Raw genomic sequence first — 576716 nt, 5'->3', positions numbered from 1 at the left:
CAGAAATTCAGCCACATAATATAATATGATATTAAAGTTAATTGCAGGGCATTTAATTTTTTTGTAGTAACACAAGAACTCCAACTCAGATCTGACATCATATAAACCTGAATTTGAAACTATCAGTCAGGAAGCATGCACAACTGTATATTTGTCAATTTCATCAGTGTTAAACGAATGTGAAGCTTCACTCTATTCCTGGTTTATTAGCTCACCCCCACTTCCTTTTAAGCCACTGATGCCTTTCCTGCTCTTTGTATTTTGTAATATAACAGCTGGAGACTGCCATGACATCGTGACTACCACTATTTTATTGCTTTTTTTCCTCCTTTTTTACACTAAAATGGAGAAAGCCCATAACTAACTGCGATAAACTATTCTCTTACTGTTTGTTAAGAGAATTTGGTTGACTTGTACTATATTTCCCTTCAAACTGATAAATGCTAAATCTTATTTGAGTTTAAATAACATAGTAACTCATTATTCCTTTTTACTGGACAGAGGTTGGTTTGGAGACAATACCATAATTCTTATGTTTCTTTACTACACAGAATACATGCCTATATATTTCCCTCTGCTGCATCACCCTCTTGGGAGTCAGGTCTGACTGGGGTGTCACTAGAGCATTTTTGCATTTATCTTGCACACTGGTTGGAGTCTCACTGGAAATTTGCCAGGTTATTGTCTCCCTTGTTTCCCAGCAGCCAACACAATTCGATTTCCAGGCTAGAATAAGCAGATCCCGCTAAAGTCTACTTCATTACCTTACCACAGGGGGTTTGGGAAGGGACCTTAAAGAATCTTTAGAGTTCAGCAATGGTGGGGGGAAATGTCACACTCGTCATTTGAGTTTAAAAGTGAATTTTGATGTGAGCATATTTGCAATCCCTGGGCGTTTGTTTTCCATCAACACATGATTTTTGTTAGAGTAAATACCAGTTGTACTAACAGGCAATGGCCCACAGTGTATGAGTGATTTAGTGCACCAATTCAAAGTTAAATTTTGCCATCAGTAGCATCTATGTAAGAACACAGTATCCCAGAAAAAAAAAAAACCCAGTAAACCTAATACATATAGTGTGCCAAATTCATCCCTGGATGTAACACCACTAAATCAATGCAATTAAACCAGGAATGAGTTTCTTCCATATATTCTTTTACAAACTAGCCACAATTTATATATGATGCAGGATTTGGGGGCAGGGGGAAGAATGTTTTAAGCTACTTTACAGTAAAGAGGTTGTAAAGAAACAGGACCAAAAAAAAAAAAAAAGGAAGCCTATTGTCATGGGTTGGTCCACTTACCCCCAGTATGGCACCTCCTCCTGGTCACTCTGGAGATCAGCTCAAGGCCAGCACCCCCATCCACAGTTTGCAAACCATGACTCTGACCAGCAGTTCCTCTTGCTCCAGGACCCAGTGTGTCAGCTTCATGACTTAGCCCTCCAGCTAGGTCACATAGCTTTCCCTCTTCCAAGGTTCAGTCCATCAACAGTCCTAGGCAGTCTTCCCATTTGGTGTGACTCCCTCAGTCACTGGTTGGGGAACTTAAGCCCATCCTCTACTCTGAGTTCCAGCCCAGGGACCCTCAGCTTAGCAGTTCTGAGCTTCTTCTTTCTGCCCTAACTACTTATTCTCTGGACTGCTACTGCTTCCGCTTTCCCTTCCCCTCTGGCAGTACCAGCTCCAAGAACCATCTTCCTAAGGAGTAACTGTCTTTTCTCAGCAGCCCCTCACTCTGTGGGCAGCTACCTGGCTTTATAGGCACTACCTGTCCCTGCACAGGTGAGCCTGTTCCCAAATTAGCTACCTCCAACCAAAATCTCCACTGCGTGCAGCCTAATTAGCTGATTGGGCCCACCTGGCCCAATTCCGCTCTTGCAGGGCTAGTGTGGGGAAGCTCACCCCATCACCCCTACAAATATAACTCACTACAATATAAATTTCAGGCACTTGTGCAGGGTATTTATGAAAGGAACAGTGTTTGGAACATGAAACAGAACAGGAAGGGATGTCTTGGGTCATTAAATGCAGTTCCCTTCTATTGCAGGCTACCCCATCATATAATTCTGTTCATAAACTTATCAAGCTCCATTTTAAAACTGGTTGGGTCATTTTCTCCTGCTACTCCAATTGGAAGGCTGTTGCAGAGCTTCACTCCTCTAATGGTTAGAAACCTTCTTTCTGTTTCATAAAATCTTCTGCCAGCTTCAGTGTCAATCAACCTCCCCATGCAATCATTCCTCTCTTGGAACCACTATCAGGGTAAAACAAAAGCACTTCCCAAACTGCTTTCTTAATGTCCTCAAATCTCACTTTCTGCTGTCATCACATCCCACACGCTCTGTTGCTGGAGTACTCTGAGCTATCACTGTTATAAAACAAATTTGTTGAGACTATCATTTAGTTGTCATATCTTCTCTCTTTATTTGTCTTAGGGAAAGATCCTGACAGGTAGGAGAATGTCTCCATCTACCATTAAGCAAGGAGGTGAATTGTGCCTGTCTATCAAGGCCACTATAAAGTTCTATAGAACACACTTCCTTCTCAGTCTTTTGCCTCACTCAACTTGAAAGCAGTGAACACCTGCCTTGACTCTCTATATCTAATTTTGCAGATTCAAGTGGAACCACCAGATCCAATGCTCACACAAATCAAATTAAATGTTTACCATATAAGCAGTTATTTAAAAGTTGATGTAAGCAGTGTCAGGATGAGCTCCACCCTGACATCTGGTGGTGAGGTGTGGCAAGTTGTGGAAAAGAACTTCAGGGGCCGATCTCATTTGCATAGGCACACCCACCACGCCTAGAATGAGACCATAGCTGCCCAAATGGTCACTTTGGCTGCTGTGGGATCCCCAGTGTCTCTGTTATTGGGGCAGGAAGAATAAATTGTTATTACCCTGATTATGGGAACTGTGCTTGGAACTGTACGTGGCCTTTTGTTATGATGGAGGGATTCACCATCATCTAAGTAGCACTCGCTAGGCAAGGGTCATGGGTTCCAAAACTGTGTGAATGGAGAGAGGCTGGGGACAAGTATTAATACTTGGTGGCATGGGCCCCCTGGTGAGGGCCTTACATGCTGATTGCACTTCCTCCTCTCTCCACTGTGGAATATCAGAGCTAATTTTGATTTCATTAGAAGTCTAGTTATAGGCTGCTGAGCTCACTTTGGGCTGACAGTGCACCAGCACTGGGGCTCCCCTACTACAAGCTGAATTCACCTAAGAGCTGAAATCACTGAGTGTTGTGTTAAGTAGTGGGGGAGCCTGAAGATATATTGTGGAGCAGTTTGCGGGACGGCTGGTGAAGCAGTTCGACGCGGAGCAGTGTGTGGATGGCAGGAGCTGCTTGTGGGCCGTGGAGCTGAGTGAAGGAGTTCGTGGGGCGGCTGGCGGAGCGGAGCGCAGCTGAGCGAAGGAGTTCATGGGGCGGCTGGCGGAGCGGAGCGCAGCTGAGCGAAGGAGTTCGTGGGGCGGCTGGTGGAGCGGAGTGCAGCTGCGCGAAGGAGTTTTGTGGGGCGGCTGGCGGAGCGGAGCGGAGCAGAGCGCCGCTATGGAGCTATGGGGCGGTCAGCTTCAGATCACGTAAGGTGCCTCTTACCCCTGTCCCATTTCCACCCAGGTTGGGAGGTAAAGCTCTGCCGATAAGCTTTCGAACTCTGGGGCTGCCCTGACCAGGGACAGAGACTTTTGGGGCATTGGACTTTTGGGGTTGCTGGACTCAAGAACCAAAGGGAAAAGGACATGCCCCCAATTTGCCTGGGGTGGGTTTTTTGCTCATGGGTTTTGTTATGAATCCTGTTGGTGGTGTTTCCCCAACATAATGCCACATTGTTTCTCTCTGTTATTAAAAGGCTTTTTGCTACACTCAGACTATGTGCTTGCGAGAGGGGAAGTATTGCCTCTTGGAGGCGCCCAGCGGGGGTGGTATATATTTGTCCCAGGTCACTGGGTGGGGGCTCGAGCCGGTTTGCATTGTGTTATTGGAATGGATCCCCTAGATATTGAACCCGGCCCTTGTTGCTGCCAACTCTGACGGGCAGAAGGGTTACATTTATAATGAGATCCAGTAATAGTGCTACAAACTGAAACCCATTTACACCACTCACAGTGATTTTGCAATATCGAAACAAATAAATAAATTGAAATGGTGTCCCGGTTTTTGAGGATCTAGACGTGTGAGTGAATTTGTGTGTGTGTGTTTGAGAGAGAGAATTTCCAGTTTTGATTTTTAATTGCCAGAAATCTTGCAAGAACATTCTCATAAGATTTCTTCCATCTGTGCTTCCACTGTGTGTGTGTGGGGGGGTGGTGGTGGTGGTGGTGTAGATAGATAGATACAAACTTAGTTCATAAATCTTCCACTGACCTTAGTTCTCATATATGTAATGCCATACTCCTTGCAATAGGAGTGTTCCACTAACCTTGATTCCAGCCTACACATGCTGTTTTCCTTATAGGAAGCTTCTCTCACTGACCTATGATTGGGTTCAGAGCCAGTACTTGGTCTCGCTATAGAAGGGGTTAACTACAATGTAGCTTCCCTTTCCTTTTTCTTTCCACAGGTGCTCAGGAGAAGGGTTTTAAGAAGGGCAGCTGGAGACAGAGAAGGGAGGAGAGAATGTTTGTGGGAAGGGAGGAATGAGGGTTGACTTGGGGGGAGGGATCTTTTTGCTTGTTTTTGCATATCATAACTAGCTTTCATTTACACAAATAAAGATTTGCTTCTGTTGAAAAATCTGCTGATTACTGCTGCTCTTTTGCAGCTGAGCAGCCTCACCAAACTGAGTGATGCCCTCCCATGGGGTACAACAAAAAAACGTGGCTAAGTCTTGAAGAAATGATAGAAAGGAGAATGGTGATATAAATAAATCATAAGAAGAAATATGGCCAAATCCATCTCATCACAAAGTGTTTAACTCAAGCAATTGGCCATTTCCCGTTGTGGAAGTCAGACCATCCCTCAAAGGTATGTATTTCGCCAGACTCAGATATCAGCTGCCAGATGAAAATATTATTTTTAATACAGTTGTCCCGGAACTATACACACAGGTGTATGGCAAACTGACAAGGGCCATAGGGTCAAATGCTGTACAGAGTAGCTGCATAACCCAAGGTATTTGGACAGGTGTGCAAACAAAGCACTACATGACAGACACAGTACCCTGGACATCATCCTGTTTCTTTGTGCAGTCTTCTATGCCATTTTCTTCCTCACAGGATTGCATTGGCACAGACATTGCGGACTACCATTCCTGATGCTGGCTTTAAAAAAATCACCCAGCAGACAATCTCCTGGTGAGATTAAAAGAAGCTCAGCACAGAGGGTCTTTCACAGAGTTTTGCCATTTCAGACAATGGAAGAAACAATTTTCCTATCATCTGAAACTGTAAGCAGCAGTCTGTTGTCCTCAGGTAGATTAAACTGCCCCCGGGCGATGCTAATGCTGCCCTACATATAGCTGGAAGCCCGCAGATAAGTTGGGGAAAGGTGATTGTAAAAGTCTTTTCAACCCACTGGGTGGGAGATCTGAATCATCTTCTGAATTAGGTACAATAATATTATAGCATTTACTAAAACTCTGGGAACTCACATGGGATTTGTAATACACTCATTACCCCCCCCCATCCCCAAATTGTGTAGCTAATGGAGTTACTCTTTCTCTCCTTTGCCTGTTCTCTCTTGTTTGCAGTGTTGTTGTAGCCATTAGTCTCAGCATATGAAAGAGACAAGGTGGGGGAGGTAATATCTTTTACTGGACCAGCTTCTGTTGGTGAAAGAGACAAGCTTTTGAGATTACACTGAGCTCCAGAAGGAGCTGGTCCAATAAAAGATATTACCTCACCCACCTTGTCCATATCTATTCTCTCTTGTCATTTGTTTGTAACTCATTATTCCAGTCATACAGATACACCCTCTATAAAGATTAAAGTCCTTTATGCAAACATTATAAGATCCTCCTCATACAGCCAAACACTCAGATGCTTCTAGAAGAGTTATAATGCATATTTACTTGATATAATGAGGTTAAATCTAAAGTGGAGTCCAGCTATCAGAGGACACACAACTCCCATTGGCATTGATGGGAGTACAGGTACTACATCAAGGGAAGAACAGACCCTTGTAGATTCAGTTTTCATCCTGTGTAATGAGTTATTTGAAAGCTGTGATGAAAATTCAGTGTGATACCTTTTTGCAGAGATATAAGGTTTTCCTATTGCATATGATAGATGCATTGAATTTAGCACTGCTGACACATTAACTGGGCTGCTGTCAAGCTGACATATTTCAGCATATACATTTTACTCCCTTCTGAAAAATGTGTACATAATGAATGCTCCCTTTTGTTGAAACATTTCAGAAGGCAACAGCTCAGTTCAGCGGTTAATTTGCTTGATTTCATCTTACCTACAGTGCTTGGTGCCCTAGATTGTATTATTCCTGTTCTTAATTCTTCTGTTCTCTTTAAGCTAATGGATATTGTCCCTGATGAACCTCCCTTGAGGAGCGACGTAGTGATGCATTATGAGAAGTGGAAGGGATGGATGCCATGAAGCAGTTCTTTGCAGTGCTGCTTGTTGTGATTGCCTTCAGAAGCTAAAGGGAGAGGGTTAGAGTCTGGAGTAGCTGAAAAATTCCTTTTGTGAACCCACAGGGGCTGATTTTGTGAGGAGATGAGCTCCTGCACCTGCCATGGCATTAAAGTGGAGCTGTGAATGTGCAGCTCCTCTGAACAGTAGGCCCTTCGGGTCAGATTTTAAGAAGTCTTTAGGCACCTGAAGATGCAGGTAGGCATCCAGTGGGATTTTCAGAAGCATTTAGGAGCCTAATGCCCACTGATTTCACCAAAATAGGCGTTAAGGCACCTAGGTGCTTTTGAAAATCCCACTCTTCTGTTATAATTTACTATTTGTATTCCTAGAGCACCTAGGAGCTCTAGTCCTGGGTGAGAACCCCATTGTGCGAGGGGCTGCACAAACACAGAACAAAATGATGGTCCCTGCCCCAAAGAGCTTACAGTCCAAGTCTAAGACAGGAGATGGATACAGACAGATGGGAAGTATAAGGAAACAGTGAGATACTATTGGTCAGCATGAAAAGCAGTGATCTCAGCATACCAGCAGCATCTTCAGGTGCCTCACTACCTTTAAAAATCTGGCCCTAAATGCCTAGACAGTATGATGCATTGAGATGCTGCAAAATTCAGCAGCCTGCTTCTTCAGAGATATTTAACTCAGAGAAGTCAGGGGGAGGGCAAAAGGGGCAGTTTGCCCTGGGCCCTCATTTGAAAGGGCCCCCAAACCCATTGAGCGGGTACCATTGTGGCCTGTCACAGCACGAGTCAGGTCTGGCCTGGCCACCCCTCCACCATAACTAGGCCGGGCCAAATATGAGTGAGTGGTGTTGCAAACTGGTGCACTGGGTCATAGCACCGCTTAGATTTGGCCAGGCCGTCACCTGAGTGGCTCTGTGACTCCTTGCTCCAGGTAGCAGCTCCTGAAGTAGGGAGCCAGTCTTAGCCCCACAGGACAGAAGCTGCTGCTGCTGTGGGGTGAGAGCAGGGCAGGCTCACTCTCCAACCTCGCCCTCCTCCAGGGATTCCTGTCTGGAAGGGTGGGGATCCTCAATTTCAGATTTTGCTCCAGACTCCCGAAAACCTCTGTGCAGCCCTCTGAGGAAGAAATTAGATAAAATGGCTGCCAATTTGGTTTTGGTGCAATTCAAGGTGGTAACTATTAAGCTCTGTGACACTAAGAGCCCCTCAGTGCCCACTCGCAGAGGGCCCAATATACTGTAACTCATATTAGACCTGGCACACTCACTACCCCCAACACACTGTTGTCATAATATGTATCTAAAAGGTGTCATGTAAGGTATTATATCTAAACTGCTGACATGCTTGCCCTCAAAATCACTGTGTGATGTCTGTATAGGTTGTGTACCAAGAGTCATGTATGTGTGTTGGAAATACATTCTTAAAATGTGTTTGGGAGGCAGAGCACACACCAGTCCTGCGTTGGACAAGGGAATGTGGATTTACCTGTCTGACTGGCTTGATTACAGGTGGAGGACATACATTTGCATATAAGAAAATACATTTGCATATAAGGTAAAAAAAAAGTCAGCAAGCGAACAAGCAACAGAGGAAGGAGCATAGTGAACTCACCAGGGGTCTACATCTGCACCCCAGGAGGTCTTCCTGGATCTTGAGACAAAGACAATGGACTTGGGGGGAATATAAGGGGAGCAAAAAGAGTTATCCATTGCTTAAGAGACAAAATAAGACAGAGTTCTTGGAATCGGTGAAAGGTGGATCCTTCAACCATATTTGTTGAAGTCTCTGGGAACTGACTATAGTTGAGAAAGTGCCTGAGACCAACAATGTAATCTATTAAGCTTTAGTCACTAGAAAGTGTGTTATTTTTGTTTTGTTTGTAACCACTCCTGTCTCTTTCTCTTGCTTATTATCACTTACGTCTGTTCTTTATTAATAAACGTATTCTTGTTTTATTACAAGACCATCTCAGTGCTGTCTATTAAAGTGAAGTGTGAGTCTTCAGCTAACCTAACAAACTGATGTGTGCCCTGTCTCTTTGGAGCAGTGAACTTAATAATTTCTCTGAGTGTCACAGTGAGAGGGACTGGGCACTGCACAGAGGCGTCTTGGGGGAATTCAAGACCTGGGATTCATTGTATGTCACCTGCAAGGCAAGTTTCAGACTGGCGGTGTCTCGTGGAGTTTGCTGGTGAAGCAGACAGATCGGTGTAGCAGGGAGCTGACACACTGTATAATCTCCAGCAAAGCTCTCCCTTGGTGAGGCAGAGGGGTAATACAGTGATGTATATTTCTGGGTGTCCTGAACAGAACTTCACAAATCCTTAAGTGGACTACTCAGAAACCACTTCTCTCCTACAGTTATGCCAAGACAAGTGAGATCAGTTGAAGCACTCAGGCTAACAGCACCCACCCTAGCTTACTCATGATATTTTTCACTGAAAGAATCTCGGCTCTAGAATTTGCTGTTCAGTTTGTTAAACCCTAATTTTTTACTTAAAGGTCATGCTGCAAGCTCTGGTTTTCTGAGACTTTATCTGAGTACTGAGGAAGGGATAAGATGACAGGTTGGGTGGTGGGAAAGTTTTAGTTTTGATTGAGGAGGATCTGAGTTTTTTTGACACTGCAGGTCTTAATTACTGACTTAAAAAGCACTGTATGGCCCCATGTTTAGAAAACAAAATAAATACAGTGAAATAAATAAAGAGGAATTCTCACTTACTTTTCACAGTTGTCCACAGATATTTTATTATACTTCCACCAGATTAGGGAGAAAATGACATTAGACATTTTTCTCTTTTATAATTCCTATGGAACTGAAGTGAAACCTATAATAAATTATTGAGAAACTATCTTTAGAGTTTCTCTTGGGCTAGTGAAAATATTTTAATAGCATAACTGAGAAGATAAGGAATGGTAGCTAAAGATAATGGTAGATAATGGTTTTATTTTTTTGTTAAAGAAACAGACCCATCAAACTTGCAAATGGGTGTTTTTTTCTGTAAGCCAACAGAAACCTAACTTGACACAAAGCATGATAACTATCTCTCCAGCTCTCCTGATCTGCAACGGATGTTGAATATAGTTTGGTCAATGCCAAGAGGGGCTAAAAAGAGGGAAGTATGTCTTATACTTGTCATTTTTGTGCTATTATTGAATATCTTTGGAAGACAGATGAACTACCATGTTGCACTCTAAATAATATGCTTACTTTTTCAGGAGTGAACCATCCTAAAACATATATACCATAGCTGCTATTTGTAGGGTGCATGATAGTCAATATTGAGAAATATCTGCGGAAGAACAGAGTACACTGGCCATTGTTCTCCATGGCACTGAAAGGGAGAATTGAATAGTTAAGAGTTGGCAGAATCTGAGCAATTTTTTTATTCTTCAGTCGCATCAGACCTTTACTCATGAGTCACCTTGAGACCACAGGAGTGCTTGTTCCAGTCACTGGAATGACTCATGAAAGTTAGGACTATTCACAGGAATATGCGTTAGCATGATTGAGCTCTAATTATGTAAATGTCATTAATTTGTGCAGCACTATTGGCTCTGAGCTTTACAGTGGAAACAAACACATATACATATTTTACCACTAACTGCAATGTCAAGTGGCTTTTATAAAAATTAGCATGCTGAAGGACACTATTTCACAACATGAAGTGGTTCATGAAGGGAATTTTGAAGTTAAAAAATGCCTATAAAATAATGTGTTATGTTTAAAAAAAAAGGCCAAGAGGACTTTTACCGCATGGATTTACTCTGCTATATAACTCAGATGTTAAAAAGTTGCATCCATAGGCCCCAGTCATGAACCGAGCTTTGCCCACCATACTAAAAGTGCAGGATTGGGGTTTTAATTTGGGCTTTCATAATATTTGTTAGTTTATATCATGCCCTCTGGCCCGGGTCAGGAGTTGTGGGTACTCTGTACCTCTCCAGATCATATTCCTTGTTGTTTCAAGACAGGCTTTGCGCAGCACGTAATGGCTTTTCTGATAATAGTTATATTTTGAAACCCTGCAGCCTAGGTTCTAGATTGAACCAGTATTTAGTTACCTACTGTAAATGATCCTTCATCTTGTCTAAAACAAGCTGTTGTGTAATACTATTTACTGCACTGTAATGTATAAAGAGGTCTGCAATAATCCTTGCAGGTTAAGTGCTTATCTTTAAATAAAGAAAAAAGCCCAAAACCCCACCCCTAATTGAACATATATGTGAAGGATGAGAGCAAAATCCTCAGAAAGTCCTTTTTTGATTATAGCAATTTGGAAACAAAAAATATGACTTTCTCACTAACCAAATCTCTCCACTGTGGCTGTAGAAAAAAGATTTTCTCTATTCCCAACCATCAACGATAATTTTTAACTTCAGGGACCTATTGGTAGCAAATAGGATAAAAGGGGCATAATATTACTTTTTCCACACTGGCCCAGCAAAGTTAGCTGTTCCAGCAGAGTTAATGTCGTGCTTTTCATAGCATTTGCTAGATATTTATATGGCATTTAAATAGATTTAATTTTAGATGTCTCCATTAAATGAAGGAAGGAAAACTCTATACTAAAAGTTCTTTGTTCTCATTAAAGCTTTCATTTGGATTTATTTGTGTTGGAGCATTTATGACTTGAATGTCAGTTACTTCAGAGGGAGGACAAAGTGAAAGACATTAAACAACATGGCTCTAAGAAACAGAACCTGGACAGTCGGACATTTCATAGCGTAAGTATACTGCTGTTAAGAAGTTTTAAATGGTAAATTGAAAGATTTTTCTCAGTGTAATCAGAATTCTTACGTCAGAAGCCCCAGGATCACACAATACATAGACTAGGATTAACAGGGGAACAAAAGCCTCTGTCTCTAACACAGTAATCACATGACTAGTGTTATGAGTAAAGCAGGGCAGAAAATGCATACCTTTTTCTGCAACATTTTTTGCATTTTTGAAAAAAATTTCCCTACCAAGCCAGCATGAAACTAAAAACTGTGACATTTTTCGCTGGAAGGGATTTAAAGAAAAATTCCATTTTGGAAAACCCAAAACGGACTATTTCGGCGTCTCAGCAGCCCACTTGGAAGGCGCCCATCCGCTGTCCAGAAGCAGGTTGCTATAACTGTCTGGAAGCTGGCTACCCCAGAGTGCTACAGGTCCGTTGCTAACCAGTTTGGAGTTGGAAAGTCAACTGTAGGTAAAGTGGTGGTGGAGGTTTCTGAGGCAACCAGGACTGTGATTTAGCCGATGTTGGTGGGCACAAACAATATCCCTGAAGTAATTGCTAGTTTTCAGAGAATGGGGTTTCCAAACTGCACCGGGGCCATTGATGGAATTCATGTTCCTATCATTTGCCCTTCTCAAGAAGCACATGAGTACATCAACGACAAAGGGTACTACTCCGTTATTATGCAGGCCCTTGTGGACCCCAGAAGCCAATATATAGATGCCAAAGTGGGCTGCATGGGAAAAAATTAGCATGCCAGGGTTTTCTGACAATCAGGAGTCTACATTCATAGACAGGCTGGGACACTATTTCCACCACATGATCTTCTCATAAATGGAGTTACTGTCCTCCCGATTATCCTGTGAGGGGCCACTTTCCCCCTTTTGCCTTGGCTTATGAAACCATATCCTGATCCAGAGCCCTGCACTAGGACTGGGATCCCGCGGGTCCCACGGGACTGCTGCCATAATAGTGGGAGCGGGTAAAATGTACTTAGTTGCAGGCAGGATTGGGTGGGCAAAAATAAAAAAGAGACTGTGGTAATTTGCCGGAAAACACTTAAAACTTTTAATACTTACATTTAAGTGAGGGACAGAAGGAGATTTGATATCTATTATAATGGGAGTTAAAGTATTTCCCCCCCTTGGTTTAAGCAAGATTTGTTTTATTCATGTAGTGGTAAAAATTGTGTCTGAATTCCATTCTATATAATATATTAACTGACCATTGTGGGGTTTGGGTTTTTTAGTAGTATGAGAGAATCTGTCTCTCTGGCGGGATTTGTGGGATCTAAGGTTTTTGCAGGTGGGGACTGGGATAAAAATGCAAAACACGATGTGGGAGAGGGAGTGGGTATTGCGGGGTGGGACGGGAGCAGGATTTAAAAAATAGCCTGATGCAGAGCTCTCTCCTGATCTCAGGGGGCCTGGCGAAAGAAGGTTCAATTACTCTCTCATCTGGTGCAGAATGGTGGTTGAATGTGTGTTTGGAAGATCAAAATCCTGCTGGTGCTGTTTACAGGCACATTTAGATGCCTCTGTCATCAATGCTGTCCTCACTATTGTGGCTTGATGTACTGTTCATAATCTTTGTGAGGCATTTGCCCTTGAACTGAGCTATCACAGTAGTGGATTGCTGAACCTGTACACTCAGCCCGAGAGTGCACCTATCATAGCCGGGGCAGGATGCCCTGAGGCAGCGCAAATCAGGGATGCTCTGTGCTCCCACGATATGGACTTGCATGGACTGATGGAGGAGGGAGACTAGTATGTTTGTGAATGTGCTCGTACAATCTTTATAGTAAATGAGGCACTGTCATATCATGCAGTGAAAAGTGTATGGGGGGATGGATTACCATGCACTGTAGTTACGAATGACATGACCACTTAAGAACTGTGGATTTACGGTATGGCTTCATGTAGAGAAATGTATTGAGAAATAGTGTTTTCATAAACTTCCCAGTTGTCCCGTACCATGTATCTGCTCTGACCAGGGGTACTGAAAGCAGAGACCGGGCTACACTGGCGTTCCCAAATTGCTAGTAATAGCAATGATGGGCAACTTTTATATTATTTCCTCAGGCTAAAAAGAAAAGGAGGACTCGTGGCACCGTAGAGACTAACCAATTTATTTGAGTCTGAGCTTTCGTGAGCTACAGCTCACTTCATCGGATGCGTGCACTCTTCAATATTAAATGTAAAAAACTAGCCCGGACTCTTCTGTCTGCTGCGGAGGTACCAGACAGGGCTCTGCGGGTTCGTGCCGAGCTCCAATGCTACAGCACAGGCAGCATAACGAAAATGTAACCTGACAACATGCAATGTTTGTGGTCGCTGAAAGGTTCAGCTGCGTGTTGGCGGAAAGCAGCTCTAAAGCACTTCAGAAATAATGACATCAATCTGAATGCTCTCAGCAACGGAAGCAAGAGTCACTGTAGAGGACGCCTTTGTCTTTGCATAATTTCTGACAGTTCATGAGACCCACAGGGGATCTGCATAGAGCAAAGCGCTGCTTGTTTTGGTTTGCTTTCTTTTTTATAAAGAGAAAAGGTGCCTTAGAGGTGCCACAAGTCCTCCTTTTCTTTTTGCGAATACAGAGTAACACGGCTGCTGCTGCTCTGAAACCTTTCTTTTTTGTCTGGAATGTTTATTGGTCTCCAGTCAATCCCTGTTGGAATTGCTCTCTTGCAATATATATGGCTTCTGTTATGCGATAAATAAATAAATAGAGAGACAAGGTGGGTGAGGGAATATCTTTTATCGAACCAACTTCTGTTGGTGAGAGAGAGACGCTTTCAAGCTTACCCAGAGCTCTTCCTCAGCGTTCTCTCACAAATAAAGTTGGTCCAATAAAAGATATTCCCTCACCCATTTTGTCTCTCTAGCCGCCTGGGACCAACACAACTACAACAACACCGCATACATAGAAGAATAACTAAGAAGAAAGACTTTGCAAACTTTAAAAAAACGACATAGTTCTCCACTGACATATGCTTCCTCTAATTCATTAAGTACTAGTGAAGTACTACTGCCACTAACACAGGAAACCCAAAGATACTCTTGGTTTCTGTGCAGGTCTCTCATGCACAGTTCTTTATTTTAGTTGTTCTATTGACCCCTCCCATCACATACACTGACATATACCCCCAGGCTCCAAATGCATAGAATCATAGAATCATAGAATATCAGGGTTGGAAGGGACCCCAGAAGGTCATCTAGTCCAACCCCCTGCTCAAAGCAGGACCAATTCCCAGTTAAATAATCCCAGCCAGGGCTTTGTCAAGCCTGACCTTAAAAACCTCTAAGGAAGGAGATTCTACCACCTCCCTAGGTAACACATTCCAGTGTTTCACCACCCTCTTAGTGAAAAAGTTTTTCCTAATATCCAATCTAAACCTCCCCCACATGGGGAATCTCACCGGGAAACATTCAGGTTTCCATTCTCAGAGCTGTAGAAAGTGATCTTGTGGGGAGGGGATGGCTCCAATATCCTTGCACTCAGATGCGATGTCAGTAGAACTGGAATACGACAGATGTTGTTGCACTTGGGCTCTCCCCATGGCTCCTCTTATTCAAAAGCCTGACAATGACAGCACATCTGTACATATTTGTCACTGATTGGCTGTCAGAAGATAAATCTGCCAAAAGGATAAACAACATATACAAGCTCCTATCTCTGTCTGGGATTGTGAGTACAGCTGGCAGTAAGAGTAGGCATGATTTCGCCCATCCTTCAGATGAAAAGTGGGAGAGAGGGATGCACACTGTTAAAGAGAGGTCAATACATACCTTTAGTGCCCCCCACCCCAACACCAGTGTACGTTCATGGGTATAAGACATGAAATATGGATATACACAAAGTTCCACATTCTTGTATATTCCCCTCATTATTCCTTACTCCCCCACAGCTGTTGCTGAGGCCTCGGCTACGCAAGAAAGTAGTTCCGATACAACCTGAATTGGCTTTTTAAAAAGATATAGGTAAACAGGTACAAAAGGGCTGTGTGGCCACATTTATTTTGATAGAAAACATGTTTACCTTGGATTAGCTTATATCAGTTCCTAATCAATTTAAGATAACCCAAAATAAGATGCTCTTAAACCAAAATAAGAGTGTCCACACAGCCTTTTGCATCAGTTTAACTATGTCTGTTTACATTCACACCTTAAATTATATGGGTGCAGTTTTCTTTTGTGGGCCAGTCATTAGCTAGAGAAAAACACCTTAATGAAAACCCCGTGATCATTCAGATAATGAAGTTAATGTGCCTTATAAACAGAGCTGTGTGAAATTCAGCAGTGTGAACAACTTTTTTTGTTTCATTTTGCACGTGATTAAATGCTGCCCCTTGAATTTCACGGCAAGCTCTGGGTTCTAATGGAAAATGTCAGAGGAAATGGTTTATACAGCAATTTATTCTGATTTCAGCACAAAAACCGGGGAGTGGTTTTGATTCCAAGGTATAATTCCTGTCCCCTGAAAGTCAGCCCAAGTTCACTCAAAACTAAACTCAGTTTTCCTGTAAGGTTCACCAGCCTTGGCAAACCACTCAGATTTGTAATTGAGTAAGTTTGGATTTGATTGTGAAAGTTTACTCTCTTCATCAAACCTTATTCTCTGCAGAGAAGAACCTTTTACATCTCGCAATAAGAGAAAGATTTTCAGCCATGCTTGTTTTATGTCATGTTTAGTGCCATGTGAAATTTCACGTTCTCTCTGCAATAAAGCAGGCATTTTCATGAAAGCACAGAAGTTTTCTGTTGTTAAAATGTTTACCTCTCTTCCCAGAGACAATCCCATGTCTAATTTAAATGGGATAATAGCAGTGATTTACTTCCAGGAAAACAACAAACCCTGGCCTGATCCTGCCTAACCTTCTACTGAAACCAATGGGAATGGAGGGCACTTCGTAACCAGCAGGTGATGCTCAGCACCTCACAAGATTAGGCTCTGTGTGCATGGCCAACAACTGGGAAAGAAACCAGTTTCTTTTCATGTCTGATCATTTCTGGCTGCACCTTTCAGTAGACACATGGGAAAAAGTGAAAATCTCCTCAACTGATAGCAGGGTCTAATGATGACTCCCTCATAGAGCAGAAGAGATATTTAGAGTTGAAAGCTACTGCAGTGGTTTCCCCCAGTGTATTTCCAAATGAAATTTTCTCTTGTTCCTCAGGATGCCACTCAGTCACCATTAAAGTAAGGAACATGCAATAAAGCAACAGCAAAGAGTTCCGTTTTAGTGAGAAAGTGTGCAACCCTCCAGGGTCCCAAAGACGGTACATTTGCAAATGAAGAATCCATTTGTCTGACTCACATGAACCTATTTTAAAAGCGCTCTTTCCTTTGGGCCAATTACATGCTCTTTGGTTTAGCTAAATGAAACAATGGAAAAATACACCTGGGGCATTCAGTAGAGTCTTGTGGCCCGGTGGTTGATTTAGTCTTGAAGGAGTTCTATAATCTTTCTTGGGGACTGTAACTTGCTGGGATGATCACATCTAAGCTTTCTCATAAGGCTGACTAACAAAGAAAGTCAGACTCTCTGAACTTTGTTTCACTTCCCTTACACTAAGAACTTACATTATTGAAATGTAACTTGATTGTTAGTTGTTATCGCTGTCCTTTCTTGAGCACACCTGTTATTTATTTAGTTGTAAATAAGCTGATTGATGTTTTTCTGTACAGAAAAGTAACTATAGATGAGAGGGCATCAACTTTAACACTCCTTACTAAAAGTTGTAAATGAATGCTGTAAACACTGTAGAATTACATTACAATTTTGATTCTGTTAAATAACCCATTTCATGACAGTCAATATGTTTTACACTTATTATAGGAGGTGCAGACAATAGCTACTACAGCTAAGGTTATAGTTCTAGGCATTCAGAGAAGGAGGTGCTCAGATATTACACTGTTGGGGGCATGGAGCAGATAGATCTTCCCAATTTCAGATGCTTATTTAGGTCCATCAGACCATCCCTATTCAGCAAAGCACTTATGGACATGCTTGACTTTAAGCACGTGCTTAAGTGTTTTGCTGAATTGAGGTCATAGAGCTTGATTTAAAGTCCACTGAAGTCAGTGTGAGTCTTTCCAGTGGGTTCAGGGTCTGACCCATAATTTTGGAACTTTCACCTTTTGGACTGAAATGTTCCCATCTCAATCTTGGTCCCCTGGTTGATTGTTTTGGAAAATATGAGCAAACCCTCATTCTTTTTTGAGTTAAGTAAGGATGAAAAAGGTACATTTCTTCTCACTGCAATTGTCCTCACTGTCTTTTTTGTGGGGGCTAAATAAAAAATAGCTAAACTTAGAAGATGAAACATGACATGAAGTATAAAAGTCTTCAAAATTGAAAAAAATATGATTGTGGAATAAAAGTTATGAACCTCTGGCAAGATATGTGCCGTTGAGTCTCTTTATCAGAAAAATGGTATCCACTTTTATTCAATAGGAAAATATGTAAGAGAAATTAAGCCTTCAGCCTATAGCAGCTAGGCTAATCTTCTTCTCAATATGGTCTACAAAGCAAGCCTAATTTGAATTCCTTTTTTTTAGTAGCCATAGAAGTATAGAATCACAAACCTTTGGTGTTAAGAAACTTAGAATGCACATGCATCTGAGCCCTGCTTTCTTCTCTCATTGAGAGTTCCCCATTCTATATTTAAAGTTTGTTACATTTGAATGCAGCAGCTTTCTGATATTTGAAGGTAGAAATGACTGGATGGGAAGTAGCCAACTAGAAGGGAACTCTGATGCCCCTGCACATCCATGTCCACCTATGACTTATTTAAATGTTGTAGCTTTCTGAGGAAGCATTCTGGTTTAGCGTGTGAGATGCCATTTCTTCTGCTGCTGCGGCTCCAGTTTTGAGATGTAATATTCTGTTCCATGCAAAAAGCTACATTCAAGGAAAGTACATGGCTAAGCACTCCCAGGTTAGGGACTAACAGAGTAAAGACTGCATGTGCTACCATAACCCTACTTTCTAGTCTATATGGATTGTGATATAGTCTTTAAATCATGTAATCACATACTATTCTCAAATAATATATCCAGGGTTTTCTTATAAAAATAGGAGGTCTCCAATTGTAGGAGCTCCTTTTCTACATCCCCTCACCGTTTAAGGTTTGTAGGAAAGGCGCTTTGCTGTTCTTCTGGAGACCTTTGTGAGCCAAAGGAGAGGAGCACCACTACCGTGTGCCTTCTAAGGTGTGCAAGGGTTAGGCGCAGAGCTCCTGTGCACATCTTACCACATTTTTTCAAATGCTTCACACCTTTCAAGGCCTGCAGAATGATGCAAGGGTTCCCTGCTCAACCTCTCTCTACAGCAGCCCACCTTCTAAGGCTGCAGAAGCCATGTACTTCTCAGGACCTAGTCCAGATTCACATCAGTGTAAATGAGATCAGCATTGGTCCCAGATTTTTACACAGAGGATGCAGTAAGCAATTACAATGGCAGTCAGATAAATAATATTAATCAGAACCGTGAAGTAAACTCTGTTTCCAGTTGGTTTTATCTATTTAATTCCCCAGCACACACACTTAAATCCTTTCTATTATCACCTCTGCTCATGCTGTCCTTCCATCTGGTGTGCACACAGTTTTGGTACCAATGTAACTATTTCAGTGAGGAATCTAACATTTTACTAGAATAGTAAATCAGTATAACCCCCTCGTGTGGATGTAGTTATACTGGTATAAAGGTGCCTTATGCTGGTACAGCTTGTGGGAGTAATAACTATATCTGGAGTTGTACCGATTTAACTATTTGACTATTTTGGTATGGTTAAAGCTTTACCATTTTTGAAATTTTACAATTTTTTCTTGTAGTCAAGCTTTGAAGATCACTCCCCCACCCTTGCCAGTCAAGTGGCCCAGATGTCAATCAATATTACCCTAGCCTTGGAATAGAACACATGTATCTGCACTATTAGACCAAAGGAAGCCATCCCCGCAGTTCAGAGGAATCTGTGTCCTTGAGACAACGAGTGCTCTGAGCTCTCTCTCAGGGAGACAGAGTGGTATCAGTAGTTTACATTGCTCATTTAAATGCCTGCTAGTGGGTTGGCTCAGTATCCAGTAATCGTTTGAAAATGTAAACCTTCTATGGGAAATCTCTCTCCTGAATAGATTTGGTTTCGTATTGTTTTCATTACAGTGTGTTATGAATAGAGATGGGCTAGACCGCTGAACCGCTCAACCTGCCAAGGCCCAAAGGTGGGACCCAATGCATGACAAAGAGCCAAAATGAGGGACACACATAATTATTCATGGAGGAAACTTAAAAATGTTGTCAGCTTCATTCCTTTGGTGCAAATAACTATTTCTGTAACCTCAATGCCAGGATTTGTGTGTGTGTGTAATTTCTTATGTGTAAGGCCCTACTTAATTTGTGATATTGAGGAAATTGCTGATCCTGCAATACTAGGCTTCCACCATAATTTTGGCAGTGGGAGCCCCGGACTGCCCGAGCTCCCACTCTCAGCCCCAAGTGCCTCCCGCTCTCAGTTCTGGGTGGCTGACTGCAGAAAATCACAGCAAATAATAAGGTCCGTTATTACTTTTTTGTGATTTTCCATGGCTTGTCCACAACTCAGTTGTAATTTTTGGACAATCATCCCGTGATTCAGGTAGGGCCTTACTCATGTAAATAATTTGACAATAAAAGAGGTGGACTCCACTGAATGCATCCGATGAAGTGAGCTGTAGCTCACGAAAGCTTATGCTCAAATAAATTGGTTAGTCTCTAAGGTGCCACAAGTCCTCCTGTTCTTTTTCCAAATTTTTGTGGACTGGCGGTAACTATCAATAAGTAACACTTGATAAGTTTGCTGAGCTTCACAGGTCTTGTCTAGACTAGGATTTTAAAGTGTATTATCACTAAGAATAAAAGGTACATTTTTAATTCATATTCAACTCACCTGTGTTACAGTCCTAGTAAAGCCAAAGCAGTTGTGAACCCTAGACTTTGGCTATGTCTACACTTAAAATGCTATAGCAGCACAGCTGTGCTGCTGTAGCGCTTCAGTATAGATACTCACTAGAGTGATGGGAAGGGTTTTCCTGTTGCTATACTTAATCCACCTCCCCAAGAGGTGGAGGGTTGTCTACACTAGGGGTAGGTTGGCATAGTTATGTCTCTTTATGCCACTTTTGCACAATCATCACAATTGCTCTGCCCTGCATGCAGAACAGCCAGAACCAAGAAACTGGGCATGAGTACCAAATACTCATGGTAATCTGTTCAGAAGCAACGAATAATGGTAAAAATATTGTGAACACATTTGTCATGTAATTGTTAAGAACAAGAAAATTGTGATCTGATTGGACATTCTGCAAGCAGAAAAAGAAAATTATGAATTGCCAATTATATAGAGAGCTCTATTTTTGATGTTAACTCTATCAGAATGGTATATTGTTACAACTATGAACTAAAAAGTCCTATTATAAAGAGAATGGAATTGTTGCATATGAGAGAGACCACACTGAGGAAGAGTTCTTGCTCTTCCGGCACAGGAGGTAAGTGTTGTTTTGTTTTAAGAGAAATGTGTGTCTAGTGGCCTCTGGTGATTTTCTCCTGCCTTTGCAAGTAAAAACAGTTATTCCATAGCCTGGAAATGCAAAACCAGATTATTTTCAAAGAATAATCTTTGAATTCATTTCCATGCTCAATACATTTGTTGTTGTTGATGGAAGGAAACATCTGTAAGGTCGAATGGCAGTCATCATTCTGGTTTCCAGTTGTGATTAATGGCAAGACCATCCCCTACAATAATGCAGGTATTTTTTATTGTTTGTTTGCTATCTGTATCCTATGATCTGTGGTTTTAGACCATCATTTATTTGTAAATAAGCTTCCATCTTCCTATGAAAGAGGGCACCAGGCCATGTGGAGTCTGCTGCAGACTACTTTTCCCCACCTTGTAAAGCAACCGTGGCTAATGAAATTCAGAACTTAGGTCCGGATTTAGCAAAGCACTTTAACACAGATGTAACATGTGCTTACCCCCATTCTTTTCAGCCAAGCATTTAAGTACATTTTCAACCTTAATCATGTGCTTAAGTCCCATTGTCATAACTGGAACCACTCCCATGCTTTAAGTTAAGCATACTCTTCAGTGCTTTGCTAAATCAGAGCCCAAGTCTTGGAAATCTCCTATAGTCCTGACAAAGTCTTGATCTAGTTTTGTTGTCCTGATACACATCATTATTTCTGTCTGTGATGGGGCTCCTGCACCACACTGGGCTCTAAGAGTGTTAATAGAGCCCTGCACAGGAGGCAGCCTATCAGAAAATGGCTGAACAGAGCAGCCAATCAGGGCCAAGCAGGCCCATATAAAAAGGGAGCTGCAGGACTGAGGAGGGCAGTTCTCTACTAGAAGCCCAAGGAGGAAGGATTGTGTTTCTGGAGGGCTGAGAGAATTGCCAGCACCCTGGACAGAACAGTGCTGTGAGCAGGGACCGGGGGAGCGAGAGACAGCTCCTGGCTGGCTCCTGGGTTTTCAGGCTGAGGCCCTGAGGCAAGGGCAAAGAGGATGCTGGGGCCAAGAGGAAATGGCCAGACAATTCGCTGCAGTAGCCAGTAAGGAAAGTGGCTGAACAACTGAATGGAGGTCCCCTGGAAGGGGGGAGTACAGTGTGTGGCACAGCCAGAGGGCTGTGTCACTGAAGAGGATGCCATGGGTCTTGGAAAGGGTGCAGGTCCTGGAACAAAAGTGATGGCGGTGAGGCACCACCAGAGGAGGGTACATTGGCCGACAGAGCTTATCCCCAGGACAGCCAGCAGGAGGTGCCACAGCGGTGAGTGAACCCCGGTACACTCTCTCTCCGGTTTGGGGATGTGCAGACCAGGGCTCGGGAGAGCTTCTGCCCCAAAGGAGATGTTTCCCCTATATTCCTGCTCCCATCTTGTTCCGCTCCTTAAGATCAATAAAACTACACATGGGAGCTCTGAATTGAGGAGGGAGGATGAATTAAATTTAATTTTAACTTCACCCTCTCAAAGTCTAATCGTTTCCTAATGGGCATGTTTCTTAGCTATGACATTTTTAACTCCTTTTTTTTTCCAAACTGGCCTGTGAAATGTTTTCCTTTTACATACTCTTAATAAAATACCTCTCGTTTAGAAATCTCATTCCAAATAAACTGTAACACAAACAAACTTCTTTGATTAAACTTTTAGTTTCACTTCAGATTTCTTTGGAGATACGGTAATGTTCTTTTTTTAATATGACTGATTCTGCTTGTAAGTAGTATCACAAGGTTAAATCCTAATGAAGTCCTTTCAATGCCTACAGCTAGATGACCAATATCTGGATTGCTTTAGTCATCTTATTGATGACTTTCACAGGAAGATCATTCTCAATTAGCTTTCATTTCATCTAGTTAATGCACTTAAGAACAGATCATCAAGGTACTTATTATCTGTAGTACATCATGTCAGTGACCTAGAAAAAAACATAGTACTAGTAATTATGTTCCTCTTAACAAGGATAATGAATCATGATTTTCTCTTCATCTCTTTGTCTCTTTTGTGCAGTACCTAGATGTATAGAATATTTCTCTTTTCTTGTTTCGACAGCAACTTATGGCCATATCCTGGTTTTTTAATTACAAGTAGTCCCATTGACTTATTTGGAATTACTTGGGGGAATAAGGAAAGTAGAATTTGGCCCTACAACTCAGATCCACAAAAGGACTTAGTCCTTGCAACACCTAACTTTTATGTGCCTAGAAAATCCCTGGAACAAAGCTGTGATCCACAAAGCTGAGTTAGGTGCCTAGGCTCCCTATACAATGCATGGGAGGGAGAAGTGCCTCAGAATGTGATCCATAGAAGCCATCACGCTAGCTGCCTAAGCTGGCCAATCGGAGATGCTGAGGACAGGCGTGTGTGCTAAGCCCCGTCCTCTCACAGAGATAGGTGCCTAAGTCCAGGCTGCAGGGAGGCGCCTAGCTCTGCTTAGTGATTGACGAATGGAACATTTCTTTTTGAGTCAGGTAGCTTAAGCACCTGATCAGTTTCCTGTAGGAATAAGTGGGTGCTTGCCTTGCTTCACACAAAACGGGAGTAGGGGGAAGCATGAAGGAGATGTTGGTGGTGCCCACCTTGTAACTTTTAGCTTGCTCTCTCCCTGTCTCTGGCCCAGTGACTATTTAAGTATTTATTCTCAGTGGAACAGTCACTGGGCCAAAGAGACAGAGAAAAATGACTCTGTAGCCCAGTGGTTAGGACACCAAGCTGGGAGGCGGGAGACCCCAGGTCCAGTCCCCCTGCTCCAATCACTCTTTCATTATTTATCCGCAGTGGACTGGTTTCAATGGTAGAGAATAATGGAGCCCCACATAAGAATATCCCATAGGTCAGTGGCTAGAGCACTATCCTAAAAGGTGGAAGACCCCTGTTAAATCCTTTCTCCCCATCAGGCAGAGAGGGGGAAATTGACCCTCATAGACTCATTGACTTTAAGGACAAAAGGGATCATCATGATCATCTAGTCTGACCTCCTACACATCACAGGCCACAGAACCTCACCCACCAACCCCTGTAATAGACCCAAAACCTCTGGCTGAGTTACTGAAGTCCTCAAATCGTGATTTAAAGACTTCAAGTTACAGAGAATCCACCATTTACCCTAGTTTAAATCTCCAAGTGACCCACATCCCATGCTGCAGAGGAAGGCAAAAAACCAACCAAACAAAAACTCAGGGTCTCTAAAACCTGACATGGGGGGAAATTCCTTTCCATCCTCAATTATGCTGATCAGTTGGACCCTCAGCATGTCGGGAAGACCCACCAGACATCTGGGAAAGAATCCTCTGTAGTAACTCAGAGCCCTCCATCTAGCATCCCATTATTGACTGTTGGGGATATTTGCTTCTAGCAGTCGCAGGTGGGCCACATGCCACTGCAGGCAGTCTCATCATACCATCCTCTCCATACACTTATCAAGCTTAGTCTTGAATTCAGTTAGGTTTTTTGTCCCCACTATCCCCCTCGGAAGGCTGTTCCAGAACTTCACTCCTCTGATGGTTAGAAACCTTTATCTAATTTCAAGCCTAAACTTGTTGACAGCCAATTTATGTCCATTTGTTCTTGTGTCCACACTGGTGCTTAACTTAAAAAACACCTTCCCTGGTGTTTGCCCTGTCATATAGTAACAGAGAGCAATCATATATTCTTCCCAGCCTTCATTTTGTTAGGCTAAACAAGCCAAGTTCCTTAAATCCCCTCTTGTAAAGCAGGTTCTGCATTCCTCTGATCATCCTAGTAGCCCTTCTCTGCACCTGTTCCAGTTTGAATTAATCTTTGTTCAACATGGCAGACCAGAATCGCATGCAGTATTCCAAATGAGGTCTTTCCAGTGCCAAGTAGTGCTTTTACTGGAAATACCTCACCTGATGCCTCTTAGGATTGTGTTAGCCTTTTTCATGGCTGCATCACATTGGTGGCTCATGGTCCTCTTGTGACTAACCAGCACACCCAAGTCTTTCTCCTCCTCTGTCACTTCCAACTGAAAAGTCTCCTGGATCTCCCACATCCCAGGCAAGTGCTTTAATCACAGGGCTAAAGGTTATGAGATGGGTAGTTGGTGTGTGTACACTATTCCTTTCATTGGAACTCTACAGAGCTGCCTGACTGTCTAGGGCAGTGTTTCCCAAACTTGAGATGCTGCTTGTTCAGGGAAAGCCCCTGGCAGGCCAGGCCGGTTTGTTTACCTGCCGCGTCAGCAGGTTTGGCTGACTGCGGCTCCCACTGGCCGCGGTTTGCCGTGCCTGGCCAACAGGGACTGAGGGAAGCGGCGCAGGCCGAGGGACGTACTGACCGCTGCTTCCCGCAGCCCCCATTGGCTGGGCACAGCGAACCGCGGCCAGTGGGAGCTGCGATCAGCCAAACCTGCGGACGCGGCAGGTAAACAAACTGGCCTGGCCTGCCAGGGGCTTTCCCTGAACAAGCAGCATCCCAAGTTTGGGAAACACTGGTCTAGGGTATAGGCTAAAGCCTGGGTGCTGCTGCTCACACTCCCTGATAACCTGCCCACTATGCATGATGGACACAGGGTAAACCAGTCCAGTGCTGATTGTCTGTCTATTTTTCCAATGCCTTCTCACAATTCCCTGCGTGCAAGAAGGACAGATAATTCACTGGGAAAGAATCATGCAGCAGCTCCACTTACTGAGATGCAGAGAAACATGGGATGTGCCCCCAGAAGTCCTAGCACTTCTCGTGGGGGAGTACAGCATCCAGTGACTTGGCTTTTCAGTGCGGCCACTCACGCCCAGGCTCAGTTAACCTGGGCACTGATCACCCCGGATAATTCTGCAGTGAAGACACACCCTAAGTGCAATATAGGAAATACAGTTGTGATTAATGTTCCCTCTAATTTTTGACAGGGAACATTAATCACAAAAAAAAATGTGTGCAAAAAATTTGTTCTGTACAAATTGTTATGCTTCTGTGCAAATTTTTGTGCGTGCGGTGTTTCGCTGTGTGTGTTCCCACACGCGCACAGCTTAGAGGGAACAGTGGTTGTGATGTCCCACTGCAAGGGGTGCTGGAATGGAACAAGACCCTGAATTGCTCGAATTTTGGTTTTCCCTTGACTTCTGGTGCAAAAAAGGCCTCATGGATAAAACTGGTCTCTTTCTCCCTGGATAGTAGAATCTAGGAGCTTCTGCTTTCCTCTCTTCTGTCCAGGCTTAGGCAGGCTTATGTCTTCTGTACCTGCTAGTTTCAGCTGGTGGCTAGTGCTTACTTGTTGCAGGGGAACTGGCTTCCAGATACCTATGGTAGCTCAGGTTTTTGGGGACTGCTAGCTTAGAGGGATATTCCCTGTAAAGCTGGGTGTTTCAGGTTAGTTGGCTCACTTTGCATCTCAGCAAGAGGAAATTTTGCAGGTGAGCATCAGATTAAGAAAACTCCAGCCAGAACTACTTATCCCTAAGAACAATGGATAGGCTCATCAGAAAGCAGCCAATTTGGTGGGTCAGGTGAATACGTGCAGGATGACTTGTGCAGTGCTATACTTAAGATTTAGAAACAGAGAAAAAACTCCCACTGGGATGGAGGTGCCCCAGCTAGGGGAGGGGTGTAGACCAGTTAGGTTTTGGAGAGAAAGGTTACTAGGAAGGATTATTTTCTAACCATACATAATTCTTGCTTGTTTCTTTATTGAAGCTCAGAATGCCTTCCTAGTTTATCTTATGAGAAGTGTAAATCTAGGTATCATAAATGATGTGCCTGAATTCTATTTTTTAATAAATCTTTTAAAAATAATTTTACTGTTGTATGGGTGTTTCAGACTGATCTCAAGGGTAAAAGAACCCTGCAACCTGGAAGGAGAGAGAATGGAGAAAGAGCTTATGGGACCTACATGACATACTCAGTTTAATCAAAGGACACAGGCAGAGCTGTTCTTTCCCAGTAAAGTGTGTTGCCATCAGGCTGTGGTGGGCAAACATCTGTAGAGGTGCCACCATGACCAAGGAAGAGACATGACTTGGACAATGGTTTTAGGTCAATCCCATCCCCAGGTGATGTATGAACCAGTTGCAGGCAGTTGTCATCAGCAAAATGTACTATAAAGTATGCTAAGAGATTAAATTTAATTGCATCAGAAAGGGGATATAATGTGTACTCCAAATAAAATGTCTCATCTTCATATCAGCATGAATGTGTGGTTAAATTGCAGATTCTGTGAGACCGTACATTGAGGAAACCTCTGTTCTCTAACCGCTCTGTTCTACTCAGCCTCAAACCATTTGTCGGCAGGAAATAGGCTACCATGTGTGTCAATGGTTAGATGAGACAGTGTAATGTGGTAAATCTGCTACAGAAGGCAGAGTGCAATTCTGGAGTGTCGCTCACTGCGGAAGGGATTCACTGTAACCAGCAATCATGCCAAAATAGTAGAATAGAGAAACTCTACACAGAGACCAAGCTTTATTCACTGCCTTAATATACCGAGACAGACATTTTTGTGCTATGTTTGATAATAACAATATGTTGCAGATGCAAGGCGAGACTTCTGGGCACTGGGCCTCTGTCCTAGCTGTACAAAGAAAACAAATAGTCAAGCCAGCATTCTGAAACAGGTGTTCAAGCACATTAGAACCTATCTGAGGCACTTCTACTTCAGCATAAAGCAATACATATTGTACTTGCTGTATGTTGGCAAGTACATGAGGACTAAGAGCAGATGTTCTCTTCCTCTTGTGATGGGATCTAGTTAACAATGTACTTTGCCCATTCGTACCTTTTGCTTAAGAAGCTTGCAGAAGTTATGTATATACCCTATGTTGCCTCTTATGGCCTCTCTACATTACTATTGCAAATAAATGCACGATTAATTTAAAAACAAAAGAAGGTGTTCCCCCCCATACATTAGTAGATATAATTATCACATGTAAGCTCTCTTTCTTACCAGCAGGGGTCATGCCATGACCATGGCTGCACTGATACTTCTGTGTTCCTGCTAACACATTTCTAGAGGAGATCCATTGGGAAATGCAGTTCAAATATTTCTACTTATAGGATGGAAAAAAGGGAGGCTATGTAAGGGCAGTATGCATTTGATAAACAAGACCCATAATGTTTATATTGTGTTTTTGAAAGCTTAGCTGTTAAATTAATTCTTGTATTTATTGTTTGAAAAAATGAATCCATTCTGCACTTCACCTTGTTTGCATGTCTAATTCAAAGATCAGTTGTTCTGTGTCATTGTCTTTTTACTTAAATATGTTTTACTTGACTTGGCATTACATTAAAGTATAAAACTTCCTGGAGGGGTGCGGAAGCTGATTATTTCAGCTACACTATGAGAAGCAGAATGGCTTTCAGGAATTTAAACGAAAATCATACACATTTTTATGAAGACTATGCTTTTACATCAGATTTCTAGAAGTGCCTGTTCTGACCATTTGCTTAACAAACTTTGGTCTGGGGAAACCATAGAAGTATCAGCATTTAAGATACAGAAATTAAGCATGTTGCAAGTCAATGTCAAAAAGCATCAGTGGAGCTGTGGTTTGACACTTCTAAATCACCTGTCCACATTATTATTATGTCTACTGCAGTAACATCTAAGGACTCCAATCAGCAGTCCATTCTTCGAGGCAGTCTACAAATAAATATCACAAAGACAATCCCTGACCCAGAAAGCTCAAATCTAACATTTGTACAAAACATGAATAAACAGATAATATGGGAGGGCTATATGACGATATAGGAGACAGGTATTTTTGCAGAAATTAGCCAACAGACTGGTCACAGAAGATACATGACTTCAATCTAACTAGTGCCAGATGGCAATAATATGTAGGCATCAGAACAATGGTAGGTTTTGAGGGGAGATCGGTTATATCTGGCTCCTTCTAGTATTGTCAGTCCGTCATTTCTATAAGCAGCAAATTCATTCAAGTGAAAACATATATAATCTCCTGAATTAAGAGCAGCTGGCTCAAATTCAACCAAGGCATGACCAAAGTGATTCTGGTCAGAAGAGGAGAAACACTAAAGAACCAGTTGGGACGTTATTGCTTCTCTTCCACTGAAGGGACTGGACTCCACTGAAGAGCAGCCCCCTAATTCATTACTGTGGTTAGATAGTTTGGAGTCCCGGTTGACTCACTGCTAAGCGTGGATGACCAGATAGCGTCAGTCACTAAAGATATCTCCTCTAGCTAACTAGGAAATGTCACCACTTCCTCTCAAGCAAGAACTTGGATGCAGGACCTGTCACCTCCAGGCAGGACTACTGTAATTCACTGGATGTAAAGCTGAATGCAAAAACAATGCAAAGTCTTCAGCTGGTGTAAAATGCAGCTGCACACTTCCTCTATTATTTAGGCCATAGTGAGTAAATCAACCTTGTGCTCCAGTCCCTCCACTGACTTCCAGTCAGTGGCTGAGGCCACTTCAAGGCCCTACAGCCCATGCCTCAAAGAATTTACTATCCAAGTTTAGATTTAGCAAGTAATTTTTGTTTCATAATGGCTCTACTAAAGCCTGCTTCATTTCATGTTTCTATTGAAGGGAGGTCACTGAGTGTCACAGGGTTGATCTCCCACCTTGGGGACTCACCAGCCTCTGGTCCTCAATGTCAAGGCAGTCAACAACACAGCTCCAGCTGTGGGAGATTCAGCCCTCCAACTGAGTCTCATGAGAGTTGGTCCCTTTGAGGGCTATTAAAGATTCAAAAGGAAAAGAAACATGAATGAAGGAACACAAGCCCTGAGTTGCCCTCCCTTCCTTCAGGGAGCCTATGGTAGGCCATAGTCCTGTTCAGCACCCACAGGTGATCACTGGTAATAATCCCAAGGTGATTGTTCCATACCAGGCCCACCTTCCCTTGAGGGGGGAGAGAGGTGCAAGAGGGGCCACATCAGCAGTCGTTTGAGCAGTCCCTGCTCTCAGTCCAGCTCCAGGAGCTGAGGACTGAAGGTCTGCTTTGCTCCCAGGTCTGCCACTTGCTGAGCTGGGCTTACCCCTTTTAGGTTCACCCTCCAGGCAAGACATTCCTTGCAGGTTGAGCTTAATTGAGCTCAAAGCAGCTCATTAACCCTTGCCTAGCCAACATGAGGTGGTGAAAGGGACAGGCAGTAGGAAGTGGGGTTGGAGAGAGGGCAGACCAAAGGTACCAAAGGATGAATGCAAAGGGCCTGAGGCAGTGGAACCAGCAGTAGGTTAGCAAGATTAACGACTAGCAATACAGGCACAGTGAATAATGGCAGTGAGAACCATACTAAGTAGGTACACACCAAGCCACCAGCTTGAGAAGTAAGGGCTACATTCTGCTCTTACTTACAGCCTTATAATACCATTGTCTTCAGTGGGACAACAGACGTGTAAATGATTGCAACAACAAACCCAGAGTTTTCGGTACCAAAATATACATTACAGTGAATGTTTGCGCATTTCTGCTAGGACGGTTTCGTAACCTTCATCTATTGCCATTGTACAAAGGGACTGAGGCATACTAAAATAAAGGTAGAGAAGCAGCCAACATCTGTAACCATAAGATCTTACATTCCATGCATCATTATCTTTTTTAAACCATTGAATCTTTAAACTGCGAGAAACAGGTGAGATTTGTACGTGACACTAGATCGCATGATTGGTGAACAGTCATTACCTTGAACAGCTGGTAATCTCTTCCTTTACAATTTATCAGTATTATTTAGCCCCTTCCGTCAAACTGGTTAAGACAATGTCAGGCATTTTATAAGCAAGTCACCCTCAATAACGAAATGTGTAGGGCTACTGACTGTAGTTAGTGTTACCCCTTCAAGCTACTTATATGAAAGCCTTTATGTGGTGCAAAATTATAGTACAGTTCAATATATTAATGTATGACATACGCATGACAATGCAATCATTAACTCTGATATACTGTTGTTTGGAAAATTAGCTGTTCACTCACGAGCATTAGGTGAAGCACTCGTGAAGCACTTTGAGATCTACTGATGACAAGTGCTAGATACGTGGTAGGTATTATTATCACTATGCCTACCTGATACAGTGAATGGCCTAAGAGAGCTACATAATATCAGACACACTACTCAGGAAGAGGTTTAATACTGTAGCGAACATATAGGTTCACTACAGAGCCCATGCCTCTACCTGAATGGAACCTGATGAAGGTCCCTGATGGACTTTTGGTTGAGGTTATATTGGTTGTAGACGCAGATATGCCTGGAAAACTGTAGGAGGCCAGTATATCCACTGTCTGGGAGGACGGTTTGGCCGTGGAAGCCAGGGAGTGTGCTGATTCAATAAACGACAGCACTCAGAGGAGGGTTTGGCCATGGAAGCCAGGGAGTGCGCCTCCAATAAACGACTGCACTCAGTTGAGCTCCTAATGAGTTTCAGCAGGAACTAAAGCTGCTCCTACTGCAGGAAGTCTCAGTAACAGCTTAAGTAAAAACAACTGAGTAAAACGAAGCAAGTGAGATGCAAAGAGGTGTGGTTTACTCCTTTCATGACTTCTAGTGAATCTGCCTCCCTAAGTTCAGGAGCACCAGTGAAAAAAGCTCAAAGTCAGGGGAACACAGTTTATTCAGAACCAGACTTAGGGTTGGTCTTCAGCAGGTTTAAGTGAGCATTGCTCCATTGAAGTCTCCAGCTGAGGCTCTAGCCCAAAAACTCTGAAGTGGAGTAAACAGGAGCAAATCAGACTTAGGTCTTGAAACTGCTCTAAAAAAACTTATATCTCCATGTTCTTGAGTCTTAGGCCCCTGCATTTCTGTGCCCTTTTGGCCTATAGGATTTCTATTGACAGTGGAAAGGGAATAGAGTATTTGACAAACATTGCCAGGAGCCTGGCACCTCATGACGTCCAAGACCACTCTCGAGCTATCAGCATTTTATGCTGTTTTACATCCCTGTGAACCTTCTGAATTCCTTGCATTAAGGAAAGAAAAGACAAGCAGCAGCCGTGGCAAGAGAAAGGAGAATGCATCTATCAGTTATTAGCTCTTAGATGTAGTTGCAGAACAATAGTAATTTTGAGTTGTCCTTTGTCATGAACGTGTACATCTTTCAGTAAATCCAATTTCAAGATTGTTTCAGACATGGTCCTGGAAAGATTGTTTCCCAGCTCAGCCAAACTGCAGTTCATTTCAGAGTTCCTGCTAAACTAATTGCTGACTTAGAGCTACCAGACGGGTTTCTGCCCACCACAGTAATTTCACTTCTTTTGACATTATGGATGGTCCTCATGACCCTCTGTTTGGCCACACAGATATGACACCTTGGAAGTGTTGTCTGATCTCATGAGCACTACCTTTTAAATACTGAATAGTTTTGGATCCAGCACTGCTCAAAGCACTGCCTCGAGTTCTGGCTCATTAAAACGTTTCCTCTTCTCCTGCTTTGAACATTTGTCCTCACAACCACAAAGTGACTCCTGAGAACTATTCACATGCCTTGCAGAGAGGATGAGTGTGTACTGATTATGATCCATAACAGCTTTGTCAGTACATCCTCTTAACAGATTGTTAATGTTTACCACCACCTGGGGGGAATCCTTTATGTGTCTGTAAACATCAGTCAGTCCAGATGCTAAGCTAATTGCACTTAGAGGCAAGTTCATAGAGAGTATGAGTGAAGCCTTGCCCATGGAACTATGTCTAGGCATGATGACATTAATCCTATTAGGCATACTACTTCTCTTAATGTTCACATCTGACTTTATATTACCAGGACTGTAGCCTCTAATTTTCTGTGCTTTCCTGAAAAGGAAAATAATCCAAACCACTCTGTTAAATGGATCTTAATTGTCACAGAAGCTGGCCTGGATATACAGAGGTTTTATTGATGTTCACTACAGAGCCTAGACCAGGGATCAGCAACCTTTCAGAAGTGGTGTGCCGAGTCTTCATTTATTCACTTTAATTTAAGGTTTTGCGTGCCAGTCATACATTTTAACATTTTTTAGAAGGTCTCTCTCTATAAGTCTATATATTATATAACTAAACTATTGTATGTAAAGTAAACAAGGGTTTCAAAATGTTTAAGAAGCTTCATTTACAACTAAATTAAAATGTTGATCTTATGCTGCCGGCCCGCTCAGCCCGCTGCCAGCCTGGGGTTCCGTTCACCTAGGCCGGCAGCAGGCTGAGTGAGGCCTGCGGCCAGGACTCCGGCTGGCAAGGGGCTGGCAGCCAGAACCCCAGACCGGCAGTGGGCTGAGCGGGGATTGCGGCCGGGACCCCAGACTGGCAGTGGACTGAGCGGCTCAACCCGCTGCCACTCAGCTCACTGCCAGTCTGGGATCCCGGCCCTGCCCACATAGAGTGGGTACCTAGCTTCTCCCTGGTTCTAGCCCATTCTCTTCCTCTCTCTCTGCACTGAGCACAGGGCTGGGGGTGAAGGATCAAGCTGGGCGTTGGGGTGTAGGGTCTGGCTAGGAGCTAGAATGAGGGAGGGGGCTCAGGGTTGGGGCAGGAGGTTTGAGTGTGGAGTGCTTACCAGGTCAGCTCCCATTTGGTGTGAGGGGGGCAGGTGGGAATGTGTGTGGGGGGTGCAGGTGCTCCCGTTTGGTGCTCAGGGTGGGGGTGGGAATGTGGGGGGGTGCAAGAGTCAGTGCATGGGGTGTGGGGGGCCTGGGTATGTGTGGGGGGTGCAGGAGTCAGGGCAGGGGGCTGCGGGTGTGTGAGGAGGGTGCAGGAGTCAGGGCTTGGGGTGTGGGGGGGCTGGGTATGTCGGGGGGTGCTGGAGTCAGGGCTGGGGTTGTGGGGGGGTGCAGGGGTCAGGGCAGGAGACTGGGGTGTGTGAGGGGTGCACAAGTCAGGGCAGAGGGCTGGGGGTGTGTGAGGGTGCTGCAAGGGTCAGGGCAGAGGGCTGGGGTGTGTGGGGGGGTGCAGGGGTCAGGGATGGGGTCGTGGGAGGTGCAGGGGTCAGGGCTAGGGTGTGTGGGGGGTTCAGAGGTCAGGGCAGAGGCCTGGGGGTTTGTGAGGGGGGTGCAGGGGTCAGGGCAGAGGGCGGGGCGGGGTAGGGTCGTGGGGGTGCTCCCAGCCCCCTGCCCAGAGTGGCTCACAGCAGGGGGCTGGAGGGGATATGCCCTGATTCCATCCCCCTCCACCAAGGCCCTGTCTCCACCTCTTCTCCGCCTCCTCTCCGGAGCAACGAGCGCTCTGCGGCTCCACTTCTCCCCCTCCCTGGCAAGAGCCATCCGCTGATGGGCGGCAGGGAGGGAGAGGAGAAGGGGCAGGAACCCTGCACCCTGGGAGAAGAGGCGGGGGAGGGGGGAGCTCATCTGCCCTGCAGCAGCAGCCGGCAGGACCAAGCTTCTTCACCCTGCCCCCGTGGGTGGAGGTGGGGGCGGAGAAGAGAGGGCTGGGGTGGGCAGGATTTTTAATGGCACGCTGCTGCCCGCCGGGGTCCCAGCCTGGGTTCGGCAGCAGGCTCATGTGCCATCTTTGGCACGCGTGCCATAGGCTGCCGACCCGTGGCCTAGACTTTGGTGCCTGTTTCTTTCCCTGCTGAAAAGGAAGTTGCCTTTGCAGTTCAGTCACCTAGACACGTGACAGTTGAATACTTTGCAAGCTGTTCACAACTGCAAGTACTTTTGGGAAGACTTGTTGTGGACAGCCACTGGAAACAGGACTACCAGTGTGCATAAAGTTGCTCACATGCATAGTATTTGCAGGATCAGAGCTTAAGGTTAACAGTGAAATCTTACAGCATTCAGCATTTCACGTGACAGGGCCCATAACCTAGTGCCTTGGTTCACTTACAGTTTGTAGCATCACAACAGTGTGGTATTAAAAATCTATTATCATAATGTTAGCTATTCCATGAAATGTAGTCCAACTTTGTAGGCATATTAAAAATGTTTTTAAAATAATTCTTACAGTTCTATCCTGTGAAATAAGGTCATGAAAATATAGTGCATAGGGTAGTATCCTTCTAAATAGTTTGTGAGCCTTCCAATGTTTCTCACTGTATTTAGACGTTACCAGAAACCCATCAGAGCAGCAATAAGTATGTAGCTAGGCCTTGCATGTTTGTGTATCTTTAGTGAACAGGGTGATTTGGGATCCAAGAATTCAGCGTGGCTCCTCACATTGATTTTGTTTTGTAAAGAGCAAAAGACAAAAGAATTACCAAGAAATACCTCTTGTGTTTTCCTATCATAATGCATTATATTTCAGAAAAAACACGATATTCCGATTGACCCCTTCCCTACATTTTGAAGTGTCTACTTTGACAAAAATATGCATTCTGGAAAAACAAAATAACTCCAGATGGTAAAAAATGAATAAAACGAAGCTGGGATCTATTTTACAATAATACTACAGGTGGATTGGATGTAGTTAACAGACTGGTTAACAGACTAGCAATACTTTAAGAAAATGAACTTTCTATGACTGAAATTTTTTTTAATCAAGTCGGCAAAATGGCACCACTACAATGCCATCTTGTCATAGAAAGAGGTAACATTCATGGCTTATAAGTTTTAAAATGTTCTTTTTGCAGCATATAGTAATAGTTACGCGGGGCAAATACTTCCTAATGTATGAAACAAAAAAGATATTTAGATTTTTGTGTAGGCACTGAGACATACAGCCAGGCCTTGACCCTGCAAGTCCTTGAATAGCATGTAGCATGATGCATAAACAAGATTATGTGCCTTCCTTTCCTCTCCCACCCAAAGCCTTCCCTCCTGGTGCCTCGGTCCAAATTCACATATTTTCAAACGTATGGTGCAAAATAAAATGGAAAATAAGTTAATAATTAAAACAATTAATGACACATGCATAATCTTGTGTGGGTGAACGCAATAGAAGATTGACTCGACTGCATGATTTACATAGAAACAATATTTCTGCTCTCAATATTCTATTGGCAGCCACAAATGTCTGTGCATATACAATTGTGTGCACAGATTAGAAGAAGCTTTGATGCACCTTTGAAAATGTGGTCCATTGAAACATCTGGTCTATCCTCCTTCCATAGTAGGATTATTCCTCATGGCATATTCACCACTGAACACTGGATGCCGAAATATGTCTCAGTGGTAGTTGATAACGATATTATAGGTCATTATTTTTCAATTGATATAAACGATCTGAGCTGGGTGGGAACCAGATTTTCCATTTCAAAGGAAATCTGTGATTTTTAATTTTATTCCCATTGTAAAACAAAAACAAAAAAGGAAGTTTCCTGTGAAATGAAATCCCCCCCCACCAATTTTTTTGGTTGTCTGAAACATTTTGTTCTAATTTTGACCTTTTTTAAACTTTCTAAAATTTCTGTATCTAACAACAATGAATTTCTTTTGAAACCAAAAGCAAAATATTATATTAAGAAAATGTTGAAATGGGATGTTTTGATATAATAATTGAAATGTTTCATCCAGGGGGTTTTCAAAATAAAATTTCATCAAAATAGACGCGCTTTTCAGAACATTCCAATTTTAAAGAATATGGCATATTTCACTGGCAAACTGTTTCAACAAAAAAATTCCAACCAGCTCCATAAATGAGGTTAGTCCGTCTCTTTGGAAAAGTTCCAACCAGTAAAAGATAAGTTATTAAGAGGACATTACGAGTAAAGAAGCACAAAAATAGAGTTAAATTTTTAATGTTCAGGAAGTAGTAAGTTGTTTGATATAAGAAGTTTTGTGTTTGCTATAAAGCTTGTCAAGCTATTGTTCTAAAGCAAATTTATGTTTTTAAGGTCTCCAGGGAATATTTATTTTAAAACATCTGTTCCTCTAAAAATCTGGAGGGACTTGGAATATTTTGTTTTAATAAAATGACATTTTATCCATTTGGATATTTTTAAAAAGAGTAATATTTGATCTACATTTAAGCACATCGGAATAGCCTACGTGCTGCACAAGACATGCAAATGGCAGAGTCAGAGATGAGAACTATTTGACAAACATAGAAGACAAATAGCCCTAGGGTGCAACTGAGCTACACAGGGGGAACCTATCATTCAGAATCCAGTAGGACATTCTAGCTTCCCAATCAGCTCCTTCCTGGGCAGCAGGGGTCAGATTTGCTCTGGTGGTATCTCATTTTGACATCTCAAATTTGGCTTGTGTGTGGAGTTTGAGGAAGTACTAATGTTTTTTTATCCAGATAGGAGTAGCTGCCAACTGGGCCTCTTTTTCTGCACTTGGCAAGAAGGCGGTATTTTTTTTCCAAATGCAAACCTCACCTTGTGGTTAGATTGTTACAATGTGTTGTACTTGGGGCTACACCTTGAAATCATTGGATATTATAGCTAGTGTCATAGGCGCCGAGTTTCTAATCTGCCTGGGGTGCTCCCCCCGGCTCCGCCCAGGCCTCGCCCCACTCCACCACTTCCCCCAATGCCCCGCCCCTGCCCTGCTTCTTCCCACTCTTGCTCTCACCCTGCCTTGCCTCTTCCTGCCCCTCCCCACTTCTTCCACGCCCAGTTCCGCCCCCTCCCCTGAGCACACTGCTCGCTCCTCCCCACCAGCGCCTCCTGATGCTGCTAAACAGCTGATTTGCAGCAGGCAGTAGGCGCTGGGAAGGAGGGGATGGCGCTGATCGTCGGGGCCTGCTCGCAGGCAGAGGGCACTGGGGGAAGGAGAGGCATTGATAGGGGGCTGCTGGTGGGTGCTAAGCACCCACCATTTTCTCACGTGGGTGCTCCAGCCCTGGAGCACCCACGGAGTCAGCACCTATGGCTAGTGTCAAATGAGGCTGCCCATTTATTAAGCAGTATTTCCCTCCAGGAACATGTTATACTCAAGTTCTGTATTGACTGGCAGTTGCATATCAAAATATAGTTTTTCTGTCTATACAGCCCTAAACGGTTTAGGACAGTCCCGCTTCCTTCCTCTTGTGACACTGCAGAAGTGGAAAGCATCTAGAGTACGTGAGCTAAAAACACCTGGCATAAGCAGGCAGAGGCAGGTGGGAGGACATTCCTGGTGTGTGTGGGGGGGGATGGAGGTGTCAGTGGCTCTGGAACATGTTTTGAATCTTGGTACCACAGAACCCTCTTGACTTTTTGTGCATTGCTGTCTGAAGCAAGAGAGTGCATAATTTCACTGGAGTACATCCCCTTGTCTGATTCCTCTTGTGTATGATATGCAGATTGATGTGTTGTAAACCAAAGCCCTTAAAATATATAGCAGCTGAATAGCTACTGAGACACATGAACTACAGAATGTTTCTGTTTAAGGCTACGATTTAGTCATGGGTAGTTTTAGTAAAAGTCATAGACAGGTCATGGGCAATAAACAAAAATTCACGGCCTGTGACCTGTCCATGACTTATACTAAAAATACCTGTGATTAAATCTTGGGGAGATAATGGGGGAGTGTAGAGGGTCCATGGCTGGGGGAGACATCTTGGGGGCAACACCAAGGGCCAGCAGCACCAGCTGCCGGGGGCTGTGGACCTTGGCTGCTCCAGCTGGCCGGCCAGCTGGGGACCGCTTCTGGGGCCAGTGGACCATGGCTGCTCTGGCGGGTGGACTATTCAGGGGGCCTTGCTTTGCCTTGGATTTACAGAGAGATTCTAAACTCTGTGCAGAACTGACTTTGCAGGACTGGAGCAAAGCTTCACCCTTTTTAATCAAACAGCGAGCAGATTCAGACAATATGCTTAGCATCTATTGCTTTCTATAAAGTAACCCATATTAAAATATGGACACAAATATAATTTGTAGACTTATAAATAATGATGTCAACTGTCAATGGCATTAAGGAGGGGAAAAAAGAGGATTTTAGATCTAGACTTTGACACTAGAGGTCCACAGAAATTCTCTGTACGTTTCTTATAGTGCTTAGCTACTGAGCCTCATCACAATTCTTTGAGGAAAATGTTTCTTCTTTAGCAGTTCTCGGTACAAAATGAGACTCCAGTCATGCAATGAGCTTTGTGTGATCTCAGAGAGCCCCAAAGCTCATTACAGGTTTGGAGCCTACCTGAGGAAAGTGGCAAGGAATGTTTACATGCACCTCCAGAGCAGAATCTTCATTCAGCCCAGCCCAAGTGAGACAATGAAGTAACATGATGTCGACAAAGGCTAAAACTTCACCTCATTCAGCCCTGATATTTGAAAGAAAAGTAACTGTAATGATAATAATTACGCACATACAATCAGAATAAAAAAAAGGCTCCAACATAAGTGGAACCTGACCCAAGCCTAGAGCTGTATGTTACAGATAGAATCTAAAACAAAAGCAGAGCAGAAAGCCTTAAATACTTGTATTTTCATTATGATAAATTGCCGGTGATAAACACTGTTTTGTTTAAGGTTACAAAACAGTCTTTATTATAACTGCCTGTTTTCAGATGCTGATATTTTTCATCTCTTAGGCTGGCTTAGCCTCCTTCTTGAGTTATTACTCTTTAATATTTTTCCAGTAAAGTAGACTGTTTTGGGATGCATCTGAAGAAAGGGTGGAAGAGTTAAAGCTGCACGCTTCAGTCTGAAGCATGCAATATCTGACTGGAGTGCTTTATTGTGCAACCTGAAAGTTACCATTTTTGTACACTAAAAATTAAGATCTAGAAATGTTCTCTTTCAGAGAATGATGGACATTTTTTTCCAAATGTGAATGCAAAACAAATATATTTACAAATCCAGTATAATTTAGTGCCTATATTTTAATATGCCTATATTTTAATGGCACCATGCCATGTACTATCTGATGGAATTACAGTAGAATAAAGTCACTGAAAAATGTGAAGTCTTAATTGTGAATAATGTAGCAGCTACTGGGAAGCTTGGTTTGATTCCAGCACAAGGAGCTGATGCCATTTTGGTTTAAAAGCCAAATCAGTGGTTTCTGAATTCAGCATATCTTTCCTGTATATTTTATAGAGCTGGGAACTAGCAATGTCAAATCTATTCAAAGCTTATGATTTACACAAATGTTCATGATGCGACTTGTAAGGGAAGCTTTTTAAGAACATGCCTTCAGAGAATTGCTTTAAGTGAGATATCTTTGCACAAGGCATTTAGAAAGAGTCCAATAAAATTATAGCAGGAATTATACAGTGACAGAAAGAGCATGGCATAATCATTTAAGACAGATTGTCATCAGATGGGTGGATCAACCATGCAAGTGAGTTTCTAAACAATCACAGAAATTAACTAGATCTTTGCTGGACAAAAATACAAATCTTGGCCATATAAAGGCAAAACAGAACAAATCCAACCTCATTCTAATTACATAAAAAGACTAAATTTATCTTAATTGCAGTTTCATGTGACTTGTTAGAGTCTAGCCATAGAGAAATGCTGGAAAAAAAGAGATATTTAAAGGAAATTATTTAGCTTTTACATTAACTTTGATTAAATATCTCTGGAGGTTCCCCCCAAATCCCCCTATAATATGGTGCATTTAATAAGGTTCATTTTCTTCCTAAATGTTGTAGGTTTCAAGGGATTATTGTGTAGTCTATTCTGACATCTATTCTGGCATTAGATGTGAATGTGGGGCTCCCATTACTGGCAGTGGGAGCTCCATGCAGGCAATTGAGAGCTGAATCTGTTTCTCAAATTTTAAGGCTTATTTATTGAAATTAATTTATTTAAATAACTTATTTACTGCCCCCTCATTATGTCCCTTTACTGAATTACCCACTCCCAATACTATTAATTGTAATGTGCGGATACCTGGTCAAACTGCACATCTTGTCATACGTCACTGCTTTTCTTATAGCATGGTCCTTCATGTCTCACTGCACAAACCATATAGAGTTCTATGTAGGTTTTTTTTCCACACTCTTAATAGAAGGATTAGGAATTCTAAATATGACATATCCCATAGCAAAAACCTCAACCTTTGAATATCTACTTTTGTAAGCGAGAGAAGGTTGCAAAACTATTCCAAATGATCAATTGCCCTGCTTGGCAATGTGATTAAATCCATTCAATAGGAAAGCTCCGGTACTTTTTTCAATTTGATTATTCATTAAAATGTCCAGTGTACATTCTAGAATCATTACGATCAAACACTGAGGTTCTCAGTATTCAAAACTAAATCCAATAATATTGTGGTGTTTTGAGGATTATGAAGAAATGTGCATTTAATTTGACTGCCTAATCATCTTGAATATTTTTTCCACAACAGTGTTAACTCTGTCTCTCTCCTCTTATATAAGTCCTGCTCTACTGCAAGAACAGCTGCAGTTCTCTGCTTGTTTATGCCCAACAGAATAAAGGTCCCCATAGAGAAGGGATAGTACAGAGCTGGGACCAAGTCTGATTATTTGAAATAACTGAGCAGAAACTGAAATAACTTTAGCTCCTACAGGCTTTGAAAGGTCTTTTAAAAAATAAAATTATTTCTCTGTATGAGCATAACATTTCATTAATTAAAATGCAGCTTGCCAGAACCTTAGAGAGTTCATCTGTCAGTTTACCTACTTATCTTCAAATAAACAACCTTTAAAAAATATGACCCCTTATAAGTTTTAAAAACAAAGGATATTTAAAATGTATGTTTCTGCAGGTGTACTATATCTGACCAACTCCAAATGCCCTGACATCTCTCATAAGTGTGGTGACTGCGTAATATAAGTAGTCAGGGACAACAGGATAACAGTCATGCCGCTTAGGGACAAGTTGTCCATGGATAGAGCTGAAACGTAAATGCAAGATTAAAGAGCTGATTATTTTTATTTGCTGAGGAGAAAAAAATGGTGGTTGTCAGATCCACTTTTATTTACTTTTTCCTTCAATTGTCAGCACATTTTTCCAAATTAGGACCATAGTTAAGGTGAGTGTGTAGGAAGTGGGGAAAGTCTGGATACTGCAGTGAAGAAAGTTCTGCACATCTGCTGACACCATGAAAGTGCGCTTTACACAAAGCTGTCCCAAACTCAGAATTTCCACAAACTGTACTCTGAAAAACATTTGTTTCAAAAATACAGAGGCATGCTATTTCCAAAACAAATCTCCACTGTTCAGTGGTGGCTGGTCATGAAACTGACAAGAAGCATGTCAATTTCACACAGCAGCTGCCAGGAATTCAGTGATCTGTGTGGCTCTGGCTTAGCTCTCTGATGTGGACTGCCCCAGACTGGAGACCCTGGAGCTACCAGTCTTCCTGGCTAGCAGGCTTCCCAACTCTTAGGACAGCTGGCTTACCAAGTGGCAGAGGTTGAGCAGCCTGGAGAGCCAGATGGCCCAGGAGTCTGGAGGCTCTGAGGTCCCCAACCTGAGGTAGTACACATGGAGGGGCTGTCCCAGAGCTGAAGACACTGGGAGCACTGAGATGCCCAGTCTCTGGGGTCCTCCACTGGATCTCTGCAAATAGTTCAGCAAAAGTTTGTTGAATCTTATATGTTTTCATGAAACATTTCAGGTTTGGCAATCAGCATTTTCCTATGAAGCTAAGTTTCACCAGATAATTCCCAACCAGCTCTAGCTGTACACCCAGTTGGCAGAATAAGTACCAAGTCAACCAATTTGTGAAAGCCATTTAAAAAAATCTTTATATGTTGCCCAAACACAGGGAGGTTAGGAGTGCTCTGCACTTCACTAGAGTGTGCAATGTCTGATTCCACAGAAATTATACATTCATGCATAGAATCATAGGACTGAAAGACACCTTGAGAGGTCTTCTAGTCCAGTTCCCTGCACTCAAGACAGGACTAAGTATTAGCTACACCATTTCTGACAGGTGTGTTTCTAACCTGCTCCTAAAAATCTCCAACGACAAAGATTCTAGAACCTCCCTAGGGAATTTATTTCAATGCTTAACTACCCTGACAGGAAGTTTTTCTTAATGTTCAACCCAATTTGCCCTTGCTGTAATTTAAGACCATTGCTTCTTGTCCTATCCTCAGAGAACAATTTTTCTCCCTCCAACCTTTTATGTACTTGAAAACTGCTATGTCCCAATCTCAGTCTTCTCTTCTCCAGACTAAACAATCCCAATTTCTTCAATCTTTCCCATAGGTCATATTTTCTAGACCTTCAATCATTTTTGTTGCTCTTCTCTGGACTTTCTCCAGTTTGTCCACATCTTTCCTGAAATGTGGCATCCAGAAAAGGGCACAATACTCCAGTTGAGACCTAATCGGCATGGAGTACAGTGGAAGAATTACTTCTTGTGTTTTGCTTACAACACTCTGGCTAATACATCCCAGAATGATATTTGCTTTTTTTGCAACAGTGTTATTCTGTTGACTCATATTTAGCTTCTGATTCACTATGACCCCCCAGATCCCTTTCCGCAATACTCCTTCCTATGCAGTCATTTCCCATTTTATATGTGTGCAACTGATTGTTCCTTCATAAGTGGAGTACTTTGCATTTGTCCTTATTGAATTTCATCCTATTTACTTCAGACCATTTCTCCAGTTTGTCCAGATCATTTTGAATTTTAATCCTATCCTTCACTTGCAACCCCTCCCAGTTTGATATCACCCACAAACTTTATGAATGTACTCCGTCTGCCATTATCCAAGTCTTTGATAAAGATATTGAACAGAACCAGACCCAGAACTGATCTCTGTGGGACCCCACTTCATACACCCTTCCAACTTGGCTGTGAACCACTGATAACTACTCTCTGGAAACGGTTTTCCAAGCAGTTAAATATCCACCCAGTTAAATAAAAGTCACTTGCCATTTCCACATTTTCTGTTATTGTTTCCCTGTCTCCCCTTATTGAATAACGGGTCTACCTTGTCCTTGATCTTCCTCTTGCTTCTAATGACTGATGTTGGTTATTTGGTCTCTTGAGAATCTTTCACAATGAAATAATGAACCAAAGTGTGGTCAAGAAATTGAGTATACAATTTATCAACAGTCTTGCTATTTTAATATTACCTGTTTTTCCTGTCTGATTGGCCTGGTCATTCCTGACCTCAGTTTAAAGGAGAGACAGCCGGTAGTATGGTCTGGAAATATTCCCCTTCACTCCAGAACGCATGAGGGAATAGAAGCATCTCTTCCTGGCTTATATTGGGAATTGGCCTGGCACGTACTGAGGAGTGAGCCCCGTTCAAATACGGTGACCACATGATACTGGCAGGTTACCATAGCAGAGGTGGAGAGCACCATGAATGTTTAACGCAACCTTTCTCTAGCTGCAACAAGGGGGTTTAGGCAGGGTTTCAAATTGTGATTAGACTTTTCAGTTATTAAATCTAGGCAGCCTGTGGAGCTTCATCTGGCTCTCTTGAAGTGCAGGCTTTTATTTTAGTGCAGGACATCCCCCCCCCTTCCCACTACCTTTCTCACACAATTTTAAAATTATAGAATTCTTTCCAGTGTCTGCAAACTCTTCTGCCCACCATGAGGTCTCAATTTTTAAATCAACTCATAAATTTGCATACATGGCTTTGATCCCCTTGGCACTTTTAAATTAGGTCGTCAGAAGTTTAGACAATTTGGACTTGGTCCAATGCTCACTGACATCAAAGGAGAGGCTCCTGTTGACTTCAATGATGCAGGTGTTTTGTGTACAAAAAAAAAAAAATCCACATACAAAACTGAAGATAGAAATTAAGAAACCAAGTTGAGGCTACTTTGAAAATTTGTCCACATGCTGTATGCATTTGGGAACAGTGGGCCTTATCCTGGGAGGAGGTGAGCACCCGCAACGAGAATTTTATGTGGTCAGCCTCTTTCAAAATCGAATCCTTTATGCTCTACAATTACCCCCATTCATTTTAAAAAGCCTGTTATTTTTAGCTACAAATATACGGAGAATATTGCTGTAGTTACTCATTTTCATTTCAATTATTTGCACTTTTCCAGTTGTTTCTCTCAAAGGCCTTGGAACTGATAAATATTGATGGCCTAATCTGGCAATCCCTACTTATTTAGCTAGAGTTTTCTTGAGTAAAGGGTGGAGGATCTGCCCCTGAAATTGTCTTTTTCCCCTGTTACAAACACCCACACAACACAAATGTGTTAGCAGCTGCTGAATCAATGTCACAAGTGATTTCAGAACAACTTTTTATAACAGCTGCAACATTAGTTTCCAATTACAACACATCAGGTACTAGCCAAGCAAGATGAAGAAGTTTAATTACTTATTCATGTGATTACACATTAAATTACACTGTCTTAAAACCCCCGAGATGAATACGCAGCATTACCTGCATCAATAAACTCTAATGCTGCTTTTGTATTCTAGCCAGCATGGAGAAGGGCTCATGTTCATTTGGGAACTCTTCTCTTCTGATGTTTCACCAGCAACAGTCATCTTGTATCTAGCACACAAAATATTTATTTTGTTACTTAGGAAAAACATTGCAGTTCTAATGGAAATGATCGGCTAGATTAGTCAATGACAGAGCTGGTCAAAAAATGGTAAGTACATTTGATGAAATTTTGAAAAAGTTTTAAGTTTTCCAATATTTTGACAAAAACAACAAACATCTAAAAGTGTTCAGTTTTTACCCTTTTACTACATTTTTCCCTACCCCACCTCTGTTAGTGACAAAAGAATGTAGGGAGTGTGGAGCGAGAATACACACATGGAAAAAATAGAAAATTAAGAGTTCTCTGCTCTTTTATTGAAAAATTAGAAAAATTCCACAGCAACAAAATTCTCCATGAAAATGTTCATTTTGGGGGCGGGGGGGAGAATGGTGATATTTCACTGCAAAAGGTTTAGAATGAAAAAATGCAGCCAGGTCTAGTCAACAGCATTTTCCTTTCCACAATTGATACTAAAATTTACCAAACCCAAAGCTCTTTTGGTTACATTAAATTGAAATATTTTAGTCCTGGTTACACAAAAAGAAATTTAGTTCTCATTATGTTTTAGATACGATGGGCTGGTTCTCCAATTCTCTTCTTTACAAAGTTATGAAGAGTAAATATCTTCCAAAATAGGAATCATTTTAAAGCACCTGGGAGCCTGATACTGGAAAAAGAATTATTTCTGGAGAATTGATAACAGGTAGATGCCTCTGTTCTTCCTTGTCTATACTCCTGATTGAGGCCTATGCCAGCAGATATAATGGTTAAGGTGAATGTACATGTGCCCTACCAAAGTTTTAAAGTTGGTATTTTGAACTCAGTTATTTGCCTTAAATGCAGCTTGTACTGTTATTGAGTAAGGGCATCATACGCTTTTGGTTCTGAGTATTTGGCTAAGGACTGCAGTACGAATGTAATATGGACCTTGTGCATGAGCTAACTGGGGACTGCAACATCATGCTCCAAAATAAAGAAAAATTATAGCACCCTCTTTTTTTTAATCGCACTGGCTTGTATGTAAACAGAAAATAATCCCCCAAAAATGAAAAACCAGAATTCCCTTAGCTATGGATCAGTTCAGGGGAATCCCCTGAAATCCTGCTGGGTGGCTCCTTTCCATCTCTCCAACAAAGGAAATAAGGAATCTTCAATATCTTCAGTCTTTCAAGGCCCAATCCAGTCCTTTGGCATCCAAGAAGCACTCGGGTTCTCCTTGGTCTGGCCCAGACCCTTTCCTTCCTAACCAAGTAGAGGGAGGGAGCGGATTCTCTTCCCCTTTGAGGTTATGTCTACCATAGGTGCTGGAACTAGGGGTGCTGCCATACCCCCTGGCTTGAAGGAGTTTCCATTCTATACAGGGTTTACAGTTTGGTTCAATGGCACCCCCCACTATACACATTGTTCCAGCACCCCTTATGTCTATGCTGCACCTGAGAGAGACCCTCCCAGCCTGGGTAGACCGCCTCGCCCTAGTGGGGTTCATGCTCATGGGGCTCAAAACGGTCACGTGGAAGTTCTGTCTCAGGCTGGAGCTCAGGCTCTCACACCTGGGGAGCAGGTGGGCTTGAGAGCCCAGAATGTCCTCACTATTATTTTTAGTGCACTCGCTCAAGCTGTCTACCTGGTCTGGGAGACTCCCTCCCAGCTGCAGAGTGGACATACCCCTGAGAGGCCCTCTCTCTGCTTCCTGGTCTGGACTGAATACTCACCCACCTGGCCTGATGAAAGCTTTTTCACTCCAGTTGGCAGGGAATACTGGTTCTAGGGAGAAAGGCAGGCCCCCTGCCTGGTCTCCTTTGTAGGGAATTAACCCCTTGTTTCCCTGTTCCTGAGTGGAGTATACACCCCCCCATCATAAACACCTGGTATAGTCAAGGAGTTACAGAAAAGGGTACACTTTCTTTTACCATAGCACAGAGGTGTACACTAAAGAAATGGGCTCCCAAGGAATTTTCTATCTTTGAATCCCTTGCTATTATGCAATATGTCACTGATTATGGTCTTACCTGCATCTGAGCAAATAGAGACACGGCGAGGCCTTGGTACCTATTTACTCAACAATTACCACAAAGCATCCAGGACTGTTTCTGAAAAAGCCTGTACAGAACACTTTGGAATTTCACCTCATAAGAGATCTATAAGAAGTTTAGGAAGAAACTGAATTACACTTTAGGTGATGAAAATAATTTGAACGCCATCTGGAACAATGAAAATAAAGGGGTTCCTTCCTCCTTGAGATTGATGTATTGGGTTTACATTTGTTATGATTTGTAATATTTCTTACTTGTTATGTACTGAACAACATGTTTACATTTGAATGGTTACATGCTTGGTATTATTTTGCGAAAATGTTGCAATAAAATGCATGAAAAAGTCTCTATTTTCCAATGTCTTTTCAGATATGGGAAACATTTCTGAGAATTAATATGACCTACCAAGAAAGCACACCACTGTCTGGTTGAATCAGAATCAGACAGAAAACGAGCTAGGCCCTTTAGGAAGATTTCAGGGTATGGTTCATATTTCTGCACATTTATTTTATTAATTGCTTGTTCAGTATTCAGAGTGACATGTGGAAAATGAGGATGTTAACTGTGCGACTGAGCCCCCCAAAATAAAGCTGGTGTGCCTTTGCTCTCCTGCTTTGGTTCTTTACCTAGCATAGCTCAACTGGTCCTGAGGATCAGGTCCGAACAGTAAAAAGAGGGATTCCCTCTTAAATCAATGGTCCATCTAACCCAGTATCCTGTCTATGATCATGGCCTTGCAACCACCAGGGCCGTCTCCAGGCTCCAGCGTTCCAAGCAGGTGCTTGGGGCAACACTCAGAAAGGGTTTCTGCTGCGGCGGCAATTCGGCGGCAGCTTCTATGTCCCGCCGGCCGCAGCGGCAAACCGGCGGCACCTTCTCCCCTTTGCCGTCCGTGGCGGCAGTTTTTTTCTCTGCTTCGGGCGGCAAAAACTGTCGAGCCGGCCCTGGCAACCACTACCTGCTCTCCAATGATTAAAGGATTACATTTCAGCCCAATTTCCCCTCACACCACTGCAGAGGGCTATATAAGTGTATTCTTGGGCGACAGAGGAAGCAGAATGCTTGTGGGAATGTAGGGCTACACAAATAGGGGTCCCAAGAAGGGATTGAACACCAAGCTGGGGAGTTTTCAAGCTACATTAAGGGCCTGCTGCAAAGCCCACTGAAGTTAGTGGAAAGATTCCCATTTATTTCAGTGGGCTTTGGCTCATGCCCTAACATAGAAAACATCTTGCTGTAACAAGAACATACAACATCTTGCTGTAACAAGAAATTAAACTGACAGTTGAAGAAAATACGAAACTAATGCACATGCTTTAAATGTTCTGCTGGATTCTGTTCCCAACTTTCACTACTACATAAGCCAATGGAGTACAGGTGAATTGGCCATAAGGCATCAAATATGATCACATCTGCACTATATATTTTTTTCACGGTGAAGTCTGAAACGTCTGGCTATATACTCCTGTCATCATCATCTTTGTTTATATTGCTAATGATTGGTATAAGAGTCAATTTCATCTGAAGGATTTTGTTGTTTTGTGAAGGGAGGTGTAACAGAGTGCAATAATTCATTTGCATACAAATCCTAAATTGCTTATGTTAACTATTAGTTATATTATTGTAGCTCCTAAGAGCCCCAGTCATACACCAGGACCCCATTGGGCTAGGCGCTGTACAAATAGAATAAAAAAAGACAGTATCCGACTCCTGTGTGACTTTCTACTGGAGAGACCCTACTTTTGTGTTAAGCCATGTTCTTTTTTGCAGTCATAATGATCAGATGGAAATAAAAGCATACTCCTAAGGATGGCATCTTTCTAATGCAATTATAACATGACACCTTTTGTGGCATCTGTCATTACTATGCACTCTCATTAGGTCTACAAATTTACCCAAGAATTTGGACCAAAAAGAGCCAGCAATGCACACATGAAGTCTTCGAGCATTAGTATTACACAATGGGTCAAGTGCATTATGGGTTTATTCCACCTTACTCTGAAGTGTCAAACATACATCATTGTTGGAAGCAGGGGCCAGGGTTTGATGGCAAATCTTCTCTTCTTGTGGGTAGCATTAGGCAGAAAGGGAATAATCTCTATGCTTTTAAATATTATTTTTCAATATGTCATTGCCATATGTTATAGAAAGAGTTGTTTTAGGTTTACGGTCTTTCATGTATCATTAAAAGTATGCCTTCCAGCACTGCTATTTGCATTTCAGAAGGGAAGATGCTATTTCAATCACAAATTTCTGATATAATTCAGGCAGAACGGCTTCTTGTGATGTAGACTGCATGAGAACTTTAAACTCTGTGTCACAGTCAGATTTTATATGTATATTTCATTTGATTATTTTCAGTTTATAAAAATGTACTCATCCAACTTGCTAGGTATATTTAATATTTTCATAATGTATCATAGAGCAGGTTGGAAATTTTCTAACAAAACAGAGTTTCACTGAAAAATGTCTGAAGAAAGTGAGTCAGCTTTGACAACTTTACTCAGGTCAAAGGCAGATTTCTGTGAGAAACCTGCCTGGATCCCTGTCATGTTGCCAAGGAGCCCAGGGCTTCCATGGTCCACAGCTCCAGGGCAGTCCTGCAATACAGACTGACCTAGGGCCAGGTCTCCCTGGATTTCCACGGTCCATGGTTCTGGGGCAGCATGCCCCCCTCCCTGGCTGTTTCTTGGTTGCATTTCGAAATCTTGAAATTTCTTATTAACCAAAAATCCTGAGTTTCAGACAGCTTTAGTAATAAAGATACGTTTGCCAATTTATATTTTCTCCTAATGACGGCAGTTTGTCACACCTGGAAGTTTCTCTCTGACTTTTTGGCTTATTTCATTCAGCGTCATTATATTTATGACTCAAATCAGACTATTCCTCTGTCAGTGTATAATGCAGCATCTATGTTCCATTTCCCACTCTGCATCCTCTGTGAATTACCATGTTTTATGACTAACACTTCTACCAGGCGGAGCAAGCAAGGAGGGAGATGAGGGGAGATATGATGCAAGGGGTTTGCATGCTACAATTTCATCTCTAGAGTTTATATCATCATCCTCCACTGGGAACACCACAGACAATCTTGGATGTAGCCACAGTGACCCACAATGGTCTGGGTTATGGTGATTCTCCATAGCTAATTATGGACCCATCATCTTTTAAAAAGCTACTTTGATTCAGAACACAGAAGCCATCTGCTCAGTCATACAGGACACCCAGAATACATCCTCCCAGTGGTCTGCTTTGTTATCTATGGGATACGAGGTAAAATTCAAGGTTTTGGTTTTTATCTTCAAAGCTATTCATAGAAATGGCCCAGATTATCTGAGTGATCTTCTGTGCTACTGAGGAGTGGATCTTCACACAATTGTTGCAAGGCTAGAACAGTGGTAGTAATTGTGGTTCCATTGAACTCTGATGCAAAACTCCCAGCCAGGATGCCAGCTAGAGCATAGGACTTGCCCATCAGTATTTTATTAACTGCACGGCAATACTTAAATGATGTCTTTTAGGACTCATTTCATATTGATATTAGGCCACATTCACATTTGGCGTAAGGTGTAAACGTCCTTGATTTCAATGGAGTTGTCTCTAGATTGTGTCATTGTGACCAGATGAATATTTCTGTGCTTATAGCGGTGAGGCTTTAAAACTGTAGTATTCGTAGGTTGAATCTTTACATTAGATGAGAAATAAAGCCAGAACAACAAAATAACCAATCATCCCAAACATACATGGACATGCTTTCAAGACTTACACCACACATCTTTTAGCAACAAGGCTGTGTCGACACATGTTGGCATGTGTAAGCACTCTTTGTTGGCACTTTTGCTGACCAAATACTGCTAGCCCCGCAAGCGGCTGCCGACAAAGCCGCGTTCACACTGCCACTTGCCGGGCAAAACTTTTGTCTTTTTGGGGTGGGGAGGGGCTTTTTAAAGTACCCATGAAAGACAAAAGTTTTGTTGACAACTTGGCAGTGTAGACAGGGGAGGAAAGGAAAGAAAGAAAAGGACACGTCTCCAAAGCTACCGACTACCTGCCAGGAAGAGTAGCAAATTAATGGCTGGTGGCCTTTGGGTGCTTTCGGCAGAAGGCTGACTCCAGAGGCTGCCCCTGCAGACATTTGCAGCAACAGAGCAGCCTTCAGTCCGACAGACTGGCATTATGCATTGCTACATCGTGAGTGACTGATAAGGATGGACACCATGGTAGACATAATGAATGGACTTAGTGGACCAAATTCAGTCCTGGTGTGAGACAATACAACTCCTTATACCGGGTCTGAATTTGTCCAGACAACAGAAGAGTTTCTTATCTGCATTCTAGTGGCTGATGACAATCACAGATGAGCCCAGGGCAGAGCTATTACTTTTGATTCATTACTCCCAGCTTCCTTAACATCTCTTCCTTTTTGTTTCATTCTTGCTGCTTGTTCTATAGCACAGTGGTGCCCTAGACCTCTACCATTTTTGCTGCTCCAAGCAGTGAAAAAAATCTCTTGCGCCGAATTGCCGCTGTGGACGGCAGGAGAGAGAGAGAAGCTGCTGCCGAATTGCCGCCGCTGAAACACTGCCGCCCCTTTCTGACTGCTTGGAACGCTGGGGCCTGCAGCCGGCCCTGCGTTTAACACACACATTTAGTTTTAACTTTGAAAGAGTCAATGGTGGTTTTATTAGATGAAAGAAATACATCTGAAGGGAAGCATGGCATTAATGACTGTGCTCCCTGCAGAATAAGTAATAACACAAATGGCCCATGAAACAATGAGATGTTATTTGTTTATTTCTGCTATTTGCATCAAAACAGGTAGCCCTTAAGTAAATAAATCCCTTTTTCAATACAGATGTTCCCTATCTGATACACTTAAAAATGTATAAAACTGGACCAAGCATTTATAACAGTGTATGACATAGTAGCAATAATCTCCTTAATGTTGCTTGTTGTTGTAGTCATTTTTGATAATGAATGTGTGCCAGGGTCATGGCTCTAATATAGGGAACACAGCCATTTACTGTTGTGCAGAAAGCAATGCGGATCATTGTTACCTATCTAATTAATCTGGACTATGAGGACAAGTAAATACCAGGAAAAAAAATCCAAACTTACTGCAGCATAAGGAAAATCATGTGCTTACTCTCAGATACCAGGTTTCCCTCGAGCACTCCCCCACGGTTCATTACAACATGGTCCATTGTTTAAATTATTGGGTACCTATCTGAATCTACCTTTCTGATTCTAGGGTTGTGCAAGTACAGAACACGGGACAAAGGCTGGCCACACTGCATCTAGTTGTTCTTAGTCTTAGTTCGTTTTTTTTCAGATGACATCCCCCTAGTACAATATTTTCAGCTTTGATGAGCACCAAATAAATGTCTTATATGAGAAACCAATTGAGTAAAAGTATGCAGCTTTAACCCAACTAATAGTTAATTAGTTAATAGTTCAAAAGTTGAAATTCTTCTGCACAGAAGTTTTCTAATTCTATACAGGTGCAATGCATACCTTTTAGCAGAGAGAAAACATACTAATAACAGAAGGATCAGTAAAGAGTTTTTTGATAGTAAATAGTTCTGGAATATGTAAATAGTTCTTTTTGGTTTAGCAAACTTGGCAGGTTGTAAGTGATATTTGTATCCAATGAGGCCAAATAACGGTTTGTATTTTTCATGTTTTAGTGCACATTTTTTGACTGTTAGAAAGCGGAGTTGGCCAATTCCACCATGGCCCTGTCTCCCTCCTATCCACTTGGGGGTGCTATGCATCTCCAGGACAGTAGGGTGTGAGCATGCCTTGTGCTCCCAGAGCTCAAAGGCTACAATTCTACCTAACTATTATGTAGGCCTTGCAAAGGGGGAGTATGGGAGAGACTCCTTATACCACTCCCCACATCCACAGGAAAGACTCTAGTTTTGATCTAATAAAGTTCCTTCTGCTACCATAGTTGTAGTGCCAAAATATCAGGTAAATTTGTGTGGTCTGCATGGAGATGGGAGGTCCATCTAGAAGTGCTCTCCACCTTATATACCATCCCACACTTCTCTACTCTTACAGGTTTCTGCAAATTAATTTCTAAGGAAAACACTGCTTTTCTGAAACTGATTTGGTGATCCAGCAGGCCACTGAAGCAAATTCATTTAGATATCAGGAAACTCATAAAAGCCCTGTGGCACCAAACTGCAAAGGTGGACAGAGTGGACTCTGAGGTCTTGTTTTAGTCCTCAGTTCAATATTTCTCATGATTTTTAACCTCTACTGGTGGCTTATGTCAATTTGCCATCCAGATGCTATCCCCATATATCAGAAGGCTTCATCCTTCAGTTTTCTTCATCTCATTTGATATAGTTTAGGGTAAAATATGTGCAATAAGAATGCATCCCCTACAGCAGATCCATTAATCAAACAAATAAGCAAACATGCACAAACAATCCCTAGCAGATATTTATCTCACATTGGGTGCCTTGCCTTTGACATGCTGTGGTTTTACACTCACCCTGTGTGTCTTGTCATGTTGCATCACTTTATGTCAGTCTACTCAAGAGACTAGAACAGCAGGAGACAGGACTTGAGCAACCTTGATGGAAATTGATGACTCCTACTTTAAAGCAAAAGGCCTACTTTTTACCAATATGAAGTCTGAGCTGAAGTAAAGTAAACAGCCATCTTGTCTCTTTGAATATTTTAAGAATACTTTGGCACAGTGGTAAGCCAACCTTTTAAATTTGCTCGTTCTGTTTTCCACATGGTCTCACATTTTCATAACATTTTAAATTCCTTTTATGAATTACCTGTATGTTAGCCTATTCCCTACCTAGTTCTCAATTAATTTGTCCGTTTATCTTTATGGTCCATGATGTGCACCTCATCAATTCCCTTGTAATAGTAATACTCATTTAGATTAATGTACATTTTTAAAATACAGCATATTTCTAGCAGAAAGGACATCTCTTCACTCCACATCAGACCTGACACATTTCAGGCAAATGAGCAATCCGACACAAGAATATATGCTTTTACAGAAATTCTTAATTCAGCTCCATATTTATACTTCTAGAACTGCGCAAAATCTTTTGTCCAAAACTTTTTTTTTGGCTGAAAAAAAATATTGATTCAGGTTGACCAAAACATTTCAAATTCATGTTGATTTTCCCAAAAAACCCTCTCCCCTTCCAAATCCAAAACAAAACACCCTTTCCCCCCAAAAGAAAACAGAAAAAAATCAAAATGTTTCATTTTGACATTTTCAAAATGAAGCATATCAATTTCTCAATTTAAAATTATTTTGTTTAAACATGTTCTTCAGTTTTATTAAAATACAAATATTTTTAAAATGTTTAAATTGAAACAAAACATTTCATTCAATACAAAATTTGCACTTTTTGGTTCAGACATTTTTTATAAAATTTTTTTGAGCGACCCAAAATTATTTGTTTTTAAATTTTTCAGAATTACCAGTGAATCATAAAATCTGTTATTCACATCGCTCTACTTACTTCACAAAAATAGAACATGCAGACCAATTGACCACCCAACAACTGGAGAAGATATAAAAAAGAAAACTTAGCTCCCAAGTTGAATATCTCTTGTTTACATCAAAAATCTTTCTTTTTTCTGGCTAGGGTAACTCTAGAGATGACGAGAACTTTTATCCCGTAGAACAGCTTCTGGCAGCATTGGTGGACCAATCAGAAGCTCTAGTCTCTTTCGTAAGAGAAAAGAAATGTTATTAACAGTTTTCTTTACATTTTGTCTGGGATGGGAACTTCTTGTATCACAGTCTCAGATACGTGCTTCTCAGATGCCCCAGTTAATCTTTCCCTGGCTGCGGGCTCCACAGGTTGTGGCATTTTACACTGGCCAGAAATATGCCTTCCCGGCTGGACAGAGATTTTAGGACTTAGAGATGGAAAGTAACTAATTTATTTTAAATCTATCCTGGGTACCTTCCCCCAAGCACGTTGGGAAATCCCTGGGCCCATATGAAGTTATGAGGTGTTTTCAGCGCTGTTATTGTGTTTAATCCAGAACATTAGTGACAGGTGCTCAGATACTATAATGAGGAAGACCATATGTAGACACCTAAATAATCTTTCCTAGCAGTATCAGTAACTGCTTCCAAAATGAATAGCTTTGTCCTGTCCAAATCAACCACTTTCTCAAGTCCTTCTGTCGATTTCTCTGTAGTTCTCCTCTGTTTCATTGTACAGAAGGATGATTTGCAAGGATCCATCTTTCTGGAAAGGAATTTTTCTACCCTCACTACAGGATGCAGTCGAAGAGAGCTCTTTCCACTAGAAATACCACTCGCTATGGTATAACCTCCACAGTAGGGCTTTTATCAAAGAAATGCTAAGGGCCACACCACCTCCTTCACTATTTTAGGAGTAGGTGTGAGTAGAGCCGCTTGCAGCCTGGCAGTCTTGAGACAGATCACTTGGGTCAGTGCAGAGTTTTAGCTCTGGGTATTAACAAGTGATTTTCCATTCCATATCCTGCACTCCACAACACTGTGTAACCCCCAAGGAGCTTACCTAGGTTTCTGGGGCTCTGTGTGCTGGTAGCTCGGGGAGAGGCACACTGAACCTGGTAGGGAGGGGGAGCCCAGGGCAGACTCAGAGTCTGCTTGGCAACCACTAAGGAGTGAGAGGGCCTCCCAGGGAGCTGAGGAGAGGGGAGAAGCCATTTTGGAGAGGTCTGGAGCCAGCCAGGGGTCAGGACTGGCTGTGTGGGGAGCTGGTGAGTCCCAGGCCTGCATGCAGGATTCCCCCTGAGACCTGGCCTCTGGGGACCTGAAAGCAAGGTCCCTCAGCTTGGCCCTTTCCTTCTCCAAGGTGACTCCCAGTTTGTAGAGTTTTGCTGGGAAAACTTCTGCCAGCCAGGCTGAGTTAGTGTTGCAGGAGATCAGTCACCACATGGCCAGTTCTGCTCTGGCTGCTAGGCCAGGGCTGCTGCCTGCTGTGAGTATGTCTGAGACTAAAGTTAGGAGTTTAGGATAGTTTTGTAATCTGCACCTTGAGCCCTTAGGTGGTGAGGGGAAATCTGGCACCAGAAGCAGCCTGACTCCTGCATGAAGAGGATGCCTGCCAGCAGTGATCCTCAGCATCCCTTGCAGAGATTGAGGAGTCCAGAGCCATCTCTGAGGATCATTCATGGAGTTTGCGAGTGCGCCATCTTTTAGTTAGCTAGTCAGGGAAATAGTTTGGGAGACCCCCTCACTCCTTGAACTGTGTCCTCAAACCAAGGGGGAAGGGTTTGGGGATTTTATTACCTGCTGCCTATGAAACCTGAGGAGGGATTTACCACCTTATCCTACTTGTGAGTCCTTTAGGCTGTACTGAACCCAGTCAGCCACATTGCTAACCACTGTACAGAAGATATCATGGTCACAGGTCATCAAGCCCCCCAACAAAGTATGCATACCAACGAGACCCAGATTTGACATTTGCTATATCAGTCATGTGGCTGGGGAACTTCACAGGTATTATCAGCATCACCACCGGTGACCCCAAGACTAGTGTTTTACTCTGTTCTGTTTATCTCCCGTTTAATATAATTACTGTGTTGAATATATCGTATGTATTTTTGTTCTTTCTTGAGAGTCTCCAACTATTTGGGAAGTAAGTGGGGTTTACCCTGTGGTTAGAATTTTCCTCCCAAGCTGCCCCTGTCAGGAAAGAGTGAAGGGGGTGGAGAATACTGCCAATTAGATTCATATGGGAAGAAAATAAAGCAGTTATACCCTGCTAAGTGGGTGGCGGGATCCAGAAGAACCCAGGCCTGTCCATCAAAACCTGTAAGCAGACTGGTATTAAAGGATGTAACTGGGTGGAGAGGGGGGCACTACAGTTGCATGTTCAAATCAAACAGCCGGAGCCTGCCTACCTACCTGATTTATGCCTGTAAATATCATTAGCACAGCGCAGGATGTGTTAGTTATTTATCAAGGTTACATCATTGCACGGTGTATCTTTAAATCTAATTTTTAAAACAAGGGTCAAAAAGGACTTTTAAATAATATTGATTTAGTGAAGAATGTACTCCATGCTACAACTTCCTTTGTCCAAACAGTATTCTTTTGAAGAGGTGTAGCAAAAAATTCTGAAAATTTGTAGCTCGTATGCCAGAGAAAATATAACTAACATATGCATTATATATGCGGGATAATCATAATACAATTGGAAGTGTGTGCTATAGTATATTAGAAAAATGTTCTTCTAAAGAAGTCAGAAAGCATTATAATATCTGCACAGTGGAACAGACATTTTTATTTTTACTGCACTTTGGAATATCATTGCTCTTTAGTCATGGAATAAAGAAGATCTGGTGATTTGATCATAAATAATTTATTTAAGCAAACCTCTCAGGGCTGCTGAAATAGGCTATAGAATAAATGAAAAGAAGTTTTTGCAGACTGACTCTGAAGTCAATGGGCCTTGAATCAGGCACTTCTTCATTATTGCAGTGTTTCTGCAAGCCCTGTTAGTCACTTGGAACCCAAGTTAAACAAAGTCTTAACTTTTTAGAAGGTTTATCAGAAGGCTGCTTTTCCTACCAAAAATAAATAAATAAATAAATAAAAATTTAGCATTCTGTATAGCCAAGATAGAAGACTTGGGAATTTCCTCATATAGTAAACTGATTTGTTGTTCTTCATTGATAATAATAAAAGTTGAATTTAAAAAGCAGATGCTGTATCTTAGCACAATGCAGATGTACAGTTCATACACCGCACTGCAAAACCAACCAAAATGCAGATGAGGGAGCATTTTACGCATTGTATGTATTGACATTGTCAGTTGTCAGCTTCTGCTGAAGCAGGTCTTGGAGGAACTTAAACCTTCAGCCTAGGCTTTCACCCTATATACACTTTGTAGCTACATACTGGCTAGTCCAGTTGCCTGTTACTTTCAAGCACACTTGCGTTTCTCTTTGTCTCCTTTTACTTCTAGGAATTGATTCCTATCTCTTACGAAAACCCCTCTATCGTTAGTGACCTTGAAACTAAGTCTTGTCCACTTTCACACAAAACATTACATTAGTCAAGACAGAGAAGGATCAAGACTCCTTTGTTTTTTGTGGGAAAACATCAAACACCCTTGTTTTATGTGTGAATATTCTGCTCTGTATACACCATTCCCTCCCAGAGCCCCTCTCCCCCAAGACTAGCACATACTCCTTGTCTAGTAACAATGCATTCAGTTGAAATCCAGGGTCAAAGCAGTTCCAACTAAGGAAGCTAAAATCATTTTTCATAACTCATTTACTATTTTTAACTTGTCCTCTGGTGTAAGCAGCTATGCCTACATTTTCATCCACTTTACTATGCATGAAGTATTAATGAATTATACAACTGTCTAACAGTGCAGCCGTGCAACTTAAATAAACTCGCATAATAATAGTTACAAGGCTAGATTACTGGATTTATTATGTTGCATAATTTCAAAAAAATGTCCTAGCCATTTGACTCTGGAGAGTACCCTCCATTTAGTGCTATGGCCTTCAGATTACATATGCTTTGTTCTACATTTGGAAAAAGAACCAGCTCCACAATGACTTCTCTTGTATTATTCACAATACCACGTTTCACCAACTAATGATTATTAGATACTAGGTCCCACATACAGCTATAAAGAGTGAATTTCTTGCATGTTTGGCATTTGATGGAAGTAGTGGTGGATTTTATTATTCAGAGAAGGAAGTTGCAGATTAGAATGTCTCATGCTCTGGCCCTAAATGACCTTGAATCTTGCCCAATTTTTTTATTGGCAAAGATATTGCCTAAACTAACCCCCATTCCACACCAACTTCATGTTATTTCATGTTTATTGTTGTAGAGCACTTAGCTCCCGATCCAAAGCCCACTCAAATCAGTTGGAGTCTATCCACTGACTTTAATAGGTTTTGGACCTGGACCTTACATCAGAAATGCTTACTGATCAAATTGGGCTCATGGACTACATCATTTTTGTTTTAAGTAGCCATGTGAGTAATGTCTGGCTTTACTGCACTATTTTCTTTTGCTGCCTTTTTTTTTTTTTATTTGTCTCACATGTCAGTAATAGCAGTTTGTTAGGTATAGGTCATGGTCAGCTGCTTAGTTTCTGCTGATCGTTTACATGCAGTCAGAGAATAAGGCTGCTGAAATGAAGTTGATGTTGTTTTTCATGCCTGCATGGAGAGTGCTGCTTTGATTAGGAAATAGGTTTGACGTGCTGTGAGATACAGAAACAGATGACATAATGGAGTGTCTCTCCATATGCTGGGGGTAGAGGGAAGGAAAAAGATGGAAAATGAAGGTCACGGCATCTGCCTCCTTTATTTCTGGCTCTCCAGGCAATAAAGATAATTTCTTCCCTGGCAGATTCTCAGTTTACATATAACTGATGTGATTAAGATGGTATTTCTGTACATATTTATAAATATCAATAGAAATTCAAGAAAGCGCGAAGGATGATGGGAACTGGCTCATGGCAAGAGTGGGGCCAGAAAGGAGGGGTTCAGGGTGCAGGAGAGGGCTCTGGGTTAGGGCAGGGGTTTGGGAGGGGGTGAGGGCTCCAGGGTGGGGCTGGGGAGAGGGTTTTGGGGTGCAGGAGGGGGCTCCGGGCTGGGGCTGAGGGGTTTGGAGTACAGGAGGGGCCTCCGGGCTGGAGCAGGGGGTTGGGGTGAAGGAGGGGATGAGGGCTCCGGATGGGGATGTGGCTCTGGGTGGGGCCGGGGATGAGGGGTTTGGGGTGCAGGAGGGGTGTCAGGGCTGAGGCATGGGAGTGGGTTCAGGGTGCAGGTTTCGGGCAGCGCTTACCTCAGGTACATCCCCCCTCTAGCTCCTAGGTGGAAGGGCAGCCAGGTGGCTCCATGCGGTGCCTCTGCCTGCCAGCGCCACCTGCAGCTCCCGTTGGCCATGGTTCCCAGCCAGTGGAGCTGCAGAGCCAGTGCTCAGGGCAGGGGCAGCGCACAGAATTTTCGTGGCCGCTCCTGGCACCTAGGAGCCAGAGGGAGTTGCCAGCACTTCCCAGAAGATGCGTGGAGCCAGGCAGGCACCCTGCCTGCCCCGCTGGGGGAGGCCAACCGGACTTTTAACAACCCGGTCAGCAGTGCTGAGCAGAGCTACTAGGGTCCCTTTTCGACCGGACATTCTGGTTGAAAACCAGACACCTGGCAACCCTAGTTGGGAACAGCGCTGCTGAGTTCAGCTGGAGCTTATTCCGATTCTTCCCTGTTGGTCGCTTGGCACTTAGCTTGGGGGCAGCATCCCATCAAGAGACTGCAGTGATGGCTCCCCAGCCACTTGAAGCAGCATTTCCCTTGTCCTAGGGCTGAGTGCTGTATATTCAGGGTGGTGGGGTATTGGGGAAGGTGAAAAGTGCTCTAAGATTGGGATATAAAAGCAGCAACACGAGAGAGGAAGGAGGGAGCTGTGCATTAGTTTAATTGTTGTAATCTCCATTTTTAACAACATTTTATATGTTTTCCACCAATTTTGTTGTCAGAGGTTACAATATCATACAGTGACATGCATGTCCTAATATACTGCTTAGTAAAATGAGCCAGTGCTAAACAACACCCAATTTCCAGTCTCCTGTGGTTATCAAATATAAGGCATACTATTACGCTCACTGTGTGCAGTAGGAAATATCTAGACGAAGCACTAGAGAATCAAACCTTGTGTCTCTAAAGCATGACTAATATCACAGGAACTGTGTTCCTGAAGAATCTGACAGGCAAGTTTATATGTTGGATGTAGTCAGGGAAACTTAGGGCCAGATCTTCAGCTGGGATAAATCCTTATAGCTCCATCAACTTTGGTTTACACTAGCTGAAGATCTGGCCCACAGACTTGCAAAATCATTAAATGGTGTAAGAGGTGGTGACCACCCCTCCCCATCAGTCTTTGAGGGAGGCCACGCCCTCTTACTACAAATGGTTTTGTGGGCAGAAGGGCAACACTCAGGCTGGAATTAAACCAACCTCAGAACCACCACCACCACTTTAACGAGCCAATATAAACATTGGGACATGGAGATATTGGAACTATCCTTTTAAAAAAATACCAGATTTGCTAAAACTGGAATGCCAGGTTATTGATGAGAGCTATAAATCCCATATACTGTAGTATTAAGTACGTACGAGGCTGTTTCTCTTTCCTATTACATGGTACTGGTAGGTCTGCCCCTCAATTTGTTTAGATAAAATAAATGAGTCTTCAGAAGAACTTGAAAGACTTATTCTGGTAGAAGGAAAGAGAGTTGGTTTATCTCTGCATGCATGTCAAGTGCCTTTAGGCACAGTACTTCAAAGCTAATCAGCAGGAGCTAAAGAGCATCTGTGAATTCAACAGCTGTGTCACCTGTGTAGGCATCCGATGGAGTGAGCTGTAGCTACGAAAGCTTATGCTCAAATAAATTTGTTAGTCTCTAAGGTGCCACAAGTCCTCCTTTTCTTTTTGTGTTAGCAGAGTTACATTATGTCCTTATAAGCTATCATGGGCAAGGCTTGATGGGAGCCGGTTTAGCTGACTAAATTCAGAGTTGGGAAGGAACTGCAGAAACCACCCAGCTGGATTCTGTGAAAGATGATAATTTTTGCCCCAGTTTTCAGTGACTAATTTATCTAATTTTTATATTGATGCAAAGTTGGACAGGAAAAGGAGAACAGAGGAGTTTTATATTTTACCGTGAACATGCCCCATGGTCATTCACGGCCTGCATATTCCGTTAAACAACTGTCCAAAAGGAGAGCTAACTGAGTCTGAGGACAGGGTTTCAGATTCTGATTTTAACTTTTTTTTTGTAAGCCTGCCATATCAAGGCTCAGATATTTAGTTTCTTGTAGATATTTCATTATGTTTATTTCTTACATCTGTGTGGTGCCTTCATCCTAAAAGTTCAATAAGTTCTTTATGAACGTAAGCAACTGAAATACAAACTATGTATCCTACATTTCTATTTTATGGTCCCCATTATCTGAGCATCTATCAATCTTTTAATGTATTAATCCCCCGTGAAGTAGGAAAACCATTACTACCACCACATTACAGATAGGGAACTGACATACAGAAAACTGCTGCATGTTCCTCTGCTGTATGGGTCAATCTACTAGGACATGGATGAAGTCGAGGGCGTGTCTTAACAGGGTCCTCAGGAATTGGAGCAGTACGCAGAAGGCAGCAGACTGGGTTATTCCTGTGGTCTGGCCTATGACCCTCTGGAACAATCCAGTAGCCAGAATACCCAGGGCAGTGGTAACCTGGACAGGCACTGTTGTGCCACAGACTCGAGATCATCACTGAGGAGATTGCAGAGGCTTTGGATGTTCTTCTGGGTCAGCCTAGATCTCTGTTCGCAGACTTGCTTAGAAAGCTGCTGTACAGGTGGTAGGCGTGAGAGTTTGGGTATAAGAGTCACCCGCCCCCTCCTTGGATTTGGGCTCAGGCTGGAGTGCTGCTTTGATTTCTAGCAAGTACAGGACCATGCAGTCATTCCATATGATCTTCTGCACTCCAGCCTTCCCCCTCCAGACCTACCAGTCCGCTCCCTCTTCCCCCCACTGGCGATCCTCTCGGTTTCTTAGTCCTAACCCATCCAGACCTACTTATCTGGGTTCCCTGCCTTGTCTAATTACCTGGCCTGAACCTATATATTTCTCTTCTCCCCTCCAAGTGTTCGGCCAACCCCATCCTTGACCCTGACCAGCTAACCTACAGCCTGTCTGTCTAAATGAAAACTGTCCTCCAACATGCATCTGTTGCTGGTTCACACTCAATAGATAGCTCACTTTTGCCCTCAATTTCCCTTTGCACCTGCTGCTTTTTGAGCAATTGCAATGGTACTTAATGGTGGCCTGCAAGGGGGCCTTCTGGATTCAGGCCATTATAGGTACTGGGTGTTATGATTGATCCAAGCAGGCCTACATGATTAGTTGCTGACAGCAAGATAGGCAGGCCCCTGCCTAGTTTAAAAATGCCAATAGGTGCTCAGGGAACTCCATATCAGGTAGGGGGCCAGGATTAATCTGTACAGCTAGTTGAGACTGTAGCTGTTCCTAGGTGTGAGCCCCAGACCCTGTGGCTATTGCTGTGTCAAGGTTCCTTCCCCACTCTGAACTCTAGGGTACAGATGTGGGGACCTGCATGAAAACCTCCTAAGCTTACTTTTACCAGCTTAGGTTAAAACTTCCCCAAGGTACAAACTATTTTACCTTTTGCCCTTGGAGTTTCGCTGCCACCACCAAACGTCTAACCAGTATATTACTAGGAAAGAGTCCGTTTGGAAACGTCTTTCCCCCCAAAATCCTCCCAAACGTTACACCCCCTTTCCTGGAGAAGGTTTGATAAAAATCCTCACCAATTTGCGTAGGTGACCACAGACCCAAACCCTTGGATCTTAAGAACAATGAAAAAGCAATCAGTTTCTTAAAAGAAGAATTTTAATAGAAGAAAAAATAAAAAGAATCACCTCTGTAAAATCAGGATGGTAAATACCTTACAGGGTAATTAGATTCAAAACATAGAGAATCCCTCTAGGCAAAACCTTAAGTTACAAAAAGACACAAAAACAGGCATATCCATTCCATTCAGCACAGCTTATTTTCTCAGCCATTTAAAGGAATCAGAATCTACCGCATATCTAGCTAGATTACTTACTAAGTTCTAAGACTCCATTCCTGTTCTGTCCCCAGCAAAAGCATCACACAGACGGAGAGAGAGAGAGAGAGAGAGGCTTTGTTTCTCCCTCCCCCCAGCTTTTGAAAGTATCTTGTCTCCTCATTGGTCATTTTGGTGAAGTGCCAGCGAGGTTATCCTAGCTTCTTAACCCTTTACAGGTGAAAGGGTTTTTCCTCTGGCCAGGAGGGATTTTAAAGGTGTTTACCCTTCCCTTTATATTTATGACAGGCTGTTTGCCATGGAATAGCACCACTGCTTAGAACACTGGTGGTTAGATGCCGCTGAGTCCCAATGGATGGGAAAACAGGCCCCTGGGATTAGGGAGCAGGTGAGCAGTGGCTTTAAAAATGTCAGGGCTCCTAAATGGTGGATTTAGATACCCAAGCAACATGCCCGACTGATCAGAAGTTGAGGTTTGTGGGTGGTGGGGTTTTGCAGGGCAAATGCAAACATGAGGGTGGGTACTGTTTTGTGGAGGTGTGTATGTAATGTGGCCCTGAGAGAAGGCCAAGAAAGAGCTTGATGGGCAGAGTGCTGGCTGGAAAGAGGCTTGGAATTGTGAACAAAGAAAACACCACATATTGTCAGATTCCTACTATGTTCAGGAAAGCAGGACTTTGTCATATTTATTTACAAAGAATCAAAGAAATATCTGAGTCCATCATCTATTTCTCCTCCTAACATAAACAAGCTGCAGCAAGACCCAGAATATTAGCTGATCGCTCCAGTTAAAAGGAGAAATATAGAGTATATAGAGGAGTCTGGAATTAAAGCATGAAAACATGATATTCTGCTATCATATTTGTTGAGATACCTGCTGTATAATGAAGATTTCATTATTAAAAATTATTTGTCTTTCAGTCATGCATTCATTTTTGTCCTTGTTTTTTTCATTGCTGTTTTGTTGTTGTTCTATCTAGAATGTTTTGGGGTCTATTTTGGCTTTTGATGGTGGAGCAAAAGAGGATTTGGGCTGAGTTAATAACTGGACTCCAACATTTTTGTTTTAAGGAAATGATTATTTAAAGAAATTGTTACATACTGAACAAGGGTTTTCAGGTAACTTTATAAGTTTCTCAAATGCATAAGTTACATTATTTCTTTCTCTCTCAGAGATCTGGATAGCCAGGTCAGGACAAAATGTGATGTTTTCTCCCCTCTTCCCCATTTATAAATTCCATTTTACAATAGGAATATGATGATTCAAACAAAGTTCCCCAGCAACTTGTAAATTTCCCAGAAGGTTAAAGTCAGTTGATGCCTCATAATTAGTGATAGACAAACTGGTTTGGGTAAATGAAAATCAAACTCAACCTTTGCATAAGTTCAAAAAAGCCATTTACAGTTTTGTTCAATTTCCCCCCCACCGCTATATGCATACTGGCATTTCATGCGGAACAGGAAAACCAACACATAATAAGAGGCTATTTTTGCAGTAATTGTGACTGAGGCTGAAAACTGGAAGCACTGTGAATGTCATTAGCAGAGTCTATTCTCAAGAAAGAATCTGATTTCTCAAAGAGTTTTGAGAACTTTCTGATCAGCTTGAGAGTGTTTCTTAATTTCTGCATTCAATATTTATAGTGTGTGATTAGTTATGAAGTCACACTAGGGTGAAATCTTGGCCATCCTGAAGTGAATAGCAAAACTCCCATTGGTTTTAATGGGCAGAATTTCTCCCATATAGCTATTGTTTCTGCTCCCTCGTTAGATGACAACATTTTTAAAAACAGAAGAATGTCAAATGACCAACAGGGAATCATGAATTTCTGGAGAAATATTCATTCATACTAAAATCCATAGAACTAGAGAACATTTTAACACCTGCTAAGCAGTCATCTGACTAAGGTCACTTCAGAAATAGCCGTGGGGTGATGTTAATCAGGTTATATATAAATATGGTCAAACCTATTTTCCCATTGTTCAATCAGCTCCTCTCAGTACTACAAATACACAACACCCAACTGCCTTAAAAAAATATCATGGTTGCAAAGTCAAGCACTCAAAAGTAAGGACATGTCAGAATGAAGGTTGCCTGTGCAATTGGCCTCAGTTGTTCCCAGGGCAGCCCTAGGTGCTTTGCCAACCAGCCAGCCCTGGGCGGAAAATGTTTTTCAACAACACAAACAAAAGGAAACAAACAAAAAAAGCCACTGAATGGCACAGCAATGTGGTGCCCCCTGAAAGTTAGCAATGACCCTGCTCCTCAAACTGGCCTCGTTGTTCCCCCCTCACCACTCTTTCCTCCTTCCCTGTCTCCTTGTCCCAGTCAGTTCCAGTTCTCCCCCTGCACCCTGGCTCCTTGTTAGATACGTCTCCCATTCCCTCACTCCCCCCCCCCCAAGTCTGAGTGTTCTCCCCCATCCCCATTTCCCTCATTGGCTCCCATAGTCCCAGCCTCCTCTGGCTCCAGTCCCACTCTCTCTCTCTCTCTCTCTCTCTCTTTCCCTCTACCACTGTTCTCAGTCATGGTTTCTCTTTCTTTCCCCCACTCTTCCGCATCTCACCAGGCTCCTTGTCCCAATCTTTTCCTTTCCTTCTCTCCTCCTTCCCCACCTCCCCCAGCCCTGGGGTCTGGCTCTTGTCCCCTTGTATTCGAGTCACGCAGCTTCCTCCTGGTGCCGGCAGGGAAGGTGTGTGTGCATGGCAGAGCACAGGGGTGACAAGCTCCTTGCTCTCAGTTCTGGTGCCTGGCATCTCCCGATCCTTGAAGGAGCAGCTGGGAGCTACAATCACAGGGAAAATCCTGCTTCGCATGCTCATTCCCTGTGGAGATGGTTCATGTGCAATTTGGTGAGCGCTAGGAACTATGAGGGGCTAGAGCATGCCCAGTGTGCACAGAATCTTTGAAGATTTTTGCTGCTACACTCTAAGAAGCCTCTACTGACCATATGGAAACCGATTTTTTTTGGAGGCTTGTAACTTGGCCAGATTTGGGTGGATTTTCACAGAAACAGCAGAAGAAACATCCCTGATACTAAAGCCACCCCTTTTAAATTTCAAGTCGCTTCTCCAAAGCATGATAGTGATAGAACTTCTCAAAGAAAAGGTTGTCAATTTCTTTAAATTACAAAACAACAACTATTTCCTAGCTTCATTCTCAGAAGTGGCTGAACTGTTTTAGCTGAAACTTTCCCCAAAACAATCAGCCCCAGGCAGACCCTTGGCTTGGAAAATTTCAGCCCAAATGGTTAACGTGGATTAGTGTTATAAGCAACTGAAATCAGAGGCTCATAATGGGAAGTGCCAGGCAACCAATAGGCAATGTTACCAGCCCTGCCTATAATATAGGGATATATTAGCACCTTAGCCTTTTCCAGATATGGTTTGATTTTCATTTACTATCTTAGTACTTATGTTATGGCAAGAACAAATGTAGTTCTGGACAATTCATGTAAAGGGCTTCAATTTAATTCTAAACTGACTAATTCCCTTTTATGTGTAAAAACTGATCCTCATCTATAATTATATCCCCTTTTGCTTTATGCTTGGTGATATTGTGCACTCATTTTTTTTCCAATACTGTATTACAAACAATAAAACCAACTGCAGTATAGATACCATTTGAAGTAAAGTGAGAGGTTGTATTCCCGACTGTAACTGTGCCTCCCACCCTTCAGACCTACAGCTCTATCTTTGCCCAGACTCATCACTGCCTGCTCTCTCATGGCCACTTTTAGGAAGAGACCCTGATGTTCTTTTCCCTTTGACAGAGTGTCTAGGCTGGACCTCAACCCTGACTCAGTTTATTCAAAGGTCAGACTGCTTCACTTACATAAAATCCAGTCATACTTTCCCACAAATATAGCCACTACAATTGCATCTATCCTAACTAATGCAGCATTTAATTGCCAAAATGATTGGAGAGAGAATTAAAAAAAACAAAAAACCAAGTAAAATATAAAACAGAGCTAAACAAAATCACTGTAAAAAACAAAGGTAGCTGGGACCTTACATGTTGTCAGGTCAATATATATAGTTCAGATCTTACCCAAAAGTCATGCTGACAGCCAATCCTTAATAAACCAAAGATTTATTAATAAAAGAAGAGAAGGGAGAGTTATTAAATGGCTAAGGAATCATATACATACAAGTGATTTTCACTATTCATAGATCAGGATCATAGCAATGATGTTATATCTGCAGGCTTGTAAAAGTCTCTTTGGAATTATCTACAGGTCAGAATCCAAAGGCAGCTTAGATGTAGTCTGTTAGAGTTTTTCCATGCATTTTCCAGGGTATTCCATAGAACTATTTGGAAGATCTCAGCCCCACAGCTTAAACTTTCCCTGTTCAAAGTTCAGCAGACTAGAGATGTAGGATCAGCCCCAAGGTTCCTTTTTCATAGCTGAAGCAGGCTGGCAAGCTAACAGGCAACTTCACCATGTGGGCATGGAAGAAAAGCATATGCCAATAGTTTGTGATCTTTATTCAAATATAATGCCCTTTGCAACAGCCGTTTAAACTATCAAGATAGTTTACAGATGTTTCACAATATGGAATCACAAGTTTCAAAGAGAGATGAGGACAATTATTACTTCCCAAGCTTCATTTAAATATTAATATCTCTTTTGATCTAGAGACAATTGAGTATAGTAATATAGCATTACAAGGCATGAAAAGGATTTAGCATCTACAAGCTAATTTGGTTTCTTCTAACAAGACATAGGTAACCACAGATAAATACATTTAGCATCTACTCTTTAATTCTTATCGATACAAACAAATGGGTTAGAGATTGCTAGCCTAATTAAGATGTATTTGCTATCCACACAAGTGAATTGTCTTGATTACAACTGTAATGTCTCTTGTTAAATTGTTGTAGGTCATACACAGGTTGGCTGATCTTCCAATGTCACATCAAGGGAGACAACTTGTGCTGAGATGCCCCAATAGAAATCCTCTTCCACTTGCTTTATATGTCAGACTGGCTGAAGGTTTCCTGCTTTGGAGCCAAGTGTTCTGAACCTCAGCTGAACAGATTCTTTCAGTGAATGTCATCAAGCCAGCATCCAGGCTCTCAGATGTAATGGTGCTGGGTCCAGGTGCAGGATCAAACTGTTGTTCTGTGAGCTTGTTTTAGGTAGGGTGGGGACTCTGTTCAGAGGTTCAAACAGAACTTAACACCAGATTACCTGTCCCAGGCTGGGGCTATCATCATCACCAGTCTTGCATCTTGACTCAGTACCTTCAGTATCATGGGGATCAGTGGAAAGTATACACCGGTGACAAAGATACGAGAAAAATGTCTGTCAGGGAACCTTGGCTCAAACCCCTGCTTGAAGAAAATGTTTGACGCTTGTTATTCTGCTCTTTGGCAAAACAGATCTATTTCTGGGAATTCCATCTTGCGAATGTTGTGTTGGACAGTCTTTCACAGACCACTCACTCGTGGTTGTCTGAGAACTGTCTGCCGAGTTGATCTGCTGAGGTGGTTCTGAAAGCTGGGATGATTGCAAATCAAATCACAACAGTGGCTCAATGTACCAAGTCCAGAGCCAAGAGTGGAGAAGGCCTGGCTCCTCCTGTCTGTGGACGTAATGCACAGCTGTGGTGTTGTCTTTCTGACTTGGATTGTGGATCCCAGGAGTAAAGGCAGAAATGCTTTGCATGCCAGATGGATGGCACTGAGTTTTGTGACATTTATGTGCAGATGAGCTTCCAGTGGGGACTACTGTGGTTTGCTCAGAGTGGTTTGCTCAGAGTGGTTTGCTCAGAGTTTGAAGGCAATCTGGATGAGCTCCCTTGTCCCTAAATGGAGGTGTCTGTCACAATTGTATTGATAGATGGAGGTGCAGGGGAGTATATTCCATTGCATCCCTGAAATGGATCTGTCCACCAGTTTAATGAAGAAAGGACTTGTGCAAGCCCTTGTGCAACCATGTTCATGTGGTGTGTGCCGGGCAGATAACACTGATTTTTAACCACCATTGCATGGCGCATAGGTGAAATGTGATAAAGTGCATCATGCAGGTGCATTGAGGCCATATGTCCCAGGGTTCTGAGGCATTCTCTCATTGATGTCTTTTGATGAACTTAAAGTTAACTGATGAGGTTCACTGTAATTTAGAATCTTTCTTTTGGAAGGTAAACTCTCACTGTCCTGGAATCTAACATGGCTGCTATGAACTCCCTGCTATAAGTTGGAATAAGTGTGAATTTTTCTCTGTTGACTCTGAGGTCCAGAGAGGCAAAGAGTTTAAGGTTACTTGGATTGAGTGGGTTACCTGTTGGAGTGATCTTCTTTGGTTCAGCCACTTGTCCTTGTTTTCTTAGATGAGCTGTCACAACTGCCAAGCACTTGGTGCCATGGAAAGACAAAAGAGAAGGACCTTGTACCGGTAGCAAGAAGTTTCTACTAGGAACCTGAGGTATTTCACATAGGCTGGATTAATGGATATATGAAAACAAGCATCTTGCAAGTTAAGAGCTGCAAACCAGTCTTGAGGATCTAACGATGGAATTATGGAGGCCAGCGGCACCATCCTGCACTTGAAATGATGGCTAAATTTAGTGAGACATTGAAGGTCCAGAGTGGGATACCAATTCCCTCTCTTATTTGGGATAAGAAAATAATGGGAATTAACCTCTCTGCCCCTGAATTCTAAGGGCATCTAGTCCTAGTTGTAGAAAGGAGTCTGCTTCTTGTTTTAAGAGTATCTCATGCAAAGGGACCTGAAAAGGGATGAGAGAGGAGAAGGGACTGGAATTGCATAAAATACCTCTTCATTACAATTTCAAGAATCACACTAGACTATTTGTCCAGGCTTTGCAAAAATAATAAATAATAATAATAATAAAAAAGACAGCTGCCAAAGTGGGGATGGAGGGTAAGGGTAAAAGGGAAGAGATCTTCTGGAAATTCTGCCAGGCTCTTAACGCTGGCATCAAACCTGCTGCTTGATGTAGGACACTGACTGTGCAGAAGTAGAGTGTCATTGTCACAGAAATTTCTGCTTCTTTCTCAGCAGCTCCAGGGGGCATTGAGGCGAATAATAGTGCTGAGCAGAGGAATATTGCCTAAAGGAAGTCTGTGGTCCTGCTTGCTTCCTTCTTTGGCATGGAACATAGAGGCCTAGGGAATACAAAGTTGCCCTAGATTCCTGTAAGGAATGGAGGGCCTTATCCGTCTTGGAATTAATAAGTCAATTGTCCTCAAAAGGAAAACCCTCAATTGTTGTTTGGGCCTCCCTGAGAAGTCCTAAAGATTGGAGGCAGGAATATCTTCTCTTGGTCACTGATGTAGCCACAACATGTGTCATTGCATTGGACGCATTCAGAGCAGCTCATGAGGAAGTACAGGTTATCAGTGGTCCTTTACAGATGATGGTCTTTAGTTCCTCTTGGCATTCTTGAGATAGCCTGACCACAAATTAAGACAGTTTGTCCTAGTTCATATAGTCATATTTAGACAGATGCATTTGGTAGCTAGCCACACCCACCTGGAAGCTGGCAGCTGAACAGATTTTGCTTTTGAGAAGGTCTAAGGAGGGAGTTAGGAAGTATATCATACTTTTCAGACCCAGTGCAGTGCTTTAATACACATGGGACAAAAGCGAATAGTGATCCCTTTGATGTTTTGAATTCTATCAGACATAGCTGATGTAATTAATTATGGGTTCCTGAGGGGAGAGCTCCCCTGCATCAAGGAACAGGAGTCTGGCTGCTCTCACATTCAGCTATACCAGTTCAGTCTTCTTCCGCATCCACTCCCACAGAATGTAGCTGATTTTAGTAATCAATTTAGTCTGAGCCCTCTTTCGTTTCCAACCTTACTCTGAAATTATTCCTTAAGTTTAAGTTCAGTCAAATGTGTAAGATGTTTTTATTATAAAAAGTGGGCTCCCAGGCTCTCACAACATTAAGATTTACAGGACACATGGCATGCAAGAAAGACTACAGACACTGATATCTAGATGAACCTATTAACTTTGCAATGCACTCAGATTAGAGCTGAGTTTTGCTACTTCCAAGGTAATTCAGTCCATGAGCAACACAATAAATGTCTTCAGTGAAACATTATTTTTCACATACCCCCGAGGCAGTATTTCCGGAAAAGGTACAAGACATTGGAAAAAAACAGAAAAAATGTTTTTTTGCCCCTTCAGAACAGGATCCACTGAAATGTGTCTAGCACTATCTAAACAAGTATTGAAGTACTTGTTACAGTCCAGTGAGGACAGAGATAATGGTCCAGTTTCTGCTCTCCGAAACACCAGTCAAACACCACTGAAATCTATGTAGAGTTACTCCAGATTCACTCTGGAGAGCAGAATCTGGTCCATTTTTTCTATTGAAATAAAAATTTACACATTTTAAAAATGGGTTTAATAGGCTTTACAATTTTAGCTTTACAAATCTGTTCTGCTGGGTTTTGACCTGCTCTTCCCAACCCGTAACCTAAAAAGTCACAGGTTCAGAGAGCACCACAAAAACAGATACACCATTCATGTTTTTGTGGAAAACGATGCTGAATGGACTGAGACCAAGATGGCCATAGTTATTTGACAGGTTCATGAACTTAGTTACGCTGAGTTTGGTTGATAGTGAAACCCCTAACCAGTTGTATTTTTTTGCATGGTTTCATAAAGAAAGTTTCACACAGCTCTCATGTGAGCTATTTGGTGTTTTTGTTTGAGTGAGACAACCTGACAAGTTCAGTGAGATGCACTTATCCCTAAATGAGAATCTGCAAAAGAATGATGCCTTTTCAAAAACACGTCAGGAAGTTGTTCTCTCTTTCACACATCATCCAGTCGTACCCATTTATCTCATTTACTAACCTGATCTCCCTTTCCAAATGCAGGGCAAGAAGATACAAATGCCCAGAGAACTTTTTAGCATAGCTGGTATATTTTATTATTGAATATTACAAACAGATTGTTAAAAGAACCTAGCACTGTTAGAAACTGCATCATTGAAGAGTAAAACCTTCATAGACGGTGTCAGTTTTTACTAGGACTTGAAGGGTATGGGGATGCAATTACAGGGGAGGAAGGGAGTAGGTAAAAGTTGTGGTGAGGTCAGTACTGGCACCAGTGACTTACTTGATTGAGGTAGAAATGGGGAGGGGAGGAATCAAGTACTGATCACTTCTTACTAGATGATTTAGAAAAGGGAAAAAGGCACTGAAGCTAACAACTAGACTTGCTCAGGAATTTTCCATGAAATGATTTTTTTTTCTTTTTTTTTTGGTGACAGAAAATACCGTTCTGCAACATTGAAATTTTTCCCCACAGGAAATGTTTAATTTGCTGGAATTTTTCAATTTTCCTAATGGAAAATTGAAACAAAATACTTTGTTTCGGGTAGGTTAAATCCGAATCAAAACATTTCCATTTGTTGAGCAAAACCAAAATATTTCCTTTAGAGTCAGTTCAACATTAAACAATACATGCTTATGGTGCCCCAGTGCCTCATGGGAATTCTAGTAAGACTTCATGCTCCCATTCAGTCTTATGGGGCAGACTTTTTGGCTAGACCACATGATCCACTGTGGTTTCCCCTCTAACTGAATGTTTGGTGTATCATGGGAGATACAGTCCAGCCGGCTAACCTGGCCTATAGAGGGGAATAAGGTCATGAGGTATTCAAACTACTACTCCCATTGAGGCACTGCAGTGCCATAAGTAGATGCAGTTTAATGTTGAACTGAATTAAATCAAAACTTTTTGATTTAGTTCAACATGAAAATGAAAGTTTTGATTTGGGAATGTTGAAGTGTTTTGATCAAAGATGTGAAAATTAAATGTTTTAATATTTTTGAACTTGTTTTTTGGAACAAAGTTTGATATTTTGAGTTTTTGTCCTGTTTTGGACAAAAACAAGTATCAAATATTCTAATTCCCCACAGGATAGAAATTCCGATTTTCACTCAGCTCTAATGACAATACAATTCCTGAAAGGAAAAATGGTTATGCTTTTTCTATTGTCCTAAAGTAGTATTGATTATTAATTATTATTATTGGCATAAGCATTACGATAGCACCTAGAAGCTCTAGTCATGGACTAGAACCCCACTGTGCAAGGCACTGTACAAACATAGAACTAAAAGATGGACCCTGTCCCAAAGATCTTACAATCTAAGTATAAGACAAGAGAAAAACAGCTGGATACAGTGTTACTCTACAAGACGAATTGCAGGAGGTAAGAAAGAGTAAGTATCAGCAGACCTGGCAGATACTCCAGCTCCCACATCACCAATGCAGACCTCCCGTAAACATGAACTTCTAATAAAGAGATTTATAAAAATTACAGGGGAGAAGTATGATGGATGTATCTGAGAGGCAGCTGCTGTTTCTGTGTTTCAGTTCAGAGAGAGAATAAATCATTTTGTTCTGTCTCTCTCCTGGAGACTCTGTTCCTTCTTTGTTTCCTCCTTAAGCTGAAATAATTAAAATCTATACAGAAAAATGTACGACTTGGTCTTTGGGTAAGAGAAAAGCCAAGAATTCCAAAGAATTCCATGAAGCTTTATAAAGCCTTCATGAAGAACTGTAGTTTGTTAGCTTGGAGTGGTTTGTTCACTAGAGGTTGCATATCTAGCAAGCCTTTTACTAGATTGTACTCCCTAAGGACCAAATCCTGGTGCCAAGGATGTCAATGATAAAACTCCCATTGACTTCAAAGGAGCTAAGATTTCCCAGCTCCCCAGGTGATATCCATAGTTAATATTTCTGAGTTTGCTCTGTCAACAGGCTCAAAATTAATAAAAAACCTTTAAAATATGTAGTCTATTGTCATTTGAGCCTTAAACATCAAAGGCCAGTATTTAATATTACTTAATTTGATGTTTGGTCATCTTCTATTATGACATAAAAGCAGAATCAGATTTGTTTATATTAATACATGCCCCAGAGTCTGTGGTGTCTTGTGTAGAATTCAGTCAGAACAAAAGGTCTCAGACTTTAACCCGAGTGGCAGCCTTGTTCAAAAAGGTAAAAACTAAATTAGAACTAAAACTGCAAGAAAAGATTGAGAGTGTGTGTTTAAAAGCAAAATAGCCTTCATTCAGAAAGCTTGATCTAAACATTTCAATAGGGAGTCGAATTCAGCTGATACTGTGTCTTCTTTGACTGCCATATTTTATATAGACCTGTAGAATCATGGCCATTGGGCACATAAAAGCTCCTTTAGATCATCCAGTCCATTTTGTGCCAATGCAGAATTGTTTACTGTAGTATGCTTCTAATGCTTTGTCCAGTCTAATTTTAAATGAAAATGGTGGAAGCCCCGTTGCTTAACTAACTCAACCTTAAAACACCACTAGGAGAGAGGTAGAGGTCACAAAGCAAATTGGGAACAAGAATTTAGAAGATTCTGGACTTCAGTACTGGGCTTGGTCCAGGAGTCCCGTCTGTCCCAGGGGTGCACATAAGCAGTTCCCATTAACATTAAGTATGTGTGGCAATAGTGATGGGACAAGGAAGTGCCCCTCAAAGGCTCCACTCCACTGAGTTTTCCAATTATATTATTACCTTTCCAACTAGAACTGAATTTGAGCATGGTTCCCTTGGTCCTTGTCTATGCTAGGTGAGAAAGTGTGGCAACAATTAAGTGGTAGGGTCACCTTAAGTTGCAACACCTGTACATCACCTTGCCCCCACAAACAGGCATTCAAGGTGTTTTAAAAGCACTGGTTAGACAACCTGCAGGTGGGCAGGGTGCATCAGATTCAGAACAGTTTGCAACATTTCTGTGTGGGGACAGAAGGATGGGGGAGGGCTACATGTCATTCTTACCTTTAAAATTAATTTCACAACATGCCCTAACTCTTCAGTTTTCAGCATTTCTCATAAAAGGAAAAAAACACAAGAATATGTATTGGAGGTTGATGTTTTTAATTAAATATTTTAAAATTAGGGTTCAATAATTATTTTTAAATTTCAAAATAAATAAATTGGTATTCTAATTGGTATTATAAATACAGCAGCCGTGTTAGTCTGTATCCGCAAAAAGAAAGGGCGTACTCGTGGCACCTTAGAGACTAACAAATTTATTTGAGCATAAGCTTTCGTGAGCTACAGCTCACTTCATCGGATGCATTCCACTGAACGCATCTGATGAAGTGAGCTGTAGCTCACGAAAGCTTATGCTCAAATAAATTTGTTAGTCTCTAAGGTGCCACAAGTCCTCCTTTTATTATAAATACAGTAACTCCCCACTTAATGTCCTCTCACTTAATGTGGTTCCATCTCACATCCCTGCTCCATTACAGAACATGCTCCATTTAAAGTTGTGCAATGCTTAACGTCGTTTGGCTGCCTGCTTTGTCCACAGCTGGCAGCCCCCCTATCAGCTCCCCTACAGCCCCCCACAGTGCCTCCTGCCCACTGGCAGACCCCGCGGATCAGCACCTTCCCCCTCCTCTCCCGCCTCCTGCCTGCAGCAATCAGCTGGCTTGTGGCATTCAGGAGGCAGAGGAGGGATGGGGAGCCTGTGCGCTGTGTCCTCTCTCCTTCCCCCTCCCTCCTGAACACTGCAAGCCAGCTGATTGCCGCGGGCAGGAGGCAGGGGAGGGAGGGGGAAGGAGTGAGGACGTGGCGTGCGGCGTAAAGGGGGAGGAGGGGGGGAAGAAGAGGCGGGTTAAGGGTGGGGGCTAGGGGGAAGGGGTGGAGTGGGCGGGCTGAGGGTTGAGCCCCCCGCCCCTGGTGCTTGCAAAGTAGGGGAAGCTGCTGTTGCTGCTGCGCAATGTGCTTCTCCTAGCCTACGGAACCTTCAGACTCCTTGCCTGCCTCATTGTCTCCAGTGCCAGTGGGCTGTGCCTGTGTGGGGTAAGGCGGGGGCACCTCCCAACTATAGTACTGTACGGCAAAAAAAAATGTCCCTGGAACCTAACCCCCCCATTTACATTCATTCTTATGGGGAAATTGGATTCGCTTAACATCATTTCACTTAAAGTCACATTTTTCAGGAACATAACTACAATGTTAAGTGAGGACTTACTGTAGGTATTGTTTGGTGCCAAGCATTTTAGCTATCCAAACTTGTTTTGAGTGTATGTGGGGGAAAGGAGCTGCGAAAAACAAAAAATCTCCAACAGATACAGCTCAACTTGACTGATTTATATGCTAAAGATCCAAAGAAAAATAAGTTATGGAAATGTAACACACCAGCCTGGTGTATGTGCTCATGTGCCACCTTAAAGGATGGTCCCAACACAAACAGCCTAGTGCTCTCTCTCAGCTAAAACCAGAGTTTTCTTTTAAGAGAGATAGACGCCTCGTGTGATAAAGGCCAGTGATTTTAGTGCTGAGAATCTCTGGTTCCATCTCCACCAGTGACCAGGTGGTGTCCTTCTGGGGAATGCATGCAGGGTTTGTAACAAATAGCACTCTAAATTGGCTTGAACTTCTGTGGATCTCAGACACCTGTGATGAGCTCATCCAATAGAGTATTACTTTATCATCACACACTTGGCCAGTATATTGTAGATCTCTCTAGTGGCTAGTTTCAGCAAAAATACACCCTACAATTAACTTACAACTGAAGGAATTCTCCTTTAGATCAAGTAGTAGAGACCTGTGGTTATGGTGCTGAAGGCTTTGAGATTGATCTTCCACTGATGTCAACTGTGTGATGTGTTTCTGAAGGCAACTGGGACGAAGTAAATTCAGGACTTCAAATACAATAGTCCTTAATCTGACTCTGCGCAGGGCTTTTGGAAAAGTCCTGAGAAGACAGAACTGTGTCCTGTGATTCAGCAGAGTTAAATAGAGGTGCAAGAAAGACGAGTGTAAAATTTCTTATATATAAGATTCCCCTATCCCATTTTACACATACACAAGTGTCACACATGGCATTCTGGATTTCAGATCTGCTTCATGGAAACTCCAGTGATTAAAGGAAGATTCCAGAGAGTCATTACAATTCCTCTGTGACATTACCCCCCATATTCTTATATGGAAATATGCTTATAATATGGACATAACAGACATATTTTATGCAAGATGGGTCTTGTAAGATATTATTGGAAAGGTTATAATATACTGAATGTGATTATCCAATTTGTATGCATGTATCATTTCTGTATCTAAAGTTAGGCATACTGGCTATGTAACAATTACAACTGTGTGTGTATTTGGGAGACTCCCACCAGACAACAGGCCATCAGCTTTGATGGGCCATTAGGAAGAAACAATAAGACTTTAAAGTTATGAATCTCTCTCCTTCCTGAGAGGTGTCCTGGGACGTAGCTGTGACACTACTAGGTCAGGTGGTCCTGCCGCCTGGTACTAAACACTATCTTGGACTTCTAGTAATTTTCCACTCAAAGGAGGTGGAGAGTAAGACTGGGAAACATCAGCTTCCTGCCTTATCTAAACCTTGTTTGAGGCTGTGGAGTAAGGCAAACAGGACTCTTCTCCATTGCCTTCCTTCCCAAGAAGAAAGACTGCTGAAAGTACCTGAAGGGACAAAGGAACTGAGCTGTGGGAAAGGCAAAGGCTGAGTCCAGACTGAGACAGAGGAGTCTAGTCTGTAAAGAGAAATATCTGGAATTCTAAGCTACAGAAACTCTGCGAACTCGCCTAAAACAACATTTAGGGTGAGAAATTATTTCTTGAAACCAGTCTCTTTAAGATCTTAAGCTTAGTATATGTGTTTTGTTTTATTTGCTTGGTAATCTGTTTTGTTCTGTTTGCTATCCCTTATAATCACTTAAAATCAGCCTTTTATAGTTAATAAACTTGTTTTTGTTTATTATTAAACCCAGTTCAGGCAATTTCTAACTGGAGGGTGGGAGGAGCAAGAAGTTGTGCATATCTTCCTAGACATTGAGAGAGGGGGCGAATTTATGAACTTACATTGTATAGATTTCTCTACAGCACAAGACAATATTATTTTGGGTGCATTTTCCAGAGGGGAGCTGCACTTGAATGCTGGGCGATTTCCTAGCTGAGTCTTCTAATAGAGAACTGTTTGCAAACTCTGTGATTCTACAGCTGGTGCGTCCCTACCTGTGTGTGTGTGTTGCCAGAGGCCGGAGAGCCTAATTCAGCAAAACAGGGAGAGGGAGCCTAGGCTAGTGGAATAGACGGGCTCAGTGAAATCCCACTACCTCAGGTGGTGTCCCAGAAGGGGGGTCCAACCTGTCACAACTTCAATAGTTAAATAAATGGTTCCTGAAAAATATATATAATAAAATGAATGTTCAAACTACCTTTTAGAAATAGCTGCCCTTGTTTCAATGTCTCCATAACTTAAATGATCTACCAGCGGCTATTCTGGTACTTCTCAGTAGGAGTCACGTTATACAGCTCACCATTTGGATGCATAAGCAAGTCATAGACTTTCAAAGCTGTTGAAAGAGAAAACTTGATTTTTTTAAAAACTAATGGAACTTACCTTAAAAAAAACCCACAAACTTTGTAAGTGCCTCTTCATTCAAAGATGAAAAACAACCCAAAAGTCAACACAGCAATTTTATAGCCCCGCAGCCCAAGCCCAATTCAGCAGACCTGAGCCAGCTGCAGCTGTGAGGTGGGTCTTTTATTGCAGTGTAGATGATCTTGGTCTTCAGGGTCAGCATTGACTAGCTGCTATTCCTTTACGGACTGATCTAAAGCCCACAGAAGTGAATTGAAAGACTCCCATTAACTTAAATGAGCTTTGAAGCAAGCCCCTAGTCAGCTGCTCCTACTGTATAAGATTATATAGAACACTTTCCAGTCAAGGACTGTACGTCAGCAACAGGATTGCTTTGAAAAACTTGGCTGGATACAGCACTGATTGGCTGGTTTGGTTGGATCAGAGCACTTTCAAAAGTGCTCTTAATTACAATTGATTACCTCCAGTAATCTAGAATGCCTGTACATTTAGAACCACCACTGGCATTTACAAATTAATAGCACCGCCCTGCTGTCGAGTTTTATAATTCAACCTTAAAAAATTCAGGGTTACTGCCCACATAAGTCTGTCATTTTCCTGTAACATCCAGGAAAGGGGATGCAATACTGGAACTTTTGTAATGGATACACAACAAACCTGACAGGACTCTGTCTCAAAGGATGCTTATCAAGGGATTCACCCACTCAAATACATGCTATAAAGTGTTGGTTCAAATTTTCCCATAAACTATTTTTGTTGCATGCTATATATTTTCTGAACAGTATGATTCATATTTCATTAAAACACAGGTAGATCAAGTTTTTCAAAAATAACTAGTGATTTTGGCCCAAAGTATGGTTTGAAGAAAAATTCAAAAGTTATGATGTTTATACAAGGCTTTCCTGTGTTATTTGCATTTTTCTAATCATTTTTCCATCTAGAAATCAGATTAGAAGTTTCATAAAATAGATTCTATCAAGATTTCCTGTGTTTCTTTGTTCTATCGACCTCACGGTATTTCCGACAAGGATTTTTTTCTTTCCACAATGTTCTTCTATTGAGATACAAGAAGTTGTACAACTAGCAGGTAGTAAATACGGTTAAAGGTGTGTGGTTCAGGTAACAAACTAACAGAATTGAGTAGAAACAGAAGTCTGTTTAAATATACACTGTTTGTATATTTTGTTTAAATTGTGTATAGCACCCAGATGCTACAGGAATAGGGGCTGAAAAAAAATCTATCTTAAAGAAATTGAATACAAATAAAAAGAAAAGAAACACATTTAAACGGACACCTCAGAATCTGAATTCTTTCATCATATTTCAAATTTTAAAAAAGAGTTCACAAAAATTCGTCCTTATTCTCAATCAAATGTAGAGAATTCTCATTTTTCTCTCAGTTTTTTGTAGAGTTCTCCTCAAAAAGGCCTAACAGCAAATTAGACATGCTATACAGTTACTGTAACAACGAATGAGTTGTTCTCATTCTGGGAGAAAGTATCTGGGAGAAAGCTTCGCAACTCTGAGGTCCACTGAGTCTACGTTGCAGGCATTTATTGAGCTGTTCTCTGTTTCACTTCATGAATCAAACAATAGTGGACAAATTACAGAATTTCTGATGTGTACTATTGGTGGTGAGGTATGAAATAAAAATAAAATAATAATAATATAGGGTACTCACAATTTGCAGAAGCACTGCTGGCAAGAAGGAAAAAAGCCCAGTAATAGTTTGTAAATGTCAACTGAAAAGAATTTGATGCAGAAATCAGAGAGGTATTTGTACCTGATATCTAGCTGACTTTCCCACAGTGTGACCTTTTGCAGCACAGATGCAAGGGAAGAGGCCAATATAACTCTGAAGTATTTATTTTATGAATAGCAAATCTCTCTCACTGAGTCAGTGTTAAGAAACAAATTAAGGCTACTGGGAATTACAAATGGATGGAAAAAACTCCCTGCAAGTTACATACTCTCTATTTGGCACAAAAGTTACCACTTGGAAGCAATTGCATGAAGTGAAATTTGGCCTCAATGGATGCCTGCATATTTTTCTAAAACTCAGCAAAAAAGTTAGTCACACAACAGGAAATACCAAGCAGATTGTTTAATTATTTTCTTTACTATAGTTTCATGAAAACCATCTTCCTTGCAGTTTGCTCATGGGAGTTAGAAATGTGTTACAGACCAGGTGAGTGAGGTAATATCTTTTATTGGACCAACTTCAATTGGTGAGAGAGACAAGCTTGCACAGAGCTCTTCTTCAGGTTTGAGAAACTTTCTCAGGACAGTCTACACCACAGAATTAGTCCGGTATAACTACATCGCTCAGGGGTGTGAAAAATCCACGCTGCTGAGTGATGCAGTTATACCAACCTAAGCGCCGGTGTGGACAGCGCTATGTCAACAGGAGGTTGTCCTGCCAACACAGCTACCATGTTTTGCAGAGGTAAATTAACTACATTCACAGGAGAGCTCTCTCACATCAGTGTAGATCGTCTGCATTAAAACACTAAAGCAGTACATCTGCGCCGATGAAGCATTTTAAATGTAGACGTGCCCCTAGAGTGTGATAGCTAAATACAAGATGGAACCGATTGTTATGCATAAGTAGTTAATGCATATTCAAGGTGAAGTAGCCCATTAAAGTTAGTACCTCATCCACCTTGTCTCTCTAATAACCTGGGACCGACATGGCTACGCCACCACTGCTTTATAGACCAGTGAGAATTTTTCATTTGCATGTTAATGAAATTCTGTCTAATAAGAGGTTGGGCACTTTACCAAACAAAAGATAGCTAATTGAAAATATGCCCAGCTTCATATTTATCGTGTCACTGGAAGGAAGAAGAGGGAAATGTTCTTGGTAGGAATAGCTGAAATTCAGAAGGGAGTAACCTTAAGTTTGAGGAGTCCAGGCTTCGCTGCAAGAGTCTGAAGGAAGGATCCCTGCTGTCTACACAGTCTCTGTATGTCTACACTGCAATTAGACTCTGGGGCTGCTCTGTAAGCTCAGGTTTACGGCACTTCCGCTGCAGCCTGAGCTCTGGGACCCTCCCACTTCGTAGGGTCCTAAAGCCTGTGCCTCTGCCCGAGCCCAAACATTTACATTCCAGTTAAACAGCCCTTCAGCCCAAGCCCTGTGAGCCAGAGTCAGGTGGCATGGGCCAGCTGCGGCTGTCTAACTGCAGCGTCGACATACCCTCAGTGCATAACATAGTTACATGGGCTCTGCCCTAAGTATTGGATATGACCCTTATATTTTAAGCTCCTTAGCTCAGGAGGTGCTTAGCTCAGGTGTACAGCATTATGCACAGAGAGTGACTCCGTCACCCTGCCATCTCTCATGTAACTTCCTGTCAATTGTCTCTCTAATAATGTATGGTACCTTCCCATATTTAATCCATGTTTACTGTTACAGATTTTAGCAGAGCTTCATTGTAGCCTAGCCTGTGCTAACTAACAAGGCTTGAATATAGTAGTCCCGTCCAGTTTTAGCACTTCATTCTTATCTCTTCATGGTTAGTCATCTCAACAGTTTTGTGACACAATTTGGGAAGTCCCAGCCTACACAAATTAAATTAATCTCTCTAATAGTTATAAAAATCACCGTGATTGCTGCTGTCTTTTGTACACCAGTCAATTTTTTTTTCCAAATTTTGTCCTACAGAAGATTAAGTGCTTTCTGATGTTTGTTTCTTTTCCCTTTCACCTAACATCAAGATGTATTCAATTATTTGAGTATATTATTTAGGCAACTAACTTTGATTCCTATGACTAGGAATAAATGCTTCTGCCTTTTTTCCCCCTCTACAAATCAAGGTTCAGAAACAGAGGTCTGTCTATTCTGCATGGACATTCCCGCAGTCTCCACTGGCCTGGAACAGCGAACCACGGCCAGTGGGAGCTGCAACAGGCCGAACCTGCGGACGCCGCAGATAAACAAACTGTCCCGGCCCGGCAGTGGCTTTCCTTGATGAGCCGCGTGCCAAAGGTTGCTGATCCCTGGATTAGATCTTTTCCCAAGTAGCTTTAGCCAAAACTTTCCCTCCTCAAATTGGTGTGAAATGTGCTCTGTACCAGACAACTGATGCCCCACAACCCATAAGTATCTCCTTTTCAATGGTGTATTTTTATAATTTGGAAACCCTTAAGAATCATTCAGTTTGAAATGTGCTTTATAAATGTAGTCTTATCCTTCTTCTGCAGGGCTTTACACTAGGCCTGCACAGGGCTCTCATAGAAACAGTGATGTCTTGCAATTTTACTGCCTATTTATTAAATCTTCAGCTATACATGCCAAATGATGCTAGAAATTGACAGCTTGCAGAAATATTACACAAGACTTGGCCCACATTCTGGGTTGTGAGGAGGGGCCATGTTGCAGAACAAGGGAGAGAACATATTGGGATCAACAGCCCTACAATCCTTTGAGAGAACAATGTATCTACCCCCAACACACACACACACACACACACACACAGAGAGCCAGCTCTGCAGAAAGAGGGAAAAGGGGCCATACCCTTATTTCCCACCCTGACATCCCTTGTCTTTTTTGAGAGACTATCTGTGATAAATGAAGCGGGGTGTAGCTCTCTTTGAGAGACACCCTCCCAGCCAGTTAGCTGTAAAATCCCTCTAGGTAGCTGTTTTCTGCTTGCTTTACCTGTAAAGGGTTAACAAGCCCACAGGTAAAAGAAAAGGAGTGGGCACCTGACCAAAAGAGCCGGTGGGAAGGCTAAAACTTTTTAAAATGGGAAAGAAACTTTCCCTTTGTCTGTTCTCCAGAGAAGCAGGGGCAGAGCAGCAATGCTATAAGCAGGAATGCTGTGTAAGTTTTTAATCAGGTATGAAAAATTATCTTCTGTGCCTAGAAGGAATCATTTGGATAGGGAACATTTAAATAAATGCGATCAGGTTTATTCTTTATTTTGGCTTGTGGATTTCCTCTGTGCTAACCCCAGATGCTTTTGTTTGCTTGTAATCTTTAAGCTGAACCCCTGAGAAAGCTTTTTTGGGTGCTTCATTTTTGGAACTGTTTTTTAAAATCTAGCAAAAGCCTGAGTTCCAGATGTATATTCTTTCTTTTTGTTTTTAATAAAATTTACCTTTTTAAAGAACAGGATTGGATTTTTGGTGTCATAAGAGGGTTGTGCATATGTTGTTTAATTAGCTGGTGGCCACAGCTAATTTCCTTTGTTTTCTTTCTCAGCTCTTCCCTGGAGGGGGGTGAAAGGGCTTGAGGGTACCCTACAGGGGGGAAACCCCAAGTGCTCCTTCCTAGGTTCAAAGGGGTTTTTTTGCTTTTGGGTGATGGCAGCATTTACCAAGCCAAGGTCAGAGAGAAGCTGTAATACAAGTATAATACAAGCCTGGAGTGGCAAGTATTAATTTTTAGAATCCTTGTGGGCCCCCACCTTCTGCACTCAGAGTGACAGAGTGGGGATTCAGTCTTGACACTATGACTGACAGCACTTCCATTCCCAGTGGAGATCCACCTGTGCAGGACTGATCATACACAAGTCAATAGGAAATATACTCCATACTGAGAATCATTTTCAAACATGCTGTCTAATTTTGGGTGCCCCACTTGGGACCTAGTATCTCATTTTCAGAAATGGCGACTTTAATACAAGCAATAAGCTCAGCACCTCTGAAAGTCAGCCCTAGGAGTCTTGTACTGGGCACCCCACAATTCACACATTCAAAATACTGGATAGCTTGGAAAATTCAAGCCCTAAAATAATATGGACACGACAACTTTAAATCTCTCCAGAACCCCTGGACTTGGTTCTGTCTTTTCTAGAGCTTCCTGAAAGCAGCCTATACTCTTAAACAAACAAACAAAACCCCTCAACTAGACTATTCTTTCACACAGGTAAGACACCACTGAATTCAGTGGGATTACTCCTGATCTACTCAGACATAAGTGCAAGGCTCTAGGGCCTGATTCTCCTATCCAGACTGAGGAGCACCAGATTATCTCATGTCTGGGTGCGAAGCCTTGGGCTGCTGCCCTTAGTTTCTTTTAGGCAGTTCCATTGACTCTGGAAACACTATTGGCATTTAACCCCCACACTGACTTAGTAGGTTTCTACCTAGGGACTTAACTGGCACAAGTGACTGTCATGAAGGTCCATGGGGGAACTGTCTCTCCTTACCTTCATATCCATTGCTGAGCTTTACATCTTTGAAGACTTCCAGCTCAGCCTCATTTCATCTGCCCGGCCCAGTGAAGTTCTCATGTAACCAGTGCCTTGCTCCTTGTCTCTCCTTGCTCGGAATACACCTTAAAAGGTATGCATGGGGTCATGCCCATTTTATGAAGTGGACCAAACAATAGGATAATTTTTATAGGTAAGTATTTTAACTAGTCCATTAAAGGATTAGATTATATCTAATCAAGATTTTAATGATGTTTAGCTGTATTTAAAGCTGGAATTGTTACAGCTGAACTGTTTTTGACTAGTGGGATCCAAAAGAGAGTTAGTCATTTTTAAGCACCAAGAAATGGTTTAACTAGCTGCCTTCAAATGTTCAGACTCTAATTCTAGTCTGCCCTGAGCATAATCATAATGGTTGAAAGCTGAAAATGCATTTTTCCACTTCAAAAATATAAGGGGCATAAAAAAATCGTTTGATAATGGAACCCTGGTTGAAACTTGAACTAAGAGCTCCTACTTAGTGGGTCATAGTGAGTATATTGAATAACCTGTAATTCCAGAGCTCCTGGAATGTCTACTGGATCCTCCGAACTGGGCCAGTACATAATTTTTGGCAACCAGGCATGATATTCTGAATACTCAGCTGCAAGACGTTCTGCAACAAACCCATTGCTACAATGACCACAGAATTACTAGACCACATGTGCCTGGAGAGTGCAGGTTAGTGCATTAGAACATAAGAACATAAGAATGGCCATACTGGGTCAGACCAAAGGTCCATCCAGCCCAGTATCCTGTCTACCGACAGTGGCCAATGCCAGGTGCCCCAGAGGAAGTGAACCTAACAGGTAAGGATCTAGTGATCTCTCTCCTGCCATCCTTCTCCACCCTCTGACAAACAGAGGCTAGGGACACCATTCCTTACCCATCCTGGCTACTAGCCATTAATGGACTTAACCTCCATGGATTTATCCAGTTCTCTTTTAAACCCTGTTATAATCCTAGCCTTCACAAACTCCTCAGGCAAGGAGTTCCACAGGTTGACTGTGCACTGAGTGAAGAAGAACTTCCTTTTATTTGTTTTAAACCTGCTACCCATTAATTTCATTTGGTGGCCCCTAGTTCTTATATTATGGGAACAAGTAAATAACTTTTCCTTATTCACTTTCTCCACAGCACTCATGATTTTATATACCTCTATCATATCCCCCCTTAGTCTCCTCTTTTCCAAGCTGAAAAGTCCTAGCCTCTTTAATCTCTCCTCATATGGGACCCGTTCCAAATCCTGAATCATTTTAGTTGCCCTTTTCTGAACCTTTTCTAATGCCAGTATATCTTTTTTTAGATGAGGGGACCACATCTGTATGCAGTATTCAGGGCATACCATGGATTTATATAAGGGCAATAAGATATTCTCTGTCTTATTCTCTATCCCTTCTTTAATGATTCTTAACATCCCATTTGCTTTTTCGACTGCCGCTGCACACTGCATGGACGTCTTCAGAGAACTATCCACGATGATGCCAAGATATTTCTCCTGATTAGTTGTAGCTAACTTAGCCCCCATCATATTGTATGTATAGTTGGGGTTATTTTTTCCAATGTGCATTACTTTACATTTATCCACATTAAATTTCATTTGCCATTTTGTTGCCCAATCACTTAGTTTTGTGAGATCTTTTTGAAGTTCTTCACAGTCTGCTTTGGTCTTAACTATCTTGAGCAGTTTAGTATCATCTACAAACTTTGCCACCTCACTGTTTACCCCTTTCTCCAGATCATTTATGAATAGGTTGAATAGGATTGGTCCTAGAACTGACCCTTGGGGAACACCACTAGTCACCCCTCTCCATTCTGAAAATTTACCATTTATTCCTATCCTTTGTTCCCTGTCTTTTAACCAGTTCTCAATCCATGAAAGGATCTTCCCTCTTACCCCATGACAACTTAATTTACATAAGAGCCTTTGGTGAGGGACCTTGTCAAAGGCTTTCTGGAAATCTAAGTACACTATGTCCACTGGATCCTCCTTGTCCACATGTTTGTTGACCCCCTCAGAGAACTCTAATAGATTAGTAAGACATGCTCTCCCTTTACAGAAACCATGCTGACTTTTGTGCAACAATTTATGTTCTTCTATGTGTCTGACAATTTTATTCTTTTCTATTGTTTCAACTAATTTGCCCAGTACTGACGTTAGACTTACCGGTCTGTAATTGCCAGGATCACCTCTAGAGCCCTTCTTTAATATTGGAGTTACATTAGCTATCTTCCAGTCATTGGGTGCAGTAGTTGATTTAAAAGACAGGTTACAAACCGTAGTTAATAGTTCCACAATTTCACATTTGAGTTCTTTCAGAACTCTTGGTGAATGCCATCTGGTCTCGGTGACTTATTACTGTTAAGTTTCTCAATTAATTCCAAAACCTCCTCTAGTGTCACTTCAATGTGTGACAATTCCTCAGATTTGTCACCTACAAAAGACTGCTCAGATTTGGGAATCTCCCTAACATCCTCAGCCGTGAAGACTGAAGCAAAGAATTCATTTAGTTTCTCTGTGATAACTTTATCGTCTTTAAGTGCTCCTCTTGTATCTCGATCGTCCAGGGGCCCCACTGGTTGTTTAGCAGGCTTCCTGCTTCTGATGTACTTAAAAAACATTTTGTTATTACCTTTTGAGTTTTTGGCTAGCTGTTCTTCAGACGCCTTTTTGGCTTTTTTTATTACATTTTTACATTTAATTTGGCAGTGTTTATGCTCCTTTCTATTTACCTCACTAGGATTTGACTTCCACGTTTTAAAAGATGCCTTTTTATCTCTTACTGCTTCTTTTACATGGTTGTTAAGCCCCCGTGACTCTTTTTTTAGTTCTTTTACTGTGTTTTTTTAATTTGGGGTATACATTTAAATTGAGCCTCTAGTATGGTGTCTTTGAAAAGTGCCCATGCAGCTTGCAGGGATTTCACTCTGGTCACTGTACCTTTTAATTTCTGTTTAACTAACCTCCTCATTTTTGCATAGTTCCCCTTTCTGAAATTAAATGCCACAGTGCTGGGCTGCTGAGGTGTTCTTCCAACCACAGGAATGTTAAATGTTGTTATATTATGGTCACTATTTCCAAGCAGTCCTATTATAGTTACCTCATTGATCCTACAGTTCTGAAATCAGACATCTAACATGTGATGTAAAGGGAACTCAGTGTATATAATCTAAACTTTCATTTAAAATTAGAGTTTTCAGCTCTTCTAAATATGCTGATAAGCTTTAGAATGTAAGCTAGTGCATCGTAGACTTTTTGAGCCTGACAGACAATAGCATCACGCAAAATATGATCTCTTAATAAGCCATTCAAGTTAAGGGACAATCACAAAAGAGTTTAAAATTAAGTGTCAATATTGTTAAGGTTTTCACATTGGTCACTGGATCAGTAATATCCTGCTATTGAGCTTACACCCAGCCACGCTTTCATGTTTTGATGTTCCAGTCATTTATTTCATAAAGTGCTCTTTAAGAACAAGGCTGTATTTTGGTATGCAACTACTTTAACATTCAGCTCTTTCAAAAATGGACGCAGTTGCTATCCTTAAAAATGACATTAAAATGTAATGTGTTTAGTAGTGTCAGCTAGACCAGTGGTTCTCAAACTAGGGCCGCTGCTTGTTCAGAGAAAGCCCGGGCCGGGCCGGTTTGTTTACCTGCCACATCCGCAGTTCCAGCCGATTGTGGCTCCCACTGGCCACGGTTCGCCGCTCCAGGCCAATGGGGGCTGCGGGAAGCAGCGCGGGCTGAGGGATGTGCTGGCTGCCCTTCCTGCTGTCCCCATTGGCCTGGAGCGGCGAACTGCGGCAGGTAAATAAACCAGCCCGGCCCGCCAGGGGCTTTCCCTGAACAATCGGCGGCCCTAGTTTGAGAACCACTGAGCTAGACCACGTTGCTCTCTCATGAAGAAACTTGCAAGATTGTAGGAATTCTCTCTCACACTTGCTACAGCTGCAAAGGCAGTAAATGTACATAAGCTGCACTGGGCAAGTCAACTAGAGACATATTTTTAAAGGTATTTAGGCATCTAAAGATGCAGATAGGCATCCAGTGGAACTTTCAAAAAGTACCTAGACACTTCACTGTGTTTAACATCAATGAGAGTTAGGTACTTTTGAAAATTCCAGAAGGTACCTATCTGTATATTTATATGTCTTTAAAAATCTGGCTCTTATTCTGCCTCAGTTTCCCTAGCTAACGTGGAGAGGATACTTATCTACCTCACATGGGTGTTGAGAGTTAATGTTTGGAGAGCACTCAAAGCAAAAAATCCCTTCAGAAATTCCACAGATTTTAGGAGGAAAATCTCCCCCCCCCCTTTTTTAGAGTTGTCAGTTTCCCACCCCCCTACCCTTTTTTTTTTTAAAACCATGCCTGGCAATGAACATAGTTGAGTTTTCAGAATATCAAACCCGGTTGCCAAAATTCATGCATGACCACTGTTGGGAGGATCCAGTAGACATTCATTCATTTATAATAAGGTGACAGAGACATGACCAAAATAAGTCTGAAACCACTCAAAAGTTCCCTGTTCACACAAAAAGGTTGGCAATTTTAGTAAAGTTTTGTGAGAAAAAGCATGTTCAGGAGATAATTATTCTTAATCACCCAATATAAGCTTTGGAATAGCAAGAATTATGATGAAAAGCCTGACCAGCACAATTAGAAATGGCAGGTTTTGCATCACTTTGAAGGGTTTGGACAACTGCAGCTTGTGCAGTTTTATGGTCTGCGTAGCAGTGCCCAGTGGAATGCTGCCATCTTTTGGTTGTAGTCAACAGAAGCAGGTACAGATATCTAGAAGATTTTTCTTTTCTTTTGAAGGTAGACAACTGTTCTGAATAACTGAAATACAAATTCATGGCAAGGCCTCAATTTATGTTTCTGGAGCAGGGTTCCTATCCCCCCTAACAATGGTTACTACTATTTTTCTTGTGACACTCTTTCTCTCACCCCTGCTCCTTTTAATCCAATCAAGTAATGAGAAGAGCAACAGGGTACTTTGGACATCTATAAGAAAGATAATTTAATAATTCAATAATTTAATGGACTCAGCTGAGACAATATAAATTCTTGCAACTCCACTGACTTTAGCATAGTTGACTCAGTTTTGTGAGGTCTCAGTTTTCTATTCTATGCATGTTCTCATCACTGTAGTATTAGAGAGCCTTCCAGCAGTACATTAAGCAACATGACTAACATGTGTAGCTTTGGGCTGGCACAGCAGGGACAGAAAGGAGCACTGTGAGTAAATGTAATGATGATTTACAATGGGAACCCTCACATGTTTTGGAATCAGTCTCTTCAAGCTAAAATATGACATGCAGATGACATGGTCATGAATTGAAACAGAGTATTTAAGTTGGATAGCAACAAATGCTTGCATCATTGTCCTTAGGATGTAACTAACATATTGGGTGGCTACTAATGCCGAGGAAGGTTCTTGGGTCAATTCTACACCAGTTTAGTAGGGATCAAGGCCCAGACTTTCAAAAGTATTTAGGCTCCTGACTCCCAATGAAATCATGACAAACTTGTTGCTTGTCCAAAATATTGAGGAGTGAGCAGATCAGAAATCAGGCAGTCCATTGGAGATTAGGAGCCTAAATACCTTTGAGAATCTGGGCCCAACAGACTGATGGCTGTTTAACAACCTCTATTATATTAGTTGATGGGGTAAGAGTGTGTCATACGGTACCTGGCAAGGAGAGGACTGCCTGATTTCTGACCTGCTCGCTCCTCAATATTTTGGACAAGCAACAAGTTTGCCATAAAAAGTTTAAATTAATTGCCTGAATAGAATTGAAGAAAAAAATGGATTCCTGTTAATAAAAAGGTAACACAAGTCCCAGGCCAGCTGAATCATAGCATTGAAAGCTGCACCTCTGTGGATCTTTGCTGAAGGCACAGCAGCACTGAAAGACACCAGACAGGGAGACTGGCCAGGATTACAAAAAATATTCTTGGACCTTCTGGCGATATCACAGATATTAAATCTTACATGCCATACTTGGAAAGTGTATTACAAAAACTGCAGTTGAAATGAACAAGCTTATGGATGCAACTGCCTCTTTGGAAAAAAACCCAGAATGGACAAATACAAAGAGAAAGAGGACAGGCTGGCGAACAGACCTAGAAAAAACAACATTTATATATTAGAACTGTGTGAAGAGAGGTGCTATTGGTTTTCTTCAGAAATTGCTCTCTGACACCCTTAAACTGAACCCTCAGCTTCCCACTCTTTACATAGAAAGGCCTCACACAGGGTGTCAGATCCAAAATTGGTGGGGTAGAGCGGCAGAAATAACACAAGCACAGATCTGCCTACCTATCCTTAAACTTTTGAAATCTAATAAGGTAACAAATGCTTCCAAGAAAGCAGGAGAAAAATACATCAGAATGACACGAACATTTCAATATTACTTTTTATTGTCTGCTGAAGGGACAAACAAAGGGTGGGGGAAGGCAAAGAGGGGTTGCATTTAAGGAAATTGACAATACACAGATATCAGCTTCCCAACTTACTTCACTATGGACCTAGCAATTTGCCACAAGATTTTACAAGGCACCAGCAGAGGTTTGGCTGACACTTCAAGGTCTAAGACCAGATTTTACCTAAATGCTTGTCCAAGATTGAAGTTTCATGCACAGCGCTCAATATCCTGAGAGAGAGCATTTTCATTACAACTTTGCTCAAATTCTAGGGAACAAAACGATTTCAGTGTGGTGTAAAAGTGAATCCTTTTATCCGTTGCTTTGGAACTTCAGTATTTCATTTCATAAATGCCATCTATCACTATTTAAATGAGCATGGGGGGGGGTCACTTCTAGAAATATCACAAGTGAAATGTGGACAGTTATATAAATAAAAGAATTTAGTTGGATGAAGCAAACTGTCAAAGTTACAGTTATATTGGTACAATATAGCTAGCTCTGCTTTGAAGAATTTTATAGATTCTTCAAAGTCTGAAACCAGAGCTTGAAAAGACAACCAGAACATTACCATTAGCTTTAGCTTTCAGCTATCAGAATTCACACTTGCAACTCTTGATTATTGTTATGCAATTTTCCATGACTATAGGAGTGTGTACTATGGGGACGTTTTGTCCTCTCCATTCGGTCTGGATCCTGCAAACCTTTAATGAACGGTTTACTTTTATGCACTTAAGTAGTGCTACTGGATTGAATTCTACTATCGGATACAGCAGAATATCCATACTCACTGTACTCTGCATGGATGCTGGAGGAAATGTGAGCAGAATTTGCCCAGTTTAATCCAATGACACAACTTAACTGCATAATGTTACTCCTCTGACTGAATGTTTTCAGGTTTGAGGCTTTGTTTTTAACTATATGATTTATTTAACAGTTAATTGTTGTTTGTACTTTTAGAAGGTTGCCTTTTTTTTCTCCCACAAAGAAATGGGCGGAATTGAAGGAAGGGTTATATACCATAATTAGTTCTTTGGTTTCAGCTCCACAGTTGTCTGAATAAGTTTTGTTATGTCTGTAGGGCTGTTATTCACCTCCCTTTAAAAGGGTGTTAAAAAAAAAATAACAAGAAAGGAAATGTAACTGAAAAACCTGTTGATAAACTTTGGGCCAAATGTGCCTTATAATTCTGCACTGAGATAATGCCTAATTTTAACTACAGCTGGTATCAACAGAACACTGTTTTCCCTGACCCCTCTGAGCTTCATCTACTAGTAAAGCTCGTCTAGTACTGACTTGGGGCCTGATCTCACAAACATGTACACAAGTAACTGTACTCTCTCTTCCTGTAGAGTTCAATGGAGCGGATCAATGGGACTATAAGTAGATCACTCTCCTTTATGGACTTCAGTGGGACTACTTGCATGAGTAAAATGACATTTGCAGGATAAACCTTCTGTGGTTTATTCCATCTGGTGTTTCCTTTCAGGAGATTATCCTCTGGAATTTTCTTTAATTTTCTAATATAGCAGAAGGGTGTGCTACACTGGGAACCTTCCAGCTCTATAACACCTTTGCAATAAATAAATGGGGGAAAAATCTCAAGGGTGATTTTCCATTCCTACATTTTGGAGTTCAAAGGACGAATCCATTCTGTAAGTGACAAAGTCAGGCTGGACAGCTGAAAGAGGGTGGTGGAAGGCAGGTATGTTAGCTCCAAAATGATAAAGGCCCTTTTCTACAAGCGACTCGTGCCTCCCCATAATGGGAGGGCACAATCAAAGGGGGGGGATACGTGACTGCCCCACGTGTCTCTTCTCCCCAATGACCCCCCACCCCGAGCCAAGCCTGGGGCTTCCAGCGCTCCCTGCCCCATGTTACCTGTGTGTGGGGTGTGATGGGCTGGATCACAGAAACCCCCTTGGGGCTGCCAAGACTACTAACCTGTTTTCCCTGCCAGCTTGGGACTCTTTCAGTGCTCTGACTGGTTTGAGCCAGACCCGCTAGCCTGCTGCAAACCCAGACCCAGGTCTGAACCATGTCCCCCAACAGCTGCAGGCTTAACAGAAAACATCTTAAGAAGTGTTCTTGTCTCTAACACTCAGATGCCCAGCTCCCAATGGGGTCCAAACCCCAAATAAATCCCTTTTACCCTGTATAAAGCTTATGCAAGGTAAACTCATAAATTGTTCGCCCTCTGTAACACTGAGAGAGAGATACGCATTGCTGTTTGCCCCCCTCCCCCAGGTATTAATGCATACTCTGGGTTAATTAATAAATAAAAAATGATTTTATTAAATACAAAAAGTAGGATTTAAGTGGTTCCAAGTAATAATAGACAGAACAAAGTGAATTACCAAGCAAAATAAAATGGAACACACAAGTCTATGTCTAATACAGTAAGAAAAGTGAATACAGATAAAACCTCACCCTCAGAGGTGTTCCAGTAAGCTTTCTTTTATAGACCCCCCTTGGGTCCAGCAAGCACTCACGCCCCCTGTGGTTACTGTCCTTTGTTCCAGTTTCTTTCAGGTATCTTTTGGGGGTGGAGAGGGTCTCCCCAGGATTTAAATAGACTCTCTCTTGTGGGTGGACACCCCTCCCCACCCTGTGTAAAATCCAGCTACAAAATGGAGATTTGGAGTCACATGGGCAAGTCACATATCCATGCATGAGAACTTACAGGTAGCAGCCATTGTTCAAATGCTACCTTAAATGTCCTCAGGTAGACTTCTTATGCGGATTGGAGCCTTCCAAGATCCATTGTCCATTCAGTGTTTCTTGATTGGGCACTTAACTTGCACATTCCTCTCTAAAGAAGCTGACCAAATGCCTTACTAAGGGTACTTAAAATCAAACAAGTACACAGCCAATATTCATAACTTTGAATACAGCAATGACACATGCATACAAATAGGATGAATAGATTCAGTAGATCATAACCTTTACAGAGATATGTTACAATGCATATGTAGCATAAAACATATTCTAGTTATGTTATATTACATTCATAAGCATATTCCCATAAAGCATTGTGGGGTGCAACATCACAAGGGGGAGGCTCTGTCCTTCTCTCCCTATGCCTCCGACCTGAGATTGTTCAGCCACTCTCCCTATCAGCCGAGTGGGGAACATGACAGAGCTGCTTCTGCCTGAAAGAGCCTGGCTGGGAGGCAGCAGCAGCCCACTCCCTGCCTGAGCTCAGCTGCCAGGGACAAGGGCTGAGCATGCCAGGGAGGGAAAAGGAGGTTCTGGCTCGCTTGGCCCCTGTGCCCATCAGCTGAGCCTGGGCAGGGAGCGGGCCAGTCCTGCCCCCCAGCCAGAAGCAGCTCCATCCCACTCCCCGCCCGGCTTCCAGGGTGAACTACTGTGCCGGGGGGAGGCACAGGGAGAGCAGGACAGAGCCCCTCGCCCTTCCCACCCTCGACAGGCCAATCAGGATGGGGGGGGGCACTTTAACCTGTATGCCCCTCCCCCAGGCATTGCCACCCGAGGGCTGCCTGAGACCTTTCAAAACCCCTCCTCTGGTGACAGAGGGAGGAGACACAAGCTGCTGCAGGGCTAATGGAAGCGGGGAGATAGGTTTCTCCAGGGTGAGAGGCTGTTCTCCTCCCCATAGGGGAAACAACCAAACCTGTGTTCCCGTTTAGGGGAAGGGCTGACACCCCGGGGACAACACCAGGACAACATCCACAGCGAGAGGGCAGGGAAAGGTATCTCCCCTTTGTTTTTGTGTTTGTAAATTTGTTTCTCTTTGTTTGGTGGAGGAGCACTCCTGGGCTGCCCCAAGGCCTACCTTGAAAATACTGATAAGTAAAACCAGAGTGGAGGAAGCCAAGCACTGTCCAGAGTGGGGCTGATTTACCCCAGACTCCCCATTGCCAGAGGGGGAAGTGCTGAGTCCGGCAAGACAGAGGAGGTGCCTTGCTACATATAATAAAGTTTTTTTTCTGTTTGACGTAGATTCAATGTAGCTAATGCCTCTATCGGATATTTGGTCATGCCACAATGTTTCACAAACATCATATTCAAAACACAGGCATAAAAGTGGTTAGTGACCAAGCACGATTACTTATTTAAATGTCTGCAATCTTGTTATGCATGTAGCGTGCAAGAGAACTTATAGTGCTAGTTCTCATTTGTTAAACATAAACATTTGAATCTAAGCACAGCACACTCAGAAGCATCATTCCCAGTTCTCCTTCTCCTTCTGTCATCATCAGTCACTTGCTATGTCAAGAAGAGTACGCCTTTTATCTTGGCATATCATTGTTTGTAAAATGTATGCTCATCCCTGCCTATATCCAGCTGTACTTGTGAATAATGTAATATTTATAAACATGGGTTGCAAACATCACCTGTTTGCCAATTACCAATGATTCTCTGTCTGTAAGTATCCAAAGATCCTGGAAGTGTAGACTGGTACATTTTACACTTTTTAAGAAGCAGCATTAAAATAGGGAGACCAGATGTCCTGATTTTATAGGGACATAACCGATATTGGGTCTTTTTCTTATATAGGCTCCTATTACCCCCCCACCCCCATCCCGATTTTTCACACTGGCTGACTGGTCACCCTACATTAAAACAATGTTGGCACCTACAAATGTGATTAAATACACAAAACATTAACCACAGGTACTACAGTTCTGTAAATATAACTGTATTTTCCATAATTTTACCAAAATTAGCTTAACAAAATCATAAGCTGACTTTGAAGTAGTTGTATACATAACTCAGAGACAACAGGCCAAATTCAGATTGTTTCCCTATACCCATGAGAGCAGGCACCTGAGTGGGGGACCCATCCCATGGTAGGGAGTAGCTGCTCTGTAGGCCTCCTGGCAGAACAGGGTTCGTGGGCCATTTACATTGCTGCACCAAAACCAGGTCTACACTACAGACCTATATCAGTATAGCGTCACTCAGGGGTATGAAAAATCCACACCCGAGTGACATAGTTATACCAACCTAACCCCTGTGTCGACGGGAGAACTTCTCCTGCTGACATGTCTACCACCTCTCGGGGAGGTGGATTAACTACACTGGACAGGAGAGCTCTCCTGTCAATGAAACATCTTAAGTATAGACCTGCCCCTACACTCCTAGTGCACTGCCTGACTCCAGGAGCAGTCTGCCTCCCTCCATTTATCAGTGCAGATCTCAAGGTTGAATCAGGTCCAATTCCTTAATTCTACAATAAAAGTTGAGCACACACATAGGCACGCACACATTCATCTTAGACATATAGCCTCTCTCTCTTTCTTAAGCCTCTCAACATTCTAACACTGTAACATCTTAAAGTCAAAACATAAGTGATTCACAAAAACAAAAGTTGTCTGCATAATAGTAACAACCCCCTCCCATATATTATAATGGCAAAATAACAGGTTTCAGAGTAATAGCCGTGTTAGTCTGTATTCGCAAAAAGAAAAGGAGTACTTGTGGCACCTTAGAGACTAACCAATTTATTTGAGCATAAGCTTTCGTGAGCTACAGCTCACTTCATCCGATGAAGCTGTAGCTCATGAAAGCTTATGCTCAAATAAATTGGTTAGTCTCTAAGGTGCCACAAGTACTCCTTTTCTAATGGCAAAATAGTTTCCTTTGGTTTCTTACTGCTCAGCTCATAAAAACTATTCTGTTCCCACAACATCAAGGAAATCTTACATTATATGACACCCTCTCTCCCAAGACTTTCACAATGTAACATTCAGTCATCCACACTCTACTGAAGGATTTTCTGTCCAGCTCATTCAACAACAGTGCTTAACACCAAAATGCTTCAGCACCAAAGTCTAACACAAAACCCCACAATTGTCCAGCAAGTCATTCTTCAAAAACTCTGATCTTTATTCAGTTACATTTTGACAAGGATTTAAGAAAAATCCCAAAGTGCTCTCTCATGGGGTTTGTAAACTACCATTGCCAAGAAAAAGCAGCTGTTATTTTGCTAAAGGAATGTACATATTTTTGCAAACATTCATCTTCTGGGGTAAGGTAGCTGCTGCTGGCAAGATGTAGTAAAGTTGCAGCTGAATCTTATCTTACAAGCAACTCTAAAATAGGAAGTTCAAAATTGTTTTCCATTTTTAAACTTTAAAGATACGACTTCTTGTCGGCACATACACCTATAGAATCATAGAATAATAGAAACGTAGGGAAGGGACCTCAAGAGATCTTCTAGTCCAATGCCCTGCACTCAAGGCAGGACTAAATATTATTTAGACCATCCCTGACAGGAGTTCATCTAACCTGTTCTTAAAAACTTTCAATGACAGAGATTCCACAACCTCCCTCGGTAATTTGTTCCGGCGCTTAATTACCCTGACAGTTAGGAATTTTTTCCTAATGTCCAACCTAAACTGCCATTGCTGCAATTTAAGCCCATTGCTTCTTGTTCTGTCCTCAGAGGTTAATGAGAACAATTTTTCTCCCCCTCTCCTTGTAAAAAAACTTTTATGTACTTGAAAACTGTTATGTCCACTCTCAATCTTCTCTTCTCCAGATTAAACAAACTCATTTTTTTCCACTATTTCCACATAGGTCATGTTTTCTAGATTTTTAATCATTTTTGTTTCTCTTCTCCAGACTTTCTCGAGGTTGTCCACATCTTTCCTGAAATGTGGTGCCCAGAACTGAACACAATATTCCCGTTGAGGCCTAACCAGTGTGGGGTAGAGCGGAAGAATTACTTCTTTTGCCTTGCTTACAACACTCCCGCTAATGCATCCCAGAATTATGATTGCTTTTTTGGCAATAGTATTACACTAAAATCTACACTGGAGTAGATGCTCTTAAATGCACAAAATACACAAAAGTGAGTTAACTTTTTACATTTCTATAATTAAGGCACAAATCACAGCCCAACTATTGCTGAATCTCATACAAGAATTAAATGGCAAATTAAGAGGGGTGAGCGATGATAGGAGGCCGTTTTGATATATACACCCTCTATTCTGTGAAGATGTTAGTGTAAACAAGCACAGAATCGTTAAATTGTGATGGTGATGACCAAGAACAACGTATGTCAGAAGAAAGCTACATTCACAGGTAGAGAAAACAATTTTTTGATCTGACATTTTGGGAGGGCACTGGTGATATTTTTGATCTTTTTTGAGAGAGAGAGAGAGAGAGAGAGAGAGAGAGAGAGAGAGGGGGAGTCTCCTTGGGGTAGTCCTTCCACCTCATTGTTTCAGGGACTCTGTGAACTCAGGCATCTGTTTGCACTCAGTTTATTAATCAATGGCTTTCTTTGTTCATTCCCTCTACAGCCCCTGGCATTGGCCAATGTTGGAAGACAGGACACTGGGCTAGATGGATCTTTGGTCTGATGGATCTATGCCCGTTCTTATGCTCTTGGAAACATAATAGCTAAAGATTTACTTTAATTTTAAGACAAAAGCTTAAAATCGCACAGCTCAGGCTCCAAATAGCACTACTGCTTTAAAAACCATGAGATTTTTTAAAAATAGGGCTGTCAAGCAATTAAAAAATTTACTCGTGACACATATAATCCCAGCAAGGATACAATGCACAGAGCTCTTCCCACTTCAGTAACAGAATAATGCTAATGTAAACAGCAGGTAATCCAAACCACCTTCCAGCTTCAATTCCCAAACTAGAGTACCTCCTTCTCCTTGGGGTGTTTTGTGAGCAGCTGAGCTTGGAGGAGCAAGCCCCCATCTCTGGTGTGCCGTCAGGTTTGTGTTCCCCTGATCACCACGCTAATCGAGGCTTCCTTGTCCGGCTCATTCTGCCAGCCTGGTTGCAGCTGCAGCACTAGTAGTTGAGGTTGTACTGGAACCTCCTCCAGCAGTATACCCTCCGCCCCCCGTCAGTGTTGTAACTTTGAATGAGAGATTCAAATGAACTTTACTACATTTTGATTTAAAAAACCAAACCAAACCAATTTTTCTTAAATCTACAAACCATGAGTGCTGGTTTAGGTCCTTAAAACCTTACATAATTACTCAAAAAGATTCACACCCAAACATTCTCTTTTGCCCAACAACCCTTGCACTGCTTTCGTTATTTTTTTTTTTTTTTTACACAACTCTACCCAGATTACATTCCCATCTTGTACAATCAAAGACAGTCAAGTTTCCATAGAAACCCCCCACATTTCTTTAGTGATTTTGATTAAATCATATTTACAAACCATTTATGTGGGAAAAGGGCCCATTTTCCTTCAGAATAGCTGTAAAAGCTCCTGGGGACAAAACCATAGTGGTGGTAGTAGTCACCTGACTACTATAATTTTGTATAATTTGTTTAACTACCAGTGTTCCATTCAATGTGACTGTACCGAGTTGCACATATATTACATTTACATAACTGGGTTTTATTCTCAAACCACAAACTTCCTTCTCATGACACCACAACTGTTGCTCTTTAACATCTTCACAACTGTTACCATTTAATGTTTCCACAACTCCCAACTGTTTATTTCCCTCCAAATTCCCTCCAAACTCTGTAGTATTAATTTCTACAAAAGCTACTTGAAACTTTTTACTCACTTTAAAGCACTTACTTCTGCATTCAGTTCTTTAAGGTGGTACATTTTGCCTGTAACCCCTGAGACACAACTGCCTTACCCTGTGCTTCTTCAACCTTGGGATTATTTAAAAAGGCAGTAAAATATTTGTCTCCATGGTTGCTCAGGGATCTTTTACTCCAAAAATTTCAATGGAATATAGCAGACCTCTGTCCTGCTTTGTCCAAAAATTTCCCATAAGTATCCAATTAAATTTCCCATAAGTATCCAATTTTTCAGAAGAACAAAAGTGGGAGAGGGGTGGGTGGGGTGGAAAGCAACCGATTAACCCTGTGAGGTTAGTTTACAGTACAGGCTAACAGTTAAAACAGTTAGGAACCCTTACCCTTAGATTTGTATCCTTCCTCTGGGAGAAGAGTGGGGGTTGTTACTCGCTTCTGTAAACCCTGAATTTGTTCCCCCAGAGTCTGTTTCTTTTGTTTGCACCCCAAGTGCGTTGCAGGAGTGCCCCTCTCCATTGCAGTTAACTGCTTCCAAGCACCTCTATGGGTTAACCTGCTCACTCTCTGTTTTCCACTTTGAAACTTTTTTTCCTCCTTCACTCCCCTAGGACCAAGTCCCAGCTCCTCTCTCTTAAGGTGGTCTGTTCACTCTGCTTTTGAATCCAAACCTTGTAGTGCCAAATTATTTTTAGCCACCCCTAACTCTAATTTACAATCCTCCAGTTGCCTTTGCCAGAGTAGCACCAAACTTGAAAGATTACTGGCAGCCTCCCATCATGCTGTCTTTACTTCAAACCTCTTACAAGTGGACTTAAGTGCCTCTTTTCCCTGGAAGGCATCTTGTCCCCATGGGCACAGATCTCATTCTGCTACCCATTTACCAAGGAGGGTGGGCTCCTCAGCCAGTCCCCATCCCTCTGAGTCCCCTAACACTATCCCCATTTCCTTTTTAATCTCATCCACGTAGCTCGAATGGGCAGTTACCCCAGCTTTCAAGGACTCACAACTACCATAATGAGAGCCCACCATACCCCCTCCAAACAGCTGCACAGGCTGTTAGGGAGGGGGATTTACCTGGCTGCCACCCTCCTATCCAACATGATGCATCTGAGTCATGGCACCAAGATATAAGAGGGTTTTCCCTTCACCCCCTTCCCTGGTTTTTGTCATGCAAACGGAAAGCAGAAGACCAGAAGTCTGAAGTACAGGCAATGCGATGTTTATTTGGGTTTAGTTCGAAGCAAACATATTCTGAAGCCCTTCACACCAGTCAGGCTTATCTGTATACACCGATAGAGTTTTCCCCTTCGGAAGAGGGGCAATGTTTATCATCTGTTCCCCTGCAACCAGACCTTGAGGACAGGTAAGGTACAGGGATGTCTCCAGTTATTTCTGTTTTCCATCCTACTACCCAAACCAGCAAATCTTCTAAGGGCTGCTGCTGATTGAGCCTTGACTTTCGATAGCTCTTGTTGCTCCCTCCTGCTCATGACTTGGCAAGCAACTCGCAATATGAGGCAGGACTTATTCATGGACAAGGCTGAGGGTCTGTCTGAGGTGCCCCCAAAATAGCTAAATTAAAATGTATAGACATGTAAAATAGGACTATGAATTGTTTGGGATTCACCATAATCCTCAAAGTGAGAATCATCACAGGGAGGACAACTCCAGTCCAATTTAAGCCTGCAAGTGAATTGGACAGCAGCAGGTTTGTTTAAGGAACTTAGATCAACTACACAAACTAAGCTTTTCTGAGCCTTCCAGGATACTGAGTAAAAGCATCCTCAAGGAATAAGACAAACTATAAGAATACTTCACTGAAACAACAGAGACAAGGTGGGTGAGATAATATCTTTTATTAGACTAATTTCTGTTGGAGGAAGGAATAGGCTTTTGAGTGTTACAGAGCTCTTTCTCAGGTGTGGGGAAAGGAACCAGAGTGTTCAAGCTAAATACCAGGTGGGTCAGATTAAGCATCACATGCATCATTTAAGATGAAGTGGGCAATTAAGGGTTAGCAGGAAATAGGTTGTGTTACAAATTGTTGTAATAAGCCATAAACCCTGTGTCTCTTTTGAGTCTCTGTGTTTTAGTATCTAGCAGAGTTATGAATTTAAGTTCCTAGACTCATCTGTTGAAAGGGTTGTGCAGGTTTCTTTTTTTAGGATGAGAAGTGAGAGGTCAGATATAAAGTGATTGCTTTGTGAAAAGTGTTTGTCTATGGGTGATAAGGTGTTTTTGTCTTTCATCATTTTTCTGTGTGACTTAAAATTCACTAACAGAAGTTTGGTAACTAGTGATCCTGACAATGGGACTCTATGTCCTAGCAGTCTCTAAGAGCACACTAACTATTTTATGGCTCTCAATAATTCTCACAGCTCAAACATAAAGAATAATCTGGTGGTTAAAGTTAGGAAATCTGGGTTTTATTGCTGGTAGAGCTGGCTGAAACGTGGAGGTTTCAGTTCTCAAAAAGATGTGGTCTTTTGGAATTTGCTTTTGTTCCAAATTGAATTAAAACTTTTGTTGAAAAATTTATGATCAGGTCTATTGGCTGGAGTTCTTTGTGCAAATTATTGAAAGTCTTTGTGGTGTAGTTTACCCAATTTGTGGAGTAAGCCAATACACACTAGAGCTGGGCAAAATCTTTTACACACAATTGTTTGGGGGTAAAAAATGCAGATTTGGCCACTCCAAATCATTTAACATATTCATACAAATTTTCCTGAATTGCTTGTCAATTTTTTTTAAGCATTTCAATATTTTGGTTTTAAATAACTTCATTTCAAAATTTCCTTTAGTGTTTCTGAATGTTTTTAAAATAAAAATTAACTGCTCAAAATCAAAATTCACAGTGCATTTTGAATTGAATGAAATGATTTGCTTGACCTAAAAAGAATATCTCCCCTCCCCACTTTTTGATTTGCCAATTAAAAAAAAAATTCACTCAAGGCTTTCCTTGAAATAAATAGTTTTTCAATTTTTCAGAACTGAACTGAAAAATCCAATTATTCATGCAGCTTTACACAGCACTACTGGGATACTTAATCCATGTTTGCAAAGCTCTTGTCATTTCTATAGCACTCACCATCTGAAGATCTCAAAGTATTATTTTATATTCCAAAACTTCTATTAATTGTATCAATATTTAATCCTAGCTGTTATAGCAGCCTTTTGAGGTTTATAATCATATGCTTTGTGCACATCAAGAGGATTATGAGCAGTTTCATCTTGGATTCAAGTCAACTATTCTCTCTCCAAAAGTCACAAAATAGGCTTTCTGTGCCATCCAAATTGTGTTTAAACATGTATTCCAAGCCAATGTACCTGTCGTGTGCTGTAAATAAGTATTCTTCAAATCAGCTATTTGGATTTGCACATATAGATTATAAACTGCTGTGACTTTTCTAAGATACTTCTGTTTGAATTAAAATATACAAAGAACCTTTTGAATAAGAAGCTCAAGACTTACACATGAGTCCAGTGTTTGTTTACGGATCTCTTGGTAGCTGTGCACAGGCAGAAGGGAAAGGTTTCCCCCTATTCTCGCTGTCCTTCCGCCAAAAGCAACATTAGAGACCAACCAATTGACAACATGGATTTTTAATAGGTGTTTGTCAACCACCTACTTGAGTGATGTTGGCACCTTAGCAGACTTTGACAATTTCCAGCAGCAATACACCCACTATCTTTTCACAAGATTTTGCAAGCCGAGAAGGATATGGTCCAAATCACAGGTCACAACACTGTTTTCCCAGGCATTCCACCCAGAACCTCAGCAACACAACCAAAACCCAAACAGAGATCATCTTGCATTTTATTGCCTGCCTCTTCTCCACTATCACAGATCTGCCACTACAGGGGCTTCTGATCTGAGAAACCAATGGAATCTCATGGTGGCAAGGGGGCATGTAAATTGTTTAGCAACCTGCTTATTGTTGGTATAGGTTACCCTCCTTTGACAACTTACTCCTATGTTTCCTGTGGCTTGGAGACTTGATATTTAGGACTGAATTTTCAAAGTTTAGATAAGAGACTGACCTGACCTGGTTTCATCTGACAATAAGGTTTCTTTAATGCCTGCAAAAGATCACTTTCGTGCACATGAAAGGGCATTAGTATATGTCAGTTTGGTAACTGTGTATCTACTTGCACACTGCTACACCAAGCTGATGGGGGTGGAGGCACATTCCTTAGGACTTACATTGAAAAAATGGCCATTCAATTTTTCCCCCATTTTGGGTGGCCCTCCACATAGCGGATCCATTTGGACTCACATGGAAAGGGGGCCTTGAACAGCTGAAAACTTGTAGGGGCCATCCAGTTCTTTTTAACTTACCTGCAAGGGGACTTCCAACCAGCAATTAGTGGAAGTGGGATATTGTCTCTTTGCTCACAGGACTGGCAGGCCTGTGTTAGGTTTTCTCCGGCTTATTGCCTGAAGTAGCTTTGTTTCAAAACTATTTCAGAGAAACATTATTTATTGTCAAGTATCAGAGGGGTAGCCGTGTTAGTCTGGATCTGTAAAAGCAGCAGAGTCCTGTGGCACCTTATAGACTAACAGACGTATTGGAGCATAAGCTTTCACAGGTGAATACCCACTCCGTCATCCGACGAAGTGGGTATTCACCTGTGAAAGCTTATGCTCCAGTACGTCTGTTAGTCTATAAGGTGCCACAGGACTCTTTTCCATTATTTATTGTCTGTATTATCAGGATGACAGTCATAGATCAAGGCCCCATTGTGTTAGACAGTTTAAAAACAAACAAATACAAAAACCAAGCTTATCTCAATTGTTTCTGCTTGAATCTCTGAAATAACCTCTCTTTCTGACCTGTTACATGCATCGGACTAGCCATCTATCAGCCAGAGGAAGTGGAGAACTGCCTGAGTCCAGTTTTATAAAGGATCTTGTTCTACTTAACTGAGGTGGAGTAGGTGGAGGATGTTCAACTGCAGGCTTTTACCTCCACTTACAGTTTTAAAAAGCCTCATGTTAGAAGCTCAGGAAGAAACGGAGCTAGAAGGGGTCGTGTTAAGAAAGGTATAGTCCCAGAATAATTTTCTCTGTAAGGATTTTGTCTACAGATGCACTCCCCAGAGTCTTTTCCCCCCTATTAGAAGGAATTATTGATGGTATAAGTTTTTGAATTTTAAATTTGTATTTTTGTATGTTTTGATCTTTTTTGGACAATATATACTTCAGCACAGAATAAACCTAAGCCTAGAATTGCCTACTTTACCCCAAGTCATGAAAGTGCAAAAATAGACAAAGCTGCACCTGGCAAATGTGGATAAATCTGCAAACAGATAACTGCATGCAAAATAAGTCTCTGAGGGCAAGATTCACAAAGGGATTTAGGCTTACTGACGCTGAGCATCACAATGCTTAATTTATAAGTGCTTAGAAAATCACAGCAATAACACTGAGTTTCACAAAGCCTGAGTTGTGTGCTTGAGATCCCTGTATGACGATGGGGGAGAGAGATGGGCTTTAGAATGAAATTCACAAAAGACAGCATGCTAGGGAGAGAGCCACCTAAGCTAGCCTATGAGAAATGCGGACCAGATAGGTGTGTGCTAGATCCCATTCCTCTAACAGAGAGAGGTACCTGTAGAGTCTGGGCTGTAGGGACCTGCCTGCCTCTGCTTGGAATTCATGAACTAGGAACCCCTCTACAGGAGTCAGGTGGCTCAGGAACATAAAGTGTTTCTTGTGAGAATGACTTAGGTAAGCTTCTAATCCACACAAAACAGCAGTGGTGGCAGGAGGAGGAGGTGGTGGGGGTGGTGCCCACTTTATAACCTGTGGCCCAGTTGTGAGAGCGCTCCCCTGGGATGTGGGAAACTTGTATTTATTTCCCCTGCCCCCCACCAGAGGAGAAGAAAGAAGTGGGAGACCATCTCACAAATCATCAGGATTCTGCCCTAAGCGCTGAGTTATGGGATATTCTGATGTGTGGCTCCCTAAGTCTCATCTGGTGAAATGTCTTCCACTGTGGATAAAAACCTAGATAGTCATTGGGCCACCTGGTGGCTAGGAGGGAAGTCCTAGAGTCCAGTCCCCCTGCTCCAGTTATAGTTTAATTTGCCTCTAGTCAATATTACTGTTTCCCCAGTGTAGACAATTAATCAATTCCCCCCTTGTCAGTGGGTCTTTCACACAGCGACAAAAGAGAAGGAGAAGGGGCTTATTAGCCCTGAGGGAAAGCCCCTTCACCTGCTGCCCTAAATTGATGAAGTCCAAGACCCTAGAGTTAACTTTTGCAATCCTAGTAGAGAGACATAAGGGATTAGAAAGAAATATTGGAAACCCAGTTTATCATCTAGCTATAAAGACGTAAAGACCTACATTTGTTATCACACACACTTTGATCAAATTGTATTACTCTTTGAAGGATACTGCCTTCTCTGCAACTCTGCCACGTTAAATATTCAGGAGCTGGGTTCCTCAGTCGCTGCAGGTTGTGTTTTCTTTCTTGAAAGAACGATCTATGTGTAACTAGCTTCACATTATCACTGTACTCAGCTGGCTACCTCCAGTGTGTAACTCAGTAAATCAGGTGACACAACACTACACAGCAACACAACTCAAAAGTGACTGTATACACACGGAGCGGGTGGGAACATCAGCATGCCGTACAGCAGATACTGGGAGGATCTGTGCTGAAAGCCTGAATTGTGGATTATCCACAGCCCAGGTCATTCAGATTGCTGGATAATCTCGTGATCTCACTTCTGTTTTGTTTTCCAAAATGGCCTTTCAACTAGCAAATGATTGCTTCTCCCTTCAGAGACGAATTTTCCCTAATTCCTTGTATTTTGCTCTGGCAAAGCGTCTTCTCCTAAACGGGGAGGCTGCTTGTTATTATTTAAACGGTGCGGGCCAAAACCCTGGAGTTTGAGAGACAACACTGTCTCTTTCCCCATTCGATCGTTTCCGAAGAGGCACACAGAGCCCACGCTGGGGGTTGAAGTGGGAGGGCAGGAATTGCCGGAACGCTTCTCATTAAGGGAGCAACAGGGGACAGAAAGTGCCAGTGATTTCAGACAGTGTTTTAGGAACACAGTGTCCAGTCCGCCTTCTGCCCCCGCTGGTTTTTAATGCGCAGGGGCAACAAGTAGGTTTGCCAGCTTCGGCTGGATGTATTCCTGGACGTTTTATCTCCAGATAATCTTTAATTAAAGATTAATCTTGAATCCCTGACTCCAGGACAATTCTGGAGGGTTGGCAACCCTAGCAAGAGCATAAACCTGCAGCCTCCTCCAGCTCTTAGGAAAGGGAAGGAGCCAGGGCACTGAGATGCGGAGCTGTTGCATTAAGGGCGGCGGGGGGTGAGGGAGAAGTGTCTCTTAGAAGTGCCCCCCCCCCCCCCCCCCAGGATGTACACCCAGAAGCCGAACGCAAAACAGGATAAGCAGCCCCCACTCCAGGCACACACATGCGCGCGTCTGTCATCTCTCCTTGGGTACGTGGAGCCGGGCTGCATGTCAGTGCCCGAGGCCGCGGCCCCAGCTTGAGCCCTGGCAGCCGCGTCTCTTCCAGCAGCAGCTGCTGCTACCCCGGGGGCTTTTGGGGGCGGGGCTGCGTTTGCAGCTTTCTCTGCAAGGCTCCTCGGGCCCCCCGGCCACCGCTCCCCCCCTCAAAGCTCCCGCCGCCGGGGCGGGCAGCAGAGCCGCTAGCGCTGGGACCCCGCCCCCGCAATGGGCCGAGAGCGGGGAGGAGCCTGGCCGGGGGTCGTGGGTGGGCTGAGCCGCTCGCCCTTTTTGAGCGCTGGCCTGGCGGGGGCGGGGTGGTTGCGGAGCGGCGCTTCCCGAGCCGGCAGCGCCGAGCCCCCGGCCCGCAGGGAGCGGGGCGGGAGACGGAGACTCACCAGCCGGCACAGTTGGCGGGGACCCTCCTCGCGCCGGTGGCCGCGCCACGCGGGGCGGGCTTCGGGGCGCCGGCTGAAGGCTGCCCGGGGCCGGCTCCCACTTCCCCCGTGTGGCTCCGGCTGGGCGGAGCGGGAGCTGGACAGCCCCCAGCGCCTCGGAAAGTAAGTAGCGTTTGCATAGACCGACCTCCCTCCCGCCTGCCCGCCTGGGCTGAGTCGAAATCCCGGGACTGTGAGTGCGCGGGGGGATTACAACGGCCAGGAGCAGCAGCCTTTCTACGTTGAGGACTAGGGAAGCTAACTCCGTCTTGCTAGGGGTCGTCCGGCTCCCTCCAGCTCTGCCCCTCTGCAACGTACTGGTAGCAAGAAATTAAATGATGCAGGGTTCCTTGCTGGTGGGGATGAGCTCATTAGGCGATGGGCATGTTCCGATCAGAATTATTTTTTCACTTACCCTGTCTTTAGCCTTGTTCCTACCCATAACTGAGAAACCTGCATGTAACTTTCAGACATGATTATTGTTTAGAGTAGCAGCCATGTTAGCCTGTATTCGCAAAAAGAAAAGGAGGACTTGTGGCACCTTAGAGACTCACCAATTTGTTAGTCTCTAAGGTGCCACAAGTCCTCCTTTCCTTTAGACATGATTATGTTTTCTAATTCCTCGGGCTGCGGAGAAGCAGCCTGGACTGAACTGCAGGAGATTACATCTCATCTACATCATGTCTAAGAATCCCCGCGCGGAAGACCTGATTTTCTTTAAATCCTGACTTCTAAACAGCCGTAGATTAAAATTGTTGTCTGAAAAATCTATAAAAAAGTTTTGATAAATCAGATTAAGTCGCAAACAAAGATCTAGTCAGTGTGGTTATTTCTTTCCCCTGGCATTTGGCCATACATAGTTACTCTGCTGACAAATGTGAGGGAGTTTACATGCTTGGGGAGTTTTAAGGTACTCAGTGAGGATGCTGTCTATTATCTGTTGAAGAGTTGATCTGTTGCAGTTGGTAAAGCCTGAAATAGTATCCCAGAATTACTCCCCAAGTCCCCAAAATGGCACCTCTTCATCACTTTTGCTCAATTGTTGATCTTAACTGTGTTGTCTAGTTGGCAGTTAGAATTGAACTGTACTGACAATTGTTTGCTTTTCCTTGTTGAATAACAAAGATCTCTAGGGTGTGAGTTTAATTTTTAAGGTGCTAAAGAAGTGTTCCAGCTACAAAGGTAGCTCAAAGTTTTTCTGCAACCCATTCACCCCCCTATTGCTTTAATATTCAAAAATTCCTTGCCCATCTTTACAACTAGTACATTTTCCCCTAAGCATGGTAGGCTAAATAGTCTAGGTTTTATAGTTTGTTTTACTACACTAGTGTAAAGAGAGGACAAAGTTTTCAAATGTTGGTTTCTAAAGTTAATTATCTAAACAAGTAATTTTCAGATTTTCAGAGGTTTGGGGACCCAGCAATCAATGGGATCTGTGAGTGATTCAAAAAATTTGGCCTGAGTTCTGTTTCTTAATTGCTTCTAAGCACGTGAATCTAAATCTTTCCTGTGCCATCAAATGTTGCTTTGGGCATGTACAAGGCTCTGCCATCCCTGTGTATCCTGGGTCGTTCTTTGAAAGTCCCATAAATTCTCTCTCTCTCTCTCTCAGTGGTGTTCAAGAGGGATTCTTTTGGTCTGCCCCTTTTGTATGTGGAGAACTCAAATAATTAATTATATTAATTTGGTTTGTCATATATAAACTAAAAATGTCAGATCTGATCATGCTTATATTTACTATTTCAAAATTCAAAGTCAAATTTAGCCTTTTATTCAACAGATTAAGATAAATGGTGGATGTTCATTAATCTACCATAAAATCCAAGAAATTAGTTGTTTGCATCTTTAAAAGACTTTCAGCCAAGATCTACTTTGAAATATCAAAACAGTTTTAAATGTTACATTTTTCAATACACTTTTATGCTGAATAAATGTATTAAAGTTATTATTTTTTTAAATGAACCACTGCATTTACTGTGAAATCTTAAATCAGGTAACTGTTCAGGGCTATATCCACAAAAAGCTACAAGTTTGTTATACTGCTCTGATGTGTCCCAGTAGAATGAATCTTTTTTTTTTTGGTAAGAGGTTTTGGACATCTGAATGTGTTTTTTACAATTTTATCAACAATTAAGTTTGGAAGTGAATCGAGGACCATTCTCTGGCATAGTTTACAACTTTGCAGGATAATGTACATTGAGAATCTCTCAACTGGAAATAAAAATGCAATTTCAAAAATATAAATAAAAACCCCTTAATGCTAGCAAGCTCAATAACTTTCAAGTCACAAGCTATGCCCTTCTTTCTGGGCAAAGTTGAAAGAACTGTTTAATCAACGCAAAGCACTGATCATACTTATTTCCCTCTTTCCCATAAGATCGCTTCAGAAGAAACTGCCAACAGTGATGGGAGTCCCTGCATTCAGCATCTTGTTGACTCGTATTTGTCAGAACTATTTTTGAAATTTGTAACACATAAAATAAAAAAATGCTCTATTGAATTTAGTTGGTGTCTTGTACTGATGTCCAAGCCATTTCTTTAAACCAAATGCTTTAGATCATTTTCAGTGTTTTCCTTCCCACCCAAAAACAAGTTAATACAGAGAGACCTTGCAGTGCAGTTTGATGAATGCTACGCAATTCATTTACTAATGCCATTTTTTAAATGTTGGAAAGCCACTTAGAGATCTAATATTAAAAAAAACAAACAAAAAACAGGATTGACTGTTCAGTTAAGAATTTCCTAATCAGAAGAACTGAAAAATCATACTGATCTAGGGCTCAATCCTGCACAGTGGTGAAGTAAGTTGGCATTGAAAGTACTTGAGCATCTCACAGCAGAACTGAGCACTTGGGAGGATCGAATCCATATTACTCAATTATACGCTAATATTAAGCCAGGATAAATCCAACTCAGGGTCTCAAATAAATAAATAAATTAAATGAAGCCCAGGGCTTTCTTAACACCATCATTTGGCATGCGGTTTGTCTAAATCTATAAAGAAATTTAGGATATTTGTATCTGCATTTGTGTTTTTAATATGGGACCTATTCTTAGCTAGCACGGAACTTCAGATTTTCCCCATTAGATATCCTTATGTTCTCCTGGAGACTTAAGCAAACCTTACTCAGCCTGCTTTTTATTTTATTTGGCAGTATCAGCAGACATCCCCAATGTGTGTGGTTTAAAAAAAAAAATATTTTGTTTCTCTAACCGATACATATTTCTGCATAGGAGCTAGGTATTATTGTCATATACATAAGGAGTTTATGGCACTTTACAGCAACGACAAACGCATACCTTGCCTTAAGGAGTTGATAGTCTGAGGTCCCAACTCTGTAAATATGCAGGTATATTGCTTTGTGCACCAAGGATTTATTCATAAACTCGGTAGAGATCCCCCCCCCATGTTAAGTTACTCACATGCTTGTTTATAAGTTTGTAACCTAAGATCTTGTCTATGCACAAAAGTTATATTGTGTGCTGGTACGATTAAAGTGATACAACTCTCCTTGTTTAGATGCAATTATATTGGTATGAAAGTGCTTATACTGGTATAGTTTATTTCCATACCACGTGAAAGGAAATAAGCTATACTGGTGTAAAGGCACCTTTACACTGGTATAGCTGCATCCACACTATGGGTTGTACCAATATAATTATTTTGGTTTAAAAATATTCCACACCCCTATGGTCTGGTCTACACTACGAGTTTATGTCAGATTTAGCAGCGTTACATTGAATTAACCCTGCACCCGTCCACACAACGAAGCCATTTTTTTCGACATAAAGGGCTCTTAAAACTGATTTCTGTACTCCTCCCCAACAAGGGGATTAGTGCTGAAATCGACATCGCCGTTTCGAATCAGGGTTAGTGTGGATGCAATTCGAAGGTATTGGGCTCCGGGAGCTATCCCACAGTGCACCATTGTGACCGCTCTGGACAGCACTCTGATGAACTTGGATGCACTGGCCAGGTGTATAGGAAAAGCCCCGGGAACTTTTGAATCTCATTTCCTGTTTGGCCAGGCGAGCTTATCAGCACAGGTGACCATGCAGTCCCAGAATAGAAAAAAAGAGCTCCAGCATGGACCGAACAGGAGGTACTGGGTCTGATCGCTGTATGGGGAGAGGACCATGCTATCAGAACTATGTTCCAAAAGATGAAATGCCAAAACATTTCAAAAAAATCTCTGAGGCCATGAGGGACAGAGGCTACAGAAGGGGCGCAACACAGTGCCACGTGAAACTTCAGGAGCTCAGACAAGCGTGCCAGAAAACCAAAGAATCGAACGGATGCTCCGGGACAGAGCCCCAGACATGCCGCTTCTACGCTGAGCTGCATGCAATTCTAGGGGGGGCTGCCACTACTACCCCACCCCTGTCCATGGACTCCGATGATGGGTACTCTCTGCTATGCCTGAGGATTTTGCAGATGGGGAAGATGAAGAGGAGAACTACGAGCTTGGGGAGAGCACACAGCACACCATTCTCCCCGACAGCCAGGATCTTTTTATCACCCTGACTGAAATACCCTCCCAACCCAACGAAGCCGGAGAAGGGACCTCTGGTGAGTGTACCTTTTTAAATATAATACATGTTATAAAAGAAAGCGTTTTTTAATGATTAAGTAGCCCTGAGGACTTGGGATGCATTCGTGGCCAGTACAGCTACTGGAAAAGTCTGTTAACGTGTCTGGGGATGGAGCGGAAATCCTCCAGGGACATCTCCATGAAGCTCTCCTGGAGGTACTCTAAAAGCCTTTGCGGAAGGTTTCTGGGGAGAGTAGCCTTATTCCGTCCTCCATGGTAGGACACTTTACCATGCCATGCTAGTAGCAAGTAATCTGGTATCATTGCATGACAAAGCCTGGCAGCGTATGGTCCCAGTGTTTGCTGGCATTCAAACAACATCTGTTCTTTATCTCTTTGTGTTATCCTTGAGAGAGTGCTATCGTTCATGGTAACCTGGTTGAAATAGGGGAATTTAATTAAGGGGACATTCAGAGGTGGCCGTTCCTACTGGGCTCTTTGCCTGTGGCTGAAAAGAAATCCTCCCCACAGTTAGCTGCGGGGGGTGGGGGGTGGGATTGGCGCTGAGCTGTTCGCGTTTGGCTAGCAGGGATCTTCCCTGATACCAGCCACACTGTGCGGGGAGGGGTAAAGCGATCATCCCAGAGAATTGGATGGTGGCGGGGGTGGTTAGTTTGGTTTCTGCTGCTGCATGTTAACAGGAAAACCACAGCACGAAGTGGCCAACTAACGTGCTTTGCTTGGTATGGGAGAGGAGGGTGCTGCTGTTATGAAGGTTGCAGAAGCCGAAAGACTATGGCTTACCATGGCCGCCTGCAAGCCGAATTCTGTTGCCCGGCACTGCGTGTGTGATCTCTAGCACCAAAGCCACAGGCACTCAATATAAGATGTAAAATGCGACCTTGTACCAAAATCACATATGCTATGTAATGTGAATGGCGTTGTTCACCATGAAAGAGTATAGTCATTGTTCTGTAAAATGTATCTTTTTAAATACTTCACTCCCTTTTTTTCCTCCAGCAGCTGCAAATGTTTCAAGCCTCCCTCCTCCTCCCAAAGGCGATCTCAGATAAGGCGGCGAAAAAAACACACGCGAGATGAAATGTTCTGAGCTCATGCAGTCATCTGGCACTGACAGAGCTCAGCAGAATGTGTGGAGGGACACAATAGCAGAGTACAGGAAAGTGGGCGATGAACGTGAGGAGAGGTGGCAGCAGGAAGATCAGAGGAGGCATGAGGCAACGCTGGGGCTACTGCGGGATCAAACGGACATGCTCCGGCATCTGGTGGAGGTTCATGAACGGCAGCAGGATCACAGACTGCCGCTGCAGCCGCTGTTTAACTGCCCTCCCTCCTCCCCAAGTTTCAGAGCCTCCTCACCCAGATGCCCAAGAATGCAGGGTGGGGGAGGCTCGGGGCACCCAACCACTCCATCCCAATGGACAGCCAAAGCAACAGAAGGCTGTCATTCAAGAAGTTTTAAAGTGGCCTTTTCCTTCCCTCCTCCCACACCCCACCCGGGCTATCTTGTGAGTTATCTCCCTATTTTTATAATCAATTAATAAAGAATACAGGTTTTTTAAATGATAGTGACTTTATTTCTTTTGCAAGCAAGCTGTGATCGAAGTGGGGAGGGTGGGTGGCTTACAGGGAATTTAGAGGCAACCAAGGGGCGGGTTTTCATCAAGGAGAAACAAACAGAAGTGTCACACAGTACCCTGGCCAGTCATGAAACTGGTTTTCAAAGCTTCTCTGATGCTCAGCACTTCCTGCTGTGCTCTTCTAACTGCCCTGGTGTCTGGCTGCGCATATTCAGCGGCAGGTGATTTGCATCAGCCTCCCATCCCGTCATAAACGTCTCCCCCTTACTATCACAGAGATTGTGGAGCACACAGCAAGCAGCAATAACAATGGGAATATTGGTTTTCGCTGAGGTCTGAGCGAGTCAGTAAACTGCACCAGCGACCCTTTAAACATCCAAATGCACACTCTACCACCATTCTGCACTTGCTCAGCCTATAGTTGAACATCTCCTTACTACTGTCCAGGGTGCCTGTGTACAGCTTCATGAGCCAGGGCATTAAGGGGTAGGCTGGGTCCCCAAGGATAACTATAGGCATTTTTACATCCCCAACAGTTATTTTCTGGTCTGGGAAGTAAATCCCTTCCTGCAGCCGTTTAAACAGACCAGAGTTCCTGAAGACGCGAGCGTCATGAACCTTTCCCGGCCATCCCACGTTGATGTTGGTGAAACGTCCCTTGTGATCCACCAGTGCTTGCAGCACCATTGAAAAGTACCCCTTTTGGTTTATGTATTGGCTGCCCTTGTGGTCTGGTGCCAAGGGGATATGCGTTCCGTCTACAGCCCCACCACAGTTAGGGAATCCCATTGCAGCAAAGCCATCTAGTATGACCTGCACATTTCCCAGAGTCACTACCTTTGATAGCAGCAGCTCAATCATTGTGTTGGCTACTTGCATCACAGCAACCCCCACAGTAGATTTGCCAACTCCAAATTGATTCCCGACTGACCTGTAGCTGTCTGGCGTTGCAAGCTTCCACAGGGCTATTTCCATTCGCTTGTGAACTGTGAGGGCTGCTCTCATCTTGATATTCTTGCACTTCAGGGCAGGGGAAAGCAAGTCACAAAGTTCCATAAAAGTGCCCTTACGCATGCGAAAGTTTCGGAGCCACTGAGAATCCTCCCAAACCCGCAACACTATGCGGTCCCACCACTCTGTGCTTGTTTCCCAGGCCCAGAATTGGCGTTCCATGGCCCCAGTAAGTCCATGATCTCCAAATTGCTGGGGACTGTGGTTTTAGAGAAATCTGTGTTCATGTCCTCCTCACCGTGCTTCCATCACCTCCTCGCCTGGTTTTTCAGGTGCTGGTTCTGCATAAACTGCACTATAATGCACAAGGTGTTTACAATGGTCATAACTGCTGCAGTGAGCTGAATGGGCTCCATGCTTGCCATGATATGGTGTCTGCTCGGGCAATCCAGGGAAAAGGGCGCAAAACGATTGTCTGCCATTGCTCCGATGGAGGGAGGGGCGACTGACAACATGGCTTACAGGGTTGGCTTACAGGGAATTAAAATCAACAAAGGGGGTGGCTTTGCATCAAGGAGACACAGAATGGCCCTCTCAAGGATAGAACTCAAAACCCTGGGTTTAGCAGGCCATTGATTTCATGGAGGGAGGAGAAAATGAATACAAAACAAATCTGGTTTGATTCTTGTTTTGATCCACTTCATCTATCTTTATACATCTTGTTAGCAGCAGACGGTGCAGTACAACTGCTGGCCATCGTCGTCTCCTGGCTGCTCATTAGAAAACGGTGCAGTAGGACTGTCGCAGGACTGAATCGCCATTAGACAAAACTTAAAAGGGAAATGACCTGGCTGAGTCACTCCCATGTTTGCCCAGGCGCCCCTGACCAACCTCACCGAGGTCGGCTAAAAGAGCACCCTGGAGTACAGCGATGATGGCTACCAGTCATATTGCACTGTCTGCTGCCAAAAGGCAATGAGCTGCTGCTGTGTAGCAATGCAGTACTGCGTCTGCCAGCACCCAGGAGACATACGGTGATGGTGAGCTGAGCAGGCTCCATGTTTGCTGTGGTATGACATCTGCACAGGTAACCCAGGAAAAAAGGTGCGAAACGATTGTCTGCAGTTGCTTTCACGGAGGGAGGGAGGGAAAGGGGGGGCCTGACGATATGTACCCAGAACCACCCCCGACAATGTTTTTGCCCCATTAGGCATTGGGATTTCTACCCAGAATTCAAATGGGCGGCGGAGACTGAGGGAACTGTGGGATAGCTACCCACAGTGCAACGCTCCGGAAGTCGACGGTTGCCTCGGTACTATGGACGCACTCCGCCGACTAAATGCACTTAGAACATTTGTGTGGGGACACACACAATCGACTGTATAAAAACGCTTTCTACAAAACCGACTTCTATAAATTCGACCTAATTTCGTAGTGTAGATGTGGCCTTTGAAATAGTTATACCACTACAAAATCTGTGTGTGGATGAACTTTGAAGCCAAATTCTTCAATACTATTGGTTGGGTATAAACAAGGACAGAGTTGGGGGGGCTGAGAGCAGGATGAGTCTAAAATAAGTGGTCAGATGCAAAAGAGTTGGGTAAAGCTGTATGGGATATGGGAAAAAAGTAGACTACATTTTTAGATTGATCTGAAAAGCATCTATAGTTTATAATTCACAAAGGTAAAGTCATAATACATTGTGTACTTTAAATAAAATCATTACAGTAATGAGATGGATGTAGCAATATGGCTGTTTGGAAGTGCACAATAACTTGTAAGTATGGTACAATATAAAGAAAAATTACATGCTAGAAAAACGCATCATGACACCAGAGAGACATTGCATGAAACAGGTAAACAGAATTTTTAGTAAATTCTGTTTAGCTGTTTTGTGCCATACCTTTCTGCTGTTGCGATGCATCTTTCTAGCAAGTACTTCTCAGAGAAACTACTGGTTAGAAGAAATGCAAGGGTTAACACATTTCATTTATCTATATCCTTTCTTCTTAATGAATAATCTTTCTGGGAACACTTGGCTTCAGAAACAGAAATTTTAACTCCCCTTTTTTAATTTGTCTTTTAGTTCAGGAAGCTAAAGATACCATGTACTTTTAAATTCAGAATGGAAATCTCTACAACATCGTAACTGTCCTTTTAGTTCCCCTTTAACAAAAAAACTATATAAAATAAGAATATAGACTAATTATGTTCTCAGCAACCTGTCCTGAAAGCTGTGGCTAAAGAGTTAATACATCTTTCATGATATTGTACTTTACTAGTTTCCTTTTTCTTTGTGTTATAGTCTCTGTGGTATTAATTAATTACAATTTAATTAATCAAATACAATATATTTATATAATGAATATATGATATACATTTTTAAGTCTGTGGGGGGAAAAAGCATTGAGAAGCTGGTTGGAGTCTCTGAATCGTGGAGACTAATGTCTAACAGCCAGTGAATGCAGTAGATATGAAATAGATCTCATATGAAATAGGTCTTTCAATCTTGCAATGTGTTCTACCTTCAAGGGATGCACTAAAATGCTGCTGCTTGGGTATGAAAACTCTTCCTATTTCCCTTCAGATTGTTAGTAATCAGTAATCACATATAGTATAGTAGACCCTGCCACCCCCGCCCCCCCAAAGCCCCAGTCAGGATTGAGACTTTGGTGTGTTGGGAGCTGCACAAACACAGCAGGAGACGCTGGAGAGCTTAAATAAAACCATATTCCTTACAGTGGTGAGCTGGAGCCAGTTCACCGGTTCGTTAGAACAGACTGTTAAATTTAGAAGCCCTTTTAGGGGACAACCGGTTCTAAAATGGCTTCTAAATTTAACAACTGGCCAAAAGTGGTGCCTTTGGCGCCAACTCCGTGGGTGCTCTGGGGCTGGAGCACCCACGGGGAAAATTTCATGGGTGCAGAGTACCCACCGGCAGCTCTCTGCCCCACGCCCGGCCCCAGCTCACCTCACCTCCACCTTCTCCCCTGAACATACCTCCCCGCTCTGCTTCTCCACCCCCCGCCCCAGGGAGGCGGAGGTGGAGCGGAGGTGAGCTGGGGTGGGGGGGGGCGAGGAGGGCCGCCCGCGCCACAGCAGGTAACCCAGGGAGGGGAGGGGCGCGCAGGGGAACCGCTCTTTGCCCCAGCTCACCTCCGCCACCCTGGGCCTGAGCGCGAAGCCGCCGCCTGCTTCTCTGCCCTCCCAGGCTTCCCGCGCAAACAGCTGATTCACAGGAAGCCGGGGGAGGGGGCGGAGAAACAGAACAGGGCGGCACATTCGGGGAGGAGGCAGAGGCGGAGCGGAGGTGAGCTGGGGCCGGGCGAGGGGTGGGGCGCTGCCGGTGGGGGCTCTGCACCCACCAAATTTTCCCCGGAGCACCCACGGAGTTGGTGCCTAAGGCACCACTTTTGATGTGATCAGTGGGGGAGCGGCCGGTCCACCTGCTCCCCCCCAGCTACGCTCCCCCACCCCTAGGAGCCAGAGGGACCTGCCAGGTGCTTCCTGGGAGCTGCCCCAGGTAAGCACCCCCTGGACTCCCCACCTCGGCCCCTGCAGGTCCCTCTGGCTCTTAGGGGCGGGGTGGGCACCGCTACGGTGGCCCATGAGACCCTCCTGCCCAGTTCTGGGGGCAGTCAGGGGACAGGGGAGGGAGGTGGATGGGGCAGGGGTCTGGAGTGGGGGCGTCAAGGAACGCGGGGGGTTGGATGGGGCAGGAGTTAAGATTTTGGCAGCTCATCACTGATTCCTTACTAAATATTTTCTCACACTAGTGCCTGGGTTATAAAGTGCCTAAGTGGTCTTTTGCGTAATAGACTGCTGGCTAGAGGGAATCCTTCTAGAATAGCTTTCATAAATACAAAAAGCACTCTAAGACTTCAAATAACGGATTTTATTTATGCAGAGAGAAAACAAAAGACTGAGTTTTAACAAAAGTTCTTTTTGCCAAAGGGGAAGAACTGTTAACAGACAATGTAGCCTCTTGGTATTAATACGAAAAGAATTGTCTTGGAGATAATGCTTGTTGTTTTCTTTCCATGTGTGCAGGATGTTTTTGCCATGAAGAACTCCTTTGTGACAACGGGACTGATCACAATTACTAGAACTTGCTTTGCTCTGAAGACCTGGCAGTTTTTTAAGATGCCTTCTACCTTTGGTCTAAAAGTACTTCTATAAAGTAGCTAGAAGATCTGGGAGTAGAACTCTCCAGCCTACTATAATGTCAGAAATGAGTACCAGCTGGACAGCCAACCTGAGCTTTGGAGCATCTACAGATCCTCATGAGCCACGAACTGGACTCTCTAGAACAGGGCACACCATAGTGGCTGTTTTCCTTGGATTTATCTTGGCATTTGGCTTCTTGAATAACTTGATTGTTCTCATACTCTTCTGCAAGTTTAAAACCCTGCGCAACCCTGTGAACATGCTACTGCTGAACATCAGTGCCAGTGACATGCTAGTGTGCATCTCCGGCACCACACTCAGTTTTGCATCCAACATCCACGGCAGATGGATTGGAGGAGAGTATGGTTGCATGTGGTATGGCTTTGTCAATTCCTGCTTTGGTAAGAGTTTAAAGATTTTGTCTTTATTATTTATTATTATTTTATTATATGACTATTATTTATAATATGGTGGCTGTGGAAAATGTATGTGTACCATCAGTGCGACTAGCTCAGTTCTAAGACTTCTAGCTTTCTAGGACCACACGTACCACTTTGGATTATATACCCCTGTAGTATCTGATGTATAGTCATGCTCCCATGCAGCATAATTTCACCAAATGTAGCCTCCCTGATGCTCTACTGATGCTAAACATCCAAGACAGCCATCTTCCACTGGGCAATTGCCACTTTACCACAGTGAGCTGTCAATAGTAAAGTGGCAGTGTATAATTAAAGTGTATTTTTAGATTATCTGAAAATAGATTCTCAGCACTAAGACTGTCTTGTTTTTTAAAAACATATATCCAGATCAGCTTATCATCTTGCTCTGCCTGTCAGTTCTGTTTTTGTGAGCCACCAATGTATTGAAATATACAAGAATTCTGTTCTCTGGATTAATTGGAGATCAGGTTTGCTGTATACTTTAGTACCCAATCTGCTCACATGAATATATTAGATATATGTCCCTTGTGCCAGTGATGAGCTGCCAAAATCTTAACAACTAGTTCCCTCCTCACCCCACGAGGGGGTCGTTGCCCACCCCCGCCCCCCGGGATTCCTGCCCCATCCAACCCCGCCTCATTCCTTGACGCCCCCCCCTGGACCCCTGCCGCAACCACCCCCCTCCCCTGTCCCCGACTACCCCCAGAACTGGGCAGGAGGGTCTCGTGGGCCACCGTAGTGGGTGCCCACCCCGCCCCAAGAGCCAGAGGCACCTGCCAGCGGGCTAGGTGGGGAGTCCCGGAGATGCATACCTGGGGCAGCTCCCAGGAAGCATCCAGCAGGTCCCTCTGGCTCCTAGTGGTGGGGGAGCGTAGCTGTGGGGGGGAGCAGGGTGAGCGGCTGCTCCTCCACTGATCACATCAAAAGGGGCGCCTTAGGCGCTGACTCCCTGGGTGCTCTGGGGCTGGAGCACCCACAGGGAAAATTTGGTGGGTGCGGAGCACCCACTGGCAGCTCCCCGGCCTCAGCTCACCTCCACTCTGCTCCGCAGCTGAACGCGTCACCCCGCTCTGCTTCTCCGCCCCATTCCCCCGGCTTTCCGCAAATCAGCTGTTTGGCAGGAAGCCGGGGAGGGCTGAGAAGCAGGCGGCGGCTTCCCGCTCAGGCCAAAGGTGGCGGTGGTGAGCTGGGGCAGAGAGCGGTTCCCCTGCGCGTGCCCTCCCCTCCCCCCCGGTTACCTGCTGCGGCGCGGGCAGCCCTCCTCGCGCCCCCCCGCCCCAGCTCACCTCCGCCTCCCTGGGCCTGAGCACGAAGCTGCCACCTGCTTCTCAGCCCTCCCAGGCTTCCTGCTGAACAGCTGATTCGCGGGGAGCCTGGGGGGGTGGAGAAATAGAACAGGGCGGCACGTTCAGGGGAAGAGGTGGAGGTGAGCTAGGGCCGGGGGTGGGGCGGGGAGCTGTCGGTGGGTGCTCTGCACCCACCAAATTTTCCCCTTGGGTGCTCCAGGGCTTGAGCACCCATGGAGTCGGTGACTAAGGTGCCACTTTTGGCCGGTTAAATGTAGAAGCCCTTTTAGAACCCTCACGGAACAACCGGTTCTAAAAGGGCTTCTAAATTTAACAACCGGTTCTCGCGAACCAGTGCGAACCGGCTTCAGCTCACCACTGCTTGTGTCACTTCAGTTCAGCCTATACATGCGCACACCAAATCCTCTACTGCCCTGATCTTTGTTACTACTGGAAGGTCTGAACAGGAGATTTGAAAAATTCAGTCTCTGTCCAGTGCTTTTTGGGATAATAGATGGGGAGGAATAACTTCAAGATGTATTCCGCTCCTTATAATTTAGCTTATTGCTATCATTCATGGAGGAAGGTGGAGGTGAAAGAATAGATTAACATGTACATTTAAGGGGTTAGCAAATGTACATGGAAGTGACATTTGTAGTGCATTTGGCATGTCAGGTCTCCTGTCTGTTACCAGCTCTTCTTTCTCTGCTGCAGTGTGGATGCATCTCAATAGATATATCTGGCTTTTTTCATCAGATTGTTCCAATATAGATCTACTCAACAAAAATTTGACCTTCAACAAGCTGATATTAGTGAAAAAGTTATCACCAACTACGTCTCTTTCAGTCTTATACCAGGGCTGAACATGAACTCCTCACTGTCTGAACACAAACTTGATGATAAACCAACAGAAATACTGTATGGTCTTCCGTCTCAGACCAGCTCTTGACACAATCCGGCACAAAGTCACGATCATCTAATAGGTTGTCATCACACAACAACTCACTTTCAGAGTTGAAAATCCTTTTGATAAGCTCAGAAGCAGAAAATTGTGCCCATTTGTTTGCCATCTTGAAATGTGCATCACAGAAAATAGCCTCAAGAATCTCCTGAGTCTGTAGTTTTGAAGCACAATACCTAGCCGGAGGGTGAGAAAACCTGGATTTGTGCTGGAAATGGCCCAACTTGATTATCATACACATTGTAAGGAGAGTGATCACTTTAGATAAGCTATTACCAGCAGGAGAGTAGGGTGGGAGGAGGTATTGTTTCATGGTCTCTGTGTATATAATGTCTTCTGCAGTTTCCACAGTATGCATCTGATGAAGTGAGCTGTAGCTCACGAAAGCTTATGCTCAAATAAATTGGTTAGTCTCTAAGGTGCCACAAATGCTCCTTTTCTATTAGTCAAAGAAATGGCTGTATATATTGTAGGCAATAGAACTAAGGAAGCAGTATTCCAGAAAAGGTCACGGCGGGTAATCAGATATTTCCATTTTGTTTATAGTTTGAAGTTATTGGCAACTCCTTTGCTGTTACAGAAGGTTTTGTACGTTATTTCATCAATTTAAAGGACAATGACTTGCTCCTTCAAAGTAAATCCTGTAGTGAGAATTTTATACGGTTACTTATCACCTTTTTATCTTGCATTGCACGAACTAAGGAACTCCATGTAAGTCAAATCCCATTGACTTCCGTGATACTCACTGGGGCAGGGACAGTTTTGTTCTGTGTTTGTACAGCACCTAGCACAGTAAGATTCTAGTCTACGACTAGGGCTTCTAGTTGCTATGATAAAATAAATAATAATAATGCCACTCAAGGCTCTGTCCATGCAGAGCTTGTTGCAGGAGCAAGGTCTTAATTCTCTTCTGTAAAAAGGTGTCACGGGGTTCACTCACTGTATCTTGCACCTCCAATGGCAGCTCTGGGGATTAGCTCTTGCCAGATGCTACCCTCCTCTGGTGGTGTCTCTCTCCATCATCTCTTTCAGCCTGTGCCCCTCTCACTCTCAGAGCTGTAGCTTCCTGTTTGTGGCTTGGTCCTCCGGCCAGGTCACTAAGGACCTCTCCTTCTGGGGAAATCAAAGTCCTTCCAGACTGGCTGGCATCTCCAACGCCCTGCACCACTTCCCAGTGGGTGGTGTCGTCAGACATCACCGGTGTGGTGCTCTGCTCTGTTTAATGTTGATAACAGTCGGCTGCGAGCTTGTGTTCCTTCTGTGTGCTGCCCCGGCTCTGCAGGTTGCTGACACAGCAGACCCCGAGAGAACCCCCAATGACCATAGACTCTGATAAGGTATGAGGCACCTGGCCAGTTTTATTGCCAAATGAAGCACAGTAATAGTTTCCTGCAGACTTTATAGGACGTACTACAAATATGTGCCCCCTGAGAATGGACCGTCTCCGTCAGTGGCAGGACTCTCCACTTCCGCCTAGACTGGACAAAGACACCGCCCCAGGGATGCATTCTTATACACAAATACAAACAAGTTACACATCACTCCTGACGTATTGAGGTGCAACCTCTCCATGTAGTAAGGTGCTGGCTTTCACCTTGTGCATGTTGGTTTGAACAAAGCAACTCTATCCATCATATTACCCTTTTGCCCCTGTCTTTAGGATGGTCAGCCTGTTCCTTGTTATCTATGTTGAATGTGCTTGTCCTGGACTGTTCTGGTACCATCGTGGTGCATGTTTATATTATTAGTGCTTAGCACCTTTTAGGTATGTGTTTAATTGCAGCAGCAGCCTTCTTCTTGACAGCTTCTGTGAGCAGGGCCTGCCTCTGGCTCACAGCTTAACTTTGCTTTGTGTGAGGAAAGTCTTGACCATTACTTTAGTTCAGGCCTTAGGCCTCATACCGGGCCTCTGATACAAGGGCTTATGCATCGGGGCCTCATCTTACCACAGCTGGTGGGGGAACCCAGGCCCACCCTCTACACTGGGTTCCAGCCCAGGGAACTTATAACAACCATCCAAGGTCTATACGGTCCTACCCGTTGCTGTTGTTTTCCTGGGCTTCCCTCTCTTTCTGGGTTTGCCAGCCCCAAGCGCCGTCCTCCCAGGGAGTGACTGTAGACTATGTCCTAACAGCCTATTGCTGCTCACAGCTCCTGGGCTTTATATGGGTCCCTCCTATTCCTGCCCAGCTAAGCCTCTTTCCAGTTAGTGACCTGCTTCCTGTCTTCTTCCTCAAGTGCAGCCCAGGCAGTTAATTGGCCTGCCTAGCCACTTTAATCCCTCGAAGCTTTGCATGGGGTGCTCACCCCATCACAAAAAGGTTTAATCCTGCAAGGGTCTAAGCATCCTCAGTTCCCAATGAAGTCCGGTAAGATTGCTTAGCATCTTGCTGGTTGGCACTCAGACTGTGGTTTAAGGGATGCTTGTTATAAACAAGTCTGAAATGAAGCATAACCAGTCTTATGTTACAGAAGCTTTAGTTCCCTGGCTAGCCTAAAAGCTCTCCTTTCTGAGTGAGTAAACTTGACTCTCTCTTGCACTTATACGCCTGTAGTCATCAGTGTGACGTAAATGAGTTTTCATGGGTGGTAGTTTTTCATTAAAAATATATTGCTATTTTAAACAAATGAAGAAAAATGATGACAACCAGTGGGAGTGCACTTCGGATGCTTACAATACCATCATTTTTACAATGCCATTTCCCTTATACCCCCCGAAATAATATTAAAACCTGCAGGGGAGAATGTACTTTTAAAATTTCAAGCGAACAATGTTAAAATTGGTGCTTGCACTCAAAACAGTAAGCTAAACACAGTTTATAAATAATGACAGGGCCTCTGCTTGGACATAGTTTAGAAAGCCAAAATGCCTTAGTCCCATATTACTTTAGGATGACAAATGTATGGGGAATCTTGAGCAGAAAGGTTATTTTACTTCTGTATTTGGCACTGGTGTAACTGCTACTAGAGTATTGTGTCCAGTTCTGGTATCCACAACTCAAGAAGGATGTTGATAAATTGGAGAGGGTTCAGAGAAGAGCCATGAGAATGCTCAAGGGATTAGAACATATGCCTTCTAGTGATAGATTGAGCTCCTTGAGTCCATTTAGTTTAACAAAGAGAAAGTTAAGGGGTGACTTGATTACAGTCTATGAGTACCTACATGTGGGACAAATATTTGATAATGAGCTCTTCAGTCTAGAAAGGTATAACATGATCCAACGGTTGGAAGTAGAAGCTAGACTAATTCAGACTTGAATTAAGATGTACGTTTTTAACAGTGAGGGAAATTAATCATTGGAACAATTTTCCAAGAGTTGTGGTGAATTCTTCATCACTGGCAATTTTAAAACTAATCAGATGTTTTTTCTAAAAAATGTGCTCTAGGAATTATTTTGGGGGAAGTTGCATGACTTGTGTTATACATGAAATCAGACTAGATGATCACAATGGTCCCTTCTGACCTTGGTATCTACAGATACCTCATGGTGGAGGGGGTACTTCATTTAAGTGAAGAATTAGTGGGGGAAGCAAAAGTGGATGGGAATCTGGGAGGCAGTGACCATGAGTTGGTTGAGTTCAGGATCCTGACACAGGGAAGAAAGGTAAGCAGCAGGATACGGACCCTGGACTTCAGAAAGGCAGACTTCGACTCCCTCAGGGAACGGATGGCCAGGATCCCCTGGGGGACTAACTTGAAGGGGAAAGGAGTCCAGGAGAGCTGGCTGTATTTCAAGGAATCCCTGTTGAGGTTACAGGAACAAACCATCCCGATGAGTCGAAAGAATAGTAAATATGGCAGGCGACCAGCTTGGCTTAATGGTGAAATCCTAGCGGATCTTAAACATAAAAAAGAAGCTTACAAGAAGTGGAAGGTTGGACATATGACCAGGGAAGAGTATAAAAATATTGCTCGGGCATGTAGGAATGATATCAGGAGGGCCAAATCGCACCTGGAGCTGCAGCTAGCCAGAGATGTTAAGAGTAACAAGAAGGGTTTCTTCAGGTATGTTGGCAACAAGAAGAAAGCCAAGGAATGTGTGGGCCCCTTACTGAATGAGGGAGGCAACCTAGTGACAGAGGATGTGGAAAAAGCTACTGTACTCAATGCTTTTTTTGCCTCTGTTTACACTAACAAGGTCAGCTCCCAGACTGCTGCGCTGGGCATCACAAAATGGGGAAGAGATGGCCAGCCCTCTGTGGAGATAGAGGTGGTTAGGGACTATTTAGAAAAGCTGGACGTGCACAAGTCCATGGGGCTGGACGAGTTGCATCCGAGAGTGCTGAAGGAATTGGCGGCTGTGATTGCAGAGCCATTGGCCATTATCTTTGAAAACTCGTGGCGAACCGGGGAAGTCCCGGATGACTGGAAAAAGGCTAATGTAGTGCCAATCTTTAAAAAAGGGAAGAAGGAGGATCCTGGGAACTACAGGCCAGTCAGCCTCACCTCAGTCCCTGGAAAAATCATGGAGCAGGTCCTCAAAGAATCAATCCTGAAGCACTTGCATGAGAGGAAAGTGATCAGGAAGAGCCAGCATGGATTCACCAAGGGAAGGTCATGCCTGACTAATCTAATTGCCTTTTATGATGAGATTACTGGTTCTGTGGATGAAGGGAAAGCAGTGGATGTATTGTTTCTTGACTTTAGCAAAGTTTTTGACACGGTCTCCCACAGTATTCTTGTCAGCAAGTTAAGGAAGTATGGCTGGATGAATGCACTATAAGGTGGGTAGAAAGCTGGCTAGATTGTCTGGCTCAACGGGTAGTGATCAATGGCTCCATGTCTAGTTGGCAGCCGGTATCAAGTGGAGTGCCCCAAGGGTCGGTCCTGGGGCCAGTTTTGTTCAATATCTTCATAAATGATCTGGAGGATGGTGTGGATTGCACTCTCAGCAAATTTGCGGATGATACTAAACTGGGAGGAGTGGTAGATACGCTGGAGGGGAGGGATAGGATACAAAAGGACCTAGACAAATTGGAGGATTGGGCCAAAAGAAATCTGATGAGGTTCAATAAGGATAAGTGCAGGGTCCTGCATTTAGGACGGAAGAACCCAATGCACAGCTACAGACTAGGGACCGAATGGCTAGGCAGCAGTTCTGCGGAAAAGGACCTAGGGGTGACAGTGGACGAGAAGCTGGATATGAGTCAGCAGTGTGCCCTTGTTGCCAAGAAGGCCAATGGCATTTTGGGATGTATAAGTAGGGGCATAGCGAGCAGATCGAGGGACGTGATCGTTCCCCTCTATTCGACATTGGTGAGGCCTCATCTGGAGCACTGTGTCCAGTTTTGGGCCCCACACTACAAGAAGGATGTGGATAAATTGGAGAGAGTCCAGCGAAGGGCAACAAAAATGATTAGGGGTCTAGAACACATGACTTATGAGGAGAGGCTGAGGGAGCTGGGATTGTTTAGCCTGCGGAAGAGAAGAATGAGGGGGGATTTGATAGCTACTTTCAACTACCTGAAAGGGGGTTCCAAAGAGGATGGCTCTAGATTGTTCTCAATGGTAGCAGATGACAGAACGAGGAGTAATGGTCTCAAGTTGCAGTGGGGGAGGTTTAGATTGGATATTAGGAAAAACTTTTTCAGTAAGAGGGTGGTGAAACACTGGAATGCGTTACCTAGGGAGGTGGTAGAATCTCCTTCCTTAGAGGTTTTTAAGGTCAGGCTTGACAAAGCCCTGGCTGGGATGATTTAACTGGGAATTGGTCCTGCTTCGAGCAGGGGGTTGGACTAGATGACCTTCTGGGGTCCCTTCCAACCCTGATATTCTATGATTCTAAGAAGTACCAAAGTTTTCTAATTTAACACCCATATCACCAATTTGGGGGCCAGATTATGGAACCCTTACTCACATTGGGTGAGTCTGAGGTTCAATGACTACACTGCTATTTTTAGCCCTGCAGCGCAAGCCTGAGACAGTTTACCTGACCTCTGAGACTTGCTGTTGCAGATCTGTTTTTGCAGCGTAGATATTGAACTCAGTGAGAGGGCGGTGGTTTAAGACACAGCCCTCTCATCGGCATCTCCCACGGGCTAGCTTAGGTAGTTCCGCGCCTAGCATGTTGGCTTTGGCTTTTGTGGATTGCAATCTAAAGTGACCCTCTCTCCCCATTAGTTGTAGAGGGACCCTCAGGCTTTGTGGATTGTAGTGTTGTTCCTGTGATTTTCTAGGCACCTGGAAGTTTGGTGTTGTGAATTCAGCTCCTGGTGAGGGTGACAAAACAATTTCCGCTTGAGTTTGTTGTAACACAAACAAACACCATGTACAACTCATGTAAGCCCTCTCAGCACGGTTACCCGGGTGCCTCTAAGCCAAATACATGTTACATAGAGAGAAAAAGTAACACTGACACCACGCAAAATAGTCTCTTACCAGTTTAAGCACCTGATCCAGCAAACCCATACTTACATTAGTATTTACTCATGCGAGCAACTCCTGAAGGATAGGTTGGAGACTTGGGCTGTGCATATGTTGAAACAGGTTTGGTAATTTTGTAGGACATTCTTCTTTTAAGTCCTTAACTTTTAAGTGTAGACCCTCACACAAACAACAGAACACAAAGCCCTATTCTGTACTTGATACTCACTGAAATGGAGAAACTCATGGTATTGTTGTATGTTTTAGGTTCCATTACCTGGTCACATGTGAGGGCCATTTTTGATTGCTTGCTTGCAGCAACCAGAATACACATCTATATTGTGTAGAGAAAATATGTAAACAACATATCAGATTATAGCTAGCTGAAAGGGGCTTAGATCTAGGATTTCCTGCAAAGTGATGTTGAATACGAGCCAACTATAAAAGGTCTTGGTTGTTAGCTCTCTTTAAAAAGATGGAACATTTTTTCTGGTGAAGTTAGATTTAGTCAGTTGCATTTGATAGCACTATTCCTTAATCTTAGTGCACAGTGTTAATGCAGGAAATGTTGTGCTTTCTGTCAAACATGCTGTATTAATGGCCTCATGTTGATGCAATAAAATGCCAAGGCCAACCGTGTCTTTAATCATTTAACTTATCTATGAAGTAATATATTATTGAAATATATTAGGCCAAATCCTATCTTCAGTTATAACTCTGCATCCTCATTGACATCCATGGAAGTGGATGGGTATAAGTGAAGTTAGGAACTGTATGGTAAAATGTATTCTATATAATCAAGCAAAAGAACCAAACCAAACCAAACAAACATGGGAGAACTCTTAACTGCTTATCATGAAAAGCTATTAATTTTCTTTGATTTTAGTAGACTTTGATCTTCTTCCACCTGCTTTAGCACCTCCTAATTGAAGGTCATTAAAATCACTTTCCTAAATTTTGTAAAAGTTAAAAACATTTCATGCAGCAATCTCTGAAATTTGCCAACGGGGAGAGACATTGCCTTTTCTCTGCCTATTTAAATTACAATTAATTAGGCAAATGGCTCCTTCATAATGACTGACATTTATTTTCCATTACAGTTTCTTTTAGGAAATGTTTAATTAGGACATAGACGTTTTCCAGACCACGAGCCAAATGAATGCTTAGAGAATGCTCATAGACAGTCATTGATTCAATGATTCCAAATAATTACATGATGATAGGTGATAATTAAAATATTTAAGATTGTCCAGCTTCTCAGCCATAAGATATTTCTCATGTAGAGCTATTACAGTTCTGCTTGTTAATGTGTCTGCCAGTGTCCTCAGTAAGTAAAAAGAAAAGGAGTACTTGTGGCACCTTAGAGACTAACAAATTTATTTGAGCATAAGCTTTCGTGAGCTACAGCTCACTTCATCGGATGCATTCAGTGGAAAACTATGCATCCGATGAAGTGAGATGTAGCTCATGAAAGCTTATGCTCAAATAAATTGGTTAGTCTCTAAGGTGCCACAAGTACTCCTTTTCTTTTTGCGAATACAGACTAACACGGCTGCTACTCTGAAACGTCTCAGTAAGAAAGTTATATGTAGAAAATAAAAACCAGCAGGAGCTTATTCAGGGGATAAGGCAATATGCCACGTTTATTGTGAATACAGAAAGAATCAGAGTAAGCAATCAGTTATAGCTATAATATTCCATTCACTCACACATTCATTCACACACACACACGCACACACACAAGTTCTGCAAGGTTGTTGTTATAGTTACCAGCATTAGAGCTGCTCATGCCCAATCACTGGCCAGGTGGCCTGGACACGAGGAGGGAGCGGGGCCTTGTCAGATGCGCATCTGATGCTCCTGGAAGTTGGTTGCAGAACCAGACTCAAAGTCCTCAGTCTTCAGGGTCTGTTTTTAGGGATTTATCCTCATACAAGGATATAGGGTTTGCTTCGTCATGCTGTTCTCAAGTGACAGTTAATCACGCAGATGGCACAGCAATGACGGTTTGTTGTTATCTTGTTCTTCGGCTCCCCTGTCCTTGGGGTGGCTGTGGATGGATTCTGGTGTGCCCTCAGGGTTATCAGACTGTCTCACCCAGCGCATTCTTCAGCCAAATGATCTTGGGTAGTTGTTTTTCTTATTCTAAGGCCGGGCACTACAATCTTTTATTACTCGTCAAACATCCCACCGCAATCACACGCTATTTCACTTAACATATTTCCTGTCACATCTACATTTTATTACCGATTCATTCTTTAACAGAACCATTCTAAAATCATTGGGGCATGACAGACTTCAGTAAGCCCATTCATACCACTTGTTACATATGAGAAGAAAACAAGCAAGTTAAGAATGAAAGAGTGAGGGGTTAACAAATTTTATTTCTGAGTTCCGGAAAACAGAGTTGTAACAACAGCTGTCCTAATGTTATCTTATCACTTTAGAACAGACTTTTTGTCTTGGGATGTTCTCCTGTAATTAATGCAGACCTTGTAAACTTGTCAGGCATATTTCAATTAGCACAGACTCAGTCAGGCTGAGAAGCATATTTCTTTCTAATGGTCAGGCCAAATCCAGGGTCTGTTCTGAGCCTTCCCTTTCTCATACTTTCCCCTATAACATAAATGTATTAATTATTGCTTTTATCCAACAAGAACACTTCCTGAAATGAAAAAAAATACTTTAATACTTTGGCAAATTTTTGTCAAATAAGTGTATTGTTGGAGAAAAGTGGGGGGCTTCTGAATGATATATCTAAGTTGTTTAGATTTGTATTTTCCTAAACTTTGAAAAGGGACCAACATTACAGGGGAAGTATCTTCCAAACACACTTATTCGGTAAATGGCATGTGAGTCAATAAACCACAGCCTCTATTGATTCACAAGCCATTTATAATCTTTGTGTATTTCACAGCCAGTAGAAGTACTACTTAAATAATCTATACCCCCGCCTGGGAGTCAGAAGTTTTCTGGATTATTGAACTAATATGACCTCTTGTTGCTTTAATCTTTTCTATAATTGACACAGATGATGCTAGCGATTGACTGGAAATGCTAGGGAGAGTCACTCTGGGGGCAGCTGCAATACACTGATGTCCTTGTCCTATTTTTTCTTTTAAATGTTCATATTGCATTTCACTTTTATGGACCCTAAGTGATTGGGGATCTGGTTACTCAAGAGACCGCCTCTTTCCCAGTGCCACACAACCCCAGATGAGATCAATGGAGGTACCTGATCTAGAGAGGGAGAGGGGAGGAGCAGGGACGCGGTGCGCTCAGGCGAGGAGGCGGAGAAGAGGCAGGGCCAGGGCCGGAATTTGGGGAAGGGGTTGGAATAGGGGCAGGGAGGGGGCAGAGTTGGGGTGGGGACTTTGGGGAAGGGATTGGAATGGGGACAGGGAAGGGATGGGAAGAGGCAGGGCAGGGGTGTGGCCTCATGGACTAGACGAGCAGTCTGAGGTATGAAGTTCAGCATGTATGAGTCTTTGCTGTGAGTAGTTGGGAAGAAGGTTTGTTAAAAGTGGCAATGTATTTTGTATGAATAGTTACTTTAAAAAGTTCCTGCCATTACAGCTATGTTGATAGACTGTTAGTGTAGATCATCATCAGTGTTACTGACCACATAAGGAATAGTTACAGGTGTTTATATTTTATTAAAACCCCTCTTTGCATTACAGTTTTAAAAAAGTTAATACCTTGACTTTTAATAGCATACTGTATTACTCTTCATTTTTTATTATACTTTTGTATTGTTGTATGAAAAGATTTCAGTGATGTGGCCCTCAGGCCAATGTACTAGTCCTCATGTGGCCCTTGGGGTGATTTGAGTTCGAGATCCCTGCTCTAACACCTAGGTGCTTTGAAGCAGGAACATCTTCCTGGTTGTAAACCTCTGAAAAGATATCAGTTTGCACATGCTCAGAGGTTTGTTAGAGGCTGCCATTTTTTTTTACTATTTACCATGTTCTTGTTCAAACATTTCAGCTGTAGAGTCAGGATCAGAGACAACATGTAATTAAGGGATCAATCACACCACACAGACAGCAGTTAGACAAAGTGGCAAGTCTTCAATCAACCAATAGGCTGAAATTTGTTTGCATAAGCTGGTTGGATAATTAAATATATTTGTAAAAATCAAAACCTATTTATGAACAATTCATGAACAGAAAAAAGAAAGCTAAGTAGGTAGCATAACTTTTTCAGAATTAATAATTAAACTGTCTTTTAAAATCAGCACTAGCTCATGGCTCTGCATAAAATATGTATGTAATTATTTATAAGGTTCAAAACCATCAGTTATTTCTACCCTTCTGGGTTTTGCCTGGGCCTGAAGCAGAAATACTGAAATGCCAGTGAGGGAGCAAATCCTACTATACTTTTAGTGTATTTGGAACTAGAAAATAGTGTACTTTAATGAGATTTCTAGAGCTAGCAGCCAGGGGTTGGCATTGACTTTGGATACGCATCTAAACTGTTACTCAAACTGAAGCTCGTGAGTTTCACACCTCACTTTTATATACAGAACCAATAATGTGCACGTCAGTGGCCTTCTGAGTTCTGCCTACTGTGTTAACAGAGGACCTCATTAAATCCACCTAACTAATAAGCCTAATGAAGTTAAATAATTCATTAGAGCTCCACACAGCAGCAAATGTAATACAGACTAGAAACTAGCATAGCAAAGCTGACAAGTTACATATAAACCCTCTCAGAGTTCAGCTTTTCAGGGAGGAGACATAAGTGGTTTTATACTGTCTCTCTGGGGCTTTAATGTCCATATAGTAAAAAAGTGAATTGTAGTAAATATGTCTAGGACTTTGATGAGTGTAGAAGCAGCTTCTTTTCCCCAAGTCAGCTACAATTAAAATTTTGTTTGGTCTGTACAGGCCTTTGGTAACAACTCCCCAGGACTCAGCCTTAATTCACCAAAAGATTTGCTGAGTTTCACAAACCACTTGGTAAATCCTGGCAGAATTTTCCAAAGGAAGAGTGTGGAGCATCTCAGATCTCAGGCTGAGGTGAAACAGTCACAGCATCAGCTGCAGCAGGAGCAAGTAGAGCATTGTACAGTAGAACCTCAGAGTTACGAACACTTCGGGAATGGAGATTGTTCATAAATCTGAAATGTTCGTAACTCTGAACAAAACGTTATGGTTGTTCTTTTAAAAGTTTACAACTGAACATTGACTTAATACAAATTTGAAACTTTACTATTCAGGAGCAAAACGCTGCTTTCCCTTAATTATTTTAGTAGTTTACGTTTAACACAGTACTGTATTGTGTTTGCCTTTTTTCCCCCCTGTCTCTGCTGCTGCCTGATTGTGTATTTCTAGTTCCAAACAAGATGTGTGCCTGGTCTACACTGGGGGTGGGGGGATCGATCTAAGGTACGCAACTTCAGCTACGAGAATAGCGTAGCTGAAGTCAACGTATCTTAGATTGACTTAGAATCACTTACTTCGTGTCCTCGCAGTGCGGGATCGACAGCTGCCGCTCCTCTGTCGACTCCACTTCCGCCTCTCGCCATGGTGGAGTTCCGAAGTCGACAGCAGAGCGATTGGGGATCGATTTATCGTGTCTACACTAGACACGATAAATCGATCCCCGATAGATTGATCACTACCCTCCGATCCGGCGGGTAGTGTAGACGTGGCCATTGACTGGTCAGTTCGTAACTCTGGTGTTTGTAACTCCAGGGTTCTACTGTCCTGCAAATATTCCTGTACATATAGGTGTATTGCTTTTCCATCACCTACAGGACTGCAGCAGAGGAATAGGATGATGGCGTGCCAGGAAAAAATATCTGTTAGTCCAGACTTAAATAGTCTTTTTGTAACACCCTGTTGTACACAAACACTTTATGACACAAGAAATAAAGCTAAGGATTAAACATTCTTCATGGTGAGAGCTGACAGTGGAAGTACTTTGTGAAACTTTGCCTGCATTAGACAGAGCACAACTGATAGCTTAAAACTGAATTTGAGGATGAGCATAAGTAGGACTTTGTGTTCTTTAGGACTGGGACAGCTCACTACAAGACCACTGAGATATAAAGAATAATGTTGGTGGTGGAGGAGGATCATTGTACCTAGCTGTCCTACTGTTACCTGTTACCATTTTAAAAGTACAATATATTGTTCATTGTGAGGGAGCATGGCGTGTGTGTATGTCTGTCCATGCTACACATTATCCATCCCCCCAAAATAAACCACCTAGAGTTGCACAGTTGCACACAACTCAGAAAATTAAGGTTCTGGTAATCTGCAGTTGTCATATACAGCAAACCACTGCACCCATACTCCTCCCATTAATCCATCTCCCTTGGGACTATTCCATATCTCTGAGCAGCTTTCAAGAGACACCGCTTTATTTAAACAAATAAAACAACCTGCTAAAGACACACTTCCTTCTTTCCTCCTGGGGTGAGGACTCCCCTCTTTGCTAGGCAGTTCCAAACTCCTCCTGCCTCCCAGAAGGCAGGAACTCACACAGGAATCACACCAACACTGAGTGCTTAATTTGCAATGAAAGAGCTGCCAAGGCTCAAGCAATCCTTTTACATTCATAACTGATTCAGCAGGCCCAGAGGTGCTGGGGCTATGAACTGCCAAGCCTAGAGGTGCCAGGGCTCAGCCCTGGTAAGACCTGGCACAAATTAAGCACTGCCATTGCCTAGTTGTAACCCAGTGCCATCATTAGTGCAGGCAGAACCCCAGCATCATTACAAAGAAGAGTCAATGTGTGTAAGGCATAAATCCATGATGCCTAAAAGAGAGTCAGTTACATCTAATGCCCCTCCAGTCTCAGCTTCATAGTCCTGCATTAAGGCATATCCTTCCCTTTGAACAGACAGCTGCAGCAGCACAGGAGCTAGCAAACAGAGCTGTAAACAGGGGAGTTTGAGTGGGAGTTCTGTTGGAGGAGAAGGTATTTGTGTGTGTTTGGCTTTGTATTGGTAGTATTTGTATGTGTAGAGGCTTGTAGGGGCTTTGTGCTGGAAGAGAAGCTGAGCCCTGATTAGGGGGCGGGGCTTCACTGACTAGGGGTCCTATAAAGGTAGCAGCCAGTCAGGCAGCAGCACAGACAGCTGCAGCAGCACAGGAGCTAGCAAACAGAGCTGTAAACAGGGGAGTTTGAGTGGGAGTTCTGTTGGAGGAGAAGGTATTTGTGTGTGTTTGGCTTTGTATTGGTAGTATTTGTATGTGTAGAGGCTTGTAGGGGCTTTGTGCTGGAAGAGAAGCTGAGCCCTGATTAGGGGGCGGGGCTTCACTGACTAGGGGTCCTATAAAGGTAGCAGCCAGTCAGGCAGCAGCACAGACAGCTGCAGCAGCACAGGAGCTAGCAAACAGAGCTGTAAACAGGGGAGTTTGAGTGGGAGTTCTGTTGGAGGAGAAGGTATTTGTGTGTGTTTGGCTTTGTATTGGTAGTATTTGTATGTGTAGAGGCTTGTAGGGGCTTTGTGCTGGAAGAGAAGCTGAGCCCTGATTAGGGGGCGGGGCTTCACTGACTAGGGGTCCTATAAAGGTAGCAGCCAGTCAGGCAGCAGCACAGACAGCTGCAGCAGCACAGGAGCTAGCAAACAGAGCTGTAAACAGGGGAGTTTGAGTGGGAGTTCTGTTGGAGGAGAAGGTATTTGTGTGTGTTTGGCTTTGTATTGGTAGTATTTGTATGTGTAGAGGCTTGTAGGGGCTTTGTGCTGGAAGAGAAGCTGAGCCCTGATTAGGGGGCGGGGCTTCACTGACTAGGGGTCCTATAAAGGTAGCAGCCAGTCAGGCAGCAGCACAGACAGCTGCAGCAGCACAGGAGCTAGCAAACAGAGCTGTAAACAGGGGAGTTTGAGTGGGAGTTCTGTTGGAGGAGAAGGTATTTGTGTGTGTTTGGCTTTGTATTGGTAGTATTTGTATGTGTAGAGGCTTGTAGGGGCTTTGTGCTGGAAGAGAAGCTGAGCCCTGATTAGGGGGCGGGGCTTCACTGACTAGGGGTCCTATAAAGGTAGCAGCCAGTCAGGCAGCAGCACAGACAGCTGCAGCAGCACAGGAGCTAGCAAACAGAGCTGTAAACAGGGGAGTTTGAGTGGGAGTTCTGTTGGAGGAGAAGGTATTTGTGTGTGTTTGGCTTTGTATTGGTAGTATTTGTATGTGTAGAGGCTTGTAGGGGCTTTGTGCTGGAAGAGAAGCTGAGCCCTGATTAGGGGGCGGGGCTTCACTGACTAGGGGTCCTATAAAGGTAGCAGCCAGTCAGGCAGCAGCACAGACAGCTGCAGCAGCACAGGAGCTAGCAAACAGAGCTGTAAACAGGGGAGTTTGAGTGGGAGTTCTGTTGGAGGAGAAGGTATTTGTGTGTGTTTGGCTTTGTATTGGTAGTATTTGTATGTGTAGAGGCTTGTAGGGGCTTTGTGCTGGAAGAGAAGCTGAGCCCTGATTAGGGGGCGGGGCTTCACTGACTAGGGGTCCTATAAAGGTAGCAGCCAGTCAGGCAGCAGCACAGACAGCTGCAGCAGCACAGGAGCTAGCAAACAGAGCTGTAAACAGGGGAGTTTGAGTGGGAGTTCTGTTGGAGGAGAAGGTATTTGTGTGTGTTTGGCTTTGTATTGGTAGTATTTGTATGTGTAGAGGCTTGTAGGGGCTTTGTGCTGGAAGAGAAGCTGAGCCCTGATTAGGGGGCGGGGCTTCACTGACTAGGGGTCCTATAAAGGTAGCAGCCAGTCAGGCAGCAGCACAGACAGCTGCAGCAGCACAGGAGCTAGCAAACAGAGCTGTAAACAGGGGAGTTTGAGTGGGAGTTCTGTTGGAGGAGAAGGTATTTGTGTGTGTTTGGCTTTGTATTGGTAGTATTTGTATGTGTAGAGGCTTGTAGGGGCTTTGTGCTGGAAGAGAAGCTGAGCCCTGATTAGGGGGCGGGGCTTCACTGACTAGGGGTCCTATAAAGGTAGCAGCCAGTCAGGCAGCAGCACAGACAGCTGCAGCAGCACAGGAGCTAGCAAACAGAGCTGTAAACAGGGGAGTTTGAGTGGGAGTTCTGTTGGAGGAGAAGGTATTTGTGTGTGTTTGGCTTTGTATTGGTAGTATTTGTATGTGTAGAGGCTTGTAGGGGCTTTGTGCTGGAAGAGAAGCTGAGCCCTGATTAGGGGGCGGGGCTTCACTGACTAGGGGTCCTATAAAGGTAGCAGCCAGTCAGGCAGCAGCACAGACAGCTGCAGCAGCACAGGAGCTAGCAAACAGAGCTGTAAACAGGGGAGTTTGAGTGGGAGTTCTGTTGGAGGAGAAGGTATTTGTGTGTGTTTGGCTTTGTATTGGTAGTATTTGTATGTGTAGAGGCTTGTAGGGGCTTTGTGCTGGAAGAGAAGCTGAGCCCTGATTAGGGGGCGGGGCTTCACTGACTAGGGGTCCTATAAAGGTAGCAGCCAGTCAGGCAGCAGCACAGACAGCTGCAGCAGCACAGGAGCTAGCAAACAGAGCTGTAAACAGGGGAGTTTGAGTGGGAGTTTGAAAGCGGAGTTTGTCTTGTGGTGCTTGTGTGGGGTTTGGTTTTGCTGTGGGTGGTGGTGTTTTGGTGTGGTTTGTGTTTCCCAGATTAACAGGATTTAGGTGGGAAGGCTATGACAGATTCAGAGGTGGCAGTGGGAGTGACCCATGTAGCAGATGACACAATGAAGATGACTGGATGTGGAAGCTGTGGTATGTACATGATCCTGGAGGGGGCACCTGGTAAGAGTTTTGTCTGCATGAAATGCCGTCTGATAGAGCTGATGGAGGAAAAGATCAGAGGTTTGGAGATGCAGGTGGAAAGTCTGGTAGAGTTTAGGAAGGGGTTTGAGCAGATTATGGAGCAAAGACATGAGGTATCTGAAGGGAAAAGCTCAGACTTGCAGATGGAAGCAGGACTAGGGAATTTTGAGGGGAGACTGGGTGAGGAAAGTGGTCAGTGGAAGCATGTGACTAAAAACTAGGCAGAGGAAAAGACGGGCTAGTGAAGGAGAAATAGAGCTTCAGAATAGGTTTGCAGAGTTGGAAAATGAAGAAGGGGCTCAGCAGGTAGTCACTGAAGGTGACAGGGCAAGGAAGAAGAGAAGAGCGGTTAGTCCTATAGGAAAAGGGGAAGAGTTAATGGAGATTACACCAAATATGAGCCCCAGGAGGATACAGGATGGGTTAAAAAGGATTACAAGGGAGAATGGGAATGGAAAAAACTTGCAGCCAGAGGGAACAGGGGATAGACTGGAGAATAGCACCGTCACTAGGAAAAGGCAGGTCTATGTGATTGGGGACTCTTTATTGAGAAGAATAGATAGGCCTGTAACCAGAGCTGATCCAGAAAATAGGAGGGTGTGCTGTCTTCCAGGTGCTAAGATACGGGATGTAGACCTGAGGTTAAAAAGGATTCTAAAGGGAGCGGGAAAGAATCCCCTAATTATCCTTCATGTGGGAACAAATGATACGGCTAGATTCTCACTGGAAAGTATTAAGGGAGACTATGTTAGGCTGGGGAGGACGCTTAAGGAAATTGAGGCTCAGGTGATCTTTAGTGGGATTTTGCCTGTTCCTAGAGAAGGGCAACAAAGGTGTGACAAGATTATGACTATCAATAGATGGCTTAGGCAGTGGTGCTATAAGGAGGGCTTTGGGATGTATGGCCATTGGGAGGCATTCATGGATAGAGGACAGTTCTCTCGGGATGGACTTCATCTGAGTAGGGAAGGAAATAGACTTCTAGGATGGAGGCTGGCACAACTGATTAAGAGAGCTTTAAACTAGGAATTTGGGGGAGATGGTTGGGAGATGTCCAGGTAATCTCCACGCCAGAATTTAGCATAGAGTGGAAAGAAAATGAAGTAAGAGTGGATACAGCTGTAGGTAGGAGGAAGGGCAGTGTAGATACAAGTCTAATAGGTTATACTGGTAGTAAAATAACCGTGCCTAATAGGGTACAGAATGTGAGTGAGGCCAAACAGCAAAAATTAAGATGTTTGTACACTAATGCAAGGAGCCTAGGTAACAAAATGGAGGAACTAGAGTTACTGGTGCAGGAAGTGAAACCAGATATTATAGGTATAACAGAGACCTGGTGGAATAGTAGTCATGACTGGGCTACAGGTATTGAAGGGTATGTGCTGTTTAGGAAAGACCGAAATAAAGGTAAAGGTGGTGGAGTAGCACTGTATATCAATGATGAGATAGAATGTAAAGAAATAAGAAGCGATGAAATGGATATGACTGAGTCTGTCTGGGCAATAATTAAATTGGGGAAGAAAACTATTAGAGCCTCCCCTAGGATAGTGCTTGGGGTGTGCTATAGACCACCGGGATCTAATTTGGATATGGATAGAGCCCTTTTTAATGTTTTTAATAAAGTAAATACTAATGGAAACTGTGTGATCATGGGAGACTTTAACTTCCCAGATATAGACTGGAGGATGAGTGCTAGTAATAATAATAGGGCTCAGATTTTCCTAGATGCGATAGCTGATGGATTCCTTCAACAAGTAGTTGCTGAACCGACTAGAGGGGATGCCATTTTAGATCTGGTCTTGGCGAGTAATGAGGATCTCATAGAGGAAATGGTTGTAGGGGATAATCTTGGCTCAAGTGATCATGAGCTAATTCAGTTCAAACTGAATGGAAGGATTAACAAAAATAAATCTGCAACTAGGGTTTTTGATTTCAAAAGGGCTGACTTTCAAAAATTAAGGAAATTAGTTAGGGAAGTGGATTGGACTGAAGAATTTATGGGTTTAAAGGTAGAGGAGGCCTGGGATTATTTTAAATTAAAGCTGCAGAAGCTATCGGAAGCCTGCATCCCAAGAAAGGGGAAAAAATTCATAGGCAGGAGTTGTAGACCAAGCTGGATGAGCAAGCATCTTAGAGAGGTAATTAAGAAAAAGCAGAAAGCATATAGGGAGTGGAAGAAGGGAGGGATCAGTAAGGAAAGCTACCTTATTGAGGTCAGAATATGTAGGGATAAAGTGAGACAGGCTAAAAGTCAAGTAGAGTTGGACCTTGCAAAGGGAATTAAAACCAATAGTAAAAGGTTCTATAGTCATATAAATAGGAAAAAAACAAAGAAAGAAGAAGTGGGACCGCTAAAAACTGAGGATGGAGTGGAGGTCAAGGATAATCTAGGCATGGCCCAATATCTAAACAAATACTTTGCCTCAGTCTTTAATAAGACTAAAGAGGATCTTAGGGATAATGGTAGCATGATAAATGGGAATGAGGATATGGAGGTAGACATCACCATATCTGAGGTAGAAGCGAAACTCAAACAGCTTAATGGGGCTAAATCGGGGGGCCCAGATAATCTTCATCCAAGAATATTAAAAGAATTGGCACAAGAAATTGCAAGCCCATTAGCAAGAATTTTTAATGAATCTGTAAATTCAGGGGTTGTACCATATGATTGGAGAATTGCTAACATAGTTCCTATTTTTAAGAAAGGGAAAAAAAGTGATCCAAGTAATTATAGGCCTGTTAGTTTGACATCTGTAGTATGCAAGGTCTTGGAAAAAATTTTGAAGGAGAAGGTAGTTAAGGACATTGAAGTCAATGGTAAATGGGACAAAATACAACATGGTTTTACAAAAGGTAGATCGTGCCAAACCAACCTGATTTCCTTCTTTGAGAGAGTAACAGATTTTTTAGATAAAGGAAACGCAGTGGATCTAATTTATTTAGATTTTAGTAAGGCGTTTGATACTGTGCCACATGGGGAATTATTAGTTAAATTGGATAAGATGGGCATCAATAGGAAAATTGAAAGGTGGATAGGGAATTGGTTAAAGGGGAGACTACAACGGGTCCTACTGAAAGGTGAACTGTCAAGTTGGAGGGAGGTTACCAGTGGAGTTCCTCAAGGATCAGTTTTGGGACCAATCTTATTTAATCTTTTTATTACTGACCTGGGCACAAAAAGTGGGAGTGTGCTAATAAAGTTTGCAGATGATACAAAGCTGGGAGGTATTGCTAATTTAGAGAAGGACAGGGATACCCTACAGGAGGATCTGGATGACCTTGTAAACTGGAGTAATAGGAATAGGATGAAATTTAATAGTGAGAAGTGTAAGGTCATGCATTTAGGGATTAATAACAAGAATTTTAGTTATAAGCTAGGGACGCATCAACTAGAAGTAACGGAGGAGGAAAAGGACCTTGGAGTATTGGTTGATCATAGGTTGACTATGAGCTGCCAATGTGATATGGCTGTGAAAAAAGCTAATGTCATCTTGGGATGCATCAGGAGAGGTATTTCCAGTAGGGATAAGGAGGTTTTAGTACCGTTATATAAGGCACTGGTGAGACCTCACCTGGAATACTGTGTGCAGTTCTGGTCTCCCATGTTTAAGAAGGATGAATTCAAACTGGAACAGGTACAGAGAAGGGCTACTAGGATGATCCGAGGAATGGAAAACTTGTCTTATGAAAGGAGACTCAGGGAGCTTGGCTTGTTTAGCCTAACTAAAAGAAGGTTGAGGGGAGATATGATTGCTCTCTATAAATATATCAGAGGGATAAATACCAGAGAGGGAGAGGAATTATTTAAACTCAATACCAATGTGGACACAAGAACAAATGGATATAAACTGGCCACTAGGAAATTTAGATTAGAAATTAGACGAAGGTTTCTAACCATCAGAGGAGTGAAGTTTTGGAATAGCCTTCCGAGGGAAGTAGTGGGGGCAAAAGATCTATCTTGCTTTAAGATTAAACTCGATAAGTTTATGGAGGAGATGGTATGATGGGATAACATGGTTTTGGTAATTAAATATTCATGGTAAATAGGCCCAATGGCCTGTGATGGGTTTTTAGATGGGGTAAGATCCAAGTTACCCGGGAAAGAATTTTCTGTAGTATCTGGCTGATGAATCTTGCCCATATGCTCAGGGTTTAGCTGATCGCCATATTTGGAGTCGGGAAGGAATTTTCCTCCAGGGCAGATTGGAAGGCCCTGGAGGTTTTTCGCCTTCCTCTGTAGCATGGGGCACGGGTCACTTGCTGGAGGATTCTCTGCTCCTTGAGGTCTTCAAACTACAATTTGAGGACTTCAATAGCACAGATATAGGTGTGAGGTCTTTTTTTAGGAGTGGTGGGTGAAATTCTGTGGCCTGCATTGTGCAGGAGGTCAGACTAGATGATCATAATGGTCCCTTCTGACCTAAATATCTATGAATCTATGAACAGTGGCAGAATTGTGTACGCAGAAAACTCCGAGAGGAGACCACCGGGTCGCTCTGCTCCCTGAGCCTGTTCCCCACTCAGGCTCCATTGGAGCCTGCTGTGTTTCTGAAGCAGCAGCACATATATTCTCTTAAAGCCCATGCCCTCCCCTCTCAAATGGCATCCCCCGCTCCAACCAGAGAGCAAGAAATAAGCACAGGATTTACTGCCAGCTCCCTAGCCACCCAGGGCTCTATGAGAGAGGAAAAGTGAGCTTTCTTTTCAGTGCACATTGTTGGGATACGTAAGGGTTAAGTAAAGACATGGAAAACCGCTGGTGTTCTGGCGTGATATCAGGGAGTAGGACCAGGCATGCACTATTCCTTCGCTTGGTAGATAAAGTGTTACCCCTTTCCCCTCCCTTCTCCTTGTTAAGGATTGATAAGTGTTGCAGCTGCATAAGGAATGTGGGGATTTGAAGGATACCTTTTGGGTAAAGAAGTGTTATCTCCTCCTCCCTTCCTTTCCCAGCTACATAAGCGAGCCCTGGGTCAATGCCCCTTCCTCCCTCCCCTGAGGATTGCTCATGGCCCCTTCCTCCCTCCCCTTAGAACTGCAGATTAAGGGAAGTTGTAGCAACAAATTACTACAAAGAAATGTATTTTCAAGGTAAAAATGTGTGTATAATATGCGTAATGCTGTAATCAGTCAAGAGGGGTGAGTATGATCATAGTATGGGAGTGTCTATTACTTAATGAGGGGTTTTGGGGTGTTGTAGCAGATGTAGGTGTTTACACACTAATTCAGCTAAAAAGAGTGTGCTGTAACTAATCCAGTGCTTACTCGACAATTGGGTCGAGGGGAACAAGTATCGCAATAAAGAAGCCCATACTCAAATCTGCCTCTGGGTCAACCTGCTCCTTTTTTTCTTCTAACACACATTTCCAGTCAATCAGGGCTTTGGGGGCAGGACCAGTCTTCTCAGCCCTGCAGCTCCATACTCCCCTATGTACAATTAGAGGTGCTGGATGCTGACGTAGTATGAGAAACAGCCCTATGTACAAAGGTCAGAGTTAACGCTGCTATGTATATTTTTATTTCTTATTCATCTCTATATGTGAGTATTGACTGCAACATTATGTATTCAAAATAAAGCAATTTCTAAAAGGTGGTGAAAGAACCTTAACTCAGCATATCCTATATTGTTAGTGTTTACTTTGTTAGGCAATGGACTTCAGCAATGTTAACACCATGTTAAAAGCATGGCCCTGGCACAGTGAAGTGGTACTACCACAGCAGAAGTAATTATGGTCTGCTAATTCTTTCCCCTGGCAATTGAGTGATGTAATACATAGAATCATAGAATATCAGGGTTGGAAGGGACCTCAGAAGGTCATCTAGTCCAACCCCCTGCTCAAAGCAAGACCAATCCCCAACTAAATCATCCCAGCCAGGGCTTTGTCAAGCCTGACCTTAAAAACTTCGAAGGAAGGAGATTCCACCACCTCCCTAGGTAACGCATTCCAGTGTTTCACCACCCTCCTAGTGAAAAAGTTTTTCCTAATATCAACCTAAACCTCCCCCACTGCATCTTGAGACCATTACTCCTCGTTCTGTCATCTGCTACCACTGAGAACAGTCTAGATCCATCCTCTTTGGAACCCCCTTTCAGGTAGTTGAAAGCAACTATCAAATCCCCCCTCGTTCTTCTCTTCTGCAGACTAAACAATCCCAGTTCCCTCAGCCTCTCCTCATAAGTCATGTATTCCAGTCCCCTAATAATTTTTGTTGCCCTCCGCTGGACATTTTCCAATTTTTCCACATCCTTCTTGAAGTGTGGGGCCCAAAACTGGACACAGTACTCCAGATGAGGCCTCACCAATGTCAAATAGAGGGGAATGATCACGTCCCTCTATCTGCTGGCAATGCCACTACTTATACATCCCAAAATGCCATTGGCCTTCTTGGCAACAAGGGCACACTGCTGACTCATATCCAGCTTCTCGTCCACTGTAACCCCTAGGTCCTTTTCTGCAGAACTGCTGCCGAGCCATTTGGTCCCTAGTCTGTAGCTGTGCATGGGATTCTTCCGTCCTAAGTGCAGGACTCTGCACTTGTCCTTGTTGAACCTCATCAGATTACTTTTGGCCCGATCCTCTAATTTGTCTAGGTCCCTCTGTATCCTATCCCTACCCTCCAGCGTATCTACCTCTCCTCCCAAACTTGCTGAGGGTGCAATCCACACCATCCTCCAGATCATTTATGAAGATATTGAACAAAATCGGCCCGAGGACCAACCCTTGGGGCACTCCACTTGATACTGGCTGCCAACTAGACATGGAACCATTGATCACTACCCATTGAACCTGACAATCTAGCCAACTTTCTATCCACCTTATAGTCCATTATAGTCCATTCATCCAGCCCATACTTCTTTAACTTACTGGCAAGAATATTGTGGGAGACCATGTCAAAAGCTTTGCTAAAGTCAAGGAACAACACGTCCACTGCTTTCCCCTCATCCACAGAGCCAGTTATCTCATCATAGAAGGCAATTAGATTAGTCAGGCATGACTTGCCCTTGGTGAATCCATGCTGTCTGTTCCTGAACACTTTCCTCCCCTCTAAGTGCTTCAGAATTGATTCCTTGAGGACCTGCTCCATGATTTTTCCAGGGACTGAGGTGAGGCTGACTGTCCTGCAGTTCCCAGGATCCTCCTTCTTCCCTTTTTTAAAGATGGGCACTACATTAACCTTTTTCCAGTTGTCCGGGACTTCCCCCGGTTGCCATGAGTTTTCAGAGATAATGGCCAATGGCTCTGCAGTCACATCTGACAACTGCTTTAGCACTCTTGGATGCAGCGCATCCGGCCCCATGGACTTGTGCTCGTCCAGCTTTTCTAAATAGTCCCGAGCCACTTCTTTCTCCACAGAGGGCTGGTCACCTCCTCCCCATGCTGTGCTGCCCAGTGCAGTAGTCTGGGAGCTGACCTTGTTCGTGAAGACAGAGGCAGAAATAGCATTGAGTACGTTAGCTTTTTCCACATCCTCTGTCACTAGGTTGCCTCCCTCATTCAGTAAGGGCCCACACTTTCCTTGACTTTCTTCTTGTTGCTAACGTACCTGAAGAAACCCTTCTTGTTACTCTTAACATCTCTTGCTAACTGCAACTCCAGGTGTGATTTGGCCTTCCTGATTTCACTCCTGCATGCCCAAGCAATATTTTTATACTCTTCCCTGGTCATTTGTCCAATCTTCCACTTCTTGTAAGCTTTTTTGTGTTTAAGATCAGCAAGGGTTTCACTGTTAAGCCAAGCTGGTCGCCTGCCATATTTACTATTCTTTCTACACATGCAGGCTTGGAAGGATTAGAATTTTAACCAGTACATGACAGTAAATGTCTTTTACCATACATACACAAGCCAACACATTTTTTTCCCATCAATAGTCGAAATTTACAGATAGGCAAAGAAAGAAAAATGGTGCTTGAGAACTTAGTAGGGTTTAATTGAAGGATATTTAAATTTAAATAGATAAAATAGAAACTAAACAGATTATCCAATTAAATTATAAAAATAGAAAATCAAATTCTTCCAAGCCTAAATACTTAGTATAAAGCTATTTCTATCATGTCATATGAGAGCATCATCTAGTATTAGCAATGTTACTTTACATGTTCTGTAACCCAAAGGCGGCTGGATAGTAGAAGGACCATGGTGGCCTGCTGAGAGTCTAGGAGGCTTCATGTTCACACGCTGGCTTTGTATTTCATGATGGAGCTGGATACTGGAGAGTGAATGTAAAACTAATTTTCTTTGTGCTCTGTAAGCTCCAATGAAAATGCAGTATACACAGAAATCTACAGGTAATGATATTTTTGATATCTGTATTGATATCATTCAGACGCAAGAGGGAACTCTTTTCTACATTAAGACATTTTTAAGGAAAGTGGGTGTATATGTGTATGTTAAAAACATTATTAAAAATGGTGCTATGTATTAGAAAATGTCAAATCACCAAGCAGGAATAACAATTAGAATCATCCTTAATGCAAAGCAGAAAAACTTTATATTAAATCGCTCTACAGAAAAAAGATAAGGAAAAAGTGGTGTGATTTTTTTTTTTAAGGTATCATTTACCTAGGGCTTTACAATTAGAGTAAAACCTATTCCCTGTCCCAAAGATCTTACCAGATAAAGAGAAGAGAAGCAAAGACAGGACAGAATTTCAGGTAAGGGAAGATGAAGAGAAATAATAGGTAAGGAGAAAAGAGTAGGATAAATTATTGAATGAGACTGGTACTTTGTGCTTCCAGGCTTGTCTTAGAAGGTTGGGCTGTGGGATGGTTCCATAGCAGTTCCTTTCAAATATAGTCAGAATTCAACTGATCTTATGCCTGGCAGTAGAGAAGAGCTATGCTTTAAAAAAAATGATTGCAAAGTTGTGCTGGTTTAATAGACCACTACTACAAGTTATACAGGTAGAAGAAGAAAAAAAGCAAAAAAGCATATAACAAGTTCTGGTCTCTCAAGATGTAGTTGATGTCTGAAGTCGGCTCTATTCTGAAAGACTAATTCAGAGACATTAAAAAGCTGGGTTTTAGAACTAATTGATCGTAAGTGATTCTGTATGAAATGCTTTTCCAAATTTAAGTCACTGGAAGAACGTAAGACATAAAAGAAATGGTAATCTGATAGTTAAAGTCTGAGAGTATCACACTGGAATAAAAGGATCTAAATATAAAAGTATTTTTTGGTTTTGGCTGATAGTTAAGTTTATCAAAAATGTTCAGTAGAGATACTGAGTATGATATTTCCAGCAGTTGACAAGAACGTCTGAGGAAGGGGGGGTGGGAATAAACATGGTGAATAAACATTCCACACACACCCACACCCACACCCACACACCCCCGCTGTTCCTCAGACGTTCTTGTCAACTGCTGGAAATGGTTCACCTTGATTATCACTACAAAAGGTTTCCCGCCCCGCTCTCCTGCTGGTAATAGCTCTCCTTACCTGATTACTGTGTTACAGTGTGTATGGTAACACCCATTGTTTCATGTTCTCTGTGTATACAAATCTCCCCACTGTATTTTCCACTGAATGCATCCGATGAAGTGAGCTGTAGCTCATGAACGCTTATGCTCAAATAAATTGGTTAGTCTCTAAGGTGCCACAAGTCCTCCTTTTCACTGATTTCATGTATTTTCTGAGAGTGGTGTAAGGACGGAAGGCCATCTGCTGGAGTTCTTGTGCTCTGCACTGGCTTTGGATTTATATTCCTGCTCCAGTGCATGCCCCCTACTTTTGTGGTTCTATCCTAAAAAAAAATGGCATTGTGGTCTTCTATAGTCACTGTGTCTCACTCATTTCCAGATCAAATTTGCTCAGTGTATATGATTTTTTTCTTCTCTGTCAGCCCCGCAAACTCAAACTGGGCCCTAACAATCAAGATAAACCTCTTTCCATCCTCTGTACCGTTTCCAATAAGAGATTTTGCAGAGCAAAGTATGCTCGGTTCCATCTGTGCAAGTCTATTGTGTTCACAGATGTTGCTGAGGGCATAATCTGTAAACTCCCTAAATGCTGATGGGGTTGCACAGTTGTAGTTGAGGATATGATTTAATCTGCAGAACATGTTACTGGTGATTGTGTACATGATGGGGAAAATCCAGATTGACTGTCAAAATTCAGAAAGTTTGCAGATTTCAGAGTTAGAATAAAACATTTTACTCATACAGTGAGCAAGTTTTGTTGTTCCTTCATGTTTAGGGTTATGTTTTGCAATAATAATTTCTTGTTTCTGCAAACATGCTCATATTTGCTATGGGGACTTCAACTGCCAGGTCATCAAGCTCCCCCTACCTCCATTCTGCACAGTGAGTTAGCTTTTGGAAATTTCTGCTGTTGCTGTTATATTATTTCTACATCAACACTCACAAGAAAAATGCTGGCAGCAGCAGCTGTTGTAGATTTGGAAACCTCTGGGGGGTTGTGTTCTAAGTGCTTTGATCTGTTATAGTAAACCTGATGAAGGAGTTTTGCTCAGTAGAATAATTAGTCAATTGCATGAGAAATGATCCCAGAGGCCCAAATGGTGCCTGGCTTACACCTTACACACTCTTCTAGGTCTCCACGGACTTGCAGCAGGTGGTAGACAAGATGCAACTGGGCCTGATGTCTATTTGAAAATGACATCTTCATACCAATTGCCTTTTCCTCCAATCGCACTTGTATGCACTTCACATAAAGCTTCCTGTGCTCGTATTTCATATGCTATTGATTACGGGAATGTATGATTAAAAAGGTTTTCAGAAAAGAAATGGAAGGATGAGTGTGCTTGAAAGGTCACCTTTTTACTTTTGAATTGCTTAAACTATGTATTTCATACATACAGTGCATTATTCCCGTAGGAGACTATAATAAAACACACTCTAGTTTAAATACAGTAAGAAAACTATTTCCCCTGAAAGCCAGCCCCAGGCCTTCTCACACTGGGTCAGAGCAAATTATTTATATAACTGAAGCAGATATTCAAAAACTAGCACTTACTAACAGTGTTGATTTAAGCCTGAAATCTTAAAATGGAGCCACCCAAAGAGCCTCAATGTACAAGGTATTATCAGGACTGGAACTGCTGTACAAATTGTTCTCCCAGGGGCCGATATTTAAGTTCTTTTTTGAGTGCTTGCATATGTCCCTAGTTGCCGAAATTTTCCCCCCTAGTGATATCCATTGGCTCACCTCCAGTGCCCTCTGGTGCTGCGTGCTCAGAGCACCGATATAAAGGGCCCTGACAACCCCGCTCCTCTTCAGTTCCTTCTCACCACCCGTGACAGCTGCTGGAACCCCTCATTGCTCAGGCAATTCATCTCCTATGGGTTTCCCCAGTTTTTAGTGTAAATTGTTGTTGTAGTTTAGTAGTTAGGAATTAGTTGTGGATGCCTCCACGCTTAGTTAGTGGGATTGTCTGCTTCCTCGCTGCCAGGGCAGGCCTCGGTTGCCAGATTTCAAGCCCTGTGCATCCTGTGGTAAGTCTATTCCTTTGAGTGTCCTGCACTTGAGCTGTCTCAAGTACTTGGGGAAAGCTCATAGGAAAGACCACTGCCAAATCTGCAGGCACTTTCGACCCCGAACCAAGTAGGACCAAGCTGCACAACTGTGGGTCCTCCTCATGGAGGCAGCCTTAAGACCTTCCTCGGAGTCGCGTTCTGACTCAGCACCAAGCACCTCCGCCTCGGTGCAGAGCTCTCCTCCAACGATCCGTGAATCTCTGCACCGATCCTCTTCCCTGGTGCTGAAGCAGCAGCACCACAAGCACCAAAAAGAAGAGCTGATCCCTGGTGCCGAAGGCGAAAGGAAACAAAAATAGAGTGATGCGTGTATTGGGGCACTCTTTGTCCCTGGCACTGCATTGTCCGGTGCCTGCAACTCTGGTGCTGCCATCAGTTCCCCTGTCACCTGCACAGGAGCCACCTCCCCAGAGAAGATGGCATACCAGCCTGTTTGCGGTGTTGTCGAACCCAGCGGCTGGGGAGCTTCTTACCCTACCAGTACCAGTGTCCCTGGAGGGTCAAGATTTGGCACTGTTGGTGCAGCCGAACAGCAGGGAGTTATCACCAGGTCCTTGCCTGGTGCCAAGGCCACTGTCTAGGGGAAAACCTCCACTGACGGCCTCAAGATCTCCACCCCGGCGACCTTCTCCCTACCGAGAGGCACACCACCACCTTGGTCTCTGCAGAGCAGCTTGTCGGACTTGGAGGTGGGATCTTATTCCCCTTATGGCGCAGCCAACCTTGCTGTTCCCCGGGCCATTCCTATTCCATCCACGGCCTTGAGTTCAGTGGTACCTCCAAACGTTTGGCCACCAGGTCCATGGGGATTGGCAGCTACGCAGTGGCCCTTTTGGAACTCTTGGGGCACCTCCTCAAGGCACTCATACTCCATTGTCTTGGAGGCTAGGTCATACCTGGTACTGCACTGAGAGACTCCCAATACAGACTCTGGTACTGAGCACAGCACCAAGCCTCAGAAGGAAGCTCTTGTTTGAACAACAACTCCATGAGGGGAGAATAGAGGAGTGGAGGGAGAGGATGATCTGGGTGATCTTATTTGAGAGGGGAGAGGTTCTGTGTCCCCAATCACTCTAGTACCCAAGAGCATCCTCTCTTAATTATGATCACACTCTGGCTACTGAAGCAGTTACTTACAAGTAATATTAGGGAAGTTTTAGTATATTTTTAGCTTTCTCTTAATGCAATATCTTAGATGAAAAGAAGGAGATTCAGCATCATGTGACCAGCCAGCTCTCTGCAAACTGCAGTTAAACTGAGGGCCTAGATTGAAGTGAGTGTCCCTTCTGAGAAGGGAACATCTTCCAGTGTAAATAGTGTCATCACACAACCTACAGTACATGAGTACTAAGAGGTGTAGTACTGTGAGGGTGTAGTAGCCCTTCTTTTAAGGCAATCTGCCATCCTCACCCTCAACCAGTTCCTTGCTACTAACTAATGAACAAATCCTGCTCCTGTTTTCCATAAAATCTGCCAATAATCCTCTTAACTTTTCATGCACTATTAAGATTTCCCACTTTAAGGCAGAACCTCCACAAAAAATAGAGCACTTTTGGAGGCGTAAAGCAGGCCTGAAACTCAGCATTAATATAATTCGCATGGGTGTTGAAAGTAAGACTTATTTCCTATTAATTCCAACACTTAACAGATCTTTGTATATTGTTACACAGTATAGGAAAAACTCCACAATCAGTCATACCTTCAATCCTACTGAATCAGAACCGGCCAACGAGTCGTGGATCAAGATAGTGTCTGGACATGGACCGGGGTAATCAACAAATTTAGATCCATGAAAAGTAGGCTACTGCCAGAGAGTCGGGGGGGTCCATCCCTAGTACTGGGGAGCAGCAGCAGCAGCATGGCCAGGGACCAGGAGTGCCACCTGACAGCTGATTCCTGGCCTTGACGCTGTCTCACAGCTGATTCCCCTGCCTGGCTCCAGACCCAGCAGCTGATCTTTTTTACTTAAGCTGAGTGCTGGCCATCGACCATATTGGTGCACAGACGAGGGAGCATCTGAACACCCCTTGGCTCAGCTCAACTGGGGCTTCCACTCATTTTTATTGGCCATTCATAGCCAGAATATGTAGGAGGATGAGGCCTGCTGTCATGCAGCCCTGCCCTGTGCTGCAGGAATTGAGCCATGATCTGGGGTTGTGACCCAGGAGACTTGAAGAAAGAGGATATTCATCAGTTAGCAGCCAAAAACCTTATCAAGTACATGTTGGAGCTTTGGGCTGTGCCGGCTCTTCGCAATCCCAAGAAGTCTCAGCCATCTGCATCCAAATTCCAGTCAGTTCACAGGGTGAGCATTTCAGAATGGCAAAAAGGAAAATATGACTTTAAGGCTCTAAATGGGGGTTCAGAAGCCTGGTGATTTACTGTGTCCCTCCACTAGCATATTACTATCTACTGTACTTGTTCTGGGAGTACAAATATATTTTGAACAGAGATAATAGATCATAGAAAGTAGGACAGGAAGGACCTTCAGAAGTCATCAGTCCAGCCCCCTGTGCTGAGGCAGGACCAAGTAAACCTAGACCATTCCTGACAGGTGGTTGTTTAACCTGTTTTTAAAAACACAATGAAGATTCCACAACTTCCCTTGGAAGCCTATTCCAGACTATTCCTTAGTTAGAAAGTTTTCCCTAATATCTGTTTGCCAGAAGCTAGGAATGGGCACCGTTACTTCTTGTTCTACTTTCAGTGGACATGGAGAACAATTGATCAGCATGCTCTTTGTAACAGCCCTTTACAATTTGAAGACTTATCAGGTCCCCTGCTCAGTCTTTTTTTCTCAGGAATAAACATGCCCAGTTTTTTAATTGTTGCGCATAGGTCAGGTTTTCTAAACCATTTATCATATTTGTTGCTCTCCTCTGGCCTCTCTCCAGTTTGTCCACATCTCTCCTAAAGTGTGGCACCCAGAACTGGACACAGAACTCCCGCTGAGGCTTTCTCAGTGCCAAGTAGAGTGGTAATTACCTCTCATGTCTTACACACTACATTCTGTTAATACGGCCCAGAATTATATTAGCCTTTTTTGCAACTGCATCATATTTTTGGGGCCTTTTCAATGTGTAATCCACTATAACCCCCAAGTCCTTTTCAGCAGTCCTACCACCTAGCCAGTTATTCCCCATTTGCAGTTGTGCATTTGATTTTTCCTTCCTAAGTGAAGTACTTTGTCTTTATTGAACTTCGTCTTGTTGATTTCAGACCAGTTTTCCAATTTGTCAAGGTAGTTTTGAATTCTAATCCTGTCTTCCAAAGTGCTTGCAACCCCTCCCAGCTTGATGTCATCTGCAAGTTTCCTAAGCACATTCTCCTATCCAAGTCCTTAATGAAAATACTGAATAGTACCAGACAAAGAATTGATCTTTGCAGGACTCCACTAGATACATCCTTCTGGTTTGACAGTGAACCATTGATAATTACCTTTGAATATGGTCATTCAAATAGTTGTATACCTACCTTACATATAATGTATAATTAAGCCTCAGTTAATAGTTCTGGATTTGTCTGAATGTCCTAGTTTGTGATATTAACTTGAATTTCTTACAACCTATTCCCTGCAACTAATTGCCACACAAGAAATTCCCTATGCCTGAGACCCAATTTAGCTAGCTATTAGGCTTTTATTTTATTGGTTGACACTTCATTTAGAGAGAATTCTGTCCAGTGCTTGTTTATTATATTGAGGAATGGGAGTTAGGGAGTTACATCTGAGACCTGCTTGTTCTATTTTCAGGCCCATTTCAGGGTATATAGGAAAGCATTGTGAAAGCTAGCTATTCAATTAGAACCTAAAGCCATGGTGATCAAACATCTACTCTAGCTAACAAGACCAGATTACAGCCAGCTCAGTTTTGAATTGCAGTGTGGCCAGAGCACATATGAGTAAGCTACCTTTCTGAAAAGCAACTGTCAAGAGAAGGCAATGTATGTATGTGAGAAAAATAAAATGCATTGAGCAGAACTCCATGAATAACACTGTATGTACACATTGGCACTGTATAGTCCCAATATTGCTTTCAAATGTCATTTTAACCACACTAAGCCCTATTCTGACTTACGTCAATGTTGTACTATCTGAAACCTATTGCTTTTTTTTTTTTTTTTGGTAATTAGTATAGACTGAGCCTAAGCAATTTTGGGGCAGGATCTGTCACTCACTAGGTGTTAGTGCAGTGGGGTCCTGATACTGATTTGAGTCTCCGGAAACAACCACAATACCAGGAATAAATAACTATATATGTAAATCTACATTAAAATAGCTTTATTAAGCTTGCAAAGTCAAGCATTGAAAGGTTAGGAAATGCAAGAATTGAGGTTGCCCATACAATGCTAATTTGTTTGTATGCACTGTAATAGTCTAATTATGTGATCACAGGCAACCTAAATCCTGGCATTTCTTAGCTTTTAGACTTTGCAAACTTAATGATGCTCTTTTAATAATAGAGTTGTATGCAATGTTGTTAAATGCAAAGTAATGCACATTGGAAAACATAATCCCAACTATACATATATAATGATGGCATCTAAATTAGCTGTTATCACTCAAGAAAGAGATCTTTGAGTCATTGTGGATAGTTCTCTGAAAACATCCACTCAGTGTGCAGCAGCAGTCAAAAAAGCTAACAATGTTGGGAATCATTAGGAAAGGGATAGGTAATAAGACAAAAAATATCATATTGCCTCTGTATAAATCCATGGTGCACCCACACTTGAATACTGCATGCAGATATGGTTGCCCTATCTCAAAAAAGATATATTGGAACTGGAAAATGATTAGGGGTTTGGAACAACTTCTATATGAGGAGAGATTAATAAGATTGGGACTTTTCAACTTGGAAAAGAGACGACTAAGGGGGGATATGATAGAGGTCTATAAAATCATGACTGATGTGAGAAAGAAAGAAAATGTTATATATTCCTTCTCATAACACAAGAACTGGGGGGGGGGGTCACTAAATGAAATTAATAGGCAGCAGTTGTAAAACAAAGAAAAGGAAGTATTTCTTCATACAGCGCACAGTCAACCTGTGGAACTCTTTGCCAGAGGATATTGTGAAGGCCAACACTATAACAGGGTTCAAAAAAGAACTAGATAAATTCATGGAGGATAGGTCCATCAATGGCTATTAGCCTGGATGGGCAGGGATGATGTCCCTAACCTCTGTTTACCAGAAGCTAGGAAAGGGTGACAGGGGACGGACCACTTGATTACCTGTTCTGTTCATTCCCTCTGGGGCACCTGGCATTGGCCACTGTCAGAAGACAGGATACTGGGCTAGACGGACCTTTGGTCTGACCCACTATGGCCATTCTTATGTATTAGTGCGGATATTCCCTGCTCCTTGTCTCAGGCCTATTCTCGTCGCCTACCCAGTCTCAGAATCCCCTCCTGAAGCTTCTCAGAGCTGTTCCAGTCTCTCCCTCCTTCCAGCTCTTCATCCAGTCTCAGTGCTTTTGTACACAGGTTTTTCTAAAGCCTTGTATATATACTAGAAAAATTAGTACTTTTATTACAGCAACTTCCTCAGAGGTTGTGCTGCATCAGGATCAATAGCAGAAGTCCTAGAACATGACACTTTAACCTATGAGCAGATTCTCAGACTGAGCAGATTGCCCGAGTTCTATCTGGACTAGCAATATAGCACAATTGCTAAATGTAACCGTAATGACAGATACTAGTTATTCTAATGTAGCTGTACTTCACTGACCAACTATCCCATTCACCTGCCTTTTTCTTCAGTGTGTCCTAGAAGTTTCACTCACTAAGATTAGATTATATTAATATGCAACAGCTAACAAACTCATTAAAAGCTCTCTATTTATTTCATGTACTGTAGATCTTACAAATACAGTATTTTTATATAACGCAGGATATTGGCCATATTTTCTATTTTATAGCAGAGCATCAGAAAACTGTCTACACTACAAAGGTCTCATCCACTTTAGGACCAGTATATAAAAATGCATGTGCTTCAAGTAGCAACCATTTACTAATAGCATGGGGCCCAATTCTCCCACCTCTCTTCTCGCTAAGTGAATTCAGTGGGACACTGACATGCGTAAGTGCTGCTCAGTGGGAGTAGGAGTTGAAGGGTCAAACGCTACCAGGTGTTTAGTGCTATACAAGATACAAAATGAGACATGGTCTTTGCCCTGATGAACTTAAGTCTAACTACATCAGTGCTTAATTTGTGCCAGGGCTGAACCCTGGCACCTCTAGGCCTAACAGTTCATAGCCTCGGCACCTTGGGGCTTGCTGCATCAGTTATGAATGTAAAAAAAAATTGCTTGTGCCCCGGCACCTCTTTCATTACAAATTAAGCACTGAACTGCATTGATATACAGTCAAGGTATAATAGGCAAACATACAGACAGGCATCATATGGGTTTGGCAGGTAACCGACTTTAACTCTTACAACCCTTTTATCAGACTAACTTACAACAATGCTGGAGGTTGGAGGTTACAACATATATGATTGACAAACACCCCCACTTTAAATCAGGCAAAGCAATATGCACAGCAGCATAAGTCGTCTTTCTCCAGCCTCTAATGACACTTTGTGATCTAAAGCCTACTGATGTCGGTGAAAGACTTTGTTGACTTCAATGGGCTTTGCATCAGGCCCTAGATCTTTCATCAAATAGACCTAACCCCGTCAATGATTCATTCATATAATATAAAGCTAGAAGGCACCATTGCATTCATCCATTCAGACGGCTGTATAATAGCACCGGCCATTAGGACTTCCCTGAGTTAATGCCAATACCAGACTTGTAATCAAATCCAAAAAGATATCAGGTGAGTTTGCCAAGATTTATTTTCCATAACCCCATGTTGACTGACATTAATTGTATTACCCTCCTTTAATTCTTTATTAATTGAGTCCCATATCAGCCGCTCCATTATTTTGCCCACAGATTGATGTTAGGCTGACAGGCCTATAGTTACCCAGGTCATGCCATTTACCTTTTTAGAATATTGTCACAGTAGCTTTCTTCAAGTCCTCTGGACCTTCCCCAGCATTACAAGCTTTACTGAAAATCAACATTAGTGGTCCAGAAAGCTCTTCAGACAGCCCTTTTAAACACTTGGATGAAAGTTGTCCGGATCTGCTGATTTAAATATTTCTAGCTTTTGTAGCTGCTGTTTACCAACCTCCTGAGTTACTGTTGGAACGGAAAGTATTCCATCGTTGCTTTTAACCCAAGTACAGAATAGAAATATTTATTGAGCACTTCTGTCTTTTCTATATTATTGACAGTTTGCCATTTCCATCCAGTAATGGACCAATACCATTGTTAGGATTTCTTTCATTCCTTAAGCTCATTTTCATTTTCTTTAATTCTGCTGGCCATAGATTTCTCCATGTGTTCTTTGGCTTCCCTTATTTTCTGATATTACTAACTTTTGATTTATTATTACTACTATCAGGTTCTCCTTTCTTCCCCCCATTTGTTATATTGTTTTGTTTGTTTTTATTAATATAGCTGCTTTCACTCCCCCCCCCCCCAAGTCAGGTTCATTTGTTTTTTTAAACTAGTGTGGCCTCTCTTATCTGTGGCTTTTTGGCATCTAGTAAAGTGTTCTTAGATAGTTCTCATTTATCATTCACATTTTTCTGTTTAAAAACTCTCTCAACTGATTTGGTTCATAATTGTTTTCATCTTTGTGAAAGTTGGCCCTTCTACAGCACTACAGATGTATATTACTGGTTTGTAAAAAAAAAATATGATCACTTATACCTCATCCTCTTTATTTGTCAAGATAAGGTTTAATATAGAATTCCCCCATGTTGGATGCACCATTTTTGAGTTAGGAAATTGTCATCTGTACATTTTAGAAAAAGAGGACATTTTTGTACTGGTTCTTTCCCTATACATTATAAGATAGGCTAGCGAACAGGATGACCTGATTTGGTGATCTGTAGTAGACCCCAGTTAGTATCCCATCTTGTCCTTTATCACTTAGAACATTAATCCATAAGCATTCGAGGTCATTTGCTTCTGAGTTATCAGTGTCCCCAAAACAGCTAATGCTATTTTTGACTCAGAGTGCCTGCAACAGAGTCTGCTGCCTCCCAAGCATCCCCTCATGACTAGGTACCCTACCTCAGTTTCTATTCTTCCTTGGCTTCTCAATAAACTTTGCATAGGCCTGTATTTGTGCAGACATCCCTCCGTAGGGTCTGGGTTTATTAACATAAAAATTCAGAACAAAAACACAAAGTCCCTAAAATAAAGTCCAACTCAGTCCCCTCTTTCTAGCAATTCCCACTTCCTGCCTGGCTGGAGCCTTGTTCCCCTCGTGTCTCCAATGCTCCTGCAGCTTTCTGGTTCCTGCAGGAAGCTCCTGTCTTTCTCCAGTCCCAGGTTTCTCAGTGTTCCATGCCACGCTTGGCTCTTCGAGCATCCCCCTCTTCTCTGCAGCTTGCTCTTCATAGAGGGCAGCTGATTTCTATCAGGCTCCATAAAGAAGCTGTTAATGAGGTGGGCTGGACCTGTTCTCTCTTAAAGGGCCCAGCCCACCCTATGACAGTGCCAACATGTTTTAACCAGTCCTAAATAGGTTTTAACCAGTGCATTTTAACATTCCAATCAGGCACATCTTCCTAACCGGTTTCAGTAATACCAATTAAGTCAAATTTAGGCTCATAAGTGAGAAATTCCAATTTCTCTTGTTTTTCACTCCAGCTCCTAGCAGTGGTGTATAGTTTATGAATTTCCTTCACATCCTTTGGGGACTTGATTAATTTTGTTCTCAACATCTTGATTTATGCCAAATAAATGCTAATTTGCTCCCTCTTTTAACCATCCTCTTTTAATTAGTTTAAGACCATCCCAATTAGGTTAGCCAACCTCTCCCCTGGAAGACAGATTCCCCTTCTAACAAGACAGAGACCATCCAAACTCACCTCTTTCCGCATGCAAGGTGGACTAGTATTCCACAAAATGAAAACCCTCTACTATAACACTACATACTTAGTCAGCAGTTCTCTTCAAGAATCTTCTGCCTTCTGTCTTCCATCGCCAGTGGGACAGGAAGAATCTCCAAGATGATCACTTGGACAGTCTACTCTTTCAATCTACTAATGAGAGGAGCAGCTGTTTTCAATATTTTTCTAGGCTTTTGAGAAGAGCTGCTCCTTTAATTAGCATAGTGTGCATCACCTTTTCTTGTTAAAAAAAAGTATTAGTGTCAAACTGCTGCATTGTAATAAACAGGAGATCCTTTGATCTAGAAAATAAAATAAGATGATTAATCTATACTAAAAAGAAAAGGAGTACTTGTGGCACCTTAGAGACTAACCAATTTATTTGAGCATGAGCTTTCGTGAGCTACAGCTCACTTCATCAGATGAAGTGAGCTGTAGCTCACGAAAGCTCATGCTCAAATAAATTGGTTAGTCTCTAAGGTGCCACAAGTACTCCTTTTCTTTTTGCGAATACAGACTAACACGGCTGTTCCTCTGAAACCAATCTATACTAAGTAGCAGCTGCCCTTAATGATTTTAAAAATAAACTTGAATATTTCAACTATTATGTTATCTCATATTATGCACTACTCATGACATGTAATACAATAAAATAATATAAAACTGAAAACAAAGTAAATTTGGAAACAGAAGTTTCCTAAATAGTTTTTCAGAGCTTCCATTTTGCAGGAAATTTTGCAAGTGTGTTTTTGTTCAGATTCAGAATGAAAAAAAATTTTGAAAAGTCACAATTTCCCACAAAATGTCAACCAATTCTAGTTATGAACTGCTAATTTTCTCTTTCTGGGTTTCCTTTCTTCCTTGAATCTGAGGTTCTTCCCAAATGTGGTTGTTCAAGAACTCTTCAGCCTCTCCGATACTCTATAGTGTCTGTACTTAGCCTTCCAATCCATGAATTGTTTCTTCCAGCACAGCCATCAGATCATACTCAGGAAGTCCCTTCTGGCTTTGGACAGAAATGAAAACATGGCACGTCTATTGGAAGTCCCAAACACTATTCCACTGATGCCCGTCATGGTTTTGAGAGTAGAACTGTACCTGGAAAGCAAGCCTCTCAAACACCCTCTCTAAAGTCCCTCTAAAAACTCTCGTTTCCACCTTTTAATCGATTTGGAAAAGAATCAGGCAGAAATGGGAATAGTCAGTAATGTGACTATTCAGAAAATAACTGGGGCTGAACTTGCAAATGAAACTGGAGGTCTTGTCTACACAAGAAGCAGATTTAACTAATTTGGTACAACTTTCTCATGGACACAATCTCTGTGAGCGTTAGTGGGGTCTACATGGAATTTATCAAGAAAGAATACAACCTGTTCAAGTAAAGTTTGTAGTGGGATAGATATGTAAAAGTTTCAATTTGTTAAAGAGGAGGTTATTGTTTATCACTGGTCATGTCTTGTTGCCAGTAAAAGTTGCAGTTCATAAATGAATTCCTTATTTCATAAAGGCAGCACAAGGACAACTCATTACTAGTAGAGCTGAACATGCTTATTATTGTTATAATGATGTTGCTTACTCAAAAAGTTAAATTATTCATACCTCTTTGATTTGCAAAGCTGGGCTGGAAATCTTGTACTATCTCTCTGAATATTTCAGCACTTCCATTTCAGGAGACTGAGGTTAAGAGGCATACTACAGTGAAAACAACTCAGGGGAGAATAAATATGTAAAAAACCTACTAAACTTTTATGGAAGTTTTATTAATGCTTCGGACAAAGTTTTGGGTCAGTTCTTCGTTAATCCAGAAATAATTAGTCCATTCTTTTATATTATTTTGTAGATTAGCAAGTGATAAGTAAACTGAAAATATTTCATGTATTAAAGTATTCATGTATTAAGTATTAAAAAAGCAAGGTAATTGAATTATTTGTAATAAGCACACATTTATAGCTTGACTGGAAATGTTCAAATAAGTTATTTTTTAATTATAATGAAATACATTATAATTTCAGGAGGAAATTGCATGAGGGTACAATATCTTTATCAAAGAATTCACTATGGTTCTCTTTAATCTTCATCTCTTTCATGTGGCTTTCAAACCTACCCAGACAATCAGGAATTGAGCCGGACATCCTCCTAGCTCTCGTCACATACCAAAATGTTGAGACCAGTAAAAGGCATCAATGCATAAGTCACTCCACTCTCCCTTTATCTATATAGAGAAAATATAGAAAGATTTTTAAATGTGTTTCAGCAAGTATCCAATAGTACTGTCACCAATCACTTTGAGTTGTTAGTTTTCTTTTATACAACTGTTATATATAGACAAGGTTCACTCATCGGGGGGGCTCTTCCACCTCCCTTTTATTCAGGTTGGAGTTAATGAGCCACATCTGCTGCAATGAGTCTTCAGTGGGAAGCAGCCAGTGTCTCCTGATAAGACTCTAAAACCTCCTAACATTGTGGGTCACCAGCAGAATTACAGGCCTTAAGGAAGTCTTAAGAAAAGGGAAAAGAACCTCTACAGGTAATCTTATGTGTTGCTGATTGGAATTTCAGTTATATCTCTGTATGGCTTCTTATACAGCTGAGCAAACCTTGTCTATAATTACAGTTGTATAAAAGAAAACTAACAAACTCACAGTGATTGATGATAGTAGGATTTAGATGTTGTTAAGTGTTGGATTTAGGTGTTGAAGTCCTTTTGTAGATCTGGGCCAAAGTTCAGAAGGGAAGCCCTAACAATGGCCACACTCGGAGAGAAACTTGTGCTGCAGTTTGTTATGCTATTGCTTGTTTTCAAAATATGAATAAAACCAAACTACAGAAATGGGTCAGCTGAGGGTTCCAAGAGTACAAATGGAAGGCTCAGTCCTGCTCCAACTGAAGTGAGTGGTGACCATATCCTTTGTTGGTATAAACCACTTTAGCTCCAGTTACTCTGATGGAATTAGACAGATTTATACCAGCTGAAGATTTGGCCCTGAGCCTTTTTGCTGTTGTCTTTAAATTGAAAACAGATTCAGGTCTACAATTAGTGGGTTTAGTTTGGTCCCTATTTATAGAAGGCATTTCTTTACGGACATGGATATTCACCGTGTTGCCGATGCCAAAGGGCAAACCATCAAACAAGCCATGAAATATCATGATTGGCTTAAAAATCATGAGATTAAGAAAAAGGCCAACACTGAAGTTTGCGTTGTTTTCATTTGCATTATGGTGATTGAACTGTTTCGGTACACTTGGGGAATGTGTCACATTTTTCATGCTTTTCTCTGCAACCATGCAAGCTAACACATTACTTTTCTTTTTAAAAAGCTGATTCTCACATTCACATGACTGCAGCAGCTGGGGATTTTAGGAAAGCATCAATTGCCGTGAAAGTCACAATAAGAAAATCACAAGAGTTGAGAATTATATTGCATCAAGTAGACTCTGATTTTATAAACATAGGAAATATAACGGAGTAATATGATTTATACCACTTTATCTAAGCAAGGATTCCAAAGTTGTTGACAATTCTATTTCTCAATCTATACACCAATTCTTCATTGGTGGCACCCTCTGAAGCTTGTGAAATCCATTTAGGACCATCTTATTTTCATTGCCAGCTAATACATAAAGTATAAAAAAATATGCAGAAAGTTTTGTGAAGAATCATCTTTTGGAGAGTTACCCAAAAAACTCTTTGGATCCAGTGGTAAATTTTCATTCTATCCTGCGAGTTCATTCGCTATTTGTTACATTTTCCTTGGTATTTATGTAGTTTCAGTTTCAAACTAGAAAATCAGCACCTGTTTTTTTCCGTTGGTATGAAATTAGAATCTTTCAAGTTAGCCAGTTAAACCTGTTATTTCTCACGTTTTCGGTGATTCAGCTGTCAGTGGTGATGGTGAAGAACTTAACTTTTTACAAATAAAAGAATAAATAAAATAAAATAAAAATTCTTTTAAATAAAAGAATCTTTGAAGGTAGAGATTGAAGAGAACTGTTTGGTCCCCAGTTCTCCTTTCCACCTCTGTGTTGATATAAGATTGGTCCTTATTGTGTATCTTCTTCTACTTTGTCTGGTCTTGTTTAAATGTTGAAGTGAAAGGGCTTCCATTATTTCTCTTACAAACCTATTTCATTCAAATACATCTCATTCTTAGGAAGTGTTCCCTCATGATAACCCTGGTTTTTTTTTTGTTTTGGTTTGGGTTTTTCTGGCTCTTAATTTTATCTCATTGCTCCTTTTTGTACAATCCCTTGTACAACCATTTTCCCTTTCATCAGTATTTGTAGTCTTCAAGAGATTGTTGTCTCATTACTGTTTAGTCTTTATTTAGCCAAGTTACAGTGTGTTCTTTAATATGCCATGCATAAATCAGTCCCCGCTTAGCACCTCCATATTTTTTCCCCGCTTTTCTCTGAATTCCTACCTATTCACATTACAGTCAGCAATCTACTGTTTTAAAAGCCCCAGGACTCAGTGTGGCCTGATATTAGTTTCAACACCGTTATATGCTCAACTACAATACATGGTTTAAAGTCTTACGGTAACAAAAAGAGGAATATGAATTTTTAGAACTCCTCTACTGTGGGATCACATATATCATCGCCCTCGTCCCTGCAGAGAGTAGTCACGTCAGTGAAACTCAATAAAAGAGAAGTAAAACTGAAAAGGCTTTTGGCAAGGAATGTATGTGTGTAAATTTTTGTGTAGATAAGAAAAATGATTTCCTATGCAATATTCTAAAGAAAATGAGTTTTGGGGGTAGTTTATGTTTAAACTGATTGCTAATATTTTGTTAGTTCATGGTTGACAATGCCCTGGTAGCTGAACTTCTATTCAGTGTTATTTCAAAAGAGAACTTTCTTTAGTTCAAAGAAAGTGCAGTGGTAATAAGATTTTTATCAAATAATTAAATAATTAAAATGCAGGTCCGGGAGCTACTCAATGTATTTACCTTTACCTGTAAATAGGTTGTGTTCCCATGCTGAAGTTTTGAGAGAGGAACCAGTCTTGTGTGTTTTATGGACTTTTTAAGATAATTTAGCAAACAAATATAAATTTAAGCAAAATGTCACTAATTTATTTCCAGTTTCCCTAAACTAATCAGATACAACACAATGTGATGATCAAATCAAGGTTACAATTAGAATTCAATCAGTAAATCAGTGGTTCAATTTATCTGATTTGGCAATTACTATTAAGTCAATGTATAAGGTCGACACAAGAATTAATTCAATATTTCACAGGACAGTTAAGGAAAAATGCCTCTCTTGTTCATCTAACCAGTTGGGCTAAGTCTGCTAAAGATAGAAGCTGGCTCTTGCCTTTGTTCTAAGGAAGTATAACTCTCAGAATGATTTCTTTATAGCTTCCCACTTTGGTGTTCCACTAAGTTTCTCTGAACATACAACCCATGTTAGTCTATTTACTTAAATTATTCTCTTTTACACATTATACAGCATCTGCATCTTTCTGACACTTTTACAAAGAGGCAGAAGTGTTAAATCAGGCATTTAGCATCTTTGGAATAACACTTTTAACACCAGACTAGTCTCTTACAGATAAACTTGCCAGGTGTGTGTGTGTTGGGGTGGGGGGGGGGGGAGATAGATTACTGTCTTCATGGGGAAATGGTTAGGGATGTACAAAACCACACACTCACTCTATGGCATTGTTGGAGAATTCTATACAAAAGCACTCACGTACGATGTGTGCACGTGGAGTGCTGCAGCGCATCTGGTGAAGATGCTTTAGGCTCGCAGAGGAGAGCTCTCCCACAGGCATATAGCTATGAGCGGCAGTAGCTATAAAGGATATGTAGTTAAAGTGCCAATAGCATATGCCAGGGGTTCTCAACCTTTTTCTTTACAAGGCTCTCCTGACAGAGCTGTCCACACCAGCGCTTATGTTGGTGTAACTTATGTCACTCAGGGAGGTGGTTTATTCACACCCCTGAACATCATAAGTTCTGCTGACATAAGCTGTAGTGTAGACATTCTCAAACTCATGTGGTTAGTCTTAGTTAAGAAGTAGTTTTGATGTTGCAAATAACTTTAGCTCATTTAGCATGCAGGTAGGTGTCCCTGCCTTGTTTGTAGCTTCAGGCTTGGTTTAGCTGATGGTCGGGGTCTTTCACTTCTCTGGATGGCCAATCCAGGGATGAGAGCAGGATATAACTTCAGGTATAATTTTTATTTTGAGAATCCCCACCCTTTCCTTCCACATAGTTAGAGTCTTTTGTAGGGTTCAGTGTCCTCTTGCTGCATCTTGGGGACCACCCTTTTCCAATAAAAGAGTTGAGCATGTTGGCTGTAGCTCATCAGGGACCAATAATTTGGTATCTTGATCTGAGGTCACAGTAAAAGATTCCAGTCTAAGATGGACATTTTCTTGCAGAAGTCTGTTGATGATCACAAACAGATGTCCTCCTGGTAAGCAGGACATGTAAGAGGCCCATCTGAGAAGGAACTGGTAACAGATTTATGTTTAGGCCCTACATAAGTAGCTTAATCGTTTAAATATATGTAATGGCTAGTTAGCATTAAACATTCACTCACTTCCACAGTGGCACTGGAACAGGTTTTAGAGTGGGGGTGCTAGAGCTGGGGCTGGGAGCAGAGCCATTGCTCCGGGAGGCGGGAACATGGACTGGGTTAAGACGGCCGAGGCTGGGTCCACAGATGGGGATGGGGGCGAAGCCCCAGGCTGAGGCCAGGAGTGGAGCCCCGGGTGCGAGGCCGGCGGTTGGGACCCTGGGTGGTAGAGGAGCCCCTGGGTACAGGGCCGCTGGCCGAGATCCCATGTAAAACTTGGGGGTGCTGCAGCACCCCACACCCGTAGTTCCCATGCCTATCCACTTCCACATATCCTCATGACAGTAAGCACTGGCACGGGAAAAAGGGACTCTGAAAGGCAGGGTCAGAGCCTAGGGTGAATGAGTGACCTTACCCTTTTGCCTACAAGCCAGAAAGCTGCTTCAGGCATTTCTTAATAAAGGTAACTTAAACATTTTGCCAGATAAAGTCACTCAGGCCTAAATTCAAATACGGCCTATGTTCCATACAAAAGGAATAATTTACTTATGTTCCTGTAATTATTTTCAGATCACATCCATCAAATATGGGAATGAGAAAAGCTAAGCGTACTTTTTCATATTAATTATTTGGTAGGTAAAAGTGCAAAGAATTGAAAGAGCAATTAAAGTTATAAGAACGTAAGAACAGCCTTACTGGGTCAGACCAAAGGTCCATCTAGTACAGTATCCTGTCTTCAGACAGTGGCCAATGCCAGGTGCCCCAGAGGGAATGAACAGAACAGGTAATCATCAAGTGACACAAGGTAGGTAAGGTAATATTTTTTATTAAGCCAACTTCTACTGGGGGAAGGTACAAGATTTTGAGCCACATGGACTTGAAGAAGAGCTCCAGTAAAAGATATTACCTCACGTATCTGGTCTCTCTCATATCATGTGATCAACATGGCTAACCAATACTGCAAACAATAACAGTTGTGACAGGGTAGCATATGTGAAAATCTATAACAAAATAGTTTCAGCTACAGTATCAACTATATTATAATAACGAAGCTATAACATTGATCAATCACATTAAGACATTTTAACTCAAACTGAGAAATGTAGAGGGCTGATATTTTGGAATTCAGAAGAGATCTACAAGAATGACTTGAGATCTGGAAAATTGCTTTACTGGGAAAGACTTAAGAAGCTCAATCTATTTAGTTTAGTTCAGGACAAGAGTTGACTTTACCACAGTATATAAGTATTGGCACAGAAAAAAGATTTCTGAAAGTAGATTAGAAGCAGAAGCTAAATAAATTCAGCTAGAAATAAGGTTCAGATTTTTAACAGTGAGTATAATTGGCAACCTACCAAGGGATGTGGTGGATTCTCAGTTACCTGAAGTCTTTCGATCAAGATTTGCTGTCTTTCTTTGACAAGATATGGGCTTGATACAGGAATTACTGTGTGAAATTCTATGGCCTGTGTTTTGCAGGAAGTCATACTAAACCACAATAGTCTCTTCAGGCTTTAAAATCTGTGGCTCAGATCCTCAAATTATGTAAATTGTTGTAGCTCAAATGAAGACAGTGGAGCTATGACAATTCACACCTGCAAGTGTACATATACTGCTGGCCTGACTTTCCATTGTCTTCCATCCTACGTAGTCATATATGCCTGTGCAGCCCGAGTGCAAAATGTTATCAGGCCAGAATGGTAGCAGGGCTAAAGTGGTTATCCATGTTCATCTCACTTTGCACAGGGGTAAAATAACTATACAAGATGCAAGACAAGGAGAATTAGGCTCTCATGAGAGGAAGAATGTATAATTTTGGGTGTAGTGACAACAGAAATTTCTACACCCTCCAGCTCCTCCAATCCAGAATTTATGCTGTTTGTATGTCTGACTAGCAATATGCTATTTGAAAATTCTCCCAATTATAAAGTAGTAATACACGTTGGAAAGTAATATTTTCAAGAAATTTATTACTTCATGTTGAAAATGTATTTCCACTGGGAAAAACTAAAAATGTTAGGCTTCAGAGAGTTATCTTGAATGTTAGTATTTTGAAAGAATGAGTGCCTTTAAAGAACAGTTTAGTCAAGAAGAATTTGATATACGGTATAGAGCTACTGGCTCTAGTTTGGATTTGAATGCAAAAAGGCATTTCCACTGATACATCAAATACGCTAATAATGTAGAAAAGGGTATTTAGTTTTTTGCTGCTAGTCATAGTCCAGTGCAACTGCAGCTGTATTCCCCGCTCTATAGTCCAGAAAAGGGATCCACTCTAGGGTTCCAGCTCCTCAGCTGTTACCTCCTTGGTCAGAGGTTTGTGTCTCTCCCTCTTCTGAGTGAGGTGTTTCCAGGCTGCACAGTTCCCTGATTATACTATGAGCTTCCCAGCAAAAGACAGACTGCCTAAGCAGGCCTGCTTCGCTTCTCCCCTCAGAGATGGCACACAGTGTAATTGCCACAGTTAAGTTACCACACAGCCCTTTCTAAACAAGCACATTTATTCTTAAGGTGAAAGCGTTGCAGAGAAAACATATTAAAAACAATTTAAAAAACTGATTAGCATGTGTGTAGTTCATCAGGCATCTCCCTGTGACTCCCAATAAGGGCTCTGATTGGTGATTAGTCCTTCAAACCTCACACAGTGGTTTTTCCTGTGGTCACAACTTCATCAAGGCTTCAGGGCAGAACTAGCTCCCAACTCTTATGGGGCTTCAGTGAGCCAAAGACCTTCCAACCCTCCCCTTGGGACAGAAGGTTCTGTCTGTTTACTGTATCAGAGAGAAGGCTCTGGGTCAGTTTTAACTCGGGCTATTTAACCAAAAATCTTTTCTTTGACTTTTGGTCTCTGGAGAATCTAGTCTGAACCAATATTAGTGATTATCTCACCAGTTGGTGGCACCTCTCCCACTGTTCTAATCACCCTCCCACTGTTCTTAGTTCCTGGAAGACTGTGGTCCCCCTCCCACATGGTAATTCATACAATCCTTCAATAGTACGTAAACATTTGCACTTTGAATACAATGTACTCCTAAAATACTTAAACGTAATTCAATAAGGTTTAAACTTATAATTCAGTAATGTGTGTTCAGGATATTGTCATACCTGTCACATTGGTGCCATAAAAAACAGGGGTACTAAATCCCTAAATTGTTTGGTTTTTTTGCAGGTATTGTGTCCCTGATCTCCTTGGCTATCTTGTCTTATGAACGCTATAGCACCATCACCCTAGGTAACAAACGGGGCTCTGACTATCAGAAGGCTCTGCTAGCAGTTGGTGGTTCCTGGCTTTATTCTCTCATCTGGACAGTACCACCGCTCATTGGCTGGAGCAGTTATGGGATTGAGGGGGCCGGCACAAGCTGTTCAGTACGTTGGACCTCCGAATCAGCTGAGTCTGTCTCCTATATCATCTGTCTCTTCATATTCTGCTTGGTCATCCCTGTAATGGTAATGATATACTGCTATGGACGTCTCCTTTATGCTGTTAAACAGGTAAGCTATGATCTGCTAAATATAGGCAGTATAAATGATTTGAGAGATGTTACCTCTAGGAAATATTTTCCTTTAAGTATCTGGTTTTAAGATGCAGTACTGATAAGGAGAAAAAAAAAGGCAGAAAAAGTTGTGGAGAAGGAAGATGGACCGTACCAAGTTTTCTTATCTTTCTCAACTTGAAACAGATGTCTGGGTAGTGAGGTGGGTCCTATAGAGCATGCTGGCTCTCAGATTAACAAAATGGAACAGCAAAATATTATATGTTAAACAAGCCAATGCATTTGGATGAGCTCTGCAGTCATAACAAGGACTTTCATCATTATTCCCCATTTCAGTCCTACATAGATTACATTCTCATATCTCTGCCTTTTAAAATACTAGGTCCGAATTCAATACTCACATAACTCCATTGCAGGCAGTGAAGTTACACTAAAGAGGAGTTTGACCTTTCAACTCTGATAGACTTTTAAAAAATTGATTAAAAAAAAGACTCATTACATAGCCCCCTCTTACTTAGAAGAGAATGGAGTATCAGGCACTCTGAATTTTATCTTCAGACATAGCTGGCTGGAAGGTAGGGGACTGTGAAGTTTTACTGTTGGAACAGTGGTGCAGCTTAGTGATGAATAAGGAAGGAAGGAGTGAATGCTTAGGTCTTGTCTATATGGGAACACTAGAAACTTAAGATGGATTAACTAAAGGCATAAAGTTAAAGGGCATTCATTCCCTGAGTGGATGCTGTCATTCAGAAGTAAGTTAGCCTTAGGTCCTGCTTTGGCGTAAGCCTTGGGGATTCATTTTACATCTTTAGTTAATTAGTCTTAACTCTCCTGTGTGTCCCTGTGTATGCAAACTCTTAGAGGCAGCCCAGAATAGAGTGCATACTCCTAGCAGTGATCACAAAAGTATCATTTTCATACTCATCTCTTGCTTCCCTAAATATTTTGTACTATCATCCATCATCATAGCATACAAATATTTATATAGATAAAGTGCCAATACCATATGCCAGGGGTTCTTAACCTTTTTCTTTACAAGCGCCCCCCAACATATTATAAAAACTCCACGTCCCAGCTGTGCCACAACAACTGTTTTAAGGCATATAAATGCCAGGGCTGGTGTTAGGGAGTAGCAAGGAGGGCAATTGCCCGGGACTCCACACCATGGGGGAACCGCAAAGCTAAGTTGCTCAGATTTTGGCTTTAGCCCTGGGTGGTGGGGCTTGGCCCCAGGCTGCAGTCCCATGTGGCAGGACTTCAGCTTTTTGCCCTGGGCCCTAGTGAGTCTAATGCCAGCCATGCTTGGTAAACCCCCTGAACCCTGCTCGGCGGCCTCCCAGAGAGCCCTGGACCTCTGGTTGAGAACCACTGGCATATGCCTCATTTGCTAGGTACCGCTGTAAACATCAATGTCACTTTATTCAAAGTTTTATTTTTAAAAAAAATGAGTAATATTCTTTTCTTACGTATGCGTGGTTGGTCTCAACCTGGAATAGTGAGCATGCTGAAAGAGCAGAATGTTGGAGACAAGATTTGAATGCAATCCATAGCCACACTGAATTTAGACCCAAAGGGATTTCTGCAGCATGTGATATATAGAAAAAAGTCTTGATTTTATTGGCAATTGACCATAACAGAGAAATAAGCAGTAGGAAAGGTGTGAATTCTCTCCTGAGGCTTTTAAAAAGACTGGTTTCTGGTCAAGTCAGAAGATCACTGGAAAACATTGGGGCATTTATGTTCGAAACACATGGATTTTATTAAATGATGGAAGTGGAAAGGAATCAAATGGGAGTCTTGCATATTTTTTCAGAGGGGTGATCCCAGGAGACATGGGGAGCTTAGATTAATTCAAAACAAAAGAATTACCATATTGGATTAGACCATATCAATACCTAAAAGATGTATAGATCCAGGTCTACAGAAGTGTTTTGGTTACTACAAAGTCTGTATCAGATAAACATTGAACTGTTAGACAACATCTAATTCACATCCTGTCAATATTTTTAAAATCTCCTTAGTAAGACTTATGTTGCTGAAAAATAATATAGCAAAATCCTGACCACATTCATAATGTGTACTTAATATTCAGTGGTATGAATTTGCTGTAACATATTCATGTAACATGACTTTTCTGAAGATTTCCATGGTTTCCAGAAGTTTCTACATTTGTCTTCTATAGAACTTTCAAAAATTTTCCATAGCAGTCTTACTTAGAAGATAGAGTTTTTTCTCCAGTTTCATGTCATCTAACTATTCATAATCTTACTATATGCAACCATCTTCTATAAAATGCTATAGAACATTATGGCTTGATATGCTGTACAGATGAACTGTGGGTGATAAGAAATTAGTTCCTTTCTATACAGAAATAGAGGGAGTATTTTTGGTAATAGAAAAATATTTGAGAGGCTACTATATGCATGTTAATGTTGTTACTTTTTTGAGTGAGCAAAAGAGTCCATTACCAGAGAGCAGAACCATATTCTTGTTTTATAGATGAAAAGGTGAGTCTTTTTGTAACGTTACCAGTAATACGTTAGAAGTAATGTAGGTTTGCAGCACACCATAATAAGCATAATAACTATGCTGTAGCTGCTGGCAAGTTTTCTAAGTATGCATTATTACATTTTTATAAGCTATAAAAGAAGTTTGTACATTAGAAAATTACATGCATAAATTATATTATACCCTGAGATTAAGAACACAGGAGTTATGCCACTACTAATCCTGTCATGTAAATTCATTGAAGTAGAAGAAATATCTTAATAGACAGGGAATAGATAATGCAAGGACTGGCATGGTGCCTACATTTTATTTTCAGGGACTGTAATTGTGGGTCTACTTTTCTCTTTTCCTTTTCAAAATTTAACAGGATATTATAGTTTTCTGGGATACTAGGCATTAGTACCCTGGGTAGTTATTTGTAGGTAATTCATTGGCAGAATTTTGCAAGAATTTCATTAACACACGGGTGTTATAAAGGATAACTTTTCCCAAAGAATGTAATAAATTTATAGAAAGTTACATGTCAGTAGAATTTGTGTATGAATATTGAAGAACACCTTTTAGACGCAAATAGTATTAAACTAAACTAAAAAAACCTGACTAATCTATTATCAGAGTCCCTGTGATTTAAGGGTCTCAGAAGACTTTTGGATGTTTTTTTCAAGTATGTTACCTTAGGATAGGTTTTCCCGAAGAAGATTTATCCTGGATGGCCGGGATTGGTTAGACTGTGTGCTGCCAATCTCATGGGCTGCACCTGGGAAACAGAGGTGTCCACCCCAGTAAGGGCTGGACTTCAAAAGAGTCATGGGACAGTGATTGGGAAACAGTAAAATAGGGAACGGTCTGTATTGTGAGAGCATAATTTAGGCAGAGAATATTCTGCATAGAGAGCTATAAAATAAACCATGGCTTGAGAAGCTGTTAGGCTTCTCACGGGTATATCAAAGTTTTAAGATAGACACACAAAGATACAAACACTTTATCTGACTTTCCTTCAAAGTCTCCAAGTACATTCTTGTTAAGCTTGTGTAAAGTTTATATCATGTTTTTATGAGAATCACTTTTTCCCTGTTGCAGATGTTGAATGTTTCATTTATACTTTAAGATTTTTGATGATGAGCAAGATTCACTAGAGGAACTTGGACTGAGGAGCCGTTGGAAGGGAGAGGGGACAGAAAAACTACCACCATTATCACAGTACACTATTCACATATATTCTGGTCACATTTTGCACCTTAAACAGTAGAGGGAATTGGGACCAGTTTATTTATTAAACTGCAGTTTGGGTTTTTGTTTTTCTCTTGGTCCTTGGATGATGATACTTCTAAATAATTCTATCATTGTGTACCTCTGAGAAAAAATACCTATAAAATTGACATAGTTGTTTTATACTTTGGAAACCCGACTCCCAAATGTAGAATTACACAGATTAGTATTGAGAGACCTGCCAAAAGGACAAATGACAAGCCAGAAAAGTGGTCCATTAACAAAGAGATTCCACACAAAGCCAGTCTGGAATCAATCTCCTAATCTATTTCATCAGGAGACTCTCTCTCATCAAGGCTCAAAAACGCCTTACAAAAGGAGTGTGAGTAGTAGTTCAATCAAATGTGCAATTAACACACGAGTCTGAGCCTGCAGTTCTTATTCATGCAACAGACCTTAAGTGAACAGTCCCACTGAGGAACATGGAAAAATGGCCAGTGGTCATTGACGACTGATTCCTTTTAGAGCTGGTTGGAGGAAAAAAATTAGTTCCCCGCCCCCAAGAAAAAAAATAATTTTTCAACAAAAATGAAAATTTTTATTTAGTTTTGATTTTTGTTTGGTTTTCAAAAACAAAATTTTTTCCTCCCATTTTTGATTGAGATGTTTAGATTCCACTTCCCACTTCTCTCCATTTTTATTTTTTCTGCCTTTTTCCACTGGAAAAGGGAGAGTGAGAAGGAAAAAAACCTAGAGAAAAATCTGTTTTCCTCATCTTTTCTCCCTTTTTTCACTCCCCCCATCTTTCAGTGCAAGAAGGTGTGAGTGGGGGGGTGGGGGAAGGAGAGATGAGATCCCCAAATACAAAGACTAAAAATTGAATTTCTTTTGAAAACTGAAACAAAATGAAACTTGAATGTGAAACAACATGAAAAATGTTCATTTTGATTTTTTATGGAAATGTCGAAATTAAACTGTTTTCACAAACAGTTTAATTTTGACAAAACTGTATCTTTATAAGGAAAAAGACATTTGGTTGAAAAATTTCATCCAGCTCTGTTTTTTAGAGATGTCATCTGGAAATGCTGGGGGGAAGAGGGGAAAGGAAGGGCAAGGAGAGAGAGCTTAAGGCTATGTCTACACTAGAACTTTTGTTAAAAAAAACACCCTTGACTGACGTAAGTGCCGATGTGGACAGCACTACGTTGGCAGGAGACACTCTGCTGCCAACATAGCTACCACTGTTCATTGGGGGTACAGCTGTGCCGCTGTAAGGTCTGTAGTGTAGACATAAAGCTGTAGAGTATTTTGTGGTCACTACAAAACAACTTCACAGCCCACTTTGGGCTAGAATCACAAAGCTGAGAATTACTGCAATAGGCATGGCCATTGTGACTACATATGTAGGATTAAAAAAACCCCAAAACTAAGATTGATAGAGCTTTGTAAATCATAAAGAGTAAGAAGAGAAGTTGACTTTGAACTCATTCATTCTTTCTCTCCCTTGAAGGTTTGCCCATTGTAGAAATTTGTTTTTTAACATATCTCCAGAGAAGTATAGTCCAAAGGTTCAGATTTAATTCCTAATTGGGTACCAGCCCACAACCATTTTGAATATGTGGGGAGAAAATAAACTAGCCCACTTGAGTGAGAAATGGGCAGTCTGGTAATGCTTTCCCCAGTGCCCCTCCAATACTCTGCTCCTTCTACCTCTACTACTTTGCCCCTCAAAGCCACTAATTAAGCCACCTGGGAAATGAAATATTTGTTTCTAGTACAATACTACTGTTGTTCTATTAAAAAGTGCCATGGACTCTGCTTTCAATTGGACCCCACCAGATTGGTTAGAGAAACTAGCTCTTTAGGTTTTTTGTGACCCTGTTCACTGACCATTACTGTTTTTCTTTTTGTAATAAAATATAAAGTCATTAGCAAAATTGACATACCAAAGAAAAGTGCCACATCATAGGCTGCCCAGCTGTGCTTCTCCCACTCCCCTCCAAGATGTAAAACTTCTAAAGGTTTCAAAAGAAAATTACAGATCTTTCACTATTTTGTGGAGGAATAAAGTCCTAGTGTGAAATCTTGGTTCCCTTGAATCAGGCCAGAATTTCAATCGGTCATGTATTTCTACTAGTAAAACCTTTAAAGATACTTCTTCTCACATTACAATACTCTGCTTAACTGGAATTTACACCAACAACACGTGTATTTTTTGGGGTTAGCTTAAGTAGGGAGAAATACAGTGTTGACTATTAAGTTTTTCTGCCTTATCTTCAAAATGTTGTAATTAAAGCACATCCGATCCATTTGACCACAAATGAGAGTGTGATACTAAGAACTTAGATGACAATCTAGTAATAACGTCATGCTCATAAGAATGAGAATGTTTCCACAAGTTTGTGTTCATAGTAGTGAATAACTGAATTAAAACATATATTAAAATGTATACCCTGGCCGCTTTCTCCACACATATGGATCCTCACTATGGGCCCTCAAATTTGAATCCTTTGGCTGCTGTTTTTAAATCAGTGTCATCATCCAGGAGTTTCCTATTTCCTTATTTATGGATCTGTATTGGTCATTAGTTTTGGCTACTGGGAGTCATTTAGAAAATATAGAAACACAGATAGTAAGTTGCTTTTTTGATTTAAAGGTAACTGTACAGAAGATCAAGACACTGTTAACTGGAGCTGGGAGGGTAATAAAAAATTCATGACTATTCATTTGAAAATATGAAAACTCTCTTATGATCGTAGTTACTCTCCTTTTGCATATGCTTTCCATGAGCACTCAAGCCTTCTAGGTTTACTGACCCCAATGTTCACAGAAAATGAATTTCAGTATTTGCTCTGTAAGTGCTTGCACACTCATCCAGTCAGAAACAATACCATGTGATTTACCTGACCAATATAGATTCTGCAAACAGAGTGTAAATTTATTGAATATGTACAAAGTAGACAATATATCATGCCTTCAGAGTCATTAAAGTGGAAGGCCGGAACTAGCCAGCTTTGACAACTCTGGCTTAGTCCTCTGCTGGACTGGTTTGACTAGGAGGAAAACCCCCCAAAACAAAATGCCAAGACTGTCTGACAAAAGAATCCTGGCAGGATTTAAAAAGATATGCTCTTAGGAGCGCAGGGGAAAACCAGATTAAAAGCAGACTCAGGAACCCACTGGGAGTGTCTGGGGAAGCTAGGCTTGCCTAGGTTGCCAGAGTGGGGGGTAGGACTTTAGGTAAGAGACATGCATGTGGACTGCTTGTTTTAAAGCTCTCTCTCACTAATGCTTTGTTTCTACTGCTAAATAAAAAATATTTTAAGAAGGTTATTAGAGCAAAGGGGAGAAAAAGCAGGTGCCCAAACCCAGTCAGATCTGCTCAGCAATAAGTAGTTGGTACATACAGATTAGTGTCCCCAGATCCCAGTCTAAGGGTATGTCTACACAGCAAAGAAAAGCCCACAGCTTGCCTGTGCTAGCCAACTTGGGCTCAGGCTGTGGGACTGTTTCATTGCTGTGTAGACTTCTGGGCTCTAGCACCGTGCGAGGTGAGAGAGTTCCAGAGCTTAGGCTCCAGCCTGAGCTGGGAAGTCTACAGACTTATAAAACCTGCCGAGTTATAAAGTCTACTGAGCCCTGCGAGCCGGAGTCGGCTGGCATGGGCCAGTTGCGGGTTTTTCTTTGCTGTGTAGACATACCCTAAGAGTGGACAAAGTGTGTGATTACACCCTGAGACAGGTAAAGGTAAGAGGCTCGAGACCTGAGCTGGGTGCTCTCAGAGAGACCAGAAGGGGGCAGAAATCCAGTTAGCTCTGTAACCATGGCACATAGGTCACCTTTGATAAACTATGCTGACATGTTCTGGAATTTGCATTCATAGCCTACATAGAAAAATGTTGAGAGAGCACATGATGCCACAAAGGCTCCTGAGAGTTATTTGAAAGTGATCACATTCTGGGAAGCAGATTAGGAATGTCTCACAATGAGGGAGATCTACATATATTTACATTTTTGTGCATATGCACTTCCGCATGCCTTCATTTCAGAACACTGACTGACACACTGCATCTAGAAAACATTCTTCAAATGTCACACTGTCCATTTTAGGGCGAGTGATTTTGGTAAATGTTGCGGGTCAGAAGGTATGATGTAATGCTATTTTGAATGATCTTCAGACAAACTAAGTAGCATTATTGTTTTATTATGTCTTTCATAATATTTTACTACACAATTAAAAGGAAAGCCATGTAGGAATTCCATATCAGAACCAAAGAAATAGAATGGGAAATGGAGAACCACTAGGTGAGTTTGAAACTTTCTGTGCGAGTAAACAATGTCAGAGATCTGAAGAACAGAAGAGGTTATGAATTAGTGATTTCTGACTGCTTCCTTTGCTTTATGGCCCTGTTATTTGGAATAGTTAAAAATCAGATTACTTTTGCTGCCTTTTAAAACAGTCAGGAATGCATAAAGAAAAGATTTTGAGAGTTTATCCAACTGTCAGGCCCATTTGGTTATGATAAGCTGTGTTAGGAAAAATTGTCCAGTGATTCAGTAATAAAATACATTATCTTCACAAGATTAATCAAATGAGGGAGGATAGGTAAAGTATAGATTTATTCCATCACACGGTAATATGCCTATAGTATGCCTATATTTGTGGATAAACTTAGTTTTCTAAAACTTTCTCATACAATTAATTGATCTGAGATGATGACTCATCTTCAGAAATCTAATAAAGCAATTAATCTGCAATGATGGTGCATCCCACATTTGTGGGGAGAGCATGCTACAAACATGATGTTCTGGTATTCTGTGAAGTCAATGGAGCTGTGCGTATTTACACCAGCTGATTGTGTCAATTCTCCCTACCTGTTTAAAATTAGGAAATAAAACTCAATAAAATGTCCACAACTAGCCATGAAATAAAAAACTCTCAAAACCTGAAGGTAAACTGTAGTGTATCAAAAGTGGGTACTATCCCTTTAAATAGTTTGTGAGCCCTCCAGTAGTCCTCACTATCTTCTATGTCTCAAGTCACCAGAACCCTGCCTGAGCAGGATGTGTACAGTTAACTAGGCCTTACATTCTATATTTAGAGAATGCTGATATTTGGACCCCACCGGGCCTGTGTGGTTCCTACATATTATGTGTACGTACACACGTACACACACACACACACAGAGTCTTTTGCTCTGTATGCAAAGTTATACTTCCTAATGCTTTGGAGTTTTATATAGTAAATATAAAACAGGATCCTGGGTGATAATATACCCATTTTACTATAATTTATTGGGCTGTCTACGTACAGTCTCCTCACAGCCTCAATTCACTCTGTTCTTTGTGCTATATAGTATCAAAATAAAGAGGCTTAACCTTGATTTTTTCCAGCTTTAAGTCTGAACTTTACATTTCGTTGAACATTTTCCCTTGATTATTCTTATAGAAGACAGTGTGCATCTGATTAAGATCTTAAAACCATGGGGCTAAACAAATGTGTCTCTAGAGTTAGGATTTTTTGGAGTTGTGTTTGTTTTTAGCTGATGAAATGGTGTTTCATTTGTTTTAACTAGTAGAACTGATATCCGCTAACCAGCTGTATATTTGTTACAGCTGCCCTTAGGGTATATCCCAGGCCTTATGTTCTAGTTAAGACTAGTAATATAAATTCAAATTGGATCTCTCTCAGCTATGAAAATAGATTCTAGCTGAAAAACGTTTGTGAGATTTTTACCAAGAGACTGGTAGTAAGACTGCACACAATTTTATTTCTAGGCGTGTTAAAGAGAAATGACACATAATGCCAAAATGTTTCAGAAGGCTGTAACATCTGTTAACTAGTAATATAACCCATTCTCCTAATATTGGCCTTTGTGCATGGAGAGGAAGTTACATTCAATAAACACCATTATTTATTCTGAGTTTTAATATCTTCAATAGGCTAAATGAGAGGGAGAGAGATTTATTTGGAAGCAGAAATAAAAGCAGCTTATCAATACACTGAGCCTAAAAGATAAGAAGGTAAATATTACTTTGAAAAAAAAAAACCCATGGAGATTTCCCCAACCCTGCAAACACTTAAGTACATCATAACTCTATTCACATAAGTATCGCCACTGAAAATGTACAGGATTGGGGCTGTACTCTGTCAAGCATTACACAAGAAATCAGTGCTCCATTGTAATAGGAATCAGAACAAGGGGTTTGATAACGCCACTAGCTTTCGGCCGCACCCTTCACTAGGGTACAGCCTGTTAGTAGGTAAAGGCCGGATTTTCAAAACGGCTCAGCTTCCAGTTGCTCCACTTATTTCGGTGCCTAAATAGGAGCCGAGCCCTAAGAGTTATCCACCCTCAGTTCTAGGAGCTCCATAATAGGTTAGCACAACTGAATTTTGCTTTAAGTTTCACCATGTGCTGGGCTTCCATGTGTGCTAGATCCTTTCTTGGGTATTGTGAATGTTGTCTTAGTGCAATCAGGCGTGACAATCTGAAGAGATATAAAGTTAACGTTGGATGGCTGTTGGGATGTGTATCTGGGGGCCTCCTTCTAGTTTCCCTGGGAGAGGTGTCTGCATAAAACAAAACCCAAAACAACTGGCACTTACTGACACACTTTTAAGCCATCTCAACTGAGAGGCCAAGAATTGAATATTCATGAACTATCTTCTCAACCTGGTCTCTCCAAATCAAGCTTTAGGCCCATCGTGGGGAACCCTGCATTCCTGCTGCTGCTGCCAATCTGGACCTCAGCTCTTTAATATTTGCATGCTACTGTGGGTTTCCTTCTAGTCGTTTTCTACTACCAACAGTTATCCCCAGCATATGATGATTTACTTATCTGCCCCTGCTCACTATTCTCTTTCTGGAATGGACAAGGGGTTTGTGATAGGGAGCTTGGAGAGCCGGGTGGCCTAGTAGATAGCACACTGGACCAACCCCTTGTCTATTGGGGGGAAGTAGCAGCTAACCCCAGGCTAGGAGTGTTTGGGCCTCCCAGTTCATCTAGGCCTTTGTCCTTAAATGGGGCATGGCAGGGGCCCCCACGTCCTCCCTTTCCACCAGGGCCCAGCCCAGGGCCCTGTAGAAAGTAACAGCAGCAGGATCCTCCCTATACAGAGTTTAAGCTCATTCCCCTGGGCTATTTCCTACCTATGCGTTCCTTAAGTTTGGGGCACGAGCCCTACAGTTTAAAGAGTCAATAGCGTCACACAAAATCCAAAGCCCTACAAGACCTCATGGTTCTCAGAGTGGGTGGTGGTTGGAGAAGGCTCTACCTGGTTGGCGGGGGTGGAAGAGGAGGGTCCTTACCTGCTCTGTGCTCCCCCCTCAGGCACTACCTTCTGTCTGATGTCTCTTCTCCTCTCCTGTAGTCTGTCCACCACCCCTTGACTGGGAGCTTCTGAGCTCCTTTTAACCTGGTCCTTCCTCTGGAGCATGCTCTGCAGGCCTGTAGGGATGGGGCTACATGGGCCCAGCATTGCCTTTTAACCCCCTTCAGGCCACAGGTTCATTAAGCAGTTAGTCATGGATACCTGACACATTTTAATATAAAACTGAATGGATTTAGTTTGAGCTCCAGCCCTTGACAAGTACGTTTAGAATGTTAATTCTGTCTAAATGCCAAGTTACAAGAAATATGCTTTCAACCTGTTCAATCATCTGGTTATCTCAGCATTATTTTTGACTCTGACCTTTTCTTAGGGAGGCTCGTGACTTGCTTGATTAGGTCTTTATATCCAAATTACAGAATTTTCTAAGATTACTCCATCCTTTTCGCTGTGGGCTGCTGAGATTCTGGCTTGAAACGGTGTTTGAATTTTAGCCATTACACTAATTATTCATTGCACAATGACAGAGTCTTTTGGCACAGAACTCTGCTGCTGGAGCGCTACCTAAAATTGAACTGCATCAGTAATGTCACACAGCAGATTTTAAAGTTAGTGGCACATGTATCACTGAATGTAATCCCCTTAATTAGTCTGCCCTGAAATAGCTTCCATCATGGAACCTATTGTCCCAGTCATTTGGCGGAACTTTTCAAGCTGCCGTCAGTGCAGTTGTGTTTTGCATGAGGATAGAGTGCTTTAACATGGAGAGCTGTAAATGGTACAACGTAATGAGTAACACCTCCCTTTCTACTTGCCATCAGTTGTCAGCTGTGTGTTGGTTTTCTCTGTGTGCTGTGCTGGCTTTGGTCAAGTAGCCAGTACAGCACACCTCTATCAAACTGCCCAAAATGACCACAGACTCGGTTCAGTAGCGAAGGCACTCGGCCAGGTTTATTGTCAATGAAGCATGGTAATAGCACCTGTAGACTCTACAGTGATACCAAGACATGTATGCCCATTGCAATGGACCCACTCAGTGAACGGCGGGACTTTCTGACTTTCTCTGTTCATCACCCTGCCATCCTGATCTTTAAGAGGCGTCAGTTTGTCCTTGTATTATCTTCAGGGAGTGTGTTTACACCATAACCTTGTATTGGGGTGTTCTGGTACTACCTTTCTGGAATGTGTTTACGTGAATACTTAGTGCCTAGGAGTGCTTGTGCTTTTGCAGTACCAGCCCTGTTCTTGCCAGGTTTTGTGAACTGGCAAGTAGGCATGTATTGTAACAGGGCTTGACTCTGTTTAGGCCTTACACTAGGCCTTTCCTACTGGGCCTCAAGTCTCAGGCTCTCTCTTTCTACTATACTACTGACCCCAATAATTAGGAATGCGTGACCCAGTTCTGAAAACCCAAGACCCTCACCCCATGTAATAAAAGATGTGACACATATAAGTGATGGCTTCTTCACCGCTTGAACATTCTTTGGGCTTAGGTCAGAGTCTTAAGGAATCCAGAATCCATCCTCTCCCACTTCCCTCCTGCATGCTTTTACTCTGGAACTTGGTGCCTCCTGTCATTTTTGCAGTCTGCTTCTGGTCTCTTCTCCCTCTCTCTCTACAAGAGCCAGTGAGAGATTCGTCTGTAAGCGCAAGTCCCCTTTGTCAGGTGACCCCCACTAGGTGATCTGTTACTTCCCCCTTGGAGTTCAGACTTAAAAAAACTGGTTGCCCTAGCCAACTCTTTGTCCAAGCGGGCTTTCTTGTGAATACAAGAGCATCAAGGTTTAACAACCCTTTCATTGTTAGCTCAGTGTCACCATCCCCCAGAATTTTAGTGAAACATGAAGATAAGAAGACAACAGAGAAGGAAAACAAGACCCAGAATGGTGTTTGCAGTCTAACAGATGCACAGAGACAGCCCCCAACATCAAATAGAATTTATAAACTGTATGTTATAACTAGGGCCCTGTGTTTTCAGTTTTTATTTTATTTAATTTTTCCCAGGAATTTAGTGGTGTTTATTACTACAACAACAATAACAGGTGAAAATCAGTGGAAAATACTATTAATAATTTTTTCTGGGTAAATATCGGGGTTTATTTTGTTGGACAGAAGGATGCGAGGGGGGGGGGGATATTCCGTAGATTAATGCTTTGATGAATAGAATTCAATACCACCTCTGAGTTTAAGAAGACAATATAGCTCTAATCCCCCCAAAAAACCTTTCATTTGAATAAAGAGTTTACTGTTGTAGACTTAGAACTTTTGGCCTATAAATATTTACCTTTAATAATTGGGCCCAATATTTTAAAATATTTTATAAACACTCACTGTTTTATATGAAGTCCTTCAGTGTAATTTCCAAAAGTCCTGCACAGCATAGACACGCAGCAGTATTTTTAAGGAGTCTTTTCCAAGGCTCGTTCTCTTCAGTCTTGGATGTAGCAAAATTTAGAAAATACTCTTGCCACAACTTCAGAGCTTGCGTATGTGCCTGTTTGTTTACCAGGTATATCTTCAAGACTAATACATAGCCTTACTTCAAAAGGCAGCTTTGCATATACACACAGAAAACGTATTATCGTAATACATATATCTCATGCAATGTATTGTATTTTCCTAATAAAACAAGTTATTTTTTATCTATTTGACTGATAGAAAAGTAGGGTGGAAATTGGAAAAAAAGAATAATACTTTTTGGAAAATGGGGGATTTTTTTGTGGTAAAAATCGGTTTAAACAGAAAACGAAGAGCCGTAATTATAACACACTGTTACCAGCACACCACTTGCAGCACTGTGCGGTACAGAAAACATTCAGCCTCATTTTCCCATCTGGTTTCCTGCTGGTCCACCAAGCCCCCAATTCCTTCTGGGTTGCAGAGACCCTCTCACCGTCCAGGGCACTCCAAATCCAAAACAAGTCTGAAGCAACACAAACTTAAACTCTTCTCTTTCTTCCAGGAGATCAGTTTGGCATAAGTCTTTCCAGGCCCTGGCCAGCCTCTCTCCCCTTGCCAGCAAGCAAGCATGCATATATGCACTCCAACTGACTAGGGCTCTTTCTTTTGAACCCCTCCCTGGAAGCTTGCCTTCTGCTCTAGGTGTCTCAATTTGATCTGACTGGGCCTTCAAGTAGCTCATTAATCCTTCCTACCTTGTGTGGAGGCTTGTGTGCCCCAGTACACTGTATGTAGACAAAACATCACATGAACATTTGCCAGTTACTGCAGCCTGTCAAGCTCCGTCACTTTCTGATCACATTACCACTTCTTGTTCTCTGAGCAAGGACTTCTACAGTGGCCTATTCAGTGCTGAGGTGGCTCCACCATATGGAGCCTGTGTTTTCTGATCCCCACATTTATCATTCTCAGTGACTGGGTGAGCATGTGTTAATTCTGTCAGCATACGAGCCAGTGAGTTTGGGTGGGCCCCAAATTATTACAGATGGGCAATATATAATAGGTATGATGTGAAAGCAAACCATTTACATTGAAAAAAGATCACTAAAATAAAACAGTTAAAATCCAGAATCTATCACATATATTAAATGCATTTAAAGTTGGGGAAGCAGCCGGGGCAGGTGCCAGAGTGTCCTCAGCCTGGCTGCAGGGCAGAGGCTGCCCACATGTGTGGGAGGCTAGGTCCTGGCCCCCAGGGGCGGCTCTTCCACAGACCCTATGTGTCTGACTCGGGAGCGCTCTCCCTCTCTGCTGCTTCACGGGGTGCCCTTGGAGCCTGGGTGCGCCCAGCACAGCTAATTCCAGCCACATGCTCAGCTGGGATGAGGAACTTTCTGATCCTTCTATTCACCGCTTGCTGGAGTGGTGGGTCGGTAAGTCAGCTGCTCTTCTCTGCCTCTCCCAGAGGCCCTGGGCACCAGCAGGCCAATCCCAGAGATGGCAGTTCCTGTGGGTTAGTTAGTAAGAACCTTGATGCTGGGAGAGCTGCCTGGTTCAGGGCAGAGCCTGGCCCTGCTAGCAGCAAAGGGAAGCTGCTGCTGCAGGGCAGAAGCTAGAACTTTAATGGCAATCCCAGTGCTGAGAGTCAGCCCACAGCGCCATGCTGCTTTGCCAGTGCAGCTGCACTGCCAAGGGCCTGCAGGGGCAGGTGCTGTTACTTATTTTCGTTTCCAGGGTGCCCCCCACGACAGTGCCCCGAGCCCTGTGTGCTGCAGCACAGGGGTATGGCATGTCCCCAGCTGGACTCCCCCACATGCTGCCCAGCGGCGTGCCCAAGCCTGTGCCTGCGATCGACCACTCGGTGCGTGCGAGATTGCTACTTTTGTGCTAAATGTGCAGTGCGATTCATTTGTAACCCATGCTTGGCGCGGTGCTAGTCATCAACACAGGCAGACATGAAACTCTGCCGGGTGAACTGCAGCCGGGGCCAGTGCGGTGAGAGGGGGGTCTTGTAACCCTCCTGGCTTGCAGAGAAAAGGTGGACCACGGGGAAGGCGCTACAGTAGCACATTGCTTGTGTCTCTGTATGTATTCGGGTGGCCCCGTATGCTGAATGGGTGGGCCGCAGCCCACCTGGGACTACACCCCTGATACGAGCGCTGTCAGTAGCATTCTGGAGGATACCATCAAGAAACAGAACCAGTGTCTTCCTAAGTTTTATATAGGTGTCTTCTATTTCTCCTGCAGGGCTGACTCTCAAGGGAGCAGGAAACCCAGGAGGAAGGGGAGCCAGCAGCACAGGGATAAGGGAGTAAGAGGCCAAGGAACAAGGAGCATAAAAGTGGGGGGCAAAACTCCCACAACTGTACTGGAGGAGTAGCTGAGGGCATTCTGGCCCCAGGAAGTCAATGGAGTTGCAGCAGCAACAGCAGAGCCATTCAGTTGGGGGTTTAGCCTAAACAGGGACCAACCATATCCCACTGCTATGGGGCTCCATAAAAAGCATTGACAGGGGCACCCCCTAAAACATTTAACCCTCAAATATCCTGAGTACCTGCCCATTCCACAACCACCACAACTCTTTAACATATTGAAGAACTGGTTTATTCATACAGTGAATAAAGCGGGGTTAAAAATATAACTTTTCAATTAGGGTGCAACGTAATACAGGGTTCCACGTTTTGGCACATATTCAGATAATTTGTGTCACCCATTGGCAGGTTTGCAAGTTGAGAGGTGTGGTCTTTGGAGTCCAGTAACCATCCTGGTTGGCTCAAACTACCAGTCTAAGATTCATAATACGCATTGGGTGCTGCCATATAAGCAAAATAAAATAAATGCTGCAAACATAAATCCTGGTGATAGAGTTCAGTGGTCGCTGTCCACCCCACTAATCAGTTATTATGACTTAGCCTGTATTGTTGATCAGCTATGGCTATGGTTATAAATGCAGCCACTTGCTTAAACGTAACCTTTCTTCAATTTCTTGAAAGTAATCTGCAAAGGAAGAGAAAAGTTAGGTTGTGTCCTTTTTTCTTCTGTGTGGTTTATACAGAAGATCTGAACATTTGTTTGTTTAAGTGCTTTCTTTCTGATTGTTGTTCACATTAGAAATCCAGGTCTCATCTACCCTGGGAAGCTTGTGTAGGGATTAATAGAGTTTAAGGCCAAAAGGGACCTTCAGATCATCTAAGCTGACTGGTTTTATATCACAGGCCATTAAATGTCACCCAGTGTCCCCCATATTGAGCCCAATAACTTGTGTTTGGCTAAAGCACATCTTCCAGAAAGGCATCCAGTCTTGAAGGCACCAAGAGATGGAGAATCTATAACATTCTGCTAATCCTAACAACAAATGAACTTTTCCTTTTTCATAATTCTTTTGCAGCTCCTCCAGTCCATGGGCATTTCATAGAACTGTTTTAGAGACTGAATGCAGGAAGGATACTGAAAGGTTTGGGCCTGCCTCTTTGTTGGGAGTTCTTTTATAGTGCTTCACAAGTGAGAATTGTGGACCATTTTTCCTTTAATCTCTTTTCTTTATTTTGTTTTCAGATAGATGCATTTTATCTTTAGTTAAAAGAGAGTTTGCTGAAAACAACTGTTTTTATATTAATTCACAAGTATATTAAGGTGCAGACATGACTGCGTTGCCTTTTTGCTGTCTGAAAGCTTGAATGGAAGCATATTTCTGACTCTTATCTTAGATTACTCCTATATTTCTCCTGACTAAAAGCTGCCAGAGTATGAGCAGGTACTGCATTATGCATATCATATAGATGGCCTTACTGGTGAAAAATTAGCATGTTATCTACTAAACTGCCACCACACTTCTCTGCAGTTATAACCTATTAAATATTAAATAAAAAAAAATCTGTAAAGTAACATTGTGGTCAATTTTAACTCACAAGAGTACAAAAATCCAAAGATAAGACTGCCTCCTAATGTGCCTTTATCCCATCTCAGTGTGTGAGGGGCTTGCATACCTACCAATAGCCCAGATGAATTGGTACGATACGGTACCAAATTTCTGGTAAAGCATACAAAAGAGATTTTCAATCTATACTGATTTTTGAGCTGCCACCCCTACTACAATCTTTTGACCGTTATTCTTCACTCCATGCAGAATCTGTATAACACAAATCTATGCTTCTTTCATACATCATTGGTAAAATGTGCTATCCAGAACAGGGCAACAGAGCAGCAGCAGCAGCATAGAAATGCATTAGTGAAATGTTTAGTTTTCTCCTTTACGGGATTTTTTTTTTTAAAGGAGAAAACAACGTTCTTAGAAATTTAGGCTACAGTGCCCTATGTCTCATATCCAGCTGCTCTTGGAGGTAGTTATTGTCAATCTCTCTAAAGCCCTTTCTCAGAGATAGAAAGACTCAGACCACTAGTGGTTGGTTCCAATATCATGTCGGAACTGAGTGGTTAATCAATGTTTGGGGCCCTGGAGCTGTTTCAGTTGGGAGGAGAAATTGACAATAGGTATTTCTTTGGTGCAGTTTTGTTTATTTACAAAGAATATACAAAATCCAGTGTACCTGGACAGAGAAGGAATCAAACAGCAGGAAACAGCTTCTTTTGCTCACAGCACCAAGAACGCTTTTCAGCCTGCATCCCTGTCCCAAAAACCTCTACCCCAGGTTTCTTCTAGGGTCAGACATCGTGATTCAACTGCTCCTTCTGTCTTTCTTTCACTTTCTTTCACTCAGTTCTTGAGTGTTCTGCCTTACCTCCCATACACACCCAAAACAATACTCAGCAAAAGCTCCTGGGTCAGTTCACCTACTCCTTGTTTTAGGTGGGGATTTATCTTATACAGTTATATTTATTGAAGGATGAGTTCACACCTCTCAATCTCAATGAGGTTTTAACTTAATCTATAACACTCAGCTCATAGCAGCAGCATTCAACAAAGTCAATGCAAAGTGACAGAAGTGCTAATGTCTTTCATTCCTTTCTTTCAAACCAAGTGGGCCTATCGTACAAATCGGTAGTCTCCTGCACCTCTTGTAAATACAAAAACAAAAAATTTTTCGTATAAAACAATCTTTGCAAAACCAAGCAGTTTACTTCAGTACATAACCTTCCCATCTTACCTATAGACTAACAGTATATTTTGTAAATGTTCTCCAATACCTTATTTGTATTGGATGTTCCACAGAGAGGGGACAGGGACTTGTCTGATGGTGATGGAGTCAGTATTGCAAAACCACTTTCTGCATGCTTGGCCCATTAGTGATACCAGTAGGTCTCTAAAACATAAGAATGGCCATACTGGTTCAGACCAATGGTCCATCTAGCCCAGTATCCTGTCTTCCAACAGTGCCAGGTGCTTCAGAGGGAATGAACAGAACAGGTAATAATCAAATGATCCATCCCCTGTCATCTAGTCCCAGCTTCTCACAGTCAAAGTTTTAGAGACACACAGAGCATGGGATTTTGTCCCTAACCATCTTGGCTAATGGACCTATTGTGCAGGAACGTATCTAATTCTTTTTTGAACCCAGTTATACTTTTGGCCTTCACAACATCCTCTGGCAATGAATTCCACAGGTTGATTGTGTGTTGTATGAAGAAGTACTTCCTTATGTTAGCTTTAAACCTGCTGCCTATTAATTTAATTGGGTGACTCCTGGTTCTTGTGTTATGTGAAGGAATAAATAACATTTTGCTATTCATTTTCTGCATACCATTCATGATTTTATAGACCTCTATTATATCCCCCCCCTTAGTCATCTCATTTTAATCTCTCCTCATATGGAAGCTGTTCCATAAGCCTAATCATCTTTGTTGCCCTTTTCTGTACCTTTTCCAAATCTATCTTTTTTGAGATGGGACAACCAGAACTACATGCAGTATTCAAGGTGTAGGCGTACCAGGGATTTATATAGAGGCATTATGATGTTTTCTGTCTTAATATCTTCCATAACGTATCACTTTTATCTATGTGCATGATAAATATGGGTGGAAGTCTTAAAGCAGATCAGCCAACCCATTTTTTTTAGTCATAAGGACGTAAAAAGTAGCATGTCTGGACTTGTGCAAAGAGTGTTATTTTTCTCTTTCAAAAATGCTCAAGAAAGCAAATTTCCCTTTCACTTAGTGCTTCATGAGGACTGTGGCATGGACTCTGTTACAAACCAGCACAGAACCCCTCTGTATGGTCACCGATCTGTTACAAGTGGGTCCCAATTGCTGGGTCCTACATGCTTCCAAGCCACCTGGATCTGGGTGAAGTCTAGTCACTGTCTCCAGCTATGCATTTGTCAGGGTTTGGTTGAGACCTAGGGGCCTTGGCATGAGCTGGCACCTGGTCTGCCAGCATCACAGTCTGTAGAGCAGAGAGGGCAGTCACAGTCTAGACGCTAGAAAGGGATTCTTTAAAATAAATGTGTTTACATAGATTGAAAACATACACAACTTCATGCTACTACTCTGTGGTTTTTTAGTGGAGTTATTAGAGACCCAGTGCAGCACCTGAGCTTACAAGGTAAAGTTGTTGAGAATTTATTAAGCAATGTTTCATAAAGCGAATTTGTTTTACTTTATTAAAACTTTGGTCATTAATAATGAATAAAAAATTTGTTTTCAAAAATATTTCTCCAGGCCTTTGGTGCCTGAGACATCTTTATTAGCAACAAATAAGCATTGGTCTAAAACGGCTTAGTGTTGTCTTTTAAACTTTTCCTAATTTTGAAAGCAGTGTGTAAATGCCATTTTGTGAGTCAGATTCAATGGGCCATGACAATGAATGGACAAGAGGTGTAGTGGGCTAGTCCTGTTCTTCCCTGCACATCAGAGTTGGCAGCATGAAAGCTTCAGACACCATGAAATATCAGAGCAATTTCTCTCCTGAACGGCTGCCTATCTCTGCTTGCCCAGCTCCAATGAAACAGGCTAGGAGCACTGGCAATTCATTCTGCCATGCCATGTCATACCATGGGCTTAGATTGTAGCAAGGGAGATTTAAAACTTCCTAACTGTAAAGATAATTAAACACTGGAACAAATTACCTAGGGAGGTTGTAGAATCTCTGTCATTGGAGGTTTTTAAGAACAGGTTAGACAAACACCTGTCAGGGATGGTCTGGATAATATATACTCCTGCCTCAGTGCAGGAGACTGGACTAGATGACCTCTCGAGTTCCCTTGCAGTCCTATATTATTATGCTTCTATGTACAGGCTTACCTCTGCCTACTTCTCCTTACTCTTACTGACTAGCATGAATTTCTTTGCAGGATGACTAGTGAAGGGTACAGGGAGAAGGAAGAGATTGCCCTGGGATGGAGTGCCCAACCAAGGTCAAGAGAACACAGCTCTGCCTTGCCTATGCTAGCAAACTTTGTAGCTGTAATTCATCACCAGTGGAAGCTGTAGTGCAGACAGGGCTCAGTCATTTTCACCACTTGTCTAATCCTCCTCAGACTAGAGTTAGATGCCCTATTAAAAACACCTGAGCTCTGTCAACATTATAGCTTCCACCATTTCTATTAGCAGTCGAGCTGCACTGGTGGTGAATTACAGCTACAAAGTTTGCTAGTGTAGGTGCAAAACTTAAGGTATTATTCACTCAAAAGCAGATGGACCATCCTGTTTCCAAGAGTGTAATATGCCTATTTTAAATAGTCATTTTGCATTTACAGACAATAGTGCTTTTCCCCCTTGGGAGGCCTGTGTTACAGTTGCTAGGCAACCAGGCCTTTATTTTCATGCTGGTTTGTTTCTCTATGCCAGAGCTCAGGTGCACAAATGTCTGTGGTATGCTCACACAGCAGCATGGCCACCTGGCTGACAAATTTCCAAAACATTGAGGTCAATGAGCCTGACTGCCCATGGATTTATGACTACAGCCATATCCATCTTGTTATCATATACAAATCCATCATCAGCGTACGCAAATTGGCCTGATACACAAAAATATCTACTGCATATTGCGACAGGCTGCAATGCCAGACTCAGACTGACAAACCGGCCAGGATGGACTCTTTTGTTGCCACTCATAGTGGTGCCTGGAATATTTCATACCTAACGGTTCTCTCTGTTAGAGATCTGGTGTTCCTTATAGACTTACTGAAGGTCTCCTCTGTACAGATCTAGGGATGGACCATGGAGCCAGGCGCATAGGGGAAAGTCTCTGTATCCTATAAATGAGCGTAGCTTGATTACTCATTGACACACTATGTAAGTACATATGTTTTTATGTAAAGTGACTCAGGGCAGCCTCACCCAGCAACCAGCTTCCTTGGAATGAACAACTGTGGCTTCCAAGTGTTGGGCCACCAGAACAATGAAAGCCTTCCTGGTGATACAGACAGCCCATATGCTCATAGGCTAGCTGGCACTCATCCAAATTAGCATGGGCACTCTCCTAAGCAATTCTGAAAATAGATTGTGGGCCTCTACAGAATCAAGTCATAAAATTTAAGGCCAGAAGGAACCACCCAATCATCTAGTCTGAATTTCTGTATATCACAGGCCACCAGCACCCAGACACAAAACTAAACTCTGGAGAATAAAGGCCCATCTGTGTCCGTGAGCATGTCCAGAACTTGGTTCATTAGTGTGTGTATATCCTCTAGGGCACCCAAGTCCTGCACATACCCAACCACCAACTTTAAAAAATCCAATACATGCTCATATCCCACTTGCACCTAGAATTAAATGCTCATGTGGGGATTTAGACATGCCCAAGCTTCTGAAAATTTAGCCCATACATCCTTACTGGACAATTTTGTATGAACATCACATTCCGGAGACTTCCTGACCCCTAACTGTGAGGGATTTGGTGGGAGGATTACACAGTATTTAGTGTAGGCTTTGGTTTTGTTTATTATTTGTATGTTCAACAAGGGCTTTTTGCAAGCAGAAATAACTCTGCACAGTCAATGTTTGACTTACAGGATAGTTTATCAGACTGATAAAAACAATAGTTTTGTCAGAAGTCAGGAAAAGCAGAGAAAATAGAGATAAGATAATCTAAAACAATATAAACCTTTATTACAAAATAAATATATTTCCTAACTGGAAGCTTGTAAATTATATTTAATTTCTAGAAATTTGTCTTTAGTACCCAAACTCTAGGAAGTACTTAATTCTGTCTAGGAGAAAATCATGATGTTATTGTGCATTCATTTTATAAATAGGTTGAATATAATTCATTGAAGTAATTTCATTATGTTCACCATCTCTGATATTCTCAAGGCAGAGGTTAGAGAGACCTAACTCTTCCCAGTTAAGATGTAATTATTTTTTTCAAGCATTTAATGGTCCTGGATACATGACCTCCTATTAAAAACAACAAATAAACATCTATTTGACATGTAAATTTGAGGTAGAGATATTTTTATCTCCTTCAGGTTTACACTGAAACTTTCTTTCCTCCACAAGCAGTGAGGAAGTAAATGAATGAAACCTGCCTGGGTACTGAGCCCTCTTAGCTTCCACTGGCATCAATGGAATGGGTGTTGAGGACACGCAGCACTTTGCAGAGTCAGCGTATGTAACTTTGCTATTACAGAGTACTTTCCATTACGGTGAACACTCCAACATTTGAGAGAAATGAACTAATAGCAGCATGGATTAGAGGCCCTTATGACCAATTTCAGTGCAACTTCCAGGGCAATTAGCTCCCGTGCCCGAGTCCCCCAGGACAGCCTGGGCTAGGTGGGAGCAGCCCCACTGCAAAGCCCCACCCAAGTTACTGTGTCCTCACTGGTGCTGTGCTCCCCTGTGTGTACTACCTGGACTTCTGGGGATATTGTTCTGTGGTGCAATAAGTGTGACTAACGTGACTAATGAACTGCCCGCAGTCCCCATTGTACCATCTTTGATATCTAAGAGACTGTCCAAAAGGTCAGTTATTACTTGTCAAACTTGTTTTTCCTTCTAAAACTCTCTCTGGCTAAAGGGAAAGGGAACAAGAAATGTTATTAAAAGGAAAGACTTAATACTTTTCATTTCAAATGATTTAAGTGGTTTTCCTTCTTGTCTGTATCTTTAAGATTAAAAGGATTTTTAATGCTGTGTTTGCCAGGGTACTAAACAGACTGAGGTCTCTGTATGCCAAACCCAAAAGTGTTTAATGTTAGACAGACTGGGGTATAACAACACCTTTGGCCCATATATTCCATTTAAATTACTACAACGCTTCCCCTTTTTAAAGTTAAATGTTACTGTGCTGTTTTCTTGTATTCTCTCCCCTCCCAGCATGCTAAATTTAATTGCTTTATGGTCACTAACTGAACTGCTTGGTAAAATAGGTATCTCTTGGACCAGCTCCTGGGCTCCACTTAAGACAAAAATCACAAATTGCCTCTCCCTTTGCAGGTTCTAGGACTAGCTGCTCCAAGAAGCAGTTGTTCTATCTTTATGTCACACCCCGAGGTATCATTTACATGGTCAATATGAGGATAGTTGAAATCAACCATTATTATTTCTGCTTTTGTAGCCTCTCTAACCATCCTTAGCATTTCACAGTCACCATCCTAGTCAGGTGGTCAGTTTTATATTCTTCTGGCTGTACTCTTGTTATTCAAGCATAGAATTTCTATCCATCGAGATTCTATGGTATTGTTTGATTCATTTTTACATAGAGTGACACTTCCCACCAGCACTCTGTCATTCCTCTATATTTTGGATCCTCGTATTACCATGTCCCACTGATTAGCCTCATTCCACTATGCCTATTCTACCAATATCCCCAATGCCTATTATACCAATATCCTCATATAATAGCAGGCATTCTAGTCCTCTCATCTTACTAGCTAGACTTCTAGCATTTATATACAAGTACTTGTGCAGTTTGTCAATATTTAGTTGCTTGCCTTCATGTGTTATGTTTAACTGGGACTCTTTCACATTTGACTTTTCCTCACTAGCTCCTATCTTCTGCAGTAGGATACTAAGTATCTGTAACGGGGTCAGCACCCAGCTCTCACGAGCACCTCCTCTGGTTGGGTGTGTCTGCAGTCTTAAACTAGTCCAGCCCTGGTATGGGGTCATATCCCCAGGGCTTCCTCCCTGGAGGCACTACCTTCCTGAAGCCCTCCCCAGGCTCAGTACCTACTCAGTCCCCGCAGCCAGCCAGGAGCTCCTTCATTGCTTCCCCAGTCGCTGCTAGCAATCTCTCTGACTCAATCCTAGCAACCAGCCTGGAGCACTATCTAGTCTCCTCCAGCTCTAACAAGGAACTGAACTCAGTCTGCCTCTGCAGCTCTTCTTATACTAGCCTGCCGGGCCCTGGTTGGCTGCTTCCCACACAGCAACTCTAGGCAGGTTGGAGGACCTCTCTACTGCCCTTTTCTGGGGCGTGGTGTGGCACAGCCACCAGGCCTCCAGCAGGGGGCCTCAGGGCCTAGTCCACCCATCACACACCACCTCCCTCAGACAAGGTTGAAGTGGTACCCTTGCAGGTAATGTCTCTGCTTACCCAGTATTTCACTCTACTTTGGCAGGGTATTTACTCTCTCCACCTTTCTGTCCGGAGAGTTCCTTTGCCTGTGCCCCCATTTGTCAGGGCTCTCCCTCCCTGATCTCTCTTACCTAGGGAGCTTTAGTAGTCCTTTCCCTGGTTTCTCAGGGTTTCCCTTCCAGGCCTCTCTGCCTGGGTAATCTGGCAATCTCTCACCCTTGTGGATCAAGATCTTCTCCCTCAGGCCTTTCTACCCAGAGGTCTTTTGTAATCTCTGCCCCTTTTGGTCAGGGTTCCCTCCCAGGCCTCTCTTACCTGGGGAGATTTTCTAGTTCAGGCTCCTTCCTTAAGTAGCTCTGTGACACGCCTTCTACTAATTTTGCCCTGCTTCCTCAGGGTACTTCTCTCCCAGGCCTTTCTTCCTGGAGAGCTTTTATAATCCTTGCCCCCTTTTTATCCAGGTTCTCTCTCAGGCCTTTCTACCTGGAGAGCCAGTCACAGTAATCTCTGCCCTTGTTTATCAGGGTTTCTCTCCCAGGTCTCTTTCTACCTGGAGACTGTTTAACAATATTTTGCCCCAGTTAGTCTGGGTCCCTCTCAGACCTCTGTCTGGAGAGCTATTCACTGTAGTCTGCTGGGTAGCTGAGGGGGCTACTGCCCTTATTGCAGCCTCCGTTGTGCATGGAATCTTAGTATTTGTGCCACAGGACACCCACTTCTTTGTTAAACTGCTGCCTGTTCCTTTTGCAGGGGGCTTTCTGGATGCCAGGCACATCACTGGTATCCACCACTGGGCCCTAATTGGCTGCTTCCCACACAGGCGCTCTAGGCAGCTTGGAGGACCTCTCTATTGCCCTTTTCTGGGGCAGTGTGGCAGGGCCACAAGGCCTCCAGCCAGGGGCCTCAGGGCCTAGGCCATCCTGTCACAGTACCAGCTTAGAAATTCATCCTTACCTTAAGGGACGTCTCCATCCAGACTGTGTGCTCCTCCATACCTGTTGGCTCTCCGAGACTTTAGTTGAAAAAAATCCTCTACCACCTTTTTCATTTTATGTGCCAGCAGTCCGGTTCCATTTTGTTTGGGTGGAGCCCATCCCTCTGTATAGGCTCCTCCTTCCACAAAAGTTTCCCCAGTTCATAATGAACCTAAATCTGTCTTTCCTACATCATCTGATCCACTAATTTAGACCTTGCAGTTATGCTTGTGTTACGGGCCCTGCATGTGGAACTGGAAGCGTTTCAGAGAGTGCTATCATACCGGTCCTTGACTTTAATCTCTTACTTAGAGACATTCACTCTAGGACCCTTGAGAACATATTGCTGTTGAGGTTTTTGTTGTTACAAGTAGGCTGCAGTGAACTGAAAAGTGATGACTGGATGAACCTTTTGAAATTCTCCTTTCTGTCAGGATAAACAACCAAAAGTTCTTCAAACTATCTGCACTGCCCAGGGGTTAGTAGAACTTGAGTTAGCGGACTCAAGATTTGTAACCTAGGGCTCAATCATCTATACTAATTTGTAACCCCAGGTTATGAATTGTGGAAACCTGGGTCCCAACCTGAGGCTCCAGTGTCTACACTGCATTATGGGGTCCCAAGTCCAACCTGTCATATCCCAGACTTCTCCTAACCAGCTGTCTAATGAAGACATGTGACTGTTCTTATTTTCTAATTCAGTTATTGTTTCACTCTATCTTGACACTGTTTTACTCTTGACGTCCAATGCTACACTTCCAGGGGTAGGTGCAAATTCTATTTCCTACACACAAATAATTTTAACATTTTATTGCTTGGCAACCAATAGCAACTTCTGTAACTGAAGCTTCTCATCTGTAATTTAACTTCAGTCTTTGAAGAGTTCAAGCACAGTGCAATACTGCAGCCATCCAGTTGAACAGATACTATCTCTGAGAGAAGGTGCATGTAAATGAGCAGGGAATGAATGATTTACACTGAGTACAGGTCCTTTCACACTCTGCTTTAGCAATTCAGTCATGCAAAATACACTGAAGCCAGCTTTTAAATATTGGCTTGCTTTATTTTCCATTTTTCTTAGCTCTCACTGAACAGTTAGATCAGCTCGAAGCATTAAAAGATTTAATAAAAACAGAGAATAATATAATAGAACTTGGTTATTGGAAAAATGCAAAAAATTTCTGCATAGCTTATTGCCAAGTTTTTTCAAAAATAGGATCCTTACGTTAGACACATAAGTTCATATTTAGACATCTAAATTAGTTCCCTGATTTCTGAAAGTGCTCCCAGATCTCCCATTGACATCAATAACAGCATGCCTCATTGCTGAGTAGCATGTAATAATTTATATTCTTTTTCCTGTTACTTCATGTCATGGTTACAGCACTAGCTGCACCTCCATCTCCTCTCTGAGTGCAGCCCCTCTGGTGTCAGGCCTTGTGCTTTTACTAATCCTGGGGTTGAATTCTGCAATTCTCCCAGTCTTAGTCTGGGCTCTGGGCTACAGACCGTGCGTATCCAATGTTGTCACCCTGCAGATCCAACTGAGTTGAGCATCTGTGGTTCTTCCCTTCAGGGGTCTGTGATCAGTGGTGTTCAGTGACAAAACAGCCTTACTAAAACCAAAGAACTGTTTGTTTTGATAGAAAAAACAAATCATTCAGAGAATAACAATGTCACGCTGTTTGGAGTGACTCACGACTGTAAGTGCCTGCCTCAGTGCAGACTGTCAAAAACAGGGCAGACACCCCAAACTGGTGATGTGTACTATAATTACACGTTACCACGCCAGTAACAAATGTGAACTCTTGGGTCACTGTAACAGTCTTGCCACAGACAGTCCCCTTAGACTCTCCAGTCCATCTTGCCACCCAGGCAAGCTGGACTCAGTGATAAATGGTCACACCAAAAATCACACAATATTCAGGTTGCTTCCAGTCCCAAGAAACCAGTCAGTCACTTACCCCAGATCAATTGGTATCCTAAATCTTACACCTAAGACAATGTCTGTTGCCAGTCCTGCAATAAATGATCTAAAAGTTTATTAACTAGGAAAAAGAAATCAGTGTTATTTACAGGTTAAAGCATGCAAACATATACACACAAATGAGTTGCAATCTAAATACTAAGAGTGACAGAGTGGTAGTGATCTGTCAATTCAAAATATCTTTCAGGGCAAACCCAGGGATAACCTTAAAGAGGAATCTCTCACTTCAGTTTAGAGTCTCTGGCCCTGTGAGAGTTCAAGCAGCAAAGAGATGAAATGTTTCTCTTGTGATTGTTTTTTATCTTTTTACATTTGGCCTTCCAGCCCATGAAATGAGCTCCCTTTCACATAGCATTTCCAAGGTGTGATAGGGTGTCAAGGATCCTTCCCCACTCTGAACTCTAGGGTACAGATTTGGGGACCTGTATGAAAACGTCCTAAGCTTACTTTTACCAGCTTAGGTTAAAACTTCCCCAAGGTACAAACTATTTTACCCTTGGACTTCCACTGCCACCACTAAACTTTATCTGGGTTCCTGAGAAAACATTGTTTGGAAACATCTTTCCTCCCAAAATCCTCCCAATCCTTTCCCCCACTTCCTGGGGAAGGTTTGGTAAAAATCCTCACCAATTTGCATAGGTGACCACAGACCCAAACCCTTGGATCTTAGGACAATGAAAAAGCATTCAGTTTTCTTACAAGAAGACTTTTAATAGAAGTAAAACAGAATCACCTCTGTAAAGTCAGGATGGTAAATACCTTAAAGGGTAATTAGATTCAAAACATAGAGAATCCCTCCAGGCAAAACCTTAAGTACACAAAGACAGGAATATTCATTCTATTCAGCACAGCTATTTTCTCAGCCATTTAAAGAAATCATAATCTAATGCATATCTAGCTAGATTACTTACTAAGTTCCAAGACTCCATTCCTGTTCTGTCCCCAGCAAAAGCATCACACAGACAGACACAGACCCTTTGTTTTTCTCCCTCCTCCCAGCTTTTGAAAGTATCTTGTCTCCTCATTGGTCATTTTGGTCAGGTGCTAGCAAGGTTACCTTTAGCTTCTTAACCCTTTACAGGTGAGAGGATTTTTCCTCTGGCCAGGAGGGATTTTAAATGGGTTTACCCTTCCCTTTATATTTATGACATAGGGCCATTCACCAATCCTTTGTGTTGTGATGTTCCTTAAGGCTTGTTTAATCCTGATAGGCCTCCTGAATGGGCGGGGGCAGAGGGGAGCTGGTTCTCATGCCTGGGTTTCACAAGTTCAGAGCAAACATTTTCAAAATTAAGAAGCAAAACTTACATATTTCCTTATAGCATGGAATGCTGACATTAAAAGTGAGATTCATGCATGCAGCAACTTACAAGCATTTCACAGAGTCTGAACACTAAATACATTCTTATAAGACTAATGTCTATTTTGAACAAAACTAACATAGAGGTGAGCTGGTTTGGTTTCCAGCTATGAGTTTGTCAGTTCTTAGCTAGTGCCTACAGCCTTGGCCAGAGCTGGCACTCGGTTTACCAGTGTCACTGTCTATACTCATGTCTTACCTAAAGTCTAACCATTCTCTGATGGTAGAGTAGGCACGCGTAACTTCTTCAGTCACCCCTAGCAGGGCACTGTGTCTTAATCTGGTTCCCCAGAACAACTCCACTAGCTCCATTCCTGAGCTGTTCATAGATCATGTTCCCTGTCTGCCTTTTCCCACTCTCTTCCCAAAAAGATCACACAATTCTCTCTTGCTTGTTCCTTCTGCAGTACTTGTTTCTATTGCTGTTGTCACTTACTGGAAATTTGCCACTGTCATGAACCCCCACACGCTGCCACCAATAAATCACAGTTACAGAGCTAGCTGCACCTACGTCCCCTTTCTGGTCTCTGTGTGAGCTGAGGGGCATTGCTCAATGCTCCCCTGCCAAGGGGTAGGAGGTGAACCTCTGAATTCTGGGTCAAGGACAACCAGCTGAGAATGGGATGCAGTGGAGGGAGAGGGGAGTGATGTGCTAAAGGCACATTCATTCATTGGACTGGGAAACTGAGGCAAGGGACACTGTCCAATGTACTGTGGGGTCTGCTTTGCTCATGAACTCATGCTTTTGGATGTGGTTGTGGTGTTTTCCCAAATTAATGTTTGGTTCCCTTTCCCTTTTAATAAAAGTTCTCTTTTGTTGTACACAGACTCAGAGCTTGTATTGCCTCTTTGAGGCACCCGGGGTGGTGTTAAGTTTTCCTAGATTACTGGGTGGGTACTTGAGCCGGATCTGTGTTGTATTGTTAAGATGAACCCCTAGATTTTGAACTCCGGTCTTCTTGCTGCCAATTCCACCTCCAGGAAGGATAGCAGATATCTATTTCTCTTTTTACAGATTACTCTGCTTTTCATTTTTTATTAACAAAAAAATCCAACTATTCGATATAGTTTGTGCAAGATACACACTGCTGCATGCAAGGAATGGTGCAGAGCTGAGAGAGCACCAGGAGAAACTGCTCCAGGAGACACAGTCTCTCCCAGAATTCCTGGTGTGCCTCAGAAGTGTGCATTCAGCACCATCCATTGAGATGGTGCAACTTGTTGGCCTTGGGATGTTAGCTCTGCTCTGCAGGCTGGTATTATAGAGGAGGAATTAGTCCCACCTCAGTCCCACTTATGCCTGTCCCCTTTCAGGTAATTTTCTCTAGAGAGGTAAGAGATGGCAAGCAGTCCCTGCTCACAGGTGTAGTTTACTCTGCATTAAGTAGGGTGACCGGATGTCCCGATTTTATAGGGACAGTCCCAATTTTTGGGGGTTTTGTCTTATATAGGTGCCTATTACCCGCCACCCCTTGTCCCAATTTTTCACACTTGCTGTCTGGTCACCCTAGCACAGTGGTTCCCAAACTTGTTCTGCTGCTTGTGCAGGGAAAGCCCCTGCTGCGCCGGGCCGGTTTGTTTACCTGCCGCGTCCACAGGTTCGGCCAATCGTGGCTCCCAGTGGCCGCGGTTCGCTATTCCAGGCCAGTGGGAGCTGCTGGAAGCAGCAGGCATGTACTGGCCGCCGCTTGCAGCAGCTCCCACTAGCCTGGAGCAGCAAACTGCGGCCACTGGGGAGCCATAATCGGCCAAACCTGCGGATGCGGCAGGTAAATAAACCGGCCCAGCCCAGCAGGGGCTTTCCCTGCACAAGTGGTGGAACAAGTTTGGGAACCACTGCCCTAGCATTAAGGCACAAAGATTATATTTAATCACACCCATGCCAACTCTCAGTTTTATCACAGGTCTAATATTTGGTGTTTTTGTTAAAGCTCCAGCTACTGGAATCATGCTATAACCTGAGCATCTCCGCTTTCATTAAAAACAAACCAAAAAAAACCCCTTCTAACCCATACATTTCTACCTTTCATTGTTGCAGAGAAAAGTCAAAAAGATGAAACCTAAAGGCTTCAACATCAGGAGACAAATTGTAATATAATTGTTAAAATTTCATGATTTTGGGGAGGCCTGGCTCATAGAGTTTGAACACTTGGGGTTGGCAATACTACAATTTAATTATTGTTATTTAATTATAGCAAAACACAGTAGCCAAAGCCTGTTGTCTGCAGCTCCCTGATGAGTTCCGGCAGTCTAGAATACTAACTTCTGGAGAACAATCCTTCAGACGCACAGTTACAAATCAAGGACTGCTGCTCTACCAAACAGGGGGTCCTGGGGCATTTGGTCCTTTCATGGGGTGACAAGGCAGGGAGAAGCCTCTGTGCTTCATGTGTGGGCCAGGCCAAGCATAATCTGGCCCATTGAAAATATTCTTTCTCCAGGGGACTGATGAACTGAAGAGGCTAAAGGAAACTGTCAAGTAGATGGAAAAAAAGAAAGTCAGACAATGAAGTGTGAAAGTCTGTGGGGGTAATAACGGAAAAAACCTCTTTCTAGGGTCAAGAAAGATAATGCTAAAGATGAAGTCCCTGCAGCATTTTTGTCTAATTTCATAACCAGATGTACTGTTTATGGCAATATTCACTTCTCTGAAATGTTATTTTTATATTCTTTAGTGGTAGTGGAGTATGTTTGGTGCAAGCCAGGGCAATAGAGCGCATTAGCTGACATTTACAGCAGCACTTCCACATCATTCATCTGTCTGAAAAAATCATATATGTGAAGAAAATAAGATGTGGAAAATGGAGACTGAAAGGACTGTGAGGTGTATTTGATATTCAGAATACAACAGTTTGCCAGAAAAGCCTGCGGGCGTATTAATTCTCAAATGTTACATCCAAGGTTATTTACTTTCAAATTATTTTTCTACCAGCAGTGATCAGTAGAAACTATTTGTTACAAAATTTGGTGTGGGAACACACCCAGTCCCTTCTTACGATTCCGTATTTTCTGTGGACTAGATGGTTTGGGAAATTCTTAATAAGATACTAGACCTTTCACTTTGAGATCATCAACTCTAGTCTGACCCAGACAGGTAACAATCAGAAGCTCTGCTTGTACTTGGTTGCTGTCACACCTCACACTCAGGACTGAATGGACCCATAGATTGAATTATTTCCTAGGAATGGTTCTCACAAGTCCCAGTGGAGGCATGAGGGAAGGTCAGGGATGAAGTTCCAGAATGCACAGGCCACAATGGTCATGACTCCCCTCTAGTGAAGATAGCTACTTGCTGTGCTCCAGTGAAACCCCAACCACCTTATGAGTTGGTTCTGGTGGGCGGTGAGGCTAGCTGTGGCTGCTGGGTGCAGGGAAGTTCTAAAAGTCTAACGCTGTGAAGTACATGAATGTCATTCCGGGGGTGATTTTATTCCTGGACAGCCAGGATCAGTGAGTAGAAAGGTGGCTTAGTGCACAGGTGAAGATTAAGTTCTCTGCGAGATCAGTATCATATAGTTTTGCTGATCCTGAAAATAAAAGAGCTTAAATTGTATTCCAACAAACTGAATTAATTTCAGTGCTACCCCATAGAAAGGCTTGCATTCAGTGTGATATATGCCCATTAGCTTCAGTTTGCTGGAACAAGAAATGGATGAGGCATAAATCTGATGCACCAAAAGAGGGCAATACGTTTCACTTTCTCAAAACCAGGCTTTATTATGGAAACCAAAATAACTGTACTCGCTGGATTTTGTAATTCAAAGATATGCAAGAAAAAACACATGAATTTAACTATTTTAGGACTTCTATGCTGTGTGCTAATCTGGTCCTGGGAAATAAATCCTACCAGCAGTTTATGATGGAGCAATAACTGGTTGACTTAATGCATGAGAAGGTGTTTACCAAGTCAGAATATTATTAAGAAACATTTAGCTACTATGGTAAGAGAATCCTCTCAGCTAAAATGATTAATGGTAGAGGAACATAGACTTCCCTAAGTTCACAAAAGAGTTTACTTGATATTAATGAATAACATCTGTGGGTCAAGGGCTGTGTGTGGCCCTCAATTTGGGTCTATCATTGTATTTGCATTTTAGGCTGAAACATTAATATTAGGATCAATAACTATTCCAGTTTCAATACCCAAGATTCCAATAATGCCAGAGTTAGGTTAATAAAATATCCTTGATTTGACTTGACCTTGTAATCATAACAACGGTATTAAAATAAATAAGAGTAAAGCACCCTTTTTATGATGTCGTGACTTATTCATTTTGTGTTTTCTGCTGATTTTAACAAATGCATTATGATTCCAATTCAGCCAAAGCACATCCCATTTAAAGCAGTGGGATCTAAGCATGTACTTAAATTGCTGTGTTGAATCAAATCCCATAGGAGGGTAACAGGCCATTGATAAAGCAGAAGTTTTTGTTTGATTCCTAATTTCTAGAGGGATCTTACATATCTTTGGTATTAGCATTTGTTTTGAACAGTCATTTGAAGTTAAATACCCCTTTTTACCAGCTTTCCCATGGTAATCTACCTACTGTAAACTCAAAGACATTGTGTATAGCTTGATATTCATAAAGTGCCAATAACCATGTTACCAGGCTTGCTACATTGAGACAGATTACCTCTTCCATCTCCTGTCTTTTCCAGTAGCTTTTTAACAGCTCATATTTAATTTTTTGAGACTGGTAGCCAGATTGTGGAGAGAGAACCAAGGTCATCAACTGCTGGCTACCAACATTTTAATCACTGCCTATCTTGGGAGATGCCTGGGCTTTTATAGAAAGTGTGTGAAGTATTTAAGTGTCTAATGATTGACAGTTAAAAGAGAAGACTATCTGGTTTATTTGAGTAGTTGTTGAAGGAAGAAAAATGATTCTTACCTGCTCTCATTTTCTCTACTGTGACTTTCCCATTAAAAAGTCTAGCTCCCTTCTGTTTTTTCCTTTTCATTTCCAGAAGTTTTAACTGACTAGATAACCCGGGACTGGCACTTGATTATGATTATTGCATTATGTCTCGGTTTTTGGTAGTATAGCTAAATATTTGGTCATGTCCAAGTAAGAGTTCATAACTAACATTTGGGAGGTTTTTCCAGAGCAGAGAGCAGGGAGCCAGTGTCTACTGTGCTCTCAATGGCCCCATGGAGGAGAAAGCTGCCTGACTGGAATGCAAAGGGGAATCAAATGCAGAGCTGGAATGGGGGGGACAGGGAAAGGAGTCGATAGGCACAAGGAGTCTAATAAGATTGGGACCAAAGAGGGAGAAACTCTGACTGGGAGTTGGAGCGGGAGACTGGGACTGGTTGGGAAAGGAGACTAGGAACTGTGGTGGAGACTGGTACTCAGAGCTAGTGAGGGAAACTGGAGGGGGGACTGGGAGCCAGTTGACTGGGGGTAGAGAACACTGAGATTGGATGAGGAGCTGGGTTGCAGGATGGTGAAGACAGGGAGTAGCTGGACAAGGGGACTAGGAAGCAGGGGAGGCAGGAGAGCATATCTGACAAGGAGCTGTACTGAATGAGGGAGGAAATTAATAATAATAATGGAATAAATAATGTGTGATCATGTAATTAAAGATTGTGCCATAAGGCATATGTACAAGAAAGCTGAATTAAGGTTGCACAAGAAACCTTAATTGTGGCCTTTTCTAACATTTGAGTGCTTGACTTCGCAACCTTATCAAACAAATTGTGTTAAAAAACATTATGTATAATATAGAAGAAGTTTGCAACATCCTGATATTTCATCTGATTTAGAAACCCATCCAGAGCCTGTGTAGTCTAGAATCTAGAGACCACAGGAAGTATAAATGTCATTATGATGACAGGCACAAGTCGTCACTACATGAGTGTTTTCAGCCATACTACGTCCTTTCCAGGAGTGGCTGTAACTATAACTTGTCTTCTAAGATCAGTGGTAACAAAGCAGACATGTAAGTTTTGGCCCAGGACAAGTCCATCTACGTGTTGGCTCCCTAATCTTCAGAACAAATACAAACTTTCCCCACACTGGGATTTCAGCCATGTGCATAGTTGAACTGATGCAAACTCCTAACGTAGCCATGGTTTACACCAATGCAGCATGACTTGTAGAATCACATCCTTTTTAATCCAAGATAAAAGCAGGGCAAATAAACTGCACTGCTACAGATCATATCTATACTAGGGGTGAGATTCTTTGCTGTGCCTCATTTGACAGCCATGGGAAGAAGGGGAGCTATGATGGCTTTAAGCAACAATCATTTTCTCCCAGTCATGGGCTGCTCCTCAGCCCTTAGTGTTACTTGGGTTACAGTCACAGCAGCCTGTGAGTGCTGTCCTTTGGGCTGCTGCACAGCCTGGAATCCCTGCAGTGCAGCTCCTGCAGCCCCAACACACCCCTTCCACACCCTATAGGTATGCTCCCTATGTCGGGGCTTGCCCTGAGAAGGCAGACTTGCAGCTGTGCCAGGGGAATCAGAACTGGGGCTTAGAGAGCCACTTCACACTGCTTCAGCCTTTCCCCTCAGAGTACAGGGATTGTAGCAGGAGTAAGAGTTTCATCCTAGGAATTTGCATTGGGGCAGCTGTACAGAGGTAGCTAGTGGTTTCAAGCCCAGTGTAGATAAATCTCTATTATAGATACAAAACCAGACCTCAATATATATTTTTACTATCATTTCAGTTTACTGCTTTATTTAATTAAAATACATTTCACTCAAAATAGCGGAAACAAAACATTTGAACCTCATTGCAATTAATTTAGGCTTAACATAAACTCAGTTGCCATATATATGGAAACAGGTTTTGAATACTCTTTCGGTTGTTGTTGTCCAATCCTCTCTTTGTCTAGACACAAAGCTTTCTCTGGGAGGGGTTCATATTTGATTATTGCAAATAAGATCTAGTGGTTTTCTTAATATCTGTTTTAAAATATGTACTGTAACCACTTCTTTATTGTTTTATTGCCTAGTGTTCTTGATCCTGGCAAAAACATAACTTTTCAGGCCTCTGATAACCTTGAAGTGTATTGTATTTGAGGCTCTCTGACACCTATAAAGGTGAACTTTAAAAGGTAACACCTTTTAAAGGTGAACTATAAAGCTGCAATGACAACTGAGTTAAATACATAAAAATACATTGTATGTCCTCAAAAACTAGACTGTTGGGATGGCACACCAGTGGTGCCCAACCTTATTACACAGGAGGGCCACATAAACTTAAGCATGACCTTGCGTGAGCCAAACAGCATTCGTTAATAAGTTTTAAAGTCACCTGTACTGATTTATATTTTAAGTTCAGCTTATTTAATATGTATTTACATATATTGTTTCTCTATACAGTATTGTCTATTTACACACTTAGAATAATAGAATTCTAGGGCTGGAAGGGACCTCGAGAGGTCATCTAGACCAGTCCCCTGAACTCACGGCAGGACTAAGTATTATGTAAACCACCCCTTTCAGGTGTTTGTCTAACCTGCTCTTAAAAATCTCCAGTGATAGAGATTCCACAGCCTCCCTAGGTAATTTATTCCAGTATTAACTACCATTACAAGAAGTTTTTCTTAATGTTCAACATAATCTGCCCTTGTTGCAGTTTAAGCCCATTGGTTCTTGTCCTATCCTCAAAGGTTAAGAACAACAATTTTTCTCTTTCCTTCTTGTAACAACCTTTTACGTTAAAAACTGTTACCATGCCCCTCTCAGTCTTCTCTCCTCCAGATTAAACACACTCAGTTTTTTCAGTCTTCCCTCATAGGTCATGTTTTCTAGACCTTTGATCATTTTTGCTGTTCTTCTCTGGACTTGCTCCAATTTGTCCACATTTTTCATGAAATGTGGCACTCAGAACTGGACACAATACTCCAGTTGAGACCTAATCAGCGTTGGGAAGAGCGGAAGAATTACTTCTCATGTCTTGCTTACAACACTCCTGCTAATACATCCCAGAATGGGGTTTGCTTTTTTTGCAACAACATTACACTGTTGACTCATATTTAGCTTGTGGTTCACTATGACCCCCAGATCCCTTTCTGCAGTACTCCTTCCTAGGCTGTCATTTTCTATTTTTAAAGTGTTCAGCTGATTATTCCTTCCTAAGTGGAGTACTTTGTATTTATCTTTATTGAATTTCATCCTATTTACTTCAGACCATTTCTCCAGTTTGTACAGACCATTTTGAATTTTAATCCTGTCCTCCAAAGCACTTGCAACACCTCCCAGCTTATCATCTGCAAACTTTATAAGTGTACTCTCTATGACATTATCTAAATAGTTGATGAAGATATTGAACAGAACCAGACCCAAAACTGATCCCTGCAGGACTCCACTTGTTATGTCCTTCCAGCTTGATGGTGAACCGCTGATAATTACTTTCTGGAAATGGTTTTCCAACGAGTTACTCACTCGCCTTATAGTAGATTGTATTTCCCTACTTTCTTTATGAGATGGTCATACAAGACAATATCAAAAGTCTTATTAAAGTCAAGATATACCACATCTTCCAGGTCCCCCCATCCACAAGGCGTTATCCTGTCAAAGAAAGCTATTAAACTATTAAAGCTATTAAAGTTTATTTGTGTAAACTAAAATGATGTAAACCTGATGACAAAACACTAATGAATGGACCTCTAGTATATTGTGTTGAAGCAGGCTGGGGGCTTTATGAAATGCTCTGGTGGGCTGTGCATAGCCTGCTGGCTGTAGGTTGAACAGCCCTGCAGAACGCAATTACATTTTAGCTACCCTTTTAAACCTTCCAGCACTTCCTGACACCCCCCTCTGTGCCTCAGTTTATCCATCTGTAAAATGGGGCTAATGCTGCTGACCTCCTTTATAAACTGCTTTGAGATCTACGAATGAAAAGTGCTATATAAGAGCTAGGTGTTATTATTAAGAAGGAGGGTAGGGAAGAACATGATATAAAAAAATCAGGAAGCAGAAGAGAGCTTACCTAACTTGCATGATCACATAAACACATAACAATATTGCCAACGCCAAACATTAAAAAATCATGGGTCAGGTCCATTAAAAATCATGAGATTTAAAAAATATACCTTAGGCAATTTTTTTATTTGCCTTCTGGCTTTTGAGCCTTTAGGGTTCACTTGGGTCCCATTTTCAAGCTTTTCTCTGTGACCATGAGGGCTAGAAATTTCCTTTTTTAAATGACTGTTGAGGTGCTCACATAATCCCTTGTTTCCAGGAGCTGGGGCCTTAACTAAAACATCAAACATTGTGAAACTCACAATAAAATCGTAGGAGTTGGCAACACCGGTAAAAATAAACCCATAAAAACCATGGAACTAGCTAGATGTGTGCCAAACATCACAGCCCCAGTACGATGCTTTTACATGGCATCCCTTCCCTTATCACTCATCTATTTCATCTACTTGGATTGTAAACTCTTCAGGGCAGGGCCATTATCTAAAATAGGGAGCACAAATGTGCTGTCTGAGGCCTCTGCCTTCACTGGCAATCTTTAACTCTGATTAACATGACTGAGCTGGGGACTTTGCCTGCCTCTATTAATATTAAGTCCCTAATATTATTCCAGCTCCTACAGGAGCTGGACCTGCACTCTATAATCAGACAAAATTTCCATTACAGCCAGTGGGAGTTTTATATGAACAAGCAATGCATGATTGGACCTTTTTATCTATTAATGTGTCTCATAGGATACAATTTATATATAAGCAGCTTTGTTCCTACTAAATGTTTTTCCCCCTACATTTTCAGAAAAGCCGGATTTCTTTATTGCTACTTACAGAGAGAATTGGTATTAGAGGGCCCTGGGAAATTTGGCAAAATCCTTCTGTGTAGTGCAGTATTGTGTTTGCTTTATGTACACACTCTAGAGTAAAATGTATTTGTTTTGCTACTGTGGTACCAGACAAACGCCACACCAAAAAGAATGACATCACATCATATTACTCTGCCTTCCATGTAACTTAACATTAGTCAGAGTGTATATTTTCACCAAGGCCCTTTCACCATTAGTCACAGTGTATATTTTCACCAAGACCCTTCCATACCCCCCTGCCATGGCTAAGAGGCCTTAATGAGAGTGTCTTTTCGAATTACACTTTTTATGTTATTAATGAGAGGATTATTGTTTAAAATATTGTGGGAAAAGTTGGGCTGTAAATATGGGGGATGGAGGAGTGAGGAGGTTCTGTGGCGTAGATGTTCAGGAAGAAAATTCCATGTTTAGGGGGCACGTAGAGAAACCAAAAAAAGGGAATATATTCACAAAACACAGTCTATTCCTCTTCAATATCTAGTGAGGTTTCTTCCTAAGGGGAATATGAGTTTTCTGTGCACTCACTAATATTACCAAGGCCATCAGGGGTATGGATATAGTAGAAACAGTCCAGTAAGAGAAAGTTTGTAATAACTCTCAGGAGATGTGCTAATAATGTTTTGTTCATTTTGATCTCTCAACCAGATAAACTTTTAATGGTCCTTTGTAAATATCATGAAGTTATTCCATTTCAAACAAGTTCTGTATACTGGAAAAAACTGAGTTAAATTATTGTACATCTTTTATAAAACACCTGGGGATGTTTTAGGAGACAAGAAAAACTAAGTGATGACTTTGTCATTTTCCTACCTTTTCTTAAAACTCTAGTGGAATTCTGGTTTCTGTTGACAGTTAGCATTATGCACTCAGCGCATCATCCAAAGCCCAGAGGAATCAATGGAAAGATTGCCATTGACTTCAATCAGTTTTGGATCAGGCCCTCAGTTTGCTTCTATAGTTATTTTTGTCAGTCAGAATGTGATAGTTTGAATTGTAGTCCAAGATTTATAAGCTGCTTTAGTGATAAAATGACTGTTCTAGCTTCTTCGTAAGTTGATATTATTGTTTACCTTTCACCAGGTTGGAAAAATCCGGAAGAATGCTGCCCGCAAAAGGGAATACCATGTCCTCTTTATGGTGATTACTACAATAATCTGTTATCTAATATGCTGGATGCCGTATGGAGTTATAGCGCTGCTCGCAACATTTGGTAGTCCAGGTGCAGTTTCTCCAGTAGCATATATCATTCCTTCCATCCTGGCAAAGAGCAGTACCGTATGCAATCCAATTATCTACATACTTATGAACAAGCAGGTAAGGAACATTGCTGCCACTATGTATTCACTACTGATTAGCAGTCTTTTAAAATGGCTCATCTGTTACTACATGATCAGAACCGAAAGGAAACCTCATGCCCTGTTGACCTCAGGGCTGAAAATAGTTTGGACTCATTTAAAGGGATTAATGCCTAATATTTGTACTGATTGTCTTCAAATTGATCTTATATGATTATCATTGGTTTCTCCCCATCCCAACATCCTCTGCATATCTGACAGAATCCCACATCACAGCTATCCTCTTATTCCCCATCTTCAAATGGGGATAACCCATATCCAGCTCTGTAAAGTAGTCCTTCTATTAAAGGTGCAAAGTATTATTTCGGCGCCTCACAGCCAGAGTAACAAACAGAATAAAATGGTCAAGAGGTTTTGGGTGCTTTAGTAAATGAAGTACTCCACTAGCCTTTTTACTCAAAGAGCTGCATCATTGTGGTGGTGCCAATTTACTGCCTTGTGGAAAAAGATGTGCATGATATACATGATGTCTAAAGTGTCTTTTTTAATTGGGCATGGTTGGTTGAAAGCCCTACAGAAGCTAGACAGGACTGAGTAAGAATGTAAGAGGAATTGCATGACGGTCTGAGAGATCAGTTCTTCAGTTGGAAGACATGGGGTAGACACTCTGTTGAGACGTACATTGTCCTTAGGGATACTGTACTCTGTTCACAATACACCTGGGGTTCTCAGTCTGGGGTCATAACCAGCCTACCCTTCCCATATTGCTAAGTAAAAGGGGTGTTTTAGCTAGATGAGAAGCAACATCGGCAGGATCCCAGTATAGAAAAGTTTGAGACCAATGTAATACCACCCTGGAAATGTATCTGCTTACTGAAATTGCTTTCTCTCTTTTTTACACACTGTTAATTTGTAAGTTGCAGAGTTCCCTATGTAAGTGGGGTATGTTGGCATATATTTACCAAAAAGAGCCCTTGAACCATTTGGGGTTTTTTTGCGGGGCGGGGAAGGGTTTTTAAAAATGCATGACCTGGATATACAAGAAAAGACGGCTGGAGAAATATTTATTATTTATCAGCCTTGACAATGACCCTTGAAAACAAATTGCCATTACAATTGCAAGTTTGAGAGCCAAATGCTACATTCTTCCCCTTCAAATGCAGAGATAGCTGAATGCTAATGTATGAGGATAGAGTTTGGCTCTTAACAGGCCAAGTGCTCCGCTGGTATAAATCGGCACAGTTCCGTTGAAGTGCATTCACAGATTTACACCAGCTGAAGATCTTGCCCAAAATGTTTGAAATTAATGAGTTGGTGTAGAACTTAAATAGTGGGTGCTAGTTATTTTGGAAAACAAAACTGTTAATTAAAAGAAAGACATTAAAATAACATCTAGCAACAATTTCAATGCAACTATGGAATATTTTGCTGAGGGAGCCTGTTGAGCCACCAGCTGCAGAGATGTTCAAAAATAGCCTGGATAAAAGACCCACATATTTTTCTACAGAACAGAACTGTAGAAACCCAAGGGACAAATTAGATCCTCCAGCAGGTGCTTTCTAGCCACAGATGCTAAATTTGCAATAGGGAAAATCTGTGGATGTTTTTGATGTTGAAAATTGTGAATCCATTGTTGTAAATTCTAAACATACATTGAAATTATGAATTCTAAAAGTTCCATGTTGTCAAGGTTCCCTCCCCACTCTGAACTCTAGGGTACAGATGTGGGGACCCGCATGAAAGACCCCCTAAGCTTATTTCTACCAGCTTAGGTTAAAACTTCCCCAAGGCACAAATTCTTTGCCCTTGGAGGGTATTGTGCCACCACCAAGTGATTTAACAAAGAATCAGGGAAAGGAACACTTGGAGTTCCAATTCCCCCAAAATATCCCCCCAAGCCCTTATACCCCCTTTCCTGGGGAGGCTTGAGAATAATATCCTAACCAATTGGTTACGAAGTGATCACAGACCCAAACCCGTGGGTCTTAGGACAATAGAGAAATCAGTCAGGTTCTTAAAAGAAGGATTTTATTTAAAAAAAAAAAAGGTAAAAATCACCTCTGTAAAATCAGGATGGAAAATAACTTTATAGGGTAACAAAAGATTCAAAAACACAGCAGAACATCTTCTAGGCTTAGTTTCAAAGTTACAAAAAGCAGGAATAAACCTCCCTCCAGCAAAGGAAAAATTCATAAGCAGAACAAAAGATAATCTAACACACCTTGCCTGGCTTTTACTTACAATTTTTGTAATACGAGAGACTTTTAGGATGGTTTATAGGTGGAGTTTTCTGACCTGATGCTTCTCTGCTTCCCAAGAGAACACACAAAACAAAGCCTTCCCCCCACCCACCAAGATTTGAAATTATCTTCTCTCCCCATTGGTCCTTTTGGTTAGGTGCCAACCAGGTTATTTGAGCTTCTTAACCCCTTACAGGTAAGGAGGAATTCTAGGCTACCCTTAGCTGTATGGTTATGACACATGTGATTTATAAAGATGTCTTTTTTGATACTATAAGTGTTAAAATTACTATAGAATTTCACCCCCAGTTCAATATAGTATCAACATATTTAGTTATACTATAACAAAACAAATAGTGGCTCTGGATTCTTTATTATATATCCACTGGAATCTACTATTAATATATATGACCAGCAGTATTATGTTCAGCTTAGATATGGAAAAATGAGATTGTAATAAACAAAGATATGCTAACATTGCCTTTCTTATCAAACTACCTCCGAGCACTTAGCTGCTTCACTATGATTCATTTAGACCCATGTTTCCAAACAGGAAAAGGAAGTTTGACTGGAACTAATATGCTTCTTGCATCAAGGGTTGAGCTTGCTTAAAGATTCCAGGCAGATACTAGGGCTCTATTGACATCAATGAGAAAAGTCCCATTGATTTCAATAAGTTCAGGATTTTGCCTCTGAAGTCCTTTTTGAGCCATTGGGGAGGAGGACAAATTGCTCCTACTGGAAGGCGCTAAGATGGAAGCAAAGCAGCAACTTCCTTTTCTTCCCCCGTACACCTCAAAAAGCTCCTGGGTAGTCCTTAGAAGCACCCTGTGTCTTATCTGTATTTATTCTGAAAGGGTTCTGAATGATTAGGTCTTTAGTTTCAGTCCATGAGTACTGAGATTGCTGCAGGAAGATTCAACAAAGGGGATATGTTTTGGTATCATCTGCACAAAAAAACCACATCATCAATGATAAAATTATGGAAGCCTGAGGAACAATATAGATACTGAAATACATAAGCATAGCACAGTGTCTTGCGTATCTCAAAATTTCACAGGAACAATATCATAAGAATAATTCTATGTAGTGTATAAATTGACACCCAGAGAGATACGCAGGACTGAGGTCTTGTCAGAAGAGCATCGGAAAGACCACACTGCTCCAAGCATGTAATAAAAACCCTGTCTTTCAGAGTGTCATAAGCTCATAGGAAAATCAGACTGGATTGAAATTGTTTGTGTTATAGATTCCACCTGCAACAGAAGATCTTTACAGTCAGGGAAAATACAGCCAAGCAGTTTCTCAAGAAGAAAAACTTTTAGCACATATACCCAAGGAACATAGCTGGCACAGTAGCAAGACACTCTACTGTTGCAACAGTTTAGCCTAACTAAAAGAAGGTTGAGGGGAGATATGATTGCTCTCTATAAATATATCAGAGGGATAAATACCAGAGAGGGAGAGGAATTATTTAAACTCAGTACTAATGTGGACACAAGAACAAATGGATATAAACTGGCCACTAGGAAATTTAGATTAGAAATTAGACGAAGGTTTCTAACCATCAGAGGAGTGAAGTTTTGGAATAGCCTTCCGAGGGAAGTAGTGGGGGCAAAAGATCTATCTTGCTTTAAGATTAAACTCGATAAGTTTATGGAGGAGATGGTATGATGGGATAACATGGTTTTGGTAATTAAATATTCATGGTAAATAGGTCCAATGGCCTGTGATGGGTTTTTAGATGGGGTAAGATCCAAGTTACCCGGGAAAGAATTTTCTGTAGTATCTGGCTGATGAATCTTGCCCATATGCTCAGGGTTTAGCTGATCGCCATATTTGGGGTCGGGAAGGAATTTTCCTCCAGGGCAGATTGGAAGGCCCTGGAGGTTTTTCGCCTTCCTCTGTAGCATGGGGCACGGGTCACTTGCTGGAGGATTCTCTGCTCCTTGAGGTCTTCAAACTACAATTTGAGGACTTCAATAGCACAGATATAGGTGTGAGGTCTTTTTTAGGAGTGGTGGGTGAAATTCTGTGGCCTGCATTGTGCAGGAGGTCAGACTAGATGATCATAATGGTCCCTTCTGACCTAAATATCTATGAAACACCTCCCCTTTCCTTCTTGGTAGATACTGTATTGGGATGGTGTTCTAGCTACATGATCCAAATACTATAAACTTTGGAAGGAGGAGGAATAGCCATAGGAAAGTCTCTTTGTTTAGGGACAAAATCTGTTGGAAGAGTCTACAGTGTGGCAACATCAGGAAGTGAAAAGTCAGTCTGCAGAGATGCTAGGAACTTTGAAAAAGTTGCAGATGTCTTCGATTCCTTCTGAAATGTCCTTGCTTAGTCTCTGATGATATAGGATATTGGAGTATTACATTTATCTTTGCCCTAAGACAGCTTACACCACTTGTTCTTACTGTCTACCTTAAGATGATAGCCAGAGTTTAGCAAAGCAAAGAGGAGGGACAAAGCTGCACAGCTATCAGGGCTAGTGCTTAAAATTGTGGCTACTCTTTGTGTTGCTGTTTCTTGCTGTTTTGGGGTTTGTTTTTTTTTAATAGTTACTTTCCTCATTCTCAGTTTTTGTAAGCTTCATGGCAGGAGTGAGTTTTAAGAAAGGACTTGGGTCAGGTTTCAGTGTAATGAAATCAAAATAATAATTAATAATGGGGCTCGATTCACTTGGGCATTGGGCATTGCGGAGTCTAACCTTTAGGTGCCCTGCCACCTAGTGGAATTTACAACCCTGTTTATTAGCCAGACTCCCTATACGATGCATGGAGAGAATTAGGTGCCTAAAAAGAGATTAATTTAGATAGAAGCCATCACACTGAGCCAGAAGCAACCTAAGCTAGCTGATAAGAAACGCAGAAGAGAGGTGGCTGTCCTAAGCCCTGCCTACACTCTAGGCTGAAAGGAGATGCCATCCTCCACTCAAGGTGCACAGCCATGAACTCTCTCCCACAGCTAGGTAACTAAGCCAACTCACTTCTTTCTTGTGAAAAAACAGAGGAGGTAGCAGTGGTGCCGCCACCCTCATATCCAACTGCCTGGTGGTTTGAACACTGAATATGTGGGAGACCAGATCAGGCCCCACAGGTGAGGGCAGGAGAACATTTAGTTTGTGAATCCTGTTAGGGCTTCAGTGTGAGCTAGACACCAACCAGCTCAGTGCAGCGTCAGGATTCTGATACTGTGCATATGCCTACCAACAGAAATGTAGGTGCCTAGGGGGACTTTAATAATGGAAACATTGGTGCTTAGGGACTTTAGGTCCCTACAGGGTTAGGACACAGCTGAACAGGGTTTTTGTGATTGACAGGATGCCTAAACCTTGAACCCTCTAAATTCTCTAGCCCACAGAGCGGTTTTTCAGCTCTCATACCATTTAGAAAGTTGAGTCAGAAGTAAAATAGAGTGATTTTTTCTCTCGAACTGTGGAACTTAAGTGTGTAAGTTCAACACAAAAGTAGAAGGTCAATACAAATCCATATTTTCACCATTTTTTCAGAACAGGAACACTCTGATCTGCTGGGTCATGGATCGTCATAACAACTCAATTACTCTGCATTTGTTCTAATTCTGTCAGCTAAGCAATTTTGGCAGCTAAAGAAGAGATGTCAATGCATTTCTCATGCTATAAGGCTCCAATCTGGGGTTTTCCTTTCACTATTAATATCTGAAGAGTTCTGGAAGTGCCATATACTTCATGTTAGTCTAATTTAAACCAAAGTAAATTGTTTAAAGCTCTGTAGAACCTCTTGCTTGGATGCCAGTGTAAAGATTACAAGCCACATCCTCTGTTGATGTTAAGTACCATAAACTCCGTTGAAGTCAATGAAGCTATGTCTAATTACACAGAACAAGAGCCATTCCTAAATATTGACTGTTTCAGGTTCTGCTCCTGAAAAGATATCCACTAAAGTTTGTATGGGTAATACTGCGTTGTGAAAAAATCATATTGTGATTATTAATGAACTCTTCCTGATGTTGAAAAAGTGCTTCTGAGCATAACTGAGGAGAGCATGCATGAGAAGGGCTAAATTAGATGTGAATGTGAAGTCCCTGCTTAGTGGTTTGATTTCCACGCAGTCTGTCTTTTTGTATTAAAATAATTATGCTTATAAAAATAGAAGCTGACTGTAATTTTCTCAAAGATTTGGGGAAAGAAGTGATGCTTAAAAGACTAGGCACATCACTTGAAAAAGTTTAATACTGTGACCGTCCAAAACTTCTCACACAACAGAGGAGGGACAGTATCGTGGGAAAATATAAGTGAACTCATCAAACTGCAAAGATTCCCATTGACTTCAGTGGACATTGGAGCAGGCCCATAATGCATTTGAAATCGCCTCTAGACAAGACATGGGTCTAAATTTGTGCAAGCCTTAGGTGAGCACCTATTCATGCAAAGACTCCCATTGCCTGTAGTAGGATGGTTCACATAAATAATTAGTTCAGTGGTGTGAATAAAGGTTGCCCAGTGGAGTGTGTTTAGGGACAAGCTGCAGGGAGACTGTGGGTTTGTGTACATTTGAAAGTGGTTGCAGATTCATTTGAATTATTTCATGATAATGTGCCTTGCAACATTTGTTGTTGTGAATCATCTGGCACTTTAACCTGCATTGATAAACCCGCTTTGGAAGTAAATTTACTGAGATGTGGAAGGAGTTTACCTGAAACCAAGAAGGTGCAGATGCACTCCTATCCTCAAACAACTGTACCACATCTATATGGCAGGCCTCCCATTGGTATCCTACACTGCATTGTTGGCTACCTGTGTTGGCCTCTCTGTTCACCTGTGTGCCTTCTACTGCTCCAGAGTCATCTTAACTGGATGTCACCTCCCCATTTAAATGTTGGCATACAGCTAGGTGTGGCCTCTGCAAGTCAAACTCATGGTGAGTTCTCATATCTAGAATTAAAAAAACCAATACAATTATTCAGCAGCCAAGCTTGTGCTTATATGTGGGCCTTTGCTGAAGTCCTGATCTATATTGCCCTTTGGGGAGAGGAGTGTGTCCAGGTCCTGGTGAAGAACAGTCACTGTAGTGCATTGGTCTACAAGAGGCTATCAGAGTAAATAAAGGGAGGAGGCAATCTTAGGACCAGAGCCAATGCCACAACAAGAGGTTCCTAAGAATGTTAGAGACAACAATAAGGTTTTGGGAGAGCTTGCAAGTCTGCAGCTACCAAGAGGAGCTGGACCATATTTTTAGCAGAGATGCTGTCACTGAACCACGGCATGTTATGGACACCATCCAGGACATCTCTGTGGTTGTCGAGTAGGACACCGAGACATAGGAGAATGATCCTGAAATCCCGGATTTTGTCACTCTGCTGAATCCACAAGGTAGAACCAATGCTGGAAGCCCAGGAGTCCCCCGAATCATAGATGGAGACTCAACATGGGGAAGGGACCTCTTCCAGTAAGTGTTTTGTGCTATATTACAATACAACTGTCCTGGAGGATTTAAACAACTTTGTTCTGAGTACTGTCAGAGCACGGCCATGTTGGTCTACCCTTTCTCCGCCTCTATGTCTTTTAATCCCCCCAACCCTCATTGCTCAAGATGTTGACTGTGCCACACAGTTTAAAAATTCCATCCCATTTATTTCTCAAAAATATGCAGATACACAACTCCCAGTTAAAACTTGCCAGAGCCCTCCCTCACCCCTCTGTACCATGGTGCTTATTGCTCCCTCTCCTTCCGGGTTGACTGTCACCTACCATTCAAGACAGCAGTGATGGAGTCTCCTGTTGAGTTTGGATGAGCTACAGTTACTTATTGTGGATCCTGAGATGAGACCAAAGACCAATTTCAGCCTTACAGTCCCATCCACAAGTGCCACTGGTGAAGGCAATTGTAGATGAATATGAGCTGCTTTTAGCTTTATGCCTCACATGTCTCTCCTTGATTGCCACAATCTTTGAGCTCTTGGAATCTTTCAGTCCAGGGTGGCAAAGCGGCTGCCATTGGATCTTGTCATGGGCTAAGAGCTCACAGACGTTGAGATCAACATTACAAGATTGGAGGTTGGCGTTGAGAGTGTCCCTGTAACATTTTCTTGGTCTGCACCTGAAACAAGCTCCCGTCTGCAATTGTCCATAGAAGATGGTCTTCAGTATTCTACTGTCAGACATATGGACCACACAACTGCACCAATTCATCTGCGTGCTCACTATAAAAGCCTCAGTGCCTGTGATGTTGTATAGTCAAGGAGCTCAGAGTTTAGAACCAAATCTTGCCATTTAATTCCCATTATCTGCCATAGACATCATAGGTGGAATTGGTCCAAGCATTTTGAGTGGCATCGATAAGTATTCCACGTATCGCAGCTGTAGAGGAGTGTGGTGATGATGACATTGCAGAAAATGCCAGGTTTTGTTTGCACTCTGACACTGTGTTCATGCCAGAGACGACATTTTCTGAAGTTTTGTGAAGGCAGTGCTGGCTGCACCAATGAGCTTTGTAATATCATCAATTGTTGTATCTCATGAAATGACACTTCCTAGGTAGCAAAATTTGTCAATGACCCTGAGTGGTACAACATCAATGGATACAACTGAAGTAGTTGCAATACTTTCCGGTCAAGGCTGGACCCATGACTTCTGTCTTCTTCAGGCTGATTGTTAAGCCAAAACGTTTTGCTGCATGTGGAAAAGCAATCACAGCAAATGAATGTCCCTGAGGTTATAGGCCAGTAAAACACAATCATCAGCAAACAGTAATTTGCAAATGACTGTCTTAATAACTTTTGTCTTTGCACACAGGTGATGCAGATTCAAGACACCTCCAGTCATATGGTACTGCATATAAAGACCGTGATCAATGTCTCTGAATGCATCTATTAGAACAGCTGCAAAATTGATGCTAAATATTCTCAGAGCAGGAACAAAGCCTTGTTTGACTCCATTGGTAATAACAACGGTAGCTGAGAAGCACCCTTGGTTAAAGGCATGAACCTGCATTTCTGCATTAAGAGATTTAATAATGTTGACAAACTTATCGGGGCAACTGAATTTGTGGAGGACTGTCTACAGGCCTTCGTGGTTTACAGAGCTAAAGTCCTTAGTAAGATGGACATAAACTATATATAGGATTTGATTCTGCTCACAACAGTTCTCTTGAATTCGCCAGAGTGCAAAGATCATGCCTGAAGTACCCCACCCAGGACAGAAGTCACATTGGATTTCAGGCAATATCTTTTAGGCGGTACAGCATGGGTTAAAAATGAGATGGATTGAACAGGATGCATATTGAGTGTAGCAGAAGATACAGGAAAGAAACATCACTAGCAACATTTCTTTTTTGTCTTACAGTTTCATTAATGCCCTTGACTTTGAGCAAACTTATTCATTATGAGATAAATTGCCCAACTTAGGCTATACAGACACTTCAAAAGCAAAGAGATTTTAAGGCCTTTTAAGCATTCACTCCCTCCTCTTTGGATTACAGCAGAATACTGATTTTTTGCGGTGCACTTTCTGCTGATCTGTGGGTGTTAACAAAGAGAACTTAAACCAAAGATAGTGCACTATCGTGGCACAAAGATTGCATATGCTACAGCTCTCTCAGCACTGTTCATATAGCTTGAGGTTCTCTTCTATTCCTGCACGAGCTCTAAGGGCACCATCTAAGATGGTCTTGTGATTTAAGGTACTCCAGGATATATGTGTTCTGTTCCTGGTTCTTCCACAAACTCTGTATCCTTGGGAGAAGCCAACATTTTCAAAAGCTCAGCCAGGCATAAATGGGTGTTTGTGCACCCATCTGCTCTGACTTGTACTACATTTGGGAATGAGCTGAAATATAGAAATGTGTACTGATTCAGATATACTGTCAAACATATTCATACATTAATTCACTAATTAATCCACTAATTCAGAAAGCTAATGGAACTAAAATATTCAGAAGAAAGCCAGTCATGAAGTGCTGAGTTCACATACACTATGGATCAAGTAATGCAAGAAAATGGTAGGCCAATGTAGTTGAATAAAGTCAGGCAGGTTACTCTAAATTAAATTCTGATCTCCTGAACCAGAAAGAGAGAGACTTCCTTTGTGTGTATCCAGAGTCATAATTGCTTATTTAAAATAAATTCTTGATAGGTTTCACTCCTTTTAAGAGATTGTCTGCACCACAGATATCATAGCCTCCCTCGTCCGTCCATTGCTGTAGTAACTGCACTGGGTCCAGGACAGCATGGGGACAGTCAAAGCCCATTGAATTCAGTGGGAGTCTTTCCATTGACTTCAGTGGACTTTGAATCAGAAGAATTGAAATTATAAGGGAAATGTAGATAGGCAGGATGTAATACTTACTCCAAAAAAATATCCAAGACATATTTAAAAACCATCAAAATATCTCCACTTTTATGCTTTGAACTCTCCAAGAAATGGGAACTAATAAAATAATCTGAAAATGCTCATTGAGTGTTATGGCAGTAATAGACGCTTTATTTTTTATCTTTAAATCAAATGTTGCCGTAGTGGCTGGTAGATTTGCCTCTGGCACTGTCCTCCTGTATCCATCAATCAGATTTCACTGTTCTAAATGATTCTGACTTAAAGGTAGAAATAGGAACTAGATGCAATGGCCTCTTTAGTACTGTTCAATTCAGTGTTTGGGAGGTTTTCGTTTTACAAATTACTTTACCTCAGGTTGCATGTGCTGGACTTGAAGTAATGTACTGGGTTTAGTTTCTCTATTGAAATCTGATGGGTAGCTTGTATTAGATAGATACATACAACGTTTAATTGACTTTGTAGTTATAAACAAAGTCCTGTAACTATCATTGATTATATAGAATTATTTTTAAATGCCATATTAATACTTGCTACTTTTATATCAGTTGTGTAAGATCAAAAGCAAATTCCACTGGCAATTCCACTGAAGTGTTTCTATGACATGCACACCAGTAGCAGCTAAGGTAGGAACTTCATGGTGTGCGTGCTAGGAAATAAGACAGGTCTGTTATGCAAAATAAGATGCTACATTAATAAGTCACAACAAGATGTTTGTTAGTGATCATCACAGACAAGCCAAATATTTTATACCACCTCAGAGTTGTGCATGTAGGCAACTAATGTAAACTCTGGTGTCCTATTGTTTTTAGATATGGCTCCTGGATTATAGGTGGGGCTGATAGTAATGCCTATTATTAAGGTTGCCTGTCACTTCCGATTATAAGATTATTTTTTCAGTTGCTTTTAACTTTGCCAAGCTCTAACTGTTTGTGCTGAAATTTTCCATGCTGATTGTCTGCCTCAGGCTGATTTTTTTTAAATTTAACCTAGTACTGTTTATCTGTTTCCAGGAACAAGGCTAGGGAAAATCCATTGTTTTGGCCATGGTAAAAAACTCTTAAGATCTTTTCTTTGCAATGGTCTTGGGCCCTCATGCTTTGGAACAGGGACTTGACTTTTGGCAGGGGAATGGCCTTTTGCTATCCTCATGAAAATCCTCCCAAATTTGGCCAAGTTATAAACCTTTGAATAATCTTAGTTCACACATGTTCAGTAGAGACTTCTTGGATTTTAGCTGCTCAAACCTCTGAAGATTCCACCCTCACTGAGCATGTGTGAGCTTCTCACAGCTCTTAGTGCTAACCAGACTGCACATGTGCCATGTACCCAGAGCAACTGGACATGCTCCCTCCATCCCAGGGTTACTGGGGCAAAGCTGAACTTTCCCTGTAATGGCTGCTCTGGGCCAGGGTGAGGCTGGGCACTGGAACTGAAAGCAGGGAGCCTGTCTCTCTTCTGCTCTCAATAACTCCTCCTGCTGGCACACCTCTGTTGTTCTTAATATAATTCTTGTCATATGTCATTGCTGTATTTCCTTTTTGTATCCTCTTTTCTCTTCTCCAGGTGCCCCAGCTGCCCATTACCCAGCCTAATGGCCTAATATCTATTTTCAGCCCAATTTATTTGTAAAATCTAAATTAGGACTATTGAAGAGCTTGTAATTGAGTTTTTGTAATAGAAAGTGAGAGCTGAAGGTGGCTTGAGGGCCTCTTACTGTCTCCAAAAGGCCATCTTATCTCGGAAGGGTTGGGGGAAGAGAAAGAGGCAGTTTAAAATCACAGGGAAGCTTAAAAGACCGTGGTTTCAGCAAACCCTCATGTGCCACGTTTTACCTAATCTGCCCCTGGTGTTTGACAGCATCCCTTGTCTTAACTTGTAGATTGTAAGTACCTCAGGGCAGGGCCATCATCTTGTATTTATCTATAAAGCACCAGGCCACATAAAAGTAATATATGATCATTTTTCCCAGTGAGTTTTAGATACATTCACACCAAGTTTGTTTTAGCCAATAAAAATGGCAGGATAATGCATAAAATATTAAAAGGAGACTGATTGGATTCTTGTTATACAGATCACCAAGTGAAAGTGCTACAGAGATCAAAAATCTCTTCTTTATCCAAACTCCTGTCGGTCTCAGCAGCAGTGTATTGCAGCTTCCTGCAATGTAGGATTTAATAAGCATACTAAATGTATAAGAACACAAGAATGGTCATACTGCGTCAGACGTATTGGTTCATCTAGCACAGTATCTTGTATTCTGACAGTGGCTGTTGCCAGATACTTCAGTGGGAATGAACAGAGCAGGGCAATTTATTGATTGATCTCTCTTCTATTGTCCATTCCTAGCTTCTGGCAGTCAGAGGTCTAGAGACAAAGTAATGCACATTGGAAAACATAATCCAAACTATACATACAAAATGGTGGAGTCTAAATTAGCTGTTACCACTCAAGAAAGAGATCTTGAAGTCATCATGGATAGTTCTCTGAAAACATCCACTCAATGTGCAGCGGCAGTTAAAAAGCGAACAGAATGTTGGGAATCATTAAGAAAGGTATAGAAAATAGGATAGAAAATATCATATTGCCTCTATATAAATCTATGGTCCGCTCACATCTTGAATACTGCGTGCAGATGTGGTCACCCCATTTCAAAAAAGATGTATTGGAATTGAAAAAGGTTCAGAAAAGGGCAACAAAAATTATTAGGGGTATGGAATCGCTGCCATATGAGGAGAGATTAATAAGACTGGGACTTTTCAGCTTGGAAAAGAGATGACTAAGGGGAGATATGATAGAAGTCTATAAAATCAAGAATGGTGTGGAGAAAATAAATAGGGAAGTGTTATTTACCCGTTCACATAACACAGGAACCAGGGGTTACCCAATGAAACTAATAGGCAGCAGGTTTAAAGCTAAAAGAAGTACTTCCCCACACAATGCACAGTGAACTTGTGGAACTCATTGCCAGGGGGTGTTGTGAAGGTCAAAAGTATAACTGGGTTCAAAAAAGAACTAGATAAGTTCATGGAAGACAGGTCCATCAATGGCTATTAGCCAAGATGGTTAAGGATGCAACCCATGCTCTGGGTGTCCCTAAGCTGCTGACTGCCAGATGCTGGAATGGACAACAGGGGATGGATCACTTGATAATTTCTCTGGTCTGTTCATTCCCTCTGAAGCAGCTGGCATTGACCACTGTCAGGAAACAGGACCATTGGTCTGACCTAGTATGGGCTATTCTTATGACACCCAGAGCACCATGGCCATTCTTATAATACCCATCATCCATGAATTTACCAAATTCTTTTTTGAACCCAGTTAAATGTTATACCAATAAAATAAAACCCAACAGGATCTTTTAAAAGGGGATAAGACAAAACGCCGCGTTTATTGTGAATACAAAAAGAGGCACAGTAAACAAGTAGTCATAAACTTTCTATCCCATGTACTCACACAAAATACCAAAAGAGGCAAAGCAAGTAAACAGTCATATTTACTACATCCCATTCACTCCTACACACATACACATGCCGGTTCTGCAAAGTTGTTATAGTTACCAGCCTAGACGTTGCTCATGCCAAGTTACTGTCCAGGTAACCTGGGCCTGAGGGTGGAGCTGAGTCTTTGCCAGATGCGCATCCGATGCTCCTGGTGGGAGGTTGTAGAACCAGACTCAAAGTTCTTAGTCTTTAGGGTCTGTTTTTATAGGAGTTTATTCCTATGCCAATCTATGAAGGTGGCTTCATCATGCTGTTGCTGAATCAATAAGCAGATGACAGATCCCTGACGGCTCCGTGCTGCCAGATGTTATCTAGTTCTTCGGTTCTCCCATCCTTGAGGCCGTTGGGTGGGTTCTAGTCTGCCCTCCGGGGGTCATCTGATTATCTCCACTTAGCACATTCTTCAGCCAATCAATACTGAAGTGGTAACTCTTAGGCCGGCACTCCAAACCATTCATCTTCTATTTACACACAACATCCATTCACATGCATTTTCAAGCTTTATTTCAACATATATCTCTTCTGACTTTAACAACTCTTAGGGTATAACGAAACTGCTGAACCCCCTTACCATATAACATACATAACAAGCAAGATAAAAAATGTGAGAAGGGTGGGAGTCTCTGTGTGCTATTTCAAGGAACAGTTGTTTTTGCAAATCTTATCTCTTCTGAGAACAGACTCTCTGTCCCAAGATGCGCTGAGCAGTTTTGCCTTGTAAACCGCTCACAGAGAAAGGAAAAAGGAAAGGCCTTCTAATTAACATTGCTTTGGGATCTTTACACCATATAAAATTAAAAATCATACAGAAATCCTCTGGTATAGTAACATATACTTTTAGTCTTCACAACATCCGCTGGCAACAAGTTTGACAGCTTGACTGTGTGTTGTGTTGTTTTTTATCAGCTGCTGCCGATTATGTTGAGAAAAAGGGTGATTTTAATAAGTTGCCAGCTATTACACAGTAATCAGGAATCCCTCTGTGAGTAAACACTGCAACCGTTTGGTACAAAACACCTAGAAAGACCAAAGTCCAGGACCAATAGGAATCAATGGTAGCAGAAACAGTCTCAAGTCATATCTCTGCAGGCAGCATTGTTGGCAATTTCCCCCTCCAACTACTTCTGCAAAATCAGGACAGCTGCAGTCCCTATCCTCTGACTTTCCACCATGCTGGGGTTCTGGAATCCCCTTGCTACAGCACAAGGGATTTCTTCCCTCCGCCATGATTAACCCATACCTGCCAACAGTCTTTAATAGAAAGGACAGTACACTGTGCACTTGCATAAGTTTTCATGAACTCAGGCACAAAATCCCAGAAGCCCGGACTTTCTCCTTTGAGAGTTATGTTGGAACAAAGTGCTGAGAAGGTGGAGGAGGAAGTCTTTGATAAGAGTTATAATCTGGCCCCACACCGCACTGTGCAGACACCAGTCTGTTGTGAGTGGACCCAATCACTGAATCCCATATGCTTCCAAGCCAACTCAGTCTAGGTAGAGTCTAGTCACATTCTCATGCTCAGACCCTGTCTGACCCCTTCTTTAGATGTGGGGCACTGTCTCATAGATGTCCTAGACCCTGAAACCAGTGCCTCATGTCTTCTGGGTCCCCCCCCCAGTCACTTACACACATTCCACCTAGTCTGGGCTAGTTTAAGCCCTTCAGAGACAATGTGGCAGGAAAGCAAGGGACAAAGACTCAACAAAAGGAATTTCTTAACCACAGTGACTTAAAAGGCACTAAAGGGTTACAGCTCTTTACAAAATAATGAAAGTCCTGAGATGTAGCCCTCCCTAATCTGATCTTACTCCTACTGAGAGTCCAAGTTCTGTTAGCATTTCAGGCCCAGCAGAGTCCCTCCTGGCCTCTCATCCCTGCAAGCCCTTCAGTTCTGTGGCGATGGATGACCTCTTTTTCTGAGCAGCACCCCGCTTTTAAACATTCTTTGCCACCTGCTTGGTTGGAACACTTGTCTCTACCCACAAGTGGATCCCTGTGCAGAAAAAAACTATCGTTCCAGGAGGATGGGTCAGCAGTTGAGGGACAGTCAGTTAATAGCTTTAGATTGTGGTCTGATGGCTTCTCCTTGATGGCCCTACAACAAGGGGTTGAACATCTTCCTTGGGCAGGGCACCTGTCTGGAATGCATCACAATAACCTGCCTTCATTGTAAAATAGAGGCAATTTGACACAAAATATCTCCCTCTGTCACAGCTAGTAATTTAAGGCCAGACTGGGCCATTTAGGCACAACTCAGCATGGTGCTACATTACCCTAAGGGACACCTTCCAAACACCTGTTACTACAGCCTCTTGTGGGATACAGTTCATTCCCTCCTGTGCAGTTGGACAGCTTTGCTGGCTGATGCATGTAGGGTCAGATGAGGAGGAAGCCAAATGCTCTGCCTTCTGCCCACCCTTCCCTGCCCCCTTTGGGAGACTTGAATAGTAGGGAGGGAGCAACCCCTAAACTTCCTAGAGTGCAAAGACTGCAATTCTGCCTGGTCTTTCCTCTCCTTCTGCATGCACCTTGTATGGACCAGGCAAAATCTGGCCCCTTAATTATCACTTACTCCGACAATGTCATAAGAAAATGGAGAAGTGTCAAGCTGAGCCATTTGAACAACTCTGTTCAGTGGAGCTTGATTAGAACTTGTATAAAATGTTACAGTTATACTGCGGAAAGTCACCAATCCATAAGTTATGTTTGCATGGAACAAGCTAACCAATTCTAAGGTTGCCTCAAGAATTCCTCAGAGCAAACGGAAAACTTGAGTGCACTGAATCAGGAAGTCAGAGCAATGTGAACATGAAAGACCAAAAAAAAAAAAAAACCCAAAAAAAAAACCCAATGAGAAAATTTGTGCTTAGATTTATGCTTCATGTAGAGACTCTGGTGAATCTGGGGTTTGATCATCTAAATTCTGGGGGCAGTCAGGCAAATAGAAATGGACTTTTAAACCTTTTAATACCAGGCCTAGTGTTTAATACTCTCTATATTCATATAAAATGGATAACACTGAGCCTAGCATCAAGTACAGCAGTGGATTGGTCAGGTTTCTCTGTAGATATTATAAAAAGAATAAAAAAGCAGTAGCCAGTAGGGAACAGCAGTTTTATCTGTTTCATTACTTCTAACCTCTCCTTCACTTGCTTCTCTTCTCTTCCACCTTTTCTTCACTCTAAGTGTGACCTTCTCTTTCTTACTCTCACAAATCTTCATGTCATTTCAGACTTATTCTTTGCCTCATCCTCCCCTCAGGTAATGTCTCTTCCAATCCAGGTCCACCCTTTCATGCCCATCCATCCTCTCCCACTCTATCCAGGGTTTATGTTCAGCTCCTGCCAGTCTTATTTCTATCCTTCCCTATCTCCTTTTTTCCTGCTCTCTCAGAATCTATATTTAAGAAATCCATATTGATCGAGCACCTTTTTATCCTCTGCTCCCTCCACTCATTAACTCATCACTCCCTCTCTACAGGTCAGCATCTGCCTCTGCCCTCTCCTTAGATGGTGGGGGGGGGGGGAGAGATGATGCTCCCACTGTCAATGGCTGCAGCAGGATTCATCAGTTCTCACCTTCACAGATGTAGCTCCCTATAAGTAAAACAGGTTTCCATGTTCTGTCCACTAAGTGCCATTTCCGTTCTTCAACTTTGTCCTTAAAACCTACAACTCACACCAGGCAGTACCCATATCAGCAGCAGGTTTCCAAGATGAAAAGCCTCTGGCATGTTAGAACAATGTAGGCCTGGCCTGACGTAAGAAATGAAACATGGGGATGTGGGGGAGGCCTTATTTGCTGGAAGATAGGAGTAGGGAGATTAATTAGCAGGCTGAAAGCACAATATTTATGCCAACTAAGATAAGTGGATGGGTCAGTAAACTAAGAGACAATGTCTGAGCTAGCCAAGATAAGAGGGAAAACACACAGGGAACCACTTACTATGAGCAAAATAACAATGGACAAAATAAGCTGGAAATGTAAAAATGAGATAAAAAGTAGGTCAAGCGCGGACAGTGCATAAACAGAGTATGCCATACAGGAATTGATTCCTACAGAGTAACCAAACCAATCCCAAAATGTGTAAAACAATGTATAGTAAATGCAGTGTAATGTGTCAATGGATATGAAGGAAGAGGTTTGCTGTGTAACTTTGGATGTGTATGTCCAACCCTCACACCCTATGCTTGAGTCTGATCAACTCGGCATACGTTTGCTTAATGCCAAATAAAAGAACCTAAGTGATGAGACGAATCGAACTGAGTTCTTGGGGAACTGAGTGGAAGAGGTCTTGGGAAAAGCCCAACAGAAGGCAGCAAGCTGGATCTGTAACTTCACTATAAAGGTTAGCTCTAAGAGCTGGGTTGGGTGGGCTAGGGGAGTGAATCAGGAAATCTGATAACCCTGAACCACATATGTAAATCATTCTTATCTTCTCCCCAGTTCTTCTCTCCACTCCCTCCCCCCTTAATGGAACTCATGTCCTGCATCTCAGGGAGTAAGTTCTTAGAGGTAGGAAAATGTTTTCCCCTATTGTGGTTTGTAAAGTGTCATGTACATTTACAGTTCTATAGACATTAATTGCCTATACTCTGTGCTTATCCTGACATAGCAGTACATCATTCATTTGGAGGCACAGTCCAACTGAATACACCAGGAACACTCCTGATCTTGACAAACTAATTCAGATTCTGTCCCAGCCACTCTTCTTTTAGTCAGCCACTGCTACTGGTACTACTTTCCCATTGTTGTGGAAAATGAGTCACACCATCTGTTTGGTTCAAACAGTCTGAGGTCTTTTATTGAATACAAGCATGCAGGGAGAGGGAGATAGAGATGGTCTCACACAGGTGCCACTCTGATCTCTCTCTGTCCTGCCCCTTTAGTACCAGTCCTATATCATTTTTTTTTACATCCAAGTCAAATGATACATTTCCTTAATTTTTTTTATCACTCAAGCATTGTTAATAAAGCCTTATAAGGAGCTAAAATAAACAATTTCATAATTAGCACTGTGCTGACGCACTTCGTTATTATCAAGATCTGCTGTTTGCTTGTGGCAGCGTTTTGTGTAGGGGCTTTTGCAGGTTTGGGGGGGGTTGCATATAATGGATAGCTAGGGACTTGAGCTAGGCTAGAGGTTGGCCTGGTTTGTTATCTGGGTCAAAATACCACGGCCCATCATATGCAAATGCTCTTAGCTTAAGCTAAGTCTTACAGGATGCCGGCCTGTAGGTCTCTTGTGTTACCGCTCTTGCCTATGCTGCATATAGTGCATAGATCTTGTCACAGAGTGGGCTGGGGTCAGGTCAACAATACTTTCCCCCACACCATCATTGTGAAATTTTGCTTTCCTGAATTTACGTCAACCATCTCTAATGTTTTGCCAGTAAAATAAAAATCTTCCATTTCACTGACCGGTAATTTCTGTAATTACTTTGTTTTCTTAGCAGCAGCCATGACTGAATGAGACATTTTTTTGTTAATGTACATCTGGTTACATCATTCATAGCTTCTTCGATATCTTCCATTATATCTTATTTGTACTTGCTGTTGCAGCTGCAATCTTTTCGGTGGACATCTTTGATTCCCCCCCCCCCCAAATCTATAAAATCTACAAAATCTACATTAAAACATTAAAGTTGGATTCAAATGTTTTAATGAATCTAATTAACATTTCCATCAATCTTGATAAGAATTTAATTGAGCACTAATACATTTTTAGTAAGAAGAAATGACAAGAAGTGCATTTGTAGCTTGCCTTGGGCAACAAGGCACAAAGCCAGAGACTGACTGAATTTAACTTCCAGAGATATGCAATCACTGCTTTGAAGTGCATTGCATGGAGTGACATATTGTTATTGTGAAATAGAATTTAAATAAGGAAATATACCCAGGTCTGTAATAGACATTACTGATGTATGATATGTATTAAAGAGATCCGTCATTGCCACGCCAGTGAACCAAGCAAATCAGCTAGTCCTCAGTAGATTTTGGTCCCAGAAGATCCTGGAATAAAAAAACCCACCAAATCAAAAGATTAATGTGTTGAAGAAGAACACTCCAACTTACTTCTTAACAAAACCATTGACAAAATAGCCCCCAAGTGACCCCTTCACTCACATCACTGCCGCAGGGACCACGAGTCTCAGAAAAGTTGCATAAGATGGTTGGAATGCCCATGGCACAAGATTTGCTCATCCACAATTCATTAATCATAGAATCATAGAATATCAGGGTTGGAAGGGACCTCAGGAGGTCATCTAGTCCAACCCCCTGCTCAAAAGCAGGACCCATACCCAATTAAATCATCCCAGCCAGGGCTTTGTCAAGCCTGACCTTAAAAACTTCTAAGGAAGGAGATTCCACCACCTCCCTAGGCAACGCATTCCAGTGTTTCACCACCCTCCTAGTGAAAAAGTTTTTCCTAATATCCAGCCTAAACCTCCCCCACTGCAATAGCTCAAGCTAATAGCTCAAGGAGCCCCTGAAGCTATAAAGGAAGATATAGTGACCTTCCTTACAACAGCAAAATCACAACCAGCAAAACTGTTCCATGCAGTAGACTTGCTTATTCATAGGTTCCAAGGCCAGAAGGGACCATTGTGATCATCTATTCTAATCTGACCTCCTACATAACACAGACCATAGAACTTCCCCCAAATAATTCCAAGAGCAGATCTTTTAGAAGAACGTCCAATCTTGAATTTAAAAATTATCAGTGCTGGAGAATCCAGCACAACCCTTGGTAAATTGTTCCAATGGTTAATTAACCTCACTGTCAAAAATTCATGTCTTATTTGCAGTCTGAATTTGTCTAGCTTCAGCTTTCCACCATTGGATCATGGTATACCTTTCACTGCTATTTTGAAGAATCCACTATTGAATATTTGTTCCCCTTGTGGGTCCTTGTAGACAGTAATCAAATTACCCCTTAACCTTCTCTTTGTTAATCTAAATAGATTGAGCTCTTTGAGTCTGTCACTATAAGGCATGTTTTCTAATGTTTCAATCATTCTAAGGCTCTTCTCTGAACCTTCTCCAGTTTATCAACACCCTTTTTGAATTGTTGGCACCAGGACTGGACAGAGTACTCCAGCAATAGTCACACCACTTCAAAATACAGAGGTAAAATAACCTCTCTGCTCCTACTCAAGGTTCCCCTCTTTATGCACCCAAAGATCACATTAGATCTTTTAGTCACAGCATCATACTGGCAGCTCATGCTCAGCTGATGATGCACCATAACCTCCAAATCTTTTTCAGAATCACTGCTTTACAGGATGGTCCCCTATCCTGTAAGTATGGCCTACATTCTTTGTTCTTAGATCTATACATTTACATTTAGCCATATTAAAATGCATATTGGGAACATGATGCATGTTCCCAATTTGCCAAGTGATCCAGATCACTCAGAATCAGTGGCCTGTCCTCTTCATTATTTACCACTCCCACAATTTTGTGTCATCTGCTAACTTTATCTGTGATGATTTTATGTTTTCTTCCAGCTAATTGATAAAAATGTTAAATAGCATAAGGCCAAGAACCGATCTATGTGTGCCATGTTAATTTTATATTGTTCTAGTTTTTTAATCAAGATGTTGGCCGGAAGCAAGTCTAATGCCTTACAGAAATCTATGTATACTACATCCACACTATTATGTTTATCAACAAAATTTATAATCTCATAAAAAAAGATATAAAGTAAGTTTGACGGGATCTATTTTTCATAAAGCCATGTTGATTTGCATTAATTTATTATAATACCATTCTTTATTAATCTAAACCCGTATCAGCCACTCCATTATCTTGCCCAAGTATCGATGTCAGGCCTATAATTACCTGGATCATTCTATTTACCCTTTTTAAAAATTGGCACAAAATTTACTTTCTTTCAGTCTTCTGAAACTTCCCCAGTGCTCCACAACTTATTGAAAATAATCATCAACAGTCCAGCAAACTCCTCGGCCAGTTCTTTTAAAATTCTTGGATTATTGATGCAAAATATGTATGCATGACCCCAGATCCAAGTTCTACTTACCACAAGAAGTTCTTGGTCTACTCCAGAGACAAAAAGTATCAAATCCAGACAGGACCTTGCTGGGATAAAAGTAACCACCCCAGTATGAGGAATGTCTGCTACCATCTGTTATGATGAAATTTGGACTAATTATCAAACAAGAAATCCTGGAAGTTCTAAGGAATGTCCAACGTCACCACCTGTAAAACAGAACTATGCTCTTCATGATTGCTAAAGAACTTCTGACTTCCATTAATAAATTAGATCATCAGTACCTCCTTCCAAGAAGACAAACTTCCAGTCATTCTACAGCATACAGTAGTTGACACTGATGAAATCTATACAGGACATCTACACCAGTTACCTCTGTTTCCTTGCAGTGACATCAGAAAGGTAGTGGCTCACCTTCCACAGCCATCATCACTGAGCACAGAGTGGGTTAAGACAACACGTCATCTTTCCTGATGGGTCTCAACCTCCTGCTGAAATGCTGGATAGCTCCCACATCACTGCATTTACTCTGATCTACCTGATAAAAGCGAAGAGTACTCAAGTGATCCCAGGCTCTGTCGGCCCAAGCATGTGAGGAGCCAAGAACCTTCAACTCCCAATTAAGTCAACCTGAGTGGACAGTGTTCAGCACCTCCCAGGAGGCCCTCAGCCCACCATGCAGACAGCTGATTAGCGCAGGTCCCCTGCTCACTAAGGGAAATGGAATTTTCACATATGAGCTAAAGGGCCTACTCTGTGACCAGTGCCAAAGCTGTAGAAATCCACGAGGTTTTGGATTCTCGATAGTTGACCTGGAGGTGTGCAGGTTAAGCCCCACACCATAAGATAAAATTACCACTTATCACCTTATGAAACAGTGGAATTTAAATAATAGAATCAGAAATGTAGGACTGGAAGTGACCTCGATAGGACATTTAGTCCAGTCCTCTGCACCGAGGCAGGACTAAGTATTATCTAGACCATCCCTGACAGGTATTTATCTAACCTACTCTTTAAAACCTCCAGTGATGGAGATTCCACAACATCCCTAGGCAAATTGTTGTAGGGCTTAACTACCTTTTCAGTTAGAAAGTTTTTCCTAATGTCTAACCTAAATCTCCCTTGCTGCAATTTAAGTCCTTTGCTGCTTGTCGTGACCTCAGCGGTTAAGGAGAACACTCTATCATCCTCCTCTTTATAACAACATTTCACATTCTTGAAGACTGTTATCATGTTCCCTCTCAGTCTTCTCTTATCCAGACTAAACAAACCTGTTTTTTTCAGTCTTTCTTTATAAGTCATGTTTTCTAGACTTTTAATCACTTTTGCTTTCCTCTGTTGCTTCCCTCTGGACTTTCTCTAATTTGTCCACATCTTTCCAGAAGTGTGATGCCCGGAATTAGACACAATATTCCAGCTGAGTAGAGTGGAAGAATTACTTTGTGTGTCGTGCTGCTTACAACACTCCTGATAATACATCTCAGAATAATACTCACTTTTTTGCAACAGTGTTACATTGTTAACTCATATTTAGTTTGTGATCCACTATAACTCCCAGATCCTTTTCCTACTCATTTCCCATTTTGAATGTGTGCAATTGATTATTCCTTCCTAAATGAAGTACTTTGCATGCCCTTATTGAATTTCATCCTGTTTATTTCAGACCATTTCTCCAGTTTGTCAAGACCATTTTTAATTTCAATCCTGTCCTCCAAAGTGCTTGCAGTCCCTCCCAGTTTGGCAAACTTTATAAGTGTACTCTCTTTGCCATTATCCAAATAATTTATAAAGATATTAAATAAAAGCAGACCTAGGGCAGATCTGTGCAGGACCCCGCTCTATACGCTCTTCCAGTTTGATTGTGAATCACTGATGATTACTCTTTCCGAGTATGCTTTTCCAACCAGTTGTGCACCCACCTTATAGTAGATTCATCTAGGCTATATTTCTCTAGTTTCCTTATGAGCAGGTCATGTGAGACAGTATCAAAAGCCTTACTAAAGTCAAGATATATTACATCTTCTGCTTTCTCCCGATCCATAAGGCTTGTTACCCTGTCAAAGAAAGCTATTAGGTTGGGTTGACATGATTTGTTCTTGGGATAGTTTGCTCTTGCAACCTTAATAATGTCTCTTTAAAAAACTGCCAACTCTCCTGAACTCTTTTTTCCCTTAGACTTGCTTCCTGTGGCATCTCACCCTACCAATTCTCTGAATTTACTGAAGTCGTGTCTTTTTGAAGTTCATTGTTTTTATTCTGCTGTTTCCCCACTTACCATTACTTATACTCATGGGGGTTCGATCATTTCATGATCACTTTCACCCAAATTCTCAACCAGTTCCTCCCAGTTTGTAAGAATCAAATCTGGACTAGCTTTTCCCCGAGTTGTTTCTCCACCGTCTGTAGTAAGATAGTGTCTCCAGTGCATTCCAAGAACTTGTTGGATAATCTGTGCCTTTCTATATTAGTTTCCCAACAGATATCTGGGTAGTTGAAGTCCCCCATCACCACCGACTCCTGTTTAAAAAAAGCCTCATCCACTTATTTTTCCTGGTTCGGTGGTCTGTAGTCGACTCCGACATCACTTTTTTTTAACCCCTTTCATTCTTATCCAGAGACTTTCAACAGTTCTGCCTCCCACTTCTATCTCAGCCTCAGTGCAAGTTTATACATATTTGATATACAAGACAACACCTTCTCACTTTTTTCCCTGCCCTTCCTTCCCCAACAAGCTGTACCCTTCTTTGCCAATATTCCAGGCATGTGAATTATCCCATCGAGTTAACATTTGTGCTGCCAGTTATGTCATAATTGTGATCATTTACTGTGATCAGTTCTTCCTATTTGTTTCCCATACTACTTGCATTATTATACAGACATCTAAAATGTTTATTAGATTTCCCTCTTGTCTGTGTTCCCTCTTGTCTCGCCTTTGTCCCAGCTGTGATTGCCCATGTTCCCCCCCACATATTCCAACCCTTCACCCAAGTCTCCATGTTTTGGACTTTCCTGTGGGCTTTTGTCTCCTGCCCGTCAGACCTAGTTTAAAGCCACCTCACTCCGTTAATCAGCCTGTATCTGAAGATATTCTTGCTCTTCCGTGATAGATGGACCCCATCTCTGCTCAGCAGCTCTTCTTCTCAGAAAAGCATCCCATGGTCAAGGAAGCTGAAGCCCTCCTGGCGACACCATCCTCGCAGCCAGGCATTCACCTTCAGGATGCATCTCTTTCTGCCTGGGCCCCTACCCTTGATCGGAAAGACTGAAGAGACCACCACCTGCACTCCCAGCTCCCTCACCCTTACTCCCAGGGCCCTGTAGTCACTTCTGGTCTGCTCAGGGCCAGACCTCACAGAATCATTAGTGGATGAGCAGCATCAGAGAGTAATCAGAGGGTCAGAGATGATCCTCAGCAATCCTTCCATAAGATCTCAAATATGGGCCCCTGGCAGGCAGCCCACCTCTTGGGATGCCAGATCAGGTCAGCCACTCAGTGCTTCTGCCTCCCTGAGAAGGGAGTCACTGGCTATCACTACCCTTCATTTCCTCTTGGGAGTAGTGGCCAGTGGGGGTACGTGGCTTCTGCTCCTCCACCTTTGGGGGAGAGTCCTCATCCCGCATGGCCAGGGCAGCATACCCCTTTTTATCTCTGTGCATGGTGGGTTGGGAGCAGGGGTGGAGCACTGCCTGCTGCCAGAAGTTGCCACCCGCCAGTTTTCTCCCTGTGAAGGAGCCATTTCCTCCTCCCCAGGTGGCCCTACTGCAGCCCATTCCAGCTGGATTGCTTCCTCAGCCTTCATGTTTCCAGTGAATTCCTCACGGGCACGGATGCTCCTCAGCCTGGTCACCTCCTCCTGTAGCTCTCCCACCCTGCTTCTTGAGAGTTTCCACCAGCAGGCACCTTTCACTCTGGATGGTCTCCCCAGCCCGGCTTTCCTTGGTGGGGAAATGCAGGCCGCAGTCTCTGCAAATCCACACCAGGACTTGGGTAGAGGCCTCCCTGGTCAGGACACAGGTGGAGAAGCCAGGAGCAGCGTTGGCACTGGCATCGTGGCTGTTCTGAAGCCTGGTGATTTTATTCTTTCCCCTCCTACAGACTCCTTCTCAGATTCCCCCGTGTGCTATCCCCTGCTCATTTAACCTCTAGCTCGTAAGCCATTCTCTCCTAGGTCAGACCTGCCCCCGCATTAACACATGCTGGCAGGGTAGCCACAAGGATGAGCAATGATCAGAGGACAGGAGGCTCGAGCCTGCTCAGGTAGCAGCCAGTAAACCCCTGGCCCCCACTCCAACTGTCCCCTTACACACAGTTCCCAACAGGCCACACCGTACATTTTAAGTAAGCCAAAAGAAAAACAAGCTTGCCCACTCGCCCCAAGAATTCGTGCTCGCTTCTTCTTCAGCAAGGAATCTCCCCCTCCAACGCCCCCTATTTGCTAGGTTCATTTTACCATGAAGAATGCAGTGATCTTGTAAAAAAAATACAGGTAAAAAACACAAGTTAAGTTAATCTGAAGGGCCTGAAAAGGGAAGCCTTCTTCAAATCAAGTTTTTCAAAAGAGTAATTTTTTGTTCAGCCCCTAGGTGATCAGAGCATTATTAAACAAAAAAGGCCTCTTATCTTACTTTCACGTCATGTGGTAAGTGTAAATGACTAAGTTTCCTTTCTGAAAAAGTGAAAATGGCTAGTTTCCACATGTGCACACTCCTCTCAAGTAAATGCTATAATAAAAGGTGGAATTCTGACTTAGTAATGGCTTTGTGGTTATCTAAACAACAATCCAACATCTAACACGTCACTTCTGTTTAATTGACTGCCTCACAATTTGACCATACCTAGTAAACAGGAACTCTGAGATAAAAAAAATGCAGGCTACCTAGATTAGTCCACCTCTCTAAATTAGGGGCCTGATCCAAAGCTCTTTACAATGAGCTGAAAGACTCCCATAGACTTTAATGGGCTTTGGGTCAGCCCCCTCGCGGTTGCACAATGTTGTATTTTATCCCCTAAGTGTGTGTGCGGTTATGTTTTCCCTTTTGTCGTTCATTCTTCACTTTAAATTATGGTCTGTATAAAGAAATTTTTGCTTTACTAACTTTAGGACATGATTTCTTGAGAAGGCAAATCATTCACTTCAACAGAAAGTTGCCTACATTCTGAATCGAGCATCTAGTCACGAGAGTGCAGCCTTTTCTTAGTACTTGTCTAAGCAGAGAAATTGACCAGCACAGCTATAGTGAAATAAACTATTCTTCTATAGCTATGCCAGAATAACTGCCCATGAGGACGCTCTAGTCTATAGCAACAGGGACTTGATTCTGAAATAATGATTCCACGATAGACATTCCGGCCAATTTCCCTGTGTACACCAGCCCTCAGCGTCTGTGTATTCTCCCTATTCTTGTCGCTGAGCGAAATCTGTTCACAGTCATCCCACATCCTTTTATTGATCAGTGGTTTATAGCAACCATTTCATCCATAATCCCTTTTATTGCTCTGTATCTCAATCCACTTCTATTGTATGTTTTCCATTTTTAATTAAACAAGCTACTTGTCAGCCTCTACCTCTGTTTCAGTCTTGGTCTCCTCACTATGTAAAACTGACCAGTAACATCCTCATTTCATGTCATGTGCAATTTCATCCATTCAAGCTAAGGACCAGCACTGCTAAATAAATGAAAACAAATGTTTTATTTACAGCAAAAATCTGTACACTGTGCATACATAAAAATATACAAAATCAAAATAGAAAATAGAAAAGTGTTAAAATGTATACAAACACTGTTTAAAAATGTGACTCCTGTAAAATCTTAAGATTTAATTTGTTGAAGAGTACACATTCATTTAAAAAAATCATCATACAAAATAATTCTCAAAGCTATTAAAAAAGTACACAGTCTTCCATATTTGAATAGTTCAATGACTACATTTCACAGAGGATGAGATGATATGGATATATGTAAGACTTCTACATAGCTGATATTTAAAGAACAAAACTCTGGATTTGATTGCCAAGTTGAAGAGAAGAAATTCAGAGTGTCAAAATTCATTTAATTAAATAAGCCTGTGAGAGGCATGCCCAGACATGGGCTACTTTAAAAGTTCAAACAGTTAAATCAGGTATCCTCTTTGCACTGTAGAGGATAGCATTCAGGAAATCTGTATATGCTCTCTAATGACATTTCACAGTCTGCTTCAAAAAACAGTCTAACATATCTATGGATTGGAGATGAAGGGAAAGAACTCGAAGTGACACTTTCACAGACAATGTATTTCACATTACTTTCATCATAAGTTTGTACCAGTGTCTGAATAGCATTTCCCGGTTTATGAGAGCCTTACTGAAGAGGAAGACCAACACAAAAGTAACCAGGTGTGGTCACTTATACACACAATTTGAGCACCCATTTAATTCAAACGGTTTCTAAATGGATTGAGTTAAATCTGTGCAACCTCTTAACGTGGCACTCACTTCCAGTTAAAAACGAACTATTTCAATTTTGCTTAATTTGGCAAGAAATTGATGCAAAAAGAATCAAGAAGGAATCCTTAATCTGAAACAAAAGAATGTCAACACCAGTACGTTGCATTGATTGAGCTAAATATTTGCGCTCAGTGTGTAGACCAGCCCTGTGTGTGTAGATCAATATAATTATACATAGATCTCTCTGTCTCTTTACCACATACAAATCTGTTACAGTGGTGTAACTTCACTGACTAACAGTGTGGAGAATGAGGGCCAGGTAAGCCTTGGGAAAACAGAAGGAATGGAATATCAGAAATATTTTCCCCCTTAAAAACTTTTGACTCATTTTGAGCCACACCTTTAATAATTTCTCTGGAATTAACAGAAGAATACCTTGATTTAACCATCTAAAGGCTTCATGCATAAAACAATACAGCCACCACCTGTTGAAAAAGCTGCATAATTCACAGTGGAAAACACAGCAAACCAAAAAAAATTAACATAAATTCAGCGCATTTACCCAAGCTTTGTGGGTGATTTTTCTTTTTTTTTTCTTTTTTTTTTTAAGTGCAACCGTCTCACCTCTTAATCATATACCATCAGTGCACAGCAACTAGGCTTTTGTAACTGTAGAGGCATAAAAGGGGGATGAGTCTAACTTGAGCATTTGCGTCATGTGTGTTATGTTGCAGGAACGTACAGGCCTTGCCTAGGCAAATCTCCCACTCACTTCAAGTGGGAGTTACATACATACAAGGGTGACAAGATCGCACCCTAAAATATCGATGAATGATTTGGATGGGGAAATGTATCACACGTTCCTTATGTATATATAAAATATCAGTCACCAGTTACCATTATTAAAAAGCTATCTAGATGTCTATTGAACACCTAATACACATTCATTCACTCTTTTAAATGCAACTGATTTGTATGGATTTTTGATAAATGATTTCTGCTCTCAAAGGTTTTTAAAAAAACCCAACACATAAAAAAACCTCAATGGCCTCCCATAAAAGCAAAGAATACCAAAACTCAGGAGGGAGGCACCATGACGGGAGGGAAGGTTGGTGAAAGCAGCAGTTCTGTAGTTCTCTTCATGTTGCCCTTTGCTTCCCCCTGCTGGCCTCTTGTTGTTCCGAAGTAAAATTTCAGTTGAATTCTCAAAAAGAAAAGGAGGACTTGTGGCACCTTAGAGACTAACCAATTTATTTGAGCATAAGCTTTCGTGAGCTACAGCTCACTTCATCGGATGCATACTGTGGAAAGTGTAGAAGATCTTTTTATGCACACAAAGCATGAAAAAATACCTCCTCCCACCCCACTCTCCTGCTGGTAATAGCTTATCTAAAGCGATCACTCTCCTTACAATGTGTATGATAATCAAGTTGGGCCATTTCCAGCACAGGAGAGTAGGGTGGGGGGAGGTATTTTTTCATGCTTTGTGTGTTCAAAAAGATCTTCTACACTTTCCACAGTATGCATCCGATGAAGTGAGCTGTAGCTCACGAAAGCTTATGCTCAAATAAATTGGTTAGTCTCTAAGGTGCCACAAGTCCTCCTTTTCTTTTTGCGAATACAGACTAACACGGCTGTTACTCTGAAACCAGTTGAATTCTCAGTTAGCAAACCAGGCTGAGCTAAACTTGTACTGATGTTTTCTTTCTCTCTTTTTTTTTTTTTTTTTTTAAGATAGACAGCAGGAGTGGGAGGAGAAAATCTTAAAGTGTCAAGATGCCTGTGTTTGTAGAACAGTGAAATATCACAGGGGAAACCAGGGTTTGGAAGCCACCTTAAGGCCCTCCCTCCTTGGGACAATTGAGACCCTGTGCTTCACAGAGTTGATGCTGGCCTCCTTTCTGGGAAGAGGCTGGTGCACTTAGCACAGCTCTAAAGCAAAGCTAAGCTCGAGCGTGAAGATATAACATTCATATGGTTGGTGAATTGTAATATACACGGGGATAGAATTAGGACAGATGACATGGTGTTTAAAAGATCCACACCAATGTAAATAATTAAATCATCGAGGGAAAGGTGACAGTTTCTTGGCATTTGCACTTGGCCAAAAAAGATTTTCTGCTCAGGTGCCGCAAGTGCGCACTATTACTGCCCCAAAAAGGATGTGCATGCAAGTATAAAATCCATTGGATGAATGCGTACCCAGGGTTGTGTGAGAATTTTAAAGGGCAGCACTTCATTTAAGCAGGAGTGCTAAGTATGCAGCCTCTCGTTTTTCTTTACGGGAATCTTTAGAGTCCACAGGGCTGCGTACAAGCTGCACCGTGATGACAGACTATCTAGCGTGTAATACAACGCACTCCTATTGTTGTGGACAATTGTGAGTATTGCTGGTTAGCTTTTTTTATTCCTGATGGAAACAAGAGTTTAAGTTTAGCATGGGCAAATGAGTAGGAAACTGGCATGCTATTTTGTGGAGTCTTAGAGACTTCTGCACAGGGCACAGTGACTTACGGTACTCATTTGTCCTAGAAATATGATCAACTCCATTTATTGAAAGGTGTGGGAACTAATCTAATTTGAACTTGGCACATGGGAAACCCTGATCTGATACTAAGATCACTGTATAACAAAGTGCCACTCTGCCCGTGCAGAAAAAATCTGATTTAATGTGTTTCACAGAAGGTGAATTAAGTGAAACAAATATATGGGGAAAGTTTTTTTCCCCTTTGTAGGCTAGATAGCACTACTAAGGCTGGATACTGTTAAAAACAAAAACGGAAATAAAAAATTATTATAATGTGTTTTCCAAAATCAATATGTAATGCATCCAGATACTAAGGCTGAAATTAATGAATGCTGTCCATTTGGCAGTATGAAAAAAATGCTTTATGAACATACCTATCCAATCAACACAAGGCATGTCTGGAACACATGGACACACTTTGTCAGCTAGGAAGAATTTTAGAAGGACGGCAAAGCCCAAGATAATGACAACTTGAAAAAAGAAGGCGAAAGTGCAGTAAACTAATTCTGCTCTTGTAGGGAGGAAAAACAGCAGGAAAGGTTGGATGGGAGAATTACAAAATTCTTCTGATTTATATTTATATCAGTGATTTTCAACCTGTGGTCGAAAGACCCCTGGGGGTCCACAGACTATGTCTAAGATTTCCAAAGGGATCCACACCTCCAGTTGAAATTTTTTAGTGGATCCAAAAAAGAAAGAAAGATTGAAAAGCACTGATTTTTATAAACAAAGATGACCTAAAATAATTAATGTGGGTTTCTCCATCGCCAGCTCTCTCTCAGTAGCCAATAGCTAAATATGTGAAATATGCTTTTCCACTCCACTGCTGTTAATAACACAGTGTTTCTACCAGCCAATCACCTTTTTGCTGAATGGATATGGATAGGATATGTATGATTTCTTGTACGTAATCACTCCTACTGAATTTTGCTCACTGGAAAACCAAATTTTAAAAAGCAAACAAGAGCATTAACCAATCTCCAGCCTGAAATCGAACTCTTGTCAGAGAAAACGTATTTTAAATGCATTAACATCCAGGTGGATTTAGAAGTAGTTTAGAGAATACCCATGCTGTGTTTTTACAATGAAATTATGAGATTGTCTCAGTGTGTAAGCCAGAGTAAGATTGCTGAAGGCTTTACAATGTCTCCAGGATATAGACTTCATAATTTTGAATTAAAAAAATACTGACATCCTGTTCTTTCCTCACAAAAACAAAACACAAAATGCCCTGCTTTTTTAAAAGCAATAATAAATGAATTTAACTTGGCTTACAACAAAATAGGCAAACACCTAATTTCTGAAATCTTCCCATCTAAAATGCTTATTTCCTTGGAAAAGGCAGGCCTACATTTTTGTAAGAAATCTGTTTCAAATGTATATGTGCAAGCAGAGCACATTGTCTCCCTTCTCCTGGAGTGTTTATCTACATATGTGCACAGAGGGGGGAACTGCCCCCAGGCAGAAAGCCCATGCACCATTTCGATCTCACTTACGCCCTCTTGCTGGTCTTCTGCACAAGCTGAATGAGGGCAGAATGAGAGCTTTCTGAAGAATGGAGAAGATTCTCTTCTCTTCACCCTGTGCCTGAATGCAGCGTCTGCATGGACCATGACAGATCTGTGCAGTAGTACTGTATTTATTTAAATAACCTGGCTGTGTGTACAGTAATATCTCTTTAAAAGTGAGTAAACATCACTTGTTAATTTCTGGCTGCAGAAACTACCTGAATACAATGACTAGCTATTGGGCCTGATTCTTATTTATGAAGGTCCCTTTATATTGGTAATTTACATTCACTTTAAAGCCCGTTTACCTTGCCAGAATGGAGTAAAGGGAGCTTTGTGTGAATGAGAATCAGGCCCATTATACTCATAGCATGCCCAGTTCAAAACCATGATTATTTTTTCTGGGGGGGGAGGGGGGTGGGGATGTGAAAATCCTGTGGTATGAAGAGAAATCATCCATCTCTCAGCAGACAGCCCTGTGTATGAATGATACACAGGCTGCTTCATAATGTCAGATTTAACTGTTAAGTTTGGCATCTAGTACATGTGGCATAAGAAACCTCTGATGTTTTCTGACAGGTCATGCCCACAACAATACATTGTATTTCTACCTAACTGTGCCTTTGCACCTTTCATGAGCGAAGCTTTTTTTCTTTAACTATTTGCAAAGCAGTAATACATACTCAGGCTTAGGAAGGAAGGAACTCTCATGCCTGCTACTTAATTACAGTTTATAGACTCAAGACTAGGTTGGTCTAAGATACATTTTCAAGTATTCCTTTGTTGTTTATAGTACGACAGTAGTACCTTATTGCACATTTTTCTGAACGAGTCACTTTTACAAGTGTGGGAAGTGATTCCGTCCCAGGCACTTTACAGACCTGAACCCTGGCAAGATTACCTTCCCCTTCCGATACAGATCATCCTGTAACCCTTTGTTCATCCTCTGCACCAGCAGTTTCTCATACAGCAGTGGATGGTAAGCCCCTAAGGTACAAGCTGCATCATAGTATAGTTCATGGTAGTGACAAAGGTCAGTTTGTCGGACTGAAGGGATGTATTCATACACGTGCACTTCGTTACACATGGACATCATGATGAGGATTCCTGAAATGAAATTTAGAAACAAAAATATAGCTATTTCACCTCCTTAGAATTTTTCTGCAATCCTGTGATCTACTGTCTTTCACCACTGCATTTCAAAATGCTTTATTGTACTTAGTTTAAATATATTCAAATGTAATAAAACAGTTGCCCTGTTACACCGTTATATAAAGACCATGATTTCTTGCAGTGACATGATAGGACAGCAGGCTTATGAAACCCATAAAAGCCCTTTAAAACCCTGGACTACTATCTCCATCCTGCTCAATTCACTGAAGAGATTGCCCCTCCAAAAATTCCATGACAAAATCATGGAACTAACCCAGGCATATCCTAAACCTTACTATTCAAATCACATCATTACCCCTTTTAATGCATTCCCTTATTATGTTGTCTATTTATATAGTTCTTTAGCAATACAGACCTTATCTTTATATCTGTCTGATGCACCTAGCACACTAGATGGTGTGTAAATTATATGTAACCCCCCCAAAGTATTTCTTGGATACCCATCATCTTCATATCTAAACAATAAACAAAATTATGTAAAGGCAAAGAAACTTAAGAGTCTTCTCCCTTCTCTTCTCCCTGGTTTCAGATGTTTATCTGTACCCTGATCCTGTAAACATTTACGCACATTCTTAACTTTAAAGACATGAGTAGTCCCACTGACTTGGATTTAGTTTTAGGAAGTCATTGGTATGGGAAAAGCTAAATTGTCCAGCATTCACCCAGATTCTTCCCACCATTTTGACAACCTCTGGTCTTGATGCTACTATTCAGTGGTGAGGTTACAGGACTAACATGTTCTTCAAAGCATTTCTTACTTCCAGTTATCATAATTGGTGTCTTTCTTAGAGTGGGTTTGAGCCAGTTCCTCTTAATCCATCTGCTGGTTTCTTTCAAGGCATTGAGACATTTTGGAGACACAGAAATTGCAAAGGTGGACAAAGTGATATAGCTGAGTGTCATCTGTGTATTGGTAGCACTAGAGTCTGTGGCCTCGCAGATCTCTCCAAAGAGTTTTATATAAATGCTTAAGAGGATCGGATTCTATGTGACAGGGACACTGTAGATGAGGACAAGCAGGTGCCCACTGTGACACTCTGGGATTTGTCTGAGGAATGAGTGGATCCAGCATAATGCAGACCCATTTACTCTGGCTCAGTCTCGTATGTATCATCAGCACCATATCATCAACTGTGTCCAAGATTTCTGAGACATCCACCAGTATCAGCACAGAGATTCACTTCCTGTTTAAAGCTAAGAAACAGTCACCTCCACTGTTCCAGGCATTGTTGTCTCTATCCCATGTCCATGCATGGAAATATCCTGGTTCACTGAATGGGAATGTTGTCTCTCATAGCAGGGCTACATTAAAAATAATACTATCCAACTTTTGGTGTTACAAATTAGAAGTTAGATAATTAGCTTTCCCTTTACAAAGTTTTAGAATTAGAGAGCCACAAAGGGGTTGAGAGCTAAATCCCATGATTTAAAATCAATCAACATTAAAAAAGTTAATTTACTACTAAAATTAAGCAAAACAATTGTTTAAAATGTAGTTTGCAGCATTAAAACTCAGATTTCCAATGCTTATTAATGCAAAGGCTGATTCTTTTCATCCTGCCCTGCATTATCAGATAATCAAGGTGGTGGTTTCCATTCTTTTCTTTCCTTTTAAGTCACTTTAAAACAATGTATTTTTAATTAACTCTTCTTTTATCATTTGATGCAATGATTAGAACATGTTTTCAATTATACTGAAGTTTCCTTTTACATTAGATGGAATTTATGACTCTAAAGAGTAACAATATTAATCCAAAAGAAAAGATTCCCAAACATATGTGAAATTTACTGTTTCACTTACAAGCAACAGAGAATGTGAGTGAGAAATGATGAATTACAAATTGACAAAAAATATGAGACTAATCATTCAGAGTGAATCCATGACGCCAACCTGTAACTAGAGATGCACTGAATTTTACATTTGTCTAGCAGCTATGTGTAAAAAAGAAACTCTGATCTTATTTTGTTTTTCAGTTTTACAAATGCTTTCTTCTACTTTTCCACTGCTACCCTCCTTCGGCTGCTGATGGAGAATCCCTATGTCAGTCTAAGGTAACCGTAATCCAGCTGAATCAGAAAGTGGACAGTGGAGCCACATGTAATAATCAAGTACTTCCTGAAACGGATGAACAAGTGGCCTGTCTACGGAGCCCAGAGTCAAACGTAGAGACAGCTTCAGAAGACACACCACAGATGTTAAAGGAGAATTCTCTCGGATGAATAGGCACACACCTTAACCAGTGTATGTTGCTTTATTGCCATGCTACCCAGTTTACTTTAACATTCCTAAAGGAAACTGCTATTTGTGGAATAGGAAAAAAAACATGACAAGAACAAAAACAGGCTTCTGTTACTACTTCTTAATAGCAACGAAGATTGAAAGTCACTGAAGAAACTGTTTGATATGGCAGTTTTAAAACAAAACAGGTGACCTTCCAGGTAAAAGTGAATTCTTTAATGGAGAACTGAAAAGCAGTGAAGGTTTAAATCTTTATAATCTGATGAGCAATGTCTCCAAGAGTCAATCTATATTAAGGACATATGTGTCATCTAGTTTATCCCTTTGCCAGTAGATTTTTCCCTACTAGTATTTTGGTCTCCTATACTTATAAAAGTGAGTGATGGAGATTCCACCCCTTCCCTTAGGACAAAGCCTAAAAAGCTCCAAGATTTTCCTGATATTCACCCTAATTTCACTCAACTACTCCTAGTTAAACCCCTTTAGCCTATAGCATTAATCTCCATCCTTAGCATTTACAACAATTCCACATTTGCATGTGGCTATTTATTGGTATTCTGCACCCTGCCTGGCTAATACTTATTTATTTCCAGGTGCAGTTCAATCTTTTAAAGTGGTTGATGACCCAGGTATCAGACAATGTCTTTCTTTCATTGCTTGTTGCAACTATTACAGTCTGGTAGGGCATGCTGGCTGTCTGTTCCTGGGGTTGACCTCTCCAGGACCAGCAGCCAGACATTTACTTCTGGGCCTAAAGTAGTCTTGGGGGGGAAAAAAGAGGGAAAGTGCTCCCTGTACCAGCCAAAGAATAAGGGAGATGTGGGAAGTACTGATTGTTAAAAGCTCCCTCCTCCCCCACCCATGGCTTGGATAAAGGTGTGGGAGGCACACTTTGCCCTTCTTCTGCTTTCCCTATTGTTTATGTTCCAGATACATTTTCCCTCATCTACCACAGCCTGAATTTTGTAAGATTTACATGAGCAGTGATGAAATATTTTACTGAATTCACATCTACTAATTTAATTCTGTCCCAAACTAGAATAAATGCATCAAGTTTGCATTTATTTATTTATGTAAACCTATGCTACTTACTGCTCACATAATGGAATTATTTCCATTATCCTTTATCGGCCAAATTTCCAAAATGTGATGTATAGATGAACACTATCACTTGTGCAAGCAAATTATCAAATTTACACATGCAAACACAATTTCTTGGATAAATCAAGCACACGTCTGTGCATGTGATAAATATCTAATTTGCGCACACAAATGGTAGGGCACGAAAAATCAGTTGTGTAAATGAGTGTTTGCAAAGTTGCACGCACTCAAATACGGGGGTGGGTCACCTTTTAGAAGCATGAGTAGATATTTAAAGCATTTCCTCAATGCTTATTCCACTATTAAGACATTTTAGAAAGAATTCCACCATTTTTCCAGTATCCTTCTGGCTCTAATAGCAGTTGGTTTAAAGACTAGAAGAGAATAATACTGTGATTTATTCTGGTGAACATACATGCAAGTAAAGACAAAGCTTAACAGAAGGGACAAATATTAGTTGTTTTTAAAATGTAAACAGAGTCAATTGGTAAAGTTCTATTTTCAAGCCTCTAAAAACGTGTTGAAAACAAAGAACAATAAAAACTACAATAACCAGTGATGTTCTTTTAATTGGGTCGTGTCACTGGTACAGAGTACTTCACAGTTCAATGCATCTAACCAACCTTATTTAGGGAGAAGATTAAGTCACTAGAGAGTACATACTGGCAAGGGAAATATACTATATGACTGAATAGCTCTTTTCCATCTGTAACTTCTGATTCCCTTAATAAAACTGACAGCATAAAACTTGCCAAGAAATCCTAATAATCCAGTAAAACATCTTTTAAAACTAGCGATGAAAACTAAAAAATGAATAAAATTCTAAATTAGAGATGACATTCCATTCTTTCCTCACACAACTGTAAAAAAAGTGCACAAACAGGAAAGTTAACCTCTTCATTCTGCATGAGCGTGACTAGACATCCTAGGTTTATTTAAAAGCTTCTAGATACTTTTTTTTTTAATTTTATATTTATAACAGTTCACCATTCGAAGAACAAACCTACTGTCTGATGGATAACCTAGGACTAAATTTAGAAAAAACATTAAATAGAAGGCAAATAGTAGGAATCTAAAACAAATAATAGAAATTAGAAATGCAAAGAACTAGGACACTTAGTCCAGCCCCCTGCCAATATCAATATTTTTTCCCTACTGTGCATTTTCTAATGCTCTGCACTTTCTGCTCTTTAAAAGTTCCAAGCAATAGGGCTACCAACATTTATCTGGGGAGAGCATTCCACAGCCTCGTAAATCTCACAGTCAAGCCTCCCTTTCTTAATTTCCTTAGTTCTCTTATATCCTTTTGCACCATTCTACTCATTTCCATTTTCTTTAGTGTTTATGACCTTCAAATGGGAAGTTTATGTCATCTGGCCCCAGCTAGTTAGTTGTTGCTGTGCCAAGTTACATTTCTTTTAAGTTTTCACAATTCAATTTCTTCATCCCCTGAGCATTTTGGGTGGTCTTCTCAAGCCCCCTTGATATTGTCAGTAGCTTGGCATTGAGGTGCCCAGGAATGAACACTGTATTTCAAATGAGCAATAACTTAACAATGAGACCTACTCCCCTACGGACTAGTTCTAAGGAAATTGGGGAAGCCCTATCAGTTGATTCATGTAAAAATTAGGCCAGACAGACTACTCAAGAATATGCCGTGGGGATCCAGAATCAAGAAGTGGGCAGAAAAAATTATTTATAGGCCTTTTCCAGTTCTGATGTCTCTAATACGCTATTTTTGAGCTCTCGGAGCTTAAACATCACATCTATTTTTAATAAGGAAAATACAAGAGAGTGTGGAAATTACGAAGAAAAATTTAACCTGACCTTAGATGTGGCAAGAATAACTGGTGAGGCTATAGTATTACCATATGTACAAAAAGGGAACTGAAAAGATTTCCTGATAAGCCAAACCTAGTCTGCGCTATTGCCCTAGCTCTTTTTTTTTATGGTCCAAAAGCCATATTTGGATTACAACAGCTGTAAAATAGGACATTTTAAAAATAGTTTTGCCCAGATACAGAAAAATCTAGAAAAGTTGCTGTATAGACTATGTGTGTGTGACTTATGAGTATTCTATAGATAAGTTATTCTGGGGAAAATTACAATTAGCGCTAAAACATTTTCATTTGAAAAGAATCATAGAACATCAGGGGGTCATCTAGTCCAACCCCCTGCTCAAAGCAGGACCAATCCCCAAGAGTTTTTAAAATATATATTATTCAAATAAAATTATCAAGTTATCAAGCTTGCTGCCCAGCTGTTTCTGTATTATAATATTACAGTTTTGGACACTAATAAAAATTTAAATATTTCAAAATACTCAATAGGATATATTATATTTCTATTAAAAGGAAGGTAAACTAACTTTAGAATATTTAGATATGGCTTAAATTGAGTCTAAATGGCACAACTAAACTCTTGGGATTTTGCCATCTGTGCAGCTGAAAATATTTAAACAGAATTAAATGAAAAATATTAAGTTACTTGCATGGATGGCTTATGCAAATGAACACAGATTCTAATCAAAAGGAGAAAATGTGTTAATTTGTTTATTGGTTTTAATAACTCAAGAGGTTTTTAATTTCCAACATGCATCTTTTGCACAGTACAGTTGCGCATTGTGGTTAGCAAATTAATTTTTAAAACATTTTTCTTAGTTTGTAAATATATAAAATTTAATTTAATATACCTGAGTATAACAGATGATGTATAAAAGCATCTGAAGTAAGGAATCTAATTCAAACATTAACCAAGACTTCAGCTCAGCTTCTGATTTAGCAAAACTGTTTAATTATTTACAGTGCAGAAGTACGGATATAGGACTTGATTTTCAGAAGTTTTGGGCTCTCACAACTTCTGTTAAGAGTTGTCGATGTTCAGTAACTCTGAAAAATGAGGCCCATAGGCCCATTTCACTTTTTTAAAAAGTCAGCATTAAAGAGACCGTAACAAGCTTATGTGAGGGAGACTGAACAAAATCACATATATGTAATCTGGTTATCACACACTCAGTATATGCCAATGTTTTCCCACACATCACAGTAGCAGCTACAGAACTAAGTTTAACAATGTAACTAACTATTTTTAATTAATTTAATTAATTAAGTACATTAATTTAAGGTTTTTTGAACATAGGGCATAAAGAAAATACAGTTTTCTGCACATTAGTCTGCATATGTACACTGTGTGTTTGTCATTCTTTGAAGAGACATGGATGTCAAAGTAAAAGTGACATTCTCAGGTGGGATGCTACTGACTCCGTCAAATTTAACAAACAAAAGGCAAGAACAGAAGCAATGGTAAATACTGTAGCTAAGCTATCATTGAGGTGTATCCCTAGTAATATTACAAAACACATGTATATATGAAATTTACTTTTTTCTGGTGTTCAGGAATGCTAGTTGCAGGAGTATTTGTTCATGTTTGTAACAGGGGGGCTATACAATGCCACAGATATCCATGCGGATTGACCGCAGTATGTTACCCACAGTTCTGTGGGTTTAATAGACTTTTTAAATGAAGAAAAGTGCTGTGTTCATTTTCAAGAGAAGGTTATTTCATGTCTGTTTGGTCAATCAAAGATGACAAATATTAATCACAAGAGAACACTACTTGAATTTACAGAAAATCAACACTAATTAAAGAATTTAAATGTCACCAAATGGCGTTTGTGCCTAGACATAAGCAGTAATATACTGGTGTTTGATGTAGATTTTTGCATCGTGTAGCTTGATTAGAAATCAATATATGTTACTGTAAACCCAAAAAGTTATTTATCAATAACTATAATGTATTCTGTAAATTCATAGATATGAAAATACTAACCAAGATTACCATGTGCTGTTAAGTGTTTTATTCAAGGTCAAATGACATGCTGGAGTATTAAACCCGCCACACAGAATGAAAAGATGAAAAGTGATGGATAATAACATAATGTCTGAAATGCTATTTGAAATGAGTTTACTCCCCTCTCTGTGTATACCAGGAAGCTGAAGCTTCTTAAATATTTGAGTGTTTTCTGCCTGCATGATAATATATCTGAAAAGAGTAACCACTACACCAGTCCAATTTTGTTTTTTAGCAACTAGTTACCAGATTACTAGCTAAGCCAAAGTAACAATAACACAGGCAAATGGTTTTGAAACAACTAATATGTTTAACATAGTCACTGTTTCTTTTCAAGTTATGCAAACATTCTTTTTAAGCCAAGGTAGAGATCCCCAGCATTCTTCTTGTCAGCATGCCATTTGAAATGGTTTTATATCCGTGTCCTGAAGGAAAACAATCTGATAATGTACCAGTATTATAATTTGCTTGCTTGTGTTGTCATTTTGAATTATGCATGCAAAGGAAGTTGAACGTAGTGTTATCGAGAATCCTTAATGCCAACCTGTAGTTTTGAACTGTACCGTGAACTGTAAATGCTGAAACAAGAATTTCTTTTTCAATAATAATATATGTATTTAGTTACGGTTTATATTTTCTTAAAACCCAGCTCTCTTTGAATTTTCCCCTATCCTATCTCATTTCCCTTCTTACACTTACTCGGGGTAAAGTCCTACTAACTAGTAGCAGTGACACTGTTTAATAGGTGAAGCAGGTGTTCTTTAGCACATAGGCTACTATAAGACTGACTTATTTTACTACCACCACCACACTGCAAATCAGGCAGATATGCAACTGTGTATGGCTCTGTACTCACAGCCATAAGAACCTATTCTGTGGATTTGGTATAATTCCCATGTACCATGTCACATGCATGAAGGGTCATGAAAGGCTCTAGAAGCAAGAGAGGTATGCTCCCCTTCTACATACTCCAGATGTAGCCAGAGTGATTCAACACCTGATGGCATCTTGCCAAAAATTAACTGTGAAAGGTAGAATCCCTATTTACAGCAACAAAACGCAGCGTGTGCACGGAATATGAGCGACAGCGAGCCACTGTATTAAAGGGAAGAGGCCATTACAGCATTAGCCAATTAAATGTTACAACTCCAATGCCCAAGACTGCTGGTGCAGATCCCTCAGGCACATGGTGACTGGAGCACACCAGCTGACACAAGAATCCCTTACCCTAGGCAGCGGCTGAAGAGAATGGTTGCCTCCATACAGTGATACACCGCCAGCCAAAGGCACATCCTTTCCATGTTCTAAACAGGAAGCTGTCCCAACGACAATCTTTAGCACACGAGGGTGGGACCACAGAAAGGCAACTGCCTCTTGTAAAGTGACTTAACAGGAACCGTAACGACAATACAAAAAAATTCAGTGGGACGTGAAGGGTGCTGATGTCACAGCGAACCATGGCTTATGGCCTGTTACTCCGGGACAGTGCTAGAAGTAACTTGTGGCTTGGAATGCTGGCTGTACCCACCACAAAACAAGGGCCCATTTCTTCTGCCACCTCAGCAGTTACTTGTACCAGGGGCCAATGCTTCCTTATAAGACTCAGTAAGGATATACTGCTTTCGAAGTCAGAAAACTGTCCCTCTTCTTCCTCCGCCCAACCCTTCTGACTCTGGTGTATGGGAAGTGAAGGAGTCTGAGCAGCTGAGTGCTAACTGCGGAACAGTATTTACACTCTGTGTAGAACTGGAACTGTGACCCTGATGTATTGTGCAGTGGCCCGGTTTAGATCATAAGCTCTCTGCGACAAGGACCGTGCGTTTGTTAGCACTGTGAGGCCTCAACCCCGACTGTGGTCCCTGACCACCACTGTTGTATAAAACATGTATATTAATATTTTGGAGCAACATATCCACCACTGCCACTGCATGTTTCAGTACTGAACTAGGCCAGCGTGATGCAATAACAAGTGCCACCAGTCACACAGAGGGGGCAGTTCCATATAGGCTTCCAAACACCAGTTTGCTCTAACTAGTTGCTTTATACGATGGCATAACAGAAGTAAATACCCAGCTTTCTCCCAACTTACCGAGTCCCCAATTCAACATCCCTTTCAAGAGTAGATAAAATTCTTTCAGCTCGAAGTAGAAGATTAAACAAAACGGAAATGTTCCATTCATGTTCAACCTTCCTGTGCTGATGAACTGTGCTGAGGGGGTTATGAGTCATGAAAAACATGCAGTGGTCCCTCCTCTAATTAAAAGTTCCTGTTTTATCTCTGGCTCATAGCAGTGCTTCAGTTAGTTAAAAAAGCAGTGGTATTCATTCCAAAGATTGCCTACCTCTCTCACAAACATCATAATGAAGCTCCCCCTCCCCACCCCTCCACCATCTGTTCAGTGCCTTTTTGCTACTGGCGAGGATACAATTGTGTGCTGTAAATGAAACACACCATTTTTCTAAACAAGGTGGTGTGTGTTCTTACTTTGTCTGTACTTCCATTTGCTTATTCCTCTTTTATCATCTTTCCATTTACTCATTCCTCTTCTTCCATTCCTCTCTCTTTCATTCCTGCTGTTTTTTCTCTCTAGTGATGCACCTCTGTCATGGTGTTGTGCCGTATCAAGCCAAAACTGGCACCTCTGTCTGCTTGTATGTTGTAAGTCTCACACTCTATGTTCTCTCTCTCTTTAGTGTCTCACTTTTCACTCAGAATAGCTTCATCTTTTGTGGTTCTTATAATGTGCAGTATCCAATGAATGCAACTTTTATCCCAGTAATATGTCTCATTGCATGGCTGAAAATTAAAAGACACTACTGAAGTGGTGCTGAAACCATGTTTTGTTATATTTCCATGATTACAGACATGGCTATCTTTGTATGCATTTCTTTTAAATGTGTGCACTGCTCGAAATTCATTATCATCCAGTCTGATTATGACAATCCATAACTATGTGTTACCTATCATTGATGGATGAAGCATGTGCCATTGCATAAATGGACAGGGTTTGTTGGTAAGCCCCAAAAGGCAGCATAAACTTTCTGTACGTTGGGTGACTAATCTTGGAGCAGTCAGCCCAATGGGGAATCATACCTATTCTCAAGGCTGCAGGAGTAGAGCTGTTTCACGCACAGGGAATGCATGTGGAAGTTTCCCACATCAGGATGTATAGTTATTTTGGCCCAGATCCACAAAAGGACCTAGGTGTTGCGATGTTCAGGATCTCCACATCTAACTTTTAGGAGTCTAGGAAAAAAAAACTCCCAGGAACAACATGGTAATTCAGAAAGCCTGGGTTAGGCACCTAGGGTCCCTGTACAATGAATGGGGAGAGACAGGCACGATGAATGTGATCTACAAACCCAGCACCTGAGGTTGGCAGCTTCTTAAGCCACCCAATGGTAGATGAGGGGATGTGTGCTAAGCCCTGCCGCTCTCAGAGATAGGTGCCAAGGTGTAGGCACCTATCTCTGCTAGCGATCCATGAACTAGGGGGAGACAGGTGCTCCTCTGCCTCACTCGCATGCACGGTCCAATCCAGTAGGTGTGCTCAGAGACCTACTAGATCTCCTTCCTTCTGCCTTTCCCCACCTCTGTTTTTGGCAGGAGGAGGAGCAGCTCTCTTATAACCTTAATCTCAGCGGTTAGAGCATTCGCACAGGATGGGGGAGACCCAGGTTCGATTTCCACCCCCAGGCATGAGGAAAAGAGATTGGAACTGCCACCTCTCAGGGGAGTGCCTGAACCACTGAGCTATGGAATAAACTGACGAATGGCTCCCTCAGTGTCTCCTTTGGAAGCTACTGCACTTTTAATTAAATAAATGAATAATTAAATATTAATTAGGCCAGAGAAAGAGAATGACTCTACAGCCTAGTGGTTAGAGCACTCACCTGAGAGGTGCTGATCTCTCTTCAAATCCTCTCTCCTCCTCAGGCAGAGGGGGGACTTGAACTGGTTGTCCCACATCCCAGATGAGTGCTCTAACCACTGGGCTAAAAATTATAATAGAGCTCCTCCTCCCCAGTTCTGTGTAAATCTACTGGATCAGGCCTTGCAGGAGTGCCGCCGCCCTCCCCCAAGTTCATGGATTGCTCTGAGGCTTATGGGGGAGATAGATGCCCTGACACCTGGAGGGAGGTTGCATATGCTCAGAGTTAGAAACACATGTATCAAGGGAACTTTTACTGCAAACACGTAGGTGCCGAGTGAGTTTAGGTGCCTAAAGGGTTCGGCAGCCACAAGCAGGAATGCTGTGGCTCACAAAACAGGACTTTAGCACCTAAGTACCTTTGTGGATCTGGGCTCTTTGTCACAGCCATCTTTATGTTTTCCTCCTGGCTACCTCCCAGAAATGGGTGCCTTCCCTGAACTGACCCATAATGCCACTTACCTTTCCTTCTTCCAATCTCTCCTTGAGAACCAGTGCTTCTGAAATGCTAACATACAACTCACTAGCTAATCAAAGAGAGGTTGGAACGCAGTTACAGCTATACTTTAATAAACATTTTTTCTTTCTATTTTAATATAAGGTACAAAACATGAAGATTAAAATTATAGATATGTATGCATCCCCTCCAGCCTCTGTATGTGCTTACACTTAGTCTGTCAGCTGTTCAGGGCAGGAATTGTGTCTTCCTATATGTCTGAACAGTACCAAGCTCAATCTGGCTCTGATTTCAGTTGGGGCCTCTGGAAACTGCCAAAATATAAATAATTCCACATGTGTCTACCCACACTGGGGTGGGACACTGAGCTAAGTATGCAAAGTCAACCACTCCAAAGTTAGGAAATGCCAGAATTAAGATTGCCTGTGCAATCTCCCTCCCCCAACCCCCGCCACACACACACCCTTGTGCATATACATTAGAATACAGTCTTTAATTACATGGTCACATATTATTATGTTCTTATGTATTTTTCCCACAGAGGCCCTGCCTCATTCAGTGTATAGAACAGAGCTGATCTGGGGATGAATCAGGGTTATGTAATAAAGTAAACTGTTGTCTGTAGGGCCCCTGGGCCTCATTTGTTGCAGAAGGTGGAAGGTGTGTATTACAGTTCCAGGTAACTGCACCCATATCTTCCCCTTCCCTCTCCATTGTCCACTCCTGGAGTGCTCAGTCAGGTCTCAGGTTGCCTGCCATCATCTGTCACTGGGTAGGGACCCTTGTCCCATTCTCTTCTGACTGGGAGTATTAAGGCTGCACAAGCCCCTGCCATCCACTGTGATATTCACAGCAAGCCAGTCTGCGTAGATTTGATTTTTTCAAAGGCTTATAACTTGGCCAAGTTTGGGCAGATTTTCATGAGGATGGTAAAGGAGACAGCCCTGACACAAAGGCTACTCCTCTGCCAAATTTCAAGTCCCCACTCCACAACATGGGAGCGCTAGAGCATTTCCAAAGGAAAGGTCACCAGAATTTTTGTTTAATGTAAAAAAATGGAAAGTATTTTCTCCTCAGAAATAGGTGAACAGTTTTGGCTGCAGTTTTCCAAAACAATTTAGCCTGTCATGGAAAATTTCAGCCCAGATCGTTCAAATTTAGCAAAGTTATCAACATCTGAAAACAGGGCTTTATTATGGGAAGTGTTGGGGAACCTAATAATAGGTAGTGGTATCAGGAAGGCTGCAGAGCTCCTGAAGACTCCATACCATGGATGTACTTTTACCCAGGTCTGGGCTCAGAGTATGTACCCTTTGCAATGTACGAAATGTGGACAATACAGAGCAATCTCACTAGTAACATCACTAAAGATTTGCTATCCTGACTATTGTGCTAGGAAGGTTTTCAAGCTCAGCCAGCAAAAGGGCCACTTAGTGACCTTAACAATATGTGGGTGGGTCTATCCTTCTGTAGACTGTGGTCAGCTGGAATCTCTCTCTCTCTCTCACTGCATCCCCGGACTGTTTTCAGTTGTACGCCCCTTTCTCAGTATATAATAAATAGCTGGAAACTTGGTGAACCACCTCCAATGGGAGAATATCCAGAACATATGTGTTAAATAGGAGAGCGACATTCCCCCATTCCTTTGTTTAGTTAGATACAGATTATTATAACCATGTTAAGTAGAACTTTACTCCAGAAGTAATCCCAAGGACTTCAATAGGACTACGATGAGTAACATGCTACACAATGTGAGTATGGATGACAGAATCTGTCCCTTTAGGAGAATATACAAGTGACAAGGGCTATGCATCTGTTTTAACTGTACAGCTGCAAATCTTGATTTAGAAAAAAGGCATTCTAATAAACTGATTTTAGGCATGCTTATTTTGGTTCAAGTTATAAATGCAGGCTTAGATTAAAAGGAAATAGGTCCCTCTACCTGTGGAAATTCATAAGTGCATTTTAGGCTACTATAAACAGCAGGATCTTTCTTAATTTGATGTTTTCATGCTAATAATGAGATTGTGCTAAGATAGTATGGGCATTTAATAAATCATTTCCTAGATGTCATCTGTAAAATAAGTTACTGTTATATTTTATAACAACTTTCATTTATCTAGTCCCTCTATTCAATCTGAATTATATTTGCTAGGGATATTCATCCCTAAATATGCTAATTTTTTAGATTTACAAACAAACAAGCAGTGCCGTGCAATTTAGATTACATGGCTATCATACCGTCCCTCTCATTTGTGTCTGTCAGCTTCAGTTCCAAACAGATATTTGCCACTTGAGTTGCTGATAGATAACCAATCTGAACACTAACATGTCCCATCAGATTTCTGCCAAATTGAATTACATTATTTATGCATTATCAGAGATCATCAGGATTGGAAGTGACCTCAGGAGATCATCTAGTCCAACCCCCTGCTCAAAGCAGGGCCAATCCCCAATTTTTGCTGCAGATTTCTAAATGGCTCCTTCAAGGATTGAACTCACAACCCTGGGTTTAGCAGGCCAATGCTCACACCACCGACCTATCCCATTTATATCTACCACTGACAATACACAGTTGCTGTAGTATGCTCGCTTTCAGTTTAAACTACATTACATGTGCACTGTATAGGTATATATTCAATATGCTCTTAAATGTGAAATATCTATTTTGAAGAGCTTTCAAATGCACCTAATGGAATAGTAGCTAGATGACAAATAAGGCAATTAAGGCTCACAGTCGGTTTGTCCAATTATCTCTTTTAGCATTTTATACTGCTGTCCAGAGTGCCCTTCATGTAATATCAACAGCAAAAGCAATGTCCTTAGTTAATTTCATGGAGTCTGGCACAGCTCCCTTTTTGGGGTTAAAAAACTGCAAGAGGTAAAGATGGTGGTGTGGGGTTTTTTTTAAGGCTGCATTTCTGATTTGGGTTTTTTGGGGCTTTTATTTTTTTTTGTTTTGTGGGGTGGGGGGGGTAGGCGTTTACAAGGTGGAACTTTTTTAATGTTTAAAAAAAAAAAAGGTATTTTCTGCTAGCCTTGTTCTCAGAAATAGCCTAACAGTTTTGGCTGAAGTTTTCCATGACAGTTTAGCCTGTCATGGAAAATGTCTCAGTGTTGTCTCTCTTACAGTGCAAAGGTCTTTTCAGAGAGGACGTTTTTGCAGCATTCCTAAAGACAGATTCTGGATTGACAACTGGGCTCTTCCTCTTCACCATTCCCAGGTTCAGCAGCTGTTATTTTATTTTATTTAAAAGTTTTCATTATTCTAGGAAAGATTTTGCTGAACAGTTAACTTTGAGCAATGCCCTGATATCATTTCCAGAATTCTTTGGCTCCAGCTTCCAAAAATTTCACGCTGGGAACTGGCAGCTTCACCATTCTGATGAACACAGCTCTTCTGGTGGATCATGACTGGACAGGTGATCTCGATCCTATGCCACTGAAAGCCTAAAAACTTTCACTAAGACCTTGAATTGGCTCTGGAATCCAATGGGAAGTCACCAGAGGATGCAGAGCACTGGGGAGACATGGCTTTTCCTACCTGCTGTACTAGCTCAAGTATCCAGGTAATCTTCATCTTCAGCCCCAGTATTTTCTGACTGTGATAAACACATAGATCACTATGGTTAGACCCTTATCCGTGGAGGGAAGGGTAAAGTCTCAAACCAGAGGTGGAAGGCAACCCTTGCTGAACTGTTGTTATCTGTGTATCCACTAGTAGTGATGAATCCTGTCAGATCTTGAGACTTCATAATGCATTGCTTACATGTATCCCTACATGTTAGTGATACGCATCTACCAGGCATTGACAGTCACACAACAGGAAATGTGACCTCTGGGCCAAATCATCCCTTCTTCAGGGAAATATTATGGAAGGGCCAAGAAACTGAGTTGAAATTCTGTCCCTCCTAGTGTAAGGGGAGGGTGGCATGCACTAGCTACTCTGAGGCTGGAGTAGTATCACAGAGCCCTGCCTGGGCAAGAAGACTCCTCCTCCCCCGTCGTTTGTGGAGGAAGCATGCAGCTTGACTGGTTGGTTTAAGATTTTAAAACTTTACAATGGACAGTAATAGCCCAATAGGAATTTCAATGTATCTATAACCTGCGGTGGACTTTAGCTGTAAGTAAAAGTAATAGTTTTGTTTCACACAAACCCCCCGTATATCTCACTGCAAAACTCCATACACTTGAGCATTTCATAAACTATTGATTTAAGGGTCAAGAACCCATAACATTCACAGTGAGTCACCCTGTTCTTTTATACCATGTTTCCCATGCTGTGTATTTTAATTGGTCATTGTCATTATACTAGCACAATAAATAATGCATGAAAACAGGCCTGATTATGAGGAGTGTATCTATTTAACCATTATTTAGATAACATGTCTTTTAGGGCATTGCTAGACACACCTACCAATGAAACCTGATGAAGGTGGGTTGGGCTGTATCTTCTCTTTAGTGTTCTCCTGAATGATGTCCCAGAGCTGCCATATAAACTTGGGATGGAGGATGTAAAATGGCTGGTTTGGATTCCTCCTGCGATGCTGCACGTAAGGCGTGAACAGGTTATAGTCTGGCTTCTTAAACCACTGCAGGGGGTGGGGGGTGGAGGGAAAAAAACAAAAGTGAGAAACTGATCAGTCCTAGGGTGCTTCTCAATACACACTAAACAGTATATAAAATACAACACCATTAATGATCTGGAGGATGGCGTGGATTGCACCCTCAGCAAGTTTGCAGATAACACTAAACTGGGAGGAGAGGTAGATACGCTGAAGGGTAGGGATAGGAGACAGAGGGACCTAGACAAATTAGAGGATTGGGCCAAAAGAAATCTGATGAGGTTCAACAAGGACAAGTGCAGAGTCCTGCACTTAGGACGGAAGAATCCCATGCACCACTACAGACTAGGGACCGAATGGCTAGGCAGCAGTTCTGCAGAAAAGGACCTCGGGGTTACAGTGGACGAGAAGCTGGATATGGGTCAACAGTATGTCTTTGTTGCCAAGAAGGCCAATGGCATTTTGGGATGTATAAGTAGGGGCATTGCCAGCAGATCGAGGGATGTGATCGTTCCCCTCTATTTGACATTGGTGAGGCCTCATCAGTTTTGCGCCCCACACTACAAGAAGGATGTGGAAAAATTGGAAAATGTCCAGCGGAGGGCAACAAAAATGATTAGGGGACTGGAACACATGACTTCTGAGGAGAGGCTGAGGGAACTGGGATTGTTTAGTCTGCAGAAGAGAAGAATGAGGGGGGATTTGATAGCTGCTTTCAACTACCTGAAAGGGGGTTCCAAAGAGGATGGCTCTAGACTGTTCTCAATGGTAGCAGATGACAGAACGAGGAGTAATGGTCTCAAGTTGCAGTGGGGGAGGTTTAAGTTGGATATTAGGAAAAACTTTTTCACTATGAGGTTGGTGAACCACTGGAATGCGTTACCTAGGGAGGTGGTGGAATCTCTTTCCTTTGAAGTTTTTAAGGTCAGGCTTGACAAAGCCCTGGCTGGGATGATTTAGTTGGGGATTGGTCCTGCTTTGAGCAGGGGGTTGGACTAGATGACCTCCTGAGGTCCCTTCCAACCCTGATATTCTATGATTCTATGACCAGCAGCTCTGTGTTGGCACTAAAGTACGAAAGCATAGTCACCAAGCTGGCCTGGGTTGCTGGACATTTTCTTAGTGAGCCAGTCCTGAACTTGGGCTGCTCTGCTCCCTTCTACATGCATGTGCTCCCAATATGCAATTCACTCCAGTGCATAGAATCAACACAAGGCCTATGCACCATTCACAAACCCGTGTTAAGTAATTAATTAGGGGTTAAATAGGTTTAGTGGAGAGAATTTCATTCCAAAACATCACATCGCTACAGCACCTCTCTGTCCCCACCAGCTGCAGCAGCTCCTGGAGGAGGCTGGAAGCACTCTGTGAGCTGCACTAAAGGGGGTTCACCTGATGAAACAGGCACACTTATCTCCAGCTGCAGCATGTTCAGCTCTATGGCTTCCCTGGGCTCCCACTGCTAATAGCCTCCTTTTCTACAGAGCCCCTCCAGAGACTGCAAGATGGATTTTTGGGGGGTGATGGTGACTGGAAACAAAGGGATTTGGAAGAGGAGGGCACTAGCAAATTAATTTGGAAGTCTGGGGACTTGTGAATAAATATATATGGGGGTGTGCTTGAGGGCAATGGATTTGGAAGAGACTAGGGAAGTGTATTATGTATTTTTATTTAAGTGTAGGGTTTTTGTGGTGGGACATAGGGGAAGATGGAAAATACAGATGTGATGATTTACCTTAGCTCATGCCCCTCCACAAAATCCAGCACTTTCCCTACCTGCCACACACAGCAATTTCTCCCATATTTATTATCTAACTCTCATTTTGAATACACAAAACAGTAAAACCTCACCCCAACTCCCTACCAATCCATCTATCCTCAGTATCTCTTAAAATAAGTATCAGAGTAACAGCCGTGTTAGTCTGTATTCGCAAAAAGAAAAGGAGTACTTGTGGCACCTTAGAGACTAACCAATTTATTTGAGCATGAGCTTTCGTGAGCTACATCTCACTTCATCGGATGTGCATCTGATGAAGTGAGCTGTAGCTCACGAAAGCTCATGCTCAAATAAATTGGTTAGTCTCTAAGGTGCCACAAGTCCTCCTTTTCTTTTTTTAAAATAAGTAGTCTGCTCAGGTAGAAGTGAGGGCCATTCAAAAGACTGCCCAGTGAATATATATCTCCATATAGAAATGGTGTGCTTAGTTATAAGTACCACATTAAAATCTTGAGATCATTGAACTGACCGGTAGCTATGAGCTGTAGAATCAAACTATTCATTGCAAGTAACTTTGTCCACCGTTTTCAGCTGGTTGGGAGGAAATGAGCAAACTGAGGACTTACCACGTTCAGATTTGCAGAGTAAGGAGCAGGATCCCAGGCCACTAAAACAACATCTTTATATAATGAGCTGTCAATGAAGTGATGGTTTGGATTGGTGAGAATCTGCAAAGAAACACACACACAAATGTTTTCAATGAAACCTGAGCAACATGAATCCTCTCTCTACAAAAGACCATGCAAAAGAATAGCACTAGTAAATGCAAACGTGTACCAGAGTGAAGTCCAGGAACTCTATGAGCATCAAGCTTTTTGAAACACGGCACATCAGTGGCAACACAGATACACATCCATGTTGTTGTTGGATGCTCAACAAGCCAACAAAAATGGTGGGGGAGGGGGAAAAGGGGGGTTATCATCAACCTTTTCTTGCTAAGGCTAAATGCAAGGGGTTTGGGTTTTTTTAAACATGTAAAAAGACCTGAGCCCACAGGAAGTACAAAAAGAATAATCAACTTCCCCAAGGCCTTCTCATCCCCCTCCACAGCTTCAGATGCTCCTAGTTATCTGGGGGCCCTGTGGATACACATAGGGTGTGTGTCCAGAAAACAGTCAGGAGTTCCTCTCTGAAATAAAAGCTTCCCTCAGGCACTTGTGCTACTTGAACCTTCAGTGAACTTTTATCAATTTTACATGTTAAGAGTTTCACCGTAAGCAGCACTCGTACGTGTGTGAAGATTCAGTTCACTGAATTACAACTGTGTCCACAGTGGATCACCAGTAAGGAACATGTTACAGGCCCACCCAGAAGCCCACCAGTTGTGTGTGGACACAGCTATGTATTCTGGAAATTTAAAATTGAAGTATTACTAGCCCAAACTGTACATCGGAACCTTTTCTTGGGGAGCCAGCAACTTTCACAGAGAGATGTGATTCCAGGATTCTGCTTTGGAGTTCTGTTGTTTTTAGCTTAAATAATACAACTCAGATCCACTGCTGTCAACTGCCCTTCTGTTTCTCTCCAATACATCTTCTCCCTAATCCTTCTAGCCCACTGTGGCTTTCCTTTCATTCCTCTTGGCCCATCCTTTCCCTGAGCTGCTATTCCTTTGGCTCCTAAGCAGATCTTACTGATCCCTGGGTCATCCAAACCCAGGGAGGATTGGGAAGAATGATTTCAACAGTGATTAAAACAGCATTAATTTGGCTCCAGCTGTTTTATTAATGTGAATTCCAGACAAATGAATTCAAAACTAATGGTCATTTCCCTTTAGATTTCAATGAGCCATATTTCCTTGAGAAAAATAATTTTATTGCCATAGCAGTATTTTCCCTACCACAAACTTTGAGCTTAGATGACTTTTCATCAGGTTTCTACAATACCAGAAAAATCAGTCCAATCCACCACAGTATCCCTAACCTCCCATTTCTATGGGTAGTGCTTTTTTAAAATACTGTGAACACTTGTCTTCAGAGTATAAGCTTATTAAGGAAGAGATCACATCCTCTTTTAAGTTTGCTCGGCACCTACCACATTGGGGGCACTGCTAAAAACAAATAGTTAAGAAAAGGAATAATTTAACAGTAATGCTACTAAATTGAATTATGCAAGGTTTGCTATGACACAATTTTGAAAATGCAATAATAATAATTATTAAAATTTATATAGCATGTTTTATGTTCAAAACACTGTAAGGGCACTAACTAATTAAATCCTCACAATCCCCAGATGGGGAAACTGAAAGGAGAAAATGAAGTGGTTTGTCCAAGGCCAGAGCTTAGGAAATCAGTTTTAGCAGTTTTTGAAAACTGAAAAAAATACTTCAACCACAAGATGTCACTACAGCTCAACAAATGTTAACCTGTGTGGAGGAAAACTTTTTTCTGGTTATTTGAGGAAGTTCAGCTCAGATGCATTGTTTAGTTTTCACTGAGGTTTCTGTATTTTGTATACATTTCCAACTGGACTTACAAAGAGGTGCAGTGACTTGGCCTAGGTCATGCTCCAAGACAGCTCACTCCCAGGAAAAGGTGGGGTGGCGGTTTGTAATGGAAGATAGGGGAGTTCCAGGATCCATGCTCCTACGGGATCACGGGGACCCAGAAGCAGCATGCAGGCACAAATCCTCTGCAGTGATGACTCTGCCTTAAGCAGGTACCCTGAAATCTCCAGGCTTCATCCAAAACTTTGCAAACCCATCCTTGATTTCTTTGTCTCGGGGAACTCTGTGATTCCAGACTCATCAAGTTTCCTGCCACTATGCAAGAATACCCTGTAGGGGAGAACTGACCCTGAATGTTTCATCAGTTCTACATCATGGTTATGTCATTGGTGTGAATCACTAGTTGCTCACCAGATTATCCAACCATCTTTGTCCTTAAAATGTTTGATTTCTAAGATGTTAACTAAGCAATGTTATATTGTATAGAAATAATAAACACATGAGTTCACAAAAGATTCTGACCTGAGAGTTAATGATGCGCATGGTCGTTTTATTTCCAACATCTTTTTCATAGCCACGTGTAGGAGCAGAATTAAATCTCAGAACTGCATCATGAGAATCTAAGGGCACAAAAGGGCTACATTTATATATTTCTTAGTAAGATAAAACAATCTAATTTCAAGGAAAATGGATTTGTAAATATTCCTAATCCTGGTATTCAGAGGATAAATATTCTACCATGAGGCAAAGCCAAAATCCTCTTTATCTGCCATATGTTACTACAATTGTTCAAATCCACTGGAAAAATACAGAACAATCCAATACTAATTTAACTTGCAATGCATATGCAGTGTAGTTGCAGCCATGTCATACCTCGCCCACCTTGTCTCTTGCAATATATACAGATTTACCCTCACTGGATAAAATTAGGATGGAAAGGTCCACACAATTTTGCATATTATTTCTACTGCAATATATTAAAACAAATACTTCATACAAAGATGCGTTAAACTAGGTCAGTATGCAGCTGTGTAATGATCATCACTGCTTAGATACAGAGGTCTATAATAGGCTTATATTTTATAAAGCAGAATTCTGTCCTCCAAACCTGCAAATCCAACCTCATTCCCCAAATCAGTGCAGCTCTTGTGGAATCTGTGGGTGGGCAGAGCTGTCAGCACACAGGCCCTATTCCTCCACAGCAACTTTAGGGCCCTCTCTGGCTTCCCGGACCCTGGGCTCCAATAGGGCTGCACTGCTAGGGCTTTCACACAAACTAGAGTCGTGTAATTAGGAAGAGGAGCTCTGTATAAGAGACAACTGACTTTGGCCCCAATTCAGCAAAGTGGTCAACCATATGCTTCTCTTTAAGCACATGCTTAAGTCCTGTTGACTTCAGTTTAAGCACTTTGCTGGACTGAAGCTTGCATCAGTATTGTCTTTGTGAGTATTCCCTACTGCTTATGTAGATTTCAGAAGAGGTTGGAAGGGGGTGCAGAGGAACTATAAAGGGGGTTAGTGAGAATGGCACTCCCACTACAGACAGTACTCTCCTGCTTTCTTACAAGTTTTGTCCCTAGGCCTATGAAGAGAGAGAGGATGATCTAGGCCAACACATGTTACCCACCTCTTCTCATATGACAATTTAACTGATGAGTACAATGAGTTACTATAACAGTTATTAATTTAACTATATTTAAAATGCACCCATCCATAGCTCTGGGCACAGCTACAAAATCATTCAAAATGGAGCCCAGCATTTACTTTGCACACCAGTCCCACCCAAACGGACTCTCCCCTCTTCACCCAGGCCCTCTGCCTGGAAAAACAGTGGAGAGCTACTGCAATGCAACACATCCCAACTCTGAGGTCAACGGAGCTACTTGTGTGAATGTGAGATTCGGGACTGAGCCCTGCAAATCTGCAAGGTGCTGAGCACTTCAGCTCCTTCTGGTACCAAGCAGGGAGGGGAGGCTTCTTGTATATCCCTGTGCGCCATGTAATTGCCTCACATAATCTGGCTCTAAAGATCTTGGCCCCTTCCACCTAAACATAAGTGACCTGATTTTTTCCCCCAGAAACATCAATGGGAGCTGCAGGCTCAGCACGTCTGAAAATTAAGCCCCTTATATTTAGGTGCCTAAATATGGATTTTAGGACCCTAACTTTAGGTGTCCAGATTTGAAAGTTTTGACCACAATCTTGTGACAAGGGGAGTTATACAGTTCACTGTGTTTGTTAACACATTTTAGCACAGCGTCTTAAAACTTCCAACATCCACTAGTGCTGGCTTTTATATCATGTGTAAAAACCTTTTCTTTTAAAAGAAAAGTAAACTGGGGTGCAGTTTAACACTTACATTAGCTGCTTTTAAGAGAAGTGATTTTAAACCTTGTGAAGTATTTTGAGGTATTCAGGATAAAGCTATAAAATGACTGACTGCTGTTCACATGTTAAGGGGAAAATAAAACCTCCCCATGACTTCACAACAGACTGTGATGCTGCCAAAACAGTTGTGTTTCCATTAAATAACATGACCTGCAATGCAAGTATTTACAGTTGCAACATCGATCTTCTTTCAAAAACACCTATGATGAGAGTGCAAAAAGCAAATTAAAGTCTGTGACAGCATTTCTAATAGGAACACAGAAGAGGGAGCTAAAGGGCTACTAATAAAAAGTCCCTGTGATCCTCTGTTATCAATTTTTTACTTCTGGAAAGGTATCTAGTTACAACTCTGATATGCGTATCACAAACTACGAGAAGGCGCATGCAACCTGGAGCTGCACCCCACGTCCTTCCATCAGCAGATCTCTCCCTTTCTAGATGGCCTCTCTTCGGGATTGAAAATCTGTGCCTCAGGAAGGAGAAGCTTGGGGGCAGAAGGGCTGATGGCAGGGCCAGCATCACAGTTCTACCACACGCTATGTGTGCAGCGTGTTATATCCCCCACCCTGACTCCAGTGGAGCATTTCCAAATAGCTGGAGTGGGCATTAGAGCTGGTGCAGCAGAACAGAGGCCTTGCATGGGTGGCTCTAGCATTCAGCAGATCCCCAAAGACATACAGGTTCTGTGATCAAGCACTCCGCTAAGCCCTGACTGCCTGACAGAAAGTTCTGGAGCAGGCTTCTGAGGGGAACCTTAATTTTCATTCCTCCGTTCCTTCCCCACAGGCTTTTCCGATAGAGGGGTTTGAAATGTTAGACGAAGGCCTTATTAATGGTGGCATTTCAAACCTGTAACTTTTATTAGGACTCTTCCACTCAGGAGAGACACATCAGGTGAACGTTCCCAATTAAACTGAAGGCTCCACAAGAATATGGAGTGAGTGGCATGAGGCTGCCATGGCCAGAATAGTTATGAGGGAATACTTAGTGCCATGGAGTCAAACGGGCACTAAAGGCACCACGATGTCAGGGTGAGCACCCAATACCACACCGAAAATACCTGTGCTGGTTTGAGACTCTGACACTAAAGGATTTTGCTTCATTTCAGTGACAGCACACAGTGGGAGGAAGGAATTGTTGAGCTATTTCACCTCAGAGGTTTCTAAATCAGTGGGACTTCTCATGAAATTGGGGGTTGCTCGGTTTTGATTTTAGCTGCAGGCTGGCAGGGCACTTGTGCTGTGCTGGAAGCCAAGTAGAGTAGTTTAATAATGACAGCGGTTCTAATAGATCACAGAGATTTAAGGGAAATCCGTGGCAAAGAGACAAAGCAGTAAGATGAAGCAGATACGAGGATGAGAAATCCTGGATGATGGGAGGAATTATTAGTGTACATCCAAAGATTTCTATAGAAAGTTGGGACAGAAAATTCTTTGTCCTCCAGAAGCAAATGGAGGAAATTTGATGCATACATTTCTTCCTTCTCTCGATCCTTTTAACATACTATGATTATGTCACATCAGTAAAGAAATCCTAAGACAACAAACAAAACAAAAGCTTTTCCTTACACTGTACTAATGTATAGACAGAAATACAATGAATCTTTTAAAAATGAAAGCCCGAGAATAAATCTAACCTGTTAAGGAAGTAAACATACATCATACCAATATGTAAAACTGTAACTGTTCTATTAAACTCAATGCATTCTTTGTGACCCAATCCATAATAAAATAAATAAAATGTCACCCTCTTAAAATGAGTGACTACCATGGGCCTGATCTTCTCTCAGTTATACTGGTTTCATACAGGAGTACTCCACTGAAGTCTATGGAGTTATATAGATGTAAAGCTGGGGAGAGAGAAGAATAAGGATCATCAGGCCTATCCCTGAAAAAGGATGGACCCTTTGATAGATGAACACACACACAACACACACACTTATGAGTGAGAAGCATTTTCACCCACCTATTTCATCCCCTAGAGAAGAGTTCAGTATTGCACCAGCAGACATAACTACGGCACAGCTTCCGAAGCCATGTGGATACAGTTTGCCCAGTGGAATTTGAGGAACGTGCTTTTCCCATCCAAGAGCTGAAAAGGGGGCCTCCTTGCCATCTATTGTTTTCACATGCACCCTGTCCTTGAGCTCACAGATGAGCTGGTCTCCTGTCAGTCTGGAGTTTCGTTTCCCTTTGAACCGCACCCCATGCTTGTTGGTGTTCAGATAGTCTTTCATAGCTTTCTGCAGACGAGGGTTCAGCATCTTGGAGGAGACATCCCCTTTCCAAAGCCTATAAAGGACGGATTTTGACATTGTGGAATATAACCCATCCCAATCATCAGACTCATCAAACAGCTGGCTTCTCCTGTGTGTCGGGTTTCTTTTCTTTGTTCTTTTCTCATGGGTCCATTTTTCCTGTAAAACATTTTCCTTCTGATCATCCTCATTGGGAGAGATGAATTTCACTATCTCTTGAATGTTGCTGTGTTGCCGAGGCTGGCCAGCAGCAAATAAATAGTTGTCATCCCCTTGATAGAAAGCATTTTTTGATTTTCTCCCTATCTGGGAAGGAAAATACTCTTCTTCATTTTCAAAGCCATCTTCTAGATCAATCCACTTTTTAATGCTTCCGGTCCCCAAATTAAATGAATCTAAGAGCTCTTCGTTAAGAAGCACCTCGTTCCTATCTATGGTTTCGGAGGATGATGGGTCATGTATTGCTCCCATAATAACTCTCTGCTTGCCCTGAATGGGCATGAGCCTCTTCGTCTCAGTGTAAGAGAAGGAACTTGGAACTGGTTCAGCAGCGTTGCTATCTGTAAAATAGATGAAGATCACCAAGAAAAGTAGACCCCATGCAAATAGCCCAAACAGCATTAGTTGTTTCCATTGCTTCAAGTTAGGTTTCATGGCAATGCCTGTACCAACTCCTCTGTGCCTTGAAGTATTGGTGAAGGGGAATGAAACCTGAAAAAAATATCAAATATTAATCAAGAGCTGTTCTGAAAACAGAGAAAACGTAGAAGTATATTAACAAGTTCTGGCAGGAGTAGGCTCAGTGCATACACAGCAGCGTGGGAGTCTCAGGGGAAGAAACAAACATAGGCACTCAGGGACACCATATAGGTGACACACTTTGTCTCCATCCACATGGTGACAGCTGCTGGCTACAGAAGTCGTCTCTGGTGGCCAGTTTATAGAGCAACATTGGAACCTGCTTTGGAGGAGGTCATTTACTTGTCGGCTTCTGCTGTACCCAATACATCAAACTTAATAATGTGCATTATGGAGAAAGTCCAGCTCCCTCCTCTGTGGCCACGGAAGGTTATGTGCAGTCAAACCACTATGATTCTTCTGAATAAATGTCAAGGAGTTACGTAGACAGTACACACGGCCTCTACATGGCACAGAGCCTTGCTGTGCATAGGAGCTTGTGAGGGGAGGCTCATGGGCAGGCTGGGATAGGGCCTTATTCATTTACATGGGATACCTCCATTTTATATGGTTAAATTATGCAAGTGGATGTACACACCGCTGCAAGTTGTTCTACATACTATTCAGCAACATATTAGCCTCAGGCTGTGCTGTGGATAACTGTGTAACCTCAGCATGAATTTCAAATATGGATGGGTCTTACTGCAGACTGTGAGCCCAATTCTTCTCTCACACAGGTATAAATCAGAAATAACTCATGTGAAGTCAATGGTGTAACACTGGAGGAAAGCCAGCGCAAGTGAAAGGAGAATTAGGCCCACTACTCCTACAGAAACAGAAATCGGCTGCATGTAGCAATATGCTGGCGGCACATTTGTATTTTGAAGGACAAATTTCATTTGTCATAGAATAACATCGAGCACAAGGTATGTCTATTTCAGCGGTGTCACCTCATGCTTATACTACTACTCCTATGGCCTGATTATCCAGTGTTGCACTGGTTTTACATTGATGTATCGCTACTGAAATTTTCCTCAGCTGGTGTAAATTTGTGTTGCGTCATTGCACCATCTGAACCATCTTATCTGGCCCAATGGCTTTAAAACTGGTGTAGTCCAGCAGAAGATCAGGCCCTTTATATGCAAAACAACTGTCTTTTTCACATCCCCTGTACAACACATTCTGTGGTATTAGTGGAAAGAACACAGTGGATTTTTGTATGCCAAGAGTTAGCCAATTTCTAAAAGAGTGAACTTTTAGACAAGCCACTAAATATGCAGACAAATCGGACAAGCCACTAAATATGCAGCTCAAGGATAGCAACAGACTTTTTTTTTTTTTTTTTAAATCAGGTATAGGCTCGGAAATTTGCACTTTACCCACAATGCTGGGATTGTGGAGGACTTTTAGGGACAAAATCCTGGAAAAATGAAGTAAAATTTGAGTGACAGGACTTTACTCCAAGGAAGATACATTGCAGGGCTGATGGCTTGTCACAGACATTGGGATGCTCTTTGCCACTGAGCTGACCAGCAACAGAAGAGCATATTATGGCAGAGTGGGGCAGAGAATCGGCCCATACATCCAGACACACATGGGGAGGATGCAGTAATGCAAGTGGGGCTTTGCAGATGCTAAGATCCGGGAGTGCCAATTACCCAAGTTAACAGTGTAGTAAAGCTATTTCCTGTTTTTCTAGTCTAGGCAAAGCCTTGAGCAGCAAAAGAGCAGCTGACTTGGGGCCTTACAAATGTCCAAGTAGAAACACAATATCACAGTGTCACAGCTGAGGGGCCAAGTTTCACTGCAAAGAAACTTACTTCTAATACACAGAAGAAATTAATCAGTGTAACAATGAACAGATAATTCCCATGCGCTGCAAACACTCAGCTTGGGTTATACAAAACACTTGGAAAAATACCTATTATGCAGACTGACCCATTTCCTACTCCCCCACTCTGTCGGTGCAAGATAAGTCTCTTCAGTATGTTCACGAGCGCTGTTTCCACTTTTAAAAGACTCAAGGCTACTTCTGTCAGGAGACTGCTTACAGTATGATTGTTGTGTAACTTAGATCTGCACTGACGTTATTCTAACCTGCCCACTCAGCGTTCAAATGATTTGCATTTGTTAATCAGCATTCTTTGCCTGTCTGAACCACTCTCATCCCTTTTTATCATTTTCCCTGCTGGTTTCCATCCACCCTCCGCTTTTCAATGACTGCCTTCCGGACAGCACACATGATAAGTTACCCTTTGCTCATTCAGGTGTTCTTCTAGCTAAGTATACATTTCATGTTTGCAGTGTTGGTCCCAGAATATTAGAGAGATGAACGGTGGGTGAGATAATGTCTTTTATTGGTCCAACTTTGGTGAAAGAGACAAGCTTTAAGGCTTACACAGAGCTTTGCTTCCGGTCTCGGAGCTCTGTTTAAGATCAGACAGCTGTCTCACCAGTAGAAATTGGTCCAATAAAAGATACTACCTCACCCACTTTTTGTCTCTATACATTTCATGTAAGTTTCACAAAGGAAGTATCTTTCACAACCCTTCTAACAGTCCAGTTTTCAGAGGCTTAAGTCATTGAGGAAGAAGGCACTAACATTTTCCACTGATTTGTGAAACACATCTATTTAAAAATAATCCAGCATGAAATCTTACATATTTCTCATTTTCACTACATTTTATTACCAGAAGACTGTAAGAGGCAGAACAGTTTTGGTAGGCGTTGGCTTGTTTGTTTTTTGTCACGCAATGAATTTTTTTTCCAAAAAGCAATGGACATTTATACGGATGTATAGTTGTTAACAATGCAAACAGAAGTAGTGACAGATCAAGATTAAATCAGAAACCTTAGTAAAACATGAACAATTTACAGAACCACCTTTGGATGTATAAGATCCTTTGCAAAGTTTTTATCCCATGGAACAGGAGGTGAGGTCAGGCCACAAACATGAAGAATACCAGGGATCTTATGGACACCTGGGCCATCCAGGTGAGTCTCTGTGCTTCTTCACCAATTTTGGGCTTCCAATAAGGCCACATATACACCCCATTCCCCCACAGTTAGCATTGACTTCTGGCCACCACTACCCCAGTTAAAAGGGGAGCCACATGACACAAGTAATATAGCCCCAAGGAATATCTGCAAGTCCAGAGAGCCATCAGTCCGACCTAGCCCCCTCCACCAAGTATGCAGCTACCAACTCTCCACTCCTAGCAAATCCCCTCCCATCTCACAGATCCAGGCTTTGTGAGGTCTTGGGAAGGTAAGGAAGTAAGGCAGTGCAGATTTGTCCAGGACCCCTCCCTCCCCCACACACATTTTCCAGAGTAGAAGGGGTGGAACAGTCACACATGGAGGGGGTCTCTCTGTGAGCAGCTCTGAGGCTCATAACTGGGCCTGAATGATTTCTCTTGTTTTATTTTTGTTTCTTGAAAATGAACATGCCAATTGTTGAGATGACAAAAATGCTGCATAGGAAACAAAAGATGTTTAGTAAAGACAGAAAAATAACACCAAGCTCATAGTATACGAATTAATCGGACTAAGGACTGCCGTGGATTTCCAGTACTTCTGTCCAGGCAGCTAGCTCATGATGCAAATCTCAGACTATAAAAGGAAATCTAGACCAGTCTCCATGTCTTCTCCTTGGTCCAATAAGTTCTAAATGTGCCACCCCAGATTTACCTACCCCCTTACTTACACACAATGAGACTACTTGGGTATTAAGAGGCTACCCACACTGAGCAAGGCTGGCACAATGGAGAATGTAGTTGAAGATAAGATAGTATCTTCTTCAGCAAAGGTAATAGTGTCCCTTTGGCAGCCCTGTAGCTCAAGATCTTATCTTGCTGCATCTCTCCTGAGCAGTGGACACTTCTAAGCATTAGCTGATGTCTAAGCTCCAACTCCTGTCTGGAGAGTTTTTGTCTTCAGCCAGTTTCAGTTTCAGGCAGTTTCCATGGTATGCATCCGATGAAGTGAGCTGTAGCTCACGAAAGCTTATGCTCAAATAAATTGGTTAGTCTTTAAGGTGCCACAAGTACTCCTTTTCTTTTTGCGAATACAGACTAACACGGCTGTTACTCTGAAACCTGTCTTCAGCCAGTTTGCTTGCAGAAAAGCCAGTTGAAACTATATCTCGGTCAGGGGGTCATTTATTGATTTAATAAAATACTAACAGTGTATGGACAGCAAAAGGCAAAACCATGTATATTTTTTAAATTTCCAGAAAATGACCCTAATTCTCAATCAAAATTAAATCAAGCACAATTTTTCCAATGAAAGCAGCAGTCTATGGGAGGCGTAACTTCGTTCTGCTAAGATTCAAGTGACTGGTGTGCTGCCTCTCTGCTGTAACTCCCATTGTTTCCTAACAAGGAGCACTTTCAGTTTTTCTAAGCCAGGCCTCCTGACTATTTATTAAACTGAGAAGAGATGGGTGAAGAAGATCCCTTTGGAACATTCCTCCCTTTCAAGGCTGCCTATTGTTAAATTAATCTGCATAGACCCTAGCAGCTAAGAGGTCGGCATGGTTCAAGTTGATGTTCTAAGTTTTGCACTGTTATGTTAAACAGGGTTTTTCTTGGCTGCAGTTTTACAAAGAGCAGGTCACCTTGGGGTTATTTGGGATACTGAATGTTAGTTGCAGGCAGACATTCCCAGGGTGCTGGAAATCAGACTAGAGTTTATTTCACGGAAACCTTACGTAGCCTGAGTAGATAGGATGTGCTTCTTTAGTCAACTAATTCCATGGTATTAAGAAACCTCTGTCATGAGTCAAGACAGCTGGAGGCTGCAATTCTAGGGTAAACGCCACGCACCCTTGCATGAGGGAGGTGCCAAATTATTTTTTAGCATTATCTCACTATTGCTACATAGACCTGTACAGTATGCAGCAAAACTGACAGACCCCTGCAGATGGTGTCTGCCAAATATATATATTGGTTTGTTTATGGCATAGGAACTTGTCTATTGGCTATAATTAGGCCTTCTAATTAATGAATCGCTCTTGGATAGCTTTGTTACTATCTTTAATCATTATTTGCCAGATAAGTCAACTGTATTCAGTTGGCAGCTTTACACCACCCATAGGTTCCACAAGTAGAATCCCCAACTGGCTGTTTAAACCAGCTTTCCATCCTCGTTCCGATGCCACAACAGTACAAAGAATACAGAGAAGAGCCAAAAATCAGCTGAGATGTTATATAGATCATCCTCATTTCAAATAGGTTTCCTGGAAAACATTATACAGTATATAACAGTACCTACTGATGTTTCTAGAAAACAGCATGTTATTTGTCTAATCAACAGAAACTATCAGTATGTGTTAGCAATATAGAGCTGCTGAAAGTGTCAGTTATCTCTAGAAATCTAGACTTCTAGATTGATTAACTTCTAGAAATGAACTTCAGCATTGCCACACTGTTACACATAGTCCTGAAAGAGATCCATTTCTCAGCTTGTCACAACAGTACCTGGTAAGGGCCCAAACCTGCAACTCTCACTCATGTCAGTAGTATTTACACATAAACAGTCCAGTCTCACTGATCTCAGGCCCTAAAGTAGCATGTTATTTTGTTTCAATTTGCTCTAGTCTGACATTTTTTATTTCCCTTCGCCTATCATGAATTGGAATAGAGATTATTGTTAACGTTTATTTATAGTGTAATAGTGCCCAACAGCTCTGATTAGCATCAGGGTCCCATTGAGCCAGGAGCTGTACAGACCTAATTATCTACGTGCAGTCCCTGCCCCAAAGATCATAAACCTAAAAGGCAAACTAAACAAAAGATGGGGATAAGGATGAAACATACAAGTAAAGCAATCGTGTTGATTGGTGCGTGCTTTGTTAGCTCTTCTTCTATTTATTCAGTTATATTATTCTTTTTATTGAGCGGGACCACAGTAAAGTGAGAGAGAATGGCAGGAAGGAGGGAACTCAGATGAAAGGAATAGGAAAAGAGGAGGGAAAGGTGATATTGAGGGTCAGAGAGAGGACAGAAGGAAGGAAGGGCTAGAGTAGAGCATTTTAATGGGGTCGCCAAGGCTGGCATTAGACTTGCTAGGGCCCGGGATCAAAGCTCGAGCTCCAGCGCCTGAGGCCGGGGCCAAAGCCCAAGCCCCATCACTCAGGGCCGGGGCCGAAGCCAGAGGGCTTCAGCCCTGGGTGGCGGGGCTCAGGTTACAGGCCCCCTGCCTGGGGCTGAAGCCATTGGGCTTTGGCTTTGGGCCCCCTGCCCGGGGTGGCGGTCTCGGTCTCTGTCCCTACTCCTGGGATCGTGTAGTAACTTTTGTTGTTGGAAGGGGGTCGCGGTGCAACGAAGTTTGAGAACCCCTGGGCTAGAGAACAGCACAGAGTGAAGCTGGCAGCACAGAGACTGTGAAACAGGCAGCCAATGAGACAGAAAGCGTTCACAGTTTCAGCTGGAAAAAAAAAAAAAACAGCCCACATCCAGGAACTGTGACACCTGGGGATGGGAGAGGGGCATGATGCGTCTCTGCTGGGCTTCTTCCTGTCCTACTGCCGCCACCAGTTGCACTGGGGGGTTCCTGCTGCTCTGGAGCAAGGCTGGCTTCACCCATGTGTGTCCTACTCTGCTTTCCTTTAGCTTATGTCATTTGGGAAAAGGAGGCCACTGATGCCTTAGGAATCCCCACATTACAGTCTGGGTGAATTGCAGGACCCTAGCTGTGCATCTCCCTGCCACTCCCAAAGGGCTGGCTCAATCTCAAGGAGGTGCTTCACTGGTCCCCACAGCCCATGTGTATGAGGAAGGGAGAAATCACTGGGCCTGGTGGGTAAAGTATGCCCCTTTTATTTCTACTATTCTATTAAATCAGATTTCCTCCTTGCTCTGAGTTCTGTGATGGACTTGTTGGTCTGTATTTGAAACAGAATGCATATTTTTTATCATAAGCCTCATAGGAGTGTTATTTGACACACAGTAGTAACTGTTGATGAGAGAGGAAATTCTAAAATACAAGTGCATTGGCACGGTGTGACCAATCATTTAGAACACAAGCAGGAAACTGTACCCATTTTCAATCCTCTCTGATTTTCTGTGAAACCGATTCCCCCTGCCCACTCCTTTCAATTTAGAGAAGTTAATGAATTTCTCTTCTCCTGCAAAACCTCAGTTCAAAGCAGCATGCTCCTGTATTCTGACCTCAGGCTTAACCAAGCATGACTACAGAAATCTTCTATAGCATTGCAGCTAGAAATATAGAGGGAGGGAAATAAATGGCCCATTCAAGAAAAGGAAAATACTGAACCAGCATATTTTTTTAGGGATAGCTTCAGATATGTGTTTCTGCAGAAACACATAATTTAACAAAAGAAAGGAAGTGTTTTGAGTTTGTTTGTTTTAAGCTTGACAGGATGAACAATTTGCAGTCTCACCAAATCATACAAACCACAGTGACGACTCACCAGAAAAAACGTTTTAAGTCTTTGTGCAGTTCTACACGGTATGCAACAGCTCATTTTATTTCTGCTTTCAGCCAGGTTAAAATAAAAGGCTTCTTTTCTTTGCTCTATAAAGGTTTGTAGTCGCTGTATGACTAACTTAACACAGCAGTTATTGCAGCACAAAATAGAACTCTAAATTGCTTCCTGGAAGAGGGAAATGTTTATGCTCACAATCATATGAACACAGTAATCATGGTTCCAAAAGTTATTTAAACATTATTACAAAAACTTAGCCCAAACACACATCTGATATCTAAGCAGGAATGGTTTGAAGAGATTGATTTTCCATTTGAAGTCTATAATGCTCTTGACATTTTTCCTTCCTTTAAACTGTCAGAATATAATGGTAAATTCTACACCTCCAGAATAAATCTCTATTGTATACTCCGGTAATGTATGAACTGTACCACTTTGGTTTTTTTAAATCTTATATTTCAATTATATTCACATTTAAACTTGCCATTTTCCATTGGTACTAGAAAGGAAACAAGACCTTGTTTTAAAATGAACTTTAAAAATATGAAGTGTGGTAAAAATAATTCTCATTTCTTAGTTCTATCTTTAGGCTAAATAATACTTGCCTTACACAAGCATATCTTTAGCAGTATAAGGGACTACTCACACAAGAAGTAAATTCAATTGATCCTTCTTTAACTGTATAATGTAATTTATTGAACTATAAAGAGCATTTGAGTCTTCACCATTATAATTTATGTTTTATTTATATACACACACATGCACATATGTATATACAGTCTTCCCTACAAACTTACTTCGTCTGGGCTGAAAATTGGAATGAAAGATTTCATCCTGCGGGAAAGATTGTCAAACTAAAGAATAAAATCAGTTTGGCCCATTTTAGATAAGTATAATCAAAAATTGAAGTTTTCTAGAATGACATATATTCATTTTTCTTTTGCATGTTTAAAAAAAACTACAGACTTTAACATGCCAACATTGCTGATGACAAGCCAACCAATACTAGCTAGATGTTTTGTTTGTCTTTATAAAACAAAATAATGTGGTATTAATGCATTTTCTCCATTCTGGCACTGTTGTGTGCATGGCTCAGTGATTTACTACTTTAGACCAACTTTAGATCAACAGATCTTTTCTTCTGTATGTAATCTGATGCTAACCACCGGACTTGGCCATGAATTCTACCTGTTTGGAAACTTCGCAGCTATGCAGGAGGTCTAAGCATTATCATCATTCAAACAGTGTGAGGAACCTTGTAAATTAAATGAAGATTATGAGTCTGATTCTCTCCTGCCTTGCACATTGTATAGTCATTTACATGTGCATGCCGTAGATATAAAACATTGCCATTCTGAACTTTTAGCACTTTATATTCACTTTGCATACATGTGAATATGCAATATGCAAGGCAGTACAGAATCAGGCCCTGTCAAGGTTCCTTCCCCACTCTGAACTCTAGGGTACAGATGTGGGGACCTGCATGAAAACCCCCCCTAAGCTTATTTTTACCAGCTTAGGTTAAAACTTCCCCAAGGTACAAACTATTTTACCTTTTGTCCCTGGACCTTATTGCTGCCACCACCAAGCGTCTAACAAAAAAACAGGGAAAGAGCCCACTTGGAAACATCTTTCCTCCCAAAATCCCCCAAGCCCTACACCCCCTTTCCTGGGGAAGGCTTGACAAAAATCCTCACCAATTTGCATAGGTGATCACAGACCCAAACCCTTGGATCTTAAGAACAATGAAAAAGCAATCAGGTTCTTAAAAGAAGAATTTTAATTAAAGAAAAAGAATCACATCTGTAAAATCAGGATGGTAAATACCTTACAGGGTAATCAGATTCAAAACATAGAGAATCCCTCTAGGCAAAAACTTAAGTTACAAAAAGACACAAAAACAGGAATATACATTCCATTCAGCACAACTTATTTTATCAGCCATTTAAACAAAACAGAATCTAATGCATATCTAACTAAATTGCTTATTAACCCTTTACAGGAGTTCTGACCTGCATTCCTGCTCTGGTCCTGGCAAAAGACAACACAGACAGAGAGAACCTTTTGTTTCCCCGCCCTCCAGCTTTGAAAGTATCTTGTCTCCTCATTGGTCATTTTGGTCAAGTGCCAGCGAGGTTGTCTTAGCTTCTTAGCCCTTTACAGGTAAAAGGGTTTTTCCTCTGGCCAGAAGGGATTTAAAGGTGTTTACCTTTCCCTTTATATTTATGACAGGCCCTTTGAAAACAATGGCATTATATTGGTGAAAAACTGGTGTAAGCAAGTCTGTCTGGACTGCAAAATTAGCCTGGTTAGTCACTTTTGCTGTGAAATTTAAAAAGAAGGGTCCTAACTGTTCCCATGCTAATTTTGCACCTCAGTAATTCTATAATTTACTCCTGATTTACACCAGTATAACTGAGACCAGAATCAGGTCCCAGGTGTATTTTTAGATCCATAAACCAGTGCAGAAGACCTGTTAAACAGTAAATATATTTCTTCTAAAGCCTTAAATTGTAAGCTCTTTGACCATCTTTTTGTTCTGTGTTTGTACAGCACCTAACATAGTGGAGTCTGTGCCTGTGATTTAGGGCTCTCAGGAACTACATTAATACAAACAACAACAACTTTTGATCGAGGCTGTTTGTGTGCCTTTACCTCTCGAGGAAAGGCTTGATTTAAATAATGACTGAAGTCGGAAGCCAGTCAGTTTACGTAGAATATATTCCCCTTCTCCTATTATCCCAACAGGTAAAATTCTCCAGTTTCACGCAACATTTGTTAGCACGTGTTTCAAATGTTGTGTCTTTTTGGTTTTCAGCCAATAAGTAGATCTATGAAATACCATTCACTTCACTTGAACATGTCTCTCTAATCACCTTTAAGTAACAAGGATAAGCAAATTCTGCTTAAGACGTTTTCCTCATGAAGGGAAGGGGAAGCGAAGACACGCAGCTGGTGGGCAGTTTGCTTCTAGCCCAGAGACAACCGCTATTCCCAGATGCTGCCCCTGGGCCCTGCTTGGGATTCTGTCCTTCATATCAGCTAGCAGATGTTAGATACATTTGAAGTTCTCTTCTCCTCTCTCCCCCAACCCAATCCCTTATACTCCTGTAAACAGATCTCTCAGAGTAGGCTTATTGTGTTGTAATTTGAACTACATCTGAGGGTCACCCCATCCCAAAACCACCGGCCAAGATTTATTTAGTAATGGTCTGTCACAGTGGCGATATAATAATTACCCGGCAGGAGAGAGCTGGGGTGTGTGTGTGTTACACTGTGATAAAAAGTATCCACGGTAATACAACTGGTTGTCCAAAAAAAACAAAACACAAAAACAAAAACAGGGATTTTATTTAAACCAGAACAAATGGAACAGGATTCCACCGACTTACAACAACATTAAATAGATGAAGAATATATATAATAAAAAAAAATCAATGGTTCAAATACACATACACACACTCTCACTTACTACTAAGTGTACTTAACTAACTATAACTCTCTAAATAAATAATCTCTATCTATCTCTATATGCACAGGCTGTTATCTTATAGGTCATCATAAGTTTGTTCAAGGTTCCTCTTTCCCCAAATTTCTCACTGGGTGCTAACACCCAAGTCTGTCTTTGAGTTTCAAGCACCCTTGTGACTTCCTGAAGAGATGGATTCAACTCCAGGGATGCTTGCGGGGGGAGGGGGGAAGAGGGGGAGGGTTGCTGAGCACTAGAGCAGACCCACTGGATCTGAAGGACCTTTGGTTCTCCTGTTCTGGATGTCTGGGACAACATGACTCAATGATAGGAGATGACTGGAACCGATGCTCAGGAACAAACAGGAATGAATGCTCAGGAACACATCATCACACATGGCCTGACTTAACCAGTCAGCCTTAAACTAAAGAAACCCTCATCTGCGGTCTGTCCTGCTCAAAGCTCAGCCTCTCCACTTACTCTTGGTTTCTCTCAGTCACTCCCAGTTTTTCCTCAGTTTACTCACAGACTCTCTCGCTCAGACTCCACATTGGCCTGCCTTTGTCCCTCAAACGTTCCCTTGTCCTCCAACTTGCACTTCCCCTTCGTCTCAGGGGCGGGGTCACCTTCCTTCCATAGAAAACAGATGATACATTCACCCTGAACACACCCTAAATTATATATCCCCATACAGGGTGGAGTCCCTTTACAATATCTACACAGAGAGGGATCTCCTGGAAGCTAAAAGTGGTAGGTTTCCACTGCTCAACCCTTGCCCCAGCCTGCCCATCCTCCATCTTCTTTCCTGGGTCCTCCTCTCTTGAACAGTTCTTAGGGCTAGATTCGCAAAGGAACTGAGATGTCTAACTGCCACTTTAGATGCTTAAATCACAGATTTTAGCTCCACTGGTATTCACAAACCCCCTGCTCAGCTTCTGTCGAATCCTGTAGGCTCCTAAACTTTATTCTGTAAAACAGGGGTAGTCAATTATTTTTTATCAAGTTCCAAATTTCTTGGTCAAGGTCTAGATTCCAGAGAAAATAATAAAAAGAATAATAATGGTAATAATAAGTAAACAAAAAGATTTTAGGGTCCATTCAAAAGCATCTGGCGGTCCAAATATGGACCACGGTCCACTTATTGACTACCCCAGCTGTAAAAGTTTCCTAGGCACCTATGTTTCTGTCTCTCTGAATATGTACTGCTGCCTCACTCTCAGCATCCAGATACCTATCTCCTGCCTAAGCCCCAATGCAATGCACGAACTTGGAGAAGACAGAGAATTCCTCTGCCTAACTTGCCTCCGGGGCCTGGTCTGGTAAATGTGCCCAGACCACACCTAATTCCATACAAAATGGCTGAACGCATAGGAGGAAAGAAGGAGGATGACCTCCCTCCGAACTTTTACCGCAGTGGTTAGGGTACTCACTTGGGATAAGGGAAAGAAGGGATTTGAACAGGAATCTGCCACCTCTCAGGTGAGTGAGGTTGTCCTTTTCCTCCAAAAAAGGTCACAGCTGAGAATCCCAAGCAGCGGGAGTTCCCTCCCTCCAGCCCTGATTCAGGCACCCAACTTCCTGAGAGAGGCAGAATTTAGCATACACCCATCTCCTTGGCATCTCCCATTGGCTAGCTTAGGCGGGAAACTGCCTAGCACGTTGGCTTTTATGAATCCCATTCTTAGGTACCTATCACCCTCCCTTCATTAGAAGCCTGAGTGCCTACCTCTAGCTTTGTGAATCTCAGTGAGTTTCTAAGCACCTGAGAGTTAGACATTGGGATGCTGAATGTCTCAACACCTAAATCCTTTTGTGAATCTACCCCACTGCCTACCTTTGTTAATTCTTCTTCTCCTCCTTCTCACAAAGCATCTTTACAGAAACAAGAACAAGTACCGCACCACCATTCATTCTTGTCCATGACGTCTTCCTCCATTAAGTTCAGTGTGGTCATGTCCCAGCCTCTGACATCCTGCCATCTAGGCTTATCTACACATGGAAGATATTCCAGAATAAGGTAGACTGTGAATTTAAAGTGGGATACTCCATGTGTAGACACTCTTATTCTGGAATAAATATGCCTTTTTATTCCTGAATGGCTCCATGTGTAGTCAAGCTCTTAGCTGGAAGGTGAACAACTGAAAAAGCATGAAGACTCAACTACCCTCTGGCCTCGAAAGACAGGTTTCAGAGTAACAGCCGTGTTAGTCTGTATTTGCAAAAAGAAAAGGAGTACTTGTGGCACCATACATAGAGTCACTGTGCAGCCCGCCACTGCAGAGGTGTGGAGGGGGAGGGGTCTCTGCACGCTGCTCCTGCCTGCAAGCACTGCCCCCGCAGCTTCCATTGCGCGGGAACGGGGAACTGCAGCCAGTGGCAACTGCAGGAACAGTGCCGGCAGAGAGGGGCAACGCACAGAGCCACGTGCCTCCCCAGGGGTCGGGTGCATTGGTCCCCTCCGGGAGCGGCATGGGGCTGGAGCAGGCAGAGAGCCTACCTTGCTTAGCCCTGCTGCACTGCTGCCTGGGAGCCGCCTGAGGTAAGTGCTGCCCAGCGGGAGCCTGCACCAACCCCCAGCCCTGAACCCCCTCCTGGAGCTAGCCCCCTATAGCCCCTCCTGCACCCTGTACCCCCTCCTGCAGCCTAACACTCTGCCCCAGCCCAGAGCCCCCTCCTGCACCCAAACCCCCTCCCAGAGCTTGCACCCCTCGCCCCCTCCGGCACCCCAACCTCCTGCCCCAGGCTCAGCCCGGAGCCCAGTCCCACACTCTGAATCCCTCGGCCCCAGCCCAGAGCCCGCACCCCCTCCCGAACCCCAACCACCTGCCCCAGCCTGGTGAAAGTGAGTGAGGGTGGGGGGGAGCGAGCAACGGAGGGGAGAGGGGGATGGAGTGAACAGGGCAGGGCTTCAGGGAAAGGGTGGGGCCTCAGGGAACGGGTGGGGGTAGATCCTGGGTTGAACTTAAATTCAAAAAGTGATCTTGTGCATAAAAAGGTTGAAGACCACTGCTCTACGCTACCTTACACCCACCACCCAACTCTGTGTAGGGGATGTGCCAGGGTCAGGCTAGAATGCCTTATTATTCTAGACTGGCAGAACACCTCTTGGGACCACTACCAGATGGCACAATTTGAGCTGCTCTGAGGCTGCTGTAAACTTGCACCAGGGACTTAATTGGACCCTGGCTAACCTCAGGTCCAAGAGAGATGGGAAGGTGGCGTTATGATATTTCTGTCTCCTCTCCCCACTTGGATCTTTTGACAACCGCAGTTTAGGTAAACATGAGAATCTGGCCCAGAATTTGACTACAATGCTCGTATATACAAAATATTTTGTGTACGTAATTACTGAAGAATTCCAGGAGAAACTAAGAGCAGGATGCCATAAGGGATAAATAAAACCAGAGATTCTTTGTGAAAGATCTGCATTAGCCAGTGCAAATTATTGGGCTCAATAAATAGGTAACTAGGTGAAATTTAATGGCCTGTGATATAAAGGAAGTCAGGCTTGGTGATCTAATGGCTCCTTCTGGTCTTAAACTCTATGAATCTATTCATTCCTCATATTCATAAAAATAAGTGTAGGTTATTTTCTGTAAACTTGGTCTAATAAATTGCACTGCTCAGAACATTCTTGAGCTCCTGCTGCTGAATGAATAAATTTCACAGTGGTTCATCAGTGAGCTTTACATTAAATGTTAATGGCCAAATTTTACCCATGCACAGCTCGCATTGAATTGAGTGGGAGCCAGATTTCCCCCAAGCGAGGGGGAAAGTTTAGTTCATAGGCACAGCTTGAGTCCTTTGTTGAAGTCACAGGGACTCTGCCCCTTGCAATGTAAGGGCCTCAAGAGGAAATACCTTGTATTGGACCAATTTTGGTGGTGAGAGAGACAACCTCTGTGCAAGCTTGAACGCTTATCTCTCTCACCAACAGAAGTTGGTCCAATAAAAGATATTTCCTCATTCGCCTTCTGTCTCTAATATCCTGGGATCAGCGCAGCTACAACAACATTGCATACAACAGTGAAAATCTAAAACAGATGGGAGTTAGTGCTGATTATACTAGGTCAACACTATGAAATTCTCTCAAGCTTTCCACAGCAGTTTGGAAAAGAAGAGTAAAATCTTCCAATCAGAAAGATGAGCCAAATAGTGGATATAGACCAGTTTGGATCTCTCTCTTTACTTGTCAGATAGCCTTTACAGAGGTGGGGCATTCCAGAGTTATGAGGACTTACACTGCTCAGATACCTAGTCGTTGTTCATCCAAAATCTATGGCTAAATAGAAGCTGTAATTTGTATGTCAAATGCCAAACATAGGCTTCAGAGTGTATCCTCCTCACCTGGGCCTAATGTTGCCTGATGGACATTTATTATGAAAAATCAGGGCCACAAAAACTAAACGTGAAATATTGAAAAGTAAATTATTCAAGATAATGTTTTTTCAAGATCACTGTGTATCATACATAGATTAAAATTCCTGGAGCTCTTCTTCTGGACCCTCTGTCCAGTCATTTTGATTGTGCTTATAAGAAGCTAGACTTCATAGAAGCATGAAACAGAGGTTTTTTTGGTGGCATGTGCATCTGTGTTGGAGGAACTCTGTGTAACTGCATGTATATCCTTAAATTCTACTTAAAGACATCATTGTAGTGCCATGAACATTGTTGGCACTAAAACAACAATTTCAAATCCATGCAATGGATAGTGTATTTTTGAAGGTAGTTTGGTACTAGAGAAGCATGAAGGACATATAGTCTTCTTACCAGAACAGGTACAGTGTGGTCAATGGCAGGGGTGAGCAAGCCTCCCAACACTTGGCTCTGCCAATGTGTTTTAGCTGTGACCATGAAGGACCACCTTTAGAGGCTAAAAGAAAAGGAGTACTTGTGGCACCTTAGAAACAATTTATTTGAGCATAAGCTTTCGTGAGCTACAGCTCACTTCATCGGATGCATACTGTGGAAAGTTTAGAAGATCTTATTATATACACACAAAGCATGAAAAAATACCTCCTCCCACCCCACTCTCCTGCTGGTAATAGCTTAACTAAAGTGATCACTCTCCTTACAATGTGCATTACAGTATGTAGTGTAGGAGCAGTGCAGGTAAAGGAGCATTCGGTTTGTGCTTTCACACCTGCACATGACGAAGTACAGCAGAACCTTGCTAGTTTGCACTAGTGACTGGCAAACCTGTTAAGAATCACTGAACTTGTGAACTAGCAAATAAATGAATAAAGTAAAATAACAGAATTTATGCATCACAAACATGTAATTAGTTCATTTATTTTTCAACTGATGCTTAATTTTAATTATTCATGATAATACTGCATAGTATCCTAGTCAATGTAATGAAATATATTTACTAAAAATAATGAAGTCTTCTCAATAGGAAACCTCAATCCAGCACCTGCTATTAAAGCTAATAAATCTTTGCTGAAGAAGGATAGGGAAAGACTTCAGATATGAACATGTGCAGTTTTCCAGGGGACGGATTGTTTCTTCCTATGTGTTCATATGTCTCTCAGCACATTTTGGGTATTACTGCCATATAGTAGTACAGAGACAAGGTGAGTGAGATAATATCCTTTATTGCAGTGGTTCTCAAAGCTGGTCTGCCGCTTGTTCAGGGAAAGCCCCTGGCGCGCCAGACCGGTTTGTTTACCTGCCACGTCCACAGGTTCGGCTGATCGCGGCTCCCACTGACCGCGGTTCACTGCTCCAGGCCAATGGGGGCTGCGGGAAGCGGCGTGGGCCAAGTGACGTGCTGGCCATCCTTCCCGCAGCCCCCATTGGCCTGGAGCAGCGTACCGTGGCCAGTGGGAGCCGTGATCGGCCAAACCTGCGGACGCGGCAGGTAAACAAACCAGTCCGGCGCGCCAGGGACTTTCCCTGAACAAGCGGCGGACTGGCTTTGAGAACCACTGCTTTATTGGACTATCTTCTGTTGGTGACGCGAGACACACAAGCATTTGAGCTTACACAAAGCTCTTCTTCAGGTCAATACAGTAATATAACAATACAATAAGCAAGATAATATATAGGAATACAGTATGACTTCACTAATTATTTATCAGTATTTTTATTGAATAATGGGTGGAATCCCACTGTATATTCTTACCATGACTAGTATGTGGGGAAAAGAAAGATTTGAGCAGGAACAAAGACAAGAACTGTACATCGGACTGGTTGTTTTATACTGTACATATTCAAACAGCTCATATTTTGTTTCAGCTTAACATATTTAACTCAGGCAAATCATAAAGGGTCCAATTCTGCAAACTTTACATTAATCTACACTTCACTCATGTGTATAAATTATTCCATTAACTTCAGAGTAAGGAAGTGACAAAACAGCTCTGCTTCTATTAAGACATGCTAGCTATTTAACAAGGGCATGCTTAAGTTCCGTATTGTATCAGAACCTAAAGGAACATGATTTAAAGGAAGAGAATTAATTTTATCACACTCCCATCTGGAGCCTGCTTCTGCAGTTTTTTCTTCACACAATTCCCATTAGCTTCAGCCAGAGTTGCATGCAAAAAAATACTGGTGTGGAATTAAACTCTCCAGGCCCGGCGACTAGATTTGTAAGATCAAAGTTGTCACTATTTAAGATCTAATTTTAAAGACTTACCCCTCCTCCCCAACACATGTACTGCTTTTCCAGATTTGAAAATAATTTCAAAGATTGCTCAGAAAGAGGCAGATATTAGTAACAGTGAACAAATTGACACTGAAATGGACTTATCACACCAACTGCTAATAATGTTTGAAGCTTTAATTATTAGGATTTGATTAAGCTTTTTATTAATCCTGTCCAATGTGCTTCTACATTTCTCAATGAACAGTATTTATCTGACTTATTTACTAATTACTTACCAATTACAAGTGTCCCTCAGGTCTGAATCATTTTTGGTGTCTTTATAGAAGACATATAAAGAGAAACTAAAGAAGCGTTTCTGTGGACTCGGCCAAACAAATGCAAATGCTGACTATTTGTGGGCAGGGGGGTAGAATTTCTAACATTACCACCACACACAGGTAACAGCTTGTGTGTGTCAAACCTTTTCTGCCCCCAACAGTCCCGGATTTCTCCTTAAAGTTTTCAGCAACAAAACAGGGATAACCATTAAAAGCTAGAGCAAAAGAAACACGCCAGCCTGCAGATACTATAAATGTCACTGTCTCCATAAGGATACAGAATCTGGACAAGCATGTGAAGCATAATCACATATTTTCAAACCACTTAAATAGAACATGCCCAAGGGCATGCTGTAGAGGAGCCAGCATTTTCAGCAGCAGGTAACAGATGCAGTTTCCTTTCCAGGAATCACAGAATCCAAGTTTATGTGAATTCTAATATATCAGTTTGCTGCCAAGCACATTGTTGTAAGAAATCGGCATGTTGGTGTCTTTAGTTTAAAGTTAATTTTGCTTGGCTTCGTAGGGGATCAGAGCCTTTCAAGAAGACTCTTTTAGCATACTTACTTTATAAAGTGTTGTCTTGGGTGGCTGTAGCATTGCCAATATCATTCATACTTAATTTTGTTGTCTTTGTGCTCCATTTCTACTCCCACTTTAGTGTTTTGATCATGAAAAAACCACAGGGGCTGAAAGCTTAAAACTGCATCTTATCTCAAATGCTTTCTTTCCAAGGTGGCTACTCTAAATTTCAAAATCCCTCTGAATAGCAGCATTCCTAACTATATCTGTCACAGGAAGAAGACCTGTGAACCAGTTACTACAATGGTACGCCTTGACATAACTTGTCTTTGCTGTTATGAAATTTTCATTCAGTTAGTTTGTTTCCAAACCATTTGAAGTGTCAATGACTACTGTGATCTTCTTCCTCTGCTATCTCAGCCACAGATAAATGAAAAGCGACTGAATGTTTTGATTAGAGAAAGTATTACATTTCAAAGAGGAAACAGACCTCAGTTCTGTTTGGCAGATATGAATTAGAAATTCAGTGTCAGATTATGCCTTGAAGGTACCAGCTCACATTGGGGATGATGAGGATTCACACAAAGGGAGGTTGGGATGTTGGAGTGGTGCAGGGTTCCCTCTGTGCAGGACAAGCTCCGCTACTCAGTCCAGAGGGGTGAAAACCCACAGTGCCTCCATTTTATGGCGGGTCATGCAATCTAGGTAGAAGACTCACTGCAAGGAGTTACTGAACTATTGTGCCTGATCTTAGCATGTGGGGTATGCTAGGAAAGCACCTCACACTTTCTCAAACACACACACACAAATTAAGCAGCTCTCCCAGGGACAGGCACAATCTCACCCCATGATATAAAGAATTCTCAGGGTCCATTACATGGACTAGTGTTTGTTTTGTAGCTGAATCACACCCTGGCTATTAATCATTTACTTGAGAGATATTAGATAAAAGTTACAAAAGTATCACAATGTTGACAGGATTTATTTTTGTTGAGACCAGTTAATGATTCTGCAATAAATAAGCAAGCAGTTCTAGAAATGTAGTAGAGGAAACAACAGCACTGTCAATGGATAAATACAAAATATCACAAAAATAATACTTCTCTTTCCTGAGTTCTCTCTTACCGGTTTTAAATCTGGACCAGATAGCCATTTTAGCCTTGCTCGCTCACTCACTCTCTCAGTAGCTCTGGATATGATTTACTATTGGCTTTTTCACCTATTATTAAAAAATGTTACTGGTACGTCTGGGGCTTCCCTTCAGTCCCAAGCATACATAGCAGATAGCAGTCAATCGCTGGCAGTGGACACTAACGTCATTATTGACTTTGTCGGTACTTTTGGATTTGCAGTGTCCCTCAATAATCTATTCTCTCCCATGTTGTTTAAAGCATCTATGGGACTTTTTTCTAACTTCATCTCTAAACACAGGCTGGATTGTCACTTGCATAGTACTAGTCAATAATTTACAGCTAACTAGTTTTTTGCAGCATGAACCTTGCTAGACCAGTTTCAGCCCTGAAGGAATGCATGAATGCTACCTGAATGTGACTCTCTTGGCCTCAGTTCTGAGAAGACAATTCATTGATAAGAGGGGATTCCCTCTTCCATTGTGGCCCTGCTTACTGAGGTACTGAACCAAGTGAAAAATCCTGCTGTCACTTTTGACCACAACTTTTATAAAGTCCATGTGTCAGACATGGTACAAAAGTGGTGGCGGTTCCACCCCCCCCCCCCCCACACACACACAATTTGCTCCGGCTGTGCCTTTATTTAGCTCATGAAAACCTTGCAAGAGCAACATATATCCAAGTGATGGCAAGGCTTAATTATTGTAATTCCTTTGTACCGGAGCTTCCAGCAGGGTCTCTCTTTGACTCTTGCAGCTTTTGCAGATGCGGCAGGATGTCTGCTCACTGGTTTAAGTGACTGTGATCACATTACGCCCACCCTGCATTCTTTACATTGGCTGCCTATAAAGTAGCAGACTGATTTTTAGACGGCCCTGTTGATCTTTTTAAAGCCCCTAATTATATAGATCTGGCTATGTATGAAAATTGCCGACAGCTATTTCATGCAAACACCAGTCTTTCAGGGATTCGACCATCACCACATCCTACCTGGTGTCCCCTGTGGTGTGGCACTCATTCTGCCATGACATCCACACCAGTCCCGCCTCTCTCCATTTTTAAAGGGACTCTGTCAAGTAAAACATTATTTTAAAATAGTGAATTTATCTACAGTACCTGCCCCATGAGTGGCCTCTCTGTCTATATTTAGTTTTCTCTTAAATGTGTGGTTTGGGCAGGTAAACCTCTCAGATTAATGTTGTGGAGACCTTATCAAGAACAACCCAAAAGTGAACCTGAAGAGAATAGACTCCAAGCCTACACTACTCTATTCTCTCTCTAAACTAGATTATTAGCGAAAACACAGTCAACCCCCAAAAAGAAACAGCAGTGAGCAATTAGTCATTGTAAAAATAATCTGTTAAAGTCAGAAACTAACTGAATACAAGCAGGTAGAACTATTTAACATGGAAAGATGTTAGTCCCTTCCATACTGACGCTTTCCCATTACAACCTCCAATTTTGAGCTTTGTCAAAGTGAAACACATTCACATGAAGTTTCACAGGCATGATGATCTTATAAGAGGGTAAAGATTTTCTGGAAAGTTTGAGGCAAACCAAATAAGGCACCGAGGATATGAGTGTTCCAAAAAAGCGAGCTGTTTTCATTTCTTGGACAGTTTCACATTTTCCCCCCTCATCATAATTTAAGAACTATTTGGCTTAGATATCCAAATTTGCTTTAATATATCTTGGTGAGGGACTTTGACTAGTTTCAGGCTATTTTGTTATTAAACATGGATTCCATGCACGCTAACACCACATGCTGGCTCGTGCACTGTAGGAAAGTTGCACTGGCCCACTACAAGCTATCTAATTCAACTCACCACTTCCATGTGCTGTTTAGAAAATGTAAGAGCAAAACACTGGGTGCTCTCAAGCCCAGTGGGGTTTAGGAACTCCTATGGAATTTACAAGGCTCACAGTCAACCTGTTTCTCCCTAAGTCAGACGGAAATGTTTCTGTGGTGCCTACAAGCTTTGCAACGACTGATTTCCTTTCCTGCAAATAATACCAGCACTTCAGGGATGGCAAATCTGTCCCCACCTCACTGTCCACTCTGCTCCATCAATCCACGGTCTTAGCTTCTGAAGCACCTGTTAGCTCCACAAGAAAGGATCTTCACACCCTATGAAGTTCACAAGTATCCTATTGGCCTGATGCTCTACTTTGGTTTATGATCATCATCAGGGCAAAGGGCTCCTTGCTTCCTGGATGGATGTGGCTTCATTATTGCAGTCCCTGTTCCCCTTCCCTGGCACTTTCTTTCTCTCTGCTCCTTCAGCCTCCACTCCCCTCTTCCAGTTCTGGATGCCTCTTCCACATACGCACTGGCTGCTAAACTATGCCCCATAATGTTCATATGGGTATGTCTATACAGCCCACAGGAGTAAGCCTACCAGGGTCAACAGATGCAGGCTCTCCGGGCTTGTGCGAATGCTTGAAAAATAGCTGTGTGGATGGTGCTTTGAAGTTGCAGCTTGGGTACTAAAGCCTTGGGAATGGGAGTGGGCTTCAGAGTCTGAGCTCCAGCCCAAGACACAACTTTAAAGCACTGTCCACACGGCTATTTTTAGAGCCCTACCATAAAGCCCCACTAGTCCAAACCTGTCAACCAAGGCTGGGAGGCTTGTTTCCGCAGGCTGCATAAACATGCCTTATGAGTCCCTGCCCAGCTATTAAGCTCCACAATTACTCCTGTTGTTGATCAGTCCTTAAACTCATTAAACATTCTAAAATTCCTCGACAAAAAAATTCATTAAACTTCAAATACAGTGAAATGATTTGAGGGAGTATCAGCCCTCAAGTTTCAATTTCCTCTACACAAACCTGGAGCTTGGATGAACCCAGGAAAGCACGGGAGTCCGGAATTGGCTTCCAGCGGGGACTGCACTGTAAGTAAAGCTTCCCAAACATTTTGTTTTTGGTAAAGGATAGTTGGACAGCCTCATGCATTTATTGACACGGCCATCAATATAGGCAACTATCTTCTTCAGCATTTCCCCTCTATGTTTGTCACTCTCTTTGACAACAACAATCACCAGCTACGTTGTCTGGAAAATTTAAAAGTGTACAGATGATCAATGGTGGAAAATCTTAGGAATGTATTCTTGCTTTAAAAATGATTTTCCATGAAGTACATTTCTGCACACAACATACCTCAGCTACAAAGGGACCTATTCTTTTTGAGATGCACAGATGCATGATTCCCATTGACAGGAGTTATGAAAGTGCATCAATAGGAGAATAGGCTTCAAAGTGTCTACATTTACCAAACATTGATCCATCCTAGAAGCACTTTTTAAGAATGACACATTCTTTCCCCTTCTGCATTTTCCTCTCGGCTTTTCAGAAACAATAGACTGCAGTAGCTGACTAGACTCAATGTCATGAAAAAAACCCTCAAATTTAAATACCATTAAAGCTATGGCACAAAACCTCTAAAGCCACAAAATTCAAGTTATTTGTTTAGGAGATAAGAGTAGCACAAAGACTTTCCACATCTCTTGGTCAGGGCTGTTTTATTTGTTATGACGTGGAGAACACTGTATTGTATTGTTGTTGGGGTTTTTTTTAGACACACACTTTTCTCAGGTAAAGTGTCTGCATTTAGAACACAACACAGATAATTTTCCTGAGAGAGAGACGTGTCTCAGGAGAATACCCAGGGCTCAGTCAAGCAGCACAGGCATCGTCTCATGTTGGAGCAGTGCAAATCCATACTGCTCCCCAGGGGAAGTTACGGAAGATAGGCTTCTCTCCCCCTCACTCCAGGGCCTCTCCAGTGCACAAGGGAAGCCCGCCGACTACTAGATCTCTTAAGAAGGCACAACATACTTCCCTTGCCGTGTTGGGCCCGTTCAAAGGGCCAGTGTGAAAGCAGCACCCTCTTTGGAGTGGTGTGAACCACCAGGATGCACTCAGGGACAGCACTGTGACAAGCCAACTAGTAGGGCACGCAAGGACTGGGGGAGGCTCCTTATGCATCTTCACCCCTATAGACCCACATAAGGCCCGACACAGTCTGACCTCTGGTTAACACTTGAATAAGGATGGGTTTCAGAGTAACAGCCGTGTTAGTCTGTATTCGCAAAAAGAAAAGGAGTACTTGTGGCACCTTAGAGACTAACCAATTTATTTGAGCATGAGCTTTCGAAAGCTCATGCTCAAATAAATTGGTTAGTCTCTAAGGTGCCACAAGTACTCCTTTTCTTTTTGTGAATAAGGATGGTATTTCTCCCACTTGATGGATGGCAGCATATGGCTCTTAGGACACTTTTTTTTTCTTTTCTTTTTTTTTTTTTTAACAGATTATGGTGTTTGGTGTAAATACATGTTTCAGCACGTAATAAAATTCTTAAGAACTGTTTCTCAAATGTTAACACTGTGCTTGCACAGAAGACACTTTTCAAAGGTTTGTCAAAATAATGAAAGAAACTGACTGTTCTAGTAGACCTGCAGCTTTCTATCTGTCAGTTTTAAGTCTAAGGCACCCAAAACACACAAAATCTATTCTGGGCTGAAGCTTGTTTTTTAAAGGTCTTCCTCTGAGAAGGAAAGGTTTTAATAAAAAGTTAATAAAAAGTTTAATAAAAGTTAATTGCTTGACAATGTTTACGTAAGGCAGCTTTAACAAAGGAAGTTGTCTGTCTTTTGCGTATGTGTACCTTGAATCATAAACCTCTGAAAGTAGATTATTAAGGAAGTGCTGATACAACCTCGGGTATGGTCATGCAAACCCATCAGCATAAGAACAGTCTTTGGGCATGTTCTTTATTTTTGTACTAAACTCACATTAATGTTTGTTGCAAGTCTGTGCATGGAACTAGGTTAGGTTGGCCTTGTATCTGTATCTTATATACTGTATGATATCGGAGTTACATTTTCTTAACATTTGTCACTACCTATTTTTAGTACAAACCACATTTGTATTTATATTATTGTAAACTACTTCAGTTATGTAACTGTAACTTGTACAACAGAATGATTGCTGACGCCATGATTTTTAGAAAGTTACATAGTATACATTACATATTTCAAGAACTCTTATTATAACCCCATTTTTCTGATTCCAAACGCTTATTCTATATGTAGGGTTGCCAGGTGTCCGGTTTTTGAATGGAACACCCGGTCGAAAAGGGACCCTGGCGGCTCCAGTTAGCACCACTGACCAGGCCATTAAACATCTGGTTGATGCGAGGCTGGCAGGCTCCCTACCTGGCTCTGCGTGGCTCCCAGGAAGTGGCAACATGTCCCTTGGTTCCTAGGTAGAAGGACGGCCACGGGGCTCCATGTGCTGCCCCGCCCTGTGTGCCGGCTCCGCAGCTCCCGTTGTCTGGGAACCACAGCGCCCGCAGGCGGGGGCGGTGCCTGGCCACGCCTCCGCCTAAGAGGTGAGGGACATGTCACCACTTGTGGGAAGCTGCTCGAGGTGAGCACCGCCTGGAGCCTGCACCTTCACCCAGCCCCAATCCCCAGCCCGGAGCCCCCTCCTGCACGCCGAACCCCTCGGCCCCAGCCTGGAGCCCCTTCTACAGGCTAAAACCTTCATTACCCGGACTCACCCCAAAGCCTGCACCCCCAGCTGGAACCCTTACTGCCCCGCGCACCCTAACCCCTGCCCTAGCCTGGATCCCCCTCCCACACCCTGAACGCCTCATTTCTGTCCCCACCTCGAACACCCTCACTCCCAGCCCATAGTCCATACCCCCTCCCAAAACCCTGCCTCAGCCCGGAGCCCCCTCCCACACTCCAAACACCTTGGCCCCAGCCCAGAGCATCCTCCTGCACCCCAAACCCCTCATTCCTGGACCCACCCCAGAGCCTGCACCCCCAGCCCAGAACCCATACCTCCTCTTGCACCCCAACCCCCTGCCTCAACCCAGGGAAAACGAGCGAATGAGTGAGGGTGGGGGAGAGCGAGCAACAGAGGGAGAGGAGATGGAGTGAGATGGGGAGGCAGGGCCTTGGAGCAGCAAAGGTGGGGCCTCGGGGATGGGATGGGGTAGGGGTGTGCCGTTTTGTGCAATTAGAAAGTTGGCAACCATACTATAATGCCTTATGATATAGTCACCCCTGGCAGTTTATTCTCTTATAACCAGTGAGCTTCTTTGATACATCAAAACTTGTCACCCTAACTCAGGGATATTTTCTATGGTGTTTGTTTCCTGCCTCTTAAGTTTATTGTTTGCTGTTGACAACAGCTTCCGATGAGGATACAAACTGGTCTAAAAATCATACATATCCTGATCCAAAGCTTATTTCAGACTGATGAGTTTTGGATTAGGCTCATAATGCACTGTATGGATTACTAACCTTATAGTTTGGTAAATATTCCTGCAGTGTATAAAATTGTCTTTTCTTTGCAACCATCCTGTGCATTTGTTTTTTGCAAACATATACTTTGCAAAGACACAGGGTTTTCAAGATGTCTGAATATCTGATGGATGCAATAAACCTCCAATAAAATTACAATGGGTATAAGAGGACTTACATTCAAGGCAAATTTGTTTGTTAATAACTGGACACTGACCTCTATGTCAATGCATTGGTATCCGACACACATTCCTGGCAAGATCCTGCTTCCATTACCTTCAATGGGACTGGATTGGGCCCTCAATAATTATATGTGGTGAAAACCGTGACCCATTGAACTCAATGGGAATTTTCCTATGGCCTTCAAATACAGCCTTGATTTCTCCCGTATTTCTGTGGATTCTACATTTTGCTGCTTTTGTGGTGAGTGATAGATTTCCTGTGTCATAAAGTATAGGAAGTGCTGAACTGGCCATTCAGTTGTTGGCCATTCTACTGAGTCTTACCGCAAGGGTACTGCTTAGTTTAATTGTGATAGCAGTTTCTGTTTCTTTATGTTAGCCTTAGCAATCTTCATGTCACCAGAGTAAGGGAACATTGATTATGGTCCTGGAGCTAACTAATGTGACAAAATATTCTTGTCAACCCCTTGTGAACTTGCTTATAGGCCTACCACTCTTGAATAGATATGGTTAATGTCAAATACTTTTGTTGGGCCAACCTGTATATGCTTTGTCTGTCAATGCCAGTGTCTCTACTCAGTATTCTAGCATAGAGTGCTGTGGGCCAGCTACGTTCAAATTCTTGCATTTGATGAATTCCAGTTGTAAGTATATAATCTACATTGGCTGGTGGTGCCACTCTATCACTGACAATGTTTACTATTGCTTTGGGTGTTTAGTGGGATCTAAGGGATTGGTGAATGAAGAAAATAGCTGGCTGGTTTATAATGTTTATAATTTTCTAGTATTTGAAAATTAATTCTTATGAGTGCATGTAAGAGTTTACGTGAGTATGCTCTGAGGGAGCAAGAAGAATATGCCTTGTGTCTCCATTCAGGCATGGAGGGATGACAAGGAAGTGTACTAACAAGGTCTACTAACACGGATATTAACACAGACATAAGATACTTAACTCCGAGTGAATTATGTTCCATAACAAAATATTAGCGTGAAGTCATCATTTAAAAAATTATTGAAATTCAGAGAAAGTGGTTTCTCTGCCATTTGGTTTGGGAGGGGGATGGTAATAAGTTAAGTGTTCATATTTCAAAATGACAGGTTTTAGAGTAGCAGCTGTGTTAGTCTGTATCCACAAAAAGAACAGGAGTACTTGTGGCACCTTAGAGTAAAAGTTTCAGGACCGGATCAAGAATGTAATCTAAGATTACCCACAAGATTTACAAAAAGCTTGTTGCATGTTTTTAATGTTATGTCATAATAATGGTCTATAACACTAGTATGCCTCAATCCTGCAACCACTCATATGTTTACCTGGAAGCACACAAATCGTTCAATTGTGGGGAAACAAAATCCATTATGGAACAAATGCATGTGTTTAACTTTAAGCAAATGCATAAGTGTTTGCAAGATTGGGGCCTTGACTGTAAGTTCTTCAGGGCTCAGATGCGTCTGTACAGCAGCTACCATAACTTCTTGTATCTTTGAAAGCTATTTTCAAAATAGTCAACATCTGTGAATGAAATAATCACCAAGGGAAACTCTGATTTATATACCTGAAATATTTTAAGTTTCTAAAATTTCAGGGGTAAATACATGTAACTTGCTAATTTGTGTAAATCTGTGCCCACATGTGCACCCAATTTTCATGTACCCCAAGATATACAATATATGATGAAATACAGAATATTGATCTGAGTCAGTACAACCAAGAGAATCATATTAGATGGCTCTTTTTTTAGTTATGTAAAGTGTGAAAAACAAGAAGCATATTTACAGAACGGAGCCCTAAGGGTACAAAGTTCAGGGTAGATCAATGCATGCAGCTACTCTAAAAGTAAGCATGCTCAGATAAAAAAAATCGGAAAGTAATTATTTTTGCTGGATACAGTATACATAGATCACTGCATTAAGCTTACATAATTAAACAAGACAAAAGGTCAGATGGTACCTAATAAACCATTTATAACAGTAATTATAACTGAACTGTGCCAGTCTAGTACTTTATAATAACTAACAGTTGTTTAATAATTAGAGGAAAATCTCCTGTTTTAAGTTTCTTTCGTTGTAAATCAATACCACCAGCATTACCAACCCATATTTTCTAATACACTAAGTGCACAAAAAGGGACTGTTGTATTAGAAAATGCTATTTAATGGCTTAATCCTGCTAACCCTTACTGAAGAGAAACCCCACTGAAGTCCCTAACAGTCTGATCAAACAAAACAGTATTTGGTTCTGCACTTAGAAAGTGGGAGCAAACCCAAGTATTGTGTCTTCTGTATCAAGGTTGCAACTCCTTAGTTCCAAAGTTACTGAAGCACAGGAGAAATCAAACTTTTTCATAGGGTGGACTGTATCCCAGAAATTGTCTCACTGATCATCTGCAGTCCATTTGTATTCTGGTGAACACCCTTCCCTTACCATTTGTAAAAACCCAACAGAAACAACATCAATTGCTTAAACGGACAAGTAATACTAAAAAGTAGTACATGTTTAGCTTCTCTTAATGCCATTAACAACTAACCCAAGGAAGAGGAGCCAGCACCACATGTCAACTAGCTCTACATAAACCACCAGCACGTGCTCTGTAGTCCCCAAACCACAGTTTGAAAATTGCTGCTATAGCAGAGGAGTGTGTTCCTGCTGAGAGTTTTACATACAATTCTGGACTAGACAAGCAGATATTCCAGCACCTTGTGCTAATATACCATGGTGGAAATCCAGAGTATTCCAGTACTGTAAATCTTCAATAACTTGACCATGACCTAATTTAGCAAGGTCAGTCTGGTCCTTCGTTTTATTTACCACAGCTCTTACCAAACTGAATTGAAGTATCAGATTCCATGAAAAAAAATTAAGACAATGTAAGTTTTGCATGAGAAAGCACTCAAAATCAGGAAATGGATATGCAGATGTTATAAATGCACAACCTTAATTCTGCCCCCAAATGCACTGTGATATTGTATTGTATAATGAGAAATCCTGTAAACGCTACTGTGACACACATGCCTAAGGGACAGATTTATGGTTGGTGTGTAATTTTCACTTTGGCATTTCCTTACTTGAGCATTTAAATGGACAACCTTAACATTCTCTTAAGATCATTTTATAATGCAATATCCTAATTGTGTGGTTTTGTAGTTTTTCTTTAACACAGGGGAAAGCAAAAACATAAAGGAGACGGCACTTCACAAGTCAGCTGACCTGCTGTCTTCCAGTAGTTTGTGTAAACGCCAAATCTGGAATTATTTGCCCAGGCATCCCTGGATAACCTTTGCCTGTGCACAGGTGGGGTCACTTGACAAAACATCTTCTATTAGCAATATCAGGAACTGCACAGTTCCTAAGGTATATCGCAGTAGGCTTCCTCCGACAAACCATGCAAAGTGCAGAGCAGCCCTCACTGAAGTCCCTATCTTATACTGTACAAGCCACAGGCAACTGCCGTGCCTACTTAGAGCTTCTCTGACTTGAATGGCTTCTGCGTAGATACTGTAGTAGTCAACCCACTCAAATTGCGGAATCAGGGCCTAATTCCTTGCTCATTAAAAGGTGCACAGGACTTACCCCATGCACAACTTTAGTACGCGTCTCAGTACATAGTTAAATTAGCCAGTCGTACATGCACAACATAGATGTTCTCAGCTGTACAACTGAAAATCTTGGTTAAAAAAAAAAAAAAAAAAAGATGATGTAAAATGTACTACACATGCCCAGCCTGTGATTTTCAGTCAAATCAAATTCACCAGAAAACTCAAAAACACTTCTCCTGAATAAGGTCTAGTTCCAAGTCAAATTCCAAATCACAGCCATTCAGAGTAAAGGGTTATTTTAAACAAAAATTGCAAGAACTTTAAGTGGGAAAATGCCCCCTCCCACATTATCAAAACCACTGAATTATTTTTTCCTCAAGCTTTCAAAAATAAATAATCTTCAGGCAGAGACCAAGCCTGGAAAGTTTCATCCCAAAAGATGAAAACTCAAAGTTCTGAGAGACTAAAAACAGAAGGCTAGAATAAAAACTATTATGCAACCTTGACTATAATGATTGCTGCTGGCTCTACTATAACATCACTGCTGATTTAACATTTTTACATGCAAAATCAAATTAATCTTAATACTCCATAAGTAGGGCCTTACGAAATTCACAGTCCGTTTTGGTCAATTTCATGGTCATAGGATTTAAAAAATCATAAATTTAATTATTTCAGATATTTAAATCTGATATATCATGGTGTAACTGTAGGGGTCCTGACCCAAAAGGGGATTCTGAGGGGGCTGCAAGGTTATTGTAGGGGGAGTTGCGGTACTGCCACCCTTACTGCCACCCTTACTTGTGCGCTCCTGCTGGCAGCGGCACTGCCTTCTGAGCTGGGTGGCTGGAGACCAGCGGCTGCTGGCCAGGAGCACAGCTCTGAAGGCAGCACCACTGCCAGAAGCAGTGAAAATGTAAGGACGGCACAGTATGGTATTGCTACCTCTCTGCGCTGCTGCCTACAGAGCTGAGTCCTTGGCCAGCAGTTGCCAGTCTCTGGCGACCCATCTCTGAATGTAGCAGCAGAGAAGCAAGGGTAGCATGGTAATATATGGTATTGCCTCCCTTACTTCTGCGCTGCTGCTCTTGAGACACTGCCTTCAGGGCTGGGTGCCTGGCCAGCCGCTACCACTCTCCAGCCACCCAGCTCTGAGGCAGTGCAGAAGTAAGGGTGGCAATACCATGACTTCCCTACAACCCCCACCTCCCACAACCCAATTTTGGGTTGGGACCCCCAGTTTGTGAAACACTGGTCTCCTCCATGAAATCTGTATAGCATGGGGTAAAAGCACACAAAAGACCAGATCCGTTTTTCACTGCCGTGAATTTGGTAGGGCCCTATCCATAAGTGATTAAAGAAATCATTCATATCAGTAATCAATTCAAAGTATTTTTCTAATATCCATTGACACCAATTATAATTAAAATAACTATAAGAATAGCTGAATATTACTGAGGCTAAAATTCCTGATAAAAATATAATCATTCAACAGAAAAGACCAAAGTTGCATATTAAAGGTACATTGGTAAAGAAGTATCTTCCCCCCCCCGCCCTGAAAATACTGATTCTTACAATATTAAACAGTTGCATAACTATTCCAAGTTCAACCTGAGAAAACAAAGAGGGAGCTAGTAAAAAAGCCTTGGAAAGCAGTATCACAGAAAAGGTCTCATTTAAATTCCTGGAAAGCGCCGCTTCTCTAAATAGATCTCTTCAGCTCTCTGAGCAGGCAAGTCCTGCTAAAACACACACGCTGCCGACTGCAACGCGGAGACGGAGCGATGCCACCGGGAGACTCCATCCGGCGTCACGTATCTATTGCCCACCCAGTAAACGGTGGACAGCAGAAAACCGCCCCACAAAAAGTACATTTTGCGAGTGAGCGAGTGTGTGTGTTTGCAGCCCAGCCATGGGCTTTTCCTCGGATCTTTATATTCGAGATCGCTACCGGGGGAGGGGAGGGGAGGGGAGGGGGGATCAATCTTGTAGCCTCCAAACCCGGAGCTCTTTGCTTGAATTCGGATTGCTCTATCGGCAGACGAGAACGGCACGGAGGCGGAGCAGAAACCGCGGCGCTTCTCTGCAGGGCAACATACTCCCCAGCCCCTTCAGCGCCCGGCCGTACCCCTCCGCGCGCGCGCCGGGGGCACCCCGCTGCTGGCCCGAGCGCCGCCCCGGCTCAACCGAGCCAGCGGGGGGCTGCGGGAAGGCGGCGTCCCTCGCTCCCGCCCGCCCGCCGACCTTCGCGCCTCGCCCAGGCGGCGCAGCCCGCCCCAGGGGCGCCTCGGCATCGCTCCGCCGTGCTCACCCGCTGCCAGCCTGCGCCCCACCCCCGCGGCGGGGGAAGCTGCTATTGTCTCTCCCCGCCTCGCCCATCGCTGCCCCTGGGAGCGGGGCTGCTGCTGCGCCTCCTCCCGGGTCGGCAACGGGCGGCGCGTCCCCCCATTACCTAGCAGGAGCAGGGCGGCGAGAGCCGCGGGGCGCTGGGGCGCGGCGGCGGGGGCTGCAGGGCGGCTGCCCGGCGGGCGGGAAGCGCAGCTCGCTGCTGCGGGGCGGACATGCTGAGGCGGCGGCTGCTGCTGCTGTGCCGCCGGGGTGGGAGCTGCCGCCGCCGCCGGCTCCGCGTCCCGGACTGAGGCGGCGGGGGAGGGAGCGCGGGAGGGGCGGGCAGCAGCAGGCTCGGCTCTGCCCGGCTCATTGTTCGGGGAAGGGCGGGGGCGGGGTCACGGCTGCCTGCCTGGGGGCGCGGTGCCCCGCCCCGGGCTGCGGGGGGGGGGAGCCTCGCATGTGCCGCTGCACAGCCGCGCCGCCGGGTGCCCGCGGGACGCCCGCCCGCTGCCTTGGCCGTGGCCGGCTGTGGCCCCGCGTGGCCGGGGGTGGGTGCGGCTCGGGGCGCTGCCCGGCTGGGGACCCCGAGCCTCAGCCCTCTCCCGCCCCCCCGCACCTTCGGGGGGCCGCTGACACACGGGAGGGGCCTGCGGGCGCTCAGCCACGCCGCCGCCCCCCCAGCTAGAGACAGGACCGACGGGGAGCTGGCCGCGTGAGCGGGGCTCTCCGGCCCGGCCGCGCAGAACCGCTGGAGATCGCCGCTGGGTGAATCCCGCAAAACCTGTGCGTGCGGAGAGAGTTGGGGTGGGGGGTGAAGCCGGGGCCGGGGCCGGGTGCGTTGAAACCCCGGCTCGAGCCTGCGGTTTCTAACAACCGCGAGCTTGCTGGAGGGTCACCGCTGCCAGTGCCAACCTACGTGTGCAAGACCGCTGCCTGCAGACAGCCCGCAGGTTGCCTTGCCAGTGACCTTCGGGCATCCGCAGCAGGTCCAGCGGCGCCACGCTGCCTTTTAGTTACTGCCCTGTGGCTCCTCCTGCCGTACATGCCCCCGGTAGTGCCCTCCAGCTGCTTCACTGGCAGCTTTGGAGGCTACATGAGGATGATATCAAGCATCTTGCAAAGTAGCAACAGCGGGTGAGGGGAAGAGGGGACGTATTTTGCCCGCACAAGAAAGTTTTCGGTATGATTTAGTTTGATGTGGCGGGCGCAAACACCAGAAAGGGGGCTGATGTGACCGTTCCACCACCTCGGTAGAAAGCACGGCAGGCAGGAAGTATTGAAAAAGGCTTTAAGATAACACTCCATTCATTAGGGAAACATTTTAAGCTACTAAAGGCTTGGTTGAAGTTATTATCTACATGTCTACAAATTGTGTATTAAGGACTCAAAAACAATACAATGAAGCCTGTAAGATCAGCCCCAGCAAAGAAAATGAAAAATAAAATTAATGTTAAAAGGAACTGCTGTAAATACGCCTTTGTACCTCTGCATTTGTAAGTAACCAACCTAGACTGGTTGATTCCTGCTGGATTTTCAGTTAGCTCCCACAAGCAGATGTATTAGAAAGTTATTTGCAAACTAATCCTTGCAAGGCAAGTATTTGGAAAGCCATTGATTTTATTATTTTAGGGCTAGATTCTGCTATCCTTACTCTGATTTCATAGGTTTCAGAGTGGTAGCCATGTTAGTCTGTATCAGCAAAAACAAGGAGGAGTCCTTATGGCACCTTAGAGACTAACAAATTTATTTGGGCATAAGCTTTTGTCTGCTAAAACCCACTTCATCAGATTCATGGAGTGGAAAATACAGAGGCAGGTATAAATCTTTTCACATCTTTTCATGTGCTGTGTATTTATACTTGCCTCTGTATTTTCCACTCCATGAATCTGATGAAGTGGGTTTTAGCTCACAAAAGCTTATGTCCAAATAAATTTGTTAGTCTCTAAGGTGGCGCAAGGACGTCAGATTTAATAGTAGTTTACCACAGACAGGTGGGTGCTTTGATCACACTTTTTACTTGAATTGAACTATTCAACTGCTTAAAGTTAAGCATCTACATAAAGCTTTGCAAAACTAGGGTTTTATTGTGTCTGTATCTGTTGTATCTAAAATATTCAAAACAAAGTTTATGAATGAATTTTCTTCTTAAACTGTTCAAGAAAAGTTAATCAAAACAGTGAGCATTACAGTTAAATAGGAGACAACATGCTAAGACAAATTAAAATATAGCATATTAATACCATACAAATAAAACAAAGGTGTTAAAGACAAAACATGATCAAGAAGCAGAGGGTTAAAAATAGAAAAGTCAAACTGCTGAAACAACCCTCCATACACAAATGATCATAAATCCTTAAGCACTTTATCAGCTTAGCCTATTTACTGTATTTGACTGAAGAAAGAGGAAGTTTATGAAGCATAAATCTGATTAAGAAAACAAAATAACTTTTCTTCAAGTTAGGACACTTATGAAGTCAGGCTTTGGAAAAGAAGTTACTTTATCTGAACTAAAGTAGTAAGTTGTAGATATAGACATTAAATGTGAAGTAAATAGTTTGACACTTCTTAAGCATCACAGAAGACTAATAGCAAAAGCAGCCTCAATAAACGTTCTTACCAGAGATGCAATTAAGAGTTTGGCAACTGCTGGGTAATCATTCTAAGGATTTGTTGCTGCCTGAAAGTTATTCCCACAGTCATTCAAAAATCTAAAATTTTAACTTAATGCCAAATTTTATTTATATATGCTTTGCCTACCAAGTAACTTTTTTTTTTTCAAATTTGTTGCATTACGCTACAAAGATACCTGCTGGCTGGTACAATTAATCATAAGCATGTGTCATACAAAAATACAGTACAAGATATATATTCCTAACCCAATTTTCTTTTTTTACAGTAGGAATTTGACTATATAGAAATACAGCTCTGATATGTATATCACAGTTCTAAAATATGCTATTCTTTATAGTTATTCCACTTTTATTATTCCAAGTGAAAATTAATTTCAATTTAGAAGCAGAACCAATGAATAGTATGAGTTAAGTAATATTATGAGAAAGCTGGTAGCACAAAGATATTCTACATGTGATATAAGGACAGCACCTCACCTGGAAATTTGTCTCCCTATCAGGAGAAGAATTCAACAATAGGGAGTTAAACTGTTTGAGCACAACTCTCATAGATAGATGCTACTGATATTAAAGTCTATCTAAATGTAAAAATTATCTCTGGGAAGGGAGTTGAAGGTTGTCTGCAGTCAGGTAAGGTTTGCTTTTGCCTCTAGCTTTGGATGCATTTTGCTTTTGGCTCAGCCAGTGAACGCTGAAGAACAAAGAGCGATATATCCCACAGTTCCTACCACTGGTCTGAGTCTGATTTCACTTACATTACTGTAAATAAAGAATCACTCAATGGAGTTATATTGGAGTAAAGACTGTGTGAGATTATTATTATCAGCCCCTCAGTGATTTCAAAACACCCGGAGAAAAGGTTTGAAGTTCAGAGGACAGTAATTGCTGGAAAGTCCAGCTTTTCTAGAGGTTCAAGAATCTACATGCAAGTGCTTGAGTATGGGTGAGTGTTTCTTTTATATATAGTTAGCATGAAGATAAAGTTTCAGATACTATATACACACACAGATATAGTTTCTGCTTTTCTGTTACTGAGTTTAAATACTGGTGTAAGTGCATCTATTATTTTGTTGCTGAATTAGTGGCACATATATAAAGGGAATAAATAACCTAATTTAGCCTGATCTTGAGAGACAGGCCCTTAAAGTTATAACAGATCAGTGTAGTGATCATCTAAACCTACAAGATATAGTTTATAACTAAAGACTCCAAAGCCCTGTTACAAATCAATTAATCACTCCCAGAACATGTTAATAGCAAATTTAATGGGTGAAATCCTAGCCCCACTGAAGTCAAAGAGGTTTTGCCATTGACTTTAGTGGGGCCAGGATTTCACCCAAAAGAACATATTAGAATTAGACTAGCTTTGAACATAAAGGGCTAAATTATGGCTGTCCCAATATGTGATGTGGGGTGGTGTGTGGGGGGGGAGATGTGTAGGGAGCTCTTACCTCCTCACCTTTGCATGTTTTTTGAGCACCATGGGCACTGCTATTCCTACCAATAATGCTTACCACCCCTTAGGAACGCATTCAAGTAGATTAGACCCCACTCCTCTGCAAACCAGCAAGCATAGAAGGCTACAGTGGGGAAAGTGTATGACACACCTCTTTGTCATATAGGTATAATGTACCTATATGTCCTGTTAAGCATGGTCCATCGAGTACTTCTGAAGGCAGAATACCTGCTGCTTCCCTTCAAAAGCACTGTTTCTGGATACTTTGTCTCCTTCAGTGTGCTTCTTCCCTGTTCCACCTCTAATGCAGCCAAAAGAAATTCTGAAGACTTTATATATTGTGTACCTGACAAATGCTGAACCAGGTTTTGTTTTTAATTGTGAAGTGGATTTTTAATAACAAAGTTACTGTAGTTGACTTCCTGGTCCTTCAAAAGTGTATTGGGTTTGCAGTTGTTTGCATTTGTACGTGGATTTAGGAACTGAGCCAACAAGGAATTAATATCCTGCCTTCAGGAGAGGTTGTGGTCCAATTTTCTTTTTTCATATCTTCTAGAAGATGATCAGTGGAATAGCTTTATCTCTAAGGGAAGTTATTTCTCTGCCCTTCATAAGCACCATGATGAAATACTCAGTAGCAGAATGATAGGGTAGAATTCAAGAATATAGGTAACTCAAGTTGGGACTCAGTGACTACAGCATCCTGGCTCAAAGGAATTTGGGTGAGGGGTGAGGCAGGAAGGATGCAGTGCTTACCAAATTAGCAGGTTGTTGCTAAAATAAGCCTGGTATTTTGTTAAAAATCCCTTTCAAATATATGTATCTGAAAAACAATCTAATTGTGGGCCAGATTCAGATACACACTGAAACTCATTCAGCATGAACAAGAGTTAGATGCAGAGTAAGTGCTATTCACTATGAGTAAGTTTTCTAATAAATCTGACATAAAATGTAAGCTTCACCACTCTAGATGGGCCCAGGATACACTGTGACTCAGAGACACACTTCTCAGTCATAATTCCTTTCCTGCTTCTTCCTTGCTCTTGAAGGGCCATATTTTACTGCTGTAAATTCCTAGCCCTTTGGCTTAGCTGTTTCTGCCAGCAAGTACAGCCAAGGCCCTACTCCCCACCCCTTCCAATACCTGTTCCAAGGAGAAAGTAGGAATTTAGCCTCACCTATGTGTGCAGATCCAGCTTGTCTGCATAAGGGTGTAAAGGGTTTCTTACTCTCTTGCATTGGCATGTAGCACAAGTCACAATCCTGTCCTGTGACTTTTTCCAGTAGAAGAACAAGACTAAGAAGAAATTTTAAAAAATTGAAAAACACCCTAACATTTGATTGTCATTTAAAACTTTGTACTAATTGTCATATCTTCAGATGGCCAGTAAGCCATTATGTGCCTGCCACAAACAGACTTTATACAAGGTAAAAGAAGAAATCAACAAAGTGGAAAAGATTTCAGCATGAGCACAGTAGGAGACTGCATCTAGTCTGCTCCAAGGCTCAGTCTCCAACCTCAGCTGATCATTGTCTGATCAGTTTTTCACAATAGCACTGGGAGATAGTTCTAGAATTTAGGCACGATCAAACAGATCAGGTGGATAAGGATACAGACTCCATGCTAATGAAATTGCAATTTCTTTTCAAGAAAGAGATGATTAGCATCTGAAAGAAATGTGCAGTAAAAACTTTTAAAAATTTCTAACTTTGAGGAACTCAACCAAAGGTCTCTTAACATTTTCCACTGAAGCTGTAGAGGCCTGATCCTAGAAGCTGCTACATTTAAAAAAATGTATTCGTAGCTGTACCACTTGATAGGCACTCTGCATCTGCAGTTCCCGTTGACTTCAATAGAAGTTGAGGGTGCTACACATAATGCAGCATTTATATGCTTCTTTGTGACCTATGGAGGCATTATTGATGAGCTGCAATGGGTCATTTCTTCTGTTGAAAAGGTTAACTGAAAATCATTTTTCATGTAACAGGTTTCTGAAGAAAAAAAAATGCCATGTCTGCTGACTCATCAAAAAATGAGAATGAAAAGATGATTGTATTTGGAATGACAGTTTTCACAAAATAAAGCAGTGTGCATAATTCAGAATGGGAAATACATCTGTGCCAATAAAGCACACTAACACAGAAATGTATGCATTTTCATACATTCATTTTTAGGATAACAACTGGCTAATATTTTAGAGCCTCTCACGTTTTGGGGTTCAACCCAGGCCAGTGAGCAGTTGTATCGCTGCCTGCTCTGTTACCCTGGCTGCCTTAAATGCACTGCTTCTGTGGCTCACAACCTGGACACCAACAGCCAGAAGACAAATATACAGTTCCCCGAATCTGTTTGTGTTGTACAGCCCTGGCTCCGTGATCTGACCCCACCAGCCTGCCTGCAATATAAAAGCCCCACCCTGGTCTCCACCAGTCTTGATTACTATTTGTAGGGAGACCCTAACACACAACCCAGTCCCAAATTTCCCCATAATCATCTGCCTTGAAGTGTGTAGACATATCCTGGACAATTCAGAGAAATAATAAGGCTTGTTGTGCCTCTAAATAGAGAAAAGCACAGCTTATAGCTTTGAGTTAACAATCACTTAGATTCAAACACAGCACTTTTGGTTAAAAGTAAAACAAAAAGTAAAACTTTTAAAGTAATCTAAATTGCTTTAGATTAAAAGTAAAACAAATTTAACAAAAAAAGAGGTTTTAAGTGAGTTCAAGTACAAGGGATAAAGACAAAATGGTTACAAGCAAATACAAATACAATGCACTTTCTAGCAGCTCAGACTTAACAACCTACAGTCTTGGTTTAAGGTAGATTTCTTACTAAACTTTCTTTCCAGCCATGGCTGACTTTCTCTCAGTCAAGGCCTTCCCCAGAAATAAAGGTATTGGTTTCCCTAGGTGAAAGATCTTTGCCTAAGCAGGTTTTTCACTTATACTCAGTTCTCAGAAATTTCAGTCCCCTTAATTGAAGGATCCATCTTTCTCAGCTTGTAAGAACTCTGGCCCTGTGTGTCTGTCCAACAATGGATGCCAAAATGGGTGCTTCTGTAGCATATATTTTCCCAAACTCCCTGTTTTGTCCCCACACTCCTACGGTTCCTATTCCCCTGCTGATTCATATGTAATTGGGGCTTCCATTGTTTTTGGTCATACCTTGCTTAATTTCACCAGAGACAGGTAGATAGTTGCCTTCCCTCCTGTCTGGGATAAAACCTTTTTCTCCCTGTGTTTGGTCACAGACTTTAAAACTATATCAGTGAGTATTCATAATTCCTCATATAGTGTTAATACACATATTTATGACAATATTAATCACCAGTCTGTCATTAGCTTTCATAAAAGACCTTACTTGATAAGATTTTTTTAATACAGTAATATTGTATACAATCAGTTGATTCAATTACTTATTATTTGAAGTTCAGACCCCCACAAGAGCTTTTCCCATGAGTAGAACTGTCATTTAGTTACTCACATACTGTTCATTGTAGCTGGAGTGGGAAGGTTAGATTTACTGTCCAAAATAACCCCATCAGAATTTAGTTGAAAAGAAAACTATTAGTTTTTGTTAGCACAGCAGTCTAGACTGTCACATTTTAACAAAACATTTCTCAACATGCATGCACTGCAAAATGTTAAGACAAATAATGAAATATGAATATTGTTGAACATATATTACATTAATCCTCCCTGTGCCAACGTTTGTGCACACGGCAGAAACTAGTCCCTTTCATTCTTCTCTGGCATTTGCTGCTGCTTCCATCTGCTCTATGGCATTGAGATTGACTGTTCTCCTCTCCCTGCTAAGCGTTCTTCTTAAGGTTTCTCTTGAATGCCCTTATTTCCTCACACTAGTTGATTTCCACTTGACAGCTTCATGTGGGTGTCTGTGTGTTGGCATCTGGAGTACTTGCTCCAAATATGTCTAGTGCTTCCTTCTGATTCTGGTATGAATGAGCTGCTGGTTGGGGATTTCTCAGATCTTTTTTGTTGTTGATGAAGTCTTTCCAACCAATGCCCAGAATCTTTTGAAGGCACTTAATTTCAAAGGGATCTAGTTTTCTATCAAACATTCTGGTAGATCTTCAGCCCTCACAATCATATGTTAGCACTAAGGTTATGTTTGACCTGAAAATTCTCCATTTTGTTCGAGTGCTCTATATTTTGTTGTCCCTACATTGTTGAGTTTAGTAAATGCCTTTCCTATCCTTGATATCAGCTCCTTCTTGAGGTCTCCAGTGGCCAATATGGTGTTGCACAGATAGGCGAACTGTTCTGCTTTCTTGAAAATTTTGCCATCTAATGTGGTGTCACTGCTGGACACCTGGGTTTCAAGGATGTTTATTTTAGCATAATTAATTTTCACTCCTTTTCGACCTGCTGTTTTTGCCAGGTTGTCTGTCTCCATAACTTTTTAAGGTATCGCTCAGTAGTGCAATATCATCTGCAAAGTCTAGATCTTCTAGGTATTTGTTATCTATTTATGTTAGACCAGTGTTTGTGATGCTAATACACTTCTTCATTATCCAGTCTAAGGCAATGCCAAACAACAACTGAGTTTCATGCCGTGTTTCATGCCAGTGTCCACGCTGAACCACTGTTATTCAGCCTTACAGAGTACTTCACATCTCTGTACCTGGCCTTGATGATGTTGATGACTTTAGCTGGGATTCCATAGGACTGAAGAATATTCTACAATGTCTGTTCTGTGCAGGTTGTCAATGCCTTTTGAAAAAAAAATCAATGAAATTGAGGGGACCTTTCTGTTCTGTACATTCTTTTATAATGGTCCTTAGTGTGAATATTTGACTCCACGTGATCTCTTGGGCCTGAATCCAGCTTGTTTTTCTCTAAGTCTTGCATCCACTGCCTCTTTCATCCTGTGTAGTATCATACTACAGAAGGATTTCCCTGCAACAGAGGATAATTTAACTTCTCTCCAGTTGTTACCAACAGTAAGCTCATCCTTTTGGGGGTATTCTGACAATGATTCCATATTTCCACTGGTCAGGAGGAGTCTCTTTTCCTGCAAACTTCATTGAACAGCTCTGTCAGTTTTGTTAGAATGATGGTATCAAGAGCTTTTAGCTTTTTTTGCTGTGATTTGACCATTTCTCACCATTATCCATACACCTATATTTTAATGTATTGCTATAAGTGTCACATGATATATACTGTGACAAAGTTCCTCCTCTACTTTGGTGGGTCTTGCGCTTACTGGCAGATTTGCTCACCTTGGAGCTTCACGGCAGCCCTCAGTTTGGCCGTTTTCATGAACCCACAGTCCAGGTCAACTCCTCCAGTGTCTGACCAGGAATTGGGAGGTTTGGGGGGAACCCAGGCCTGCCCTCTACTCCGGGTTCCAGCCCAGGGCCCTGTGGAATGCAGCTGTCTAGAGTGCCTCCTGGAACAGCTGTGCGACAGCTACAACTTCCTGGGCTACTTCCCCATGGCCTCCTCCGAACACCTTCTTTATCCTTACCATAGGACCTTCCTCCTGGTGTCTGATAATGCTTGTACTCCTCAGTCCTCCAATGGTATGGGTGCTCACTCTCAGCTCCTAGCACCTCTTGCTCCCAGCTCCTCACACGTGCACCACAAACTGAAGTGAGCTCCTTTTTAAACCCAGGTGCCCTGATTAGCCTGCCTTAATTGATTCTAGCAGCTTCTTGATTGGCTGCAGGTGTTCTAATCAGCCTGTCTGTCTTAATTGTCACCAGAAGGTGCCTGATTGTTGTGGAACCTACCCCTATTACCTTACCCAGGGAAAAGGGACCTACTTAACCTGGGGCTAATATATCTGCCTTCTATTACTCTCCGGTAGCCATCTGGACTGACCCTGTCACAATACCATAAAACATACTTTACATATACACCTATATGCTTTCAGATAACAAAAAAGAAACTTAAAATAATAAAAAAACCTCCCATTAAAAAAATGTGCATTTTTGAGCCAATTGCTGGTAGCAGTCAGTGGTAGCCTTTGTGACTCCAGCAATATAAGAGCTCAGAGAAAGAGCCTGTAAAATCAGTTCCTACTTTCTTTTAGTTTATATTAGTTTATCATAACTTTACAGTATAACCATTTACAATTTGCTTACGTGGTAAAGGATGAAAGTTCTTCTGAGGCTAAACTAGGAATGAAATTTTTCTACAGTCTCTTTTATATTGGGTCCTCATATTGCTGGAGTCACAAAAGCTATCACAAAACTTTATTCTGTAACACTTAGAGTTAAATAAGTTACATATATAAATAATTGTTAGTTAAATAGTACATTATAATCAGAAGGGGAAAAATAAGTATAGACTAGGGAGGAAAGATGTGTTTTGAAATGCTGTAAGGGGGCTGCTACCAGGCATAGGAACAGAAAAGACAATTTTAATCAAAGTCTTTATTTTCCACTACATTGCACAGTGCAAAGATAGTACATAGTAAACAGCATTTCTCACTGGGTGGCAAAATTCACCTCTGTCCTGAACAAAGCTTAAATTAGTGGGTTTTGTTCAGGGAACAAAGAGGCAAATTCTGCTCTTATTTATATCCTGGCAGCTCCTTGCAGTACAAGCAAGGGCAAAATTTGGCCTTATACTGGGGAGAGATGGAATTCACACATACAGAGCATCTGTGGAGAATGCAGGAAATGTCTATTATTTTTATGAAAATTAGGTGTGACTCAGTTTACCCATTTACTTTTATAATGATACCTACTGGTCTCAAGGGTAACTTTCATTGAGTACAGGAGAATAAACAGTGAACTGGGTGTGGGTCACATAGATGTGCTGGTTTGAATGAACTATCAAGAACTATCAACGTGTGTCTAGAGCTACCTATGAGATACAAAGGAGACCAATGACTGCTGGCCTAGAGGAGTGACTACCTGTTTGATGACAAGACTTCCAGCAGTGTAGTGTTACTTGAGCAAATCTGAGTATTGCTCTGGCACTTGTAATCTAGCTTGGAGCAGCCCATTGGATTTGTTGCATAGGACCCTCCCAACACCAATCAAGTTTGGCCCAGCCATCAATGTTCCCTTTAAGCCACATGCATTTGCATTTGGGTTGTGCTCTGCCTGCTGGGTCTTCTTGCCAGAATCCATGGGCAGCTCCTCTCAGTGCTCGGGACTGGCCTGAAGCTGAGAGCCAGCAGAGGGGGAAAGGAGTGGGATGAGGAGACAGCTCCCTTCTGGGGACCCCAGGTGGGGGGACAGGGCTCAAGCCAGTTGGGAGAGGTAAGGAGCTGTTCAGCTGTAAAAATTTGGGGGTTGATTCCCCATTGCATTACTCCCCTTTTACAGAATTCCTGAGCTGTGAACCTCTATGGTAGGGCTGGATCCAGAGATTAGAAGGTCAAGTGGTGAGTAAGGGGAGTGTTTTAAGAATGACTGTCAATCACACAATCTTTTTGTAACATAGTAGACAAAAGCTTGTTATTACCTGTAATAAACCTGTCTCTTAATATTAGTATAAGTATTACAGTAGTATGTAGAGGCACCAGTCAGACTGAGCCCCTACCGTGCTAGTTGCTGTACAGATAAAGAGTAGAAGACAGCCTTGAAACATTTGCAGACTAAGACTAGGTACAACAAGTGGATGTAACAAACAATTGGAAGGAACTGTGGCGGGAGAAAGACAGTAATAAGAAGGTATGTTTATAAAGGCCAGCTATAAGAGCAAGTTGGTCAATTTACTTTTTCTTTTTAGAAGTTATAAGATAAAAACACACAAAATATAATGTAATAGTAATAATAGCCATTATCTACCTAGCCATTAGCACTTGGTGGTTTCCCATAGGTATCACAATAGAAGTGGGTCTTGTGGAAGGATTAGAAGGACAGGGTTTCAGCTGAACTGATTAGTTCAGAGTGGGTTTCCATGTATAAAAAGCATAAAGGTCCTCGGGGAAGAAGCAGACAAGTAAGCATCGGAGGATAGCATCAGTGGCAGTTCACACTGAAAGCGGAAGAGGCAGACAGGATAAGTTATAAAGAGCCTTAAAGGTGTGGACCACAAGGTTGTATCTGATATGGAGCAATGGACACCACCAGAGGGATTCAAAGAAGGGGTGGTCAGAATGACAGGGTAGAAACTAGTCTATTCAAAACTATTCAGTAGCAGAGTTTTGAAGGGATCTGAGGGGAATGAGGTGGGTGTCAGGAAGGCTAGAGAGGAGGAGGTGGCATGAGGGAGAAGAAGGTCTACACAAGAGTATTAGTTGCATGGACAGAACAAAAAGGGTGGATTTTAGAGACATTATGGAGGAAGAAGCAGCAAGATTTGGTTTTATATGTTTCTTCATTTAAATACATCAAATACATCAGCTATAGCATCTGTGGCAGAGGGTCATTTGTTGGAGAAAGTTGTTTCTTACCCGAAAAGAAGCTCATGTCCTTCTCTTTCCCATCTCTTCATCTTATGTTGCTAAAGTAATTTTCTTCCATAGAAGCGGCAGCACTCAGAAGTGCATGCAAAACCAAAGAAGGTATGTAAACTTGTCTCCAGAAAAGTCTCAATTTTCTTCAGAAATATAGTGTCACAAGGATCCACTCCATATGGAATAGCATTAATACTGTATTTCTTCTTCGTCATGGAACCTCCAAACCCTTCTCCTTTTTCTGTCTGAGTCTTGGATGCACTGATTCCTATTGAAGTACATAAAGAAGCTGAATTCATTTTGCTTATTCAGGATACTGTAGGTAGGACAAGGATGACTTAGCCCTAAATTGAAAGAAAGTTTTCAAAATTACAACACTTGAATTAGACTCATTAGGCCAAATTCTTCTTCAGGCACAGGAGGCTGCAAATTGCACCCCCATACCTCCGTTGGGTCAGTTATGTTGTCAGGTGTCTTCTCTCCTGAGGGAGGAAAGGTGGCAGTACTCCTGGGAGGGAAGCTGTACATAGCAGCGAGGGTCCATAGGAACCTATGCAGCAGATGTTTTCCAGGAGATGCTGTGAATCAAATAATCTCCCAGTGAGCTTGCCCTTTTCATTTTCCATATGGCCTTGCTCACTCGTGAACTGATTATCTGGTTTCAGGCTCCTCTGCAGAATAAGGTTGCTGGGCAATTTGTGCCACTCTGCCTTCTTCTCCTGCCCTTGTGAGTCCATGGACTGGATTATTCATATGTTCCAAGGCCAGAAGTGGTGATTGTGATCATCTAACCTGACCTCCTGTATAACACAGGCCATAGAACTTCCTCACAATAATCCCTAGAGCTTTTAGAAAAACAGCCGATCTTGATTTTAAAATGGTCAGTGACCCAGGGTGAGTTGTTCCAATGGTTAAGTACTCTCACCATTATAAATTGAGGCCTTAGTTGCAGACTGAATTTGTTTGGAGGCTCGCTGTGATGCACCCCAAAGGTTGAAGTCAGCCCATCATGTTTTGAATAAAGGGATAATGGCTATATTTGGAAAAACAGCAGAGATGCAGAAAACACACTTTGACACCCATATGTGTGTGTAGTTTGGTTAATTACACTTACAAAAATATTTGAAACAGCAGTTATCCAGTTGAGTGAAGTTGATGTGTATCTGCATGTAATATACTTTGCAAGTGGTTTTTATTTTTTTTTAAATAAGCCATAACTGCTTTTATCACTGAAAACAAAAATGTCAGACAGCCCCAAGCAAAAGAAACAAATACCAGATAAAAAAAGATGAGCAATGGTAAGATAGTGTTTTATATCCATTTCTAAAATACAGTCCAGTACCCTTTAAATAGCATAGTGGACTTAAGAGTTGTGAGATGTAGGGTCAATGTCTGCTTGGCAAATTTGCTGCATATACAATGAATCCGTTCCTCAGTGAATGGGCCTGAGACTTTCAGCAGCCAAGAGTTCTGCAGCAGCCAAGAGTTTAAACCCACCTATGAAGGAAGATGAAATGGGACTAAGCAGTTAGTGTTCAGACTGGGATGAGAGAGGTCAAATGAGCACAGCCCCCTTGTGTTACATGAGACTCATCTATACTAGTAGTGAAATAAAATACCTTCCATTAGTTTTCAATGATATTGTTTCCCTTAAGTCTCAATTAAGCAACAGCCACCTCCCAGTTAAGCTCACAGGAATTCATTCGGTTATATGGCCATCAGCTTCCTTGAACCGATCACATCTGTTGCGTAATCCACACTACCAAAGCTTTTTTTTTTTTAAATTGTTTCAGACATAAGTTTTAATATTTCTTAACAAGACAAAGTTTTTAAAATTGTATTAGAAGTTTCTGGAACTTTCCGTTTAATCAAAATGAAACCTCACTGTCTGGGCTATTAAACTAATTCCCAACAATAAAGCAACTAATAAAGCTATGTTCTGAAAGTCAAAGTCATATTTTCTGCAGCTAAGTTGAATTCTGTCTATTGTATCTCAGTGCCTAATATTTTCATTGATATTATTGACATCAGGATATAAAATACACGCACAGTGGTTGCCATTAAAAATAATCAATATTTGCTAATATTTACCACAGAAGGATATCTTAGATGCATCACACATTTCCTGTGGAAGTAGCTGTGTGGCATACTAAGCATACTAAGCTATGTGTGGTATTTCTAAGTTGCTTTTATAATTTTACGTGATATCTATTTCAGATACTATATGTCTGATTTCTGTTGGCAAATATTTACTCTTTAATGGAGACCACTATAACATTGTAAATAATAGATGACAACCTATAGTTAAACAGCTTAGTTGAAAGGATGTGATCATTTCTCACTCTAAGAATAGGGAGGCCAGCTTCTTTCCAATATGGACTGAGTTTAAAAGAGGTTTTAATAGCTAAATCACCGCACTAAAATGAAATAAAATTGAGAACTTGATGAGAACAGTTTATACAATCTTTATCTTTATCTTTATACAATATATATTTATTACTAATCTGTGAAGCCTCATAATTGTTGTTGCACAGATTTTCAATTAGATAAAACTTACTGGTAAAATGTTAGTTAGGTTTTGGAATACTGGTGCTTTACCTTATGATGGCAGCACACAGAAGATGGATTTTGGAGACTCATGTGTGATAGAATTACCAATTTGAGATAATTTCTGTAGGGTTACTGCACTATAAAATTAAGCACTATAACACTGAAGCCCACCCTGACCTGAACTTAGATGAGGGGAGAGGAAGGCAGTCCACATTAAAACAGCATGAGTGGGTTTTGAAACAAAAGACACAGGTGATAAGGTGCATGTAGTCTGTCTTCCAGGCAGTACACAGTGGGACTCTTCTAACCAAGCAAGACGAAGCTGGCCGGTAGGGGAGAGTACACATTTAGGCTTTTCTTTACCATTTTAACCCAATGTCCCTGAACACTGTACTGCTACTGACTAATAAATAATGTCTTGTTTTGAAAAGGCTGTTCTGTGTTACTGGAAAACATCAGCTGGTCCATAGGTACCAAACAGGGGGCCAAGGTCCTTTGGACCTGCTGAAGAAGCTATGGTGAGACCAGAGGTGCTGATGCCAAGGACCCTGGCTTAGAGCAGAGGAGTTGCAGGGTTTGCCCTTCATCAAAGTGGTAGCCCAGGGCCTTTCACTAACAAGGGTACAATCCCAGAAAGATTGTGGAAGAGTCAGAGGTACAGCATGCCCTATAATATCGCAGCAGCATCAAAGGGCATTATCCCTGCTGTTGCCAGCTAGTAGGGATTTTAAGCCACTGGATTAACAGAAGTACAGTTGCCATGGCCCCTAGACATATCAGCCCCAAAGTAGTCCTCGGCTTACTGAGAGCTTGCACACAGATCTGTCTGAGGCATGCAAGTAGTAGAGAGAACTCCTCCCCAGACAGTCTGACAGCTGCTTTTACCACTCGGCTTGAGAGGTGCACAGGCTTTCTGCACCTGGGTTAATTCTACCCTCTGTCCATTTTATATTGCTGTCTTCAGGGAAATGGTTGTAGTTACTCTCTCTTCTCCCAGAAGCTGTCCTTTCCGTGCCAAGAGCTTTCTGAAGCTTCCCGGCACTGCCAGCCCACATTACAGTTTGCTCCTGATGAGGAGACAAATCGTTGTATCCACCGATGGAAAAAATATGCTCAAATCTTACTAAGATGTTAGAGAGCATTATTTGTGAAGTATCACTTTTATTTTTCCTGCTCTTAAAAGGAAATTTTGTTATTTCAGGTGGAGGCAGTTGTGGTTTCTGTCTATGTAGGAGTCTCCCATCTCTGAAAAGCTTCATTTAGTGAAGCAGGGTAAGGTGCCAGAGAAATAGAAAAATGGATGAATATATACCTCAAAAAACAAAGGAGATGCTGAAGAAAAATGTTTGGGTCCAAACTGCTCTCCGTTATAACAAAGTGACACCCGGGCTACTGAGAGCGGAGTTTGCCCTTTGATTTGTCAGAGAACTTGGGCTTTTCTGGCAAAGTCTGAGTTGAATATTTTGTCCCTTTTAGCACACAGTTGCAATGGCACAGCACCCTGTTTACCCTCTCGTTTTTCTCATCCATCATCCACAACTCAGATTTCTACCATGATTCTACAAAGTCAGTGTACTGTACAACACAAAATGAAAGTCAAGTTAATTTCGCGCTCTACCCACCTCAGTCTGATTAGCACAAATTAAATGTTGTGCTAATAAGACAAAACGTGTGACCACAAAGCGGAAATCCAGCGGTTCTCGCTGAGTGCCGGGGAAAATATAGTTTCTTGCTATTTGTGGAACATACAAGTAATACGAAAATATTTTTATCACAGTAACTGAGAATTTCGCAAGACATTCTCAATGTACAGCATTAGATTGGGGTATCCCTGCTCTCATAAGGTGTGGGGAAGAGAGGGCCCTTTGGGAATTTGAGGCCTAAGACATATTTAATGTGATAGCATATATCAAGAAGCATATTTTTCCACTGATTACATATCATGTAGACATAACAAAAAGTCATTTCTTGCATGCTAGAGGTGGTGTGTAAACAGGCGAGGAGTGGTTGTTCTCACAGCAAAGCCATGTAAAAGGCACCCCAGATTGGAGAATTGAGGGGACACAGCTGTTCAACAGTCCAGATTGTACCCGGGGAATGTCACAGTCACCTTGGTCCACTTTCTTCAAATACATCAAACAGAGCTATGGTATACCTGAGCATCTAGTATTTGCAGTGCTCAGTTTGAACATTGAGGGCTGGATTCTGTATTCAGTTACGCTTCAGGACACATTCAAAGTAGCTCATTTGGCCTCAACAGAGTTATCTGCAAATTTACCCTGGAGTAACTGAGGGAAAAATCTGGTCGTTACTTTGGAAAATAATGTCAGCTTTATGACTGCTACCTCTGTTCCAGAGAGTCTAGTTTTAGGGTTGTCCGTGTGCTAGATACGCAGTTGGATGATCTATTCACAGCATAAAAGAATGTCTATTAAGCCATCGAGAATATAATTGTCACAAAGAAACTTGTGAAAGATTGCATAATGTATACGTGTCTAATAGCATCCCAGAGAACTGAGTTGTAGCAAGAAGAGTGATATAGTCCCATTCACTGAGCTTTTTATGAAGGATTAACATCATTAATTAATGCTAGGCACCATCTCCTCTCCTGTACATGTATTCTTGTGCTTTGCCCTTCATCCTTTCTCAACAGAAGGCTGATAAGACACAAATACAGTCAAATGCTAGGTCATTTTGGTAATGTATTTGCTATTGAACATTTAGCCCTCTTTAGAAGTTACAAAGTTGTCTTATACACAGGAGTATTGGGTGTTTTGACACCATTAATTTCAACTGTATACCAGACATAGGTGAATCAGGCCTCAGAAATCTGTAACATTATTAGGAGCCAAGAGATGGCCTGTTACAGCTGCCCCTTTTATAAAAGGAAAAAATAGAAAAAAAGTATCAAATCAATTACAGTAGAACCCCTATTTTATGAACAATTTGGAAACTGAGGAATTAACAATATCAAAAAGTTCATAAAATTGAACCTCTCAAAATTACAGGAGCTATGGTGCATACATTGTGGTCTGGTGCACTGCATCATTTTATCCTTTGTGCAAACTACTGCAAAGCAATTTCCAATGCACTGAAGGCATCAGAATATGAAAGGACATTGAGTTGTTCTTCATCAATAAAACCTTCATTATGCAATTTTTTTCCCTGTTGGGAAAAATGGTTCATATAATGGGTCGTTCACAAGGCTGGTGTTTATGAAAAAAACCCGAGGTTTTATTTTAATATGGGCTTCAGATTTGCTGAAGATATTTCAGAGCACTGGTATTTAACTTCAAGCCACACTATTCAAATATGAACTTCATAACAAATATTTATGGATTCACTCTCAGATGGTGCTAAAAACACAACTAGGATGGATAACATATGATCAGATTCCAGAGGCTCTTTTTGCCCACGCACATATTGGTGGAAGCCTTCCTAGCTGAACCTAATTACATACATCACTTTTTTCCCATCTGTTAATAAGTTATTACTGTAGTGGTGGGAGACCTGAATACATAAACCACTCATAGCTCTATGTGCACTAATAGAGTCACAATTTATTGCTTGGATGCATCCATCTGAATTTTATATTTATTTATATCATGTCATGCCACTGTGCGTGTGCTAACAATTAGCTGCTTCATTTTAATGAAGGTGGATTCTTGCTAGTATCCCACTGAAGCTCAGTCTTCAAAAGATCTTATTGTTATCAATGCTTCTGCAAGGTATGGTATAAACGTGGTGAGAAATCACCATCTCCAATATCAGACTGGAAATAAGGTGTATTTGCTTAAATAGTAAGAATAATTAACAATTGGAACAATTTACCCAGGGTCCTGGTGGATTCTCCATCACTGACAATTTTTAAATCCAGATTGCATGTTTTTCTGAAGGTTACACTCTAGCCATTATCTTGGGGAAGTTCTGTGGCCTGTGTTATACAGGAAGTCAGACTAGGTGATCACAAGGGTCCCTTCTGGCCTTAGAATCTATGAACCTTTTCTAGTTTAAAATCCAATAGTAATCACACAATTTTCTGCCAGTTTTTTAGGGTAGGGTTGGATATCCTAAGATGAAAGAATGTAACCAAAATGCTTTATTCTGTGTGGTGCCCTTGTCTTTTTCCCAAGCTGTTTGGAGCATAACACAGATCTGCATCATGTTCTTCCATGGTAGCGCTAAGCACTATTCATATCTTCAGCAGAGCTATTCTGGTTTACACTAGTTGAGGATATATCCTATAGGTTTCTTCATGTGTATTTTGCTTACAGACACACCTTGTACAAGCAGCAGTCACTTGCATAGCCAGTCTCTGTTGGGGGGGAAGAAGGAAGAGTTTTGAGAGCTGCTCATATACATATGTAAGCATTACACTGATTTGTGCACCAGCATTCAACTTGAACTTAGTGGCAACTTTTCTCCCTAGGAGTAACAATATTTAATCCAGTTGAGACACTACAGTTGAAACGGGTGCTACTTCTGTTCTTAGTGGATGCTGATAACTTTCACTAAAACATCATTGGTGTTGCACTGTGGTTTCTATGCATTTATTAGGATTTACAGAGTTTTACAAAAAGAGATTTCCTCTTACCATTGTAAGGTATGTGTCCTTTTGATAGACATCCAGCTGGCATCGTGTTCTCCCACATTTGCCACTGACTGTCCCTTTGCTTATAGATTTATAGCCTGCTTGCATACAGAGTTTTGCTACTCCATACAGTGCCTCCATGTTAGAAATTGATTTTAGCTGGACTTGTGTCATTTCATATGCTCTAGCACTGTCTCCTGCTTTATTTAAATCAGCCTTTGCTCCCCACTCTATTAGATTTTGTTAAATATGTCAAAAACAGTAGCTTGTTTTGAATCATTTCTTCCATGTCAGCAAATGCAGAGTCCTGAGCCAACACATTTGTCATAAACCATTCTATGGGTTCACTTGGACCTTGTAGTGACACATGAAATTTATAGCATGCCAACACTGAATTAGCTTTTGGGGTGATAGATTTATCAAAACCTACTGTAATACACTCAGATTTTCAGCTAACATCTAGCAAGCAGTATATATGTCTCTACCTCTTTCTCCTGATCAGATTTGCAGATATCATTTTTCTTCTTCATCTGTGGATTTCAGGGGATGCTCAAAGAGAACTCTGTATGTTGTCTGAAGTTCTTCCACTCCTCAGGAAGATTCATGCCTTCCCAGTCTCTCTCAGCAGCTAAGACTCCTTAGTCCTGTACAGTGTTCTTTCCACAGACTCATTCTAAATTTACAAGTCATCCAATAATGTAATGTTTTCATACCACTAATGAATTGTATTTTTGCGTATATCCTTTAGGCAGCAGTTGTCCCCTCAAGAAAGAAGTCAGTGAAAGAAACAATGGCAGTCAATATGCCTATATAGGGTGAACAGATGTCCCGTTTTTATAGGGACAGTCCCGTTTTTGGGGACTTTTTCTTAAGTAGGCTCCTATGACCCCCTACCCCCGTCCAGTTTTTTCACAGTTGCTATCTGGTCACCCTATGCCTATATGCTCAGCAGCCAACTACAACAGCTAACAATAAGCTTTTCACCTAGAGCTAAATAGAACTTATTGGTACTATTGTAAGTAGTCTATCTGGTGGCTCCCAACTATGTTACAAATACAGCATATGGAATAGTTCAGTAATTGCCCCCTCTAATTGTAAGTATTGAAATTGCAATTAAAAACACAAACAGAAAAAATAGGTTTTTTTGGTGTTTGTTTTTAAAGTCTTCAATAATTACCTGTGGATACAATTTGCAGAAGGGCATGATTTAGGAGCCTAAGTCCCATTTTCAAAAGTGACTTGCCTACTTAGATGCCTAAGTCTCACTGAAAGACACTTAAGAGCTTTTGAAAATGTAACCCCATGGTTCTTATAATTTCACATTGTTACCACTATCTGCCCCCAAACAGAAGCTCCTAGCAATACAATATTTATTTATTTTAACAGATCCTATGTTTTTGGCCAAAATCAGCGTCTGGTAGGACTCCTCTCAGCTTTTGATGTTGGGTGTGCATACACATGGGCGCAAACATCTCTGCATGCTCTTCAACAATTCTTAACGGGCATGTGCAAGTGTTATCAAATATGTATATTTAACCTTTCATAATGCACCAGGGAGTTAACCAGTGTTCAGCCTGTTAAAATATTAGGTTACAGTGGCACCATTAGATGGCAATATTGCTTATTCAGCCTCTTTTTGGAAAGCTGCTCCGCCAGTAAAGGAAGAAGATATCCTCATTGTGCTGCCTACACAATTACTGTAATGAGCTTGCTGATGTGTTACTGATAGTGCCCCCCCCCCCCGGAATGAGCCACAGAGAACAACAGGACTCAGCTCTGGCCAGTGAGACCTACAAAGCAATACCTAACTGGTTGCAGAGGTTAGAGTAAAGGGGCAGTCCAGATATTTGGCACAGTATGTACCTATGGGGCATATTCACCCATAGACAGTACGACCAACTCCCATGATTGTGAGTTTCATGATATTTTTGGGTTCTTCTTCAGGCCCCATTGGCTAGAACTAAAGGAATTTCAGCTCTAATTCTTTCTTTCTTTTTATTTTTTTAAATAGTCTTTCTAGTCCTCCTGCTGCTGGAGAAAAGCTTGTAAGTGTGGAGCCCTAAAGGCTCAGAAACCAGAAGGCCAATAAAAAGAACCCCAACACTATTTGAAAAAAAAAATTCTCATGATTTTTAAGCCAATTGTGATTTGTGAGACATGACTCATGACTTTTAATTCTTGAGGTTGGTGATACTGCGTATACCCTTCTATTGGACTATGCCCAGGGCCTGAGGAGGAAGCACTTGTCATCTTTTACAGCAACTGTGTAAGTCTTGCTGCTGGAGTATTTGCACCCTTTCCTCCTTGCAAACCCTCCTAAGGATCCCATTTTTTGGATTTCATAGAATAGCAGGGTTGGAAGGGACCTCAGGAGGTCATCTCGTCCAACCTCCTGCTCAAAGCAGGACCAATCCCCAATGTTTGGCCCAGGTCCCTAAACGGCCCCCTCAAGGATTGAACTCACAACCCTGGGTTTAGGAAGCTAATGCGCAAACCACTGAGCTATCCCTCCCAGAAGTAAGTGTGAAAGCACATTTATCAAGAACCCACCAAAGACTAGACTCTGTGGCGCCTAGTGCTTGGAGCACTTTGGAGCTCATGGTACAAAGAACAACACTAGCAAATATTTGGAAGGGTCTTGTGCACTACAACACTGATGCCATGTAGTGGCGGAGCATTATAGTGTACTATCACCCCCTTGTGTCAGGATGCAGCATTGCAAGGACTCTTCCTCTTTAGTGCCCATCTGCATCCTCTTCCACAATGGTCTGCTGCCTCAACGACCCAGCCCTCCAGCCAGGTCTGCTCTCAGTCCAGTCCCCTTCTGGGGTTAACGGAAGACTAATGCCCAACTGGCTATTTTGAGATGAATTTAAGTCTATAATATAAACACGTGTCCATCCTAGAGATCCCAGATCAGTGTTGTCAAGGTTAGGCCCTTGATTGGGCCAGGTTACTTGGGTTAGAACAGGGACAGTCTTCTTTCCCTGTCCTGGCTTTACGCAGAAGAAACAGCAGCTGGCCTTTTTAATCTGACCTGCAGGGCTCTGATTGGCCTCTGCCTGGTTCTGGCTCTTCTGTGTTCCACAGGACGAACTCTCACTCATTCTGCATGCAGCTGATCATGAGAGGCTTTTCTAGGCAACCCCTGGGGGTCTGAATTCTCCCTTCTTTCCTTCCAGCAGGAGACCTTTGTAGGGTGGAGTGTGCCAAGGTGGTAGGGTCTCTGGGAGGGGACAGTGAATGCCTGGTACACCTTGTCAGAGAGAGGATGAGTGCTAATCCCTGTTTGGGATCCTTACTGCCATAGAAATAATAAAACTGGGTCTCTGTTTATTACTAGAATAAACACATTTGATTAAAAGCACAATAAACTCCTTTGCTGTTAGGCCCAGATGCACACTTTTGTGCTGCACTAAATAGATGTTACATTAAAATCAATAGATATTTCCAGAGATTCCAGTTATGTGTAGCCATATAGGAGATTCTGGTTTACTGAGCATACTGGTATGTTTTTCAGTAGCAGAGTGGTTGAACAAAAGCTTTTTCATCATATTCCATCCTTCTTCCAAACTTAGGCCTTGTCTATATGGGGCCAGGATAGTTATTTTGCACTAACTTTCATTTGTTCCTATTAAAATGGCCCACATCCACACAATACAATTCTTAGTGCATATTAAGTGGCCAGTTAATACGAATTCCATAATCCACTTTGAAATTAATTGAAAATTGAGTTACTGAGGACTAACATTCTTGGGATGCGTCTCTACTTTGCAATGGCTTACCAGTCCTCCAACTGCCGTTCCACACTGCTTTGCATGATACTAGGGCTGGCCTGACTCTGTGCTCTCCGGACATCTGTGGTCATCTTGACCAGATTTCATTTCCCCGTTTAAATGCTGTACAAAGACAGGATCAGTCTATTTGTGGATGCATGCTCCTAGAGTCACATACCTCAGCACTGCAGTCGCATGGAGCCATGCTGAGGTCCCAGATATCCTTGCCCTCTGCAGAAAGACTAAGGGGTGGGCAGTCCTTTCCAACAATCACCACATTACAGAGGTGTACAAAGTCATTGCTAAGGCAATGGCCCCAACCCCAGGGGTCACTGCCAGGACCCGATTTAGTGCTGCAACAAAAGCAAGGAGCTCAAAGCACTCACAGGAGATCCAAGGTGAAAACTGGACCTCCCGGCAGTGCTCCTGCTACCTGTCTCTACTATGAGAAGTGGGACAGGATTCTTTCCCATGTCGCCATCACTGAACCCGGGTTTTACGGTGGGCAGCCCAAAGGGCACTGATCTGAACTAAACTCCCTGTATAATCAGGGGCTTAAACTGAGAGCAGAATCTGACCCCAAATTATATCCTCAGCAAGGCAAAATGTGATATCACTAATGCAGAGTTCAGATTTCATTGGAGAACTAAGAGGAAAGTGAAGCTGAGTGCAAAGAACTCATTTAAAATCACAGCTGAAATAATACCAAAACCATACGAAAAATTACCGACAAAGTACATTGCTTCTTGTATTAGAATAATTTTGGGTTTGTTCCAGTGTGAAAGTCACTTTTAATATTAATGGCCTACATGCTTAAGCTCTCTTCTTTTGACTTAACCTAGGAATTAGTTGCATGAGAAACACAGGCAGAGACATCAGCCTGAAGAGGCAGAACAAAATCAGAACAATCATAGATATGGGATGTGGCAGTACACTCAAAGGTAATACATTTTTGACAATTACATTTCTCACTAATCCCCGTGATACACACCTGCTTGTAAACCTATGGAAATCAGGTTCAATTAATGACTTTCATTTTTTCTAAATGAAAGAGGCCATTCCTTTGTATTTTCATTAGGAGTTTTTTTTAAAAAAAATGCTGTATTTGCAGTCAGTTTTACATAGAAGGCGAACAGCAACTTAGATGACTATGGCTAGGACTCTGAAAATCTTCAGCCATGCATAATTTGGGAATGTAAATCTTTTGTACTAGCATTCACTTCCTCTGTCTGGATAGAATTTTAGAAACAGCATATCTAAGTAATAAACTATTATGCAGAAAAGACTAAATCCTGCCCTTACTTAAATAAATATGCTATCCCACTCAAGCTAATAGGGCAGGATCTGCCCCCTGGTGTATCCAGAAATTCTCTAAAATCCATTGGTTCTCTTAATATATTCAAGTCTCTAACTTAACATGCAAGTCACAGAGTTGATAAATGTGCTTGGCTTAGAAGGGAAAAGAGCACTTTTACAAGTGTGCATATTAGCATTGAAGGTGGAGTTTCAAAGCCCACAGAAACTCCAGCTTGGCAGAGTATGATGAAATCTTCACTCTGCTCCTCTTGGGCTGATTAAGTAGGCTTTTTTATTATTAGTTATGTGTTTAACCCATAGTGTTCAGACTGCAGCATCTCACAGCCTACACGGTTTATTCTTTGCCATGAAAGTATATATTCATCTAGGGGAACCGGCAGGTGTTGGCACAGTGGCAAGCACAACATGGGGGTGCAGTGTTGACAGCCACAGGGGGTGGGGAAAGAGGAGGCATTTGTCAGAAGAACATTTCGAGGAGCAATGGCTCGATGTTTTCCCTCCTTTTAAAATCCTTTGCCAGCATTCAGAAAGCAAACACGTAAGCCAGACGGGACTTGAAGGTGTTTGCATGAGTCTCATGTTGAAGAGCTGGCCTTTGGGACCAGGATAGAGACCCTCGGCTGCCATTCAAAAATACTGACATAAAGGAAAGTTGCAAGCACTCTCCCTCAAAGCCATATTAACCAGTTGCTAAGACAGAGAGCAATATGAAGGCAGGGTTCACTTCTGCAGCAGGTGGATGGGGTGGGAGCCATGTGTGTGTAAAAAGTAGTCAGTTACATGTGGCATGTGTCTAAGGAGCTGCCTCACTAACCCTCCCTACAATGCTGAGGCCAGCTCTGTGCAGAATGGTGTGATGATCATGGACAAAAGTTGACAAGATCACGGTGAAGGCTGGAGAGGAAAGATCACAAAAAGTTGCTTTACAACACACCTGAAAATGGACAGGTCAGCTCTGCCTGTTACAGTTTTGAGCCCTCTGATTTCACCCACTATTGCCAAGATAATGACAACTGCTGTGAGGGGAACTCCATTCCTGCAACTCAATGGGCTGCAGCCTGCACTATGTAATCCTAACATTGCCAGCCACTCCAGCATCACATGCAGAAAGTAACAAGGGGAGACGGGGTCAAGTTATTGCTGAACTGTGAAAGTGTCTGAAAGACACTGCAGCCCAACTCTACCTACTCATGTTTTTACACTAGTAAAACTAGTTTCTGTGGGGGAGGTTTAGGTTGTATATTAGGAAACAGTATTTCACTAGGAGGGTGGTGAAGCACTGGAATGCGTTACCTAGGGAGGCTGTGGAATCTCCATCCTTAAAGGTTTTTAAGGCCCGGCTTGACAAAGCCTTGGCTGGGATGATTTAGTTGGGGATTGGTCCTGCTTTGAGCAGGGGATTGGACTAAATGACCTCCTGAGGTCTCTTCCAACCCTAATATTCTATGATTCTATGACACCCGTTAGGCTGGTGTGATCGGGGCATGGTGTAGAGGGCTCCCACCTACCCTCACCATTCAGGCAGGGTAGGGGAACACAGGCCCTGACACTCCAGCGGGTTCTGGCCCAAGGCCCTGTGAGTCTGTCTGTTTTGTATGGCATCAGCCCTAAGTCAGGTTCCCTGGGTCTCTCCCTACCTCCGTTCATACTCATCTGGCTGCCGCCTGTCTTTGGGGGATGTCACCTTCTGAGCTTCCAGTCCTCATCCCAGTTGCTGAGTGTTGTAACTCCCCGGCTTGCCAGCTCTATGTGGGTGTGACACGACACCCCATATTCTTCATAGAAATATTGTTATAATATGAATATGGCATAATTAAGATATATTTTATGTAAGATAGGTCATGTAAGGCATCATTGGAAAGGTTATAATTTGCGGAATGTGATTATCGAATCTGTATAAATGTATCATTTCTGTATCTGAAATTAGGAATATTGACTATGTAACCATTACAATTGTGTGTATACTTGGGGGAATGCCCACCAGACAGTAGGCAATCAACCTGAATGAGCCATTTAAGAAGGACAATAGAACTTTGAAGATACTAATCTCCCACCTTCCTGAGGAGCTTCCTGGGATGTTGCTTTGACACTGCAGGGTCACGTGAGGATGTCAGCTGGTACAGAGTACCACCTTGGACACTGCTGGTGTTTTTCCACTGCAAACAAAGGATTCCCGCCTTATATAAATCCTACTTAAGGCTGGGAAGTGAGTCAATCAAGGCTCTTCTCCACTGCTTCTCTTCCCAAGAAGGAAGACTGCTGAGAGCATCTGAAGAGACAAAGGAACTAAGCTGGGGAAAGGCAAGGGCTTAGTCCAGGCTGAGACAGGAGTCTAGCCTGTAAAGAGAAATAACTGGAACTGTAAGCTTCAGAAACTCTGCAACCTGCCTAAAACAATATTTAGGGTGAGAAATTACATTTTGTAACCTGTTTCTTTAGTAAATTAAGTTTAGGTTGCGTGTTTTGTTTTATTTGCAAAGTAATCTGCTTTGTTCGTTTGCTATCCCTTATAATCACTTAAAAGTTATCTTTTGTAGTTAATAAACTTATTTCTTGCTTATTTCAAAACCCAGTTTGTGCAAGTCATATCTGGGGGCTTGAGGAGGGAAGCTGTGCATATCTCCCTCCACACTGAGGGAGGGGGCAATTTTTATGAGCTTATGCTGTGTAGATCTCTCTATACAGCACAAGAAATATAATTTTGGATTTACACTCCAAAGGAGGTGTGCACATGAGTGCTGAGTAAAGTCCAGAGCTGAATCTTCCCACACAGAGCTGATTTCAGTCTATGTGTGCAGCTGGGTATGGCCTTACCTGCATGTGTGCTAGAAAAGGCTTGAGGGCCTGGCACAGCAAGGACAGGGCAAGGAAACCCAAGCTGGTGGAATGGGTGGGCTCAGTGGAACCCCAGCACATCAGGTACCATCCTGGATGGGGGATCCAATTCATCACAGTGGGCGCAGCTCAGTTTTCCCCTAGAGCTCCCAGGGCACGTCTTCTTCTCTGGCTTGCCAGCCACAGACTGAGCTGCCTGGATGGCTTTTAAACCCCGCCTCCAACCCAAGCATGCTCGGGCAACGAGTAGGGGCAGGGCCTCCTTGGCCATAGCTGTTCCCTCTCCTGTCCAATGAAGGGTTTATATACCCATCACAGATGGACAGGGAGATCTGGTACTGACAGGGACCCCACTGCAGAGAGACCTGCTCCCAGACCTTCCTACAACTAGGGGAGATCTGGCCACCACAGGAACCAAAGAAGACAACCCATTGTCAAAACTGCCCCAGTTCCCACCTGGACCAGCCACTTCCTAGCTAGAGGCCATGGAATAAATTATCTGCCACCACTGCTACCATAAGGAACAGATCCCATGTAGGGAAGCCACCAAGAAGAGCCTCTGTGAGGTACTGAGAAGGGGAAGCATGGTGGATGAAGAGGTACCAGACTACAGGTTGAGGGCATGAAGAAGGAAGTTGCATTTTTCCCAAGGAATGTCACATGAATCAGTGACTGAGATAATACATTTTTGAGAGAGCCCCTTGTAAATTTTTGGCAGCACATCACTGCAGAGGCATTATGACTCAAAAGAATAATGCCTCCTGAGACCTGAGCTGTGCATCTCCATCCTCTCCTAGCAGTGTGGTAGTATTTCTTAAGAGGCACAGTTTTATCCTGTGATTCAGTCACTTAGACATCTTGTCCATCTCCTTTTATGGATAGAGGATTTGACTACTCTAGATGAAAATGACTCAAGAAATGGGACTTCCACCAAGTCCTTTAGTACAGAATTAAATGCCCTATTATGAATCAATGTTAGGAACATTTTCCTCTGGTTCAGTCTAAATTTTCCTTTGATCAATTTAATTCCTTTACTACCACTTATCTCCTCACATCACCCTAAACAATTCCTCTCATTTCCTAGAATTTATACCTTTCACATGCTTCTACAGAGTTATCCTATCCCCTCTAGAGAAACTGAGCTAAGCATATTTAGTTCTTTTAATCTTCTTTATAAATTAATCCCGCAAGTCCTTTAATCATTTGCTGATTTTTTTTTAAATTTTCCTACAGTTTATTGAACTCTTTCTGGTGCAGTTGTGCTTAGACTACTGCTCCCAGTTTGGAGTAGTTTCACTATTCACTAAACCATACCCATCCTTGGGATCTCACATCACTAATACAGGTAACTGGCAGAAGTGAAAATCTGCAGTCTTTGAAACACGGAGTGCTGTTTGGGGCGGACCCCTGCAATCAATTGTAATCATACTGTTAGAATTGAGTCCTAAGCATTTTGTTTGACTTAAATTAGGAAATACAAAATAGCTTGTATTGCCAAACCCAACAGAGTGTTCTGTTGTATATAGCTTTTTATACTGTGCTCATCACAGTAGTATCTGTGCTTAGTGCACTGAGGAGCCCTGGATCCTCCACCTGTTCTGGGTGTGGGGTGGGGACATGAGCCAGGGGTTGTTCTTGGGCACCCCGGCCCCCTGCCCAGGACAGGTGGAGGGTCTGGGGCTCCCTACAGCAGCCCAGGATATCTGGGCGGCTCTTACCACAGTCCAGCTCCGACTTCCATTCCGGTAGGGAGGTGCCCTCAGGGGGAAGGGGAGGAGCAGAGGGTGGGGCCATGGAGAGGGGCAGGGCCTCATGGACCTCCCACTTCTACTGTGATTCTGGCGCTGTTACCCTAGACCACACAGCACCCTGAAAATGAAAACAGAGACTTTGACATGCTATGGGAAGCCAGTGTAGAAAGCAGAGGACAGGTCTGATGTGCTCACAGTACCCTGTATGATTGCTTCTCTGACCACTGCCCAGAGAGTTCAGTCATATCCATCAGGATTGCATTGAAACATACAAAGCAATCCAAATCACATAGATGGCAATACAACATCCAAAGACTTCAATCCTCAGTGCACCAAGAGAACTTCCAAATATTCCTCAGTGAAAAACTGGCCATACGCACACCTGGACATGACAACAAAAGTGTCGAAGAAGACTGGGTAGCCCTAATTCAGACCACCCATGAGGTTTGCAGGAATCCATTGGCCTTGCTACCCATTGCATCAGGACTGGTTTGACAACAACAACATTGAGATTACAGCCCTTTTGTACCAGAAGAGAAAAGCTTTCTGTGACTGGCAAAACCAACCATTATCCAGTCAGAAGCAGAGCTCTTTCCATCAACTCAAAGCTGAAGTTCAAAGGAGGATCCAAGAAATCAAAGGTGGGAGAACAAAGCAAAAGAAATCCAAACATTCACTGACAGACATGATACACAGAGCTCTTTTTGTGAGACAAAGACCTTGTACAGACCAAGCTCATGTGGCCTCAGACCTCTGAGATCCGAAGATGGTAGTGCCCTTCTTAAAGATAACAAATGCATCAAAGAGCGCTGGAAGGAACACTACCAAAAGCTTCTAAATCAAGAATCAACTGTGACTGATAACACCATCGATTCCATCCCTCAGCACCCAATCTGGGAAACTCTTGCCAACCCACCCACACCTGAGGAGGTCTGCAAAGCAATTAAACAAATCAAGAACAATAAAGCACCAGGCCCCGATGGCATACCAGCTGAAGTACTGAAAATGGAGGGAGAAACACTGATTAACAAGCTTCATTTGCTGCTCCTCAAAATCTGGGGCACTGAAGAAATCCCTGCTGACTTACCTAATGCTAACATTGTCACTATTTTCACAAAAGGAGACAGGGCCAACGGTGGCAACTATTGAGGCATTGCCCTCCTCTCCATCGCTGCAAAGATTCTTGCTATAATCTTCCTACATCACCTGCTCCCTCTTGCAAAGGAAGTACTTCCGGAGTCCCAGTGCAGCTTCAGGCCATCACGAGGCACCACTGACATGATTTTCGCAGCCAGGCAGATTCAGGAAGAATATCAAGAACAACACCAGAAGCTGTATATGCTCTTCATCGATCTGACCAAAGCCTTAGACTCTGTCAGTCATGAGGCTCTGTGAAAAATCGTGTCAAAGTTTGGCTGCCCAAACAAATTTATCACCATTGTAAGACTCCTCCATGACCAGATGGCTGCCTCTGACCCCTTTGTCATCTGAACTGGGGTAAAACAAGGTTGTGTACTGGTACCCACCCTTTTCTCCATTTTCTTAGCAGCTATGAAAACCTTAACCCAAGACCCTCTACCACAGGGCATTGGCATCCAATATCGGACTGACAGCAACCTCTTCAACCTTTCTCGTCTCCATGCCTGAACTAAACTAATATTGGCAACAATAACTGAACTCCAGTATGCAGATGATTGTGCTGTAGTTGCACACTCAAAGGAGGATCTTCAACAGCTCTTAATAGCTTCTCTGAAACTTACAAAAACCTAGGGCTAACTCTGAACATCGGCAAAACAAAAGTTCTCCACCAGCCAGTCGCTGGTCAATCATCAGACCCAGCAAGGAAGATCTATGTCGACAAAGAAGAACTGGAAAATGTAGAATATTTTGCCTATCTTGGCAGCCATCTCTCACAGAGGGCAGACACAGATGTCGAGATTCAGCACAGAATCCTTTGCACTAGCCTTGCCTTTGGCAGACTGTCTTGCCAGGTTTTCAACAATCACAACATCAGAACACATACTAGACTTTTAGTTTATAAAGCGGTGGTAATCCCAACTCTCCTCTACGGCTGTGAGACTTGGGTGACCTATCGAAAACACCTGAAAAACCCGGAACGCCACCACAAGCACTTTCTTCGGAAGATCCTCAACATAAAGTGGGAGCATCGTCACACTAATGTCAGTGTCCTCAACATCTTCAGTGTTAAGGCCCTGATTATCCAGCACCAGCTGAGGTGCAGCGGGCACTGTGTGCACATGCCTGATATACACTTACCAAAACAACTGCTGTACACCCAACTCACCAAAGGAGAAAGGAAATGGGGAGGCCAAACGAAACGCCTTAAAAACACTGTCATAAATATAAAGGGAAGGGTAAACACTTTTCTTTATACAGTGCTATAAAATCCCTCCTGGCCAGAGGCAAAACCCTTTCACCTGTAAAGGGTTAAGAAGCTAAGGTAACCTCGCTGGCACCTGACCAAAATGACCAATGAGGAGACAAGATACTTTCAAAAGCTGGGAGGAGGGAGAAAAACAAAGGGTCTGTGTCTGTCTGTGTGATGCTTTTTCCGGGAACAGATCAGGAATGCAGCCTTACAGCTTCTGTTAAATTAGTAAGTAATCTATCTGGAAATGCATTAGATTTCCTTTTGTTTAATGGCTGGTAAAATAAGCTGTGCTGGAGGGAATGTATACTCCTGTTTTTGTGTCTTTTTGTAACTTAAGGTTTTGCCTAGAGGGATTCTCTATGTTTTGAATCTGATTACCCTGTAAGGTATTTACCATCTTGATTTTACAGAGGTGATTCTTTTACCTTTTCTTTTAATTAAAATTCTTCTTTTAAGAATCTGATTGATTTTTCATTGTTCTTAAAATCCAAGGGTTTGGGTCTGTGTTCATCTGTACAAATTGATGAGGATTCTTATCAAGCCTTCCCCAGGAAAGGGGGTGTAGGGCTTGGGGGGATATTTTGGGGGAAGACATCTCCAAGTGGGCTCTTTCCCTGTTCTTTGTTTAAAACGCTTGGTGGTGGCAGCATACGGTTCAAGGACAAGGCAAAGTTTGTACCCTGGGGAAGTTTTTAACCTAAGCTGGATACTCCAGCAACAGCAGCTGTTTTGTAGGAAAGAATCCAAGTTCTAATGTAATCACTCCACCAGCACACAATTAAAATGAGATTCTATAAAACCCACACACCCAAATTAAGGTACAGCATTTTATTTTCAAAAGAGAGACTATTTTTTGCATTTAAAGACCAGTCTATTCAGTGCATTGTCACAGGATATCACACAAAGAGCTACCAAGTTATACTTCTGCTCTTGCTTTTCCACGTGTGGTTTTTGGACTCTTTATTTGCGTACATCCCTCAAACAAGCAGATGGACTCCTTTCTCTGCAGAAGCTAATGCACAGATTTGCCACCTTTTAAAATTATCACATGCTGCTTATTGCAGCATCAGCCAGAAGTGGAAAGAATAAAGCAACATTTCTAGGGTTACCATACATCTGGGTTTTCCCATACGTTGCCTCTTTTTGATCCTTTACCCTCTATCTAGGTGGATTTTTCAAATAAGAGGAAATGTCCAGGGTTTTTGCAGAGCAGATGTTGCAGCTCAGAAAGAGCCCCGATTGGTCCCTCTCCTGCATCTGCAGCTGACTGGTCCCTTGCAGTTGCCAGATGCTGCCCACCCAGGTCTCGGCTCCCAGCCTTGGGGAGGGGGAGAGCCCTGCAGGGAGGTGATGACTGATGGCTGTCGTTGTGGCCTGGGTCTGCACCGGCCGCTCTGCCACTGTGACAGGGAGCAACACTGCCTCCCACTTTGAGAATGAGGCCACAGGTACCCCCTCTAGCACATCAGGTACCCCTCCCAGTACACACACACCCCTCCCGCATCCCTCAGGTACCCCTCCCAGTACACACACACACCCTCCCACAACTCCCACAAATACCCTTCCCAGTACACACACACCCCTCCATCACCCCCGCAACTGTATCCTCCCTCCAGCTCCCTCTCCCTCCCACTCCGGCAGTGTCCTCTTTTTGGGAACCTGAAACATGGTAACCCTAAACACTGCAGCAATCCTATTGGAGGACCTTTAGTTAAATTAGGTCAGGGGTTACAATTTATCTTAACATTTCCTCCAGACTCAGTTTTGACACACTAGGTCTTAGCTATTATTAAAAAATTTTGGACCAGAGTGTAGGGAGAGGGAATCAAATTTGCTATTTTTTAATTTATAGGAGCACAAAAAAAGTGCTTGGCTTCAGGCACTTTTGATTCACTGTAATTAAGTAATTGCTTTTGGCAGTTTTCTTCTATTGTATAAAAATCAATGGCGTGTTCCACATAGGGATTGATGACTGGAGATGGGCTGAAGTGAAGTCGTGGGGGCATTAATTCCTAATATGAGCTACATATAGTTGCTGGGGAAATGGGGCGGGGGGGGGGGGGATAGGGGGTAGGGAGAGAATTTGTTTCCATTTAGAAGACAGGCTGCTGAATGTGCGCAATAGCTAGGATTCAACAGCATTTCACAGGGACTTAATAGGTATCTGCAATGAATTTAGTGACTCATCAGGCTGATCAATCAGAGGGACATTGCACAGTGGCTGTAGCTGGAGTGGAGTGCAGAGCATCTGACGGGCGTTCTCCACACTGGGGTGGATTTCAGAGAAGGTGTAATCCATTGTCTCCAGCCATTTCATGTTTTCATAGTATAGTACAGGGGCGGCCAACATGTGGCTCCGGAGCCACATGCGGCTCTTCAGACGTTAATATGCGGCTCCTTGGATAGGCACCGACTCCGGGGCCGGAGCTACAGGTGCCAACTTTCCAATGTGCTGGGGGGTGCTCACTGCTCAACCCCTGGCTCTGCCACAGGCCCTGCCCCCACTCCACCCCTTCCCGCCCCCTCCCCTGAGCCTGCCATACCCTCACTCCTCCCTCTTTCCCCCTGGAGCCTCCTGCATGTCACGAAACAGCTGATCGGGAGGTGCGGGGAGGGAGGGGGAGGTGCTGATCAGCGGGACTGCTGGTGGGTGGGAGGCGCTGGGAGCGGGGGGGTGGGGATATGGCGTATTACTGTGGCTCTTTGGCAATGTACATTGATAAATTCTGGCTCCTTCCCAGGCTCAGGTGGACCACCCCGTTATAGTACTTTGATGTGTGAAAGATTCCCAGGGACCAGGATTGAGCCCCAAATGTGTATTTACAAATATGTCTTAACATAGGAATTATGTCTCTATTCATGAGATAGTCCACAATGGATTGAGCCACTGGGGTGCCCATTGTTTCAGCCTATGAAGAGCTTCTTGTTTTGCTTTTATTGTTAATGAAACAAAGGAAAAGAAACACAAAGGGCTGCAATATACACTAAAAAAGCAAAGCAAGTACAGAGACTCAGATAGTTTCCCGTACACCTGCATACAAAGGGGATTCTGCAGATATGGATCACCCCAGTTCCACGCAGAAGCCTTCCAACCCTGCAGATACACCTCCATGCAGTCCAGAGTCTATGCCAGGGGAGGGACTGGAGAATGGGCAGGGAGGGGAAAACACATCTCCGTGCTCTAGACCCTCATGTTAAGACATTACAATCCCCACATTTGTTCCTTCCCCAGGTTCCTGGGACAGTTGCAGCCAGGGGAAGCCCTGCCAGCAGAGCCACATTTCTGTGCTGCCAGGGAGAAAGACTTCCAGAGGATGCAGTTTGTGGGATTGTGCTGGGCCACCCCACAAATAGCACTGACCTCTGCATTTCTCCCAGCACCTGTGTGGATCCTAGGGGGATGTGCAGAGTGGGGAAGGGAGTGTCATTACATGGGCACTTACCTCACCAAACTGTTTCCCCATAGAGAAGAGATGATCCGGGCTAAAGGCTGGCACGACATCTTTCAGTCATCCAGGCTTACGAAAGGGTTACATAGGATTCTCGGGTGTGAATTTTTATGCTGCAGTACTTCAGGACAACAGGAGAAGCGTAGGATGGAGTGAACCTTAATTCTGAATTTAGTCAGCTTGTGTCAAAATGTTAAACCTAATTTTCTCGATGCACTTTTACAAAAAAGTTACTGTTCATTTAAGCACCACAATATTTACAGAGCAGTTGTTAATTTGTCAAATAATTGTAACCACAAAGAAAAAAATGTGAATGTTTTACTTGGAAAAAACCTGAGGAAAACGGTGATTTTTCCAGATCTGGTTCCTTTACTCCAAGTTTGTGTATATATATATACACACACAATTCTTTCCAAACACCAAAATAAAGGCATCTTTCTGTCTCGACAAAGTTCTCTTGCTTTGTGTAATTAAATTTACTCTATTTAAAGTAAATTCCATCTTGTCTATTCTCCTTCTGCTGAGGTACCCTGTGGTTGGCAAGATCCAAATTCAAATAGTTTCTTTCAGAGCGAAGAACAAATTGTTTCTCCAGTTATAACAGAATGGTATAAAAGATTGTATGTAGCAGCATCAATGACTCCAGTGCATGTACTAGCTGGAGTAAAGCTAGCAGGATTTAGTCCTGTCTGTATTTCTTTTTAAATATCAGGTTACCTTAATTTATTTAAGGCCAGATCCTGATGACCTTGTTCATGATGAGCATGAACAGTGCTGTCAATTTCAGGGGAACTACTCACTGGAAGCAAGCTGGCAAAAACGGGGCCGCTGTTAAAGCCTAGCCATTCAATGAATTTGGTATTTTAAGCGCAATCACATGAAAGGAGACTTGCAACTACCTCTGAAGTTGTCTAATATGCTTTGGATCAAATTGGACCCTGACTTACATCCCATGCACCTGGTTAATTTAGTTGTGGTAGTTTTGATTTCAGTAAGATTGTATGGAGTTCATGTCAGAGTCCAGGTTCTCCCACTAAACTCAAAATTGTGCCCCCAGCAAGTTGGAAAGGTAGATTGTTTGGCTGGGGAACATAGGTATCGAAAACAAATTCATCCAAGGACTTGTCTATGCTAGAAAAATGTGATGCTTTAACTATACCACTATAGTTGAAGAGAAACCTTCCGCAGCCCCCAGGGTGGATGCAGCTACACTGGTTAAAAGCGCTTATAGTGGCATAGCTTATTCCAATTCAGGAAGTGATATAAGCTATACTGGTATAAAGCATCTTTATACTGGTATAATTGCATCCAAACTAGGGTTTAGAAATCCTGTACAAGTAAAATACTCAAACAAACCACACCGCTACCCAACATTCTTATACCAGTATAAAAAATATAAACACTTTTCTAATGTAGACCAGGCCTAACTCATCAGAGAGCATGGCCAAGAAGAGTGCTTACATTCAGAGAGAAGTGCCAGGCTCTGCAGTATCATGCTAGTCTTAGTGGAGAGACTGATCACATAGCTGGCGTGTTTACAAGGATCTCTTTACCGTGTTTCTTTCATATGTTACTGTGTATGCATGCCTGGCAATGCTAAAAAATCTTCCCCTGTTTTGTGCAATCCAGTGCAAAGTTGATTGTGGCCTAATTTATTGCTGAAACTTTTCTGCACTAATCTAGGTGACTTTGTTGAACCTTTTGGAGTTCTTTACTGGCTACATAATCCTGCAAAAATGATTTCCCCCTGATTCTGCCTCCTGGATACCCAAATCTTTCCCTACTAGCTCACAGGCAGGTACCTTCTGCTCAATGCAAAGTAGATACCTGTCTCCTGCGTCACATGATGCCTGAGAGCCACAACCCCTCAATAACGCTCAATAGAGCTTTTGACTAGAGCTGACCAGAACTCAGAATTTTTAGTTTACAAGAGCTTTCAGTGTTTTGAAATTTCCTGTGAACTACAGATTCTGATATTTTTCCCTGGAACATCAGCTTATGGTGTTCCCAAAAGGAAAAGTGTTCCTAGAATTTGGCAGCTGCTGAGTGAAACTGACATGATTTTTGTCCATTTTACTATTGTGTACCACATAGCAGCCATGAAACAGACAAGTTCATGTCAATTTCACTCAGCCACAGCCAGGGGTTCCACAGTCTGTGGCTCTGGGGCAGCCCATCATGTCCTGATGGGCTGTCATGGGCTGCTTGACTTTCCGGGCAACTGGCTAGTACTGAATGAGGCAGGGATCCTGTTTAAAAAAATAGTGTGTGATCACATAATTAAAATGGTATCATAATGCATATGAACAAGAGGTCTGAATTAGAGTTGCTCAGGCAACCTTAATTCTGGCATTTCCCAGCTTTTGACTTTGCAATCTTAGTAGTGTACTTTAAACAGATGTGTGTGTATGTGTAATTTCCTCTTGTTTAAAAAAAAAATCCTGAAAAAATAAATTCCATCAAATGGGTGTAAATATACTGCATGGGTCATCAGTAGGGTTGGAGCCTTGAGAACCACCACAGACCTCTGCCACTAGAATTAATGGAGTCACTGATAGCATTAGTAGGTTGTCCTCCTCCTCTAGTGTTGGTCCACACAGAGGATGACACACATCCTTAGTAAATACAGTATTTGTGAAACCTACTAGCAGATAGGAGTTGTGGGATCTTGGACTCCATTCCTTGCTTTGGAAAGGAGTGTGCTCCAGTGGGAACACACTCTTCTGCAATAACTTCTCCCACCTCATGTGACCACTTCTGCTTCCCTGCCCTCCAGCCTGTCTCTGTGCCAGTCCTGTCTCTTGGCCACCTCAGCTCCTTGTCCCATTCTCATTCTCCTTGCTTACCCAATCCCAGTCTACACTTCTCAGGCTTCCTAGAGTCTCCTTGCCCAGCCAATCCCAGCTCCTCAGCCAATGTCTCTCTCCCTCAGCCTGACCTCCAATTGCCCCCTCACCTTTCCCCGTCCACATTGCCCAGCCCCAATCTCAGTGTTCCCCCATTCTGGCTCCTTGTTGCAGTCTCCTTGCCCAGCTAGTCCCAATTCCACCCTACTCTGCACCCCAGGTCTTCATCTGTTTCCCCTCCCTCTCACCATCTCCCCCTTCCGCCCCCCCCACTGGCTCTTAGTCCCAGTAAAAACAACAAGCTTAAAGATTCCAAAGTATATTAACAAAAGAGAAGAAAGTCAATTTCAAATATATCAAAGTTACGTTGACAGTTCCTTTTCCTTCTTAGCACTTGTTCTGTCACATCTGTTACAGAATTTTCAACATGAGAAATAAACCAGCATGCAACCACTAAAATTTCAAGGAAAAAATGTTTATAGCTCTCTCATATCTCCCCTATCCATTTTGATTTCTGACATAAGATGACTGGCTGCAGAAGGTATGTTTGCAAAACATGAATATTTTGAAAAATTGATGATCCCATGCCAAACCATGAATGCTGAGAAATACATTATCCAGATTGTCTTGTGAATTATAAAGCTTTCTATCTTTTAGTTCACTTTAGTCCAACTACAGGATGTTGTCAAACCTGCACAAATAGGTCAAAGTCAATTTTGAGTTTTAGAGTGCTTTAAGAATACAATAAAAAAAGCTACCACGAATGAAACTACCACGGAAACTAATCAAGAATTGCATTTTATGTTCATTCACAAACTTCAGCTCTATTCTCACATCCCAGTATCAGTTTAAGTTTAAGGTTCTGCACCCCTTTGCACACATAATTCCTCTTGCAGGGAAGAAGAATTTAGCGTGTAGGAACAGGACAAGTTGCTTTATCTTCTTTATTATTTGGAAAGTGTTTGGAGGAAGAACAGTGCTATGGTCAAAATGCCATAACAGGACTCTTGAGATCTGGGCTTACATCTGAGCTCTGCCAGAGCCGTCCTGCAGGTCACCAGATTGCTCACCTCACAGGAGTGTTGCAAGGATAGATTCATGATTAATTTGGATTCCCATAGTGCTTAGGAGCCCTAGCTGTGGACCAGAGCCCCACTGGGCTAAGTGCTGTACAACAGAACATAAAGACAGTCTCTGCCCCAAAGAGCTTACAATCAAAAGAGACTAGACATGCACAGGGTGAGGGAAAGGCTGTAACACACAGGCAGAGTGAACAATGGCAGCAGGCTTATTAGTTCCATAATTGTAGGGTGTGCGTGGGCAGGGGCGAGAGGGGGTTAGTTAGAAGGGGATCAGCTAAAGAGAAGGGAAAGGGGATATCGAAGGGAAGGGGGCAAAACAGAGTCCAGTCAAAACTGTAGGAAGTTCCCTCAAGGAGGTCCCTGCTTTGGCTGTTTCTGCTCCCACCAGCTGGAGTCTCTGGCTGGCTCCTCTTTGCAGCTTTCTCTCAAGCCCACATGGCAGGGGAAAGGGAGGTATCACCTGGGTTCTCATGCTGGCAGGGGGAAGGGGGTGTCTCCCCTGCACAGTTCTAGGTCCAGGGGAGTGCTGAAGAGAAAGGTGACCCCAGCTGGGCCTCATTTTAGCCCCTTCCCAACAGTAGGGCAGTCCCTGCTTTGGCTGCTTCTTCCTCAACCAGTTGGAGAGTGAAGTGCTTAGATCCAAGGGTGAGGTGGCCCATCAGTGCACACTACATTTAGATGTTTAAAACAAAAAAAGAGGGAGGATTTCCAGAAGTTTCCACCCAGATAAGGCTAAGTTCACTGGTTGCATTTACCAGTGTCATTGGTAGCAGACTTCCCTGGGACAGGAGCTCTCCCCGAGGGACTGGTTGCAGTGGCTAAAAGCCACTGAAACGCCCTTGAGAAAGAAACTGCAGGGGTCATTGTTACACCCGAACTCAGCGGTGTTGGCTGAAAAAGGGGTCTGGACAGAGCAACCCTGAAATTCGCTAAAGTAGCAGCTGTTGTCTGAATGAGCTCCCATCTACAGCATTTCTATGGGGTGCCAGGCAAATTAAAGCTGCCCTCCACTCTCAGCAGAAACTCGCCGGGGAACAGAGGCAGAAATATTGCCTGCTGACCTGAGGGAAGACTCCCCCATCCACGTGTGCAATGGGCTTGGCTGATGCGGATGTATTTTACAGTTCCCTATGCCAGTTGCATTGTATTGGCCTCTCCAGTAAGTCTCATGGGATGTTTCATGATAATATGGCACAGCTGCAGAGCCCTAGGTCACGGGGTTACTAAGGCCCCAATGCTGCAATTGATAGCACATGAGCAGACTTCTGTGCCCATGTGGAGCTCCACTGATTCAAGACCAAGAGTTGAGGGCAAAGCATCTTATAGGAGACTCTTTGCATATGACATGATTGGGACTGTATGTAGACAGGGTTAAGCTTAGAGTGTTGCCCTGGACTTGAAGGGTATGTATACCCTGGAATGTGATCAAGCTAATTGCAACCATATTATGTGCATTCAGCCACTATGAATTAATGAAATAGAACACCATGTAGTTAAGAGTTAATTTGGAGACAGGCTTTTAGAGACAAGGTCAAATCTAGCTGGCAGTTTCTGCTAATCAGAATGTGAGGAGAAGACAGACAAATAAACAACTCAGTCCGAAAACCTTGGTGGTTGGAAAACCTTGAATCTAGACGCCTCTGATATTAAAAGTTTATTGAAAGTTAGAAAAGTGATGATCCAGTAGGGATCCTTGTGACCTATGTGTTTTGTAGAAGTTAGTTATAAAAGATTAGCTTATAGAGTGTACTTTGGAGCAGTCCTCTGAAGCCATCTTGAGAGACATTTTTCCTGACACCCTTTCTCCCCGGTGGGTGAGCAACTGGCCACTGCGATCTTGATGTTAATTACTCTATACTGTTCCAGATGTTAGGTAAATATCTGGCATGTTCTAAACCTATTGCTTATGTTTGTGTGTGCTTAAATCTAATAAACAGGGGCAACTTAACTATTTCACTCCAGGCGGTGTAAGGAATAAATCAGCAGGAACACAGCACTTCCATCTGATAAGATTCATGATTTATTCCTTATACTGCCTGGAGTGAAATAGTTAAGTTGCCCCTGTTGGGGGTTCTGAAAGCCCTGGGTATGGCCTGTTAGTTGGAATGTTAGTGCACTACACAGGTGTCAGCATAAGAATATTGTATTTGAATACAAATGCCATGTTTTAAGTGGGGTTTATTTTAAAGTGTATTTGGAAACTGATTTTTTAAAAAAATCTGACAATTTGGTATCATTGCACTCAGGGTTGAAGCCATTTGGTAGAAATCCCAGAAGCTCTGTTATAGCACAGTAGACCACTGCACATTCAAAAACCTGTCTATCATTTGGATGTTGCTATAGCAATAGCCTAGTTCCAGCTGGAAGGAACTGGTTTACTTGTGCCTGCATACCCTGAACTATAAGCTTGCTTTCTCCCATTGTACAGCAGTAAACTGTCATTTATAAATTGAGGTGCAAAATAACACCTGAAAAGTGGAAAGCTGTTAAAAGGATACCAAAACACCCACTTTCATTTCAAAGCATCTCAGTGGCTTATTTCCAGCAACATAAAATGGTATCTCTTTTAATGGATTACTCCTAATTATTTCCAATGCTTTTGTTGCTGAACTAGAGTCGGTATTAAGAAAAGCAATTTTACAGCATTTGAACCAATTAAGCACTTTTTTAGCATTGCTATAAATAAAGATGCCAGTTCATGGTAGTTATCAGTTCTCCCCAAGCTTGTTGGAAGGAGTGTGCGGCCCCATGGAACTATAGTAATTACAAATGATCTCCAGATGGTACCATGACAGGCCAAATTGATGATATTTTTTAGAGCCAAAAGCTTATCTTCTCAGGCACAAATGAGCAAGTCTTTCTCAGATGTCTTTTTCCCACGGGGGGCCCCTTTCCTCTTGCTCCATTTGCACTCTCGGTCAGAGGAAGGTTCTCTAGCACCCTTGGTCTAAAGTCAGATCACTGACAGTGTCAGTGACACAGAATGAGAGCACTCAGGCTATACAGTCTGTTTGTTTCTTTAGGACAAGATGGTCTACATACCCCAGCTGTCAAAACTACCCAGGCATCATGACAATACACTGGTAGAGTGCCAAGTTTCCAGTGCCAAGAGAAAGATAGTGATTGAAATGGTGCGCCCATCATCTATGTTTAGTAAAGTTTCTGCAGGACAAATTATGCTCAGTGGCACTTCTGCAGCTACAGCATTTTCAGGTTCTATCAGAGACTCCAGGGCAATCCCCATGGCCTTTAATGGAGTTGTTCAGGTGCAACATATTGCAGTGTAGAAATAATTCTTTTGCTGAAGCCCCGCAAGGAATAGAATCCAGAGTACTCTCTCCTAGCACTATAGAGCTCTCACAGACAACAAGCAGACTTTTTTTTGTTGTCAGTAATTAAGGATATATGACAGAGTGGGAGAAGGGCAGATTTGCTGAGTAAGATGATGCCATTTTTTACTCAATCACTTTTCAGAGCAGAAACACTTTAAGGTTCCATGAAAAACATTGACTCTGCTGCACTGCATATGTTTTTCAGCAGACATTTTACAACAAATAAAAACAGGAACAGTAGATACCACAGGGAACAATTCAGCCCATTTTGCAATTTTTTCCAAAGAAAGAATGCTTCTAAATAATGTTAGCAATTAAATCCCAATTTGTTTGATAAAGCTACACCTACTTTGTGTTAATAGGATGGAAAGGGCCAGTGCTTATGTTTCATTGGAGATATTTTCCTTCAAGGCTGGTTTAGCAGGTCAGCAGCACATCTGTTTATGTTGCAAGTGGAGTATCTTTACAGCAGAAAAAGGGAAGTTTTAATTTAATAGAAATGCTTCTACCATTTTCAGAATGAGGTAGGATACAGCAAAAATTCTAGGCAGCCTAAAACAGCAAGTTCTAAGTATGCCCCCTTCCTTTCCTTCCTCAATATTTTCCATTTGCCCACAGTGTTAATGCAGAGTATTTTGAGTGTTTTCCTGTTCCTCTCCTGTGACATTCTATACTTCAAAGCAGCACCCTGGAACCCCCGTATTCACCACTGTCATATAATTATGATATGTTTTGTACAAGTATACCTTATGAGGTATCATCTTAAAAGTCTTGATCGGTTGAACATTAATATACTGTTGAATTGTATGTGCTGCCCTTGTATTGGCAGTTATGACGTTTTGGTGTGTGTGTGTTACTGAAATATGTTGGGAGGTTGGGAACACCCATAACCAGCCTTTCAGGTACTACAGTGGAGTAGCCAGATGCACAGATGGCCCATTAAGGGCAATCCACTCTCCCAATGGCCATCCCAGAAGACTTATCAGAGAGAATACGTAGACAATGGAAACTGCTTCACGAATGGAGACTGCTGATCCCCACGTCAAAAGATGTTTCCCACAAGCTGGAAGAAACTATAAAGAGGGGAAGTGACATCATCACCAGGCCTCATGCGCTCCTCCTACAACTCACCAGAAACAACACTGGAGGACAAAGACTTGAACTGGGGAGGGTGGTCCCAGCCTGTGTATTGAAGATCTGTGACCTGTTTGTACCATCTGTCAGGGTGAGACACTACTTGATTCAAATCCTGTTTAGTTTGTATAACTCAGATTACAAATTTATTTTTATTTCTTAAATAACCAACTTTGATCTCTATGCCTGCTACTTATAATCAATTAAAATCTATCTTTCTGAAGTTAATAAATCTGTTTTATTTTTTACCTAAAACAGTGTGTTTTGGTTGACGTGTTTGGGAAATCTCAGCTCAGTTTACAAAGGCTAGTGTGTGTCCTCTCCACACTGAGGGTGGGATGGACTGGGTAATGAATTTACACTGGCCAGGCTTCTGATGGGGGCAAGATGGTACAGTTCTGGGGTGCAAGTCTTGGGAGCTGGGAGGAATTGGCTGGAGCTTTTCCATTGTTGGTTCATGATTGGCTGCAAAAGCATTCATGTATCTCAGTTGGGTGTATCCCTGCCTGTGGATGTCTGTGTGTAAGTGCAGTATCTGCCAGGGATTTGTGGCTTTACACAGCATCACAGTATAATAGGGATACCCCAGGTTGGTGGGACAGAAGGCTCAATGGTCTCACAGTCCAGGTTGCACCCTGGGCACCCTGTCACACCTCCCAGTAAGACAGTTGGCTAGTGCTTTCATGCAGATGGTGCTAGCAGGAAACAGCAGTAATTTGTTCCTGTTTTGCTATATAGGGAAAAGAGTATACATCATAAAGAGAGTGGGTTGCTAAAAGTACAGATGCAGATCTAATCACGAAAATGCTTAGCATGTGATTAACTTCATGCTAGTAGTTTTATTGAGGGAAGTGGAGACACATGAGTAAAGCTAATCAGATCCTTGAGTGTTTTCAAGATTGGGAATTTAGAGCACTTTCTGTACTTATCTCTTTTTAATTTTGTTCCCCAAACTAAGCAGATGATGTTCTTGCTCACTGGTGACTGTTTCTGCCAACAAGCATGTTTCAAACTTCAGCCATCCCTGTAGCTTTGTTCAAAAAGTGTGCTCACAATTTTCTAACAATCAGAACAGTTTATTTCTTCCATTTCCCCAAAACTCAGCACTGGCTAGAGGGCTTTGGCTTAAATTTTAACAAAAATCTTTAGGCAGAGACCATGCATAGAAAAATCTCATCCTGAAAGGTGAACATTTCTGAAAGTCATGAGCCTGTCAACACAGAGCTTATAATGGAAGTAGTTTTACAACTTTCCACCATCCCTATGTCATTTTCATTTGTAGGCTCTGATCCTGCAAGCTGCTGTGCCTGAGAGGACCCCACTGCCTGTGTGGAGGCCCAGACAAGTCAATGGGAGCAGTTTGCAAGGCAGAAGCTTTAGACTGCAAACTCTGGGATAACAACTGTCTCTGTACAACAGGCTGCACAATGGGATCTCAGTCCTGTTTGGGGTTCTGAGTAGTATGGCAACAATATAACTATGAAATAGAAAAAGCTGGTATGACTGATATTTACTTTAATTGACAAACAGAACATGTATTGTATTCCATTCTAGGGGTCCTTTGCATCACTAAGCTCTCCATTATCTATCTCTGCTTCCTTGCCTCATGTAATTAACTCAGAGTATAATCATTAGGAAAAAGTTTATTGAAGCTAATGTGATGCAGGCTAGACTTAACTGCTTAATTACTTGCTTCTAAGTCAAGTCCTTTACCTGCTTCCTTTGTATTATGTCTTTTTAGATTGCTAGAGCTTCTGGGCAGGGAACTATATTCCTAGGTACCTGCAAAACGGCACACACGAATAGTGCTATGAACTATTCCATTCAGGTTCTTGTACTACACCAGTCACCCTGCTATTTGACATGGAAATAGGTCAATAAGCTGTTAGAGGCCTGAGGATCTCTTCATGTCCCTGTTCTTCAACAGGCAAGCCATTCATCAGGTTTTAAGCCAAACAGTGCTCCTTTTCTGAGGTTTGTCCCCCAGCTGGTACTGAGAGAGAACTGGATGTGGTGTTGTCTGGTGTCAGATGGGGGCTGGCATTTTGAAAATCATGACGCCCCACCCCTGCTGGCATGACCTCGCATGAGCAGCATGATCTTGCACACATCGTGAGTGCAAGGTCACGCCACTGGGGGTGGGCCCGTGCTGTTCCTGGAAGTACTGCAAAGTCCAGTATTCTGGGGTTGCATGAATGGTCATCCTATTCAACCTCCCTCAGGGTTCCATGACCCACTCACCATCCGTCTAACTGAGCAGCACAGTCTCACTGTGAAGTCCATTAAAAAACCCTCTCTCACAACAGATCACCCATAGGGGTCTTCCTGCTAGGAGAGGGGCACATTCCTCTGCAGCATGCCCAGTCCCTGCCAAACCAGGGAGTGAGGCTGGTCCTGAGGAGCCAACTCTACTCTTTCATGCTAGAGCACAGAGCACTAACTAGAGCCCCAGGGATCACTTCTGAACATGATTTTTAATGAGCACTCTCAGTGTGGGTTGCACTGTCTAACATGAAAGGAATCATAATTCCTGCTCCAAGCAACTTGCAAACTAAGGGCTAAATTGTGGCTGGAAGCCACCTCCACCAGCGAGGGGACAGGGCAAAGGTGGTAGCTCCTGAAGATATACTGGCTGTGACAGGCAGAATGCCTGTGGGAGAACAAAAAGCAGCAGCAGAAGCTGCTGCTGCTACACCCTGTTATAGCATCAATCATACACTCAACACCTAGTCTTTTGGTGACCCAGCTCTGCAGCCAGTAGGGAATGGAGCGCCATTGTTACTCCTTGTGCATCGTGAGTGCCCAGACCACCCCTGTGCCTAAACTTGCAAGGGGGCAGAAGGATGGGAAGGCTCCTTGCACCCTCTCTCCTGTATCTGTGCAGGACTACAAAAAATCTAACCAGCCGATGGAGGCTGTTCCAGGAGCTGCAATGTCACTTGTAGGGACCATTGTCCCCATGCTCAAACAGACTGCCACTCTTAGTGGGAAAAGAAGGAAGATAGTTGTCCTTGCAGGTCCAATTGTAGCTTGAAAAGTTACAGCTGAACTAACCTGATAGTCACATGATGGTGAAACAGGCTTACTTGCAGAGTTTCAGAAACTTTGTTGTGGTTTTGTTTTCAAGGCAGCATAGAAGAGACCATTAGGCTGGTCAACCAACCCAAATGTTGCAAGGTAAAGGTCGTGCCACACACCATCAGACCACAACCAAAGTGGATCATCTACATTTAGTCAAGGCAGGAGTTTTGTTACCTCTTGTACCCCATGCTGGCTATTGTACCAGTGCTGAAGATAGATGGCACCATGAGGAGGTGTGAAAATTCCCAAATAAATATGATTCAGAGTTTGGGTAAGTTATAATTTTCCATATATTTTCACAGCTTTCCCATTGTGACCTGCTAGAATAGCTAATAATCAACTGTGGACCTCAATTTGAATATCAGGAGTTTTAAACTTTTTCATTGAATGTTTTATTGAGTCAGCTCTGTACCAAACTTGCAGCAGAAAGATTTGTTCCAATAAGAGAAGCTCCTCATTATTGCATCCAGCTATTTCCTTATCAGTCATTTTCTGCAGGATTTAATCTCTTTCTTTTTAAAGTTACATTTCTAGTCTCTGTGCTTGTGAAGAAAGTAGGAACTGTTACTGTATTATCTTTCAGACTCAGCAGAAAGACACTTTGCTGAGAAAGAGAAAGCTAAAAATGGGGAAGTTGGGAAAATGTGCCATTGGCAAGGGAAGATATTTAAGAAGGTGATGAGCAAGTCCAGATTTTCAGAAACTACTAGTAGAGGAGAAAGGAGTTATTAACTAGGGCAGTAATGTAGGGAGCTAAAGTCGGGAGAATACCAGAAAACAGGGGCAGGAAAGGCATCAGGAAGATTAGCTGTAAAGATAGGATGGGAGCAGGAAGGTCCTAAAATGAATGGGGAAGAGATATCAGAAACTGGGGCATTAAAGGAAGAAAAAAATCATCCCTAGCCAGGCAAAAGCAAAGAGTGATCTTGTTTAATCCAACCAAGAATGACTTTTTAAAATCCCATTCCAGTGAGAGGGATGGGCTCTGACTTCAATGATGCAGCACAAACTGTATTAGAGCACCAGACAGCGAAAGCCTGGCAAAATCATAAGGGCTCCAAGGGCTTGTCTACATGCCAGAGTTGTGTGACTGTAACAGTATCGGTCTAGTTAAACCCCTAGCGTGGATGCAGTTATAGCAGGATAAAGGGGCCTTATACTGGTGTTGCTTATTATTTAAGTATGTAGCACTTATTACGTACTACACACTTAAAAAGGCACCTTTAAACTAGTATAACTGTGTCCGCATTAGGGGATTGTACTGATTTAACTAATCTGGTAAGAAAAAAGCCACATACCTAACCAACATAAACCGATACAAAACACAGTGTTAAGATCCTTTACTGGGATTTCTCCTGAGGCAGTCCCAATTTTCTAGTCATTATCCCAGTCCCATAACACTTAGTCATGCAGCACTAAGAGTGGATGAGAATTAGATAAACCCATTCTAAAAATCTCATTACGGGTGGAGAGACGTAACAGTGTTCTGCTCATCTGTGTTCTCTTCTCAGCCTGCTCAGAATTACATTCCCTTTGAGGACATCAGAAAACCTGCAATTAGATGCTGACATATAAAGGGAGTGAGGAATGTTAGGTCAGACTTAGACAAAAAAAACCCCAATAAGCAGGCTCTGCTCCACCACTGCCCTCTTTTATAAAAGCTGGAGATGGTTATACTATATGTGACAGATATGCAACCACATGCGGTATCTTTGGGGACCATATTGTATTACATTTATGACTGTTCTGTGTCTCGCAGTAGGCTAGGGATTGTATTCTACTTGATGGGAGACAGTTAGCACCACTCATCCAGGAAGTGTAACAGTGGGGGGTAATTAGTCCAGACCCTGGGATTATAAACAGCTCCAGAGAAGTACCATCCCCTGGGGTGATTTGCATATACTAGCTCAAACAGGTACTAAAGACCAAGGAGACAGACAAAGGCTGTTGGTATAAAAGGGTCAGCTTGAACTGAGTGAGGGCCTTCCATTTGGATTCAACAAATGGACATGACCTTTATTTCCAAGGGAGGATGTAACTGTACTGAGGGGTTGGAAAGACTTGAACCCACTAGGGTCACCAGAGGACTGATGAGCAACTTCTGGGACATGTAGTATGCAACAAGATCTTTTTATCATGTCATAGGTTTGCTCTGCATGCTTTTGTCTTTAAATAAATGCGTTCTGCTTTGGAAGAGCTGTTTGGGTCACTGGTAAATCACTATCATTGTCCTTGGATGGAAACTAAGGACCAGGGACTGGATGTTTGTCAGACCGGCTTGGGATAGTCACAGTAAAGTGCAAGAGGACTCCAATCTAAAACCCCAGTCAGAAGGGAGTAGGATATGGGTCCCTGCCCAGAGAGAGGTGAACAGCCCTGAGGGGCATTCCTGGAGCAGACCATTGAAGGGGGTCGGTGGATTACAGGTGCAGTTACCTGAAACTGGCACTATGTATCATATAGTTCTGAAAATAATTATGAATAATTTAAAGCCATTAAACTTGTGCGGTCATTATCTGGTAAATAGATAAAAAGACATTTTATATTTATAGTTCTTCAGTTGCTCTTCCAATAGTACGTTACCAAAGTGGATTTTTCAGGAGCTAATGAAATCTCCCTGATGTATGTATGGACAGTACAAAAATGAGTACCCTATGCATTGTGGATTACCTTTCCAGACCTTGGAACACTTTGATAGGTGTGCAGCCCACCAAACCCCTAATAGGGTTAACATAAGCCTGAGAGGCCAATTAGTTACCTGGACTCACCTGAGAGGAGGAGGGCTTGGGTCAATTAAGAGAAGCCAGCTGGGGAAGGGCTGGGTCTGCACTATAAAACCAGGAAGCTGAGCACAGAAGGAGGCTGCAGAGGAAGAAGTTGGCAGTTGTTTCCTGGCAGGAAGTCTGGAGGAGAGTAGGCCCTAGGATCTGATTCTGGCAAGAGGCAAGGAGGGATGAAGTAGCTAAGGGGAGTAGAGTACACTGCTGTGGTGACTCAGAAAAGAGAAGATAGGAAGGCTTGATAAAAGGAGCCCAGGGAAATAGCAGCCAGGATGGAGACTGTGAGGACCTGGATTGCGGGTAATGGAGTCCCTGGGCTGGAACCTGGTGTAGTGGGTGGACCTGGATTCCCTATACCAGCCCCTGGTACAGTGGCACAGAGCCAGAGAAGGGACTGAATGCTGTCTGGCAATTGCATTTTGACACTGGACTCGTTGTCCTTTACGAGCCTGGAAGCAGTGGACAAAATGATGACCTGGCCAGAGGGCCGAGTTACCAGAAAAAAAGCTACTGCAAAGTGAGCAATGAGCAGCAAGGGGGAATCTAATACAGCATGAGCATTCCCTGACAGATGCACCAGGGCATGCTAGTGGTGAGTGGGGATCCCATTACACAAACACTTTGTCTGACAACACTGATTTTTCTTGCAACTTTGCCAAGAAGATCCCTGCTAACTTAATCAAATACAATAATGTATTAAGTAATGAGTTTCCTAAAAAGTGCCAAACTCCATGTCATGCCTTGTGAAAGCAGCTAAGCGAGTGCTGCTTTTATGTACAAAGTACAGCAATTAGTGCAATTTGCAACTAACTTCGCTTTCATGTAGACATAATTTCTTTCTAGGGGAAAGTCAGTTATGCTCTTACAAACGGATCTGCAATAAAAGTGCTCATCACTAGATTTTCCACAGTGATGCATGTTTAATTGTGGTGCAAAGCTACATGTATTTGTCTACACAGTTACAGTGCTAATACTTTAGTGACTCAAAAGTTAACTGTAACTGAGGTTCAGAAATACAATAGTGGGTTGCTGGAGAGATGTCAATTTACATCAGCTGAGAATCTGGCCCAGTAACTTCTTAATATATTTTTAAACCTGGAAACTACTGATCTATCACATTCAGCTTTCCCCTCTAATGATTTTGTCCTCTGCAGAAACAGTATTGTAGAACAGCAGGAGGCCTTCCTATTCTGGACAACAGGAGGGTAGACAGAATCAACCCCGTAGACCAGGGTTTTGAAGGCCTTCAGTAGTCTCTTTTCCCATCCTACAAAGGAAGTGACGGTCTCCTCCCACATATTCTTCCTTTTTTAGAGTCCCTCAGTTATGCCTCACTTCAGCATGTAAACGTAAGGTTTTCCCCACACTCTCAACTCAGTATAGGCACGTAACTCAGAGCCAGGCAATGCACCCTCTGCTAGCTGGGCATAGCATAGTGGCTCTCCTTCCCCTTCCCGACCAACAGATGCTCTGCCCTATCAGTGGTCTGACTCTCCCGAGACTTAGCCCTCCAGCTAGGTCCTTTAGTCTTCCCCCTTCTGAGGAAACCCAAATCCAACATGCCACTCCTATGGCTGGAGGTTTCGCCCAACTTCAGGCATTTGGGCCAGCCAGCTCTTGACTCCAGTCTCTTCACACCCCCACTGTCTGTGGGCTGATAGAGTAACCCAGGCACAACCTCTAGCCTGGGTTCTGACCCAGGGACCCTGTTTGATGCAGACATGGTCTATTTATTTATCTCTGCTGCTGTATCTCTGGGCTACTTCCTGCTGTGGCCTGTAACTAGGCCTTTCTCAGTCTTTTTCCCCAGCTGACTCTTCTGCAGGACCTCAAACAAAGGGAAATCAAACTAATTGAGGAACCAAAACAAACAAAAGGTTCTGCACTATGCCTACCTGTCTCAAGGAGGTGCTGACCCTTAGGAGTCTCTAGTTAGGGTCTAGACCAAGCTGACCATTCCTTCAAGGCAATCTTTAATTAGGCTCTGGCTCCAGCCAGGCCCACATTCACAGGGCTAGCTCAAGAGGTCTACTTCCTCTCCCAGTCAGCCACCACCAACCTGGCCTTTTCTTCTTTTATCTCCTCCCTCCAGGCTTGACACCTAATGCAGGTGTACTGGGATGAGGCTGATTGCACCCACAGGTTCTCCTTAACTCCTTCAGGCCTAGTATGGGGTTGGTACACCCCATCACACCAAAGGGTAGTTCCATCTAGGCCCAAGGTCTCTGCTCCTTGATGGCAGTCTCTCATTCAGCACTGCTCCCCTGAGCCAACAATCTCTTATGTGCAGGAAAATGCAGGCATCATCCCTCAGCAAGGGACTTCTTTTCCTCTAAGATCAGGTTCCAATTCTTCCCACACTGATCTTCCCTCATGCTGAGGGACCAAGTTACTATGTGAAGCTGGAAGGGTTTTTGAAAAGAATCAGCATCATCGTAGAATAGGCAGGTCTGCCAAAAACCAGTATTCTCAGAGCCTTGTCAACTTAAATCAGTTTTCATTGTCATCTGGAACTGCCAAATGTACTCAAGAAGCTTCTAATTCTCCCTGGTGGTGGATCAAGCATGAAGCTTGAGTCAGACATTCCTCTGAAACCTTCATATATACACATCCAGACTCCTCTTACAGGAAGTCCATGTGTTTCCCGTTACCAGGTAGAGTCTCTGATGCCACCCAGCATGAAAAAGGTTTCCCACTATAGAAGCTTTACCTTCCCATTGAATAACTGTGACAAGGAAAAGGTCATCACCCATTTTCAGCACCACATAGCTCATGCAGCCAAGGCCTCCAAAAAAAAATCTGTTTGTCATGCAGGCTTTGACAGAAGAGCTGGGCAAAGGCCTTCCTATGGTTTAACAATAGGTGAGCTCCTGTTAGATTGACTTCCTTACTGATACTCTTTTGAGGGGGAGAGGAGGGAAACTGATCTACAAATTCTCCCTGCTAGGGGTGTGCCCTGGGGACAGAAGTGTGACAGGATGAAGCCTGCAGTCTTTCCCCTTCTGTACAAAATCTTTTTTTAATTTGTATAATATGCTTGTCCTCAAGCACTAAGTGTCTCAACAATCACTCTTAAAGAGCCCCTGCTACAAGTTCAGGCTGACCCCAAAAAACTATTTCCAGATAACAAAACCAAGACCCTGCCCACTCAACTCCCTACGCTCCCAGAATAAGTTCCAGAGTCCAGGCCTCTCCAAGAAGAACGTTACGCCATATTTAAGGTGTATCAGCTTAACATCCTTGCTGATCTCAATTGCCTACTTAAACATTGCACTTCTTCATGCTTTAAGTTAGACAGGGCCCAAGCCAGGGAGGGCTTTACAGATCAGAACAAATATTTGGCACTGGCTTCCCATTCAGCCTATAGAGCACAAGTGTCATGTTCCTGTGAGAAATGTCATGAAGTCAGCATATAGCCACATACAGCACCAGTATTGACCTCACCTCTACAACTAACAATACTGGAACCAGATTTCCGTGACCCGTCTGTTTCTGGTTTATGCCTAAGTATGAGAAGACCATTAACCATGATGGTCTGTTTTCCTTCTATTGGGAGAATTGAGGGGATACTGTGCCAACTTATTTTAGCTGAAGTCTGGGTCATAGTTGCTAGGTGTTTTGTTAGTGATATGGTTTTTAAAGAAATGAATGTTGGTTGAACTGTTTAAACAGTTAATATAGGAGGTGCCAGCCATTCAAAATCCCGGTATATGGAAACTCCACTCAGTTTGACCATGTGTCAGAAAATCAGATTAGACCCAGACAAGTTACTTCCTTAAAACTAGAAGGTTGCAATTGCTAAACAAAGTTACCAGTGGGGGAACATTAACATCCACACTAACCTCACTTTTCATGCCTTAGCACTCCATCTATCCATAACACTCAGACACAGCATCCTCAGCTCTACAAACTCCCTTCCAGTTCCAGCCTCCCACACCACACATCCCCATTCCTTACGAGTCTTACAACCTCCGCTCCAACCTCAGGCAGATTGCTGTGAGCCCTACAGGCATGTGGTGTTGTAGTCGAAAAAGCAGAAGGGAGGAATTCAAGTCACTCACTTCAGTAGGAATGTGAGGAACTGAATATATGAATTGCAGGTTAAAGCTCACACTTCAGTCACCTGATACTGCTGCAGCTCATGCCATGTTAAAACAGGTTAAGAACTGTTCTAACTTACAAAGGGATACAACAGCTCCACGGGGCCAAAGATACCCAGGAAGACTGGTCAATACATATGCTGTCCTAGCAGAGATGATGCATAGGGAGGGGGCATGCAGGGTCATGTGCCACCCCAGATTTGCTGCTTGGCTTGTACTGAGCATGTCCTCACTCTGCTTCTCCCCCCGCCCCCTGACACTATTGCAAGCATGACTCATCTGTTTTCTAGCCATGCCCTCTTTCCTTCAACTATATTTTCTTTTCTTTTCCCTGCTTGGGAAACAGAGTTGAGGAGAGGCAAGGGGGACTCAGCCTTTAAGCCATGAAAAGATCACCCTTATTATTCAGGTGATCCTCTCTGGCCTAATTAAGCCATTTTTAGAGCCACATTTTACTAGTATTATGGCCTGGAGTCCTGGCAGGAAATAAGAATTTAATAAAAATACCCTCAGGTGAGATCTTCCGTGTGTGTAAACCAGTACAGCTCCTCTTAGAAGTGGGCTAATCAATTTTTTGGTTTGCTGGCAGTTCTGAGGAAAAAAACTCTACACACATTTCAGATCAACCCAAAATCAAAATACTGAATTTCTGGCAAATAAAAAAAAACCCAGAAATACTTGTGTTTCAGGTCACACAAAGTGTTTGTTTTCTTAAATCCAAAATGAATCCCTCATTTTGATTTTAGGAGACATTCACAAGACAGGAGTGGTGTTGCAGGAACTCGAAGCCAGGTCTTCCCAACCACCAGGCTAAGTGGCTGTCTTATAGCAGATTTCTCTATTGCCTGCTGGAGCTGTTCCATGTTGTATTAAATATTCAGAGGGCGAGAGTGTATGACTCTGTAGTATGGTGGTAGGGCACTCACCTATGAGTGGGGGATACTGAGGTTCCAGTCCCTGTTCTAGGGTGGGGCTTTGAATGTGAGTCTCCCACATCCAATCTGAGTGCCTTAACCACTTGTCTATTCAGTATAAGAATAGCAGTACCACCAGGGCTTTTTTGATTGACACCTAAGTTGCCTTGTGACTGTAGAACGTCTCCCCAGCCCTGCACTTTCTTCCCCAGAAGCTAGATATGTTGAAATGATCCATTTTGACTTTTGTTTTTTTTCCCCTTCAACCGGAACAATTTTGCTGAAACTGACACATTCTCAGTGTTTCGGTCATTCTGTATCGGCACTTGTCAGTTAAAAGTTTTGGCTGAAAAATTGCACCCATCTGTAGTTCCGCTGACTTCAGTGCATCTGTACAGACTTACACTAGCTGAAGATCTGACCCCAGATTTCCATTCTAACAAAGGCTGCTGCCACTATGATACGATGAAGAGCATGTCATGGCTATAAAGAAAACTATATGGCAGAGTGTGTTAGGCTCAGTTCCACAATATAGGAGTCGATAAACTGCTGGAGTCCAACAAGGGAAGAGGACACAAAACACCACAACTTTGGAACAGACCTTGAGCCAAATAAGATCACTTGCTCTAAATACACAGTAAAGCCTGTGACCCAGACTCACATTCTTCATTCAGTTAGTTACTGTGGTCTCAATGGAATAACTTGAAAACACTTTTATTTCAATGAGTCTTACACGGGCAAAATCATCATGTTAGGAATGTTACTACTTGTGTTATGAATGTGCAGTAGCTGCTTTTCAGAAGCACATTTCCCAGTCATTTACATTTAAACAACAGTACTGTAGATAAAGTACCAGATCACCTTAAGTGCATGAAAAATCTTAACATATAAAATTCTCATCTTTTTAAAGATAGAGCTCATCAAAAAGTCTACTAGAGTTTTTAACTTCCCTAGTTCTGAAACATGATTGAAATTAGTTGAACAAAGTTTTAGAAGGAAAATTGCTCCTGAGCTGTGGCCATCAATGGCAAGTTTCAACGGTGGGTGTAATAAAATAGCTGAGTTATAAATCCTTGAAAAGTGGTGTTTAGAATAAGCACAGAAACTCAGATTTAACTGTGGTCATAAACAGGATTCTGTACTACATAATGGATTCCACTGTTTCATAACTCTTAGTAAATCTTGGTTTAGGCTTGAGTAAATGGCCGTGCTCATAGTCATGTGCTTATTTAGCACTAGATTTACAATTTGTTAAATTGTTTGCATTAAACCGTATGCTCAGTACGGTTGGTTAGTTTTGCAGGCAGTATAAATCTTGGGTGGAGTTTCTGCAGCAGGCTAAGAATTTATCCTAAATACTAATGACTTTGTTGCACTAATATTTGATGTCTTAAATTATTTTTGTTTATCTAGATGTCTATAAAAATGCACCTTTTCAAAGCTCTAGGCATTTGTAGCTGTATGGAGAGAAATAGTCACTACAGTAATTGTACGGAGTAATTTCTCAATAAATTACACTTCTGCTGGTAATATTGACCAAAGTTGTGGGGGTGCAAAGAGGAGGGAGAAAAACATAGTGGATGTGCTCTTACTTTGGGGTAAAGCTATGAAAGTGAAACATGAATAATTAGGGGGGAAATCTAGTCTAATAGTAAGTACAGAAGCTGACTGGGATTGGGAATCAGGATGCCCAGGTTTTATGCCCTGCTCTACCATAGACTTTGACACTTTGGCCCAATCGCTTAAGATTTGCTGTGTTGCCAAAGCTGAGTATTCAAAACTCCTTAGTCAGGCCCAACCAAAACTGTGTGTGTGGTTTTTAAGTTGTCACAGACCCTAGCTTCTCCCCAGCTTCCAAAACTTGGTGCCAGACCCAATCTCTTCAAAGGTTTAGTCTCTTAATACAAGCAAGTTGTAATAAATATAAAGGGAAGGGTAACCACCTTTCTGTATACGGAACTATAAAATCCCTCCTGGCCAGAGGCAAAACCCTTTCACCTGTAAAGGGTTAAGAAGCTAAGATAACCTCGCTGGCACCTGACCAAAATGACCAATGAGGAGACAAGATACTTTCAAAGTTGGAGGGGGGGAGAACAAAGGGTCTGTCTGTGTGATGCTTTTGCCGGGAACAGATCAGGAATGCTCTTCAGAACTCCTGTAAAAAGCTAGTAAGCAATCTAGCTAGAAATGCGTTAGATTTTCTTTTGTTTAATGCCTGGTAAAATAGCTGTGCTGAATGGAATGTATATTCCTGTTTTGTGTCTTTTTGAAATTTAAGGTTTTGCCTAGAGGGATTCTCTGTTTTGAATCTGATTACCCTGTAAGGTATTTACCATCTGATTTTACAGAGGTGATTCTTTTACTTTAATTAAAATTCTTCTTTTAAGAACCTGATTGATTTTTCATTGTTCTTGAGATCCAAGGGTTTGGGTCTGTGTTCACCTATGCAAATTGGTGAGGATTCTTATCAAGCCTTCCCCAGGAAAGGGGGTGTAGGGCTTGGGGGGAATATTTTGGGGGAAGACGTCTCCAAGTGGGCTCTTTCCCTGTTCTTTGTTTAACACGCTTGGTGGTGACAGCAAAAGGTTCAAGGACAAGGCAAAGTTTGTACCTTGAGGAAGTTTTTAATCTAAGCTGGTAAGAATAAGCTTAGGGGGTCTTTCATGCAGGTCCCCACATCTGTACCCTAAAGTTCAGAGTGAGGAAGGAAACTTGACACAAGTAAATCAACAAAACAGCCTTCTAACTCACTCCTTTCTGTCTTCAGGGCCATCTATCCCAGATGTCCCTGACTCCTGACAGCTTCCTAGTTCTAGTCAGCTCTGCTTCCTTCCTGGAGCAGCAGCAGCCCCAGGGTGACTTGCTCCAGGAAGATACCACAGGAGTTAGCTCTACTCCACCATGGTTTCCCTCCTCCTGGCACAGCCTGTCCCACTCACCCCCTTCCATTTCCTGCCCTTTGGCCCAGGTGCGATCCACCCCCTTTAATTTGCTGGACTGGGCTCACCTGCTCTGACACAGGGGCACTGGGCCCTGTTCTACTCACAGGGACCAGCTACTCTGTTACATGTCTTATTTGTCTCTGGCTTTTGAGCCTTTAGGGTTCATTTGGGTCATTTTCAAGCTCTTTTTCTCAACTACCCTGAGATCTAGAAACTTATAACTTGTCAATAGAATAAGATTACAGGGTTGTCCCACTCTGTCTCACTGAATCCTAGAATGTCTGAGGCAGTGTGAAATGATGAAACAGTGGCAAGTACGACTGAGAGCTCTTCTTGCTCAGAACATCACCAGGTTGAATCCTCACTGGGATTCATGATCTGTTACCATCCAATTTTTAAGTTCATACCCATTTTCCCTTTATGAATTTCCCTTTATGCGTTACAGCCATGTGACAACATGGACTTTTTGAACAAACAGTTGAGATTCTCATGTAGCCACTTGACTCTAGGAGCTGGGGCTTTAAGAAAAAACACCTGCCAGATATCCTGAGATTTTCAGTGAAGTTGACAATAGTCTCTGTGTGCCTAAGGTTTCCTATTTGTAATATGAGGATAATACTTCACTTACTGCATTTGCCTTGGTTTTCAAAGGTTTATTTCATATTTGCAGCACTTGGAGTTAATCAAATGAAAGACGGTATATCAGGGTGGTGTACAAAATGTTATAGTTTCTAGTTTTGATGTCTCCTCAGCTGTTGGCCATACAGCTGATCACTATCCTAGCTCTGGAGCAGTTACAGGACTGCTCTATAAATGAGATCTCTCTACATGTAAATAGTTACTGGATAAGGTGCCAGTAGATAGCTACACGAAATACTTTTGAGTGCTCCAGTTTTTTATAGGATCATTAAAAGCTTGTGTCTGTGCACTGCAAATGGCTTCCTCTCTGCAGCTGCTTACAACCTGGGGGACTGATTCTTTGGTCACTTACAGTGGCATGTATCAGGAATGACTCCATAGAACTCAACTGAGTTGTACTAGTATGAAAAGGGTATCAGGCCCAATGCTGTGTGTAGATGGACAAGAAAATTATGCCAACCTGTTCAGAGTTGTCAAGACTGAATTGCATTGGAAACACTTTTACATACCACTTGTTTTTTGGAATCATATTTGAAATACTGTCCAATTTAACTGAATTCAGTGCAACAGTTTGTCCTTGGTCTTTACAAAAACTTGACTACTTGAATACCATCAACTAGCTTTCAGACCCATAGGCCCTGATTCTCATCTAACTTATAGCAGTTTGCTGGTGTAACAGCATTGAAGTCAGTGACTTATCTTACATTGATGTAAGAGATAAGAATCACGTCCAACCTACCATGAAATTCTATATGGTGACTTTGTAATGAGGAACAATATTGTTTGAAGGGGGGATGGAAGAATGGTTCTCTTGTGTGCTCTTCTGCAAAAGCAAAGGAACTATGGAAATGGTGGAAAGTAACATTTTGACCTTCCTTGATTCCTTCCTAAAGTGCTTTTATGTGCTACAAGAGCTCACCCTTGACCCATACCAGTGATTTGAATTCTTGAATCAGTTTCCATTATTCCTCCAAATCTGAGTTTCTTAATTCCTTCCTTTATTGAAAGGGGAAATCTGCCCCCACCAAAACAGATTTGTGTAATATTAGAGTTGAAGAGGGAAACTGTGAAATCCTTTGTCTTTTAGTTGGAGGTAAATCCTGAAATCTAGAAACTGCCTCAAAGCTGGAGAAAAGGAGATGTGACACAAGGCTGAGTCCAATTTCACTTACACTCGTTGAGATCAGGAGTAATTCTACTGAAGTAAATGGTGCAGCGGTGTAAGAGGAGCATCACTGAGATCAGATTTGGGCTGCACTCAGTGTATTTTCAATTGACAGTCTCCACCACAACAGGCTTGTGGAGACAACTGACATTTTATTGCTGTTGCAGACATATTACTCTTCCTGCAGTACTTAGAGTCAGCTAGTAAACATTGTACAAGGCAGCTGGAACCCATGAGAAGCAAGTAATAACATAGCCATTAAGTCAGTTAGACCATTTACAAGTTACTGTAGACTACTTAACCCCTTCCCTTACTAAAATGTGAAAACTTTTAGTGTGATCACTGGAGTGCCATAATATGATATCACACAGTGACTCTCAAACTTCTTGAGCGCATGGACGCTTTCCTGATTTGCCAAAAATGTAGGCCTCAATCTAGTAAGAAGAGCAGCACAGGCCAATCCTTATTCCCATACAGACTAGAGCCCCATTGAAATCAATGGAGATGTGTAATGATCTGCTCTCGTGAAGCTGCTTGCAAAATTGTGGTAGAGCTGAGCAAATTGATTTTTTTGTCTAAACCTAAAAATCACCCCCCTCCCAAATAATTTGGTTGGTTTTGAACCAAAACTGACTGGTGTTGGAAAGTCAGCTGTGGGTAAAGTGGTGGTGGAGGTTTCTAAGGTGCTCAGATTTGTGATTTACCTAGTGGTCATAGGCACAAACAATATTCCTGAAGTAATTGCTGGCTTTGAGAGAATGGGGTTGCCAAATCACACGGGGGCCATTGATAGGACTCAGGTGCCCATAGCTTCCCTCCTCAAGGAGCAAATGAGTGCATAAACCACAAAGTACTACTACATTGTTATGCCAGCCCTTGTGGATCACAGAAGCCAATTTATGGATCCCAACATGGAAAGGTTTATGATGGCAGAGCTTTCTGCTAGACAGGAATTTACCTTCCCGGACAAGCTGGGATACTGTTCTCACCAAATGACATTGTCATAAATGGAGTTACTGTTGTTCTGGGGGACCCTGCCAACCCCCCTTTTGCCTTTGCTTCTGAAACCACATTCTGATCTCAGAAGGCCTTGCAAAAGAAAGCTTAATTACATTCTCAGCAGGGGTAGAATGGTGGCTGAATGTGCATTTGGCAGACTGAAATCCCACTGGTGCTGTTTACAGACTCATTTGGATTCCAGCGTCTGCATTATTGAGAGGAGCACAGCGAGCCACAATCTTTGTGAAGCCAAGGATGAGCTACTTGCCCCTGAATGGACCTATGACAGTAGTAGATTGCTGAACCAGTACACTCAATCAGAAAATGCACCAATCCCAGCTGGAGCAGGATGCACCTCGGCAACAGAAATCAGGGCTGCTCTGTGCCCCCTTATGAAGGACTTGCATGGGCCCAAGGAAGAAGGATAATGGTACATTTATGAATGTTTTTGTACAGTAAAGGAGGTAATGCCACATCACACAATGAAATGGGGTTGTGGGGTAACTGTCACTGAACACAGTGAATGAGGAAGGTATTAATATAAATATTTTGGATGACATGAGTTAATATAGTGGGGGGGGGGGGAAGAACTGTGCATTTACACTGGGGTGACCAGATGTCCCAATTTTTATAGGGACAGTCCTGATATTTGGGTCTTTTTCTTATATAGGCTCCTATTACCCCCCCACCCCCTGTCCCGATGTTTCACATTTGCTGTCTGCTCACCCTAATTTACATTGATGTGTATCAAGAAATTGTTTTGGATACAACTTACCCATTGTGTCTTACACTGTGTTTGTCTTTATAATTCAAACTACACATTATAAGATGTGGTATCGAGATATAATAAACTTTCTTAATAAAACAAAAGCCTTTATTTGTATTACAAAAATATTAGTGCATGGCCAGGTAGGCTAGCTGCCACTAGAACAACCGAGACCCTAGCAGTAAACCAATACCACAACCAGCAATAAAACAAAATGCATAAATCAAACAGTGAACAGTGCCATCACACACATCCCCTAATTTTGCATGTCCCCTACCATGTTCTCCTTTCCTTTGTTTGTGAAATGGCACATACTTGTTGCCATTGCAGAGGTCTGGAGACCTGCAGGGGGGAAAGGTCCATGTGTGGGAAGGGGTGGATATGTGCAGTGAGGAGGAGATCACCAGAGGGGCAGAAGTATGCCAGGAGTAGATTTGCCCTGTCCAGCTGCTAAGTCCTGGTTGCATGGGCCACCCAGACATGGGACTGTCCAAAGTGTTCCTGGTACGCAGCGCATGGTAGTGTGGCAGGGACGTAGGCTGTGGTATGGGCACAGTTGGAGCCCCCATTCTTGCAGCCATTAGCGAAAGCAGCCACTCAACTAGGTCTTTCTGCTGTGATCTATCTTCTTCTCTGAACAGCCAGCAGTTCTGTCTTCAAGCTCTGCAGCTTGCTCGTGACTTTCTCTTTGCCTCTCCACTTGCCTGAATCCTTCTCTTGAGTATTGAACCTGCTATCCAGAACATCAGCCATAAGTTCATCACAGAACTGCTTCCTCTTGGACCATGCTGTGATGGTATGGAGACCTAGTCTTCTGCTGGAGTATGTGTGAGCTGCTGAGGTACAATGGACACTTGAGGTGCCTAAGCAGACATAAAACAGACTGTTATTGCCTCAGTGATTCACAAAAAATCCTTGTGGAATCTCAAGGACAAAAAATTATACTCTATAAAACTGAACTTCAATCTATTGTGAGAGGAATGCTTCATCTCCTAGAAGCTCTGGGGACGCAACCAGGTTAATTGTTGTGAGAAGACTACACTAAAAAGGGTAAGTTAAAAATCACAATTGTTTAAAAATTGCAGACCACCTTGGGCTTTGGGGAAAAGAGAGTGGCTGTGGCATACAACATAAACCTTCTCTGTCCTCTCAGGCATTCTACATTTTGGAGGATGTAACAATTCTTATGGTTCCTGAGGCAAAGAGGTTTTTATTCCAAACTTCCAGGGGCCAGCCAGCCATGTATGCCACTGGAGTAGTCAAACTTATGGTGACTGAACAGCACACCTCTGCAGTGGGCTGGTCAGCTACTGAGGTGGTCCTGGAAAATACACCCTTTCCCAAAAGGTGACTACCCATCGGAAATTTCCACTACAGGAAAAGTTTGCAGCTCTGAGCATCTGGGATTGGGGCAAAATGTGAGGAGAAAATCCACAGGACGCTGCAGTAGCATCTGCATGGATTACTGCCTCGGTATAGCTTTGGTACAGGCTTTTATGACCATATGCAAATATAACACAGACAGACCCTGGTTGGTGGTGGACAGGATTGAACCAGGGACCTCTGGATCTTAGTGCACGAGCCTCTACTGCATGAGCTAAAAGCCAACTGGCTCTTAGCTAAGGCTGTAGAGCAGACTCACTTTATCTCTCTCTTTAAGTGGTCTTGGTGCCACTAGATGGGACAGAACTCCACACCCAGAAGATGTGTGGGTTACACAAACACACACTAATACAGGCTTGCAAAGAAATCACCGGCCCCCACCTCCAGAACACTTCTGGACTGTATGCAAACCTCCAGCTGTATTTCAGACATCCATAGAATCCATTTAGCTTGTATGGACTACATGTCAACCTCCCCTGGACAGTTCATTGTTTACAGGCAGCTCATTACACCATTATATTAGTATGGCATGGTGCACTACCAGGGAAGGCAATATTGGGTTATTTTTAACACCCTGGACCATCTTAGCAAGAATGTGCACATTTCTAATAAAACTTCATTTTTACATGCTAGTTTCACAGTGTGGTTCCCAGTCTCCATTTTGAATTCCAGGGGTGGGGGAATACGGGAGGAAGATGCCGAGGTGCTGGCATGCAATCTGCCATTAGTGGATAGCTGTAACTGCCCACAGCCTGTAATAACTTTTGCATTGGTGCAGAGCCTGACAATCGCTCCCATTCTGTACTAATAAAAACAAACATGGAGCCAGAAACTTACCAGGCTGTGGGGTGCATTCTGTCTCTTCTGTTCCTTCTGGAGCAGGTTCCTCCTCAAGGGGAGGCATCAAAAAGTGCCTCTGAGCATGGACCCAGGAAGTGCTGCAGCTGCTCCAGTAGCAAAGCCTCCTCAGGGACCAGTTCCAGGACCAGTGTCACTTTGGTAGCCTGATCCGGCGCCTGCTGGCTCCCCTCCAGTCTTGTTCTAGTTTGAGCATCAGAAGGTTGCCTTCTTGGCTGACTAGGCCTTCATGAAGCAGTTTGCTCTGTGCTCAGCACAGTACCCACCACTTGGTCAAACACCTCAAAAAGGAGCAGGATGACAAATGAGGTGCCCGAAGTGCTGTTCTCATAGACTTTAAAGCCAGAAGGGACCATCATGAGCATCTAGTCTGACTACATCACAGGCTCCAGAACCTCACCTACCCACTCCTGTAATAGATCCATAACATCTGGCTGAGTTACTAAAGTCCTCAAATCATGACTTAAGCTTCAAGTTACAGAGAATCTATGGTGATCAGTTAGATCCTGAGCAGGTCAGCCAGACCCACCAGTCACACAGCTGAGAAAGAATTCACTGTAATAGTTCAGAGCCCTCCCAACTAGTGTCCCATCTCCAGCCATTGAAGATATTTGCAGTCACAGATGGCCCACTTGCCACTGTGGGCAACTCATCATACCATCCCCTCCATAAACTTATCAAACTCAGTCTTAATAAGTTCTTAACCCTGGCTTTCTGGTAGTCAGTCTTGAGCTGTTTAATCCACTCCCTGCACTGGTCTGGTGAATCCCCTGTTTTACTAGCATCTCCTCTAGTTCCTGGCATGTGTGGTCATTCCTGGTAATCTTACTAAAACTGAACTTTTTGCTTGCCTCGCACCACAGATTCACCCAAATCTGGCTGTGCTCCCACGACCAGGAAGTGGTGCACTTGGCAAAAGACTTCTGGTCAGAAGTAGAAGAAGGTTCACTGGGTTTGCACCTCAGCAGTCAGAACAAAATGGAAGGGTTAAATGCCAAGCTTCTGTACGTGAACAAGGGGGTAGGTGATGCTTCTATTTCCTGGAAACTGATTGGCTACACTGGGACAGAAAGAGCAGAGCCTATGGGAGTGTGGGATAGTATCGGTGGACTCTCAGGACCTGAGTCTGGGGGGCCCGGGGCCTGAGCTACATCCACACTTCAAAACCAGGGAGTTTGGTCCTGAGTCCCAGCAGGACCCAGTCTTGAACCCACCCAAGCTATGGGCTCCTGGGGCTCAGGCCCAAGTCAGATAGAATTGTGTGTAGACAGATTGGGGAGTGTGGGGGTGGCCTCAAGCCTGAGTCTGGGCTTACATAGCCATGTAGACATACCCATAGGCCTTGTTTACACTGGCAATAGCATGCACGGTATGTGTAGCTATGCGCTGCAGTGAAAAGCAAGCTGTAGCCACACTGTAGTGTGAAGCTACATGCCACAGGGAAAGGTTCTGGCAGTGGAGAGCCAGTGAAAAAAGCTCCAGGGGTGGGGAGCTGTGAGAGCCTTTCCCCACTGTCTTCCCACTTCCAGAGCCTTTCCCTGCAGTGGGGAAAGGCTCTGTCAGAAGAGAGGTCGTAGGATACTACACTGTGAAAAACAACAGAGTAGCGGTGGGAGGTACTGCTTGGGTGTACAGAGATATAGAGAGCCTTGTAGAGGATATACCCTGAAGTTCTGGTGTGTTGTTACTCGTTTAAGTAGTGCCTTGCCATCTACACTGCTGTTTATACATGGGGTAGGGGTGTGTGCTGTGTATGTACTCTACAGGCTGTCATTAGTGTAGACACAGCATCCGTGTATATACTAGGGCCCACCAGAGAGCCATTTTGCTCTTGGAGAAACCAGAGGCTTCTCTCTGACTAGTCTGCCAATGGCAGTACATTGAAATATGGACACTGAGTGTTCAGCACCTGTGTGGAAATTAAATTGCAATAGGCAATTCCTTCCTCCCTCCTTTCCAATTACTTCGGTTAATGGTAGTTTCAGCACAATAAAACCATGGTAAGTAAAATAGAGAAATTACTTCAATTGTAGTTAGATCTGATGCCTGAATCTTCCAAATTACTTCCTTGAATTTATCTTTTGATTAGAGAATTAATTTTTTCCCCAGCCTTGCCAAAGAGCAATGTGTTCCTCATTCCAATTAAAAAGAAACTTGACTCTAAGAAAAAGTGAACTGAATAATTTGGTAGAGAGATTCCACTTCATGGAGCCATGCTGCCCCACTTCTATCCATTTAAAACACTGCTGTGAAGATTGCTTTCCTGCTTCAACCACATCTCCCCCAACAACAGCCCCTGCGCCAACCCCATATTGAACACAGGCTGCTTCTCTTCACTTTTAAGCCCTTCATGGCCTATTCCCAGCCTACCCATCATCTCTTATACACTAGCAAGATATCAACTCCCACCTCGGCTCCGCCTCTAAAGCCAGTCCTGGATTGCCCATTTCTCAAACTTTTCAACAAGTACCTTTGTGCTTTCTCCTATGCCACCCCTCCCCTCCCCCGCCCCATACATGGGAGGAGCTCCCCATTAAGGATCCACAAAGCCACCATATTCTCCTCTTTCAAATTCTTCCTTAAAACACCTTTATTGCAGTACTTACAGTCTGCTGGCATGCAGTGCTTATCGTGCTGGTCACAATTCCATTGTTTCCTTGTGCTCCCCTGTCAATTTGCTGCATTCAGCTCTTTCCCCTCACCTTATACTTAGGTGGTAAGTGCTTGGGCAGAGGAGCCATCTGTTTGTTCTGTTTGTACAGGGACTAGAACAATGGGGTCTGGTTCATGATTGAGGTCCTAGGCACCTGTGCAATACAAATAACAAACAATATTCTCCCCAACTTTAGGATCAGTCATTTGAGTCTCCCTCTTTTTTCGTTACAGTACTTGTTCCTGCAGGAATGAAGATCCAGTTTCCTAAAAACAAGAACATCTGCCCGGGGGAGGGAGCAATTCTCTGACTGAGCTTCATTGCATGGGATTTAGTGTTGTGTAAACAGTAGGAGTTTCAGCATAGGATTACAGAAGTCATGAGGTCAACAAGACTAATCATCAGCATTTTATTAATGCACATGTTTTCATTTTTATAGGTTTTCGACACATGGGTAGACAGGTGTATTATCCACACAGTAATCACCAAAAGAAAAATGCAGTTATGTTCCAAGTTCATTTGATGAGTGCACTGCTTATTTCAGCACGTGCTTCAGTCATAAGTCCATCTGTCGACTACAGGAGCTTTAACTTGTTCTGATTACTATGTTTCGTATGGTCCAGCCAAGGTCCAGCCTGTGTCCTTCATTACAAGGTGGACCTAAACTCTGTGACAAAACTTCTGGATTCTGCAGCACACTGTTGCAAATTCTGTGGCAGCCTCAGATAAATTGAAGAAAAAAATAAAGGTTTTTATTCAGTCTTAGCTACTTAGTAAAGTAGGGTTCTGTATTTGTTCAGAGATATGCAAATTAGTTAGATGTTTCTGCCAAAGTGACTCACAGTGAAACATTTAGTTTTCACATTTAATTTATCATCCCTAGGTTACAGAGGTAATGCCCCAGATGTCCCATTTTCATTGGTTGTCCCAGTTTCCCAAGAACATCTTGGGGGATGGGAGATGCTGAAGTGACCTCGTTTTTCATTTAATCAAACAAAACTTTTGATAATTTTCTAACTGTGAAATGTTTGTCTCTATTGTGTGGCTACCCTGATATAGAGTATTTGGTGCCTCTCTTTCACTCTCCGCACATAGGGAGTGTGTTTTATGCCAGCACTTCAAAATCAGAGCTTGTCAGGAAACAGCTTTGCAGCAGCAGGCCTCTGAGTAAATGACCCCATCTAGTCAGTGCAAAACCCTGCTCTGGTCTCTTGTTAAAGAGGGGCAGGATGCGGACCTGATAGTGCCTCTCTGTCCTTTGCTCCCCTTCTCTCTACAATCAGCGATATAGAGAGGGGAAGTGAGAGACAGAGGGGCTCCGAAAGTTGAGGCAGAGCTTAGCCTGTCTTTGTTCTGCTCTGCTGCTCCAGGGGGAGCTTTTCTGACTGAGCAGATGGAAGAAAGGAGAGAGCCTGCTGCACATGTATTTCACATTCCTTTCAAAAAAAAAAAAAGAGCCTTAAAAAAAGTGTCCTGATTTTTGTTTTTGACAATATCAAAACGATACAGTCCACGCCTCTTAGAACCATTGTTTCCATGCTGTTTGCAAACTCAGGCACATATTGCTGTATTGGGGACACTTTGTTCATGTAGTCAAGTTTTTCTTTGCAACCTGTGCTAGAAACGCAGGGCCAGATTCTCATACGTGCCATGCTTGCACTCTGCTCAGCTGAGGCAGGGTGGGTAGAGGGTGGGGGGAGAAGAAGGTGACTAAGCCCCATTTCTGCTCTTCCAGCCCTGAGCCTGAGGACCGCTCTAATCTGTGACTGCATTGGACCCACCTTGGCATGCTCCAACCCACACCCAACAAGAAGTCAAGCAGAGTAGGTGTTGTGAAGCCTTCTAAAGGCTCTATGTTACCTGAGGATTCCTCAACTGCCTGTTTTAGGGCAGCATTATAGCCGATTTCCATGCCTAAGATACTGCAAAAGAAGCCTCAAATGCGGCCAAGTTTTTCCTTGTTTTTAGTTTTTTACATTTTTATCAATGAACGCTTAGATTCTGGAGCACAATTCTGTACCAAGAGGGGAATTTTGTTGGCCAATTCCTCAGCCACAAAAACCGCAGAATACCCAGTTCCCCTATTGTAGCTGCAGACTGTCATTTCACAGTAGATACTAGGCAAAACCTGTAGCATCTTACATTGCTCGTTCAGATGTGCCATCACTGCAGTCCTGAACACTGCTGTCTCTGTATCGTAGGCAGTGAGTTAAACTACACTCCAAAATTTCATATACTAGGATGAGGACAATTTCAACTGCAAAGAGACAAAATAGTGAAGTCCTTGAACAGAGATGTCAACCAGAAGCATGTGCACTGCACCAAAACCCCGAACCTGCCTAATGAGGAGCAGAGGGGCATTAACCATGCAAGCAGAATTGTCCACAAGTGCTTATTCAGGTGTTTTGTTTTGTTTAAGAGGTAGTGCATTGAAACTCAGACTAGTTTGCTGAACGTAGACGTACAGCTGGGGCATGGTAGCTGCAGATGCAGAGCAAGTAGCTAAGTAGAATGCCAGCGGCTTATTGGAAGGAGCAACAGCATGGAGACATGGGGAGGGATCAGCTGTTGAAACTATGGCGATTTGAAGGAGTGGGAAGACTGGGTGAGGGGAGGGATGGGAAAAGGTGAGGCGCATCCGGTGCACCAGAAGGCTGAGGGAGTGAGGCAGAGTGAGAAGCAGAGGAAGATAAGGTTTGATAGTGGGGTGCTGGGAAGCAGGAAAATGTGAAAGGCAGGACCAGGGAGGTCCAAAGAGAGGTAGCTACCAACAGGAGTAGCAGCATAAAAATGGTATGCCAGAACTGGCATGGATAACATTGGCTAGGGTGTACATGCAGCCTGTCCTTGAAGGTGAGGCACGTTTAGATTTCTTTTTAATTATTAAGAAAAAAAACCCAGGCTGTTTTTCTCTCAGCAGGGAAGCCTTATCTACATATTACGGAAAGAAGCCATCTTCCCAAAGGCAGACTGGCACAAGTGGTTGGTCTGTAAGTGCTGCCTACACACTACATTTGTTCTAATGAAGGAAATATTTCTCTTCACATCTCTCCTCCTTGTCTCAGGCAATATCTACACGGCAGAGCCCATACTAGCTAGGCTGGCACAGCCCCCAGTGTGGGTTCAACGAGCACCCACAGAAAGAGTTTTTCTGCCTGTGGAGGAACACCCTCTCCCTGAATGACGTTAACTATGCCGATAAAAACACTCTTGTGTCAGCATAGTGGTGGGCACCTGTTTTGCTTTGTGTTTTTTTTGGCTTAGCTATGTCAGTTAGCATGTGTGGCTACGCTGCTATAACTTTTGAGTGTAGACCAATCTGAGTCTCTCTGTGTTTGCATTTTATTCTGATTCATTTCTTAACGCAATGGTTTTATTGTATTTATTTATTTATTTGCTGCCCTATCTATGCTCTTTTTTTCCACAGTATCTCCTAGGAGAAGTGCACATCAAATACTATTTATATTTGAGATGAAATCTTGGATCCATATGGTTTCATTCATGAGTTGGGAGTGAAACAAACCCCTTATAATACTTGACACACATTGAGCACCTTTCAGCCAAGGATTCCATAGCGATAAGTAATTGCTATTTGCCACCCTTACCCCCACCTCTAATCTCCCTCCCCACCCCTTTTCACCCCCACAACGGGTGTACCAGAGGCTATGACTACACTACAGCCTATGTCAGCATAATTTATGTTGCTCGGGGCGGGGGAACAAACCACCCCCCGAGTGACATAAGTTACACCAACGTAAATGCTCATGTGCACAGCGCTATCTCCGTGGGAGAGCTTCTCCTGATGACACAGCTTCTTTTGCTCACGGAGGTGGTTTTATTATGCCTACAGGAATGCTCTCTCCCGTTGGCATAGCGCGTGTTCGTCAGATGTGCTGCAGCCACCCAACTGCAGTGTTGTACGTAGGGTGACCGGATGTCCCGATTTTATAGGGACAGTCCCGATTTTGGGGGCTTTCTCTTATATAGGTAACTATTCCCCCACCCCCGTCCCGATTTTTTACACTTGTTATCTGGTCACCCTAGCTGTGTGTGTAGACATGGCCAGAGTGTTTCATTACAAACATGTTCTGATCCTCCCACACAGACACCCAGTCACTTTTACCATTAGTTTAACTAAGGCTATTGACATGTTATGACCCGTGAATAACTAAACTGTGCTTATCAAGTTACCTGGTACTCCAACAGTAGTAATCAAAGCCTATTCAGCATCCCATTAGGACTGATATTTGGATGTATCAGAAGAAATTTTTAAACGGCAAATATCTGACTCAAGACTTTTGGCCTCTATGATTCTTTATTCAAGAGCATTGTTAAACCTGACAGTGTCCATGTGACAGGCCAAAAATATAACCTACCAAACTTCTCTTTAAACTGATACCTCTACTTTCAGTGGCAGGGGTAGAGGGTAGGGAGGGGAAGTAAGCAATGAAACTTTGAACTGGATTTTGAAAAGAATGGGCTGTTCCATTTCATCACAAGCTAGACACTCTTTGAAGCATTCCAAGATTCCTATAGATTTTCCTACTGTACCCACTAGAACTGTGCAGGAACCAGAATTTCTGTTTCACAGAAAAATTTGCATTGCTAGATTTTAATGTCCCAAACAGGAACAGTCAGAAAAAGCCTCGCTGCCTGGTTTATATGAAGCGTTTATTTGAATTGACATATTCCCCTGGAATGTGTCGATTCTGTCAAATAAGCACTTTCTGATGGAAAACTGTGCCAAACCAAACCTGAGCATGTCATTTTGTGTCTGTTTGACATTAATCTTTGTCAGTCTTAGCTGCTATAATGCCTCATCTGAGTCATAGTCCAGGTGCCTCATACCAATCTTCCTCTCTGGGCCAGACTTCTTCCCTGGACTACATCTCCCATGGTGCAGTGTGGCCTCCCTTCTGGCTGAACTGCTTCAGGGCCTCTTGGGAGTCCATGATGTGGTGCACGATGTAAGAAATAGTTTGTTCTCTGGCCCATAGAGGAGAATGGGGTCATGAGGCACCTCAACTGTAATTCCTGAGAGACACTGTGGCAGCTCAGGCAGACACAGTTCAGTGTTGAACTAAACCAAAATGAAACATTTTGATCAAAGGTTGAAGTGTTTCTTCTGACATTTTTCAAATACAAATGTAGATATTTTGACTTTTCATCCTGATTTTGTAACAAAACGATGTATTAAATCATCAAAATCTTCCTCAGGACAGAAATTCTGAACTTTTCACAAGCTCTAACTGTTGGGATATATATAGTGATTCATATATCCATGTAATACGTTATAGGTCATTGAGGCCTGGTATGAATGATGCGTGCTTGACATGAATACATGTGTTGCAAGTTGGCAACTGAAGCAAGAACTTAAGATCAAGAACTATTTGTGCAAAAACAATCTTGTTATGTTCCAAGAAAAATATGGTAAATCAGCAGAAAAGGAAACAACACCAGCTGGACTGATATTAAATTGTAGAAGAATTGGAGGATATCGTGCGCCTTGGATCATGGCGGCCCGCCCAGGATTGTCTCTTCAGAATTGTGTGGGCAGAAGGCCTAATAAATAAAGGCAAAGAACCGATGATGCGACAGAATGGACTATAAATGGTTGCCTATGATCTCTGAAAATTGGAGTCATTTATTGATCCAGAGCCCCATGTGGATATAGATGTGGTTTTCGCTGGCTCCCCGCATCTCATGATCTTATGATTGGAAGGAATCTCAATTGGCCATCGGGACCATTCTGACCTTTGGACTCTGGTATAGTACGTTTGGGGTGTGAATGTGGAATGAGTAAGGTTTGTTTTGTAATCAATAAAGAGCATTTTAGAGTATTATATACCAACACTATGTCCAGTATCTGCCTGCTTCCCATCCCATAGAGAGATCTCTATTGCGGGTCTAACATAACCACATACATGTAAGCATGCCCAGGCTTCCCTGGCACACAGGTGCACCAGACCCTTTGTTTGATAGATAACAAGGTCTCCTCTTCTTGGAGCACTGTGTTTATTTTAGGCTTTTTACAAACTAATCTGATAAGGCAGAAGTTTTCAACCTGTGGTCCATGGACCCCTGGGGGTCCTCAGACTATGTGTAAGGTTTCCAAAGGGGTTTGCACCTCCATTTGAAATTTTGTAGCAGTCCGCAAATGAAAAAAAGGTTGAAAACCACTGTTATAAGGCATGGAGGCAGCAGGGCCCAAGCAACCCACCATTCCCCCACTCAGCCATGTGAGGTCAGGGGAAAAAAAGACACTGCTGTGAAAGGTCACCCAGAAAGAGAGCCAGCAGGAGCAGAGAGAAGCAGCTGCAACAGGGATCTTTGGATGCTGATGAGGTCATCAGGTCTGGCTAGTTTTTACAGGTTTTACTCTGGATATTCTCTGCCTTTTGCCAATAGACTTTTTGCTCTCAACTCCTTCCCACCTCCTCCCTCAGGGTCTCTTCACATCAACTTCACTCCACCTGTTCACCATACTTCCTTTGCACCTGTCCTTCCCCTCCCCGCCCAGTTACCCTGACATGTCCCTTTCCCTTCCTTTGTCTCTGTTTTAAAGAATCACCAACCAACAAAGCCTCACCCCAAAATTAAAAAACACACCTTTGCAGACCATCATGTTAATAATAAAAACCATGGAACCACAATGGGCTCCTATGCACCAAGTCACAGGCCCACTGTTTCATTATAATCTTAACATCTGCAATTATTGAACAAATAGCTCAAAACATTCTACTGGAGAACTTTCCTCTCGTATCACATCACTGATTTGCTGCCTTTTCTCTTCAGCCTCACCTGATAAGGTCTGCAAGTTACATAGCCACAAGTGGCAAGTTCAAAAGGCCCATCTGTGAACTAAATGCCATTCCTTAAAGAAGTGACAGAGGTTAAACTCCTGCTGGTCCTGAAAGAGCCATGGTAATGGAAAGATAGGTACTGGAATTTCTTCTCTGGAGACAGCTTAGAATGAGATGGTGTTAGCCTAGAAGGAATCCCTTCCTGAACCCCAAAGGGTAAGTAAATATGTCCCATCACGAAGTGTTAATTATTTAGTTTTAATGGATGCTAGCTTTGGCAGTGTCTTTGGAAAGATACATGCCAAATTATCAATACACAACTGTAGCACTGCGATAACTTTTCTATTTTTTCTTATTAACAACTGTGACGCTGTGTGTCACATTGCTTCAAACTGCATCGCATCACGTTTAGTCAATCATGTCACATCAAGCACGAAGTGCAGTAATGTGACATTTCTAATGTAATCTAATGTGATAGCATCCAGGAGAAAAAGCCTTCTCCAAAATTGGGGGGAAAAATCTTTTAAATATGCACATTTTTAACACCTTGCTGCTCTTTATTAAATGAAAGGAGTCTCTGTGCAACTTTAAAACAAAACAGAGTTAACTGATCAGGGTTCTGCTTTACCTGTGATTACATGCACAGCGCTCCTCATCCCCACCCCCATTTAACAGCTCTCGCAATAAGATCCTTACAGACACATCGGTTTTCCTGCACAAAGCTCACTGCAAGTTTAGGCCTAAGTCAATAGTCAATAGTACTTGCATATCATATCTGAGAGCAGAATTTGGAAGGAGGTTAACAGTGAGGTACAGTTATTTTGTATTTGGGCAGCACATCTTCCTCCTGACATAGAGTGCCTGTACATATCAGCCATGTTTTTTCATAGATGGATTTAAGTGCCAAGAGATGTTACTGTAGTAGTAATCAGTAACTGAAACAAACAACACTGTATATTCCAGTCAACGATAAACCTATTGCCAAGAATTTGTACCACAAATCTGACCTACAGTGAATGGAATACTACAATCTTGTCAGCTTTATGTGATTTAGAGCCACCTGTTTGCAGAGTTCTAGAATACTGTATGTAGTTAAATATCCACATCCTTAGAATTTTAATTTCCGATAACCTTGGCAATATAAAAATGCAATTATATTGAAATGATAGTTTTGGATATGCTGAGATACTGTTAACTAGCTATTTAAAAATAATTATGGACTTTCAAAATTATATATATGTGCTCCAGCTTCACAGTTTTTGGTGACAAGGACTCTTTCTTTGATTTGTGTTTCGAAAGCACACGAATGCATTATGGGTGTTACCAGAAACAAATAATAACTAAATTAAAGGGATTAAGGGGAGCAGTATTGCTGGAAAAACAAAGAAAAACAACAGAATTAGGATGAAATGTGAAGAACTCTTTCCACTTGCTGGGACGGATCCTCATTTGATGTCAGCTGGTGTGGCTCCAAGTAAGTCAATGAAGTTATGCTGATTTACACCAGGTGTGGATCTGGCCCTTGCAATTTTTTTCTGAGTTGTGCAGAAAATAATCAACATAACTAAACAAGAAATCAAAATCTTGCCCTTGGAAAATTAAACCGTGCAGTTACTCAGACTCTGAGGGCTGATTCATCATTGCATTACACCAGTTCTATGCTGGCATAATGCCACTGGTTTCAATGGAGTTGAACCAGCATAAAACTGGACTACCTTCATGAGGAATCAAGTCCTGCAATACTAAATTTGGCATGCTGCACAACCAGGTGGCAATGTCACCAAGTGTGTGAACTTCAGTGTTGTGAAAACAACATGAAGGAATGTTCCCTTCCAGAGGCAAAAAGAGGCTACACATTACTAGGCAAAACCCCCTCCCATTGTGTACAGTAGATTTATACCTGTGAACAGGCTCAGACACTGTAACTTACTCTAATGTAGTCAATGGGATGGGGAGAGAAGGTTTCCTGCTTGAAGAATCTTCATGGAAAAAACTAGGTCAGCATTTGCCCTCTCTGCTGTATTGGTTTTGCAGCCTTTTAACCTGACAGTCTCCCATCCATTGCGTCTGGCACAAAAGCGGTTGCAGAGATAGCATCAAATCTCAGTGTGTAATGGGGTGCTGTGGCTGTTGTTTTTTGTTTAGAGTGAAATATGCAACCCCTTGGAGTTCAAACACAAAAGGTAGCCCTGATCTCCCAGGGTACTGATGTTGATGAATGGGTAGATCCAATAAAAAAAACAAAAAACAAAGGCCAAGGGCTCAGCTCTAACCTCAGGAAATTCAGACTCATGTTACAAAGCAAGTTCAGTGGGCTCTTTCATCACCATAGAGCAGCTGAAGTTTAAAGAAAAGGAGGACTTGTGGCACCTTAGAGACTCACCAATTTGTCTGAGCATAAGCTTTCGTGAGCTACAGCTCACTTCATCGGCTGCAACTCCTTTGGTTCCATCTCATATAGGTGTGGTTGAAAAGGGAACTGTTTAAATGCAGGAGAATTTGGCCGAAGAGTATCAGCCAAAAAATGTACAAATTAATCATGAGTTCCATTTTATTTGTATGTGGTTAGTTAATGTGGGGCTCCTGCTAATCTTGTCAAAACCCTGAGGCTCTCTGATTATTATTGTCTTTGCACCTTTTAACCGAAGGGCATGTCTACACTACGGGTACTACAGCAATACAGCTGCAGCAGTGATGTAGTGTAAATGCTTCCTGCATTGACAGAGGGGTTTTTCCATAGATGGAAGTAGTCCACCTCCCTAAGTGGTGGTAGCTACATCGATGGAAGAATTATACATCAGGTGAGGTTGTCTAAGCTATGGCACTCAGAGGGTTGAATTTTTGACACTCCTGAGTGATGTAGCCAGGTTGATCTAAATGTTAAGTACAGACCAGGACTAAGAAACCCGGCATTGCAGACACCACCATTGTAGTCAGAGCTGGCCTTTGGAGCTGGCAAAGTCCATGCTGTGCTCAACTCCTGTTGATTTCATGTGGAATTTGCCATTGAAGGATCTGGGCTGTTCTGCACCTCACAGGATTGGACCCTAGAACAGTAGCAAAAGTTTAAACTTATCTTTCCCTGAACCTGTTCACAGCAATAGAGGAATGAAATTCAATGTCAGAGGGTCATCTAAATGCTGACATTATTATTATGCTATTATTATTATTATGATTATTATAATTATTATATTATTATTATGCTTCAACTTTCCTTTGGAAGAATTAACTCCCCATATTATTATAGGGTAGGTTCAGGTGATGTCTACGCTACCACTTACGTCAGCAAAACTTATGTCACTCAGGAGTGTGCAAAAACACCCCCTCTGAGCGAGATAAGTTTGGCCAGCACAAGCACTTGTGTGCACAGCGCTACGTCAGTGGGAGAGCTTCTCCTGCCAACACAGCTACCGCCGCTTAGTGAGCCAGTTTTGTTATGTTAATTGGAGAGCTCTCTTCCATTGGCATAGAGCGGCTACACACATTTTACAGTGGCGCACCTGCATCGGTACAGCTGTGCCATTGTAAGTTCACTAGTGTAGACATGGCCTCAGTCTTCCCCCTGGCCTCTTCAGTCCTTGGCCTCTTCTGGGACTTCCAGCAAGTGCATTAATCATGCAGGGTGGATTTGTGATGCAGACACATCTGTTAAGAACTGATTTGATGCTTAGGGCTTGTCTACCCATGGAGTTATTCAGGAAGAGCTATTCCTGATTAACTCTTTGTGTGGACACATGCTTTGGAGTAAGGGTGTCTTGTTCCTGTGTAGCTTAATACACTGTGAAAGTGGATTGATGTTTCTGAATAACTCCATATGTAATCAAGCCCTTAGTTTTATATTTTAGAAATGACTGCGGCGACAGAGCTGATTTTGTTCCAGAAGGCTTGCCTATCCACAAAGTTGCACTAGTTTAACCGGAATCTGATTTAAAAATCAACTGAGGGCTTTTCTACATGAGAAAGTTACACCAGTTTCACTGAAGGTGTGATTTTTAAATCAATGTAGTTAAACTGCTGCAAATTCCTGTGGGGACAGGCTTCTTTCAGTTGATTGGGAATGGGTTTAAGCTACCCCCCAAATAAGCCACTGTTAAACAGAAATAAGAGTAACCACACAGGGGGGTTTACTGGCTTAACTAAAATCAGTTTAGAAACTGCTTTAAGTTAAACTGGTGAAGCTTCTCCATGTAGACAAGGCCTTTAACTGGTGCAAAAGTTGTGTCTGGACACTCTTCAATTAATATAAACCTGGCTTATAATAAGTGAGGCTTAAACTGACTGGGAACAAGGTTAAACTAAACTGAAATAAGACTATGAGTGTCTTACACAGGGCTTTGCACTGATTTATCTAAATCAGTTTAATAACTGATTTAGGTAAACCAATGCAAAGCCCTGTGTAAGATTAAAAACTGATTTTAAGTTTCACCTGTGCAGCTTCTGTGTTCAGGCCTAACTCATCATTATTCACATGATGCCTTCCCAAGCAAAACCGGGCAGAGAGAGACACTGATCAAAAACCAGTGGAGTTTCACTGTGGCCAAAGACTGAACATGCACTCCTCGCCCTCAGGGCATTTCTATACTACAATTTTTTGCTGCAGCCATTAGGACAGCACTTGTGCACATGCATACTTGGCTCCTTGCATCGTCACTGCATGTACTCACCAGCAGCGCTTGTTTTGATGTTAGGTGTGGCGCACCATGGCTAGGTATCCCAGTGTGCAACTCACCACTGTCCAGCGCACTCTGTTTCGGGAAGTTTTGGCAATGCCTGGTAGGGCAGAAATGAATTGTGTAGGGGTGACTGGGACATGTGGGGTCAAGTTCCTATCATGAAACTTTCCCTACCGATAATGCCATCGCTAGCCCGTAATTTTTGTGCCTCTTTTGAAAATTCCACAAACCTGCACAGGACTTGTCACCGACTGCCATCTGACAGAAACACTGAGTCTGCACAACTCTAAAGTATTGTCATAAGCATTGATCCTCCAGTACTTGCAGAGCCACAAGAAGAGCTGTGGGGAACATAATGACTTCCTGGAGGGCAGACGGCTGTGAGACCTAGCAAGAACCAATTCAAGATTGTTGGTGGCAGTCATGGAGCGTGCTGCTTCTGGGCATGAGAAATGAGCACTGACTGGTGAGATCACCTCACAATTAACGCTACGATTTAGTCACGGGTATTTTTAGCAAAAGTCATGGACAGGTCACAGGCAATAAACAAAAATTCACGGACCCGTGCCCTGTCCATGACTTGTACTATAAATACTTTCGACTAAATCTTAGGTGTTTCAGGGTGCTGCAGGTGCTCGGGGGAAGGAGGAGGTGCTCTGGCGGACCCTGTTGCTGCTGCTGCTGGGGGTGGGTGGGGCTTCAGTGTGCCCCACTGCTGCTGGGGGTGCGGGGTGGCCCAAGGCCCTGCCACTGCTGCTGGGGGGGTGGCTCGGGATGCCGCTGCTGCTGCCAGAGATGGGGCAGCCCGGGCTGTGCTGCTGCTCCGGGGAAGCACCTGGGACCAGATGCCTTGGGCTCCCCAAGCAACAGTCGGTGTGGCTGGCCTCAGACTGCCTCAGCTGCTCAGGCGGCTCTGGAGTCAGCCACACTGGCCACTGCAGAAGTCCCAGAGGTCCCGGAAAGTCACGGATTCTGTGACCTCCATGAAAGACTCACAGCCTTACTCATAATGAAGGCTTGGGATGACGAGCAGCAAGTGCAGAACTTTTGGATGTTCAAGGCCACATTCCTGGATCTGTCTGCTGAGCTCACTACAGCCCTTCAGCACAGGGACACCAGACTGAGAGCTGCACTGACAGTGGAGAAGTGTGTGGCAATTGCACTGTGGAAACTTGCAATGCTAGATTGCTACTGGTCAGTGGGAAATCATTCTAGTGTTGGAAAATCCACTTTGGGGACTGTTGTCATGCAAATGTAGAGTGTCATGAATTGTGTCCTGCTATGCAGGACGGTACTCTCAGCAGTGTGTGGGACATAATGGATGAATTTGCAGCAATGGGGTTCCCAAACTGCCGTGGGGTGATAGATGGCACGCATATCCCTATTTTGGCACCAGACTACCTTGCCACAGAGTACTGAGTACATCAACAGAAAGGACTAGTTTTCTATGGTTATGCAAGCGCTGGTGGATCACTGGAGATGCTTCAAGGAAATCAGTGGTGGCTGGTCAGGAAAGGCACATGATGCTCCAATCTTTAAGAACACAGGACTTCAGAAATCCACAAGCAGAGATTTTCTTTGCCAACTAAAGAATTCCCATTGGGAATGTTGAAATGCCAATAGTGATCCTGGGGGACCCATCCTGCTGCTTATTTCCCTGGCTTATGAAGCTGTACACTGGCCACCGCAACCAAGGAAAGATTCAACTACCAGTTCAGCAGGTGTAGAATGACAGCTGAATGTTCTTTTGATAGAATGAAGAGGTGCTGGTGTTGTTTACTCACAAAATTGGATCTCAGTGAAAACCATATTCCAAGGGTTATAGCTGCCTGCTTTGTCCTGCATAATATCTGTGAAGCAAAGAGGGAAAAGTTTCTGTCGGGGTGGGGAGCAGAGGTGGAGTGGCTCTCTGCTGAGTTTGAACAACCAGGCATAAGGGGTATTAGAAGAGCTCAACTGCTCAGGGGGGGCTCTGAAAGACTATTTTAATAGAAAGCCACAATAATGAGGTGTGGTGGACTGTGCGCTACCTGGATCTGCAGTTTGGGGGCCTGTTAGGAATTGTGTGATGCTTGGTGCAAATCTATGAATATAACATGGACAATGCACCTATTAATTTTGTGGTGCTTGCTGGACATTTATGATTATTACACTGTTTTTGTCGCTGATCCTACGAGTTATGTCAACAACTAAGAGGGTACTTTCACCACTACCAGGCATTCTGCAGCATATGTCGGGAACTAATAAAGATGAATTAATTTCCAAACAGTAGTGTTTATTGACTAACGAAAATACTTCAGAAATGGTGTGCAAGTTAAAACCTTAATAAATGTATGGAACAGAGCTTAAAGAAGGGGAAGGAACGTTCATGTCCATACACTATGAGAGCCACAGCTGATGTATGTGAAACTGTGGTTGTCCTTAATGTCCCCCAGGATGGAGGGGTAGGCTAGAGATGTGGCTCCTGGTGTCAGATGGAATGTTGAGGGGGCATATAAGGAGCTTCTATACTAGAGTTGTTCATAGACTGCAAAGGGGGGCAAGTTTGGGATTGCTGAACCTATTGGTCCACAAGAGTCTGCAGCATCTGTGTGTGCTGTCGGAGAAGGTCCATTGTGTCCTGGTGCTTCTCCCTCTCCGTTTTCTGCTGGGACTTCTGGGCCTGTCTCCGTTCTTCTCTTTCTTTCTCCAGGTTGTCTGCAACGTTCACTCTCCAGGACCTGTGCTCCATGGTCTGATGCAGCACTGAACATGTATTCCCAAGTCCTCTTCTTGATCCTCCTTATCTATCTTAGGTTTTCTGTGGATGTGGAGGGGAGACCCTCAACACCAAAGTGGCAGCAGCTGCAGATAGTCACAGCAGAAAGCAAAACTTAAGATTCCAAACTCCCTTCCATTCCTCCCTAAAGTTTTAAATGAGACACGCTTATTGTCCCTTCTGTTTGGGAGTCCTTGTGCATGGTGCCACCCGCAGCACCAACCATGGTAAGTATGGCCCACCAGGGTTGAGGGAAATTAGGAGGGAATTGTTCAGTTGCATGAATCTATGGATATAGGACACTGGCACCAAATGCTGGCACCATTTTCTACAGGTGTTGATAATTTTACCTGATATCTCCCTCCTGAGAGCAACAGACACACAGAAAGCAAAGCTGCTGCTGGCATCCAGAAGCTTCTCAGGCCTGTATGTGGCTAGCCTGGGTATGGCAATGGTTCTGAAGTTATCATTGACTGGTGTGGGAAAGTGTCCTATCATGGAAGAAGAAATGAGGCTGCCAGCCCTAGAGACCTTCAGGAGAGGACTGCAGAATTCCTCCATGGAAGTTTTATCTAGATCTTTCAGGAGAATTCAAGGGACATCCCTATGTAGGTTATCAAACTGCTTCACGTGCCCCACCCTGCACACCCCCTGCCTAACTGTACAGGGGTATTGTGATAAATGAAGAGGGGAGGGGTAGCTCCCTTTTATGGACACCCAGCCAGCCAGTTAGCTGTAAAATCCCTCTTAGTAGCTGGTCTCTACTTGCTTTACCTGTAAAGGGTTAAAAAGTCTCCCTGCTATGCATAGGTAAAAGGAAGGAGTAAGCACACAACCAGAAGAGCCAGTGGGAAGGCTAGAACTTTTTAAAATTGAGAAACAACTTCCCCTTTGTCTATGGTTGTTCTCCTGGGAAGAGGGGGACAGAGCAACTATGCTCTAAAAAGCTTGGGCCAGGTATGAAAAATCATCAGATCATACATAAAAATTACTCATTTGAAACCCCAGATATGTAAGTAGATCAGGAAATGTCTAGAAAGACGCAATTAGGTTTATCTCTTATTTCTTTATGGCTTGTGGATTCCTCTGTGCTAACCCCAGGTGCTTTTGTTTTGCTTGTAACCCTTAAACTGGAGCTCAAGAAAGCTATTCTTGATGCTTAATCCTTGTACTGTATTTGCTCTTTTTAAATCTAGCAATAGCCTGAGTTTTTCAGATGTAATTTCTTTCTTTCTTTTTAAATAAAATTAATCTTTTTTAAGAACAGGATTGGAGTTCTGTGTCTTAAGAGGTCTGTGCATGTTTTTTTTTTAAATTAGCTGGTGGCAACAGCTGATTCTATTTTTTTTTCTTTTTCAGCTCTTCCCTGGACGGGGGCAGGGTGGAGAGGAGGGCTTGTGGGTATCCCACAGGAAGGAATTCCCAAGTGAACCTTCCTGGTCTCTCAAAGGGGTTCTGCACTTGGGTGGTGGAAGCATCTACCAACCCAAGGTCAGAGAAAAGCTGTAACCTTGGGAGTTTCATACAAGCCTGGAGTGGTCAGTATTAATTTTTAGAGTCCTTACGGGCCCCCACCTTCTGCACTCAAAGTGCCAGAGTGGGGAATCAACCTTGACAGGAATGAAAAGTAGATGACAAGGCTACCTCTCCGTTGTGCCTCTGCCTCTTGTATGAGTAAATTAATGAAGTTTATAGCTGTGTCCTGCTAAGTTGGGGGTGCCATCACTGTAATGGGAAACAAATTTACACACTTACCTGAGGTTCCTTCCCCTGCCTAGAGCTCGCCTGTGCTTGACTGCTGGGACTGACTGAAGTGTGGTGGAATTTCAAACAGGTTCTGGTTCATGGCATAGCTGGACCCCCTCAATTGCATGTCCCCAATCCTTCTCCTTTTTCTCCTCCACCTCCTGCTTTCAGTCCATGGCAGGGGTCTGTGGCTCAGGCTCCTGAAAGGTATCCGTGGTGGCATGCAGGGTGTTGGTTAGGTCTCCGTCAAGTATGGCATGCAGCTTGTTGTAAAAGCAGCAGGTCTGCAGTTTGGCATGGGATTGACTGCTGGCCTCCCTGGCCCTCTGATGTGCTTGTCACAGTTTCTTCTCTTTCACGCGACACTGCTGCTCATCCCTGTGATACTCCTTCTCCTGCATCCCTCATGTGGTCTGCTCATCGGTGTCCATGCTTCTATGGCTGGTCCATAGCTGTGTTTGCACAGCCTCTTCTCCCCACAGGCCCAGGAGATCCGATATCTAGACCAGAGCACGTCTGGAGTGTATAGCCAGCATTATCAGCTGGGCAGTTGCACACAACAATGGAGAGCTGGAAGGTGGGCTTGCCAAGATGGGCAATAAGGAAAAGCATTTAAAAATGCATGGGGTTTTAAAGGTATGGGGGGGGGGGGGGCTCTGTGACGCTTGGGCAGTGGAGTTCACAACTGTGACCAGAGCGGTCAGTGTTTGGCATTGTGGGACAGCTGCTGGAGGTCTATTAAGTCAACATAGGCAACACAGTATCTATATTTAGGCTGTGTTGGCATCAGCACATTGACCCTGGCTCAATTCCACTCAGGGAGGTGGTGTTACCATGTTGGTGTAATGGAGAGCTTGTCTCAGTGGGAGACAAATAAGTGCAGGCACATGCAAGGCAACTTATATCAACCTAACTTCATAGAATAGACCAGGCCTTGGTACATGGGATTAGCACCCCCACTGGCAGTGGAAGGCAGCGGAAGCTTTGGATCCATAGGATCCAGGTTCACAAGCCTGGAGTTCTTGTGCATTTGGGTGGAGGGATTCTTCTTTATGGTCCCCTGCAAACCCTTGTCAGCCAAGGTAGCACGGCAAGGCCAGTCTTGTCTCTGGATCTGTAACTCTGCCAAGTGCACTTACTGCCACTGGTTCAATTAACTTTCCACATTTTTTCCTGTGGGTTGTTGGCCACCTGGCTCTTCCCCCTCAATTTTGGCCTGCTTACTTCTTAAACATAGTTCAGGGACCAAACAGATGCTGCTTAGACCTTAAGCTCCTCTTAGATTGAAAGCTCTTTGGGGCAGGGACTGCATCTTCCTGTGTGTTTATACAGCGCCTAACCCTATGGGACCCTGCTAGGGACTGGGGACATTGAGAGATACTGCAGTATATACTGTACAATAACAAGTGGTAATAACAGGAGGTTAGACTGAAGGGGAAGCATCCAGCATACACTCTGCTTGGTATCACTCTGGCTTTTTCCTTGATTTTGTTCTCCTAAATCCTTAGTAGCAAGTGGGAAGCATATTGGCTAATGTATTTTAAAAACAAATAATTAATTCCTATGGACTAAAGAGGCAAAAAATCCTCTATAATTCATAATTTTGTTTTTAACAGCCTCTGGGTATGAAAGAGCGGTTTCTAGAAAAGCGGTTAATATTTTGAGAATCTGTTTGGCCAGCATGCCCTATGTATCTTCATCAACCCAGAAACCGAGCTGCACCTCCGTGCTCGTTTTTCTTCCTCTCTATTGAATATATAGCTAGAAAGGAAATCACTCAGGAAAGAATTCAGAAGAAAGATTCATGATAGCAGAGCTCTCACACTGCAATGGTGAGGAGCACAGCTGGATATTGATATGATTGGAAAGAAGAATCATCAGAAGGGTCACAGTCTTTTTTGTCCTTTTTTTTTTTTTTTGAGATCAGAGGAAATGTGTCTTCAAAGCAAGACCTCAAACGTATCAGTGTTCCCTATGGGGCTCCTCATAGATTTCTCCATGACGGCCAAAACTTAATGAGCTCATTTGACAGTTATACCAGAGGATGCTGGTATTGGTAGGGTAACAAGAACATGAGGAGTTGACCAGATGTTGATGTGACCTACTGTGTTAAAGAATAATCTGAGGAATACACAGGTAGGGCCCACAAGGGTGGCACAATACAATCCAAGGGAGCACTACATAACCGTAAATGCTTTACTTTGTAAATGTAAAGAGGGATTTGCATCTATTAATTTTAATTGTGGTGTTGGCAGCGGCAGGGAAGGGGAAGAGTTAGCAAGGGAAGAAAGGAGAAATGTGGGAGAGTGAGGAAGATTGAGGTAAAACTGAAGTACAGAAATCAGTGTGGTCTTGAATGAACCTGGGTTCAGTTTAAAACACGTTAAGCCTTTGTTCAATATTCGGATAAATATAATAAAAATGTCATTTTTATAGCTATGTGAACATTGAGCAGGGGAGAATGAGATATATTCTTATGGACAGAGCAAAGTAGCAGGAATTCATGGAATACAAAAATAAAATTACACTAGATGGACTTTTATATTCTGTGATGTTGCTTTCTTACATCTTCAAAGCAAACCCTTTCCTAAAAAATCCCCAAAGAATCTGCTTTTTGGAAGGTTGAATGTTTGGGTCTCCAAATACTATGCCAATGGCAAGAACACCACAGAAATGCCAGTAACTAAATAGACACAGTGGGGAATGCAACTATAATGCAGGGTATTCAGGCAAGATCTATCTATCAATCCCAGTGAAATAACAACAACAAAAAATACATTTCTGTTCTACAGTGTATGCTGCATAACCAAACAATCTGAATGAGCGTCATATGACATTCTTGTATTCATATCCTTTTCAGCACCTTACACAAATTGAATGAATAGGAGATTAAACTAATGGAGAGCTCTGCTGAATTTGTAGAAACAAAAGAGATTTGTTGCCAAAAAATTGGAATGCAATTCCCCATATAATATGTAGCCGCCCTATATCTCAGAGGGTATTTAGCAGAAGCCAGCTCATCATCGTGCAAGCAACTAGATACCGTCAGCAGCTGTTGAGATAATACGGTAGTTGGTTTTGGTTCCTTGATTGCAATTCAGTTAGCTGAAGTTGCTAATTGTTGCCCCGTGTAGGCATCCATTATTCCAGTGGATGAAAGCTGCTCATTAGTTGCAATTTGATTTGATCTTTGCCACTACAGAATTAGAGTGAGAGGTGAGTGCACGCTAATTGTCTTTTAGCTCTGTCAATGCAGACTAATATTGATTGAGTTGGATGCAACCCTCTTCTTTCCCTCCGAATTTTTCTCCTAAGAAGTGAGTAAATCTGTTCAGCCATAAGATAACACACTGCAAAGGGTCCTGGTTCCAGACCACTTCCAGTTGAGACAATGATGGCTTTGCCTAATTTAGCATACTCATTTATTTTGTGGAACAGCCTTACCAAATGAAATCTCTGTGTTTTTGGTTTTTAACCCTGCATACAGTATCTACATAAGGCAATGCATTTTGACTTTTTGTCTCAGTTAAATATTTTGTGTTCTAGTGTGCATTTGGAAGCTCTTGCCCACTAAGTAGGGGAGAGATAGCACATACAGGGACATGGCCTCCTTTATACTGGTTACATTGTGGACCGGTGAGCAAAAATTGGCTATGGTACTGTTTTGATAATTAACAAATACTACTGAAAGATCATTGGTTTGCAGTGAGGAATCATTAAAGACAACTAAAACAATCTTTCAGCAGCACTTCCCCCCACCACTCTGTGTCTTATGTATTAAGCTCTTGTTATTTGTGGTGCATTAAACCAAGTCATCTAAAAGAGACGAAAGAAGTGAGCAATTTGAAATATGGCGACTGTGTCGCCCTATTCATGGTTGTGACGCAAGAGGCCAAAGGGTTTAAATGTGCCCAGAGTAACACTTACCCAGCTACCTAGGTCATTGATGAGGATGGACCAGCTCCAGTTTAGTCAGTATAGAAATGTAACGGTGAATCATAGGCCTTATCTACGTGGAGGAAACTGTACAGCATAGATATTCTGTAATAAGTATTCCTCTATAGAATGCTGGTCAATTTCCCCATGCAGACAAGCCCACACACTTTGCTTTGTTAATGATCATTTCTTATTAAAATGCAAGTTTCCCAGGCTATCACTCTATTTTGTAGGAAATTTACTTTTGCTCATGAGAAGCCTGGCCTGAAATAAAAACTGACGTTGCGGTTGAGAAATTGTGCGTCCATTTGAAAATTTGAAACACATACTGAAATGAAGCTGAGGCCAGACATAAAGCTGCAAAAGTAAGGAAATCATCAGTAGAAGAAGTATAGAATCCCTTACTAAAGGCCCTGTGGGTGAAATCCTGGCCCTATTGAAGTCAGTGGCAAAATACTATTGCCTTCAGTGGGGCCAGGCTGTTATGTTTGTACAGAGCCTAGAAAAGGGCCCCAGTGAAGGACTGGGCTCTCTAGGTACTACCACAATAATAAATAATAATAAAATAGAGGAAAAAATTGTTGGTGCCAGCAAGAGGGGAAAAAGAGGAACCGAACAATATGTTTATTAATTTGCACATGGATGGTTATTTAAGTCTGCAGAATACTATTCAAATGACAATCTTTGTAAACAAAATGTTGTTGTGTTTTGTTTGTTAAATGTGCCCTGGAATGTATACTTGGAAAGGATTTGTTGTTACCTAGACTAGTCACCATAACTGAAAAACAATTTCAAGACTATACACTACTTTCAATGGTAGCCAGCTATGAGATTTTGCCACACAGTGGTTTTGTTTTATCTTTCCTTATTTTTGGATATTAAACTATTTATATTTCAGTAGGACCCAAAATCTACTTGGTATTATCCAAGTATTAAGGAAATCACAGGATTTTTGACTAAAGTTAATGGAAAAGAAGGTGACTAGTTATTGAGGAGGGAAAGAAAATATTCAGGTACCGGAAAACACTTCATAGGAACCCCGGTTCTTTGGGACAGGGAAGGGAGCACATTATCCTTTCTCATTTACTGCAGCAATACCCTATCTACGGTATTTAAAGTGGAGCATTTTCCCACTGAAATCAATGGGATTCCCTCTACCACATTTAGGACTAAGATGCCAGTGTCCAGGGAATAAACTCAGCACCATATACTGCCACAGAAATATGGACATGTCCACATGTATTACTTTAATAAAAATAATTTTGCTGCTAGATATAGATACATTTATATATAAAGGAACCATGTATTGTGGTATTTAGTAGCAAATCAATGGAATTTTCCTTCTAGGCTGTTTAGCTTGATCCACTTTGAATGTGTGCTCAGTTTAACAGGAACTTGGCACTCTTATTCTGGAATAAGAGGCTCCACATGTTGAGTTAATCAGGAATGAGTCCGTGTGTGTAGACAGGCCTTAACTTTGTTGTATTAGGTACTACATTACCTAACCTTTCTCTCTCAACCTTTTCTCTCTGATCTGTCTGCCAAGACTCTTGTTCAGGCCCTCATTATCTCACATCTCAATTACCGTAATCTTGTCCTCTCTGGCCTGGATGCCTGCCACATTGCCCTTTGCCAAGTATACTCAAAACGCTTCTGGGTAGGATCATCTTTGCTCACTACTCTAATCAAGTCACCCCCATCTTTGGGTCCTTCCCCTGGCTGCTTGCAGTATCACCTCAAACACAAGCATCTGCCTTTGCCATTAAGGCCCTTCCCCATTTAGCCTCATCCTATCTATCAGATCTACTAACTTGTCCACATGTTGACCTCCATCTCTTCCCTGCCAGTGATCGCAGCCTCAATCACCCACTGGTCTGATTCTCTCTCAAGCACCTCTGTGCATTTAGTTCCCTACCTCTCACCATGCAGGGGAAGGTTTATAAACCCCACTCCTTATACCCCTCCCCCATTCTCTTTTTAAAAACCCCTCCTCAAAATCTACTTCTGCTGGGACGCCTACGCATCACTCCAATCTGGCACTGGTTAGGCAAATGATGAACCACGACTTCTGCTTTTCTACTAACCTCTATTGTTTCACTGTTTCCCCATCCTGACAACCCACACCCACCACATTTGTCTGTTTTGTTCACTGGTTGTGTCCACCTGACAGGTAGATAGTGAGCTCTCTGAGATGGGGACTGTCTCTGACATTTATCCACACGGCACCTAGCACAATAGGGCCCTGATCCTCGGATAAGGTTCCTAGGTGCTACTGTAGTACAAATATATGAATAATAATAAGTTTTGAAGCTCTTTCCATGAAATCCTGGCACAGTTGTGTGAATTAGGAATCCCACGATAGCCTTTGCTTGGCATTTCCTTGCTTTCTTGGCATTACGGCTGATCATTTTTAATTGTTGCTTTGTCATTAATTTAGCATTTACCGTCTATTTTTAGTAACTGACCCACCATTTCCAGAGTGGAATACCACAGGAATCTTTCAAAGTGGCAGTGGTTAGTAAGCTGTGATAAGCAATACAAAGCAGCTAAGTTTGATTGCCAACTGCTGCCAAAGTACAGTAACAGACCCCTCTAGCAGAATGAGCTCCCAGAGTGTTCCAGTTTCATATATTCCACCAGAATTAGCACAACAAGTTGGGTAGTGGAACAGCAGCAGAGCAGTTTGAGTACAGAAATATAGATATCAGAGATGGAAAAGACCGATGACTGTCATTTACTACACTCCCCTGCCAATGCAGAAATGTTCCTGGCAGTGAATTGTTTGCACTTTGCATTATACCATCTGGTTTTTCGTGTTTGCTATGCATTAAGGAGATTTCAATATAGCAGTGACATGCACTGACTCTAGACCCCTCACTAGACCAGCACAAGATCTAATTAAGTACAGCAATTACAGCCCTGTAATCATTCCTGCATCTTACATGTCTTAGCTATCTAATAATGCAGGCTGTAACAATAACTACAGATCCATGACGAGCTGGGCAAAACAGGGGGAAATATTTTCTTGGCTATATCGGATACGATGAATCCTGCCAAAATGAATCCTCCTCTCCAGATTCTGCAGCAGGGCAGGAGAGCAGAACCAGCTCCTAGGAATAGCTCCTTCTTCATCAAGGAGTAGCAATGGAAGTACCGACAGCCAGACAGGTAGGGGTGGGTGGGTGTGTGTGCGTACACACACACAGATGGGGCTTTACCATTTAAACTAGAGACACTTGCTGATTGCCGATTGGTGTGCCTCTTTCCCCTACATTCTATCTGTTTTACATCTCTTTAGGCTATAATATCTTCAGGGCATGGATCTTGTTTTCTTATGTGATGTAGAGATCCTAGCACAAGGATCTGATTGGGGGGCATTACCACAATATCAATAAACAGCAACAACAACAAATCAACATCAGCCTCTGTATGAACAAACTGTGCCCCTAGCTTCTGGCCTCAAAACATGTCCCCAGTCCCTGATTATTTGCTAATTCTAGTCAAAATTAGCCAGATATTTGCCTGCAGCAGCTTTCTACGTCTTCTAGGATGGAATGTGACATGTGATCAGGAAGCCATGCTGCTGATGTTATGCCTCCTGCTCTGCACCCTGCTGTGACCCCCCTGGATACTTGTGCCTGTTTTGAAGATGTGCTTTATCCCTCCATATATATATATTTTTTTTGGCCAATGCTGTTGCTCCTGCAAAAGTGCCTCTTTGTTGTGTGGAAAGGTGGCCTTACTCAACTCAGTGTGGGTGAGGTAATATTTTTTATTGGACCAACATCTGCTGGTGAGAGAGACAAGCTTTCGAGCTGCACCGAGCTCTTCTTCAGACATGAAAGCTTGAATCTCTCACCAACAGGAGCTGATCCAATGAAAGATATTAACTCACCTTCCTTGTCTCTCTAATATCCTGGGACTGAAATGGCAACACCTACACTGTAGAGACCTCAGTGAGCAATTGCCATTAGAATACAATAAAACAAAATGTGATGTAAGCAGATAGATTATAACAAAGTCACTGTTGATGCAATACACTCTTGTCAGATCAAAGTTGATGAGAGATGAGGAAAATATCAAAGCATATAGCAAACCTTTCAAAGAAAGGAAAATGCAGACAGTTATAAACTATGAATAGGTATACATTATGTAAATGTGACACATCAAACACTCATCTGGCATAGTATGTATTGGTAATGAAAGGGAAATACATGGTAAATTGTGAATCAAATCGATCACTTTTGCGTTGATGTGAAAAAAAAAGATGAACTAATTTTTGCTTTATTACTTGGAAGGAAGACTCCTAATTATAGCCTATCCTTCCAAAAAGCGCAATCAGAATGGTCTCTGCCTCCCTTCCGAATACAAAGAATTGGCTCAACCAATCAAAGAACCAAAATTTATACCATGTGACCTCTCACCAATTAATCTAACTAAAAATTTAAAAAAAATTAAGCAAATATTAGCTGCAAAATTTTCAGCAAAAATATGTCACAAAACTTCACTTTTTAAAAATGTGAAACATTTTGAAAAAATACCACAATTTTACAGAAGTTTTGCTATTGTGAAAAGAGGCAAAATTCAGTGACAAATGTTTTGCAAATATTCTACTCAGCTATTTATTATGCAGTAACCACAGCATCCTGATATATCAGTTTTCAAAACATTACAAGTTAGTTCTATTGTGCGGGCTAACTGGTAGCAAGACACTACAGAAAATTCCCTTTTTCAAGATTGAACTTGTTAGGCCAAATAGTCTGCTGGTACAAATGGGTGAAAATCCAGTGGTGTCATTGGATATAAGTCCATTTACAGTAGCAGAATGTTTAGCCTGTTGAGTATGTATCGATGTTATGGCAGCTGAAAATTGGACCAGGACCTCTGTGGTCTGTAAGCAGCATCTGTATCATGATCCAAAAGAGAACCTCTTGCTGGCCCAGTCAGAGAATCAGTGCTAAACTTGCTCAGCTGGAAACTTCTCTTTGCATATTTTTCAGTCCACATGAAAGAGCATCAACTCCCGTTGCTTTGCAGACTGATCATGCAGAATGCTTTGTATTGCAAATATTGGGTTTGATCCATCTTCCCTTTGAAGTCAAAATAAAAAAATCTCAAGCCTCTGAGGGTAGCAGCATCGGAATGATCATTAGTAACTTTCTCTTTTTGCAACATCCAATTTAAGGGCTGCAGTCATGGTAATTTTTATACATGTGCTTTCAAATTTTTACACCTTTTTATACTCATCCTTAGAGGCCTTAATACAATTTATTTGTAACTCACACAATGTAGCCTTCCTCATTTCAGAGTCCGAGATTTTGTCCTGTCCACATTATAGACTAACTCACTGTAAACATTTTATTGGTGAAAACTAATCTGTTTTTGGTCTAGCAAGGTAAAATAAAAGTATTGCAAAGCCTTGAGAATTTTTCCCGTCTTGCTACAGCTCTATAAATCAAAAATTGATTAAGTTGTTTCTTTACACGATGCTACTGGTACATTCTGCTCAAGGAGGCAATGTGTTTTCCTTTTATGGCACTTTTCTATTTACTATGTGCCTTGCTTTCTTTATCTCTTAATTCCTTGGCTGTTTCATTTTTGGTTCTCTCTTTATTTTGCCATTCAGAAATGTTAATAGTGTCAGGAGACCCTCCAAAGGTTAGAGGTTCAGTTCAATTTGGATTAGCACCCATAAATTTGGATCATCTGAAGCTTATCCAAACCAAGACTGTAATATATCGCTGGAAATATCATGAGAAAACGTGTTCCTGTGAGATTTCTAGCTAAATTTTGCAGACTCAAGAGGGTTTTGATAAGCTTTGGATAATCCTCTAGACTATTAGGTGTTTATCTGGACAGAACCCAAATTCTAAATCTTTGCAGTTTGTCCATTGCTTATTCTACCACTATAACCTAATGGGCTTTTTGACCACTCAAGCCACCTAGCTGAGAACCTTTTAGAATGTGATCAATGCCATTCAACTATGAAATGCTAAAGGTCTCTGATGGTTAGTCAGTATTAGCTTTGAAGGGAAAATGGTCACAAACGACGGTCCTTTAACATCTAGGGCTCATCTACAGTTACAGTGCTGCAGCAGCACGGCTGTCTGCACTCCTGCAGTGCTCAGTGAAGACGCTACCTATGCTGATGGGAGAGCTTCTCCCATTGGCATAGTTAATCCACCGCCCCGAAAGATGGTAGCTATGTCGATGGGAGAAGCCTTCCCGTAGACACAGTACTGTCAACACTGTTGGAGGGGGGTGTCAAGTCGGTATAACTACATCACTCAGTGGGGTGGAAAATCCACATCCCTAAGCAATGTAGTTATACCAACATAAGTTGCTCGTGTAGACCAAGCCTTACTGAGAGTTTTGTTATAATTTCTTGTTTGTTTTTCTGCCATTGAATGAGCGGTTTCTGTTACGCCATTTGCTTGGTTTCATACATGCATTAACTATTTTTTGTGCTTAATTGTGTATTTTAATTCTTTCTTCTATATGTTACCTTTTAAAACACAATAACTTAAAGAAGCCTTTTATTGGATTTTGATAATGCCAGTGTCAAACTGGTATCATTTTTCATCAAAAAGGCCAACAAGGCTCAGAAATTATAATGATTGTTTCCGATAAGTAGATGCATGATGAGAAGTGCTTCTCCATCCCCAGGATGAGCATTCACTGGAATTCTTTTTGAAGGCCTTAGCACAGGTGCTAAGGACTGAACAGACATGCATGGCGAGTGACCTACCTGTTCACCCTAGAAGTAGTCCTTTGGATCAGTCTTGAGGCAAGCAGGTGGAAGGATGTGAGGGGAGCTTGAACTGCCACTGTTTACGTTGTCCCTGATCTGTGGATAAATGGAGAAATTCAGGAATGTTAATCTGTAATTTTACACAGCACTACATTGACTTTTAAGTTCATCTATGTATATGTATAAAGTTTAAGGATATTCAGTATGAACTGTAATGGTTCTTAGCAAAATGGATCGCTAAATATACAGTGGCGTTGCATCTTATGCGGGGGTTAGGTTCTAAAGTCAGCGCGTAAGGCGAAAATTGCCTATAGTCAAAATTACGCTTGAAAATCCCTTAAATTGCTCATAAGGTACTGTATACTGTACATGGTTATGTATACAACCCTGTACAGTAATATGTATAAAGGTGTAATGTATACACTAATGTACAGTATATAATAAAGAATACATATGCAAAATATAATTTTATAGTATTGTATTTTTAATTACACAGGGTAATTACAGGGGGTCGTCAGGGCTTGATGTCAATCCAGGAGACGGAGGTGACTGAGAGTTTGGGTGACAGAGAGCGAGTTGTAGACGAAGTGGTTGGCTCTGGTTCAGCTCGAGAAGTTGATTGCATAGGCTCATCTGCTGCTGGTTGTTTTTCCTTGAAAAACATGGTGATCGGCAACTGTTGCTGTTGTCTCTTGAGCTGCTCAAACATTTCTTGATACGGTCTCAAATCGTCCGTAATAATACGTGTGATTTTCAGGCTTCGTTCCATAGAGGGATCGTATTCAGGAATTAAATCATTCAAGTGTTTTGCTGCTTGGAACACTTCAGCAAATTTATGAAGATTCCAACTTGCTGGCTCTTCTTGTTCGTCGTCATCGTCATCTTTGTCTTCTGTAGACGATTTTATCAGTTCCTCTAACTCTTCATTAGTCAGTGTTTCTCTGTGGCTCTCAATTAATTCTTCAATTTCTTCCTCAAGGATGTTGATGAAGCCATCGCCACCCACTTGCATGGCCACCTGAACAATGTGTTTCACTTCTTTGTCAATGGTCTGGAAACCCTTAAAATCATTCACACATTCTTTCCATAGGTTTCGCCAACATGCATTGACTGTTTCAGGCTTGATTGCATCCATTGCCTGTTTAATATAAGTGATGCAATCGGCAATGTTGAAGGACTTCCAACACTCCGTCACGTTAAGGTTGGGATCAGCATCCATAGTGCTATGTATCCGAGAGAATGTAAGCCTCGTGTACATGGCCTTAAAACAGCAAATCATTTCTTGGTCGAGAGGTTGGAGGATGGAGGTGGTATTGTGGGGGAGAAAGAAGACTTCAACATCGTTATGCGCAAGCCGGAGTGCTGCGGCGTGGCCAGGAGCCTTGTCTATGATCAGCAACACTTTAAAGTCAAGCCCTTTCTCTTTGAGGTACCGCTTGACCTCCAGAACAAAATACTTGTGGAACCAATCCAGAAATAATGCTGCTGTCACCCAAGCCTTTTTATTTGATTGCCAGAACACAGGCAGGAGATTTTTGTTCTTGCCTTTTAGGGCATGGGGATTTGAAGCCCTGTAGAGCAAGCCTGGCTTTATGAAATGCCCAGCCGCATTACCACAAAACAACACAGTCACGCGGTCTTTAGCTGCTTGGAAGCCAGGGGCTTGTCTTTCTGATTTCGAAGTGTAAGTGCGGTTGGGCATTTTTTTCCAGAAGAGCCCAGTCTCGTCAGCATTAAAAACTTGTTCTGGAAGATGATAGCCCTTTTCTTCTATGATTTTCTTTAATTGTTCGGGGTAGGCTTTTGCTGCCTTTTCATTGGCAGATGCAGCTTCACCAGTAGTCTCGTGTTTTTGAGGTTGAAGCGGTTCCTAAAACTGTTAAGCCAAGTTTGGCTGGCTTTGAATTCCTTCTCATCAGAAGGCTGTCCCTCTTCGGCAAGAGGTTTGAACAGCGCATAGAGGCTAAGAGCCTTTTCTCGCAACGTGTTGCCATTGATAGGCACACGTTTACCGTTCATGTCTCCCAGCCATAAGTTTAATGCCTTTTCAGTCTTCACACACCTGACTTGTCACCTTAGCAGTTATTGGAGCACTTGATGCCACAGCTTGATGAATTTCTCTCTCCCGAATCTTGATGGCATGGATGCTAGATTTGTTGTGCCATATTTACATGCCATGTTGGAGACTGACATACCATCTCTCAATAAGTCCAACAGAGCCAGCTTTTCCTTGTTTGAACAGATCATCTGGTGCTCAACCGAAGAAACAGCGAAGTAGTTGACTTGCCTATAGGGGCCATGTTGTAGGAAAAATATGTACAGTACTTTAAACACTAGAATCACACTCAGTGAGGCGAGATGCTCACACTATGAGAGGCACACAGGATCTGAGACTGACTGAGGGAACAGCAGATTCATGTCTCCCATCCCACGCTCACTCCGGGGCATACGCTCATTGTGGATGGAATCGCCTGCACTATTTACAGGTATCTTGTTATTTTTCTTTTTTTTTGCTGAGCGTGTATAGTTGAATTTGCGTAAGTTAAATGCACGTCTGATGCAACTCACCTGTAGCTTATAAGAAAGGATCATAGTACCCATTGGGAAAGATCAAAACAAGTGCCTAGACACTTCACTTTATTATGGTCACATAACTTAGATAATGGAAGCTAGAAGGAAAAAAGGCAAACAGGGACAGAGAGATCAACCATTGATGGCAACATTGCGATTTCTTTTTCACTTATGTCCAACAGTGAAATAGGGAAGACGGATGTATAAAGCATGGGAGAGGCCAACATTAGACATGTCACCCAAAGCAACACAGTGAAAGTGAACAATAATAGCCAAGCACAGAAGACTGTTGTAGAGGCAACAAGAAATCAAACCGCTGAAGGGAATGTAAGTGTCACAGTCAAAACTAGATTCTGTAGCCGGTTTTGGCCACGTGAAATGATCAAAAATCACTACAACGCAAAGCCAAATAAGGTTTATAATTTTAAAAGTCCACTCAGGAGGCTATTCAGAAGGTGCTACTCAGTACTAGTGAGGTGATTAAAAACTGGGCTACTCATACAGCAATGTACTACTCAGCAGGTACCTGTAGTTGAGTAACAGCGTAGAATCGTTTCAGAGTAGCATCTAGGTTAGTCTGTATCCGCAAAAAGAACAGGAGGACTTGTGGCACCTTAGAGACTAACTAATTTATTTGAGCATAAGCTTTCGTGAGCTACAGCCCACTTCATTGGACCTAAAAGTGGCAATTCTTCAACAAAAAAACTTCAAAAACAAACTACAACAAGAGACTGCTGAATTGGAATTAATTTGCAAACTGGATACAATTAACTTAGGCTTGAGTAAAGACTAGGAGTGGATGGGTCATTACACAAAGTAAACTATTTCCCCATGTTTATTCTCCCCCCCTCCCCCCACTGTTCCTCAGACGTTCTTGTCAGCTGCTGGAAATGGTCCACCTTGATTATCACTACAAAAGGTTTCTCCCCCCAACCCTTGCTGGTAATAGCTCACCTTACCTGATCACTCTCGTTACAGTGTGTATGGTAACACCCATTGTTTCATGTTCTCTATGTATATAAATCTCCCCACTGTATTTTCCACTGCATGCATCCGATGAAGTGAGCTGTAGCTCACGAAAGCTTATGCTCAAATAAATTTGTTAGTCTCTAAGGTGCCACAAGTCCTCCTGTTCTTAGTGTAGAATCGGTCTCCAACAAAGTAAATATTGCCTTTCTCTCTGCTGCCTTCCTACATGGGTAGGGCTCCCCTACTGCCAGCAGTGCTTAATTTGTGCCATGGCCAAGCACCTCTAGGCTTGGAAATTCATAGCCCCAGCACCTCTGGGCTTGGCAGTTCATAGCCCCAGCACCTCTGGGCTTGCTGCATCAGTTATGACTGTAAAAAAATTGCTTGAGCCCTGGCATCTCTTTCATTACAAATTAAGCACTGTGCTTTACGTTTTGATTCAGCAAGGGAAGGACAGACCAGGGACATGGTCAAAGCAAGGTCTACTTTTCCTGATCTTTTGTGGGTGAAAGCTCCTGTACAGCAGTGGCAGAGGTTGGAGTTGGCCCTTTGCTGGTCTAACTTCCACCAGGGCCGAGCAGCAAAGGATCAGGTAGCCACAGCAGGCCTCCTGGGGCCTCCACTGCCCATTATGTCTGAATGCAGCTTGGCTGTAGTGGAGAATCAGAGCCATGTTCTACCTGTCAATAAGTGGCTCTTCCCAAATACCCCCTGGTGACCTGAGGGAGACCCTGCAAGCAGCTCCTTGCCTCAGTTTCCCCCTTCAGTGAGTGGGGCTGTGACTGTGTACCAGGTTGCAATGTCAGGAGGAGGGAACTGGGAGCAGACCCGCAGGACAGGAGCTGCCACTGCAGGGTGAATACAGGGTGGATTTGCTTTCCAACACATTTCATTCCAGGGCCTCCCCTCTGTATTAGGCCAGGAGAAGTGTATATTTGCCTAGGGCCCCGTGACACACCCAGAACCTTCCTGTGACCCACTGGTGGATCATAGAATCATAGAATCATAGAATATCAGGGTTGGAAGGAACCTCAGGAGGTCATCTAGTCCAACCCCCTGCTCAAAAGCAGGACCCATCCCCAATTAAATCATCCCAGCCAGGGCTTTGTCAAGCCTGACCTTAAAAACTTCTAAGGAAGGAGATTCCACCACCTCCCTAGGCAACGCATTCCAGTGTTTCACCACCCTCATAGTGAAAAAGTTTTTCCTAATATCCAACCTAAATCTCCCCCACTGCAACTTGAGACCATTGCTCCTTGTCCTGTCCTCTTCCACCACTGAGAATAGTCTAGAACCATCCTCTCTGGAACCACCTCTCAGGTAGTTGAAAGCAACTATCAAATCCCCCCTCATTCTTCTCTTCCGCAGACTAAACAATCCCAGTTCCCTCAGCTTCTCCTCATAAGTCATGTGTTCCAGTCCCCTAATCATTTTTGTTGCCCTCCGCTGGACTCTTTCCAATTTTTCCACATCCTTCTTGTAGTGTGGGGCCCAAAACTGGACACAGTACTCCAGATGAGGCCTCACCAATGTCGAATAGAGGGGGACGATCACGTCCCTCGATCTGCTCGCTATGCCCCTACTTATGCATCCCAAAATGCCATTGGCCTTCTTGGCAACAAGGGCACACTGCTGACTCATATCCAGCTTCTCGTCCACTGTCACCCCTAGGTCCTTTTCCGCAGAACTGCTGCCTAGCTGTTCGGTCCCTAGTCTGTAGCTGTGCATTGGGTTCTTCCATCCTAAGTACAGGACCCTGCACTTATCCTTATTGAACCTCATCAGATTTCTTTTGTCCCAATCCTCCAATTTGTCTAGGTCTTATCCCTGCCCTCCAGCGTGTCTACCACTCCTCCCAGTTTAGTATCAGGATCTGCCTTTTGGGAAACACCAATCTACATAACCATAGGTTCCCAACAGTACTAATGTTTGTTTCAAAATACTGTGGACCTAATATTAAAAAAAAAGTAGTTAAAAAAAAAGAATGTTAGGTATCACTAGGAAAGGGATAGATAATAAGACAGAAAATATCATAATGCTACTATATAAATCCATAGTATCTCCACACATCAAATACTTCAAGATCTGGTCACCCCAGCTCAAAAAAAGATATCTTAGAATTGGAAAAGTACAGAGAAGGGCAACAAAAATGATTATGGGTATGGAACAGTTTCCATATGAGGAGAGATTAAAAAGACTGGTACTTTTCAGCTTGGAAATTACATGACTAAGGGGGCATATGACAGAGGTCTATAAAATTGTGACTGGTGTGGAGAAAATGAATAAGGAAGTGTTATTTACTCCTTCTCATAACACAAGAACTAGAGGTCACCAAATGAAATTAATAGGCCACAGGTTTAAAACAAACAAAAGGAAGTATTTCTTCACACAACACCCAGTCAACCTGTGGAACTTGTTACCAGAGGATATTGTGAAGGCCAAAACTATAACAGGGTTCAAAAAAGAACTAGAAAAGTTCATGGAGGATGAGTCTATCAATGGCTATTAGCCAAGATGGTCAAGGATGCAACCCCATGCTCTGGGTGTCCCTAGTCTATTTGCCAGAAGCTGGGCGTGGACAACAGGGGATGGATCACACGTTCCCTCTGAAGCTCCTGGCATTGGCCACTGTTGGAAGGCAGGAGAATGGGCTAGATGGATCATTGGTCTGGTCTAATATGGTCATTCATTATGTAATTATGCCTCTGCCTGTGTGGTGCTTGCTCCGAAGCGCATTGAAATCAGTGGGGATCTTTCCATTGACTTCACTGGGCTTTGGATAGCACCATAGTCCATTACAAAGTATAGAAGACACAAACTGCCCTATTCTCCTTGTGCTGGCCATATTTAGGAGCTCAGGGTGTGTGGGAAGGTCAGATCTGTATGGCCAAGGCCCCTCCCTTCTATACATCTGTCAGCAGAACAGCATGGCAGGGAGCATCAAGAGCAGCTTCCCAGAAGAACAGCCCCCAGGAACTGCTGCTTCAGTGCTTCACTGTTTCCCCATTCAAACCACACCATTGCTCCACCACAGTTTTGCATTCTGGTATTTGTAAGACTCCATTGCTACAACTGGCTGGTCGCTTGACTCCAAAGGTCCACGCGCCTGAGTGGGATAACATATTTTAATAACAAATGTGATTTTTAATTTACTGCCCTCTTTAGTTTTTCTCATTTCAGGGGCCAGCATATGGTTGATATTGGGGACAAAAAAGGGATTTTTTTTTCATAAGAGCACCTGCTCCCTCAGCCATACTAAGTGGGAAAAGGTTTTTCTTTTTTAAGTCCAACACTGATTATAAAAACATGACAGGAAACTGTCTTGATATGGAAAAGCCTGTCATCTTTATTTTTTGTGCTGGTAATTGCAGCCTGCTGTCCTTTCTGAAACGCATTTCACTAGCAGACACTGCAGTGAACCATTTCTCTGGTCAAAACATAAGTAGGAAGCCAGCAGTGGACTCAGCTAATTGTATTTGTGGCAGATTTTTAAAATAATCAGTTGTCTTCATCTTTATTATTTATGCCACAGCAACACAACTTGTGCATGGCCCTTCCTCTAGAGCTCCATCAGTGAAGGAGAAGGACATGTGCTTTGATGGGATAAAAGGTTTCTGCAGTGCTCTTTACTGATAAGTACTTGAACCAAAGCCTTGAAAAGGCTGTATTTCATTCTTTTGAAAGTGATCTTTTTTAAAACTTTCCCCCTTCGGGCATACTGCAGAGATTTTGTTATTTAGTGCGGGAGAGAAAACATGCCTCATGATCAAACCTTTCAAGAAATAAACAGATTAAAAGATGCTCACACCTTGGACTACTGAAAGGAGGGGGAGATTTTTAAAGTGAGACTAAAGAGCAATGTAAAAGAATTAAAGAGAAATAGATCAGTCAAAAATCATTTTGGAGAAATTGCAGGGGGCCCAAGTGCCAATTTTATACATTCCTGGGATGGAGGGCAGAGGGGGAACTGAAATAATAAACAGTACAATCTTATTTTTGTGCACAGATCTCTGGAGTAAGAAGGTGCTGTTTATCATCACACAATTGCAATCTGCACTAGAACTGCATTTTAAAAACTTTTTGCTATCTCATAAGATAATATATCTTCATATTATATATAATTACTATTACATTGCCTAATTTTTCCATCAGAGCTAAAAATATATCATGTGAAATGTTCACACTGGAATATTTTCGACTCTATTTTGATCTCCCTTTATGGCAGATCCTGAATTTTTACTCTCTCTCTCTTTCCCCTCCCCCTTTCCTCCCATGGGAAATTTATGTCTGTTCCTGGCATCTTTCCCCATCCTTCCCAAAAAATGGTCACAGAGAAAAAGGATTCATTTTGGTGTTTTTGCACTGTCTAGTGTATCTCTTACATCAGTAAATTACCCTTCTTTCTTAGAAGAGGCCCTACCATATCCTGCACTGACCTCTTGATCCTTGTGTGCTTGAAACATTAGTTATCTTTCCCTCTCAAGTAACCTCCTTTTCATTTTCCACCTATTTTCTCCTGTTCTTTTTAAACTGTGTCTTGACTTCATGCTTCAATTTTTCCAGTCCCCTTCAGTTGCGGTTGTCTATAGCTCACAGTTGTCATCACCATTTAAAGTTTACATTTGGCGACAGTAGAATAGATAATAATTTGTATTACAATAGCATCCAACAAAGATCAGTTTCCCATTGTGCTAACTTTAATACATACACATACAGTCCCCTGCCCTGAAGAGCTTACAGTCTGAATAGCCAAGGAAAACAAAGGGTGGAGTTGTATGTACAATTATCTTATTTGTGTCTGCCAGAGTGCTTTTTAGACTTAGGCCTTGTATACATTAACTCTGTAAATCAATCTAAGTTATACTAGTTGAGTTACGTAAGTTACAACTTAGCTTCTGCCTCTTATTGAGGTGGAGTATTGAAGTCGCCGGGAGAGTACTCTGCCATCGATTTAGCGTGTCTTCACCAGACCTGCTAAATCGATGCCACTGCTCTAATATGACAAAATTTCAGATAATCCTTTATCTTCTTTATTCTCCTCAGGACCAAAACAAACCTCCAAACTCTTTGGGGTTCAGTTATCAGTTCTATAATTACACAAATAACTAGGTATTAATACGCTACAGATTCAGTTCAGGAAATGCTTGGTTTCATATGCTTCTAGAAGAATACCAGGAGATATTGGCAAACACAGCATGTCTTAATTCCTAATTCTACTTAAAGTGAAGCAGCTAAACTAGAAAGCCTTCCTCATCAATTCACAGGAACACTAAACACAAACACACACACAAGACCGAGGCTTCAGAAGTAAGAAACTGGGTATAACCTCATCAGATCTCGGAGATGAAAAATCTTTGACATTTTCTTACTTAGCTTGCAGCAAGGACAGGCTGAAGTGACTAATATCAAAGGAGTGTGTGTGAGTGGTAAGGAATTTCTGGTGATAATGGTTTCAGCACAGTTGAATTTACTATGTGCAGTTCATTAACTTTGCCTTTTCTGATATTCTGAGATGATCAGCAGCATTTGACAAGGAAATTGGGGGAAGTTTCTTGAAGAAACAGGAAAAAAATCATCAATCAAATGGTATTACCATGTTGCTAAAACTGTAGGGATAAAAAGATATTTTTAATTTGAATTTCAGGAAATTACACAAACTTTATTTATCTAAGTGTTCTGTCTTTTGAATGCTTTGATGGGCACAATAGAAAAACAATTGCCAGTGCCAACAAAACAAGCAAAATTAGAAACCTGCACTGTAGTGTTTTCATAAAACCCACAATGGAGTTTGTAAATTCAAATGGAATTTTAACGGAACCTAAATTCAACATCCATTTTTAATTACCTGTATTAAAACTGGCTTTCTGCATGGCTGAAAGACTTTGTTAATTCTGATGGCATTTCTGCAAGCCTGGGCCTGAAGAAAATCTGTCCAATAAAAACAAAGCTGTCACTGGTGGCAAAAGTGGACTCAGCCCTGAACCCTGTGGGGTGACGTTCTTCTTTGTCAGAATACTAGCCTTTCCCCACAGAAAGACAGGATATTGGAGGTAATGAGGGCCACCAGAAGTGTATGTATTATTATTTTGTTAAGAATATAAGAACATAAGAATGGCCCTACTGGGTCAGACCAAAGGTCTATCTAGCCCAGTATCCTGTCTTCCCACAGTGGCCAGTGCCAGCTGCCCCAGAGGGAATGAACACAACAGGTAATCATCAAGTGATCCATCCCGTCGCTCATTCCCGGCTTCTGGCAAACACAGGCTGGGGACACCATTCCTGCCCATCCTGGCTAATAACCATTGATGAACCGATCCTCCATGAACTTATCTATTTATTGAACCCTGTTACAGTCTCGGCCTTCACAACATCACAAGGAGTTCCACAGGCTGACTGTGCATCGTGTGAAGAAATACTTCCTTTTATTTGTTTTAAACCTGATGCCTATTAATTTCATTTGGTGATCCCTAGTTCTTGTGTTATAAGAAGTAAACAACACTTCCTTATCTACTTTCTCCACACCAGTCATGATTTTATTGACCTCAATCATATCTCCCCTTAGCTGTTTCTTTTCCAAGCTGAAAAGCCCCAGTCTTATTAATCTCTCTTCATACAAAAGCCATTCCAAACCCCTCATCATTTTTTTTGCCCTTATCTGAACCTTTTCCAATTCCAATTTATCTTTTTTGAGATGGGGCAACCACATCTGCACAAAGTATTCAAGATGTGGGCATACCATGGATTTATATAGAGGCAACATGATATTTTCTGTCCTATTTTCTATCCCCTTCTTAATTATTCCCAGCATTCTGTTCACTTTCTTGACTGCTGCTGGATACTGAGTTGATGTTTTCAGAGAACTATCCACAAAGACTCCTAGATCTCTTTCTTGAGTGATAACAGATAATTCAGACCCCATCATTTTATATGTATAGTTGGGATTATGTTTTCCAATGTACATTACTTTGCAGTTATCAACATTAAATTTCATCTGCCATTTTATTGCCCAGTCGCCCAGTTTTGAGAGATCCTTTTGTAGCTCTTTGCAGTCTGCCTGGGTCTTAACTATCTTTAGTAATTTTGTATCATCTGCAAATTTTGCCACCTCACTGTTTACCCCTTTTTCCAGATCATTTATGAATATGTTGATTAGGACTGATCCCAGAACAGACCCCTGGGGAACACCACTATTTACCTCTCTCCATTCTAAAAACTGACCATTTATTCCTACCCTTTTTTCTGATCTTTTAACCAGTTACCAATCCATGAGAGCACCTTCCCTTTTATCCCATGACAGCTTATTTTGCATAAGAACCTTTGGGGAGGGACCTTGTTAAAGGCTTTCTGAAAATCTAAGTACACTATATCCACTAGATCCCCTTGATCCACATGCTTGTTGATCCCCTCAAAGAATTCTAGCAGATTGGTGAGGCATGATTTCCCTTTACTAAAACCATGTTGACTCTTCCTCAACAAATTATGTTCATCTATATGTCTGACAATATTGTTCTTTATTATAGTTTCAACCAGTTTGCCGGGTACTGCAGTCAGGCTTACAGGCCTGTATTTGCCGGAATCACCTCTGGAGCCCTTTTTAAAAATTGGCGTCACATTGCTATCCTCCAGTCATCTGGTACAGAAGCTGATATAAATGATATGTTATTGACTACAGTTAATAGTTCTGCAATTTCACATTTGAGTTCCTTCAGAACTCTTGTTGTATTACATTAGTGCCCAGAGACCCCCAACAGAGATCAGAGCCCCATTGTGCAAAGGGCTATATAAACCAGTAAGAGTCCCTTCCCTGAAGAGCTTACAATCTAAACAAACAACACCAAATGGTGGGAGAAAGGAAGTATTATCTCCATTTTACAGATGGGGGACTGAGGCACAGAGAGACCACGTGACTTACCCAACATCACACATGAAGGCTGTGCCAGAGTCAGGAACTGAGTCCAGACCTCCTGTGTCCCACACCAGTGTCTTAGTTTATTTTGGTTTTTGTCTTTTTTTAAACTTTCTTTGGGCCTCCAAGGCTTACTTGGTCAAGACCTCATGCAGTTTTTCAGGGGAAAATCCCAACAAAACTGTATTTGTAGTCTAAAATGATGAAAATCATCATTGGACAAATGTATAAATTCATTCAAAAACAAAAAGGAGAACAGTGCAACGTTTCTGGTGAGGTAAAAGGTAAATTTTTCAGAGTGGGTAACTGGGACATGATTTTCATTGTTTGGAAATGGTTGATGTGTTATGTATATGCTGGTATGGGTGTGGGGAGAAAGCAAATATCCATGAAATGGATGAGAGAAAATAAATGGATTTTGGTTCTGAGTAATGCAATGAAGGCAGAATCATGATGCATACTGTTGGTAAAGGATCATAAATTGGATAAATAACAGACCATGTTTCAAATTCAAAGAGAGAATATGTAGAGACACAAGTGGAATATTGCATACAGTTTAGATCACACACTATAGAAATGGTTATCCAGGGTTTAGAGAAGTCTCGGAAGGAAAGGAGATTGGTTTGTGATATGAAAGGGCTGTTTTGCCGTAGGAGGAAAGGCTCAAGAAATAAAGAACCTATCTATCTAGCTTAGGTATTACTAGCACCCTTCTCTGTAGTATTTCAACACGTTTATCACATATAAAAGGAGGCTGAAAAAGGGAAGATTTTACTGTAGTTTTCAGACACTTGAAGAGAAATCTATAGTAGGAAATTAAGAGTTCTATTTGCAGTGCCAGGGGATAATAGAGAATCACAAATGAGAGCTTTAATTTTCTCTTCTGATGCTAAGAGTTTTTTTCTCATGAGAATGGTGACTGGAAAGTAGTAGTTTGTGATGCATTTACAGCAAGGATGGATATATGCTTGGAATCCTAAGTGTATGTATGTTTGTTGAGTAGCAAGACACACTTGCCAGAAAGAGAAGGAGGACTGGCTAGATCTTTGGTTTTTTCCATTCACAATTTCTAAGTTTGTCTCTCAGAAGGAATCCTAAATTTTACCTTACAAGGGAAATCTTTTGGATACACCAAAGTCATGGAGAGCAACAAAGAGTGGATAGTTCTAGATTCTGATGCAGAAGGGACATAGAGAAAGATAAGACTCTGGAAAAGGCAAAAGAGGGTGATACGGGCTCATTGCATGGAGAGGGGGAGAGAGTCCTGACGAGATTACAACAATCAAGATAATATGATCACTAGTAAAACTCAGGGACTACAATGAATTTAATACATTTTTATTTTTTTTCCTTTTCTAGAAAGAGTGAAAGCAACTACCTTAGCTCCTACCCCGTTCTGCAAAAACACAGTGCTTTACAGAAATACATCCTTTGGATGTATAGGATGTGCCATTAGGCGTCACAAACAGGACATTCTCTGGAATACCTCCTGTCTTCTTCCTGTTCTACTTTTGACGCTGATTCCATTTTGTAGTTTCAGAATTCAGATAACAAACAGATGGGGGGAAAAATGTATGATGGAACAAGGACAAGGCAGATGCAGAGCAAAAATAAAATTAAATGGCTGCTATTATATCCTAGAGGAGGAGTCGTAATGAAATAGCCCTAACATCTCTGCCAGTGAACTCCTTACTACAGCTCAGCTTAGACACTCCACTTCTCAGTACTGCTCATGTAGCTTGCAAGATGTATCCCCTATTCATAGAAAAATGAAGGCACACACAGCACAAATACTGCTCCACATACAGCATTTGCGGAGGCTGCTAATGTAGTTCTCTAAGAGCACAGTAAGGTTGTTAAGGGTTAGCTTAAGTTTTCCATGTCAGTTGTACAGGAAGCTAATGACAATGCAGCTGAATTGTGAATCATTTCAAACTCAGCACTGAAAATGGAAAATGACTGCTTCATTTTCGGAAATCAAACTTGAGCTTTATTTCTTTTCTTACCCTCAGGAGCTCATTAGTTGCTATGGAGAGCTTCGACACAAATATAATATTGTATGTACAGAAACAGTACTCTAGCTGAGAGCTCTAGGACAAATCAAACACTTCACAGGATTCAGAAGGAATTGCTAGCGTGATTTGAATGATGACTTTATAGTAAATATGAACATGAGGTTTCAAAAATTAAAAATCTGAGGTTTACTAAGTTTTGGTTCACAGATACTAGCTTGCCCTTGCAAGACAGAGATGACCTCTGTCAGAGATGACCCAAGACAGAGACTGGATGTTCTTTTCATTTATTACAGTTAAACTAGAACAATGTATCCTGTATGTGAAAATGCACAAAAGCAGATGCAGAAACTTTGACTTCATCATATTATCAGGTCTGATAACAAAGCCATCAAAACGTTCAGTTGCCTAATGACACACAGCAGGACATGTGTTTCTGAACCACTAAGATTGTCACTTTCATAGTATTTCAGACGAAAAAAATAACAAAGGGCTATTTAGTTCTTTATCTTTACTGAAGTTTTCCTCCTAATCTCCAACTTGATTCTTATGAGTTAAGGTTATTATTATTGTTATATATTCCCAGACTATCCTGGCAGCCAAGTGCTTCACCATATGGAATACTGAATTCCAATCATCTTACGGTAAACCTCTGGGTAATTCAAGTCTGAAACCTCAACAGACCAATTACACTTTTATGCTAAGAATTGCTCATGGTTTAGTGGATAAATCAGCTAACAGCTGGTCAAGAGTTCTTTGTACAGTTTTAATCATTTTTATAGTCTCTAATAGCATGGTCGGATTAGTTGTAATGGCTTCACAAGAAACTAATTCCCTCTTTCGGAGAGAAGACACCTATGCTGTTGGATGGCTGAATAGTTAGTTTCAATAAGCTTAGGACATAGGATTTAACACTTTGTTTAAGTAGAAATATGTAGTAATCACCTAGCTATAGCCTCAAGTCTAAGAAAAGAGTGGATAGAATGTGTGCGAATTTAGGGCAAGATGGTAGCTGCGTCCAAGCACAACCCCTCCACCCAAAATCAAGTTATTATATATTTCCATTTGTTATCCTTAAACCTTTCCCCAGCACATACTAAATAAATACACACAGAACATACGTCCCAATAGATTGGCAAGTATCTATCCACAAGTTTCTGTGTGAAAGTCAGCCATTTTGCTCTGCACGGGTACATGTGGTTATTTCCTCTTTTTATTCACATGAGTTTGTACCTTATGAGTTTTGCTTTGCAATTCAGGCTCAGATGAACTCATAAGCTCCAAGCAAAACTTAATTCCATCTGGTTTACATGAAGAAATTGAAAAACAGCCTAAGAAAACAGTAATAATGGGTGCCTTCACCTCCCCACATACAGACTTTGGAGGTGGCAACATTTGCAGATGACAAAACCATTTGACTTAGGCAAGACTAGAAAAGAATATGAAGCAATTCAGAGGGACCTAACAAAGGGAAGTGGATGGGCAGTGTGATGACAGATGAAATTCTATGTTGAGAAATACAGGGTAACGAAGTAGTGATGGGGATCATGTGAAATTTGAATGATTTTGTGATTGGGTGTTCAACCCACATTAGCCCAGAAAGAGATAATGTGACTCAGAAGGTGTTAAGTAACCTGATAGAGTTTGGCTGGACAGGCAAGCACTTATTGAGGATGGAGCCCAGCTAGTCAGGAGCAGGCAGGGCTGGTATAAGGTCAGGAAGTGAGGGCAGAAGAGGGCTGCAGTGTGGAAGGCTGCAGTCACTCTCTGGACTTAGACAGGGAAAGAAGGAAACCCAGGGGAGAATAGAAGCCCTGGGATCCAGGCCATGAGGGAAAGTTTCCCCAGAGAGGTGGTGGAGAAAGAAGCCTATAGAGGTAGACTAGGAAGCTGCCCAGGGAAATGGCAGCAAGGTTTAGGACAGTGCAAACCTCATCCGCTGATTGAAAGGTTCCAGGCTGGAACCCGGAGTAGCAGGACAGCCTGAGTGCCCCTACCAGCCACTGGGGGAAGTGGCATTGCTTTGAATTAAAGGATTGTCAGGAACGATACTCAAACAGGCTATCCAGTGAGACTCACCTGCATGAGGCCACACCAGGGGAACTGCTCAACCTTTCCTGGAGAGACTCAGCAATGCCCCCCAGACATACCTGGACTTGTGCTCCCCAAGCACATGGACTGAGGGTATAAAACAGACAGAGTGGACACATACTGGGCCCTTCTCCTGCCCCCACCTTCACTGCAAACAACTAAGACACTGAGAAGAAGACAAGCCTCAAACAGAGGAGGTTGGCCCAGGTTTAAGGAACAAACCTGTATATTAAGGACTGCAATATCCAGTGAGGTGAGAAAAATTGCTTATTCTAGATGTTGCCCAGTCTAATAGGGTTGAGAGTTGAGACTGTGTGCTTATATTTTCTTTCCTTTTGGTAACCACTCTGACTGTTTGGCTATCACTTAATATCACTTAAAATCTACCTTTTATAGCCAATAAGTTTAATTGTTTACCTTTACCAGTGAGTTTGTATGAAGCGTGGGGCAAATCTGCTCAGGGTGGCAAAGGCTGGTGTATGTCCACTTTCCATTGCTGAAGTGGTGAACCAATTCATACATGTGCACTGCCCATCTTGAGCAGTGCAAGACGGTATATTCCTGGGGTACAGTGCTGGAAACTGGGGGGATTTGGCTGGTGCCTTTCTCTGTGTGATTCATGAGTGGCTCTGGGAGAATTCATGCAATCTAGCTGGGTGTGGGGCTCCACATGCAGTTGTGCAGAGTGATCACAGCACCTGGAGGAGTTGCTGCTGATCACTAGCAAGGCATTGTGAGAGAGAGCCCAGGCTGGGGAGAGTTCAGGGGGCACAGTCCCAGGCTGCATCCTGGTCCCAGGCTGCACCCCAGGGAGAGCCCATCACAACAATGCTAATGCAAACCTTTGATTTCTCCTACGGGGAAATTGACACAACTTAAACTGATGCCAATAGACTCAGGTAGGCCCTCACAACGGAATAAAGTAAAGGAGTCAATTTTGAATATGTAGGAAAATGAGTCAGAAAAACCATTATGATGCTCCAAAGCCCTCCACATTTTTTCTAATTCCATGTATTTTCAGAAGGGATGAAAGAGAGGACTTGATTACATTAACCTTGGGTGAGAATGGAAAACTTTGCTGAAAGGCTTGCCAAAAATAACCGAGTTGTAAAAGTATTGCCAAATAATACTTTAAAATCATTTTACACGATGAAGAAGATGGATATGTCCTGTTGGCCTCATTACTCCAAGAATTACTCTAAAGCCAATTCATACTATGGATAATATTAGTCAGTTCCAAAGCACTTTTGAAAGTTACTTTCAGCAATAATTTGTGATTTCCTAAATCTCCACACACATTTGTACAGGGAAAAAACAGAATTACTTACTGGTGATTTGGTTGTCTGTCTCTTCTTCTACCAAAGGAAAAAATTAGGTTTTTTTTAGTATTATCCAACTACAATACCAAAAACAGGAGACAAAATATCTCTACACTAGACACGAGAAACTATGTTATGATAATTAAGGTTGCAAAGTCTAGCACTCAAATGTTAGGGCCTTAAAGGTGAGAACGAGCAAGTAGAACTTAATGTGTGAGGAGAGGAAAAGCCAGTGCAGAGATTCAAGGAGGAAAGTAATGCATGGTGGTAGATGAAGATCTGACCACTATTTTGCGTAGACTGGAGCGAAGAGTAGGAGGATGCATATGTTATAAGTATCAGGTAACTATGATTAAGCTCTGGTTAATCTTGTGGGAATTGGTCTTCAGCTGGTGTAAATCAGTTTATATCCATTGATTTCAATGGATCTATGTTAATTTTACTACCTGAGGATCTTGCCTGCGAACCTGGAAAACTCTTTTTTTTTAGCGGGTTCAGGTTTCTTTCTTTCTTTATTATTATAAGGAAGAGTTTTCAACAGAGTGTGTTGTTTCTTTGCGACAGCTCAAATTTTGGTTTGGTGGGATTGTTTTTGTTCTGCAACTGTATCCTCAGAATCAAAAGCCAATCCAGACACAGCTGCCTTTTATTATTCAACACGTGGTGACTGGAGCTGGGTGTTGTCTGTCATTATGGCTACGCATTTAACATTGCAAGAGACAAGGTGGGTGAGGTAACATATTTTTATTGGACCAACTTCTGTTGGTGGAAGGTACAAGCTTTTGAGCTACACAGAGCTATTACCTCACCTACTTTGTCTCTCTCTCTCATATCCTGGGACCAACACTACTACAACACTTCAAACAACTGTTTAATACTGCCGCAGTTACATCGTCACCACTATGGTTTTTTAAGTTGGCACCTCATTAAACTGATGTTGGGACTGTCACAGCACTGGTACTGCTCTTTAACCAGATTCACAACCACTACAGTGACTTGAAAATCTGTTAATAAAGCATTCTTTTTGAATGTATCCAACTCTGAGGTGCAAAATGAATTGGAGGCCACAATATCTTTTCAAATCAAACTGCCGGCAATGAATTAAGAATTTCTCCAATTTGAAACATTTTGAGTGGTGACTTAGGCCTTGTCTAGACTAAAACGTTGTACCACTTTAACTATACTGATATGGTGAAGTGGGACAACCCTCCTAGTGTAGACACAGTTATACCAGTGTAAAAAACTGCTTTATACCACTGTAGGTATGGGAAAGAGAATAAGCTATGCTGGTATAAGCCACCTTTATACAGGTATAACTGCATCCACACTAGGCTTTCTACCAGTATAAATATAATCACTTTAAAAAAAAATCACACTCCAAACTGATTTACTGTATACTGTTTGCAGACCAGGCCGTAGTTACATTAGAATTGTTGGAATTCACAAAGCTTATACTCTTCTGCAGCATCTTGGTGAGATCCCAGTTTTATTTTCCATTCTATGTTTTGCTTATAGGTAACCACCTTCATCAATAGGTTTATCCAGCTCTATGCAGCTGCCACATTACACTGCTCCATCTTCCCTCAGCTGGAGCAATTCAATGCAAAAGGAACCTGGTTCCATCATAAAATCCTGGTGGTCAGCAGAAAGGGTCCTGAACTTGAACTTGGCTATTCATGAAGGCCTCGTTTCTCCTTTAATTTGTTTACATGTGAGTTTAGTGCTCATGAAAGCTACTGGTCAAAGTTCTCTGTGTTCCCACAAAAGAGAGGCAGTGGGGACAGCACAAGACTTCCTGCCTCTGTGTGTCTACTAACCTACGCCGATATGAACCAGAAACTTAGTGGTGAAATTCTCTGGGCCTGAGTCTGATCTCTGTTACACCAGATCTGGACTGGTGTAACTCCACTGAATTAAACAGAGAGAGAAAAGGAGACCAGAACCACTTCCTATTACCAATTCCCTGCACTGACCCATTATCCCCTATCTGTTTCCTTGTGGTTTTGCAAGTTGTGTATACAGGTTAAGATATTCTCCAACCAGGAGACTCAAAATACTGTTACTACTCTGATAATACATGTGTCAGTGTGAGGGACACAGTTAACCATCTGCTTCAGAACTGAGTGTATCACTGCCTCACGGTTTCTAGCCCCTGTATTTTCCCACTGTTAGCATACATTTATTCTAAAATGTGGGAAACACAAAAGTGCTGTTAAGCATTCTGGGTGCCCCCAGAAAGACACCTATACTTCTTGATTTTGTTTAAGCATCTTTATGTTCTCCTGTAGAGATGGTTCTAAGGGGTGGGCATGACAATGTCCATAACCTTGGTAATGATGGCATCAATACTTCCTGTTTGGAATCTGACATTCTCTTCCACTTGTTATAGAGTAATTATTTGGTATTCTTGTCATATTTCATTGTTCTAGTTTTTTCTGGCATTCAGCTCTTTTGTAAATATTTCAGGGTTAATTGGCTTTGGTTGAAGAAGCTGGTTAGAAGCTTCTGCTATAGATTTTGTCCTTCTGTTTATGACTCTCTGAACTGATGATCCTAACAAAGCATTGTGAAGTGTGCTGCCATATTCTAACAATGCTAAGTGTGGATATAAGTATTCAAGTTGCTAAGTTAATTCACACTGTGCTTCCCACAGCCAAAGGGTGATCAGGAATCCTATATGGTTTCCGAGATTCTTTCACATTCTGTTCCCTGGATATATTACAGATTCCACATTTGGATACCGTATCTTTAATTACAGCCTTCATACCTGGCTAGAATCCTATTCAAGTTCTTATACTGTGACCAATACTGGATACCCTGAGTTCTAGTCTTGTGCTTCTTAGGATGCAATGTAGATTATCTTTAACATTTCTGACCTCATACTATGTACTACTGTAACACAATATTTTTATATACGCAGCAACTTCATCTCAATAGTCCCAGTAATGTAGTGGTACCTAGACTTTTTGTGTTAGTTTGCATCTAGAATGAGTCTTTCAACCTCTTGCAAAGCTGGGACATTTTGCATTTCTTGTCAAATTTTGTTTTGGAAATGGGTAGTACTTGAATTACATTTAGTTCAAATTCCCCTTCCTGCAGCTTCTTGCTTTCACTGTTTATAGGTACTCTTGGCAGCATGCCAGGTATAAGAAGCTCTTTATTGGGCAGTATTTCACATTTAATGCATAGTTTTGCAATTTCCTGATCATTTTCTGAAGTCTAGGTGGTACTTTGCAGAAGGGCTTCTGTAATATGGCTTCTGAAGGTTTATGGTCTGTATCTACTTTGACCTCTTTCTCTCCATAAACACTTTTATAAAACCACTCACAAACAAGAACAATTGCTATCATCACTTTTCCCAGTCTTAGCATAGTTCTTTTGTATTATAGTCAGTCTTTTAGAAGCATGTGCCACTAGGCAAACATGCAGAAGGACAGCATTTTCTGGTAAAGGATGGATGTTTATTTTTTGGCACCAGTCACACGACATAAGTTTTACTCCAGTCACATGGCATTGGTCATTATCCACAACTGCGGTGAGTACTCTTACATGCCCTAGCCAGTTGGCCCAGGCTCCTCCAATCTCCCACCCGAGACTGTACACTTTATTAAGACATATTTTAAAATGTTTAAATTTTTCAAGTTGGGAAGCTGCCTCTTAATTTAGTCCATTACAATGACTGAACTGCTGCATTTTAAATTAAACTGATGGGGTGGGACAGAATATACCCCTGTATTCACACCCTACACACAATTTTAATAATGTTTGTACAAAGTGTGGCTTGTGAGTTATCATTTAAAAACTCATTATCTGCTGATCAGTATTGGCCTCACAAAATCTTTGTGGCAACATTGTATGTGAAGTTATAAGATTCTCGTGAACATAGGGGACCATGGTGCCCTTGCTCCACCAATATGCAGGAAGGTGGGCCTGGCTCCACCAATGTTTAGGCTTATATTGTCATAGCCATCCCATCCATAGGTCAGACCGGGGCAACTGCCCCGGGCCCCGCACTTCAGGGGGACTTGGGATTCGGGGCGGAGTGGGGTCCAGGGCAGTCTGGAGGGTTAGCAGGGGACCTGGTGCCAGCAGCAGCAAGTGACCCGGCCACAGTCCGCCCCCGCCACCCTGGACCCTGCATCCCCCTGAAGCGTGGGGCCCCCCCAAAGTGCAGGGCCTGGAGCAGTTGCCCCGGTCTGACCTATGGATGGGATGGCTCTGCTTGGACCCATTCTGGGGACCACCAAAAATTAAACAAACCTGATGTCCATGCCCCTGAATGGTGTTAGCAACACATGTCCCAAACCCCACAGCCCTGCCCACACAATTTGGTAAACAGGTCTGTCCTAAACAAAGGAATGTGTACTTGCCTTAATTTGCATTTAAGCAGTAAACAGAGTCATCAAGCAGGGAAGACAAAGGAAGTTCAAACAGGTGAAAAAACCAGCAGGGAATCTCCTTCCACATAGACCAGGGGTGGCCAAACTTACTCACCCTCTAAGCCAGATAGCACAATCTTCAGAAGTTCGAGAGCCAGGGTGCAACTTCGGGACTCAGGGCTTCATCTCTGTGGTGGGGTGGTGCAGCTAGGGGCTTCTGGCCTGCGGGAAGTAGGGGTTTCAGGGCTTCAGCCTGCTGTAGCTCAGGGCTTAAGCCCCAAGCCCTGGCAGGCACCTCCTGCAGACAGAAGCCCTGAGCTCCCCCTCCCCAGTCTGGTAGGTATAGAATGGGGGGGGAGGGCGCGGGGAGCTTTGCGAGCTGCACTTTAATTGTAAAAGATCTGCATGTGGCTCATGAGCCAGTTTGTTCACCCCTGACATAGACTCTGTCTCCTAGGTCTCAGCTGGAGAGGTTTTTCAAGAGGAAGAATGAAACTATAAAGAAGGAGGGACAAACACCCCACCAGACACCTCTCTCCCTGTCCATCACATTCACTGCATCTGAAGAGACGAAGGAAGCAGCTACTGGACTCTGTGAGAGTGGTTCTCACCTAAAAAGAGTTTGCTCAGTAAGACTGCTGAAAGCATGTGCTAAGAAAACTTGCCTTTGAATCTAATATAGTTTGTTAAGTTAGGCACCAGTAAGCAGTTTATCTTTATTTTTCATATAACCATTTCTGAGTTTTATGCCTCATTACTTGTACTCACTTAAAATCTCTCTTAATAAACTTGGTTTACTGTTTTTATCTAATCCAGTCTGTGCAAGCTGAAGTGTCTGGGTGACTCCATTTGGGGTAACGAGTTGTATGTATATTTTTCCCTTAAAGGAATAACGAACCTATATAAATTTGTATTGTCCAGGAGAGGGCTGGGCAGTACAGGACATACATTTCTGGGGGGAAATCTGGGACTGGGAGTGTATTGGGGTCACCCTCAAGCATAACCGAGGCTGGCAAGAGGCAAAGTGTGGCTAGCTGGCTGGCTGGCTGCAGCACACACAGACATAGCTGGGAATGACTTAATGCTGGAGGCTGTTTGTGAGCAGTCCAGACTGGAAGCTACAGCAGCAGGGCATTGTAAAGGGCACCTCAGGTTACAAGGCGGAGGTGACACAGCTACTCATTAGTCTGGATTGTACCCTGGTGTGTCTGAAGGGGAAACTTTCTTAACTTTAGTCACATAATTTTGTTTATTCGCTGCCCTCGGTAACTGTATTTATAGCCTGTCTCATTCACTGTTCTTTCCCAGTAAAAAGACTCAGCCTCCCTTTAGTCCTATAGTCTGGTCTGTTCATGCGATTCCCTCTAATACAAGTACAGGGTACCCTCAGGGCACCATATAGGCCATGCTCCAGGAAAGATTTATGCATCTACCTAACTTCAAGCATGTGAGTAGCCCCATTAACTTTAAATTAAATATGTGCATCAATCTTTGCGGGATCAGAGCCTAAATTAATAACATTTATAACCTTTTATTGCGGCAATGAGTGTCACGAAAGTCACAAGTACAGAGAGCTAGACTGTGCCATTGTAAGGGATGATGTGTGGACCTACCACCCCAAGAGGAACATGGAAGGCATTCTGCCTCAGAGTCAGCGTTCCAGAGCCATATGGGTTGGGGGAGGAGGGATGGGATGAGGGGAATGTAGCAGAATTCTCAAGGGTAGTAATAATGTATGACCTGGAGCACAGCCTTTCTGACAAGCTGTTCCTGCAGGGGCGTTACTCAGTAGCAGTCCCTACAGTCCTGTGATAGTCCAGGTAGCCTTGTGCAAAGGTGCAGAGGGCGCTTTAATTTTTCCACCCTCCCAAACCGCTCCCCGCTACATGGATTCTTTAGGCCTGGTCTACCCACAACTATTGCACCAGTTTAAATCAGTTTCTAAAGCAACCTTCAGACTATGCCACAATGTAGCCTGTACTGACTATATAATGCATATGCTATAATAAGAAGCTGATATTGCAACTTAATTCATAATAAATCTTCAAAAGCTCCTTTTAATATATATTAATTTTCACACTCATACCTCACATTCACTTGACAGGGCTTTAATTGACGTTAGCTGTAATTCCCGCAGTGCTGTGTACCACTTGACTGTTGTATATTTTTGAAGAGTGCATTCAATATACAGTAACAAATGGGTAGGAAGTTCTAGTTGTAAAATGTACTTGGAGAGATACAAAAGACAGGTACTATGATGATTGCAAGATTTTAAATATCAGGTATCAAACGAGTGTGACCATTTTGCAGCAGGATATTTTAAAACACTCCATACCACAGTTTTAGAAGGCAGACTTCTAGTCCAGATTTGGGAAGACGATTCTTTGTGTGGTAAACTGATTTGCTTATGAAATTATATCCAGACTGATACATTTAACATCTATTACTTTTCTCTGCCTAATTGACTCAATCCACAGATTGATTCTGCCGCTGCACAATAATAAAAAAATACATATACTCTACACTAGAAACAAACATCTAAATCCAAGGAACCTTAACAAGAAACCAGGAAATGGCTTAATGCAGATTTTGGTAAATCAACCCAGCTGCTAGTCATGAGTACCAAATTATTTATATTCCCAAGTTCAATAAAAGGGGAAATAAAGCTTTCAGTCGAAGACAACTTGTAGCTCATGCAACATTAGGCATATTCAGAGTAAATTTCATTTGACACAGCTACTTCATGTTGGCACAGACCAGTGTGAAACCTGTCTGTCATATTAACAATCAAAGGAAATGCAGATATGTTCAGAGCAATTTAGGCTTGAAAGTTACTCACGGCAACAAAGCCTCTATGAGTCAGCAAGATGTTCCAGAATGAATTATTCAAAAAAGGATTTTCAGGTTAATTCTGTGAAATTAGTTTTCCTATTTTGTATAAAACAACAAGGCATAGAGTACAGGATGGTAAAAAACAAATCTTCTGTCCCTAATACACCCATCCTGGATGGAAATAACCTTCTCTCCTACGGAAAGGGCACAACGTGCAGCATGCTGGACTAAGATGTTATTATAGGTTACAAACATTTCTTCAGAATGCTATCAAGTACAACAAGATGTTTAAAATATTGATGACCCCAGGGAAATGCAGTCCAACCACTGCTGTGACCTAGTCCATCAAAAACCTCATTTATGCTACATTTAACGGACTCCAATTCATTCATGTTGCAAACAACATAAGGATTTGAGAGCAGAGACTGCATTTGACGCTGGGCCTTATAATCCTTATTTTGAAGGATTTTTACAAACAGTCCCTAATGTAGAGTGGGATTGAGGATTAAAGGTTCACAATGGTAGATGGATTAATCTGAGATATAAAATACGCATTAGGCTGCACATTAGGCTGATTTTCCTCCAAAAGCAGTTGATTATTTCAGATTCTCATGTCCTTGATAAATTTTCTAGCCTTTCAAGGTGCTGGATTAGTGCCTTTGATGCAGAAAATGCATTTTGCAGGGGAAATAGCACATTACCTGACTTAAAATATGTAGAAAATGATGTATATTCTCAATTTTAAAATGTTTAATTGTTCTCACCATCACATTTCACAATAAATCCAGCACTGGAACTGACTGAGGACAAATCAGAGAGTATTAAAATGTGACCTGAACCAATAATTGGAATGAAATACAGACATAAAAAGTCTGTGGGCAATAGTCTCCCCTGTCCTTCCACAAGGAGAGAAAAGCCAAAGCCATCAGAAATTGGGGCATTGAAAAGGGAGATGTACCAGCTGCATTTCATGCTTCTGCCCTGGTGCCCTGCAGGAACTCCTCCTTCAGAGCTGTGTGGAGTGGGTCTCCACAGATTTGAGGGGCAGGAGGAGAGGCTGGAGGAGGGATATGTAACATTAACAGCCATAAACCTTCTTTTGCAACTGTACTGGTAATTTTGAGATATCATCAGCCAATACTGACATGGGTCTTGAAGTATCATGCTGCCAGAGAAAGAAGGCAATTGGGGAGAACAACAGGCAGCCATACACAGGTACTAAGATTCTATGTTTTGGAAAGGGACCACTCAGTACAACAAAAAAATAAGCCTATTCAAAGGAGTGCAGGCTGGGAACTTCCCGCTTTGTTTTGCTGTACCACAACACACTACTATGCAGGGTGGAGGGGAGGGAGAACCTCCATTAATTAAACAGGAAGTGAGGGAGGAGTGATGCATAGCTCCATCCCATAATACCTTGGGTAATCCAGCTAACTTTATCAGGGCCACCTAACTACACTATGGATATCAGGACATCTGCTAATTCAGGGGGCTAAAATCCCACCTCAGGGATGGACAGATGATCTGGAAACTCATGAGTTGTTATATGTGTGATAGAACAGTTGTATATGGTTTTGAGTCTGAATACATAAAATGTTTGTATAATAACCTCTGTGCTTTCTTTCACATGGTCCTTGTATTTATTATAACCTCTCTGAGCTAACCTGCAGAGCTTCTACCCAGTCCACGTTTACATTTGCAGGTTTTGTTGACACTGAAGGTGTAATTTCCAACTTCAGTAGACATACCCGTGCTAGTTCTGATGGAGCTCTTGCATTAAAAATAGCAGTGTAGCTGCAGTGGCACAAACGGCTGGGGGGCTAGCCATCTTGCGTATGATCCTGTCTGAAATCCTAGGTACGTACTTGGATGGCAAGCTAGTCCTGCCACTCCTGTCACCGTGGCTACACTGCTACGTTCAGCATGCTAGCTCACATCGAGCTAGTGTGGGTATGTCTGCCCGAGCTAGAACTTACACCTCTAGCCCCAGTGTAGACACACCCATAGACCTACTTCTGCCATGCTGCCTACTGTGAATCGAATTGACTTTTATTACAATAAAAATCCCTATTTCTTGTTCCCCTTCCCTTAACTTCTGTCTGTCTGTCTTCTCTTGGAATGTGATTTCCTGAGGCCAGAGTCCATCCACTCTTGAGGGGCTGAAAAGCATCAAGCATGCTTTCGGGGCGGGGGGTGCTATAATAAACAGCAATAGTATCAGGGCATTTTTGGTGCCATCTGAGGATAGAACAAACATTGAAAATGCAGGAAGAGGTCTGGGAAAAGAGCTTGAGGGGACTGATAAACAGCAAGTCAGAATTGCTAGCAAAGCATCCCTTCATTTGCTGTCAGAGGAAATAAAGCATCCAAAGTTTGTATCTAGCAGGAGGAGTCTAAACAGAGAGACTGCTGTAAAGGGGACTGAGGATACTCTTAGAAAGCTGGGAACTGACTCAAAGGGTTGGGTTTGGATTCAGAGAATTAAGAATTGGTCCTTTTGTAAAACTCAAATGGGAATTGAAAATGTACACGTGTCAACCCAGGAAGATGATTATACTGGAACAAAAGTTAGGGTATTCAAAAGCAAAAGGATTACAAATATTCTAAAGTCAAACCGCAGAAGCAACTGCTTAACTGTTCTTACTTCCAAGCATTGTACAACAAAGTCCAAATGAATTGTGCTGAATTCCTTGTGTAGCTATTTGCTTTTAATTAACAAAAGGTACAATTTGGGTCTGATCCTCCTCTGGTGCAAACTGCCATAGCTCTGTTGGCTTCAGTGGAGCTGTGCTGATTTACCCAAGATGAAGATCTGGCCCTATATGTATGCGCCCATATGCTCAATTCCACAACTAGCAGAAATAGGTTGTAATTCAAATATTCTAACTTTAAAATCCTATTAACTTTACTTCTGCCTTTGTTATCTTTCAATTACCCAATAAAACTTTAAGATGGAGTCTGAGATTAATTAAGTAGAAATATAACACAGCAGTTAAACAGATAATAAGGAACACAAAGGGTAGCTACATATTGATTCACTAGAAAGGCCATAATCTTCCTACAGTATCTTCACAATAGCCTAGCCAGAGATGTAAATTCACAGCTGAGACTTGCCCCGGGTCTCAAATCCCTAGAAACTGCAGAGCACACAATGGAAATTTGCAAATGAAAGAGCAACAGAGAAAAGAAAAGAAATCCTTAAGTCCTTCAAAGAAGGGAATTACTTTTATCTTCAGAAGACCCCTCCCCCCACTGCCCTTCTAGGCAACAAGGAGCTTTCTCTGCAGCCTTTCAGCTCCTTTGCAAATGAAGGAGATACCAAGAAATCTATTTTGCTAACTCTGTTAGAATGCTGGTAAGAGGGTCTTTAGTTCTGGACTCTAGTCATCTTCCATGGGTTATGGTTAGAAAGGGTTAATATCCCTGACTCCAGTGGATATTGTTACATGTTCCCCATTTTAAAAAAAAATCACATACAACGTAAGTTAGAAATAAATACCAAAAATACAACCAATTACTAAAGCACACAAATTGAGAGGTTGCAGGCTGAGGTAGACCTGACAAATGAGAATGACTCTTATTGGACATCTGTCACTAATCATTACTGCTGCACCTTGAAAGTTTTTCGATCACATGCCTAAGTTCTTGCTGTGAAAACAGTTCCTTCTGTTGAGTTCTGTTCAGCCACAGAAATGTGTCTGCCAGAAGAAGCCTGGAACAAGTGCTTACATCCCCTAGGCATGTTTGAAAAATCTCCCTATAGTTCTTTATATGATGTCACAAGTAAACTGTAGTGTAGGTTAAAATGAAAATAAGGCTGCACATCCCCTGGGATAGCTTTGAAAACCTCAACTCTCTTCCCTATTTCCTGGCACTGGTTACGTGACATGGGTCAAGGTTATGCCAAGCCCTGTCACAGGACAGGAGTCAGTAGCCACTGATTCAAGTAGCTATTGTTAGAGACCCTGGTTTTTCACAAAGGTGAAATAACACGAAATAAAATGAAAACCAGTGTACGAAAAGAAATAAAATGAAACACTCAAACCTCAGCCAGCAGCTCCTGTCCCACAGGAGTGGACCTGGCTCCCCACCCCAGGCAGTGTGACCTGGTGCTGGGGTCACAATGCCACTCACATTTGGCCTGGTCACCCCCGCAGTCTGAACGGGGACGAGCTGGGCCAAATTTGAGTGAGTGGTGAAAGACCTCCCAGGCCAGGTCCTGATGCCTACAGGACAGGAGCTACTGCTATGGGGTGAATGCAGAGCAGGCTTATTCTGCAATCTGCCCCCTGCCTCAGGCCTCCCATCCTCCTGGGGGCAGGGCCTGGACACCCCGAATGGATAAAATGAAATAAAACACAATTCCCCTAAAATAAAACAGAAAATTATAAAAAATAAAAAGAATTTCACAAGGCTCTAGACACTGTTGTACCATTCTTATTGAAGGATGCAGCAGTCTTTCAATTGATTTCAGTGGGAGCAGGGTTGGACCCTCCATCTTGCATTATCAGCTCTTTCATTTGATAACTTAACAAGGCAGGGTCACTATTATTTATGTGCAGACCATATTCATTAGTCAGTTTCATTCATGATAAGGATGAATTCATTAGTTTCTGATGCTGATTCAGATTCATAACTGTTAGTTATAATTAACTGCTAACGAAGGCTATTAGTGCCTTGTTGGCACTCTTCCCTTTCCCATAAAATGCTAACAAGTTCTAGCACAGGAAAAGGGGGCTTCTCATCTTAGGGAGAAATTGACTCACATTAACAAATGAGCCTAAATGGTGCAATTAGCCTTCTAGAGCACAGGCTTCTATAAAAGGAGAATGTCATCTCGCTGCCAGTAAACCTGAAGCACCAGAAAGAGCTATTTTATTTTTTCAGGATTGTCTGTTGACAGTCTAGAGAATCCACCTTTTAAAAGTTTTTTCCTCCTACTTACTCACGAAAAGATGCGAGTAAGTAGACATCCTGGCAAGGCATCAACAATATTCTGCTCTATGTTAAACTGATTTGAAGGCAAAGTATTCCACTGAATTCAGCGGTGTAACTCCAGATTTAAGTCAGGGTAACTAAGCTCACAATTGGTCCAACACATGTGTGGTATGCTCCAAATACCCTTCAAGTTATAATAGTGTCATGGAGCCAGTGGCCTTTCAGGAAGGATCAGGGCCTAACTGGTTCAAGACAACCATGTGGAGAATGCCTATCAAGTGAGGCAACCAGTGGCTTTACACTCGGCCTCAGCTCACCTGAACAGAGACCCTGCAGTCTCTACATGTGTATGGTATCTAGCACAGCATAACCCAGATCCCACTGGGACTTCCAGAGACTGCTGTAAAATTAATTCATTATAAACATTCACAAATGCACCTCTAGAATATAATCACAATTCAAGGACGCTGGGCTATTGTTGCTGCTCATCTTCAGATTTCCATTTTGTTTACCCAAGACGTCTGGATATTTCAAAGTCAACGTCACTATCTTGACGATTCATTAAAAGGTTAAAATGGAAGTTATCCGCAAAGGGAAAGGAGAAGCTTTGGGGTTGAATGGTAGCACGTGCATTGCCAGTAAACACAAAAGATACTTCACTCAGGATAATGCACTCTACTGATGAAGATCAATGATGTGCATCTGAATACTATTAGCTCCATACAGACAGCTCATCATGGAAGACTGGATAGAGAATGCAGGCTGTTAGATTTAGAGAAAGTCTATGTTCTCCATTTAGTATTTGACACGAGGTCTTTTGTTCTGTTTTCCTAGGGGACTGCATTATATGAAAGTGATGCAGACAGTAGACAGGAGTAAATTTGGCATTTAAAAAAGGCATTCCACTGTGCAGGGGAGCAGGCCACGGGCAGTCCATGCAGGAAGGCTGTGCATGTGTCTTATAGACACCAAGGAGCTCTACTCCACAGTGTCTTTCTCATCATCAGTTTGGAGGAGAGGATGGGAGGTATGAGGACGTGACAGAGACACACTAAGTTGTGGCCAATGGATACCCACAGGTCAATCCATTCCACAGGTGTAAACCCTGTGCTTAGGGGCAGCAGTTAATTCTGAAGCCATGGACTAAAGTAACAGCACAGAGACACTCTGTGCCAACTCACAGAAGAATACGTCCCACTCCATAAACCTTCTCAGATACCCTATACAAAGCCTTGGGCACTGCACTGAGCACAAGGCTGGGGCCCACTGAAGTCAATGGAAAAGCTCACATTGATTTTAAAGGGCTTTAGGTTAAGATTTATATGTCTACTGTACTTTAAAAGACAGTAGGCAAACACAACTAGATGTTGTAAATGCTCTGAGCTCTTTTACAGTATCTGAGCACTGACCAGTTTAGAGAGAGATAAGTTAACCATTGAAAATTGTTGCTAAATAATTGAAAGCCAAAATACAAAGTGTGCTTCATTCCCATAATAGATTAATAGCTCACAAAAATCATTAAAAGGTGCTTTTTAATAACAGGAGTGCCATAAACAAAAACAAAATAAAAAATACTCTCATTCAAGCCAATTAATATTTTCTGTTCACAGATTATTTTTGATTTTTTTTAATCTAGAAAAGACAAATAGCAGAATAGCTTAAAAGTGTTCATGTAGGTATTAAAGTATTAAAATAGACTGAACATATAATAAAATTACAGTAAATACATACAGGAGCTGGGGCTTTAAGAAAACCCTCAACTATCATGAGACTTGTGATAACATACAATATGTGATATACAATAAAAACATAGTCAAGTTATTCACAGCCTGGCCTCCAACCAGCCACAAACTTGATTTGTCTCTGGACTAACAAATATCTATGTAAGCGTAATTCTAATTGATTCAATATGACCCATGAGGCAAGGCCATCTTCCTAAACACGACCTCTAGTTCACATTCTTTTCAGCTGCTGCTTTTTTTCTATTTTAAAAATGATTAAAATCCAAATGACTGACATTCTTCCAGATTTTTATTCTTCCTGTTCTTTATTTATTATCTGCACTTTCATAATTATGAAAATGTGGCATGTTAAAAAAATTTCCAAGGCATTTCTGAAGGCCACATCCCCCTGGGTAACGCAGTGCCAAACACTTAAGCCAAGTGCCTTGGGCTTCCCTCATATGATTGAAAACACACTTTCATTTTAAGCCCTTATTTGCAATTACCTTTGTATTGATGTTTCTCATTAGTGCTCTTCCAATTACCTTTGTATTGATGTTTCTAATTATTGTTTTTCTCCCATAAGTAATTTTGAGGGATAAGTTTGAAGAAAATCCATTCAGCCGTTTCAGTTATCTAAGAATGAAAGAACAGATTTTTTCCCTAGTTCAAAAAATTTGTAGATGTTTCTCCCTGTTCCTCATTCAGTGAAAATGGATTAGATCTAAATCTTTACACATACTACATTATGGGCCAGATCTTCAGTTGGGGGTCAATGATTATAGCTGGTTTGCCTGCCATCAGTGGAGCTACGCTGATTTACTCAGGGGAAGAACGAGCCCTGTGTTTGCCTCAGTGAAGAGGGGGTGCTTTGCTATGTTAGGGAAAAAAATAACTCATAAAGGAGTGCAAATTGCATGTTACATCATGTGTTCAGGATGTTATTTTTCCATAGTGATTTAAATGTCCCCCTAAAATCCTGCCCTAGCCCTCCCTCCCCCCAAAATGACAGAGAGGAACCTTGATTTGGTACCACGGGAGTGGTAGGATTTATAGAGCCTGTCTTTAGGGAACAAACATGGTCTGTGGAGTTCTGGGTCTTTCAGTTCCTCGAGAGGACCAGAATGTGTTATAGGGAGGACTTAATAAACCAAGGTCATTCTCCGGTACTCCATTGAAGAATAGGATGCCTGTCTGTTCTCTTCAGAATATAACCCTAGAAGTATGAAATCTTCCTCTGATTATACGACTCACTCTTCGATTGTTTCCAATGCTATTGAAAAATGTCCTATTTTGTATTGTGGTGTTTTTTCTTCCTAAGAACTGGAGGGTGATGAACTGAGTTTAACTTAATTCCACAGGGTCTCCAGCGCCTAGGTGCTTCTGAGAACAGCTGTGCAGTTACTCCGACATCCAGCAGTAAAAGGGGAATTTTGAAACACAGTGTTCACACATCATGTGAGAAATGGGGGCTGGGTGACTGTATGAACTCAAAAGCATGTTGCCAACCCTCATGATATTTGGCGTTTTTCTTAAAGCCCCAGCTCCTGGAGGTAAGTTATCAGATAAGAATCTTAGCTTTCAGCTTTTTTTAAATTAGGTCTGTGTCCCTCATGCTGCCAGAGAAAAGACTAAAAACGTGAACCCAAAGGCTCAAAAACCGGAAGGCAAATTAAAAAAGGACCAAACATCTATTTTAAAAAAAAACACCAACCTTATCATTTTTAAACCAAACTTATGATGTTTTGGGGGCCTGACTCATGCTTCTTCAGTGCTAGGGATTGGCAATATTGCATGAACTAAGACTAAAGCAGCCATGAAGCTGCAGTAGAGTCTACAGAACTGTTCTGGATATGTTGCCTGCAGGGAGAGATTTCTTTCCTTCTCAACCCCATACCCCTCCCCTCCCAATGGCAAAACCCATTTACTCAGACTGTGAGCTAAGGATTTTCTGCTTGAGTTCAGCTAGTGAGTTATATATATGTACTTGAGTGCTTATAACTATGCATAGTCAGTCAGGGCCCTTGATCCTCTCCAAACCCTAGCAAGTCATCCCACCTCGTGAGCCACCTTGAATTCTCTGCCTCAAGTGAAGCAGCATTTCTGCTGAGTTGCGGTGCAATGTTGGTCTGTACAAACTCAGATCAAGGTGTTAGCACCTTTTTGTTTTGCCAGGAAAATTAATGCAAGGAAATGTTGTTAATGCAACATTATAGCTATGATATCACAACAAGTCAAGAAATTCCCTGTAGTACTATATACGTACTTACAAGTCCCAGTCAGTTCCTCCCGCAACCCCCTGCCCCAATTGTGGCACTGGGCACTACCCTAATATAAGTGATAAGTTATAACAATAATTGACACTGGTGCAATCCAGTGTCACTTCTTTAACATCACTGGAGTTACTCTGAAGTTATGCTGATGTAAATGAAAGGAGAATCCAGCCTTAAGTATGCACCAAGGGACAAGTAAAGGGCAACGCAAAAGCCATGAATGACATTTCCACAAATACCATTTCAGCCATAATGTTGCATTAACAGATTTTTGCATTTAATACTCATTAATCATAAGGCTGAATGTCAGTGGAATTACAACAGAGATGAAGCTGGTCCATTAATGCCATTGAAACCCACAGTGTAATTTCCTATGCTCCATGATAGACAAGCCAGTCCTGAAAGAATGATCTGGGGTCCTTGGGCTCTTACAACATTTGCACAAAGCGTACGCTAATGGCATCTTTGCATATATTTGACAGCAGGACAGTCAGTCTTCAGTCTTGGATGAATCCAGTTCTGGTTAAAAAGACTATTGATTTTAATATACCTTTCAGAAATTACTGGGGCTTACATAGCGGTGTGTCAGTACGACTATAAAGAATTCCATCAGATGGGCAGTTCTTGTCATCTTGTACATACTGCTGCGAATCAAGCAGGAGGACATTTAACAAAGCCACGATGCTAGATCCCTGAAGACTTACGCAAGGACATTTGTCACTACTGGTTTGACAGCAGCTGTGGGAAGTGTAAATCATCATTAGTGGAATTTTGTGCATTTGTGATAATGGATATGTCACAAAGTTGCTGAACATATTATTGAAAAGGATTATTGCAAAGGGGATGAGGGGCTGATTCCATAACGTTTATTCTTTCCCTTATCCAAGGAAGTGAACAGGACCACTCCTGTGAGGAAGGATTATTTGTGTGGGTCAGGTTTGCGAGACTTGACTCAAAGTCTGGAAGAAGCAACAATATGCAAGTAGCTTGGAAGTTTCTTTACAGTTTGTCGTGAAATCTAAGGATATATTTCTAGACACAAGTGGTCTGATTCTGATATCCCCCCCTTTTTTTTAAACACTACAATAATCCCATTGACTTCATAAGAGTTAATCTTGATTTACATTTGTGAGATTAGAATCCAGACCCAAGAAAGAAATAATCTCCCTCATCAGTTACAGATAGTGTCTCCAGTTTTGCTATTTCAGAAGACATCTCTTCATTCTAATGCTACTTTTTTCATTTTCTCTTTATGATAGTCTCCTGATTTTGGTCCTAATTCTGCCACTCTTATTTGTGTGGAGTGTTGCTTATGGGACTAGTCCCAACATAACACGGGTTGGCAGAACTGGAGCCTTTATAGGGAAGTGTCTCAGAAAATGAGGTAAGCACAAGGATAGCTTCTGCAACTCTAGGAAATAATGGACTGAGGATAATACAGATTGAGCTGATGGGAAATTTTTAGATGAAAAGGTTTTCCATAGAAAAATGCAGGTAAGATGAAATCCAGTGTTTCATGGGAACATGTTGGTTTCAACAACTTTTGTTGGGAAAATGGTTTCATTTCAATAATATTGAAATGTTTAACTTCATTTTGACTTTAAATTAATTTTAATATAAATCTTATTTATATACAATACTTATTATGTAGTATGTATAAATATTAAAAATAAAATCTGAAATGAAACCTTTTTGTAGTATCAAAACAAAATGTTTTGATGTTCTCAGATAGAAGTTTTTTGTTTTTTCATTCCAATTCAGAAGAATTTTTTTTTAATGTCAAAATTTTCCATAGAATGCAATTCTGGTTCCTGACCGGATCTAAAACACAGCTATCTTACTGGCTCCTCTGCTTTGGTGAACTTGCTGCATCATGAACTGGACTCGAGTGACTGGTGGGTGTTCTGCTTGGACAATATTCCTTAGTTGATGAGGCAGCAGAAACACACATTCTAGTCACGAATTTCTTCTGAGCTGTAGTGTTATGTATGTATTACATTTAGACAATGATAAAAGGTGAAAGAAAAATCCAGACTTGTGGAAGAAAAGAAAATGTCTCAAGAATTCTTTGTAAAAAAAATATAACCTTTATTCTGCCAAGAAGATCCTGCTGCAAGAAGTCAGTCTTTGATAGATACCTGTTGCTACAAAGATTTTCTACTCCTTATGGTGTTTGGTATAACAGCTGGAATAAAGGATCATAGGTGCTTCCTTTGCTTGCACAGATTCCATCTGGAAATTGCTGTTAAACCATTCCCCTGTCACTACCCTCCTGCCCCCGGTCCAGACTCTACTGATTGAAAGGATGTGCAAAGCTACAGAGTAGTCAAGAAGTATAGATGAGATTTCAGTTTTCTGGTGTAAAAAACAAAACAAAAAAACATGCTGCAGACTAATTATCCAATCTCAGCTCCTGTTTCTAGCTGAAGGGGAAAACATCACAAGAGGACAATAAACAGAAACAGTACTCTGTAAGCAGTGTGGACTGAAAAATATTCACTGCAGAATTAACATTCACAAGCAAAACTACAGGCATACATCCCCAAGTTTCAAAGCCACATGTCATAATCAGAGACAATCCTCCCACAGGTCAGAGCAAACTAAAGGTCATCTATTTAAAATGCTAGCTCAAAAAATCTCAGTGTATAACACAGGCTATTCAACAACAACAAAGTCAAGTGCTCATTTCAAATGAGATCATTTTCAGCTCTACAAGTCCCTGACCGTGTCAAAGACAAGACCAAACTTTAGAGGGGAAAAAATTATTCAAAATCAGCTTGCTCATGGGGTTGGGGCAGGAAAAAACAGAACAAATCATCCACGGTGAAAGCAAATTGCTCCTTGGCAAGGTGGGGGAGGGTGGCTCTGTGCCCCCAGAAGGGGCGGGGCCTTGGGCGGAGGGGACAGGGCTGGAGCCAGACTCCCCCAGCCAGCCCTTCAGCACTGCCTGGCCTGCGCTGCCTGGGGCTCCAGCTGCGATTTAAAGGGCCTGGGGCTCCGGCCGCTGCTGGGAGCCCCGGGCCCTTTTAAATCACTGGGCCCTGGGGCAGCTGCCCCTTCCCCCACCCTCCTCAGCGGTTGTGACAGTACGGTCCTTAAAGCACTGTCGTGGCAGTGCTTTAACTTGGGCTGTGTACCAGCCTGTACTGGCAGCCACTTCCTTTCCGGTATGCCATACCGACTTCCTTTCGCCTCTGCAAATCATACTCTTTCTGGCCACGCTTTGGAGAAGGCACCTTGGGATGGGGCAGAAGTTTGGAGGGCACCAGATAAAATGTAAGAGAACTATGCATGAAGGTCAGAAAACATGGAGGACTTTCCCTCTCTCTTCTTTCCTTCCAAATAGCGATGACAAACGGGCAGACGCTGGGCAAGTTCAGGTTGAGTACCTTGTTGCCCCCTTTCTCTAATATTCCTTTCATTACCATAAAGATTAGCATGGGGCACAGCTGTCTTAGAGCTGGGTCCCTAAGCAACATGTACCCTGATGTGCTCCAAATCCCGGGGTGCCCAAGACAGGGATTAATTGACCCAAGTTTCCTTGCATACCACGATGTATAACATTCAGCTGGGAAACGTCATACTGAGGTGCAGAGCTGCAAAAGGAAGAGCAGTCATTATCAGAGAAGGAGACAAGGGGGTTCAGAAGCTAGAGGAGACAAAATGGTGATAGGAAGAGGTAAGGAAAGATTTATAAAACAGGCAAGCCCCACTCACACTGACAGTGCTCACGCCCAGTCCTCTCAGCTGACAAAATCTTCCCATACTGCTAGCTACATATATCTTGACCTTTCCCTCTCCAGTCACCAAAACTCATCTGCCCCCTGACTCCTGCCCAAGATCCAATTAATTTAACTGTGGTGCTTGGTAATGTTATAAAAGAATAAAATGAGCCCAAAGTCATTTTGTTTTTGAAAGTTTGGGTGACAAAGCACATACCTTGTGTGTGTACACAGAAATACACACAGGAATAATTACGAACAGCATGCTTAAAAACTCTGAAGCCACAATTTATGGGACCAAGAGACAACCCTATATTATGGAAATTTATTGAATTCCTTAGACCTTGAGGCTAAAATCCTGGCCCTATGGAAATCAATGGGAGTTGTGTCATTGACAGCAAGGGCATTTGGATTTCATCCTTTGCATCTTTTTCACATTTATATATAATAGTCAGAATCTAATCTTTCAACTGAGTAAATCAATGAACTTCTACTTTTTTCATTCCATTTCCTGTCAAAACAATGGGCTAGATTCAGACAGAAAGTCAGAAATAAACAAATTTCTGACACTAGTTTTATTTATTTGTTCTCCCACACTCTTTCCCTCCTCTGCCCCTACCTTTTGATTAAGTACTTCACAAATTTTGAAAAGCACTTAATGAATCACTCCAAGTCTGGTTAATATTAATAGTAATGAGCTTTATTCTGTTGGAATGGGCTCATTACCATGCAGCTGTCAGCTTTGTGATGCCAAATAGGCTTCTGCTAGCAGATCCATCCATATACCAACTTGCAAGAGAGAGAATGAGGCCTGATTCTCATTTGCTTCAAGGCCTGTCACTTTATACCACTCTGGAAAGGAGTGATGGAAAGGAGGGTGTAAATGAGAATCAGGCCCTGAAATTTTCAAATGTGCATGTGTGCTCATCACTGTATGGGCCTGATCCAAAGCCCATGAAAGTCACTCGGTATCTTTCCATGGCCTTCCATGAGCTTTGGGTCATGCCCCACATGTATGGATGGGGTTGTGATTCCCGGCTTGAGGAGACATACCCTTGTTAGCCCTGATGGAGCTAGCGTGCTAAAAATAGAGCACGGATGTGGAGATGCAAGCAGTGGGAGGGGGTAGTCACCCCAGTGCGTGCCCAGTGTCTTGGACAGGTACTCACTCAGGGCAGCTCGCTCTTCCCACTGCGTGCACCACTGTGGAGATACTTTGTTTAGTGTGCTAGTATGCTGAGAACTAGTGTGATTGTATCTCCTTGAGCTGGGCATCAAATCCCCCATTCCGAGCAGAGACATGCCCTAGGTGTGTATGCAGATAGCAGGGTCAGATTTGATACACATCTCTCTTGGGACCTAAGCTAAGAGAGAAGGAAAGGGCTGAAAAGGCCTGAGCTTTAGTTGGGAGTCTTGGGACCCTGACACCAGAAAAAGATGAGCAGGCTGAAAGGCAGGGGCACTTTGAATTTTGGACTGAAGAACAGATTTCCTGGGATCTCTGGGGATAATATTTCCTCAAGGAAGTCAGGTAGGATTTCTCATTCTAGGCCAGGCTAAATGGAAAGAGGGGCTAGACTTCTCTGAACTCCCTTAAATCAGGTCAGTGTATGGCAGGCTTTGTCTTCTTGGTCATGTCTGCGTCTCTGGGGTCCTCTACTTCTTCAGGTGAGCTGCCCTGGGGTTAAAGGGCTCTGAAGCCTGTGTCCATAGGATTGCCACTGAGGCATGCCTGTGAAGCTGCCTTTACATTTCCCTTTAGCAAAAGCAGCGACCACTTACAGCATGTGAAAGAGTGTGTGCTGCTGCATGAAGCAGAACTTTCTTCATTCATTTTTGAGCCAGAAGATCAGATAAATATGGAAGATCATGATTGAAACATGCTTAGCGTTATTAGAATATTGCATGCTTGCAATGCTTTAGAGCGGGGGGGGGGGGCAACCTGAGCCTGAGAAGGAGCCAGAATTTACCAATGTACATTGCCAAAGAGCCACAGTAATACGTCAGCAGCCCCCCATCAGCACCCGCCCCCACCCCCGCTGCTCCTGGAGCTTCCCAGCCACTGGCAGCCTCGCGATCAGCGCCTCCCCATCAGCTGTTCCCTGGCATGCAGGAGGCTCTGGGGAGGAGGGGGGAGGAGTGAGGGTATGGCAGGCTCAGGGGAGGGGGCGGGAAGGGGTGCAGTGGGGGCAGGGCCTGTGGCAGAGCCAGGGGTTGAGCAGTGAGCACCCCCCAGCACATTGGAAAGTTGGCGCCTGTAGCTCCGGCCCCGGAGTCGGTGCCTATCCAAGGAGCCGCATATTAACGTCTGAAGAGCCGCACGTGGCTCCGGAGCCAGAGGTTGGCCACCCCTGCTTTAGAGGTATGCTTGGGAGGGCTAGATTTTTATCAGTAAAATGTCAGTAAACATTCATTTCACCATACACACAAACTGATGAAAAAAATATTTCCATCTATAATAACTGAAATTTACAGATAGGCAAAGTAAGAAAAATGCTGCTTGAGAACTTGGAGTTTACGGAAATTTACTCTGTATATTTTGACATACGATGTTGGCAATTTGTGTTCTAACAGTCATAAAGTTTGAGGTTTTTCATATCGACATCTGTGATCAAATAATTATTGTCTGAGCCCCTCATCATTTCCCACAACTGTGAAAAATTAAATTGGTAACAATTTTAAAAGCGTAAAACCTCTCATTTTGCACAACTGAAAATGTAAATCAATACAAATCTAAACATGCTTAAAAATAAATGTCAATATTATCTGTTGAAATTACAAAAAAAAAAAATCAAAAAAATCAAATTCTGCCAATCCTATTTATAGCGTCACCAGCTCTGAGACTTGGAACAGAAGACATACTAGGACAAGAATGTCAAACAGTTACCTAATTGTATGTGAGAGAGAATGTTAGATTTTAAACTGAAAGTAGCTGGTAACCTGCCAAGGTAAGAGCTATTTCATCTGCACCAAGGTCAGGTGTCATAACTACCTCTGAGTGTCAGTCCCACAGGAGAAACAGAAGACATTAAACAAAACCTTGGAGGACACTAGCTCTCTGCTTCCTGATGTGCAGACAGTGCTCCTGTGTTGAGAGAAGTAACACATGCCCACCCAGTGATTGCCAATCAAAATCACCAGGGGCAGCAAACAAGCTCCAGGTGGTGAATCCACCTCAGCAGGCCATGGCTGAAAGGACTGTTTTGAGAACAAAAGTGATTCAATGATCAGAAAACCACTGAAGTTCAGACAGTTATTGACCAGTATCAAATAAGAATCAGAAGGTTTCATGTCATCAGTTTTACGTATCATCCCTGATCTCCATCCCTAGCTCTCTTTATACATTCTATTAATTGGTTGTATTCATGTGTGGTTGTTCTGGGGTTATGTGTTTTATTTTCATTTGCAAAGAGAAAAGGATAGAATATTGGTCACTCCGCCAACATATTATACGATGAAAGAATGTGTAGCATTTGGTAAATTCCTGGGGACTCCGCTACTTTTGAAATCCCACATTTAAACAATACATAAATGCAACAGTATTCACCCAATAGATTATTTTCATTAGCATAACAGAACAAAACAGGCAAGCAATGATACATCGGATGGGGTGACTGGGAGTAGATAGAATTTTATGGCAATCGGAAGCAGGTTGAGTCCCCTACCGGTTAATTTCCAGACATTTGTAAAAGGAAATGTAACAGGAATTAGATGGACACACTTTTAACCTGAACTCTTGTAAGCAAGGATTTTGTTTGCAAATCAAGAATTATAAACCATTAGAGCTTGGCTCACTACAAAATGAAACCAACTCTATATCAATCCCTACAATTTCAGGGTCCAGGCATAGAGAACCTGTCACACCCTAACTTGGCAGAGAGCACTTTTAGAGGTAGTCAGGAAATCATCCTTTTTTCAAGTGAAAAAGTTTGAAGAAAACTAAAATTTTTCGTTTGTCAAAATTCCTTTGATTTTTGTTTTGTTTGTTGAAAAACTGATGTTTTCCCCCAATTTTGGGCTTTGTTTTTTTAATGTAAACCTGAAATGTTTTTGACAAAACTAGCTAGTCTTTCATGAAAAATTCCGATCAATGAAGAAAAATTTTCTGAAAGAAAATAACTGACAACATTTTTGACCAGCTCAACTGGGAGTACAGCACCAATCACATGACATAGATACCACTCTCAGATACAATGGTGATGAGCACAGTATAAGAACCTGAACAGAAGAGGAGAGACACAACACATGTGACCCAGTTAATCGAACTGATTGCATTTCAGCAATGGAACTCTTCAGTGAAATTATGGCTTTTTACTAACACTCCACAAAGGATACTTTATCTTTTGCATCTTTTACACAGGAAGAAGCATGTTTCCTTTCCAGTCAACTAATTATTATGTAGACAGCTGTCAGATGACAGCTCAATGCATTACACAAGAAAATAAAGTGAATTAACACCATAGACTTGAAATAAAGGTAAATGTTATATTTACTGAAGGGAGTTATTCCAAAGCGTCAATTGAATCATAATCTTGGCTCTTGTTCAAACTACATTTTTTTCCCTTTCCAACATGGTAGATACTGTGTTGCCGTATCTAAGATAAATTGTTGTTTATATTCCTTGTAAACATGGTTTGTGTCAAAAATGTTTACTGTTTTGCTGGTAGGAAGATCGGGAACAATTTGAAATAGCCGCCTATGTAGCACACCAGGTGCTTAGCTTGTGATGAACATTTCTCTGCATTGATACACATAGTAAGCTGGAAGTCTTTAGGGTCTGCAAAAGAAGTAGCCTTCTGAAATACCTCTGAAATGTTTCCTGAGATACGTTACACTATTTCTGTTCAGTGAAGAATTTTACATGGTAAAACTGAGGGGTCAAAGCCCTACATGAAAGAGGTTATGGCTACCTGAGAAACTCTCTCCCTCCCTCATTATGGCTACCCAAGACAGCTTCATTCTGCTGGAACAATGATACTGTCAACCAACAAGGAGGCAGCTTATGACTGCCTGAGAGAAAATCTTCACAGGAGCTTGATCAAGAGTATGAACTCACTGTCACAAAAAGTCAAGTTTCAGAGTAACAGCCGTGTTAGTCTGTATTCGCAAAAAGAAAAGGAGTATTTGTGGCACCTTAGAGACTAACCAATTTATTAGAGCATAAGCTTTCGTGAGCTACAGCTCACTTCATCAGATGCATATCGTGGAAACTGCAGCAGACTTTATATATACACAGAGAATATGAAACAATACCTCCTCCCACCCCACTGTCCTGCTGATAATAGCTTATCTAAAGTGATCATCAGGTGGGCCATTTCCAGCACAAATCCAGGTTTTCTCACCCTCCACCCCCCCACACAAATTCACTCTCCTGCTGGTGATAGCCCATCCAAAGTGACAACTCTTTACACAATGTGCATGACAATCAAGTTGGGCTATTTCCTGCACAAATCCAGGTTTTCTCACATCCCCCCCACCCCCATACACACACAAACTCACTCTCCTGCTGGTAATAGCTCATCCAAACTGACCACTCTTCAAGTTAAAATCCAAGTTAAACCAGAACATCTGGGGGGGGGGGGAAGGAAAAAACAAGAGGAAACAGGCTACCTTGCATAATGACTTAGCCACTCCACGTCTCTATTTAAGCCTAAATTAATAGTATCCAATTTGCAAATGAATTCCAATTCAGCAGTTTCTCACTGGAGTCTGGATTTGAAGTTTTTTTGTTTTAAGATAGCGACCTTCATGTCTGTGATTGCGTGACCAGAGAGATTGAAGTGTTCTTCGACTGGTTTATGAATGTTATTATTCTTGACATCTGATTTGTGTCCATTTATTCTTTTACGTAGAGACTGTCCAGTTTGACCAATGTACATGGCAGAGGGGCATTGCTGGCACATGATGGCATATATCACATTGGTGGATGTGCAGGTGAACGAGCCTCTGATAGTGTGGCTGATGTTATTAGGCCCTGTGATGGTGTCCCCTGAATAGATATGTGGGCACAATTGGCAACGGGCTTTGTTGCAAGGATAAGTTCCTGGGTTAGTGGTTCTGTTGTGTGGTATGTGGTTGTTGGTGAGTATTTGCTTCAGGTTGCGGGGCTGTCTGTAGGCAAGGACTGGCCTGTCTCCCAAGATTTGTGAGAGTGTTGGGTCATCCTTTAGGATAGGTTGTAGATCCTTAATAATGCGTTGGAGGGGTTTTAGTTGGGGGCTGAAGGTGACAGCTAGTGGCGTTCTGTTATTTTCTTTGTTAGGCCTGTCCTGTAGTAGGTAACTTCTGGGAACTCTTCTGGCTCTATCAATCTGTTTCTTTACTTCTGCAGGTGGGTATTGTAGTTGTAAGAAAGCTTGACAGAGATCTTGTAGGTGTTTGTCTCTGTCTGAGGGGTTGGAGCAAATGCGGTTGTATCGCAGAGCTTGGCTATAGACGATGGATCGTGTGGTGTGGTCAGGGTGAAAGCTGGAGGCATGCAGGTAGGAATAGCGGTCAGTAGGTTTCCGGTATAGGGTGGTGTTTATGTGACCATTGTTTATTAGCACTGTAGTGTCCAGGAAGTGGATCTCTTGTGTGGACTGGACCAGGCTGAGGTTGGTGGTGGGATGGAAATTGTTGAAATCATGGTGGAATTCCTCAAGGGCTTCTTTTCCATGGGTCCAGATGATGAAGATGTCATCAATATAGCGCAAGTAGAGTAGGGGCTTTAGGGGACGAGAGCTGAGGAAACGTTGTTCTAAATCAGCCATAAAAATGTTAGCATACTGTGGGGCCATGCGGGTACCCATAGCAGTGCCGCTGATCTGAAGGTATACATTGTCCCCAAATGTGAAGTAGTTATGGGTAAGGACAAAGTCACAAAGTTCAGCCACCAGGTTAGCCATGACATTATCGGGGATAGTGTTCTTGACGGCTTGTAGTCCATCTTTGTGTGGAATGTTGGTGTAGAGGGCTTCTACATCCATAGTGGCCAGGATGGTGTTATCAGGAAGATCACCGATGGATTGACGTTTCCTCAGGAAGTCAGTGGTGTCTCGAAGGTAGCTGGGAGTGCTGGTAGCGTAGGGCCTGAGGAGGGAGTCTACATAGCCAGACAATCCTGCTGTCAGGGTGCCAATGCCTGAGATGATGGGGTCAAAACAGCTATAACTTTGCTGCATTCAGAGCCATAGGTAATCCTGACCCTTCCGCCCAGGTTTTCACACAATAGCACCCTCATTCTCACAGAGTTGTTCATTTAAAACCTAAACCTGAGGTCAGCTTCTTGGTGTTATGGAAGGAATAAAAAGAGCATTGTCATGTTTTAAGTAACGGAAGGTGCTCAAATGCTACGGTGATGAGAGCCATTACAGCTACCTTGACAGATAGAAAGCTTTTATAAAATTTCACAAGAATGACAATTTAGTCTGAGGTCAGACTAAAAATTCACACCTTTTCTGCAGGACAACTTTTTGCCTTTTTTTAGCAGCAGAATCATTCTCATGGCAATGCAGAGAGATTTGAGAATGGAAACAGCAGCCGTCGCCTGTGAAATTCACCTTCCTCATTATGTGGAAAAGACTTAAAAGTTTGAGGGGGAAATGATGCTCTCTGTTATCATTGCTAAAAATATGATGTCTCACCAGCAGTGGGAATGGTTTTCAAATGGCAATGTACAGATTTTGGAGCAGAGTCTCAGCAGATGAAAATGGTCATGACTCCATTGAGTTCAACGGTGCTAAGACAATTTATACCAGCTGAGGCTCTGCCCTTTTGAGCCAAACTAAGCTCCCCTAGTTATATTTATTCAAATACCAGCAGTCTGATTTATTGTTGAAAGCGCTTTGTTGCGGGGCAGGAGGTTAGTGACACATAACACAATGGGAAGTTACACAACATTTTAGATTTCAGAAATGTTAATATCATCTGCATATTTTCATCACCTAAAAGGAATTGGGGTGCTAAATAATATTTTAACGTTACAAATTCACTGCAAAGCATAATAGCTGGAAAATAACTTATGGTAGCTCTTTCAGAATTCACCATTTTATTTCATTTTTATTGAGGATTGTCTCCCTGCAGCTGTGGTATGAGCCATTTGTCATTTGTTATCCTGCTATCCAGGCTCTAGAAATGTATTTCATCACAGAGCTGTCCAGCTAAATGGATGGTGTTTCTATGTACTAAATTTATGGCTCAATTACAATCAATCTTATACTATCTGCTCCCAGTGCATGTATACAATTAATACAAACAAAATGGAGACCCATCACTTCTGTGTCATGCTGCTAAAAAGTGAACAAAGTTAAGTCAATTTCCTCTTTATAAGGAATGGGACTGAGCATATGATTTTAGAGTGCAATGCTATTTTCACCTGAGCTGATGTAATACAGAAGGGTACCATTTTCTCTAGCAAATGAGTAATTTATTCCAGTTTTGTAGGTTTATGGCTGTCATCCCTATAAAAGCTTGCACACAGCAAAGATTTAGAAGTGTAGTTATTGGGAGGTTGGTATTTTTCTTCCCAGAGCAAGCCCATGAACCTCATTTGGGGTAAGGTTATTCGAAGCCTGCAGAGATGTGCTTGTCATAACGGTACAATTAAATGATCAGAATATTGTAGCATCCAGCAGACCAGCACATGCATTGCCTATTCTATGAGAACGTCTAAGTCAGGGAAAATGAGGGCACCCTTTGGGGTGACGAGTGGGACATATCAGATCCAGGTTTTATTGATAGGGGCTTGAGGATACAACTATAACTTAAAAATCATAAAACAAATATTTTGCAATTATTTTCTTTTCCACAGAGAATATGCCTCAAAATGGGCCAGTGAGTTTGTTGAGCTTCCTTGGTATAAAACAAATTACCTCCTCCTTGATGTGAATGATGTGTTAAAAATGAACAGAACCTAATTCTGCAATGTGATGTGTTGCATCCAGGCTTGTATCATGCACATTATAAATCTGCGGATTAGATCCAATTATATTTTACAAGCTGTTCTGCGAAGGTTAGGATTAAAGAACCTTGACAAAGTATTCAACCTGAAGACTGCAATTAACCATGCAGAGTCCAGACCAATCACACTGCTGTTTAAAAACAAAACAAAAAAAACAGATTTGTCATGGAGAGAATTTATGGCTATAAATTAATCCTGGCAACATATTTAGCTGCTAAGAAGAAATTTCAGTATGTTCCTGTAGAATTATAATAATACCCTCTTATGGAACCTTTATGTATTTTCAGTCTCTGGTCCTGCAAATATCTGAGATGCATAGCAAAGCTTTCCCCCCTCCCCCTTAGAGTAATGGTGAGTCAGTATAGCTTGGCAATATTCCACATTATTTGATAATAGATGTCACCTTGCTACTTCACCAAAAGCTCATCTGCAAACGTGTTTGCTCCTGAACTGTAGTGCTCACATCAGTTTTAGACCCTAGTTATAATTACATTGATAAACCTTTTATGCATCAGCAAATTGATTCTGCATAATGCTTTAATGCAGCTCTCAGTGAAACGTTACCATGATCCACTAATATATGGACACTCATAGTAGCAGATGAGGTCATAGAATATGCAGTGCAACGTATTGCACAAGCACTGGAATGCATCAATTTAATTAAATCCTTCCTCTTCGGGCTGAGGACTATTCTTTGGGCATCTGTCATAAATATAAAGGGAAGGGTAAACCCCTTTGAAATCCCTCCTGGCCAGGGGAAAGCTCCTCTCACCTGTAAAGGGTTAAGAAGCTAAAGGTAACCTCGCTGGCACCTGACCAAAATGACCAATGAGGAGACAAGATACTTTCAAAAGCTGGGAGGAGGGAGAGAAACAAAGGGTCTGTGTCTGTCTGTAGTCGTTTTGGCCAGGGACAGAACAGGAATGGAGTCTTAGAACTTTTAGTAAGTAATCTAGCTAGGTATGTGTTAGATTATGATTTCTTTAAATGGCTGAGAAAAGAATTGTGCTGAATAGAATAACTATTTCTGTCTGTGTATCTTTTTGTAACTTAAGGTTTTGCCTAGAGGGGTTCTCTATGTTTTTGAATCTAATTACCCTGTAAGATATCTACCATCCTGATTTTACAGGGGGGATTTCTTTATTTCTATTTACTTCTATTTTTTATTAAAAGTCTTCTTGTAAAACACTGAATGCTTTTTCATTGTTCTCAGATCCAAGGGTTTGGGTCTGTGGTCACCTATGCAAATTGGTGAGGCTTTTTATCCAACATTTCCCAGGAAAGGGGGGGTGCAAGTGTTGGGAGGATTGTTCATTGTTCTTGAGATCCAAGGGTCTGGGTCTGTAGTCACCTAGGCAAATTGGTGAGGCTTTTTACCAAACCTTGTCCAGGAAGTGGGGTGCAAGGTTTTGGGAAGTATTTTGGGGGGAAGGACGCGTCCAAACAGCTCTTCCCCAGTAACCAGTATTAGTTTGGTGGTGGTAGCGGCCAGTCCAAGGATAACGGGTGTAATATTTTGTACCTTGGGGAAGTTTTGACCTAAGCTGGTAAAGATAAGCTTAGGAGGTTTTTCATGCAGGTCCCCACATCTGTACCCTAGAGTTCAGAGTGGGGGAGGAACCTTGACAGCATCTCACAGGGCTCTGATGTGGCTCCCTCCTCTTCTTACTTTATATCCTTTCCTCATCTACTTTCGTGGCTTCAGTTACTGTTGAGGATTCACAAATCTACCTGTCCCTTCCTCATCTCTCTCTCTCTCTCTCTCTCTCTCTCTCTCACATTTCTTCTTATGTGTCTGCCTGTCAGCTCCAGCTTGCCATAGCAAAACTGAACTCCTTATCTTTGTTCTCCACTCTGCCATTGTGTCACTACTGTCACCATCGCCATTCTCTTTATCTCTCAGGCTCAGAACTGGGGGAGGGGGTCTTTTTTGATGCTCTCCCCATTCTGGCCCCACAAAAGCAGGCCATATTTACAGATTGTTCTTTCTACCTCCAAAACATTTCCAAAATTCAGCCTCTCTTCTCTATCCTTACAGCTAAACTCTTATCCATGACCATATTATCACCCCTCCTCCCTGCCTCCCCCGGCACCCATGTTGTCCTCCTCCAGGCCAGGCAAACATTAAGCATAGAAATGTACAACTGATTGTCTTGGAGAAATATAAACTACATTTTTAAAGTGATAACTGAAACATTAATCTGAGGCAATGCACTGTATGATAGAGAAACAAGCATATGCAGAAAGAAAGGTGAAGTGAAGGAAGATGAAAGGAAAGAACTCAAATGAAGCCAATGTTAGTAATATTTCAATTGTTTTTTTGAATTTGAGAGAAATGTAGAACACATACACAAATTCATAGATTTTTAAGATTCGGAAAGACCATTATGACCACTTAGTCTGATTCTAATACAGGCCATAGAATTTCACCCATGGATTCGTTTGTTTAGAGTATTAATGTGTAGCTGAGCTAGAGCATATCTTTTAGAATGGCATTCAGTCTTGATTCAAACACCCCTCATGATGCAGAATTTACCCCCTTGGTAATGTTTTGGAATGGTTAATTACTCTAACTGGAATTAATTTGCAAACTGGACACCATCAAATTAGGCCTGAATAAAGACTGGGAGTGGATGGGTCATTACAAAACCTAATTTTACCGTACTAATTTTCCTCTACTGTTACTCACACCTTCTTGTCAACTGTTTGAAATGGGCCATACTCATTACCACTACAAAAAGTGATTTTTCCTCCCTTGGTATTCTTCTGTGAAGTGAATTGTCTCGTTAGACTGACACCCCACTTGGTAAGGCAACTCCATCTTTTCATGTAATATATATAGAATTTGTGTTGTGAAATTTCCAAAGTACACATTTACAAACTCAAATTAGCATATGTCCATAGTTTGGACAGTATTACCTTCAAAAGCTAGTCTGTCAAAAAATATGTCCACTGCCTAGTTCAGCTATACCATTAATCACCAGTCAAATGAAGAATAAAAAAGATCTCAGAGCACAAAAGTATGCTTCCACTTGATGTGTTGATCAGTTTAGGCCTCCAGATTTGCCTGAAGCCTTAAAGCAGGGATGGCCAACCGGAGCCACATGCGGCTCTTCAGAAGTTAATATGCAGCTCCTTGGACAGGCACCGACTCCGGGGCCGGAGCTACAGGCGCCAACTTTCCAATGTGCTGGGGGGTGCTCACTGCTCAACCCCTGGCTCTGCCACAGGCCCTGACCCCACTCCACCCCTTCCCGCCCCCTCCCCTGAGCCTGCCGTGCCCTCGCTCCTTCCCCTCCCCCCCAGAGCCTCCTGCATGCCAGGGAACAGTTGATCGGGAGGTGGGGGGAGGGAGAGGGAGGCACTGATTGGCAGGGCTGCCAGTGAGTGGGAGGCACTGGGAATGGGGGGTGGGGGGGAACTGATGTGGGGCTGCTGACATATTACTGTGGCTCTTTGGCAACGTACATTGGTAAATTCTGGCTCCTTCTGAGGCTCAAGTTAGCCACCCTTAGAGGAGCCCAGCTGTGCGTTGTTTGCATATAATCAACAGCTACTTCCTCATCACAATTTTCCCTGGTTCAATATTATATGACATCAACATTTAGTGACATTACTAGCTCAGACAAGAAATTGCTGGTTGTCACAAGCGGTTACCACATTGTTAGGTACCAAGAGGAGGGGGGAGGAGAAGCAGGACAGGAATTTGAAGTGAAAACTTACAGCATCACCTGTACATGGCTCATAATTCTGAAGACAAGTTACATACATTTTAAAATAGCTGCTTGATTTTCTGTGGCCTGATTCTCATTCACACTAGGGTCCCCCTTCCACCCACTCATCTGGCAGTGGAAAGGAACTTTAAAGTAGCTATATATGTAATTTATTATGGAGGCTGCATGCCATATATCAGCAGCATAGAAGGGCCATCCTCAAGATCTCTGACTGGCTGGCAGAAAAACCCACCGCTACTTTCTGCTGTCAGCTCTCCTCCGAATGGAGGTAGAGGATGCCATCCATGGCACATATTGCTGCCAGTACACCGCAAGCTGAGAATATGAGCTCAGGGCTGGAGGACAGGCCCAGAGAATGGGCTGCCTGTATAGCCACTAGGAGCTCGCCTGCCCTCAAGAATCAGCCAAAGCCTAAAGGAAAAGAGGTGCCTCGATCTGAGAGTAAGGGACTGATGTTGGAGGGGCAGTTGGACTGTTTGTTGGCACAAAGGTGTTTGCGTCATTGCCCAGGTGAACACCTGTTTCCCCAAAGGCAGAAAGAGGGTTCTCCACCCCAAGGAGAAAGGCAGGTGAGCGCCCATCACCTTCCATCCAATTTAAGGCTCTTCTACACTGTTGTCTGCCCTGAGAGTAATTGAGAATAAAATCCTTTATGGTAGCTCTGAGCACAGATCCTATCTTAAGCCCTATTCCAGATTACATGTAGCAAGTAGAACTGTAATTCATGCACTATGTCTTAATTAAGAATTAAATATATTTTAAGTAAAGTATCAAACAAAGGATTTTGATAGAGTGTAGCAGGGACTTGCCCAATCCTCTCCTGCCTCAATTTCCTTTCTCAGATACTGTAGTAATTTACCAGTTTCCAGTGCTGTTAGGTCACTGGCCAAGTCACAGAAATTCACTCCTTTCAGAGTTTAAATCAAACTCCAAAAGGAAATACAAAAAAAATTCTTGCCAAGCACAGCCCTTCCTCTCAGGGTCTGTCCTGTTCCTGTCTCTAGCCCCTCTGCTGGGCTTAGCTTCCGTCCATCCTTCCTGGGCTCCAATCAGTCCCTTTTCCTCCCAGTTGATAGAGGTGGCTGTACCACCTCTGGCAGCATAGGGGAAGTCCCCTGCACACATAGTCTATCCTGGGTTCCTGGCTTTGGAGCCCTAAACAATTGGGCTCTCTGCCCTCGTAGCACAAACTGCCCCCATCCCTTTGCCTTCCCAGGGCCTCTTGCTACAAACTTAGTCCAGCCTCCTGCTTTTTAAAGGCAAACAGCTCACTCCTGACTTAACTCAGGCTGCCCTTATATAACCAGCAGGCCTGGTTCTGAGTCACATGCCCTTTGTCCTCATCTGATTTTTCGCAAAGTGACTGCAGGGCAGGAAACGTGTCAATCTTTGGTCTATAGCTTTGAAGTGACATTAGACAATATTTGAAGGGTTGATTACATTCACCCAAGGAACTTAACTCACATTGGATGAAAACTCTGAAATGTTTGGTCTAGAACTAGAGAATAATTTATAGTGAATAACATACACAGTGAATTTAGCCTCTTTTTCCCTCTGGCTGAATGTCCAGAAGCAGAGTACAATTTCCTCCCATGAATACAGTTTTCATATACACCTGACCAATAAAAACAAGTTTTTTTGTTTCGTTTTGATGATAGTCAATACTCAAAATGCCTGCGTGTGAGTTATCTGACCAGTTACAAAGTACATGGAATTCCCTGTCCCTAGTGGAGGAGTAGCACTTTCATAAAAAAAGGCCATCTCGAAGAATACATTTGGGCAGCAATTCTCAAACTGGGGGCTGTGAGTCAATTGCACGCCAGGGACCAGCTATGGAGTGGGGGCGGGTCCCAGGGCTGAGCGCTTCTCTTGGAGATAGCGTCTGCACCGCTGTGAGACGAGCAGGAGTGGCCCGTCCAAGCTAGTGGGGCTGCATGCAGAATTCACCCCCTGCTTCCAGACATGCCAGCCGGCTCCTCCTGGGCTTTTCCTCTGCTGTTGAGTCATGGCCGGGGCCGCTGATAAACTCCACGCTCAGCCCCAGGACCCACCTCCATTGCACAGCTCTTCCGCGGCGGGCAGTTGATCAGCAGGGCCGGCGGCCCCGGGCATGACGTGCGGACCACCTGGAGCCATGTGAAAATCAGCAGCAGAGGAAAGCAGCCCCTGCTGGCGTGTCTGAAAGCACGGCCCGAATTCTGCACGCAGCCCCACTGGCTCGAGCGGTGCAGTGCAGACACCAGCTCCCAAAGAGGTGCCAGGTGCGAATCCGTGCGCCAGGAGCACACAGCGGGGAGGGGTCAGCCAGGTGCTTAGAATTAAAAGCCAGCACCTGTGCCTTGAAGCTCATGTTCTTAACCGTGTGTTAAATAAAGAATAGTCCCTTCCCCAGCCATATTTATGTATCTCCGTCTAATCATAAATAGTAAGGAAAAACAACAGTGTTAGTGGTGATTTTATTAACAATAGAGCTTTTCAGGAACAGTGGTAGGCCTGGGGGTCCGTGACAAATTTTATATAAAAATGGGGGTCCTCAGGATGCTTAAAGTTCGAGAACCGCTGCATTGGGGCTTTCAATGTCTCAGGGGTCGGTAGCTGTTAAACAGGATTTGAGAATTTTAGAATATTTTAAATCTTTTCATCTGGGGGGCACAAAAGGCTGCACAAAGTACCGAGGGAAAACTAGGCCTCTGTAAGATTTATTGACTAGGTGTACACTACTTTACATTTTCAACAGATAATAGTAAACCCTATTCCTACAAACAGCTGAAATATATTAAAAAGGTAGTTATTGAGTTGAATGGGCATGCTCCAGAGAATATTGTTGCCAGTGGGCCAGTTGCCAAGGAAACTCACAGGGTATGTCTTCTAGAAGTTTTGCTAAAAGGAAGACAAAAATCCAGGGGCACCCTTTACTTGGAGTGGGAATGAAGTCCCGTGGAATGAACTGGACAACTGAACACGTTGCTTAATAGACTCAGTTGTCCCACACAGAGGGTGCTGAGCAGATCAGGGTGTGAGTTTGCTGAAAACTACAGACAGGAAAAATCATCAATTCCCCAGACAGAGATTAAAAGTAAAATGAACCTATTTTCTGCTTATAGACAGAGTCACAGGGCGAGATACTCCTCTGCTCTTAGAATCATAGAATCTCAGGGTTGGAAGGGACCTCAGGAGGTCATCTAGGCCAACCATCCCCAACTAAATCATCCCAGCCAGGGCTTTGTCAAGCCTGACCTTAAAAACTTCTAGGGAAGGAGATTCCACCACCTCCCTAGGTAACGCATTCCAGTGTTTCACCACCCTCATAGTGAAAAAGTTTTTCCTAATATCCATCCTAAATCTCTCCCACTGCAACTTGAGACCATTACTCCTCGTTCTGTCATCTGCTACCACTGAGAACAGTCTAGAGCCATCCTCTTTGGAACTCTCTTTCAGGTAGTTGAAAGCAGCTATCAAATCCCCCCTCATTCTTCTCTTCCGTAGACTAAACATCCCCAGTTCCCTCAGCCTCTCCTCATAAGTCATGTGTTCCAGTCCCCTAATAATTTTTGTTGCCCTCCGCTGGACTCTTTCCAATTTTTCCACATCCTTCTTGTAGTGTGGGACGCAAAACTGGACACAGTACTCCAGATGAGGCCTCACCAATGTCGAATAGAGGGGAATGATCACGTCCCTCGATCTGCTGGCAATGCCCCTACTTATACATCCCAAAATGCCATTGGCCTTCTTGGCAACAAGGGCACACTGCTGACTCATATCCAGCTTCTCGTCCACTGTCACCCCTAGGTCCTTTTCTGCAGAACTGCTGCCTAGCCATTCGGTCCCTAGTCTGTAGCTGTGCATTGGGTTCTTCTGTCCTAAGTGCAGGACTCTGCACTTGTCCTTGTTGAACCTCATCAGATTTCTTTTGGCCCAATCCTCCAATTTGTCTAGGTCCCCCTGTATCCTATCCCTACCCTCCAGTGTATCTACCTCTCCTCCCAGTTTAGTGTCATCTGCAAACTTGCTGAGGGTGCAATCCACGCCATCCTCCAGATCATTTATGAAGATATTGAACAAAACCGGCCCCAGGACCGACCCTGGGGCACTCCACTTGATACCAGCTGCCAACTAGACATGGAGCCATTGATCACTTCCCGTTGAGCCCAACAATCTAGCCAGCTTTCTATCCACCTTATCGTCCATTCATCCAGCTCATACTTCTTTAACTTGCTGGCAAGAATACTGTGGGAGACCGTGTCAAAAGCTTTGCTAAAGTCAAGGAACAATATGTCCACTGCTTTCCCTTCATCCACAGAGCCAGTTATCTCATCAGAGAAGGCAATTAGATTAGTCAGGCATGACTTGCCCTTGGTGAATCCATGCTGACTGTTCCTGATCACTTTCCTCTCCTCTAAGTGCTTCAGAATTGATTCCTTGAGGACCTGCTCCATTTATTCATCCATTTATCCATCTTGTCCCTTTATTCTGGGTAAAGGGATTGGAATGGTGTAAAGGGGCTCTAAGTCCTGGATCTGGCCTGGGCAGAACTCCCCCGGTGCAGGCACTGCAGTTGACTGTCATAGGCTGTCTTTCTGGGGACTCCCTCAGACCCTGGCAAAAGGTTTCATATTGGGACTGGGGCTTGGGAGGTGAAAGGTATGGCTGCAAAACTACAGAGACTCAGGGACGCGTCGCAACCTGTCAGACAACCTGAGGAAGCTGCCACAATTTCCACGGGCCCCCAGGGCTGTCAGCATTATGCTGGAGGCCACTTTGGTCCTCAGGGCAGCCCAGGATTGGGAGAGTGCATAAATAGCTTAAAACCTTGTTAGCCCCTATCCTCTTGGGCTGTAAATTCTGTGCTGCATCTCTTGAGGGCACAGCACAAAATCTCTCCTATAGTAATCATCATTCATAAGTTATCAGTATGTTTAGTATGTTGTTCTTGTGTATACTGAAAGTGTTGTCTCTTTAATCATTTTATTATTGTTATCCTTTCAACCCTGGTTTAATTTTCCTTTTCTATTATTGTACGTTTATATATAATCCATTATTAATCTTCAAGGGCCTGATCCTTTCCAGGATGCTGTTTTTACCCTGATGAAACTCTGTTGAGTGGAGTTACTCCTGATTTACACAGGTTAAAATGGGAGAAGAACAAGACCCGCTATTTTTAAATCTGTAAATAAATATTATATTCCCAATAGTTTCTCCTATTATATGGAGGCTGATTTAAAAACAAAACAAAACCAGAAGTTACACGCTAAATTGAGGAACTGAGTCTACAGTGACCACCTCCAAAGCACGCTACTATATCTCAGAAAATGGATCCAGGGAGATGGTCCTTAATACTGGTATAATGAACAGCTAAATAAGGGTTAATATGTTTAATTTAATACCAACAGCGCTTAATTTATTTTTACCTTCTGTTGCCAAGATCCACTAAATTGCATCGTGCATCCAGCTGTCTGATAAGAATCATTACTTGTCATAGTGCTATGGAACATTTGGAGACAAATTTTCAAACCCTGGCATCTGATTTGCACCATTAAACAATGTGTGTTTGCATGCACAAATGCAAATCCCACCAGCTGATTTGGTAGATGCATGTGCAAATTAGAATTGGCACCCATGGGGACCTATTTACAAGTAATACTACCCATTTTGCATGCACAAATGTGAATATACAAGCTTAACATCGGCGGAAATAACTCAGCCACCAGATTTTAACAATGCACCCTCAGGATAACTGTACTTCCCTTATCTCAGTTCCCCCCTTTTAGCTGAATATGGTATTTTTCACTTCCTGTTCTAATCTGGTGCACTGTTAAACAGTTGCTGATTTACACCCTGTAAGTGGCTGTGTTAATAGTTGTGGGCAAAGTGATTCCTATATCTGTAAGTGTGGACAATCTGATAGTAAAAAACTTGTTTAGGGTTCCATTAGACTAATGGCTGTGTATTGGGGATGTCACCCTGATAAACACCCAGCCGGCTCCAGATTAATCCATCATTGGGCCCTAGGCATGGTGGAGAGGCAGCTACCCCAAACTGGAGTGAATGGCTTTGCAACCTGGCCTATGAGGTCATAGCACCACTCAGGTTACGGCTCCGCCTGCGAATTTGGGCCCTAGTTTCCCAGTGCATTAATCTGGCCCTGCATCCAACCCACCTGATGGATATATATGGCCTATATGACATATGCAGATTCTCAGGCTCCCAGATATCTGTTAAAGAAAGTTTAGTCCTCCTGGTTACAAACATAACGTTCCAAATTAAAACAGAAAACAGTATTGTCAGTCTGAAACAATGGCTCCGAGAAGCATGAATCTCCCTCTCCCCATTCGTTTTAGCGGGGTGTTGACTCTAAAGCCTGATGAAGACACTTCAAATGTCAGCACTGCCTGTTTTCGTTGCTGATCATTTTAGCAGGTCAAATGGCACAGGAGTGAAGCTCGGGATTGCAAATGAGGAGTTGCTGCAGGGAAGGTAATGCAAGGAAGAAAGGACAAGGGACTTCTTGCAAAGTCAGGGAAAAAGGTGGGAAACAAAGAAAGGAGAATGGGGTGAATGAGAGGCGGAAATAGCAGTGGTCTTAAAGGGGAGAATATTTTCCCACAGCAATGGTGAGAAGTTGAACTAATAATAAAAAACACTACTAGCTAAAGGTTTAGATACTGCTTAAAGGCCTGATTCTCCCCTTGCTCTTTGTGCAAACATCCTATTGACATCAGTGGGATATCTGCAATGGTCTGAGGGTAGCACGGAGTCCTAAATGTATAACCTGGTACTCAGGCCAGAGTTAAAACTGGACTCAGCTACAAAATGAATTTGACAACCTTGCCCTGTATGAATGTGGGTTGATTAACAAGTCTGAGTAGTATCAAATCATGTAGTAGATGTGAAGGAACAACTATCCTGCCCATTTCTGCTCACAGCATCCTACAGGCAGGGGTTTCAGGAAATGCTTTTCCACATTTCATTTTCTACCTTCCCACTCTTTTAAGTGTGCCTTGCAAAGGCTCCTTTGCACCACTGTGAGTTTGTACTGCACTTTCCATAAATCACTCCTAATTAGGAAGGGATGACTATTTATATTCCAGCATTAATAAAGCTGCTTCAACCTCTGAACAACTGTTTGCTATTGCATGTTAAAAGCTATGCCGTTTTACCACAGTTCCCTTTGGGAGGAGGAAAAAGGGAGAGAGGTGGTTAATGGTTTCTAATTATCAAATTATAAAATCAAGTACAAAAGTAATCCATATTCCTGTGGGTAAACAAGAACACACTATTAGTTCATTCTAATACCTGGTACATGAGGCAGGAACAGACTACTATACCAGCCCTTTCTAGGTCTTATAGTCATTAAACCTGCCACAGAGACTGAGCACAGGGGGAGGGGGAACCTGGGCTGATGAAAGCAGGTCCTCAAATATAACTTTTAAGGAAGAATGGAATTGAATGTATCCTAACCAGAGGACAGAGCTGTGCTCATTCAGGCTTGTTCCAGCTGACTGCCCTCATCTCCACTGATTCTGTGTTAAGCATGTGGGTGAGCTATTAGGGAGCATATTTTATCTTCCTTTAATTGGTCAGTAGTCACTAACATACTGGTACTGCTTTTTACTGGCTTGGCTGGTTCATTAGCTAAAAGGCCTGGATAAAGCCGTAGTTAATGAAAGGGAGTTTGTTGTTTCCCCAGCAATTGTAGTTAAACTTCCAAATGTCTAAAGATTACATTACTTTGCCACAGTGAAGGCTGAAAGAACAAATGAGCACCTATCATAATGTGAGAAGCAACATTTGTCAGTGAATGCCAGGGGCTCAAGATGATTGGTTATATAAATATATATTTAAGGGGAATTTCTTCATCAGATGTAGCTTATTAGCTATAACAGCAATCAGAGCTCTGTTCTTATATATAGTTCTGTCTGTAAGGGAGTTGATTGCTTGTAGGATAATATTCCCATTTGGGAATAAAATAACTAGACATTATCTCCAAACAACGCTTTACTTAGAAAAAAGGGTACAAATGCTTTGCCTTCGTGATGTGCTTTGGTAAGTGGACCACGTCAAGCTCATGTGCTTTCTGCTGTCCATCTGCTCTCCTCATCCACAGTTACCTAACAGATCAACTCCCCCTAGCATCTTCAGTCATCCATTGTGCCATTATGGATCTTCTTTTGCCTACCATTCTTCCCACCACCCCACTTGCCCACAAACTTGTGGTTTTATCTAGACATCTTCACTCTGATCCTGGCTCTCAGAGCTTTTCTTCTTCTCACTTCATCTCCAGCCTCTGTTTCCCATCCTTCCTCAGGCCCCCATAATTGTATTTTTGGCTCTTTGTGTTCTTCTTCCCAAACTCCAACTGGTTATCTTTCCACCCATCCTCTATGACTTGATAATCTTTAGCCCCTTCATAGCACATACACTTTGTATATATCCTGAATGTATGCTAATCATCTGCTTTAACACCTGCAGCAAAATCTCAATGGGATTATTAGCATGTTATTACATTACCTGTGAAAATGGGATGTAGGCTTCTAAATCACTTAAGCACTTTTTAAAAATTTACTTTTATGGCGGGAATTGGGCTTGCCTCCTTCCTGGCCAGCATCATAGTCCTGAAGAGATCCTGGCTTTTGGGGTGACAATCTTTCACTGTCCTCCTTGTGCTCATCTTCCAAGGAGCCTTGCTAGTTATCCTTGATGGCATATGTGTTGCGGGGAAGAGAGCAGGCAGCAGGAACACAACCTTTCTGGGTGTCAGAGACCAGGACATGGGCTAGTGGCTGGAGCAGGAGTTGGAAGCCAGGTATAGGAGCTCTGGGTCAGAGCCAGAGTCCAAGGCCAGATGCCAGAGCCATGGGTCAGGAATCAGAACTGGGGGGGTCAGAGGCAGTTTACACCCCCCCAGTTAAGCAGTGTACACAATCTGGCAGCCTAATACAGGCCAGCTGCACTCGTTAGGTTGCCTGGAGACTGGCTTTGCTGCAGGCCCTGCTGCCAGACACTGGCTTGGGTCATAATGTAATTGTACAGAATCCTCAAAAATTCCAGCTCCTCAAAAACTGGGCAGGTCTCATTCCTGCGCTTTTCCCTGGGATGCCTGGTTTGAATGTAAGTCTTCCTGCATTGTTTGCACTTTATCCGGCACTGGTTGGCATCCCGGTTGTGGCCCGCTGTGACCATCTGCTTAGCAATATCCACAAAATGATCTTTATTCTGGTAGCTGGCCATAAGGGCTTTTTGCACCAATGCTGCTCCCCAGACGGTGGTGAGATCTAGGGGCTCAGCCTAGCTCCAAGTAGCTGCTCAAGGCATGTTGTGAGGCTGCTGGAGTAATATGGCTGCCGTGCTGATATCCTCAAATCCAGGAGCAAACTGACAAATGCTGGCCTCACACCCATTATTGAATAGGCAAAGGGACATCCAGCCAACTTGACACTAGAGCAGTGATGGGCACACAGGTAAACAGAAAAGTCACTAATGGTTGCCTGCAAAGCAGTGTGAGATAGCAGTTGGAGGACTGCCAAAGTAGTGCACAGAAGCATCATGTGCGCACAAATGACAGAACGAATTCAATTTAAAGCGAACTCAGTTCCTGTTGAAAAAGGAGTTCACAGTGCCTGATACATATGGAGTTAGTGCACTATAATGAATGTGTAATGTGCAGGCAAGTGTTTTCAAACTCGACTTAATCTGGTTTACCTCCCCATTGTACCCAATCCCTTCGTCTTTAAACCATATCATATCATAGTCCTTTTGTTATAGTTTGTTGCTAGCAGGAGAGTTTTCCAGGACGGGTTTAACTTAAATGAAAACTTTCACAATATAGCTACCACTTGGTAGAGAACTCTTCCACTTCTATTCAAGGGAAGTATAAATGAAAGCTAGCTTGGAGACTAAATCATCTCAATTCAGCTTGTGCAAATCAGGATACAGATGACTGGTAGGAAGCATATGCTGATGATGGCCTATAGCTTTTAGATGAAGGACTTCTGTTTACAGTGTTATTACCTGCCTTGGCTCTCTGCTGTAAAGAGCAAATAATACATACTGCACACATATAAAACATTGACATTTTAAAAAATCCTCTGGAAAATATTTAAACATTGGCCTGGTGAGAATTAACCTAGCTGTCATTTTAGGTACCCATGTAGTCAGAAGAGTTTCCTAGTAAGTCATTGCCCTGGTAATTATACATGCTCCCATTTTATGAACAACTTACTGCTTTGAAAAGCAGGTCAGATCCCTGTAGAGGGCTATGGAAAGTAATCTGGCGGCAAATGAAACATTAGCATACAGTAGGGTTCCTTTATCTGTGATTTCTGCTTTAATGCTTCACTGGTAGCTGGGGTTTTGTTCAAGTCTAGATTCAGGTGGACTCAGTTGAAATGGAGGGTGGTAGAGAGCAGACTCAAAATCTAAACCCACCAATTTTCAGATTCACAGGGCTCCAGGTTTTCTAGTTTGAAACGTGGAAGGCGACACTGCTTATGGTGCAATTACACTGAGGAAGAAAATCACCCTTTTCATTTTGACCCTGTGAGCCTGGAAGGGGTGCCGGCTAAGATGACTGTACACAGCATGTCTAACAAAGGTAATACCTTGTATGTCAGAAAACCTCTAAAATATTATGTTAAAGTAGTGCTAAGGACCTGACTTCAGCTCTGAAGAGCCATGAAATCCACAGGTGGACTAAACCTCCATCCCTAATGTGCTGTGCTGATTGAAGAACAGGCAGCAAATGCAAGATCAGTCATAATTTTTCAGAGGCCCACTGAAATTCCAAGGCAAAATGGGATGAATTTTGGACATCTTCCTTCGGACATCTAGGTTTAACAGAATTTTCTGCCGTTTGTGGCTTTCAGTAAACCCTTTGTTGTTTTAACAGACTTTTTGCTAGTTTCCTTTTATTTCTTCTTTTTTTGGATAGTATTAAAATTAGAACAAAAATAAGGCATCTTGATATGGGACCATTGATACCATTGCGGGGAGGGAGGGGTCTATTTTTTCTTCAATCTAAATGTCAATGGTCCCTTCAAGATTTGGCTGAATTTTTGGTATCATTGCTCATAATTTATTCAGAACATATGTGCCTGCCGTGAATTTCTACAATATTCACAAAAGTCCAGATCAAGCAACAGGAACGTTTAGAAGTGCTGCCGGTGTTCAGCAACTGTTAAATTAGCCACATGTCCTCTCCTGCCTTTTACCTACTGTACCTCGTTTTTAAAAAAAATATGAAAACAATTATATATATTTAATGGGCAGCATTTCCACTTCAAGGGGCAGATCCTCAGCTCGTAGAAACTGGCATAGCTTTTTTTGACTGCAGTGGAGCTGGGCTGATTTACACTAGCCAAAGATCTGACACCCCTACCCCATATTTCTTTTGTTACTTTACTCCACTGTATAGTTATCCCTCTGCCTGCCTGAAAGTCACTGCACTTGAATCTGTGCAGTGCTATCTATTATACTGCCTCTGTAAAGCAGGGTGTGATACTTTCTATGAAGGATGCTGTAAACCTCACGGTATCACACAAGCAAATGTTTATCAAAAATATTTTGAAAAATAACTACTGCATATGAAAAGAAACTACATTATAAATCTCAGTATCTCGGCTACTTTTTTCTCCAGAAGCACCCTAGAACTACAGGTGTACTTTGCAGATAAGTTACAGTTATTCATGTTCACTTTTGAGCCACCATTTTTCTATTTAGGAAGAATTATGGGCCAAATCCTGTCATCATTTCTTTCCTGAACCTACCCGACCTACAATTGTGAAAAGTCGTGTCTGCATCAAAAGTGGGACTGTCATGTTGTGAGTGGAGAGGGACAGGATATGGGACACATATATGGGAATGGAGCAACCTCTGAATGTCACAGACACCCTCTTTGTCCCACTGCTAAAGGTGTTAGGGGCAGGCCTGGTGCATTTGTCACAGTGTGGATCCTCCAGACATTTGCACCCCACCCCAATAGACGGAAACACAGGGGGTACATAGTCCCCTGCAGCCAGGAGGAGTCATTCTGGTAGCACTATGTGGCTGGTGGGATTTTGAAAGATTCCTTTCCCAAACTCTCAAGGAAATTCCCAGTGCAGGGGCCAGTTGTGGTGGTGGTGCAGTGAAGAAAATATGTGTGATATATGCTTTATTTAACGTGTTTATGAATATTATTGTTGTATGCTTATCAACAATTTGTACCAAAACCAAAATAATTTTTTCTTTAAGCCACACCCCAACCCTGGTGTTTTTTACTGTAAATTCTTGATTTCTTGCATTCCAGGAGTTTAAAATAGGAGTCTTCCTATTTAAAGATAGGCAAGAGTAATTACCTTTGCATAATAACATTCCAGAGCAACATTTGTAAAGCTAGATCCTGAGCTACTAAATCAAAGAATATCAGGGTTGGAAGGGACCTCAGGAGGTCATCTAGTCCAACCCCCCTGCTCAAAGCAGGACCAATCCCCAGTTTTTGCCCCAGATCCCTAAATAGCCCCCTCAAGGATTGAACTCACAACCCAGGGTTTAGCAGGCCAATGCGCAAACCACTGAGCTATCCCATCCTTGCCCCCTGCCCCTTAAATATAAAAGGCCAAATCCTTTCTCCATTTCTGCTCAATCCTTCAAGTCAAACTCTAGTGGTAGTTTTGTCTGAGAAAGGAAGGACTGAGTTACTGAGGAAGGACATCAAGATTTGTTCCAAAGCTTTTCAATGGAATTGCTGATGTGCCCTTAACTAGAGCAAAACACATTGTGCTGCTGTAATTATTCTTTTCTCATATTCTGCACTTAAAGTATCAGTTGGCTAACTCATCTCACGTATCAAACCTGGCAAACTTTCTCCTCTGATCCCTGTGAGGTAGAGTTGTCTTCATGGCCACAGTGGTAAAACTATACTTCTCAGCTGGGAAAGGAAAATAAACGCAGTGCAAGGGCCTGTTTTTGCCCTTTTGAAGATATGCAAACACGGGCTTAACACACGGGCTGGACCTGGAAGTAGTTTGTGTTTCTGTTCATGGGGAAAAAGCCAGCATGGGCATTTTCATGCTCAGACCCATGTTGCCTGCCAGCCTTTGGGTTGCTTGTGAGCCAAACAATTCAATACCTACCTGCCTTGGGGAGTCACAGCTATTTGTCATTGAAAAGGCTTGTGCTCAGACCTATCTAGTACTCATATACCGCTCTCATGCCATGGCCCTCCCAACCAAGGCAGCATATTGATATACAGAGCATGATCACTCTCCATGCTGCCTTACATACCTCTGTTCCTATGCAGTTTGAGCATTCCCCTTCCCCCTGTAAATCATTATTTGCTAGCTGAGAGGAGACTGACTTTAAACTACCCTATCCCTCTTGCTAACTTTAGTCCTGCCATCTAGCCTAGATTCATAGATATTAAGGTCAAAAGGGACCATTATGATCATCTAGTCTGACCTCCTGCACAACGCAGGCCACAGAATCTCACCCACCCACTCCTGTGAAAAACTTCTCACCTATGCCTCTTGTTCTTACTATGCTGTAGTAACTGTCACCTGTTCTACCTTAAACTGATCAATGGCTCTCTACAGCCTGTCTTGAACCTCTTTAATTTTCCTCCCCTGCCTGCTCCTAATATTGTCTCTGATACACTAGGCCTGTTTCAATATCTCCGCCTCACTCTCTCGTCCAGCTTTTCCCCCTCTCTGAGGACCTGTAAAATCAGGGACAGTTAGGGCCTGACCCAAAGCCCATTGAAGTAAAGGGCTTCCTAGGGAAGTCATGGAAGCTCCTTCACAGGGGGTTTTCAAAAAGAGGCTGGGTAGCCATCTGTCTTGAATGCTTAGACCAGGGGTAGTCCATAGATGGACCACAGGCCAAATCCAGACCGCCAGACACTTCTGAATGGACCCCATGTCAAGGTTCCTTCCCCACTCTGAACTTTAGGGTACAGATGTGGGGACCTGCATGAAAGACCCCCTAAGCTTATTCTTACCGGCTTAGGTTAAAAGCTGCCACCACCAAAGTGTTACACAAAGAACAGGGGAAGTGCCCACTTGGAAACGTCTCCCCCCAAAAAATATCCCCCCAAGCACTACACCCCCTTCCTGGGGAAGGCTTGATAAAAGTCGTCACCAATTTGCATAGGTGAACACAGACCCAAACCCTTGGATCTTAAGAACAATGAAAAAATCAATCAGGTTCTTAAAAGAAGAATTTTACTTAAAGAAAAAGTTAAAGAATCACCTCTGTAAAATCAGGATGGTAAATACCTTACAGGGTAATCAGATTCAAAACATAGAGAATCCCTCTAGGCAAAACCTTAAGTTACAAAAAGACACAAAAACAGGAATATACATTCCATTCAGCACAGCTTATTTTATCAGCCATTTAAACAAAACAGAATCTAACGCATTTCTAACTAGATTGCTTACTAATTCTTTACAGGAGTTCTGACCTGCAATCCTGCTCTAGTCCCAGCAAAAGACAACACAGACTGAGAGAACCTTTGTTTCTCCCCCCTCCAGCTTTGAAAGTATCTTGTCTCCGCATTGGTCATTTTGGTCAAGTGCCAGTGAGGTTATCTTAGCTTCTTAATCCTTTACAGGTGAAAGGGTTTTTCCTCTGGCCAGGAGGGATTTAAGGTGTTTACCCTTCCCTTTATATTTATGACACCCCAAAATATATTACTTATTGTCATTATTGTTATTTTTAAATTTTCTCTGGAGTCTGGACCTTGACTGTACCTTGACCAAGAAATTTGGACCTTGACAAAAAATAGTTGATCAACCCTGGTTTAGACACAAGAAATCCTGCAGGGAGTTAGACTAGATGACCCTTGTGGTCCCTTCTGACCCTATGGTTCTATGATTCTAAGTGGATGGAAGGACTGATTGATTTCAGTGGGCTTTGGATCAGGCCCTAATTCTCCTTGATTTTACCTTTACTGATATTTTCCTAAAGACTGTTTCATGTTTGAAATGTCAAAACATTATTCCTTTTTAGACAGCGAACATTAAAAAAATCCCACCTGTTTGGTCTCATAAAAATATTCACTATGATCAGCTTGCTGGATGGAGGCATTTGGAAATATTAGAGTAAAAGCACTTTCTAGCCCTCAGATACGTCAAATGCAGAGACACAGTTTCCTCAGCCTTTTGCCACACTTTCAGGGGACTCTTACTGGGCTTGATTCAAGGGCTATGTTACAGTCTTTGAGATGTCTGCAGTTGCGCTCACAGCTCGGCCATTTTATGTTGGTGCCATGTACAGTTACATTCTATACAGGAAACAGAAAAGCCAATTTAAAAAAAAAAATTAAAACCCATTTCTGAATCTCAGCTGAAGCTTCAAATGTGTGTTCAAGACTATTGTCTCCACCACTCCACTAATGTACTCATCAGGAAACAGAATCCTGTGACACCAGGTGGGGGACATAGAAGGGAGTTGGAGTGGACAGCTCCCTGAAGTCTGCAGAAGCACTTCTTCAGCAAGTTTGTGAAGGTGGGGCTTTGAGGGTGATGAGGAGTCCTCAAAAGCAGCTATGCTGTGCAGCTTGCTCCCTTGAGAGCCCAGTGGATATTTGCCCCTGAACCTCCTTGGGGGACAGGACTGTACAGGGGAGCAGCCAAGACTGTATTCAGTTCTTATGGAGCCGGGCTGAGATGTGAAAGGGTGGGGGACCAGCCATCTTTCCATCAAAGCTGGCTGTTAGTGGGTGTGTTGTTTGATTTACCCCTAGATCTCTTCTATCAATGGGGTTTGCAGGCCACATGCAATACTTTCTAGCCAAAAAAAAAAAAAGTTCACTATAACAAGAAGTAGTGAGAACAGGGATAGGGTCCCAAACCTTTCTAAGGGTATGTCTACACTGGAGCAGGAGCTGTAATTTCCAGTTCAGGTAGACATGCTCACACTTTCTCTGGTCAACCCAGCATGCTAAAAATAGAAGTGTAGCAGATGTGGAAGGTCCAAAAGAGAATGGAATGTATCCTAAGAAGAGGACAGGCCTGCACCCTTCCCTGTATCAAGTAAATTCTGCAATGTGAACCTCAGCACAGAAGTCAATGGGAGTTGTGTCATCTTATCTGAGGTCAGAATATTATCCTGTTAACTGAGTCCAATGACTTAATTGTACAATAAGAGAAGGCTTTCTGCTTATCATAGCCCAGAACAATCAAATGTTATAATCTCTCAAACCACACCTCCAAAATCTTTTGACGTAATGGGATAACTTTTCAAAGATGGTCTAAAACATTTGCACCTCCAAGACACAGTTTTTGCTGTAAAAACTGCTCAAACAAACTTTTGGGTGTAGAAAATTGTATGTACAGGTACAAAATTTTAGTGTGCGTGAAGGCGGGTGGGGGGGGGTAGAGGTGTAGAACCAGAGGGAAGTTAAGGTTACTTGAGATACATTAACTGCATTTCCACACTTTCCACTGTTTGTGATATATTAAAGTGTAACCTTAATTTTTTGTTTCCTGGATTTTAGACTTTTTAACTGTAAGGTTTTAGTAACTCCCCCATGTTGCTGATATCTAGTTACAACTTTAACTTTGGCTTCATAATCTATTTTGTTTGAGAACATATGTAAGGTTATTTATTATGATATTTTTCATGAGAGGACCATGTTTGCCATAATTAAGCATGTTTCTGAAGCAGCTTTAACTCAGAATTTCTTCGCTCCAGGAGGAAGAGAGAATATGGATACTTAACAATACTCTTACATTATTTTGAATGCATTTATTATTATTTGTTATACAGAGAATCTTTCAGGATACGCAGAATTTAGCTCACTCCACCTAATTAGTTAATAATATTCAGTGTTCACCTGTAAAGAAGACGAATCTCTCTCAGGTTTTCTATATTTTCAACTAAATTATTCCATGTTTCACACTGTGACTCTCAAGTTTGCTCCTAGATCTATTAAATCCCTGAATATGAACACTGTAAAGATCATGTTGAATCTAACTGCTTCAGTGACAGGGGTCATGAAATATTGAAAGGTTTAACCACATCTGTGAGATGAATAAGTATTTCTCCCAAAGCTGGCATGTTCATATACAGCTCAAACTCCTGGTTTGTGTTGACACACTATTTCCTGCTGTTTGGAATTAATCTATAAAATAGCAGAACCAGAATATTAGGGCACTTCAACCTTTCCAGATGTTTTGTCATTACAGTAGTCGTTATGGGAGACAAAACAAAAGAAAATTAAGACGGTAATATTCTTAAACACACAAGCTTTTTTTAGTTAAAGTCAATTGACTGGTAAAATCTCCTCTTGTGGTGGTTTTTTTTTCTAGTCAAGTTTGCAGCAGAATATCAATGAGGCTTGTTGAAATGGAAACTTTTCACTGTGCATAATTAGAGTAAATGAAACGTGCATCCATTCTCAATGTGCTTCTTTTATTTCTGTAAAATTTAATTTCTCAAATAAGGGATGCAGAAAAAAATGGGGTAAATGTCAACTTGACTGAGAAGGAATTGAAATTTCAAGACCAAGTGGTGTAATAAGAATAGGGTTTGAATCTCTAACTAAGGGATGCAAACACTTCTTTTGTTCTGCCCTATTTATTTCTCAGTTCTGTTTCTGAAGGGCTCAGAGTACTAACTAGAATGAGTCATAGCGCAGGGCCAGCAAGGATGGCATATTTCCCCTCACAGTTCTGCCAGGGTAGCCCGATTGAAAATCTATTGTTATGCTATGAATTTTCTAAGCACTGAGTGTCATTAATACAATTATAGTAGAACCTCAGAATTATAAACACCTTGGGAATGGAGTCATTGACTTAATACAGCTTTGAAACTTTACTATACAGAAGTTTGCTTTCCCTTTATTTTGTTAGTAATTTACATTTAACACAGTACTGCACTGTATTTGTTTTTGTTTGGTTGGGGTTTTTTTTTGTCTCTACTGCTGCCTGATTGTGTACTTCCAGTTCCAAACAAGGTGTGTGGTTGACTGATCAGTTTGTAACTCTGGTGTTCGTAACTCTGAGGTTCTACTGTGATGCCAAATTGTGTTCTGCCATGGTCTTCCTGAGTTGGGGAAACTTGTCTAGGAGGGATTAGATGGCGATTACCAAAATTACCTCACTTGTCAACTTTATCAAAGTTGAAAAGTGACATCCAAATGTTGACCACCCTCCATCACTAGTCATATTTTACTTGATAGTCCAGTTTTCCAAATCAGTCTAAATTATATGTGGCAACTTTCAGGTACGGGATTGTTGTGACTCTAACACTATGAACTGGTGAACAGTTGAATTAAAAAAGGGTATTATTTTATTATATCTATTATAGTAGTGCCTAGTTCTGAGCCCTGATCTGCTAGATGCTGGATACACAGTTCCTGCCCCAAAGAGCCTACAATTTGAATAGGCAAAATAGACCAAGAGTGGGGGAAAGAAATAGTGTTTTTATTTCTGTTTTATAAATGGTGAAATCGGGCACAGAGATATTGAGCAACTTGTCTAAGGACACACAGGAAGTCTGTGGAAAAGTCAGGAGTTGAACCGTGAGTTCCAGCCTCAAGGCCGTCCTTCTTCCCTTAGGTTAAGCTCACTTGTACACAAATTTGGAGAAGAAGCAATTTTCCAACACAAATATCAATTTCTGCTGAATTAAACTTCCCACGGGCATTTTTTTTTAAAGCACCTCACAGTAACCCCTTTGATGGGTCTTGGTGTAGTTTCTAAGACACCATCAGGATCAACAGTGGAATGAGTACAACAGACGTTATGAAAACATTATGGTGCCTGATCATGACACAGTGCTTCCTACTGCTAACAATAAACAAAAACAGGGGGCAAAGTCTATTTCGTAGGAGGCAGGTTTTCCTAGTTGATTTTTGTTGGATTTCTGTCAAACACAGTCATAGGTGATTCCCTGTTTAAGATTTTTTCAAGCCAGGTCACTCAGCTGAATCAATTGTGAAACTTGAAATTTGCCAAGCTTGAAGCAACTAGTCATTGTTATTTAGTTGTGTGGCTCAGTATCACCCAGAGGCCATAAAGGATGTCAGGGCCCCATTGGACTAGGCGCTGAATAAACACATAAACCAAAGAGCTTGTTGTGAAGAGTTTAAAATCTCAATAGACAAGTCAGGCAAAGGGTGGAAGGAGGATAATATCCCCATTTTATGGATGGAGAACTGAAGCACAGAAAGATGAAGTGACTTGCTCACCACCTCCCAGGAAATCTGTGGCAGAGCTGAGAACTGAAATCAGCCCTCCCAGGTTCCCTCACCCACAAAAGCAGCCTTCCTCTCCAGTTCAACAACAGAGATTAATGAATATCATGCCATTTTTTGCTTTAAATCAAACATTAATTTTGCTGTGTCATTTCACAGGGTGGAGAGTTAGTTCCCAGTAACTCTCTCCCCGCTCCCTACCATTTCCATCTACACAAAGAGCAGCATTGTTTTCTAAATGAAAAACAGTCACCTCTGAAAGTGTGAAAAATGCTACTCTTGCACTTAATTTTTTCTTGAGGAAAAAAACAAGTATAGTGTGAGGAGTTACATATGACAGTCAGAACTTGGAATGTGAAATGCATATTCTTATTAATTTGTGTTCATATTAACCTTGCTTTATCACCGAAAACAGATCAACTATTTTTAGATTGCATTCATTCATTTTATTTTGTCTGCCAAGCACTTCCAATCTGAAACTCACAGAAAAAACAATCTGTTACGCTCAGACTTCTGTGTTATGAGAGGAACTAACTGGTCCCATGACAAACAAGGGTGCTTTCTCTATTTTATATTCACATTCCTCCAGTACATCTTTTATTCACCTTCCTTACCCTGAACACTAAATGTGGTAGCTATACCACAGACCAGTGGTTCCCAAGCTTGTTTCACTGCTTGTGCAGGGAAAGCCCCTGCTGGGCTGGGCCGGTTTGTTTACCTGTCGCGTCTGCAGGTTCGGCCGATCGCGGCTCCCAGTGGCCGCGGTTCGCTGCTCCAGGCCAATGGGAGCTGCTGAAAGCGGCGCGGGCTGAGGGACTTACTGGCAGCTCCCATTGGTGGCTGAACCTGAGGACGCAGCAGGTAAACAAACCGGCCCAGCCCGCCAGGGGCTTTGCCTGCACAAGCGGCGGAACAAGTTTGGGAACCACTGCTGTAGACCCAAAAAAAAGTCTGGAGCTGACTTCTCTGTCCGTTAGGGCAAGTCTGTGTGCATTAAGTTTGTTATCATTCCTCTGTCAGCCTTTTTTGCCCTGCTGACCATGAGCAAATTTGTTAGAGCAAGACGGTCAACTAGTTTTACAGGTTAAGACAGTGTAGTCAATATAAGACCAAAAAATGAAAAGCAAACACTGGAATAAGAATTCCAAAATACCAGGAGCAAAACTTAACCAGAGGAAGAAGATTCACGGCTAATGCAAACTTGGAGAGATGATTGCTATTTAAGTTCACATTGTAAAGGGTCTCATCTGCGATTGGTGCGTGGGAATTTATGCCAGCTATTCACATTAAACCACTGCATGTTTTATAGGGTTTTATTTCTCGCAAGATTAGGAAATTACATACCTATTTGGTTAGGGGGAAGAGAGGGATAAAATATAATTTCAGTTATTCTCCTAAAACACCCGTTCGAGGAACATTTCTAAAACAGCATAAGCAAGTTCAAGATGCACAGATGTAGTTGGGCACCTTGTATAGAAATTATTTTCTTATAAATCTGTACATTTTGTCAGGGGTAAGGCATCTGCAGAATTAGGCTAAGTAGTTCTGACACTTAAACTGTGAATGAAAAGATGATGAAAAGTATTCTCAACAGCATGCTGACACGGCTTGATATATCTGTCAGCGCTGATACGCGGATCACAAGGTGCTACTGCTCTGTCTACATGTCTGGTAGGAGTTGACAGAATTGTGCTAAACCAGCGAAGTTCATTCCTTCCTATCCATTCCAATCCGTCATGATAGGCAACAGCTTCTTTTTTTCGAGAATGCTGACAAGCGGAGTTTACTCAAGGCCCTGTCCTGTCCTCGCTCTTATTTCAAATCCTTGGGCAGCCATGAAGGGAAATCGTGAAAGTAACTCATTTAAAGGAATCATTGGGCCTACTCATCCACATTTCTGGGTTCGGTATCCATGGGAACGACTGAGATTAAAGAGCTGGCTATTATCATAGACATCTCAGTGAAAACCCTTTGCTCCGTGGACAGTAGCAGTCAGAAAAGCAAACAAATTATTAAGTTGTATAGGAAATGGGATAGAAAATAACAAAAAATTATAAATATCTGTATAATTAATGGCTTTCCCTGGATCTCTACATTCAGTCCCGGTCACCCCTTATCACAGAGGAACCAGGAGAAATGGAAGGGATCTAAAGATGGGTGATGAACATGTCCAAAGGGGTCAGAGATGAAGCAAGGCCATGCTCTTTGTACCTGCCGCCATGTACCAGCAGCAGAGCTGGACGGGGAGTGTCCTGCACCCCCTGAGGAGGTGCAGCACTGCGTTTTTTTTATTTTTTATATTTTGCATACCACAGAGTGCTAGGAAGAATATTCTGCTTGTCTGGGTCAGTATCCTTCCAGGAGCTCCCCACCGGGGGAGTTGTAGCTCTGCATTGCTTCTAATATGAAGCTGTGTCTAAATGGCACAAGGAAGCCCTAAAAGAGGAATGACAACATTCCTTGATAGATATTTATATTTAAGCCACAAGATTAGAAATGCTCCCTGGCATGAGAGCACACACTAGAGAATATTTTTAATTTTAATAATAAATGTATATAGACTTAATCTGAGAGCTTTGCAGGCTAAGTGTTTTGCTGAGAAAAGATATGTTCTGGGCAGCTGCTGTGTGGAAACCATCATGTGGCATTGTTAGTAAAATTAATGCATTACAACCATTGTAAGACAATGTTCTTACCCCTTAGAACAATATAATTCAGCTGAGGTTCTGTAGCAAGCATGGGATGTGTGGAAAGTTGTCAGTTCAACCGTTTTTAGAAAAGTTCTTTTGTTGTGTGTATACATATAGAATTTGTTATTAAGGGCAACATTGGGTAACAATATCAGGAACTCTTCTCTTTTCATCTCAATTGTCATCTTCGCCTCACACTTCAGGGCATAAACCAACCTCTAACTGACAGCAGTTATACACACTATAGGGAGGTTACCCCACAGTTGTCCACTACAGGGTTTTTTTGCACCTTCCTCTGAAAACATTTCGTTCTGGTTCCTGTTAGAAACAGGATACTGGAAAAAATGGATCAAAGATCTGATCTGGTATGGCAACTCCTGTTACTACGTTTTTCTCTCCTCTATTATACTCTGGCCCTATCTCACCTATTCTCATCCATTCCCCCCAATTCTTATGCTCTTTTGTCACTCTTCTCAATTTTGTTGCTCTTTCATTTTCCTTCTCATCTGCCCCATCTTTAATGTAAGCACAGTGCTTCTGTGTTTGTTCATACTGTTACCATCAGCCTATTGGTCATTCATTTGGCTCAATCAGCCTGTCTAGATGCAGCTCCCTCTGTCCAACGGTGATCAATGGACTACTATTAAGAGTGGTGAATGCAAGAAGATGATTTTTTCTAAAATACTGTAGAGTACTGAACTTGCACTGGTTCATGGTGTTAGAAGAGAAAATGAAGGTAGAAAGATATCAAAATTTCACTTTATTTGTTGGATAAAACTGGAGCATGAAGTAAGCAAGATTTGGGGAACTTGTACGCCTGTATTTTTCACACCTCTTTCCTTATGTACGATCACAGTAGCTGAGAAGAATGGATACAGTCACACTAACGATTGCTGTATTTTAAAGTCTGGAGCTCATGATCCCTGTGTTTGAATGTCCGTAGCAGGACATTGTCAGCAGAGGGCCCAGGGAGGATGGTGCATATTTTTATCTAAAGCACTCACAGCTTATCTTTAGTGTATTTACTTTTATTTACCATTAGGTAGCTGCCAATGGCATTCCTATATTCTGAGTCACCTACATCTCTCAGGATTATCTCCTAATACTGTCCCTACTCTATTAAACATTGGGTATTTGTTATGTCTTCAGGTGGAAAATCTTATAGATAACCACTTGAACTTAATAGGACTATTTCCTAACAGGATAAATTAGAGACAAAAAAATGAGTTTAGCTGATGATATTCATTCTGAGGCATAAACTCATTGTGAATAACAATTTGTTGGACTTTGACACCGTTAAGTTAGCAATTGCTTTGCTTGCAGTAAATAAGGTAGAAATTTGCGTCCATGTAAAATTTGTATTTGCAAAAGCAAAAATACTCATCTCTTTCAGCCAAAAATTGATGCAGACTCACAACACAGGAAGACATAGGGTCCTGTTTATCACATTATGCAAAAGAAGTGCCAAAAGTGCAGAAAAATTATGCCAAAAGGAAGTTATGCTGCCTTCACATTGTGCCCCACGGGTCCATAGTCTAATGCTAGTATGCAGTGGCAGATGGCAAGAGTCCATTTGAGTAGTCCTGCTCAGCTGTGACCAACCACAAAAGTGACACTCCAGACAAACGTAATAGTTGGCTAGAGATGGCCTCCACAGGAGTTTGCTTAAGGGGCAAAGGTGTTGAGGTGCAAGTGACTATGTCACTGAAACCATTCATTGTGTCAGGTGACTGAAGAGCCAAGAAGTAGCCATGTCACAGGCTCAGCAGTAAAACATACACTCATGGCATGCTGGAGAATATGGTGGTTATGTCCGGTTGTTCATGACACAACACACAACATCATCAAGCGAGAAGACAATTCATGTGAGGAGGCAGAACTGGTGAACAATCTATTGTTTGGTCACAGCACAGCAGCAGTGGGAATGTCAGATGTGAGCCACACACAGTACCACACATGCAACATGGCACATGGGAGCATGAGCAGTCAACAGAACTTCAGAAACACAAACACAAACCTGCAACCAAATGACGCTCAACAAATCTATTTAGCAACTTGCCTTCAGTGCTGTATACACACCATTGCCATCTGCATGACAAACAGCCTTTACTTATGTTCCTTTTGCTGTATACCATTTTGGGGAGCATATGGCACTTTTGCTTGGCCTCTGGCCACGCTACTTTTATTGATGCTGCATGCCCTGGACTGCTGATGCCACACTGTGCTGCAGAAACACCAGCGTGTTCTGGGGCAATGAGTTTTGGAAGGGGTATACATATAGCAGCCTGACTTCAGCATAGAAGTTTTATGGGCTTAACTGAGAACACCCACAAAAATTCTTTTTAGTACAGTGGGCTCTAAACATAGAATCTGGATGGGAACTTCCTTCATTGCCATAGAAAAGCTGTCCCCATGTCCTTCTAATAAATATGTGAGTAAAAGAAGCTTCAGATGGTAGATTATTAGATTTGGTTACTAAAAAATAGTCTAGACTCCTGACATCTGAACATTCATTATTCTGAAATGCAGTCACACTGCATAAAGACATGTGATAGCTTTTATCTGTGGCAACATGGAAGTGAAACCATAATAGTACAAAACAGTGGAGCCCACAGCTGTACACACATTACCCACAGTGCGTAACATCGGCAAGGATGCCCAAGGCTCAAGCTGCTGGAAGCAGGGAGAGCCCTGGTGCAGGAGCTGACCCAATGGCAGCAGTGAGGAGAAGCAGTACTGGCTGACCATCAGCTCTCTTTGGTTTGGTACTAGGACCCTTCCATCACTGCGGGGCTGGGGGGGGAGGGAGCAAATGTGAGCGAGGGGCATTGTGACCTGGCACACAGGGGTTGCAGCTCTAGTCACGTTTGTCCCTATGGCTTCTCCCTGAGCAGCGCTGTAACCCTTGTGCACCCAGTTGCAACACCACTCACTCAATTTTTGTCCCGCTACTCCTCCGGTTATGATGGGGTTGCAATGCCACTCACTGAATTTTGGCCCTGCTACCCCCTGACATGATGGGGGGTGGTCTGCGAGGCCAAACTTGAGTGGGTAATGGGGTGGCCATCACTGTTCCCCATTTCTGCTGTGGTGGGACCATCTCCTCCTGCACCAGGGTCCCCCCAGAGGCCTGCCCATCCTTGCCCTGCTTCCAGCAGCCCATGGCCCTTCTGCTCTGCCTGCAGGACTTGCTCATTGACAACCTCCAGACCTGCTACAAGTCCAGGGAGCTGAGGCGAGTGCCCACATGGGGAGCCAGTCAGGAGAGGGAAGTTGCGGAGTGGACACAAGGGAGTTCAGTTGTGTGTAGCATGTGAAAAGTTTCTGGGGTGCCACTGAGACAGAAAGCTATGTGGCTACATATTCAGCTGTTTCACAGCACTAGCGGTGATGATTCTGTGCTTTTTAAAGACAAGGATAAACTAACACAAGTATTTTAGAGTATCTCGTTTTTCAAAAGGCCTGTCAACTCATCCTATTTAGTAGCTTAGTTTATATAACATTCATCCATCATTTTTTTAAAAATGTAAACTCTTAAAGTGTAGCAATTTTCCCCAACAGCCTTAAAAAATAACTGAAGGGGAGCTACCTTGCAGTGTCCTTGGTTACTAAAAATAATTCTTTTTTTCTATCTCAATATTTAATATGCCTTTCGTATTTTAACTAGATAGGAGGTAAAAATTACAATGCCTAAATGAGGCATAATTTTAGCTAATTATTCCTCATGAAAACTCATTTCTCACACTTCAAGGTCATGAAGGGCATTACAACCAGTGACTGAAAAATGATAGTGTAAAAATGCAGATTGATTTAGATTTTCAAAATTGATTAGAAGTTTAAGACTATGGCAGCAATTTGTGTGGTGTTTTCAGTCTAGTAGGAGCTAAAATTGATGAGCACTTTTTGAAAAGGTATTGCAAATTGCTATGCTAATCAGGGTAAATTAAGTGACAAAATGACTTGATTACGAGACAATTTGCACTTTGGGAGGAATCTTTAAATAAAACTAGTTTGGAAAACATTTCCTGACAGGAGATTTACTAAAGCTTTTTTATAGTGGGAATAAGGTGATCATTTTTCTTTCATGCTTTTCCTCTTGTAGCCTTTTGTATTTCCTCTTGTATCTTCTCAGAAGATAAACAAAGAGATATCCCGTAATACCTGTCCTAATCTACATTGTTCTACCAGTTACTTTTTGAATTTTTCTCTTCAAGACTTAATTCTATTCATTGTGATCAATAATTCTATATGTTATCACCCTTCCTGACACTCTTGTAAGATACACTGATATAATTTGTGAGCTACAGTCTGGCAATCTGAGACTGCCTCCTTCATTAGAGCAGAGTTCCAGCAGGACAGATATTCTAAAAAATTACTCTTGGAACTCTTTTCTTGTAGTTGGTATTTACAACTGTATAATTCTAAGCCCTCGGTATATTTATATAGTTTAATGGGGGTGAGTCCTGTACTTTTGTTTCATCTGAGGTTGAAGTTCACATATACACAAAATCAGCATTAAGCCAAAGTTAAATGGATTTTGCATAAGGAACTCCACAGGGGTTGATAGAAATACTTCAAATCGCCTCCTTACTCTGTAAGGGAGTTTTGCAATAATGCAATCTTGGGGCCACTATTTCCATATAAGCACTACTCCATTGGGCCCTCCCCTTCCCTCGTCTCCAGCTTTCCCTCACAGCCCCTTCCAAGTCTTTGGTTTGATGCAAAGGCAAGGAGTTCTCCAGGTGAAGGAGGAGGGACTACGTAGGGTAACCAGATGTCCCAATTTTATGGGGACAGTCTCAATTTTGGGGTCTTTTTCTTATCTAGGCTCCTATTACCCCCCCATCCCCGTCCCGATTTTTTACCTTTGCTGTTTGGTCACTTTAGGACTACATGACTCTTGGGATGAAGTTTGTTGTCTGTTTGTTTGCATGTTTGTTGTTGTGCACAGCCATGTGCCTACTTGATTGAAGTTTATAGTGTGGTGTGTTTGGGAGGGCTGAGTGCTTAGCCTAGAGGCCTGCTAGGCAAGGCTGTGAACTTCATAATGAGGCTCCAGCCTGCCATCCTCTGATCCCTAATTGCTTTAGAATCCTTTGATAAGGGGGTGGGGCTAACTCAGGGAGAACAGGGGTTTAAAAAGCCAGCTCCTAAGCAACCAAAGGAGCTAGCGAACAGGAGCAGCAAACGGGAGCTTAGAGAGGGAGTGCAAGAGCAAGATATGCCTAACAAACATTTGTTACATTTAGGCCAATAACAGCCCCTCTCCCATCCCACCCCACCCCCCAAAAAACCCCCTAAGAACAAACAAACAAAAAACCCTTCAAGAGTAATGAGAATGTAGGCAGAAAGTTCAGCAACTGAGTGGGGGCTATCCAGTTTATTGCACTGAATGCAGCATGTATGCTTTGTGGGAAGATGGTGTATATGTGCATTCAATGCAAGCAACTCATGGCCCTCAGAGACTGCGTATGGGCTCTTGAGACCAGAGTGGCTGAATTGGAGGAGCTAAGGGAGACAGAGAGGTACATAGATGAGACTTTCCAGGACACAATAAAGCAGTACCACCCCCAGTCTGATAGCCTCAGTGCTGCTGAGGAGGATGAAAGTCTAGGGGAAGGAGAACATCAAGCTAGAGCAGAAGAAAATGATCCCTTAGTTGGGACCCTCCTTCCAGATGATGTCATGGCATCCTCTCACACTGAGGATACCTCTCTGGGTGAGGGGACCTCAGTTATTAGGAGGAAATAGATAATAGTAATAATAGTAATTGGAGATTCAATTATTAGAAATAGATAGTTGGGTCTGTGCTGACTGGAAGAACCTCATGGTGAATTGCCCACTGGCTGAGAAGATTATGGACCTCTCAAGACATCTAGACAGGCTTATGTGCAGTGCTGAGGAAGAGCTGGTGGTCATGGAGGTACCAATGACACAGGGAAAGGTAGGAGAGAGGTGCTGGAGGCCAAATTTAGGCTGCTATGTAAGAGATCAAAAGTCCAGGACCTCCATGGCAGCATTCTCTGAAATGCTTCCAATTCCATGCACAGGACCAGTTAGACAGGCAGAACTGCAGGGTCTCAATGTGTGAATGAGTCAATGGTGTTTGGAGGAGAGATTTAGGTTTATTAGGAATTTGGGAACTTTTGGGAAAGGAGGAGCCTATACAGGAAGGATGGGCTCCATCTAAACCAAAATTGAACCAGATTGCTGGCATGTACAATTAAAAAGGTCCTGGAGGAGTTTTTGAACTAAGGGCTGGGGGAACACATGGTTGGAACAGAGACATCCCTTAGGGGAGGATTTATTAAAGGGGTTATTCTACATCCTAGTAAAGAGGAGAGGACAGAAGTACAGAAGAGAAACAGTCAAATGAAAAAAAGAGTCTCATTCAGTTACACCACTTGAAGGCAGATAACTAAATATTGTCAAATTTTATAAGTGCTTGTATACAAATGCAAGAAGTCTAAATACTAAGATGGGTGAACTTGAGTACTTTCATATTAAATGAGCATATTGGTATAATAGGCATCACTGAAACTTGGTATAATGATGATAATCAATGGGACATGGTAATACCAGGGTACAAAAAATAGAGGAATGACAGAGTAGGTTGTGCTGGTGGGGTAGTAACACTATACGTAAAAGAAAGCATAGAGTCAAATAAAATAAAAATCTTAAATTACTATAACTGTACCATCGAATCTCTGTGAATAGAACTTCCATATCTCAGTAACAAGAGTATAGCAGGAGGGATATATTACCAACCACCAGACCAGGATGGTGACAGTGACTGTGAAATGCTCAGTTGATTAGAGAGGCTACAAAAACAGAAAACTCAGTAATGAGGGATTTCAGCTATCCCCATATTGACTGGATACATGTCACCTCAGGACGGGATGCAGAGTTAAAATTTCTAGACACCATTAAAGACTGCTTCTTTGAGTCACTAGTTCTGGAACCCACAAAGGGAGAGGTAATTCTTGATTTAGTCCTAAAGGGTGCACAGCATCTGGTCCAAGATGAATGATCAGTAATAGCAACCCTCATGTAATTAAATTTGACATCCTTGTGGGGGAAAATAGCAAAGAAACCCACCACAGTAGCATTTAACTTCAAAAAGAGTAACTGCACAAAATGAAGAGGCTAATAATTTAAAATAAATTAAAAGGAACAGTTAGAAGAGAGAACTGCTTGCAAGCTGCATGGAAACTGTTTAAAAACACCACAACAGAGGCTCAAACTAAGTGTATACCCCAACTAAAAAAAATAAAAACAAGAAGAGGACCAAAAAAATGCCACCATAGCTAAACAACAGCATAAAAGGCGGTTAGAGACAAAAAGACATTCAATAAAAATTGGAAGTCAAATACTAATGAGGAAAATAGAAAGGAGCATAAACTCTGGTAAGTCAAGTGGAAAAGTATAATGAGGCAGACCAAAAAAGAATTTGAAGAGCAACTAGCAAAAGACACAAGAGCTAACAGCAAAATTGTTTTAAAGTACATCAGAAGCAGGAAACCTGCCAAGCAATCAGTGGGCCCACTAGGCGATTGAGGTGCTAAAGGGGCACTCACGGATGACAAGGCTGTTGAAGAGAAGCTAAATGAATTCTTTGCATTGGTCTTCACTGCACAGAATGTGAGGGAGATTCCCACATCTGACCCATTCTTTTTAGGTGACAAGTCTGAGGAACTGTCCCAGATTGAGAGGTCAGTAGAGGTGGTTTTGGAACAGATAGATAAATTAAAGAGTAATATGTCAGTAGGATCAGATGGCATTCACCCAAGTGTTGTGAATGAACTAAAATATGAAACTGAAGCTCTACTAACTGTAGCATGTAACCTATCGCTTAAATCAGCGTCTGTACCAGATGTAACACAATTTTTTTTAAAAAGACTCCAGAGGCAATCCTTCAATTACAGGCTGGAAAGCCTAACTTCAGTACCAGACAAATTGACTGAAACTATAGTAAAGAAAAGAATTATCAGACAAATAGATGTACACAATAGGTTGGGGGAAAAGTTAACATGGCTTCTGTAAAGGAAAATCATGCCTCACCCATCTATTAGAATTCTTTGAGGGGGCTCAACAAGCATGTGGACACCTGAAAGGCCGGGGACCACAGTCCCACGCCAAGCCCCTTTTGGTGATCTTGACAACACTGCAATGTACTTCTCAACATTCCACGTGGCCAAAGCAGGACGCAAAGGAGTCACCCACTCAGAGCAGAGCAGTTCCCAAGTGTGGCGGCTGCCAAGCCCAGCACCGAGGGAACAGGAGAGATGTCAGGTGTCACTGCCAATCCCTGTAAAACCATGCTGGCCCCAGTGTTTTGCCTGTCAAGTCTGTGCCATACTCAGCCCCCACCTTCCAGACTGCGGAAGTATCACACTCCACCCCAAAGTTCTCCCACAGCCACTGAGCATGCCCAAGGGGGCTGAGCATGCCCACAAGCAGCGGAAGCTGGTCCCCTCCTTACCTCTTCACCGTGCATAACATGCGTGTGGCTGCAGGCACCACAGCATGTGGGAAATCCTCTATTTCAACTGGGACACGGTGTTTCAGAGGTCAAAACAGGACAGTCCCATGTATTCAGGACTGTTGGGAGAGCTGCTGCTTAGCTATTATTAAATCAAATGCTTTTTATTTAAGAAAGAGAGTGGAATCAGATGCAACTAAGAAATCATGGAAAGCATCAAGTCTCTCCTCTTCTCGGCAAGGATTGTACCCTGCCCACTAGAACAGGCTAGAAAACCTGCCAATGCAGGAGGGCTTCCCATAGACTGCAGGTTTTCTTCTACTCCTCTGCAAGGAAAAGCTATGGGGAAATTGCCACTGGTTTTCGAAGGAGGTGCTGATGCTGGGCAGGGGGAAGAAAAATGAAACACTTTGGCCAGGGGAAGAGAATTGAAGTACCACGGTCTCTCTCTGTCCCCCTTTCTCTTCCTGTAAGTCCAGCTACTTCTCTGCAAATTCATTTCAATCTATGTCAAGGCATGCAGATGTGTGCACATCTGCACTCCACTGGCTTCTATTCTGTGGATGTTGCCGGGTATGTGCATCTCTTCATTACAAAAGTGAAATGTTGGGAGTGAGAACCTCACATATTCCATAGCTGCAGATTTTTGCTGTCTCTCTTCTCTCTCTCTCGCCTCCCTTCTGCATGAAAGAGTGCCCAGAACGGAGACAACCTCCCTGTTATTTTTAAAATCTGTGTGTCCATTTCCAGTAAGGAACAGCCTTATACACAGAAATCTCTCTCACCTTTTACTCCTCAAACTCTAATTGTCCTTATCCCCAAAATTCTACTGGGTTGGCTTGTTACCTCAATATATATTTATTTAAACATTCCCAATCTTGTTTATTTTCAGCCTCCACTCCTTCCCGGAGGAGTCTGCCAGTATAAAAAACCTGTAATGTCTTCCTAGGAATATTATAGTTCATGAGGGTAAGAATATGTAGAAAATGATAATGTTTATGCATAGTTATCTCTCATACATCGTATGGGAGAGATTTCAGGCTGGATATTTTGCTTTTGCTCATGTTGATTTCTGTTAGGAAGTCTCTTTCCAATTAATTCCTCATAAATTACACAACCTTACACATTTTACCAATTGATCTGTGAAATGTGACCACTGGCAGAAACCTATCCACTAATGCAACTGTAACAGCTGGTGCTTCATTTCTTCATAGGGTGAGACAAGGCAGACAGGGACAATCCCACACAGTGTGTGTAATGCATTCAGCCACTAACATAACCACATCTAATTACTTTTTTTAGATGTGAAAGTAGAGCAAAATGTTTTAATATTAAATTTCATACTGTTTCACTGAAAAAGTAATTTATTATCAGGAAGACATTCCCCCCTGCCACTTCCCCCATGTGAAATGTATTATAGGCCTTTGTTTGGTTGGTTTGTGTTTTGGCTTCCTCCAAAACCAGATATTGGCCTCTGCTTGAAGTGCTGGAATTGATTTATGCCTTCCCAACAAAAGAAAACAAAGAAAGAACCCTGGCATCTTTTTCTTATCTAATGATGACAATAAGCAGTAGCTGTTAGTTGAAAATAGCACAGATGAGGAAAACAAAACAAAAAGAAAAACCAAGGCCTGATGCAGTGAAACATTATTCATGCTAGTCCTTGCTCATGCCGGCAGTTTCATTGACTTGAATAGGACTACTCACATAAGTAACAAATATTCAAGGGTTGGAGGGCTAGAGCCTCACTCCTCATACATTTCCTTTGTACAGGTGGGTTGTAACATTAGAGCCCTAAAATTTATATTGTAAAAGTGAACATTTGGTGTAGGCTCTGAGGCCAACTTTCTCAAAAATAGGAGTCTAATGTTTAGGCTCCTAAATCCACATTTAGTGCTTAGCACTTTTGAAAATCAGATTGCTTATTTAGGTGCCGAGATATGCATTTAGTAGCCTATTTTTGAAAATCTTGGCCATACTTCTTGTTTTGCATTGTATAGCTAAAACAGCCTTACTGTCCTCTTTTTATAGTGTAAAACCAAAAATGGTACTACTATAAATATACAGTAAATCGTACTGCATAACTCCTTCAAACAATTCATATCCCGTGCAAAGGGGGCAATCCTGGGTTAGCAACATGAGAGCACTGTAATAAATTAGAGAGTTAAAATATTTTATCTAAATTCAAATATTTGAATCTAAATTCCTTTATCTATATTAACTCCACAAGTTTACATATAGGTCTCTGTTATTCTTATATGGTGAGCCAGAGCATACATCTTTCCAGCAATAAAAACATCTATCCTGAAACTGGAAGTTCTGCAAAAGCAGTGCTAATGCTAACATTTTCTGAACCTATGGGACAGCCACACAATTTTCCATAAAGTATAACCAAGAAAGACAGAGCCTTTGACAACCATGCTGTCGCTATCTGCCAAACCCGCACTTTCAAGGCTGTATGAATCTTCTAAATAAAAGATCACAGATTATATTGTCAGGCGCAAATCTCACAATGTGCTTTTCCTTGCAAAGCCAAATTGATTGATTTTTCATCTACTATAGGGATACAAATTCCCCAGGCTCAAACTGATAGCACCTTGTGGGCTTTTCTGGTTCCTGATCCCAGTGGGATAATATCTTCAGATTCATCCTGGTACTTTAGCACTTGGAGTACATTGGAGTTGTAGAGTTCAAATCCATTTGGCTTAACTATTTGTAACATTGTTTAAAAACAGGTTTCAGAGTAACAGCCATGTTAGTCGGTATTCGCAAAAAGAAAAGGAGTACTTGTGGCACCTTAGAGACTAACCAATTTATTTGAGCATGAGCTTTCGTGAGCTACAGCTCACTTCATCGGATGCATGCCGTGGAAACTGCAGAAGACATTATATATACACAGAGAATATGAAACAATACCTCCTCCCACCCCACTGTCCTGCTGATAATAGCTTATCTAAAGTGATCATCAGGTGGGCCATTTCCAGCACAAATCCAGGTTTTCTCACCCTCCACCCCCCCACACAAATTCACTCTCCTGCTGGTGATAGCCCATCCAAAGTGTGTGTATGGGGGTGGGGGGAATGTGAGAAAACCTGGATTTGTGCAGGAAATAGCCAGACTTGATTATCATGCACATTGTGTAAAGAGTTGTCACTTTGGATGGGCTATCACCAGCAGGAGAGTGAATTTGTGTGTGGGGGGGTGGAGGGTGAGAAAACCTGGATTTGTGCTGGAAATGGCCCACCTGATGATCACTTTAGATAAGCTATTATCAGCAGGACAGTGGGGTGGGAGGAGGTATTGTTTCATATTCTCTGTGTATATATAATGTCTTCTGCAGTTTCCACGGCATGCATCCGATGAAGTGAGCTGTAGCTCACGAAAGCTCATGCTCAAATAAATTGGTTAGTCTCTAAGGTGCCACAAGTACTCCTTTTCTTATTGTTTAAAAACCTGCTTTTGATTCTGATGCTGTCTCATTACTGTCTTATCTTTCAAACATTGGACAGTACCAAGTGTCCCCTACTTAGAGACATAATGAAAATAACAGTTTAAATCTTCCTTAGTTAACTGTAATAGGCTCTAATTAATTAAATCCATCCCTGTACATCTGCTTTCTTTTATAGTTGGTACAGAAAACTGATAATTTGCTCAGGGTGAACAGAAGAAAAATCTTTTTTGCACGGGTCATTGATTAGGGACTTACTGTTTTCCTGGCATAAAGAATGTTCCTGTAGCATCTGTGTTACATCGAACTTCAGCCATTGTGGGGCTTGAATATCGATCACCTTACACTTTGTGTAAACTCTTATAATGATGCATGGCACACCAGTGTGACTAGACAGCTCACAAGGGGTGGAGGAGAAAGAGGTGTATGCCCCCCGACCCCGCCTTCTATATGGTGGTGTTGGCTTAGCACTGGAGTTAGCATATTCTATATCTCCAAAAGGAAGGTATAAGAGCATCTCCTTGCTGTGCTCACTGAGGGCCTGAGTCAACACTCATTATGGTCAATGGGAAGACTCATGTTAATTTTGCCTGTATTTGGATCAGGCCACAAGTTCTCAAAAGACATGCTGCCTGCACTTCTCATCTGCAAGCAGGATGCCTCCTGGAGTGGTGCCTTCTCACACCTTTCCTTAACCAGTTCTCTCTTTAAATGCTACAATTCAGCTCAGTATGTTTAAAATACTCTGGTAGAGGCCCTGTGTACTTGGCATCCTGTTAAGTTCAGCTGAAGCTGTATAAATCAGATCTGAACTTGCCATGTGCAAATATGCCCAAGGAACAAATAATTTCATCACCATTTCACAAAGCTGAAGCACTGGTCACTTGACTTGCCCCAACATTCTACCCTCATCCTAACTGAATTAAAAACAAACAGTAAAGGCATCCAGCGCTACTCAGTCAGTGTTACTAAGAAGGCCCCCCAAGAAATCATGACTGTTCAGTCAATGGTGCACCCTCACATGCAGGCTATGTGAGGAGCGCACATGACAGCTACCAGCAGGAAAACCTGCTCCCAAGTGACAAGAGGGTGCATAGGGATGGGATGCAGGTTAATTTAAAGCCTCCTGTAAGATCTACTAAGCTGTTTCAGTTGGCACAATTAGGCTTCCATAACAAGGGAGAACAGCTGCCCCCACTAGTCATTTCCTATAGGGGGTGTGTGTGGGGGGGGATCTGTGCATGATTCTGTATCTCTCCTTATCACTATGAAATACTTGTTTCAACAGATTCTCTTACCTGGTTTTGAACTGAGTATCTTCAAGTATCTGAGAAACAATATGTTTTTCTTCCTCTGCTTCCGCACCCTTCTCTTGGTACTGCTAAAGCATCCCTTCTAGAGATGACTTAAGTCTAGGACTCATAAAAATACCTTCTAAAGAGCATTTCCCCTCCCTTTACTTTTATAATGGATCAGATTACACCTAGCATCAGGTATTTTCATTACTATTTCCAAGGGAAGATACTTCTACACCTTTCCCTCATTTCAGTTACACAAAAAGAAAACTGTTTTTAATACCAATATATCAAAGAATCTCTCTCTTTCTCACACACACACACGCACGCACTAAAATAACATCATTAAGGTTGCAGAGTCAAGCTCTGAAAAGTTAGGAAATGACAGAATTAAGGTTGCCTGTGTAAGTCTTCCCCTTGCCCAGCCAGTCCTAGTCATTCTCTCCCACTCTCCTTGCTCAGCCGTTCCCAGTTCTTCCCAGCAATTTGTCCCCAGTGTCCTTGCTCAGCCAGTCCCATTTGCCCCCCTCCCAGCTCCTCATCTGAGCCATTTCTCTCCCCCACTCCAAAATCCTAGTCTCTAGTTGCCCCTCCTTCTGCCCATGTTCCCTTTCCCCACCGGCTACCAGTCACAGTCTCCCTGCCTGGACTCCTCATCCAAGCTCAGTGTCTCCCCACAACCTAATTCCAGCTTCTTGTCCTAGTCTCTTTACCCAGCCAGTTCCAGGTTTATCCCCTGCACACCACTCCTCATCACATCTGTCCCACTCACCCACCCCCTCCACCTCCTGAATTCAGAGTTTTACAAAGGGAAGTGTTAGGCAGCCTAATAATAGGCAATATGCCCAGCCCCACGGATTAATATCATCCAGGGTGTGAGCAGTTCAGGCCAGGGGCTTTGTCTTTATCTTTGTCTGTAAGGCACCAGAAAGGTAACTGAAAGGCTAAGTAGTTCTGCCTCCTACCTTGGCTATGGTAATAAGAAAATGGTTTTGTTTCAGGAAAAAGTTGAAAAACTAGGACCTGATGCTTCTTCCCTTGAAGTCAACAGCAAAACTTCCATTGATTTCAGTGGGACAGGATCAGGCCCCTGGTGAACAACTTTCTATGTCTCTCACTCCTCTTTGCAACACATGATCCCCGGCCCAAGAAGTTTCTCACTGATGAGGGCAGAGAATGTTTGTAGGAGCTCCTTGTTAAAACACAGGCCATAAATCTGTGCTCTGTCAGGCAGAGTCAGGCAGCTGTGGCTTCTCTGCAGAGTTCCAGCAGAAAAGGCTTATCACCGGAAGCTCCTCCAGTCATTTTGATGGGTTGTCTTGGGGCCTGCGTGGACTAAGAACCCACTTGTGCCAATGGGCCTAACTAGAAAATTTTCCAATGAAACAGAGTTTCGTCAGTAAGTGCCAGTTCGTCAAACTTGAAATTTCTTGCAGAAGTGAGTTGAGTTTGCTAAACTCCCACTGCATCACAGGAAGGGACCCTGCTGCAACCCTGCTAATGTTCCAATGGAAGCCTGCCTGGTTCCCTACCAGTTCTCCTGATGGGCTGCTGGGGATCCTCACCAAGAGTATCGCCCTGTGCCAGGGACTTGGGCTTACAGGATCTGTGGCTCTGGGGCAGCCCCACCAGGCAGACTGCCACCGGGCTAGAGACCCAGAGCTTTCAAGCTCTCTGGCCATCTGGCTCCCAGCAGCACGGACTGAAATTGACATTCTTGTCAGTGTCTGTCATAAATATAAAGGGAAGGGTAAACACCTTTAAAATCCCTCCTGGCCAGAGGAAAAACCCTTTCACCTGTAAAGGGTTAAGAAGCTAGGATAACCTCGCTGGCACCTGACCACAATGACCAATAAGGAGACAAGATACTTTCAAAGCTGGAGGGGGGGGAGAAACAAAGGGTCTGTGTCTGTCTGTGTGATGCTTTGGCCGGGGACAGAACAGGAATGGAGTCTTAGAACTTAGTAAGTAATCTAGCTAGATATGCATTAGATTCTGTTTTCTTTAAATGGCTGAGAAAATAAGCTGTGCTGAATGGAATGGATATTCCTGTTTTTGTGTCTTTTTGTAACTTAAGGTTTAGCCTAGAGGGATTCTCTCTGTTTTGAATCTAATTACCCTGTAAGGTATTTACCATCCTGATTTTACAGAGGTGATTCTTTTTACTTTTTCTCCTATTAAAATTCTTCTTTTAAGAAACTGAATGTTTTTCATTGTTCTTAAGATCCAAGGGTTTGGGTCTGTGTTCACCTATGCAAATTGGTGAGGATTTTTATCAAACCTTCCCCAGAAAAAAAGTGGGTAAGATTTGGGAGGATTTGGGGGGGGGGGAAGACGTTTCCAAACAAACTCTTTCTCAGTAACCAGTGTTAGACGTTTGGTGGTGGCAGCGAAAGTCCAAGGGCAAAAGGTAAAATAGTTTGTACCTTGGGGAAGTTTTAACCTAAGCTGGTAAAAGTAAGCTTAGGAGGTTTTCATGCAGGTCCCCACATCTGTACCCTAGCGTTCAGAGTAGGGAAGGAACCTTGACAGTGTCATTATACTAAAAGGTAATAGCAGCTTTGAAACTGACAAGAATGTCAATTTCAGACAACACCTGCTGGTCTAGGAAGTGTTTTTTTTTAAGAAAAAAGTTGAAAAACTAGGCCCTGATCCTTGGAAGTCAACAGCAAAACTTCCACTGGTTTCAGTGGGACAGGAGTGGCTCCTAGTGAACAGCTTTCTGTCTCTCACTCCTTAAATCAAAGACCATGTGTTGGTGTTTCCAAAATGAAGTTTTTTGGGGCTTTCTGGTTTGTGAAAAATTTAAGTGTCAAAAATTCTTGCAAAAGCAGAAATCCCAAATTTCAGCTAGCTTTAGTCCCCCCAGCCCCATCCCTTTTCAGGTCTCAAAGCGTGCTACATTTCTATGGTACTATTTACTGAATTGAAAAAGATAAGCATAAAGTATTAGTTGTTATATAACTATCAAGTCATTGTGCTGTAAATCTGAGTGATGGGAGTTAATATCACAGTAATATTTTTTTATTGTGAAATCATTATTAAAAATCACAGCTGCTTCAAACTGTGCAAGATGCTGGATTTGATGGACCACTGATTGAGCTCATATGGCACCTCTTATGCTATTACTATACTTAAAATATTTGTATGCGAATATTTTACACAGAGGAGTGGGGGTGACTGTGCATTGTGTGTGTGAATGTGTGATCTTCATTCTAGGTGACTGCTATGTTAAAACCAAAGAGATTGCTAGATCTTAGTGAGAAACCAAAAACCCCACTGTCACCAGAGAGCAACTGAGGACCCCATAAGTTGCTGTTGCCCAGTGCCATTTTTTTGTCCAACTGGAAAAAATGAGCAAACGACTATTTTCACCCTGCTATGCTCAGTCTATGATGAATCTCCCTCCCCGTCACATAACTGTAAAGTGACCCAGTTTAGGTTCATAATCCAGATGGACGATTACTGAGTCCACAGATCTTAAATGAGAGAGGCAAGGAATGCAGCTTACTTGTTTAAATTACTGTACTCAAGAGTCCAAATTGTGTGTCACATGTATCTCCTTAAGTAAGTCATGTGAGCAGTTTCTCTCTTATTAAGACAGACCAAAGGCCTTTAATAACAGTAGCGCTGAAAAGAAAGGATCCTGTTGTAAATAGTGTTTTGATTTAGTCTGACCCTTCCGTAGTGGAATCAAAACTTAGTAGAAAATAACTGAAGCTGTGATTGTCCTTTGCATGTCACTGATTTGAACAGACTTCACAAGGCAGTGGTTCTATGATCTGGAGCCATTTACTCTGATATACTTTCAATTCATACTTTTAAAAAATAAAACATGACAGTGTCGGAGTCAGATGCAGATGTCCTGAGTTTGTGTGAGAATTGCTGTGAGGCACAGCTGACAGTGGGTATGTACAGATACAGCTCTATATGCGTTTATTCAAGAAATTCTTAACTCCAACATACTAGCACTGAACATCCCCAAACTTTGGGTAAGATCAGATCCAGAGTAGAACTTTGCAATTCTGCCTCCTCTCTAATAATTAACATACAACACCACACATTGCTTGTGGTTGAGATGTAAGGGCCTTTACTCAGAAGAATATATGTATCTGGGTAGGATAGTCATTTGTTAGGAAAAAGTAAACCTCATGCCCCCAGTAGCTCAGTTCTCTGCAGCACATGCCATAAACTGAACTATTGGAGGCATGAGGAAATCATTGTAGATAATCAAGTGTAGTTTATCTGATTTATGCTTGTGGTACACAGATTTTCTAACTTAAATAGACAATCGTTATAGCCATTGTCCTTATCTGCAAGCAGCAATGTTCCAAAAATTGAACACATTATAGAACTGAGGTGCTACTGGCAACAATTAAATGAATGGGATAAGTCCCCTCACTGTACCCTGGAGCAGATCTTGGTTTTGTTCTGTTCGAGTCCCAAACCATACACAATGGAATCAAATCTCAGAAAAACATCTGATTGTCCTTATTTTTGTCTTTTTAGTTTGCTTTTATTACAAATCACCTCAAGGGATGACAAACTAAAAAGGTGGCAGTCAGCCGAAGGAGAGGAGCACTGTGCGCCTGCCTTAGAAATGTACAACAGCAGGATATTCAACTTGAAAAATGTGCCCAAAAGGATTCCAGGGAGCTCTGTAATGAGAGTGAGGCAGTAATTCACATATGTGTCATGGTCTGGAGTTGCTTTAGAAGTGTAATACAATGGTGCTTTCCAATAAATAAAGCAGAGCATGAATGCTTGTCTGCATTGCATGCTGTTCTCATACAGAAATCAGTTTTCCATTTTTTATTTTTAAATATAACATTGGACCTCTTTGCAAATTCTAAGTAAGCACTGCTGTTTGCTGACATGAACAGCTGATTCTGTAAACTTTACTTCAGAAAGTGCAGGTAATGGCTATAAGGAATTCAATCAATAAATAAGTTCTCTCTTCATTGCTGAGAGAAGTCACCACCAAATGACTGTTTAATTCTCTAAAGGTGGCTAACTGTATTCTGTCATTTTGGGGAGGGGTGGATGACATTTGAATCTGAAAGCCATGAGCAGGAGAGAAGCAACCAGTAAAACTATTTCCCTGGAGATCTATCAGAGGGTTTGCAGATCACCATAGACGCAAGGCACTGTTTGCAAGTGTAATATCTGTAGAAAGATTAAAGAGGAGCAAGAACAGAATTTGAGCTCCAGGACGGGGTGAGTAGACATATCTGCTCCACCTGTGATTTCTGACTTACATCTGCTTAGTTAACTGTCAAAAACAAGTTTTTAATATTGTCACTTCTGCAGAGCCAATATAACTGTCAAAGAAATCTGTATTCCTCAGGCATCATCAATATCATCATCGCATACATTTCCAAACTCTTAGATTCCAGAATTGCTATTATTGGTCTTTACGTGTGTGTGTGTGTGTGTGTGTATTTTTTTACTTGTAAAAGGTGTCAAATGAATAGGTGTGGAGACTGAAGCCCTCTTTGACCACTGAACAGGTACAACATGGGCAATAACACCTGTAACAGATGTATTCCTCTGCTCAGTGTCCTGGAAGGACCACTTCTGAAGGTCATTGGCATCATTAAGCCATTGGCTGAGACTGCCAAGGATGTCCATTACTGTCATGTGTAGAACATATTATCTCTATACCGTAGCACCTGCAGGCCTCAACCAAGATCAGGGACTGCATATGTTAGGTACTGTGCATTCATCTAGGAGACAGTCTCTTCCCCAAAGAGTTTACAGTATGAGTAAACAACACAGATAAAGAGTGGGACAAAAGAAGTTTTATCTCCGTTTTGAAGATGGGGGATAGCACTGCTTTTTTATGTTGTAAACACTAGGAACTGCACCTGCAGGGTCAGACTCCCATAAACGGAATTGTTTACCAGTGTTTTACATTTGCAAATAGCATTTTAATACATTCAGAAAAAAGATGGGAATGGCATTCCTCTGTGTCAACTCCCTAAGTTCTATGGCATTGTATTAAACCATATTGCATCTGAGTGTTTGTCAAGTATGATATGGAAGTGGCTAATGCTGCAGTCAAACACATTTTTCAAAGGTAACACCAGCTTTCTTATTGCATTTACCAAATATATCTACATAGAATGATATTTTGTAAGACATGAATCAACACAGCATATGCTACAATGCTTTAACTTTGTTTTCATAATTGAAAGAAGCTGCTTTACAAGCATCTGTTCTAGTCCTGGGGATGTATCTTGCCATAGTTTCCCACTGAAAACTCCAACTGAAGTCACTGAGATTTTTCTGGATAAAAAAAGGATGACAGACTCTGGCTTCTAGTCTTTTAGCGCTGGTTGTGCTCTTTGAAACCTAATAATGCATCTTATTCCTATTTTAATTTATTTTGAAGTAAGTGAGCTTCACCTGCTTAAAGCTGGGATTACAAAGCTGTGGTTAAGGGAATGTGCAGAGCCACTATACTGTTGTTTCCTGGTGCAGGTCTCATTTTTTGTTTCTGTATTTTGGAGCAGGGGTGTCTTGTTCTCTGGGATAATGAGTGCATATATGCCCTGCGCTGTGTTCTAAAATGTTCCCGATACAGCTTCTCCAATGCTTAATTTGTAATGAAAGAGTTGCCGGGGCTCAAAGCAATTTTCTTTGCATTCATAACTGATGCAGCAAGCCCAGAAGTGACGAATCTACGAACTGCCAAGCCCAGAGGTGCCTGGGCTCAGCCCTGGCAAACCCTGCCACAGATAACACACTGAGCTTCTCTCTTTGCAGAATATGTAAAGTGAAAATATGTTGGAAACTGTTTCTAATCCAACATACCCTATGCATTTATGATGCATCCATCAGGATTTTTCCGAGTATAGTCACAACACACAAAAGTCACCCCACACTATGAATACCTTTTTGAAAACAGGTGCTTGTCATAGTCATAGACTCATAGAGTTTAAGGCCAGAAGGGACCACCAGATCATCTAGTCTGGGTTCCTGTAAATCACAGGCCACTAACACCCCCAGGCACCACCAACTAAACCCAAAAACTGGAATTAGATCATAGTATTACAGCCCTCTGGGGACTAAACGCTTATGTGTCACAGGCAGAGAACTGGAGGGACTGGGGTGCACCAATGCCTAAGGCCCCTGCAATGGGAGGGAGTTGATTAAGTGCCCAGATAATCCTGGCAAGTGGTCCACACCTCATGCTGCAGAGGAAGGCAAAAACCTTAAGGTCTGGGAATTCCTTCCTTACCCCACATATGGCAGTCAGTTAGACCCTGAGCATGCAAGCAAGATCAAGCCAGCCAAGTACCTGAGGGAGCAACTGAGCTTCATAAGTTTCTGGTGCAATTAGGTTTTCCACAATGGCATATGGCCCTCCTGGAACTGCTAACAGCAAATATCTCCAACAGCTAAAGATGGGACACTAGCAGGGGAAGGGATCTGAGTTGCTACAGAGAACTCTTACCCAGCTGTCTGACTGGTGGGTCTCACCCACATGCTCAACTCTAATGTATCTTCATATTTAGGGTTGGGAAGGAATTTTTCCCCAAGTCAGATTGGCAGAGACTCCCACCTTCCACTGCAGCATGGGGCACTGTGACAGGATCTCTGGGCTACAGCTTAGAACTGGGGTATTGCTGTGCCCCCTTAACTCTCCAGCCTGGGTTGTCTCTCACAATGCTTTGCTAGTGACAAACAGCAAACCCCTCCAAACTCACTTAGTACAACAGCATGTGGAGCCCCACACCCAGCTAAATTACGTAAGTGCTCCCTGAGCCACTCATGAATCATACAGAGAAAGGCACCAGCAAATCTCCCCAGCCTCCAGCCTTGCACCCCCAAAATATACCATCTTGCATTGATCATCAGCCTGGCCATTGTAAGTTCATTACCCAGTCTGCCCCTCCCTTGATGTAGAGAGGACACACACAAGCCTTTGTAAACTGAGCTGCAATATCCCAAGCACTTCAAGCAAAACACACTGTTTTAGGTAAAATATAAAACAGATTTATTAGCTATAGAAAGATAGATTTTAAGTGATTGTAAGTGGTAGGCACAAAAGGTCAGAGATAGTTACCAAAGAATATAAAAGGTAAGTGGACAGTCTAAGTCTTAAACTTTATTAGACTAGGCAATATGTGGGTCAAGCAATTTCTCACCCCACTGGACATTGCAGTTAGATTATAGTTCTTAATACATGGGCTTTCTCTTTAAGCCTGGGACCAGTCTCCTCAGTTCAAGTCTTTGTCCTCCAGTGTTCTCGTTGCTTCCAGCAAAGGTGGGGGAGGAGAAAGGTAAAAGCATAATGCCACTGTCCCCTATTTTATATCCTCAGTCCATGTGCCTGGAAAACACTAACGCAGACATATCCTGGTGGGCTTTGCTAAGTTACAGAGTTGAGCAATCCCCTATTGTATGATGCTTATGCAGCCCTCTTACAGCATTGTAAATCCCTTGATTACAACTCCCCTGTTAATTAATGGTCACTTAACACCCTCCTGGGAGTAGATCACCACCTAGCAGTAGAAACTCTCTAACTTACAACATATTTCAGTAACAACCATACAGCAAAATCTCATAACTTCATACACAGTAATGATATACATATTTGGACAGAATAATGGATTTCAGCAGATCATGACCTTTCATATGGTATCTTACATGGCGTGCTATGTATGAAATATATCATAATTATATGACAGGGTGAATATTTTTTCCAGGGTGCTGCTTTGAGGTACAAAATGCTACAGGCATGGGTCACTTTCTGGTGTAAACTAGAGTAAAGGGTGGAGTCTCTAATTTGAAGTCTTTAAATCAAGATTTGAGGACGTCAGTAACTCAACCAGAAGTTATGGGCCTATTACAGGAGTGAAGAGGTGAGATTCTGTGGCCTGTGATGTGCAGGAGGTCAAACTAGATGATCATGATGGTCCCTTCTGACTTTGAAGTCTATGAGAGAATGCTCAGAGCACTGGCCCACCTCGCCCAGTTGCCCATCGTCAACTATGGCTGTCCCTGACGATTCAGAAAAAGGAAGAAGAAAAAAGAAAACCAACAATTAAACAGCCCCCACAAACCCAGAAGACAATGGAGGAAACATTCCCTTCCTGATCCCTGCAGGTGACTGGCTGAAGCCCTGCAGTTTGAGATTTTAGCCATGAACTGGAAGAAACTATCCAAGGCTGATGAGTGATGCACCTCCTGACAAGCAACCCCATCATACAATCCCACTCATAAATTTGTCAAGCCCTATCTTAAAATGAATTAAGTTGTCCACTAGGAGTTGTGATGAGCACCCTTATGATAGCTAAGTGATGGGTACTGAAATGCTTTGATAGATTCAATATATAAAAACAGAGGGGAGTAATGAAAATCTGTCATATAGATGTGTGAAAAACTAGAAACAATTTAGAGGAGCTCTTTGCCAGTGCTTGAACATCTGGCATTTTCTGCTTCATGAATTGTAATCTTTGATGAGGATGAGAGGGAGGAGGGGCATTTCAAGCTGAAGGAGCAACAGAGGAAATTTTTGATGAAAACCCATGTTGGCTTGGAGGTATGTTGAAATCTCTGTGGCTGTGTCTGAAGATTCTGTATAGCATTAAACTTTATAGGACAAAGGCTCATATTAGTAACCTAGGAGGTGCTTGGCATTCAGAGATTCTAAGGCCAGAAGGGACCACTGTGATCATCTAGTCTGACCTCCTGCATAGCATAGGCCATAGAACTTCTCCACAATGATTCCTAGAGTGTATCTTTTAGAAAAATGTCCAATTTTGAATGTTGCTGGGGAATATCCCTGTTCTATGCTTGGTGGATTGGTTAAACCTTTACCTAGGATGGAATTCACATTTACTTTGTGTTACCTTGAGAGCAGGACAAAATTTTCCAAGTTTACGTTTATTGATAATTGCCCCCCCCCCCAAAATGTGATTTTTGATTGAACCCACACGTGCTTTACAGGTTTTTTGACCATCTCTTATAACATGGGACAAAATGTGAGAATTAGGCATAGCTCTGCATTGGAGGCAGTGTGCGCTATCCATCCCTTCCCTAGCCTACCTAACACACAGGTGTGTGGGTGCAGAGAATGTATCAGCCTTTAGGATGGCTACACCAGTTTCTCAGGCATACCTAGCCCACTGTGTGAGAAGGCATGACACCATAACATCACTTTTGGCCTGCCTCTTCCCACTCCCTTTGGGGCAATGTGAAATACCAAATCACATGGAGGGAGCGTCACTTGTGCAAGGATGGAGGTGGGGTAAGACTCTTTGAGCACTTTGCCCCAGCACTCATGCAAGGATGAGCCACAATCTGACCTGTAAAGACACATCCTGTGGTTAATACAGAACTTCTGTATCACCCAAGGCCCAATTCTGCTACCCTCACCAGTGCTGAGTAGCACTTTACTCTACAAGGAATAATACAGAAATCATTGGGAACTGCTCACAGAGTCTGAGTCTGCTCTGCAGGCATAAAGGAATTAAATCTGGCCCCAGAAAATGAGAGTTTTTTCCACAAACCTATTTTCTGTGAGGTTGGTTTGAGATTCGTGCTCATTGTTACATGGCAAAAGGGCCAACAGCAAAATCACCTGGTTAACAGGAAGAAGCTCAAGTATGAATTCAATACTCAGAACCAGATGTACCAGTAGCTAGGGCTCCCTAGTCCTCTACGGCCCCTAATTCCCTTTGTGCTGAAATTCTTTGTCATTACTGTAATTTTACTCTCATACATGTAGATAAAGCTGGCCCACAAAAGCAAAAAACCCTTCAAAAACGCACTGCGTAATTGTATTCAGCAGTGATGGAACTTAGATGTAAATGCAAGAAAAAATGGACTCTGCTTCCCATTTCTTTTACCCTATCTATTGCTCCCCTGTAGTACATTTAATGCACTAAATATCCTTGGCAATGATGCAATTTTAGCAATAATTTAGTTGGCTATTGACAGAGTAATGCTGGGTCTCCAAACCTGGAGCACATGGCACAGAAGCAGTCCTATTTATAAGTTCTATAGCTACTAGTTATACAAGCTCACTTATCAACTCCCTAGCTCAGTCTGTCAGCCTGTACCCTTCAGAATGATTCCTCCATCAATCTAATGTGAAATTACTGAGCGTGAGGAAGCAGTGCTTATTTTGTACTTTGCCAGTGAGCTGAGCTGTGTTCTTACACTAGCTTATAAAAGTTGCTCCTTAAACACTACAGATAAAGTCACCTGGAAAAAAAAAATCAATATGGTCCCTTTTGCCCTGAACAGGGAAAGTGAATATACCCACAGTGACTTGAAAGTAACCATTGTAGACCTAAAACCTAATCCTTAGATCTATCGTGTTTGTTCAGGGACAGAGAAAATGATGACTAGGACACACAGCAGGAGTCTAAAATTATCACTGTATATTTTTTAGCTATAAGGAACAGCCCTCCTGACAGTTATAAATACAGCAGTGTCATCTATATGATCCAATGCACAGCTGTATCCAACAGAGATCTGGACTGGACTGACAGTAACTGATGAGTCCACAGCACCATGTCCTGATACTGATGCAGCTAGATTGGATTTATTTGTAAGGGAAGTAAACTTGGATTCAGTTAGGAGCCAATCCTTCTTTTATTTCCTATATTTAACCAACAGCCTCTAGTCCATTGCCAGTGCAGCTTGTTAACACCTTCTGAATCAAATTGTTCAAGCCTTGAGTTTCCTGGAAAGCTGTAATAACTGCACAATTCAAATCTAGCATTCACATTATCTTTGTTCTGCTAGGGCAGGAGAGCCATGACCTGACCTTTCAGCTAGGTGCTATCATTTCCTCTTGAGTCTAATGCACTTGATCCATGCTGTCAAGGTAAATAAAAATGCATGTCTGTGTGTGTGTGTGTATATATATATATATATATATATATATATATATATATATATATATATATATAAGAGAGAGAGAGAGAGAGAGAGAGAGAGAGAGAGAGAGAGAAGTGAATGACTGGGACAGCACCACTTATCAGCCAGATGACTAATAAAACATGTGACAAGCATACTTAACAAGCATACACATCAGCGATTTGAGCAGTAGATGTGCATTCCTTAGTTCTTTAGACTTTTCTTGAGCATAGTAAATCTGCATGGTAAGCAACAGAAGCAGGTAAAATAATGTGCATGCAAATAACAACCTCCCCCCCCCCACACACACACTTCTCCTTTGTATCATTAGCTGTCATCCCTGTTCTGTTAAAAGTTCTACATTTCCAAAGCCATCCACCAGCAAGAAAACTAATTTTGTTACTCTGAGCCTTTTAACACATCCAGTACAATAAACAGACAAAAAGTGAAGGATAAAAGAATCATCTTGCAGTTCTAAGAAGCATTACCAATCTCATCTCTAGTCATTTTTTCAGCTCAGTTTTAAGCACTCCTTAATTTACTTAACGTTGCTCTTGAGCACATAGTACACTCCACACAATTTTTTGCATTGCAATGATACAGAAAAAGATTTAACACATTAAAAAAAAAAATCTTTCAACTCTAATTGATCTCATACAGCGCACAAGCTCTTCCCCCACCCTCTTCCTTTGCTGAGTTAATCTGCAGCTCTGTCAGCATAGGAGACTTACCAAAGGGTTTTCGAGGGGAGAATGCAGTTAGGCTCTCTTACACACTGGAATAGCTGCTACCCAGTAATGAAGCAGGAGCTGAGAAGTCTCACTCTTTCAAGAGCTATTCAGGTAGTGCAGCCAGCTTTCTCTAGCCCTCTGCATATACACAGACAGGCGCAGAGAGTGAGCGAGAGAGAGAGAGAGATGCAATAAACTGAGCATAATTAAGAGAGCTCCTTTCTACAAATTACAGAGGCAAGTGTTCCCTGTAGCAGGGTGGTTTCTTTAAAAAGCAGTCTCTTCCCAGGAAGCCTGCTCTTTAACTTTTTTTTTTAAATTGGAAAAAAAAATCTCTTTCTTGGAAATAAAGTCACTGATGTATTACAGTGAGGTTATTTTTCTTTTTTTATGATGAAAGTTTCATTGTGAAATTCAGTCTAGTTTGCAGTTGAATGAGAACCATCTCTGCTCTTTATAATCGAAGCAGCCTCTCAGCAAAGGGCCTTAGATCAACAGTCTCATGCATTTAATGACAGTATTTATGTAAGAAAGCATCTGCTCTAATAAATTCACCAGTTAGGGAGGTAATGGTTTAGTAAATATATATCAATGCCTTTTTCAACATACGCACCATGGGGAAAACAACAATGACGTGTGAATTAACATGAAGATTTGTAATAGACTTGAGGCACTTGAAAGAATTTTGAAGAAGGAAAATAAATAAATAATGCTCAGATAGGTAGGTTAGGTATCTAATACATGCCTAATATGTCTGATATAGGTGTTGGCTACTTGTCCCTAAGACATGTTGAGTAAAAAGTGTCAAGCAATTTCAGAATGTTATCGTATTTGGCAAGGAGATTTGAGGGATTAAAGAAAGTTAAATCTCCTACACAGATCCTTTCTTTATTAAATAATTCACTTTCTCTGTAGCTTTAAAAAATAGTCTTTGTTATATGTGGTGTCACCTTAGATAGAAAGCAGATGAAACTGTCCTGACCATAAGTAAAATAAGAAAGCATGTGTCTGTGTCACCCACACAAAAAAGTCATTGATTTCCTTTAATTTAGTAATATCTGTTCTTTAGCGAATAATAGCTTTTGGCACCTTGGCACACTATAATATAGGGTCATTGTTGGGACAGATGCCACCTGGTGATGAAAAAAAAAAAGTTGGACATATTAATGCAACTTTCCCCCATCGGGCTCTCAAAACAGCCAGCATTACATTGCAGGACCCTTGTGTGAGGATACTTTCAAGGACTGCTGCTTGGTACAAGTGGATGATATTGTTAGAAGTAACTTTGTAATAAAGATGGAAATGGGAAGAAAAGGAGAGAGAAAATAATTAACAAAAGCCTATTGAAATAAGTCACTACAGAGAGACTCCTATATTGATAGTTCTATCTAAAACAGTTTAAAGCCCTATTTCTGAAAATCTCCCCGACACTTTTATTCAGCTAGCTAATCATTGGAGAATGAAATTTTTTCCCCACACAGCTGTAAGCTCATGTTAATCTCTAAAGCATTAATCTGGTATTTAATTACTTTCCACAAAAGACAAATACTTCAGCAGCTTCACTGGCTTTATTGGGAGATCATGAAAGGTAAACTGGGCAGCAAGAGGCTATATCAGTGTTTTGACCCACTCCTACGGTTGGCTGGGCCTGGAATAAATATGAGTTCCCCACATTCAGTATTCCTATGCTGTACGCAAGAGGAGGAATGGCCTTGTTTTTAAAGCAGGTGACAGAACTCCCTGAATGACCTTGAACTTAGGGCCATATTTTCAAAAGGGGCCTCCAATTGGGGATTGAATAGGGTAGACACCCAAAATTAGCTGACAGTGTTGAAAATGTAGGCCTTAACTTCTATGCCTGAGTTTTCCTCCCAACTACAGAATGGAGATAATACCTAGAATAGTTACATCTGATGGAATTCTCTATACACTATTTGCTGCATGGAAACCTGCCCTTGTGAATCATATGCTACATTTCTTAAGGCTCAGTGCTCAGTCTCATAGGCCAACCAAAGGCTGATGGCTTGAAGGGTCAGCAGGACTGCCCCTAAGATCAGAAGGGAGTAGTTCTGCCACACCACACCATGTCAAAGACCCTCAGGGAAAGTTCCCAGCTCCTCATAGGCTTCTGCAGATGCCCCTCACAATGCTAACACAGCATGGCTGGACTCTGAACACATTACCACACTGGAGGGACCTGGTGGGCCACAGGTAGGTGAAGAGCAATGAATGGCTGTCTCAGTAAGATCCACCCCTCATGGAACTTGTCAAGCAATATCATGAGGGGGAAAAAAAAGGCCAATGCCAGACACTCTCATATCACTTGTTTATAAAATTAAATCTGACCGGCTTGAATGGCTGATATTTGACATCTTTTCCTGTTTGAAAATGAACTTTCTATCCCTCCAGCTACTTCTCCTTCCTGAGGTATTCATGTAGTGCCTCATGGAAGGAACAGAAAACAAAGAGGAAGAAGAAACTTTCATTGTCTTTAGAAAGAGCACAGGGGCTTAGCTCTTTTGGGAATATATGAACTCAATCTCTTCAGTGGTATAGCATGTGAAAAAATGCAGCTTACTCTAAAATGGCTGTGTGAGGTATAAGTGAAGGGGCTGCAGAGAGATCTCCCATAAATTATTGCACAACTTTGAAAGAACTAACAAGTTACCTGTGAGCTGTGAATCTAATTTTACTATGCAAAAATCTCTGCCCGTAGGGCCATTTTCCTGATGTGTATTCAGTTGGTCATACTTCATTGATATAAACAAATTTCTTTGGCTCACCTGTTAATACCTAAATTTAAAAATTCAATATATATTATTAAAGCTATTGATCTCCTGTATATGCAGGCTCTTGAAGAATGATTCCCACTTTGTCGGGGATGTGCAAAGAAAAGTGTTTACAAAAACCTCTAAAATGAAAATCATAATTAATATGTTAGAGGAGGTCACTGGTATATCATCCTTTTTGTGTTCCGAGTGAAGATGCAGAGAGGTTACATGTAGTACATTATTCAGTTACCTTGAGAAGGTAAGTAAATAAAAATGCTCCACAATTATGAACTGTGAATTTCATATCATATGATGTTGCCAAAATGAAATCTCACTACCTGAAAATGCAAAAAATGTAGCAAATCTTAAAGCTTCTAGAATTGGTATGAAGGGCATGTGGAGATCTCTACAGTATTGTGGTACCTCCAAACAAGAAAGCACCTGGTGACCTGTGAAGAGAGCAGATGACTGGCGATCAGCCCAGCTGGAACTTGTATACTGATCAGTACTATCACTCACTAGTTCTCATTACCTGTCCATTTATACCATTTCCCCTCAAACCGAACCACTGTGCAGGTGATTCATTAGCAGGGGAGGTTATCCTGAGAAGCAGATTATTTGTTACTCCTGATATTACTCCTGGACAAAAACAAACAAAAACCACTCTGTTGACATGGAGTTAATGTTGAGAGTACATTTTGAGAATGTAACACCTTAGAGGGATGTTGAAATTATCTCACCACCAAAAATTCAAAGATGAGGTTACAATTAAAAATATCAAAATGCGTTAAAGTATGGAAAGGCACAACTAAGGTACCCAAACAACTTTAATTCTGCCCTATAGTGATACTATGTAATAGCCATAAAATTACAGCATGTGGTCCCAAATTAGACTAAGTTGATTTTTAAAAACAATGTTAGACCCCTACAGCCCTAGAACCCAGGCCTGTAGAGCTGCCATCATCTCCCTACTGCCACCAAGCAGCAGCTGTAACCAGCTTGTGGTCCATGGCCCCACAGCCTGCTGTGGAGACACACCATGGGAAGTCCCCCCTCAAGGAGTCTGACAGGCAGCAGCTTCATGGTTCCTGATTTGCTCCCCACCCTATATAAACCCAAGAGGCATTTCAGGAAGCATCCAAGCAACAGTGTGGATCTTCTGTAGCTGCCATGATCATTTCTGCTCAGAAACTCCTGTCTTTGACCTTGACTTGGACTTTGCCTCCTGACCCAGACCCTGAAACCTGACTGGGACTCAACCTTTGGCATCGACTCAGGCCTAAACTCCTCCACTACTGTCAGTCTCAGGTTTGCTCCAGCTTTGACCCCTGGTCCCAACTGCCCTTGTTGTGATCCTGACACATTTCCCCCTCTCATCACAAGACTCTCCAGTCTTGCACAGCTATGCAGGAGACCGAACAAAGTCTGGTCTTTAATAATTTTTCATTGCCGCACACGTCCAACTGTATATTTAAAAAAAGCATGTGGCTTTCAATGTACAACACAGATGAATTTATATAACTGATTTATGGCAGGGTGCTTTTCTTCGTACTACATTTAAAAAGACCATGGGCGGATTGTGTTCTTATTTACACATACATAAACCTGACAGTGGAGTTACTCCAGTTTTACCCCTATGCAAATAGGAACAGAATCTGGCTCACAGTGCAAAACTAATACAGCTAGTGCTGTCAAATGCAGAGTAGTGTATTAAAAGATAGATCTCTGACACACAGAGCCCTCTATCTATAAATATGGACTTGTGGCTTTTGTAACTTCAAGACAGAGTATCCCATCATGATGAACTCAGGGTTTTCAGAATCATATTTTGGTGCATTGGTATTTTGCAATTGGTGCCCAAACAGGTCTTTTTTCCAAAGCACAAGAGCCGCCTCTGGTAAACATCAGTTTTTGACTCATAAGTTAGCACTAATGCACTACTAATGGCAAAACCACATTCCCAGAAAAGGTTATTAGGCTAAATAAAGTGAGTGTTTTTCTTTTCAAATGTCTACTAAGACTATTTCTCCACAGAGTGAAGGACCCTTCTAGCAACAACGTGGAGATGGTAAGAATGCATTTGAAGACTATCCGACCTTGTGGGTTTTCCCTTTCCTAGGGCCAGTTCTAGTTAACCCTTTGGAGATTAGGTGTAACATACAGAGCAAGGACAGAGCCCGTAGAGCTTCCACAGAAAGCTGGAGGAAGGGATGGGGAGGATCCTCCAAAGGGTGCACTGAAGGAACAATTAGAGAGGCCGGAAGTGAACCGGAAGAGAACGGAGCCAAGGGAAGACTTAAAGAAAAGAACGTGCATGACTGTCAAAGTCAACTGGCAGGTAAAGGAGGAGGAGGAGGGTTGTCATGGGGTACTGAACTCACCACTGGAGTACTTCCTTGTGGCTGCATCTGAGGATTAGCTCTGTCAGTCTCACACCCCGCCCTGCAGGTGCTCATTCCATCTCTCTCTCGGGACTCAACTGCTCTCTCTTCATGGCTTGGCCCTCCAACCAGGTCACTGTAGTTTCCTCCTTCTGGGGTGATTTGCATACCAAAGTCTCTGTACCAACTGTCCCAGGCGGTATTCCAATTGACTGTCTTAGAATCATAGAATATCAGGGTTGGAAGGGACCTCAGGATGTCATCTAGTCCAACCCCCTGCTCAAAGCAGGACCAATCCCCAACTAAATCATCCCAGCCAGGGCTTTGTCAAGCTGGGCCTTAAAAACCTCTAAGGATGGAGATTCCACCACCTCCCTAGGTAACCCATTCCAGTGTTTCACCACACTCCTAGTGGAATAGTAATATTCAACCTAGACCTCCCCCACTGCAACTTGAGACCATTGCTCCTTGTTCTGTCATCTGCCACCACTGAGAACAGCCAAGCTCCATCCTCTTTGGAACCCCACTTCAGGTAGTTGAAGGCTGCTGTCAAATCCCTCCTCACTCTTCTCTTCTGCAGAAGAATCAAGCCCACTTCCCTCAGCCTCTCCTCGTAAGTCATGTGCCCCAGCCCCACAATAATTTTCATTGCCCTCCGCTGGACTCTCTCCAATTTGTCCACATCCTTTCTACAGTGGGAGGCCTAAAACTGGACTCAATACTCCGGATGTGGCCTCACCAATGCCGAATAGAGGGAATAATCACTTCCCTCGATCTGCTGGCAATTCTACTAATGCAGCCCAATATGCCGTTAGCCTTCTGGGCAACAAGGGGACTCTTGACTCATATCCAGCTTCTCGTCCACTGTAATCCCCAGATCCTTTTCTGCAGAACTGCTGCTTAGCCAGTTGGTCCCCAGCCTGTAGCAGTACATGGGATTCTTCCATCCTAAGTGCAAGACTCTGCACTTGTCCTTGTTGAACCTCATCAGATTTCTTTTGGCCCAATCCTCCAATTTGTCTAGGTCACTCTGGACTCATCCCTACCCTCCAGCATGTCTACCTCTCCCCACAGTTTAGTGTCACCTGTGAACTTGCTGAGGGTGCGATCCATCCCATCAAAGATCATTAAAGAAGATGTTGAAGAAGACTAGGACAGACCCCTGGGGCACTCCACTTGATACCGGCTACCAACTAGACATCGAGCCGTTGATCACTACCTGTTGAAACCAATGATCTAGCCAGTTTTCTATCCACCTTATAGTCCATTAATCCAATCCATACTTTTTTAACTTGCTGGCAAGAATACTGTGGGATATCATATCAAAAGCTTTGCTAAAATCAAGATATATCGTGTCCACTGCTTTCCCCTCATCCACAGAGCCAGTTATCTCATCATAGAAGGCAATCAGGTTGGTCAGGCATGATTTGCCCTTGGTGAATCCATGTTGACTGTTCCTGATCACCTTCCTCTCTTCCAAGTAGTTCAAAATGGATTCCTTGATGACCTGCTCCATAATTTTTTCAAGGACTGAGGTGCAGCTGACCAGTCTGTAGTTCCCCGGATTCTCCTTCTTCCTTTTTTTAAACGATGCATGTATTTCAATGCTGTCCCTACAACAACAACAACACGGCAACCACCAATGACACCGTCAATCACTCCTTGCAGCCAAACCCCTCTCCCATGCCCATCCCCTCCCAGAGAAACAGTCAACAAATGCCTAATAATTGGTCACTTCATTGGAAAAAAAATCAAATCTGGGATCTGTCCGTCACTGTCTTTGCCCCAATGCTGGCTGGATACTATGGATCAACCATGTTTCCTTCAGGTGATACAATGATCAGCTCCTGATGGTATACTCCATAACAGCCACCTAACTCCCCCACCCAGTGCCAGCCTTTCCCACCCACAAAAAACTGGGCAACATCTTTTTAAACTCCCTGCTCAACACACACACACACAATACTGACCCTCGATGCTGCCATTTACCCAGTGGCTGCTAGGGGAACCTAGACCTGCCCTCATCCCTGGGTTCCAGGCCAGGGACCCTACAACCAGCAACTAAGGTCTGCACTGTCTCACACCCTTCTGTTCTTTCCTACATTGTATGTATCAGGCTCCTTTCCCACCTTCCTCCAGGCATAGTCTTTCCCTGTGGCTTTAAGCTTCCTCCTCTCCCTAGCCTTAGAGAGCATGACTGCAAACCTCCTCTCAGCAGCCACCTTCAGCTAGCTGGCTTTATACAAGCCCTGCCTGTTCCTGTCCAGGAGAGCTTCATCCTTTAATCATTGCTCTCTGGCTCCTCCTCTAGGTGCAGCTTAGGTAGGATAATTGACCCACCTAGCACCTTAACCCCTTCAGCAGCTGGTTGGGGACGAACACCCCACCACAAGGATGGCGCACTGTTTCTGAGATCAATCTAGAAAGAGGTCCTTAGAGACTTTGGTGAGAATAGTTTCAGTAGATTGCAAGGGGCGGGAGCTAGATTGGAGAGGGGTTAGGATGGAATTTGAGGAGAAGAACTCCAGACACTGAATGTAAACAGTGTGTTCAATGATCTTAGAGATGAAAGTGAGAAGGGGGGTGGGGTGGAAGTTGGAGAGGCAAGTGTGGTGTAGGGTGGAGTTTTTTTAAGATGAGAGAGACTAATGTATGCTTGTATCATGAGGGGAAAGAGCCAGAGGAGAGCGAGAGACTAAGGAGAAGAGTAAGAGACGGTCTTTCTCTTGCCTCACCATGCACGGATTTTGCAGTTTCTAATACAAGATTTTGTTGCTGTTGTTGGACGAGGCTATGTAAACATGGAAGGGAAGGCTGAAGAAATGAGTTTTACAGTTTGTTCTGAAGGTGCTGAAGTTCATGGTCATCCTGGTTTCTTCCAGACATGAGCTGCATACTTGTGGGCCCCTTGCCTAGAAGGCTTGTGTGGGCCTGAGACAAAGCTGTGTAGTACAGTTCATTGCAGATGTCAGCATTCACTGGTGCTTTAGCCTTTAGGCACTGTTTTACTTAAAACAGCTGTCTATATAAAGTTTAACAAACAGTGAACAATATGCTAGCCCATCAGGAAATTGGACACCTATAGAACAGACAAGCCACAGTAGATCTAAGGGGCTGTTATTTTAGACTATTGGAAAAGATTTTTTCCAGATCTATTTTCATGGGCTAGGTCTTGATTTTTCTTTGTTGCAGAGAGGACAGGTACAAACAAGATTTCACTGTTTTTCTTTTTTGTAAAATTTCATGGAGTATCCCCAAGTTTTTATAGTGTATGGCAGGGTCTATCAACAGGGGCAGGGATATCAGGGTCATACTACATCTGACCCTTTCTTGGCTGTAAGTCTGATCTTGTGTGAATAGTTGCACAAGGAAATTGGTTATACTTAGTAGTCATGACCACCACTGTAGAAAACCTGGAAGCAAGCTCTGTAGGTGCTCTAAGTGTTAGACCTATGCGAGGATCTAACACTCAGTGGGTTAATGTACGAGGGAGACCCACATGTTCAGATCACAAAATGAACAAGGATCTTCACTCCCAGCCTGGAAGAGATGAAGTCAGACATGAGTTAGAGCAGGGCTTAAATTCAGCCGGAGCCATATGGAGCAGAGCTTCAGTAATTTTTTTTCAAACCCATGGGAGCCCTGGTGCACCCCACTGGGCTGAAGCCCAGAGATCCAAGCTCTGGGAAATACTCAGTGAGAATTTAAGACCTGGGTCAAAGGGAATACAGGGTAGTTCAGTTAAAGGGATTACGCTGAACAATAGATAACACTGTGAGGGTACAACATGAATTAGAATCCCAAACTCTCCCCCTGCAGGCTGGAATTCTGAGTTGGTGACTACTGTTAAGGGCTTTCCCTTCACCCTCCCCTGGTTCTTGTCATGCAGACAGAAAGCAAAAGACCAGAAGTCCGAAGTGCAGGCAATGCAATGCTTATGGGGGTTAATCAAGCAAGCTTATCCATAGCTCTGCAGGCTGGTAGAACTTTTTTCCCAGAGTCCCCCTTCCCTTCCTTAGCAGGCATAATTATACGTGTAATGCACACACTTGGTCCCACCCTTTACAATTTATGGTCATGTTCTGTTTTGGAAGGTCTTGGGTCTGGGGGTTTCAGTATCTTTTGTATCCCATGGGAGGGGCAAGGAGTGAGGTTGTGTTTCGGTCAGGGACAGGCATTTCTTTGGCTTTTAGTGTTTTATACCTCCCCCCCACCCCCCGCCATCCCCCTTGCCCATCCTGACTGGTTGCTAGACCTAATCTTCGGAGAGGAGTTCAGGGAGGACTGTCCTTCAATGTGCACTCGTATATTACACTCCCACTCTATCTAGCAACACTTTAGCTCTATCTCTTATCTCTTCTCCACCCATCTGCCTGTGGGCAAATGTAACACGCAGTGTCTTTGTTCACACATAGTAGTAAAAATATAAAAATATCAAAAGTCAAATGGGCAAACAAGACCCAAAATTCTATCTCAGGGAAATATATAGGCCTGAATACTACATTATGATCACTAATACTCCTAACACTTACTACAGGCCTGTGTCTGAGTGGTCCCTCCTGAGTCCCACTGTGTCTTGCTGAGCCCTAGCTTAGCCACCTGGCTACCTTAGGGCCATTAACTGAGTTCCCAGAGACTCTCTTGCAATACTCCCTTTTCAAATTGCTTTTCCTGGCTCCTCCCTTTCTGGGTCCTTACACTATCCTGGCTCAGGCCTCCTTTTCTCCAGACTGGATCGCTGGAGCCTCCTCCTCTGTCTTTAAGCCAGAAGCTGGCTCTCTCTCATTTGAGAAAGAAACTCTCGAGTTTCTCTCTCATTCCACACCGTGGAGCTTCCCCTGCTCTCCTCAGTGTCACAGATGCTGCCTCAACATTTTCCAAGCTGTCTCCCATTTCTAGTTCCACCTCCATCATGATCTGATTGGCTATGGGGAAGGGGCTCATCTGTGCATCAAAACATCAGTCTCTGACAAGTCCCAAAGCTGTAGCAGCTCTGCCCACTGATGGAGAGGACAGTTGTGCTCCTTTCAAAGTCCACTACAATATTCTTCCTTCCACACGTGCAGTATGGAGTAGAGCTGAAAAGTTCATAATTTGCAGAAGAGGGAGGGGCAAAGCAGCTATGTTGCATATTCTCCCTCCTTCATAACTGCCTTTCTTCCCTCTTCAGCATCTATGGTGAATCTATAAGTGAGAGATGAGGTCAAAGAAAAGGGGAAGACGTTAGAGGCTGTATGATGCATGTTCCTCTTCCTGTCCATCAGAAACTATACTAAAGTGTCATGACACTCTGTAAAAGCAGTTTCATGAGATTCCATGTTTATCTCCTGTTGCTTTTTCCTGTTACCGACACTTCCAACTCTTCCCCATCCCACTCTATCTTCTATTGAACAGCACAGCATCTGACTCGTCTCTCTTTTCCCTCTCCGTGGTGCTGTCTTCTACCATCCACCTAATCCTTCCCCAACAGCCTTCCTCTCTGAGTTTTGACCCTGGCGCACAGTCTCTCTCTCTCTCTCCCCCTTTCCTTGCAGTCTCCCACATATATCTTCAGTGACTTCAACTTCGAAGGCTTATCCAACCTCTTAGCTACACATTTCCTTGCCTTCCTTTCTCTTCAATTGACCTACAGGCATGTTGGGTACAACTCTTCCATTCAAGAAAAGGGCCATTTACTTGACTTGGTCTTCACCAAGCACTGCACTCTCTCACTGAGTTCTCCCTCTAACCATCGCCTGGTCTCTTTTGACATTGACCATTGCACACTAATGACTTCTTATCTGCTCTCAGCTCTCTCCTCCTTGACTTCTCACCTTTCTTCCATCATATAGTTGTTTATTCTTTCTATTCCTTACTCTTTCACCTGTGACTCTTTTCCCTCTCTCTCCTGCTAGCCCCCAGCCATGGCTCATCTCCAACACCTGCTTCCTCCATTCCTGCTCTTGTGCTGTGGACTGTCTTGGGTAAAAGTCCCATGAACAGGCCAACTTCCTTCACTACACATTTGTTCTCTCCCCTTTCAGTTCTGCCATCTTCCTAGCTAAGCAGCTCTACTTCTCAAATTAATGGAGTCCCATGTCCTTTATCCTAGCTGCCTTTCCCCACCTTTGTCTCACTCTTCAAACCCTTCCATTCTCCTGCTTCCACTTCTCTCTCTGAACAGGATCTTGCCAATTTCTTCCAAGAAAAAAAAATGATAAAATGACGTGACTTTCCCCCTCCCTTCAGCTCAGCTTCCCTTCCCCTACCACAACATTCTCCTCCTTCTCCCATGCCACAGATGGACATGGGTCTTGTCTGCTCTCCTCTTCTGATCCCACCACTTACCCCAGTGACCCCATTCCATCTCCTGAACTCTCCTGTGCCTAACCTCTCACTTCTCTTTGGCTCTTTCCCCTCACAATACAAGCATGCTTTAGTCTCTCCCATCTTAAAAAAACACCACCCTTAATCCCACTTGCTTCTCCAACAGCCACTTCAGATTCCCTTTTATCTCTAAACTCACTGAACATGCTTTTAAGAATCACTGTCTGGAGTCCCTGTCCTCTAATTCCATCCAACACCCTCTCAAATCCAGCTTCCACCCATGGCACTCAACTGAAACCATTCTCACCAAGTCTTTCCTAGCTAAACCTCAAAACCAGTACTCCATCCTCATCCTCCTTGACCAGGCAGACATCTTTGACACAGTAAGTCAAGCTCCTTTTCTCCATTGGCTTCCATGATTTTGTCCCCTCTTGGTTCTCCTCCTACCTCTCTAATTGCCCACTCAAAGTATCCTTCAGAGGATCCTCTTCATCACTCTGTGATGGTTCCACAGGGCTTTATCTTTGACACCCTTCTCTATTCACTCTACACCTTGTTTCTGGATAACCTCATTCATAAACAAAAATTCAGCTACCCTCCCTATGCTGATGACTCACAGATCTATCTCTCTATGACAGACCTGTCTCCTTCTGTCCAAACTAAAATCTCAGGCTGTCTCTCTGACATCTCATGGATGTCTAGCTGTCAGCTGAAACTCAGTATAGCTAAACCAGAGCTCTGATCTTCCACCCACCTGTCTACCCACCACCATTGCTTCCTTTCTTGGTCACTATGAAAGCCATCACAATCTTGCCTGCCACTCAGAACCATAACCCGAGCATCCTCACATACAGTCTCTGTCTAAATCTTGCAGATTCTTTCTGCATACTCTCTAAAATACAACTTTTTTTATCCATCCACACAGCTAAAACTTTTGTCCATGCTCTCATCTCAATTACTGCACATCCTTCCCTTCTGGCCTTGACAAATGCAATCTCATCCTTAGCTGTATCCATTCAGAATGCTGTTGCAAAGATCATTTTCTTAGCCCATTGTTTTGACCTTATCATCCCTCTCTTTGTATGCCTTCACTTGCTCCTCATCTCTATCACACCAAACATAAGCCACTTAGCTTCACTTTCAAGGCCCTTCAATGTCTATCCTCAGCCCACCTATTATCTCTCACTCACTCAAGATGTCAGTTCCTCCCCCCTATTGGCCCATGATGTCATCTTTCATCGCTCACTTGTTAAAAATTCAAACAAGCACCTTCATGCTTTCCCCCCAGGAGCACCCAGTAAATATATGCAAAGCTACCTCATTAGCCTCCTTCAAATCCCTCCTTAAAGCTCTCCTCTGCCAGGAAAGTTACAAAACATCTTGACAACGGTTAGGCTAGGCGGCTCGTATGCTGAGACCACTGCCTATTAAGCTGAGCAACATTTTCTCATTGTTTCCTTGTAATCCCTCTTGTTGTTAGATGGATAAAGACAGGACAAGACAAAGATGCAGAGGGGATATGATTGCTGTCTACAAATACACCAGGAAGGGAGAAGCACTATTTAAGCTAAAGGACAATGTTTGTTCAAGAACAAGTGGATATAAACTGGCCATGAGTAAACTTATTCTGGAGATTAGAAGAAGGTTGTTGGAACAGCATCCCATTAGAGGGGGGGGGCAAAAACCTAATTAGTTTTAAGATGTAGCTGGACAAATTTATGGGATTATATGTTAGGGTTGCCTGTGGGAGCAGGGGATTAGATCCAATGTCTCAGGAAGGCCCATCTAGTTCTATGTCCCTATATTTCTTTGTTGTTTCTTGTTCTTACAAGCATCTGTGCTAAGTGCTGTACAAACAACAGGGTCATGGTCCATGACTGGAGCTCCTAGGTGCTAATACAACTCACTTTAGGACATGAAAGCCAAGCGGTGTGCTTTCTGACTCACACATCACCACCTGGGGGTCCACATTCTGTAAGAGAAGCTTTGTGAAACAATTCTGTTGATGCACAGTGTGACGGGTTGGATCACAGAAACCCCCTTGAGGCTGCCAACTGATGTGCCAAGACTACTTCTGCCCCTGCTTTCCCTGCCAGCTTGGGACTCCAGCACCTTGTCTTGTTGAGCCAGACACGCCAGTCTGTTCCAGCACAGACCCAGGGTTTGAACCACGTGCCCCAAAGCTGCGGACTTAACTGAAAGCAACATAAGAAGTGTTCCTGTCTTTAACACTCAGATGCCCAACTCCCAATGTGGTCCAAACCCCAAATAAATCCATTTTACCCTGTATAAAGCTTATACTGGGTAAACTAATAAATTGTTCACCCTCTATAACTCTGACCGAGAGATATGCACAGCTGTTTGCCCTCCTAGGTATTAATACATACTCTGGGTTAATTAATAAGTAAAAAGTGATTTTATTAAATACAGAAAATAGGATTTAAGTGGTTCCAAGTAATAGCAGCCAGAACAAAGTGACTTACCAAGCAAAAATAAAATAAAACACGCAAGTCTAAGTCTACTAAAAGAAAAGGAGTACTAATGGCACCTTAGAAACTAATAAATTTGTTCGTCTCTAAGGTGCCACTAGTACTCCTTTTCTTTTTGCGGATATAGACGAACACAGCTGCTACTCTGAAGTCTAAGTCTAGTACAGTAATAGAACAAAATACAGATAAAATCTCACCCTCAGAGATGTTTCAATAAGTTTCTTTCACAGACTGGACGCCTTCCTAGTCTGGGCACAATCCTTTCCCCTGGTACAGCCCTTGTTCCAGCTCAGATGGTAGCTAGGGGATCTCTCATGATGGCCATCCCCCTTTGTTCTGTTCCACCCACTTATATATCTTTTGCATAAGGCGGGAATCGTTTGTCCAACTGGGTTTCCACCCCTCCTTCTCAATGGAAAAGCACCAGGTTAAAGATGGATTCAAGTTCAGGAGACATGATCACATGTCACTGTAAGACTTCATTACCCACTTGCCAGCCCACAGGTATACAGGATAACTTACAAGTAAAACAGAGCCACCTATAGGTAATTGTCCTGGTTAATGGGAGCCATTAAGATTCCAAACCACCGTTAATGGCGCACACTTTCAGATACAAGAGTGATACATTTATACAAATAGGATGACCACACTCAGTAGATTATAAGCTTTGTAATGATACCTTACAAGAGACCTTTTGCATGAAGCATATTCCAGTTACAAGAGAGTCATTACATACAGTGTTACATACACAGTCATTAGCATAGTTTTATAAAATCATATAGAGTGCAATGTCACACACAGTTAGACATAGCACCCCATTCCTTCTCCTTTAGCTGTGCGGGCTCAGCAGTGCTATCTTGAGTAGAAATATTAGAAATCTTACATTATTTGCTAAAATCACCAGATGTGACCCCCAAATAGACACAGGGAGACCATCACTTCAGTAAGAAAATCCTAGTTGTATACAGCCACTTTTCTGAAAATAAAGCAGCCTCAGTTACTGCTCTCACAAGTAGCAGTAACTCCCTTCTACGGGCTGTCACCACGGCAGAGTGGTGCCTGTATATATGGGGTTGGGGTGAGTGTGACACACAGCAATTCAATATAGCTAGAATCGGGGCCACAGGAAGCATGCTACACAAAAGGTCTGGCCTTCATAGACATCTGTCTTACAAACATCTACCTCAGCAGTCAGCACCACCTTTCTGGCTATTGCACCTCCTGGACCTTTCCAGCTGTGGAGGGCAGGAGTGTGCAGAAAAAGAGAAGAGACAATTCCTTGGAAAAAGAAAGAGGAAGTCCTGGTGGGCAGAAAGAGTACCATGTAGAAAGCAGATGGAGCCTTGAAGAAACAAGCTAAGGATAAGAAATAGAGCTAAGGGACCAACTCTCAGAAATCCATTTATTATTAATTATTATTATTTATTATTTATTAAATAGCATCCAAAGGCCCCAGTCGGGACTGACGTCCCATTGGGCTAGGAAGTGTGCAAATGCACAGTAAGATATGATCTTTGCGTGAAGAGCTTACAGTTCATGGCTCCAACTCGTTCTTAAAGTTTAGCAGATATGTAAATGTTTGCAGGATCGGGGTCTACAGCCTCAAAACAGCAACTGATTCTTCCAGGACACAAGGGTTCACATGCATGGAGCCAACTGTAGGATCAGGATCTAATTTAAGACAAGATGCAACATTTGGGTGTAGCAAAAAATCAGGTGGGGGGAGACGGAGTGGAAAGATTAAGGTAAAGTGATAAAATGAGGCAGTTGCATAGACTACCTAGTGCACAACTTGATTTTAATGTCTGCGTATTTGTAATTTTGGCATGTTTTTACCTAAACATCTGCCTCTTGCTACATTTTCCTATAGACCTTCCTGTTTCTTTCCAAAAAGAAAATACCTCAGCCTCTGCCTATTTCCATACTTGCAAATTATTTATCAAGTATTATTATTAAAGTATTGGATGGTATTTTCCAGAGCATGAACATAACTTCATAGCACAATTGACATACCCAATCTAGTTTAGACTAGTGAGTGACTGGTGACTAGCTGTGTCACCCTTCTCCTCTAGCCCAGAGGACCCTTTACACTCCTTTGCTGTTGTTGCCTCCACTCCTGGACTGCTCACAGTCAGCCTCTGGCATGGAAGTCACTCCCAGCTATATACGTGTGCACTTGGCTTTTATCAGTCTGAACTATACTGCAAGGTGATCCCAGCATACTCCCAGTCCCAGATTTCCCCCCAGAAATGTACATCTTGTACTGCCCAGCCCTCTCATATAAAGTCCATCATTTTATTAATAGAAAGTGATATGCACAAATTCTTTTATCCCAAACACTTCACTCCAAACGCATTGCTTTCAATAAAACAAGTTTATTAACTACAAAGAGGTGTTAAGTGAATACAAGTAATGAGGCATAAAAATCAGAAATGATTGCAAGAGAAATAAAGATAAAATGCATCTGTCTAACTTAACAAACTCTATTAAATTCAAAGCAATTTTTCTCTCACCACATGCTCGCAATACTCTTACTAGCCAAACTTCTAGGCCAGGACCCCTTCTTCTGTGTAACGGCTCCTTCTTTGTTCCTTCTGGTGCCGTCAATCCATCGACAGAGTGAGAGAGAGGAGGAGGAGGGGTCCTATGGGGTGTTTGTCTCTCATTTTTATATCTACAAAAGAAAAAGGACACTAAACTATCTAAACTACTACATGCCACAAAGGGCCACAACAGTGGTTCCATTAACCCACCCAGCAATATTCTTAATCTATCCAACTATACTCTTAGCCCAGCAGAAGAATCTGTCCTATCTTGGGGCCTCTCCTTCTGCCCCTCCACCCCCATGAACATGATACAGTTCTAAAAGTGGTGACCTAGAATCCTATTTTCGATGTCTCCGACTCGAGGAATATTTCCAACACACCTCTGAACAACATACTAACCCACAGAGACTTTCCTACCAACACTACAAAAAGAAGGATTCTAGGTGGACTCCTCCTGAAGGTCGAAACAGCAGACTGGACTTCTACATAGAGTGCTTCCACCAACGTGCATGGACTGAAATGGTGGAAAAGCAGCATCACTTGCCCCATAACCTCAGCCGTGCAGAACACGATGCCATCCACGGCCTCAGAAACAACTCTGACATCATAATCAAAAAGGCTGACTGTCATAAATATAAAGGGAAGGGTAAACCCCTTTGAAATCCCTCCTGGCCAGGGGAAAGATCCTCTCACCTGTAAAGGGTTAAGAAGCTAAAGGTAACCTCGCTGGCACCTGACCAAAATGACCAATGAGGAGACAAGATACTTTCAAAAGCTGGGAGGAGGGAGAGAAACAAAGGGTCTGTGTGTCTATCTATATGCTGGTTTCTGCCAGGGATAGACCAGGAATGGAGTCTTAGAACTTTTAGTAAGTAATCTAGCTAGGTATGTGTTAGATTATGATTTCTTTAAATGGCTGAGAAAAGAATTGTGCTGAATAGAATAACTATTTCTGTCTGTGTATCTTTTTTGTAACTTAAGGTTTTGCCTAGAGGGGTTCTCTATGTTTTTAAATCTAATTACCCTGTAAGATATCTACCATCCTGATTTTACAGGGGGAATTTCTTTATTTCTATTTACTTCTATTTTTATTAAAAAGTCTTCTTGTAAGAAAACTGAATGCTTGTTCATTGTTCTTAAGATCCAAGGGTCTGGGTCTGTAGTCACCTAGGCAAATTGATGAGGCTTTTTACCAAACCTTGTCCAGGAAGTGGGGTGCAAGGTTTTGGGAAGTATTTTGGAGGGAAAGACGCGTCCAAACAGCTCTTCCCCAGTACCCAGTATTAGTTTGGTGGTGGTAGCAGCCAATCCAAAGACAACGGGTGGAATATTTTGTACCTTGGGGAAGTTTTGACCTAAGCTGGTAAAGATAAGCTTAGGAGGTTTTTCATGCAGGTCCCCACATCTGTACCCTAGAGTTCAGAGTGGGGGAGGAACCTTGACACTGACAAAGGAGGTGCTGTTGTCATCATGAATAGGTCGGAATATGAACAAGAGGCTGCTCGGCAGCTCTCCAACACCACTTGCTACAAGCCATTACCCTCTAATCCCACTGAGGGTTACCAAAAGAAACTACAGCATTTGCTCAAGAAACTCCCTGAAAAAGCTCAAGAACAAATCCGCACAGACACACCCCTGGAACCCCGACCTGGGGCATTCTATCTGGTACCCAAGATCCATAAACCTGGAAATCCTGGACGCCCCCTCATCTCAGGCATTGGCACCCTGACAGCAGGATTGTCTGGCTATGTAGACTCCCTCCTCAGGCCCTACTCTACCAGCACTCCCAGCTATCTTCGAGACACCACTGACTTCCTGAGGAAACTACAGTCCATTGGTGATCTTCCTGAAAACACCATCCTGGCTACTATGGATGTAGAAGCCCTCTACATCAACATTCCACACAAAGATGGAATACAAGCTGTCAGGAACAGTATCCCCGATAATGTCGCAGCAAGCCTGGTGGCTGAACTTAGTTATGGGTAAGGACAAAGTCACAATTTCACATTTGGGGATAATATATACCTTCAAATCAGTAGCACTGCTATGGTGACCCGCATGGTCCCACAGTATGCCAACATTTTTATGGCTGACTTAGAACAAAGCTTCCTCAGCTCTCGTTCCCTAATGCCCCTACTCTACTTGCACTACATTGATGACATCTTCATCATCTGGACCCGTGCAAAAGAAGCCCTTGAGGAATTCCACCATGATTTCAACAATTTCCATCCCACTATCAACCTCAGCCTGGACCAGTCCACACATCCACTTCCTGGACACTACGATGCGAATAAGCGATGGTCACCCAAACACCACCCTATACCAGAAACCTACTGACCGCTATTCCTACCTACATGCCTCCAGCTTTCATCCAGGACACGCCACACGATCCATTGTCTACAGGCAAGCTCTGCAATACAACCACATTTGCTCCAACCCTCAGACAGAGACCAACACCTACGAGATCTCTATCAAGCATTCTTAGAACTACAATACCCACCTGCTGAAGTGAAGAAACAGATTGACAGAGCCAGAAGAGTACCCAGAAGTCCCCTACTACAGGACAGGCCCAACAAAGAAAATAACAGAATGCCACTAGCCATCACTTTCAGCCCCCAACTAAAACCTCTCCAACGCATCATCAAGGATCTACAACCTATCCTGAAGGACGACCCATCACTCTCACAGATCTTGGGAGACAGGCCAGTCCTTGCTTACAGACAGCCCCCCAACCTGAAGCAAATACTCACTAGCAACCACACAACAGAACCATTAACCCAGGAACCTATCCTTGCAACAAAGCCCGTTGCCAACTGTGTCCACATATCTATTCAGGGGACACCATCATAGGGCCTAATCACATCAGCCACATTATCAGCGGCTCATTGACCTGCACATCTACCAGTGTGATATATGCCATCATGTGCCAGCAATGTCCCTCTGCCATGTACATTGGTCAAACTGGACAGTCTCTATGTAAAAGAATAAATGGACACAAATCAGACGTCAAGAATTATAACATTCAAAAACCAGTCGGAGAACACTTCAATCTCTCTGGTCACTTGATTACAGACCTAAAAGTTGCAATTCTTCAACAAAAAAACTTCAAAAATATATTCTAACGAGGGACTGCTGAATTGGAATTCATTTGCAAACTGGATACAATTAATTAAGACTTGAATAAAGACTGGGAGTGGATGGGTCATTACACAAAGTAAAACTATTTCCCCCTGTTTATTCCCCACCCCCCACTGCTCCTCAGACGTTCTTGTCAACTGCTGGAAATGGCCCACCTTGATCACTAAAAAAAGTCCTCCCCCACCCCCGCCACACTCTCCTGCTGGTATTAGCTCACCTTAAGCGATCAATCTGGTTACAGTGTGTATGGTAACTGTTCTCTATGTATAGAAATCTCCCCACTGTATTTTCCACTGAATGCATCCGATGAAGTGAGCTGTAGCTCACGAAAGTTTATGCTCAAATAAATTTTAGTCTCTAAGATGCCACAAGTCCTCCTTTTCATTTTTATAGTGTAAGTCTCTCCCTTGGAAAACATTTTTAGCTGAGATTCAAGAGACAGAGAGTCCACAGGAGAAGATGATGCCTGCTGTTTTTCCTCACTTGTTTGTGGTTTCTTTGTCTACCCTTCCTGCTTGATGATTTTGTTTACTGCTTAAATGCAAATTAAGCAGAGCACACATTCTTTCATTTGAAACAAACCTGTTTGCCAGCTTCTGTTTGGGCAGGGCGGTGGTTTGGAACATGTATTAATAACACCACACAGTGGAATCTTATAACTTTACATACAATGTTGCCACATAAATTGTATCTGGACAATATTGACCAGCTAATTATGAGTTTTCAAATGGTACCTCACAAGGCATACACTGGACAAAGATTATTACAATAATGTGCAAGGGGAACAGTCTGTCACACACAAATCCCACTAATTTTCAAAGTTTTGAAAATCCTGCCCTGTAATTATTTTAATGCTACCAAATGTAAACCATTTATTTAAAGGTTTTAAAATTGTTTTCTGATTAAATAAAGCTCTGAAGATACTTTACTTAACATGTAAAACATTTTCACTGAAGTTCTGAAGCCATCATAAAACTGTAAAATCTCGAGCTTCTCCTAACTCCTAGGACATCCTAGGAAATGTAATATTTGATTTATTATTGAGTAACATTTCAAACACCTTCTCACATGGTTCACTTACCACTCGGGCACCTCCCCCTGGCTGCTCAGAGTGCAGGGCCAGCTTTAGGGGTAGGTGACTCAGGCGACTGCCTGGGTTGCTGTTTTTGTTGTTAGCGACAAAAGGGAAAATAGACTCTTTGAAGTAAAATGTAACATTCTAAAGCCGTCACCTACTGTAACACGATTTAATACTGGTCCATCCAATGTTGATGCACAGTTCAATTTCTTAATGTTTTCAGTTATTCTGAAAATTCAAAAGTTTCTATATGCGTCAAGGAAACAAATTGTTTTTATTTGCTTAAATATGGCATGAATAAATAAAGATGTACTGATCCTAGCGTGCAAATTTACTGTCTTATCTGACAGGGATAAATCATGCATGCAAATCATGCATCAAAGTTATGAAAGGGGCTACAAATGCAATAAAAAATAAGGTATTTGAAAGTTTAACAAAGGAGGGTGGGGGTTGCTGAAGATGCTCCTCGCCTGGGGCGCCATTTAGTCTAAGGCCAGCCCTGGCTCAGAAGATTAGCTCTGTCCAGGTCTGACCCCCCACTTCCATCATTTGTTGTTACTATGGCCTCTCTCGCTCTCTGGGACTCAGAACGCCCACTCTGCAGGGCTTGATGTTTCTTCTGTGTAGTTTGATGCCCTAGCCAGGACACTATATGTGTTTCCCCTTCTGAGGGTATCAAAGGCTCTCTAGAATGATCAACTGTCCAGTTGCCTTTCCAGGCTGTCCTCTAATTCAAGTTGATGCCACTTCCTTCAATGGTGGGTAGGGGAACCCAGCATCCTCTCCCCCACTACTCTGGGTTCCAGCACAGGGACCCTCTCTGCAGCAACCAGGGGCAGATGCAGATTAACCCTTTCAGGTGAGGTGTAGAGTGAACACCCCATTACACACCTACAGAGAGTAAATAGAAAAAGATCAGTCAGAATATTTGGGCCACATCCTCAGCTGGTGAAAGTGAGCCTAACTGCATGTGCTAATCCAGTTTATTCCAGCCGGGCATCTATATAGATGAACAAAATATAACATAGAAAAAGAACACTGGTAAATCAGTTTGTTCCTTTTGTTTTCAATTAAATCCCCCAACACTGCCTGTGCTCAAGGCATTTTTATAAGAGATTGGGTTTAAATTTACTGTGTTGCTATGCACTTAACTATGGGTACTTATAGCCATTCAAAGAATTGTTGTTGTTTTTATCAGGCGCTGAGTCCACTGAGGAATAAAAGGCATAGAAAGGTCAGGTAATAAGAACATTTAGAAAACAATGGTAAATGCCAGCAACATAACTGAAAATATGGTAAATTTGATAGATATATAAATAATTTACAGCTGATTCTTTTCTCCTTCCCTCCCCGTAAAAGCTCACAGCAGTGAAGAATTTGTAATGCCATGTGCTGTTAAAATGGTGTTTATAACATGAATATGATTAAAGCTCTTGGATTTCCAACACTTTCAGTACTGTAGTAAAACTAATGCAAACCATAAACTACCATGCAACCGAGTCAGGTTTAAGTGTCAGGACTAAACCCTTTCCTGAACATTTTTCACAAACAGTCAGCCCGCTGAGGAAAGCCAGAGCCACGTTTTGCCTTTGGGTGAGAAGGGGCACCTGAAGGGAAAAGGAGTTTGTGAGCATCAATCAATGCAGTGTGCATATGCATCTGCCATCCCATGATGACACACAACAGTGCGCTGGCAGCTACTATCGTATCATGGGGTGGAAGTGCACAGCCTGTCCAAAGGGGCATGAACCAAAGGGCTGGCATCCACAGGGATCTCCCCCATGGACAGCAGCCAAAAGGGACATGGACTGTGGGTGTGCATATGTTAGCTAACATTTGCATGGCACACAATCCAGCTAGACTAGCAGCAGCAAACTCTGGCCAACATTCATAAAGCTCCTGTTGAGAGGAGCAGTAAAGAGTTCCCTACCATGTGTTGTGCTGGCTCAGTGTGAGACTCTGATGCTTCTAGGGGTTACCCAGGGTTGCGAGGCACAAAGCTGCCAACTGCCCTTAGCATGAGGAAGCCTGGTCTCAGCTTGCTGGAGGTCAGCCCCCCAATTCCACCAGCCATGGGCAACAAAAGCCCTTTATGTGACCAAAAGCACCCCCATATTCACACCCTACAAACTTTGAATAGCCTTTGTAGAAAACATGCCGTGTGAGGTATCATTTGAAAACTAACAACTCACGGGTTAATGATATCATGGTGAAATGTGCGTAGCAACATTATGGGTAAAGAACATGTTACTAGAACATGTTCAAAACCATGCAGCCCTGCTCAGGCAGAAGTTGTTAAACGGGTCTATCCTAAGCAAAGCAGTGTGTATGTACGTCAATTCACATGTAAGTAGTAAACAGGGTTCTCTGGACAGCAGGGGGAGGAGATGACAGGAGACAAAGCAAATTTGCATCTCAGCAAACACAGGGGAGGAGAAGGAGCACAGGTACCTTCTTCACTACCAGACTCCATGTCACCTTCTTCACTGCTTGAATAAGATTTACTTTGAAGGGTAACCCCCAGAAGAATCCACTTCAAAGGTTCACTGGACTATAAAAGAAAGAGAGACAACACGAAGTCTCTCTCTTTCATCTACGAAGTAAAAGGCACCCGAATCTTTGGGCATCTGGGAGAGATCCTGACTGAGGGAAGGATCAGTCACCATCTTTCTGGAAGACTGGATGAGAAAAGCCATCTTAAAGCCTTGAACCAAACATTGCTAGATTAAGTTTTAGACTCTTAAATGTGTTTTCACTTTTATTTGAACCATTTCTAACTTTATCTCTTATATTTGAATTCACTTAAAATCCTGTCTTCTTGTGTTAATAAACTGGTTTTATGTTTTAATCTAAACCAATCCAGTGTGTGTTTAAAAGGAACTGTTTTGTAGCCCCAGTTAAAGTAGCAAACTGTTGACTATTGACCACTTAGAGGGGCAACGGATCTTAATGTTTGTACTGTCCGGGAGAGTGATGGACAGTGCAGAACACATGTTTGGGGGGAAATTAGGCATGGGGAGAGGGTGGGGACACCCTACAAGTAGTGACCAAGGCTGGTGGAAGCCAGAGTGTGACAGGTGTGTTGCTGACGGGCTGCTGGGGTCAGAACTGCTGGGCCAGGGCTGCAGCTATACACAGACACTTAGTGTGTGACCTGTACGCTGTTTGGGAGCAACCCAGGTTGGGAGTCACATCAGCAAATCATTGTGAGGCACCCAGGGCCGCCCAGAGGTGGGGGCAAGTGGGGCAATTTGCCAGGCCCTGCAGGGGCCCCCCATGAGAGTTTTCAGCGGCACTTCGGAGGCAGGGGGTCCTTCAGTGCTGCCGAACACACCCAGGGCGAAGGACCCGCCGCCACTTCTTCCCCTCTGGGTCTTCGGCGGCAATTCGGCAGCAGGGGCCCTTCCACTCCATGGCTGCCGCCGAAGACCCCAGGCCCCCTCAATCCTCTGGGCGGCCCTGGAGGCGCCCAGGGTTGCAGGGCAGGCAGGGGCACTGCTCTAGATTGCAGCCTGGAATGTGACTCTGACCTCTCCATCTTGCAAGCCCCGCTGTCACTCTGCAGGTTAGTGATAGGCACACACCAGACACCCAACCCCGTCAGCCTTGTCCCTGGAGTGTCCAGCCCCAATTCCCCTGGACTCTCTCAGCATTCACTGTCCCACTGCTTCCAAAGAAACAGACAACCCCAGCTTATTTGTTTCACCTCAGATCTCTGCTCCAATTAACACACACTGCTTATATTTGTTTACAGTGAAATCAAATATGAGCTTATTTAACAAAGCATAGAGGTTCCAAACAGTAGCAAGTAGAAGTATTGGAAACAGATGGATACATATAAAATTATAACATGCATTCTATAGCCTAGACTTAATTAACAAGATGCTCTCCTGTCGAATAAAATATTGCTCACCCCAAATCCCTGCAGCGCTGTACAGCCAGTCAGGCTGTTATCTGTCTGTCATAAGTCACAGATGCTGTCCGTTTGCCTCGACAGTGAAGGATTCAGTGTCTTTCTTTGCACTCCAAGATATACCAGAACAATCCTTTGTCTTTATTCAAAAACAGGACACCCCCTGCTGTTTGTTTCATCCCCTAGATTTCCTCTCTTGTAGATTTCATGGTCTCTCAATTCACAGCTGGCTCTATATCAAAGAGGCATATAGTATGAGGCATACAGTACACAAATGGCTAGACAGGGACATAGCTATCAGTTACCTCTTGTGTGAACGCAACATTTCCAAGGTATGCCACTGCCTTAACTCTAAGACCTTCAGAGCATAACTTTCAGTACTGATACATAACTCCTTACATATCACCTGCACATACATTTCAAAATGATTATGGTGGCCGTGGTGCTGGAATAATTTTTATAGTGGGGTTGCTGAGAGCCATTGAAATAAACTGGAAACCACTTCAAGCTAGCACCCCCAGCACCCATAGTTCCAGCACCTATGGCCCGTGGGCTACTGGCTCTCAGTAGAGACTTCACATGCCACACTTCAATGAACTATTATGCAGCTATCTGACCCAGGATATCCCTGTACAACCCTGTGTACCCCTGTGTCCTCTGCCAGTTCATCCCTGGGACACAGAGACAATTTGCCTTGCCATGGCAGGATGTCTCCTAGCTGGCTGTGAGTTTCCACAAGAGATGGGCCACTATCCTTACTGCAAAAAGAAAAGGAGTACTTGTGGCACCTTAGAGACTAACCAATTTATTAGAGCATAAGCTTTCGTGAGCTACAGCTCACTTCCTCAGATGCATATCGTGGAAACTGCAGCAGGCTTTATATATACACAGAGAATATGAAACAATATTTAGAACAACGCTTCCTCAGCTCTCGTCCCCTAAAGCCCCTACTCTACTTGCGCTATATTGATGACATCTTCATCATCTGGACCCATGGAAAAGAAGCCCTTGAGGAATTCCACCATGATTTCAACAATTTCCATCCCACCACCAACCTCAGCCTGGTCCAGTCCACACAAGAGATCCACTTCCTGGACACTACAGTGCTAATAAACAATGGTCACATAAACACCACCCTATACCGGAAACCTACTGACCGCTATTCCTACCTGCATGCCTCCAGCTTTCACCCTGACCACACCACACGATCCATCGTCTACAGCCAAGCTCTGCGATACAACCGCATTTGCTCCAACCCCTCAGACAGAGGCAAACACCTACAAGATCTCTGTCAAGCTTTCTTACAACTACAATACCCACCTGCAGAAGTAAAGAAACAGATTGATAGAGCCAGAAGAGTTCCCAGAAGTTACCTACTACAGGACAGGCCTAACAAAGAAAATAACAGAACGCCACTAGCCGTCACCTTCAGCCCCCAACTAAAACCCCTCCAATGCATTATTAAGGATCTACAACCTATCCTAAAGGATGACCCAACACTCTCACAAATCTTGGGAGACAGGCCAGTCCTTGCCTACAGACAGCCCCGCAACCTGAAGCAAATACTCACCAACAACCACATACCACACAACAGAACCACTAACCCAGGAACTTATCCTTGCAACAAAGCCCGTTGCCAATTGTGCCCACATATCTATTTAGGGGACACCATCACAGGGCCTAATAACATCAGCCACACTATCAGAGGCTCGTTCACCTGCACATCCACCAATGTGATATATGCCATCATGTGCCAGCAATGCCCCTCTGCCATGTACATTGGTCAAACTGGACAGTCTCTACGTAAAAGAATAAATGGACACAAATCAGATGTCAAGAATTATAACATTCATAAACCAGTCGGAGAACACTTCAATCTTTCTGGTCACGCAATCACAGACATGAAGGTCGCTATCTTAAAACAAAAAAACTTCAAATCCAGACTCCAGCGAGAAACTGCTGAATTGGAATTCATTTGCAAATTGGATACTATTAATTTAGGCTTAAATAGAGACTTGGAGTGGCTAAGTCATTATGCAAGGTAGCCTGTTTCCTCTTATTTTTTCCTACCCCCCCCCCCCAGATGTTCTGGTTTAACTTGGATTTTAACTTGAAGAGTGGTCAGTTTGGATGAGCTATTACCAGCAGGAGAGTGAGTTTGTGTGTGTATGGGGGTGGGGGGGATGTGAGAAAACCTGGATTTGTGCAGCAAATAGCCCAACTTGATCGTCATGCACATTGTGTAAAGAGTTGTCACTTTGGATGGGCTATCACCAGCAGGAGAGTGAATTTGTGTGGGGGGGGTGGAGGGTGAGAAAACCTGGATTTGTGCTGGAAATGGCCCACCTGATGATCACTTTAGATAAGCTATTACCAGCAGGACAGTGGGGTGGGAATAGGTATTGTTTCATATTCTCTGTGTATATATAAAGTCTGCTGCAGTTTCCACGATATGCATCTGAGGAAGTGAGCTGTAGCTCACGAAAGCTTATGCTCTAATAAATTGGTTAGTCTCTAAGGTGCCACAAGTACTCCTTTTCTTTTTGCGAATACAGACTAACACGGTTGTTACTCTGAATCCTTACTGCAATGAGTTTTCAGATGCAGCCTGCATTTGGCTCATAGTGAATGGGGACAAGCCCTATGTAGCACATGGTCGGGTATCAACAGTGATTCTAAAATCCTCTTATAATTCATCATCTTTATCCTGGAGTGGGGGTATGTGGCGGTGGGGGGAATTGAGGAGGGGATGTCACAGAGATGAAGAGTTCCTCGTTTGTGACGCAGATAACAGTGGGTCAAAATACTAACTCAGATGAGGTCAAGTGGGATTTATCAGATGATCTGACATGTCTGCTTCTAATCGTCAATGTTCAAAGAGATCAAAACCCAGAGCAACAGGATGGCCTCATCTTGCATCCAGTAAATCTGACTGCAATTACAAGAGGAATTTTCACAATACAGATTGCTTGATAGTCACTGTATTTCCCCTCATTATTTATTGCCTGGTAGAATAGTCAGACATGACTCATAAGAAAGTAGAGAGAGTGCTTAAGAAAGTGAGCACAGAAGGTAAAATGTAAATACTACTAATTATTGCTTCTTTAGGTATATAAGACAATAGTTTTAGATGCACTTAACTGCTATACAGTTGTTATTCAAGCATCAAGCAGCACATCAAACCAATAGCAATCTCATTAGCAGTACAGAGAGTAACGCTGAATGAATGAATACTTATTTTAATTCCAAAGGAAACTACAATGACTACCAAAGGCCTGATCCTGCAAACTCTTACTCAAATGAGTTGTCCTACTGATTTTGATGGACCATGGATTTGCGTAAGAATTACTCACATGAGTGAGGCTGTACAGAGTCAAGCCTTGTGACTGGTTATAAAGGTGTCTTTGGCATAGTGTTGATTATATAAAAAACAAAATGTTCTCTTAAGACATAAAAAAATCAATTTCAGTTTTATTGTTATGTTCACCAATGCATAAAATGGATACAGCCAGGTTCTCTGTTGCCTGGCACTTTGTGTAGCCATTGACACCAGTGTCTTTGTTGAGTTTAACAATTTTTACCCAATTTGCCCTGGCATCAGTGACTATACAACATGCAAAGCAACGGGGAAACTGGCGCATGATACAACATCACTGCCAGCAAAGTATATGCAACACATTTTGACTGAATTATGTTTTTGCTTTTCAATCTGTGATGGGTTGAACTTGAAATATAATTGAGCTCCATTGAGTAAAATAGCGTAAGAGTAATTCCACCACATTGTTAAGAACTCGTTCTCTAAAAAGCAAGCGATTATCATGCGACAGTCATTACTGAATATTTCAATCCCAATCCTGCAATGAGATGCAAGCAGGAAGATGCTCTGATTGTAGACCCCAACTGATTTTAGTGGGGCTCAGGGCAAACACAAGTGTATGTTCAGGCGCAACACATTACAGGATCAGTGCTTGGTTCCTAAGACTCACTGCAGGACCCAGGGAGTCCAGATGTAACTCCTTCTTAGGGGAGCCAGGATGTGGCTAAATATACATAATATGTGTAAAGTCTTAGGTCTGGGGAAGTTGCCTCACAATGGTGGGAAAAAACTACTCCTGGGGAAGCTGTTGCAAACCCCGGGCACTGTGACTACATGTCTGGTAGGCTGCTGCATTACAGAGAAGTCTGCATACAACAGTTACTAACAACCAATTATTGTTTATATTGTGCCCACAATACGGTGGACACTTAGCTTACAGTCTGAATAGATAATATATAGATGGGGGAAAGGTTGCAAGCGAAAGCCAGTAGCTGCAAGATGATTTTTACTTTTATGCTGGTTGTTCATTGATTGTGCTATACTAAATTGAAAACAAAAACAAAACAAAAAAAAAACAAAGAAAACCCCAAAGGAGGGTGAGCAGAAAATAGATTGAATCAAGTTCCTTTTGGACTCTGTGATTAAGTTTGTATTTTGCTTGGCTTATTTCAATAAAGTAATAGTTGAATACATTGATTTCCCCATTATGCTAGTTGACTCTGGACCGCCCAACTTTTAGGAAGCGTTTATAATTGTGCACCATAACTATGAACTTTGTTTAGACCAGCACACACTGAATTCTTGGATGCACAAGCACATGTGTTGGGCTACACACTAGGCTAACCTACAAGAAAGAAAATGTCCCCCATTGCTCAGTGTCACCCCAAAATTCTCTCAGAGAGGGAACTGAGATACTAAAGAACATTTTCCCCATGGCAGGCTAGCCAAAAGCTCTTGACAACTCACATAGGAATTCTGTGGTAGAATGTGGGGGGTGTAACAGAGTGAATGCACTGGCCAGCATGTGTCCTCGCAAACAGGCTTAGAGTTACAGTGATTCTACCTCAGTTTCCCCCACCAGACAACTGTTTGGTGCTGTGGCAGTCCGTCTCTTCTCATAACTCTAGTCTCTGGCCAGGTCATTCGTAATCTCACCCCTTCTGGGGTGGTAAAGAGTCTCAGAGGCTAAAAGTCCTGTGACCCTGTATTGGGTCACCAGCCCAGCCTCAGCTGTGTTGCCCTTGCTCCCTCTTTCTCAGAGAGGATTTCCTATCCCCATTTCTGCGGATGGCAGGGAAACCCAGCCTCACCGTCTTCTCTGGGTCCCAGCCTAAGGATCCTGTGTTTAAGCAGCTAGCACCTGTTCTTTATAAGCCCTTGCTACTTCCCTGGGCTGCTTCCAGTTCTTACCACTGCCTGTCCACAGGTGCTTTTCCCAGGACTCCATCTTCCTGTAGTCACGCTCTCTCTAAGTCTGACTCTTTGTGCATCTTCTTGCTGATCTGTTGCTGAGGAGCCTCCTCCTGGCAGTTCCTGGCCTCTCTAGCAGCTGTTGGGAACCTCCTCCCTGTTGCCCTTTCCCCTCAACACCACTCCCCAGGTATAAGCTCCTTACTCCAGCTCTTCCCTCTCAGTCCTCCCCTATTGGCCCTGCAGTCCTTACCTTATATGAGCCACCCAGTCTAGTTCTCCTCAGCTGAGTCAGTCCCTTACGGTATGTCCACACTGCAGCTGGAAGTGTGCCTCCCAGTCCTGGTAGACAGACACATGGAAGCTCCATTTGAGCTAAAAATAACACCATGGACATTGCAGCATAGATCATGGCATGGACTCTGGGCTTGTACTTGGGTGGCTAGCCCATGCTGCTGCCTGTGCAGTGTCCACACTGATATTTTTAATGAGCTAGTACGAGTCTGTCTATCCAGGCAGGGAGGCATGCTCTCTGCTGCAGTGGAAACATAACCTTAAGTACTGGTCTCCCCTCCAGGAGCCATAATACACTGATTGGGACTTTCCATCCCCCCTTAATTCTGTCACTGCCAGTCTGGGGTTTATGCACCAATCACGGTGGCCTGTGCAACACCACAGTTCTTGTTTTAAGCCCAACCCAGCATTCTCAAGTAAAGTGAACACATTTGTTCATATGGAGTTGGACCTTATATTTGAAGTCAGACACAAACAACAGAGCAACTAAGCGTCCCAAACCTTACACTATTTAAGCTCATGTTGCACCAATTATTTGTCTGGGAGTAATAAGGGACCACAGGAACCATCCATCCAAGTCCCATTTTACAAAATAAAGACATTTTTCATGAATCAGTCATGGATAGGGATCCCATTATTAGCAACTGGCCTTACTTATACAAAATGCCTGATGCAAACAAAGGTTCCTTCTTCCTCACTACCATGATGGTGCCATGTTTGCACCACAAACACTGCTTAGGAGTGTTTCCATCTAAGCAAGAAGCTGTTTTCTTGAGATTTGCTTGAAATTCCAATAGAAACATTTTAATTGTTTGTAGGTTCTCTCTTTGGCAAACCTAATTTTGGTGTTTATGTCAGTCTGATACTCTCTAAGAAAGACAAAAAACCATCTTTTTGACTACAGTAGCACTGATTGAGTCCATGTTCACAAATGGATTTTTTTATGGGCTCATATTGGTTGATGTTTCAGAAGCTGTTGGTTGGTTGTATTCCCACAGTGCAAATAAAATGGTGCCAACAAGAGAGAACTGCAACATTTACTGTAACACCACAGACAAGTTCCTTTAGTCACCTTATTTCCTTTTTCGAAAATGTGTTACATTTCTAAAGAGAGTAGTCTTGGGAGAAGTGAACACTATGCCTTATAAAGAAAAATGAGAGACCAAAGACTGGGCCAAGTGTGGGAATATTTCTGGTGATTGTGAAACTTTTTATTCCCCCCCAGTGAAATATTGTTTAAAAGCGGCACAGAGTCCTGTGGCACCTGCTAGACTAACAGACGTATTGGAGCATGAGCTTTCGTGGGTGAATACCACTTCATCGGATGCATCGGACGAAGTGGGTATTCACCCACGAAAGCTCATGCTCCAATACGTCTGTTAGTCTAGCAGGTGCCACAGGACTCTGTGCCGCTTTTACAGATCCAGACTAACACAGCTACCCCTCTGAAGCTATTGTTTAAAAGTATCCAAAGTTCATGATGATTGAGTTTTCCATAAGGGCCCGGTCCTACAAGCCCCAACTCAGTTGGAGAATTCTTACTCATGTTAGTGGTCCGTGGAGGTCAGAGGGATGTGAGCATGGACTATTTAGTTTGAGGAATAACTTGTAGGGTCAGGAATTGAAACCCCAGATGCCTGTGCATGTTTGGAACCCCCTTTGATTTCACTGGTTTGCATATGGGTCTAACCAAGTGGAGCAGTGTTAAGGATCAGGGCCTTGGTTATTTTTCAGTGGCCATGTGATATATTTAAAATGCTGGCAAGGTCGGTAAAGTAATATCTTGTCTCTCTCATCAACAAAATTGGTCCAGTAAAAGATATGATCTCACCCACCTTGTCTCTAATGCCCTGGGCCCAGCGTGGCTAAAACAACACTGCAAGCTTATAATACAGCATATGCTTTGGAATGTGCTTATTTTAGTGAGTAACAGAAAATAGGAAGGTTGAATTATACATAAACAAATCAAATATAGTAGTTGGCTAACTTCGGCATCCCCCATTTTAGAAAAATGTCCTTATACTTTGCCCTTTAAAAGATAAATTGCTCTACCCATACTATTCCTCTGATTATCTTGTGGGCTTCTCTGGGGAAAGAGGAAGGAACCAGGCTGCAGTGAATGAAGAATCTATTGTACTGTTAAAGATTTGGTTAAACCTCATTGAAACTGGTAAGCATAGTAGCCACCCTTCATTCAGGTTAAATAGAAGAAACGTTAGAAATGTGTTCCTTCCCAGAACTCAGGCACACCCCAGGCCACACAAGGATTTGCACTATTTGGGCGGGAGGGTTGGAGTAGGCGCATGTGTGGGATTGACTCAAGAGAGGCAGGACAGAAATGGATGCAGAAATGCTGAGTGTTCTCAACACACACTGAAGTCAGATGGAGTTGAGGGTATCCAGTGCCTCATAAGACTGAGCTGAAACAGAATAAGGTTCCACTCCTGTTCTGATCCACACTAATGGCAAATCTCTTTGTCACAGGGTAAAACCCTCACCACCAGACCAGTCACTCTGGGGATTAGCTCAAGGCCGATGCCCCCATCTACGGTTTGCTTGAGGCCAACGCCCCCATTTGCACACTGTCACTCCATCCCCACTTCTGCCTACATCCCTCTCTCAGCTTCCAGAACTACAGCATCCTATTGCCCAGCCACTTCCCCAGTGGTGAGTGTGGGGGAGCCAGGCCTGCCCACTACTCCGGGTCCCAACCAAGGGACCCTGTAAATACCAGCCTCCTGCTGCATCTCTTTAACTTCTGTCAATTCTGCTATATTTCACTGGGCCCCTTCTCTGCGGCTCCAGCACCTTTTTTGCCCTTACCTCAGGGCACTCAGCCCAGCAGCCAACGAGGAGCTCCCTGTTGCTCCAGTCCCTGTCACCAGCTGCTCTATTCAAGGTGCTTACAGTTCTCTCAGGCCTCCAGGGATACAGACCTCCCTTCCTAAGCTCTCAGCAGCAACTACTCCTACTCTGCCCTGCAGCTCCCTTTTATTTGAGCTTGCAGGGCCAGGACTGGTTGCTCCCTGCAATTCCTCCCTCCCACAGCTGCTCTGGGTTGCTCAGATAACTCACCTCCATTGCTCCTTCAGGGGCAGGGCATGGTTAACCCCTTCAATGCCTGTGTGGGATACGTACCCCATCACACTCTTGCAGATGTAAATGGGAGTAGGAGCCAGTCTTTAGTGCATAGACAAGTATTACAAACACACAATTCCCCCAGACTTCAGCTACTCTTTCTGCCACAACATAATATCATGAACAGCTAGCAAAATGGAAGGACAGCAGCTCCCATGTCTTTTTTTTTTTAAGGTATTAGTTATGTCAGCAACTATTGCAAGGGGAACACAGAAACCTGAACTCAGGTCTTGAGTATAGAAGGTTTTGTGCAATAAAGCTCAGAACCAGATTCAGACATTCCCTACACTGAATTGTGTGTTCAGAGTATTTTCAGTGGTGTTCAGATCTGTGGATTTCAGAGTAGCAGCCGTGTTCGTCTGTGTCCGCAAAAAGAACAGGAGTCCTTGTGGCACCTTAGAGACTAACAAATGTATTAGAGCATAAGCTTTCGTGGGCTACAGTATGGTTCAGCCCCCTCTCCAGTTTTGACAAATGAAGTGCATGTCGGCTCATTTTTATTAAAGTTCACAACGCAAAAATACATAAAGCAATGACAATTTATTGTGAACAGAGTGAAAATAGACTGAGGCTCACTATTTCCTTGGACAGGTTATAATGTAATTGGGCGGGGGAGGAAAGTAAAAAATAACGCTAATGTAATAATAAGATAGCTGCAGCGTAATTGGTCATCCCAGGTAAAGGTAAACGTTTTCTTCTGCTTAACACCTGTCCTCAATTTAAAACTACTGGACCAGTGTATTATTTTGCCAAACTCATCAGCAGAGGTCAGACATCCAGCAGGGTATGTGAGTGATGACACAAGTGCAAAGGGAACATGGATTGGTATTCGTTATAACAAAATTGCATTTCCTGGAATGGTAAGAGCATCAAACACAAAAGCCAGGGTGGGGGGAAAGATTTAGTCCTGATTGTATTTACATACACAACAGGTAAATGGACTTTGGATTCCTTTTCCAAGTTGTTGATGTGATGTGAATATCTTTAAATACTGGGGATGGGGTTTTAAGACTCAGCTGTGCAAAAACACTCAGAAGGTTCAAATTAAAGGAATATTAGGGTTAGGCAATATGTCCAGAGGATGTCAACTTCGCTCAAGTAATTCTTATCAGGCGATAGACTGCATAACAATGGCAAGTCCTGAGAAGCCTACAGGACTCATCTCTCATCCACCTTCTCAGTGTCAAAATGGGTGTGTCAGCTTACTTTGCTATTTAAGCCATAATGGATAAAATCTGGGAAATCAATTACAAAGGTAAAAAGTTGGCTTACAAAGGAGCCACATTCATTTGAATAACACTGCACTTCAGATGGAAGTGAAGAATTAGTTCTTGGCCTGTAGTTCTGTGGAGTAATGAAATATTGTATCTAGTTAGGATAGCTACTGTTCCAAGTTCAAGTGGCCCTTTCTTCTAGTGGGAATGTCTCTTGCTTGTTTACATAAAAAGGACCTGTCCAGGAGGCTTTCCCATTTCTTTCTCTTTTCGCCTCCCCAGAACTGACTGTAACATTGCACCGGGGATTAATTATTCCTGCTTCTCATTGTGGGCCACCTATTTTCATGTCACATTATCCAGATTTATATTTACTATCTGATAGAATTTAAGACCTAAAATTTGATGCCTGATCAATTCAGAAAAAGTCCAGATGAATTAAAAACCCTAACAGTCTCTGTGAGGGAACACAAGCCTCAAAATCAATCCCCTCAGTCCTCAGACCATGGCCACTCCCAAAGAAGCTCGCTTGACCCTCCTCCCAGAGTATGGGGCTAGCAAAGTTCTAGCTCAAAAAGGGCCCCACCAATGAACTCCTGATTGGGGGAGATGGCCAGCCCCACCAATTGACTGAAATGCACTACTTACACCAGAAAGAGGCACAGGAAGCTGTCGGATCAGGTACGTGAAACTCTGGCTGGCTGCTGCTATGGACCCTGTCTACCTTCAGCCTATTCCTGCCCTCTTTCTCCCAGACCCCCATCTGTTCCTGGTTTCCTGTCTTGCTCCAAGTCCTTGCTTCTGGCTTGACTCCTGTTTCTGGCTGTGACCTTTGGCTTGGCACCTGACTCTGGTTTCAGGTCCCTGACTGTAACCATTATGCATGACTGCCCATACCTTGGTCCCTATAGTTTTTTTTAACCTTACAGATATATTTGCTTTCTTTTTCTCTTGTTCCTTCCATATCATTCATTTCCTTTCTTGCACTCTCATTCAATGGTTTCATTACTCTTTCTTCCCTTCCATCTCTATACCATTTTTTCTCTCTCTCTCTCCCTCCCTCCTTTTGGATTTCTTTTGGCTTTCTTGTTTGTTGTTTCCTTCCCTCTGTCCTTTTTTCTGTTCCATTGCGCTTCCCAAATCCCCATCTCTTTTTCCCACAGTCTTTCTGTTTCTTTATTCCCAATGTCTCTTCCCCAACCACTTTCCTAAGTTCCTTTCTTTTTTTAGCCTCCCAACTTCTCTTTCCTCAGACCTTGTCTTGCCAGCAGCATACTAAAATGTAGACAGGCATTTGTTGCCTGTTATATCCACACGCCAGGACCTGACCTATTCCAGGATCTGCAGGCCCCCTTCATCAGTGCTGGCCATGATGTGACACATGTCCTACCCACACAGCTGCTCTGTGAAGCACTCTGGGGAAGAACAGCTTGAGAAGTCCTATGTTGGTGCTTCACTGGTAATAATGAACAATTAATTTAATTTCTCAAACAAAAAGTTTTGATAGATCCGTTTTCATTTACCATCTTGCTTTCAGTGGTGTCTTCTTCACAGAATCATGTTCATGTATAGAGAAAATAGGTCACCAGTTGGGCTATTTAAACTGTGACCATCAATCTGCCATTATCATAAAAATATTATGTTAAGTTCTTTTCTTTCTACAATCTGTTAATTTCCTTTTTCGGGTTTGAAGATACCATTTACTTTAACAAGCAAACAAATGCTTTTAATACATTAGCCCAGGCATATTTAGCATACTTTCCCCCCTTTTCCTTGCTGACTTAAGATATCTCAGTGACAGATAACACTTTTGTTTTAATTGGTAACTAAACACTACCTTAGGGATGATGCCCTGAGATGTTGTGTGTCTTGTCCCACTTAAACAGAGATGTGCATTTTAATGCAATGCATGACAGGAGAAACCCAGTGTGACTGTTGACTACAGATTCATAACTAAGTAGGACATTTCCTGGTTGAATTTAGTTTGATTACAGTTGCACTGAATCACTTCATTAGACGTTATCTGTGAAACATTTATGAATAGAATTGCCTGCTAACAGTACTTCTTCCCCTTGCCCCGCTTCTTAATTGTGTATCGGTTTGTTTGTACATATAAAGATTAAAGCTTGCCACAAAACATATTGATTTATTCTGAGGTATTGTAGTTGTGCCATTGAAATCTAAGTTTCCTGACACAGCTCCACTGATGACCTCAACCCTGATTTCTAGGTCTGAGAGGTAAATTAGTTTCTCTGCCAGCTGAGAGCTTCAGGTTTTTCATCAGGCTACTACAGGTAGTGTCTGTAGGGGGATCATTGTATTATTTTCTACTGCAGCCTGGCCTGAAATAGCAAACATCTGTAATGTTTCTCTCAGATCAAACTCAGTGTGGGCCTAGATTTGAAGGTCCTCTGACTTGTCCCTCCCTAAACCTCAGATTCCAACTTTAAAAGTCAACTTCTAGCCCTGTTGCCGTGAAAAGGGTGGCTGCTGTATGGGCAGTCAGTCCTCTGACGTAAGCTCATCAGGAGCATGTGAAAGCGAGAGAGAGAGACCAGCAAGCACAATTAGTTATTCATAATACACTTCTTAGAAAATGGATTTCAGTAAACAAAATGTTTTATATTAGGGTTATTTTGGTACTTTATAGCAACACATCTCTGTTAGGTGAAAGCTCTGAAAACGGAAGCTTCCCTGTCCCTGTAGTACAACGCAGGCCTCGTGAAAATAAATATGCAGCAGAACACTCTCCCTAAAGGAGAGATGCTGTCAGCAAATAAAGATCTGCCTTTGGCTCCACAGCAACTGGATGTTTATTTTTAGGGAATTTCACATCTACTTTGAGTTGTTTCCTCGTCTTTACTTTTGCCGTGTTTTTTGTGTTGTTTTTTTCCCACTTGCCCCAATTTGGGACATTTCCAGGAGTCACTAGCAATATTGCATCTCCAATTTCTATTATCCATTTAGATGCTGCTAATGGCACAATGTTTCAGCTGTCAAGAAAACCTGATGTTTAGTCTTTCTCCAACTTCCTTTTAATCGACATGAGAAATATGTTGTACCTAGTGGATATATATATATAAAAAAAGGCTAAATAATGACTTGTTGAACAGCTTAGCAGACCTACCACAGAAGAAGACCCATGCTTCACTGAGTGAACAATCTATTTCCTGTAGCGCAAAGAGCAGTGTTCCTCTCTTCAAGCATTTTTAGCCAGAAAATAAGAGGACTGAGTGGCAGGGGTGTAGCCACAGGTGGGCCTATGTGGTCCACGGACCACCCATCTAGCATTGAGGCCTACTCAAATCATAACCTGTGTGACCCTACACCAGGGCTGCTGTCACAGCTGCTGATTCCTCCCAGGAGAAGCCACTGCAGCTGTGGAATAAAACCTGGCTCCCACTCATTCCTGCTGGCCCACAGCATTTAAGCCAGGAGGAGGCTCGAGGACAGAGGCTGGCACAGGGCACGTGCCCTGGAGCAGCCTCGCCTCTGCTATATGTTGGACTGCCATGTGTTGAGCACTGCAGCCGCCTTCCTGGGAAGTTCCTGTGCCAGCTATGCTGAGTCTGGTCTGTCTGTGGCCTGTGAAGCCAAGCGATGTGCTGCCTCTCGAGCCCAGCTGTTGTTGTGGGAACCTGAGCCAGAATATGAGCAATGCTACCACCTCCAAGCCTCTGCAGTGCCAGCAGCAGAGTGGCATCCACTGCCTGGGGCGAGGCTGACAGCAGGCAGCCCTGGGGTGCAGGTAATCGGGGTGCTGGAGGAATCCATGCTGGGGGCAGGGTGGGGATACCCATGAAGCTGTTTTGGCTTGGGCTGAAAAAGCAGAAGCACCCTGGAGCAGGCACCATGGGGCCTGCATCTCACAGGCCTTGCCATGAGAGGTCCTGGATATCTGTACCTTCCCTTGCAAAGCCTCAGTGCTCGCAAAGAGCATGCAGTTTGCCTGGATAGGTGCATTGATCATCACATAAATCCCCTATGAGGGGCAGGGCTAGTGTGATCTGACCTCTGTGGACAAGAGAGCCAGCAGGTTTCTGCACGTGCTCCCTGAGTGCCTGTGGTATCTCAGACAATGACTCCAGCTAATGTGATTGCCCTGTGTCCACCATATCTTGGGGCCCACCTGGATTCCCACTCCTAGCTACGCTACTGCAGGAGTGTTTTTAACATGTTGATAGCGCTAATTTTGAGTGACGTAAAGTGTTCCATAATCAGGAAAGCTCCTACTCTCCAAACAGGCTTTTTGCCCTTTAAAGTAATGAACTAGAAAGGTCTTATCCTGCTCTGCCTGCTGTCAATGACAAAACTCCCACTGAATTCCAGAGGTGCAGGATCAGATCCCAAGTTATAACTGAACTGGTCAATTGACAATGAGGGCATCAGATTCTTTTTACAAGACAACTCTTTGACCAGATCAAGTCAGTATCCTCCCAGGAAACCTTTAGTGCACTCCAGTTCCAGCCCAGTCCATTGTTGAGCCCATGAATAAGGGTACAATGAAAAATTAAACGAGTGCTGTGGTTCCTACTGCTTTTCAAATAGCCCAGTCCTGATTCTTGAGAATGTTATTCTAGGATAGTATGTGGACAATACATTGTTTTTCAGGGAATTCACAGGAATTTGACCTCTCCACTATGTAGTGCTTCAGGATTCAGCTGTTTGAGGAGAAAAATTCTTCTGTTGCTTCACTATCTAAAGGAACATCGCTAGTCAATAGGTCATGATAGCCTCTACATTTACCAAATTAGAGCATCACTCTAACTCTAATTATTATATGATACAGCAGCATAGATATTAAACAGGCCTCTGGAATTCATGGCACTACTGTACTTTTTTATGATTATCAGGGGAACTTCTCCTCCCCACCTTTAAGTATCACCTGTTTGGTCCTGGAAGGCTTTCTCCATGTGGAAGTACTGGAGAACTTCAGGAAAGCAAAGCTTCCTTGCTGACATATTAAAAGAGCAGAAAATTATCCACACACTACAAGAGCTGGGCCTAATTAAATTGGCTCCGATTATTACAGTTCTCTTGACAGTTTGTTTCCAGACTCCCTCCTTTTCACCAGTTAAGGTTAGCGACCCAGTGAAAGTATCTGCCTTTGTCAATATAACACTGGTTTGTTACTTTGTTTAAAGTAGTCAGTTTCTCCCTCAAAATTGCCATTTCACAGAGGGTTAAACGATAGCCATATTTTTGTACTTAGTTAAATATCAGTACGTGTCTTCAGTTAACATTCACAAATGTCATAATTTATTATGGCTTTATTAGAGCAGACAGACTAATTTGCAGTTAATAATTTCTTTGAATTTTGCCTCTTTTTCTGTTTGTAATAGCTGCCTTAAACATACTTATTATTTATATATATTTTGGGGCACAAAGGGTCATAGAAATTGCCAGCAAATCCAGTTTTGCAGGTCCACTGGCCTAATGCCAGGCGTAGACACATGACAGCTTGTTGAGGTCACAGATATTGGAACACAGAAGCTGCAGCAGTGGATACAGAAAAGTTGCATGGCTGCTCCACAAAGTGTCAGTGGGCTGGAAGAGTATTGCTGTCCTGCATACCTATAGCCCATTGATTCTGGCTGTGTTCGATGGTCAGGCTTTGATTCACAGGGAGTGGGGGGAAGTTATACAATTTATTTCCATAATTCATCACTTGATTTAGTTTCATTTTCCAGGGCAAATTTTTTCAATAATCCTATTTCCCCCACCCCAAATATTTTAATTTGGAAGAGGGTGTATCTGCAGTCCATTTTCTCCTACCTCTGCTGCCCTAGTTGTACATCTCTTCGGAAGGTATGACATGCCATGCTTCCTGTCTGGATTTGTCTTGATGCTTTAGATCAGGGATCGGCAACCTTTGGCACGCAGCTCAACAGGGAAATCCGTTGGCGGGCCGGGACGGTTTGTCTACCTGCAGCGTCCACAGGTTTGGCCGATCGCAGCTCCCACTAGCTGCGGTTCACTGTTCCCAGCCAATGGGGGCTGCGGGAAGCGGTGGTCAGCACATCCCTTGGCCCGCGCCGCTTCCCGCAACCCCCATTGGCCTGGAACGGCAAACCGTAGCCAGTGGGAACTGCAATTGGCCGAACCTGCGGACGTTCCAGGTAAACAAACCAGCCCAGCCCACCAGCAGATTTCCCTGATGGGCTGCGTGCCAAAGGTTGCTGATCCCTGCTTTAGATTTACGGCCTTTCCTGCAGAAAATGTTTGAAGTTGCCTTAAAAGCAAATAAAATAACCCACTGCCTACTGATTAGTGCTAAAAAGACTCCTACTTGAAAGAATGCCTGACTAGCTGCTGTTCTCATGGGACCTAATTAAGAAAATGTAAATTTCATTCTTATTCAAACCCCAGTTTTAGAGCAGTGGTAAATAAAACTATTGCAGCACATGAGAGCTGGGTGATAGAACATGAACTGTGTTATGGATAGCATTGTACATATCAAGGTACTTATGCACGCACACACAGTTGTATTTATTATTCAATTTGGAATCAACAGGTTCATAAATAATTTTCCTAGGTAGTTCAGAGAAAGCCAGCCTCAGTCAATCTTATTGGCCTAACAGTTAAACATTAAAAGATACAGTGTATTTCATTACATTCTCCTGGGGCTATATTATGCAAATTCCAGCTATATATTTAAAAATAGTTTTCGAAGTGATTGCTAGAGTAGGTTACTGAATAAATGCAGCCATATGTGATAAAGTCAGAGGCCTCTCCTGCATTTCTTTGTCATTGCCCTCCTCAACCTAAACCAACAAATTGCAGGCTTGAGAGGCAATGTAGAAAAATTCCTGTCTCTGACACAATCTACTCTGAGCCTCTCACTACTGCAGCTGTCGGAGTATGAATGTATTGAAGACTTCCCTCTTTTTTCAATACACAAGCAGAGCCTTGGGGTACGCTGGTCAAAACATTTTCCTCTTAGCTTCCGAAATTAATGATTTCCCATCTTCTATCTTGCCTTGAGTTGGGATTCATCAGGATTGGAAAGGCTGCTCAATTGCCTTTTAAGCTGTTTTCTGGGACTTGTGATGTATTTCTTACCAGAAGGGGTTGATGCCAAGGGTATAGAAATACTGTACAACATTTGCCTCCTGGTTCTTAAGAACCCTCCAACCCAAAACTCCTCTCCACATAGAATTTATCTGCTACTCTCAAACTCATCCTTAGTTCTACTCTAATGTCTAACCCTCACCCTTTTTTTGCGTTCCAACTCCACCATGAAATAACTTTTTACAATTAGCAGGGGCCAGTGAAGATGGACACAGAATTAGATTGGGCCAACTAGTCACAAGTTTATGATAATATAACAGATCAAAGAAAGGTAGTCCCAAAGACAACTCATCCCAGACAGCAGTGAGAAAGGAGGAGGCAACAGCTCCACTTAACTGGTATTGTCCTGTCCCCACTCTCGATGATCAAATCCACAGCAGCATGACAAGCCTGTTTTCAACAAATACCTGATGGACCCAAACAATTCTTAGGTCTAGTTCAGCTCTGCAATCTGTAGTTATTGGAGCCGGGAGACTAAAACCTATGTCTCCTCTCACCCAGCTAAGTGTCCTAATCACTGGGCTATAGAGTAGGTCTGTCTCTCACTTGCTTTCCCTCTGGCCCAGTGCATATTGAATATGAAGTGGAACAGCTCCAACAGGAGAGATTGAATGTATCCTGCTGCAGACTATCCCACAGTTCAGTGGCCAGACACGTTCTTGAGAGAACCACCCAATTTCAAATCTCTTCTCCACATCAGGCAGAGGGGGAAATTGAATCTGGGTCTTCCACGTCCCTGCTGAGTGCTCTTACCACTGAGCTACAAGTTGTGTGGGGGCACCACTGCTTCTTATTGCAGTTTTGTGTGGGCTTAGGCATGCTTGGTGAATGCCTACTTTATGGGGCCCTGTAGGCAGCATAGGCAGTAGAAAGCCTAGTTTGAGGATCCTGCTGGGGCTTAAGTGTGAGAGAGGTTCCCAGGCACTGAGAGTGAGGTATTGTGCATGCGGACTGTCAGAAACATGGACACCTAGGTGACTTTAATGGTGGAAATTTTAGTCACTTGTGGGGCTAGGCAGTAGATGAGCATGGTTTGAGGGATGTCAGTGGTGCCGACATGTTGCACCTGAGCACCTCAAGCGGGAGTTTAGGTGCCTAAACCCTTTTGTGGATCTAACCCCCATGTCTGTTGGGCAGGTCTGTACTGAGCCCCTTTGAAAATCCAGCCTGGCATGACACCCTTTTCAAAAGCCCCAAAGACCCACTCAAGCATATAGCGATGAATGTCATCAGATGTCTGAAAGGACACTCCAGAGGAGAAGAAAAGGGGAACTGGTGTGCTAGAGTCCCTTGCTATTGCTAACTTCCGGCATTTTAACTCTAGTCTACCTCCATTTTATAAGTTGACCAATTTCTTGGAATAAAGCTGAATGACTTTGAGGGTTAGTCAGCAAAGAATCTCATTGCTTTGTTCTAACTCAAGAATATGAAAGGACAAAATAATGTAAAGAACTATTAGCCTTCTTGTTGCTTGCGCTATTTCTTTTCTTCATTGTGAATGTTGTGCAGCCATGGGGGGCAGGGGACGAAAAGTAAAAGCTATATTTCTGATCTCACTGGAGCAGTACAGTAACAGTACCTCGGATATTTGCCTGCAGAGAAAATATGCTGCTGTTCTTCATGAAAGGAATGACGATTTATACATCTTGTCTTTGTGCTGTGCACGTTAATTCCAGCTCCTGGCTTCAATAAGCTACATGAGTTAGAACCCTTTGAAATGGTCAGCTGGCGGCAACAAATGATTCCTGAATTCAATCAAAAAGGAGCCAATCAGAAGCACTCCAAAGTCAATGTGGCTTCCCCGCTCTATGCTGAGCTGTTGAGAAAATTTGTTTAACAATTGGAGCTAGGTGATCCTCTCTAGTTGCACTGCCTCTCTTCAATCCGGCAATCAGGAAACTCACATCTAACTACACGGCTAATGTGTAAATGGACACAGTCTCAAGTGCAATGTCAGTGCTGCCAACTAACTCGGATCAAACTGTGCTGTTTGAAAGGAGAGAAGTAACAATTTAGTTAGCTGAAGGCAAATTCGTAGCAGGAGACTTCATCATCTGCGTTCAGGTTTTTATGTCACTGATTTGATAACCAAGCCTTTTGTTCTAAGCAACTTTCTCACGTTAAAATGGTCAATCAGTCATTTTTCTTCTTTTCTCAGACGGACATTTATTGATACTTTGCAGTATCGATAAATATGCAGTTTCCATGAATAGCCCTATGTCCAGACAAAGGGAATAGCTGCCTTGAGTTTCTGGGTCACTAACTGTTCACAGATTAGTGCTGTCAGCACCTGATGGATGAAGGGGGAGATCTATCAGAATGGGTGTGAGTGGTTGCACTTCTGCTTTGTAAATCAGGCAGGAAATCCCAGTGTAAACTAAGCTCCTGCCTGATACAATAGGTAAAACATCCCATGAAGAGCAGAGCCCCAAAGCTACATTGTCCTTTTCTTGTTGTCGATCAGGTTTCACATGATCTTTCCACTTGTTTGTCTGATGTTACATGAGTGATGAGAGATCCCAGCATTTATTAATTACACACCGCAAACCCAAGAAGTCCAGGAAGTAAAGTTACAGAAAAGGGTGACATGCTGTTTCCGAGTTAAATGCTTAGTACTCACACAACTTCCACTGAAGTCATTTGGAGTTGGAGGTGCTCAGCACCCCTCCGGTTCAGGCCCTCTCTTTGGGCACTTGCCACCAGCAGACTGAAAAGTTATACAACCCACTGAGGAGTATTTCCATTACAAAAAGTTGCAGCCATGAATTTGAAATTAGTTGTGAGAATTTAACTATCCCCATTTAACTATCGCCTAGGAAGGTTGTGGAATCTACACAATTGGAGATTTTTTAAGAACAGGTTAGACAAACACCTGTTAGGAATTGTCTAGATAATACTTAGTCCTGCCAGAAGTGCAGGGGACTGGACTAGAGGACCTCTTGAGGTCCCTTCCATTCTACAGTTCTATGACTCCTTCCATCAGGCCCCTCCTGCCTCCCTAAAGGAAAGATTCCTTTTCATATTCTGACGCCATGACAATAACTCTGACATTGAATGGTACAGGGGCAGCGTATCGTACATAGAACTGGATGTGGGTCCTTCTGCCCTAGCAATACTCAGGCACATACGGAGACACAAAGGTCTCACCATGAAGTGTAAAATGAAATTGCTGCAGTCTCTTGTATTCAATATCTTGCTATGTACACGTGAGACGTAGATGCTAAAGAAATAGGACATGAAGAGGCTTTCCACCTTTGAACTGAAATGCTATAGGCGATGGCTGAGGGTTAGCTATAGCTCACACACAACTAATGAGGTAATCTCCCAAATTTACAGCATAACCCAAGTGATACCTGATATCATCGAGATGATCAGATGAAGAAAACTTGAACTTGCAGGACACGTGGGTTGGATGAGCAGGCGGTGCCAGGAGCAAGGGGCACCTGTGGTGAGTGTGGTTCGACAATGTGACTGACTGCAGTGGATGCGGTATGGTGCACGTCTCAAGTGTGTGAAGACTGCAAAATACAGAGGAAGATTGCTGGCTGATGACGCCTGTGTGTTGTCTTTACTGTTCATTGTGATGTGACTCCATGCTGCTTTGCACTGTGAGAGTGATGAGGATGATGTGCTAGAAACCCTTCCCTTCCTTTAGAATTAAGTTAACCCTTCTAAGGTTCCCCAGTGCAAGGTTGTTCTCTGATAGGATTTTCCCCCTGGCATTCCTTTCTGGAACTGGCCCTTTAAATTTGACAGAGACATGCAGCCATATTCCTAAGAAGGCTACTCTGCATTTGACTGCTGCTTCCTCCATCTACCTCTCTGCCCTCTGAGAAGTATCCTTTTTTTTGGATCAAGTTTTCTTTTCCTTATTCCGGAGAAGATGCCACATGCTTATACCCTGGATTTAACTGAGCTGGCTGGAAAATTGTAAAAATTTTTCATGAAAAACTTCTTGGAATTTTGAAAAAAATATGGTTCAGCTCTATCCAGAGATTCATACATTAATGCCTGAGGAAACCACTGAGATCATAGAGTGTGACCCCTCACCCAGTAATTCCTGCACTGAGCCTGACAACACCTCCTCGTCTTTAATAAAACCATCAAATACTGCTCCCTCAGCATCCCTGTTTTTGTGTTAAATAGTTCTGGTAACTAAAGGTGATGTCGGAAAAAGAAGGCAAGAAGAAGAGTTCCCTAAGACAACAGGTTTTATACTTATAATAATACCCAGGAGGATGAACCAAGCATCCATTCTTTCTTTATATTAGTCAACACTTGACTTCTGTTACAGAGTCAGAGATAACAGTGTACTACTGTGGTACGTCCAGAATAATCTAAAGAGTAAGGTTAGAGTCAGGGAGGCCTGAGTCTCTTACTTATGTTAGTTTTGTACCAATGTAACTCCATTAACTTTGGTAGAGTTACTCCTGCTTCCAGTGGGTGTGACTAGAAAATCAGGCCAAGGCAATTAAAGCCTCCTTAGAGCCTTGCTGAAATTTTTAGAAAGAGGCTCAGGATTCCTTATTTTCTTCTCCAGCTGCCCCACCTCCCTGTTCAGCCTTCCCAAACTTTCCTCTCTGCCAGGACTTACAGCTCAGGCTATTTTTACCCCTCAGAGGCCTTGGAAGATACTCTAAAATCAATTTTTAAAAAATAATTTTGGCCCCATCTCTTGCTCTCAAATTGCAAGCTGTGGTGAGTAGGTGGAATTTCTGAGTTTCTTTTGACACTCTCCCCTGCCTTGCCTTGACAACCCTATTCATATGAATTGCTGCTGGTTGACTGGTTTATTAGATGCCTTTCAGTTTGTGTTGTCTGAGCCCAACACTTACTACAGATACTTTGAGAACCATCCTCTCTGAGAACAGGGGCTGAGTAAGGAGGACCTCACTCTACTTGGAGTGAATTCAGAGAAGGACCTCATTACTCAGGTTTCTTTGCTAGGATGGGGTGGTTTCTGAAATGTCTGTAATTACTGCTACTGAGGGGCACTGGAGAGTGGGACCTTATTATTAACTGGTGCTTCTCAGCAGGTTTTACATCCTCTGATGAGTTCTAGTGTCATCCCCAAAAAGGGAAAATGGTTACTTCCAGGATGTTATTAGTGTTTTTAATTCTCCATGCATAGTAAATAAGAATTAAAGAAGGCATTCTTCTGTTTCTTAATTCATTATTCAGCTAGCTGTCTAAGGGCTTACATGGCTTTTATCACTACTCTCTGAGAGTCATACTATCAGGTTCCAGCCAATGCCCATTGAAGTCAGTGGGGGTCTTTCTACTGAATTCAGTGGGCATTGGACCAAGCCTGAGTTAATGGGCGATCTTATAAAAATCTAGATTGGTCAGCATGTCTAAAGGCACATCTACATTGCAGCTGGGTGGTGTAATTTCCAGCTCAGGCAGACATATGCACACTAGCACTGATCAAGCTCACTGGCGCAGCCCTGCTGGGGTGGGTGGTGGTTCAGCCTAGTCACTGAAGTATGCGCCTAGCGTCTCAGACAGGATTAGCGTAAGGAGGCTAGCCCATGCTGCTGTGGCCACACTGCTAGTTGTATCATGCTAGCTCCATCAAAGCTAGTGCGTGTACATTTACCCGAGCTGGAAATTACACTTCTAGCTGCCATGTAGATATACTGTAAATCAGAGCATCACTTTTGCCAGACTCTTTTATTTATTAATAACCTCAGAGGTATTTCTGTTTATTTGGATCGCTCCAGTTTTTCAAATTGCTATAATTCTCCAACAGTAACTACTAATACATATTGTCCTTTTAGGCACAATATATGGAACAATTACTCACTGTAGAACTAATGTTACTACCTAAAAGCAAGGGGGGTTGGAGGGAGAGAGAGAGCTCTATGCTGCATATTGATTCTGCAATATAATTAGTTTGGGATTTAGAACATATATTTGTGGTAATGTATGAGAGTCTTGCATTCCACATTTTTCTGAACTCTCTATGGATTTTACTCTGGAGCTAACAAAGAAAAAAAATTGATTAAATAACTCGAGTGTCTGATAAAAAAACTAGCAGTCTTACAGTAAATGTTTACAACTGAAGCTCTGGAATGTGGATCATCTGTAGCTCTACTTTTGATCGCGTGATTCCTAACAACAATGAAAATCTAAGTCTAATTCTATACAGAAGGAAAAGGAATCAAAAAATCTGGTACACAAAGATATTTGATAAATAGTGACAGCTGCTGGGGGAAAAAAAATCAGATTCAGAGCATGGAGGGTTTTATAAATGGTATACAGTGTGTTAGTTTAAGGCTGAGATCATTGTTCTGTCAGACTAATTTCCATCCATTATGGAACTCTCCTGGTGTATTTTAGCTGTTGTTAAATTGCTCCTTTTAGAATCTGTAGCAAATTTCAAACAGACTATAGAAATGTAGGGCTGGAACAGAACTTGAGAGGACATCTAATCCAGCTCTCTATGCTGAGGCAGGACCAAGTAAACGTAGGCTATCCCTTACTAGTGTTTGTCCAACCTGTTCTTAAAAACCTGTGGATGGGGATTCCACAACCTCGCTTGGAAGTCTATTCCAGTGTCTACCAATCCTTTTAGTTAGAAAGTTTGCTGCACATTAAGCCAATTGCTTCCTTGAGGTCAAACTCAGATCTCAGCTATTTGTTCTATTTCACACTGGCAAGTTTCATAGTTGCTTATCTTGAGTGAGTCTCAAAAGTTTTGTAGGATTGATTTGAATAATATCCCAAAACCCAGTTGTTTGGTAAAATTCAAGGACTAGGCTAAGGTTTGGATCATTTAATCACTAATTTTTTAGTTATTGTTCTGCTATACATGTCCTCTGCAGTAAAGTTATTCAGTATACCCTCCTAGATTAGAGCAACACCAATGAGCATTGAGACATGATGAGGCAAAAATACTGTAAATAAATTCTGTAAATTGATATTGCCATTACTTGCCATTTTCTATAATTGTTTCCAGTTAAAAAACAAACAAACATACCTTAGCATTTCTACCCACTGGTACATGTTGTATGACAGTTTTCAGTATCTCAAGCTGTTTTACTCTAGACAAGCGTATAATGCACATTGCCATGGTAACTGTAAGGTAAAGAAGGAAATACTTTATTTATGGTTTTGGGGTGGGTTTGTTTTTGGTGAGCATAATATTTCCTTCTCCTCTTTAGATCTGATTATGATCTCACACGGTTTTATGGCATGGTAACTCCATTGACTTTATTATTATTTTTACTCTGCTTTGAGAGCAGAATCAGGCATTATCTATCTGCAGTCTGACAATGGGTATGGGGAGGAAATACTTACAAGTAGTGATGGGCAAACCTCAAAAGGTTCGAAGTCCCAGCTGGGTTCAGACAAAAATCCAAACGTCTAGATTTTTAACCAAACCATCCTAACCTCTCAGCTTTGCAGAAGTGGGCTGGAAAAATCTCCCAAGGACAGTTTTGTTCATGAGATTGCCACCATTTTTACTTTTACTTACAAATCCTGCTCTGATTTACTTACAGCCAGGTAATCCTACTGAAGCCAATCGGGTTGCCGAGGCATACCTGAGGGGTGGGTGAATTTGAGTCATAGGTCCTATCTGAAACTGGAAGTTAAGCCAAATTTTATTTTAAAGAGTCATAACCTTGTAAAAGGTTTGGTTTGGGTTTAGTACTAGAAATTGGCAAGGAAGAATCATAGACTTTAAGGTCAGAAGGGACCATTATGACCATCTAGTCTGACCTCCTGCACACCGCAGGCCACAGAATCTCACCCACCCGCTCCTGTAACAAACCCCTATTCTATGTTTGAGCTATTGAAGTCCTCAAATCGTGGTTTAAAGACTTCAAGTGCAGAGAATCCTCCAGCAAGTGACCCGTGCCCCACGCTGCAGAGGAAGGCGAAACCCCCCCAAAACCTCTGCCAATCTGCCCTGGAGGAAAATTCCTTCCTGACCCCAAATATGGTGATCAGCTAAACCCTGAGCATGTGGGTAAATCTCACCAGCCAGACACCCAGGAAAGAATTCTCTGTAGTAACTCAGATCCCACCCCATCTAACATTCTCTCCTCTTCTTACAGTGTATTTCTATTGGTGTTCACATACCGCAGTGGTGAATGTGATGGGAAAACCAAACCAGATAAATGGCTATATAGAAAGATGTCAGTGGCATTATTCTTATTTTGCACAAGAGTGAGAGTAGAATCCAGCTCAAAGTGAGGAGGTTCTTGTTTCTCTGAATTGGTTCAGCCTACTTAGAAATGCCATTTTGAGAGTCAGCATACACTCCCGATCCCTCCCCATGTGTTCGTTGAAAAGAATGTTCTCCAGCATTCGCACCTCTCGCAAATGACTTCCTGGAGCTCTAGGTTTCATGTATTGGCAGGCATCATCCCTTTCTGATAATGGCAGCAGCTAATCAAATATGGTCAATATGTTTCTCATCCATCAGACCTTCAGGTCTCTATTGTCAAGATAATGCAGTGTTATATTTCACCAAAATCTCTCTCAAATAATTCCTTCCAAAAGATAATCCATTTTTTTAGTCTTCATATGACGTTCAGGAATTATGTTCTGTTTTTAATGCCTCCTGATTGAATTAAAGTCTCAATGCACTCCAATTGCACAGAGCGGTGCAGTGTTCTCTTTTGGAAAACTGGACCACAGCCAAAAAAATGTAAAGACATGCCTGTGATGTCGGTTCCCTCAGGAAAAGAAAAAACACAACAGGACATGTGTGGAACATTAGAGGCCACCCAGGAATACAAAGGCTTAAAGAATGAATGGTATTGTAAAAAGTGACCTGTGCCAGACACATCCAGGGTCTAATTAGTTAAGCAATGGTTTCAGGTCCCACTTTAATCATTTCTTCACTGCAAGAATTAGCCACTAGTCAATACTTTTTTAAAACACAGGAAATGCTAAACTACCCAACTGTGACCTGTATTTAAAAGGGTAGATAAGCTCCAGCCATGATTGTGGAATTTAAGAAGCTTAAGCTTCATGTACGCAATCTGAGTCTATTGTAACATCTGGATGATATCATAAGACATCTTTTTCAGAGACAAAGCATTCATAGTTTTCTATAACTTGAATAGCATACTATGTATCCATTCCTACTCTCTAGCAAAAGAAGTCCATAGCCCCATATTGCATCCATTATTAATATGCTGTAGAAATAACAACAGGCGGCTACAGCTATTTAAAATGTGCCTGTCAGAAAAGTACAGTATAGCAATAACTAAGATTTCAGGAAACACTTTCAACTCAATTGCAAGGTTCTGATAAAGTGTCACAACCTGCATGTGGGTAAAAATCAAGTAACTGAAAGTAAAACTCAGTGTCTTGAATTTCGAGCTTATCCTTCTCCCCATTGATTTCATTATTAATTATTATGATTATAATCAACTAAAACAGCTGCTTTGGAGTCATTGGATACTTAGTCCTGCCAAGTAACACTGACTCCTGTCAGGTGACTGGGACCAGGGTGTAAAAACTAGTCTCTTGCTAGCACTCCTGTGTGTCACATCTTTATTACACCAACCAGGTAATTCATTTCTGTTCTCTATTCAGAAGAAAGTGCCAATAAAGAGTATATTTTGGTCTCTGCAAGTGGCTCCTAAATAGGGACTATGGCGGGGCAGCGACTCACTGGTGTGGCGCCTCCTGCTGGTTGTCCAGGGAATTAGCTCTTTCAAGCCTCAGAGCGCCCTCTGCCAACTGATGTCTCATCTGCTGCTGGCCCCCCGCCCCATGTCCCTCCCAGATCCTGGTGCTCTTTACCCAGGGGTTCTGCCCACCACAGCAACCCACAATCTGGGTCTCCCCATTCAGGGGAATTCCCAACCACTGTTCCCTCTAAGCTGTGTGTGTGTGCGCACGCACGCAGATCCTAAACCCCGCATGCACAGCGAAACACCATGCGCACAAATGTTTGCACAGAAGCACAACAATTTGCATGGAACAAATTTTTTGCGCACATGGCCTGTCAAAAATTAGAGGGAACATTGCCCCCAACCCCCTTGCTTCAGTGGCTACTGCCAGTCACCATCTAGCCCCCACTCACTGGGGCTGACTGCAGTCTGTAAAGGCCACTCATCATTGGCAAAGGGGGTTTGGACCTGCTGCCTCTGCCTATCTTGGGGCTGCCCCTCTGCAGCCCTACTACCCTTTGTGGACCCTTAACTCGACCTGAAGCCTGGGGTTTTGCTACGCTGGAGCTCCCAGCTCCTTCTGCCCTTCCCCAGCACTGCTCCACTCTAGGTACCCTTCTCAGCTTCCCAGGCAGCCAGGTCCTTCCCTCTCTAGAGCCAGAGAAAGAGAGGTTATCCTGCTGGCCCACCGCCCTCTTATAAGGACCATCTGGGCCCTGATTGCACTGGCTACAGCTGTGGCTACTTTTCCCATCAGCCCAGCTTCTCTGCCACAGCCCTCTCCAGGGCTGCTTTAACCCCTTCTAGGCTGAAGCGGCGTGAGCACCCCGCTACACGGACATGATTAATATTCTATTTGTTTTCAATCATATGGGACTGGTGCGATTTTTCAAGTACTGTACAGTACACTCCAATTAAATGGAATGTGTTTAATCAGAAAAAAAAAGTTTAATTGGGACATTGCTCAGGAATCTATTTTAGGCATAGTGACAATTAATAGTAAGGTGCTGATGGATGGGGATGGGGACGGTAATTTGGCTTACTGGGATGGTCTCAAATGATCTAGTTGTCCTGATGTCTTTTGTGTCCTTGTCTAACAATGATTTTTTCTGTTTGGTTCTCAAGAACAGTTTTCCTTCCCTCTTTAACTATGGTATGTGCAGAAAGAACATTAATTGGTTCACTAGTGCTTGCTCCTGTCTGGTGGTTTGCTCCTTCTACATTGACTACAATGTCTGGGCTGTAATGCTGGGTCCTCTACATTTCTCCTTACCACTGGCACTAGGCAAATCCGAAGGCTAGCTTCTCTTCTAGCACTGATAATGCCTACTCTTAACTCCATGGATTCACCAAATTACATCACGTGTTTGCTGTAGCTGTCTGGAAAGCATTTACACTATTAAAATGCTATTTTCTTTTAGCTGGGGGTTCCTCTTAATGGCATTCCAAGGTCTGGTCTACACTACAGACCTATACTGGTATAACTACATCGCTCAGTGGTGTGAAAAATCCACACCCCGGAGCAACGTAGTTATACTGACCTAATCCCCAGATGTAGACAGCGCTATGTCAGCGGGAAAGCTTCTCCTGCTGACATAGCTTCCATCTCTGAGGGAGGTGGATTTACTACGCTGACGAGAGAGCTCTCTCCCATCAGTCTAGAGTGTCTTCATTAAACTGTGACAGCAGTGCAGCTGCATCAGTGCAGACTTGCCTCAAGGCTGTCCATAGGGGAATATCACTTAAGTGTAATCTACTGTACTTGTATTTAGTAGTGAACTGTGGGAAAAGAACAATGAACAGTCATCTGATTACTAGTCTGAGCCTTCTTTCATTACGTGACATTATATCTGATCATTAATGATCACAGTAGCATTTACCAGTCTGACACACTGGAGGCTGCATTGGAGAATCAGCGTTCAAATGAAGCTGATGACGCAGCATTTGGCTTCTGTTCTTCACTTTGAATCTGAAAGTGAATGAGCATGAAAAACAGAGTATTGTCTGGGAATTTTTACTGTGTGCATAGATCTAACCAGAGCCCTAGATGAGATGCTTGCACCACACTATTCTACTTTGCACAAGGATTTTTCTTACAATGCCAAATATTCTTGAACCATTTTATAAAACTCCATCACAAAAGTTTTACTTAATCAAGCACTGCTGACATCCATGGGGGAAAAATGAATCTACAGTCAGTAATGCTATTAAAAGCCATACTGATTCACTTTATTACTAAATACACGTCAGCAGTGTCCAGCGTGTCAGATGTATAGCCTTTGGTATTTTATAAATCAAAATAAATAAACTACCTTATCTCCCTACTTTGCAGCAGATATGTGGTCCCATACTAGAAGATGGTGTGATCTATAAGAAAAAGCACAGGGCTGAAAGTCAGGACACTCCAAGTTCTAATTCCAGCTCTGCTATTGACTCACCGTGTGACCCTGGGCATGTCACTTTCTATCTCAGTTTCCCCATCTGCAAAATAATAAACATTACTCAGCTACCTTACAGATCTGTTGTGAGACTTAATTAGCAAATGTCCATATAGACCTGTGAACATATAAAGTACTATAAACATGCCAAATAGAATTAATACAGTCTTTCCCCAGTGTGACTTCATAGTGAATCCAGAAGGAGTATAATAGAAGTGCAGTTCTGCATTGAGAGGCTTTTCCAGGAAAGCACACAGGTGCTCCAATTTCTGTTTAAATGTATAGCTAGAATAAAGCTGTTATTCCTTTGGTTATTTTACGAGTTGTCTTACACACCTCATTAAGGGATGTAGGAATGTAGGCCTATTATGGACTTGGATGGACTATGGTTTTTAAACTTGAATTTGGAGGTTAGCATGAGTGATAGACCCAAAGCATATGACCAAAAAGAATCAGATCATGAAAAAGAAGGGTTGTTTGTGTTAAATCTGTAGTAACCTTTGAAAAAACCAGTCTTATCTTATTTAAGGTTTGGATTGAGGTAATAAAAATAAGAAAACATGGTTAACTGGGTACCATGTACAGTAAATTCTTGGTTATATAGGTTTGTTTAATTTATTATAAAGAAATGTTCAATGCAGTAGTTATCGAGAAATATGACATATAAGGTAAGAGAAAACCTCGATGAGAGGGGCCCAGGCATTAATCATGTCTTAAACATCAGGAGACAGAGAACAGGATTCAGGAGACAGAGAACAGGATTCAGCCCTTAACAGCTTCATCTGACTTTAGCTAAAGTCTGAGGACCAACAATGACATCACTTGTTTATTATAGTGCATAAAAGGTAAAGTATTTAGGGGTTTCTTTGTCAGAGCTGTTACTTATCCCTCAGGAGGCATGCTGTGATGGGAAGGCATCTCCTGAGCCTGATCCCATTCTGAGTATAAGGGCGTATATGCTTGTAGTTGTGTTTTGGATGTAATCAACATTGTGGCCTTTGAACTAATGAAGGAATACATATGTGGAAGCTCAGTCAAGGTAAAACTTAGAAAATTGATTAGGAAAATGATTTCCAACAGGGAACCTGGGCTAGAGACTTCAGAGTTTACAGCACAAGGTGTTAGGAAAGTATCTTTGCATTAATTACGCTTTGTTTTGTTACCATGTTATTAAACATGATAGTTATCAGCAGATTCTCATCACCCATATTAAATACTTATTGTGTGGTTTCAAAATTTCAGAGTACACAATAAGAACTGTGCCTGTTGCTCGACCAGTTAACTCTGAAACCTTAATCCAATATGTTATTGCAAGATGGACTTCTATACAGTATGCTGAAAGATCTCATTGAAAATACACAAGCTTTGAGTGTGCACTGCTTAGAGAAACCGACTCCTACGTTACTGACTCCTTCCCCGTGGAATATTGCTGAATCTAATTTACCTCTTAGAAATATATGAAGAATTAACTAGGGAAATTAACACTGACTAATCCTACAGAGCATCACTGTTGTTTCATCACTCTGCATAACATGAAAATGCACTTAAGAATAAGAGTCCTCCTGACAAATGCTATAAAAGAAGAAATATTGTCTATGACAGTTCAGTTATATTGAATCAAACATGGCTATCCAGTTGCTTGTGTTCTGGATCCACACTCAAGTCACGGTACATCCTTTCAGCTCACATGCCATCCATTGTTATGCCACAACAGCCCCCTCAAAGCCTTGCTGAACAAATCCTGCTAAAGGAGGCCAGTAACATTGGCTGCAACTGAAGACAATGATACCAAGACATCCGCCAAGAAATGGAGAAGGCACAAAGAATGTGGCCCAGATCTTTAGCTACAGCCAAGTGATGCACAATGCAGCTCAAGGGTCTTTGTAACCCCCTGACCCTGGACCAGCTATGAACCTGGACACTGTCCAAGTGTGATTTTGATCTATTTTTAGGTTGATGTAAGCTGCTTTGGCTGCTGATGGCCACAAGAGAGTAAAACAGAAGCTGAGGTTTGGTGAAGTATCCAGAAGCCCCAACTGTAGTCACTTTGAGCTGGCCAACCCCCACCATTGGCAGGAGAGAGGAGTTAACGGCACAGGAGCTGCTAACCTCACGCTAAATCACTAGAATCATAGAAATGTAGGGCTGGAAGCTCACAAGATCATCAAGTCCAGCCCTTTGCACTGAGACATGACCAAGTAAACCTAGACCATCCCTTATAGGTGTTTATCTAACCTGTTCTTAAAAACCTTCAGTGATGGGGATTCCACAACCTCCCCTGGGAAGCCTATCCCAGTCCTAACTAGAAGGATAGTTAAGTAAGTTTTTCCTTATACCAGAGGTTCCCAGTATGCTGGGGTGAGCCTCCTGTGCTGCAGTGAGCAGAAACCCAGTGCTGCACTGCACCCCAAGATCTGGCTCTGTAAGTCATTGGTGATGTTAGCACTAGAGTTGGTGACATATTTTTCAGCTAACAGAAATTTTTCAAAAAACCATATTTTTCAGGGCTCCAAAATTATTCACAAATGTGGCCAATACTTTTGGCTGGGAAAAAAATGAAGATAAAAAAGCCTTCAAAAATGGTTTGCTTGGAAACTATATTTCCGAAACAAAATGTCAACTTGAAATGACATTTTGTTTCAAAACTGCTCACATTTCATTTCCACATTCAAAATGTTTTGTTTGACCTGAACACATTTGTTTCAGTTTTTTTGTTTGTTTTGTTTTGTTTCATGGAGTAAAAACTGAAAAAATTGCATTTCAGTTTGAAATGAAACAATTTTGGGGAGTGGAGCAGGGGTGGGGGCGATGGAGGCTTTGCCACTGAAACAAAAAATTAGCTATTCACACAGCTGTAGTTAGAACCACATTTTATGATTTGTACACCAATTACTTTCAGCTGCTGTAGAGACAGAGCTGTCAGTTTAATTCTGCATTCCCTGTTCTGGTGACTATTTAGGCTAAGTAGCACAGTATTGTTAGGCTTCAAACTCACACAGGAATCACAATGCTATTTTTTGAAGTTCCCTCAAGCATTAGCTCCTCCAAGGAGATGACTCTGTTCTACTGATATCTTTATGTTGACCATAACTGCTGAGTTCTGGAGAAAGTAGAGAGAATGTTTGTTTTCTAATGAAATGTACCAGTTTAAGCAGCTGGGATATGCCATAGTCATGAATAAGTTAGCATATTGCTGCTAAATATATTGGGTGAAATCCCAGCCCCAGTTAAGTCAATGGAAGTTTTGTCATTGATTTAATCTGCTCATTTGAGAGAGAAAGAGAGACAATATGTGGGCATCTGGGCTGGGTGTGGTTCTGGATGCCTTTCCTTGAATTTATAGAAAAAGGAACATTGTAATTAAGTTAACTGATTAGATTGGCTAAGTTTCACTATACATGAGGCTTTTGGTCTAACACTCTTATTTTGTATGTTTAGCCAACTAGATATAATTATTTTAATAATATTTCAGATTAGTTTTATATTGTGCCTAGAACATATTTACTCCATAAACTATAAATTGGTATACAAAATAATGCTTGTTATATAGATTTTAATTTATTTTTAGAAAAATACATGTGAAAATTAAAATATTACTTGTGTTAATATGTGCATTCATATTTACTACATTTTTTCCTTATTTCATTTGAAATTCTGACCTAGTAGTAATAATAGGCCAAATTTGCCCTCATGTTATGGTAGCTGAAGTCACAAGTATGCTACAAAATATTTGATCATACAATTGCTTTTAAACTCCACAAAATATATTTTATAAGATTTTGTACCATTTGTCCGTCTTCATTATTTGTATTTGCTATCAGCTATTTGGTTGAATAGTGAAAAAAATCTTTGTGTCACATTCTTATTCCTGATTGGAGAACATTATTTTGTGGTTGCAAGAATAATTTTTTAAGTGAAACCTTAGCCTTATAAAGAGATAAGTGGGTCATAACTTCTTCATATGGCTTTAAGCTGGGGCCCCAATGTTGAGAACTAGTATGATCATACATAGGTTTTATTACTCTGTGCAGTTCAGTGTACTGAACTGTGCCTGATTCTCCTCTTACAAGTGTCACAGTGACACTGATGTAATCCCACTGAGTTCAATGGAATTACTTTTGATTTCCACTGACATAAGTGAAAGGGGAATCAGGTGCTTTGTTTCTGATTTCAAATGGGAGATTCAAGTCAAGCACTCTATGGCAAAACTCCATTTCAGAAAATATACACACCGTTAAATTGCCAGCAGTTTCCTCCAGCAATCCAGACCAGTCAAATTATTTTTAGTGAAAGAACAATAAATTCCATCAGTCTCCACCATACTGAAGATAGAAGAACAGGATAAAATACCTGATATTTAATACATTTACATTAACAACTTCATAGTCTTTAGAGTTAGTCATCAGTTTAATTCAGCTTTGCAAGGTCTTGCAATGGGGTTTTGTATTCAACAATTAACAAATTGGAAGGGATTATTTTTAAAATCTCCTTCACACAATGTGACAAATTCTAAATACAATGTAGATTCAGATGATTGACAGAGTAGAGGGAGCAAAGAAGAGCTTCTGTTTTACAGTGTTGCCAGGGTCTCACACAAACACAAAGGCAGAAAAAAGTGTTTAAAAAGACTTACATACTTTTGGAAGCTTCTTTTGTTTCTAAAAGCTGTCAGAACTGCTATAATTATAGTTCTGGTGAAACAACCAACAAAAAAAAAAAAAAAGAGAGAGAGAGAGATGAGCTTTGTACACCTTTTAAATGAGACCTGCAAAATTTCCATTTCAAATTTTATTTCCATTTCAAATTTCTGTTTCAAATTTCTCTCTGAGAATCAAGGGAAGGTTAGAAAACACCACAGGGAGAAACCATTATGAGGACACAATTTACATTAAGATTTGTGTTTATATGTACAGTCCTGCCTCAGTTTTAGATTGTATAAGTTAAAAATAAAAACAAATATTAGTTTTTTATTATACCCCAATGTATATGTTGCTAGTGGGGAGGAGATCTCACACATTCAAATGCAGGCTCATTATTTATGGGATTTTCTGCTCTATGTATTGTTGACCTTGGAAACACTATTTACTTCTTGTTACTTTTTCACACTCAAACTTTCTTTTGGGGTAGTCATTCCATCAAGACACTCTCAACCCCAAAGATTTTGTAATTAGGACACAACCAGAAGAGATAATAGACAAAAAATAACTTGCTTGTTTCATGGTAGCGTTCAAGAGTTTAAAGGCCAGAAGGGATCACCAGATCATCTAGTCTGCCCACCACAGGCCACTACACCCCACCCATTTGTCCCTGTATTGAGCCCAATAGCTGAGACTAAAATACTATAGCCCTCAGGAGACTAAATTATTGTGTGTCACAGGCAGAGAATAGGAGGGACTGAAGTGCACTATGACTGGGAAATGATTTGATGAGATATACCCAATAGTCAGGGCTCATCACCAATGTTAGAAGCATTGCAGCAGTCTAACCTTAAGTTGACGTGGGCATAGATCTGTAATGAGGTCCTCCATAGAGAGAAAGATTATACCCTATTTTTTTGCATAAAACAGATTGAAGAAAGCTCTCATGGCTCCTTAAACATCTGAGAGCAGCTGAGGCTCTATATGATCTCAAATTGCAAATCTGAGTAGTAAGCAGTGGGCACATTCCATTAGTCTCCACCATTTCCTCTGGATCCTTCCACAAAGCTGTCAGCATTACATCAGTCTCACCTGGGTTGTGCCTCAGGTACCCCGTGCTCATTCAAGACCCACCATCAGTCAGACAATGAGTAAATCACTCAACATCAGTACCACAGATTCAAGGAAGAAAGGAGTGACACCCAAGGAGTCAGAGGAAGAAGAAATCACAGAGGAGGGCTGGCTGTTCATTGCCTCTGTGACCTCTTGCCTCTGGTGGCTTTCTTAATGGCTGGAAAAAGATGAGGATGGGCACACTGAGGCCTCAGACAGAAGATTACCAGCAGGAATTCCACAGCTAGAAGTCTCCAACTGATAACCAGGTCTTCAATGTGGAAACTGCAGAAGATACCTCTCAAAATCCAGCTGATCCCAGAGACCAGAGAAATGTATGAGACACACCTGTGGATGGGAGCTTGACCCAACCTGAAAGAAAATCAATCCTGCCCACAAAGAGTTCTCCAATTGTCCAAGGAAGAGAGACAATCCTTGTTGGTGGGTCAATACACAGAAGAATAGAAAGAACATTCTGCCTGGGACAGGCAGACACAGGATGGTGTCCTGCCTTCCCAGAATGGGGACACAAGACATCAGTCTAAGATTGGATAGGCTTTTGAAGATGCCAGGAAAGGATCCATTGGTAATGGTTCATATTGGCATTAATGACACTGCATTAAGGGATAGCTGGCAGATAATAGATGACTTCAGGGAACTCAGAAACATGTTGAAGAAAAATAATGTCCAAGCGATCTTCTCTGAGATCCTTCCTATCCCATGAGCAAAGGAAGACACAAGGCAGAAGATTCTGGAAGTGAACTGCTGGTTAGGTAAAGTAGTGTAGGTAGAAGGTTTTGATTTTGTGGAACATTGGTCCAGATTCTATGGGGGAGAAGAAACTGTAAAGTTTGGGTGGCCTCCACCTCAGTAGAAGGGGCACCAATCTTCATAGAGACAGCCTGGCTAGAGTAGTCAGGAGGTTGTTAAACTAATAGCAAAAGAGGAGGGGGGGAAAAGAGGGAAGAAAGGAGTACTCAGAACAAAATCAGGATATTAAGAACAAAATTAAGGAACCAAAGGACATGAAGAGAAGAAATTGTTTAATTGCCCATGCACTATTGCTAGGAGCCTGAGTAACAAACAAAAGGAATTTGAGTTGCTCATTTATGATCATTAAGTTGGTATTTCTGAAACCTGGTGGGATGATTTGCACATCTGAAATGTTAAAATCAAAGGTTATAACATACTTAGGAAGGAACGAGTGAGCAAGGGGAGGTGGAGTAGCACTCTATGTCAAAAATGGTATTACCGGTTTCTGAGTCATTTTAAAATTAACCAGTTCTGGATAACTTGCATCCAAAAGTTTTTAAAGAGCTGGCTGTAGAGCTCACTGGACAGTTAATGTTGATTTTCAATAAGTCTTGAAATAGTGGGTAAGTTCCAGAAGACTAATGTTTTGCTAATATTTTAAAAGGGTAAATGGGATGACCCAGGTAATTATTGACCTGTCAGTCTGACATGTACCTCGAGCAAGATAACGGTGCACCTGATGCAAGATTCAAATAATAAGGAATTAAAGGAGGGTAATATAATTAATGCCAATCAACATGGGTTTGCAGAAAACAGATCATGTCAAACTAATTTGAAATCTTTTTTGACGTGATTAAAAGTTTGGTTGACAAAGGTAATAGTGTTAATGTAATATACTTAGATTTCTATAAAGTATTTCTCTTGGTATCATACAACATTTTGATTAAAAAAACTAGAACATGGCACACATTAAATGCATTAATAACTGGCTAACTGATAGATCTCAAAATGTAACTGTAACAGAGAATTATCAATTGGGTGTGTTTCTAGTGGAGTTCTACAGGGACTGTTCTAGGACCCATGCTAACCCATGTTTTTATCAATGACCTAAAAGAAAACAAAATCATCACTGATTAAGTTTGCAGATGAAATAAAAATTGGGGGTGTGGTAAATAATGAAGAGAACTGGTCGCTGATAAAAAGAGATCTGGATCACTTGATAAGTTGGATGCAAGCAAACAATGTGCATTTTAATATGGCTAAATTTGATCTGGGAAAAAGGATGTAGGCTATACTTACAGGATGGAGCACTCTATACTGGGAAGCAGTGACTGTGAAAAAGATTTGTTGCTGTGGATAATTAGCTGAACATGAGCTCGCAGAACAATGTTGTGGCCAAAAGGGCTAATGCAATCTTTGGATGAATAAACAGGGGAATCTCAAATAGGAGCAGATGTTGATGAATTGGAGTGTGTTCAGAGAACAGCCATGAGAATGAGTAAAGGATTAGAAAACATGACTTATAGTGATAGACTCAAGAAGCTAAATCTATTTAGCTTAACAAAGAGAAGGTTAAGAGGTGACTTGATTACAGTCTATAAGTACCTACATGGGGAATAAATATTTAAACAGAGCTCTTCAGTCTAGCAGAGAAACACAATCCAATGGCTAGAAATTGAAGCTAGACAATTTTAGACTGTAAATAAGGTATAAATTTTTAAGTAGGAGAGTAATTAACCATTGGAACAATTTATCAAGTGTCATGGTATATTTTTCAGCACTGACAATTTTAAAATCGAGATTGGATGTTTTTCTAGAAGATATGCTCTAGGAATTACTTGGGGGAAGTTCTAGGGCTTGTGCCATACAGGAGGTCAGACTAGATGATCATAATGGTCCCTTCTGGCCTAGGAATCTATCAAACTTCACCATTCATGCAAGATGACATGGAGACAAATTTGGGTGCTGAATGCACTGTAGCCCATACTTCCCAGCAGCCTTATGTATAAATAGAACAGCAGGGATAACAAGAGGGAAAGAATCCTGTGATATCTGATGTAAGAGAGACATCAGGCTAGACAAAGAACCAATGAATGAATGCAACCATGCAACCTCAGAATACCAGGATCAAAGTAGAAGAGTTTCTTGACTCTTTTGACTCTGAAGCTTTTGATGATGACAGAGGATAGGAAGAAGATCAAAGCCTGAGTACTTTTCTTCTCTCCATTCTGAGACACTGAAAATATATTAGTGCAGTAATTTGTCTGTTCCTGTAACTAAACTGTTCCATAAAAATAGCTGATTTATTCTCTCTGAGTGCTTGGCTTAATGCATGGTACAGTTTGGATTTTCCTGTCTCACAGCCAAGAATAGCAAAGCTATGGAGGGGCGACCAGAAAATGCTGAATTGAATTGCAGAATTTCTTGGGTCTGTTTGGAAACATGTCAGATTTTCCCAAGCTGGAGCCAAGCAGAGAGGGCAGAAGCAAAGCCAAGCAGTGGGAGGGGGCAGGTTGCTAGAAAAACCAAGTGAGTGGCTCTGTTCTTGCTAGAAACCTTTTGGATTGTCCCAGCTTCACATGAGGTTTGACTGCAATCTGTGGTGAAGAGGTGTGCAGTCCTACAGGCTGTGCTCCATTCTGTGGTTCCTGGAAAATGGAGGCTCTCTAAACTCCCAAAAAAGCCCAACCCCCCCACTACTCAACTCTTTAAGTAGGCTACATAAGTTTTTGAAGGAATTGATTTAATAATTTAAATGTCAACATTTTTAACTATTTCACTGCTGACCAAAGCATGTAAGAAAGAAGAGGGAAGATCAGGTTATTAAGATCTGCAAAATCTGTTGTCAGTAATAGCTCATCTTGGTGCCATGAGTATCTCTGCTTATTTAGTTATTTTTTGTTACCAGTCAAATAGAAACAAAGACCCAGGAGCCTAGCAGAGTGCAGGGCATCCAAGCTTCAGTAAGAGAAAGGAGGTCCAGGTCCAAGGAGCCCAGCATTGCCAATGAGTATAGCCCAGTCCCACTGCAAGGTAGCCAACCCCCAGAAGCTCATCAGAATATTCATGGTTATGTTCTGAACAAGGGCACAAGCAGCTATGAGTGGCGTCTCACTTTGGTTCTCAAGTGGGTGGAGTTTATGTTGGGAGTGGAACTTGTTTGTGGCTAGAGCTTTGAAGAGTATCACTACATATTTTTCCCATTGTGATCCTTGATTAGCTAATATTTGTTGCATGTGCCAAGGCTCAATGCATTGCACCAGTACTGGTAGATAGCCATTACTGATTCCTCCTTATTAGTGCCTTTACCCTGGTCCTCCAATGGTGCATTAAATTTCACACTGACTCTATAGGACTCAGACACAGTGAATGGAAAGACAGTGTGGATTTTAGCAGATGAGACCAGAAAAGTTCCCCCCCCCCCTTCGCTTCCCAAAGGTGTTATGGAGTGCTTTTAAAAAAATGCCTCTAAACTGAATGAAACCTGAATGAAAAAATGGGACCTATTCCTGCCCTCCCACAGGCTGTGCATGAATGGGAATGTAATTTGATTGTGAGGAGGAATTCAGGAAGATTTTGAAGAGACAATTTTAGATGCATGTCTCAAAAAGGGGGAAGAGATTCAGGTTGGGGTTGGGTAAAAGGTTTGGCACTCCTCAGCATTCAGATTGTACACTTGCAGAAATCATGAGAGAGGAGAAAGTCATGCATGGATAAGGGGTAGAGCAGGAAAAACGATGAGGGTGGAGGGGGAAGAGACTAAGCCCTAAGTGGGACACCAGTGGAGAATGTTGGTAGGGCTGCCAAGGGAGATGGTAAAGTAGCAATAGGACAGAAATAAGTCAAGCACAGAATTGTGAAAGGTAAGGAAGTCTTCAGCTACATCATTATAAGGCACTCTGAAACTGATTTAAGAGTGCCATGTAGGGGTGCGTGGTCATCCCTCCCTGTCAATCTCGGAGAGAGGCCACACCTCCTCACTCTTGGGTCCCTAATAAAGTAAGGGTAATTAGGGGATTAGCAGTCTCCATGCCTCGACCCTCTAGGCAGGGCCAGGTGGCAGATAGTTCAGGGCACTGGCTGCAGGCAGGGCAAGGCAATAAATAGTCTGTGGGCCCAGGCCATCAGGCCCAACAGAGCACCAAACAGTCTAAGGCAGAGGTGGGCAAACTACGCGGGACCCTCCTGCCCGGCCACGGAGCTCCTGGGCAGGGAGGCTCGCCCCCGGCCCCTCTCCTGCAGCCTCAGCGCCCTACGCCGCTGGTGCAATGCTGTGGGTGGTGGGGCGGTGAGCTCCTGGGGCAGCGCAGCTGCAGAGCGCAGCCAGACCTGGTGCTCTGTGCGGCGCAGTGGCGTGGCTGGCTCCAGCCGGGCAGCGCGGCTGTAATGCCGCCAGCCACCGGTGCTCCAGGAGGCGCGGTAAGGGGGCAGGGAGCGGGGGGGTTGAATAGAGGGCAGGGGAGTTTGGGGTAGTGCTCAGGGGGTGGGGGTGTGAATAGGGGTCGGGGCAGTCAGAGGGCGGGGAACAGGGGGGCCGAATGGGGGCAGCAGTCTCGGGGGGGGGGGCAGTCAGGAAGGAGACAGGGGGTTGGATGGGGCAGAGGGGGGCAATCAGGGAGAAGGGATGGTTGGATGGGGCAAGGGCCCCAGGGGGGCAGTCAGGAATGAGAGGAGTGGTGGGAGGCAGTCAGGTGTGGGGGTTCCAGGGGCAGTCAGGGGACAGGGAGAAGGGGTGGTTGGATGGGGAAGGGGTCCCGGGGGGGGGCAGTCAGGAAGGAGAGGAGGGGTTGGATGCGGCGGCAGGGGTCAGCCAGGGGCAGGGGTTCCGGGAGTGGTCAGGGGACAGGGAGCAGGGGGGTGGATGGGGCAGGAGTCCACGGGGGGCTGTCAGGGGGCCAGAAGTGTGGGAGGGTGGATAAGGGGTGGGGGCTGGGCCATAACCCCCTCCCCTAACCGGCTCTCCATACAATTTCCAAAACCCGATGCAGCCCTCAGGCGAAAAAAAGTTTGCACGCCTCTGGTCTAAGGGCTCAGACCCCTAGGCAGCGTGGAGCACAAACAGTCTATAGCAGGGATCAGCAACCTTTAGCACATGGCCCATCAGTGAAATCCGCTGGTGGGCCGGGACAGTTTGCTTATCTGCAGCGTCCACAGGTTTGGCCGATCACAACTCCCACTGGCCGCAGTTCGCTGTCCCATGCCAATGGGGGCTGCGGGAAGCGGTGCTGGCCAGGCCACCTCTTTCTGCAGCCCCATTGGCATGGAACGGTGAACCGCGGCCAGTGGGAGTTGCGATCGGGCGAACCTGCGGACGCTGCAGGTAAACAAACCGTCCCGGCCCACCAGCAGCTTTCCCTGACAGGCCACGTGCCAAAGGTTGCTGATCCATGGTCTATAGGCTCAGGACCTCCGGCAGGGACGAGTCCCAAACAGTCTAGGAGCTCAGGCCCTTAGGCAGGGTGGAGCAGCAAACAGTCTGATGTCTTGGCTTTGGAAGATGGCAGACAAATGAAGGCCTCTGGGCCTAGAGTGGGGAGGCTGCCACGCCAGGAGTGGGGTTGGTAGCAGGGTAATAGGGGGACCCGGGCTCACCCTACTCCACCAGGTCTCAGCCCAGGACCCTAACAGTGGTGGAGTGTTCCGCCACTGCATCAACGGGGATCAAGCCAAAACACGCTGACCTGAATTCAGGCAATGACACAACCAGACAATAGTCTAGTGTCCCTAGGATACTGTCTACATTCCCCTTAAGATGCACCTGTGGCTTGGGGTCGTCCTTCCTCTCCCTGAGGTACACTGCTAACGGCAGTCCCAGCAGCTCCTCAGAGTATCTGGCGGCAGGAAGCTCTGGCAGCTCCTCCAGGTCCTCAGCATTGTAGTGGTCTCCATGCAGCTGAAGCCCCAGCAAGCGGCATCTGTCTTCAGCAGCTCCAGCCCAACGAAGCTGCAGGGACTGCCTTTTATACTTCCTGTCCTGCCCCTCTGCTTCTGGCAGAGCAGGCATGGGTGTCCAGGGAGGGGTTCCTCCTTGTCAATCTCAGAGGGAGGACACGCCCCCTTGCTACATTCCCAAACAAGAGAGTTGCATTAATTTAGCAAAGTTAGTTTCCATACCATTTAAGTTAAATCGGTACAACTTTTGTGTGTAGGCAGGGCCTTTGGAATAACGTTGATTAAAAGGAAAATAAGGACAGTTAGGTTAGGATTGTCAAAGGCAGTTATGTGACCTACTCCTATTGGAGTCATTAAGTTCGGAATCATTAAGAAAAGGATAGATAACAAGACAAAAAATATCATATTGCCTCTATTTAAATCCATGGTACGCCCACATCTGAAATACTGTGTGCAGATGGTCGTCCCATCTCAAAAAGGATATATTGGAATTGGAAAAGGTTCAGAAGAGGGAAACAAACATGATTAGGCGAATGGAATGGCTTCTCTGTGAGGAGAGATTAATAAGACTGGAACTTTTCAGCTTGGAAAAGAGACCACTAAGGGGGAATATGATAGAGGTCTATAAAATCATGACTGATGTGGAGGAAGTAAATACAAAAGTGTTATTTATTGCTTCTCATAACACACGAAGTAGGAGTCACCAAATGAAATTAACGGGCAGCAGGTTTAAAACAAACGAAAGGAAGTATTTCTTCACAAAACGCACAGTCAACCTGTGGAACTCCTTTCCAGAGAAAGTTGTGAAGGCCAAAATTATAACAGGGTTCAAAAAAGAACTAGGTAAATTCATGGAGGATAGGTCCATCAGTGGCTATTAGCCAGCATAGGCAGGGATGGTGTCCCTAGCCTCTGTTTGCCAGAAGCTGGGAATGGACGACAGGGATGGATCATTGGATGATTACATGTTCTGTTCATTCCCTCTGGGGCACCTGGCATTGGCCACTGTCGGAAGACAGGATACTCAGCTAAATGGACCTTTGGTCTGACCCAATATGACCACTCTTATGTTCTTATATTCTTATGATTTGAGTGCCTACCTCTCTTTAGCTCCTTTGAAAATCCCAGACTCAATTTATTATGCCAGGCTCCATTTCAGCCGATGTAATACACCATTCTAGCACTAGACATGTTCCAGGGAAAGTTTCATACAGTGGGTGTTTGTATGAAATAAAGAAATATTTTCATTTTTAATGAGAGTGCTTTGTAGGGAAAGTTGTGGGCAATCTTAGGGCTTAAAGAAACCTTTGAAAAAATAGTTGGGTAATTAAAAGTAGCAGGCCCCTAAGATCAAGGAATGGGGGAAGAGGGAGGTGCCAAAATAAAAAACTCCAAATCACAAAATGCAGATGACATTTGTGTATCACTGAATGTTGTGTTGAGTAAAGATAGTCGGAAAAATCTACCTTCACTACCTACAGCTGCTTACAGCTATGCTGTATGCTCTATGGGTCTCTTAATTCTCAAGCCACTGATAAAATCAAGCTTTTAAAATAATATTAGATCCAGGTTTAACCAAGACAGAAATGTCTGAGTGTAAACAACAAACATATTAAATGAAAGTAGAGAAATCATCAGGGTTTTTCAAGACATACACAGGCAAAGTGATTAAATCAATAGATGTAATTACAGTGATCACAGAATACTACAGTCTTAGTCATTCACTGCAATTGTGAGTCTTTTAGAAAACAGAGGTTCATTTTTGTTTAGGGATTATTTGGATAGCATAGAATTAGACCAATTATGTCTATAAGCATGTTAGAACATAATTGTCTGCATATGCTGTGACGATAGACTACAGTAAATGCTGGACTAGTATTGGGAAATTTTTGCTGATGAATAATATACTGTGAAAAAGGATAGAATGAAATCATTAGTGAAAGGTGATGTATGGAAGTTGTACAAGCCACATGCATATGCATTACAGTCAGACATAAAAGGCAAGATAATTCTCTACAATGACTAAACTGCATTTAAGCATAATGATATACTATAGTGGAGAGTTACTGTGAATTCTCTGCTACATTTAAATCAATATGTCAAAAGAAAACAAACACATACTCCAATTTCTTAAAAGGAAAAAAGCACACCAAGATTAGTTTGGCATGTGTTTATCAGCATCTGAAAAACAAAAGGGATCCATACAAATATATTGCAATTAATGCTACCGTAAGTATGTGACAGATCCTTCATATTCAAAACACGAGAAATTTAAAAGATACGCAAACAGAATATTACTCCATAGTGCATTAGTAATAAAATGATCAGTGAATACTAAGATATTGGTCTGTACCTCAGAGTTGGGTACAAGGAATTCCCACATTCAAACACACTATAGCTATGTTGGCACTGTACACCACTTTCGGCAGCATGCAGTATGTGTAGCTACATGCCACAGTGAAAAGCAAGTTGCGTCCACACTATGCTGTGTAGCTACACATCAGTGAAAGGCTCTGACCGTGGGGAAAGGCTTCAGCAGCTACTCACTGCCAGAGCTTTTCACTGTCTTCCTCCTGCTGGAGCCTTTCCCCACTGCCAGAGCCTTTCCCCACTTTCTCCCCATCCCCCGCCAGAATCTTTCCCTGCTGTTGGACGCCCTAGCAACTGAGAGGCAATAGGACGCTATATGGCTAAAAATAGCCATGTAGACAAGGAGGCATTGCCTGAGCAAGGAGAGAGCTGAGTAGGATGTGTGTCATGCTGTCTGGAGTGGCTAATGACTTTAAGTGCCTGCCTCAGGGCAGACTGTCAAAAACAGGGCAGAGACCCCAAACTTGTGGTGTGTTCTGTAATTAGATTTCAGGAAGCCAGTAACAAATTGGAACTCCTGGATCACAGACAATCCCCTTAGACTCTTCAGTCTATCTTGCCACCCAGATAAACTGGGCATAAGTGGACATAAATGGTCACTTACACCAAAAATCACACAATATTCAGGTTGCTTCCAGTCCCAAGAGACCAGTTATTTACCCAGATCAATTGGTACCCTAGATATCACCCCAATGACACACCTATAGCCAATACTGTAATAAACTATCTAAAGCACAGTTGGCAACTTTCACACAGTAAGTAAGCACCCTGACTTTCACAATAAGCCAAAAATCAAGCTAATCCCATTTCAAAACAAGGCCAAAACAAGCCAATGCCTAAGAATCCCAACATTCTATGTGACTAGATACCCCTGGCGTGCAGTCTGGGACTGTGGTGGGCCCGCTGTGCACCCCTGACTCTCACCTTCCCCCTTGCCCCTGCTTGCCGGGAGCCAATCAAAAAAAAAAAAAGAAGTCGAAGAAACAAGCTACAACAAGCTACAAGCCAAATAGCTATAAGCCAAAAACTAGCCAACAAGCAACTCACAAGCCAAGTAAGCCAAAAACAAGCCCAATTTCTGTGTTTTTTTTCCACAGGTTTGGCATGTCTGAGCTAAAGGTTTATTAACTAGGAAAAAAGAAATGAGAGTTATTTACATGTTAAAGCATGCAAACATATATACACAAATGAGTTATCATCTAAATCTAAAAGTGACAATGTTGTCATGATTTGTCAATTCAAAGTGTCTTTCAGGGCACATCCAGGGGTAGTCGCTGGGGATCTCTGCCTCAGTTTAGAGTCTCTGGCCCTCTGAGGGTTCAAACAGCAAAGACAATTTTCCTGTGACTTTTTTTTATTTCTTCATTCAGCTTCCAAATGCACAGGATGAGCTTCCTTGCATGTAGCATTTCCAAGGTGTCTAAACCCTAAACTTCCTAATGCCTTGGGTGTCTCTACTTTACAGTCCTTGGTGTTATAACTCTTGTTGGTGTGGTGGGGGTGCCTTAGCAGCAGAGCATTTTTTCCCTTAATTTTAGTGGGGATATCTCTGAGTTTCACCAAAAGCTGGTTTAGTATGGTGGTGAGTTAAGTCCCAGGCCTACAAAAGGGTGACTGGACTATAAAAGTGAGGGGAAAAAACACCCCAAATATCTTTCCCTATCCATCTCTCTCTCTTTCACCTACGAAGACCAAAGAATCATAGAATCATAGAATATCAGGGTTGGAAGGGACCCCAGAAGGTCATCTAGTCCAACCCCCTGCTCGAAGCAGGACCAATTCCCAGTTAAATCATCCCAGCCAGGGCTTTGTCAAGCCTGACCTTAAAAACCTCTAAGGAAGGAGATTCTACCACCTCCCTAGGTAGCGCATTCCAGTGTTTCACCACCCTCTTAGTGAAAAAGTTTTTCCTAATATCCAATCTAAACCTCCCCCACTGCAACTTGAGACCATTACTCCTCGTTCTGTCATCTGCTACCATTGAGAACAGTCTAGAGCCATCCTCTTTGGAACCCCCTTTCAGGTAGTTGAAAGCAGCTATCAAATCCCCCCTCATTCTTCTCTTCTGCAGGCTAAACAATCCCAGCTCCCTCAGCCTCTCCTCATAACTCATGTGTTCCAGTCCCCTAATCATTTTTGTTGCCCTTCGCTGGACTCTCTCCAATTTATCCACATCCTTCTTGAAGTGTGGGGCCCAAAACTGGACACAGTACAAAGAAACAGCCTTTGGACTTTGGGAGCAGATCTTGGCCTGAGAATGTGGTCAGCAGTGTTACTGGGAACATGTGGTGAGGGATTTCACCTTGAAACAAGTCTAATTTGTTAAGTTTTAGTACTAGGAAGCGTTTTATCTTTATTTTTCTTGTAACCATGTCTGACCTTAATGCCTTATACTTGTACTCACTTAAAATCTCTTTGTAGTTAAATAAACTTGGTTTATTCTGTAATTAAAACTAATCCAGTGTTGTTTTTAAACTGAACTGTGAGGGTAATTCCATTTAAAGTAGGAAAGTGTTGTATATTGATCCCTTAGGGGGGAAATTAACCTAATATATCTGGACTGTCCCCTGGAGGGGTCTGGAGTGTGCTGACAGGCTTCTGGGGTCAGAGTTGCTGGACCAGGGCTGTGGCTATATCCAAACACTCAGGGTGTGTCCTGCACGCTGGCAGGCTGTTTGTGAGTGACCCAAGCTGGAAGCTACAACAACAAAGTATTGCGAGGCACCCAATGCTGCAGAGCAGAGGTGTCACAACCCCTCACTGGTTTGGATTGCACCCCGGAATGTCATAGATTCCTAATACACAAACACAACAAATTTCACTGAGGAAAATTCAACCTTTTTCTTTAGAACCAGATGTAGATTTTGTTTTTCCTCCTTTTCTCCATACAAGTGGGACATTTTACTCAATTATTAATGCAGGCCATTGATTATTATTACTACATTACTTTTTCCACACAGACACCTCACTGTTGTATCTGGGATCCCTTTCCATAATTTTGATCATTACAGAGAAATCCCAATTCACCAAACTCTTATTAACCAAAACTCCCAGTTAACCAAAGGTTAGCTATATTTTCAGCAATAGGTTCTCGAGTGCTGCTGAGACCCTAAGGTCTGCATGAGCTGAATTCCTACTCAGCTTAGCTTTTGTGAAGTTTAGGAGCTCTGTAGGAAGTAAGCTCCAACTTAAAGCTCCCTGCTGTCCCCTTCCTTCTCTCTCAGCTAAGCTAGCTGCCCTTGGGGAAACAAGTCAGCTCAAAGAAAAAGAGGACTTGTGGCACCTTAGAGACTAACAAATTTATGCTCAAATAAATGTGTTAGTCTCTAAGGTGCCACAAGGCCTCCTTTTCTTTTTGAGGATACAGACTAACACGGCTGCTACTCTGAAACAAGTCAGCTCTGTACACTGTAATTAGGTGAGCCGTGATTACCCAAACCCCTGATTTTTACAAAAGAATTCCATTAGAGCTGAGCAAATAAGTTATAACAAATAGTTTATTCAGAAGATTTTACCTCTATATGTTAGCAAATTTTCCTTGAACCCTCATCGTGATTTTCTTGAATGTATTAGTTGTCCAAAGTTACTTGAGTAATTTTGACAAATCATTTTAGTTTCTGTGGATCATTTCTGAATAGTTTGTGAATTGTGTTTTGCTCTCATGTATGTTTCACATGGTATTTTTCTGTTCCCTGGTTGGACAAGCACAACTCTTGGAAGCTAGTTGTGACAATACTTCTGAGACAAAATAGAAACCTCTTTTCCACTAGTATACTACAAAATTCACTTAGAATTCACTGTTTTGGGGAACATTCCTGTCAGTCAATTAATTCATTAGAGTCTTTGAGGCAAGAGAACACAAAAGGGATGCAAATACAACAGAAGTGAATTCATCTAGAAATATGAACAAATATTCATAAAAATTCATTTGTAGTATTCACCCAACTCTTGCTTCAAGTATGTTCTCCAAGAACCAGCATTCTTCTGTGTAACATTTTCCCCAAACTGGGGATACGCATCCTCCACATATCTGTGCATCAAATCAAATCAAATCAGCTACCCCAAAAGGGCCACAACTGCAGGATTGGCAGGTTAGAGGTACGTTTACACCACAGTGGCACAACTGCAGCTACACCACTGTACCACAGACACTTTCTATAGTGTTGGAAGGGGTTTTTCCATCACTGTTGTAAATCTATGCCCCCACCCTCAAGAGGTGGTAGCTAGATCAGTGAAAGAATTGTTCCATTGGCCCAGTGGTATCTACATTGGGGGTTAGGTCAACTTAATTACATTGTACAGTGCATGAAATTTTTCACAGCCCTGAGTGCTATCACAAAGTCAACCTAAGTTTTACATATAGACCAGGCCTAATTGTCAAGGAGATTCCAACTCCTACAGTTAGTAGATAATACAAAGGTATGTCTTACATAATTTGATAAAAGTGGCCAAACTTCGGCAGATCACACTAATAGGGTGGATAAGACCATTAGTTCCATCAATTCTCTGACTGCATCCCCTCTGTCTTATTTCAATGGAACCTGAGACAACTAGCTTCCATCCAGGACAGAAGAGTAATGGAAGGGAAATTAAGAAAACCTGCTTAATATAGGTTAGAGCAATTTTTACTAAAATGCAGCTCTTGTAGAGAGACATACAATCCAAAAATAATTGTTTAATTATTAGTAGGCAACTCAGACTTCATTCCAGACAGGATAATAACTAAATCATGGAGACGCATGTGAATGCAGCGAGGAGATTATATCAGATATGCATATGAGTAATTTGATATGGAGCAAAATAAGTGAGCAAGCAATTGTGGGGAAGATGAAAAGTAACATTGCATAAAAGTGCTCAGCATTACTTTGTAAATTAGCAATGCTATGTATCATTCAGCTGTCTGAAAGATTCAAGAATATCACGGTGACAAATTCTTCATGTGGCATTTCAGAAAGTTCTGGTGTGCCTGAAATTAATTCAGCTGTTTTTCAGCGAGAATTAGCACAAGCGATAAGAGACTTTCAGAGACCAACACATTCAGAAAATTTAACTTTAGTATACAATAGCTAACAGAAAGCCCTTCCATGCCGAATCATGGGCAAATATAATAAGGAACTTATTTCACAATCAATTTCATGTCAAACAATTGAAACATGCCTGCTTCAGAATATAATATATGAAATTCAGAGGGGCCACTTGGTTTCAGTGACTCCTATTCAATGATGGGGGTGCTGGGGAAGAGCACACCTTCAGACCTCTGGCCACTGGTAGAACTGAATTAAATTCAAACTCTTTTTGAAGTTCTGAAATACCTGAATCTCTGTGAGGAAGAGGTATGTGAAATTTTATAAATGTAAGTTTTGCATGTCTTTGCTTTAAATCCCAACTATCAAAAGCACTGAAATATTGCAAGAGGATAGTCTCAGAATTAAGATTTTGTCAGAAATATTTTGAATTTGGAAATGTCAATGAAAATTCAAATTTTGACAAAAATAGAAGGAAAAAATCAGCAAGGTTTTCTTTCCATTTTTTGATCAGTTCTATTTGGAATATTTTCAGACAGGACTAGAAATGGAAGCACCCAGAAATCCTGTAAGAAACCCTGTCCCTATGGGAATTCCAAGTTAAATTGGTGAATTCCAGGTTAAATTTGCAGGCTTAAGGGCAATATTTTTCTGTTAGTTTCACCTACGTAAAATCTGAGTAACTGATTAACACAGTTGTTCTAGATTTACATTAGCAGACTTTAAAACAAAATTTGATGTGAGAGGTTTGGATGGTTTGATAACACTGTTACTATTTTGGAAACCGGGATGTTTATGTTGTATAGCGTCAGGAACATCAACAGTCCTCAGCAAGATATGACTTATACAATAATAGTACATCATTATTTCAGTGACTCTGAGTCAGACCATTGACGAAAGCCATCAAAGATAATTCATTAATAAGTTGACAAAATCATCATAAAATCATTGTCAAAATTCTGCAGTGTAGGAACTTTCCTAAAGTCATTCAATTTGCATGGGATGTGGTAAACATAGAGACCAAGGGCCATATTCTATCATACTTCCTCACATTGAGTAATACCTTACTCTATGAGCAGTCTCATTAACTTCAAATATGACTAAGGGTGGCAGAATCTGGCCCTAAATAAAGTTGTGTTCTTGCAACTGACAGAACTCGAGTTTTGAATGGGCATTTATTCCACGCATCCTGCACTAATTCTTGCTAAATTTATTCTTTAATGAAAACTAAACAGCTTTTTTAAATGATATGAAATTTGTATCCCAAATGTATTTGTTGCTCAAGGAGAGGGGAAACGTTTCAGTCTTTAGCTGCTCTGATGCTCGGCTAACTTTTTTATTCACTTGTAAATGTCAGTTATGACCCTTTCCTTTACTGGAGAGACTAATCAAGGTTACAGCCCGTAATGAAGATGATATTTTTTTATCGCAGCTGTCTGGCTGCATTACAGTTCCAATTGTAGTTTCAATTCTAAAGGCTGTGTCTGGCCAGACCATGCAACAACCTTTCAGTATCAAAATAAGCTTGTCATTTTGGAGTACATTTTTAAACCCAACCCATCCTTCATTTTTATGGGTGCAATAATTTCAGGAACAAATTTGCCAGTGCAATCATATCATGTTTTGCCTAGAAAAATATATTCTGTTTCTTTTTATAAAGAAGACTTTCTTTTTTCTTTTCTTTTCTTTTCTTTTCTTTTCTTTTCTTTTCTTTTCTTTTGAAAATTAAGTGCTTCTTTCAAAACTGGTTTTGTACTCCCCGGAATTGATCCTCCTGAAGCTGTTTGCATTATAGGTTCCTAAAATTGCTGTGACTCCATTGAAAACAACCTGGCACCAGCTTGCCAGAGTTTCATTGCGGGGTCCAACAGATACAATGATCTTACTGACCAAAATATTCTGGGTAGGATGTAGCAAGCAAGTTGGTCCCTGAAAATACTCACACTGTAATCCACTGAGGGCACATGGATGAAGATCAGGACCCTGTGGTGGATCCAGAAGTGAACGAGGAGTAAAGGCACTGGAACCTTTGTAGAAGTGGGGGGAGGGGGCAAAGGGCAAAGTGGTGGGGGAACTAAATACTACTTAAAGAGTACAGAGTACAACTATAACATAAATAATCAGAATACAAAATGCAGCCACAATATTTAAGGTATATGTGACGGGGTGCACTCACCCCACACTGGACGGGGAAGGGTTAACTCTCACTGTGGGCTGAGCAAACTATGTCTCCAGGTCCCTACTGGGCATGCTCCAGGTGCAGCACGGGTATAAAAGGGAGCAGCCCAGCTCTGTCTGGGCTCACCACTGAGGAGCAACAACGTTCCTTGCTGGTTCCAGCCTGGGAGCAGCTGGAACCCCTGACCATGGAAGTCAGAGGCGCCAAGACCCAGATAGACGCCCAACTGCATGCGGATTCCTGAGAGGGATCAGAGTCACTAGGAACCCCATGTGCTGAGAAGCCCGGGGACTTTGATGACACCTCGAGGACAGCTGAAAGAGACATGGCAGGAAGTGGCCCGGGGCGGGCTAGCTCTCGTCCTGTAGGAAGCCAACACGGTTGGAGCCCCACTGGCTCAGTAGCAGAACACTCGGCCACTGGTAGGGCCCTGGGTCGGGACCCGGTGGAGCAGGGAGGGCCAGAGTCCCCCTACTCTGGCTGTCACGCACCTCTAGCTAGCAGCCCACTTAGCCGACTGACTGCTTACAGCCCTGAGAGCCAAGGTGATTCTATGGACTCCAGCCGCTAGGCCTGACAGCCCTGAGGACGACTCTATTGACTCGAACAACCCTGAGAGCATGGACAACTCCTTTGGCTCTGACCATTAGATCTTACTGTCCTGAGGTCAAGGGCTGTCTGGAACTTATTCATGAGGTGTGCTCACCCCGCACTGGACGGGGTACCCCCACCCCATCACAGTATAATTTTAGTACAAACAAATACAAAAATAAGACAACTTTAGTTCTAAACATTGGGACTGCATTTTATTTTTGCACTTCAGGTACTGTACTTCACTTGCATTTATAATTGTACTGTGTATACTCTACTATTACTATAGCACTATTATTATTATTATTATTGAACTGTAACGTGCAATTCTGTAACATTACAATCAAATCGTCCTTTTTTATATATAATGCATATGTTAACAATTGTAACCCTAAAGTGTAAATCTCCTTGGAAAAAGGTGTCAGCAATATTAATAATAATAACAAACAACTTTGAAGGGAAGTAAATGTGTCCCCATATAAGAGCTACCATATAAAATGATTTTTTCTAATGTTTTATAAAAATAAAATAAAAATATATTTTTAGAAAACCTAACAAACACCATCAACAAGGTGTAGCAGATAAAAGCAATACAATTTTCATTAAGCAAAAAATGTAAACTTAATGCAATTTTGATTACGTGATTATCTAAGATTGCAGTGGATATCCAGGAATGTGTCTGATCCGATCTCATAATGCATCTTGGCCTTTAGCAGTACAATCCTGTTTTTTTTCCACAGAGCACATGCTTCCTTTGTTAAAAAATGGGAAGGAGGGCATGAGGAGACAGTGTAAATTCCAGAGAGCCAGTGTAATATCTTCTCACTGATTGACCCAACTAGCTGATATCTTTTGGAACAAGCTCAAATGTTTGCCTAGGTCTTCACAGCAAGCCCCAGGTAGCAGCTGTCTAGCCTGAAGGTGACAAAGACAGACAATGTCTATATTCAAGATGAAGGGGCGCCGTCTTCTTGTTAACTGCAGGTGAAAAAAGGATGTTTCTGGCCCCTGTTACTATTTGAAAGTCTACACGTGAGCAAAGTAGGATTATGCCTGACTTCAGTGTTCAGAGGTAGTGGACATTGTTTTTGTTAATTCTTCAAAGTATTTCTTCTTTCCTATCAGTCATAATTAAGTCACATCTTACAGGAGTAGGCTTGAGCCAGTTGCATTTCTTGCAAACACTTATGCCTTTCAGCACTTGGAGCAGATGGGTGATAGTGTTATCCTACTTCTGACAGACAGGTGGGAGTTTTGTTGCTGGCATTTGAGCCTATACGGTCTCACAATTTCATCTAGTGATCTAATGTAGATGCTGAATAGAAGAGGGCATAGGGCTGAGCTTTGTGGAACTCTGCACATAGGAGCTCTTGGGAAAGAGGAGTTCTTGACCATCATGAGCCTCTGGGATCTAATTGAAAGGAAGGAATGAAGCCAACTTTATGCAGCTCCATTGATCCTTAACATGTTGTGTATATGGGCCATAAGTACTTTAAAGTCAGCTCTGCTGAAGGCTGCATTTGTATTTTGTCCTTGGCTACATGAAGATTGTCCAATAGCACCATGTACTATCTACCAGCCTCATCGTTCTAACTCAATGTTACATCTGGGTCTGAAAATTGATTGGGAAGGGCCTAGGATACTTAGAATCATAGAAGATTAGGGTTGGAAGAGACCTCATCTAGTCCACCCCCCTACTCAAAGCAGGACCAACACCAACTAAATCATCCCAGCCAGGGTTTTGTCAATCCGGGCCTTAAAAACCTTTAAGGATGGAGATTCCACCACTTCCCGAGGTAACCCATTCCAGCACTTCACCATCCTCCTCGTGAAATAGTTTTTCCTAATATCCAACCTAGACCTCCCCAACTGCAACTTGAGACCATTGCTCCTTGTTCTGTCATCTGCCAACACTGAGAACAGCATCTTTGGAACCCCTCTTCAGGTAGCTGAAGGCTGCTATCAAATCCCCCCCTCACTCTTCTCTTCTGCAGACTAAATAAGCCCAGTTCCCTCAGCCTCTCCTCATAAGTTATGTGCCCCAGCCCCCTAACCATTTTTGTTGACCTCTTTTGGACTCTCTCCAATTTGTCCACATCCTTTCTGTAGTGGGGGGACCAAAACTGGATGCAATACTCCAAATGTGGCCTCACCAATGCCAAATAGAGGGGAATAATCACTTCCTTAATCTGCTGGCAATACTCCTACTAATGTAGCCCAGTGTGCTGTTAGCCTTCTGGGCAACAAGGGGACTCTCTTGACTCATATCCAACTTCTCGTCCACTGTAATCCCCGGGTCCTTTTCTGCAGAACTGCCACTTAGTCGGTCGGTCCCCAGGCTGTAGCAGTGCATGGGATTCTTCCATCCTAAGTGCAGGACTCTGCACTTGTCCTTGTTGAACCTCAACAGATTTCTTTTGGCCCAATCCTCCAATTTGTCTAGGTGACTCTGGAGCCTCTCGCTACCCTCCAGCGTATCTACCTCTCCCCCCAGCTTAGTGTCAATCGTGAACTTGCTGAGGGTGCAATCCATCCCATCATCCAGATAATTAATGAAGATGTTGAACAAAACCAGCCCCAGGACCGATCCCTGGGGCACTCTGGTGCCAACTAGACATCGAGCCATTGATCACTACCCGTTGAGCCCAATGATCTAGCCAGCTTTCTATCCACCTTACAGTCCATTCATCCAATCCGTACTTTTTTAACTTATTGGCAAGAATGCTGTGGGAGACCATATCAAAAGCTTTGCTAAAGTCAAGATATATCACGTCCACCATTTTCCCCATACCCACAGAGCCAGTTATCTCATCATACACGGCAATCAGGTTAGTCAGGTATGACTTGTCCTTGGTGAATCCATTTGACTGTTCCTGATCATCTTCCTCTCCTCCAAGTGCTTCAAAATGGGTTCCTTGAGGACCTATACCATGATTTTCCAGGGACTGAAATGAGGCTGACTGGTCCGTAGTTCTCTGGATTCTCCTTCTTTCCTTTTTTAAAGATGGGCACTATATTTGCCTTTTTCTAATTGTCCAGGACCTCCCCCGATCGCAACGAGTTTTCAAAGATAATGGCCAAGGACTCTACAATCACATCAGCCAACTCCCTCAGCACCCTTGGATGCATTAGATCCAGCCCCATGGACTTGTCCATGTCCAGCTTTTCTAAATAGTCCTTAACCTGTTCTTTCACCACTGAGGCCTGTGCACCTCCTCCCCATACTGTGCTGCCCAGTGCAGCAGTCTGGGAGCTGCCCTTGTCTGTGAAGACAGAGGCAAAAAAAGCATTGAGTACTCCAGATTTTTCCACATCATCTGTCACTAGGTTGCCTCCCCCATTCAGTAACGGTCCCACACTTTCCCAACCACTTTTTTGTTGCTAACATTCCTGTAGAAACCCTTCTTGTTACCCTTCACATCTCTTGCTAGCTGCAACTCCAATTGTGCTTTACACCCCTGCATGCTCGAGCAATATTTTGCTCCTCCCTAGTCATCTATCAAAGTTTCCACTTTGTGTAAGCTTTTTTGTGTTTAAGATCACCGAAGATTTCTCTGTAAAGCCAAGCTGGTCACCTGCCATATTTGCTATTCTATCTACACATCAGGATGGTTTATTCTTGCGCCCTCAATAAGGCTTCTTTAAAATACATCCAGCTCTCCTGGACTCCTTTCCCCCTCATATTAGCCTCCCCGGGGATCCTGCCCATCAGTTCCCTGAGGGAGTCAAAGTCTGCTTTTCTGAAGTCCAGGGTCAGTATTCTGCTGCTCTCCTTTCTTCCTTTTGTCAGGATCCTAAACTCGACTATCTCATGGTCACTGCTGCCCAGTGTCAACCACTTCTACTTCCCCTACCAATTCTTCCCTGTTTGTAAGCAGCAGGTCAAGAGGAGCACGGCTCCTAACTGGTTCCTTCAGCACTTGCACCAGGAAGTTGTCCCCAACACTCTCCAAAAGCTTCCTGGATTGTCTGTGCACCGCTGTATTGCTCTCCCAGCAGATGTCAGGGTGATTGAAGTCCCCCATGAGAACCAGGGCCTGTGATCCGGAAACTTCTGTTAGGTGTCCGAAGAAAGCCTCGTCTACCTCATCCTCCTGGTCTGGTGGTCTATAGCAGATGCCCACCATGACATCACCCTTGTTGTTCTCGCCTCTAAACTTAACCCAAAGACTCTCAACAGGCTTTTCTGCAGTTTTATACTGGAGTTTTGAGCAATCATACTGCTCCCTTACATACAGTGCACCTCCTCCACCTATTTTCCCCCGCCTGTCCTTCCTGAACAGTTTATACCCATCCATGACAGTGCTCCAGTCATGTGACTTACCCCACCAAGTCTCTGTTATTCCAATCACATCATAGTTCCTTGAGTTCCAGGACTTCCAATTCTTCCTGCTTGTTTCCCAGGCTTCTTGAGTTTGTGTACAGGCACCTAAGATAACTATCCGATTGCCCTACTTTCTCAGTTTGAATCAGGAGGCCTCCCCTCTTGCACCCTCCTCCTTGTGTTTCCTCCTGGTATCCCTCTTCCCCACTTACCTCTGGGTTTAGGTCACTGTCCCCCAGCCAACCTAGTTTAAAGCCCTCCTCACTAGTGTAAGTGGGGAAATGGTTCTGCTATTGTGCGGAACTTTCCTGGCTTATACACTACCCTGGTGAAATGGGCTAGCAAAAGGATCTGAGTCCTTGCTCCCACTCCCTTTACCCAGAGGTCTGCCTGACCTCAAGGGCTCCCCTTCCACTCTCCTGTGTGGCAGAGTCCTCGTAACCCCAACAAGGCTGGGCCCAGGATTCCTGGGAGGCTAGACCCCCAACCTTGTCATGGTCACTTAGGGCAGGGGCTAGAGTATCCCCACTCAGGGGAGCTCTCTCTGCACTGGTTGCTTCCCTGACCCACTGATCATTACATACAGTTCAAAGAAAATACAATTTATTAAACAGCGATCAATTAAAAAAATAAGGAAAAAATGGGAAAGGTAAAAGGAAAACACGTCACCCTGCTCTGTGGCATGGGGACATCACAACAAGCATCTCTAGCATGTAAGGGAAGTTCAGTCTGTTCCTCACAAGTTCCAGGCCCCTTCTCAGGCCCTGGCTGTGCTGCAAGGATGCTGCAGGTCAGACACTTGCTCTGGTGGTGGCCACATGGTCTCAGGCTCTAGGTGGCAGGACCCTTCTTCCGAGCGTTGCCCCAACCCTACTGGGATTATGATCCCCCTCCAAATCTGGCCTGCAGGGCCTCTTGGCTGGGGACATCTCCCTGCGCTGGGCGCGCTGCCCAGGGTCCCCCTCGCTCTTCCCAGATGCTCACCACACCCAGCTCCAGCTCCAGCTCCACTCTGCCTCAGCACTGCTGCTGGTGCTGCTCTGCCTCCAGCTCCCTGGGCTGCTTTTCTGGCCCCTCTGGCTCTGGCTGCTACAGCTCTGCTCCCAGCACAGGTCTGCTCTGCAGGCTGCTTCTGTGACTCTGCTCCCAGCACTGACCTGCTTCCTGGGCTGCTTTTCTGGCCCCTCTGGCTCTGGCTGCTACAGCTCTGCTCCCAGCACAAGTCTGCTCTGCAGGCTGCTTCTGTGACTCTGCTCCCAGCACTGACCTGCTTCCTGGGCTGCTTTTCTGGCCCCTCTGGCTCTGGCTGCTACAGCTCTGCTCCCAGCACAAGTCTGCTCTGCAGGCTGCTTCTGTGACTCTGCTCCCAGCACTGACCTGCTTCCTGGGCTGCTTTTCTGGCCCCTCTGGATCTGGCACAGCTCTGCTCCCCAGTTCAGCTTGGGCCCCTGCTTTCTCCTTAGCCAGGCCCCACTCTGTCTGACCCTGGCAATTCCAGCTCACACGGAGGTCAGGACGCCCCGGCCTCCTGATTCCCATAGTCGAAGAATCCAATACAGGCCGATGTTAGCTACTGCTGGGATTGGTTTGCCATTATCCTCTTGATGACTTTGTCCAAGAAAAGGAGATTAGAGGCCCTGCACTAGTTGACAAGGTTGTTGGCATCTAGCCATAATTTTCTGTGTGCTAGCTAAATTCTTATGTGTTTCAGCATAACTATAATGTGATACCATAAAATGCTTAAAATAAAAAGTGGACAGCAAATTAGCTGTATTTTCAATGTGACATGGTAACAAAAAAGAAAAAGGCAAATGCAATTTGGGGCTGCATACTGAAAGGCATTGATTTATAGAACAAAGACATAATTTTCCCTCTCTTTGTGGTTCTGATGTGACCTCAGCTGGAATATTTTGTTCTGTTCTGAGTACCTTATTACTAGAGACATAGTAATAAATGGGAGGATTTCAGAAAGGGCAGGAGGAAAATAACTGAAGGCTTGAGGGACTATTTTATGAGGAGAGCTTAAAGGAGTTAAATATGTACTGCTATGCTAAATGATGACTAAGTGGGGAATATGATAGCAGATCATCAATAATGGGTCTTGTGATAATCTGACCACTGTATTCTTATAGTACACAGACACTGCATATCAGTCAGCTGTAATTCACTGTAGTAGCTGCTATAGGTTATGGTAAGAATTAAAGACATAAATATTGATTTAGAGTACAGCAGTATCTCATCAGGGTAAGAGTAGGAAAATTATTCCTTTAGTGTTGATGCTTCAGTAAAATACTGGATTTGAAACTTTTGTCTTTCAAGATTTAATGGGGAAAATCTATTTACCCCTTTGATCAATCATGGATAATTTAGCCCTTTTTTGTTAAAGTCTTCAAAAATCCATCTGTATATCTTTCTTTATGCTCATAATACTTTTCAGACTTTAAACAGATTGTAGAAAAAAAAGGGGGAAGGATTCTCTCAGTTTTCAGTACTATCAAACATGCTGCACTATTTGATAATTGCTTAAGAAAATTAATTGAGATAACTTTATGAATCACAGTCAAATAGCACAGCAATAATATAATTTACAATGATAATACTATGTTAAATATTTGTCTTCTTGCAATTTTCAGAAGATGGTCTTAGCATAAAATAGAAAGATCTATTCTTCATTAAGGATATTAGGAGCCTTGAACTTTTCCCTGAATTTGGGGATCCAGAAAACATTGTTGGATTTGTAGGACCACAATTTATTATTCACTTGTTTGCACAGGAGATAGGAATCTCATACCAGATGTTGACAGAGGTACTGCTGAGTAGGTGTAAGGCTAAAATTAAGAATTGCTTTTTTAAAAGAAAAGTTTTAGGAAACCCAATATGGACTGGAATTTTGCCATTAAATTTAGAACCAAAAGCAATTAATGAAAAACAGCATTTAAAAACAATCAACATTTTTCTACAGCATTCAAGCAAATTAACTTTATGCTAGAATAGGAGTCAGAAAACAAAACTGACTACAAACAAAAGTGGAAATCACCAATCTAGTATCATTTTCCAAACTGACCAGAATTCGAAAAGTAGATAACCCTTTTTTTTTTACTCGTAACTTGCAGATACTATTGTGTAAGATATTGTTAGTAACACAGCTCAGGACACACACACACACACACACACACAGGAAGACATACAGTATAATTGTTTTCATCTTGACTACTGGGTGGTGGGGGGCGGGTGGTTATTGTGGGTTTTTATTTTTTATTTAAGGGGTTTAGAGGGGAGAAATGTGATGTATTGGAAATTGGCTAAAAACTACAAGCTATAACTCTAAGTGCAAGGGATTTCCTGGCCCTGTTTGCAGGCTAGGGGGCTTTGGGGGAAGCCATGTGATCTGGGTCATCAGAGTCAGTCAGCAAACAACCAGTCTGGAAAGAGCCAGCTTAAAGCAAAGTAAGATGAGTTGTGACTCTCTGCTTAAGCAGCAGCCTGTTTCCTCTCTCACTGTTTTTGGCTCCTTGTGTAGTATAGTTCTGAATTTTAAGAAATAAAGTGGTGTGGCATTGCAATCTTCTGGCAAGAGTATTTGTATTTTTGACCTAATTTCTCTGGGTGTATGCTATGAGCGTAATAAGCCCCTGCTCCCTGTAAGTCCAGGGCCTTTGACTTCAATGGCTTGGGGATTGGGGCTTCAGTGGGATTGGGGCTTAAACTGTTATTAGATGTTAAATAAATACTAAATACTAAGAACCCAGGGCCACAATTTTAAAGGTATTTAGGTGCCTAAAGCTGCATCCAGATGCCTTAAAATCAGTGGAAAGTGGGCACCTAGGTGCTTTTTAGAATCCCACTATGCACTTCTCTGCAACTTTACGCACACAAATACCTTTAAAAATCTGGCCCCTACCACCCTTACCCAGTCATTATTAAGGCAAAACTACCTTTTAAGTCAACTGACTCCCACTGAAGTCAATGGATCTGATTTTCCCCTGCCTTACACTTTTGGTAGCCATTTCCACTTGTGTAATGTGAGTACCAATTGAGTGTAAAATGCTACCACTGTAATTTGCTAGCAGTTCACACCCCATTGTCAGAGGTGTACATACCTACCCAAGGTGCAAGGCAATGGAGAATCAGGCCTGTTGTTTTACGAACTACCTAAATATTTGTGTATGGCACATGAAATCCCGATCTAAGTGACTGCCTCTTGCAAACAGCACATCCATACAAAAGGCTAGCCTGCCAGCCTAGAAGTAGGGTGGAGCTGAGTGCTGAACAATTTGAATAAAAGCAATTTAAAACTTAACCAGTAAAAATCCAGCACAAGTCATTTGGTGAAAGGGAAAACATGCCTGTCTTGCAAGCAGCAGAGCGATACATGTGACTCTGTAAGATGAGGCTGACCAAAACTGTGAATGTGTAAGACAGGCTGTGAGAGCTTGCTAAGAAGCATGACCTTCATACCAGATCCCAACACCAGGCTGACAAAGGAAATGGTGAAGCAGAACAAAAGTGCATCTAAGATAAAATGTGCATTTGAAGCTAATGACCAGGGGTCAAATCCTGCGGCCCTTAGTTGGTTTTCACTCTGTCCTTCCTCAGCTTTCAGTGGAAGTTTGCCAGTGAAAAAGGACTGTGTGAAAAGTGGGTAAGGACTTCCAGACTTGGCCCCGGAAAAGACATCGAAGTTACCAGCCATGAGTTAATTATACAGTGTTAAGATCAGATAAAGTGCTTTATCTGCTTGTTATGTACAAGCACCGATAAATGTGTAATTAAAACCAAAATTGACACTTGGAGCTGCACTTGCCTTATTGACAGAGAGAGCACTGAGGCTGAAAGGAGGCAGCATGCTCCAGTGAATAGGCCAAGGGACTGGGAGTCAGGACACTTGGGTTCTGAGCCCAGCTCCATTCTACCTTGGGCATGACACCTCACTACTCTTTGCCTTAGTTTCTCCATCTGTAAAATGGGGCTAGTTGAACTTTTTTTGTAAAGCATTTTGAGATCTATAGACTATGGAAAAACAAAGTGTTATTATCAATAAAAGGTTCTCTCAAGTGGCCTGAAAGCCAGCACAAAAAGCCAGATTATGTTTTCAGATACAACCACATAACTAGGGGGTGGCAACAGTATAGAATTCAGTACAGTCACTCCAGATGCACACTGGTGTCCCACAGCAGAACGTGACCCAGTGTGTACTTCAAGCAAAACTGGAAGTTTAGGGGGAAATTTCAGGTAAACAAAAGCAACGTGTGTTAAGGAAAACTTATGTTATACATAAAAGAGGCTGAGGTTTTAGTCCCACTTCACAGCTTGATAAATGCCATGCAGGCTGAACCACAACAGAAATCATTAATAGGAGGATCAGTCTTATTCATCGTTACCTCACAAGCACCAAAGGTATGCGCTAGTCACAGTCTGTGGGGGAAGCTGTGGAAATCTTAAATATTGCCTAGGATTAAATCAATGGAGTGATTAGGAATTTCCAGTCTTATAACAGGATGTGTTGGGCAACCTTAATAATAGGCAGCACTAATTAGGCCTGCCTATAATAAAAAAAGGGCTGCATGAATATTCGGAGGAACAACTGAAGACATATGTAGTCACCAAGCATTTTGCTTGGCTGCCAGCCACTAAGCATGAGAGTTGGAAGAGGAACACACAAAAAGGGTGTTAGATCTCCTTCTACCTCCTTACGATGAACCATGAAACTTGAACTGCAATTTGTAGAGGGAGATAGAATGAGGACTCAGGTGAGAGCTCTGAGTGGCTGTGCAATTCCGTCCAAGTCAGTCTGCATCTGGAGTTCAGCCTATCTCCCCACCCGAAAGCCAGTGATCGGATGGATGCTTTTAGGGACTGGGGAAGATGGAATTGGTGGGGCTGAGGTAAAGTGTGAGATTGTGGAATTCTTTGATGGATGAAATAAGATTAAATTTGGGGAGGCAAGGGGAAGAAATAGAAGGTTATTGGAGAAGTGGGTGATGAAAACATTTGGGGGAAGAATGAGAGTGAGATCCTGGCTCAATAAGACACCTCTGGAGAGAAAGTAGGAGTTTTTTGCTGATTGATTTGTTTGTCTTTGGAATGCACCAGATTGCACTAAATGGGAAGCATTTACCCTGCCAGGGTTTTCCCCTCTGCTACCTCAACTTGATTTTCCTTCTTCCCCACTTATATCTGCAAATTACTCACTATTATGTGATGTGGTAAAATGGTTGCTCAGGTACTTTGTAGGTACTTGCCAGTTTGGCCCTGGCTACTCCAATGCAATAGAAATAAACTATCCCCTCTTTTCAATGGAGGACTTTTATTGAATCCCGGTTGAAGATGAAGATGATAGAAATACTTCATTGGAAACAATGAAGCCAGGTCTATTGGATCTGAACAATCAGCATGCTATAGAAATATCGTAGAGCTTGGGGTCTAGACTGATCAATAGGTTAATGCACTAGCCCTTAACCTCTGGAGGTCACATGATTCAAATCTCACTTAAGTGACAGCTATAAATAGGTTAAGTCGTCGCCTCTTAATTTTGGGTGGACATTTG

At 42.4% G+C, this 576716-nt stretch overlaps 2 protein-coding genes across 7 annotated transcripts; one reads left to right on the top strand and one right to left on the bottom strand.

Annotated features, from left to right (window-relative positions):
• The first annotated feature begins 107569 nt into the window (after positions 1-107569).
• LOC140914077 (opsin-3-like) lies at positions 107570-258406 on the top strand. 5 transcript variants are annotated; one of them, XR_012159758.1, is made up of 7 exons: positions 107573-108154; positions 119166-119683; positions 168210-168535; positions 208601-208834; positions 244494-244761; positions 257230-257321; positions 257423-258406. XR_012159758.1 is itself a non-coding variant. In XM_073351108.1 (5 exons), the coding sequence occupies exons 2-5, from the start codon at positions 119338-119340 to the stop codon at positions 230891-230893; spliced, it is 1026 nt and encodes a 341-aa protein (XP_073207209.1). In that variant the 5' UTR covers positions 107570-108154; positions 119166-119337; the 3' UTR covers positions 230894-231454. The 5 variants fall into 5 exon arrangements, 4 of the variants coding, with proteins under 4 accessions (XP_073207209.1, XP_073207223.1, XP_073207219.1 ...); XM_073351108.1 differs by lacking the exons at positions 244494-244761; positions 257230-257321; positions 257423-258406 and adding an exon at positions 230774-231454 and having other exon boundaries at positions 107570-108154; XM_073351122.1 differs by lacking the exons at positions 244494-244761; positions 257230-257321; positions 257423-258406 and adding an exon at positions 214578-215124.
• ST6GAL2 (ST6 beta-galactoside alpha-2,6-sialyltransferase 2) lies at positions 239016-489754 on the bottom strand. Of its 2 annotated transcripts, XM_073351066.1 has the most exons (7): positions 489648-489754; positions 392540-392638; positions 267239-268241; positions 263408-263505; positions 261006-261107; positions 258515-258689; positions 239016-242453 (listed from the first exon to the last, which is right to left on the bottom strand). In XM_073351066.1, the coding sequence occupies exons 3-7, from the start codon at positions 268182-268184 to the stop codon at positions 242185-242187; spliced, it is 1590 nt and encodes a 529-aa protein (XP_073207167.1). In that variant the 5' UTR covers positions 268185-268241; positions 392540-392638; positions 489648-489754; the 3' UTR covers positions 239016-242184. The 2 variants fall into 2 exon arrangements, with proteins under 2 accessions (XP_073207167.1, XP_073207177.1); XM_073351076.1 differs by lacking the exons at positions 392540-392638; positions 489648-489754 and adding an exon at positions 300193-300353.
• Between the last annotated feature and the right edge of the window lie 86962 nt (positions 489755-576716).

Source organism: Lepidochelys kempii, chromosome 1, assembly GCF_965140265.1.
Source record: "Lepidochelys kempii isolate rLepKem1 chromosome 1, rLepKem1.hap2, whole genome shotgun sequence".
Classification (NCBI taxonomy): Eukaryota; Metazoa; Chordata; order Testudines; family Cheloniidae; genus Lepidochelys; species Lepidochelys kempii.
This window is presented reverse-complemented; position numbering and strand designations above follow the sequence as displayed.

Coding starts and splice junctions, on each gene's coding strand:
- LOC140914077 (XM_073351092.1), top strand. CDS start 119,338: ATGTCAGAAATGAGTACCAGCTGGACAGCCAACCTGAGCTTTGGAGCA. Junction 168,536..208,600: donor TCCTTTATGCTGTTAAACAG/GTAAGCTATGAT, acceptor ACCTTTCACCAG/GTTGGAAAAATCCGGAAGAA. Junction 208,835..244,493: donor ACATACTTATGAACAAGCAG/GTAAGGAACATT, acceptor TTTGTTTTTCAG/TTTTACAAATGCTTTCTTCT.
- ST6GAL2 (XM_073351066.1), bottom strand. CDS start 268,184: ATGAAACCTAACTTGAAGCAATGGAAACAACTAATGCTGTTTGGGCTA. Junction 258,690..261,005: donor ACTCTGCAAATCTGAACGTG/GTAAGTCCTCAG, acceptor CACCCCCTGCAG/TGGTTTAAGAAGCCAGACTA. Junction 242,454..258,514: donor ACCTTCATCAGGTTTCATTG/GTAGGTGTGTCT, acceptor ATTTCATTTCAG/GAATCCTCATCATGATGTCC.